Raw genomic sequence first — 576716 nt, forward strand, 5'->3', positions numbered from 1 at the left:
AAGTCTTCAGTCTTCGTAGAATCAGCTCCTTGATTCAGTTCACCAGCTTTGATACCACCTGTCACGAAGTGCAGGTGTGTATCAGCTTCAACGCTTCAACGCCAGCACTAGCTTCCCGACACTAGCTCTGATACCACCTGTCATGCCCCTACACTGGCGGTACTCTTTCAACCGCACTATAGCAAGGTGCGACACTACCAACCGTTCTCTTTTCACCAATACTTACGATTGTAGACTACGCCTAACATTCCATACTTAGTTTATTTTTCATTACCAATTATTATTATATTTCCTTTATACAGTGAAAGCCCATAACATTCACATAAACAACATTATACAATAAAAATGCACAACAGTATAAAGGGAGGGACAACTCCCTGCAATATGAGTCTGCCGGAATCAATATATATATATATAATCTTCTTTTATAAGTACAAGTTAAATCTTGGGAAACCCCAAATTTACACTTAGCGAAATTTCCAACTTCGGCAAACTTGGTTGGCCAACTCGTCGGCGCCTCCGCACGGTCACCGCACGACTCACCAACCCTTCATTCACCTTGTCGCACAATCGTGTTGTTTGCCCAACTTGGGCACGCCTCGTCGTAACCAAGTCGCCACACACGGGTGCCTTCGTACGAGTCACGCCTTCGTTCACAACCTCAACACTTCACCGTTTCCACCATTTCGTCGTGCACGGCGCGCCCTACCCAAGTCGCCCGTCCGCACGATTCTTCATTTCGTCGTGCATGGCCCTCACCCAGCCGCCCATCCGCACGTCCACCCAAACTCGTTCACCCAAACAACTTCACCCAGTTTGCCCGAACGACCTCACCCGGGTCGCCACACGACTTCACACGGTTCGCCCGAACAACTTCACCTGGGTCGCCCGATGACTTCACCCGGCTCGCCCGAATGACCTCACCCGGTTCGCCCGAACGACCTCGCCCGAGTTTCCTGCCCGATGACCTCGCCCGAGTTCTGCCTGAACGACCTTGCCCGAGTCCTGTCTGAACGACTTAGCCCGAAATCTGCCCGACGACTTCGCCCGAGTTTTCTGCACGAGTTTCCTACACGAGTTTTTCGCCCAAGTTTTCTGCATGAGTTTTTCGCCCGAGTTTTTCACTTGACTTTTCTACACGAGTTTTTCACCCGAGTTCCACCTGTCGTGCAGGCTCATCCACGCATTGCAGAACTCCTTGATCGAACTCGTGATGATCGAATGATGATTTGCTTCCACAAACCGTCCACTAATATATACAGGCGGGTGGTGGGTTATGTCACCCGGCCGACCCACGCCCAACGCCCAAAGCCGACTCGTTCAGCATGTTGCCTTCGCCCAAGTGGAGGGTCGGCCCACCCAACTCGTGGGACCGCCCTCTCAATTCGCCTAACATCATATAAACTCGTCTCGTGGTCGTTCACTTCTCATTTCGCACAAGCTCCTCGCCCGTCCTTCGCACGATGAAGGTGACCCGGACCGCAGGTCCATACACCACTCGTTCTAGTGGCGAGCACATATGGAATAATTGTTGAGGGATAGTCTCAATTAATTCTCGTCGGTTATTCATGTCTTGTGAGAGTCAAGAGCTTCGTAACTTTTCCAATTGTGATTGTTTTACCTTCATCCCGAAGTGTGAACCTTCTTGGTTGAGGAAAAACAGAGGAATTCTCAACATAGATGGTGTCATTTACCTGAATGCAACACAACATAGCTGCTCCAATCTTAATCAAAAAGACATTTCCTTTTCATTGGATTTTTCGCCCTTGGATCTATCTACTCTAACAGCTCCATTATCTCACATTCCTCGACAACAGAATGAATATGTAGTAAAACTTTATAGCCATCAATAAATATTGTTTTATGTTCCAGTGGTTCCGATATCTATAACTGAGTCAATGCCCCCTATGTGAACGGACCAGCTTCCGATGACCGGTATCAAAATGACTTCCTTATTTCTGGCAATTCCGCGAAATATAAATCCAGTTCATGAAATGACAATCTAAGTAAATAAACTGCATTTGAGTACCCACGAAGAGTTACCTTGCCTTCGATATAATCAAAACGAGTTTGAACTAGATTTTAATGATATCTTTTGCGATATCTGGTCTACCCAAACTCCTTTCCTGTCTCTGACGGTGTTGCTAAAGATGGTAGTATCTCCTCTCCTCCAGTGGTGCTTCTTTTCCATCTCTTGAGTATAGCGTTCAATAGAGGCATCTCCTTTATATCAGCAGTGATGATGTGCATTAGTCTTCCCATTCGGATGACCCTCTCCCTCCTGGTGGTCGGGAGAGCGGCTTGTCCCTCGCTCCTGAATTAAACCAATTCAATCTCTCGATTAGCCCGACCATATGCACACTGTGAAGTATGCACACATATCTTGCTTTTGGAAAAGAAAGGTGCAGTGTTAAAACCTATTAAAGGTAACTGTAGTGTGAACTTTGTAGCGATCAATATAAACATCATTTCGAGATAGTATTTCTCTCAGAAATCGAAAAGTAGTAGCAACAGGATATTTTTCTTTTCTACGAGTTAAGCAGAAAACCTTCTCTATAACATTATTCCGCAAAAAATAGTACTTTATTCTGTAGAATGATGCAGAACACAGAAGCACAAAATCTCAGTGATGTTTGACACAATGTCAGGACTTATGGAACTTGGTCTCTCATTCTCATGATCATTATTAGTGACTTTTCCACTTGTCTCTATACTCTCCTTTGCAGGACATGATGATTTTATTACATATACCAACTGATCCATGTATTTTTCATAAAAAAATTCCACAATAGTGTCCCTCTGTTTTGATAGGCACCTTGTTCCCGTGGTTACCAGACTCATCTTACCGAAACGCGTCGAAGCAAAAGAGTCAAGAATTTGACTCAGCTTGGGAAAATCTCTTAGACCCGGCCATGTGTAAGGTTCGAGCAGCATGTGAATGATTTCAAGAAACTGGTGGTGCATATCTTCTCCATAGTCAGTGTACATTCCTTTTACCAAAAGCCCAAAAAGCATATTTCCTTGCTGATGCATCATAAATGTAAGCAAAAGAGAAGGATCTTCATTTCGGGCCACAATTAATATATTGTTCCCAGTTAGACGAAGAAGTCTGTCTTCACTCTACAGGGTGCTGGTAACAATTTCAAACAACCCATTATCTCCTTGCATAAATGTAAGCAAAAGAGAAGGATCTTGATTTAGGGCCACAATTAATATATTGTTCCCAGTTAGACGAAGAAGTCTGTCTTCACTCTACAGGGTGCTGGTAACAATTTCAAACAACCCATTATCTCCTTGCTGATGTATCATAAATGTAAGCAAAAGAGAAGGATCTTGATTTAGGTCCACAATTAATATATTGTTCCCAATTAGACGAAGAAGTCCATCTTCACTCTACCGGGTGCTGCTAACAATTTCAAACAACCCATTATCGATGAGATCCCTAAAAATACGCATCTGGTTGGCAAGGAGGAGTCTTTCGCTTAGGCTACAAAATTCTTGAAGGAACAAAATAAGGTTTTTCTTCACTTCATCTGGCGTATCTGGAGATTTCAATTTCGCAAATAATTCCTTAATGAAATCACTATCATCCTTAAGACCAGATAACACTACTCCATTATTGGTATGGATGATAGACTTCAAAGTTTCCAATGTGGATCTGGATCATACTCAAGCACACCCACAATATCCATTTTTTTGTCATCACTGAAAAGTTTTTCGAATATTTTTGTATTATTCAATAGAATGATATGAAGGGTATCATTGTTCTCCAAATCTGCACATATTTTGAACAAATCAAGAAGCTTCCGTATAAATTTTTTATTTTGAACTATAAGCTCAGCCACCCGGATATGATCCATAATATAGCCCTCCATTACAGTCTTCAAGATTAGAGGAAGTGTCAATAGCTCCACCTGTGGAAGCTCTCTAAGTTCAATGTTACCTCCATGGATTGCATCATCATTTCCCTGTGATGTACCGGAATGCTCTTGGTCATCATTTATAGAGCGTACTCCAATTTCCATACCACCAATAGTAGGAAAATGAATAGATTTTTGGACACTACATATTCGATCCCACATGGCAATGCTCTTCTCCTGCAGCAACCAATAAAAGCGCATATGCAAGAAATAAAAAAAAACTTCCTCTTTAATGTCTCCACATACATACCCATGTTATTTTTCATGTTGAGCTGCATTCATTATATAAATGGCAAATATATCCCACTTTTTTTTGAATAAAAGGACATTTCAACCCTTATATTACTTTGTGTCTCAATTCTCATGTTGGCACATTTTGCAATAGGTAGGCTCTTGTAGGCTCATATTCACGATGCCTTGGCTTGTCTTGCTCACTATTTGTTACTTTATGAGATGTGATAGTTATATATGATGCATCAATGGAGACCAAGGAGACATAAATATTAGGCTCCAACCTTATAATTTTAAATAAAAACGCTTCTCTTTTAACCAGATCAAGGGTGCCAATTAACTTTGTAAATGCTCAATTTGGACCAAAATTATTTTTATCAAAACATGATTATAGAAATATGATACCTGATATTAAATAGTTCCCATAAAATTGTCCCCCTTTCCAAACATTTGAAATGAAACCATGAGGTATTTCATCATTCTTATCATTTTTCATAAAAGCAAGAATGTCTTCCCTTTGTAGAGTTGTCAGCAAATGTTATCAGGTGCCATCAAATTTTGCAATTTTAATCCTGTGTTGGAACTTTCTTGAAGATTTTTAACATTTTAGCTATGCCAGAATGAGCTACAACAACTACCACATATTATGCCTCAGTTGTGGAATCTGCTGGAACTGATTGTTTGCGTGACCACCAGGAAACAGCTCTCGATCCAAGACTTATAGCATAACCTGAAGTAGAAACCCTAGTTTATTTATCTCCATCGAAGTCTAAACCAGAGTATCCAATCAAGATGAAGTAGCCCACCTGTCTATACTTAAGTCCAAAATCTTGAGTTCCCTTCAAGTATTTTAGAACTCTTTTCAGAAAAAAACCAATGTCCCTCACAGGGCTTTTGCATAAACCTGGAGAATTCCAACAGCAAATGAAATGGTTGGTCTGGTGTTAGTCAGGTAATTTAGACTTCCTACAAGATTTATATACTTTGTTGCATCCTCAAATTCCTTTCCTTCAATGGATGTGATCTTTAAGTTCTATTCCATTGGAGTAATCAAAGGATTTCACTCAGTCATGCCAAACTTATTCAACATATCTCCAATGTACTTCTTATGAGAGAGGAATAAAAACTTCGGATGTTTAGTTACTTACATACCAAGATAGCAGTGAATATATCTCAATTCAATCACTTCAAAACCTTTCCTCAATTCCTTCTTTATGGATGCAATGTAGCTCCCATTGCTCCCTGTCATCAAAAGATCATCTACATACACCACAAGATAAACAATTGTTTTGTCAACTTTCTTGACAAACAAAGTTGCATCATCAAGATCATAATGTTTGAAGTTGAGTTTCAGAAGATGCTCAATTAACTTCTCATAACAGGCTCGCGGTGCTTGCTTGAGTCCATACAAGGATTTTACAAGCTTGCATACTTTGTGTTCTTGACCCTTCACAACAAATCCTTCTGGTTGGGACATAAAAACATTCTCTTTTAGATCTCCATTCAAGAAAGTAGTTTTTACATCCATTTATGGAATTTCCAATTGTTCTGAGGTACCAAGGAAAAGAGTGTCTGGATGGTAGCCCATATTGCTGTGGGGGAAAAAGTCTCCTCATAGTTGACCCCTTCTGTGCAAAACATTTTTCCACAAGCTTGACTTTGTGCTTGTCAAGTGAGCCATCAGCTTTATACTTGTTCTTTTAGACCCACTTGCAACCTATTGGTTTGGTTCCCAATGGAGGATCAACTAGCTTCCAAGAGTCATTCTTTATCAAGGCATCATACTCTTTTTGCATCACTTCTTTCCATTCATCATGAGAAGTGACTTATTTGAAGGAAGTTAGTTCAAAATCTAAAGACAAATTCAATTCACAATCATAAGAAACATCGATATCAACAGGTGAATCGGAATTGTCTAGAACACCTCCATTTTTTTTTGTTGAACTTCTTGTTCCTGTCTTTCCAACCTCATCAGGATGAACACTTTCAAGTGTCTTTGTCAACCATTTTGGAGGACCTTTCTTAGATGGTCGAGGCTGCTCAGTCGACTGAGTTTGGGATGAATCAATATTTAGTCTCCCAATTTTGTCAATCACATCACTCAAAGTGTCATCAGTGGCTAGAGCTTCATGTGAGGGAGAGAGTGCTTCAGAAGAAGATTCAAAAAATTGATCCAGTATAAGAATACCCCCTTCAAGATGTGGAATCTCATTATCAAATTCTTGAAAAGACTTTGCATGTTCGAATCTATCCAAGTGATCAAGCTTCCGCTCAACAACATTGTCAGCCTCTGAAGATTCAAGAAATATCACATCTCTAGATATTATAAACTTGTTGTTAACTTCATCATAGAGACGGTATTCTTTAGAGGTATTTGAGTACCCTAAGAAGATACACTTGTGAATCCTTGCACCAAGTTTGTTTCTTTTTTCCTTAGGTATCAAGGCATAATAGGTGGAACCAAAGACCCTGAGATTCTTGACCGAAGGAATGTGGTCATACCACATTACATAAGGAGTCTTGTTTCTAATAAAATTAGATGGACACCAATTCTTTATATACACAACACATAGAACTGCATCAACCCAAAACAGCAGTTTAACATCCTTGAAAAACATCATGGAACGTACCATATTTAAGATTGTCATGTGTGTTCTTTCAACTACGTTCTGTTGGGGATTATAAGGTACATTGTTTGATGTTTGATCCCATGTTGGCGAAGATAGTTTTTAAATTTATTTGAAATATACTCCTTTCCATTATCAGTGTGAATAGATCTAATATGAGATTGTGCATCATTTTCAATCCATGCATGAAAGTTCTTGAATGTTTGAAAAGCATCATATTGGTTCTTCAATAAATAAACCCAACACATTCTGTTGTAGTCATCAATAAATGTCATCATATATTTATTTCCATTTGCAGAAGGAACAATCATTTGGCCACATAAGTATGAATGAATAAGCTCAAGTTTTCTATGTTCTCTAGAATGTGAATCATGAAAATATTGTTTATTGTGCTTTCCTAAGATACAAGCATCACATTGCTAAGGGCATACTAGATGCAGAAGGGAGAGCAGATAGATGTCTTCCCTGGTCAGTTGAAGGAGATCCGCGACCAACTAACTTTCATAGGGGCCATGCCGGATGAGGAATTGATGGTGAGGACCACACTTAACGTAGTCTCCAAGGATTGGGAGGTATTTGTACAAAGCATACTGGGCAAGACGAGTCTTACGGATTGGGAAGAACTATGGGCAACTCTTCGTCAAGAAGAGATCAGATGACTAACCAAGCTGGGGAGTAACGGCAAAGGGGTCAAGATCAAGAAGGAGGAAGAGGAGGATGCGGCTCTAGCATTTGGGGGAAAGCAAGAGAAGAGGAGGAAGAAGGACCTCTCCAAGGTCAAGTGCTTCCATCGTGGGGAACTGGGTCATTTTGCAAACCAGTGTCCGAGGAAGAAGAGTAAGGGAGAGGCTTCTGACTCGAAGGCACTGCCAGTGAAGGTGGAGAAATAAGTCGAGAAGGATGAAGATTGTTCCATGAGTGCTCATGTGCCACTTGAGAAGAAGTGGGGAGACATCGGGCTATAGTCAGGAGGACTACATGTGATTATGGGCAAGATCCTCAAGGTACCCAACCTCTTGGATTATACCTTGCTATGGGAGCCCCGAAGAGGAGTAGCAGCACTGGAGGATGTCGGTAGAGACGGATGCGGATGAAGCGACAGAGAGTGCTACATTGCAAGAGTCCCCAGGCAACGCGAGGCTAGCAGGTTGCAATAGTGTGAGAGGCACGGAAGTGTTGCAACGATGTAGGATGGCACATAGAGGGTTGCAGCGGTGTGAGATGTAGGGATTTGTTACAGCAATGCAGAGGTCAGTAGAGGGAGCACTTGTTAGTGGCAGAGGGAGCTTCAACATCGAGAGTGTTTCTAGCCTGACAGGGATGTCAAAAGTTGGGTGGATCGGTTACTTACTTCTTGGTAAATGAGTTGCAGTGTAGTAGCAGTTTGCAGTAGCACGATGCAGCATGATGAGAGGGGGTTGCATTACAGATGCAGTGCTGGGAGGATGGACCAACAACAACATAGATGTAGAGGGAGTTGCCATACGGATGCAGCAGTGGCAATGGCAAAGCCATGGGCAACAGCACAGGATGTAATAATGCAGAGGATGTTGAGCGGGGAGGCCTAGCATCAACACAGGGACCGGTGCCAGATAATCAGTGTGATCCTCAGTGAGGAGTATTACTAGAGCACAGTCCTCGCTAAGAGGGAGTGTTGATTTGGGGTAGCATCGAATGTGCTCTAGCCATGAAAATTGGTGGAGAGGCTAAAGCACATGAGATCTCCAAGACACAGAAATGGTTTGGACGGATTGTATCCGGTTTGGGAGATATTAAAATAATTAATATTTTTAATGGAGTTCCTAAGTCTAAACTTAGGAAAAATAAAATATTAATGGGTATTACTATAAAATTGGGTTAGAAGATTCCAAAATTCATGGATCAAGCCAAATTTAAACTTAGTCGTTGATTAAAGATTTAATCTCGGTCGTTGAAGGACCAACAAGAAAAGTATAAGAGGAGGCTTGAGGGTCAGTTGAAGAACACACCAGAGTGGTCAATCATTCAATTTGCTAGATCGGGGTTGCTAAGCAAAGTTGAATCAATGATCAGCAGCGAGGGATAGTGAGTACAAGGCAGAGAGGTAGGGACAATACTGGGAGACCAACACAAAAGTAGAGAGAGCAAGAGCAGTAGTTAGTCTAGGCTACGTAGAGCCCAACAAAGGTAGTGCAGAGCCCAGAGAGACTGTGTCATCCACGCAAAGGTCAAAGGGAGTGACGCAGAGGCTCCTAGAGGATGCGCAATGCCTAAGAGGAGAAACATAGAGGGTCTTGGGGCTAACGCAGGTTAGCAAGAGGCTGATGCAGAGGCCAGAAGGGTCAGCGCTGAGCGTCAATTGTGCCAGAGAGGGTTTCATGGGACAGGTTTTTTGAATACCTGTTTCCGAATATAGAGGTATTGTTGTCGTGTATTTTTCTCTGTCGGGTGAGCTAGTTAGGCACCCAGTTGTACTCACATAGACTGCATAATAATATAACCCTCTGAATAGCTGCACCGGTTTTCCCGCATTGGGTTTTTCCGGGGACATTGGTCCAAAAATAACGGTGTCACTTGTGTGCTCGTTTTCTTTCAGTTGATGATCTGTGGATGTTGTGACTGTATTGTGTTTATTTTGGTATTTAATGTATTAAATAACTTGTTCGATTTTAAACAAGTAGAAGAAATAATTGAGCAAAATATAGATTAATTTTCTAACGGATAGACTTAATAAATTCAACATTTATTAGTGTTAAAAATAATAATATTGGTGTTTTTATTAAGTTGCAAATGGAATGAAATTTTTATTTAGTAAGGTTTGGTTGGGGAGGTTTGACTTGGAAAAAAGCCCCATCATATTCTTTCCAGATCTCTTCAACTTCTTGGGTGAATATGATGTGTAATGTATTCAATAGAATAAATAATGCCCTCACAGGGAATGTGATGAGGGACTAGGGCAAAAATGAAAACTTATTCTAGAAGATGAATGGAAGAAGGGTCAAGGTTTACTTAAGTTAAATTAATTTTGTTATTACTTTAAGAGTTTAGGGTTGAGCACGAGATTATGAGTTAGATTATTAAGCGAGAGGATGTTGGATCAATTATGAGCTTCCAATTTGTCAATCAATTCGGGTTGCTGGTGAAGGTAAAATCGTGAAGGAGAGAGAGAAGTTAGTGATCCATGACTTAGGTTACAAAGAGGAGGTTGAGGAAATGAGGGGCGTAATGGATGGTATCATAAAAGATGAAGGGAAAGAGGCATGGGGTGAAAGAGTGAGGAAATGATGATATGGGGAAAACTTTGCAATTGATACAAATGGTTTAATCAAAGAAGAAAGATTCAATCGACTCCAATGTTGAGGCAAAATATGGGGAACGTTGGGATGACATGACAACCATTGTTGTAATAGTTGTTTGAGAGGTCAATGGAGTAGTTTGTAAGCTAGATTCAGAAGTAAAGAGTCAAGGAACAATGTTTGGGTCCATCTCGGTGTCAATGGAGATTCGAACAATGGATTAAATGTGAGAAGTGAGAGGGAGAATATGGTAAGTTGGGGAACAACACAAACAATGGAATTGAGGATAATCCTTAGGATGAGAGGATTATGAAATTAAAACTAGGTTTAAAAATTTCTTAATTTGTTTTGAAGTGGTAAAATAATGCATGATCTAAAGTTGATGGTGGCCCAAATGTCAAAACAAGTAATAGAGGAAAGGTTGAAATGAAGATTAAAAAAATTGTGAGATAAATAAATAATACTTGACTTGGTTAATTGGATTTCATCTTAAAGAATAACATGTTCTAATAAAGATCCAATGGAGATGAGGTCTTCAGGAATTTCACATTACTTGTTCTAATAAAGATTCAACAGAGATCAAATCTTTATTTATGATGATGATTTTGATTGAATAACTAATAGAAGAGTCATGACATCATTTTATGAACATGAGATCGACTCCTTGTTTCATAAATTTGATTATGAAATTTTCAAAGGTCCTAATGTCCTTGAGACAATCTTCTTTGTAGAAGTTTAAAATAAGAATGTATAAGTTTTCATGGTTAATCAATATGTTGCTTAATCTATCTTGAAGTAAATTGTGTGTTAGGTTATGAAACATCCAATGCTTGAATTTGACACTCCACCCAAAATCAAAGACAAAAAAACTATAATAAGAGTAAAGCCAACATAGATCCATCTTAACACTAGATCTACCAAGCACCTAGAGGAATTAAACCTATGGAGGTGGAAACCTTTGCTCAAATTAAGCACTCAAAAAGATATTTGCATCTTGGGAGATTTGATCCCTCTAGAAAATTTATTAGAATCCGTAGTTAAGATGGATCTATCAAATGCATTTTTGATGCAAAATACCTCAAATTGATTGACATGTTATATATATATATATTTATTTTTTTATTTTTTTATTTTTTTAATTTTTAATGTAATATGCATAATATCGATTATATAAAATGAGTTTTTTTTTTTTTAATATTAAGTTTTTATATACTTATTAATTAAATTAAAATATAAAGTTTTGAAATATAATGATTGCAAATACGAATTATTATTATTTTAATTTATATGGTAAAATGGATTTAATTTAAAACAGTGAATATTATATTTTCTATATAGTTTACTTGAAATATTTATATTTTTAATTATATCTTTATTAATTACATTTATTGAGTTTTTATGTGTTTATTAGCTATATATTTTGAAATCTGATAGTTATAAATATAAATTATTGTTATTCAAATTTATTTTAATGTGATATACATATAATAGTTTATTTATTTTCAAAAAAATAGTTTGTAATTCTATTAATAAAAGCAAAATCACAATATAATAAATTATATTGAATTAATTTTTTTATTTTTATTACTTCTTACTTTTTATTATATTATGTTATATTATAATTTTTCGATCTCATGCTTCATTTTTTTTTTTTAACAGACACAATTGAATTTTATCAATAAGAAGAGGTTGGGCATGCCAAACAACCACGAGTACAGACAAGTGTGGGAAATTAGGCTCTAGATAGGCCTCCTAACCTTACTTTGCTATGGTCCCCTTTTCTTTGAAACTTTGGTACTTTCCTGGGTTAAGTTAAAACCCACAAAAACTAAGTTCCACAGGCCAAATTACAAACCCGTATAAAATAATATGATTTTGATAAAAACCTGTCTTGTCCCCCTTTCCCGGCCCCACTACAGAGTTAACCCCCGTCGATTTCGGTACGCGACAACCGTCAGATCTTCACCTGCCTAGATTCGACGCATATCACGTCCAATTCATTCCGAACCTTAATTCCTCAGGAGCGCGCGATATGGGTGGATTTGTATTGCCACGTGTCGGCCCCTGAGTGGAATCGTGTCCATTTCTTAAAAATTGTCGAGCAACCAAAAGCGGTGCGAAGAAACCCACTTACCACTCCCAACGGAATAACTACCCTTCATTTGCAAAGCGTGATGGCCATTAGATCTCCTCCACCCAGATCCGACGCTTATTGTGTCCCTAGCTGACCGAGCTTTAACCGGGACCCATCTCCGCCCGACCCCACCGCAAGGATAAGACCTGCCCATGTAAAGCTCGGGATAATCGTCAGATCTTCCCCCGCCCCGTGTCTTAGCCTCTCGTCCATCCAAATCATCTTCTGAATGAATTCCATTCTGCGCTCTGTTTTTAATCCTATCTCAGCTGGCCCGTGCAAGATTCTATCCTTGAACGACTCTCCTTGCCTGTTAAGGGATTGGGTGCCTTTCCGCATCTTCATCATTGTTCATCAGCATACCTTAGGCTAGAAGACAACCTTTATTGGCCAGTATGTCGGCTTGCTTGTTCTGAGCTCGCAAGACATGGTAGAATGAGTAGGATGTGAAGTTTTCTGTCAACCTTCTTATTCTTTCTAGGGTCATGTTTAGAGTAGGGATATTAAGTTGATCTCCCTTATTAAGGGTTTTAATCAGTATTTCAGAGTCCCCGAAAATTTGAAGGTTTTCCCCTATGTTCCTTTGAGCCAGTTGACAAGCTTTTAGCAGACCAAGGATCTCGGCCTGGTTGTTGGTGCTTTGTGTTGGTCAGGTAAATCCCCTCTGCGGACAAAGGCGATCCCACTAGCCTATAACAGAACTAGCCACAATCAAACCACGCTGCTACGCAAGTTCCTAGTTATGCATCAAAGGTGAATCAAGAAGACCAACCTGGAGTCCAACGCTATGATTGAAGCAGAGTTGATATCCCCGCTCCCTCGCTCCAACAGATCATAAACGAACACCTGCACATGCAAAGGAAGAGACAGGTACCAACATAAAAACTACCAAGGCACAACTATATTCCAGTCAGAAAGGAAATAAATCAACACATCACCATAATAGACAATGAGATTGGAACTATAATAGCAGTCGCTCATCAATTAATAATAAACAGGAAAAGTTACAACCATTGTTCTGACGTTGACCCTTCTCCTGGCTGGGCGAGTAACTATATGTGTCTTGCAATGCATCTCCTCTCCGGCAGCATAACCTCTCTAGCACTCACTAGCATTCCTCCAAGAACTCAAGAACTCAACATCTAACACTCCATGACTAACGATTATCACTACTATCACTAGCTTGTCCAATGCATAATGACAAGCTTATATAGATGAAGAAGGGAGGAGGATACGATGAACCGGGACACCTTTTGTGGATTAACATTATCCCCAAAAGCCATTAAAGATGGAGATAGGATAGAGCTCGACATAAAGCTGATTTTTTATCCTCAGAAAAGCTCCATGTAATGAAGGAAACAACAGCCGGGCGTGCGTTAAGGCAAAAAGCATGACTAAACTTGGTTGGCGCGATTGTTGCTCTAAGACAGAGCGCCAATGGTCGCGCCCTCTTTTGAGGATCTCCATGATTGGCGCGGGTAAGACACTGTGGACCTGCGCCAATGGAAAAAGAGCACTTTTCAGGGATAATCTGCAGAAGGTGTCTTCAGGGAACATGGAGTACATACTCAGGGGAACATAATGCAAGTGTTTTTAGACTTTGTCACTTCTTATAACTCCCGGGATGAGTCCTCCAAGGTACGACAAGAGGAGTAACAGGGATGGTGACAAATTACTGTGTAACAGATGCCCCCTAAAGCATGAAGTCCGAGAGGTGGAGAGGGGTGAAATGCTTTACAAGAACACACAAGAACACATAAGAGCACATATAGTTACTGCCGCCGAGGATCTGTATTAAGAGACATGACTGATAGTTCAATTACATGATGTACGTGGTATGGTCGCAGCCATCCATAAGAGAGTACATAAATAATCTAGATCCATAGTATGGACGCAACCATCTGGTTAGGATCAATGAATTGACTCAGGTATGGTCGCAGCCATCCAGTGAATGAGTCAAGTATCAAGAATCACGCCTGGATTACAACAGACACAATCCAGGGTCTTGCGCTCCATCCCGCCCCGAACAAGAGTACAAGTTCAAGCATGTGAATATATGAGCTGAAGTCGAACATGCATGAACATCGTCTGATTACCAGTCAATAGTGGAAACTGTTAACAGACGCGAGAGGTACCACCAATAATGACAATGGCCCTCAAGGTACTATAGGTACAATCTACGGCGTGTGAATCAATGATCTGAAGTCGAACACCCGTAGAATCATTCGATCGGAGGCCAATGATGAAAACCTCACGTCGAACACGAAGAACCTACCATTGAGGCATGCAGGCTCCAAGGCACCGGAAAGGAGTCTCTAGATCAACTTCCTGGATAATGAGTTGAAGTCGACAGGGAGTGACCTTGATCGAAGGTGGGCCATAATGTTTCCCACACCATCGACACGAGACAAAGAGATAATGTTGTGAATCGAGATTGTGCGAACTATCAGAGGGAGGTTTCTTTGCAGAGGTCAACTTCTCTTGAACATATCGGCGGCACATTATCGGAATTGGCAGTATTTGACATCAATGTATCAAAGGTCATGATGACGAGGCAATGAGTGGATGAGAGGTCAAATATGGTACCCAAGTCCATGGAAGCAAGTGAAAGATATGAGATGAAATATCCCCACCCTGGACACGAAAGCAAAAAGTGCCATGTTCAAGAGCGACATACTGCCGTTACGGTAATAATTATGGTTCAAAAATTTTCTTTTCCCCCCGCCATTTCTGGCAAGTACCCCAGTTATTTTTAACAAGATTGATGGGGATAACATATGCTTGTGTTGTGACAAAATCCGATGTCATTAAGTTTTAACGAGTCTGACAAAGGAAGAACTCGGCGTCTTTTCATGTTTAGAGAGTTTGAAAAGACAGCAGAAAAGGAAACTCCAGGGATGTCCTTTTTCGTAAAGTTGTGTCTCTCGGGCCCGAAAAAGTATAAAATAATACCCGAAAGAACCGCCCGATCATTACGATCGAGGAGTACTTTTCATAATTAGTGATTTCGACCTGAAAAAGTAAAAAAGCGGTCAAAACCACGTCGTTTCGTAACCATTAACGAGTTTGAAACGACAAAAACCCGGTAATCTTTTTATGTTTTAACGGTCGACAAAAAGAACTTAAAACGACCACCTCTTATTACCATTTAACGAGTCAAGAGGAGTGACTCGGCAATCTTTTCCTCTTTAAATGGTCAGAAAAGAGCTGAAAGCGGACCTTGAAGTAACCTTTTCTCGTGTTTTACCGAGCTCGAAAAACCGAAAAAAGGAGCTCGTTATGTTGCTTGAATGGCACTAATCCCTGTCAACGTACAAAAACAACGTAAAACCCTACTTTGACATAAAAACATTCACGAAAACATGATTTTAATGTGTTTTTTAAGCCAAAAGAAGTTATAAATAGTGAAATAGTAAAAAATAAAATTACTTTTCACTTTTTACCTTGTAAGTTTATCGTTGGAGGGTTTTGGGTGCAAACTTCAACTGCTGATTGCGACCAATCCAGGAGACCATTCGAGCCGCCGTTTGAAACAGGTAAGAGGCCTCATCCTTAGCTTCATTTTTACTCCATTCTTTCAGTTTTCCATCCACAGAATGATCCTCTGCAAGGGGTATTGCAAAAAATAGGGTTGCGCCCATTGGCGCGAGTTTCCCGCGCGGGTTCGCGCCAATGGGCTATTTTCCTAAAAGGAGTCGCGCCATTTTCGCGACTGTTCGGAAAACAGTCGCGCCAATTGCGCGAACCAATTTTCACATAATTTTGACCGTTGAACCTGCAATTTTCTTTGATTTTTGGTTTCACCATTGATCTTATGATGTCATTTTGGTGTTTTGATTGCAGGAATTGGTCAGAATGGCTATAGAATGGAGAGAAAGGGAACATGAGGCCATAGATGCTTTGGCATTGGAAGATGACGCATGCATGGATGCTTTGCGAGATTGTGGCTTGAAAAAATTCTTCCTTACCTCATATCTACGTGCACAGCCCGAGTTACTAAGGTCTATTGTGGACGCCTGGGATATTGAGGATCAGGTATTCCGCCTGAAAGACTAGACATTGGAGTTGGATGTATCTGATGTCTATTTTATTACTGGACTATCTCGGCGGGGTGCACGGCCCATCTTGACCGGTAGTAGACCTTCTGGGGAAAAGATGGGGGAGGTAATGGCCAGAGTTTGTCCTGGGGCCCATTTTGGATCCAATAGTGCCAAGGTGGACATTGTCACTATCCCAGATTTGGTGCTACGAGTGGTACTATTCACTATCACTCGGACGGCTGGGGTACAGGCACCCCACGAGGCCAGCAAGAATCACTTGCTGTTGGCAACTGAGTGCCTACACCCTACATTATTTGATTGGGCCACGGCAGTAACAACAAATATCAAGAGGCAGCTTACCAAATGTAAGCGTGATGGCAATAAACAGTTCGGATATGGATCCATCATAGTATCGTTTTTCCTGGAGCGACTACCGATATTCCGGATCCCAGGAGGTATAGTGGCAGATCCAGTGCCATGGGAGCCGAGGTTGGCTCGATGGGCACCACTTATGCCCAGAGGAGGTGGGGGCCAGCAGATGGCCTGGAGGCCCAAGTTCTTCATTTGGCTCCAACACCAGTTGATCGTCGTGGAGGATTGGCCCTATGCGGGCACTGATTTTACTAGAGATCCAGACCTCCCGTTGCCTGAGGGAGAGGACTGGGACGAGGAGCTAGGTAAGGACCCTTTATGTTTTTAATATTTTAACATATTCAAGTTTTTATAATTCATGTCTGTTTCTTACAGCGCCTATATATATGTATGCAGACGTTGGTGCAGAACGACCAGCCGACTTGCCTCACAACGTACGGAGAGTACAACCTGCAGCGGACCCTCAGGCAGAGGGTGACGATGATGACCTAGTACAGAACCTCGAGGCACTTACTCGAGGGATCCCAGATTATGGCAGACTGGCGGACGTGCCTAGAGTGTACCAGAGGCATACGGTGGGAGTATCTACTCGCGTCCATCGTCTGTTGAGACGTTTGGTGCGGGCGGTGACATGTTATCATGAGCATCACCGCGATTAGACGCCTAGGTTTCATTTTTGCACGTTTTTGAGAGACATGTTGTCGACGGCTATATGAGTTTTGGACATGTATTATTTTTTGGATTATGTAATGCGCGGGGCGCAAACATTTTGACACACACGTATATATATACATATGTTCATGGTTCATTATTGTGTTTTCATGTGCTTGCTTACATAATGTTTTAATTACAAATTATGCAGATGTCTATCTAATACATGATTGGCCAATGCATCAGATAATGTGTTTAATTGTCTCGGAACATGTTGATATGTAATAAAATCAAAATGCCTTTCTAACAACCTTACACGTAAATACAACCTTAGTATATGATGGTTTCTGACGGAATATTGCCCGTTGAGCTGGTGGACAACAAGTTGAGAGTCCAGGTTTACTATCAATGCGTGAATACCGAAATTAATTGCTCTAGCAAGTAGCTCGATTACAGCACAGTATTCGGCGACATTGTTAGTAGTACGGCCTAAACACACACCCTGGCAATCTATTAGCTCGCTATGAGGATCGTAGATTACCCATGCCGCAGAAGACAAATCGAAAGTACTGCGGCAGGCACCATCAGCGAAACCAACATAAGGTGCATCCGGCATCTGCACAAGAAGCGAAAAACACAATAAGTGGTAGCTATGTTTCGAAAACCGACACACAATACACTAAAGTACATGTATGTACACAATAAAATGTACCAGCATCACGCATAGTACTTTTTCAAGTAAAGCCCATTTCGGGGCTTCCCAAGAGGGTTTCCTTCATAATCAATCAGCTCGTAGGCCCCTTTCTGCAGGACTTTCTTGACAATATAAGGGCCTAGCCACATAGACTCGAGCTTTCCTGCGCCTAGCTTATCTTTCGCTTGATCATAGAGTAGGACCAAGTCTCCCTCAACGAAAGAACGTGGATGGACGGTCTGATCGAAGTGAGTCTTGACTCGCTTCTTTTGTGTTTCGATGGCCAAAGAGGCCAGGCGACGAGTCTCATCTAACCGTTCTAGGTAAAGAAGGCGTTCTTCTAACGGGGTAGTGTTGGGAAGCAGCTCGACGGCTAATTTCAATGAAGGGATCTCACATTCAATTGGAAGGGTAGCCTCTAGTCCATAAACTAGTTGAAATGGAGTGAAACCAGTGGCATCCTTCACGGAGGTTCGGTAAGCCCATAAGGCAGGGAATAACATCAAATGCCAGTTAGATTTATGCACACCAACGATACATTGAAGCATTGTAACCAAGATTTTATTGACAGCTTCAACTTGACCATTGGACTGAGGGTAGTATGGAGTTGAACTATCGTGTTGCAAGCCTAGCTGGGTTGTTAATTCCGACATCATATGATTACGGAAATGCTTTCCGTGATCAGTGACAATGGCTTGAGGGACGCCGAATCGCGAAATAACATGATTGAATAAAAATTACGCCGCAGTGTGACCGTCTTCAGTTAATGTAGGCATCGCCTCGGCCCATTTAGTAAAGTAATCGACGGCAACGATGACAAACCCATGCCCCCCGGCCGAGCGAGGGTTACAGGTCATATAATCAATTCCCCATTTTGCAAAGGGACCGACGGAAACCACAGGGTGCAACGGAGCAGAAGGCGCTCGCATTTTCCGCTGGTATATCTGGCACTCATGACAAGAGCGGACAACAAGGATGCAATGCTTGAAAATAGAGGGCCAAAAATAGCCAGCACGAAGGATTTTTTGGGCTGTAGCATATCCGGACATATGTCTGCCACAAGCACCAGAGTGGCAGTCATTTAGAACCCGTTCAGCTTCCTCTAGAGTAAGACAACGGCGGAGAACGAAGTCTGCACCAAGACGATATATTGTATCTCCAATGATACGGTAGGGTTGAGATTGATGACGAATCCTCCGCCGAGCGTCTTTAGACACATCCGGGCGGAAGGAGGACGTTTGCAGATATGTGATTATATCTCCGTACCATGGATCGAGGGTGCTAATGAGGAACAGGGTTTCATCTGGAATTTGATCTTCTGCAGGCGAGGTCGAGGAAGAAGATGGCAAAGAGGAAATTAACTCAGCAAACACAAGGGATTTCTTAGACTTGGCAGTGGTAAATTCCAAGTCAAACTCTTGGAGGATAACAATCCACTTTGAGTATTTGCCCCCTAGTAACTGGCGTGACAATATATACGTCATGGGGTGGCAATCAGAAATCACAGTAGTAGTACGCAAAAGAATATAATGACGGAAGCGTTGTACAGCACAAACTGCGGCTAGTGCCAACTTTTCGATATAAGCATATCAAGTTTCCGTGTCTAACAGGTTGTGGCTGAGATAATAAATAACATGTTCAGTGTTATCATCATCAGTTTGAACAAGAACCATGCCGATAGTGGTATCGGCGGCGGCTAAATACAATGTGTAGTCGCGATAATAATTCGGAGGACGAAGCAATGGAGCAGAAACAAGTAGACTCTTGAGACGTTCAAAAGATTCCTGAGCTGTGGCATCCCAATGGAAAGGGATATCACGCTTCAGTAATCGCGTAAAACCTTTAGCCACCTCGGCATAGTTGGGAACAAAACGGCGTAAAAAATTGGCTTTCCCCTGCAAACTCTGCAACTGATGCAAAGAAGTTGGGGGAGGGAGATTGACGATAGCTTTGACTTTAAGGGGATCCAAACGGATGCCTTCTCTAGAAACGATAAAACCGAGAAGTCTGCCAGATTCAACGCAGAAGACACATTTGTGAGGATTTAGCCGGATTCGGTAGTATCGACAGCGAAGAAAGATTTTGCGAAGGTGTTTAGGGTGGTCCTGACGTTTAGCTGAATGAGCAGGAAGATCATCCAGATAAGGTTGCACAATATGCCGAATGTCATGAAATGCATAAGACATTGCACGCTGGAAGGTAGCACCGGCATTTTTAAGACCGAAAGGGAGCTTCTTATAGGCAAAAGTCCCCCATGGGCAAATAAAGGCCGTTTTGTGTTGATCAGCGGGAGCAATATTGATCTGGTTATAACCAGAGAAACCATCCATAAAAGAATACATTTCACTGTCGGCGCAGTCGTCAATGATTTGATCAATGAATGGTGTTGGAAAGTTATCTTTAGGACAGGCTTTGTTTATATCACGGTAATCGACACAAACTCGGATAGTACCCTGTTTTTTAGTTACAGGGACAATGTTAGAAACCCAATCTGTAAGAGGAATAGGGTAAATAAAACCGACGTTAAGAAGCTTTTCTACTTCGGCCTTAATTGTCGCAGCCTTTCGAGGGTGTACAGGGCGTAGACGTTGACGAACAGGCTTAGCATCTGGGTACGTGATTATTTCATGCATCACTATACTAGAATCAATGCCAGGCATTTCTTCATAGGACCATGCGAAAACATCACGAAATTCGCGAAAAAGTTCGGAATAAAGTTGAATCTCCTCTGGAGTACAAGTGACTCCGATGTGAAGATGCTCGACTATCCCGGGTTTAACAGAGATGTCGAGGGGTTGGGTTCGTGTAATGTTTGCCATATTTCCTTCAGAAAAAACCTGATCAATTTGAATAGGCGTTTGAAGGATTTGTGATGGGAGACAAGGAGCAAACCGCTCGAGGCATGTCAGAAAATGCTGCGAGGCAGGGAGAAATGAGGAACGATGGTGAGAACTATACCAGGGAGGTTCCTCCAGAGACATAGTCTCAATAATAGCTTCGTCGAAGAGGAATATTTCTCCTAGAGAATCCGAAGAAGCCTCATCTAGAAGTCCTGAGGATGGAGTAAGCGCAGAAGAGGGAGCCGAGGCAGCAATGATTTCAACATAATTAAACTCGGCAGGACTCAACGGCATCCGGTCGCCCCAAGAATCTACTTGGTCTGTGGGGGGTACGAGCCACGGATCAGAGCCAGTAGCGATCATATTGACAGAGGCGATATTTAGAGAAGGGAGTGGAAAAACACCCATAAGATCAGGATCTTTGAAAAGTCCAGCTCCCAGACTCTTAGGTAATTTGGAGGTATGCTCCACAAACGGGATGGTGCCTTCAGAAGAAGAAGCAAAAAAGGAGAGCTGGTCAATGGTAACGAACTTCCCTTGATGAGGGAAACGGATAATTCGGAAGAAAGATGAAGCAACAGCTTGCATCGCGTATATCCAGCTACGTCCGAGAAGGAGGTTGTAGGTTAGAGTAGCATCAAGGACTTCAACTTCCATCTCGACCGTCTTCCCTTCCAAAGAGATTGGTAAACGTTGGAGTATATCGTAAGGACGGGATGCTCTTCCATCAAAAGCTTCCAAGGTAGTGGGAGATTGGCTTAACGTTGGAGATCCAATAGCTTTCCAACAGGCAACAGACATGATGCAAGTCGAGGCACCTTCATCAATAACTGTACGTTGAATCGTTTTGGAATCAATAATTACCTGTATGAGGAAGGCGATTTGGGGAGGCAGCCTCTGAGTGTGGCGTTCCAAGTCAAAAGTTATTAAATCCGAATCGGCCGGGTCTATGCCACCAATGGCAGATAGCATGGACTTCCTCTGAGAAGGGCAGCTTTGGAGAACCTCTAAAGCGGACATAGCCGACGGAGTTTGTGCTAATTCCTCAACGATGTTGTAGTGTTGTGCAGCACGAGCATTCGGATTATATGAGGATTTCCGGAGTACTCCTTTTGGAGGGGGTCGAAGAGGCGTTTCAGTGGTAGGTCTCTCGATGTGGAGTGGACCTGAACTGAACGGGGGAGCACTTGGGGGAACCTCAGGCTCCTTCCTGGCAGATGACGGATAATCTTTCGTTCGAGTACTGATATTAATGGGTATTGTACCAGCCATAAACACTTGAGAACCAAAGGAAGAGGGAGGCTGAGTAGGGTCAGCCACCATTTGAGTTTTTTGAGTGTGTTGGGTGGGAAAGGGCTCTTTGAGCACCGCAAGAGTCCCAGAGGTGCCTTTTAACAAATGACTAACTTCGGACCACCTCGGGCAATCCTTGGTGAAGTGATCCTCATCACAAATAAGACAAGGATATTTGGGTTTGCGTTTAGTGCCGTCCTCAGGTTAAGGTTTTGGGGTTTCCTGTTTAGGTTGTTCGGGCTTATTTTTCGCTTTCCCTTTTTTCTTCTCTTTCGAAGCCTTGTTTGTCGTATTAGATTGGACGGCATTAACCTCAGAAGTAACATTCGAACCAGGCGATGCCTGGGAAGGTTGTCCATTCGAAGCAGATGTTTTTTGCTTTGCAGGGTTCGCCGGATTTTTCTTTGAGGATGAATTAACCGAACCAATGATACCATCAACAGTGGGTGTTGGCGGGGCTTTAGACGTTCCTTGTCTTGGGACATCAGGCAGATAATCATATAATGTACCTGACTGAGAATAAACCAAGTCAAGGTACTGAGCTCGAGCAATAGCTTGCTCTTCAGTGACACATGCCCCCATGGCGATATCCCGAGCTATCGGAGGCACGAACGAAGTTGTAAACCAATCGGTAAGAAGCTGGTCGGGAATCCAAAATTTGATCATACGTCTACACCGTCTCCATTCATGGATATGATCAGAGATATGCGTAGCCGTCGTTTGTCTTAAGGAAGTGAGGAGGTGTGTGCCCGTTTCGTATCGAATGGGTAACTGGAAGTGAGTGAGAAATGCCATAGCCAAAGAATTGAAATCTTGAAAGGACCCGCGATGAAGTTCGATATACCATTTAGCAGTAGAGCCAGTGAGAGTCCTTTGAAAAAGGCGAAGCCGAATTGAATCGTCGAGCCATGAATTAGATGAACACCACAAATGATAGGTCATAACATGGGCTTGTGGATCTTCATTGGCTTTACCATCGAATTTTGGACAGTCACCAGGTATTTTAGTTGGAACTGGAGGCCAATAAGGATTATGAAGAATAGGATCATTGGTTAATTTGGATACATCCGGTAATTCTAAAGTCGCTAAGAATGGTAATTGAGGATTGAAAGGCATCTGGGGCTGTTGGTAGGGTGGAGCACCAGGGTTCCAACCAGGTGGTGGTTGCCCCCATAGAGTTTGTCCGGAAGGATTTGGCCCCATAGTGGATTGGCCATAGGGATTTGTATAGTGCCCCCCAGCATAAGGATTACCAAATGATGTTGCAGGTGTGCCATATCGCTGTTGATAAGTTTGCGAGGGATTCACTTGCGGTTGCTGGTAGTTCTGGTACGGGGCAAATGAAAATTTCCCTTGAGGTTGTTGGTAGCCATACGGTGGTGGGGCTCCAAATTGAGTTGGAGGACCAGGCTGGGTTGGATAAAAAGTTTGTGATTGAGACCCAGCCTGCATTTGAAGACCAGATGGGTATTGGGGTCCCATTTGGGACCACGGACCGGATTGAGCAATGCCAATAGACTGTCCTATAGGTTGGGCTATCTGGCCAGAAGGAAAACCTTGTTGATAGTGAGGTTGGCCGATCTGTCCAGAAGGTTGTACCTGCTGATACTGAGGTTGGCCTACCTGTTGGAACTGTTGTTGCGCAGTTGAAGGTTGTCCTAGCAGACTAGATGGTTGAGGAGACTGGGCAGTTGGTTGGCCCAACTGTGTTTGAGGCTGACCAGCCTGCCCAGAGGGTTGTGAATACTGGACAGTAGGTTGACCGAGTGGTTGAGTAACTTGTCCAGACATTGGACTATACTGGACATTGGATTGGTTTGGGTTAATAGTTTGTTGACCACTTTGTCCAACGGGATAGCCCTGCTGGATACCAGGTTGGACTTGTTGAAAAGACGACTGACCTGAGTTACCAGAAGGTTGCATATAAGAAGAGGAAAAAGGAGCAGCAGTAACGAAAGGGTTTCCATGAAAGGATTGCCCTGGTTGGTCTTGAGGGGGTTGTATTGGAGATTGCGCAGATAAAACTTGACCACCATGGAAAGAGGTGGAGGTCCAATCAATTGACAATGGGACCGATACCTCAACAACCGGTTGAGATGACAAATATGGATCATATGGCTCCTGTATTGGGACATTTGTCATGGGGTCAAAGACTCCAAACAAAGAAGCTGAGGGACGACTAGAAATAGGAGTCGAGGAGGCTGCACACACCGTTGGAGCGGTTGTGACGGAGGTAACAGATAGACTGCGACTTGGTGGAGTAAAAGGCTCCGTAGTAGGAAAAGTGTGTGATGACCAAATGGGACCTGTGAACGGAGTTCCAGAAGGCGTAGCATCTCTCCAAGCTTTATAGCCCAGCGGTAAATTTGTAGTAGTAGGTGTACTACTAACATGTATAGGGTCCGTTGAGGTGGGAATTTCACCGCTCGTTGCAACGGACTCATCGGTCGTTGTCGGGGACAAATCATCCATGTCAGATGAAAAAGGTGGGACTGACACACGAGGAGAAGTATGGTCCCAAAAAGGGGCACCGTCCTCAAAAGATTCCCACGTAGGGTTCCAATGAAACTGGTAAGTCTCGTCACCTGGGGCACGAGAACTAAGTGGTTGTATACTTAGAACCACAGGGAGACTCACAACCAATGTTTCGGTAGAAGACGAAACTGGTGATTCCGCCAGGATGAAACTTACGAAATCTACCGAGACAATCCCTACTTCGGACTGACACAAACAAAAGCTAATTGGGTAGATGTTATCGTGGCCAATAAATTTTAAGACACTGAACTTAACCTTTTCATTTTTTAAGAGTCGAGAAAAGGATAAAAGATGACTCTAGTCTCCTTCGAATATTTAATGAGCACGAAGTGACAAGACGCTCACAGGCACCTTTTCGTTTAGGGAGTCCGAAAAGGATCAAAAGTGACTGCTCTGGAATTCTAGGTAGAAGGTGTGCCAAACTTTTCGCAAAACCACAGAATACTTTTTAGAGTACGGGTGGTCAATCTTCGTGAATGTTGTGTTCACTGCATTGCGAATCGTAGGGCGGCTGACACGGCTTCCTATGGATAAAGGCTTTATTCCTATAGGGGTCTCCCAATATATACTCGACGGTACGTGGGAGCACAGTCCGTATTGGCACCTATCGTTTCACCGTGGAGGAATCACCCAACCACTCGACAATAAACTACCAGGTTTAAAGACGCCGGAACACGTCTCTAACCTAGACCTCTAGAGTATTTGCGTTATGTTCCAATGCGTTGCTATGTTCATTGAGTTCATTTTAAAGTTTATCTTCGATTATGTTTCAGTTTTTGGTCCTACCGTATGTGATATCTCAAAAACTTCTTAAATGCAAACTATATGCCAAAATTAAATCATTTGATTCGATGAATTCTATCTACAGGAGGGTTGAGATTTTTACACAAACGAAGTGATCACTCAACAAACAACAAAGATCCTAATGCAGCTAACAACAAGAAATGAAATTTGTTCTTTTTCTTTTTAATAGCAACAAATAACAATAAATGCTAACTACTATGATGCAAAAGATTTTTTTTTGTTTTTCTTTCCTTTAAGATGGCATGATGCATGTAAACAAATTTTAAGAGATATGCACAATCCAAGTTCACTCAATGAAATAGAACCAATTCTGAAACACCAAAATGAACCATGCAAGCAAGGAAAAACACAAAAGACTTTCACTGAACCATGTAATCTAAGTTCGAATGAAATCGAGTGAAATCCAAAGAGGCTAGAAGTGAATCACTCAGAGTATAGAAGATCAAGCTTTAAAAAATCACTGGATCGGTGCAGAACACGACCAACCAGTTGACTGGATAATCAAGAGACTGAAACTTCCCACAGAAGGCTAGACATGCATAGTCACTAGATGTTCTAGGGCTGAATCGAAAATCAATAGAAAAAAGCAAACAGCTGAAGGATGAAGGCTAAGACCAGTCAAGCAGAGGTTCAATACACTTCCAGAGGCTGTAAGAGGTATAAAAAGAGATTGAAAGAGCTTTCCACCCACACACAGGCAAAATTTACAGGGCTGGCGCGACTGTCAGCCTGCAACTTGCGCTACCACAGGATTGGCGCGAGTTGCCTTTGAGCAACATGCGCCAACTGGCGCGACTGTCAGAGAAATAACCGCGCCAAGTAAGCTTTCCGGCTAGAAAAATAAATGATACGACCTCAGGTCGGGTTGACAGTGCTCAGATGGGTCAAACAGTAAAGAATAAACTCAAAACTGACTCAGGAAGCTCATTCACTCAAGCAAGCAGAAGAAAATTACATGCAAGACAAAAATCAAATAGCTACTCCCCAGCGGAGTCGCCAAATTGTTGGCCAGGTAAATCCCCTCTATGGACAGAGGCGATCCCACTAGCCTATAACAGAACTAGCCACAATCAAACCACGCTGCTATGCAAGTTCCTAGTTATGCATCAAAGGTGAATCAAGAAGACCAACCTGGAGTCCAACGCTATGATTGAAGTAGAGTTGATATCCCCGCTCCCTCGCTCCAACAGATCATAAACGAACACCTGCACATGCAAAGGAAGAGACAGATACCAACATAAAAACTACCAAGGCACAACTATATTTCAGTCAGAAAGGAAATAAATCAACACATCACCATAATAGACAATGAGATTGGAACTATAATAGCAGTCGCTCATCAATTAATAATAAATAGGAAAAGTTACAACCATTGTTCTAACGTTGAACCTTCTCCTGGCTGGGCGAGTAACTATGTGTCTTTCAATGCATCTCCTCTCCGGCAGCATAACCTCTCTAGCACTCACTAGCATTCCTCCAAGAACTCAAGAACTCAACATCTAACACTCCATGACTAACGATTATCACTACTATCACTAGCTTGTCCAATGCATAATGACAAGCTTATATAGATGAAGAAGGGAGGAGGATACGATGAACCGGGACACCTTTTGTGGATTAACATTATCCCCAAAAGCCATTAAAGATGGAGATAGGATAGAGCTCGACATAAAGCTGATTTTTTATCCTCAGAAAAGCTCCATGTAATGAAGGAAACAACAGCCGAGCGTGCGTTAAGGCAAAAAGCGTGAATAAACTTGGTTGGCGCGATTGTTGCTCTAAGACAGAGCACCAATGGTCGCACCCTCTTTTGAGGATCTCCATGATTGGTGCGGGTAAGACACTGTGGACCTGCGCCAATGGAAAAAGAGCACTTTTCAGGGATAATCTGCAGAAGGTGTCTTCAGGGAACATGGAGTACATACTCAGGGGAACATAATGCAAGTGTTTTTAGACTTTGTCACTTCTTATAACTCCCGGGATGAGTCCTCCAAGGTACGACAAGAGGAGTAACAGGGATGGTGACAAATTACTGTGTAACACTTTGTCCTAAACCCCGGTTGTAGCTGTCTTGTTTTTGTCCATCTATGGAGTAAATTATTCCTCCTGCACCTGATGTCCCCGAGTTTCCTTTGGAGGCTCCATTGAAGAAAATCGTGACTTTTCCTTGATTTTTCCACCATTTTTTGAATTCCACCTCAGAGCTCTGGAGTCGCCATTCTGGGTTATGGCTAGCCAAGGAGATATTCTTCTTAATGCTTTCCCGTCTCAAGGATTCACCTAGCCAGCTGAGTTCTTCAAGGAGTAGGTAGTTGTCTGACTTATGAGGTCTATTTTCCAGAGTTTCCAGCAGCAAGGCTTTGGCCTTGGCAGTGACTGTGTTGGTGGATTGAATTCTATTGTTGAAGATGGCTTCATTCCTAGCCAACCAGATTCCCTAGCAGATCTATTTTGGGATTGCATTCCAGATTTTAGTCCAAGTTGATTTATTGTTCAATGAGTGTGGATAGCAATCTTTCCAAGTTGCGAAAAGACTAACAACTGAAGACTATTGGGGGAATTGGACGTTGAGCCCCATGGTAGCTTGCTTCCAGACCTCTTGAGAAAAGGGGCAGTCTATGAATAGGTGATCGATCGTTTCCTGGTCCTTGCAGCAGAGAGGGCATCTGTGTGGACCAATGATTCCTCTTTTCTCTAGGTTTTCCCCAGTGAGGGTCCTTCTGTGCACGAGAGTCCAGTAGAAGAAGTTGATTTTTGGGAACCCAAATGGGTCCCATACATGTTGCCAAAGCTTTGTAGTATGGATCTGATGTTGATGTTATTGAAGAGCCGCAAAACCCAACCTGGCTGAGTAAGATCTAGACTTCCCCCAGCCCCACTTGTCCCTCGAATGCAAGTGCACAGGAGCCAAACCAGTGAGTTTATCCAATAATTGATGGAGTTGAGGGAGCATCCAATCAGGGGGGCGATGTAGGTCCCAGTTACTCCAGTTCCCATCTGAATCCCATGTGCAAATGTCAGCAAGTTTGTGGATACCTTTTTGGATGAGCCAATTAACTACGTCTGCTATATCTGGTGCAAGCTTTAGGGGATGAAGACCCATGATCTTGTCCTCCCACGGTCTGATTCTTTTCCCATTTCCTGGTATTCTATAGAGTTGTTCTTTGAAGAAATGCCAGCCTTGGGTGCACAACTTCCACAACGTGGTTCCTTTGTGAGAAACACCTTCATCCATATTCTTTATTGAGAGCATGTGCAGATATTTTTTAATTAGAACTTGACTTACAGGATGTTTTTGGTTTGAGAAGATTTTCCAAAGGATCTTCCTTCCATTTCCAGATTGGCCAACACAGGATCTCTTACCTGAACTCCTCCTTCAGGTATTGGCCTTTTCACTATGTCCCAGCTTACTACGTGGAATTTTTTTTGGTTCCCCTTTCCTCCTTGCCATAGGAAATTTCGAATCAGATTTGCTAACTGACCGGTGATCATTTTTGGAGCTAAAAGGGAAGGTGCCTGGTAGAGAGGAAGGGATGAGAGGACTGACTTGACCAGAGTGAGCTTCCTGGCTGAGGTAAGACACTGTCCTCCTCAGGCAGTCATTTTTGCCTTGATTTTGCTAATAATTTCCATCTAGTGAGGGGCCTTAGTAGTGCCCAAGGTTAAAGGCAGGCCAAGATACTTGAATTTTTCCCATGAAGCATATCTGATGAAGCCTAGGGCTTGGGAAATCCTGAGAATAGATTACTGGTCTACAGCCTAGCTGTACACTGCACTTTTTTTGTTATTGACCATAGCTCCGGAGACTCTACAGAAGCTTTGGATTACTCCGCTGAAGGCTCTTTCTATTTTAATAGAGGCTCCTACCAAAAGGATAGAGTCGTCTACGAACAAGGCATGGTTGATTGGGGATGTTCCGGGTATCGCTCTGATGCTAGGAAGTGTCCCGTTGAGCTTCTCAACAGAAAGTTTTCGGCTTAGAGAGTCTACCATCAGAATGTACAGGAAGGGGGACAGAGGGCAACCTTGCCTGATTCCCCTTGAAGCTTTGAAGTAGTTTGCAGGTCTACCCTTTACTAGAGGGGCTATCCAAGGTTCTCCAATGCAAGATTTAATCAAATTAACAAATTCAAGGCTAAAACCAAATGCAGAAAGTACTTGGAGAAGGTAGGAATGTGTTACTCTATCGAAGGCGTTCGCCATGTCCAATTTGATGAGCATACCTTGCTCTTTGCGCTGTTGGTTGGAATGGATGATTTCCTGCACCAGTATCACATTGTCCAGGATATGCCTACCTTTTACAAAACCTCTTTGATTGGGAGAGATGAGTTCGTCCAACATAGGTTTTATTCTATTAGCACGTAGCTTGGTGAGAATTTGGTAGGATGTGTTGCAAAGTGAGATTGGTTTGAATTTGTCGAATGTCTTCGGGTTGGCTTCTTTGAGAATTAGGGCTAGGAAGGTGGAGTTTGTGCTTCCTCCTACTTTGGATTTTTGAAGGAATCCTTTGATCATTCGGTACAAATCAACTTTGATGATGTCCTAGGAGAGTCTATATAAGTGTATTGAGAAACCATCTGGACCAGGGGCTTTGTCTGATTCCATCTTCAATATGACATTACTGATTTCTTCTTCAGTGAAAGGCTTCAGGAGAGATGCATTGTCCTCTTCATTAACCATCCTTGGAATGTGCTTGAAGAAGTCGTGAGCTTCCTCGTTATCCTCCACGCCTTCTTCTTTGAACAACAACTGAAAATGAGAGGTTTCCACCTCTTTTATCAGAGTTGTGTCTTTAAGAACAGTCCCATCTAGCGAGGTGATTTCAGTAATGTGGTTTCTAGAGAGGCGGGTGCGAATTTGCTTGTGGAAGAAGGTTGTGTTCTTGTCTCCAGACTGTAGCCAGAGGTTGCGAGACTTGAGCCTCAAGTATTCTTCCTCTTCTCTAAATGTCCGGAGTGTTGAGCCCCAGAACTACCTCTCTTCTACATACTTTTCTAAACCTTTTCTCTTCCATTTTCCCACATCAATGCCTCATAAGCTATCAAATATTGTTACATATTGATTCTAGGAGTGCATTTAAGTGGTTTTCAAACTATATCCTTGTGTGTGCTATTTGATTTAGATTTTGTTCATTAGCTACAGAATGTAGCCACTTTTTGCAGTTGACTTCCAATTCCGTAGTTGTTTTCATTGTTCTGTAGGTTACAAGTGTCGGCAGGAGAAATAAAGCACATGGGCAGCTCAGAAATGTTACCACACATGGACAAGGTCCTATCTGTTTATTTGAATTCGTGAAGAAAGGCATCAGTCAAAGGACGGTCAACAAAGAGTCCTACGTCAATTAGGACTCTGTTCCAGCACGTGAAAAAAGTCTGAGACCGTTCCTGAGTTCATGGATCCACTTTTTCCAGTTGCGGGCCGTCTCCATGATGCAATCTAACACCCACCTTTCATAGATTTAATCTTTATGGCGACCAAGAGGCTAAACTTCTGGATTCTGTCTTGTTCACGTGTCCTCTGCTGAAGATTTTTCTCCAAAAGACAGTTATCTATTTTCCTTTATAAATAAAGCATTTGCAACGCAAGTAGTTAGTCTTGATGTTAGTTTGGATGTTGTTGTTTTAGCATTAGTCTATTGTTGTAACCAAGAGACATATCCTCTGTTTTGCAATACAAAAACTCTGTTTTCTTATGACTATTTAAAGCGTGGTTTTGAGGTGACAGCGTATTAACCCAAGGCTGTGCAGAGGGCCCCTGCTGGTTGAGGTTTTGTCTTTCGTTTTTGTATAGTTTTCATGCATGTTTTCTCTTATTTCAACTGCACATTTCTCATAATTTGTTTATGGTATTAATCGTTTTTATTCCTGTACATGATTTTGCAACATTGTTATATTTTTCACTAACACTGATCAGTGCATTTCAGGATAGATTATGCTCGAGATTTTTAATATAGTTTTGGCATCAAGTGGTGATATGAGACTTGCTTCCTCTGTTGTACTTTATCTTTTAATTCCAGTTGTTATGCTTTGATTTCAATGAGATTTGTTTACTGCTTTTAGCTAATTTAGATATCAATTTCTTCATGCTACATGACGTTATCTCCGGTGCCTTTAGCTTAACCCTATTTTAGAAGTTAATTGGTGAGCTATTGGATTGTAGGTGAAGTAATTTGATTTTGATTTCATTAATCAGCAAGTAGATAATTTAGATATCAGTTCTTTATGCTACATGACGTTATCTCTGGTGCCTTTAGCTTAACCCCGTTTTAGAAGTTAATTGGCGAGCTATCGGATTGTAGGTGAAGTAATTTGATTTTGCTTTCATTAGTCTGCAAGTAGATAGTTTAAATGTCATTCTTTCATGCCATATGACGTTATTTCCAGTGTCTTTAGCTTAACCCTGTTTTAGAAGTTAATTGACGAAATATCAGAATTATGGGTGAAATCAGTGACTAGTTTCTAGCTTCTTTATTTTTGGTTTTGAGTGCAGTAGTTTAGATTTTATTTCTGTAATCAGATGGACAACAGAGACAGTAACCTCATGTTCAGTACTTCATCTTTTGCTTGATTTAAGTAGCTGCATGTTTACACTTTTGTTTAAGTTCTGATTTTATAAATAGCATGTTTTGAGATCTTTGAAGTGCTAAGTTTGGAAATTATCATAAGAGGCATAAACCTTGTCTTAAATTCTACATCCATACTTGACCTTTAAAAGTATTCTTAAGACCTTAGAATAGGATTTCCATTTGCATTAGACACTTTAGGAGACCAACAATAACAAAACCCCAAAAACAAGATAAAAACTTAAAACAATAAAGTAAGAAAGAGGTTGTCTTGCACATACAGTGCGCCACACTTCATCAATTTACGACTCCCAGATTGATAATTAATGTAGCAATTTAGGACACACTAAATTGACTAAACATTTTGGCGTCGTTGCTGCGGAAGTGTAACTAGATATCCTATCTCTTACATTCAAAAAAAAATAGGGAAAAATTGATAACTTCTTGAAGTATGCTCTCCTCTTGCACCTAGAATGATCTAGAGGATTAGAAAAGAGAGTTATGAGTTTAATAACTTCTTGAGTATGCTCTCTTCTTGCACCACGTGTGATCTGGAAGATCAGAAAAAGGATTATTAGCCTGATTAAAAAAATTCATTTAAAAAAAAAAATGGCATGCATAGAGCAAGAGATTCTAGGGGAAGGTTTATAGCTAGGGCCAAAAGTTCGATTTTTACAACTCCAACTACTTCAAGGCATAGACAAGATACACCTCCATCCTAGACTCATACTCCCAACCTTAGGATTCCTGGAATTCAAGGGGCAGCAACTGAGTTAGAAGATTCTCCCACACTATCTACTAAATCTGACCTAGGAGAAGAACCCTTCTTCACTTCTATAGGGGAACATATTGCAGTAAAAGAGGTAGAATCACCCAGAGAAGAAGAAGAGGTAGAGACTGTCTCTCATCAGACATTAATAGAAGAACCAGAAGACCCTGAGGAAACTATCATGGCAGAAGAAGTGACAGATGGAGAATTTTCACTATTTGGAGTATGGGGTAGAGGTAGAGGTAGAGGAAACAATGGAGGTGGTGGTAGAGGTAACAATGGAGGAGGTAGAGGTAATAATGGGGGAAATAGGGGAGGAGATAACTCATTTGGATTCCCAATAGTCGATGAGGAAACCCATATAACAATGAAAAACATCTCACCATCCGTCTTCCAAAACTTTTATGGATTTTGAAGTGAGGATCCTGAGACATTTCTATTTGAGTTTGAACTCTTATGCCGAACCTATGACTATCTAGAAGACTCTCAAAAACTCAAACTGTTTCCTTCTACATTGAAAGGGGCTGCTCTGAAATGGTTCATGGGATTAGTCACTTAATCTATTAGGACTTGGAATGATATGAAGCAAACATTTTTGGATAGATATCTAGATTATTGTATGCCCACTAATCATAAAGATGAAGTATTCAAAATGATGCAAAAAGAAGATGAGAACTTGGAGGATTTACTTGAAAGATTTCAATACAACTTAAAGAGAGAAAAATTGAACAATTTAGATGAGGAAACCTTTGAAAGCCCTTCTATTGAAAGCCATTAGAGATGAATGGATAGATATTTTAAACATGATGGGAAAGGAAGACATTTCTCAACTTCCACTACATGACATAGCAGAACTATGTGTCCATTTCTCAAGGGGAAAATCTAAAACTGGAAAAGGGCCTAGAGATCCTTCTCTTATTAAAGCAAACAAATCTACAATTGGATCAGTAAGTAGGACAAAGATTGGCAATATGCTTGATGAATTCAAAACTGACATTTTAGGGAGCCTTAGTGAATAGCTAGACACCCTCAAAATACAAAACAAGAAGAAAATAGAAGTTGATGCCTTAGCCATCTTTTTCCCAAAATGTAGAAAGAAACATGCTCTAAGGGAATGTCCCTTGGATGCAAAAGTTGTAGAAACATGTATGATTTGCTCAGAAAGTCATGAGACCAAGGATTGTGCTTCAATCCCAGGACTCAAAGCTGTCTTTCAGGAGGACCCAAATTCAGTAGAATCTCTTTGTTTTGTTTCAAGGAGACCTTGGCAAGGGCAAAAAAATCAAGGATTTAACAATCCTATGAATTTTTAGCCCCCACCAAATTGGAATTCTTGGCAACAACCTTGGCCCCAACCTCAAAATCAGTGTCAATCTCAATCATGGGCATAAGGGGTACAAAATCCTTATGGGAGATTTTCTCAATTTTATCAATATCCTCCATCTTATCAAGGCTATCCTCTTCCTCAACAACAAAATCCACAACTTCCAAATCAAAGCCCACAACTTTCATTGCCACTTCCACAACAACAACCTCCCCAACAAAATCAAAATCCTCAACTCTTGCTTCCATTTCAACAGAAGCCAAATCAACTACCAGCCCAGCCATTACCAAATCCCAACAACAAAAACCCTCAGAATGCTTACATAGTAGAAGGACAACAATTTCCTACTTACATGATTGTTCCTCTAGATCTTAATGATGTTCAACTTAGATCTGGTAGGATTTTAGAAAGGGAAAAACCTTCTATAGATGTTCAAGAGCAAGATGTTTCTGAGGAGGATTCTCTTAAAGTCAATAAAAGTTTTGAAGAAGCATCCCTTCAAAACCCAACCATTCAAAAAGAAAAACAAAAAGAGTCAACCCCCACAACTCCTATAGTTGAGCAACCTGTATCTACATCCACACCTCCTTTCCCTGAAAGATTACAAATTGACAAGGGGGTGGAAAAACAAATCTTGTTGCCTGACTATGATTTCCTAGATGAATTAAAGAATGTCTGTATCAAGATTCCCTTGCTACAAGCCATTAGAGAGATTCCTATTCTAGCAAAAACAATAAAGGAGTTGAGTATCAAAAGACCAGGTAGGAAACCAAGAGACACAAAAAGAATCCACCTGGTAGGAAAAATAGCAGATATCATGATGGGAAAGATTACCATGCAGAAATATGTGGATCCAGGTAGTCCAATTGTCAAGACACACATAAATGGAATAGAAATTCCAAATACATTGATTGACTTAGGGGCTGCTATAAACATTATGAGTAGACAGACTATGGAACAGCTTAAACTTCCTAATCTTCTTTTTACACCTACCTTACTGCAACTTGCAGATAGATCAGTAATCAAACCAGATGGTGTACTAGAAGATATTTCGGTCTCCTTAGATTCTTGGGAATATCCAGTAGATTTCATGATTTTGACTCCCAAGAGTAATCTAGGAGGGCACCCACTCATCTTAGGAAGACCTTGACTAGCCACAGCTGATGATTTTATTAGTTTTAGATCTGGGGACATGTATATTTCCGATGGTAGTTCAACAAAGAAATTCACCTTGTATCCTCCAGCAAAAGCAGTTATAGAAGTAGGAGACAATGAATGGGTCAATGATGAAGATACTATACAACCTGTCTTTACTCTCTCTGAAGTTAGTGAAGATAGTCAAATCTTGGATACATTAGAAAATTTTGAAACATCTTCAAAATATGATCACACACAATTTCAGTTAGGTTCTGATATTGAATATTTGTCATCAAGGCAAATGTCTCTCTACTCTATGGAAGAGTTTGACAGTTTTGCAATTGAAATTTTTCCTAGAAAAACATTGAAAAATTACAACAGGAGGAGCTAACCAAAATCTTGCAAAAGCATTCTGCTGCATTTTCTTGGGAGTATACTGATATGAAAGGTATTGACCCTAAGACTTACATCCATCATATCTATATTGAGGAAAACAGTAGACCAATCAGACAACCTTAGAGAAGGATGAATCCAAATCTTAGGGAGATTGTGAAAGAAGAGCTCCAAAAACTACTCAATGTGAACTTCATTTACCCAATTTCATATAGTCGATGGGTTTCTCCCTTGGTTATAGTACCCAAAAAGAATGGTAAATGGAGGGTGTGCATTGATTACAGGGAATTGAATAAAGCAACTTTGAAGGATCACTTTCCATTGCCCTTTATTGATAAAGTATTAGATACATTAGCAGGAAAAAATTACTTTTCATTTCTGGATGGTTTTAGTGGTTATAATCAAATTCAGGTAGCACCTGAAGATCAGGATAAAACCACATTTACTTTTCCATGGGGAAATTTTGCCTACCGAGTGCCTCCTTTCAGATTATGTAATGCACCCGCAACATTCCAAAGAGCAGTACTAGGATTTTTTTCTGATCTAATCCATGATTGTGTAGAGGTGTATATGGATGATTTTACAGTTTATGGTAATACATTTGAAGAAGCCTTAGAAAATCTGGAAAAAGTCCTTGTAAGATGTAAAGAAACAAACCTTTCATTAAGCCATGAAAAATGCTTTATGATGTTTAGTGAAGATATTGTTTTGGGAAATCATATTTCAGGGGATGGGATTAAAGTTGATAAATCAAAAGTTGAAGTCATCTCCAAGTTACCTATTCCAAATTGTCAAAAAGATGTTAGAAGTTTTCTAGGATTTACTGGTTATTATAGAATATTTATAGAAAACTTCACCAAAATAGCATCTCCACTCTTCAAATTGCTTACAAAAGACTGTGAATTCAAATGGAGTCCTGATTGCCAATCAGCATTTGAAGCTTTGAAAACAAGAATATCTGAAGCACCTATCTTGAGAGGACCAAATTGGAAACTTCCTTTCCATATTTCTACAAATGCTTCAGATACAGCTCTAGGAGCTGTATTGGACAAAAAGACTTGCTTCCTTATGCCATTTACTATACCAGTAAAAATTTGACTCCCACTTGTTATAGACATATTTGGGCACTGCAACCCCAATCACATATGTCGATAAACCAAGGGCTCTTAAACCCCTAAAAGTGTTGTTTCATACCCTAAAGGATCATGGTCAACTGATTACATCATTTCCCAGAAGTTCCACCTGAAAAACCACTCAGAACTGGCCAAAACTGAACCATACTGACTGCTCCATGGTCGGGGTGCGATGCATCTCACCTACTACACCTAGGAAGTGCGATGCATACCGAAAAGGCCTTCTGTAGGGTGCGATGAGCGAGAATATACAAATGGCAGGGACAGTTTGCTAAGTGGATGCCCAGGGAATCTTCTAGAAACTTCTCATATGACACTTGCCTCTCTGAATTTGCCCAGGGATGAGTAAGAGGTCAAAGAAATATCCAAGTGGAACCAAGAACTATCAGTGGAATGACACTAATCAGAAACCCAGACCTGACTCACACCCTTGCAAGACATCTATAAATGGATCCCTCATCTGAGAGATCTGAAGGCTGGAATTTTGTAATTTGTAAGGAAGTGCTGTTGGTTTCTCTTTGAGACATTGTATTGTTGGGTGATCTTGCTTTTCATGAGGTGAAGAGGGCTTTCATGCTGGGAGGATGATGCTGGATCAGATAGCTGGGTTGTAATCCTCTCTTCTACTTCTACTATCAATAAAGTTATTTGAGTTTTCCTCCATATACTTGCGTATTTGTGAATCTTGTATTTGTGAATGCAATTGTGTGGATAATGTACTTCTGATTCTGCATTGTTTATGGTATCATAGATCTCTATGCTTTGATGGTGTTTTGTTGCTTTGTCTCTATAGGTGTTCTTTAAAGCGGGACAAGTGAGAAAGGAGTGGCTAGCTCTATCAAAGGAGAGAGGAAAAAAGCAAGGAGCCAAGTGAAAGATTAAGGTTGGTGCTCTCTGCTTCTCTCTTATCTATCATACATAAAGGAAAACACAAGTTACTATGAATTGTTTGTTTCTAAGATAGCTACCCATCTTAGTGGGACTAGCAGATCAAATAGACACTAGTTTTCCCGAAAACACCACTGAGTTGAATTATACTGTGACTGAAAAAGAGTTCTTAGCTGTTGTTCATGCAATTAATAAGTTCAGAAACTATATAACATGCTATGAAACTTTTATTCATACTGATCATTCTGCAATTAGATATCTAATGAACAAACGTGTTACTAATGGCAGAGTTACGAGATGGATCCTACTTTTGTAGGAATTCAATATTACTGTGTTAGATAGACCAGGGAAACAAAACACAGTAGTTGATTTCTTGTCTAGGATTCAGAATATCAAAGAAGATTCACCTGTAGAGGATAAGTTTCCTGATGAATACTTATTTACAGTAACTACTAAGACTCCTTGGTTTGCAGATATGGCTAACTATTTGCTTACAGGGAAACCACCTCCACATTTATTTCCTAGTGAAAGAAGAAAGATTATTTAGGAGAGTTCAAGATATTCATGGATTTCTAACGAAATGTTTAAAACAGGGCCAGACTTTGTGATCAGAAGGTGTGTCAGGGAAGATGAAATGCCTGATATCCTCAAAGCATGTCATGATGAACCATGCAGTGGACACTTTGCTGACAAGAGGACAGCCTATAAAATCCTTTCTTTAGGATATTATTGGTCGTCCCTCTTCAAAGATGCAAAACAATATGTCAAAAGGTGTGACAGCTGCCAAAGGGTAGGGAAACCTACCCCCTCAAATGAGATGCCATTACAACCTCAGGTACTCATCGAACCCTTTGAAAAATGGGCTTTAGACTTTATTGGACCTATTAATCCTCCATATAAACAGAAAAAGCATATATTGGTATGTATTGATTATGTCACTAATGGGGTAGAAGCCAAAGCATTATTTTCTACTACTGAAAATTCAGTTGTTAGTTTTCTTTATGAGGATATTTTTACTCGCTTTGGTGTTCCAAGAGAAATTGTGACAGATCAGGGAGGTCAATTCACATCCAGAATGGTGGAGAAGCTGATGGAAGAGTACAAGGTCAAGCATAGAAAATCCACTCCTTACCATCCGCAAGCAAATGGTCAAGTGGAGTCCACAAACGAAGTAATTGAAGGAATCATTACCAAGACTGTTCATCTACACATAAGAGATTGGGCAGAAAGGCTTCTTGAAGCCTTATGGGCCTACAGAACCACATGGAGGAACACAACAAGACATTCTCCCTATGAACTTGTTTATGGGAAGGAAGTTCTACTCCCCATTGAGTTCCAAGTTAAGACCTTCAAGATGGCAATTCAATTGGGAATGGATTTATCAAAAGCCCAAAAGCATAGAATGGAGCAGTTGAATGAACTAGATGAGATCAGACAAGAATCAATTCTAAGAACTGATCTAGTTCAACATCAAAGAGCTAAATGGCATGACAAATACATCAAGGACAAAAAGTTTCAAGAATGAGATTGGGCATTGCTATTTGATTCCAAGTTCAAAGATTGTCAAGGCAAATTTCAGACTCATTGGCTTGGACCATATGAGATTGAAAAAGTTTTTAGCAATGGAGTGGTAAGAATCAAAACGATTGATGAGTATCAAACTCCTCTCATTGTAAATGGTCACAGATTGAAGATCTATCATAAGCCACTCTCAAAGGAGGAGTTTAACAACATCTTTCAAGATAATTCTACAATGAGGCTGGTGAAGAAAAATCCTTCTTCTCCACCAGCCTAGTCTTTGTTCTTTTCATCATCATAAAAAAAAAAAAAAAAAAATGTATAAGCCTGAAAACCAATTACTGATTGGCAGTCTTATACAGAAAATATAGGGCAAAAATCAGAAGCTTCTGATGCCCTATATTTTCCAAAAAATCTCTCTCTCATTTCACTCATAGTTGTTTCATTTCATGACATTTCATTCATTTCATTTTCATTCCATCTCACCACCACATTCCACCAATAAAATTTCTTTCAGTTTATCTTCATGTTCAACTTTCCATATATCATTCATTCAGTCATCTTTCATTTCCATCCATCTCCATTCACTTTTCCAAGTCATGTGTTATTCACTATGTCAGTTTCCGCAGCCGAATTCTGATTCCACAACCGAATACTGATTCTGCAATTGATTGTTGATTCCGCAGCTGATTTCTTATTCCGTAGCTAATCCTCTGTTACTCTGCGGTGACAGTCAAGTGATTAGCCAAATAATGATGAAAGTCAGATGCAGGTATGGAAGAGGAAAATCTTTTGAAGATGTCAACACCTAAAAGCACCTACAAGAGGTAGCCAATCAAAAGTTAGTGAACGGAAGTGGTAAGATTCTAAGGTATGAGCAAAATCAATTTCAAATAGCATTTTAAACACATAATCTGTATAGTTCGTAAAATCACAAACTCCATAATGTGTAATGATTGATTTGATAGCCGCCTTAACTCCTCCATGACCTCTGCATAACTCCACCATGACTTCCGCATCAAATTCCAACGGCCTCATAATCCTCTTCCGAATTTAACTCGTACTCAGTTGTATGTCTGCATTACACCTGTTGAACCAACTAATCATGAAGACGTAAGCCAATTGACCACGGCTCTCCTCCTCTAACGCTCCACTCCGCAGTCATTTTATGAATTTGCTAACGTCCACTCCGCAGCCTTTTATTTCAAAATTCTTCCAGTCTCACTCTGTCTCCATACTCTCACACCGAGTTTTACAATTGTCAGTTCAGGGTTTGTTTATACAGACCTCTGCTCCGTGAACTTGTTCTCATTGCATGCTCCGTATTCCTCCCGCTTTGTAACCACTGGTTTCTCCGCAGCCTTTTTCCATTTTCCGCTCATATCATTATTTTGCCTCCGTGAAACCATCACTTACAGAGGTATCTTCGAAGCAAGGAGGAGGAATGGGTTTTCTGGTAAGAACAGAGCCGAATGGAGCCAAATTTATGGAGGGTTATCCACAGCTAAAGAGCACGTTAAGAAAAGCAAGGTGGTTGCAGTTTATTCAAAAGTTCAGGGGTCATAATAAAGAATTCACAAAGACATTTGCAAGGTCCTTCAACGGTATGGAAGTCGAGATTGGGGATATCAAATTCTCGGTAACAGAGGCATCCATTGCAGTAGCAATAGAGCTCCCACAGGAAGGAGAACGATGGTTCAAAAATAAGGACTTCGATGAAAAGGCCTGGAGGATCATTTTGCGTAACCCAGGTATGGATATATCCGTTTTTAAACGTGGAATTCTTGTTTCAGCCCTAAAGGAAAAATGGACCAGTCTGCTATTGATAATTCAAAAATTCATAATGTGTGAAGGAAGGTATGGGTCTATGTACATGTACCATATAAGGTTATTAATGAATTTTCTGGAGAGTCAAACCATCAATCTTTCTTATTTCTTGTTGAGTAGCTTGAAAAATATGTCTACCACTGTACAAAAGAATCTGGATGATGTAGAGCCTCATCTTTATCATTATGGCCTTGTTAAAATTCTGGTTGAAAATCAATTGAAAGAGAGAGGGGATACATGGGAACAATTCCTAATTATGAATTTCTTTCAGGACCCACCTGAAATGCCTGAGGGTAGCTCAACAAGAAAAAGTAGGAGAAAAAGAACAAATGTAAAAATTCAAGATACTCCTACTAGTACAACTAAAGAAACCAGTAAGGAAGCAATGTTGTCTGAAACTTTGACTGAGATTAGAAAACAAGTAAAACATAAAGGGAAAAGAAATGTTGAAGATATTTATCAGACCCCATAACCTTCTTCAGAAGAAGAATAGATACTTTCTGAGAGGCTAATTCATCTTAAAGAACAGTCAGCTAAGGCAAAAGAAAAAGGAAAGGAGAAATAGAGTGTCGAAAAGGGAGATACCAGCTCACAGAATTGAAGAAGGAGCTCAAGAATTAAAGGCAAATTTAAGAAAGTGCAAATCAAAGGGCCCACTTCATAGATCTAGGAGGGGAAACACCATAACAGTCACCAGAAATCACTCCTCCTGACCATAGTCCACAACATTCTCCTTCTCCTCAACTAGATTTTGAAATCAATCCAAGGAAGACCACACCAGAAATTGATCAAACTCAACAACAGATGTATAATTTTATTGAATCATTGGAAAAGACTGCAACAGAACAGGGCACTTCATCTAATCAGCCTGGTACAGCTCAGGAAATTTTGATCCAATCATTAAAACAAGAAGTTTATGAACTAGAAGTCCTGAACAGACATATCAAAAGGGAAAATGAGACATTGAAAGAACAAAACAAATTGGACAAGATCATCCATGACAACACCATGCTGCATTTAGGATTGTGGCACAAGAAAAATAGGAAATTGAAGAAGAAGAACAGGAAGTTGAGCAGAGCCCTTATCAATCTCAAATACAGGTGCCTTATGATGAAGCCCAGGATGACAGTGACACCAAGGAAGAAGAAGAAAAGGTTAGATGTATTAGCAGAAGTCTCAGAGCAGATGAATTGAAGGAAGGATAGTCACAGTTTTGGTTGCATGAGGACATGCAACATCTTCACAGTGGGGGTATGTTGAGCCCCAGAACTACCTCTCTTCTACATACTTTTCTAAACCTTTTCTCTTCCATTTTCCCACATCAGTGCCTCATAAGCTATCAAAGATTGTTACATATTGATTCTAGGAGTGCATTTAAGTGGTTTTCAAACTATATCCTTGTGTGTGCTATTTGATTTAGATTTTGTTCATTAGCTATGGAATGTAGCCACTTTTCGCAGCTGACTTGCAATTCCGCGACTGTTTTCATTGTTTTGTAGGTTACAGGTGTCGGCAGGAGAAACGAGGCACATGGGCAGCTTAGAAATGTTCTACACATGGACAAGGTCCTATCTGTTTAGCCGAATTTGTGAAGAAAGGCATCGGTCAAAGGATGGTCAACAAAGAGTCCTACGTCAATTAGGACTCTGTTCCAGCACGTGAAAAAGTCCGAGACCATTCCTGAGTTCATGGATCCACTTTTTCCAGCTGCAGGCCGTCTCCATGACGCAATCTAACACCCACCTTTTGTAGATTTAATGTTTATGGCAACCAAGAGGCTAAACTTCTGGATTCTGTCTTGTTCACGTGTCCTCTGCTGAAGATTTTTCTCCAAAAGACAGTTATCTATTTTCCTCTATAAATAAAGCGTTTGCAACGCAAGTAGTTAGTCTTGATGTTAGTTTTGATGCTGTTGTTTTAGCGTTAGTCTGTTGTTGTAACCAAGAGACATATCCTCTATTTTGCAATACAAAAACTCTGTTTTCTTATGACTGTTTAAAGTGTGGTTTTGAGGTGACAGCGTATTAACCCAAGGCTGTGTAGAGGGCCCTTGCTGGCTGAGGTTTTGTCTTTCATTTTTGTATAGTTTTCATGCGTGTTTTCTCTTATTTCAACTGTACATTTCTCATAATTTGTTTATGGTATTAATCATTTTTATTCTTGTACATGATTTTGCAGCATTGTTATATTTTTCACTAACACTGATCAGTGCATTTCAGGATAGGTTATGCTCGAGCTTTTTAATATAGTTTTGCATCAAGTGCTCATATGAGACTTGCTTCCTCTGTTGTACTTTAGCTTTTAATTCTAGTTGTTGTGCTTTGATTTCAGTGAGATTTGTTTACTGCTTTTAACTAATTTAGATATCAATTTCTTCATGCTACATGACGTTATCTTCGGTGCCTTTAGCTTAACCCCATTTTAGAAGTTAATTAGTGAGCTATCAGATTGTAGGTGAAGTAATTTGATTTTGCTTTCATTAATTAGCAAGTAGATAATTTAGATATCAGTTCTTTATGCTACATGATGTTATCTCCAGTGCCTTTAGCTTAACCCCGTTTTAGAAGTTAATTGGCGAGCTATCGAATTGTAGGTGAAGTAATTTGATTTTTCTTTCATTAGTCTGCAAGTAGATAGTTTAAATGTCATTCTTTCATGCCATATGACGTTATTTCCGGTGTCTTTAGCTTAACCCCGTTTTAGAAGTTAATTGACGAAATATCGGAATTATGGGTGAAATCAGTGACTAGTTTCTAGTTTATTTATTTTTGGTTTTTGGTGCAGTAGTTTAGATTTTATTTCTGTAATCAGATGGACAACGGAGACAGAAACGTCATGTTTAGTGCTTCATCTTTTGCTTGATTTAAGTAGCTGCATGTTTACACTTTTGTTCAAGTTCTGATTTTATAAATAGCATGTTTTGAGATCTTTGAAGTGCTAAGTTTGGAAATTACCATAAGAGGCATAAACCTTGTCTTAAATTCTACATCCATACTTGACCTTTAAAAGTATTCTTAAGACCCTAGAATAGGATTTCCATTTGCATTAGACACTTTAGGAGACCAACAATAAGAAAACCCCAAAAACAAGATAAAAGCTTAAAGCAATAAAGTAAGAAAGAGGTTGTCTTGCACATACAGTGCGCCACACTTCATCAGTTTACGACTCCCAGATTGATAATTAATGTAGCAATTTAGGACACACTAAATTGATTAAACACAGAGGGTGCTGATTTGGTGCTCTTGCTCCCTATGAATCTCTGCTCTAGTTATGTCTTGAGTCTCTAGGCCTATTTGGAGGTCCAACAACTGCTTTGTGCTTTGTTTTCTTTGAGTAGTGGGAGAGGTTGTGGGCTTTTTTATCCATTGCTTCAGGGTTGTTTTGGTGGATTTTATCTTTTGCTCCCAAACATAGCTAGGTGATCCTTGGACATGAATGGACCAAGCCTTGTTCAGTATATCCAGAAACCCTTCCCTGTTTGCCCATAGTGGGCTGAACCGAAAGGGTATTGGTCCCAAGTTTTCTTCTTCTTCCATCAGAAAGAGGATGGGTTTATGGTTTGAGTTCCACTTTGGTAGAATTTTTGTGGAATTGATTGTTTTCTCGTAGAGGAAGGAGCTTTGAAGAAGGAATTTGTCCAGCCTGGCTGAGATATTCTCCTCCCCTGTTCTGTTATTTGTCCAGGTATATAGCCCTATTTTGGCTTGAAGTCCATTAAATCCCATTGTTGAATCAGGTTTTCCACTAAGGGGAGGAAGCGGTCCTTGCTGTTGGTTCCTCCTCTTTTTTCCTTTGGGTCTAGGATTAGGTTGTAGTCTCCGGCAATAATTATATTATTAAGGGAGTAAGCTTCCAAAAAATCAGTCAGGGTTTGCCAGCATTGTTCCTTTTCTACATAGAGTACAGGAACATAGAGATTAAAGAGAGCAATGTTTATCTTACTTGGTAGGTGTCAGAGTTCGGTGTAAATCCAGTGTTGCGTCTGAAAGGAGCTTTCAAGTTGGAATTTGTCAGCCTCCTAGAGAGTGGTTATCCCACCACATGTACCTCTAGCACTTACCGCTTTTCCAGCTTTTGTTTTCCATTTTGCTTTGCTGAGTTCCAGAAGGGCTTCTCCTTCTATTTTAGTCTCTTAGAGCATGAGGATCTCGGGAAGTTCTGACTTTAATAGGCTCTTGACTGCTTCGGATTTTGATGGGTTCCCCAGTCCTCTGCAATTCCAAGAGACTAATCGCATTATTCACTGGTAGGGGTTGGGGCAGCACCTCCTTGGGAGGCCTGGTTCTAGAATTTTTGCCAATAGACATCTCTATAGTGGCTTGACTACCTTTCATTTTTTGTCTCTCTGCTTCTTCTTCTCTGGCCTCTTTGTGAGATTTCCTCCCCACTCTTTTCAGGGGCCTCTTAGATGTTTCATCTTCCGAGGATCCTCATGTCTCAGGGGTCTTCTTTCTTGTCATATCTGCATAGGAAGGGGAGCTAGAGGCACCTTTTGGGGTTTGGACTAGTTCCTCTTACCTTTTGCTTTCTTCCATGTTGTTTGCTTGCTGTTCAATCTCTTTCTTTGTTGGATCTTGGGGATCTTCTGGTGTGGTGAGGATATCATAGGGGTTGGCTGATATGTCTGCTATTGGAGGGACTGAAATTCCTTATGCTTGGGGTTCTAGAGGACCAACCCTCCCGGTGGAGGCGACTTTCCCTTTATTCCTGTTGCTCTACTTGGTTGGTCCTGATTTCTAGACCTTAGTCCATTGGTCTCCCTTCTCTTTCTCAACTACATCCTCTGATTTATTTTTGCAATGCTTGGCAAAGTGCGCGTATCCATGGCAGTGTCTACATTTAACTGGTAGTTGCTCGTAGTCTAGCACTTGTATGTGTGACCAATCTGCCACTGTGAGTTTAATGGCTTCAGGGAGACCTTCCTCCAGGTCCACTTCTACACAAATTCTAGCACGAGAATACTGGTCTCTTCTTTCTGCTTGGTCGATGTATTTGCCTAACTTGTTACCTATGGTTTTCCAAGGATTTAGGGTTCCAGCAGTGAAGAGGAAGGTGGGGCAGTCTCACCCAGACCGGAACAGTCGAGGGCACATCCTGGGTCGGGTCGAAGTTTGGTGTCCATTGATTCAGATATAGTCCCTGATGCCCCATGAAATATGACTCTTTTTGAAAATTAGGTTTCTACCTTCTGCTGCTTCGAATAGAAATACGAAGAAGCCTTTGCCGACGAAGTGGATTTTTATTCCTTCTTTGCCCAGTGAGCGCTAGTTCCTTTGAACCCAGGCTTCTACCGCTTTTGGCAAGGGCCATAAGCCTGTGAACTGGCCAATAAGACCTCTTTCTGCTAGGTTTAAAGTAGCTTTGCAAGGCTCTTCAGTAGGCAAAGCAACTGTGGGGATAGTTGCCATTTTTTCCATGAACTTTTGTTGGTTTTTAGATGCTGGCCTTTTATTACAAGTTGCAAACGGATCCCGGAATGCGGCTAGCTCTGGTGGCAAGGGAGATTCCTTTTCGCGTCCCCCTCCTGGGACCATGGCTCTGATACTTTGGGCAGTCTCGAGGTTGGTTGTGTCTTTGCGAGCTCCCTTGGCTTCCTCCTGCCGAACGGAGACTGTCCCAGGCTCCTGCTAGCAGGTTCCTCTCGTGAAGGCTGCTCCAGGCTCAGACTCTCATATGTTTTTCATGCTTCATTTAACATGACAAAATAACATCTTCTTCATACTAAGTTGTAGAACACTTCGCCAATAAAGAAATTTAAAAATAAAAATTAAACACAACTATTAGAGAAAAATTGTAATCATCAAAATTAAAACACAACCACTAGAAAAAAAAAATACTAATTATATAAATAGATGTTGGAAATTAAGATTATAAAAATAAATATAATATTAAAATAATCTTATTAAATAAATGACTATTTGAAAATCAAGATCATAATATAATCTATATATTTAATTTTATTTAGTCTATACACTTAAAATTAAATCCAATAAGCATCATTCTAATCTTTATTAGATTTATATAATTCTAAGTGTGCGCACTAAATTAAATTAACTAAAATATAATATTGTTATCACCTTAATTCTCAAATCATAATTTATTTAATTAGATTATTATATTTTTGTATTCAAGCTTCTCTGATCCATAATGAATTAAACAAAGTCTTTGTCTTTTATTAGAAATTACATGAGAGAATTTTTTGGCCGATGCATTTGGAATATACAATTTAAAAAGAGATCGATTAGCTTATTCATTGAATGACAAAGAAAATTAGGTAAAGGAAGCTGATGATTCAATTGGGCATATCCTTTAATAATAACTAGGTAAATTTTGTGGCGTTTATGTTTTCTCTTGTGTGATTTCTGTAATAATAATAATTCATATTTCGTGTTCAAGTTTTCCGTTGTGTGATTTCTGTAATACTGTAATTTGAGTTGTAGGAAGGTAAACTCAATATAATGGAAGGTGCTCAATAAAATTAGCAGGAGTGAGGGGAAATATTGAGTAGAATGTAATATTTATGGTGGGGTGTGACTTGAAATATTAGGTAAATTTTAATAATATTACATTTCCTGGCTACTATTTATTACGTGGGGGTGGTTATAAATATTGGGTAACATATAATATTGCAATTTTATATTTTATATAATCAATATATTTGTAATTAATATAGATGTGTTCCATCTATAAATTTAATTAATAAGCGGATAGAAACTTAATATTTACAATATGACAAGATTTTCAATCATGAATATTTACCATGGATATTATTAACTTCTAAGTAGGTTTTTTACAATACCATGGACCAATACCCACAAGAGAAAGATAGAGAGGGAGAGGAGGGAAGAAAATTATAATACGATGGGCTACTTCCATGGTTTATCAATACCATGGGCCATCTAGACTTTTATTATGTTATGGATCTATGCTTTCAATTGTTACAATACCATGGGCCAATACCATGTCTTATCAATACCACATGCCAAAAAACAATAACTTATTTAAAAATAAAAATATTTTACAAAAATTTAACTTTAATTTTATTTAATTTTTTAATTAAATATAAGAGAAAAAATGTTATAAAAACCCTCCATCCTCACGACTACTAATAATATTTTCATAGAGATTAAATGAAGGTTTTAATAAATTAAAAAATGAGAATACTTTTATATATACATATGTGAAATTTATATAATATAAATAATATTATAATGAACTAGGATAGATGCATCTTAACCAAGGATCCAAGCAAAGTGAGAAAGCAAAATGATTAAGAATGATAGATGAAAGATAGTCCGTGATTCTTTTAATGTTTTATTATTGTATTTTTTTTTTTACATGATTGATCCAAAATATAGGTTTAATATTGTACAACCAATTATGTTTTTTATTAATTTAGATACTTTCTCAAATACAATACAATGGGATCATATTTAAGAAAGAGAGTAAGATGGAAGGGGGAATAGAGCGTGGGAGAGAGACATAGAGGTGAGAGTCACATTGAGAGAGAGAAAGGAGGGGGAGAGAGGGAGGGAGAGAGATGAATTTGAGGGGGGAAGAAAGGGAGTGACAAGGGAGAGAGGAGACAAGGGAAGAGAGAGAAAAGGAGAGAAGAAGGGGAAGAGAGAGTCAGGGAGACATAGATATGGAGGGGGGAGGGGGGGAGGGTGAGAAGAAGGGGAAGAGATGGAGATTGTAACAGAGTTGGAGGGTGGAGAGAGAGAGAGTGTGTATGATGGGGGGAGAGATAGAGGGAGGTGGGAGAGAAGGGGAGAGAGAGGAAGGAAAAAGAGAGAGGACTTGAGAGAGAGGGGAGAGAGAGAGTGTGTGTATGGGTGAGAATTAGAGACAATGAGAGATAGAGATATAGATGGGGCAGGGGAGGGGGTAGAAGAGAGAGGAAAAGAGAGGGAGGGAAGAAGAGGGATAGATGAGAGATAGAGATATAAATGGAGGGCAGAGAGAGAGAGAGAGAGAGAGAGAGAGAGAGAGAGAGTGACGCAGGAATCAACCATTATACCCACAGTGTGCATAAAGATTGCATAAATTCTATATGGCCCATGAATTTTTTTACTCCCAATGAATTAAATCTTCAATAGTGAATGGTTAAGGCCCCTTTAATAGTCTCATGCATAATGATATATAGACTAGCCACAGTCTATAATAAACCCCTCTTTAAACTTTAGTTTACAACCTTAAGCCCGCATATATATAAACCAAACCCCATTCTTTATAACTATGATAATTCACGGATTTACCAAGTGGATCCTTCATATCAACGCTTTCATTGTTATAAACCCATTTGTATGGGCAATACAATCAAACATACCTTTTTCCGCTTTAATGCAGACTTTGCACACTTTCCAATAAACGCCTTTATCGCAATCGAGTTATCACTCCTTGTGGTCACATTACTCATGCCTCTATCACATCCGATATGCAATTACATAACTTTCGGGAATACACAGGGAACACCGGAAAAAAAGAAGAAGGAAAACCCTGCTTTACCCTTGGGCCGGATGTCAAATATTATACACTCGCATATATAAGTATCGTCGGGCCCGCTCTATAGTCGCTCCAATCCTTTCCTCCGACCTTTCCGATCTCCAATTTTCAGCTATCGCTAGATCGGAGTTTCGGCATATTGCATAATCGCCCATCGCAACTTTGCATGTCGACTTTCCATTATCGCTACACTCCTCTGATATTCGATTTGCGATTGAATCGTGACCGTCGATTTGGCATTTGATCTGACGGTTGTCGCTTCATAGGCGATCTCTCATTGCAACTGTCCAAGGGCCGACTTTGATATCTCCAAAAGGTTTCCACCGATGCGAATTAATCTTGGCCGTTGATCATAAAGATCCAACGGACCCTGTACCACAATACTTCATTGCTCATTCTTCTCTTTACTTGTGTTTTTATGCATTCTTCAATGGTTTTGGTACTTATGTCATTTCGCTGCGCGACTCCCTCCTGAGCTTAATTCATATGTTTCTTTAATCAGTGTTACTCCAGGACTTATTTCGATCCCCCAATCGGATTCAACGACCCATTACGATTCTCTATTCATTCAAAAGGAATCTTGATTCTACATGCTTACACACAGGTTTTAATTAAGCAATTTAAATACTAATCCCATGAAAGAATTTCCATCAGTCATTTCACAGTTTCACAAGAAAATTCGTTCTAGGCTATTAAAGCACATATAAATACAAATTCCCACACACAGTATCCACCAATCCACACTGGTTTGATATTACAATATATATACAAAGGAACCAGTCCCATTCGACTGATTCAGTCCTTCTCCATAAAATCCATCTATCACTCTTCCTAACTCCTCACTCCTACTCTTAATATCTTCTAATTCTCTCACTCTCGCTAGCCTCTGGCTAACTTGTCTAACCTATCTAACCTCTTGAATTATCTAAAATATTACAATTTATACAAGAATGGATTCATGAACCAATTTAGTTCAGATCCAACAATCTCTCACTTCCTCCTAAAGTATCTCTTAAGCTCCACCTTTATCTCAAACAAATCCTATATGAAGCTTTTGAATCCCTCAAATCCTATTCAAACCAAATAAATTTAATTTCTTGGCCTAATCTCCACACAGGGAGGATCAATCAACCACTATACCCTTTTTCTCATATTTTACAATAAATAAAACACTCTCACACATTTAAATAAATAAAATTAACTAAACTCTTGTCTTCCAACCCTTTATTAGTCACGACATGTGATCATTCCATCACATTGCTGACTAGGTCTAAATGCTCTCGCATCAGAGAGAGAGAGAGATAAGGGGAAGAGATAGAGAGGGAAAAGAAGAGAAAGAGATAGATGGATAGATAGATAGATATGGAGAGAGAGAGAATGTGACATATGTTTAGGGGGTTGAGATAGAGAGACAAGCAAGGATAGACGAAGGGAGGTATAAATATAGATGGCAGGAGGAGAGAGGAAAGAAGAGAAAGATAGAGAAAGTTAGGGAGAGGCAAATAGAGTGAGATGGGGGAGAGAGGGAGGGGAAGAGAGAAAAGGACAGGGGGAGGTAGATAAACATAGAATGTAAGGTAGAGAGAGAGGGAAGAAGAAAGAGTCTCACAGAGACAAATACAAACATAGAAGTTAGATATAGAAAGTCATGAATATTTTAGATTTTCACTAAAATAGGTGTATTGATTTCAATGTAGTTGTTTATTTCTAATCCTATTTGATCACATTCACTATATGCATTGATTTCAATGTAGATGTCGATTTATAATTCTATTTAATGCCTTACATTAGATGCATTGAATTCAATGTCGATGTTGATTTCTACTCCTATTTGATTGCTTGCATAAGATGCATTGGTTTCAGTGTAGATATTGATTTCTAATCCTAATTGATCGCTTGCCCCAGATGCACTGATTTAAGTGTAGATGTCAATTTCTAATCATATTTAATACCTTACACTAGATGCATTGATTTCAACGTAGATGTTGATTTCTACTCATATATGATTGCTTGCATTAGATGCATTAGTTTCAGTGTAGATATTGATTTCTACTCCTATTTGATTGCTTGCACATGATGCATTAGTTTCAATGTAGATATTGATTTCTAATCCTATTTAATCGCTTGCACTAGATGCATTGATTTCAATGTAGATGTCGATTTCTAATCATATTTAATACCTTACACTAGATGCATTGATTTCAACGTAGATGTTGATTTATACTCATATTTGATTGCTTGCATTAGATGCATTAGTTTCAGTGTAGATATTGATTTCTAATCCTATTTGATTTCTTGCACTAGATGCATTGATTTCAGTATAGATGTTGATTTCTAATCCTATTTGATTGTTTGCACTAGATGCATTGATTTTAGTGTAGATGTTGATTTCTGATTTGATGCAACAAGATGTATGATGTACATTAATTTCAAAGTAATTAGATTAATAATGTACATTGATTTCAGTGTAAGCACATCTCTACCTCCTCCATCTATATCTGTAACTCCCATTGTCTCTCCTTATCTATCTCTCTATCCTAGCCCCTAAATATACACACACTCTCTCTATATCTATCTATCTCTTCCCCCCTCTCTCCCTTTCCCCTCCCTTCCCCCTCCCTTCCTACCTCCCTTTCCCCTCCCTCTCTCTCTCCCTTCCCCCTCCCTCTCTCTCTCTTCCCCTTCTCTCTCTCTTTCTCTAACATTTCTCTCTCCATATATATATATATATATATATATATATATATATATATATATATATCTCTTCCTCCCTCCCTGTATTTGCCTCTCTCTTCTTCCCTCTCCCCCCCCCATCTATATCTCTATCTACCCTTGTCTCTCCTTCTCACACCCAAAACACACACACTCTCTCTCCATGTAAGCACATAAACATTATTCAACCATAAATACAATACTTGAATTTTCATCCCAAATAAAATGTTTGCTTACCCCAAATGTTTGCTTCTTGAAACTATAAACTATTTATAATTGGGTAAATTCCTAATTCTTCCCATTTTCCATCATTCAGCACTGTTAATTACTTTGCATTCAAACTCAGTAATAGAAAATAACTACCATTGAAAATTATTTGGGGTTTAACACTCCATAAGTAACAATGACTGACTTTGGAGAAAACTACTATTAATATTGAGAGCAACATATACAAGGTATGTTGTTTACAACAATAGCTCGAGTTAAATATTTGAATGGTCTATGATTCCAACTACTCTTTTCATATGATTGATATGAGAAAATGGAAAAACTAATAGGTGTGACAATAGGAACAGTAAAAGAAAATAGTTTCAGATTGATTGCAATGAAGATTGTTTGTAATTGACTATATTCTTAGTATTCACATTTTCTATCTATCAAATTGTTACATTGGCACTTTGCACTCAAAATTTGTATTTCATCATTTTTCATCATTCAAGTTACTAACAATCTCTCTCATCTCAACAAACTGAGGTAACTAACCAAATTTTAAATTAAAATGACCAAATTAATCTTAGACATATTTAGCATATTTAAAATGATCAAAATAATTAGATGTTCAATGAATTTTGTATGGCCACACACAATCAATCTTAGCACTAGATCTATCAAGTGTCCAGAGGGATCAAATCTCTTGAGGTGTAAACCTTTCCTCAAATTTTGCACTCAAAAAATAAGTTTACACCTCTAGAGATTTGATCCCTCTCGAGTGTTAAAATAAATCTTAATATTTAAAATAAAGATTGAAATAAATTTCGATTTAAAATAGAAAATAGAAAATAATTAATCTTTATTAGTATATATTACTTAAATAAATATTAAAATTTATTTTACATTTAAATTTGCAAATTAAAATTTAAATGTAAAATAAATTATTTTTTAAAAATAAATTTTAATTTTTAAAAAAAATAATAAAATAGTATATAATAATTATATAAAGTATTAACTTGTTAAATAAACTATAACTATAAACGCCACAAACCCCAAAAAGAAAAAGAAAGAAAAAGAATTTGGAAATAAAATTTTAATAAAGAATAACACATCGTTTCACGTTAATCACACCTTGTAATATTTAAAATAATGATGTGACCTATCCATATATCTCTACTTCCCATGATGTGGATGTGGAGCCGAATAAATATTTATTCTCTATCCGTTTGTTTTTTCCAAGGATATTTTTGAGGTAAATACCGATACATAACCATTTCAAAAAATATAAAATAATCTTTATAGATAGCTTTCGTATGTATACATTACTTAAATGATGTCCAATGCGGAAGGAAGAAAATAAGTATGATGTAGAATATAACAGATTCCAATGTGCAAGGAAGAAAATAAGTATGGATAAAAGTAATGATATAAAGTTTGTGAGAGATTTTTTGGGAGAAAATCACATGAAATATTATTTGTCGATGTATTTCGAATTAATCAATGTGATTCATCGTCAGGATAAGTTGACGATAAATTACACTGGTTGATTTGAAACGTGTCAACAAATGATATTTCATGTGATTTTCGTCAAAAAATCTCTCACAAACTTAATATGGATCATAAAAACCTAAACTCTATAATCAATAATATAACTCAATTACATCTCTAATATTTAATATTTAAAACGATGATGTGACTTATCCTCGCTTTCTATTATAATGTCAAAAGGCAAAATGGTGGCCATTAATTATTATTGGATCTCTCCAATGATATAACTCAATTATATCTCTAATATCTAAAGTGATGATGTGATTTATTTTCGCTTCTTAACGTGAAAAGGCAAGGTGAAAACCCCCTCTCAAAAAAGGACTTAAATTATACCCTTTTTTTTTATATTGCTATATAAAATATTAAATAACAACAATAAATAGTAGTTTATGATATCACTGCACAGCGGATATATAATATATAGTGATAAGTTGTTGGCCAATCAATCCATACGTGGTTGTCAACCAATACATCAAACAATGGGCTGTACACGCGCATGCAAAACCCAAAACCAGCTGATTTATTATTTGGGTTGGTACCTAATGTACACGGTGGGGAAAAGACACGACCTTACATATTTTAATGTTGATTTCGAACATGTGATGGGCATATCCAGTAAATCAGCCCCTGCTCACAAATACCCAAGTGATTAGACTCTGTTGCTGTTTTTGATACGAGTGGTGGAAGAGAAGGAGAAATCAATGGCACAAGTTATAGACGGCAGAGCCATTGCGCAGTCTATTCTCAAGGAGATCGCCCACGATGTCTCTTATCTTTCCAACAAATATGCCAAGGTACCATTGCATACCTGTTACCTATTATTCAGCCCTTGCTTTTTTCTTAATGCCTCTAGCTCTGTTACAACTACTCAATGGACTGCTGGCTATCGATTAGAAAAGTTGTTGGTTAGGAGGTGTAACTTAAATTTTGACAGAACTAAATCACGCAGACACAAATTATAACATCAAAATTGGTTGAGGGCTTTTCGTGCATACATCTGATCTGGTGTTCAGGGAAGAGTGCAATAAGCCTTGAGGGGAAAAGCCGAAAAGGGAGGCCTGTATGTCTGACATGTCCTGTAATAGGAATGGTTCATTACTACATCCTAGTCCTAAAGTTCTTATGCTGTACCAGCATCATTCAAAAGCTAATATCAACACTAAATAAACTGGATATTGAAAAAGTCAACTGCACTAAACTCAAAGAGAAGCATCATATCAGCTGGGCCATCACAAGGAAAATGGTCCAAAAGAGGTAGATCAATAAACATAAGCATTTTGGTTCCACTAACAGAAGGCACCCTTGTTGGGTTAAGCTGCTGTCAGGGGTACTCTTTCATTAAGGGCTTAGTCTAACTTATATATGAAATAACTTTTTTCATTGGAATCCGGTGATACAATTTCATGTAAGTTTATTATTTTTTGTTGTTTAAAATACATTTTTGAATACATGAATGGATTCAACACCTTGAAAAACCACTAGAACACTCAAATTCTATCTCTAGGACACTCGAATTCTATTGATTAAACAACTTAGATTTTTGGTTAAGATTAACCAGAAAAAATAATGTGAAAAAAGCTATTTCTGGACTCGCACCTGGTTTAAACAGGGGCTTGCACCTAACCCAGCTACTTATTCTATCTTTCAACTAACTACCGGCTGGTTCACTTTTTCTTACAGATAATTCTCAATAGGCAATCCCATACTTTTGCATTCCAAGACCGTAAACTAATGTCATTAATTCTCAGAGAAAACATGGTACCTTTGGGATTATTACTGTGGGAAAACTGCACCCTCCAAAATCTCTAATCACATTGATTACACACAAGCGCCAAAATAACCAAAAGAGCTGCAATCTAACAGCAGTGCTATTAAGTACATAAACAAATAACCTACAAGTTTATCTAAATTATTGACAAACAAAGGCATTTTAGTAGCTGTTCGAGCCGGTATTCCACGCAGCTTTGTAGTCCAGTCTACCCTTATGTTCCATTCCAAAACTTCCTGGTGCTGCCTAAGTTTTAACCTGAGCATTTATATCTTCCTAGAGTCCAGTGGAGGAATTCAAGGGATTTTATTGTTTAGAATTCCTGTAATTGTTTTCCTTAGCTAAGAGAAAAAGAGATGCTGCTTGTTCTCATTTTCTTATTTCTGTAAATTTTGACAAATTTTCTCCTTTTGTAAACTGTATTTTTCCATCCTTTTTAGCTCTTGTTAGAAGTCTTTTGGGAGCACAAGAGAGGATTAGGTCTTCTATATCCTTATCTTCTTACTTTTGAGCTTTGTTACTAAATTTGTCAAGATTCTAGCTGCAAGCTACACATCACTAGTTTCTACCAGTTGACTACAATTTCACTAACTGGATGGTCAATGCCAACAATGCATTTATACTTTGATATTATGAATCAGTTAATTTGATAAATTCATATTTGCTTGCTTGTTCCTGAGGATCAGAGATATTTAAATGAAGGAATGTCATTGGCATCTCTCTTGTCCCTAGGAAGGATTGCAACAATTAGAAAGTCGACAAATGTGCTACATAACTGGTCTTGTGTAAGTGGTTAAACAAATTTATGATTTGTATGAGGGAAAGATAGATGCACTTGCTTAGAAATGCTCCTGAACTTCCAATTCAATGTACATGGAAATTATGTGATTGACAAGCTCATTTTTGCTTTGTAGTGAGTGAACAAATTCATGTTGCCACAGTGAGGAAGGAAAAAGTGCAGTCACCACTCAGTTTTAGGGCAAAACTGGGAGACCCTGGAGTGAGAAGAGAGATAGATAAAGTGAGTGATGAAGGCCACTAAATTACTTAGGGTTAGAGTTGATTATGTTAAGCTAGGGTTGTAGGCTAATTAGGGTACTTCTATTATATGAAGTGATAACAGAAAATTAACGAAGGAAAGTAAATAACCTAAGGTTGACTTACTGCAATTCCTTTGATGAATTAATTAACCTAAGTGTTGAGATTGAATTCAAAGAGAAAAAGGAAATAACTCGCCTAGATGAGTGTTGTTGTAAGTGTTGAAGCTTCTTGGCTCAAAGATGAGAGGTGTGATAGGCTTCTTAGAGTGTTCCACCTTCCAAATGAACCTCCGCATACAACTCAATCTCCATTCAAAATAGACTTGTGCTTATTCTCCAATACAATGCAATATATAACACTGGATCTTTCATGCAAAACTATGTTACAATGAAGAGTTGAATGATGATAGAAAGTGCCCTTAGAAGGGTTGATATTTCCCTTGCCTAGTTCCGTCGAAACTTCCCTTGAGGTGGAGGAGTTGAATTGTCCAAGGTATGAGAGGAAAAAGCCTATGAGTATGAAGATACCCTAGGATGAATTGGTGTTCCTTCAAGGTTGGAACCAAACTAACTACAAGAGTTACTTGTAGAAGTGTTGGAGAATATAGGCAACAAGAAGCCCAAGAGCGCATAAGAGGAGTTAGAAAGCTAGTTTGAGATTTGATGCTAATGTGTACCTGCAAGATAGGGTTTCAAAGGTCAACGATAGGAATAATTCTAGAGGGCACTTACAAATAATAATTGATTGGTACAAATAGGCAAGGGAATGACCCTAAGGAATAGGTGAACAATAGACAAACCATTAGAGATGAAGCACTGTATGAAATGTTAGCTTTGTGGTGGAATAAATAGTCCCTATTTATTATTGAGATTGATAGAGTATTTCTACAATTGTACATTAAATACTGAATAATAATTGATTGATATTAATTGATAATTGTTACAATGAGCCTCAACACAGTATTCCCGTATGCATTGATTGGTCACAATATGAAGGGGTGTGTGGCTTTTGACCTTTCAATATCCTAATTATTATTTATTATACTATTAGTATTATTATGTTTATTATATTCCCAACCCCTTTAAATAATGCTTTGTCGTTAAAGCATGGTAGATAGGATTCTCTCTAATTGAGCATGTTTCTTTGGTGGCATAATCTTTGTGTTTCTCTAGTTTTAAAGGTTTAACTTAACTCTTGATTTGAGTGCTGGTGAGGTTCCCTTATAGTGTGCGCATCATATTTGGAATTTTTTGACCCAACTGTTTAACATGAACTCTTCATGCTCCTTAATTACAAACTTTCCTTACTTTCATTTTTGTGTTTTTGTATGTATATCTTATTCCTTTCTAATAAATTGAAATTCATTTTTATTGAAAGTGGAATTTTTGACCCCATATAATTTATAGTGTTGACCATGTTAGTTAAATTCCATTAAGTATAAGTGCCCAACTATTTCATGTCCCTTCTCAAATGAATTAGTCACGGGGTGCAGGTACACAATTTTGGCATCATTTTTGGCTTTGGAGGAGGACCCCACATACAAAACTTAGGAACTATAGGCAATTCGACTTTATTTCTAGTAGCCAGTGGAATGTGGGGGCCACCCACATGGATAATTCGAACTTGGCCAAGGAATGCGTTGGAGGGAATTGAATTAGTGGAAGGAGGGACCCACAAGAGGCTAGGGGGACCCAAAGTGATAAAAGAGGAAGGAGCTCTCATTTTGCAGGATTTTGATCATTTGACAAACAAACTTACTTTTGTACGCTCTGCTGCTTAGCGAGTTTACCGGTTGTTTAGCCATGAGTCTTTCCGCAGGGAAGATTCAACCTTTACTTCGAGGGACTATCCGTGCCCGCCCTAGGGAGGCTGTTCCACAGAGATTGCAGGAGTTTCAACATCGACATACATTCCATCTAGCCACGCAGAGGAGGAGACTGCGTACTTTCTGGGGCAGCCAGGAACACGCAAAAGAGGATTGAGCCAGCCGGGAGGTCCCTAGCTTGCTGGGAGTTTTGGGAGCAGGAAAGGTAGTGGGTTGAGGACATTTTCTCTGAGTTTTGCAGCCAACCAGTCAGTGATCACAACAATACCCATTTCTGGGCAGAGGGACTGCGCAGAGGCCTCTGACAGCAAATTCGTGGGGCCTAGGAGATTAGTCATCTGGGCCAAGGATCATCCGGGGAGCAAGGAATCAGTTATCATAGGTGAACCCAACATTTGAGGGGTGTTTCCAGGTGGGTTTGCACGCTGTTTCCTGCAAATCGAATTTGGCAGTAGCAGTTGGAGAGGGGCTCCAAGGAGCCCGAAAATCCAAAGTCAAAACCAGAGAAATTCCCTTCCGGGTTTTTCTGGGTTTTGTCCAAGGAGTCTAAGGCTGAAAGGATATAATTTTCAGGGCAGTTTTTCGCCACATTCCAGCAGGTCGAAGTCAGAAGAACAGTAGTTTTACTGGGACAGCGTAGTGTAGAGTGGTGCAGCAATTGAGTAGCCATCACCTCAGCTATTCCATCACCTGGGTTTGGTCTAGCTTGTTCTTGAGACAAGCCCAGGTGCACCACTTCATTTATATTGTACCTATGCTCTCATATTTTATAATATATGGCTCAACGGTTCCAGAGTTACGGTGTCTTATGGGTGTTTAATGCATGTTTTTAATTTTATGCTGCTGCACTATTTATTTGTTTAGAATATCACCTATATGCCTACTTAGGAACATTACAGTGGTATCAGAGCCTTACAGACAATCTACGTTGAAACAGAAGGGGGCCGAGAAGCTACAACCATGCTTCTATGGGCCCTACCAGGTGACTAGGCGGGTTGGGGAGGTGGATTATGAGCTAGAGTTGCCTCCGGGGAGTAGAATCCATAACGTATTTCATGTCTCATGCTTGAAGAAGGTGTTGGGACAACAGGTGACTGCAACAACTGATCTACCCCCATTGGATGATGAGGGCCATTTGGTGTTGGAACCAGAGGCCATTCTGGAGAGCAGGGAGAGGAGACTGAGGAGCAGAACCATCAGGGAGTTCTTGGTACGCTAGAAGAACTTGCCAGATGAGGATGCCACCTGGGAGGGTGAGCACATACTGGAGCACCCGGCTTTGAGGTTGCTTGAGGGCAAGCAACATTTGGGAGGGGAGGACTGTCATGTCCCTTCTCAAATGAATTAGTCACGGGGTGCAGCTACACAATTTTGGCATCATTTTTGGCTTAGGAGGAGGACCCCACACGTAGAACTTAGGAACTATAGGCAATTCGACTTTATTTCTGGCAGCTAGTGGAATGTGGGGGCCACCCACATGAATAATTCGAACTTGGCCAAGGAATGCATTGGAGGGAATTGAATTAGTGGAAGGAGGGGCCCACAAGAGGCTAGGGGGACCCAAAGTGATAAAAGAGGAAGAAGCTCTCATTCTGCAGGATTTTTATCATTTGAAAAACAAACTTACCTTTGTATGCTCTGCTGCTTAGTGAATCTACCGGCTGTTTAGCCATGAGTCTTCTCGCAGGGAAGATTCAACCTCTACTTCGGGGGACTATCCGTGCCCGCCCTAGGGAGGTTGTTCTGATTGCAGGAGTTCCAACATTGACATACATTCCATCTAGCCATGCAGAGGAGGAGATTACGTACTTCTGGGGCAGCCAGAAACACGCAGAAGAGGATTGAGCCAGCCGGGAGGTCCCTAGCTTGTTGGGAGTTCCGGGAGCAGGAAAGGTAGTGGGTTGAGGACATTTTCTCTGAGTTTTGCAGCCAGCCAGTCAGTGATTACAACAGTACGCATTTCTGGGCAGAGGAACTGCGTAGAGGCCTCTGGCAGCAAATTCGTGGGGCTTAGGAGAGCAACCATCCAGGCCAAGGATCATCCGGGGAGCAAGGAATTAGTTATCACAGGTGAACCCAGCATTTGAGGGGTGTTTCTAGGTGGATTTGCAGGTTGTTTCTTGCAAATTGAATTTGGCAGTAGTAGTTGGAGAGGGGTTCCAAGGAGGCCGAAAATCCAAAGTCAAAACCAGAGAAATTCCCTTCTGAGTTTTTCTGGGTTTTGTCCAAGTAGCTTAAAGCTTAAAGGACATAATTTTCTGGGCGGTTTTTGGTCACATTCTAGCAGGTTGAAGTCAGCAAAACAATAGTTTTACTAGGACAACGCAGTGTAGAGTGGTGCAACAACTGAGTAGCCATCACCTCAACTATTCTATAACATGGGTTTGGTCCAACTTGTCCTTGAGACAAGCCTAGGTGCACCACTTCATTTATATTGTACCTATGCTCTTAGATTTTATAATATATGGCTCAGCAGTTTCGAATTTACAGTGTTTTATGGGTGTTTAATGCATGGTGTTAATTTTATGTTGCTGCACTGTTTATTTGTTTAGAGTATCACTTATATTCCTGCTTAGGAACATTACAAACTACATCAACCGTTCAACATCTAGCACAATATCCATATCATCGACTGCTAAGCATAGAATCCTATTTGTAGCTCCAATTCTTGCATCCAAATTGAGAGTTTAAGACATCTTCCTACTCCTTTAACCCTTTGTTCCCATCAATGGCATGAGAAAGAGTGCAACGATCAAGTAAAACCCTCAATTAGTGGATGTAATCCTCAAATTAAGCAAGTGGATCCATGGAATAGGGCCTCAATACGTGGAATGTCAACATACTCAACCATCTCCATGAAAAGAAGGGATGGTCCCTCTTTAATCCAACAATATGCCTCGACATGTGTGCAAAATAATCTCCAAGATGGCACATGTAGATTGCTATGTTCCATATTAGCAACCTTACCAAGGTTCAATCAAGGCACTAAGTGGAAAACACATAGGAGATGCACCCACTGTCACTTCAGCACAATCTTCTCTCACCTTAGGCCAACTCCTACAATGCCACAGGGGGTATTCCATTCTATAGACACTTGACCAACAAACCTAAGAGACCAACGCCTAGAAACACTAAGTATGATGAAGGGTAGGAGTTAAATGAAATAAAATTCTAAGTCTGTTATACGATTTATAATTGCATAAAATAACCAAAATTCAAAACTCACTCAAAATACCTAACAAATAGTTACCTTTGATGCTTGAGAGTGTGGGGAATGTAAAAATACCATGTGAGATGATTTGTCCTTGATTGTCACTTGATTTGCAACCTGCTTTGGACAAGATTGCGGATGTCCTACACTCCAAGATCTGCAAAATAATCAGAACATTTAGAGATACCAAATTTGGAGTGTCTTTGAAGCAACCAAGAAGTATGGAAACACACTAGGTTGATGGACCTTTGGGTTCTTGATATTGGGCAATGAAATGCAAGTGAAAATACAACCCAACTACGAATAATATGTGAGTAAATAGTAATCTTCAACAATCTGATCCAAACTTGCGTTAAAAGGGCATCCAATGTTAATTTGGCAGCTCAGGGACAAATTCCCTCCTTCGGGAAGCCTTCCTCATTTAGAGAAGTCCCTACTAGCCCTTGGAAGAATTTAATTTGGACATAGAAAAATATTATTTTTATTATGGAACCACGTCTTTACAAAAAGTACAGGTTGGTCTAAAGGACAAATTGGGTCTCCTCCACCACATATAAATAGACCACATGTCACATCACCTTGGAGCATCATCACACATCATTCTCTTCTCTATCTTGATTTGATTTGGTCGTACAAGTTTGAAATTGTACGGTCCAAGTGCACACGTGTGAAGGAGAGAGAGTGCATTCTGTTGACCAACATTGACTTATGTTTTGGGATGATTTGAAATGCGTTGACCTTGGAGAATTTTACTTAGTTTGACCTATTTTTGGACATGTTTTGGGAGGCCAAGTTTAGGGATAGTTTGACCTAAATTTTCTGGGCACTTTGACCCATGTTGACTGCAGTTTTTGCACCTAGAGTTTCCGCAGGTCAATGGGTTGACTTTGATTGGTTTCCATGGGAGTTTTTTTCATTGTTTTGACTTGGTTTGATGATCTTGGAAGGCCGAATTTGCTGTTGCTTTGACCAAATTGTTTCGACAAATGTTGACCATTGATTGATTAGGGCTACTGTTGACTTTGACTTTGGATAAGATTTGACTAGTTGGCTCATCTTTGACTGGATATTGATTGGTTGGTTTGGATAGTCAAAGTTGTTGACCTTTGACTCTTTGTTGATGAACGTGAACATTGTATCTCTCTGCTGCACATTTGATGACAATCTAATAGAGGAAGAATTTGGAAAGGGTTTTCCCCCTTTTGGGGTTTTTTCTTGGTCTTTGACCAAATTTTGTGTCTCTATTGTTCTTGTTCTTGGCTATCTTCTATTGTGCATTTGGATTACTGTTCTATATACAATTGCATACTGTCATTGGAAGATTGAACTTATTGGATAAACTTATAAAGTGATTGCTAATTGAAGAAGAATTGTTGTAAGTGATTGTGCTAGGCATAGAACACTAGAAAATTAACATGGTATCAGAGCTAAGGTGAAGATAAGCCCAAGGACACTGATCTGAACTTATGCAGTAACGCAACAGAATATAGACATAAACATAAACACATAGATGCAACAAAAATAAATCTTCATTTCATTAATATCAAAGAACTGAAAGATGCTTACATACAAAATGGAAGTAAACTAGCTCAGGCGATGGTAGCTTATCTCTGAGAAGAAATGTGGTGGCTACATGCCTTTGAACTGTGTTCTAATGAGGCTCAAGGGCTTTTTTATTATTGAACAACAAAGGGAACCTTAAACAACCAAAACCCTAACCCTAGGAGATGGAACACCAAGAGTTTGTGGGCCCCGTTGGGGTTAGTTAGGCAACCAACTTCCCGTGGTCGTAACTTGGTCATATGATCTTCGTTTGGTGTGTACGTTACCTCGTTAGAAATATCTCTCTGAGTACTATAGGATTTGTGGCAGCCCCTACCTACGGCTATGGCCTTGTTGCGGACCTCAAAAAAATGTAGTTTACGGGGTCAAAATAGTTCCGAAAGTTCAGGACCTAAAAAACTGCTAAAAATAGTAAATGCTACTATAATCAAGGAAACTGATGAAATCGACTGGAGTTCTAGGTGGAATAGGTGGGTGGCCACCAATATCCACTTGGATCAGTCCTCCCCCCTTAGGAAGCTATGGTCCCCATTGTGTGCAGAGCCTCTATGAGATGAGGAAATTTCTGTTGAACCTGGTCCCTAGTGAGCCACCTGCCCTGGTGAAGGAGTTGGACTACTTTGACAACTCAATATAGTTGGATCCTCTACTGACAAGTGTTCTTGATCTATGTGTTCGTGATCCTATCAGTTGTGGCCTGTTCAATACAGCTTGGGTTGAGCTTTGTTGGTGTCAGCTGCTCAGCAACATTGTATGTGTCCAACAATGGGGGAAAGTATGGCTGTAGCTGGTCCACATTGAAAACTGGGTGCAGGCCAAGGAATGATGGAACGCTGAGCTCAAAGGCATTGTCCTCTACAACCTTAGTGATGGTGTAAGGCCCATATCGGAGCGGGTGAAGCTTGCAGTGGGGCCCAACGAGGTGCTCCTTTGCAAATGTAACGAAACATTGTTGCCCACCTGGAACTTGTGTGGCACCCAATGTTGATCATGACGCTGCTTGTACTTAGCATTTTCTTTGTCCAATTTGTCATGGACCTGTTGGCGGTTGTGCTGAATGCTCTCAATGATGCTGTTAGCCCTGTCAGCTTTAGACTGGACATGAGCTGAATCTACTTGAGGCGCTGCAAATGGTATGGAAACATCAACGGGACATAGTGGCTGGAATCCCAATCCCACCTAAAAGGAGTTGTGCCCAGTTGAGCTGTGGAGAGCCCTGTTGTAGCTATGTTGGACATAGGGGAGGCTCTCATCCCATGTGCGTGGGTGCTTCGAGTTGTACATGCACATGATGTGCACGATCATCCTGTTGACAACCTTTGTTTGGCCATTAGTTTGGGGGTGAAAGGCTGTGGACTTAGTGAGCTTGGTATCCAACAGCCAGAGGCTTAACCAGAATGCACTTAGGAACAAAATGTTCCGATCTGAGATAATGGGTTGTGGGATCCCAAAGTTTACCCATACTTGTTCAAAGAAGAGTTTGGCAATGGCTTCTGCTATGATACTCTTCTTGCAGGCTGCCAGAATGACCATCTTAGAGAATTTGTTGACGACCACGAAAACACAGTCATTGCCATGCTTGGTAGAAGGAAGGCCATGTGAAAATTCCTAAACCGGAATCCCTACTGTAGCAACTGATGATATTTCTCCTACTTGTTAGATTTACATGAACAAGTTATTTGCAGTTTCCTATGGAAAATATTGAAATACATACACTGCAGCCTTCACTTAATTAATTTATATGCGGAAACAAGAGACTGAGCAAGAAAAAAAATACAACACAATAACACCGTTATTTTTGGACAAATGTCCCCAAAAAACCCAATGCGGGAAAACTGGTGCAACAGATTTGAGGGTTTATTATTATTAAGCAGTAGAAAATTCTGAATACATCTCTGAATACCTCAAGGGTTATTCAGTTACAGAGAGAGAAATACTGGCAGAAAGATTTGTGAGATTATCTCACACAATCAATGAGAAAACTCCTCGCTGATCCAGTCACTGGATGAGGTGCCGTTGGTAGGCCCTGCGCTGCCTTTGCGCAATCCTCACGCAGTCCCCGTGTCTGCCCCTCTAGGCACTGCGTCACCCAACTAGCTAATCGATTTGCTGCTTGGAGTCATTGCTCTTAGCCTCCCGGCCTCACACCCCGGCTGCCGAATTTTGAAACTGAATCTGCTGCAAAATTTCAGACTCTCTCTCACCCTCTAAGCTGCCTTTGCATGGCTCTGAGTCAGCGTTTGCGTGAGAGTTTCTGGATCACTCTCTGCCTCTCTCTGCTGATGATTCTCCGACTGAGAAACTCTCTCTCGCTGGATGCTATCTCTACCCCTCAACCATAAGAAATCTACTTGATCAGAATTTCCTCCTAAGAACTTTTCACTTCATAAATTCGATCTCTTGATCTCTCAGTGTGTCTTCCAAATGACCCTCAAGCTTCCTTAAATAATCTTCTCGTTGACATTCAACGACCCAGATTAAAAGCTAATCAATGGCTAAGATCATTTTAGCTTGATCCTTGTCTTCTTCTAGAAGTTACACCCACAATTAGATTAATACCCATTAATATTTTTAATTTCCTAAGTTTAGACTTAGGGGCCCATTAAAAAATATTAATTATTTTAATAAAATTGTTTCTGGGTGGAATTTCCCAAAACGCTTTCTGGGTTCTTTGGAATACATGTGCCCAAGCCTCCCTGCAAAATTTGAGGCCTAGAGCACATTCGATGCTACCCCAAATCAACACTCCCTCTTAGCAAGGAATGTGCTCTAACAATATACGTTGCTGCATACTGCTCTGACTTTGAAACATCGTCCTCTGCGATGCTGATGTCTGACGTGCTGTCCATAAATTACTGCGCTGTTGCTGACATTGGCATTGTCAAGACTGCATTCGTACTACAACTCCCTCTCAAGTGCTGCATCTGTGCTGTTGCTAGCACTGCCACTGCCAACTGCCACTGCATTGCAAACTGTTGCTGCTACTCCATCAACAATGGAAAAAAATCCCAAATTACTGAACTAACTGTGTTCAGTATGATACCACGTGAATGTTGAAGCCTGACTGTTGCTAGTCTCTGCGCTGACCCTCTGAATATACTGCACTGCTGCTGACCTCTGCTCTGTGCCATCTGCACTTTTGCCAACTTTGCTCTGCGATGTTCAGTTTCTGGCGCTCCTAGTCACTGCAACTGTCTCTCTGACACTCCTTGGCATCATCCACACTAGTCCATTATGCTACCTCTGATCTGGGCTCCCGTAGCAAAGAATTGATCCAAAAGGTGGGCTCCTCAAGGATCCTGCCCATCCGTAGCTCTTTCGAACTACAGCTCCAAATCAACCCACCTCCCTCCTGGAGGTATCTCAACTGTCATGGCGAACTCCTCTTCCTCGATCTTCGTGGGCACAACCTTCGTATCGTGTTTCTCATCCTTGTCCTTCTCTTGAGAGGACACTGAGTAGCGTAGTGACCCATCTCACCACACTTGAAACACTTGATCTTTGAGATGTCCTTCTTACGTCTCCGCTGCTCCTGCTGTCCCTTTGATGCAAGGGCTGTATTATCCTCCTCCTCCTTGGGCTTCGACCCACTGCTGTTGCTTCCGTCAAGTTCAACCTTTACTAAGTCTCTCCTCAACTCCTCTTGTTTTAGAGTTTCCCACATCTCATCCCAATTTGGCAATGCTCCTCTACCCAAGATACTCTAGACAAAGACTTGCCACTCATATGAGAGAATTGAGGGCCAGTCTAACCAACTCAGAATCTTGAGGTGTAGACCCCACAACTAACAACTCATCTCGGGTCTCCTGAAGCTTCGTGAGGAATGGATCCACACGCTCCCCCTTCTGTATCTGAGCATATCTCAGTTTCTGCTCAAGGTACATCTTCCGCTGCTCAGAAGATCCCTGATACAACGTATACAACACATCCCACACCTCCTTAGCAGTCCCTTTGCTAGCGATGTGACGGACAACATGATTCTTCACTTCGTCGAGGATCATTCTTTCTGCCTTCACCATTTCTGCCTTGTATTTCTTTAACGGATTTGCATCTGCAGGCACATCCATCACGTTGTCGACATATGTCCTGAGGGAGTGCTCATCTAGAAGGAATGGCATTCTATTCTAGATGACGTAGTTGGATGCCCCATCCAACCTGTCTTGGTCCCTCAAGTCACTGGTTGCCATTTCTGCCACATATGTCGAAAATATCCTCTCTCCTCTTCGCCGCTCTCGGCTAGCCTATGCACTCCCTACTGGAGCTAGTAAAACTGTTGCCCCTTGCTACTGCTAAGCTCTAGAAAATTCAAATTCCTTTGCTCGAAACTCTTTGAGGAAGAAATTCCCTCAACCATGCTTCTCCTCTCTCTTTTGGTGATTTTTTGCATAGCAAATTGCCTACAGAAAAATCTGCGTCCCACTAGCTTCTCCTCATGCCGAGGCTTCCGCGTTGCTCCCTCTGCCACGACAAGGTCTCGATCTAGAAGCCCTTCTCTGCCTCGACTCACTCGGAGAGAGACTGCCTCGAAATTTTAGCCCTTCGACTAAGAACTGCATAAACCCTTTAGGGTTTCAAAATGCTGCCTCTTTCAACTTTTCGATTTCCCTCTTCTACTCAGCATTGGGTTCTCTGGTACTTCTCTTCTTGCTCCACCTGCAGCTTTGATACCATGTGAAAATTCCTAAACCAGAATCCCTACTGCAGCAACTAATGATATTTCTCCTATTTGTTAGATTTACATGAACAAGTTATTTGCAGTTTCCTACTACAAATATTGAAATACATACACACCTTCAGTTAATTAATTTATATGCGGAAACAAGAGATTGATCAAGAAAGAAAATACAACACAATAACACTGTTGTTTTTGGACAGATGTCCCCGGAAAAACCCAATGTGGGAAAACTAGTGTAGCAAATTTGAAGGTTTATTATTATTAAGTAGTAACAAATTATGAATACATTTTTGAATACCTCAAGGGTTATTCAGTTACAGAGAGAGAAATACTGGCAGAAAGATTTGTGAGATTACCTCACACAATCACTGAGAAAAATCTCGGTTGATCCGGTCACTGGATGAGGTGCCTTTGGCAGGCCCTGCACTACCTCTGCGCAGTCCTCACGTAATCCCTGCGTCAGCCCCTCTAGTCACTACGTCACCCAACCAGCTGATTTATTTGCTGCCTGGAGTTATTGCTTTCAACCTTCCGGTCTCACACCCTAGCTCTCAACTTTTGAAATTGACTCTGTTGCAAAATTTCAGACTCTCTCTCACCCTCTGCGCTGCCTCTGCGTAGCCCTGCATGGCCCTGCGTCGGCCTCTGCATGAGAGCTGCTGGATCACTCTCTGCCTCTCTCTGTTGATGATTCTTTGGCTGAGAAAATCTCTCTCTTCGGATGCTATCTCTGCCCCTCAACTGCAAGAACTCTACTTGATCAGAATTTCCTCCTGAGAACTTCTCACAATAGAAATTCGATCTCTTTATCTCTCGGTGTGTCTTTCTAATGACCCTTAAGCTTCCTTAAATAATCTTCTTGTTGACATTCAACGGCCTAGATTAAAAGCTAATCAATGGCTAAGATCATTTTAGCTTGATCCTTGTCTTCTTCTAGAAGTTACACCCACAATTAGATTAATACCCATTCATATTTTTAATTTCCTAAGTTAGACTTAGGGGCCCATTAAAAAATATTAATTATTTTAATAAAATTGTTTCTGGGTGGAATTTCCCAAAACACTTTCTAGGTTCGTTGGAATACATGTGCCCAAGCCTTCCTACAAAATTTGAGGCCTAGAGGTCTGTGTGGATGACCATTTCCTTCCCCAGAATGTAATGCTTCCATTGTCGGCAGGCCTGTACAATGGAATACATCTCCTTGTCATAGGTGGAATACTTTCAGACTGTAATTGAAAGCGTTTCATTGTGATATGCCATTGATTGCCCCTGTTGGGTAAGAACTGCACCAATAGCATAGTCGGAGGCATCAGTCTCAATTTCGAATAGTTGTTGCAGGTCTGGTAATGCGAGCACTAGCGCAGAGTAGAGGTGATGCTTCAACTCGACAAATGCTTTCTGTTGGGATTAAGACCAAAATAACTTTGCTTTCGCTTTGCCCTTGGTGACTTGACTGAAATGCCAAGTGATATGAGAGAATCCCAACACGAACTTGCGATAGAAATTGGCAAGACCCAGAAAGATGCGGAGCTCTATTAGAGTGGTTGGGGCTGGCCAATCTCGAATAACTTGTATCTTGGTTGGGTCCACATGCACACTCTACTCATCAATGATGTACCCCAGATATTGAACTTGGGTCATACCAAAAGTGCATTTTTCCAAATTGGCACACAATTTGTGTTGTTGCAGGGTTTGGAGGACCTGTCGAATATGGTGTATGTGCTCTTCCCAACTCTAGATGAAGATTAGGATGTCGTCTAGGTACACTACCACGAATGAATTGGTGAAGGGCCGCAAAATGTCGTCCATCAGTGATATAAAGGTTGTGGGGGCATTTGTCAACCCGAAAGGCATGACCAACCATTCGAAAAAGCCCTCCTTGGATTTGTAGGCAGTATTCCACACATCGAAGGGTTTGATTGGTTCTTGGTGATAACTAGACTTAAAGTAAATCTTGCTGAAATATTTGGTACCCTTGAGTTGGTCTAGAAAGTCATCAATCCGTGGGATTGGATACCTATTCCGGACAACGATCTTATTCAGTGCCCAATAGTTAATACAAAGCCTCCATGTTTCGTCCTTGTTCTGTACCAACACGATCAGGCTCCCACAGGGTGATGAACTTGGCCTAATGTGACCTTTTTGCAACAACTCTTGAGTCTGCCTCTTGATTTCATCGTTCTCTAGAATAGAGTGTCGGTAGATTGGTCCATTGGGTAGTGGCGCGCTCGAGGTCAGATCGATGGAGTGCTTGACTTGACTGTGTAAGGGTACCCTTGTGGGTGAGGTGAAAATGTCCCTGTACTCCTCCATGACCTTGTCCATCTGCTATTGCCGTGTGGAGGAGCCCTGTCTGGAGGCTGTGGATGTGGCCACAATCTTCCTCTTGTTTTGAGGGCGAATCATAAGGAAGACAAATTTCCTAGTCTGGGAAATGATCTTACTACATTGTTTAGTAGAGATCAAAGAAAGGGCAGTAGGCAGCGCTACCTCTAGTATCCTGTACAATTTCTGACCCAAAGTAATAATAACAGAACGAGGTTTAGATTCATATACAACATGATGCTTCCATAGGTATGGCTGACCTAATAAAACATCACAGACTTCTAGAGGGGCAACATCGCACAATACCTCATCTGCAAAGGGCTTGATGTTATAAGGCAGGCGACATTGTTGGCTGACATAGAGATCTCGCCCTTGGTGGAGCCATCTAATAGTATATGGCTGTGGGTGCGACATTGTTGGCAATTTCAATCTCTTAACGACCTCGACTGGGATTAGGTTCTTTTGGCTCCCGCTGCAAATGATGAATTGCATCGGCGAACCCTTTACCCACATATGCGAGTGGAAGAGGTGCTCCCCCTCCTTTGGATCCTCAGGTTCCGCCTTTTGGAGCTTGGTGGTGGCTACGTTGTAGTGGGTTCGACGTCAATGATTTGCTTTCCCTTGTCGGGTTACAACTCAGAGTCAGAGCACGCAACCGTCTCTATGTCTTTTAGCTCGGCCACCAGCGCCTGCTTTGCGCGACATTCATTCGTGTTGTGAGTGGGAGTTTTATGGAACTCACACCACTTGTTGGTGTCCTTCTTCGCCTTCCCATTATTCTTGGCTTGCTTCTTTGAGGAGTTGTCCTGGGAGGTCATGGCCTGACTCTGCCCTTTGCTTTGTGGCTCGGGGGTGCTGTTGATTTGGGGTAGCATCGGATGTGCTCCAACCACGAAATTTGGTGGAGAGGTTGGGGCACATGAGATCTCCAATACCCAGAAAGGGTTTGAGCAGATTCTAAACAGATCAAGAGATATTAAAATAATTAATATTTTTAATGGAGTCCCTAAGTCTAAACTTAGGGAAAATAAAATATTAATGTGTATTAATATGAATCTGTGTTAGAGTGGTCCAAAAGACATGGATCAAGCCAGATCTAATCTAAGCCGTTGATTAGGGACTTAATCTTGGCCTTTGATATGTCAACAGGGAAAGTATAAGAGGAGGCTTGAGGGTCACTTGGAGAGTACACCAGATGATCAGCCATTCTATTCTCTAGAGCGGGATTTGCTAAGAGAGATAGAATTAGTGATCAGGAGAGCAGCTGAGGGGCATTGAGTACAAAGAAACAGAGAAGGAAGAGATTGTGTCGGGAGAGCAGCACAACAGCCAAGGAGGGTGACGCAGAGCTAGCAAGGGCTCACGCAGGACCACACAGAGGCAGCCAAGTGCTGTGCAGAGCACCAGAGGCGTCAACGCAGCTGACACAGAGGCTCCCAAGGCTGATGTAGGGCCTCCTGGGGCCGACGCAGGCCAAGAAAGGCTGACGCAGGGCCAACGTGGAATAGAGAGGGGCTGACGCAGTCCAAATTGGGCAGACGCTGGGGTTGCAAGAACAGTTTTGTGCTGAGGAACTGCCGGAAGGATTTTCCTGGGTTTCAGCCAGGATATGTCTCTCAAACTGTGAGGTATAGCTGCTAAGGAAATTCTCTGTTGGGTAGGCCAGTTTCGGCACCCAAATTGTACTCTGATATTGCTTAATAAGAAAACCTTTAGATAGTTGCATCGGTTTTCCCGCATTGGGTTTTTCCGGGGACATTGGTCCAAAAATAATGGTGTCATGTGGTTTGTTTGTTCTTGTTTCTTTTAGTTGCTAATCTGTAATATGTTGAGCATGCACTGGTGTTTATTTTCAGTATTTACTTTGTAAATAACTTGTTAAAGAAAAATAACAAGTAGGTAGGAATAAATCAAAAAAAGTGCATGAAGGGTTTCTAAACTAAGTAAACTTAGAAACTTCAACAGGTGCCTTTGCTCTGCTTTGGGTTTGCAGATCCAAAGTCTCGCTTCTTCTGCTTGAATTTTTGCTCAATCTTGGTAGCATATCAGTATGTTGCACCAAGCGAGGAGATGTCTAGGAACTCCATTTTCTCCTGAATGTATTTGTGCAAGAAGCTGCAGTATTTGAACACGAGATGTTTCTCAGAATCTTTGATACCCAACCTTGTGCGCAGGGTATGGAAAAGATTCGTCAGCTCATGCACATCTTGATCCCTTTGTTGCCACAACGTAGTCCATTGTATGTACTTGTCCTCATAGCTCCCCACAGGGTAATATTGTTCCTTGTTGGCATATTGGAAATAATTCCAAGTGGGTGCGGTTGAAAACAGTGAGGGTAGGGTTCTCTCTCGGCCCTCTATTCACAGTAGGTTTCCCACCAGTCCTTGACATGCGGGGGCGACTTTGAGGAGTGCAAAAGTAATATTTTCCCAATTGGCAAAATCATGAACCAAAAAATATTTTTCCGACATATTTAACCATATATCCATGACTTCTGCATCTATCTGGCCTTCAAATATGGGAATATCAAAATTGACTTATAACTTGAAGGGTGTGGTGCCTCCAAAGTGGCTGTCAGATGAAGATGTGTCGCTTATGGGCATCCGTTGAAGGATTTGGGCAAGGTTATCCATCATCGCGTTCCTCTATCGCTTGAGGGCTTCTTCGAGCAATATTTTGAAAGGATCTCTTGCTCACTCGTCTTTCTTTTCTTCTACCATGGGAGGCTATCAGGGTATGCGAGGTTGGTCTTTCAAGGGTTCAAACAGTTCGAGCCGTAACTCCTTGTACCCCAACCTCATTGGGGACATGCAAAGAAAAACGAAGAAAGAGAAAACCACACTAATACCACTGATCCAGACTTATGCGAGAATGCAAAAGAATCCAAACATAAACATAAACGCAAAGATGCAGCAAAAATAAATCTTCATTTCATTAATATCAAAGAACTAAAAATGCTTACATACAGAATGGAAATAAAATAGCTCAGGTGATGGCAGCTTTTCTCTGAGAAGAAATGTGGTGGTTACATGCCTTTGAAATGTGTTGCAATGAGGCTCAAGGGCCTTTTTATTATTGAACAACAAAGGGAACCCTAAACAACCAAAACCCTAACCCTAGGAGATGGAACGCCAAGAGTTTGTGGGCCCCATTGGGGTTAGTTGGGAAACCAACTTCCCGGGGTCGTAACTTGGTCATATGATCTCCGTTTGGCATGTACGATACCTCGTCAGAAAGCTCTGTCCAAGTAATTTAGGATTTGCAGCAGGCATGAGCTCGTTGCAGACCTAAAAAAACACCATTTAGGGGGTCAAAACAACTTCAGAAGTTCAGGATCTGAACAATGCTAAAAATAGTAGATGTTGCTATAATCAAGGAAACTGATGAAATCGACTGGAGTTCTAGGTGGAATAGGCAGGTGGCCATCAATATCCACCTGGATCAGAGACAAGAGAAAGAGCAATCACTCATTTGAAAGATATCTTATCCGCTGCTGAAGAACATCTGACTTTGCCAAGATGTCTACATCATACTTCAAGATTGAAGAGAAGCTGAATGACTCATCTAACTATGTTGTATGGAGGACTAGGTTAGATGTGACTTTGGATGAGAATGATGTTTTGGAATACGTTGAAGGGAAAGTACCTGAGCCTCCGGAGAATTCTTCCGCTGCTGTCAAAGCTAAATACAAGAAAGGCAAGGTCAAAGCCAAGAAAATTATTATTGATTCTTTGAGAGACCTGTTGACGGTGTTGGACACGCCAACATGTCAAGGGATCTCCTCGGTAAGAAGTTGCAAGTAGACCTCAGACCGTTTGGTGTAGGAGTCCCAATAGTGGGGTAGTACAGTATCGCCTTGAGTCTTGACCGCGGTTGTGTGCAGAGGTGAGTAAGATGTCTCTGTTGGTAGCAAGGGTGTGACATGCGCAACAAGTCAAGGAAGGTGCATGAATGGGTCTAACACACGTAACGGGGGTATGAGTGCACCCCTTAGAAACTTGTGACAACACATGGCTTGAAAGAGAACACACGAGAGAGATACATCACAAGATGGAAAGAAGGTTAGCCAACGATCCAAAGTGATGGTTAAACCAACAGCACATCTCGATAAGATTCATACAAACACATATAGAGAAATCCATACATACATGCGTAAACAACGAATACATATATCATTAGAGTAACCAAGATAGCTGAAATACAATAACAACATATGCATGAAATGTGCTAGCTCTATTATATTAAGAAAGTGAAAGCTCCAATCATACATACAACTATGACCAACCACTAGTCCCGACAACGGAACGTTACAGTCACTACCGCCTGCTCCTCCAAAGAGATATACTAGCTCTGCACTGTGGAGAAGCCAAGGCTCGTTACAATACACTCCAAGCTTTCTCTAAGATACACCTATAGGAAGCTTGGCTCCCAAAAGCCTGTACAATGAGTTATGAGGTTCTATAAATACCAAAGGGTGGGGTGACCCTTGACATTCTCCTTTATGACTCTTCACCTACCCTCATGACTCTTCAACTGCTACATGACTGTTATATTTGACTATCGACACTTGGTCTTTCACTTTTACAAGATGTTACATTGTAGGTTTGTGAGAGATTTTTCGACGTAAATCACAAGATCTATCATTTGTCGACGCGTTTCGACAAATGATAGATCTTGTGATTTACACCGAAAAATCTCTCATAAACCTGATATGGATCACAAAAGCCTCAATTCAATAATGTTACATTACAATCTGCACATGTACCCATGTGAGACAAAATAGGCTTGAGCAAGCCATGCCAGATATCACTAAGACTCGGATAGTTGTGAGAAGACCAGCTATTCGACATCCTCGTGATGATCGACAGTGGCGAACTGATGCCAAGCTTGGTAGTTCGTGGTGGTGTCCGCATGATCAATGGTGACATCTTGCTGAAAGCAAACTCTCGCCTCCGTTGCATCCGGGAACACTGATCTGGCACCTCTGTCCAACTCGTCTGATAACATGTGCATCATAGTCTTGAGTGCAACCAGACTAGCAACATACTGATGCATATTGTCTGCGGTGACCTCCAAGTCTGCGCTGGTGGCTACACACATCAACTCATCAAAGTACATGTCTAGCTTCATTTGGACTTGGTTCTTTGACTTCGCCTCGGTGAGTGTGCTAATAGATGGGATCACGTGCGTGCGCACAATGAATCCATGCTTCTGAATACCCGTGCATGTGAAGCCTGCAAATTGGTGATAAGTTGCTAGAGTTCTTCATAGTTCCGGATCTGACTTCGGATGCGTGCCTTCAACTCTACTGCCTTTGGCTTCATCATCTTTGGCAAATGCAATGGGGCTCCTTTGTACCTCATTGTCCATGTTTGCATGTGATCGACAACAGTGTGCAGATTTGACAAGATGCGTGCTCTCCTAGCACAGCGCTGCTGCCAACCATTGAGATGGACAATCGACTGATGCATGGTGCCGAATATGGAATACAACATCCGAATGACTGTCTCGAGGGACGATACTTCATCCAGTATCGCTCTCTTCAACTCTGCTCTGGCAGATGATGTAACCTGTTCTCTTCCCTACTTGGCAGCTTGTAAATCCCTAGCCATGTTCTCGTTCTCTGTTATCAAGAATCAAACACTTGAGCTGGTGGCCTCGGCATATGCTTAGGTAGCATTGGCCAATGCTACTGGATGCTTGAGCACATCGGATAAAATCACTCGTTCTTCAAACTACGCAGGAGATATGTGAACATCGAGAGTGGGCACTCTGCGCGACTGCACAACTATGTGTTGCGACTCGTCGAAAGATATGTTGTGCATCTCCGCCTCCAGATTGTCTTCAAGGATCTCTGTGTCTCCTTGATCGCTTGGGACTTGCTCTGCTTCCGGATCTGGTGAAGCCGGTGGGGTGACCTCTCAGTTATGAGGCATGAGGTCAATATCTTGATCTGACTCTGGTTGGACCCTATCTGTATCCATTTGTTCTAGCATTTGTTCAATCTCTTGAGCTAAGTCTTGCTCCTGCGACTACTCACCCTGTCTGCTCTGTGCCAGTTGCTTGGATGAGTCTATAACCTGTATGGGTGCAGTTTCATCAATCTGTGCATGCCGCGCTCCCTACTGTGTCTGTCTCTGCTGCGCTTCCTTCTCTCTTCTGCGTAGCTCCTGTTCTTCCCAGAGTTGCTGCTTCAACTCTTGCAACTCCTTTTTTGTTTCCTCCATCTTTCGTTTCTCTCTTTGCCTTTGCGCAATCCTCTTGTCATGTTGTCGCCTCTTAGCCTCAATCTCCAAAGTTGTTTTCATCACAAGTGGATTTGCTTTGAACATGCGGTTTTGTTTTGCCTTTGCACTGTCAACAACCTTTCTCTTCCCTTTGTTATGTGCAGGTTTGCTACCCTTTGTTGCTGCTGATGATGCTGCTCTCTGAGATGCTGTTTCCCTATATTTTGCTAATCATTCTACAACTATGCCGATCGGTTCATTGAGCCTGGAGAAGTGATAATAGTATCTCCATGGGTCTTCCTCAGGCCAATGACACGCCCCGTGGATCTAAGGAAATTGCACTCTCGCACAATGGTCCTTCACCAAGCAATGCGGGTCATACAGATTGAAACTTCTGGTGCCGAAAGTGAATCTTTTGAACTCCTCTGTCTCGGCATCAACATGCTTGAGATTCTGTATCTCGTACAACCCGATCCACAAAGGAAGAGCGGGCCAAGGTGCCTTCTTCTTCCTGTGCAGTCTAGCTGACAACCCTGTCGAGATGTGATACGACACTTCTTGCATGACGAGCTTGTCCATGGCAAACTTCGGTAAAACATGCAGAGGCTTCTCCACGTTGTACATTCGTATGAAGGTGCCAAGGGGTGAGGCATACCAATATGCTATGTCGATCAATGCCTCCATCGCTGCCTGCGACATGCAAGGTGGATCCTGCTCAAATATCATTTTGTACACCGGGGTGACAAAGTGGTCTAACAACTGTGTGATAACTCCGCGAAAGCTGCATTCGGAGAACAATCTGCAATAAGTGTGCATAGAGGTTTCTGAAGGTGTCCATGCCCAACTTAAGCCTGGGAACTGTTGACGGGCACAAATTGCATCCAGAATGTAAGAGGACATGTATATCTCCACTTCTTGATCCTTGGGCGGATGCCGGGCTTCTGTCACCTGTTCCTTCAACCTGAGAGTCAACATGTCGGACCAGTTGCAAGGTCTTCCTTCACTGGCCAGTTGGTCCAACGCGATCACCCAACTCTGCGGGAAGGTCTCTGTGCTCTCTTGGCTGTATAAGCGGCATGCAAAGATGACCAAGTACTGATATGCCTTCCATAGTATCTTCGTCTTGTAAACCTGGTTGGGTGTCATCCTAAACTTGGCTGGCTCTTTCACCCAACTCTTCAAAGTATCTCTTGAGTTTACACTATTGCTGGGTTTGCTGAAGGGTTTCTCCATTGTGATCACTGGCTGTAGCAAGTGATACATCTCTTGATAGTTCTTTTCCCTGAAGGTAGCAAGTTCTGTCCTGCTGACACTGCTCAACATCATCATCTCGGGATCAGTGTGCGAGAAAATCTAGTGGATCATGTCCATGCATGGAAACGTGGGATACCTGTATGCAATCGGTACAAGCCAGACTTGTGGATGTTGACATAAACCCTGCGGTCTTCCAGATTTTCCTCAAATGTGCCTGAGAATGTGTCGTTGATGTCCTGCCATTTCATCTTGATATCCTTGTCTATGAACAACTTGGTGTCTTCGTAGATAGGCAAGCTCATAGACACTTGTTTAACTGCATCTCCAGTTGCACTTTCGACGATGTCCTTTGATCCTGCTCTCTTGGAGGCCATTGAACCTGAACTGCTGAGAGACGGTGGAACTCCTGTGATACTTGGAGAGATAGCAACACTCATGGCAAACAATCTGTCAGTTGAAAACCAAAACAACTTTGAGGATTGACATGCACCATACCTAGGGACTGACAGCGAAGATTGCGCAATTTTCACCTGGAGGTTGGGAGACTGACTGCCGAAACTGCGCAAGACATAGTTCGGGCTGTCAGGAGGCTGATTGACTGCTGTAACTGAGCAATGCATAGTCCAGCCTGGCTTATTGAGGATTGAAACTGCGCAATGCGCAATTTTAATCAGTAATGGTATGCAAGCCCACAAAATGCATTGCGCAATTTCTAGGGCCAGTTGGGCACTGCCTCCCAAAATTGCGCAATGCAAGCCTGGAGGTCAGTGCTGGCCATATTTGCATAGTTTCTAGGAGGAAGGCAGAGCCTTCACTCTCAGAAATGCGCATTTCTGTTCGGTCAAGGCAAGGTTCAGGCCAAGGCAGCCTAGACCCGTCGATAGGCAACTAAAACTTGAAAGGGTTTGAATGCATAGCGAAACTCAGTGTAAGCAAGAGTGAATGATCATGCATGAAAACAGTGAGTGCAGGATTCTGAAAACAAGAACGCATGCATGTGTGTGAAACGAGTCGCTGCAACGACGATTGTTAGTGCAAACAGTGTCATGCATGCGACAACAGTGAGATGCAAATAGAAACTGAAACGGTGCTTCTAAAAGCTAGCATACATTAAAACGACAACAGGCATTCAACAAAACCAAGCAAACAACATTCATAGAAAGAGAAATACAAAAAGCGACAGAAAAGCAGCAAATTACATGAAAAGCAGACTTACCCGGAAAAAGATGAGCTGAATGTGTTGAAGGCTCCTAGATGCGTTGTGGGATGTCAGAGCTCCAAGATCGATGTGAGGAATGAGCTCTGCAGCGTCGAATAAATAAGTTTGAGGCTTATGATGCGCATGCCACAAATCTAGGAAAAAGCGACACTTGGAGGGAAGTTTCTAAAATGATCTTTGCTTGTAACCTCCAACTGCTAAAATTAGATCCCTAAAATCTAGGGATGCCTTTTTCATGTTGCTTTTTTGCTATTTCGGGAAAAGCAACCCATGCATGCAAATCAGGATTTCTCAGTCTGGAAGGGAACCGGTCAACCTGAAGGCACATGCAGCAGTCTGCAAGCCTAGGAAAGGGATTTGCGTAGTTTCTGGGCTGAGCAAGATTGGCTGTCCCTCAGGCATTGTGCAATTTCTGAGGTCAGCAGGTCACTGCTTCCCAGAATTTCACAATTTCTGTGCTGAAGCCCAGTGTCGGGCTAGATTGCGCAATTTCCTGAGGGAGGGCTGCCTGGCTGGATTGCGCAATTTTGGAGGCTAGCAGTTAGCCCAACAAGATTGCACAATTTATGGAGGGAAGGCTACTTCCCTTCCAGAATTAGGCAATTTTTTGAGTGAGCATCTCAGCTAGAAAATTACCTAAGTCCGGAATGGCAGCGTGTGGTGGGAGACAAGAAAATTGACATGCACAGGCTGGCAAGCCACTTAAACTCGGATGAAGCCAATGTACTTGACAGTGCAAGATATGATGCTAAGGATGGTTGGCAGGGAGGCTCCAAAACGAAGCTAAGGCAAAATTTTGGAGGGTGGTTGTAGCTGCTACAACACTTGGTGACACAATGGTAGAACTCCAACTCTCTGAATGGACCTTGTTTCGTGAAAAACAAGTCTAACTCCTCCGGAAGTATTGTTCAGTTCTTTGATCATCTTGACTCCCACACTAGCTTGATTGAAAGATGTAGCATCTGCCATGCTCTTGGTCGATCAACACACATTCCAAGCCAAGTCAACACAGTTGTTTCGATTGGGATGAGGGGTATATTGGTACACAAGCAATATGATAGTCAGAGTTTAAGTTTCATCTCTGGTGTTGCTCCACTGCCAGCAAGCCTGGACAGTACCCCAATGGAGTCACACAGGAACACAAGAATCGCTTCGCTACCAGCGAGTCTGGTCAGTACCCTGGCGAAGTCACTTGCATCATCTCTTTGCGCAGGAAGCCTCTCTTATTTTGCCTTGTTTATTTTCATTTTTTCAAAATTTTTCACATTTTCATTTTTCATTTTTTTTTCTTTCTTTTTCATAATTGTGCATAGCACTTATTCATTTCAGAGGCGGAAGATGGATCCCGACTTATTGAGAGCAGAAGAGGTTGTTCCTTCAGAGAAGTATTTTGTATATACCTCTAATATATTTGTTAAGGTTTTTCCCCTCACCTTACTCTACTTGACTGAGCTGACAAGGGTTAACCCAAAACAACCGACTAGAGTAGGTGATACTAGTTGGCGCGCAATCATTGTGTTTTCATCAAGGTTCACTTCGAATAGAACGTATTTTCCATTGGTGCATCATGGGATGAAGACAACAAGTTCTTCATACAAAGACAGGACGACAGATAACCAAATATTGATAATTGCACAAGTCCTCTTGTACTTTTACCCTTGCTTATTTCAAGAGTTGTGCACAGTTTCATGCGAAACTAACCTATGAGCGTGAACAAGCAAACAAACAAACAAACAAACAAAGAGCAGAAGCAAAATGCGAAAGTAAAGCGAATAAGCAAACAAGCAAGCAAACAAACAAGCAACAAAGCAAGAAAGCAAACATGCATGCAAGCAACAAGACAAAGCAAACACTACTCCTACTCCTAAGCTAACGATGCATGGGCCTGATCACGTGAAGTGATATTTCCAATGTAGCCACCGGCACATTGGTCGACCCATGTTGGTGAAGGCATGGTTCACGAGCAACATATTCAGGTGAACCAACAAACATGAAAGATATAACAATGAAGACAAACACACTTTGAGTTTAATATGCATCCACAACAAAGAAAAAAGTGAAAGCGCATGATAGAAACTCTGTGGACTTACCATGGTGTTGTGCTACATTCCCTGCAGATGTTAGGCATATGCACTCTCTTGACTGTGACATGCAAGCAAACACGAGAAACATAGACAACTTGTGTCACGCAAGTGTACTTGTTGTGTAAGATTCCTTCAATGCATGAGCGATGGGATCATGTAGTTTGAGTGGATGAAGCGAAATCTCTGTGTGGGATTGATCTTCAATGCATACAGATGAGTGATGAGGAGCCTTGGATGTTTCAACAATTTCCTGATTGGAAGTGAAACCAGCCTCAGGAGAGCGAGGGCTTGACATAACCATCAGTTCGTGCTGAAGTGCCTTGACAGTTTGCGGGGTTTCGACTTCGTCGACAGATAGATCATCATAAACAGGTGGGTTAGACAGATCAATATTGATAGAATTAACATCGTGATCAAATATAGGAGTAAATGGACACGACAGCTATGTTCAGAAAAATCAATGATTTCGTTGGCATCCTCATGATCAGATAAATCAAACAGAGCGATAAATGAGAAGAAAGAATGTTCACCCTCTGTCTTTTCGGAAAAAGCAGATGAAAAATCAAGTGGATTTTCAATAAATAATTTGTCCTCTCCGCTTGTTGACCACTACGTGTTAACGACCCATAGCAGTACACCCCCTTTTTTCACAAAAGGGATAGCACCTGATCGACGTGTCCGTGTCGTTCTATTATCATCATCAGCCTGATCATCATGTTATATTGTAAACCCTTTCTGCATGTGTAAATTGTAAATAATCTCAGCAGATCTGTGTCGTGTATGTAATTGCCTAGGTAACCCTAATTTTCTGGTGATGATCTACATTTCGGGAGGTTTTTTGTCTCACCGATCCACTCTCGAATGGTCGACAGGGTTTTCCTTCAGCCTTACCCCAAAGCCGGAGTGGATTTTGTCACTGGGATCTTAGGGGAGTCTTAGTGTTCTAAATTGAGTCTATGTAAAAATGATTTGGGAATAATCCTAACTATTTGGTTAGGTTATTTTATTACAAATTGCTTGATCTGCTAGATTATATTTGTGTCACAGAATTTGGTAGTTTGTGAGGGTCTTTTGCAATGGGTTTTCCCCCTTGAGATGTAAAAAATGTGAAATCATGATGTAAAGTGTCTTGAGGGCTAGAAAAATAATTTATCCCCTCATAGGTTAATTAATTAAATTTTCTGGCCAAAATTAATTAAAATCCTAAGCCAGAAATTTGATTAATTCTAGGTCGTAGTTCTCCAAAGGCAAAATTTGTTGGTCCTTAAAAAATTAAAGTTTAAAAGGTCCAGGGACTAAGGTAAATTAATTATTTTGCTAAATTTTAGGCCTTTGGTCCCTGGGGGTTAAGTCAAAGTCAAAATTTTGAGGAAATTAATTAAAAAATTTAATTTTTGAATTAATTAAAATTCATTTAATTGAAATTTCGAATTTCCTCAATAATTTAAAATTTCGACGGATGAGATTAAAAGAAATTTTAATCCTTATCAACGATCAAGATTGCTTTGACGAGGATAACTCGAACTAGCCGTTGGAGAATTTATCTTTAAATAGGAGGTCATTTGTCAGTTGATAGGATCCGATCTTTTGATCGTGTACTAAGCGAAAAGCTCTCTTGTAATTTTTATTATGAGCAATAAAAAAAGAATTTGGGGTTAATTTTTGTTGGTGTTACTCTTCGTGGAAATACTGTAAGATGTGTCATTTTCATGCATAGATTTCTTTTTAGCCATTGATGATAGCTTTTTGAAGAGTGATTCGAGTACAGGTATCTTGTTCAGTTGTTGGGGTCTGAATGATAATTTAAGTTTTGAATATAATAGAAGGTATCTCTATTAAATCTGAATTTTATTATCGTTTTCTCACTCTATGTTGATGACTGATTTGAGGTTTGTAGGAAAGTCTTGAGTTTTTAGATCATCGGGCGTTTGGGAAAGTTCTCGGTTGAACCAGCCAACTCTCGATCCGTTTTTTCTGAAGAGCCCAACTTAAATTTGATCCCGGGCTTATCATAAGATATTTTCTATGGGTGATGCATGAAGGGTTTTGAGCTCAGTACCTCCTCTAAAAATCAAAAAATTTAATCATTTATGTGCTAAATTGATAGATCTGACTGTTGTGAGCCTCAGATTATTAGATCTGGGAGCGGAGTCGAACTCACACTCCCTAGATCTGATAGGTTTGCCATTTATGTACATAGATCTGTAATTATTTTCAGTTTTCTAACTTGGGTTTTCTGGGTTTTAGTTTTTGGGTCATTGTATATATCGTTTGGGTGTTTCTTGTTGTCTTGCAGCTGCAGATCTGAAAAGGAAAATTGTGCAGAATCCAGATCTAGGCCCTGGAGGGTAAAATCTGGATCTCTGAGGTTCATCAACATCATTTTGCAGGAATTTTATTCGAAAGAATTTTACAGTCCAGGGTTTTAAATTTAATTTTTTTTTATCTGAAAGTTTTTTTCTAACGATTTCACTGGTAAATTTGAAACAAAAATATAACATCTTAATCTGGAAATTTCTGGGTTTTATTGGGCACCATTTTTCTCTCTGTTTGCTGCCTGGGGTTTCTGTTTTGCAGTCTTGCTGAAGAAATTTCAAATTTTTTATAAGGCTCACAACCTTTTGTTGCTGCCTGCATTTTGTTCGAATATGCAAACCCTAGCTTTGCTGCCATCTCTCTCTACGTTTTCCTCATCAAACACCTGCTGTCATCGCTGCTCCATTTCTCCTCGTCCCTATCCTCTCCATATCTGTGCATGCACACTCCATCAGCAGCGAGAAGCTCCCTCCGCGGTCGAACTGTTCTTCTAGACCTTCGCTGTCAGCTTTCAGCTATCCGAAACCTGCAAGAAAATTGAAGTCCACTGCCATACCTCGAGCTCCTTAACCTGCAACGTTTTTATTTCTCCTCCGTTGGCTCCTTTCCCCTTTGCGTTCATTCATTCACCTGCAAAACAAAAAAATTTGCTGCCATGGAACCCACAGGCTATTTCCTGTCCGTCTGCCTTTGAGCTCTCCTTCCGTCGTGCGCTGACCTGCACAACAACAAAACTCAAAACATTCGACTTTCATTATCATTGTGATATATGCGTTGTTTTAATTTTACTTCTTGTATAATCGTAGGAGTTAGGGTTGTATATGTATTTATTTTGTTTTGATACGCTTATATTTTGACTTTATTTGTTTTCATTTCATTTTTTATTTTGTAATGTATGATTTTGTTTTATGATTTTAAAATTTTAAAATTTTAAAATCTAAAATATTTAAAAATTACAAAAAAAAATCTAAAATCTAAAACATTAAAAACGTTTTTCTTTCTTTTCTTTGTGACATTTGATTTAAAATTTTTATTTTTCTAAAAAAATCTTTTAAAAAATTCTTAAAACATAAAAGAAATCTAAAAAAATAAAAAAATTTCAGAAGTCCGTTTTTGATTTTATGATATTTCCTTTTTTTTTTTAAACTTTGTTTTGACTTTGATTTTTTTTGTTTGTTGCATTTTCATTTAAAATTAAAAAATGTAATTAAAAAATCCTAAAATTTAAAAAAAAATCCTAAAAAAATCTAATTTTTTTAAAGAGTTCTAAACATAAAAAAAGAACCTAAAAAAATAAAAAATAAAAAAAGGGGCTTCATTTTCATTTTTAATGTGACTTTGAAATATCCTAAAGTTTTAAATCAAAATCGTTTGACATTTAAAGGTTTTAATTTTAATTTTAATTTTAATTTAATTTAATTTAATTAATTAATTAATTAATTAATTTATTTATTTTATGTGGCCTCTGGCCCATTAAAAAATTTAAAAAATTATTAAATCTTTTTCGATTTATTTCGGTCAAATTTAGTTTTGCTTAGCACATTTAATTTTTTTTTTCCTAAGGACTAATTAAATTGAAAATGTAAAATTCCTTTTGGTGTCTTTTATGCTAAGGACAAGATATAAAAAGAATTTTTGTGGTATTAGCATTCTCATTTCTCTATAGTGAAACAAGCTTGAAATTTTTATATATCTAAAGATTAACTATAGGAAAGTGGTAAATTTTCTAGATTTGGGTTACTAAGTATACATCTTTTAATTCTAGTATCTAAATCGGTTAGCATTTAAATTTCGTGGTTGTTTAAAGTATTTGAATCTCTTAAAATTAATTGCTAAGACATTGTACATCTATTGAATATCTTGTATCTATCTATCGTCATTGCTTGCATTATTTAATGCTCTTACATGCTAGACATTTTACAAATGTTTTCAAGTGATTGTTAAAGAATCTTGTTGTGGAATTACAATAGATTTTGTATCTTTGTTTCTTAAGCTAAGCATACTTTGAGCATTTGTTGACATTAATAACGAATTGCAAAGTAGTTTTTGTTCTCTTTGAGCTAAATTGTATCAAGAAGATTTGAAATAAGCTGGTGTTTTAATTGTAATATCTTCAAGTGTTTATCATTTAAGTCTTCATCTAATAAAGTGAACATCTCATTTGGGTAATTGAAGGCTTTAACAATACAAGTGTTTTCCCATCCTCGAGTCTAATTTCATCTCATCTTCCGGTGCATTTGCATATAAGTTAACTTTGCGTAGATAAAATTTACTTCGAAGCATAAGCTTGGTCGATAGACAGGTAGATCTCCATCCTTCTTTTCTTGAGAAGCTTGTTTTAATAGTACTTAAAAAGGTGACCTTGCAGTGGTCAGAGCCACAGTTCTCTGCAGCGCCGGAGGCACCGGGTACGTTAGAATTTCAGGAGAGGTATCGTTAATCACACCTTAGTGTGCTTTTCCTGATCTTCTCTCTGCCGATTACTACGAAATCAGGCTCAACACAGAAAGGATTGAAGGGTTCACATTTAAATAGGCATTTAAACTAAAATTAACTAAGATTCTTGCATCTCACATTAGTTTTAGGATTTGCATTTCATATAAGATAGTCATTCATCTAAGCAGCAGTTGCTAATCGATTACTTGATCTTAATTTCCATAGCAAGATAGTTGACTCCATAAGGCACTAGTATCAAGTGTTGAAAATCTAATCAAATCCTAAGTCTTGCTAAATCTTAATCAAGTACTTGATCGCCTCGCTGTGTCTCCCGAACTGGTTGGTTCTCAACTACTTCTTCATTCCATTTTTCCATAGGGTCTACCCCCCTTAGCCTACTGTAGGGAGACAACTTAAACGGAGAGATTGGAGATCAGGGTGATAGCCCCCAATCTGAGCGTTGTCGCGGTGCCTAGACATTCTGTGTGACAACATTTTGGTGCTGCTGCGCGGGGATAGAGTTTTTTTATCCTTGGTTTCTTGACATCGTTTTAATCATCTCATATTTTCCGCCGTTCATTAGTCGGTCAAGCGACACAACATTTCCTGGCGTCATTTGATCTTTTCATCGCTCTATCTTTTGTCATCTCATTAATCGTTTCATCTGCATCTTTAGCACCTGGACATTTCGGTTCGTTTCTTGTTTGAGTGGCGACTCCACTTCTTCCATTTATTATTTCTCAAACAAGAAGCCCTCCCTTATATCCGGTTGTTTGTTGCCTTTTGGATCCTAGAGTTAGATTCATGTTCAAGTGGCGACTCCACTTCTTTCATTTTTTACAAGAATTTCTACTAGAAGCTCGCTTCTTGTGGATCTCTTGATTTTCTTGAGCAGGGGTCTCTCTCTATCATCCATTTGGTCTCTCATTATTCCTTCAAGCAAGTCATCATGGATGATTCGTTTACCCCGTGTCATTTTACTGATTTTCTCCATGATATTCCAGAAGTGGCCATTCATAAATTGTCTTTGTTCTCGGGTGGTGATTCAGTCGCTGTTAGAAAGCATCTATGCAGGTTTACTCATACAATGCTCATATATTGTAGTTCTCCCCAGTATGATCATGAAGATGTCAAAATGCGTCTATTTGCCTTTTCTTTAGAGGGTGATGCTTTGAATTGGTTTAATAATTGTCTTGAAGATTCTTTCGCTTCTTTACAAGACATTGTCAATGCTTTTAAAGATAGATATGGTTATCAAGGTAGCTCGCCTTGTGCCCCTAAAATTATGCAATAGAATGAAAGTGATTTTGTGAAGGATCCAACTGTCGATGAAAGATTTCAAGACAATTCTCCATATCAGAATGTGCCATCCACTTGTACCGTTGCAGATCAAATCCATGACAGTGGGAAAACAGGGACAAGTTGTCAAATCAGTGTCGACAATGAAAGGGAAAATGATAAGCAAATTATAGAAGAACTAATGCGGTTGGTAAAAAATATGGAGCTTAATAAAAAAAAAATTGTAACTGATTATGTCAAGGATATGAGAACTTTATACACCCACCTGGAAAAACGTGATAAGGAGATGGAAATCATGAAAATTAAACACTCTGATCACGTAACCGACATGCAAAGTCAGCATGCTAAGGAAATGGAAACCATGAAAGCTAATCATGATAGGGAAATTAATTCTATGCAAAACAAGTTATTAGTCGTAGAGGAAAATATGACGATCATGGAATTCGATCATTCAAATCAAGTGATTTCCATGGAAGCAAGTTATCAGGAAGAAATAAGTGTGATTCAGAACAAGTTGTCAACTATAGATGAAGAAATGACCATAATGAGATTTAATTATAATAATCAGCAGGGAAATCATAAGAAAGAGATAAACTATATGCAAACTGTTTCATGGGCATGAAAGCAAAAAATGATAAAATTATAAAGGACATGGAAGTTGGTCAAATATCTCTTAAGAATAGATTATTGGCCATAGAAGAAAAGCAGGTACCACGTGTCATAAATACAAATGGAATACATATCATCAAGAACATATTAAAAATAATGGAAGTTAATCATTCTAATTAGATATCCATTATTCAGAATCAAATAAAGGCTATGCAAGCTAATCATGTCACTCTGCAAGAAAGATTCGTGAAAACTGAACTTAATTAAGCGAAGTTAATAGTAAGACATGCCAGAGAAATGGGTTCATTAAATAAAAGGCTGGAAGAGAGGAAATCACAGGTCCCGTCTTGTTGCGAAAATCCTGAGAAAGAGGCTAACTCCATTAACGAAGATTTAACTAAGAATGACATGATCGAAGAAGAAATAAAAAAGGGTCAAGTTATAACTCATGATACCTGTGCCACTGATCCATCATCCTTGACAGAGCATACGCAAAATGAAGAAAGACATGTCATACATATCTTACATACTTCATCTGAGAGTTTCGAAGCAGAATGTTCCACATCATCAGTGATACAACCTGCCATGAAGAAAAAGCGCAAGAGAAAGAGAATGAGAAAGAGATTTGATGCATCAGATGGCTGCGACCAGCTTGATTTTCGGATAGGAAAAAGTCCTACTGTATGCAGGATTAGACATGGCAGATCCGAGAAACAACCGATAGATTTGCCTCAAAGAAGGCAAATGCTCAGTATGCACTATATTGAACGCATCTGATGCCATGGGGCATCTTTGTATTGTATTTCTAACTTTATGCCCTGTTATCTCAGTATTTCATTTTGTAGTTAGATTTGTGTTTTTCATGTTATTTGACTAGTTAATAAATGAAGAGCTTATATACTTCTTGTGCTTAACATTATATGATGATTTCTTGGATGGATGCTACTTATGTTATATCGTGTGTTGTGTGGATGCAGATTCTGGATTCTCACACATTTATCCATTGTAGCAACATGTTTCCAAGTAGAGCCAGATGTTGACCATTATGTGTCAATGACCCATAGCAGTACACCCCCTTATTCGCGAAAGGGATAGTGCCTGATCGACGTGTCCGTGCCATTTAACTATCATCATTAGCCTGATCATCACGTTATATTGTAAACCCTTTCTGCATGTGTAAATTGTAAATAATCTCAGCAGATCTGTGTCGTGTATGTAATTGCCCAGGTAAACCTAATTTTCTGGTGACGATCTACATTTCGGGAGGTTTTTTGTCTCACCGATCCATTCTCAGATAATCGGCATAGTTTTCGTTCAGCCTTACCCCAAAGCCGGAGTGGATTTTGTCATTGGGATCTTAGGGGAGTCCTAGTGTTCTAGATTGAGTTTATGTAAAAGTGATTTGGGAATAATCCTAAATATTTGGCTAGGTTATTTTATTACAAATTGCTTGATCTGCTAGATTATATTTGTGTCACAGGATTGGGTAGTCTGTGAGGGTCTTTTGCAAATGGGTTTTCCCCCTTGAGATGTAAAAAATGTGAAATCATGATGTAAAGTGTCTTGAGGGTTAGAAAAATAATTTATCCCCTCATAGGTTAATTAATTAAATTTTCTGGCCAAAATTAATTAAAATCCTAAGCCAGAAATTTGATTAATTCTAGGTCCAGTTCTCCAAAGGCAAAATTCGTTGGTCCTTAAAAAAATAAAGTTTAAAAGGTCCAGGGACTAAGGTAAATTAATTATTTTGTTAAATTTTATGCCTTTGGTCTCTGGGGGTTAAGTCAAAGTCAAAATTTTGAGGAAATTAATTCAAAAATTTAATTTTTGAATTAATTAAAATTCATTTAATTGAAAATTCCGAATTTCTTGAATAATTTAAAATTTCGACGGATGAGATTAAAAGAAATTTTAATCCTCATCAACAGTCAAGATTGCTTTGACGAGGATCATTCGAACTAGCCGTTGGAGGATTTATCTTTAAATAGGAGGTCATTTGTCAGTTGATAGGATCCGATCTTTCGATCGTGTACTAAGCGAAAAGCTCTCTTGTAATTTTTCTTATAAAAAATAAATAAAGACTTTGGGGTTAATTTCTGTTGGTGTTACTCTTCGTGGAAATACTGTAAGATGTGTCATTTTCATGCATGATTTCCTTTTAGCCATTGATGATAGCTTTCTGAAGAATGATTCAACTACATGTATCTTGGTCAGTCACTGGGGTCTGAATGATAATTTAAGTTTTGAATATAATAGCATGTATCTCTATTAAATCTAAATTTTATTATCGTTTTCTCGCTCTATGTTGATGGTTGATTTGAGGTTTGCAGGAAAGTCTTGATTTTTTAAATCATCAGGCGTTTGGGGAAGTTCTCGGTTGAACTAGCCAACTCCTGATTTGTGTTTTATGAAGAGCCCAGCTTAAATTTGATCCTGGGCTTATCATAAGATATTTTTTATGGGTGATGCATGAAGGGTTTTGAGCTCAATGCCTCCTCTAAAATTCAAAAAAGTTAATTTTTTCTATGCTAAATCGATAGATCTGGCTGTTGAGAGCCTCAGATTAAGATCTGGGAGCGGAGTCGGACTCACACTCCCTAGATTTGATAGATTTGCCATTTATGTACATAAATCTGTAGTTATTTTCAGTTTTCTGACTTGGATTTTCTGGGTTTTAGTTTTTGGGTCATCGTATATATCGTTTGGGTGTTTCTTGTTGTTTTGCAGCTGCAGATCTGAAAAGGAAAGCTGTGCAGAATCCAGATCTAGGCCCTGGAGGGTAAAATTTGTATCTCTGAGGTTCATCAACATCATTTTGCAAGAATTTTATTCGAAAGAATTTTACAGTCCAGTGTTTTAAATTTAATTTTTTTTTATCTGGAAGATTTTTTTTAAGGATTTCACTGGTAAATTTTAAACAGAAATATAACATCTTAATTTGGAAATTTTTGGGTTTTGTTGGGCACCATTTTTCTTTCTGTCTGCTGCCTTGGGTTCTGTTTTGCAGTCTTGCTGAAGAAATTTCAATTTTTTAAGGCTCACAGCCTTTTGTTGCTGCCTGCATTTTGTTCGAATCTACAAACCCTAGCTTTGCTGCCATCTCTCTCTACGTTTTCCTCATCAAACCCCCGTTGTCATTGCTGCTCCATTTCTCCTGCATCCCTATCCTCTCCATATCTGCGCATGTACACTCCATTAACAACTAGAAGCTCCCTCCGCTGTCAAACTATTCTTCTAGACCCTCGCTGTCAGGTTTCAGCTATCCGAAACCTGCAAGAAAATCGAAGTCCGCTGACATACCTCGATCTCCTTAACCCGCAACGTTTTTATTTCTCCTCCATCGGCTGCTTTCCCCTCTGCATTCATTCATTCACCTGCAAAACAAAAAAATTTGCTGCCATCGAACCTGCAGGCTATTTCCTATCCGTTTGCCTTCGATCCTCGTTCCTCGCTGCCCTGCCTTCGAGCTCTCCTTCCATCGCGGGCTGACCTGCACAACAACAAAACTCAAAACATTCGACTTTGATTATCATTGTGATATATGCATTGTTTTTATTTTACTTCTCTTGTATAATCGTAGGAGTTAGGGTTGTATATGTATTTATTTTGTTTTGATACGCTTATATTTTGACTTTATTTGTTTTCATTTCATTTTTTATTTTGTAATGTATGATTTTGTTTTATGATTTTAAAATTTTAAAACTTAAAAATATAAAATATTTAAAAATTACAAAAAAAAAATCTAAAATCTAAAACATTAAAAACATTTTTCTTTCTTTTCTTTGTGACATTCGATTTAAATTTTTTATTTTTCTAAGAAAATCTTTTAAAAAATTCTTAAAACATAAAAGAAATCTAATTTTTTTTTTTTTTCAAAAGTCCGATTTTGATTTAATGTTATTATTATTATTATTTTTAAACTTTGTTTTGACTTTGATTTTTGTTTGTTTGTTTCATTTTCATTTAAAATTCAAAAATCTTAAAAAATCCTAAAAAATCTAAAAAAATTTAAAGAGTTCTAAACATAAAAAAAAAACTAAAAATAAAATAAAAGAAAGGGGCTTCATTTTCATTTTTAATGTGACTTTGAGATATCCTAAAGTTTTAAATCGAAATCATTTCACATTTGAAGGTTTTAATTTTTTTTATGTGGCCTCTGGCCCATTAAATTTTTTTAAAAATTATTATATCTTTTTCGATTTATTTCGGCCACATTTAGTCTTACTTAGCACATTAAAAAAAAAGATTTCCTAAGGACTAATTAAATTGAAAATGTAAAATTCCTTTTGGTGTATTTTATGCTAAGGACAACATATAAAAAGAATTTTTGTGGTATTAGCATTCTCATTTCTCTATAGTGAAACAAACTTGAAATTTTTGTATATCTAAAGATTAACTATAGGAAAGTGGTAAATTTTCTAGATTTGGGTTACTAAGTATACATCTTTTAATTCTAGTATCTAAATCGGTTAGCATTTAAATCTCGTGGTTGTTTAAAGTATTTGAATCTCTTAAAATTTAATTGCTAAGACATTATACATCTATTGAATATCTTGTATCTATCTATCATCATTGCTTGGATTATTTAATGCTCTTACATGCTAGACATTTTACAAATGTTTTCAAGTGATTGTTAAAGAATCTTTGTTTCTTAAGCTAAGCATACTTTGAGCATTTGTTGACATTGATAACGAATTGCAAAGTAGTTTTTGTTCTCTTTGAGCTAAATTGTATCAAGAAGATTTGAAATACGCTGGTGTTTTAATTGTAATATCTTCAAGAATTTATCATTTAAGTCTTCATCTAATAAAGCGAACATCTCATTTGGGTAATTGAAGGCTTTAACAATACAAGTGTTTTCCCATTCTCGAGTCTAATTTCATCTCATCTTCCGGTGCATTTGCATATAAGTTAAATTTGCATAGATAAAATTTACTTCCAAGCATAAGCTTGGTCGATCTTAGTGTGCTTCTCTTGATCTTTTCTCTACCAATTATTATGAAATCAGGTTCAACATAGAAAGGATTGAAGGGTTCACATTTAAATAGGCATTTAAACTAAAATTGACCAAGATTCTTGCATCTCACATTAGTTTTAGGATTTGCATTTCATATAAGATAGTCATTCATCTAAGCAGCAATTGCTAATCGATTACTTGATCTTAATTTCCCTAGCAAGATCGTTGACTCCATAAGCCACTGGTATCAATCGTTTAAAATCTAATCAAATCTTAGGTCTTTCTAAATCTTAATCAAGTACTTGATCTCCTTGCTGTGTTTCCCGAACTGGTTGGTTCCCAACTACTTCTTCTTCATTCCATTTTCCCATAGGGTCTACCCCCCTTAGCCTACTGTAGGGAGACTGTTTAAACGGAGAGATTGAGGATCAGAGTGACAGCCCCCGATTTGTGCGTTGTTGCGGTGCCTAGACATTCTGTGCGACAACACCGCTGTCAAATGATGGATTGACATCCGGTGTGTTCTGCGAATGATCAACAATGGGTGCATCCGTTGATGGATTTACACAAGGAAAATCAGAGATGGCAGAATCACCAAAGATGTCAAGAAAAAGCGGAGGAGGCGTGGACAGAAGGAGATCATCCTTCGCCGCGGGTTGATGTTCAGGTTCCCAGTCATACTCATCATGAATGACAGCGCAGGTTGGTTGTGCAACACCAACTCCGTCGATGGCTTGATCCTCGTTCACAACAGGTGTAGAGTCCAGAACGGAAGAACACAAGACAATGCAATCCGGAGGATCAACAGAACACGAAGATGGAGGCTGAGGTAACAAATGCATGTGACAACCCATGGGATTCACAACCAAATCTGTGTGAAAATTGAGAGAAGTGATGTTGGGAGGATGTGACAGTTGAATAGACGTGTGTGCATGTTCTCCCACATCACTCTACGGTGGTGAAGCTATTTGATGAGGGGACGACGGACAATCACTTGTGATAGCGACTGTGTCTGCATGTGATTGCACAGCTCCATCACCGAAGTATGCTGAGCGGGGTTTGAACTTCAACTTCATCTCGAGATTCACTGATTTGTTAAGGCAATATTCGAATCTGTCCCAAAGATATTGAAACTTCATTTGGCTTTTTGGAGCTTCACACTGAAATACATGAAGCACTGCCAAAAATCCATAGGTGATTCTTGTGGTGTCTTTCGTTGCTTTAACATTTTTTTGTCAAGAGGTTCCAGATCAAAATGATGGAAAGTAGATTCAATGAGATCACAGAACTGCTCAAGTGAGTGCATGCTGCCGGGTGGCAGGTTGCTGCACCATCGTTGTGGGGATTCACGAAGTGTGTGTGAAAGCAGCAAGCTGACCTCTGCTGCATAGAACTCATCTGCATCCTTAAGGAATACAAAGAAGCCTTGTAAGTACTCAGGCCATGCCACTTCGCCTTCACCATCATACGTGAATTCTGACAAGAGATCAAAAAGCTCCCTCATGATGTCGAGATGTTCAGCATTAGATAAATATTGCGGAGGGATGAGTCTAACAGTCTCCATGACAGACATGCGAAGATTCAGAACAGGTTGAAAGGACACAACTTGTCTTCTGGCCCTCCTTCTAGCGCCAAAAATGTTGAAGGTGCTAGACCCGCCAACATGTCAGTGGATCTCCCCGGTAAGAAGTCCCAACTAGACCTTAGACCGTTTGGTGTAGGAGTCTGAGCAGTGGGGTAGTACGGTCTCGCCTTGACCATGGTTGCACTCAGAGGTGAGTAAGATGTCCCTGTTGGTAGCAAGGGTGTGACATGCGCAGCAAGTCAAGGAAGGTGCATGAATGGGTCTAACACACGTAACAGGGGTATGAGTGCGCACCTTAGAAACCTGTGATAGCACACAGCTTGAAAGAGAACACACGAGAGAGATACATCACAAGTTAGAAAGAAGGTTAACCAACGATCCAAAGTGATGGTTAAACCAACAACACATCTCGATAAGATTCATACAAACACATATAGAGAAATCCATACATACATGCGTAAACAACGAATACATATATCATTAGAGTAATCAAGATAGCTGAAATACAATAACAATATATGCATGAAATGTGCTGGCTTTGTTATATTAAGAAATTGAAAGCTCCGATCATACATACAACTATGACCAACCACTAGTCCTGACAATGGAATGTTACAGTCACTTCCGCCTGCTACTCTAAAGAGATATACTAGCTCTGCACTGTGGAGAAGCCAAGGCTCGTTACAATACACTCCAAGCTTTCTCTAAGATACACCTATAAGAAGCTTGGCTCCCAAAAGCCTGTACAATGAGTTATGAGGTTCTATAAATAGCAAAGGGTGGGGTGATCCTTGACATTCCCCTTTGTGACTCTTCACCTACCCTCGTGACTCTTCAACTACTACATGATTGTTACATTCGACTATCGACACTTGGTCTTTCACTTTTACAAGATGTTACATTACAATCTGCACATGTACCCATGTGAGACAAAATAGGCTTGAGCAAGCCATGCAAGATATCACTAAGACTTGGACAGTTGTGGGAAGACCAACTCTTCGACATCCTCGTGATGATTGACGGTGGCGAAATGATGCCAAGCTTGGTAGTCCGTGATGGTGTCCGCGTGCTCAATGGTGACATCTTGTTGAAAGCAAACTCTCGCCTTCGTTGCATCTGGGTACATTGATTTGGCACCTCTGTCCAACTCGTCTGATAACATGCGCATCATAGTCTTGAGTGCAGTCGGACCAACAACATATTGATGCATAGTGTCTGCGCTGATCTCCAAGTTTGCGCTGGTGGCTACACGCATCAACTCATCAAAGTACATGTCTAGCTCCATTCGGACTTGGTTCTTTGACTTCACCTCGGTGAGTGTGCCAATAGATGGGATCGCGTGCGTGCGCACAATGACATCCATGCTTCTGAATACCTGTGCATGTGAAGCTTGCAAACTGGTGATGAGCTGCAAGAGTTCCTCATAGTTCCAGATCTGACTTTGGATGCGTGCTTTCAGCTCTACCGCCTTTGGCTTCATCATCTTTGGCAAATGCAATGGGGCTCCTTTGTACCTCATTGTCCATGTTTGCATGCAGTTGACAACAGTGTGCATATTTGACAAGATGTGTGCTTTCTTAGCATAGTGCTGCTGCCAACCATTGAGATGGACAACCGACTTATGCATGGTGCCAAATTTGGAATACACCATCTGCATGGCTATCTCGAGGGACGATACTTCATCTAGTATCGCTCTCTTCAACTCCGCTTTGGCGGATGATGTAACCTGTTCTCTTCCTTGCTTGGCCCCTTGTAACTCCCTGGCCATGCGCTCGTTCTTTGCTATCAAGAATCGAACACTCGAGCTGGTGGCCTCGGCACATGCTTTGGTAGTATCGGTCAATGCTGTCGGATGCTTGCGCACATCGGATACGATCATGTGTTCTTCAAACTGCGCAGGGGATATGTGAACATCCGGCTTGGGCACTTTGCGCGTTTGCACAACTCTGTGTTGCGACTCGTCAAAAGATATCTTGTGCATCCCCACCTCCGGATTGTCCTTAAGGATCTCTGTGTCTCCTTGATAGCTTGGGACTTGCTCTGCTTCCGGATCTGGTGAAGCCGGTAGGGTGACCACTCGGTTATGAGGCATGAGGTCAATAATTTGCTCTGACTTTGGCTGCACCCTATCCGTATCCATTTGTTCTAGCATCTGTTCAATCTCTTGAGCTAAGTTCTGCTCCTGTGATTGTTCACCCTGTCTGCTCTGTGCCAGCTGCTCGGATGAGTCTATAACCTGTATGGGCACAATTTCATCAATCTGTGCATGCTGCGCCTCCTGCTGTGTCTGTCCCTGTTGCGCTTCCTTCTCTCTTTTGTGCAACTCTTATTCTTCTCGGGGTTGTTGCTTCAACTCTTGCAACTCCTTTTCTGTTTCCTCCATCTTTCATTTCTCTCTTTTCCTTTTCATGATCCTCTTGTTGCGTTGCTGTCACTTAGCCTCAATCTCCAAAGTTGCTTTCATCATAAGCGGATCTGCTTTGAATTTGCGGCTTTGTTCTACCTCTGCGCTGCCAACAACCTTTCTCTTGCCTTTGTTATGTGCAGGTTTGCAACCCTCTGTTGCTGCTGATGATGTTGCTCTCTGAGATGCTGCTTCCCTCTGTTTTTCTTACCATTCTATAGCTATGCCGACCCGTTCATTGAGCCTAGAGAAGCGATAATAATATCTCCATTGGTCTTCCTCAGGCTAATGACATACCCCGTGGATCTAAGGAAATTGCACTCTCGCACAGTGGTCCTTCACCAAGCAATGTGGGTCATACGGATTGAAACTTCTAGTGCCGAAATTGAATTTTTGAACTCCTCCATCTCGTCATCAGCATGCTTGAGATTCTGTATCTCGTACAACTTGATCCGCAAAGGAAGAGCGGGCCAAGGTGCCTTATTCTTCCTGTGCGGTCTAACTAACAACCTTGTCAAGATATTATACGACACTTCTTGCATGACGAGATTGTCCATGGCAAACTTCGGTAAAACATGCGGAGGCTTGTCCGCGTTATACATCTGTATGAAGGTGCCAAGGGGTTATGCATACCAATCTGCTATGTCGATCAATGCCTCCATCGCTGCCTAGGACATGCAAGGTCGATCCTGCTCAAATATCATTTTGTACACCGGGTTGACAATGTGGTCTGACAACTGTGTGATAACTCCGCGGAAGCTGCTTTCAGAGAACAATTTGCAATAAGTGTGCATAGAGGTTTCCGAAGGTGTCCATGCTCAACTTAAGCCCGGGAACTGCTAACAAACACATATTGCATCCAGAATGTAAGTGAACATGTATATCTCCACTTCTTGACCCTTGGGCAGATGTCGGGCTTCTGTCACCTGTTCCTTCAAGCTGAGAGCCAATATGTCGGACCAGTTGCAAGGTCTTCCTTCACTGGCCAGTTGGTCCAACGCGATCACCCAACTTTGCGGGAAGGTCTTTGTGCTCTCTTGGCCGTATAAGCGACATGCAAAGATGACCAGAAACTGATATGCCTTCTGCAGTATCTTCGTCTTGTAAACCTGGCTGGGTGTTGTCCTAAACTTGGCTGGCTCTTTTGCCCAACTCTTCAAAATATCTCTTGAGTTTAGACTACTGTTGGGTTTGCTGAAGGGTTTCTCCATTATGATCATGGCTGTGGCAAGTGATACTTCTCATGATAGTCCTTCGCCCTGAAGGTAGCAAGCTTTGTCCCGCTGACACTGCTTAACATCATCGTCTCGGGATCAGTGTGGGAGACAATCTAGTGGATCATGTCCACGCATGGAAACGCAGGATACCTGCATGCAATCCGGTACAAGCCAGACTTGTGGATGTTGACATAAACCGTGCAGTCTTCTAGATTTTCCTCAGATGTGCCTGAGAATGTGTCATTGATTTCCTGCCATTTCATCTTGATATCCTTGCCTATGAACAACTTGGTGTCTTCGTAGATAGGCAAGCTCATAGGCACTTGTTCAACTGCATCTCTGGTTGCACTTTTGACAATGTCCTTTGACCTTTCTTGGAGGCCATTGAACCTGAACTGCTGAGAGACGGATGAACACCTGCGATACCTAGAGAGATAGCAACAATCATGGAAAGCAATTTGTCAGTTGAAAACCAAAACAACTTTGAGGACTGACATGCACCATACCTGGGTGGCTGACAACAAAGATTGTGCAATTTTCACCGGAAGGTTGGGAGATTGACTGCCAAAACTGCGCAAGGCATAGTCCGGGTTGTCAGGAGGCTTACTGACTGTTGGAATTACGCAATACATAGTCCAGCCTAGCTTACATAGGACTGAAACTGTGCAATGCACAGTTTAAGTTAGCAATGACATGCAAGCCCACAAACTGCATTGCGCAATTTCTGGGGCCAGCTGGGCATTGCCTCTCAGAATTACGCAATGCAAGCCTGGAGGTCAGTGCTGGCCAAATTTGCAGTTTCTGGGAGGAAGGCCGAGCCTTCACTCTCAAAAATGCGCATTTTTGTCTGGTCAAGGCAAGGTCTGGGCCAAGGCAGCCCAGACATGCCGACAGGCGACTAAAACATGAAAGGGTTTGAATGCATGGCAAAACTGAGTGTAAGAAAGGGTGAATGATCATGCATGCAAACAGTGAGTGCTGGATTTAGAAAACGGGAACGCATGCATGTGTGTGAAACAAGTCGTTGCAACGATGACCGTTGATGCAAAACAGTGTCATGCATGCAACAACAGTGAGATGCAAATATAATCTGAAATGATGCTTCTACAAGCTAACATACATTAAAACGACAACAAACGTTCAAAAAAACCAAGCAAACAAGATTCATACAAAGCGAAATACAAAAAGCGATAGAAAAGCAGAGAATGACATGGAAAGTAGACTTACCCGGAAAAAGATGAGCTGAATGTGCCGAAGACTACTAGATGTGTTGTGGGATGTCAGAGCTCCAATATTGATGTGAGGAATGAGCTCTGCAGCGCCGAATAAATAAGTTTAAGGCTTATGACGCGCATGCCACAAATCTAGGAAAAAGCTACACTTAGAGGGAAGTTTCTAAAATGATCTTTGCTTGTAAACTCCAACTGCTAAAATTAGATCCCTAAAATCTAGGGATGCCTTTTTTATGTTGCTTTTTTGCGATTTCGGGAAAAGCAACCCATGCTTGCAAATCAGGATTGCTCAGTCCTGGAGGTAACCGGTCAACTTGAAGGCACATGCAACAGTCTGCAAGCTTGGGAAATGGATTTGCGCAGTTTCTGGGCTGAGAAAGATTGGCTGTCCCTCAGGCATTGCGCAATTTCTGGGGTCAGCAGGTCACTACCTCCCAGAATTTCACAATTTCTGGGTTGAAGCCTAGTGTCGGGCTAGATTGCGCAATTTCCTGAGGGAGGGCTGCCTAGTTGGATTGCGCAATTCTGGAGCCCAGCAAGATTGCGCAATTTCTGGAGGGAAGGTTGGTTCCCCTCCAAAATTGCGCAATTTTTTGAGTGAGCATATCAGCCAAAAATTACCTAAGTCTGGAATGGCAGCCTATGGTGGGAGACAAGCAAGTTAACATGCACAGTTTGGTAAGCCACTGAAACTCAGCTGAAGCCAATGTACTTGACAGTGCAATACATGCTGCTATGGATGGTTGGTAGGGAAGATCGAAAACGAAGCTAAGGCAAAATTTTGGAGGGTGGTTGTAGCCGCTACAACAAGACCATTTGATTACTTATATTGCAAAATTGAAGAAGTTAAAGGAAATGTATGATAAGCTGGTTGGTATGTATGAGGTCAACAATTTGAATCACATTCTTTCTTTGAAAAATCAATTCAAGGATATTATGATGAACAAGGGAGAGACTGTGCAGTCATATTTCATGAGGATATCCCAACTCAAGGATCAACTAGCATCTGGTCGAGAAGTTACATCTGACAGAAAGCTTGTACTAATTGCACTTCAAGGTCTTCCTCCAATCTGGGAGACATTCATCACAACTATTAGCAACAATGAAAGGTTCCCTCCATTTGATGATCTCATTGGTAAGTGCACTCAAGAAGATACAAGGATGATTTCTAGGGGAAGGATTCAAAAGCATGAAGAAGGGGAGCCCGCATTTGCTACTCAACCTAAGAAGAAGAAAGGAAAAGGAGGACCATCTAATCCAAGAATGTCTGCTCCAGAACCCAAGGACTCCATTAGAAGGTTGAGAAAAATTGAATGCTACAATTGTCACAAGCATGGTCACTGTTATCACACAATCTAGTAGGACGCTAAGGAAGGGAAACCTAAGGGACAACTACTAGACTAAGTGACAACAACGAGACAATGACCCACTGTCACCTTAGTCAACGTCCCCTGCCTTTTATGGACTTTCACTGATGGGAGGAGTACCGGTAGGAAGGGAGTCACTTAGGATGAATAGATCAATGATTTAGGTGTGAGGTGATTCCACAAAGCCCATTCAAGGAGACACAATAATGGTTTGATGCTTCAAAGAAGCTAAAAGATCTCCAATAAAAGCTTTAAGATGAAGAGATCAAGACCTAGGGTCTTAGATATGATAATGGTAATCAATATTCCTAAGGTCAAGATCCTAGGAGATGAGGTAGGACCTCTCAAAGAAGCTATATGTGATGATTTCAATACTTCCAAAGGCTCTTTGCTTCCTTTGAGAGACCCAGGAAAGACTTGCACTAGACCTAGGGTTTTATGAATGATGTTGGGAAGAAATATTTCCAAGGTACTCACTAGGTCAAGGCAAGCAAGGAGAAATGGTTTCTTATGATTTATTCCAATGAATAATATGCTCATACAACCCTCAAAGAAGTCCTCAAGGTGAGAGCGAAAGAGCTAGGTTTTCCCTCTTAGAGTAGCACGTAGGGAAAGAGATTTTATGGATGAAACTTGAGTGGATGCCAACCAAACTTGGAGCATATGTAGCCTAGACCCTGAGCTTGATGTTTGGACCCTCAAATTCCCAAAAAATCACCTCCCTAAATTTTCGCTGCAAGCCATGGATTTTCACCCTACTTTTAGGGGACCGAAATTTAGGAGGAGAAAAGATGGTGAAAAGAGAAGTTGATCACCAAACCTCTTGGACTAATGCCTAGTCCTTTGGGCTATGGAGTCCTAGATGCGTTAGATTGGCCAAGTTTGTCCTCAAGGAGGTCAAAAGTTAATGCCCTAGCTACTAACCTTCAATAATTACCTACTATTAGAATATGGAGTTTCATGAAGAAAGCTAACATTTCATCACTAGGAACATTCATTGCATGTTATATCATGAGTAACATAAGCAAGAGCCAACTAAATAGCTTCCATTTTTTTTTCTTCAACAAAATTAGGGCACGATAGCATTTACATTAGTTGCAGAAATTACATAGATTAGACGTTTTTCAAGAGAAAGATTTCATCAACGAAGGAACATACAAGATAATCATGCAATATATCCATCCATATTCAAGAATTAGCTCAAAGACAAGATCAAAAATCAGCTCCAAAATCATAGTGCATCCAAGATACTCCAATAGCTTCCAAAGAAAAAGTGCGAGCTATTTTACAAGAGAAGAATCCAAGTGATGATGATGAGTTCTCACAAATGAGACTTTCTATTTATATGAGTCTCTCCTAAATGGAAATAGCCTAATGAGCCCCCAAAATTATAAAATAATATGCAAATAAAAATCGTGTTGACAAGCCCACCAAGTAGCTAATAAAGTGACGAAGAAGCCATCCATAAGTCAGCCGAAATGATGAAATCGTGATATAGTAGAGCTGTTGGAGGGCCTCATTGAGTCCTCAAGGTGCCATGATGAGAGAGAGGGCTCCATGAATGATGGACAAGGGGGTGGCCCCTTAATCTCTATGTAAATCATCATGTGGTGCTCCAAAGTGGCTTTGAGGCACAAATACTAGTCTCATGGTTTCTTGATGAAAAATAAGGCTGTAGACTGCTCCAAATGAGGGCACTGATGATTGTACACGACCTCCCATGTCTCAAGGGTGAGACAACCTCCTCTAGGCCTCAGATCAACTGCCAAACCATGTGTACACTGCTAAGCCAGTTGGGGGCAACGCTGGTCCAAGTGCATCATCTCGTGGATAATGTGGGGCAATGAACAAGCCACTAAAGGTGCTGAGGCTGCACATGGCATGAGACAATGCTATGTCACATAATGGAAACCCATGGCTCTCAACACATCCCCTACAAGTGTCAATATAATCCTCTGGTGGGCTTGGGCCCCAGTTAAGTTGCCCAGCCCATGATGAAGCCACCTGCCAATTACGCGTAAGATCCAATGCGCCTCCTCACCATCAGGTATAATAATTCATTAGTGCGTCTAAGTGAACCAAGATTGTTAATTTGGGGCACAAATGAGACATCGTAATGGGTTTCCCTTCCAAATTTGGGGCTTTGAGGATGTAATAGTGTTACCTCCCTGTTACCCACCACCAGTGGATGACCCCATAGGAGAAATTCTCTCATAGATTTGTCTTTAGCCGATAGCCAACAACCCCTAGACAACCACTTGATAACTTTGATGTGCTACTTTATCTCAACTGCCTGAGCCAACCTTTGTGTACGCTCACTCATCTGTCATGATTATATGTTTGAAGGTGGTCCGTCCAATCCTAAAGGTACAATTTTCCATTATGTAATTGGGTGTTTATACTTGTTTTTCTTGGGCACACTTGGGTATGGATTACTGGGTGACTTGGAAAAGGGAAGGGTTTTGAGTCTTGACTGTACTATTGTTCCCTTACCTTAACTGGAGGGCTTAATCTTGAATCCTAGTCTCGTGGGATTTCCTTTACTGGCTATTAGCTTTAGGAATGAAATTACATGGGAAACCTTGATTTTGGTTACGTGGTCTCGATTCCCGATACCATATATCTCACTCCCTTCTGCTCATTACAATCCCTTTTCACATTTTCCTATTTGGGTCCACATTTGTCCATGGGGTCCACAAGGTGTTATCATCCCCTTCCCCTTTGTCCACACCTTGGGTCGGGTTCAAAACGATGCGCCAGAGGTTGATGTAGTTTAAAAAAAAAGGTAAAAGTATAATATGGCCACATACAACAATAAATATATCACAAAATGAAACAGATGGCCGGGACAATAAAATTTAGCATGTGGTCAAAAACCAAGCATGAGTTCTACCCCTTATCACTATGGCCATCACCTTGGTTCCTAGGGCCCCTGTGAGTTTCCTTTGCATCATTAATGAACCCATGTATGTCCCAACCCCTGGTGGGCAATGAACTGCCCCACCTTGAGGGGATAATCACTGCTATATCATATACATCATGTTCTCATCCCCTGGAGCCCTAATCAGTAAAATAAAGAAAAATTAATAAAAGGAAAAAAGGAAAAAGAAGGATGGAAAAATAAAGGCCGGGGTATCTCATGTACCACGATTGCTCCCTCTCTACATCATATACGCAAAGTGTGGGCAATCCTTATTGTTGGAAAATGTAACTAGGTTCGGTCTTCATTAAATGTATTTGAGTCATCTTGTAATGTACTTGTCAAAAAAATAAAGAAAAGAATTATTATTATTATTATTGTGACTTATTAAATTAAAGCATGGGTTCTATGCTTGGGTCACCATGTTTTAGGTCAAAGTCCCCATTGAGGAATTCTAGGATTTATTCTGAGTCAATAAAGTCATTGTACTTATAAAGAGACCCTTCTTGAGCTTTTGAATCATGTAAAAGGGTTACGTATGGAGTCAAATATGAATTATGTTGTCTCCACACCAAGTCGGCCTTGAGATGATCAAGTCGGCCTCAAGGAGGACTATTCGACCTCACCAAAGGACTATAAATAGAGCAGTTCAAATTCCATTTGAAGCACACTCTCTCACAAGCAAGTTTGATATCTCTTGAAGCTGGAAGAAGTGCGAAGTAGAAGGAGGAGGAGAAGGAAAAAGAGAAAATCAAACCTCAACTATCTCTCTCTCTCGTGCCCTAGTTTGGAAGATCGAAGTTCTCTTGTTGATGTCGTACTCAGTTGCCGTGTGATGCTTCTACTAGTAGAGGTTGCTAGTGCTGGAAGCTGTCACCTCAAGAAGCTGTATTGGGACAAGATCGAAGGTTCTGAGTGAGGATCGAAGTCTTTTAGTGAAGATCGAAGTCTCTAAGGCAAGGTTGAATTTGTTGAGTCAAAGAAAGTGTTGCCACTACTGCTGCTGCTGCTAGGTCAAGAAGGATCATTTGCAAGTAAGGAAGAAGGCTGACTTGGTGTGGAGGATAATTTGTGTTAAGGTCAAGAGTCTTGGAATATCTCCGGAAAACTATTGAAGGAAGAATTATTGACTGGGTTTTCCCTAGAGAGGGGTTTTTCCCTCGTTGTGAGCCTACATCTGGTGTCCATTGTTTATGTGCTATAACTTTGGTAATTTCTTGTTGAACTACAAGAAATAGTATATAAAAGAAACCTAATAAGAAGTCAAGAACATCACAAGTAATTATCAAGTGTAAGAAAATCTTTTTGCTGTTTTGATTTTCTAACATGGCATCAGAGCTTTGGTGAAGAAAGAAGAAAAAGGCAGTCTCAAGCACTTGATCAAGGAACCATTCAAAAGGGTTATTTCAGGGAAGAAGTCCACTATATTCAAGGAAGATGTATAACACAATCAAGGGAGAGAACAAACTTGAAGGAGCCTCAAACTACAGGTCTTGGAAGAAAAGGATTGACCTCATCCTTGAAAAGAACAAGGTACTAGACTTGGTCAAAGGAAAAGTAAAGAAGCCTACAGATGACTCTAGTGATGCTGACAAAGTAAAATTCAGAGAATTAGAATTGGTGGCCATGACTCTAATGGTAGAAGGAATAAAGGACAATCTTGTCCCATTTATAGCCAACATCAATCATGCTCAGGAAATGTATGAAGCCTTGTCAAAGTTATTCACTATTAAGAACATTGGTCAAGTGGAAAGCTTGAAGAATGAACTAAGGACCACAAAGATGACTAAAGAAGATATAGTGGCCTCCTTCTTTGTGAAGATAGCAAGAATCAGAGATGATCTTTTGGCCATTGATGAAATTGTTCCAGACAAAGAACTCGTGATCACTTCTCTATTAGGATTGCCACCTACTTGGGGTGCATTTGCTGCAGGACTTAACAGTTGGAATGAAGCTCCCACTTTTGAAGAACTATGGATTGCCTGCTATCGAGAAGAATTGAGGATCTCTCTAATTTCCAATCTTGAAGGAGTATCAAATACCTACATTGCTCAACACAAAGGAAAGAAATCGAAAGGACCAAGGAAGAAAGTAGACATGTCCAAGGTAGAATGCTATCAATGTCATAAGAAGGGTCACTATAGAAGTGACTGTCCTGACAATCCAAAGAATAAGAAGAGAGATAGAGATCATGCTAACATTGCTAAAGAAGGAGACCCAAAGAAAGTCAAACCCGAAGAATTTGATATAAGGGATTTACACTATTAAGTCCTTTGCTTTTAGTCTTAGATATTCTATTTTGCATTTTTAGAATTTATAGGTTTTAACATGTTTTTGGAAAATAATTTTTCTTTTGTTTTATAAGTTTATAGGTATCCTCAAGCTTTGGAGGGAGCCCCCAACAACTCCCAAAGATAAGTATCTCATTTCCTTTCAGTTTTTGGTTTTATGTACTTATTTAAGTTTTGACTATATTAAATACTAATCACCATTCTCCCTCTACTGTCTTGATTAGGAAAACATCTGCTATATCCTCAAGGAGTATGGAAGAGAGCCACCCAAGATAAGGTTTGTCAAGAAACAAAGGTATGCCTTAAACTACAAAACATTGATTTCTTTATAATAAATGTTTATTCATTTGACAATCTATTACTAACATTGGTGTGTCTAGCTATGTCGAATCATATTGATTCTTGTTTTGGGTGATTCATCAATTGATAAATCTACCCCACTCATATTCTTAACTAATTTTATAGAACCCTAAACAAGTTCTCTGGAAAACCCTAACCTAAGGGTATGCTTAAAATATGTGAAACCCTAGCTTGCTTAGGGTTATTGTGAAATGCTATTTGAAGTTCTTATGTCATGTTTGGGATTTTGGTATGATCATGAAATCTTAACTTATTAGGGTTGAATGATGTTTGTTTGAGATCTCAAACCTTTGAAATTTTGGAATAGTAGGGTTTTATTTGCTAAGTTATGAAACCCTAGATCTTTAGGGTTTGATTGGGCTTATAAGCAAAACCTTTGTTATGTGTTTAAAGTAAGACCCTAGGAATGAAGTCCTAGGTATATATATGTGTACGTTTGGTCGAAACCCGAGCTTGGTCTAGTTCATTATATGTCTAATGTATTAATGTTGTCTGACATATGATATGATTATGCATGATAACGAATTCCTAGATATCTGTGTTGACCTAATTATTGATGGTCATAAGTCTTAGGGTGTAATATAAGTCCTTCTCTGATATTCTAGGATGATGATATTTGGAAATCTAGGGTTTTCTAGCTAAACCCTAGAAGTAGTTAAATTCTCTAGTATGTGTGATATAATAATACGAGATCTATTTATATAATGATTGTTGAGATTGTGAAAATGAAATTTTACGGTTTTGGAGTTAAACCTTAGTAGAAGTGAAAATCTCTGATGTAAGATGACAATGTGATAATTTGAGATTTGTGTAAGATTGTTGAAATTTGAGTTTTAGTTGTGATTGATGTCTGATTGAAAAATATTGGGTTTGCAACTAACCCTAGTGGAAGCTCGTCCTATTGATGACTAAGCTATGATTGGTTTTGATTGATTAATTCTCATGTATGAAATCTACGTTTTGTATGAAATCTAGGTTTTGTATGAAACCCTAGTGGGAAGTCTAACATATGAATTCTGAAAGATTTTAGATGCTCTGTAGATCTATATTTGTTTGAATTGTTTCTAGGGTTTGCTATATGTTGTAATAGGGTATGTCATACTTTTGGAAGAAACATTGAAACCCTGGATGTAATGAAATTTGTTATGAAGTAGTCTAGGTTTTATGACAAAGTCCCTAGCAAGATATTGAAGAGTATATGTCTCTTGTTTATAATTAAGTTTGGGTATATCAGATATGTATAAGGTTGAAATGCTTTCGTAATTCTGATATGACTAACTTGATGCTTCTAGAAATTTGGTTGTACTTGCTATCTAAGTTGTGCAGGTACACAATCTTCAATATGGTGAAGATATTCATTGATAAGCATGATGTGAATAGTGATGACTCTGATGTAATTGTTGGAAGCCACAAAATATTCTTCGATGTTGAAATAAAGATGTTTATCTCCCTGGGTTAAGAGGGAGCCTGAATAAGAAAGATCTCCCTGAGATTAAGAGGGAGCCTAGGTAAATGGAAGCTTCGTGGTTGAGAGGGAGGGAGGGCATATCATAGTTTTTATTGGAGAATGCATTTTGAAAGATATGTTGCTGGATATGAAGTAGGAAAATAAAGTGTATGATTGAGGAATCTTCTGTCAAAGATTCGGTTGATAGTCCTACTATGATAAGAAACAACATCTGTTGTCTGAAAGACCCCAACGGTTTGTTTTTGATTAAGTTCATGTGAAAGTTTATTATTGATTGAGGTTGTGTTTGTATAGGTGAATCTCTCGAAGGTTTTGATAGAATGTTGGTTACCAATTAGTTTGATTGGGAGAGATTGGTTATCCTTGATCTGCTGGATCAAGGAGTATTGAGGCTTTGTGAGTGAAGCATTGCCTGGGAGGACATTTGGCCGACACTATGTTGATGTCTAGGTCCCGAAGTTGGAAAAGGTGGTGCTGATTATAGAGCTATGTTTTTGGATACGCACCTGGATCTCTGGGTTGGTGGTTAGCAAGTAACCCTGATGGTACCTAGAGAGGTTGAAATCTTGAGTTCACCTTATTTCCACTTGGATAGATTGCTCTGGTTAGGAATGTAGTCTGTGGCATTGCGGTGCTAAATTGTTGAGAGACCAATGGATAGATTGCCCTGGTCAGGAATCTAGTCCATGGCATTGCGGTGACTAAAGTTCTTCACGGTTCATATAGTTGAGATCTTCCTTATACTTGTATATGATGAATACCTCCCTAGTTAAGGGGGAGTGTTGGAAAATGTAACTAGGTTCGGCCTTCATTAAATGTATTTGAATCATCTTGTAATGTACTTGTCAAAAGAATAAAGAAAAGAATTATTATTATTATTATTATTGTGACTTATTAAAGCACGGGTTTCATGCTTGGGTCACCATTTTTTAGGTCAACGTCCCCGTTGAAGACTTCTAGGATTTATTCTGAGTCAATGGAGTCATTGTACTTTTAAAGATACCCTTCTTGGGCTTTTGAATCATGTAAAAATGTTAAGTATCGAGTCAAATATGAATTATGTTGTCTCCACACCAAGTCGGCCTCAAGGAGGGCTATTTGACCTCACCAAAGGACTATAAATAGAGTAGTTCAAATTCCATTTGAAGCACACTCTCTCACAAGCAAGTTCGATATCTCTTGAAGCCGGAAGAAGTGCGAAGTAGAAGAAGGAAGAGAAGGAAGTGCGAGTTTGGTCTAGGAGAAGGAAAAAGGGAAAATCGAACCTTTGGTGCAACTATCTCTCTCTCTCGTGCCCTAGTTTGGAAGATCGAAGTTCTCTTGTTGATGCCGTAGCCAGTTGCCGTGTGATGCTGCTACTAGTAGAGGTCGAAGTTGCTGGTGCTGGAAGCTTCCACCTCAAGAAGCTGTATTGGGCCAAGATCGAAGTTTCTGAGTGAAGATCGAAGTATTTCAGTGAAGATCAAAGTCTCTAAGGCAAGGTCGAAGTTGCTGGGTCAAAGAAAGTGCTGCCACTACTGTTGCTCCTACTAGGTCAAGAAGGATCATCTGCAAGTAAGGAAGAAGGTTGACTTGGTGTGGAGGATAATTTGTGTCAAGGTCAAGAGTCTTGGAATATCTCCAGAAAACTATTGAAGGAAGAATTACTGATTGGGTTTTCCCCTAGAGAGGGGTTTTGCCTTGGCTGTGAGCCTACATCTAGTGTCCATTGTTTATGTGCTATTGCTTTGGTAATTGCTTGATGAACTAAAAGAAATAAGATATAAAAGAAACCTAATAAGAAGTCAAGAACATCACAAGTAATTATTTTCTAACACTTATCATAACTACTCTTGTACCTTGGCCTGTGGCTTGGAGCCCTCCCTTTGTCCCCTTTCCGTTCCATTATTATTTCACATGACACTTGCCATTTGAAGGGTGTACCTTGCACCTGTCATTCCCTTAAGGTTGAAACCACCTAATAGGGTCCTTCATTAACCACTCGTACCCAGGAAGGTAACACTACTACATGTTCAAATCCTTGAATTAGGAAGAAAAACCCACTATGAAGTCTCACTTCTGCCCTTGATTAATGAGCTTATTCACTCAATTGCACTAATGATTCATTGTATTTGAAGGTGAGGAGACATATTGGATCTTATACATGATTGTAGGTGGGTTTTAATCTTGGACATGGCCTCCCTATACAGGATCCAAGCCCTTCAGATGATCACGATGACATTTGTAGGGTGAGCGTTGAGATCCATGGGCCTCCATTCATGCAGAGCATTGATTGCCACACCGTGGGCTTCTTTAACACCATTATTTGCTTGTTCATTGCTCAGTTATTCGAGATGATGATGCACTTGGACCAAGTTGCGCCAGTTGGCTATACACTGCACCCAACACTTGGAAGCTGATCCAAGGCCCAGAGCGGGTTATGACTTTCCTAGGGAGACATGGGAGGGCATGTGCCATCCTTTAGCCCTCATTGATGGAGCATCGACTTGATTTTGATCCACTTTGTGATATTTCGACTTAGAAACATTGCTAAGGGGAAATATCAATTTTTCCCAATTTTGGATAAATTCGTACTTGCACTTAGGAGATGTGGGTTTAGAGGTCCCACATGAATTTTTGAGTAAATTGAAGCCCAAACATTAGAGGACAGAGGAGAAGAATCGAGTTGCTAGTGGTATGTGGGGGCCACCCATAGAGAAATGCGGCCCACAAAGGAAACAAGCATTTGTTGGAGGGAGAATGGTGGGGCAAAGTTGAGGCTGGGCCCACATGGGCATTTTGGAGTCTCTTTGACAAAAAGAGGAAGAGGCACTCATTTTGGTCCTTCATGATTATTTGAGGTTTGTCTTAGACTTGCACGCTTGAGTTGAAGCCAAGTCTGCAAGTGTTGTTGAGCACAAGAGGTTTCTAAGCAGAGATCTCAACCTTGCTTTGGTGGACTTTGAGTGCCAGCCCAAGGAGGGAGTTCCATCCTTTCCAGTTCGATCTAGGAGCAACGGAGTGTGAGTGTGGGGAATTTCTAGCAGCAGTGCAGACATTACGCAGTCCTTGGAGGTGTCACATGTGGGGGTTAAGGAGAGAGAGGAGTTTTGGGCTGAAACTTGAGGAGTCTGGGGAGGAGAATTGTTAAATATTGCAGTCACTTTGGGGGCTTGCAGTAGCAGATTTATCAGGTGAGTTGAATTACCTAGCAACAGTGCCATTGAGGGAAATTGGGCCAAATTCCAAAGTCAACAATCGACAAATTCCTTCTTGGGTTTTTGGTGGGTATTTGGTGGAGAGCCCGGGGTTAATTTCCCAGAATTTTTTGAGCACCGGAGGAGGTCCTATCATCTATTCTTCACAGCCAACAACTCGTTTTTAACTTTTTTGGGCATTTCAATGCAGAGTCAAAGGGAGATCAGCCAATACGCTTGGGGGATTTCATATTCTTCACTTGGGCTTAGCTAGCTTGCCTTGGGCAAGACCAACTGCACACTTTCCAAGCACCCATTGTAACATCATGCTTTATCAATAAAATGGCTTAGTAGTGTAGTTTTTGGCTCTATTTTGTGTTATGATATTTGGACAAATTTTCTGTGTGTTTTTGTCTATGCATGCTTTATTTATTACTGTAAATTTTCCTTGGGGATATTATAGTGGTATCTGAGCTCATTGTCTTGGCTCAGCCTGTGGGGAGCAGCATCAATCTATGACACCAGAAGACCAACAAAACGTAACTTACAGGAGGCATAGGTACAAAAGCAGAGCGAGGCAGCTACAAATGACCCCAGATCCAGAGATTGTTGAACCAGAGGTCGAAAGTGTCAGGCCAGGCAGTAACTCTCCAATAGGCACTAAAACTGATTCAATTTATTTCATTAGGTAGCTATTGTTATATACAAAGAATGTGACTGCTCAGTTCATTTTCCGATGACTGTTCACATTCCAAATTCTCCCAATCGCAGAGGATTAGGTGTCAACGTTCCTCCCCTTAATCTGAAGGGATGTTGGTGAGTCCAAGCATCGTTCTGAATCTTTCAAGCTTTTCTCTTCCAAGCGCTTTGGTGAAGATGTCTGCAATTTGCTCATTTGTGGAACAATGACGGAGATGGATTGTTTTGGCCTCAACATGATGTCGGATCAGATGATATTTAGTATTGATGTGCTTTGTATGATCATGGAACTTTGGGTTCTTGGCCAACTTTATTGCAGAGGTGTTGTCAATCATGAGTGGAGTTGATTGTACTTGTTTTACCTGCAAATCTTCAAGAATTTTCCTGAGCCACACAATTTCTTCCGTTGCTTTAGCTGCTGCCATGTATTCTGCTTCTGTTGTGGAATCTACTGGAACTGATTGTTTGTGTGATCTCCAAGAGACAGCTCCTGATCCAAGACTCATAGCATATCCTGAAGTAGATACCCCAGTTTCTTTGTCTCCATCGAAGTCTGAATCAGAGTATCCAATCAAGCTGAAGTCGTCCACTTGTGTATACTTGATTTCAAGGTCTTGAGTTCCCTTCAAGTACCTTAGAACTCTTTTTGCAGCAGACCAATGTCCCTCACAAAGCTTTTGCATAAACCTGGAGAGGATTCCAACAGCAAATGAAATGTCTGGTCTGGTAGTAGTGAGGTAGATGAGACTTCCTACAAGCTGTCTATACTTTGTTGCATCTTCAAATTCCTTTCCTTCAATAGATGTGAGCTTTAAGTTTTGTTCCATTGGAGTAGAAAGAGGATTGCACTCTGTCATGCCAAATCTGTTTAACAAATCTCCAATGTATTTCTTTTGAGAAAGAAATATGGATTTTGGATGTTGGGTTACTTCAATGCCAAGATAGTAATGAACATAGCCCAAATCAGTCATTTCAAAACTTTTCCCCAATTCCTTCTTTATGGATGCAATGTAGCTTCCATTGTTCCCTGTCATTAAAAGATCATCTACATATACCACAAGATATACAACTGTTTTGCCAACTTTCTTGACAAATAAAGTTGCATCATCAAGATCAAAATGATTGAAGTTGAGTTTCAGAAGATGCTCAGTTAGTTTTTCATACTAGGCTCGCGGTGCTTGTTTGAGGCCATACAAGGACTTCACAAGTTTGCATACTTTATGTTCATGTCCTTTCACAGCAAATCCTTCAGGCTGGGACATAAAAACATTCTCTTTTAGATCTCCATTCAAGAAGGCAGTTTTTACATCCATTTGATGGACTTTCCAACCATTCGAGCTGCTAGTGCAAAGAGTGTCCGGATGGTGGCCCATTTTGCTGTGGGGGAAAAAGTTTCCTCCTAATCGACCCCTTCCTTCTGTGCAAAACCTTTTGCCACAAGCCTAGCTTTGTGCTTGTCAAGTGAGCCATCAGCTTTGTACTTGTTCTTGTAGACCCACTTGCAGCCAATTGGTTTGGTTCCAAATGGAGGATCAACCAGCTTCCAAGTGCCATTCTTTATGAGGGCATCATACTCCTTTTGCATCGCTTCTTTCCATTCATCATGAGAAGCAACTTCTTTGAAGGAAGTTGGTTCAAAATCTGTAGACAAGTTCAATTCACAATCATAAGTAACATCCATATCAACAGGTGAATTAGAGTCATCTACATCACCTCCATTTTGTCGGTTTGAATTTCTGGTTCCTGTTTTTCCAATTTCATCAGGATGAACACTTTCAAGTGTCTTTGTCAGCCACTTTGGGGGACCTTTCTGAGATGGTCCAGGCTGCTCTGTTGATTGAGTTGGGACTGAATCAAGATTGAGTCTCCCAATTCTATCAATTACATCACTTAAAGCATCATCCGTTGTTGGAGTTTCATTCAGGGGAGAGTGTTCTTCAGAAGAAGATTCCACATGTTGATCTAGTATAGGAATCCCCCTTCAAGATGTGGAATCTGATTATCAAATTCTTGAAATGATTTCGTTTTTGCGAATCTGTCCAAGCGATCAAGTTGCCGCTCAACAACATTGTCATATTTGGATGATTCAAGAAAAATTACATCTCTAGATACAACAAACTTTTTATTTACTTCATCATAGAGGCGGTATGCTTTGGAGGTGTTTGAATACCCCAGGAAGATACACTTACGACTTCTAGCACCAAGTTTGTTTCTATGTACCTTTGGTATCAAAGCATAACAGGTGGAACCAAAGATCCTGAGATGTTTTACCGAAGGAATATGTCCATACCACAATTCAGAAGGAGTCTTGTTTCTTATGGCATTAGATGGACATCTATTCTTTATATATGCAGCACATAGAACAGCATCAGCCCAAAACATTATCTTTACATTTTTGAAGAAAAGCATGGATCGTACCATATTCAAGATTGTTCTATTCATTCTTTCAGCTACACCATTTTGTTGGGGATTATAAGGCACAGTTGTTTGATGTTTGATCCCATGTTGGCGAAGATAGTTTTCAAATTCATTTGATGTATATTCTTTTCCATTATCAGTGCGAATAGACCCAATATGAGATTGTGCATCATTTTCAATCCATTTATGAAAATTCTTGAATGTTTGAAAGGCATCAGATTTGTTCTTCAATAAATAAACCCAACACGTTCTGGTGTAATCATCAATAAATGTCATGATATATTTATTTCCATTTGCAGAAGGAACAGGCATTGGACCACATAAATCTGAATGAATGAGTTCAAGCTCCCTGTGTGCTCTTGAATGTGAATCATGAAAAGACTGTTTTCTATGCTTTCCTAGAATGCAAGCATCACATTGCTTATGTTTCCTAGGAATTGTAGGCAAACCAGCAACACCATTTTTCTTCAATAAGCGGAGACTGTCATAGTTAAATGTCCAAATCTAGCATGCCATAATAAACTTGATGGAAGTGTACCTTCTTCATGATGAGAAATATATGAGAAATTTTGTGCATGAGCAGAGGTTCCTTGCAGTTTGAGAAGCCTTTCTTCTTCTATTCCCCTCATGACAAGTGAGTGGTCAGATGCTTTTCTTACCTCAAGCTTGCCATCAAACATATGAATGGAGTGACCTTGCTGGCGGATGTGAACCAAGGACAACAAGTTTCTTTTGAGCTGTGGGAGATATAGAACATGATCCAGAAGAAAGTCTGGAAGACCAGGCAGTTTAAGCCTGATTGTGCCAAGCCCTGATGGCTTGATTTTTGATTGATCTGCAAAGTATACTGCTCCATCAACATTGTCAGTGAAATCTTCAAAAAAATCTTTTCTATGAGTCATATGACAGGTTGCTCCTGAATCAAGCAACCAATCATTTTTCGAAGAAGCAAGTGAAGCATTAAACAAATCTTCATTTACTCCAATGTTACATTGTGCCTCAATATAGTGAATGGATTCAGGTGCTTTACCTTTGTCTGTATCATCAGTTTTACCTTTCTGTTGGTTTCTTTTCTGCTCAATTTTGTCCCATGGTAGCTTGCATGTAGAAGCATCATGTGATCCATTTCTTTTGCAGCGAATGCAGTGTAAGTCTGCCTTTTCTCCTTGAGAATGTCTGCCCCCCTGCCTCTGAAGTATCTTCCTGTTCCTCTTCGTCCACCTCTTCCTCTTGTAGAATCTTGAGCATGATGCTTTTCTTTATGAGCAAGGCACACAGTCTCTTCAGAAGATTCAGGGGCTTTCTTCTTTCCAAAGGCTTTCTCTCTTTCAGCAAACTTTTTCACAAGAGAGTCAAAGGTTATATCTTTAAGATTTCCATTTGCTTGTAAAGACTCAAGATAATTGGAGTAGGTAGGATAGAGTGCCTTGAGAAAAGCAATAAGAGGGATATCCAGCTCAACTTTAGTGGATTTGATATCATGCATTATAGACTTTACTTCAGATGCAAGAGCAAGAGTATCATTATTTTTCAGTTCAAGATTGGAGTTTAATCATGAGCTGAACAACTTCAAGTGCAGAATGTGAGTCATAGAGTTATTTCAGCTTTTGTAAGGCTTCAAAGGCAGTTGAATATGACGAAATATGGCGACTCACCTCTTCATTTACAGATGCTGCGATTAATGCATAAGCTTTGCTGTTCTTGTTTTCCCAAATGACAAGCTCTTTGTCTGATGTAGGCTGCACTGGGTCATTGTCTGCTTCTCCGACACACACTCCTTTCCACAAATCATTGAAGATGAGGGTGTGTTTTATCATCCGGGACCATTCAGGATAGTTCTCCTTGCCAGTGAGAACTATTCCTACCATAGAGATGATTGAATGCATTCTGTAAAAAAAACTTTTGCTGATAGAAAAGAATACTTCTGCCAATGTACTCAAAAAAGCATTCTCAAAGGATTTCAAATCCACAATGTGACTCATATAAATCCATCATTGTATAAATTCACCTCACATAAACCTCATATAAGTTCATCATATAAATCTCATAAAACTTCGCCTTATAAATCTTATATAAATCTCATAAAACTCCGCCTTATAAATCTTATATAAATCTCATAAAACTCCGCCTTATAAATCTTATATATCTTCACCTATAAATACCGTGGATTCTGTAATAAGGCTGAACACCCAAATAAAAATATAGCAATACGTACAAAAATAATACCGTATAACAGATGTCTCCAAACAGCGCGCATAATAATTTAAGAGTTTCAGTAGCCACAACTCACTACTTTAATAATAATTATGACAGCGCAGGCAGCCCGAAATTTCTCAACATTTCTGTGCTACAGCGTGACAGCGTACCATGGTCGCAAGCTACAACATTTAGAGATCACTTGTGAGGCCATACGTGCAATCGGGATGCAAAGATCATCGTGTGATGATTCGTTCAAGATTGTGGTTATACATGGAGAAATGCCTGTTTTGGGAATTAAGATCTACGAATCATCCTGCCATTGCTGGTCTCAGTTAACATCGCTTCCCTGGAATAGCAGAGAATGCGCAGACAAAAGTGGTTTGGAGAGGCAGTATTGCGTGGTTAACTGTGGTATCGCAAGTGTTTGAGAACCGGTAGTATGGGGGGGGACAAAGTTCAATAGATCACCATACAACGTTCAATCGAGCTGATAACCATCACCATACACAGTCAATTCAACAGCATTCCAATTGAACAACGTTCAATCCAACGTTAACACAGCGTTTCAATGGAATGGTGCGAATGGGCGCCATAATGGAGATTCGAACCTTGTCTATTCAGTTTCAGAAGTGGTCAGGACAGATGCGTTAATTATGGATAGAGCCCAGTGGCGCAGGAATATGGACAGATGCGTTAATTATGGACAGAGCCCAGTGGCGCAGGAATATGGACAGATGCGTTAATTATGGACATAGCCCAGTGGCGCAGCTGAAAGGAATATGGACAGATGCGTTAAGGCAATGATACACAACGCAGAGGACAGAGGTCAGTCAGAACAGTGCTCAGGTCAGAACGACAGAGGACAGTGCTCAGACCAGCATACAGCCCACAGTAGCAAAAATGAAGGGAGTTACAACTATTTTGAAAACTGGCTCTGATACCATGTCAGGCTAGGCAGTAACTCTCCAATAGGCACTAAAACTGATTCAATTTATTTCATTAGGTAGCTATTGTTATATACAAAGAATGTGACTACTCAGTTCATCTTCTGATGACTGTTCACATTCCAAATTCTCCCAATCGCAGAGGATTAGGTGTCAACAGAAAGGCCAAACATGGGGGATAACGTGGGAGACAGAGGGAGTAAAGAGGAGGAGTTTGCCCAATATCTTCTCAAGGCCATGCAGGTTTTTTTCAAAGCTATTAGGAGTTGAGGCAACAAAATTGCAGTAACAACAAGGGCAAAGGGATTCAAGGGTAATTCCAAATTGGTGAGGGCTCCGGTACTTCGCACAACCAAGAGGGTCATGGCCCCAACGCACCCTCATCCCAACACACCACCCAGGTCCACCATTCCTACATTTATAGCATCCAGTATTGGAGGGCTGCAAGGGCAAGAGGAGATGCCTAGTGGAGACTATTTTGTAGAGTATCAGTCATATGGCCCTGACTTTAGAGAGGCCATTACCTTCAGGGACTTTTGTCAGTTGAAAGGTAATAACAGGATAAAGGGACAAGGTGGAGGAAGCTACATTCATGGAACTGATTCATAGCGCACCATGGGGGATTGTTCCTCCCAACTTTCGATGGGTCATCCAAGAGCTCAGCGAAAGCATCGGTTGAGAAGCTGGATGTCTATTTCTAGCTTAATTAGATGACGGAAGGAGAAGCCCATGACTGGTGGTTCCATGGGCTAACCACGATGGGGCATGCTGGAGTGGCATTGTCCGAGGAGTTCACTAGGAAGGTGTCGGAGCGTTTCGAGAGGAGATACTTGGAGGAGAATTTTTGGGAGTTGACAAGGCTCAAACAGACGGGAAGCGCCGAGACCTACATTTTAGAGTTTCTGAGGCCGTCAGTGATGGTGCTTGATCTATCAGAGGCCAGGGGGGTCTTCATGTTTGTAGAGGGGCTAGCAGAGCCATTGAAGGGATTGGTGAGGTCCAACAGGTGCACTACCTTGCAGGACACAATGGGGAGGGCTCGAGATTCGTAGGATGCCCTACCCAGGACCAGAGCACTGTTACCACCTAGACAGGGATTCCAACAGAGGGGAAGGGACACGAGGGCTCCACAACCGAGAGCCAACCAGGGGCGAGGACAGCTAGATATGGAGATCGGGAGGGACCTCCAAAGGAGGAAATTGTGTTTCACCTGTCAGGAACCATGGGCACCAAGCCATAGATGCAAAATAGGCAAGGTCCATTACATTGAAGTCTTTTTCGATAGTGACTTGGAGGACGATGTACAGATGGAAGTGGGTGGATATGACAATGTAGCATGTGTGGAGAGGGGACCACCACCACCACCATGGGGAGCTTCTTTCGCACCAGCGGGAGGGGTTCTTGCATCTTTGCGAGGGGTACCCATGTTTTTGACCTTGAGGATTGGGGCACGGTGCAGGGGCAACGTGTTTCAGTTTTGGTGGATAGTGGGGCTACCACAACTTCATTGATGCACAAATGGTTCAGAGGAGGGGCATCACAACCGAGGAGTTTGAGGGATTTTCGGTTCTTGTGCCGGGAGATAGAACACTGCACTCGCTATGTTCCCGCCTTGACAGTCACCATGGGGACTATTTAGTGACAAACCACTTTTTTGTGGTAGATGTGTCGGACACCAACATGGTGATGGTTGTCCAGTGGCTCTGTTCAGTTGCTCGAGTCACTACAGATTGGAGGAAGTTGGAGATGGAATTCACAGGACCGGATGGCAAATTGGTTTTGCTGAGGGGTATGCACTCTTACCCTCCACAAACAGTTTTGGCGCACCCGATGGAGGCTGATTTGAGGCATGGTGATATTGAGTGGGTTGTAGAGTTGAGGATTTTGAGGCTAGGGGTCAGCCCAAGCCACCATACCTAGACATATAGGCTATTTTGGACAGGTACTCTGTGGTGTTTGGAGACATACCGCCTAGGCAACCTCTTGATCGGGGTTTTGAGGATACTATTGAGATGGAGTCAGGGGTACAGGTCGTGATCACTACACCTATAGAAATCCCAAGGCATACAGGGATGAGATTGAGAGGGCCATCCATGAGTTATTGGCACTTGGGCACATCGAGCCTAGTTCCAACCTTTTTGCTTCATCTATTGTCCTGGTGAAGAAGAAGGATGGGCCCTTATGCATGTGCATAGATTACTAAGCCCTCAACAAGAAGACCATGAAGAACCATTACCCCATCCCACACATAGATGAGTTGATGGATGAATTGAGGGGGGCTAATTTCTTCTCTAAGATTGACTTGCGTTCGGGGTACCACCAAACCAGGGTGAGGGACCAGGATTAGACAACTTCAAGGTGCCACTATGGGCACTTCGAGTTCTTGGTTATGCCCTTCGGGCTGATCAACGCACCGACCACCTTCTAATCTTGCATGAACCACGTATTTCGTGGGCAGTTGCGGAAGTTCATGTTGGTGTTCTTCGATGATATATTGATCTACAACCGAACCTAGGAGGAGCACTTGCAACATTTAGGGACAATATTATGTATTATAGAGGAGCAACTGTTTTATGCTAAGTTGTCCAAGTGTGAGTTTGGTTTGACGGAGATGCTCTATCTAGGGCACATTATTGGAGAGGATGGTGTGAGAGTCCATGAGGAGAAGATTAGGGCCATTCGGGATTGGCTAGAGCCTTGGAATGTGACAGAGTTGAGGGGTTTTGTGGGCATCTGTACCTTCTATCGGAAGTTCGTGAAGGGATTCTCGCTGTTAGCAACTTCTCTCATTGATTTGACGAAGAAGGGGGTGTTTGAGTGGACAAATTGGGAGCAGGAGGCTTTTGAGCACCTCAAACAGGGCATGAGCAGCTGCCTAGTGTTGGCAGTCCCTAATTTCGCACAACCCTTTGTGCTTGAATGTGATGCATCAGGGGAGGATGTAGGAGAAATTTTGATGTAGGGGGGACTCCCAATAGCTTTCGAGAGTCGGAAGCTACTGCCCCACGAGAGATTGTACTCCATTTACGATAAGGAGATGCTAGCCATCATGCATGCGCTAGCCAAGTTCAGGAAGTACTTGGTGGGAAATAGGTTCTGGGTTAAAATAGATCACAACAGTCTCAGATTCTTCTTGGAACAGAAGCAGTTGCAGGAGAGGCAACAAAAATGGGTTAGAAAGCTCCAAGAATATGACTTTGACATTGAGTATGTCAAAGGGAAGCACAACGTGGCAGCTGATACATTGTCTAGGAGATCAGCTACCCTTTCATTGATGAGCATTGCACCGGATTGGCATTTATAGTTGCTGGTGGAGTATTCCAAGGACCGTTTTGCATGTGAGGTCCTTGACGATGCAATGGTGGATGACTGATACAGGGTGATGAATGAGGGGATTTACTTCTAGAACTGGATTTATTTGGTACCCAACTCCCAGTTGCAGGAGAAGATCCTGCAGGCATCCCATGAATCACCATTATCGGGGAATCATGGGTTTACTAAGACATATAGGACCATCAGGGAGCTCTTTGCATGGAAGGGCCTTAAGGATGATGTTCTGAGGCTTGTTCGTGAGTGTGACACATGCTAGAGGAACAAGGGTGAGCAAACACACCCTGTTGGATTAATATAGTCTCTTCCTATTTCTGAGGGGAAGTGGGAGAGCATGTCGATGATTTGGTTGCCCACAGCGCAGGGAAAGGACTGCATAAACGTGGTGGTAGACCGATTGACGAAGTTTGCACATTTTTTCGCCATCTCAGCCTGGTCCTCGGCCTCACAGGTGGCTGAATTGTTTTTCAGGGAGGTATTTCAACTTCCTGGTCTCCCGAAGACCATTGTCAGTGATCGGGACAACATGGGAGGATTTCGACAAGAGCTATTTCAACTAGTGGGTACAAAGCTCACTTTGAGCACTAGTTATCACCCATAGGCGAATGGGCAGACGGAGATCGTCAACTAATGGATGGAGGGTTACCTGCGTAACTACGTGATGGGTCAACAACATGCATGGATACGGTGGTTGCACTTGGGCAAGTACTGCTATAATACCACGCACCATATGTCCATAGTTATGTCCCCATTCAGAGCCTTGTATGGTTACGATGCATTATCTTTTGCTTACGTGATGTTTGGAGATAGCAAGGCCTGTAGGACCAAGGATTGGATACAGGAGAGCCAAAATATCTTGAGGGCTCTCAAATATAATCTGCAAACTGTGCAGAACCAACAGAAGCTCTATGCAGACAGGGGCCGAGTAGAGAGGCAATTTGAGGTTGGGGACTTAGTATTTTTGAGGCTCCAGTCGTACATGCAGTCATCACTCAAGTAGAAGGGGGCCGAGAAGCTCAAGCGTCGCCTCTATGGGCCGTACTGAGTCACTAGGAGAGTCGGGGAGGTAGCAAATGAGTTGTAGCTATCCCTGGGGAGCTGAGTACACAACATTTTTCATGTGTCTTGCCTAAATAAGGAATTGGGGCAGCAGGTGACAGTAGCTACAAAGATATTGCCCATAGATGATGAGGGGCGCTTAGTTCTGGAGCCAAAGGCTATTTTGGACACCCGTGAGAGGCACTTGCGGAACAGGGTTATCAAGGAATTTTTTATAAGATGGAAGAATGTACCGGATGAGGATGCCACTTGGTAGGGAGAGCAGATACTTAAACATCCTCCATTACAGTTGCTTGAGGACAAGCGATGTTTTGGCAGGGAGGATTGTGATATTCCCACTTTGCAACATTGCTAAGGGGAAAATTTGGAAATATAGATTTTGCCCAGTTTTGGATAAATTCGTACTTGCACTTAGGAGATGTGGGTTTAGAGGTCCCACATGAATTTTTGAGTAAAGTGAAGCCTAAACATTAGATGTCAGAGGAGAAGAATCGAATTGCTAGTGGTATGTGGGGGCCACCCATAGAGAAATGCAGCCCACAAAGGAAACATGCACTCATTGGAGGGAGAATGGTGGGGTAAAGTTGAGGTTGGGTCCACATGGGAATTTTGGAGGCTCTTTGACAAAAAGAGGAAGAGACACTGATTTTGGTGATTCATGATTATTTGAGATTTGTCTTATAGACTAACACGCTTGAGCTGAAGCAGAGTGTAATATTCCTAATTAGCCATGCCTAATTGGAATATTCGATTTTGCACAATTTTTCCTTCTATAGTTATTTATAAATAAAAAGGTGAGAAAAGGGGGTCATAACTCACTTTGGAATAAAGTCACTCCCTAGTAGCACAATGTTGTAACTTAAAGGGGGAGCCAAGGGGGCCAAAGGACCACGTAGAGGAGGGGCCCACGTAGACACTTGGAGGGACTACACAAATGGAGAGGAACACGTGGCAAGAGAAAGGCTACGTTGGAGGAGGTGGGCCTTGGGATTGAGAGAGGCCAACGTTATAAAGGAGAAAGGAGCCTCCTCATTTTGTCATTCGATTATGTGCATTTGAGCTAGTCACTTCGACTTAGAGCACGCTGGCTGTTTAGCTTGTCTGCAGCACTGTTTAGTGCATTGAGTGTCTCCGTTCGGAGATCTCACCCTTAGCCCCAGGGGACTTCGAGTGCCTGCTCGGGCAAGGTAGTTTTCAGCAGTCTTTTGCAGGAGGATTGATCTTTGGAGTTGAGGAGGAGCTGAGCATTTTATGACTGCGCAGTCTTGAGAGAGGGACACAGTTACTTTTGGCAGGAGTTCCAAATTGGGGTTTTGCGGAGGACTTGAGCTGGGAGATTGAGCAAGGGATCAGCGCTTGCTTATTGGAGGATTTTGGCAGAGTTTCAGGCAAAGTTTTGGAGGGTTCTATTTAGTGGCAGCACAGAGCCTGGAGGGACAGTGCAGATCCCCAAGGGGGTGATTTTCGGGGGTCAGCTATTTGAGAAAAGCTTTCTGGGCTTTTTTGGGTTTCTTGAGCAGAGGTTGATTCTAGAGTTTCAGCATTTTCTGAGGAGGGGAACAGCCCCAAATCCTCATTTGGTTCCAACAGTAGCAGCAACACAACAGTTCTCTGGTAGCTTGGACGCAGTTCAGAGAGAGGCCATTCCTTTACTTTTCTAAGTTTATTTCTTCACTTGCCATGTGCAAGTCCAGGTGCTATCTTCCTGATCACCTCTTGTACTCTTTCCATTACTCAGTATAATAAAATGGCTTAGCATTTCTCGCTGCATTTCTTGAGTATCTACTTGTATTCCGTGTTTATATTATTGTATGTTGCATCACTGTTATTTATATCACTTTGAGCTTCCCGGTTACTATATCACTTGTATGTATTTGGTTGGAGTTTATTGGGGTTTTGGGGAATATGCCTGAAGCGGGATATTACAGTGGTATCAGAGCATAGATCTGGCTCAGCCTGTGGAGCTAGCAGTCTATGACACCGAGGGAGAAGCCCTACATTTGTTACAGAGGTAGGAAATACAGAGATATTGAGCGTAGGTTGGAGAACACCTACGGAGAAGGAGACTGTGTTCGGGTGGTGGACATAGAACAGGAGGAGCCTGTGGTGGACGCAGAGCAAGAGGATCCGATGGCAGATGAGGATGGGAAGAGATTTGTGGACATGCTCCTCAAATCAATGCAGGATCTGTCGAGGCAGATCGAGGTGATGGGGCAGAGATTCAAGGCAGTGGAGGCTAGACAGCGTGAGAACCCACTGGTTTTCCAGGTTGGTGAGGGATCAGGCACCTCCCACCATTTTCCAGAGCAGGGTGCCACTCAGCGTGATACTACTCAACAGATGGCCTCACATGCCCCTACCCGCTCTACCATGCCCACTTTCCTAGGAGCAGACAAGAGGGCCGGAGCCCAGCAAGAGGCAAAACCGGTCATATGGGCGATTATTTTGCAGAGTACCAGGCCTATGGGCAGGAGTTCAGGGATGCTCTCTCATTCAGAGACTTTGTTCAGCTCCAGCGGGATAGTAGACCTCGCGACCATCACAGAGCATACCGGCATTATCATGATGGGGACACCCACCACACAGCTAGTAGATTCCATTTGCCTACATTTGATGGTTGATCAAACAGGTTGGCAAGGTCTTGGGTGGAGAAGTTGGACATCTATTTCCAGCTTAACCAGATGTCAGAGACAGAGGCCATCAAGGTGGCGACATTACATTTGGATGGTGAGGCCCAGGACTGGTGGTTCCATGGGATGGTTACACTCGGACACTCCACAGTGACGACATATGCCGAGTTCACCAAGAGATTGATGGAGAGGTTTGATCGGAGGGATCCGGAACAACACTTTGTTGAGCTGACGAGGCTCAAGCAAACCGGGAGCCCAGAGACCTACATTGCAGACTTCTTGAGGGTTTCAGTGATGGTGCCAGATCTATCCGCAGCACAGAGGATCTACATGTATGTTGAGGGGTTAGCAGAGCCACTTCAGGGTCTAGTAAGATCCACTAGACCAGCCACACTTCAGGATGCTATTAGCAGGACCTGGGACTTACAGGATGCCTTACCCAGGACCCAGACACCTTACCCCCAGAGACAAGGTTTCCAGCCTAAGGGGAAGGATGTGAGGATTCCGCCTCCAAAGGGGAATCCAGGACGAGCACAAATTGATGATGATGACAGGAGGGAGCTGAGGAAGAAGCGATTATGTTTTACCTGTCAGGAGCTGTGGGCACTGGGACATACATGTGCTGCTGGCAAAGCACATTTTATTGAGGTCTTCTCTGAGAGCAGCGGGGAAGAGGATGAGGAGGATGATGTGGAGGCAGGAGATAGTCATGCCACGAGGGATCCTTTGCCACCTCCACCACCAGCAGTAGGTGGTGCAGCTTTTGCACTTACTGGAGGGGCCCTTGCAGCATTGTGAGGAGTTCCCAAGTATTTGACGCCGCGCGTACGGGGGACAGTACGTGGCCAACGAGTATTAGTTTGGTTGACAGTGGGGCAACCCACAACTTCATCGATGCACAGATGGTTGAGCGGAGAGGTATACAGACAGAGAGCTTCGATGGATTTTCAGTTTTGGTCCCAGGAGATCAGACCATGGTGTGTGCTCGTTATGTTCCAGAGTTATCAGTGACGATGGGCACCTACACACTGACTGACCACTTTTTCGTGGTCAACATTCCGGACACCAACATGGTACTGGGTGTTCAGTGGCTTATCACTCTAGGGAAGGTCACGACAGATTGGAAGGCCCTAGAGATGGAGTGGGATGATGAGAAGATAGGGAGGCATGAGAAGATACGGGGACAGCACACATATCCACCTCAGACTGTTTCAGCTCATCGGATGGAGGTAGTCTTCCTGAAGGGAGACGTAGAGTGGGCAGTAGCGTTGTGTGCATCAGAGGCAGGGGCTACAGGGTAGACGGTGCACCCAAAGATACAGTCCATCCTTGACCAGTATGCCACAGTGTTTGGGGAGATTCCGCCAGGACAGCCACTGGACCGGGGGTTTGAGCACACCATTGAGCTTGACCAGGGCAAACAAGCAGTGATTACTACCTGCTATAGGCATCCCAAGGCTTATCGGAATGAGATTGAGCGGGCTATTCAGGAGTTGCTGGCTCTTGGGCACATTCGGCCGAGCACGAATCCTTTTGCTTCTTCCGTGGTGTTGGTGAAGAAGAAGGACGACGCATTGAGGATGTGCATTGACTACGGGGCCCTGAAAAAGAAGACCCTGAAGAACAGGTACCCTATACCCAAGATCGATGAGTTGATGGATGAGTTGAGAGGAGCACGGTTCTTCTCAAAGATTGATTTGAGATCTGGGTACCATTAGATTCGCGTGAGGGAGCAGGACATTCCCAAGACCGCCTTCAGGTGTCACTATGGGCACTTTGAGTTTTTGGTGATGCCCTTCGAGCTAACCAACGCCCCAGCTATGTTTCAGTCCTGCATGAATCACATCTTCCGCAGTCACTTAAGGAAGTTTGTGTTGGTGTTCTTTGATGATATCCTCATTTACAACAGGCCCTGGGAGGAGCATCTCCAGCACATTGAGACAGTATTGCGCATATTGGAGGAGCAGCAGTTCTATGCCAAGCTCTCCAAGTGTGAGTTTGGGTTGATGGAGATGTTGTACTTGGGACACATCATAGGGGTGGACGGAGTAAGGGTCCACGAGGAGAAGATCAGGGCCATCAGAGATTGGCCGGAGCCGAGGAATGTGACAGAACTTCGAGGATTCATTGGCATTTCTACTTACTATAGGAAGTTCGTCAAGAGTTTCTCACAGCGTGCTGCACCCCTGACAGATCTGACGAGGAAGGGGGCATTCAGTTGGTCGAATACAACGCAGCGAGCCTTTGACAGGCTCAAGGAGGTTATGAGCAGCTGCCCAGTGCTTGCATTGCCGGATTTTACGCAACCATTTGTTTTGGAGTGTGATGCGTCGGGAGAGGGTATCAGCACAATGTTGATGCAGGGAGGTCACCCTATAGCCTTTGAGAGCCAAAAGCTCCATTCGCACGAGAGGTTGTATTCTATATACGACAAGGAGATGTTGACCATCATGCATGCATTGGCCAAGTTCCAGCAGTATTTAGTGGGTAACAGGTTCAGGGTGAGGACTGATCACAACGGCCTCAGGTTCTTTTTGGAGCAGAAGTAGCTACAGGTGAGGCAGCGGAAGTGGATCAGTAAGATCCAAGCATATGACTTCGACATTGAGTATGTCAAGGGTAAGAACAACGTGGTAGCAGATGCCCTTTCACGTAGACCAGCCACGTTGTCTCTTATGGGCTTGGACACAGACTGGAGGGCTCGACTCTTAGTAGAGTACTCCAAGGACATATTTGCATGTGAGGCTCTGGACGGGCAGGTGGCGGATGACAGGTACAATGTGGTCGATGAGATCATCTACTACAGGGACCAGATCTTCTTAACTGAGGGATCTCAGCTCAAGAAGAAGATACTTCAGGCATCACATGATTCACCATTGGCCGGCCATCAGGGGTTTACCAAAACCTACAGGGCCATTAGAGAGAGGTTCTCATGGAAGGGCCTCAAGGAGGACGTACTCCAACATGTCCGGGAGTGCGATGTTTGCCAGAGGAACAAGGGGGAGATGAACCATCCTGCAAGATTATTGCAGCCTCTTCCCATTCCGGAGGGGAAATGGGAGTGTATTTCGATGGACTTCATCACAGGGTTGCCCATGGTACAGGGCAAGGATTGCATCTTTGTCGTCGTTGACCGACTGACAAAGTACGCACATTTTTTCGCCATATCCGCACAGTACACAGTAGCGCAGGTGGCCGAGCTGTTCTTCAGAGAGGTCTTTAGGCTACACGGTCTTCCTGAGATCATCACCAGTGACAGGGACAACCGTTTCATGGGCGGGTTTTGGCAGGAGCTTTTCCGGTTGGTGGGGATGGAGTTGACACTGAGTACCAATTATCACCCACAGACGGACAGGCAGACAGAGATAGTTAACAAGTGGCTGGAGGGCTACTTGCGTAACTATGTCAGTGGGCAGCAGCGAGCATGGCTGAAGTCGCTGCATCTGGGGGAGTATTGCTACAACACTACACATCACATGTCCATTGGTATGTCACCATTCTATGCTTTGTATGGATATCATCCCTTATCTTTTGTTGACGTGATGTTTGGTGCTAGCAAGGCTCCAAGAGCCAAGATTTGGATCCAAGAGAGACAGAATATTCTCCGAGCTCTCAAGGATAATATGGCTACAGTGCAAAACCAGCAGAAGCTGTATGTTGACAGGGGTCGGGTGGAGAGACAGTTTGAGGTAGGGGACTTGGTCTACCTACGATTACAGCCATACCGACAGTCATCACTGAAGCAGAAGGGGGCTGAGAAGCTTAAGCCCCGCTTTTATGGGCCATACAAGGTGATACGCAGGATTAGACAGGTTGCGTATGAGTTGGAGCTGCCCCAAGGCAACAAGATTCATGACGTTTTTCTTGTATCATGCTTGAAGAAGGCGTTGGGGCAGCATGTGACAGTGACAGATGAGCTACCACCCACGGATGATGAGGGGCATTTGGTGTTGCAGCCAGAGGCTATTATTGATACCAGGGAGAGACAGTTGCGGAGCAGGACGGTCCAGGAATTCTTGATGAGGTGGAAGAATTTACCGGATGAGGATGCCACATGGGAGAGTGAGAAAATTTTGCAGCATCCATCACTTCAGTTGCTTGGGGACACGCAACATTTTGCCGGGGGAGACTATAATATTCCTAATTAGCCATGGCTAATTGGAATATTCGTTTTTGCTCAATTTTGCCTTCTATAGTTATTTATAAATAAAAATGTGAGAAAAGGGGGTCATAACTCACTTTGGAATAAAGTCACTCCCTAGTAGCACAACGTTGTAACTTAAAGGGGGAGCCAAGGGGGCCAAAGGACCACGTAGAGGAGGGGCCCACGTAGACACTTGGAGGGACCGCGCAGATGGAGAGGAACACGTGGCAAGAGAAAGGCTACATTGGAGGAGGTGGGCCTTGGGATTAAGAGAGGCCAACGCTATAAAGGAGAAAAGAGCCTCCTCATTTTGTCATTCGATTATGTGCATTTGAGCTAGTCACTTTGACTTAGAGCATGCTGGCTGTTTAGCCTATCTGCAACACTGTTTAGTGCATCGAGTGTCTACGTTCGGAGATCTCACCCTTAGCCCCGGGGGACTTCGAGTGCGTGCTCGGGCAAGGTAGTTTCCAACAGTCTTTTGCAGGAGGATTGATCTTTGGAGTTGAGGAGGAGCTGAGCATTTTATGACTGCGCAGTCTTGAGAGAGGGACATAGTTACTTTTGGTAGGAGTTCCGGATTGGGGTTTTCCGGAGGATTTGAGCTGGGAGATTGAGCAAGGGATCAACCCTTGCTTATTGGAGGATTTTGGCAGAGTTTCAGGCAGAGTTTTGGAGGGTTTTATTTAGTGGCAGCGCAGAGCCTAGAGGGACAGTGCAGATCCCTAAGGGGGTGATTTTCGGGGGTCAGCTATTTGAGAAAAGCTTTCTGGGCTTTTCTGGGTTTCTTGAGCAGAGGCTGATTCCAGAGTTTCAGCATTTTCTGAGGAGGGGAACAACCCCAAATCCTCATTTGGTTCCAACAGTAGTAGCAACACAACGGTTCTCTGGCAGCTTGGACGCAGTTCAGAGAGAGGCCATTCCTTTACTTTTCTGAGTGTATTTCTTCACTTGCCGTGTGCAAGTCGAGGTGCTATCTTCCTGATCACCTCCTGTACTCTTTCCATTACTCAGTATAATAAAATGGCTTAGCATTTCTTGAGTATTTGCTTGTATTCCGTGTTTATATTATTGTATGTTTTATTATTGTTATTTATATCACTTTGAGCTTCCCGGTTATTGTATCACTTTTATGTATTTGGTTGGAGTTTACTGGGGTTTTAGGGAATATCCTTGAAGCGGGATATTACACCGAGTTTGCAAGTGTTGTTGAGCACAAGAGGTTTCCGAGCGGAGATCTCAACCCTTACTTCAGTGGACTTCGAGTGGACTTCGGTGGATCTCAACCCTTACTTCGGTGGACTTCTATCTGCACTTTATTTTATGAACATGTGATTGCTAATCTGTGGAATATAATTAGAAAAAGAAGTAAACTGTTATAAGCATAGAACATACCATAACTTAACATGGTATCGGAGCTGAGGTGAAGACAAAGCCCAAGCAAGAGCAAGAGCAAGAGCAATCACCGAAGAGAAGATAGGCAAGGCTATCCTAAAAGAACTATGGGGTCCTCAACACTTTTCTGCCGAAGACAAGCTCCGTGAGAAAGCTGACTATCACGGATGGAAGATATCTATCGATCTAACCCTAGAAGATCTAGGAGTGCTGGACCATGTAAGTGGCAATATTGTTGAGCCTCTATCAAATGCACCCGTTGTTGCCTGGAACAAATGGAAAAACAGAGAAGTCAAAATAAAGAAGATCATCTGGGACTCTATCGACAAGCACTTGGTGGCCTACATCTCTGACTTGAACACCTCCAAGGAAATCTACGATAGATTGGTGAGTTTATTTAAAGTTAATGATGCAAATCAAGTTTTGTTTCTTAGAAATAAGTTGAGGGAAATCAAGAAGGGTAAAGATGAGAGTATGCAAGCATACTTCTTAAGAATCACCGAGATCAAGAACGATCTCCTATCTATTGGGGAGACTATTACTGACAGAGAAATGGCACTCGCAACTCTTGGAGGATCACCATCCGAATGGTACGTGTTCAGGACTACTCTTCTAAACAATAATGTAATTCCTGGTTTCAAGGAATTAATGGCTAGATGCATTCAAGAAGAAGCAAGGGTAGAAGAGCAAGAAATGCCCATGCCTAAAGGTCCTCCTGCTACCTTTTCTTCTCATGCTAAGAAAATAAATAATTCCGGGACTAAATCAAAAGGAAAGGCTGGACCTAAGGATGGAAAAAAGGACGATGTTACATCTGCGATAAAGCAGGTCACTATGCAAGGGAGTGCCCTGATAGAAAAGACTCACACCGGGACGATGATCAAAATCCCTCTGATGGCAATCAAAGGAATGACAAATTCAATAGCAAAGGTAAAAGGAGAGCTGGGAATCGAAGAGGACAACCATTCAAGAAGGCTAGAAATTCCAGGATGTATTAAATTCACCTGACCTCAAATAGAACGTGGTGTCCATCTCGGCGATGGAAGACAAAGGCTACAAGGTAACCTTCAGCGATGGCAAGGTACGTATATGGAAAAATAATGTTAAAGATGCTTTCACTCTTGGGTTTCGAGTTGATTCTTTATATCAGGTCGGTGGAAGTCAGCTAGGTGTCATGTCTTATGACACATCTCTTCAGTCCGAACTTTGGCATTGGAGGTTTGCCCCCCTTCATTATAAAGCTCAACTCGGTGTAAGACAAATGGTGACAGGGATGCCCGAATTTCGAGTAGAGAAAGGAGGTGTATGTCCAGGATAAGCCTAAGCAAGATCTCCGATATATTACAGTTGGTTCACTCAGGCATATATGAGGCTGGCATTAAGAGGGAGACTACTACACCACATACTCCTGAGCAGAATGGTGTGGTGGAAAGGAAGAACCGTACGATTGTGGAAGTTGTCTCTATGGATAGATGATGTAACAATGCCTGATGTGGAGGAACCCATGGATCTTATTTATCCACCTGAGCCTCCCTCTTCTAGGAAGAGGCCTTCATGGCTTAGGGGGATACTTGATGATGCTGAAGGACATGCTGCACCCCGAGGAACCTTCTGTGAAAGAAACCTAACAGGTATCAGGGATACCTGACCATCATGAGCACGATCGTACAAAATGAGCCTCCATCATTCTTAGATGACGTCAAGCATCAAGTATGGAAGGATGCTATGACCATTATGGAGAATGATGTCTGGGAAGTAGTTCCCAGACCCCAAGACAAGACAATTGTTACTTCAAAATGGCTTTACAAGATAAAGCTGTAGCAGATGGAAGTACGGAATAGTATAAGGCTCGTTTTGTTGCTCGTGGTTTCTCCCAGAAGGAAGGTATAGACTATGATGTGATATTTGCACCTGTTGCCAGATATACGACCATCCGCTTGATCATAGCCCTTGTGGCTTCACAAGGATGGAACCTACATCAGATGGATGTCAAGATCGTGTTCTTGCACGGTTCGATCAAAGAAGAGGTCTATGTGGAGCAACCCAAAGGATTTGAGATTTAGGATTGAAAATCTCATGTATGTAGGTTGAAGAAGGCTCTTTATGGGCTGAAGCAAGCACCCCAAGCATGGTATGAGAGGATCGATAGCTACTTGATGAAGCTGGGATTCACTAGGAGTGAAGCCGATCCTAACCTTTACCTTAAGGTTGAAGATGACAAGCCTCTCATACTGGTGTTGTATGTGGATGACCTCTTTCTAACAGGTGCAGACCCTCTCATTCACAAATGTAAGAGGGAGTTGGCCTCTGAATTTGAAATAAAGGACCAAGGACTTGAAGTGTGGCAGAAGCCAGGGGAAATTTTCCTATCTCAAGGAAAATATGTGGTAAAGATATTGGAAAGATTCGGTATGATGGATTGCATGCTTGTGACTACCTCGAAGATCTTAACTTTTAGAAGTTATATGGTAGTGATGTCGGACCAGATTTGGGAAATGCCTCTGAGTTTCATAAACTCATTCGCATTGGTGTTCTTGGTGAACCTCTGTCCGAACATATGTTTTGCAGTTAGCATTGTGAACTCATATTTGGTTGAGCCTCACTGCATTGATGCCAAGAATCTTCTGAGATATCTTTGTGGCTCAATTACTAATGGGTTAAGATACACTGCTGGATATGTGAGACTACTTGGATATACTGATGCTGATTTGGCAGGCAGTGTGGTGGACCGTAAGAGCACTTCCGGGTGCTGTTTCACCTTGGGATCTGCTTCGATATCTTGGATGAGCAGGAAGCAGAAGTCGATGGCTTTGAGCACCGCCGAAGCAAAATATATTGCTGCTAGCATGGCCTCCTGTGAGGCAGTCTAGTTGCGAAAGCTCTTTAGTGAGCTGTTTGGATTTACATTGGATACCACTGTGATTCTTTGTAACAACCATAGGTGGGATTCGATTATTGAGGAATCCCGTATTCGTCGATTGCTCCAGCAGATAGACATCATTTGGGATATGGTAAGTCGATGTGCAAGGAGGCTCCATCGCATTAAGATGATGTACAAGTTGATACACCTTGTCAAAGCCCTGAGGAAAGATCTAATCTATGATTTTCCCAAATGACTTGGAGTCGTCAAGAAACCCTTGTACAAAGGTCCTGCATGTTGTATACATTGAGCTCTGGGAGCTCTGAGGGCTTGCGGTTCTTACTGGAGCAACATACGACCATAGGGTGACTCACCCTCCCCTGGTGGTGTGCACTGGAACAAGATGATTCACTCTCTTGTGGGACAAGATGATTCGCTCTCTTGTGGAACGGGATGATTCGCTCTCCTGTGTAGCAGGATGATTAGTTCTCCTGTGAGGCCTGGATTGATGTGTTCTCCATGGCGATTGTAGCAGGATTGATGTGTTCTCCTGTGAGGCCTGGATTGATGTGTTCTCCATGGTGATTGTAGCGGGATTGATACGTTCTCCTGTGAGGTCTGGATTGATGTGTTCTCCATGGCGATTGTAGCAGGATTGATGTGTTCTCCTGTGAGGACAGGATTGATTAGTTCTCCTGTCGAGGCATCCTACCCATGCAATCTGGGACTCATGGGAAGTACCTCTCATCTGATCCATGAGCAGGGAAATGAAGTTAGGGACCATAGTAGTACCGATGGACGCATCGTTGTATCTACCGTACTCCCTACGCTAGGATGACCTCCATTGATTTGGGATCAATGATACTGGTCTGGGACCAGTGGTAGGAGTTGTACCATACTATGACACTGACTTCGGGTCGGTTGAGACTGGTCTGGGACCAGTGGTACATACTCTGAGACTGACTTCGTGTCAGTGTAGTACTGGTCTGGGACCAGTGAGAGTGGTACATACTATGACGCTGACTTCGGGTCGGTTGAGACTGGTCTGGGACTAGTGATACACTCTTTGAGACTGTGATACTGGTCTGGGACCAGTGGTAGGAGTGGTACTTACTATGAAGCTGACTTCGGGTCGGTTGAGACTGGTCTGGGACTAGTGGTACGCACTCTGAGACTGACTTTGAGTCAGTGGAGGATGATACTGGTCTGGGACCAGTGGAGTTGTACTCACTATGACGCTGACTTCGGGTTGGTTGAGACTGGTCTGCGACCAGTGGTATATACTCTGAGACTGATTTTGAGTCAGTATGATACATCCTTGATCATTTCTTCTTCTTCATAATTCTGACAAAAGTAGAGTAGAACAGAACAAAGCAGAGCAGTGCATAACAGAGCAGAGCCATACATATCAGTACAGGGCAGAACAAGACAAAGCAGAACAGGTAGAATAGAGTAGAGCAGGGCAAGGGTCAGGCTGTACAGGGCAGTGCATTTGATGGATGAATAGTAACGACCGATAGACAGATTGCAGATGAAGTTCTCCCTAGTTGAGAGGGAGTGTTAAAATTGGCAACTAGGGCAAAACTTCATGTGGGTCATCTTATTCATGGCTGATAATATTTTAATTAGATTCCTCTCGTCGAGAGGTGTAGGATTGATATAAAGATCGTCCGATTCCGATAAGTATTCATGGAGATATGAATTTATTTTGATTATGGAATTATTATCAAGCTGACCTACAACTCATGTAGGTTCAGAAGCCCAACAGTCGCATCTATTCAAACACCAACATTGTGTATAAATACAGGAGGACTTTTCCTCATTTGGACTCACTCATCTCATCACATCTCTCTCTCTCTACTGCGCAGAAAAGAGTCTCTTCTCTACTACGCAGAAAAGGGTCTCTCCCTCACACATGTGAAGCTGGAAGCTGCTGAAACTGAAGCTGCAACTACAAAAGTAAAGTTTGACTTGCGTGGACTAGAAGATCTCCTGATCTGAACTACGATGTAGGTTCATCTGAACCTCCTTTGAAAGCCACAACTTTTTGTGGTGGAATCAAGCCGATCCGACGGTCGGTTTGTGAGATATCGTCTGCCCTAGTTTGAAGGAAGCTACTGAAACTGACGTTGCAACTGCAGAAGTAAAGTTTGACCTGCGTGGACTAGAAGATCTCCTCATCTGAACTGCGATGTAGGTTCATCTGAACCTCCTCTAAAAACCACAACTTTTGGTGGTGGAATCAAGCCGATCCGATGGTCAGTTTGTGAGATATCGTGTGCCCTAGTTTGAAGGAAGCTGCTAAAACTGAAGTTGCAACTGCAGAAGTGAATTTTGACCTACATGGACTAGAAGATCTCCTCATCTGAACTGCGTTGTAGGTTCATTTGAACCTCCTCTGGAAGCCACAACTTCTGGTGGTGGAATCAAGCCGATCCGACGGTCGGTTTGTGAGATATCATTTGCCATAGTTTGATGATGAAGCAATGCTGATGCTGCTAATCTAGGGTTTGCTACTGCTGATATAAATCAGATTTATTGTACTATTTCTCTCTGCTGAATTATTGAAGATAAAAGAATATTTGATCAAAGGGTTTCCCCACACATTGTGGGGTTTGTCCTTGGCTAGCCGCCACATCTTGTGTCTCTTGTCTTGGCTTGTTTTCTGTCGATCGTTTAATGTTCTATCTGCACTTTACTTTATGAACATGTGATTGCTAATTTGTGGAATATAATTAGAAAAAGAAGTAAACTGTTATAAGCATAGAACATACCATAACTTAACAAAATCTTAGAAGATTAGGGGACTTAGGCTGTGGGCCTTTGTCCCAAGTGTTGTTGTGTCCTCTAGCTTTTGCCTCTTTACAAGGTCTGCTAGTTTGTGCCGCAACATTTTTGGCACTGTTGTTGGGGAGGAAGCAGGTTTTCCTCCTTGGATCAATATTTGAAGAGGTGATTCATACATTGACAATATAAATCCTCTTCTGGCGACTCCACATTACTCCCATGGAGGTTGAAAACCCTTCCATATTAACTTATCAACAAAGGGGCAATGAGCCTCTTCATACCCCTTTCATGGATAGGGTTGCCAAGTGAAGACTCTTATCTACATGTGAAAAATGCATGCTCCGTCCATTAAACCTTGGTAACATATTAGGAGCACCTCGCCGTCCTCTCCCTAATCATCAAGAATTACCAAAGTTTTATGGAAGGAAGGATGAAGAAGCCCAAGAACATTTGACACAATTCCAGTTTCTCACAAGTAATGCGAGATTTGAAGAAGATGAAGTCATGATCATGTTTGTCCATAAACTTAAACGTGATGCAAGTACATGGTTCCAATCCTTAGATCCTATCTCTATCTCCTCTTGGGATGGTTTCATCACTAAGTTCAGAAGGAGATGGTTTAAGGAGCAAGTTGTTGTTGAACTATACAAGAACCTCCTTTCTAGCAAAAGAGAGGAAGGGGAACCTGTTAGAGAGTTTAACCAAAGATTCAACACCCTCTTCTACCTCATATCAGAAGATATTAAGCCTCCAAATGAGGTCATCCTTGTTGCCTACCTTAAAGCATTTACTGGAAAAATAGCATTTGACGTGAGGAACAAGAAACCCACTACCTTTGAACTTGATCAAGCCATGAAGGAAGCCATTATCATCATTGTGCAATTGGATGATCAAACTAACCCTACAATCGAGGGTGACCCATCCCCTAGTATGGACCTCATGGTGCCAAAGGGTAGTAAAGTGAGGAAAAAGAAGCGCAAAGAAAAGTCTCTTGAACTTGCAAGAATTGATCCTTCAATTGTTGTGAATTTGGATAAGAGTTCTTTCTATGTTGCTTTAAATATTGATGAATGTGTCCTAAGGAATTTCATCCTCGATTATGGGTCTCCAGCCAACATTATGCCTTTAAGAATAATGCAAGACCTAGGGTTGACCATGTCTAGAAAATATTCGAGTAAATGTATAATTGACTTTAAGGAAATTGAAGTCCATGGTACGATAAAAGGGAAAAAGGTATATTTGCAAGGCTATCCTCAAAAATAAATTATTATGGACATAGTAGTGATACAGATCCCTCCCTCATGGGGAATGCTCTTATCCAAGCATTTCGTAGAAGACTTAAAGATTACCACAAATGAGGATAAGTCAGTTATTCAGGTTCCCATGGGAGAGAATTCTTATGCCATCATACCTAGACATGACTTCACTAGGCCCATGGTCACTTGCTCATGGGAGTCTGATGAGGAATTGAGGGAGGAAGATTATGAGTTCGGCGAGTGAAGGTTATTTAAGAATGAGCCCACCATAACCCCTATGCCTCCTGGGATGTAGACTATGTATTTTGATGGAGCTTTCTCAAAGGTTGGTTTTGGGGCTGGTGTAGTCCTTATTTCCCCATTCGAAGACTATACACTTCTTTCTCTAAGGCTTGGGTTCAAGTGCACTAAAAATATAGTTGAATATGAGGCCCTCTTATTAGGACTTGATGCCACTCAATCTAAACAAATTCAATGGTTGATTGTGATTGGTGATTTTGACCTAATTATTTCTCAAGTAAGGGATCTTTCAACAAGAAGCATGAAAATCTAAAACCATATACGGAGAGGGTTACAAATGTAATCAAGGGCTTCCAATAATTCTCTATCCAAGTTGTCCCTAAAAGCCTTAATTCTATTGCCGATGCCCTAGTTGTGGCTGCGTCAAATTCCTAATATCGTGCCAAAAATATTTCTAAATTAGGGAGATGTGTGATGCATACCATATACTGGTTGACCATTCATGATTACGATGAACACTGGTCTGTTTTCAAGAATGATGATGAAATAAATGGTTTCCTGCAAAACCATGGTGAATCATATAGCCGAGAGGAAGATTTGGTTAATGAGCAACACTTCGATAGAGATGACCATAGTATAACCAAGCCTGAAGTTCATGACTCATTTGATATTGTGGATCTCAATCTAGGAACTTCGTCCTCCCCCAAAATGGTCAAAATAGTAAAGGGGCTATCCAAGCAGGAAAGACATGAACTTAAACAATTGCTAAGAGAATTTAAGGATGTGTTTGTGTGGTCTTATAATGATTTGAAAGTGTATAGCCCTGAGATCATACAACATACTATCCCTCTCCAAGAAGGGGTGAAACTTGTTAGGTAGAAATTAAGAAGGATGAATCATAAGCTCGTCCCATTGGTCAAAGAGGAACTTCAAAAGTTGGTGGATGCATGCATCATTGCTCCCGTTCGTCACTCCTAATGGATCTCTAATCCTGTGATTACGCGAAAGAAGACTAGTAACATTAGGATGTGCATTGGCTTTAGAGATCTTAACCAAGTATGCTTGAAGGACAATTACCCATTGCCCAACATGGAAAACTTATTGCAAAGCATAACTCGTTCCCAAATGATGTTGTTTCTGGATTGTTTCTTTGGGTATAGCCAAGTTGTGGTAAACGAAGAGGACCGATTGAAAACTGCGTTCACTACCCCTTGGGGGACTGATATGTATCTTAGGATTCCCTTCGGTTTATTAATCACAGGTTCCAATTTCCAAAGAGCCATGGATTTTGGCGCCATGGACCTTATAGGAAAAATCATGGAGATATACCAAGATGACCTAACTGCGGCGTCTAAGGAAAGAAGCGATCATTGCAAACATTTAAGAAAAGTGTTTGAGAAATGCATGCAATATAACGTATCTCTCAACCCTAAGAAATCCATTTTTGGGGTTGATCAAGGTAAATTATTAGGCCATGTTGTATCCAAAGATGGAATTAGTTTCGACCCTGAAAGGATTGAAGTAATTAAGAAGATTCCCGCCCCCAAGGATAAGGGAGCTTTAAGGTCATTTTTTGGCAAGATTAAATTCGTAAGAAGATTCATACCTAACTTTGCTGAAATTGTTAAACCTATGAATGATTTGTTAAGAAAGGATGCTCCTTACATATGGGATAGTATGAAGGACAAAGCCTTTGAGGAGATCAAGGAAATAATTGCCTCTGCCCCTGTCCTAGCCAGTCCAAATTATGCTAAATATTTCATCATCTACTCTTTCGCTTCCAAGGATACTATTGTCGGTATACTCATGGAAAAGGACGATGAAGGAAATTGCCGACCAATAGCCTTCATGAGCAAAACCATTATGAGATGCTGAAACAAGGTATATTATCATTGAGAAGCAAGCTTATGCTCTTGTCAAGTCACTCAAATACTTTAGACCATATTTGGGGTACAACAAACTATAAACCAATGTCCCTTACCCCACTGTGAAAGATGTGCTATCACAAACTGATTGCCTTGGATCAAGAGGGAAGTGGGTGGCAAAAATACAAGAATATGATTTGGACATTTGCCCTAAGAAAATCATCAAAGGACAAGGTTTGGCCAAAATGTTGGTTGAAAATAACAATCAGGCCATCCAAGGAGAGAATAAGAAAGTGTGCGCCACTTCCATTGAACTAGAAAATGATGAATGGTATTTTGATATCATCTACTACTTCCCCAACTTGACTGCCTCTCCTCACTCAGTTGATCACAAAAGAAGATCCCTTATACTAATGGCTCCAAGTATGGCCTAACCCAGGAGGGGCTTGGTTGGATGAGCCCAGATGGAGTAATCCTTCGGTGTGTAAGTAAAGAGGAGGCCCAAAACTTAGTAAAATAATTTCATGTTGGATTCTGTGGAGGGCATTATGCTGCTAGAACTTGTTGAAAATTGTAACTAGGTTCGATCTTCATTATGATGTAATTGTAATCATGACATTGTATATTCTTTATAAAGAAAGAAAATGAAAGAAAAGAAATTATATTTTTATTTTTGGACTATGGGTTTCATACTCAAGTTTGATTCAAAAGCATGTTCTTCGTGCTTTTTTTGGGTAATTCTAGGATAAAGAATAATATTGGTCATGTGTCATAGTCCCATTTGGACTCATTATAATGAAGGAGAATATTTATTTTATCAAGAAAAAGCCATGGATAAACCCAAGACTAAGTCGTCCTAAGGAGCAGATCAAGTAGGCCTAAAAGGAGGGAATTCGACCCTCAAGAAAGGTTATATAAAGAAGTGCAATTCGACTCATTTGGACACACATCTCAAGCAAGTTCAATTTGCAATAGAGAAGGAGAAGAAGAGTAGCTATGAGGACGAAGATGAAAAGAAGAAATCAAAATTTTGTCAAAGAAACTTTTCTCATCTTGCTAGGGTTTGTGAAGTTGCCAATTGCAGGAGGTCAAAATTCTATAAGAGTTGCAGGGGGCCAAAATCATTGTTGTAGGAACCGTCCCCCCAAGGATCTGGAGGCAGAACCACATCCTGTATGGATCCACTACCGATCCTTCGACAGAACCGCGGATCTGAAAATCGGATGCGCAGTTCTGCCTTCTTTTGGTGATTCCTGGAAAATTGGATCCGTAGGGGCCTGATCTGTGGATCCGGAAAGGATCAAGTGCAGATCTATGGAGGTTCGGGCATGTATCCACTGCGTATCAAGAGGGGATCCGAGAGGTGGTGGATGGTTCACATGGTTCCCAGGGCTTTTTTTTTGTTTTTTTTGGAAATTTCGAATTGTTATGTGAGGAACTACACTTTTATAATACTCCCATGGTGCCCCTTAATGCTCCCTAGATGCTTCCTAGATGCTTCCTAATGGTAATGTTAAATTCATAAAGTAAAAGTGACATTCTCCTTTATCTTTCATTTCCATCCTTTTACTTAAATTTTTAAAATTACCATGAAATGACTCAGGATGTTTGAGAGTGGTTCCAACCTCATCAGACTTCATATGGAGAAAATAGAATTTCATATCCAATTCAAAATTCGTCAGACTTAACAGTTTTCAGGATCAATGGGATTGTGGCTTTTCATTGTATTATATCATGTGTGAGGGCATGTGATTGGCATTTAATCAAGAGCACCAAGCCTTATATGTACCCCAGTGTTGGTGTTGTTGATTCATGGCCTTAGCAATTATGTACCTTTCACTCAAGTCAAAATCATTGATCAGGCATGTTAAGCTTTCTCTACCATATTATAAGGCTTGGATTAAGATGTTCAATCAAAATTAGGCAATGTTGACTAATATCCCTATAGAATTGAAGTAGAGGCAAAGGCTAGACAAGAGAAGAGGAATCTAGATTCTAGATGGTTGATGTTGGAATAATTAATCATTGATGTACAATGGATGCCATATCATTGATGTACAATGGATGCTTTGCTTCCTAGATTTTTGGGAAATGACGCTTTCGTGTCCCCCCTTCGTACAACATTGGCCGGAATTGCAAGGCCAAAATTCTATTTTAGGGGTCGAAGTTGCAGTGGCCATATCGAGGTTCTGGAAGCTGTCTCAAGGAAGATCTTGCTGGGGGTTGGCTTGGGGCTTGGAGGGTTTATTGGCTTGGGTCTTTGGGTCTTGGAAGTCTCTTTTGTAAGAAGATTCTAAAGAAGAAGAGAAGCATTTTCTGGGTTTTCCCCTTGGAGGGGTTTTGCCCTGGCTTGGAGCCTACATCTTGTGTACTCTGTCTCTTTGTGATCTTCATTGTGTTTGGTAATTGCTTGATGAACAAATTTAAAGAAATAATAAAAGGCCAACTAATATCACAAGTAATTATCAAGATAAGGAAAATATGTTCTAATTTACAAGTCCCCATTTTTTCCAACATGGTATCAGAGCTAAGGTGCAAGAAGGAGACTGAAGATCACATCTTTGTTGGCACTATGGCAAGGGTTATAAGGAATGGTTTCAAGGTTCTTGGAAATATCGCTACATCTATCAAGAATTGTATATTAAAGATCATCTCCAAGCTCACAAAGGAAGTAACAGATGGAAGTTTGTTCTCTACTTTATCCGACACATTCAAGGACAAGAATGTATGGGTTATTGACAATGGTGCCTCCAGACATATGACGGGAGAATGCAGTCAACTCCAAACCCTATCTAAGGGAAACTCATCTCACTCTATCGAACTTGGAGACAACAAGAGCTATCCAGTGAAAGGCATTGGATCTACATCATTGGAGCTCGAGTCAAGTGGAAGCATTCACCTCAACAACATTTTATATGTTCCAGGTTTGAAGAAAAACTTACTTTCTATTTCTTGTCTAGAGGATAAGGGTGATAGAGTTGTTTTCTTGATGGCAAGGTTTTGGTTTGGGGTAAGGGCTCTAGTATTAATGAAGCAAGGGTGATTGGGATTCATGAGGGGACATTGTATAGACTCTATACACCTCTAACTCAAGCCCTAGTTCACTTAGAAGTGAGTCCTTTTGAACTATGGCATAGAAGGTATGGACACCTTCATTATAATATTTTTCCATCTCTGAGTCAAATGGTCAATGGCATCCCCGAAATAAAGGAAGATCATGAAGGGATCTGTAAGGGATGTTCTCTAGGCAAGAATGTAAAGAAACCATTTGCAAGTAGTGATACCAGATCTAAGGAAATTTTAGATCTCATACACTTGGATGTATGTGGACCTATGGCTGTAAAATCTCTTGGTGGGCATCAGTATTATGTAACCTTCATTGATGATTACTCAAGGAAGACTTGGTTATACCTTCTCAAGAACAAGGATGAGGTATTCAAAAAGTTTCAGGAGTTCAAGAATGAAGTGGAAAACCTAACTGAGAGAAAGATCAAAATTCTAAGGTCAGACAATGGTGGAGAATACACCTCCAAAGAGTTAATAGCTTTCTGCAAGGAAGCAGGAATCAAGAGTTACTAGCCTTCAACCCTTAATACATCGAATCACTGCTTATTTATTAAAAAATATAAGACTCTAGAAACATCTAAACTAATTTACAAAAATACTACAAAAATATAGAACTGATTAAACTGCTGAGATGCTGGCACTATGTTCGAGGAAGTTGTTGATGACTTCCCCCCCCAAAATGTTGTCCTGCTGTCTGTCTGTTGGAGATAAAACCTTTTTACTCAATGGTATCACATAACTCATCCCATCTCTCATTAGTTGGTATAGAAAGATTTATTAGTTTTCTATATCCTTCATCTACCTCAGTATACTTCTCGAAAGTTGGCTTGTTGATGAAGATATGTTTGGTTTCATGTTTGATAGTTAAATCAAACTCTAATGCTTCAATAAATGCTTTCCCTGTGACATGTCCCTTAATACCTGCGAACTTTTATGTATTTGTGGCAATGTTGTAAAGCTTCTCACTGTAATCTTCCAAGCTGATTAGTTTGTCATTTGGTGCTACTAGCCCTGGAAATCCTCTTTGATTTAGTAAATTGAATTTCGTGTGAAATCTCTGGACAACATTTTCCAAATCTTGAGACGTGGTCTCCAATTGAGTCATTAAATTCCTTTACTGTAATACCTTTTTGATCTCCAGAATAGTCTCTGTTCTTTATGCAATTTGAATCTGTTCCAACTCTGACCTGGTCTTTGAATTCAAGACTCTGATCATGGAAGTGGCCTCTACTGGTTTTTTGTCCCAATGTTGTTCTGACGTGTTCAATAACTGTTCTGCATCTATCAATTAACTCTTCTTTCTCAAATATAATCTGGATGGATGGTCAAACCTCAGTTATGGCATGATTGATATCTACCTAGATCCTTTCCTTGGCTTGGGCCAAGGTGTGAGCCATTAGTGACTGATTTTCCAATTGGTCAATCTTCTTGGCCAGTTGGTGAGATTTTTGCATCTCTTCCACCAAAAGAGAATCATTTTTAATCTTTTGTGCTTCTACATGTTTGAGCTTTTGCTGGAGCCTGTCATTTTCCTATCTCTGAAGAGACAAGTCTTGCACAACTTTATTTAAATCATCAGGTGTTGATGTTGAATCTCCTGCTGTATCTGCAACTGTGATGGGTATGGCTGTCACTGGAGCTGTAATTAATTGTGCAACCTCTTCTTTTTCTTTAAGGAGTTTCTCAATCTGTTCCTCCATCTTGTTCATCTATATATTTTTCTCAATGATCAATTTGAGCATGTGATCCTTATGCTTTTCACCTTCTTCAATCTCTTTTGTCAATGGATCTTCTGTAGAAGGCAATTTCAGTTGTTTCCTAAGTGCTGCAATGTCTGCATTCTTCTTGTTGATGACCTCCTCCACTGCTTTGACATCAATGGGATCATATCCCAGCTTAATCACCAAATCTTCCAATGTTTTAATTCTGGTGTCCTTTGCTAATGAAGAAATCTTCTCCAATTTCAACTAAATTTGGACATTTGAGAGAGATGTCCTTAACTTTGAAATCTCTATGGTAGTATTTGTCATGGTGGAGAAAATCATTTCTCCAGACTGTCTATGCATATCCATTTGATCAATAGGATGTATTAATTTTGTATCAAATGAGAAAATGGTTTTCTTATAATCTGCAAAAGTTTTTGGAGATGGCACTTGAGCTTGTAAGAATGCCATTTGCATTCTTCCCTTTTCACTGTCAAATGTTGTTAACAACCTGTGCTGGGAGGTAGAAGTCTGCTTCCAAAACTGAGCATAGGTGTTGGCCTTTAGGGTTTCATTCTTCTGCTTAATCTGCAAAAACTTGCTAAAGATATTGGGGTCATCTAGTTCAGCCAATTATGTTGACTGTGACTTGTTTGAAGGATTCTGTGAGGTCGAAGAGGATGGAGTGTCAAGGAGGTTTTCTGCCGACCCTATAGAAAATTGCAAACCACTCATAACAATATTCTGTTGCTCTTCCTCATTTTGAATGGTCACATTTGGGAGTTGTGTCTTCTGCTTCTTCTGCTGAATAATAAATTCTTGAGCACTTATTTCTGTACAGGCTGGAGATGAGGGTTATTCTCTTTGCCTTTTCCCCTGTTTGTCTTGAGGTACAGGAGGGTGAAGGGTAGCTATAGACAAAGTCTTCTCTTCTGCTTCTTGAAATGTATTCTCCTCCCACTGGTCTTGATTCATAAATTTCTCAATTTCTGACCTAGGGATATGATTATAAGGTGTGGTTTTGAGCTCCACCCTTAGATTAGAAATAACACTAAATGGATCATATGACCAGGTGAAACTAGGCTGAAATTTGAACTGCTTGAGAATGGAATCTGTTTCATCTCCTGCGTTTCTTGTATTGCATATAAATGGGCCTACTTGAGTCTTGATTTTGAATTGTGACTTCCTTTTACCTGATACAAAATGGATTTCATCCATATTTATCATCTGTCTTAAATATTCCAGAGTGAAAATTCTCATTGGAACATACTTTGGCAACTTGTATGGAGCCAAATCACATCCATATACTCTTATTTCTGTGTAATTCCGGTATAAATACGAGTCTCCATTCTTTGTCTGCTCACTCAAGTGTAAAACTCTTTTGATTTTTGCACTAATTCTAGGCTCATCCTGACTGCTAAGAAGCCCTGCAACTGTGTGAACAAAACTATCAATGAATTCTGCAAACTTAAACTCAATTGAGTTTCTTCTGACTAATGAGGTCCACTGTGTCACTGCTTCATTGATGCCCTGATCATCTTGCCTGTGTAGGTCTATTGGAAACTTATCTCCCTGATAAAAAGAAACATGTAAACTAGAATAGATGCATAATTGAATATGCCTTTAGTAGTAATTTTCATCATCTGTTCATGCATATTATCAGTGACAAATTGGCTAAAATTAATAATTATACATGAATGCTGGCTTGTGCTCAGTAGAGAAAATGGATAGAAATCCTAAGATAGGCTTATCTACCCACTGGTCTAATGGATACCCTAAAAGGCAAGAAACTAGGGCAATTATCTGCTTGGCTTTTTCAGGGAACATGGATGCTGGTAAGGGGAATTTTTCTTAGAAAGTTGAGAATTTTATGGGAGAAAAATCTCAAAATTTGAGCTCTCTGAGGAAAGCTTAACTTATGATATAGGTCCATTAAAAGAACTATGGAAAAATGGCTAAGGGAGTCATTCTGAGGAATCAACATCATTTGGTTTATGGTTTCTGGTGTAATGGAGATCATAATGTCTCCATTTTGAGCCACAATGGTTCTTTGCAGCGGATTATACTTGGCTTGACACCATATGACCAGATTGGGGAAATAATGGGAATGAGGAAAGATAAACATAAGCAATAATGATTCCCAAAGGTTAATGTCATCCTACTGATCAAGGTAATTTTTCTTTAACTAGTGATGTAATTCGAACAAGTCGAATTCACACTCGGTGTCAGCAATCTTAAAGTATTTGTCAACTAATGCATATGATCTAGGTCTAGGGTAGCAGAAGTCTTAGGGTTGTCATCAGTTTTGGATTTACTGCTAGAAGACTGGGCTTTTCCCTTTGGTGCCATGACTGTGGATTTTGAAAGAGAAAGAATATCAGAGGACAAAATTTGGCTTTAACAGGTACCTGGATAAACAAATAAATCTATGTCGAGGGTATTTGGGCTCTGAATTGCCGAAATTTGATAGGTGTTAAATAGTAGGAGTGCGAAAACTATGAACAGTACCTGCAATTGAAAACAATGATCAAAGCAGCTAGGGGAGCCGCGCGAAATGTATCAAAGTGTTTTTATAGGCCTCAATCGATTAGTGTTGGAATGAAACTGTTACCAAACAAGATTTAGGTGCATTAATGGATAACGGGAGCATGGTAACGGACAGGTGTGTAACGGGCAAATGATAACGGGAATGTAGTAACGGATAATAGATGGACAAGTGGTGGAATATGATTAGTGGAGGGAAATGCGTGGGATGGGATGTGCTAACCGTTGGCAGGAATGGAGGAGCGATAGCGGATTTCGAAGGGGGGGAATGGTAAGTTGTTTAGGATGAGGGGGGTGCAAACTCACGAGAGAGTGCCACATCGCGTGGGGCCCGCGAAAAGCAATACCGCTTTTCGGACCCCCCCTTGACGTTAATGTGAAATGAGACGAGGGGGGGTGCGAATAGGTTTCCCTGCCGTTGATCTGGGCGGGGAAAGTCATGGCCATCAAAAAGTGCGCTTTGGATATTGCAAAATGACAAGACATCAAATCATTTCCCGACGGAAAATAAAACTCAAGTTTAAAGCTTATTACATGGCGCTAATCATGTTTAAATGACATGATTAGTTTATTTTAACTAAAATAAATCTATCAAAGCATAATTATAATTCTAAAGGCGCATTTGATCAAGCATGCCTTTTATTTCCTAAAGAAACTCCTAACCCTATTCTATTACAAAAATACAATTGACCAAGATAAAATGCTTAGGTCACTTTTTCCTCTAATCTATCCTATCTTCTAATTTCAACCAAGATTAAATAGTTTGGTTGAATTATTTTCTAATCCTAAAACATAAATTTAAACATGTTTGATCATGATTTTACTATATGATTCAAACAAGATTTATTTCAAGTGGCATTTAAGCTTGCTCACTTGTGCACTTTTTTTTTTTTGATGGGGTTTCTTTTCATTTTTTTAACTGTTTTCATATTTTCATTCTTTTATTCTATTTTTTGTTTTTCATTTCTTTTATACCCTCTTTTATAAATATCTAACTTATCAAAACTATTTATGTTACAACATCGACTCCAATTGGGGACTGCTTCCTCCTGCAGGATGCAGAGAACTTGCAGATCCATGTGCCTTCTCCTCGGGCTAATGGGGTCTCTGTTGAAAACAATCACTCAGTGCATGTAAAATATAAAAACAATCCGGTGATGTACAAATGATGAATGAATGGAGGAATCTCAATATTGGATATAATGCTTCAAATATTTCCCATTGATAGGCAATGAGGAATATTGTCCTTCCAAGTTCTGCAAGATAAAAGTATTATTGCCTTTAACCTCTGCAATGCTAAAAGGTCCAAACCAAAGATTATCAAACTTTCCACGTTTTCCTTTATCTTCCCTTCTTTTATCCCATCTTAGTACCAAACCTCCTTCTTTAAAATCTCTTTCTCTAGCCTTTCTGTCAAAGACTTTTCATTTTGTTCTGATATTTTCAAAGCTTATAATGAACTTCATCTCCGTTTTCATCAATGTTGCACGAAGCGGGAGCGAAGCGGAAGCGCGAAGCGGAGCGCGGAAGCGTCATTTTCCAAAAATCTAGGAAGCGAAGCGTCCACGGAAGCGTCTGCTATATATATATATTTTTATATTTTTTTGCATTTATACTCAAAACAAACATCCCAAATACCAAATTAATTGTAGAAGACATGAAAACATGCATATTTTTGCATAAATCAAGATAGATATGGCATCCATGATTCCATTGTAGTTACTAGTATGTACAACAATCATCTATATTCTAGCTATTACAAACATACATCAAATTTTTAAGCATATTATAAAACATAAAACATTTAAGCATATTATAAAACATAAAACATAGAGCATATTATGATTTATCTAGCAAGTGAGCAACTGTCAACATTTGTCATGTCCAATATTCAAATAATAATGTTTACAAAATATGTCACTTGGTCACCGCCAAGCCAAAAAGGTTCAAAATTCAAATTCACAAGTCTACAAGTCTAATGAGTAATCTATGACAAAAAGAAGTAGATTATGAATATATCTACTAATCTCTCCTCCTTCCACCACGAATAGAACGTGATGGCGGGCCTCCACGTGGTGGCAATGAAGAAGATGGTCCCTGTGTAAGTCGTGGCACTGGAACTGATGAAGAAGAACCCCCTGCCGTTGGTGTTGAACCATGGAACCTAGAAACCAAGGGACCAGATGGGGGTGGGGGTTGTGGCATATCAACACCCGTGTCATCATCCTAGAATCGCTCAAAAAATTCATGCAAAAAAAAAAACACTAGTTAACAAAAAAATAAAAACATGAATTAGAGAAATGCTTTATAAGGGAAAATTGGAAAATTCATACCACAATGGACATACCTGGATAAGAGAATCCTCTAATTGCTCTAGTCGCAACACTCCATCCTCCAAATTGGGCTCCTCTGGATTCTTGTCCCAAGTCAACAAGTCTTTATTAGACTTTGCATCTTCACAGTAATGGGACAACAATCGCAAGTTGTAATGAACATAAACCAAGCTCTCTGCCCGGTCTAAATTCAACCTGTTCCTTTTAACACTGTGGATGAAAGAATAAGAGCTCCAACACCTCTCTGCAGAAGAAGTGTTTACCACCTGTGATAGCACCCGCAATGCCAAACTCTGTAGAAGTGGAGTAGGCCCTCCATGCATGTTCCACCACTCAAGAGCAGAAAAATGCTCTCGATCTTGAATTGCATGCATGCTCCCAAATGGACCAGTGTTGCTCGTATAGTTGCTCACCTGTCTCCGTACCAATGCAGCCTCCTCATTATCAGGGATTAATCTACTCAATGCAGCCATATATTTTTCGTGAACCTCTTTATCTTGGTGTGGTTTTTTCCTGCTTCCCCCCCCAGGTGCTGGTTTTGAAAGCCATGATGGATGATAGTATTTAGGTGTCAAAACATATGCTAATGCATGCAATGGAACATTTAGCATATCCCATCGGTTTTCCACCTCTTCACGAATATAATTGTACAAGGTGGTATCTCTAGGCTCAACAATGTCTTTAATCTGCCCCAACATGCTATCCATTTGCTCATACACCTCCCCAATTACTGGTCGATCTGAATCTGCAAACTTGATCATGTAATAAATTGGTTTGGTGAATTGCAAAACATATTTAACCTGTGACCAAAAGTAACTGTCAAGAACAGTGTCCTTGACTTCATTAGCACCATCTGTGTCAGTGTTAATTTCATCCCATGTTTCAGCACACACCAGATTAGTTAAAGCTTGTCTCACCCTCACTAGCCGCCTAAAGGTGAGGTAATAACTAGCAAATCTTGTCTTTGCAATTTTAAGCAATTGCAACTTGGAGTAAGTGCCATAGAAGTAGTTTACCCTTGTATGCCCTGTGATGAATTTAATGAGCTGCTTCCCTTTCCTGTAAACCTCAGCAATCCACCCACAATCTTTGTGTTTCACAATATCATGCATCAAAAGGTTCAATGTGTGAACCAGGCACCCAGACCAAAAGATGTGTGGATGAGTACGCTCAATAATTTTTCCTGCTAACTTACAATTTGCTGCATTATCTGTGATCACTTGAACCACATTATTCGGACCAACATCTTTGATTGATTTCAATAGGAGATCTGCAATGTTTTGTGCAGTTGCACTGATGGAGGAGGAGTCATGAGATGCAATAAATACTGCACCACTAGAAGAAACACCATGAACATTTATCAAATGTTGGTTTCTAATATTTGTCCACCCATCTGATACAATGGATACCCCAGAATCCACCCACTCATGTGTAAAACGTGTCAAAGCTCTTTGAACCTTAGCTTTTTCTCTTTCTAATAACACTGTTCTAGCTTTCTCATAGTTGGGGGCCTTGTATCCTTTTGGGGCTTCATTGATGGCCTTTACCATTTCATGCCAATAGGGAGAGCGAAGCACATTGAATGGTACACCGCAAGCACAAAGAAAACGGACTATCTTTCCATCCACATCATCCCTCCCAGCAACATTAAGGAAATCCCCTATTGTTTTTCTACCTCCAGAGGTTGCAAAAGTACCATGAGGAGATGGGCAACTACCAAATTTAGAGGTTGCACTTGATTCAGAATGAGTTTTTTGTTTCTTGTTTTTTCGTTGTGCAGCCATCTCTATTTGGATGTATTTTTCTCTTTGTTCACTTGAAATGTTTGGGCAAATGGTTACCCCCACAGAACCCTTTTTTTCATCACTCTCCAGCACCCCACAAAGATGCCTCCTCAGACGGGTATATGAACCCGTATATGGTTTTCCTCCATGACAACCATGAGGGCACAAAAATTTGTAAGATCCACCACCCTTTCCCCCTTCAAGTTTGGTCACATAGTTCCACAAGGGATTTGATGTACCTTTCCCATCTTGTGCTTCAGTGTCCCCTTCAAGTTCATCCCCTTCCTCTTCAAACCCTTCCTCCTCATCATACATTGGGTCACTACTATTAGGACCAAGTTCATCCCCTTCCTCTTCCCCTCTATTCCTCACCCTTGCCATCATTAAAACCAAGAGTGGAATGATACATAGAAGCCAAAAGAACACCATCTTGGAATATGGATATAGGTGGTGGACAACCTGTAAATAAAGGAGCAAGTAGAAACAATGGAAAAGAGTAGGAGAGGGAGGAGAAAAATACAAATTTTTTTTCAAAAAAACAAGGGAGTTTGGGGTTTGAACTTACCTCTTTAGCTCTTGTAGATGAAGTCCTCCAAGCTCTTGCTCCAAGCTCCTCCTCCTTCTCCTAGCTCCTCCTTCTTCACTCCTCCAAGCTCTCCTCTCTTCTCCTCTCTTCTCCTCTCCTTTCCTCTCTTCTCTTCTCCTCTCCTCTCTTCTCTTCTCCAACTCTCATAAACTCAAAGTGAGAAAATGAGAAGAGAATGGGGGCTTTATTCTTTTCTAAACTCACCCTAAAGTGACCCTAACCCACCCCTAACCCACCCCCTCATGCTTAGTTAAGTTAAATTTTAAATGAAATTAAAAAAAAAATATGTTATCCGCGGGTTGCGTGCGGGTTGCGCCCGGGTGGCGTGCGGGTGGCGTGCGCTTCCGGGCAGGTTGCGTGGCGCCACCTCTTGCCAGAACCGCATGCCGAAGCGCGATTCCGGGGGCAACGCAACCTCATTGGTAGGAATCGTTTAAAAAACATGGAAGCGCGCAACCTCAATTTCGGAATCGCGATTCCTGTGGAGATTCCGGAACGCTTCCGCACGGGTCGCGGTTCCGGGTTAGGATCCGGGGGGGGGGGGGGCGATTCCTGCAACCCTGGTTTTCATTAAGTTCTATAATCTGATTGATTCTCCTAGAAAAATCATTAGGTTCTTCATTTGCTTCTTGCAAAAACCTCATGACAGGAAAAACTAGACGTGTAGGAAATATGGCTTCCTTACCGTAAACAAGCTGAAATGGAGATTTACCTGTTGACCTCTTTGGAGAGATTATGTTTGCCCAAACGACATATATGAGATGGCTGTCCCAACTCCTTTTGTGGTCCTACAGTGTTTTCTTGTTTGAGGACTTTGCCAGTCCATTTCCTTGTGGATAGTAAGGGGTAGAATGATGCAACAAAATTTGGTATTTCTGACAAAATTCAATCATCTTGACATTGCTGAATGTTGCTGCATTGTCTGTAACTATCTGTTGGGGGCATCCAAACCTAGATAGTATATTTTCTTCAATAAATTTAATAACTACAGTGTCAGTTGCATTTCTAACTGGAATTGCCTCTACCCATTTGGTAAAATAATCTGTGGTAGTCAATATCCATCTATGCTGGCTGCTTGATGCTGGATGAATTTCCCCAATGAAATCCAATCCCCATTGTAGGAAAGGTGCTTGAACTAGTACTGGAACTAGAGGAAGTGCTACTAATCTCTGCTTTCCAACAAACATTTGGCATTGGGTACAACTTCTAACCTTTGCTCCTACTTGTGCAAATAATGTGGGCCAATAAAATTCTGCTCTTAAAATCTTATACACTGTAGCTCTCCAAGCATAGCGTCCTCCACAAATACCTGCATGAAATTGATCAATAATTCCTTTTGTCTCACTTTCTAGGGTCCTTCCAATACAGATTTGCATTGATGATACAGTATTTTATGGCCTTCAACTTCAGTGTTTTACATTGATTCTTTGTAAATTCAGATGGACACTCAAAATCTCTAAGAAAATGCACAATATCAGTGTACCATTCAGATAACAAAAATTTCTCATCAATATGAATAGGAGTTGATTGGATTGAAGATGAAGGTTCTTGTGGATTCTTCTCTGCTGAAGTCTGAGAAGGTTCTTGTGGATTCTTCTCTGCTGAAGATTGAGAAGGTTCTTGTGGATTCTTCTCTACTGAAATTTCAAAAATAGAATTTATTCCCAAGACTTTACAATTTGACTCAGCTAAGAGTTTAGCCAAGCCTTGACCCTTTACTAACTTTGTAGTTTTGATGATGAGATCAAATTCCAATATCTTAGTAATCCATCTTCCTCTTCTTCCATCAGTATCAGGTTGAGTTAACACAGTTTTAACAACACTATTGGGGACATAGGCAATAATGGAAGAGTGAAGGACATAAACTTTAAAAGCTTTTAGTGCTTGAACTAAGGAATAGGCCTGTTTTTCAATAATATCATATTTGAGTTCAACATCTCTCATAACTTTACTAAAAAAGGCAATAGGTTGGTCATCTCCATCCTCGTTCTTTTGCAAAAGAACAACAGCTAAGGTAGTTTCAGAGGCAAAGGAAAAGATGCTAAATGGTTCATAATAGTTTGGACTGGCCAGTATTAGGGCTTCTGAAATAACTTTTTTAATCTGGTCAAAAACATATAAGTGATATCCTTTACTATTTCAACATAATTAGGTATAAGTCTTCTTAAAAAATTGATTTTTCTAAGAAAACCTTGAATTTCCTTCTTATTCCTTGGTAATGAAAGTGCTTGGATAACTAAGACTGTTTTAGGATCAACGACCACTCCTTCCTTAGAAATAATACGGCCAAGCAATTTTCCTTCTTTGATAGCGAACAAAGACTTTTTGGGATTAAGAGAAATCCCAAACTTCCAACACCTGTTAAAAACTTTCCTCAAGTGCTTTAAATGCTTTTGATCAAAATTAGAAAAAATAGTCAAATCATCAAGATAAATGACAACAAATTTATTTGTCTTACCCACAAATGCTAAATCCATAGCTCTTTGAAAGGTCGCTCCAACGTTGGTTAATCCGAAAATCATTCTTGCATCCATAAATGTACCTCAAGGAGTTGTGAATGCTGTCTTTTCTCTGTCTTTTGGGCTCACCATGATCTGATTGTATCCAGAAAAACCATCTAACATAGGAATTCTATTAGCACCTAAAACTTTTGGAAGTAATTGGTCCATCTTAGGTAATGGATAATTATCTTTCAAAGATGATTTATTTAAGTTCTTGAAATCTACACAGTTTGATTTCATCATTTTTCTTTTTTACTGGAACTAAATTAGCTACCCAATCATAATTTCTTAATGGAACTATGATCTTGGCATCAAGTAGCTTTTAAAGTTTTTTTTCAATGGTAGGAAGAAGGACAGGATCAATTCTCCTTAAATTTTTCTTAAAAGGTTTAGCTTCTGGTTTTAAAGGGGGTTTATGCTCAATGAGAGCTGTATCATATGTCTTCAACTCACTGTGAGACCAAGCAAAAACATCTTTATAAGCTTTAAGGAGAGCTAAATATTTATCTTTCACTTCCATTGGCAAGGATGCAGAGATTTTAATATTTCTGATTTCTTCTAAAGTTCCAATATTACATTCTTCTATATCTTCTTCTGGTGAATTTGATAATGGATTTTTAGGAACATTGTTATGGTCAAACTGTTGAAATTTCTAAGTCTAACCGTTAGAAATTTTATCTGTATTCTTCTGGTTTATTTCTCCTACTTGTTAATTACAAACAAGTTATCTAAACATATAAACATCGAAATAAACACAATACAGTGTCAACCATCTACATATCAACAACTGAAAGAATAGCAAGCACACAAGTGACACTGTTATTTTTGGACAACTTGTCTTGGAAAAACCAAATGCGGGAAAACTAGTGCAACAATTCTGAGGGTTATATTATTATGCAATATATCCTTGAGTACAACTAGGTGCCAAACTAGTTCATCCGACAGAGAAAAATAACCGACAGTAATACCTCTCTATTTAGAAGCAGGTATTCAGAAAACCTGCCCTACGAAACCCTTTCCAGCACCACTAAAGCACTGCGTCAGCCATCCTAGCCTCTGTGTCAGCCTCATAACCCTCTACATCAGCTCTTCGAAGGACTGTGCAGCCTCTGGCACCCTTTGCGTCACTCCTCCTGCCCTCTGCGTGGATGACGCAGGCCCTCTAACCTCTGCGCTGTCTCTGCTAGGCTATGTGTGGCCTGCTCTGGCTTCTGCTTCTGCCTCTCTCCCTCTGCGCTGTCTCTGCTAGGCTATGCGTGGCCTGCTCTGGCTTCTGCGTCTGCCTCTCTCCCTCTGCGCTGGTCTCTCGGCACTATCTATGCCTCTCTGTCTGGTACTCACAGCCCCTTGCTGCTGATCACTGATTCAACTTTACTTAGCAACCCCGCTCTAGTAAATCGAATGACTGATCACTCTGGTGTGTTTTCCAACTGACCCTCAAGCCTCCTCTTATACTTTTATTGTTGGTACTTCAACAGCCGAGATTACATCTCTAATCAACGACTAAGATTAGATTTGGCTTGATCCATGTCTTTTGGAAACTTCTAACCTAGTTTTATATTAATGCCCATTAATATTTTATTTTTCCTAAGTTTAGACATAGGAACTCCATTAAAAATATTAATTATTTTAATATCTCCAAAACTGGTTAGAATCTACCCAAACCATTTCTGGGTCTTGGAGATCTCATGTGCTTTAGCCTCTCCACCAATTTTCATGGCTAGAGCACATATGATGCTACCTCAAATCAACACTCCCTCTTAGCGAGGACTGTGCTCTAGTAATACTCCACACTGGGCATTACTTTGATTATACGACACCGGTACCTGTGCTCATGCTAGGCCTCCTCGCCCAACATCCTTTGCATTGTTGCATCCTATACTATTGCCCATGGCCCTGCCACTTCCACTGCTGCTCCGTATGACAACTCCCTCTGCATCTGTGTTGCTGCTAGTCCTTTCTCCCAACACTACATCTGCACTGCAACCCTCTCTCATCATGCTGCATCGTGCTACTGCATTGCAACTTAATTACTGAGAAGTAAGTAACTGATCCACCCAACTATTGACATCCATGTCAAGCTAGAAACACTCTCGATGCTAAAGCTCTCTCTGCCGCTAACAACTGCTTCCTCTACTGCCTCTGCACTGCTGCAACAACTCCTTGCATCTCGCACCATTGCAAACCTCTCTGTGCCATCCTGCATTGTTGCAACAATCTACGTGCCTCTCTCACTGTTGTAGCCTGCTAGCCTTGCGCTGCCCGGGGACTCCTGCACTGTAGCACTGACCGCCGCTTCATCCGCATCCGTCTCTACTGACATCCGCCAGTCTTGCTACTCTCTCTTTGGGGCTCCCGTAGCAAGGTATAATCCAAGAGGTTGGGTACCTCAAGGATCCTGCCCCTCATCACCTGTAGTCTTCCTGACTACAGCTCGATGTCTCCCCACCTCTTCTCTAGAGGTACATGAGCACTCATGGCACAATCGTCATCCTCCTCTACCTCCTTCTCTGCCTTCGCTGGCGCTGCCTTGGAGTCAGACACCTCTCCCTTGTTCTTCTTCCTCGGACACTGGTTTGCATAATGACCCAGTTCCCCACAATTGAAGCATTTGACCTTAGAGAGGTCCTTTTTCTTCCTCTTCTCCTGCTTTCTCACAGATGCCAGAGCTGCATCCTCTTCCTCTTCCTTCTTGATCCAGACTCCTTTGCTGCTACTTCCCATCTTGCTCAGCCGTCTAATCTCTTCTTGGCGAAGAGCCGCCCACAATTCTTCCCAATCTGGAAGATTCGCCATGCCCAGTATGCTTTGGACAAATGTCTCCCATGCCTCGGATACTGCGTTTAGTGCGGTCCTCACTAACATCTCCTCATCCAGCGTGGCCCCTATGGAAGTCAGTTGGTCCCGGATCTCCTTCAACCAATCGAGGAAGTGATCTATCTGCTCCCCCTTCTGCATCTGGTATGACCGCAGCTGATTCTCAAATAACATCTTCCTCTGCACGAAAGTATGCTGGTACGTCTTCAAGGTGTCCCACATTTCCTTTGTAGTCTCCTTCTTGGCAATATGTTGGACCACATGATCCTTGACCCCATCAATGATGATACATTTCGCCTTGGCCATTGCCTCCTCGTACTTCTCATTATCAACCGGGTCAACTGGAACAGCCACTGTTCTCAAGACGAAGGCCTTGATGCAATGTTTATCTAGAATGGACAGGATATTAGCCTTCCAGACCACAAAGTTGGACGGCCTGTCCAGCCTTTCCTGATCCCTCAGTGCATTCATGGCCATCTCTCTCCTCTTCCTGTCGACTCCTCCGAGTTTCTCTACTTCCTACCAGGAAGTTCTCTGCTAGACTCCCTCTGAGTCTCGATTTCCCTTCTGGAAATCCTCCTGCCAATCGTCAAGTCGCATCTCTTCGATCTTTGGTGCCCCTGCAACACTGATCCAGATTCCTTGGCTAGAAATCCGCCTCGGTAGTGACTTCCTCTACCTTGGTTTTTCCTTGTTAGGCACTGTTTTGCCCACAATACCCCACCAACTTCACTCCCACAAACTGCCCACAGCTTCCTATGCCCTAGCAACTGAAGGACTGAGCGTCTAGGCTCTACGAAATCCTAGCACTGGAAAAAATGCTCCCTCAGTCAATTGCGTCAACCCTCCCGGTCTCTGCGTGAGCCTTTTTATGCCCTCCTCAGCTTCTGCGCTGGCCTTTCTCTGGCCCAGACTGATGACGCAGTCCCTCTGCGTCAATCCTTCTCCGCTGCTTTCTGCTAGGAACAACTCCTGTCACTCGGGACAACTGTTTTCTGCTACAAATGCTCTGCTTCAACTGGTGCCTTCAACTCTCCTGTGATCTGCAACCACGCTCTAATAGCATGTTGAAATTTCTAAGTCTAGCCATTAGAAATTTTATCTGTATTCTTTTGGTTTATTTCTCCTACTTGTTAATTACAAACGAGTTATCTAAACATATAAACATCGAAATAAACACAATATAGTCTCAACCATCTACAGATCAACAACTGAAAGAATAGCAAACACACAAGTGACACCATTATTTTTGGACAACTCGTCCCTAGAAAAACACAATGCGGGAAAATCGGTGCAGCAATTCTGAGGGTTATATTATTATGCAGTATATCCTTGAGTACAACTGGGTGCCAAACTGGCTCACCCGGTAAAGAAAAATAACCGGTAGTAATACCTCTCTATAGAGAAGCAGGTATTTAGAAAACCTACCCCACGAAACCCTCTCCAGCACCACTAAAGTACTGCGTCAGCCCTCTTGGCCTTTGCGTTAGCCTCAAAATGCTCTGCGTCAGCCCTTTGAGGCACTTCGTAGCCTCTGGGACCCTCTGCGTCACTCTTGCTGCCCTCTGCGTGGATGACGCAGACCCTCTGGCCTCTGCGCTGTCTCTACTGGGCTCTGCTTGGCCTGCTTTGGCTTTTGCATCTGCCTCTCTCCCTCTGCACTGGTCTCTCAACACTATCTCTGCCTCTCTGTCCAGTACTCATTGCCCCTCGTTGCTGATCATTGATTCGACTTTACTTAACAACCCCGCTCTAGTAAATCGAATCACTGATCACTTTGGTGTGTTCTCCAGCTGACCCTCAATCCTCCTCTTATACTTTTGTTGTTGGTCCTGTTGACCACTACGTGTCAACTACCCATAGCAGTACACCCCCTTTTTTATTGCAAAAGGGATAGCACCTGATCAACGTGTCCGTGCCATTCGACTGTCATCATCAGCCTGATCATGTTATGTTGTAAACCCAGTCTACATGTGTAAATTGTAAATAATCTTAGCAGATCTGTGTCATGTATGCATTTGCCTAGGTAAACCTAATCTATTAATGATGATCTACATTCCGAAAGGTTTTTTGTCTCATCGACCCATGGTCGGCAGAGTTTTCTTTCAGCCTAACCCCAAAGCCGGAATGGATTTTGTCATTAGAATCTTAGGGGAATCCTAGTGTGCTTCGAGTCTATGTAAAAGTAATTTGGAAATAATCCTAACTATTTGGTTAGGTTATTACAAATTGCTTGATTTGCTAGATTATATTTGTGTTGCAGAACTGGGTGGTCTATGAGGATCTATGTCAAATGAATTTTCCCCTTTGAGATGTAAAAATGTAAAAATCATGATGTAAAGTGTCTTGAGGGTTGGAAAATAAATAATCTCCTCATAAGTCCTAAGTCCTAGGTATTTTTTTCCAAAGGCTAAGTTCGAGGGTCCAATAAAAAAATTAATTAAAAATTAAATAAAATAATAAAATAGTAATAAGTCGAAGTTTTGAGGAAATAAATGCAAAATTTTAATTTTGTAATGCATTTAAAATTTCGACGGATGAGATTAAAAGAGATTTTGATCCTCATCGACGGTCGAGATCACTTTGACATGGATCACTCGAACTAGCCGTTGGGAAATTTTTCTTTAAATAGGGTGTCAGGGGTCATTTGAGATCATTCAATCTGTGAGTCTTGTGCTAAAGAAAGCTCTCTTGTAGTCATTTTTCATGTGCAATAAAGAAAGACTTTGGGGTTGAAATCTTGCTGGTGTTACTCTTCCAGAAATGCTGTAAGATGTTTTATTTCTGTGCATGATTTTAATTTCAGCCATTGATGATAGCTTTATGAAGAGTGATTTTAAACACAGGTATCTTGTTTAGTCGCTAGGGTTTGAATGGTAGTTAAATTTCTGAATATGATGGTAGGTATCTCCATTAGATCTGGATTTTAGTATCATTTTCTCCCTCTTTGTTAATGGTTGAATTAAGCTGTGCAGGAAATCCTTGATTTTGAGTTTACTGGGCGTTTGGGGAAGTTCTCGGTTGAACCAACCAACTCCTGGATTGCATTTTCTGAAGAGCCCAGCTGGTTTTGATCCCGGGCTTATCATTAGAATTTCTGTTGCGGATGCATGAAGGGTTTTCTGAAGCACCTCATATCGAACTTAAAATCTTAAAAAAAAAATATTTCTATGGCATACTGACAAATCTGGCTATTTAGAGCCTTTAAACTGTGAATACTGTAATTATTTAGCTGGTTTTAGGGTTTTTAGTTTTGTTTCTTGCACATTTTATTTCTGGGTGTTCGGTTTTTGTTATTGCAGGTTGCAGGTCGGAAGAAAACATTTTGTCCGAAGCCAGATCTAGGCCCTGGAGGGTAAGATCTGGCCTCAGGATCAGCTCTGGCAAGAATATTTACTTCAGATCTGGAAATTTCTTGTGGGGTTTTCATCAAGGAAATCTGAAGCGAAAAGATTCAAATTTTTTTAAGGTTTCTGAAGAATCGTGGGGGTTTTCCAGGCTATCTGTTTGCTGCCTGGGATTTCATTTTGACAGAAATTTTCGAAATTTTTTTTTATGTTGTTGCATCCTGGGGTTTCATTTCATAGAAATTTTTTTGAATTTTTGTTTTAAGACAGGTTGGGGGATTGCTGTTTCACCTCCACGCGTTTTCTCTCCCCATTCTCACGCTGCTCCAAAACCTGCTCCATTTTCACGCTGCGTGCTACCCACACTTCTCCTTACGCCGCTATTCAAACTCCTCTCCCACGCAGTTTCCTCACCGAAAATCTTCCATCCTCATCAAGACCTGCGTATTCACGCAACCCCTTCTCCCCTCGCTCCAACTCTGCTGCATTTAACTATTCAACCCTGTGTCCATCCGAGTATCTTCAGTTCCTCCACGCTATCCCTTCATTTGTTGCTAAATCTGCATGCAGATCTGCTTAGCCTCATCAAGCCTTGCCGCCATTGCACCTAGAGCGATTCCTCCCCGTGGCCTTCTTTTCCCTTGCCGTCGACGTTCATCTGCTATCCTGCAGCCTCTTCACGCTGCCATCAACTCTGCGTCCAACCTGCCTACCCTTTGCCTTCCATCCACGCCATCCCATCTCGTCCTCCTGCGTGATGCTCACGCCATTGTCCCTGCTCCTTGCTCCCCCATCCGCAGTCCTAACCCGCGGCCTCCTCTCCACGCTTCCGTCGAGCAAGCTTTCCCTCCTTCAGCGGACCTGCGTACACAAAAACAGAAAACATTCGATACTTTTCCCTTATTTGACTTTGTTTTGAGTTTCTATACGTTGTGTATGTTGTAGGTTTTTTTTTTTGTTATTTTAGTGTAAGATAGTTAGGGTAGATTTAGATTCATTTCATTTTATTTTATGATTTTAATTGTGACTTAAAAAAGAAAAAAAAAATTCTATAAGTTTGATTTTCATTTAGAATTAGATTCATTTTGTTTAATATAAAAAATATAAAAAAGGCATAAAAAAGTTCCTTTTAGGTTTTTGATTAGGCTTTAGTTTAGATTAGATTTTAATTTTAGTTTTGTTATATTTTAATTTTAAATTTAGAACTTTATAGCGTAAAAAATAACAAAAATTTAAAAAAATATAAAAAATCATAAAATCATAAAAAGTTTTTTTTTTTTTTTTAGGTTTTGGTTTGGTCTTATTTTAGAATTTAGTTTTTATTTTATTATATATATATATATATATATATATATATATATATATATATTTGTCACATTTAATCTTGGCATATTCACTTAACGATTTGTCGCATTTACAATTTTGGGTGTATTTTAAATGTGGGATTAATGTTTGTCATTTTTATATAGTCAAACACGCTTAAATTTTATCTAAAGATTAGCTATATGAAAGTGGTAACTGGTTAGCATTTAAATTTTATGGTTATTTAAAGCATTTGATCTTTTGAAATTTAATTGCTAAAGCTTTGTGCATCTATTGCATATCTTGCATTTGGTGATATCATTCATTGCTTGGATTATATAATGCTTGTTACATGTTGGAAATTTTGTAAATATTTTCAAGCGATCATTAAATTACTCCATAAGCAGTAGCAACTTAAATGGAGAGATCGGGGATCAGGGTGACAGCCCCCGGTCTGAGCGTTGTCGCGCTGCTTAGACAATCTGTGCGACAACAGGTCCTTCAACGGGCGAGATTACATCTCTAATCAACGGATAAGATTAGATTTGGATTGATCCATGTCTTTTGGAACCTTCTAACTGAGTTTTATATTAATACCCATTAATATTTTATTTTTCCTAAGTTTAGACTTAGGAACTCCAAAAAAAATATTAATTATTTTAATATCTTCAAAACCGGCCAGAATCTGCCCAAACCATTTCTGGGTCTTGGAAATCTCATGTGATTTAGCCTCTCCGCCAATTTTCATGGCTAGAGCACATCCGATGCTACCTCAAATCAACACAAACCACTTTTCAAGAGTGACCAAGTGCTTAGGAATGAAATTGTTAGATAACTGAATAATACTATGATCAGGAATTCTTGAGTGAAATTGTGAAGTTTGATCTTCCTTATTCGAGTCATTATTATCCAGATGTTCTTCAATTTGCACGGTTGAAAATTCATCAATTACTTGCAAGAAGGATTTCAACTGCGCACCATCATCAAATATTTGCCAATGTTTAAGATTGTCAGGAATTGAAGGTCTATACTTAACTTGAATTTGATATTGCACAAGCATTTGATCGGGTACTTTAAAAGAATTAGGTGAAACAATTAAAGAGTCTGCATGAATATTTTCATCCATTGGAATAATAGTGATGTTAAATGCTTGAAAGAAATTATCGATTGAATCCCATACATCATTTCTATAAGATCTAAGTCTAGGATGCTCTATTTGACAAATATTCCTTACTTGTTTGACAATGAGCTCTGAGTCACTTAATACACTTCCATTTTGCACTTTAAGGCTTTTGGCTAATTCCAATCCTAGCAGGAAGGCTTCATACTCTTTTACATTATTTGTCACATCAAATTCAAGCTTATAGGAAGGCTTCATACTCTTTTACATTATTTGTCACATCAAATTCAAGCTTATAGGATTGAGTTATATTCTCTTTGTCTAGTGAAACTAGTACAAAACCAGCTCCAACTCCTTCCTTTGAGCAAGAACCATCAAAGTGTAGCTTCCAAATATCAGTCTTAATGGTCTTTGGTTTCTACAATGTTTTCAATGCTAAGCTGAGTGTTTTGTAAGTTATTTGATGATAATTCAAAACATCCAAAGTCTTGATCTACTGCATAAATGGGATGATTTCTTGCTTGATCTGATTTGCAAACAATATTCATGAATCTTACTTCTCTGTATATACTATAATCTAAGATGCTCACCGCCCTATACAGGAATGGTAGCATAAGACATGTCCATTGGAAGACTTCCTCCTAATTTGGCACAACAAGATCTTGATAATAACATGCCAAATTTAGGAGGGATATCAGTGACTACAATGTCTAATACTACTAGATCCTTTATAAGTCCAAGACAGGTACTTTCTTGGAGTCAAAAGTATATAGATCATGATAAGTTCGGGTAACCTCTAATTGAAGCTGGTCTATGATTACCTTTGGTATCAGATTATGGGAGATTCCAAAATCTAACATGCAGTTATATAATAAGAAATCATGAACTTTTAGAGTTACATACAAAGGTGGTACATTTTCATCAATCATATCTGAGCTGGGACCAAAGACTACTGAAGGTTTTTCATCTTGTAAGCTTATTACATCTCCTTCAGCATCAACACTGGATGACTGGATCCATTTAGAAACTTGATTTTTATATCTTGGATTCTTTGAAAGTTTAGATAAAGGAATGAATATTTTGACTCTTTCTAATTCCTTTTCAACATTGAAAGTGGTTAAAGTAGTTTTATCAATTGAAGTTGTTTCATTTCACTAATTCAATGGTTGGATTGTTGTTGTTTGAGATTCGGTAGATTTGACTTGTGGTTCATTTACAATGGGATTTTTGGGAGGTATACCAGGCCCTGACCTAGGTCTTAAGTCATATCTCCTATTCAATTCTGCAATCAAAAACTCAGAAAAGGCCTGATACTTTGAAACTTGTGAGTCTTCTTGATCTTGTTGAGAAGATCGATTTAAAGAAACAAAGACAATAACATTTTGTACAGATGAATGATCAAGATTATTTATATTCTCAGTAATCCAAGGGCTAGCGTCTTTAGGTTGCTGCTCATCAATCATCAATGGAGGTTGAATTTGTTGATCAGTATTTGGTCTTTGTAAGATTTGGGTTTGGGGAGCTCTCCTAAATTGAGTTTGAGGTCTAGCAGTAGTTTGTTGAATTGTTCTAGGCTAAGCTTCTATTTTTGAAATTCTATTTGAAAGGTTTCTAAGTAATGAAGTGATTTCATCTATCTTTTGATCTTCATTTTTAGTTTTTGAGGAAGAACCTTCTTCCTTGGCTTTCATTTTCCTCTCAACTTTTTTTGCCTTAGCTTTGAGTTTAGTTGATGCTGACCTATTGGCTTCAACTTCTATGGAATTTGTTTGCATGTCTTCTAGGGTATGAGATGTCCTTTCCCTAAGCATAACTGCAAAATCATTTTCAAATGCTTTAGAAAATCTAACTTTAGCTGCTGCTACTAGTGGTTTACAGTTAGGTGGAATCTTATGATAAAGTTTATTGAATCTTTTTATGAAATCTACCACTGGCTCACCACGATTTCTTTTTAGTTCTTCAAATTCTGTGAGAAAATAAACAAGATCCTTCTTAACCCCCGACTGATTCTTAAATATGGTAGTTAATTCATTCCGAGATCGAATAGAATCAGCTCTTAGTTGTCTAAACCAAATTCTAACATTCCCTTCTAGTGATTGAACAAACAGTCTCATATATTCATCTTCATGTTATCAGCGAAATCCAAGAATGCAGCTAAATGATTTTCAGCAGACAAAATAGTTTCTCCATTAAACCTTGGTAGGTGTTTTAAATACCCATCAGGAAAATTATCGAGTATATTAGGAAGCTGTAAAGAAGCATACCTAGCTTGAACAATAGGACGAAAAGTAGCCATATTTGAAGATGAAGATGAATCAGTAGAAGATGTGGTAGATGATGATGAGGTAGAGGATGATGAAGTTGTAGGTGTAAAAGTAGGTGGAGGAGGAAAACAGGGTGGAGTATCTATTATAGTTTTAAAAGGTGTTTTGATGACTAACTTCTGGACCTCTGTTTCAACTTCTTCGTTGTTTTCAAACAAAGGATTTGAATATACAGAAAAAGTTCCTTAGGTTGGGTAGAAGTAAATGGAAAAGTATGATGAGTGGGGGAGATAAAATTAGTCAGTTTTAACTCGGGTAAATGTACATCCAATTCTTCTTCTGACTTAGGTGAATCTGAAAATATTTTAGGAATTTTATATGATTCCAATGAATGGACTAAAAGAGATGACTGCAGATCAACTCCTTTGGATAGTAGTTCTAAAACCCTAGGTTTTAAGTCAGCCAAATCTAATGGAGATGGTATAGACCTAAAGGGATCAGAGGCTGAAATATCCTCAGGTTGTAAAGGTATAGAAAAAGAGGAAGAAGCCTCAAGTCTCCTTCTTAAAGAGGCTTCTCTTACCAGTCTCTTTGGATTAGATAATGGAGAGACAATTTTAGAGTTAGAATGAGACCTGGTATGTCTTGAAGGAGCCAGTTTGGGTTTGTGAAGTCACTAGGTGAAAGATTTTAACCTACTATTCCTTTATTCACCTTGAAGGAAAAGTTTTATCGTTGTCCTAGGGAAAATAATTCATTTTTCGTTCCTCGGAAACGACGCCAATTTGATGTTGTTCTCTCAGATAATTCTAGGTTAATTAATTATGCCAGAGCATCTAAAATATTTTGTTGTTTTAGAAGTTCTTTTTTTTGGATGACCAATGGGATGAGCAAGTTAAGGCAGGTGTTTAAAACCTTAGTACTGCATACTATGAAAGGGTTGATTCTTTACCTTTGAACAATGATTTTATTTATAGTGTATGGAAAGGAAAAATTGTTAGAAGCTATGATTTCCTAAATATCCAGATTGAATTTTTAGTTAGTCATATGCAAGCACGCAAGTAAACAATGTTTACAGCCCAATAAAATATATTTAACCTTATGAAGATGGTTGACAATTTATAAATATAGACTGAAGTTTCTAAGTTTACTTAGTTTATGTCATGCCAGGCAGTAACTCCATAAGGCAAAAATGATTCGTGTGTCATATTCCATTAGGTAGGTCTTCATTATATACATGAGGGAGAGACTGTTCAGTTCATCTCCGGATCACTGTTCATATTTCTTATTTATCTATTTACATATATTTACCCAATCACAAGGATTAGGTGTCAACATTCCCCCCCTTAATCTGAAGGGATGTTGGTGAGTCCAAGCATCATTCTGAATCGTTCAAGCTTTTCTCTTCCAAGCGCTTTGGTGAAGATGTCTGCAATTTGCTCATTTGTGGAACAATGACGGAGATGGATTGTTTTGGCCTCAACATGATGTCAAATCAGATGATATTTAGTATTGATGTGTTTCGTTCGATCATGGAACTTTGGGTTCTTGGCCAACTTTATTGCAGAGGTATTGTCAATCATGAGTGGAGTTGATTGTACTTGTTTTACCTGCAAATCTTCAAGAATTTTCCTGAGCCACACAATTTCTTTTGTTGCTTCAGCTGCTGCCACGTATTCTGCTTCTATTGTGGAATCTGTTGGAACTGATTGTTTGCGTGATCTCCAGGAGACAGCTCCTGATCCAAGACTCATAACATATCCTGAGGTAGATACCCCAGTTTCTTTGTCTCCATCGAAGTCTGAATCAGAGTATCCAATCAAGCTGAAGTTGTCCACCTGTGTATACTTGATTCCAAAGTCTTGAGTTCTCTTCAAGTACCTTAGAACTCTTTTTGCAGCAGACCAATGTCCCTCACAAGGCTTTTGCATAAACCTGGAGAGGATTCCAACAGCGAACGAAATGTCTGGTCTGGTAGTAGTTAGGTAGTTGAGACTTCCTACAAGCTGTCTATACTTTGTTGCATCCTCAAATTCTTTTCCTTCAATAGATGTGAGCTTTAAGTTTTGTTCCATTGGAGTAGTAAGAGGATTGCACTCTGTCATGCCAAACCTGTTCAACAGATCTCCTATGTATTTCTTTTGAGAAAGAAATATGGACTTTGGATGTTGGGTTACTTCAATGCCAAGATAGTAATGAACATAGCCCCAAATCAGTCATTTCAAAACTTTTCCCCAATTCCTTATTTATGGATGCAATGTAGCTTTCATTGTTCCCTGTCATCAAAAGATTATCTACATATACCACAAGATATACAACTGTTTTGCTAACTTTCTTGACAAATAAAGTTGCATCATCAAGATCATAATGTTTGAAATTGAGTTTCAGAAGATGCTCAGTTAGTTTTTCATACCAGGGTCGCGGTGCTTGTTTGAGGCCATACAAGGATTTCACCAGTTTGCATACTTTAGGTTCATGTCCTTTCACAACAAATCCTTCAGGCTGGGACATAAAAACATTCTCTTTTAGATCTCCATTTAAGAAAGCAGTTTTTACATCCATTTGGTGGACTTTCCAACCGTTCTGAGCTGCTAGTGCAAAGAGTGTCTGGATGGTAGCCCATTTTGATGTGGGGGCAAAAGTCTCCTCATAATCGACCCCTTCCTTCTGGGCAAAACCTTTTGCCACAAGCCTAGCTTTGTGTTTGTCAAGTGAGCCATCAGCTTTATACTTGTTCTTGTAGACCCACTTGCAGCCAATTGGTTTGGTTCCTAATGGAGGATGAACCAGCTTCCAAGTGCCGTTCTTTATGAGGGCATCATACTTATTTTTCATTGTTTCTTTCTATTCATCATGAGACGCAGCTTCTTTGAAGGAAGTTGGTTCAAAATCTGTAGACAAGTTCAATTCACAATCATAAGAAACATCCATATCAACAGGTGAATTAGAGTCATCCACATAACCTCCATTTTGTCGGTTTGATTTCTAGTTCCTGTCTTTCCAACCTCATCAGGATGAACACTTTCAAGTGTCTTTGTCAGCCACTTTGGGGGACCTTTTTTAGATGGTCCAGGCTGCTCCTTTGATTGAGTTGGGACTGAATCAAGATTGAGTCTCCCAATTCTATCAATCACATCACTTAAAGCATCATCTGTTGTTGGAGTTTCATGCGGGGGAGAGTGTTCTTCAGAAGAAGATTCCACATGTCGATCTAGTATAGGAATCCCCCCTTCAAGATGTGGAATATGATTATCAAATTCTTGAAATGATTTTGCTTTTGCGAATCTATCCAAGCGATCAAGTTGCTGCTCAACAACATTGTCAGTTTTGGATGATTCAAGGAAAATTACATCTCTAGATACAACAAGCTTCTTATTTACTTCATCATAGAGGCGGTATGCTTTGCAGGTGTTTGAATACCCCAGAAAGATACACTTACGACTTCTAGCACCAAGTTTGTTTCTATGTACCTTTGGTATCAAGGCATAACAGGTGGAACCAAAGACCCTGAGATGCTTTACCGAAGTAACATGTCCATACCACATTTCATATGGAGTTTTGTTTTTTATAGCATTAGATGGACATCTATTCTTTATATATGCAACACATAGAACAGCATCAGCCCAAAACATTATCTTTACATTTTTGAAGAAGAGCATGGATCGTACCATATTTAAGATTGTCCTATTCATTCTTTCAGCGACACCATTCTGTTGGGGATTATAAGGCATAGTTGTTTGATGTTTGATCCCATGTTGGCAAAGATAGTTTTCAAATTCATTTGATGTGTATTCTTTTCCATTATCAGTGCAAATAGACCCAATATGAGATTGTGCATCATTTTCAATCCATTTATGAAAATTCTTGAATGTTTGAAAAACATCAGATTTGTTCTTCAATAAATAAACCCAACACATTCTGGTGTAGTCATCAATAAATGTCATGATATATTTATTTCCATTTGCAGAAGGAACAAGCATTGGACAACATAAATCTGAATGAATGAATTCAAGTTTTCTATGTGCTCTTGAATGTGAATCATGAAAAACCTGTTTGCTATGCTTTCTTAGAATGCAAGCATCACATTGCTTAAGTTTCCTAGGAATTGTAGGTAAACCAACAATACCATTTTTCTTCAACAAGCGGAGGCTGTCATAGTTCAAATGTCCAAATCTAGCTTGCCATAATAAACTTGATGAAAGAGTACCTTCTTCATGATGAGAATTGTATGAGAAATGTTGTGCACGAGCAAAGGTTCCTTGCAACTTGAGAAGCCTTTCTTCTTCTATTCCCCTCATGACAAGTGAGTGGTCGATGCTTTTCTCACCTCAAGCCTGCCATCAAACATATGAATGGAGTGACCTTGCTGGCGGATGTGAAACAAGGACAGCAAGTTTCTCTTCAGCTGTGGGAGATATATAACATGGTGCAGAAGAAAGTCTGGAAGACTAGGCAATTTAAGCCTGATTGTGCCAAGCCCTGATGGCTTGATTTTTGATTGGTCTGCAAAGTATACTGCTCCATCAACATTGTCAGTGAAATATTCAAAAAAATCTTCTCTATGAGTCATGTGGCAGGTTGCTCCTGAATCAAGCAACCAATCATTCTTCCAAAAAGCAAGTGAAGCATTAAATAAATCTTCATTTACTCCAATGTTACATTGGGCCACAACATAGCGAGCGGATTTAGGTGCTTTACCTTTGTTTGTATTATCAGTTTTACCTTTCTGTTGGTTTCTTTTCTGCTTAATTTTGTCCCATGGTAGCTTGCATGTAGAGGCATCATGTGATCCATTTCTTTTGCAGTGAATGCAGTGCAAAACTGCCTTTTCTCCTTGAGAGTGTCTGCCCCCCCTGCCTCTTAAATATCTTCCTCTTTCTCTTCGACCACCTCTTCCTCTTGAAGAATCTTGAGCAGGATGCTTTTCTTTATGAGCAAGGCACACAACCTCTTCAGAAGATTCAGGGGCTGTCTTCTTTCCAAAAGCTTTCTCTCTTTCAGCAAACTTTTTCACAAGAGAGTCAAAGGTTATATCTTTGAGATTTCCATTTGCTTGCAATGACTCAAGATAATTGGAGTAAGTAGGATAAAGTGCCTTGAGAAAAGTGATAAGAGGAATATCCAATTCAACCTTAGTGGATTTGATATGATGCATTATAGACTTTACTTCAGATGCAAGAGCAAGAGAATCATTATTTTGCAGTTCAAGAGTGAAGAGTTTGATCATGAGTTGAATAACTTCAAGTGCAGAATGTGAGTCATAGAGTTCTTTCAGCTTTTGTAAGGCTTCAAAGGCAGTTGAATATGACGAAATATGGCGACTCACCTCTTCATTTACAGATGCTGTGATTATTGCATAAGCTTTGCTGTTCTTGTTTTCCCAAATGACGAGCTCTTTGTCTAAGGTAGGTTGTACTGGTTCATTGTATCTGTCTCCGACACACACTCTCCATAACTCATTGAAAATGAGGGTGTGTTTTATCATCCGGGACCATTCAGGATAGTTCTCCTTGCCAGTGAGAACTATTCCCACCATGGATATGATTGAATGCATTCTGTAAAAACTTCTGCTGATAGAAAAATATTGCTACTAATATATAGTAAAATTGTACTTCTGGTGGTAATTTAAAAAAAAAAGAAGCCAAAAATGTAGTAATATTTATTCCAAGGACAAGATAATGGTAGACCGCATTCAACAAGTTTTGTCACACTATTCGCTTGTTTGCTCAACCAAAATCGATCATAAATATATAGGGCAGTTTGCATCTAACGTAGTTTTGTGAAGAACAAAGAGCATTTAATTGATGATGACCGGAGCATTTATTCGAAAGTGTAAAGATTACCAAAAAAAACAACCCTTTCCGAGCCAATCGACTGCGTATATGGAGCAACGCTTTGTATCAGCGTTCAACTCTTCCAGCGTTCAACTCTATCAGCGTTCAACTATACTAGCGTTCAACTCTTCCAGCATTCAACTATACCAGCGTTCAACTCTATCAACGTTCAACTATACCAGCGTTCAACTCTATCAACGTTCAACTATACTAGCGTTCAACTTTTCCAGCGCAACTCTTCACGTTGGGTTCAGGTCACATTTCTTTCGAGCTATTTAGGTCATGTCGTCCCCAAAAACAATGTGCAGAGGGCTAACGCTGAGCACCTCACATTGTTGCGGCAGAATCATTGTATATACACTATCAGGTTGCTTGTCTTCTCAAAATAGAGTGCAGACCGCCACAGCAAGGCAAATGGAGAGTATTTTGTCGGTAATGGAGGGCACGCGGGGTTTGAACATATCAGACATAGCGAGTAATCAGAATCGCATGGAAAAATGAAATTCCAGAATGATGATGCTACTCAGCATTCAAGCCAATAAAAAATCAGGCCACTGACACCAACGTTTATGAAGCAGTGCTTTGTATGAAACGTTTATGGACAGTCTAGAGAGCCAGAGAGCGCAGGCAGTGTCAGGCTCTGAATTATATGCACAGCTAATTGTATGGAGGAGCAGCGCTTCTATATGGAGAGCAGACTAGGGAGTTACAAGGGACATAAGAGCTAAAAAAGGGAGCTGGCTCTGATACCATGTCAGGCCAGGCAGTAACTCCATAAGGCAAAAATGATTCGTGTGTCATATTCCATCAGGTAGGTCTTCACGATATACATGAGGGAGAGACTGTTCAGTTCATCTCCCGATGACTGTTCATATTTCTTATTTATCTATTTACATATATTTACCCAATCATAAGGATTAGGTGTCAACAGTTTAGAAACCCTTCATGCACTTCTTCTGATTTATTCCTACCTACTTGTTATTTTTCTTTAACAAGTTATTTACAAAGTAAATACTGAAAATAAACACCAGTGCATGCTCAACATATTACAGATTAGCAACTAAAGAAACAAGAACAAACACCAAACACGAGACCATTATTTTTGGACCAATGTCCCCACAAAAACCCAATGCGGGAAAACCGGTGCAGCGATTTTAGGGTTTTCTTATTAAGCAATATCAGAGTACAAACTGGGTGTCGAAATTGGCTACCCAACAGAGAATTTCCTTAGCAGCTATACCTCACAGTTTGAGAGAAATTTCCTGGCTGAAACCTCAGAAAATCCTTCCGGCAGCTCCTCGGCACAAAATTGCTCTACAACCCCAGCGTCTGCCCAATCTGGACTGCATCAACCCCTCTCTATCTCACGCTGGCCCTGCGTTAGCCCTAGGAGGCCTTGTGTCAGCTTCCTGGGCCTCTGCGTCAGACACGTTGGCCTCTCTAGTGCTCTGCGCAACAGTTGGCTACCTCTGCGTGGCCCTGCTGCGTCACTCTCCTTGGCTGCTGCGCTGCTCTCTCGGCACAATCACTGCTTTTTCTGTTTCTCTATACTTAATGCCCCTCAGCTGCTCTCTTGATCATTGATTCTATCTCTCTTAGCAAACCCTGCTCTAGAGAATAGAATGACTGATCACTCTGGTGTGTTCTCTAAGTGACCTTCAAGCCTTCTCTTATACTTTTCTTGTTGACATCTCAACGATCAAGATTAAGTCCCTAATCAACAGCTAAGATTAGATCTGGCTTGATCCATGTCTTTTGGACCACTCTAACACAGATTCATATTAATACACAGTAATATTTTATTTTCCCTAAGTTTAGACTTAGGGACTCCATTAAAAATATTAATTATTTTAATATCTCTTGATCTGTTTAGAATCTACCCAAACCCTTTCTGGGTATTGGAGATCTCATGTGCCTCAACCTCTCAACCAAATTTCGTGGCTAGAGCACATCCGATGCTACCCAAATGAACACTCCCTCTTAGCAAGGACTGGGCTCTAGCAATACTCCTCACTGAGTATTACTCTGATCACCCGGCATCGGTACCTGTGCTGATGCTAGGCCTTTCTGCCCAACATCCTCTGTACTGCTCCATCTTGTATTGCTGCCCATGGTTCTGCCACTGCCACTGCTACATCTGTACGACAGATCCCTCTGCATCTGTGCTGCTGCTGGTCCTTCCTCCCAACATTGCATCTGCACTGCACCTCCTCTCATCACGTTGCATCGTGCTGCCCACTGCTCCACTGCAACTCAGTTACTGAGAAGTAAGTAATTCATCTCCCAACTGACCTCCCTGTTGGGCTAGAAACACCTACTGATGCTGAAGCTCCCTCTGCGGCTGACAAGTGCTCCCTCTCTATGACCTCTGTGCTGCTGCAACAACTCCCTGCATCTTGCATCATTGCACACCTCGTTGTGCCATTTTGCACTGGTGCAACACTCCTGTGCCTCTCGCACTACTGCAGCCTGCTAGTCTTGCGCTATCTCGGGACTCCTGCACTGTAGTTCTATCTGCCGCTCCATCTGCATCCGTCTCTACCCACTTAGCCAGTCCTGCTACTCCTCGCCGGGGCTCCCGTAGCAAGGTCTAATCCAAGAGGTTGGGTACCTCGAGGATCCTGCCTCTCATCGCCTGTAGTCCACCTAGATACAACTCAATGTCTCCCCACTTCCGCTCAAGTGGCATGTGTGCACTCATGGCACAGTCATTGTCTGTCAAAACTTCCTTCTCTGCCCGTATTGGCGCTGCCTTAGTCTCAGAAGACTCTTCCTTATCCTTCTTCCTTGGGCACTAGGTCGCATAATGACCCATCTCCCCACAGTGGAAGCACTTGATCTTGGAGAGATCTTTCTTCTTCCGCTTCTCTTGCTTTCCCTTAGATGCTATGGCCACATCCTCCTCTGCCTGCTTGACCTTGATCCCTTTGATGTTGCTACCTGTCTTTGACTGCCATCTGATCTCTTCATAGCGAAGAGCTGCCCACATTTCGTCCCAAGGTGGGAAAGTCCCTCTGCCCAGGATACTCTAGACAAACACTTCCCAATCTTCTGAGACATCATTCAGGGTTGTCCTCACCATAATTTCCTAATTCGGTGTCGCTCCTATAGCAGTCAACTGGTCTCGGATCTCATTCAGTTCTCCGAGGACGGTGTCAATTGATTGACCCTTCATCTGATATGACCTCATCTGGTTCTCGAGTGACATTCTTCTCTGCACAGAAGTATGTTGGTACAGGTTCTTGAGAGCTTCCCGCATCTCAACTGCCATTTCCTTCTCGGTTATATGTGGTACCACATGATCCTTGACCCCATCAAGGATAATGCACTTGACCCTCGCCATCGCCTCTTCACACTTTTTGCTATCGTTGGGGTCGACTGGGATAGCTATAACCTTCAAGGCGTAGTTCTTGACATGATTCCTATTAAGCACTAATAAGATTCTGGCCTTCCAGACTGCGAAGTTCGATGCTCCATCCAGTCTATCCTGGTCTCTTACCCCATGTAGTGCCATGACGCTCCTCTACTTCTCTCTTGGAAGTTCTTTGTTCGACTCCTCTGAGTCTCTACTTACCGTTTGGGAGTTCTCTTCTGGACTCCCTCTGAGTCCTGATTTCCCTCGTGGAAATCCTTTTGCCGCTTCTTGAGATGCCCCCCACTCTGATCGTCTTGTGCAACTGCACTGCTGATCCAGGTTCCTTGGCTAGAAACCCTTGGTAACAACTCCTTTGGCCTTGCTCTGTCAGGTACTGTTCTAACTACAGTACCTCACTAGCTCCACTCTGCAATATTTTTGCAGCCTTCTAGACTCCAACGATTGCCTCTCTGTGAACTGCGTCAGCCCCTCTCTGCCTCACGTTGGCTCTGCGTCACCCTAGATGGGTCTGCGTCAGCGCTAGGATGCCCTGTGTCAGCCCTCTGGCCCTCTGCGTTAGCAATGCTGGCCTGCAGCTCCCACCTTCTTCTTCGTGGCTCTGGCTAGCTCTGTGTCACACTTCTTGGCTTCTACGTTGCTAGAAATAGCTTCTGTCACCTCGGGACAATTGTTTTCTGCTACTATTGCTCCGCTTGGCTGATGTCTTTTAGTCCTTCTGTGATCTGCAATCACGTTCTGATACCATGTTGAAGTTTGTAAGTTTACTTAGTTTAGAAACCCTTCATGCACTTTTTTTGATTTATTCCTACCTACTTGTTATTTTTCTTTAACAAGTTATTTACAAAGTAAATACTGAAAATAAACACTAGTGCATGCTCAACATATTACAGATCAGCAACTAAAAGAAACAAGAACAAACACACCACATGACACCATTATTTTTGGACCAATGTCCCCAGAAAAACCCAATGCGGGAAAACTAGTGCAACTATCTGAGGGTTTTCTTATTAAGAAATATCAAAGTACAATCTGGGTGTCGAAACTGGCCTACCCAACAGAGAATTTCCTTAGCAGCTATACCTCACAGTTTGAGAGAAATCTCTTCGCTGAAACCCCAGAAAATCCTTCCCGCAGCTCGTCAGCACAAAATTGCTCTGCAACCCCCGCGTCTGCCCAATCTAGACAACGTCAGGCCCTCTCTGTCTCACGCTGGCCCTGTGTTAGCCTTTCTTGGCCTGCGTCAACCCCATGAGGCCCTGCGTTAGCTTCCTCGGCCTCTGCGTCAGACACGTTGGCCTCTCTGGTGCTCTGCGCAACACTTGGTTGGCTCTGCATGGCCCTACGTGAGCCCTTGCTGGCTCTGCGTTACTCTCCTTGGCTGCTGCACTGCTCTCTCGGCACAATCTTTGCCTTCTCTATTTCTCTGTACTCAATGCCCCTCAGCTACTCTTCCGATCACTGGTTCTATCTCTCTTAGCAAACCCCGCTCTAGAGAATAGAATGACTGATCACTCTGGTGTTTTCCAAGTGACCCTCAAGCCTCCTCTTATACTTTTCCTATTGACATCTCAACGGCCGAGATTAAGTCCCTAATCAACAGCTAAGATTAGATCTGGCTTGATCCATGTCTTTTGGACCACTTTAACACAGATTCATATTAATACACATTAATATTTTATTTTCCCTAAGTTTAGATTTAGGGACTCCATTAAAAATATTAATTATTCTAATATCTCCTGATCTGTTTAGAATTTGCCCAAACCCTTTCTGGGTATTGGAGATCTCATGTGCCCCAACCTCTCCACCAAATTTCGTGGCTAGAGCATATCCGATGCTACCCTAAATCAACAGAGCTTATAAAGACAAGCAGTCCAATAAACTATTCCCTAAAATAGATTATAACTTCATGGGGCTTTAAGATAGATTGATATTCAGTTTTCTCTTACCCAATTATCTTCATAAAACTTAAATACATGTAGAATAACAAAAATGAAGTGAAAACATTAAGACAAACTCACAAAGAAACAAGTTGTTTGAAGCAAATCCAGAATCCTTTCATTAATGTGAAGTGAATTCAGTCTGATACAATTCTGCTTTAGAAAAACTCATGCAAGGGTTCAACCCTTAATACATCGAATCACTGTTTATTTATACAAAAATATAAGACTCTAGAAACATCTAAACTAATTTACAAAAATAGTACAAAAATATAGAACTGCTTAAACTACTGAGATGCTGGCACTATCTTCGAGGAAGTTGTTGATGACTTGGGCCCCCAAAATTCTGTCCTATTGTCTGTCTGTTGGAGATAAAACCTTTTTACTCAATGGTATCACATAACTCATCCCATCTTTCATCAGTTGGTATAGAAAGATTTATTAGCTTTCTATATACTTCATCTACCTCAGTATACTTCTCGAAAGTTGGCTTGTTGATGAAGATATGTTTGATTTCATGTTTGATAGTTAAATCAAACTCTAATGCTTCAATAAATGCTTTCCCTGTGACATGTCCCTTAATACCTGCAAACTTTGATGTATCTGTGGCAATGCTGTAAAGCTTCTCACAGTAATCTTCCAAGCTGATTAGTTTGTCATTTGGTGCTACTAGCCCTGGCAGTCCTCTTTGATTTAGTAAATTGAATTTAGTGTGAAATCTCTGGACAACATTTTCTAGAGCTTGAGACTTGGTCTCCAATTGAGTCATTAAATTCCTTTTCTGTAATAACGTTTGATCTCCAGAATAGTCTTTGTTCTGTTTGCAATTTGAATCTGTTCCAACTCTGACCTGGTCTTTGAATTCAAGATTCTGATCATGGAAGTTGCCTCTGCTGATTTTTGCCCCAATGTTGTTCTGACCTGTTCAATAGTTGATCATGGAAGTGGATTCTGCTGGATTTTGCCCCAATGTTGTTCTGACCTGTTCAATAGTTGTTCTGCATCTATCGATTAACTCTTCTTGCTCAAATATAATTTGGATAGATGGCCAAACCTCAGTTATGGCATGATTGATATCTACCCAGATCCTTTCCTTGGCTTGGGCCAAGGTGTGAGCCATTAGTGACTGATTTTCCAATTGGTCAATCTTCTTGGCCAGTTGGTGAGATTTCTGCATCTCTTCCACCAAAAGAGAATCATTTTTAATATTTTGTGCTTCTACATGTTTGAGCTTTTGCTGGAGCCAAGTCCTGCACAACTTTATTTAAATCATTAGGTGTTGATGTTGAATCTCCTGCTGTATCTGCAACTATTATGGGTATGGATGTCACTGGAGCTGTAATTAATTGTGCAACCTCTTCATTTTCTTTAAGGAGTTTCTCAATCTGTTCCTCCATCTCGTTCATGTATATATTTTGCTCAATGATCAGTTTTAGCATGTCTTCCTTATGTTGTTCACTTTCTTCAATCTCTTTTGTCAATTGATCTTTTGTAGAAGGTAGTTTCAGCTGTTTCCTAAGTGTTGCAATGTCTACATTCTTCTTCTTGATGACCTCCTTCACTGCTTTGACATCACCGGGATCATATCCCAGCTTATTCACCAAATCTTCCAATGTTTTAATTCTAGTGTCCTTTGCTAATGAAGAAATCTTTTCCAATTTCAATTGAGTTTGGACATTTGAGAGAGATGTCCTTAACTTTGAAAGCTCTATGGCAGTGTTTGTCATGGTGGAGAAAATCATTTTTCTAGACTGTTTATGAAATATCCATTTGATCAATAGAGTGTATTAATTTGTATCAAATGAGAAAATGGTTTTCTTATAATTAGCATAAGTTTTTGGAGATGGCACTTGAGCCTGTAAGAATGCCATTTGCATTCTTCCTTTTTCACTGTAAAATGTTGTTAACGACCTGTGTTGGGAGGGAGAAGTCTGCTTCCAAAACTGAGCATAGTTGCTGGCCTTTAGGGTTTCATTCTTCTGCTTAATCTGGAAAAACTTGCTGAAGAGATTGGGGTCATCTAGTTCAACCAAGTTTGTTGACTGTGACTTGTCTGAAGGATTCTATGAGGCTGAAGAGGATGGGATGTCAGGGAGGAGTTCTACTGACCCTGTAGAAACTGCAAACCACTCATAACAATAGTTTGTTGCTCTTCCTCATTTTGAATGGTCATATCTGGGAGTTGTGTCTTTTGCTTCTTTTGTTGTGTAATGTTCCTAACTAGGAATACAAGTGATATAAAGCAAATAATCTGTGCATAAAAATATAAAAACGAAATACACATTAAACACCCATAGAAATGTTGCAAATATGGAACTGCTGAGCCATTTTATTATTGTTTTAAGGGAAAAATACAAATGATAATATAATGGTACACTTGGGCTTGTCTCAGTGGACAAGCATGACCAAACCCAGGTGAGAAAATGGTTGATCCAATGATTGCTCCAACTGCTGCACCAATCTGCATTGCACTGCCCAAAAAACTACCTTTCTCCTGAAGTTCGAATCGCTGAAAGGTCCACTTCCTATGCCCAGGAAATTATATGATTTTAACCCTAGATTCCTTGGCCTAAACCCATAAAAACCCATGAAGGATTTTAGCTAGTTTAGACTTCTGAAATTCGACCCCCTTGGAGCCCAACTTCAGCTACAACTGCAAAACTTGACCTGCTAGAATCTATTTATAAATCCTCCTCAAAATGGCCCCAAAGTGCCGGGTTGACCCCTACTATCAATCCCCTGACTCCTCTGATGGGCTCTCGGCCCATGGCACCTACTCCTAAGCTACACGAAAATGCTGGACTGGCCCTTTGCACTGTCCCCAAGTCCAGTAATTCGAATTGCTGGGATACTGGCTCCAAAACTCACAAGGAATATTGGCCTACTGCTACTCTCCCAATCCTATAACTGTCCTGGCAAATGGTTGATCACTGATAGCACCAACTCCTTCTTCGTATTCTCCAACTAGCCAAAAATCCGCACTCCTTGTTTGTGGCTGAATGAGAATGCTGCAACACACTCCCAGATCTCCTGAAATAACTACGGAACTGCCTCCCTAGGGCGAGCACGGAAGGTCCCCCGAAGGAAAGGTTGAATCTCCCACTTGGTATATTCGTGGCTAAACAGCCGGTTGGGTCAGCGAAGCAGCTAAGCGAACAGTAAAGTAATTTTGTTTGCAAGGGGTAAGAATGAAACCAAATCAGAGTTTCTTCCTCCTTGTAACTCCTTGGGCCTTCCTTGCCTCATGTGGGCCCCTCCATCCAGCGATTCGACTTCCCTCCAACCCAGTCGAATGGCCCAATCCGAATTCTCATGTGGGTGTTCCCCACATCCCACTAGCAGCCAAATAAAGTCAAATTGCCTCCTAAGTCCCTAAGTCGAAAATGTTGGGTTCTCTTCCTTAAGCCAAAATTGTGCAAAATTGTGTAGCAACACCATATTACAAATGTATTTGGTAAGGTACATGACAGTGTTCCCCTCCCAAATGTTGCTTGCCCCCATGCAACCTCAAAGATTGGTGTTCCAAAATGTGCTCACCCTCCCAGGTGGCATCCTCATCTGGAAATTTCTTTTAATGCACCAAGAACTCCCTGATGGTCTTGCTCCTTAGTTTCCTTTCCCTGCTCTCAAAGATGGCCTCAGGGTCCAAAACCAAGTGCCCCCCATCATCCAGTGGGGGTAAATCAACTGCTACTGTCACCTGCTGTCCCAACACCTTTTTAAGGCATGAGACATGAACTACATTGTGGATCCTGCTCCCCTGAGGCATCTCTAGCTCATAAGACAGCTCTCCCACTCGTCTAATCACCCGGTAGGGCCCATAGAAGTGTGGTTGTAGCTTCTCGACCCCCTTCTGCTTTAGCGTGGACTACCTATAAGGCTGTAGGTGGAGGTACACCAAGTCCCCCTCCTCGAAATGACTCTCCGTCCTGTGCCAGTCTGCATACACCTTCTGCTGATTTTGGGCTATGATGAAGTTATCCTTGAGAGCCTTCAGGGTGCCTTGGCTCTCTTGGACTTAGTCTTTGGCCTTTGCGGCCCGACTGTCTCCAAAAACAATGTCAGCAAAAGATAATGCATCATATCCATATAAAGCACGGAAAGGAGTCATACCAATGGACATGTGGTGAGTGGTGTTGTAGCAGTACTCGCCCAGATGCAACCACCGAATCCAAGCCCTCTGCTGACCGGTCACGTAGTTCCTCAGGTACCCCTCTAGCCACTGATTAACCCTCTCGGTCTAGCCATCTGTCTGAGGATGGTAGTTGGTGCTAGGAGTGAGCTCGGTCCCTACCAATCTGAAAAGTTCCTGCCAAAAGCCTCCCATGAACTTGTTGTCCCTATCACTCACAATGTTCTTGGGGAGCCCATGCAACTTGAAAATCTCCCGAAAGAACAGTTCTGCAACCTGTGCAGTCGTGTATTTGGTGGGGATGGCGAAAAAGTGGGCATATTTGGTCAATCTGTCGACAACTACGTAGATGTAGTCCTTCTCCTACACTCGCGGGGGGGGTCCTTCTCCTGCTGCCTCACTTTGTAGAATAATGCTCCTCACAGACTCAATCATAGAATCCTATCCCTCATAAATCTCTCCTAGGATGAGTTTGTTTGTATCTGCAAATCGAAGCAAAGAAATGATAGAGTCCATGATCTGAATAACTAGATCTACCCTCTCCCACCAAGCATCATCCAGCACTGTGTCCTTCACTCTTTTAGAGGCTACTTGATCTGTCTTTCTCCAAAAAGACCAGAACTCAGAAATATCCATGGCGCCAAGAGTGGTCTTGACCTCCCTCAACCTCTTCAACATGATGAATGAAGAGGCAAACCATGTATCAACAATCTTCAACAATGATAGATTGTTGTACTCCTTGTAGATAGTGAGGGCATTTGTATGATTTTGCACAAAGTTACGGATATGTTGTGCATCCTCAATTATGTTACCAATCCAAAACACATTAGAAGCAATGGATTTCAGCGCTAAGTTCAATGAATGGACAATGCAAGGTGTCCAAAACACTTGTGGATATTAAGCTTCCACAATCATGCCAGCAGCCTTGCAAACATGTGCATTATCTGTAATGATTTGCACACAAGAATCAACACCTACATCTTCAATAACTTTAATAAATTTCTCACCCATAAATTGTGCATCCTTGTATTCTCCAAGTTTATCCACTGCTTTCAAGAAAACTAGACCATTCAAGGAAGACACCATGAAGTTGATGAGTGGGTGTCATGCTGGATCTGTCCATCCATCAAAAACAATCCTAACCCTAGATGTTGACCATGATGCTTTAATAGGCTCAAGCATGTTTTGCACCTCTTTTTTTGCTTTCGTCAACAATGTGGTTCTAAGCTTCTCTGAACCAGGAGGCACATACCATGATGGAGACCCATGAGTTAGAGCTCGGCATATCTCAATAAATAGAGGTGAGCATGCAACATTAAAGGATATGAAGTTTTGATAGAAAAAGAAGGCAATGGTGAGATCAAGCTCTTCCCGTTTCTCTTTTTGAAAAATCTTGTCCATTGGACCAAGTGAAATTGCCTTTCTTTTTGCTGCTTGTCCCCCAATAGAACTCTCAAATGGAAATTTGGTGGTGCCTTTCCTCAAAAATGGAAGGGGGTCATCATTCTTGGTTTTTCTTGATTTTGCAGCCACATTTGCCATACCAACAGTGAACTTTTTTTTCTGTTTCTTTCCTCTCTTGTAAAGGAACAACTTTACAAGCTCCAACTCCACAACCTGGTAAAGCCAACAAATGGCCTTTCACACAGTAATATGTGCTTGTGAAAGCACTGTGGCAAAAGTTGCATCTCCAATGCACATTGCCTCCTCCCTTCCCCTTGGTGCCTGGCCCATCCTCTCTTGTGACATATTTCCACAAGGGATATTTCTCAATGTTGTCTTTTGGAGGAAGTCTTCCCTCAACATTACTTGAAGCAGACTTTGATGATATTGGGGGAGGAGGGGCATCTCCAATGGGGACATTCTTCCCCTTCCTTTGCCCCCTACTTGCTGCCCTTGATTAAGCCATGAATACTGTAAAAAAAATAAACAAAACATACACAAATTTGTAAAAGAAATGCATATACAAACTGCTGTAATAGAAATGCAAAAAAAATAGAGATGAAATGCACTTACCCAGTGCTTGAATCTCCTTGCCAAACGCTCCAAACGCTTAGCTCCTTGTTCCAAACTTCTAGCAGCAAACCCACAGCTCACTGTTTGCAAAAAGGAATGAGAGAAATGGTAGAAAATAAAAAGGAATGCGTTGTTTTAAAGCCCGCGGGTTTCACTTTTACGGGATTCGAATCCCAAAATCAAGACACGATATGTCCTAATGGGACATGATCGGGATTCGATCGTGTCCCGTTAAGACACGTCGTGTCCCATTTTTGGGATTCGAATCCCCTCAAATCGTGTCCGATTTGTAGGATCCGGACACTTCGCCAAAAATGGATGAATCTGGTTTCAGAGCTTCTGGGTTTTCCTGGGTTTTGTCCAAGGAGTCTAAGGCTGAAAGGACAAAAATTTCTGGGCGGTTGTTGGGCACATTCCATCAGGTCGAAATCAACAGAACAACAGTTCTCTGGGACAACGCATTGCATAGTGGTGCAGCAACTGAACAACCATCTTTCCAGCTATTCCATCACCTGAGTTTGGTTCAACTTGTCTTTGAAACAAGCCCAGGTGCACCACTTCATTCATATATTGTACTCATGCTCTTATATTTCATAATATATGGCTCAGCAGTTCCAGTTTTACAGTGTTTCATGGTTGTTTGGTACATGTTTTTAGTTTTATGCTGCTGCACTATTTGTTTATTTGAAATATCATTTAAATTCCTGTTTAAGAACATTACAAAATCCTAAATGGCAGCCCGCAATGTCATCTGTCTCACTCACCTAATACCCTCCATCATAGCTCTGCAATATATAATACATGTGCCATTATTTTAGGTGAATGGTTTTCAATAAAAATCTCTGACTCTTTGCCTATTTGTGAAGAATAAAATAGCAGATTGTGGGAGAGACAGAATTAACAATGAACTTATTTATAAATATAAGGTATTGCTAGCAAATCACATGAATAAATAGTGGTGGAGATCAGAACCGGCTTTCTGTGATCTTAAAAATTGCAAACGATATGGATTATTAATTTATTAGGTATAAATGAAGGATGATCACTATTGACCATTGACTAATGCCCAGTGATCAATTTTGAAAGTTCTTAAGAGGTGGATCTCACCTTATTGTTGCAGCAGTCATTATTCTTGATACAGGGGTGTATGGCCATTAAGCAATGAGTTAGAATGATAAAGATAAACTACCTGGAGTTGGAGGGCATGCACCTGTTTTAAGGAAGAAAAGTCATTTGATCAACAAAGACTTGAAGCTGCTACAGCTATTGAATACCACACCCATTAATCAAGAGGTATGGAGCATTTTAGTTGGAGATTGTCAAATACAGCCCAAGGAATATAGATGATCAGTGTTTCATTGTAATTGAAATCTATAAGTAGAGAAGAGTGAACTCTTCTAGAGGGATGGATCCTGGGGGATTTGCTCCTCATTATTTGTAACAGCTGATTGGCTTTAGATGATAATGAAGTGATTGATTAAGTTTCCATCTCTCTTTTTCTGCATATCGGTATTGTTTGATAATTGCTGCATTTTTATGATTTGCTGAGTCACTTTGTTATCATAGGCTAGTGTGAAGGCATCTTCCCTTGGCTTATGAGGCATTTATAGACTGAGGTTGTGATTCAAGATCCATGAAGGTTCATTGTAACAGGGTTCAAGTTATTTCAGCTATCTATCAGACTATGATTGATCTGCAACTCTGACCTGGTGTAGTTATTTGCATTCCCTTTTATTTAACTCGGTTTTGGCAGCAAGTTTGTGTGTCAACCTGTTTCCTATAATATCAGGATTTTTCATCCTGGCATTGGTATTGAGGTCATATGTCTGTGTCATATGCTTTGGGATTTTCCCAAAGTGGGGCACACCATGGGCTTTGTCCATGTCTAGTCAGGTCTCTGTTCAAAACTTCTTTTGACTCCATACCCTAGCCAGTAGGCATTAGTCTTGATAGGTTCCACCACCAAATCTTATATTATGTTCTTGTATTTTTCATGAATCATGTTGAGCAGTCAAGGAATGAGAACCTGATCCCCCCTTGAGCTGGAAAAGAAAGAGCAAGAAGTGAGAGGAGTCGGCTGTTGTGGTAATAGTGGGCAGCTTTCGTAAAGTGCCCTCAGGGTTGGTCCATTAATGTCAGGGACTTGGCATTGAAGGATGCAGTTCTGAAAGGTAACAATGACAACCATACCAAATGGTAGAAATTGTGATTTTCCTGGGTAGTGCAAATGTTGGATAATTTTTGTAACACGCCAACATGAAGAGGAATTACAATGCATTCAGAACAGAAGAATCACAGCAATCAAATAAAGCCAATATCTAAAGGAGATTTGCACAACATATGAACAATTGAATTCCTTCGGGCAAAAATACTAAGACAAAATCTTCCTTGACAAAAACTCACCTACCTCGTCTCTCAAATGGAACATTCAGTGATGATACAAGTCAGGTTGGGAGGTGAGAACTCTCTAACCACTAGCATTAACATAAATTGACCGTTAATATGGTCACACAAACCACCAACTTAACTTTTGAGAAGCATAAAACTCAATGGTACTTGACATCAACTACAATAAGGCACACTAAGATATTTATCCCATGAATCAATTACAATATAACTTGGAATGGGTGCTAACAGATCTCTTGCATACCTAACCTCATAACTGATTGCATATATTTTATTTATTGACTTTGATTTTGAGTTGGTAAGAATTTGCTTCAAATGTATGCCTGGACTGAACTACTGAAGCTTCTGCTAAAACATCCTTCAGAGAATGCTATTAATTATCAATATCTTTATCAAATTTTTTAGGTTCCTGGTCTGGCTGTTGTCATTGTGGGTGAGAGGAAAGACTCCCAGACTTATGTACGTATGAAGAGGAAAGCATGTGCAGAAGTTGGCATAAAGTCTATCGATGTAGACTTACCAGGAGATGCACCAGAAGAGAGTGTCCTTGATGCAGTTCTTCATCTGAATGCCAATCCTCAAGTACATGGTATATTAATAAAACTTCCTAGTTCCTTCATAGAGGCAGTTTTGAAGTTTGGAGATTTGCGTGTACAGAATACAGACTAATTTTCAAAATTACGATTAATAGAAAAGAGAATATAAAAACAATAGGAGTTCTTAAGATTATGACAATTATTTTTTACTGTCCTTTGTATTTAAATTTGTCAAACATGCAATTCTATTAGTTTAAGGAACTAGAATATATGTGCCAAATAGCCCCTAGCTGGCTTCAGACATACAAGGAAACATTTTGCAGTCTATTTTGTGAGGGTCGTACATATTTCAGATTATGGGTGGGAACCATCTTGTTAAGAATAATGAGGTTCAAATTTTCAATATGATGTGTTGTCTGTCCACAGATGACATCGTTAATGATTGGGAAGTTAGGTGTGGTCTGGCCACTGATGACATCGCTAATGGTTGGGAAGTTGGGTGGAAAACTTCCGCCCTCGCCCCCCCCACCCCCGCCCCCCTTACCTCCCCCCCAAAAAGAAAACGATCATCACTGCAAGCTTGCTCCTTCCTATATATGAAGGCAGATTCTCTTTTAAAATTGTCATTGCCATTATTTTATGTGAAATTATGTAACAGTGCTTTAACCTTGTATACATTTTGTGACTTGTCAGATTGATGCATAGATGATTCAAATTGATTCGATTCTATTCCAGTTATCAGTATTTTGTTTTCGTGTGTTCCTCTAGGATACATGAATTCGGTGACCATTGAGTATTTCTGAATACTAAACCTTCTTAGCTTTTACTAGCAAGTGATTGTTATATATAATTCAAGTAAGCATGTATGTAAGAGAAATTTATGTTTATGAAGAGTCGTTTGAATTGCTTTGGATTTATCTCAATAACAACGTAAGTTGCATTGGAACAACAACGGAGAAACGATCTACCACCCTAATTTTGGAATTTAAACGGAGAACCTAAATTTAACAATTTAAACCAATTCTAATGCCCTAATTTGCAATTTAACCAGACAATATGAATTTAACAATTTATTACTAGGGACTTACTTGAAAATCTCGTTTGAAGGCGAATCCGTACTGTGTTTGCTCCTGCTCTTGCTACCAAACTGACCCTTTTCCTTTCAGCCTATCTGGGATCAACCTTTCCGGTTTCCAGATCAAGAAGAATTCGAAATAGAGGTCTTCTGGCCCCCATGCCCAAAGCTCCAAGAACAATTAAGGCTCAAGCTTCCTCTCTTTCTGTGACTTTCTCGGTATTTCCTCCTTTGTTTGTGAAAGACCAAAAAGAAAACTCTCCCTTCTAAACTCCTCCTCTCCTTAAAACCCCGAGGTTCCTTCTTTGCCCCACAATCTCTTCACTACCTTCAATAGACTATTGTCTGAAATTCTGCAGGCGGTCATTGCCCTCTGATAGGATGGGTTAATAGATTAGGGGCACCGCCTTCATTTAACAACCGAGACTCTATTTATAATCTTATATGAATTGTATTTCATAATTATTTTTGTTTATATTTTATTACTTTTAGATTGTGAAATACTTGTATTATAATTTTTTTAGTTAATATAATATTTATATTAAAATTCTTTTAATTTGTATAACAAATATATATATATATATATATATATATATATATATAATTTCCCTTTTGTACAATATAATTATATTACCTTTTATACTTTGTATTACCCATCATATTTACTTTTATTTCATATAATATATTCTAGTAATATATTATGATGACGATACACACATTAAGTACCCCACTTAATATGTTCATTATATTCTCGTGAGTTAAGTATTTACTCAGCACTTAAATAATTGATTCATTACCGTATACTTGGACACAATTTCTTTTAATTATAATTAGTTAGTATGTATACTAGTGCAGTACATGCGATGCATGCTAATAGTCTTCTACTCCCTGTAACTCGAGGTGGTCATTACCTACACCCCTCCTTCAGAAAACTTAATCCCGAGGTTAGGATTTTATCAATGTTTTTAAAACCGGAACTGGTGACCGGACCGGTCCACCTAATGAACCGGTTTACCAACTGGAATTGGTCTAACCGGGACTGGTTTGGTTTAAACGAACCGGTTTTAGAAAAATACATTAAATAATTAATTTTTAATGAAACAAAACTATTTTTAAGATTCAAAACCATGATTCCAAGCTAATAGAGACAAAATATGCAAAGTTTTCTCATTTATATACCATGTAAAGGTGAATATATCGAAATGGCACTGAGTGCAATACATATCATTGACAAAATAGCAAAATACATAAGCAATGAGGCTCTAAATGGCCTATAAAGTCCAAAAACAATGTTGCAAGCTATGAGGCCATTGGCCTACTACAAGTCTACAATGTACACATGATCAATCATCAATTTCATCACCACTACTAGCCACATGATCATCATCAGGAGCTACATAGACATCATCTGGTTCAGAGTATGAGGATGCCTCAGCCTGATTTGCAACCTCAATAGCAATGACACCAATAACAATAGAAGTGGACCTAATGGAAGCACGAGTTTGTCGACCTGCACAACTAGTGCCTTCCATTGGTTCTTTGCCTTTCCTTGTGCCGCTACTAATCTCGGTTCTGATGCCGCCACAAAATCTGCTTCGTCCCCCGCTAAAGCCATGTCGATATCAAAATCAGCCTCAAACATAGGATCTTTAGTCTCCTCCACCCATTCTGATGTTGGATCAATATCGTCCAACACAATGGGATCTAGATCAGGTGCTTTGTTCATCATTTGGTTCCTTCTCAGTCGAAGGTTGTATTGCATGAAAACAAGATCATTTAACCGTTTTTGTTCCTTAAAGGCTTGGAGAAGGTGTTTTTGGAGGGAAAGCACCCTTAATTTCCCTCTAAAACCCCTAAACTACCTTGGAAAAGCCGCACTGTGGGTCCTCGGTGGGCATGGTAGGTAACCGATCAGTTTAAGACCAGTTAGGGCCAAATTCTCGCCACAACGCCTCCTTAATTGGGCTTTTCAGCTGGTTCCAACCAGTGGCCCTGCTAACCGGTCGGTTAGATTGGTAACCAGTTAGCTGGGCCGGTTTTAAAAACTATTGATTTTATAGCATATCAATAGTTATTTTAGTGGGTAATATAATTATGTAAGGGTCGTGTCCTGTGATTAAATTTTCATTTAATGTGAGAACACTTTAAAAATTTATGTTTTGAACATTTAATAATCATGCCTTGCCCCAATCGGGCTCCCAAGCTATTTTAGAATCATCCTATCCTTCCTAATCTCTTCTACTCCTATCTTATCCGTCCTCTACTGGGATATGCCATGGCGTCAACGATACTGATCTAATCATTCATAAATCGTAAGGGTGACAACGTCGACTATATTGATCCAATTTCTCAGCAAGCATCTGACAGTCATCATCACATGTCTAGGGGAGCGTGACTCCCAGAATCCTTCCATGACTCAAGTTTTTGGAGGATAAATGGTGGGAAACATCTCCACCCCTCCTAGTAGGACTAGAGTCAACATCCTATCATGGAATCTCATTAAGTCTCAACTATTCTTGGAGTTTTGTCATCATGTGGGTCGGTTTGGTAATGATACCATCTGCATTGTAAACACTTGTCCACACATTATAATACATGCATCAATATATTCAATGCCAATTGTATTCAAAGCCATTCCTAATATACTGCTATCTATGATATTAATCTTTGAGTTCATATAACATATTTGTCTATGTTTATCCAATGTGTTTGTAAGTTCGCTTTCATATTTAGTAGTAAAGTGTAGTCATCCTTTTATTTCCATCTCATCATTCATGTTGATATGTAAAATAAAAATTATAGACATCACATCCATAACATAATTCATAATTCATATTAGTATCATGTACCAACAATGTTAAGCAAATAATAGACTTCATATTGGTATCCATGTACCAACAATGTTAAGCAAATAACATACTTCATATTGGTATCCATGTACCAGCAATGTTAAGCAAATAATTTGAAATCATTTTTACGTGTAATCTTTTATAATTATAGAACAATTTAAAATGATAGTCTTAAGTATCCAACCAAAATAAAGTAAATATACAAAATAAAATTTTAAGTGCTTCAAAATCAAAACAAGTTTGGGTATTTCTGGCATAAGGTCTCTGTATCTTCTTAGGTAATTGATCTAGGACTATACTTGTCCCATTGGACCTTAACTTGGTCTACAAGGTAGTTCCTGAGTTGTCGAACCCTACATTCCAGTAAATGTAATGGTTCGACTGAAATGGTTTCCTCGTTCGATACTTGCAATTCCCTCCATTGAAAGTTATGTGATTTGTCAGCTATATAATGTCTTAGTACAGATACTGTGAAAATTTCATCTATTGCAACAACTAGAAATTATTTTTCTAATTTAACTTAACAATTTATTTGCCCATACAAAAAACAAATAATTCTCTACTGCAATTTTCGCAAATAAACTGCAGAAGAAAATAGCCCTGGAAACTGAGAAAATCTAGCACACACAAAAAAATGACAATTATTTTTTGGCAATTTTCCCAGGAAAAACCCAACTTGGGAAAACCGATGCAGTAGATGAGGGTTTTATTATTATGCAACAATGAAATCTGAGTACAATCTATGGATGCCTAAATGGCAATCCAAACAGCAAGAAAATCTGGCCAAAATTCTCTAAGGGAATTTCCCTTCTTCCACAAGCAATCCGACACAACTTTCCTTCATAAAACTCATCCTCCTAGACCCTTTGTGTCAACCACTGCGCAGTGCTTGCGCAGGCCCTATGACGTCTAGCCTCTTAAGTTTGAACTGCCTCTGATGAAGTCGTCATGCCTGTCCCTGTTGAGGAAACTGAATCTCCATCCCTCTGGAAGACTTTCTCGGCCTTTGGAAGCTGAATCGATTTTTCCTCTAGCCAAATCGAATTTCTCTTCTGAAGCAACTGCACAATCCTCTACGTTGCCTCACTGGGAATAACTCGGCCTCTTGCTGCTGCCTCTCTGGATCTGGAAAACTTCCTCCGGATCACTGTCTCTGCCCCTCACTAACTCTGCTTCGATCATTGGTTCTCCGACAACTGCTGCTACTCTTTGGAAATTGATCTACCAAGGAAATTGAACCACAGAAGTGTATTCTCCATCACCACATCGATCCCTTCTTATCTCTTCTTGTTGGGACTCCAACGGCTAGGATTAAATCTTAATTGATGGCTCAGATCATTTCTGGTTCGATTCGTGTGAGTTTCTCACCTTGCCTTAATTAATTATGATTAATTAACCGATTTTCCTAAGTTTAGACTTAGGAAACATTAAATAAATAGGCTAATAATTTAATTAAGTCATCTCTAGGTGGAATTTTCAAGAATGGTTTCTGGGTTTTGGAGATCTCATGCATTCTAGCCTCTCCACCAAATTTCGTGGCTAGAACACATCCAATGCTATATAAACTAACACTCTCTCTTAGCGAGGACTGTGTGTGAAAATTCCTAGTCTCAAGGAACCCCTACTGCAGCAAAACTGAATTTACTTATCCTACTTGATTTTAATATACATTATCAAGTTATTTTTTGAAATTTTGAATACTGAAGAAAATTACTTTTGCAGCCTACAGTATGTTAAATTTGATTACATGAAACAAAACACTGAGCTAAGAACAAGATACATAGGACACAGTTATTTTTGGACAAAACAGTGCATGGAAAAACCCAATGCGGGAAACTCGATGCAACAACTCTGAGGGTTTTCTATTTTTTTTTTTCCGTGTGGTTCATGGACACCCGTGGTCAGTGGGTGGCGGCTATGTCCACGTAAGAACTGAGCTAATCTCTAGGATCCTGCCCCTCGGCCATCGCAGACCTGACCCCAAGGGCTTTCAGGGAGAATTGACCCTGTGACCTCCCGAACGGCGAGGCACTGACTTGACCAGTTGGGCTAACCCTTGGGGCTCTGAGGGTTTTCTATTATTAAGCAATAATTCTGAATACAATGCTGGATGCCCTCTTGACAATCTAATGACAGAGAATACAATGGCAGAGAACTTAGTGAGTTTTACCTCACTTCACCCGGCAAATTCCTGCTGATCCGGTAGAAAAACTGGCTCGCCTCGACTATCTCTGCGTTGGCCCTGTGTAGGCCTTGCGTCAGTCTTACAGGCTCCATGTCAGCCTTGCCCTTTCTCTTCTGCCTACCGCATCAACCTTCCCGGCTGTTTCGGCAGTTCCCCAATAGTTTCGGCTTTGTGCGTGAGGGCAACTTCTGCACTGGCCCTTTTGGCTCTGCCTTAGGCCAACGTGGGCCCAGATTGGCCCAGGGTCAGTCCTTCTAGCTACTGCATTGCCTCCACTAGTGTCTCTCAGCCTCTCATTCAGTACTCCCAAACTATCCCTGCCTCTCTGTTGCAGAATGATCACTCAGTTCGAATTTCTCATCTTCCTAGCCCTAGAAATCAAGCTCTAGATCAATTCGTTCTCTCCCTGTGTGTTTCTAAATGAACCCCAAGCCAACTTATACTTTTCTCGTTGAGACTTCAACGATCGAGATTAATTCTATAATCAATGGCTAAGATTAAAACTTGACTTGATCTGCCTTCTAGATCATTCTCACCCATATTTTGATTAATACCCATTAATACTTTAGACTTAGGAACCCCATTAAAAATATTAATCATTTTAATAAAATACAAACCGGGTGGAATTTCATGAAACGGTTTTTGGGTTCTTTAGAATTCATGTGCCTTAGCCTCTCCACCAATTTTCATGGCTAGGGCACATCCGATGCTACAAAAAACTAGCACTCCCTCTTAGCGAGGAAAGGGCCCTAGCAACAATGTCCAATTGCATGTTGCTCTATTTCTGAAGCATCTCCTTTCCACACTGTTGCTTCCACCAACACTCTGCTGTTGCTGCTACTGTACTGCTGCCCATGACACTGCCACTGCCACTGTTGCATCTGTACTACAGCTCCCTCTCAAATGTCGGATCTGCTATGCTGCTACCATTGCCATTGCTAACACTGCATTCATACTACAACTCAGTTGCTGAGAGAGGCAGCTGAAAAGCATCCAAAATTACTGAACTTAATTGTGTTAAACAAAATACCATGAATGTTGGAATCTGACTGCTACTAGACTCTAACCCTTTGAATCTTCGGCGCTATTGCTGACTTCTGCACTGTGCCATCTACACTGTTGCCAACCTTGCTCTATGTTGATTAGTCCCTGGTCTCAAGCTACTGCATCTGTCTCTCCAAACAATCGACTGCATCATCTGACACTAAGTCCATCTTGCTACTGCTGAATCTCGGGCTCTCGTTGCAAGGAATTGATCCAGGAGGTGGACTCCTCAAGGATCCTGCCCACATGTAGTCCTCCCGACTACAACTCAATATCATCCCATTTCCCTCTTAGAGATGCGTGGGCACTCATGGCAAACTCATCTTCGTCAATTTTTTCTGGAGCAGCCTTAGGATCATGTTTCTCATTCTTATCCTTTTGCTTCAAAGGACACTGGGATGAAAAGTGGCCCATCTCGCCACATCTAAAACATTTCACCTTCGAAATGTCCTTCTTCCGCTTCTGCTTCTGTTGTCCCTTTGATGCTAGAGTTGCGTTCTCCTCCTCCTCCTTGGTCTTCATGCCACTCCCACTGCTGCCATTGAGGTTGACCTTAACTAGGTCCCTCCTTAATTCCTCTTGTTGAAGAGTTGCCCACATCTCCTCCCATGAAGGTAGTCTTTCCCTGCCCAATATACTTTGGATGGAGACTTTCCATTCATCCGAGACTCCATTCAGGGTCGTCCTTACCATCGCGGTAGACTGAGGAGTAGATCCCACTACAACAAGCTAGTTTCTGGTGTCTTGAAGACGTTGAAGATAGGAGTTAACATTTCTCCCTTCTGCATCAATGTCTGTTGCAACATTTGTTCTAGGTACATCTTCCACTGTTCGGAAGAGCCTTCATATAGTGAAGACAAAGCTTCCCACATCTATCAGGCTGTATCTTTCCCTGCAAGTGTGAGACCACATGATCTCGAACTTAATCCAGTATGAACCTCTTTGCCTTCCCTTGCTCGGCCTTGTACTTCTTCTTCTGATCATTATCAGCGGGAAGAACCACAACACTCTTGACGTAAGCTTCGAGATCGTACTCCTCTAGAACAACTAAGATTCTGGTCTTCGATATTACATAGCTGGAAACTCCTTCCAACCTGTCCTGATCTCTGAGCCCATGTGATGCCACCTCACCCAAACTGTCGAATTGACTCCTCTAGTCACTGCCCAGCACTGCTGCTCGACAAGTGAGAAATTCAAACTTTTGGCGAGAAAAGTTCTCTAACGAGAAAATTCCCCTTCTATGTGTCTTCGCTCTTTTCTGAGGGAGTTATCAGCAGATCCGAGGCGGAGAGAGTATCATCTGTGGGATCACTCTTGGGCACTCCGGCAGAATTTTGATCATAGCGTTTGGGACATACCCGCCCATCATCCTCCAGTGTTGCTTGTAGTCACATAGTGTTTGGTTGTTTCCCCTTGACACTCTCCATTCAGGCAGCAGGGTGTGGGAGGCTCACCCTAGAAAGTTGAATGAGACACTGCATGCCATGAGCCGGGAGGAGATTCTTCAGTTGGGACCCTTGGTAAGTGCATGAGTTGTCGGATAGAAACTTAGGGATGGTGTGGTTGATAGCCGAGGTAGCATATATTCCACCCCTGAGCTCACACTTGAGGGACAGTGGATGGTAGACTTCGTCTACAGGAGGGTACCTAGACTCCGAGCAGTGTCGAGGTGTATCATCAAGAGTTGGGACAACGGATTTCACTACGCGGTTTGACAGGCGTAGGGTAGGTTCATAGGCATGAGACCTAGTCCTTATACTTGGGGTCCACCCATGGAATACATACAGGGATCGAAGATGAGGGCCAAATGGGTTCTGGCTGGTAAAGGCATTATGCAGCAACATCTTGTGAGAAGTGGGAGTTATGAACTCCCCGTATGTTTGGGGAATCCAGGGATTTGGTTGGTGGGCACATCACTCCACTTTGTGATGAGCACGGTCATGACAGAGGATGATCCAGTTCACTTTGGGTTTGAGACATGGGGGATCACTAAAACCTCCACTACATGGCGATGCAAACTTGTCTTTTTATGGATCAGAGTTGAGATTGGCAGTGGAGGGGGAAATATTGGCATCATGGAGATGCCCAGGCAAGATGAGCTCGACTCTCACAGATATTTTGCCACTAGGCCTCAGGAGGGGAGGATACTGTCTTGCGCACAATGGGGAGTATGTTATAGTCAAAGTAGCGCAGCGTCAACATGGTGGCACCACTCTGGGACTAGCAGGGAACTGAGGCATCACAACCCTTCATAGCTCAATAACCTTTAGGGATGCGCTAGCTACTATAGGGGGAAATCATGTAGATCTTCCATTGGGATTTAGCGAGTCACTGATGGAGCAGGGGATTTCTGGTACTTGCACCGGGCAGAATATTGAGTGGAGCGAGGGGAGCTTCATGTTGGACAGGATGGCTTGAGATCCTAGTATTGAAGGATTCTTTCATATCAGGACAGTGCAGAGGTTAGGCATGATCTAGTGGCACATCTGGGACCCTGACACATTTTGCAGTGATAGTGGGGAGTGACAGTTAGAGAGGATGCTTGCTCAGGCATTGCTCGAGGACAAGCGATTTTTGGTGCATTGGAGGAGCTTGCTGGATGAGGATGGTACTTGGGAGGGCGAGGACATACTTGAGCATCCAACACTGAAGTTGCTTAGGGACAAACAACATTTGGAAGGGGAGGACTGTAATGTCCCTTCCTAAATTATTTTGGAACAATATTAATTTCTATATTTTGGGGCCGATTTTGTAGGTGGTGGGGCCCATTCGATTTTATTAGGCAGCTAGACTTAGTGGAAGTTATTTCGATGTGGTTAATTTGTACGTGGGGGCCACCCACACTAGGAGAATACGCATTCCCTAGTTCAATTTGCATGGAGGGGAAATCGATGGTTAAGTGAGGGACCCACTATGGAGGGAAAATGGAGGGAAAAGTACTTCACAAAATCTATATAAGGAATGCAGCTCTCCTTATTTCAACATCTTATCTTTTGACATATTGAACTCAATCTTAGTTGCTTGAGTTGCTTAGCCGGGTTACTGTGTTGTTTAGCACACGAGTGTCTCCGAGCGGAGATCTCAACCCTTGCTTCGGTGGACTTCGAGTGCCAGCCCTAGGAGGGAGTTCTTCTTCATCTCAGTTCATAGCAGTAGCAGGGAGACGAGTTACAACAACTGTAAGTCGAGTACCAGCAGCAGGGGGAGTTACAACAGCGCAGGGATTGCGCAGTCACAGCGTGAGGCACTCTGGGAAGTTGGGGAGACAGGAGCATCCTTTCATCATTTTTAGGAGTATAGAGGGAAACTACAGACAAGAGGGCCATCCTACACGTAGCTCTCATTTCCTCACAAGCAGGATTGCGTCATCTCCTCCTGGACTATGCAGTGATTGGAGTGAGACTCTTTGGGGCAGCACCATCCAGGGGAGTTTGGAGCTAGGGTGTTGGGAGATCATTTGGAGGGTCATTTGAGGAGGATTGTTGGAGTTGGGAGAGTAGAGATTGACAAGATCAGTCACAACAACAAAATTCGAAATTGGAGGAGGGCCAAGTTGTGAAGGGTCAATTTTTGAAGGTTGGAACCAAGGGAAACCCTTTCTGGGATTTTCTAGGTTTTGGGCAAGGATCACATTCCTAATTTTATAGAAATTTCTGGGAAGATCTGCTGGATCAAATAGGGGTCCCAACTCAGCTAGCAGCGAGAGGAGCTAAGGGGAATTTGGGCCAAAATTCAGAGGTCAACATTTGGCCGATTCCTTCATGGGTTATTCTGGGTTTCTTGCATAGAGGTATGTATTAATTTCCCAGAATTTTTTGAGGAACATGGAAGGCTCTAATAGCAGATCATTTCAGGCAGCAACACCTTTCTCGGCAGTAACAACGCAGCTCTTGGGCCGGATTACCAGCAGATTTGAAGTGGGTGTTCCATTGTTCATTTTGGGCTTTTGCTAGCTTGCCTAGAGCAAGCCTAGGTCCACACATTCCAACACGTTGTTGTACACCTCTTCCCATTTAATAAAATGAGTACACAATGTAGTTTGGTTGTGAATTTTGTGGTCTAATGCCCTGATTTAATTTTATGGTGTTATTTTTATTGTTCGCCTTGCATATCACTATTTTCCCTAGTTTGGAACATTACAATACTCAACTCAAGGCGATGGCCCATGTTGACCTGGTCATCCCCTATGAACTGTCTCGACAACACCTGCTTTCTCAATTCAATGCATAAGGTTGAAATAATCATGCTGTGGACCCCGTCAGTGTGCCTTTGAAGTGAACTGTGTTGAAATCCCAACGTGTTCTCTTTGTACTGCCCCTCGTCAATGTCTACTGCCAAGGATGGTTGCACATCCTCCTAAATCATGGCCTTAACTTGAGCCTCCAACTGCTTCTCCACCGACAACCCATCATATAAAACATCCTCACCGGTTAGCTGTAGGTGACTGCATCCGACAACTCTATCATAGATATGGATGCCTTTGTACCTATCGGCTCCTCATCAATGGTGGAGATGTCTCCCGACACCTCATCAACCTGTGGTGTGTCGCTATCACCTAAAAACTCGGTCACAACATTGGGTATTGTGAAAATTCCTTAAACCCAAGAATTCCTACTGCAGCACTGATGATACTGCTTCTACCTGTTAAATTTACATGAACAAGCTATTTGTAGTTTCCTAGGGCAAACGTCGAAATACATACACTACAGCCTACACCAATTAAATAATACGTCGAAACAAGAGATTGAACAATAGAGAAAGATACACACAAATGACGCAGTTGTTTTTGGACAAACGTCCCCGGAAAAACCCAATGTGGGAAAACCGGTGCAACAGATCTGAGAGTTTTTATTATTAAGCTGAAGCATTTTTGAATACAACTATTGGATGTCCTCCCGGCAATCCAGTTACACAAAAATACAATTGGCAAAAGAAATTTGTGAGATTACCTCACTCTACTCAGTAAGTCCAGGCTGATCCGGCAGCTGAACCAATGTGTCCCTGGCTATTTCTACATTGCCCTTGCATGGGCCCTGCGTCAGGTTCTAAGGCTCTGCGTCAGCTCTGCGATGGGTCGATTTTCTCTCTTAGAGCTCTAATGTCAACCCTCCTAGCTCAGAACGTTAAACCCCAGCAAATTTTCGGACTTCTACTTGGGAAGACTGCGCTGCCTTTGTGTAAGCCCTTCTAGCCCAGCATCAACCCCTCCTGGGTCCTGCATTGCCTCCTTCTGGTGTCTCTCTGCCTCTCTGCTGCGTATCCTGGCTCAGGAGAAGACTCTCCAACCAAACTATCCTTGCCCCTCACTGCAAAAGCTCACTATCGAAATTCTCCCACCAGCTGCTCTGCTTCAGAAAATCGAACTTCTGAACTCACTTTCTTTGTGTCTTTGCAAATGACCCTCAAGCCTCCTTAAATAATCTCCTCGTTGACATTCAACGACCCAGATTAGAAGCTAATCAATGGCTAAGATAATTTCTTCTTGATCGTCGTCTTCTTCTAGAACTTACACCCACAGTTAGATTAATACCCATTAATTATTTTTTTTTCCTAAATTTAAACTTAGGGTCCCATTAAAAATAATTAATTATTTTAATAAAATTGTTTTTGGGTGGAATTTCCCAAAATGATTTCTTGGTTCATTGGAATACATGTGCCGAAGCCTCCTTGCAAAATTTGAGACTTACAACACATCCGATGCCACTAGAAATCAACACTCCCTCTTAGCAAGAAATGTGCTCTAGCAATGCAACCTGTTGAAGCATCACTATGTTCTGTAACTTGTCCCTTTGCGTTGCTGATGTCTGACATGCTGGCCACCAACCACTGCGCAAATTCCGCATCTGTACTGCTGCTGACCTTGCCACTGTCAACAATGCATCCGTACTGCAACTCCGTCTGAATTTTTGCATCCATGCTGTTGCTGGCACTACCACTACCAATTGCACCTGCACTGCAATCTGTTGCTGCTACTGCATCAACAACAGAAAAACTGTTAGTTTTTGGTAGCATTGGAAGTGCTCTAGCCTTGAAAATTGGTGGAGAGGCTAAGGCACATGAGTTCTAAAGAACCTAGAAACCGTTTGGTGAAATTCCACCCGGATTGTATTTTATTAAAATAATTAATATTTTTAATGGGGTTCCTAAGTCCAAACTTAGGGAAATTAAAATATTAATGGGTATTAATCAAAATATGGGTGAGAAATATCTAGAAGGCAGATCAAGTCATGTTTTAATCTTAGCCGTTGATTAGGGACTTAATATCGACTATTGAAGACTCAACAGGAAAAGTATAAAATGGAGGATTGGGGTTCATTTAGAAACAGAGAGAGAGAGAGAATTGACCTGGAGTTCGATTTCGGGGGCTAGGAAGCTGAGAAACTCGAACTAAATGATCATTCAACAGTAGAGGGGCAGTGAGAATCCGGGAGAACTTTTGGAGAATACTGATAGAGAGGCGGAGAGAGCTTGCAGAGAGGTAGCACAGTAGCCGGGAAACGCTGACGTTGGGCCAGTCTGGGTCCATGCAGTCCTTACGCAGAGCTAGAAGGGCCAGGGCAGAGCAGAAACATTGCTTGTCATGCAGAATCTAGAATTGTTGGGAATAGTTAGAACTACCGGGAGAGTTGACAGAGAGGGCAGAGAAGTTGACGCAGAGCCTACGCAGGGCCAGCGCATAAATAATCGGGGTTAGCTAGTCTTGTGCCGGATCAGCCGAAATTTTGCTAGGTGAAGTGAGGTAAAACTCACTTAGATTTTCTGCCAGTATTCTCTCTGTAAAAGATTGCTAGCTAAGCATCCTATATTTGTATTCAAATATTTCTCCTACATAATAATAAACTCTCACAACTATTGCACCGATTTTCTCGCATTGGGTTTTTTTGGGGACTATTGTGTCCAAAAATAAGTGTGTCCTATGTTTCTTGTTCTTTGCTCTGTTTTCTGTTTCATGAGATCAAATATTTAACTAGTGTAGGCTACAAAAGTAATTTGCTTTAGTATTCGGAAGAATAACTTGATGAATGTAATTTAAAAAATCAAGTAGGTGAAGTAGATTTAGCTTTTCTGCAGTAGGGGTTCCTTCGAGTAGTCTAGGAATTTTCACATGGTATCAAAGCATTGATTTTGAAACAAGAAGAGAAGATCTAGTGCTGAGCAGTGAGGTTGAAAGTTGCACTTGGCAGCGATTCGAATCCCCTTGAAGGGATTTTGTAGTCCTTGCCGGGAAGTAGATCCGAGGAAATCTCTCTGATTGAGACGACAAAGGTACGATTTCTAGTTTAGGAGTTTGCAAAGGCAGAGGGAGTGACACAGAGCCTCATCGCAGTGCTTGAAGGGCACAGTTTCTACCGTAGCAGAAATCCGCTGGAAAAGAGCCAAGACACGTTGAAGGGGAATTTTCTCCTCTGAGAACTTTCCGCCAGAAAGTTTGAATTTCTCACTTGCTGAGCAATGCTAAGCAGTGACTAGAGGAGTTAATTCACAATTGGGTAAGATGGCATTGCATGGGCTCAGAGATCAGGACAGGTTGGAAGGAGCTTCCAACTATGTCATATAGAAGACCAGAATCATAGTTGTTTTGGAAGAACATGATCTCGTGACCTACGTCAATAGTGTTGTAGCTGTTCCTGCTGGCAACGATCAAAAGAAGAAATACAAGGCTGAGGAGGGGAAGGCAAAGTGGGGCTCATTCTCGATGGAGTTCGAGATCATGTGGCCTCACACTTGCAGGGCAAGGATACAACCCGAGAGTTGTGGGAAGCCTTGTCTTCTCTGTATGAATACTCTTCCGAACAACGGAAGATGTATCTTGAGCAGAAGTTGCAACAAAATTTGATGCAGAAAGGAGAAGGGTTGAACCAATATCTTCGGCATTTTCAGGACACTAGAGACCAACTTGTTGTAGTGGGTTCCACTCCTCAGCCAACCGCGATGGTGAGGATAGCCCTGAATGGTGTCTCAGATGAATGCAAGTTTTCGTCCAAAGCATATTGGGAAAAGAGAAACTACCTTCATGGGAGGAGATGTGGGCGACTCTTCAACAAGAGGAGTTAAGGAGGGACCCAGTGAAGGTCAACCTCAATGGCAGTAGTGGGAGTGGCGCAAAGACGAAGGAGGAGGAAAATGAAACTTTTTCATCAAAAGGACAACAGAAGCAGAAGCGAAAGAAGGAATTTTGAAGGTGAAATGTTTCAGTTGTGGTGAGATGGGCCACTATGCATCCTAGTGTCCTTTGAAGAAAAAGGATAAGGATGAGAAACATGATCCTAAGGTTGCTTCAGCAAAGATTGACGAGGATGAGTTTGCCATGAGTGCTCACACATCTCCAGGAGGGAGATGGGGCGATATTGAGCTGTATTCGGGAGGACTACATGTGGGTAGGATCCTTGAGGAGTCCACCTCTTGGATCAATTCCTTGCTACAGGAGCCCAAGTTTCAACATTAGTGAGATGGACTTAGTGTCATATGATGCAGTGGAGTGTTTGGAGGACAGAGGTAGTGGCTTGGAACCAGAAACTGATCAGCGCAAAGCAAGGTTGGTAGCAGTGCAGTTGGCATAGTGCAGAAGTCAACAGTAGTGCAAAAGATTCAGAGGGTCAGAATCAGCAATAGACAGATTCCAACATTCATTGTATTATGCTGAACATAGTTAAGTTCAGCTAATTTTGGATGTTTTTTAGTTGCTTCTCAGCAACTAAGTTGCAGTACAAATGTAGTGTTAGCAGTGGCAGTACTAACATAGCAGATGTAGCTTTTGAGAGGGAGTTGTAATAAAGATGCAGCAGTGGCAATGGCAGTTTTATGGGCAACAGTAGGGTAGCAACAACAACATATTGTTGGTGGCAACAACAGTGCAAAAAAGAGTTGCTTCAGAACTAGAGCAGCACGCAGGTGGACATTGTTGCTAGAGCACTTTCCTCGCTAAGAGGGAGTGTTACTTTTTGGTAGCATCAGAAGTGCTCTAGCCTTGAAAATTGGTGGAGAGAGTAAGGAACATGAGTTTTAAAGAACTCAGAAACCATTTGGTGAAATTCCATCCGGATTGTATTTTATTAAAATAATTAATATTTTTAATGGGGTTCCTAAGCCTAAACTTCGGGAAATTAAAATATTAATGGGTATTAATCAAATATGGGTGAGAATGATCTAGAAGGTGGATCAAGTCATGTTTTAATCTTAGTCGTTGATTAGAGACTTAATCTCGGCCGTTGAAGACTCCACAGGAAAAGTATAAAATGAGGCTTGGGGTTCATTTAGAAACACAACGAGAGAGAGAGAGAGAGAGAGAGAGAGAGAGAGAATTGATCTGGAGTTCGATTTCTCGGGCTAAGAAGCTGAGAAATTCGAACTAAGTGATCATTCAGGAGCAGAGGGGCAGTGAGAATCTGGGAGAAGGAATTTTCGGAGAATACTGATAGAGAGGCGGAGAGAGCTTGCAGAGAGGCAACGCAGTAGCCGGGAAAGGCTGACGCTGGGCCAGTCTAGGCCCACGTAGTCCCTACGCAGAGCAGAAAAGCTACCTGTCACGCAGAATCCAGAACTGTTGGGAACAGCCGGAATTGTCGGGAACTGTTGGAATAGTCGGGAGAGCTGACGCAAAGGGTAGAGAAGTTGGTGCAGGGCTGAAATAGTCGGGGTTAGCCAGTGTTGTGTCGGATCAGCCGAAATTCTACCGGGTGAAGTGAAGTAAAACTCACTCAGATTTTCCGCCAGTATTTTCTCTGTAAAGGATTTCTAGTTGAGCATCCTAGATTTGTATTCAAATATTTCTCCTACATAATAATAAACCTTCAAAACTGCTACATCGGTTTTTTCATGCATTGGGTTTTTCTGGGGACTATTGTGTCCAAAAATAAGTGTGTCCTATGTATCTTGTTCTTTGCTCTGTTTTCTGTTAATGAGATCAAATATTTAATTAGTGTAGGCTTCAGAAGTAATTTGCTTTAGTATTCAGAAGAATAACTTGATGAATGTAATTTAAACAATCAAGTAGGTGAAGTAGATTCAGATTTATTGCAGTAGGGGTCTTTTCGAGTAGTCTAAGAATTTTCACAAAAACATCCCAAATTACTGAACTAACTGTTTTCAGTATGATACGATGTGAATTCTGGAGCTTGATTGCTGCTAGTCTTTGCGCTGACTTTGTGAATCTTGTTGAAATTTGATGACTAAAAAGTTTCTGCAATCTCAACCTGGTTTTAATTTCACCTTATCACTCCCATTCAGTTAAATGCCCTTTCCCATAAACATACATTCAACATATAGAATTCTGAAATGAAATTTTTAGATTAAAACACATGGGACTGTCAACACATGTTGAAAATAAATATGGACATAAACAGACTAACAACACAAATAAAAATAGACAAAGATTTTTGGTCAACTTAGACCGAGGCAAAACCCTTTCAATCTTCTCCAGGAAAAACTTGTTAGACAGCTCTTCAAATTTATTTAGCTTTCAAGTTCAGGAAAAATACATTTGCAGACAAAACAAAACAGCAAAATGCAACTTATCTCTTCGGCCCAAAACTCCTTGAAAATCGAGCCCACTTTGCCTCGATTTCCATGCCCACTTGAAGCTGAAAAAATGTATTATATAGATATGGAATGTACGGAATGGACTGTTCGGATTTCCGTATTACTGTATGGACTGTACGAATTTTTCAATTTTTTTTCAAAAACTTCTCACGAACGACGTGTAGCTCACAACATTAAATGTTGTTTGTACTGTACCTTTTGATGTCTTCTATCCCTTGATTTTCGTGCTCAACTTTGCCCAGAAATCACTCCTTTAACTTGATGCAAAAAAATTTCCTTCAGAAGTTTTCTCCAGCTCTCAGCCTCTTTTCTCCAATCTACTCATGAAGAATGAGTGCAATCTCTCTTTTCTTTTTCCTCTTTTGTTTCCCTAAATGAATTTTGGGCAACTCTAAGATCTAATGGCTCAGGGTCATTTAGATTAAGGGATGAGAATAAATGTGCATTTGATTCTCACTTTCTATTTTTTAACTCACCCATTAAATAAAGTACCCACATTGTACTTTATGTCTAAATTCACTTTTCACTTTATAATTTAACATTGACTTTACAATTTAGAAAGTCACTTTCACTTTATAAAGTCTGTTGACCACTCCATGTCAACTACCCCATAGCTATACATCTTTTCGCGGATAGATTTCCATCATGTCCGAGCAGTCAGATGATCCACAGATTCATCATTATTAGCTATATGTACACTAGAGTTTTGTAAACCCATTCAGGATTTTGTAATGTAAATGATCCTAGTAAGACAAATGTATGTAACATCCTAGGTAAATTTATTTTTCTGATGATGATTTCTATCTTAGGAGGTTTTTAGTCTCACCGATTCATGTGTGTTTCTAAACACGGAGGATCGGTAGAGTTTTTCCCTCCAGCCTCACCCCAAAGCTAGGGTGGATTTTGTTGTCAGGTTTTTAAATGAGTTTTAGTGTTATTTATAGAGTCTCTATAAAAGCGATTTGTGAATAATTCTAACTATTTGGTTAGATTATTTTATTACAAGTCACTTAGTCTACTAGATCATATTTTGTGTCGCAGAAATGGGTAATTTTTTAGGGTTTATAATGAACGAGTGTTCCCCCTTCATGGGTTAGAAATGTAATAGCTCATATAAAAAATATTTAGTGCATGGTCCCTCATAGTTAGACACCATGGCTAAATATTAGAGGGTTGGAAAAATTAATAATCCCTTCACGAGTCGATTAATTAAAATTTCTAGTTAAAATAAATTAAAATGTTAAAGCTAGAAATTTAATTAATTTAGGTCTTAGGAAAAATTAAATTCTCCAACATTTAAAATTCGTGGGTTTTAAAGTTTTTAATTTTTGGAGGTCGCCGGCCAAGGGAATATTGAAAATTTCAAGATATTTTGAACTCTTGGGCCACAGTAGTTAAGTCAAAGTCAACTTTTTGCAGCAATTAACTCAAAATAATCAATCTTGAGTTAATTAAAAGGAAATTAAAAGTGAAATTCGAATTTCCTCAAAAAATAATTTTATTTCAATGGTGATGATTAAAAAATCATTTGATCTTCATCAACGGTTGAGATTGCTTTGACTGGCATCAAACCAACTAGCCATTGGAGAATTTTCTAATAAATGAGAGGCCTCTCTCCATTATTTGCATCCGATTTTTGAATCGTGTACTTGCTCTAAGAAAGCTTTTGTAACTTTTTTCTCGTTAATAAAACACAAAGATTTTAAGGTTTTAGATCGTGGTGTTCCTCTTTCAGATTTATGTGGTAATATTGTTCTTAATACTTTGCTGTTTAATTTGCATTTGCTGGTTAATAGCCTTTGAAGATTGATCTATGTACATGGATCTTGCACATATTTCTGGGTTTTTTAGAATATCATTTTAATTTGATAGAAGTAGCAGGTGTCTCTATTTTTTGATAATTTTATGATCATCTTAAAAATCTCTATTAATCTAACAAGCAGATTTAAGTGTGTAGAAGTTATCATTCAGAATTTGTGCGTTTGGGGAAGTACTCAGCTAGACCAAGTGACTCTTAATTTACAGAATCTAAAAGAACCCACTATCTTTTTAATTTCTGAAGTCATTTTATAGAATATTTTAATTGAAGGTTTTTCTTGGGCTTGTGCTTCTTTAAAATTTCAAATTTATTGCTAAATGTTGTGCAAAAATTTGTTTAAATCAAACTAATAGAGGGTTTTGATCTGCATACCTGTTAGATCTATAGAATATTATTGTAGATTTGTAAATATCAATTTTTTTAATTCATTGGGGTTTTGGGTATTTCATATTTTTGTATATACATGCTTTGGGGTTTTTCTATCTTTTATTTGTATAGGAACAGATCTGAAAATTGTAGGTGATTTTTGTGGATTCCGGAGAGAGATATAAGCTCTGGAGGGCATCTCCATTTTGTTTACAGGTATAAGATAAATTTCAAGAAGATCGTGGGCAAATTTTTTTTAGGGCCTTGAGGCCCCGCGCTGACCATCTCCAGCCTTTTTTTTAGCCTCCTTTTCAACCTTATGGCCTCCCCTCTTTCACCAAAATTCTCTCCCTAATTTTTCCTAAATTTTTTCCTAAAAATTTCCCCAAAAAAATAAAATTTAACCAAGTTTTTCACAAATTTTTTTTATGAGTTGAGGATTTTCAGTGATTTGGGCAGCATATCTTTAGGTGTCTTCAAGCCCCTAAGGGATGACTGGTGCACACTCTCTAACCTTTCCTTATTTCATTTTGAAAGAAAGGTTAATACTGACATAGATTTGAAATTAACTGTAGTTTAGCAACATATTTAATTTACAATTTTACTACTGTATACTTGCAGAAAGAGGTTAGCTTCATTAACTTTTGCAAACAAATTTCTGAAAGTTGTTTTACTGTTGTTCATTAGTTTATTTCTAAGTTTTTAGATCAAATACATCAATAGATCATAAAAAATTAAATTCATAAAATTTTTGAATTTAGCAATAGATTTAAGTTACATTTTTATTGTTGTATAATTGCAGAAATAGAAGTTAGCTTGAGTAACTTTTACAAACAAATTTCTGCAAATTGTTTTACTGCTGTTCAATAGTTTATTTTTGAGTTTTTTAGATCAAATACATCAACGAATCACAAAGAATTAAACTTAGAAATTTTCTGAATTGTAGTTATCAGTTTGTCATTTAAATTTTTTTGCTGTTATACATAGAAATTTCTGAATATTGCATGGTTACAAGACTGTTGTTTTAGAATATATTGTTGGTTTTAACATTTGATGTAAGAGCAGATTACTAGACTGATATTTCATTAATGTGATCTGAGTTTAAAACATTTAGTTTAATTTATGAAGTTCATTTGTTTTTTACATGCTTATGCAAATAGGACTAATCTAGTTTTATTTATGCGTCTAATGATCTTGGTTGAGTATTTCATACAAATGAATTTTTGAATTTAAAGTTGTTTTATTCTAGCGTTTTACATTTCAGTATATTGTGCATTTTAGTGATTATTTGTGCAGATTTTACATTTCGCAATGCTGGTATAAGTACTTGCTTTCGCATTTAGATCACCACTTTTTTGAGCCTTAAGTTAAGTAACATTTAAGACATATTTCAGAAATAATTTTAGGCTCTCATTTAACTAAAATTAACTAAGTCTTTGCATTTCACATAGTTTTAATTTTGCATTTGCATATGAGACAGTCGAGTCTTTTTAGCAGCAGTTTCTCATCCTTTACTTGAACCTTATTTTCTTCGCAAGATAGTTGACTCCACAAGGCACTGGTATCACTTTCTTCAAATCATTTTGAATTCTTAAAATCTTGCGCAATCAGAACAAGTATTGGTTGCTTAGCTGTCTCCCAGGTTGGTTGGTTCCCAACTAATCTTTCATTTTTCCATTTCCATAGGGTCTACCCCCCTTAGTCTTCTATTGGGAGACAACTCAAACAGAGTGATTGGGGATCAGTGTGACAACCCCCAATCTGAGTTGTTGTCACGGTGCCTAGACATTTTGTGCGACAACATTTTTTGGCACCGTTGCCGAGGATAGAGTTTTTCTGTCCTTGGTCCTCACGACATTTTTTCTAATCTTCTAATCGCTTCTTCCATTCATTAGCCCGTCAAGCGGCACAACATTTTTTGGTGCCGTTGCCGGGGACCAATTTATTGGACCTTTTCTTGACGACATTCATCTTCATATTTTCAGTGTTTTAATCAATTATTATCCCATCAAAGCCACATTTTCTGGCGCCATTATATTTCTTCATCTTTTCATCACCTTATCTTTCATATGCACTTTTAGCACCTGGACATTTCAGTTGGTTTCCTGTTTGGGTGGTGACTCCACTTATTCATCCATTATTTCTCATACAAGAAAACTTCCCTTATATCCATCTGCTTCTTCCTAACTAACCTTTCATTTTTTTCCTTTTGGATCTTAGAGCTAGATTCATGTTCAAGTGGCGACTCCACTTCTTTCATTTCTTACAAGATTTTCTGCTAGAAGCTCGCTTCTTGGGGATCTCTTGATTTTCTTGAGCAGGGGTCTCTCTCTAGCATCCATTTGGTACCTCCTTATCCCTTTAAGCAAATCATCATGGATGACTTGTTTACCCCGTGTCATTTTACTAACTTTCTTCATGATATGCCGGAAGAGGCCATTCATAAATTGCCTTTGTTCTCGGGTAGTGATTCAGCCATTGCTAGAAAGCATCTCTCCTGGGTTACTCATATAATAATTAGATATTGTCTTCCTTCACAATATAATCATGAAGATGTCAAAATGCATCTCCTTGTCTTTTCTTTAGAAGGTGATGCTTTGGATTGGTTTCGTAATTGTCCTGAGGATTCTTTCGCTTCTTTAAAATACATCATCAATGCTTTTAAAGATAGATATGGAAATCAAGGTGGCTTGCCTTGTGCCCCTAGTACTATGCAAAAGGATGAAAGTGATCTTTTAAAGAACCCAACTATCAGCGAAGGATTTCAAGACAATTCTCCATATCAAAATATTCCATATTGTAGGCATTGTGAATGTTCTCCTGATGAATCCAATTGTATCATTGCAAGACAAATCCATGATAATGGAAAATCATAAACAAGTTTTCAAATCAGTATCGACAATGAAAGGGAAAATGATAAGCATATTATTAAAGAACTAAAGCAGTTGGTAAAAAACATGGAGCTTAATCAAGAAAAAATTATAGTTGATTACACAAAGGATATGAGAACTTTGTACACCCAAATAAAAAAACATGATGAGGAGATAGAAATCATGAAAATTAATCACTTTCGATCACGTAGCCACTGTAGTAGAAAAGTGTGCTTAGAAGATGGAGGCTATGAGGAATGACACGCAAAATCATCATGAGAAAGAAATGAGTAATATACAAGTAAATCATAACATAATGACGAAAGACATGGAAGTTGGTCATATTTCTCTTCAGAACAGATTGTTAGCCATGGAGGAAAAGCAAGTGCAATTAATGAAAGATATGGAAGCTAGTCAGATATGTTTTCAGAGTAAATTATTGACCATGGAGGAAGGCCATGCTAAGGAAATCAATGCTATGAAGGTTGAACACTCTAACTAGATTGATGCCATCAGAATAAAAAAGACCACTCTTCAAGATAAGCTACAAATGATGAAAAACACAAAAGTTCCAAGATTTCAGGTTACACCAAAGCACAAAGGGTTTTTCACGACTCATAGATCTCCTGGTCCACCGAAGCATTTCCCATCTCATCGCAAGGAGGTTACTTTTCCCATTAAGGACAAGCCGACTTTGGTTAAGCAAGATCGAGTTTATGTATCACCATTAACAGAGTATATTCAGAATAAGACTGGGCATACTTTAGATTCTTCACATCTTTCGTCCAAACATCTTCAAAGATCAGGAAAGGAAATCTATATTGGTCTCATTGTTGACATCACAACCCACCCAGAAGAAGAGAAAAAAACATAAAAGCAAAAGGAAGTGTTTTGATGCATCTGATGGCCGAGAGCAACTTGATTTTTAGATAAGACATAGTCCTACGATATGTAGGATCGGGCATGGTACATCAGAGAAACAACCCATTGATCTACCTGAAAGTCGACAGATGCTCAGTATGCACTATATTGAACACATCTGAGGCCAAAAGGGCATCCTTTGTATTGTATCTCTAATCTTTCATCTTGTCATTTTAGCATTTTATTTCTGTTCTTAGATTAAGTTTACATTTCATGTTTATAGAATTGTTACAGAGTTTCTATTTTATATAATGTTATATGATGATTTTTGGATTATATTTGGATGGACGCTACTTATGTCATTATGAGTTTTCTTTGGGTGCAGATTCTGGATTTTCACATTCCTTCGATGAAGCCACATGTCCCCAAGTAGAGCCAGATGTTGACCACTCCATGTCAACTACTCCATAGCTATACATCTTTTCGCACATGGATTTCCATCATGTCCGAGCAGTCAGATGATCCACAGATTCATCATTATCAGCTATATGTACACTGGAGTTTTGTAAACCCATTCTGCATTTTGTAATGTAAATGATCCTAGTAAGACAAATGTATGTAACAACCTAGGTAAATTTATTTTTCTGATGACGATTTCTATCCTAGGAGGTTTTTAGTCTTACCAATTAATGTGTGTTTCTAAACACGGAGGATCGATAGAGTTTTTCTCTCTAGCCTCACCCAAAAGCTAAGGTGGATTTTGTCGTCAGGATTTTAAATGAGTCCTAGTGTTATTTATCGAGTCTTTATAAAAGTGATTTGGGAATAATTCTAATTATTTGGTTAGATTATTTTATTACAAGTCACTTAGTCTACTAGATCATATTTTATGTCGCAGAAATGGGTAATTTTTTAGGGTTTATAACGAATGGGTGTTCCCCCCTCATGGGTTAGAAATGTAATATTTCATATAAAAAATATTTAGTGCATGGTCCTTCATAGTTAGACACCATGGATAAATATTAGAGGGTTGGAAAAATTAATAATCCCCTCACTAGTCAATTAAATAAAATTTCTAGCTAAAATAAATTAAAATGATAAAGCCAAAAATTTAATTAATTTAGGTCTTAGGAAAAATTAAATTCTCCAACATTTAAAATTCGTGGGTTTTAAAGTTTTTAATTTTTGGAGGTCCTTGGCAAAGGGAATATTGAAAATTTCAAGATATTTTGAACCCTTGGGCCATAGTAGTTAAGTCAAAGTCAACTTTTTGTGGCAATTAACTCAAAATAATTATTTTTGAGTTAATTAAAAGGAAATTAAAAGTGAAATTCGAATTTCCACAAAAGTAATTTTATTTCAACAGTGATGATTAAAAGATCATTTGATCTTCATCAACGGTTCAGATTGGTTTGACGGGGATTAAGCCAACTAGCTGTTGGAGAATTTTTCTATAAATGAGAGAAGTCTCTCTATTATTTGCATCTGATTTTTGAATCATGTACTTGCTCTAAGAAAGCTCTTGTAACTTTTTTATCGTTAATAAAACACAAAGACTTTGGGGTTTCAGATCGTGGTGTTCCTCTTTCAGATTTATGTGGTAATATTGTTCTTAATACTTTGCTATTTTATTTGCATTTGCTAGTTAATAGCCTTTGAGGATTGATCTATGTACAGGTATTTTGCACAGATTCCTGGGTTATTTTAGAATATCATTTTAATTTGATAGAAGTAGCAGATATCCTTATTTTTTGATAATTTTATGATCCTTTTAAAAATCTCTATTAATCTAACAAGCAGATTTAAGTGTGAAGAAGTTATCATTCAGAATTTGAGTGTTTGGAGAAGTCCTCAACTGGACCAACTGACTCTCAGTTTACAGAATCTAAAAGAGGCTACTATCTTTTCAATTTATGAAGTCATTTTATAGAATATTTTACTTGCAGAGTTTTTTTGGGCTTGTGCCTCTTTACAATTTCAAATTTATTTCTAAATATTGTGCAAAATTTGTTTAAATCAAACTAATAAAGGGTTTTGATCTGCAGATTTGTAGAATATTATTGTAGATTTGTAAATATCAATTTTTTTAATTCATTGGGGTTTTGTGTATTTCATATTTTTGTATATACATGCTTTGAGGTTTTTTCTATCTTTTATTTGTACAAGAACAAATCTAAAAATTGCAGGTGATTTTTGTGGATTCCAGAGAGAGATATAAGTCTCGGAGGGCATCTTCATTTTGTTTGCAGGTTGAAGATAAATTTCAAGAAGATCGTGGACAAATTTCTTTTAGGGTCTTGAGGCCCTGCGTTGGCCATCTCCAGCCTTTTTTAGCCTCCCTTTTAGCCTTATGGCCTCCCCTCTTTCACCAAATTTTCTCACTAATTTTTCCTAAAAGTTTCCAAAAAAAATTTTTAACCAAGTTTTTCACAAAAAAATTCTAAGTTGAGGATTTTCAGTGATTCGTGTAGCATATCTTCAGGTGTCTTCAAGCCCCTAAGGGATGACTGGTGCACACTCTCTAACCTTTCCTCATTTCATTTTGAAGACATGGTTAATACTGGCATATATTTGCAATTAGCTGTAGTTTAGCAACATATTTAATTTACAGTTTTACTGCTGTATAATTGCAGAAATAGAGGTTAGCTTCTGTAACTTTTGCAAACAAATTTCTGAAAGTTGATTTACTATTGTTCATTAGTTTGTTTCTGAGTTTTTAGATCAAATACATAAATAGATCATAAAGAATTAAACTCAAAAAATTTCTGAATTTAGCAGCAAATTTAATTTACATTTTTACTGTTGTATAATTGTAAAAATAGAAGTTAGCTTCAGTAACTTTTGCAAACAAAATTCTGCAAATTGTTTTACTGTTGTTCAGTAATTTATTTCTGAGTTTTTAAGATCAAATATATCAACATATCAGAAAGAATTAAACTCAGAAATTTTTTGAATTGTAGTTATCAGTCTGTCATTTAATTTTTTTTGTTGTTATACATAGAAATTTCTGAATATTGCATGGTTACAAGACTGCTGTTTTAGAATATATTGCTGGTTTTAACATTTGATGTAGGAGCAGATTACTAGACTGATATTTCAATAATTTGATATGAGTTTAAAACATTTAGTTTAATTTCTGAAGTTCATTTGTTTTTTACATTCTTATGCAAGTAGGACTAATTTAGTTTTACTTATGCATCTAATTATCTTGGTTGAGTATTGTTGTCGCGCAGATTGACACGACAACGCTCAGACCGGGGGCTGTCACTCTGATCCCCGATCCCTCCGTTTAAGCCTGTCTCCCGCGGCTAAGGGGGGTAGTCCCTGTGAGATGATGAAGACCAACTGTCGACCAGTTGGTTGGGAGACACGAGATACGATATAAAAGCACTTGATGGATTTGATTAATTTAACAGACCAGTGCCTTAAGAGATTGTGGTTAAAACGATTACTTGTTAAATGATATAAAAAATATGGACCATGAACAGTGATCATCTATCATCAGCTAAATCACAATGCTCTTAGAATGACCAAAACGATATCCAGCAATTGAGAATTTTCAAAAAAAGATGAATGCTTTAAACCACGACAAATCATAAACCATTAACCAGATATCAATTTCGCATCTCGACTTGAAAATTTAGATCTTAGCATGAAAGATATAGCATGAAAAACAACTGAAACTGGATCCGAAAAAAGAAAAATTTTCAATTTTTTTTTTTTAAATAAATTTTAAAAAATGAAATTTAAAAAATTAATCTAAAACTAAAAATAAAACTAAGCCTAAAATCTTTTTATTTTTTTTATTTTTTTATTTTTTTAAAAAATGAATTCTAAATTTAAACTAAAACTAAAAATTAAATTAAAAAAAAAAAAAAAAATCTAACAAAACCAGAACATTTTTTTGATATTTTTATTAAATTAAATCTAACAAAATGAAACGATTTAAAAAAAGAATTAAAATCTAAACAAAAATGATATACGGGACTAAAATAAAACAAGTTAGAGTCTAATTAAAATCTGAAAACTAAATATTAAAATCTATGTAAAACAAAACCTAAACTAAAAGTCAAATTAAAATCTAAATTAAAACATTATAATCTAAAATCTAACTAAATCTAAACATTAATTGAAATGTAAAGCAAACTATATGAAATTTACATCTAAATCTATCGAAGACAGAAATAAAACTACACTACGAGACTATTCAAAACGAATATATAAAAAACCTAAGTTATGCCTACGCTATGGAATCGGAACAAAACCTATGATCTGATAGAGCCTGCGATTAACCTATGTAAAAAACACACAATTTCAATGCACGTTATGTGACCATAAAAAAAAATCGATTTCTGCTGCTACGGAATATGCCCAAGCCGTCAAATGAAATTAAAGCACCAACGCATACAAAATGATTCACTGAATGGAATCGATATACCTTGAAATCTCATTTACCTGGCCCGATGAATGATTTCGATACCTGCGGCGATGAATCGGAAGTGTTCAAGGGAAATGGTCGGGTTTCATACAGTCGACGGCGGCAGCAAAGTGTTCGATGGATGTAATACGCAGTTGAGACCACAACCGCAGGAGCATACGCCCCAACTGCTGAACGATAACGTCTCAGCTACCAGAGGAAAGAGATGCGGCCTCGAATTTTTTACGGGGAAGTGGTGGCACGCAATTACAGCTATTTCCTGGTGAATGGCTCTGAGTTTGCTGATCAAACGTGATTTTATACAAACCATAACATTCTTTAAATGCTGCACAAATCGACGGCACCAGGGACTGAGATCGCTTGAGAATATTTACTGTCTATCCGAATTTACTCCGCCTGTGTGATGAAATCCGCTGACCCGCGTGCCAAACAAATAGACGGCGGCAGATAAAAGGAAGCTTGCTTCTCAACGAAAACCCAGGCGTAATCCAAAACTATATTGTCCTTCAAAAAATTTGGAATTAAAATTCACATGCGTCGCTGAGACTGAGAAAGACTAATATCAAATGGCAAGGGCCTTTATGAACAGTTTTCTGGGCTGTAGCAACAGCGTGGGTCTTCGAACCCCTTTGATATTTCTCAGATATTCCTTGGCTTGCCTGAAAAAACTCTTACAATAATGCCCACCTTTAGTTTGCTGATCAGATGGATTGAATACGTTCTCTTTTATCCAGCTAGTGTACTGATGCATGAAATAATGCCCAATCACAGCTTTAGCACATGCTTTTACAACCTCAGATCAGAAGTACATGAGCCTGCAAAAACCCTAGTCAGTGCAATGATAACCCTGGAGAGCAGAAAACAAAAGCCCTAATCAAAACTGCATTAAGCAAAAAAAAAAAAAATATTAAAATCCTAGATCAGCCTAATAATTTACAGATTTTGGCCCTTTTGACATCCAGGTTAAGCAATAAGCACAGAAATATTATCGAAAGAAAACAACTTCAGATTTCACTGTGAAGAACTTCAGAGAATCTCTCATGCAACTTAGAGAAATAAAACGAATGATAGACCCAGGATCAAATCCAACTGGGCTCAACAAAAAATGCTTGCGGGAGTTGGCTGGTTCAGCCGAGAACTTCCCCTAACGCCCACAATCTTCCTTCAGAAATGGTTTTCTGCACAGCTCAAGACAACCATCAGTAAAGAGGGCAAAAATGCTGCTAGATCTCAAAAAGTAATGGAGATACCTGCCATTACTTCAGAAACCCTAACAGCACCCAAACCCTAGCAAGTGAACAAGATACCTGTGCTCACAATACTCTACAAGAAGCTATTATTAACGGCTGAAAATAACATATGCAGAAAATTAAACAATCTCACAGCATTTTAAGAGAGTAACACCAGCAAGATATGGACCCCAAAGTCTTTTTTTATTAACCAGAAACAGATTTACAAGAGAGCTTCTTTAGTACCAGACTCACAGATCCAATGATCTGAAATGACCCCCTAAGACCCTATATAAAGGAAATGATCCCAACGGCTAGTTCGAATGATCCATGTAGAAATGATCTCGACCGTTGATGAGGATCAAGACATCTCTTGATCTCATCCGTCGATTTATTCACTTAAAATATTATTATTTTATTAGTTAGGGTTTTTGCTTTATATATATATTTTTTTATTTTTTATTATTTTTTATTTATTTCATTTTTTATTTTATTATTTTATTATTTTTATTCATTTTTTAAATTTCTTAATTCATTTTAAAATGGATCATCGAACTAAGCCTTCGGAAACATCACCTAGGACCTAGGACTTAGGACTCATGAGGGGATTTAAAACATTTCTCGACCCTCAGGACACATTACATCATGACTTTTACAATTTACATCTTAAGGAAGAAAACCCCTTTAACATAGACCCTCACAAATCACCCAGTTCTGCGACACAACTATAATCTAGCAGATCAACACACTAGGATTCTCCTAAAGTTCTAATGACAAAATCCATCCCGGCTTTGGGGTTAGGTTTGAAGGAAAACTCTGCCGATCCATGGATCGGTGAGACGAAAAACCTTCCGGGACGTAGATTACCACTAGAAAGTTAGGTCCACCTAGACAAATTTACATACACGACTCATGTCTGCTAAGATTATTTACAATTAATACATGCAGACTGGGTTTACAATTAAAATGATTAAGCTGCTGATGACTGCAGGATGGCACGAACACGCTGATCAGGTGCTGCCCCTTTTATCAAAGAAAAGGGGGGGTGTACTGCATGGATAGTTGACCAGTAGAGGTCAACATCTGGCTCTACTTGGGGACACGTTGCTGCTTGCAGGAATGTGAGAATCCAGAATCTGCATCCATACAACGCAAAACTAAGTAGCGTCCATCCAAAAATCATCATATACATTAAGCACAAGAAAGATAAAAGCTCTTCATTTATTAACTAATCTAGAAAAGCAAATCTAATCCTAAAACAGAAATAAAAATGCGGAAAAAACAAGGAGTAGGGTTAGAAATACGATACAAAAGATGCCCCATGGCATCAGATGTGTTCAATATAGTGCATACTGAGCATTTGCCTGCTTTCAGGCAAATCTGTCGGCTGCTTGTCGGATGTGCCATGTCCAATTTTGCATATGGTAGGACTTTTTCCTATCCGAAAATCAAGCTGCTCACGGCCGTCTGATGTATCAAATCCTCGTCTCATCTTCTTTCTCTTACGTTTTTTCTTTCTGGCAAGTGGAATTACTGATGACCTGGAACTTTCTGTTTCAAAACTATCGGATGAAGTATGCGTGATATGTCTTTCTTTATCCTGCATCTGATCTTTATCATTCTTAAATCTATCCGGATCACCTTCAATTAACCATCTTTCAATTGAACTAATGACCTCCTCATAATAAGGTGGAGCTTTTTGCGGCAAATGAGAAGGCTCTTGGTTTCTCTTATCATCTGACCATTGTTGAATCTTTTGAACTTGTATTCTACTGGCATCCATCTGACTAGAGCATTCATCCCTTATAGCACTGATTTGTCTGGCATGGTGTTCTTGCATGTCTTTTATTACTTTAACATTCTTTTCCTTTATGTCCATCAAGTAATGCTGCATAAAATTTATTTCTTCTTTATGATTTGCTTGCATGTCAGCCACTTGATTATTATGATTGAACGTCATGATGGTCATTTCCTCATCCATGGTTAATAGCTTGTTTTGCATAGAGTCAATTTCCCTATCATGATCAGCTTTCATGGTCACCATATTTTCCTCTAAGACGGACATCTTGCTATGCATGTTTCCAATTTCTGTTTCATATTTAGTTTTCATGGCCTCAATTTCTTTAGCATGCTGATTTTGCGTGACTTCAATCTCCCTATTACGTTTTTCCAGGTGGGTGCATTAAGTTTTCACATCATTGACATAATTAGTTTGGCTGATTTCCATATTTCTTACCAGCATCATTAGATCTCGTAAAATTTGCTTTTGCTCTTCCCTTTCATTGTCATTTGTCCCTGATTTTTCACTATCATGAACTTGATCTGCAATATTTTCGGTTGATGACACATTCTGATCTTGAAAACTTTCTTCAACAGCTGGATTTTTTATAAGATTACTTTCTTTCTTTTGCACAACAAATTTAAAAGTAGAAGGCAAGCTGTTTGGACTATCATATCTATCTTTAAAAGCATTGAGAATGTCTTGTAAAGAAGTGAAAAAATCATTAGGAAAGTTATTAAACCAATTCAAGGCATCAGCCTCTAAAGAATGGACAAAGAGACGCATCTTGAAATCTTCATGATTATATTGAGGAAATCTACAATATAAGATCATTACACAAGTAAACATGTTTAAATGACGTGTAACAGCGACCGAATCATCACCCGAGAACTTAAATAATTTAGAAATGGCCTCTTTCGGAAGATCATGGAGATTATTAGTAAAATGACATGGTTTACATGAATAATCCATGATGAACAGTAAGGGATCAAATGGATGATAGAAAGAGATTTCTGCTCAAGAAAATTAAGAGATGAAAGAAGTGGAGTCGCCACTTGAACAATGAATCTGATTCTAAGATCCAAGAAGTAATCAACAAACAGATATGCGGCAGGCTTCTTGTCTGGGAAAAAATAAGAAAATGGAGTCGCCACCCAAACAAACCCAAGAGATGCTGCTGATATGGGATGAAAAGATGCCAAAAATATTGAATCTGCCAGCTCAACTGAGAGATGAGAGATGAGAAGATGAATGTCGATGAAACCTCCAGGAACAGAAAAACTTTGTCCCCGGCAACGGCGCCAAAAAATGTTGGCGTTGCCGGGCCAGATGAAGAGATAAGAAATGAGAAAAATGATTTGTTGTTTGAAACACCGAGAAAAAGTATCCCCGGCAACGGCGCCAAAAAATGTTGGCGTTGCCGGGCCAGATGAAGAGATAAGAAATGAGAAAAATGATTTGTCGTTTGAAACACCGAGAAAAAGTATCCCCGGCAACGGCGCCAATAAATGTTGGCGTTGCCGGCTCAAACAAATGATAGACAGATGAACGATGAATGATGAAAAGATGATGAAATGTCGAGAAAACAAATTCCCCGGCAACGGCGCCAAAAAATGTTGTCGCGTAGATTGACACGACAACGCTCAGACCGGGGGCTGTCACTCTGATCCCCGATCCCTCCGTTTAAGCCTGTCTCCCGCGGCTAAGGGGGGTAGTCCCTGTGAGATGATGAAGACCAACTGTCGACCAGTTGGTTGGGAGACACGAGATACGATATAAAAGCACTTGATGGATTTGATTAATTTAACAGACCAGTGCCTTAAGAGATTGTGGTTAAAATGATTACTTGTTAAATGATATAAAAGATATGGACCATGAACAGTAATCATCTATCATCAGCGAAATCACAATGCTCTTAGAATGACCAAAACGATATCCAGCAATTGAGAATTTTCAAAAAAAGATGAATGCTTTAAACCACGACGAATCATAAACCATTAACCAGATATCAATTTCGCATCTCGACTTGAAAATTTAGATCTTAGCATGAAAGATATAGCATGAAAAACAACTGAAACTGGATCCGAAAAAAGAAAATTTTTCAATTTTTTTTTGTTTTTTTAAATAAATTTTAAAAAAATGAAATTTAAAAAATTAATCTAAAACTAAAAATAAAACTAAGCCTAAAATCTTTTTTATTTTTTTTTATTTTTTTAAAAAATGAATTCTAAATTTAAACTAAACTAAAAATTAAATTAAAATTAAAAAAAAAAATCTAACAAAATCAGAACATTTTTTTGATTTTTTTATTAAATTAAATCTAACAAAATGAAACGACTTAAAAAAAGAATTAAAATCTAAACAAAAATGATATACGGGACTAAAATAAAACAAGTTAGAGTCTAATTAAAATCTGAAAACTAAATATTAAAATCTATGTAAAACAAAACCTAAACTAAAAGTCAAATTAAAATCTAAATTAAAACATTATAATCTAAAATCTAACTAAATCTAAACATTAATTGAAATGTAAAGCAAACTATATGAAATTTACATCTAAACTATCGAAGACAGAAATAAAACTACATTACGAGACTATTCAAAACGCATATATAAAAAACCTAAGTTATGCCTACGCTATGGAATCGGAACAAAACCTATGATCTGATAGAGCCTGCGATTAACCTATGTAAAAAACACAGAATTTCAATGCACGTTATGTGACCATAAAAAAAAATCGATTTTTGCTGCTGCGGAATATGCCCAAGCCGTCAAACGAAACTAAAGCACCAACACATACAAAATGATTCACTGAATGGAATCGATATACCTTGAAATCTCATTTACCTGGCCCGATGAATGATTTCGATACCTGCGGCGATGAATCAGAAGTGTTCAGGGGAAATGGTCGGGTTTCATACAGTCGACGGCGGCAACAAAGTGTTCGATGGATGTATTACGCAGTTGAGACCACAACCGCAGGAGCATATGCCCCAACTGCTGAACGATAACGTCTCAGCTACCAAAGGAAATAGATGCGGCCTCGAATTGTTTACGGGAAGTGGTGGCACGCAATTACAGCTATTTCCTGGTGAATGGCTCTGAGTTTGCTGATCAAACGTGATTTTATACAAACCATAACATTCTTTAAATGCTGCACAAATCGACGGCACCAGGGACTGAGATCGCTTGAGAATATTTACTGTCTATCCGAATTTACTCTGCCTGTGTGATGAAATCGGCTGACCCGCGTGCCAAACAAATAGACGGCGGCAGATAAAAGGAAGCTTGCTTCTCAACGAAAACCCAGGCGTAATCCAAAACTATATTGTCCTTCAAAAAATTTGGAATTAAAATTCACATGCGTCGCTGAGACTGAGAAAGACTAATATCAAATGGCAGGGGCCTTTATGAACAGTTTTCTGGGCTGTAGCAACAGCGTGGGTCTTCGAACCCCTTTGATATTTCTCCCACCTTTAGTTTGCTGATCAGATGGATTGAATACGTTCTCTTTTATCCAGCTAGTGTACTGATGCATGAAATAATGCCCAATCACAGCTTTAGCACATGCTTTTACAACCTCAGATCAGAAGTACATGAGCCTGCAAAAACCCTAGTCAGTGCAATGATAACCCTGGAGAGCAGAAAACAAAAGCCCTAATCAAAACTGCATTAAGCAAAAAAAAAAAAATTATTAAAATCCTAGATCAGCCTAATAATTTACAGATTTTGGCCCTTTTGACAGCCAGGTTAGGCAATAAGCACAAAAATATTATCGAAAGAAAACAACTTCAGATTTCACTGTGAAGAACTTCAGAAAATCTCTCATGCAACTTAGAGAAATAAAACGAATGATAGACCTGTTGTCGCGCAGATTGGCACGACAACGCTCGGACCGGGGGCTGTCACTTTGATCCCCGATCCCTCCGTTTAAGCCTGTCTCCCGCGGCTAAGGGGGGTAGTCCCTGAGAGATGATGAGACCAACTGTCAACCAGTTGGTTGGGAGACACGAGACACGACTAAGATAAGCACTTAAAATGATTTGATTAATTTAACAAACCAGTGCCTTAAGAGATTATTATTAGAACGATTACTTGTTAGATGACATGCAAAAATAGACCATGAACAACAATCATATGTCATCACAAGATATCAGCTAAATCACAATGCTCTTAGAACGATGAAAAACGATATCCAGCAACTGAAAATTTTTAAAAAAATGAATGCTTTAAACCACCACGCATCATAAACCATTAACCAGACATTGGATTTCGTGTTTCGATTTGAAAATTTCAGATCTCAGCATGAAAGATATATCGCGAAAGCAACTGAAACTGGCAAAGTGATTTTCCACAAAATTTTAATATTTTTCAAAATTTTTTAAATCTTTTTTCAATTTTTTATTTTTCAATATTATGGAAATTAAAAATCTAAAAAATTTAAAATTCTAAAACTAAATTAATTTTAAAACTAAACTATAATAAAAACAAAACCTAAACTAAAAATAAATTTAAAATCTATGTTAATTTAAATTACAAACTAAAATTAAAATCTAATTAAAGTTAAATCTAAAAAAATCAAAAACCTAAACTAAAAGAAAAATAAATTGAAATCAGATTAAAATCTAACTAAACTCAAAACTAAAGACCAATATATACATCAAAATTTAAAAAAAAATAATCTAAAATCGTAATGACATTTAAATCTAACTATATACATATACAAAAAATAAAACTCAAAGCTAACCTACGCTAAAATTTAAAACGCATTTGCAATTTCTTTTTTTTTCGATTTTATTTTACGTAATATACCACCATATGCTACCGGCTAACATAACCAATCAAAGGAAAAACGTGCTTTCGTTTCACTGCTTGCAGGATTGACGGCGGAAATTTTAACCCTAGACTAACGCTTAACCACGCAGAAACTCAAATATGCACAATGGAATTTCGATTTACCTGTCACCACATGCGCATACATACCTCGCCTAGCCGGATATTCACGCTGAGGCAACTGACGTTTTCATGCGTTGAGCATATGTATCTATTCACCACCGTTTTGAAGCCTCCAGCGACTGAAATCACCACTGTGGCAATCTTCAAATGATGGCGGGGGTCGATGATGATACGTAACTCTGGCAGACCAAGAAAATACGCGCATGAATATTGCAGTCAAACCACGGGTTTATCGAATCAACCTGAGATAAATCGAATGGCATGTAACCTTAGCCGGCAAATGAACGTCGTGTCGAATTTCTGATCCAAAATGACTGCAACGATAGCACAGTCGACAGCAGGCTTGAGATACGATTCAGTTTGAACAGGCAGACGGAATGACGAGTTCGATTTATCTGGGCATGTTTCTTAGCAGAGGGATTTGACGGCGGCTGGAAATCGGTTTTATGCTTTTACGCTCTGATGCCCACGCGAATGCCCTGTGTAATACGCTGGATGGCAAACTTTTCACCCAAAAAAATGCGATTTCTGCAATGTATGTGACGTGGATCTCCTTGGATGAAGATTTGAGAAGGGGAACAGGTTTTAAAGTCTGAACGGATCGCGTCTCAAGGAACTCCAAAATGTGTGTATCATATGCATACGAACTCTCCAGTGCAGCAACACAAATGCGGGCCACTTCCTCTCTTGAAATTTTTTTCGTAATATTGTCCCCCACTGTCGCGCAGCAAATCCTCTCCCTTGAGTTGAATGAAATTTGCGGCCACGAAGTTGTTGAAATCTGCTGCTTATGCACAGTGTGTCGGTGTGTTGACCTTGATGGCGGTCCTGCAGTTGACAAAAAACAGACAAAACCCTAATAAGAAACTGTAAAAAAAATTTGAAACCCTAGGTCAGCCTAATAATTTACAGATTATGGCCCCTGAAATGCCAGATTTAGCTATAACAGCAGTAGTATTTCAAGAAACAGAAATTTGAACTTTGCTGTAAGCAGAAAGAAAATCTCTCATGTAAAACAGGAAATAAAACTCCTAATGATTAACCCAGGGCCAAAATCAGCTGGGCTCTGCAAAGAAAAGCCTGTGGGAGTCGGTTGGTTCAGCCTAGAACTTCCCCAAACGCCCACGATTTCCTTCAGAAAAATTGTCCTGCACATCTCAAGCGACCATCAGCAAAGAGAGAGAGAATGCTGCTAGATCTCAGGAACTAATGGAGATACCTGCCATTATCCCAGAAACCCTAGCAACACTCAAACCCTAGCAAGTGAACAAGCTACCTGTGCTCACAATACTCTAAAAACAAGCTATAACTAATGGCTGAAAACTGAAATATGCGGAAAATTAAAGATCTCACAGCAATCCCAGAGAGTAACACCAGCACGATTTAGACCCCAAAGTCTTCTTTTATTAAACAGAAATCAGATTACAAGAGAGCTTTTTTCAGTCCAGACTCATAGCTCGGATGATTTGAAATGACCCCCTAAGACCCTATATAAAGGAAATGATCCTAACGGCTAGTTCAAGTGATCCATGTAGAAATGATCTCGACCGTTGATGAGGATCAAGACATCTCTTGATCTCATCCGTCGATTTATTAACTTAAAATATTATTATTTTATTAGTTAGGGTTTTTGCTTGATTTTTTAATTTTTTTATTATTTTTCATTATTTTATTATTTTTATTCATTTTTTAATTTTTTAATTCATTTTAAAATGGATCACTGAACTAAACCTTCGGAAACATCACCTAGGACCTAGGACTTAGGACTCATGAGGGGATTTAAAACATTTCTCGACCCTCAGGACACATTACATCATGACTTTTACAAAATTACATCTTAAGGGACAAACCCATTTAATACAGACCCTCACAAAACACCCAGCTTTGCGACACAACGATAATCTAGCAGATCAACACACTAGGATTCTCCTAAAGTTCTAATGACAAAATCAATCCCGGCTTTGGGGTCAGGTTTGAAGGAAAACTCTGCCGATCTGTGGATCGGTGAGACAAAAAACCTTCCGGGACGTAGATTATCATCAAAAAGTTAGGTCCACCTAGGCAAATTACATACATGACTTCATGTCTGCTGAGATTATTTACAGTTAATACATGCAGACTGGGTTTACAATCAAAAAGATCAAACTGCTGATGATGGCAGGATGGCACGGACATGCTGATCAGGTGCTGCTTCTTTCTGTCAAGAAAAACGGGGTGCACTGCATGGGTAGCTGACCAGTAGGGGTCAACATCTGGCTCTACTTGGGGACACGTTGCTGCTTGCAGGAATGTGAGAATCCAGAATCTGCATCCATACAGCACAAAAATAAGTAGCGTCCATCCAAAAATCAGCATATACGTTAAGCACAATAAAGATAAAAGCTCTTCATTTATTAACTATCTAAAACAGAAACGAAAATGCGGAAAAAACAAGGAGTAGGGTTAGAAATACGATACAAAGGATGCCCTACGGCATCAGATGTTTTCAATATAGTGCATACTGAGCATTTGCCTGCTTTCAGGCAAATCTGTCGGCTGCTTGTCGGATGTGCCACGTCCAATTTTGCATATGGTAGGACTTTTTCCTATCCGAAAATCAAGCAGCTCGCGGCCGTCTGATGCGTCAAATCTTCTTCTCATTTTCTTCCTCTTGCGCTTTTTCTTTCTGGCAGGATGAATTACTGATGAGCTGGAACTTTCTGTCTCGAAACTATTAGATGAAGTACGCGTGATATGTCTCTCTTTAGCCCGCATCTGATCTTTATCATTCTTAAGTCCATCCTCGATCAACCATCTTTCAACTGAACTAATAACCTCCTCATAATAAGATGGATCTTGTTGCAACAAGTCAGAAGGCTCCTGATCTATTGATGTTATCTGTTTTCTTTCATTTTCCAATTGCTGAAATTTTTGAACCTGTATTCTAATGGCATCCATCTGTCTAGAGTGTTCAACCTTTATAGCACTAATTTGTCTGGCATGATGTTCTTCCATGTCTTTTATTACTTTAACATTTTCTTCCTTTATGTTCATCAAGCAATGCTGCATGGAATTTATTTCTTCTTCATGATTCGCTTGCATGTTTCCAATTTCCGTTTCATGTTTAGTTTTCATGGCCTCAATTTCCTTAGCATGCTGATTTTGTGTGTCCTCAATCTCCTTATTACGTTTTTCCAGATGGGTGCGTAAAGTTTTAACATCATTGATAAGATTAGTTTGGTTGCTTTCCAGATTTTTCACCAGCATCTTTAAATCTTGTATTATTTGCTTTTGCTCCTCCTTTTCATTGTCATTTATCCCTGATTTTTCACTATGATGATCTGCAATATTTCCGGTGGATGACACATTCTGACCTTGAAATCTTTCTTCAACAGCTGAATTACTTTCTTTCTGTTTAACAATTTTAGAGGTAGAAAGCAAGCTGTGTGGACTATCATATCTATCTTTAAAAGCATTGAGAATGTCTTGTAAAGAAGTGAAAAAATCATTAGGAAAGTTATTAAACCAATTCAAGGCATCACCCTCTAAAGAACGGACAAATAGACGCATCTTGAAATCTTCATTATTATATTGAGGAAATCTACAGTATAAGATCATTACACAAGTAAACATGTTTAAATGCCTTTCAACAGTGACCGAATCATCACCCGAGAACTTGAGTAATTTACCAATGGCCTCTTTCGGAAGATCATGGAGATTATCAGTAAAATGACATGGTTTAAATGAATAATCCATGATGAACAATAAGGGATCAGATGGATGATAGAACTAGCTCTTTGCTCAAGAAAATCAAAAGATGAAAGAAGTGGAGTCGCCACTTGAACAATAAAACTGATTCTAAGATCCAAGAAGTAACCAACAAACAGATATGCGGGAGGCTTCTTGTCTGGGAAAAAATAAAAAATGGAGTCGCCACCCAAACAAGAAACACACCGAAGAGATGCTGCTGATATGTGATGAAAAGATGCCAAAATATTGAATCTGCCAGCTCAAATGAGAGATGAGAAGATGAGAAGATGAATGTCGATGAAACTCCAGGAACAGAAAAACTCTGTCCCCGGCAACGGCGCCAAAAATGTTGTCGCGCAGATTGGCACGACAACGCTCGGACCGGGGGCTGTCACTCTGATCCCCGATCCCTCCGTTTAAGCCTGTCTCCCGCGGCTAAGGGGGGTAGTCCCTGAGAGATGATGAGACCAACTGTCAACCAGTTGGTTGGGAGACACGAGACACGACTAAGATAAGCACTTAAAATGATTTGATTAATTTAACAGACCAGTGCCTTAAGAGATTATTATTAGAACGATTACTTGTTAGATGACATGGAAAAATAGACCATGAACAACAATCATATGTCATCACAAGATATCAGCTAAATCACAGTGCTCTTAGAATGATGAAAAACGATATCCAGCAACTGAAATTTTTTTAAAAAATGAATGCTTTAAACCACCACGCATCATAAACCATTAACCAGACATTGGATTTCGTGTTTCGATTTGAAAATTTCAGATCTCAGCATGAAAGATATATCGCGAAAGCAACTGAAACTGGCAAAGTGATTTTCCACAAAATTTTAATATTTTTCAAAATTTTTTAAATCTTTTTTCAATTTTTTATTTTTCAATATTATGGAAATTAAAAATCTAAAAAATTTAAAATTCTAAAACTAAATAAATTTTAAAACTAAACTATAATAAAAACAAAACCTAAACTAAAAATAAATTTAAAATCTATGTTAATTTAAATTACAAACTAAAATTAAAATCTAATTAAAGTTAAATCTAAAAAAATAAAAAAACTAAACTAAAAGAAAAATAAATTGAAATCAGATTAAAATCTAACTAAACTCAAAACTAAAGACCAATATATACATCAAAATTAAAAAAAAAAATCTAAAATCGTAATGACATTTAAATCTAACTATATACATATACAAAAAATAAAACTCAAAGCTAACCTACGCTAAAATTTAAAACGCATTTGCAATTTCTTTTTTTTTTTCGATTTTATTTTACGTAATATACCACCATATGCTACCGGCTAACATAACCAATCAAAGGAAAAACGTGCTTTCGTTTCACTGCTTGCAGGATTGACGGCGGAAATTTTAACCCTAGACTAACGCTTAACCACGCAGAAACTCAAATATGCACAATGGAATTTCGATTTACCTGTCACCACATGCGCATACATACCTCGCCTAGCCGGATATTCACGCTGAGGCAATTGACGTTTTCATGCGTTGAGCATATGTATCTATTCACCACCGTTTTGAAGCCTCCAGCGACCGAAATCACCACTGTGGCAGTCTTCAAATGATGGCGGGGGTCGATGATGATACGTAACTCCGGCAGACCAAGAAAATACGCGCATGAATATTGCAGTCAAACCACGGGTTTATCGAATCAACCTGAGATAAATCGAATGGCATGTAACCTTAGCCGGCAGATGAACGTCGTGTCGAATTTCTGATGCAAAATGACTGCAACGATAGCACAGTCGACAGCAGGCTTGAGATACGATTCAGTTTGAACAGGCAGACGGAATGACGAGTTCGATTTATCTGGGCATGTTTCTTAGCAGAGGGATTTGACGGCGGCTGGAAATCGGTTTTATGCTTTTACGCTCTGATGCCCACGCGAATGCCCTGTGTAATACGCTGGATGGCAAACTTTTCACCCAAAAAAATGCGATTTCTGCAATGTATGTGACGTGGATCTCCTTGGATGCAGATTTGAGAAGGGGAACAGGTTTTAAAGTCTGAACGGATCGCGTCTCAAGGAACTCCAAAATGTGTGTATCATATGCATACGAACTCTCCAGTGCAGCAACACAAATGCGGCCACTTCCTCTCTTGAAATTTTTTTCGTAATATTGTCCCCCACTGTCGCGCAGCAAATCCTCTCCCTTGAGTTGAATGAAATTTGCGGCCACGCAGTTGTTGAAATCTGCTGCTTATGCACAGTGTGTCGGTGTGTTGACCTTGATGGCGGTCCTGCAGTTGACAAAAAACAGACAAAACCCTAATAAGAAACTGTAAAAAAAATTTGAAACCCTAGGTCAGCCTAATAATTTACAGATTATGGCCCCTGAAATGCCAGATTTAGCTATAACAGCAGTAGTATTTCAAGAAACAGAAATTTGAACTTTGCTGTAAGCAGAAAGAAAATCTCTCATGTAAAACAGGAAATAAAACTCCTAATGATTAACCCAGGGCCAAAATCAGCTGGGCTCTGCAAAGAAAAGCCTGTGGGAGTCGGCTGGTTCAGCCTAGAACTTCCCCAAACGCCCACGATTTCCTTCAGAAAAATTGTCCTGCACATCTCAAGCGACCATCAGCAAAGAGAGAGAGAATGCTGCTAGATCTCAGGAACTAATGGAGATACCTGCCATTATCCCAGAAACCCTAGCAACACTCAAACCCTAGCAAGTGAACAAGCTACCTGTGCTCACAATACTCTAAAAACAAGCTATAACTAATGGCTGAAAACTGAAATATGCGGAAAATTAAAGATCTCACAGCAATCCCAGAGAGTAACACCAGCACGATTTAGACCCCAAAGTCTTCTTTTATTAAACAGAAATCAGATTACAAGAGAGCTTTTTTCAGTCCAGACTAACAGCTCGGATGATTTGAAATGACCCCCTAAGACCCTATATAAAGGAAATGATCCTAACGGCTAGTTCAAGTGATCCATGTAGAAATGATCTCGACCGTTGATGAGGATCAAGACATCTCTTGATCTCATCCGTCGATTTATTAACTTAAAATATTATTATTTTATTAGTTAGGGTTTTTGCTTGATTTTTTAATTTTTTTATTATTTTTCATTATTTTATTATTTTTATTCATTTTTTAATTTTTTAATTCATTTTAAAATGGATCACTGAACTAAACCTTCGGAAACATCACCTAGGACCTAGGACTTAGGACTCATGAGGGGATTTAAAACATTTCTCGACCCTCAGGACACATTACATCATGACTTTTACAAAATTACATCTTAAGGGACAAACCCATTTAATACAGACCCTCACAAAACACCCAGCTTTGCGACACAACGATAATCTAGCAGATCAACACACTAGGATTCTCCTAAAGTTCTAATGACAAAATCAATCCCGGCTTTGGGGTCAGGTTTGAAGGAAAACTCTGCCGATCCGTGGATCGGTGAGACAAAAAACCTTCCGGGACGTAGATTATCATCAGAAAGTTAGGTCCACTTAGGCAAATTACATACATGACTTCATGTCTGCTGAGATTATTTACAGTTAATACATGCAGACTGGGTTTACAATCAAAAAGATCAAACTGCTGATGATGGCAGGATGGCACGGACATGCTGATCAGGTGCTGCTTCTTTCTGTCAAGAAAAACGGGGTGCACTGCATGGGTAGCTGACCAGTAGGGGTCAACAAGACCCAGGATCAAATCCAACTAGGCTCAACAAAAAATGCTTGCGGGAGTTGGCTGGTTCAGCCGAGAACTTCCCCTAACGCCCACAATCTTCCTTCAAAAAAGGTTTTCTGCACAGCTCAAGACAACCATCAGTAAAGAGGGCAAAAATGCTGCTAGATCTCAAAAAGTAATGGAGATACCTGCCATTACTTCAGAAACCCTAACAGCACCCAAACACTAGCAAGTGAACAAGATACCTGTGCTCACAATACTCTACAAGAAGCTATTATTAACGGCTGAAAATAACATATGCAGAAAATTAAACAATCTCACAGCATTTTAAGAGAGTAACACCAGCAAGATATGGACCCCAAAGTCTTTTTTTATTAACCAGAAACAGATTTACAAGAGAGCTTCTTTAGTACCAGACTCACAGATCCAATGATCTGAAATGACCCCCTAAGACCCTATATAAAGGAAATGATCCCAACGGCTAGTTCGAATGATCCATGTAGAAATGATCTCGACCGTTGATGAGGATCAAGACATCTCTTGATCTCATCCGTCGATTTATTCACTTAAAATATTATTATTTTATTAGTTAGGGTTTTTGTTTTATATATTTTTTTAATTTTTTATTATTTTTTATTTATTTCATTTTTTATTTTATTATTTTATTATTTTTATTCATTTTTTAAATTTCTTAATTCATTTTAAAATGGATCATCGAACTAAGCCTTCGGAAACATCACCTAGGACCTAGAACTTAGGACTCATGAGGGGATTTAAAACATTTCTCGACCCTCAGGACACATTACATCATGACTTTTACAATTTACATCTTAAGGGAGAAAACCCCTTTAACATAGACCCTCACAAATCACCCAGTTCTCCGACACAACTATAATCTAGCAGATCAACACACTAGGATTCTCCTAAAGTTCTAATGAAAAAATCCATCCCGGCTTTGGGGTCAGGTTTGAAGGAAAACTCTGCCAATCCATGGATCGGTGAGACGAAAAACCTTCCGGGACGTAGATTACCACTAGAAAGTTAGGTCCACCTAGACAAATTTACATACACGACTCATGTCTGCTAAGATTATTTACAATTAATACATGCAGACTGGGTTTACAATTAAAATGATTAAGCTGCTGATGACTGCAGGATGGCACGGACACGCTGATCAGGTGCTGCCCCTTTTATCAAAGGAAAGGGGGGGTGTACTGCATGGGTAGTTGACCAGTAGAGGTCAACAAGTATTTCATACAAATGAATTTTTTGAATTTAAAGGTGTTTTATTCCAGTGTTTTACATTTCAGTCTATTGTGCATTTCAATAATTATTTGTGCAGATCTTACATTTTGCAGTGCCAGTATAAGTTCCTACTTTCACATTTAGATCACCACCTTTCTGAGCCTTAAGTTAAGTAACATTTAAGACATATTTCAGAAATAATTTTAGGCTCTCATTTAACTAAAATTAATCGAGTCCTTGCATTTCACATAGTTTTAATTTTGCATTTGCATATGAGATAGTCGAGCTTTTTTAGTAGCAATTTCTCATCCTTTACATGAATCTTATTTTCTTCTCAAGATAGTTGACTCCACAAGGCACCGTTATCACTTTCTTCAAATCATTTTGAATCCTTAAAATCTTGGGCAATCTAAAACAATTATTGGTTGCTTAGCTGTGTTTCCCAGTTTGGTTGGTTCCCAACTAATCTTTCATTTTTCCATTTCCATAGGGTCTACCCCCCTTAGTCTGCTATTGGGAAACAATTCAAACGTAGTGATTGGGGATCAGTGTGACAACCCCCAATCTGAGTCGTTGTCGCAGTGCATAGACATTCTGTGCAACAACAAAATCACATTTAGGAAAATAATTATTTTGGACACTTTTCCCTCGGTAGAGACTAACCCATGGGAAACCACTTGTCCAAGGTACATTAAAAATCAACACTCCCTCTTATCGAAGAAAGTGTTTCTCACCACACCCATATTATCCCTAAAATGGACATGCTTGCCTCTTGGCAATGACTTCATGAGAACATCGACCACCTGCTCATATGTCGATATATACTACAGCTTCACTGACCCTTGGAAACATAGTCCCTGATGAAATGATATCTGATGTCAATGTGTTTTGACCTATGTCATGAAACACTGGATTCTCCTTGAGTTTAATGCAACTTTGATTATTACAGTGAATAACTGTCGGTCTCCACTCCTGATCAAATAGGCCATAGAACAACCTATGAATCCAAATTGCCTCACAACTATCTTGGCTAGCAGCCATATACTCAGCCTCAGAAGAGCTCAAAGCAACTAACTTTTCCTTTCAACTGAACCACGACACAACTGTCGAACCCAATTCGAAGCAACACCCTGAAGTGCTTTTCTTGTCAAAATCACACCCTGCCCAAACTGAATTTGTGTAACTTGCCAACCTCACTCCATCTCCCTACCTATAGTCCAGAACATAATCAACAGTCCCTTGCATGTAGCGAAGAATGTGCTTTGGAGCTACCCAGTGCACCCTCCTCGGCTTAACCATGAATGGGCTAAGTGTGTTCATTGCAAAGCATATATCTGGCCTAATGTTGACCAGATACATCAAGGACCCAATAAGCTGCCCATACAATGTGGGATCCACCAAACTAGAATTTGAGCATGAAGCTTCTTCCAATTGGTGATCATAGGTGTAGACATGGGTCTACAGTCTGCCATGTGAAATCTGCTCAACACATCCACAACACACTGCCCCTGCCCCAGAAAGAGATGCCCCTCCTCCTGCCACACCTCAAACCCCAAAAATTAATGCATCAGCCCAATGTCCTTCATCTCGAACTCCATAGCAAGATCCTCCTTGCAACCACTAATCAGTCTCTCTGCCCTAGTAATGAACAAGTCATCAACATACAACACGAGAATGAGCGGATCATCCCCTACAACAATGTAGTATAGGTTTGGATTTGCATCACTCTTCGTAAAACCCAGTTGCTGCATGTAAGTATCAATCCTTGAATACCAAGCTCTCGGAGCTTGCTTAAGCCCGTAGTGTTCTTGCCTCAAACGACATACATGGGTCTCTTGCCCAAGTACCTCAAAGCTTTATGGCTTCTTAACATACAACTCCTCCTCTATAACCCCGTTCAAAAATGCGGTCTTTACATCCATTTGATGGATCTGCCAACCCATTTTTGCAGCAATAGAAATAAGGGACCGGATAGAAGTGTACCGAGCTATGGGAGTGAAGGTCTCATCATAGTCAACTCCCTCTATCTGTGAGAACCCTCTAGCCACAAACCTCGCCTTGAACTTCTCAATGCTGCCATTTTCAACATGCTTGATCTTATAGAGCCACTTGGAAGTCACAACTGACTTGTCCTCAGGCCTAGGCACCACCTCCCAGACATTGTTCTTAATGATAGAGGCATACTCCTCCACCATAGCCTCTCTCCATACCTCCTGGCTAGTAGTCTCCTCATAGCTAGTAGGCTTAGAGTCAACAATGCTGGTAGCCTTGGCTACATAACTGCAAAACCGCTTAGGTGGCACACTCTCCCTTTTCACCCTCTTCGAAGGACCAACATACTCTGCTTCCTTCAAGGTGTCTTGAAGTCACTTGGGCCTCCTCTTCCCTGAAGAAGCTTCCCCATAGGGAACCTCATCTTCTGCCCCCTAGTTTGGTGAACCTGAAGGTCTACCAACTGACCCTTGTGTGCCTGTACTAACACCTGTCCTTTAAGAACCTGTACTGGTACCTGTGCCTGTGTCAACTGAAGTGCCATGTGAACTCTGTACCAGTGGACTCCCTAAAGAAGTGCTCGGTGAACTCGCCACTGGTGCCCTAGATGTCACTGACACTGAGTACCTTCTGTACTAGTCGATCCAGAACCCTGAAGTCCTGCTCCTTGTACCTAACCGCCTTGTTGAGGAGAAGTTTGTGACTCTCTCTTATCATACTCTCATGATCTCCGATAGGCCCTCTCCTCCTCGAACTTCACATCCCTCGTAATCACCACTCTCCATTTAGAAGGAATGAAGATCTGATAGGTCTTCGAAGTCTCGTTGTAACCCATAAAGATACCCTTCTTTGCCATGGGTTCCAGCTTCGTCCTCTGCTCCTTGGGGATATAAGAATATGTGAGACATCCAAAGATATGAAGATGTCCCACATGAGGATTCTCTCCAGTGAAAGCCTTCTCTGGAGTCATATTCCCCAATACTTTGTGAGGACTCTTGTTCTGAAGATAATCAGTAGTATTGCAGGTCTCAACCCACAAAAAAAAAGGCAACCCCTGATCATGAATCATCACTCTAGCAGCCCCAACAATAGCTCTGTTCTTCCTTTCAGATACCCCATTCTGCCGGGGGTTGTAAGGAATCGTGAACTCTCTCCTAATTCCCCCCTGTGCACAGAAGTCAGAAAACCCACCATCGGTGTACTCACCACCATTGTCTGACCTCAACACCCAAATCTTCCTACCTGTCTTCTTTTCCACAAGAGCTTTGAACTCTTTAAAGTGACTGAAGACCTCACTCTTGGTTGTAAGGAAATATATCCAAGTCCTCCTAAAGTAGTCATTAATGAATATAACATAATACTCATAACCACCCAAAGACACATGAGACATACGACCACTAACATCAGTATGAATCAAGTCTAGTATACCTATAGATCTGTTGTCGCTCGCTGGGAATGGTAACTTGGTGTATTTGCCCAAAGCACACTCTCTGTAGACCTCATAATGCTCGACACTGAAATCAGGAACTCCTCTAGTGATCTCCCTCAGTACTCTCAAAGCTCCATCATGCATATGCGCCATCTTCCGGTGCCATAACTCGAACAAGTCTCTAATGCTGGTGGTACTAGTGTGAGTGCTACCAGATGTACTACTCACCAATGCTCCTACAGACTGAAAACGCCACCTGTATAGTTTCCCAGAGCGGACTCCAATCACTTTGCCCGAAGTGATGGAAGCTCCCATGGGATGCATCAATACTTGCCCTCCTGAGAAAGTGACGTCAAACCCCTTCTCCTCCATAGTAGACATTGAAATCAAGTTCTTTTTCATCACCGAAACATACAAAACATCCATGACCTTCAAAGGAGGCAAAGACTCCCTCTCAAAGGTCATAGTCCCCACACCAACTCTCACAGTGCAGTCATGTCCTAGTACAATCTCAATATCAAGTGCTCTCTCTGCAAGCTCTGAAAAGAACTCTCGTGCACCTGTATATGGCTGGAAGCTCCACTGTCTATGTACCACACATTGGATGATGTACTCCTACTAGGTGTAGAAGTAATTTATGCAAAGTCCTTGTCAAACTGTGAAGCAAACTGCTCCACCTCTGCTGAAGCTGTAGTACCCTTTTTCCCATTTTTCTTCCTCTCAGGACACGTAGCAACAATGTCCCATCTTCTGACATGCCCAACATTTGACTTTAGACATATCCATATCTTTCTTCTTCTTCTTCTCCTTTCCCTTAGCCCGATTTGATGAGGCCCCTTTCTTGGGCTTCCCTTTGTTCTTCCCCCTGGCTGTCAAGGCTACATCCTCCTCATCTGCTATCTTCACCCCACCACTGCTAGTCTTTCGTATCTCATGCTGCACACCATCCTAGAATCTGTCCCAATTGGGAAGATTCTCCCTAGAGGTAACAACATCTCTAAAGACCTCCCAAGACTTAGGAAATCCCACTACAGCTATCATGACTAACTTTGTGGGTGCAACTGCCTCACCAATAGCAGTCAAATCATCACGTACTTGTTTGACCCTGCCAAGATAATGAACTACACTTTCAGCCTTTGTCATCCTAATGTTCTTCAATTTTTCTTTGAGTACCATCTTCCTGCTCTCATTGGTACTCTAATAGAGAGTGGTTAGAGCTGTGCACATCTGATATTCATATGTGTTTCCTCTCACTTGAGGAACCACATGATCCTTCAGACTGTCCATCAAAATCCTTTTTGCCTCTGCATTATGTTTTGTGAATTCAACAAGTTCATTTGCAGCAGTAGGAGGTACAACCACTTGTTGCACTATGTCCCAAATTGTTGCCTCCTCAAACACTGTCTGAATTTTGTCCTTCCAAATGGCATAGTTGGATATCCCATCCAGTCTGTCCTCTATCCTTAAGAACATGGCCATGACTGCTGTCCAAAATTTACAAAACCAAGAAAATGGAGAAATGAACTTTCCAGCACACCTTGTTGTCCCAAAAGTTCAGTCTGTGTGAAATTTCACCTTGCTATCCCAAAATATCAGTTTGTTGTCCAAAAATTCAGTTTGTTGTCCAAACCATTGTTTGTTGTCCCAAACTACTGTTTGCTGTTCAAACTGCAATTTTCAGCTTGTAGCTCTGATACCATGTTGAAATTTGATGACTAAAAAGTTTCCTGCAATCCCAACCTGGTTTTAATTTCACCTTATCACTCCCATTCAGTTAAATGCCCTTTCCCATAAACATACATTCAACATATAGAATTCTGGAAATGAAATTTTCAGATTAAAACACATGGGACTGTCAACACATGCTGAAAATAAATATGGACATAAACAGACCAGCAACACACATAAAAATACACAGATTTTTGGTCAACTTAGACCCAGGCAAAACCCCTTCAATCTTCTCCGGGGAAAACCTGTTAGAGAGCTCTTCAAATTTATTTATCTTTCAAGTTTAGGAAAAATACATTTGCAGACAAAACAAAACAACAAAATACAACTTATCTCTTCAACCCAAAACTCCTTGAAAACCGTGCCCACTTTGCCTTGATTTCCATGCCCACTTGAAGCTGAAAATATGTACTATACGGACACAAACTATATTGTACAGATTCCATACGGATTGTACGTATTGTTGTACAATCTATGCCTTGATTTCCATGCGCAACTCCCTAGAAATCACTCCTTCAGCGTGCGACAACAAATTTCTCCTTCAGAAGTTTTCTCCAGCTCAGCCTTCTTTCTCCAATGTGCTCATGAAGAATGAATGCAGTCTCTTTTTTCTTTTCCCCCTTTTGTTTCCCTAAATGACTTTTGGGCAACCCTAAGATCTAATGGCTCAGATTCATTTAGATCAATGGATGAGAATAAATGTGCATTTAATTCTCACTTTTTATTTTTTAACTCACCCATTAAATAAAGTACCCACATTGTATTCTATGTCTAAAGTCACTTTTCACTTTATAATCTAACATTAAATTTACCACCTATAAAGTCACTTTCACTTTATAATTTCACACTTAGGAAAATAATTATTTTGGACACTTTTCCCTAGGTAGAGACTAACCCATGGAAAACCACCTGTCCAAGGTACATTAAAAATCAACAAATCTACTGCGTTGCTGCTGACCTCTGCTTTGTGCCATCTGCATTGCTGCCAACTCTGCTCTGCACTGTTCAGTCTCTGTTGTTCCTAGCCACTACAACTGTCTCCCCGACACTCCTTGGCACCATCTAACACTAATCCATCCTGCTACCACAAAATTGGGCTCCCGTAGCAAGGTATTGATCCAAGAGGTGGGTGCCTCAAGGATCCTGCCGATTTGTAGCTCTTTCAAACTACAACTCCAAATCAACCCACCTTTCTCTTGGACGTATCTTGGTTGTCATTTTGAACTCCTCCTCCTCCTCGATCTTCGCGGGTGCAACCTTCAGATCGTGCTTCTCATATTTTTCCTTCTTCCTGAGAGGACACTGAGTTGCATAGTGACCCATCTCACCACACACCTGAATCACTTTATCTTTGAGACATCCTTCTTCTACCTTCGTTGTTCCTACTGCCCCTTCGATGCAAGGGCTGCATTCTCATCCTCCTCCTTGGGCTTCGACCCATTGCTGATGCTTCCGTCAAGCTTACAGTTGACCAAGTCTCTCCTCAACTCCTCTTTCTTGAGAGTTGCCCACATCTCATCCCAATTCGGCAGAGTCGCCCTGTCCAGGATACTCTCGACAAAGACTTGCCACTCATCTGAGACAGAATTGAGGGCCAGTCTAACCAACTCGGAATCTTGAGGTGTAGACCCCAGAGATGATAACTCATCTCGGGTGTCCTGAGGCTTTGTGAGCAACGGATCTACGCGCTCCCCCTTCTGCATCTGAGCAGATCTCAGCTTCTGCTCTAAGTACATCTTCCATTGCTCGCAAGATCCCTGATACAATGTAGAGAACACACCCCACATCTCCTTAGTAGTCCCTCTGCTAGCGATGTGATAAACAACATGATCCTTCACTCCATCGAGGATCATTCTCTTTGCCTTCGCCATTTCTGCTTTGTACTTTTTCAGCGGATCTGCATCTGCAGGCACAACCACCACGCTGTCGACATATGTTTTGAGAGCATGATCATCTAGAAGGAATGACATCCTTTCCTTCTAGATGACATAGTTGGATGCTCTGTCCAATCTATCCTGATCTCTCAAACCACTGGTTGCCATCTCTGCCATGAAAAAACTGTCGAACTGACCTCTTTGCTCTTATTGCTGCTGCTCAGCCAATAAGAAAACAAAGTTCTTGGCGGGAAGTCTACTGAGGAGAAATTCCCTCACTGTGCTTCTCTTCTCTTCTGACGTCTTTATACCCAGCAAAATAGCCTGCAGAAAAACTGTCTCCCATCAACTCTTCTTCATGTTGAGGCTTTAGCACTGCTTCCTCTGCCACGACAAGATTTCGATTTGGAATCCCTTCTCTCTGTCGACTCACTCAGAGAGAGACTGCTTCGAAATTCAGCCCTCCGTCTAGGATTGCGCAAACCCCTCCGGGGATTTGAACCACTGCCTCCTGCAGTGTTTTTCGAACTCCTTTTCTGCTAAGCGCTGGGTTCTCTCTCACTATTCTTCTAGCTTCACCTGCACTAGCTCTGATACCATGTGAAAATTCCTTAAACCCGGGGATTCCTACTGCCACATTGATGATACTTCTTCTACTTGTTAGTTTTACATGAACAAGTTATTTGCAGTTTCCTATGACAAACATCAAATTACATACAATGCATCCTACACCAATTAAATAATATGCCGAAACAAGAAACTAAACAATAGAGAAAGATACACACAAATAACATAGTTGTTTTTGGACAAACGTCCCCGGAAAAATCCAATGCGGGAAAACTGGTGCAATAGATCTGAGGTTTTTTATTATTAAGCTGAAGTATTTCTGAATACAATTACAGGATGCAGTCTCGACAATCCAGTTACAACGAAATAAAACTGGTAGAAGAAATTTGTGAGATTACTTCACTCTACCCTGCAAGTCCCGGTTGATTCGGCCGCTGAACCAACGTGTCCCTGGCTATTTCTGCTTTTCCCTTGCATGGGCCCTGTGTCAACCTCTAAGGCTCTGCGTCAGCTCTGCGCTAGGTCGATTCTCTCTTGGAGCTTTGACATCAACCCTCTCGGCTCAGAACGTCATACCCCAACAAATTTTTGGACTTCTGCTTGGGAAGGTTGTGCTGCCTTTGCATCAATTCTTTTGGCTCAGTGTCAACCCCTCCTGGGTCCTGCGCTGCCTCCTTCTGGTGTCTCTCCGCCTCTTTGCTCCGTAGCTTGGCTTAGGAGAAGACTCTCCAAGCAAACTATCCCTGCCCCTCACTGCAAAGCTCACTATCGAAATTCTCTGGCAGTTGCTCTGCTTCAGAAAATCGAGTTTCTGAAGTCACTCTCTGTGTGCCTTTCCAAATGACCCTCAAGTCTCCTTAAATAATCTCCTTGTTAACATTCAACGACCCATATTAGAAGCTAATCAATGGCTAAGATCATTTCTGCTTGATCCTCGTCTTCTACTAGAAGTTATACCCACATTTAGATTAATACCCATTAATTATTTTATTTTCCTAAGTTTAGACTTAGGGTTCCATTAAAAATAATTAGTTGTTTTAATAAAACTGTTTCTGGGTGGAATTTACGAAAACACTTTTTGGGTTCTTTGGAATACATGTGCTCAAGCCTCCCTGCAAAATTTGAGACTTAGAGCACATTTGATGCTACCAGAAATTAACAGGTACCTCATCAACTGTTGGGATCTCATCAATAGGTATATGCTCAACTATCTCCTTACCAACCACGACCCCTTCAACTACTTTTCCATCTTTTGCCTTGATCCTCCTCATCATCCTTGCATAATTCCATTGAATTCCCGCTGATTTGTGCATGTTTCTTACTTCACAAAACTCCCAAAAGGAGAGAGATGCCTAAATGTCATGTCCCATTGATTGGTATGCCCTCCAGTTTGTTGCCAATAACTCCACAGCTATTGCAATCATGTCTTGCCATCTTGATGCATTATCCATATCTTTGGGCATAGTGAATATGTTATATATTTGAGAATGGTCTTGATTCCCAATTGTGGTATGAATTAGTTTCTCCCCCACATCAATCATCATTTGTTGCATCTTAATCACTTCATTCAAGGTTACTTCCATGTTGTTTGATTTTAAACTTTCTTTGGATCCCATGATTTCTTAGCTTTTTATTTTGGTCTTGTCATCACTTGGCTTAAGGCCCACAACTGGCAAAGACCATGGATTTGATGCCACTGTAATATTGTAATGTTCCAAACTTAAATAAATAGTGATATGCAAAGAAAAAACGATTTAAAGCACAAAAATTTTAAACAATCAACAAATGCTCATAAAAACTCTGGAATTAAGAACCAGCTGAGCCATTTTATTAATCAATTGAACAAGTACAGTAGTATGGAGGAATGCACCTAGGCTTGCCGTGACAGAACCTTGGTGATAATACAATGATCTCAAATGCTGAAAATGACTGCTCCTCTAATGCTTTGCGCTGCCTAGAAAACTTCACTGCTGCCTGGAAAGGGACTACAAGAAACTCCTCCTCTGATACTTAGAAAATGATGAAACTTCAGCTACAAACGCCTTGGCCAAAACCCACAAAAACCCATAAGTGGTTTGGCTCGATTTGGACTTCCCAAAATCGACACCCGAAGACACTATTCAATCTCGAGCAATTCTACATTATCTGTTGCAAAGATATGACTAAAAATCCCCCCTCCGGTGCTCATAAAATTATGAAACTTTACATTTAGGATTGTTGTCAAAAACCCAGAAAAACCTAGAAAGGATTTTGGCTAGTTTAGACTTATGAAATTCGACCCCCTTGGAGCCCAACCTCAGCTGCAACTGCAAAACTAACCCTGCTGGAAACTGCGTGTAAATCTTCCCGGAAATGCCCCCAAAGTGTTGGGTTGACCCTTGCTATCCAATGCCTGACTTCCCAGGTGAGCTCTTGGCCTAAGACACCTGCTCGTAAGCTCCACAAAAAACTGTTGAGTGGCCTCTGCGCTGTCCCCTAGCCCAGCAATTTGAATTCCTGGAACGCTGACTCTGTTGGCTTTAAAACTCAGCAAGAATGCTGGTCTATTGCTGCTATCTCAGCTCTTTAACTCTCCGACAAACAATCTGATCTCTGTTGGCCTCGATCTTCCTTTGCGTATTCTCTAGCTACCCAGAAATATGCACTCCCTGCTCTGTGCTGGTTGGTGGTGCTATGTCACTGCCTCGAAACTCCTGAAATCCTTGTAGAATTGCCTCTTTAGGGCGAGCACAGATGGTCCCCCGAAGTAGAGGTTGAATCTCCTGTTTGAGAGATTCGTGGCTAAACAGCCAGTTGATTTAGCTAAACAACAGAGTGAACAGTCAAGTGATTTTGTTTGCAAGATGTATGAATGAATCCCAAAATGAGAGATGCTCCCTCCTTATAACTCCTTGGGCCTCCCTTGCCTCATGTGGGCCCCTCCATCCACTTATTCGACTTTCCCTCCAAGCTATTTGAATGGGCCAATTCGAATTCCCATGTGGGTGGCCCCCACATTCCACTAGCAACCAAATTAAGTCGAATTGCCTCCTAAGTCGCTATGTCGAAAATGATGGGTTGTCTTCCTTAGCCAAAATTGTGCAAAATTGTGTAGCAACACCCTGTTACAAATGTGTATGAGAAGGGACATGACAGTCCTCCCGTCCCAAATGTTGCTTGCCCTCAAGCAACTTCAAAGCTGGGTGCTCCAATATGTGCTCACCCTCCGATGTGGCATCCTCATCCGACAAGTTTTTCCAACGCTCCAAAATTCGCTTGTCCTTAAGCAATGCCTGAACGAGTATCCTCTCATATTGTTGCTCTCCACTGTCACTGCAACATGTGCCAAGGTCCCAGATTTGCCACTAAAGCGTCCCTGACCTCAGCACTGTCCCGATATGAAAGAATCCTTCAATACTAGGATCCTAGGCCATCCTGTCCAACATGAAGCTCCCCTCGCTCCATTCACTATCCCACCCGCTGCAAGTACCAGAAGTCCCTTGCTCCATCAGTGACTCGCTAAAGTCCAATGGAAGATTTGTATGATCTCCCCCTGCAATAACCGACACATCCCTAAACGTTATTGAGTTGTGAAGAGCTATGATGCCCCAGTTCCCTGCTAGTCCTAGAGTGGTGCCACCATGCTGACATTGCACTACTCTGACTATGTCATACTCCCCATCGTGCGCAAACAATATCCTCCTCTCTTGGAACTCGATGGTGGAATACTGAAAGAGGCGAGACACATCCTGCCTGGGCATCTCCATGGCACCAAGGCATCCCCATCCAAATCTAACTTCGAACCTATGCAACAATAGAGAATGTCTGCCTCCCCATATGGTGAAACCCTCTGTGAACCTCCATGTGTCATCCCAAGGGTGAACTATATCACTCTCTACCACGACTTTGTTTATCACGGGTGATCTATCGATCAACTGAATCCCTACATCCCATAGGTAGACCTGCTGAGGCATAGCCCTGACAACTATTGGAATCCCTTTGGCCCTCATCTCTAGTCCCTGCATGCCACCCGTATATAGGCTCCATACATCATGAACTAATCTAAGGCATCCTAAACTGTCTGGTGCCTACCACTCTATAGTACTGATGACCACTGGAAGCCACGTGTGCCAAATAGCTACCCCCTGAATACAACCAATAGATGGGTATCTTATACGCGCAATCGACTTAGTGTATGTAGATCCATCCTGTTCCTACCAACCATCACCACTGGTTCGGCTACCCGCCCCCCTAGAAAATTTGTCGATACAATGTCAGGAACCTAGATACATATTGGACAACTATCTCAGTCGTACACGGTATCCTCTGCTCATGCATGGTCCAGACATGCCTTATGGAAAGTGTGAAACATGTCTCCCCTGGGACCAACTCCCTAGGCATAGGATCAGTGATGAATGATATTCCATCTGTAATATTCCTAACCAACAATATTCCTCAAACCCCAGCAAAAACTCCAACCAAATATATGAAAATGATATAATAACCCAGAAGTGATAAAATAATAGTGGAACAACATATAATAATGTAAATCGGAAATATAAGCAGATACACAAGAAATGCAGCAAGAAATGCTAAGCCATTTTATTATACTGTGTAATAAAATGAGTACAAGAGGTGATTAGATAGATGGCACCTCAACTTGCACAAGGCAAGTGAAGAAATACTCTCAGAATGACAAGAATGGCCTCTCTGTGTGGACGCTGCTGTTGTACTGTTGCTGCTGCTAGGAAACAAATGATGATTTGGGGCTGCTCCCCTCCTCGGAAAAAGCTGACACTCTGGATTCGGGCTCTACGCAAGAAACCCAGAAAAACCCAGAAAGCTTTCCTGGAATGGCCGACCCCCGAAAAACACCCTCTTGGGGTTCTGCGCAGTTCCTCGATGCCCTGCACTACCACTGAAGGAAACCCCTCTAAACTCTGCCTGAAACACTGCCTAAAACCCTGCCAAAAATCCTCCAATGAGACAAGAGCTGGACCCCTGCTCAATCTCCTAGCATAAATCCACCTGCAAAACCCCAATCCAACACTACAACCAAAAAGAACTGCATCCCTCTCCAAGTGCTGCGCAGTCCTCCAAAATGCTGATGAAACTGCTGTTGAAACGCTGATAAAACTACTGCTGAAATACCGATGGAAATACCTTGCTCGAGTAGGCACTAGAAGTCCCCCAGGGCTAAGGGTGAGATCTCTGAACGGAGACACTCAATGCACTAAACAGTGCTACATACCAGCTAAACAGCCAGCGTGCTCAGAAGTCGAAACGACTAGCTCAAAATGCCCATAATTGAATGATCCAAAATGAGGGGGCTCCTCTCTATTTTATAGCCTCTGCCTCTCACAATCCCTAGGCTCACCTCCTCCTGCGTGATTCCCCTTTTGCCATGTGTTCTTCCTTCTTGCGCAGTCCCTCCATGTGTTTGCGTGGGCCCCATTTTTGCGTCCCCTTTTGGCCCCCTTGGTTCCTCCTTAAGTCACAACGTTGTGCTACTAGGAAGTGACTTTTTATTCTTAAAGTGAGTTATGTCCCCCGTCCTCACTTTTTTATTTATAAATAACTATAGAAGGCAAAAATTGGGCAAAATCGAATATTCCAATTAGTCATGGCTAATTAGGAATATTACAGTCTCCCCTGGCAAAATGTTGCTTCTCCTCAAGCAATTGAAGTGATGGATGCTACAAGATCTTCTCACTTTCCCAAGTGGCATCCTCATTCGGCAAATTCTTCCACCTCACCAAGAATTCTCGGACCGTCCTGCTCTGCAGCTCCCTCTCCCTGGTATCAATGATAGCCTCCGGTTGCAATACCAAATGTCCCTCATCATCCATGGGTGGTAGCTCATCTGTCACTGTCACCTGCTGCCCCAATTCCTTCTTTAGGCATGATACATGAAAAATGTTATGAATCTTGCTGCCTTGAGGCAGCTCCAACTCATATGCATCCTGTCCAATCCTGCGTATCACCCTGTATGGCCCATAAAAGCAAGGCTTGAGCTTTTGAGCCCCCTTCTGCTTCAATGACGATTGTCTGTATGGCTGTAATCGTAGGTAGACCATGTCCCCTACCTCGAACTGCCTCTCCACCCGACCCCTGTCGACATACAACTTCTGCTGGTTCTGTGCTGTAGCCATGTTATCCTTGAGAGCTCGGAGCCTTGCTAACACCAAACATCACGTCAACAAAAGATAAAGGATGATACCCATATAAGGCATAAAATGGTGACATACCAATGGACATGTGATGTGAAGTATTGTAGCAGTACTCCCCCAGATGCAACCACCTCAACCATGCTCGCTGCTGCCCACTGACATAGTTACGCAAGTAGCTCTCTAGCCACTTGTTAACTATCTCTGTCTGTCCATTTGTCTGTGGGTGATAACTGGTACTCGGTGTCAACTCCGTCCCCACCAACCAGAAAGCTCCTGCCAAAACCCGCCCATGAAACGGCTGCCCCTCTCACTGACGATGGTCTTAGGAAGACCATGAAGCCTGAAGATCTCTCTGAAGAATAGCTCGGCGACCTGTGCTGCTGTATAGTGTGCGGATATGGCAAAAAATGTGCGTACTTCGTCAGTCGATCAATGACGACAAAGATACAATCCTTGCCCTGTACCATGGGCAACCTTGTGATGAAGTCCATCGAAATACTCTCCCATTTCCCCTCCGGAATGGGAAGAGGCTGCAATAATCCCGCGGGATGGCTCATCTCTCCCTTGTTTCTCTGGCAAACATCGCACTCCCAGATGTGCTGGAGTACATCCTCCTTGAGGCTCTTCCATGAGAACCTCTCCCTAATGGCCCTGTAGGTTTTGGTAAACCCCTGATGTCCTGCTAATGGTGAATCATGAGACGCCTGGAGTATCTTCTTCTTGAGCTGAGACCCCTCAGTCAAGAAGATCCCATCCCTGTAATAGATGATCTCATCGACCACCCTGTACCTTTCATCTGCCACTTGCCCATCCAGAACCTCACATGAAAACCTGTCCTTGGAGTACTCTACTAAGAGTCGAGCCCTCCAGTCTGTATCCAAGCTCATAAGAGACAACGTGGCTGGTCTACGTGAAAGGGCATCTGTTACCACGTTGTTCTTACCCTTGACATACTGAATGTCAAAGTCATATGCTTGGATCTTGCTGATCCACTTCTGCTGCCTCTCCTGTAGCTGCTTCTACTCCAAAAAGAACTTGAGGCTGTTGTGATCAGTCCTCACCCTGAACCTGTTACCTACCAAATACTGCCGGTACTTAGCCAATGCATGCATGATGGCCAGCATCTCCTTGTCGTATATGGAATACAACCTCTCATGCGGAAGGAGCTTTCAGCTCTCAAAGGCTATAGGGTGACCTCCCTGCATCAATACTGCGCCAATCCCCTCTCCCAACGCATCACACTCCAAAACAAATGGCTGTGTAAAATCTGGCAATGCAAGCACTGGGCAGCTGCTCATAACCTCCTTGAGCCTGTCAAAGGCTCGCTGCACTGTATCCGACCAACTGAATGCCCCCTTCCTCGTCAAATCTGTCAGGGGTGCAGCAAGCTTTGAGAAACCCTTGACGAACTTCCAGTAGTAAGTACAAATGCGAATGAATTCTCGAAGTTCCGTCACGTTTCTCGGCTCCGGCCATTCTCTAATGGCCCTGATCTTCTCCTCGTGGACCCTCACTCTGTCCACTCCTATGATGTGTCCCAGATACAACATCTCTGTCAACCCAAACTCACACTTGGAGAGTTTGGCATAGAACTGCTGCTCCTGTAAGATATGCAATATTGTCTCAATGTGCTGGAGATGCTCCTCCCAAGTCCTGCTTTAAATGAGAATGTCATCGAAGAATACCAACACAAACATCCTCAAGTGACTACGGAAGATGTGATTCATGCAGGACTAAAATTTACCGGGGGCGTTGGTTAGCGCAAAAGGCATCACCAAAAACTCAAAGTGCCCATAGTGACACCTGAAGGCGGTCTTGGGAATGTCATGCTCCCTCACGCAAATCTGATGGTACCCAGATCTCAAATCAATCTTTGAGAAGAATCGTGCTCCCCTCAACTCGTCCATCAACTCATCGATCCTGGGTATGGGGTACCTGTTCTTCAGGGTCTTCTTGTTCAAGGTCCTATAGTCAATGCACATCCTTAATGTACCATCCTTCTTCTTCACCAACACTACAGAAGAAGCAAAAGGACTCGTGCTCGGTCGAATGTGCCCAAGAGCCAGCAACTCCTTGATAGCCCACTCAATCTCATCCCGATAGGCCTTGGGGTGCCTATAGGGGGTGGTGATCACTGCCTGTATGCCCTGCTCAAGCTCGATGGTGTGCTCAAACCCCCGATCTGGTGGTTGTCCTGGTGGAATCTCCCCAAACACTATGGCATACCGATCAAGGATGGATTGTATCTCTGGATGTACCGTCTGTCCTGTAGTCCCTGCCTCTAATGCCCACAGCTCCACTGCCCACTCTATGTCTCCCTTCCGGAAGACTGCCTCCATCCGATGAGCCGAAACAGTCTGAGGCGGATATGTGTGCTATCCCCGTATCTTCTCATGCCTCCCTGTCTTCTCATCATCCCACTCCATATCTAGGGTTTTCCAATCGGTCGTGACCTTCCCTAGAGTAATAAGCCACTGAACACCCAATATCATGTTGGTGTCCGGAATATTGATCACGAAAAAGGTGGTCAATCAATGTGTAGGTGCCCATTGTCACTGAAAGCTCTGGAACATAGCAAGCACACGTCATGGTCTGATCTCCTGGAACCAATACTGAAAACCCATCGAAGCTCTCTGTCTGAATACCTCTCCGCTCAACCATCTGTGCATCGATGAAGTTGTGGGTTGCCCCACTGTCAACTAAAACTGATACACGCTGGCCATGTACTGTCCCTCGTACGCGTAGCGTCAGATACTTGGGAACTCCTCGCAACGCTGCAAGGGCCCCTCTGGTGGGTGCAAAAGATGCACCACCTACTACTGGTGGTGGAGGTGGCAAGGGTCCCTGTATGGCATGGCTATCTCCTGCCTCCACATCCTCCTCGTCATCCTCTTCTCCACTGCTCTCGGAGAAGACCTCAATAAAATGTGCTTTGCCAGCAGCACATCTATGTCCTGGTGCCCATGGCTCTTGACAGGTGAAGCACAACTGCTTCTTCTTCAGCTCCCTCCTGGCATCGTCGTCAAGCTGTACTCATCCTGGATTCCCCTTTGGAGGAGGAATCCTCACATCCTTCCCCTTAGACTGAAAAGTTTGTCTCTGGGGGTAAGGTGTCTGGGTCCTGGGTAAGACATCCTGTAAGTCTTGGGTCCTGTTGATAGCGTCTTGGAGTGTGGCTGGTTTAGTGGATCGGACTAAACCTCGAAGTGGCTCTACTAACCCCTCAACATACATATAGACCCTTCGTGCCGTAGATAGGTCTGGCACCATTACGGAGACGCTCAAGAAATCTGCAATGTAGGTCTCTGGGCTCCCTGTCTGTTTGAGCCTCGTCAACTCAACAAAATGCTGCTCTGGATCCCTCCGATCAAATCGCTCCATCAGTCTCCTGGTAAACTCGGCATATGTTGTCACTGTGGAGTGCCCCAGTGTAACCATCCCATGAAACCACCAATCCTGGGCCTCGCCATCCAAATGCAATGTTGCCACCTTGATGGCCTCTGCCTCCGACATCTGGTTAAGCTGGAAATAAATGTCCATCTTCTCCACCCAAGACTTCGCCGAACTGTTTGATGAACCATCAAACATAGGCAAGTGGAATCTACTCGCTGCACGGTGGGTGTCACCATCATGGTAATGCCGGTACCCTCTGTGATGGTCGCGGGGTCTACTATCCCGCTGGAGCTGAACAAAATCTCTGAATGAGAGGGCTTCCTTGAACTCCTACCCATAGGCCTAGTACTCTACAAAATAATCGCCCATATGTTCGGGCTTTGCCTCCTGCTGGGCTACGACCCCCGTGTCGGCTCCTAAGAAAGTAGGCATGGTAGAGCATGTAGGGGCATGTGAGGCCACCTGCTGCGCAGTATCACGCTGCTCTGGCAAATGGTGGGATGCACCTGATCCCTCACCAACCTAGAAAACCTGTGGGCTCTCACGTTGTCTAGCCTCTACTGCCGTGAATCTCTGCCCCATCACCTCAATCTGTCTCGACAGATCCTGCACTGATCTGAGGAGCATATCTGTAAATCTCTTCCCGTCCTCGTCTGCCATCTGATCCTTAAGCTCTGCGTCCACCACAGGCTCCTCCTGTTCTGCGTCCACCATCGGAACACAGTCTCCCTCTCCGTAGGTATTCTCCAACCTACGTTCATTGTCTCTGTATTTCCTACCTCTGTAACAGATGTAGGGTTTTTCCCCAGGTGTCATAGATTGCTACCTCCACACGCTGAGCCAGATCTATGCTCTGATACCACTATAATATTCCTAACCCAGAATATTCCTCAAACCCCAGCAAAAACTCCAACCAAATATACGCAAATGATATAATAACCCAGAAGTGATAAAATAACAGTGGAACAACGTATAATAATGTAAACAGGAAATATAAGCAGATACACAAGAAATGCAGTGAGAAATGCTAAGCCATTTTATTATACTAAGCAATAAAATGAGTATAAGAGGTGATTAGACAGATGGCACCTCGACTTGCACAAGGCAAGTGAAGAAATACTCTCAGAATGACAAGAATGGCCTCTGTGTGTGGACGCTGCTGCTGTATCACTGCTGCTACTAGGAAACAAATGATGATTTGGGGCTACTCCCCCCCGGAAAAAGCTGACACTCTGGATTCGGGCTCTACTCAAGAAACTCAGAAAAACCCAAAAAGCTTTCCTGGAATGGCCGACCCCCGAAAACACCCTCTTGGGGTTCTGTGCAGTTCCTCAATGCCCTGCGCTGCCACTGAAGGAAACCCCTCTAACCTCTGCCTGAAACACTACCTAAAACGCTGCCAAAAATCCTCCAATGAGACAAGAGCTGGACCCCTGCTCAATCTCCCAGCATAAATCCACCTGCAAAACCCCAATCCGGCACTACAACCAAAAAGAACTGCGTCCCTCTCCAGGTGCTGTGCAGTCTTGCAAAATGCTGATGAAACTACTGCTGAAATGCTAATAAAACTACTGCTGAAATACCGATGGAAATACCTTGCCCAAGCAAGCACTCGAAGTCCCCCGGGGCTAAGGGTGAGATCTCCGAACGGAGACACTCAATGCACTAAACAGTGTTGCATACCAGCTAAACAACTAGCGTGCTCAGAAGTCGAAACGACTAGCTCAAAATGCCCATAATTGAATGATCCAAAATGAGGGGGCTCCTCTCTATTTTATAGCTTCTCCCTCTCACAATCCCTAGGCTCGCCTCCTCCTATGTGATTCTCCTCTTGCCATGTGTTCTTCCTTCCTGCGCAGTCCCTCCATGTGTCTGTGTGGGCCGCATTTCTGCGTCCCCCTTTGGCCCCCTTGGCTCCTCCTTAAGTCACAATGTTGTGCTACTAGGAAGTGACTTTTTATTCTTAAAGTGAGTTATGTCCCCCGTCCTCACTTTTTTATTTATAAATAACTATAGAAGGCAAAAATTGGGCAAAATCGAATATTCCAATTAGCCATGGCTAACTAGGAATATTACACCATCCTTGTCGGTGATCACTTCATCCCTCGACCCATGGCTGTCAACTCGCGCATTGACTCGATGCCCCCGCTGAGAACTCTCCCCTCTATCACACAAAGTGTCATCTAAATATCTTGGGTGAGCTCCCCATCCCCTGCTGCTCGTGTCCAGAGTGTCAAAGGACAACATCCAAATCCCCGTTCCTGTAAGCGATGTAGAAGAGGGTCAAGAGTGTGAGTCCTTGCAAATACCATCAAGTATCGCTCATCTGTGTCCCCATCGATCCTGGGTGAACTATACCCAAAGGTATGCCCAGTATCTTCGTCCATGGGTGTCCCTGGAGGCATCACTCCAAGACCTCGTTGTGCAACACCATACGCCTCTGCATACCACCGATCATCCCAATACTCCTAGACATGCCACTGTACACCGCTAGACTGTTGGATACCCTCGGCTGCCGCTATGCCATCCTGTACTGTCCTGCTTCCTACTTGTGTCATTGCACCTATCACTCCCCGCATGTACTCACTGCGATGTGAGGCACTCCCACTCCACAACGCAATCCAAGACACTACAACACACCACCATGCATCTCCATGCCCACCTGTAGACCACTGCTCAACGCTAGATGCTCCCACACATCCCTGGATATGATGGCCTAGAGCTATGTCTCTACGTGTCAGGTTACACCCGCTTTGTATCATCACCTCCACCATTGCATAATTATCCTTGTTGATGAATGGATCTTCCTTCCAAATCCCCCCCGAGGGATCCGAGAAGTGACTCTCCATATGTGTCAGTAGTGATGCCACCACTGCTCCGCTTCTCTGCGTCCTTTGTGCCTCGCACAAAAGTGAAGAGCCCCCATCTCCATGCATGGCACTGTCTGGTGGCCTGCCAATGCCACCTCCTCTGACAAACTCCTACCAAAGTATGATGATCACCTAGTGATCCTGTGTACAAATGCCATACCAAGAAAACCAAGAGAGTTTGTCCACGAACTGCATGCTCAATTGCTAGGTCAACTAAACCATCCCGGTTGTAGTCAACTTGCATACATGGTAAATGATAGGTAGTCCCTCCCAGATCCCAATGCCAATCGTGGCTTCTAGCATCCCTAGTGCTTGGAAACTCCTGGTGAGCTCCACCTGGGTCCACTATCATCACCATAGTCCACTCCACCGGGTACCAACTCAGAATCTCTTGCCACCCAACCCCAAGAGAGGGATCAAATGCACGAACTCCCGCACATAGAACAACCCCAACATGCGGGTGTTGCACCTTGTGCAACTCAGGTCGTCTCATCTCGCTATCCTGGTCAATACATACAATCTGACTAGGTAGCTCTGTCTCCCTCTGTCCAATGGGCCAAGGTAACCTAACAGTGCTGCCAACCCCGTCTATGTATGCCCGAAGAGGGTTGCTCTCACGCTCCAACGTGCACTCTAGCTGCACCAGTAGGGAATCCAACTGCTCCCCAACGTGAGTCAATTTGGCCGTGGACTCGGCACAAACTTCTCTCATGCCCTCCAGCTCCTCGTTCTGTTGCAGAATCGCCTCTCGCACTAACACGACCTTCCTTTTTAATGCTAGAAGGTCAACCTTAAACTGATGGAACTTTCGTGGGCATCTATCACCTACAAACTTGGTCATGGTTCTAGATACCTCAGCAACTATTGGCATCTCGTCTAAGGATGGCACCTCCTCGACAAATGGCTCTATCCTCTCCACCAGGGTGTTAATTGGGGCTATCAAAGAGGTCTCTAATGAAGGTGACTCCTACGCCACCCCAGGTATATCGATGTGCTCCTCACCATCCTGTGGGCTCTCAGCATCATGCTCAACCTCCTCCTCAGGTTCCTGATATCTAAAGCTAGGTATCCACTAGCAAAAGCGCCCCTTGGTCTCACCCTCTAACTGCCTTTGTCCTGTCTGCTTCTTTTCAGGAGATCTGTTGCCTTGATCTGGTCGACTTTCCCCACACGATGTAGATGGTTGCACTGCCACGATCTGCTCACCTCTAACGTCTTTGTTGTAAGGGTCAGGATGGGTTTGGTCTATCACCCTCCTCAACTGGGCCAACCTCTCATCATCCCAATGAATTCTACCCCAGAATTTCTGCATATTGGATTTCCTCATGCACCCTCACTCCATCTGTGCCACTGATGTGTCCCAAGTAGAGCGTCTCTGTTAGCCCAAACTCACACAGACAACTGCTGCTCCTCTAAGATATGCAACACCATCTCCAAGTGTTGCAAGTGCTCCTCCCACGTCCTACTGTAAATCAAGATATCAACGAAAAACACCAAACAAACTTCCGCAACTACCCACGGAATACATGATTCGTGCATGACTGAAAGGTGGCTGGTGCGCAGGTCAACCCAAAAGGCATGACCGAAACCTCAAAATGCCCATAGTGGCACCTGAAAGCTGTCTTAGGGATGTCTTGATCCCTCACCCTGATCTGGTGGCACCTCGAGTGCAAATCTAACTTAGGGAAGTACTTAGCACATGTAAGCTCATCCATCGGCTCATCATTGCGCGGGATGGGGTATCAGTTCTTCAAGGTCTTCTTGTTGAGCGCCCTGTAATCAATGCACATGCGCAATGTCCCATCCTTCTTCTTCACCAGAACAACTGATGAAGCGAAGGGGCTAGAACTCAGCCTAATGTGCCCCAATGCCAGCAACTCCTTGATGGCACGCTCAATCTCGTCCTTGTAGGCCTTGGGATGCCTATAAGGAGTGGTGATAAGTTGATAACTGCCTGCACCCTAGGCTCCAACTCAATGGTGTGCTCAAATCCCCTGTCAAGTGGCTGCCCTGGTGCTATGTCCCCAAATACTATCGGGTATCTGTCCAAGATGGCCTATATGTCTAGGTGAGGGGGCTTGGGCTGTCCCCCAATCATCAAAATCCTTAGCTCCATTGCTCATGCTATGTCCCCATGCCTCAAGTCAGCCTCCATATTGTACGTTGAAACTGTCTGTGGAGGGTACGAATGCATTCTCCGAAGAACTACCAACTTGCCATCTGACCCTGCGAATTCCATCTCTAGTTTCCTCCAATCAATGGTGACTCGACCAAGGGAGTAGAGCCAGTGGACACCCATCATCACATTGGTGTCCAACACATCCACAAGAAAGAAATGATTTGTCACTGAGTAGTTCCCTATGGTCACGGTCAAAGCGGGAACATATTGGGTGCACTGCATAGTCCTATCCCTCGGCACTAGAATTAAAAACCCCTCGAACTTCTCAGTACTGATGCCCCGCATTTGAACCATCTGGGCATCAATGAAATTGTGGGTGGCCCCACTGCCTACCAAAACTGAGACACGATGTCCCTGCATTGTGCCTCGGATCATCAAAGTAAAAAATTTGGGAATTCCACGCAAAGAAGTGAGGACTCCCCCAGATGGTGCGAAAGGTGCTCCCCTAGGTGGTGGTGGTCCCCTCTCTGCCTAACCCTCATTGTCTCTCCCACCAAACTCTAACTCCACATCATCTTCTTGGTCACTATTTGAGAAGATCTCGATGTAGTGGGCCCTGCCTGCTGTGCATCGGTGGCCTGGTGCCCATGGCTCTCGACAAGTAAAACAAAATTTCCTCCTCTAAAGGTCTCTCTTGGTCTCCTCATGTAACTACCCATGCGCTTGGGTTGCTCGCTATGGTGGGGGTCTAGTATCACCTCCCTTCTGTGGGTAGGGAGTCCGTGATGGAATGGGTGCTTTAGTCTTGGGGATTGCCCCTTGCAAATCTCTAGCACAAGTCACCGCCTCCTGCAAGGTAAAGGGTCTGCGTGACTTCACCAGTCCATGCAATGGCTCAAGTAACCCCTCTATGACTGTGTACACCCTCCCAGCATTAGACAGGTCTAGCACCATAACTGAAACCCTCAAAAACTTCGATATGTAAATGCTGAGGGTGGCCAGTCTGTTTAAGTTGGGTCAACTCCCTAAAGTGAGCTTCCGGGTCCCTTCTATCAAAATGCTCCACCACTCTCCGTGTGAAGTCCTCATAAGAGGTCACGCTGGCATGCCCCAATGTGGACAAGCCATGAAACCACCACTCGTGTGCTTCCCCCTCCAAGTGCAAGGTAGCCATTTTGATGGCTTCCACCTCCGTCATCCAATTAAGTTGGAAATAAGTATCCAACTTCTCCACCCATGCTCGAGTTCTTCACTTAGCAGAGCCATCATATGTGGGGAAGTACATCCTCCCAATAGTATGTTATAACTTTGAATTTTGTGTGCTCGGTCCCCCACTGTACTTTCCCTTCTCATTTTGTTTGAGCTGTCAATAATCTCTGAATGACAGGGTTGCTTTGAAATCTTCCCCCATGGATTGCCACTCCCTGAAGAAATCTCCCATGGGCATCTGGTCATCCAACCCTTCGTGCTCACTAGGTGTTGATGGTAGAAAAGTAGGCAGCGTGGTTCTGGTTGGCCCACTGAAAGTTGGTGGGTGAGTGGCTGGTGAAGGGTGGTCATACTGTTGTGAGGCCCCTGAAGTCTCTCCAAATAGGAACTCATGATGAAGGCTCTTGTCCCTATTCTGTTGTTTGATCTCCTCCAACATCTCCTTTTGTCCCTTAGCCAAATCATTTAGAGCCTTCAAGAGGCTATCGAAGGCTGCTTCTTCCTTACTCTTTGGCTCTCCCATCTTTGCTACAACTGTTGCCTTCCCACGTGCCTCTGTATTAGGTGTAATTTGCAACTCCCTTTCCCTGCTCCTATACCTCTGTCTCCGGTAAGTCACGTTCTGCCTATCCTCCAGCTTTATAGGAAACTTCCCCTATGACTGAGCCAAGATCTGAGCTCTGATACCACTGTAATGTTCCTAATTAGGAAAAACAGTGATATGTAAAGCAAACAACAAATACAACACAAAATTTTAAACACTCAGTGAACACCCATGTAAACTCTAGAAATGATAACCAGCTAAGCCATTTTATTAAGCAATTGGAGCAATAGTACAATTGTGTGGAAGGAGTGCACCTGGGCGTGCCTTAATGGAAATCTTGACAAAAACGAGGTGATACAAGAACAAGCCCAGATGATAGAATCAACTGCTCCAATGATGCCCTGCGCTGCCCAAGAAATTTGCATTGCCTGCTGGAAAGAAGCTGTTGAAAACCCCGCTTGTGGTGCTCAGAAAATTCTACAAAATTAACCCCAAGCTCCTCACAAATAACCCACCAAAACCCAGAAAGGGTTTGGTCTGGTTCTGACCCTTGAAATTTGGCCTCCAAATACCACGTCCTCCTCCAACAGTTGGGAAATACGGCCTGCCTGCAACTCCCAGAGAAAGCCCTCCAAATCACTCCTAAAAGGCTGAGTTACACTCCCCCAAGGTTCTCCTTATTTCTCCCAGCAAACTCCAGCTCCAAAACTCATCCCACAAGCTCCCACGTGTGCCTAGTGAGAGGCTCCTGCACCTCCAAATTGTGCTGCATCCATGCAACAATCCCCTACTCTAAAACTCCTCCAAAAGGCTAATATCCCATTGAAGCTCCTATACCAAAATTCTCCCGACAATTGCTACCTGGAAGACCCCTGAAATGACTCAAGCGTATCCCCTCCTGCGTCCTGGAATACGCACTAGCTGGGTAAGTGGCTGAGTGATAAGCTCTGAATCCCCTCCAGCTCCTCTCCAAATTGGTATGATTTGACCTCCCTAGGGTGGCACTCGAAGTCCTTCGAAGAAAGGGTGAGCTATCCTCTTGGAAAACTCGGTGCTAAATAATGAAGTTACCCAGCTAAGTAGCTCAAGCAATAAGAGTGAGTTCAATTGACAAAAGACCCAAAATGAGGTTGAGTTTCTCCTATTTATAATTTGTGAGCTTCTCTTTCCCACGCGGGTCCCTCCATCTAGCTCTTCGACCTTCCTTCCTTATCTATTCAAATTTCTCCTTAGGCAAGTGCGTTTTTCCTTGTGCATGTGGCCCCCACGCTCCACTAACCAAGTATTTCGACCTCCCTTTTTCTCCTATCTATTGCTCCCAAAATGTTGTGGGTCCCATGGTTACCAAAAATGTCAAAATTGTGGAAAAATAAACTTGAGACAAATTGATTTAGGAAGGGACATTACACTTAAGGGTCCAATGTCCCATCAAATCTTTGCTTGGATATGTTTCAAAAAATTCCTTGGGTATATGGAAGGTCCAATAACTTATCTTGGAGCTCAAATGTTGCTTGAAAAAGGGCTTGGGTCCTTCCAATAGCTGGCATAGAGTGGAAGACTTCCTTCCTTGATGGAGAAGTGATGTTTGAAATCATGTTTTTAGGCTCCTGTTGCCGAACTTTGGCGTGCAGAGACCTTTGAATGGCTTGGAGACCTCAATTACCTCTTTAATTGCGTCATGTTCCTCAAACTTGATTCTTACAACCTCCAACTACTAGAAAAGGGTGGATGACACTCTTAGTTTTGGTCCGTTGCTTGCTTTTATATGTCATATTTGACTTTGATTTGCTTGAAAATGTGTCTTCTTTGGTCCATGAAGTGTTCCTTGCTTGCCTTGACCTCTACCTTGATCTTTACGCATGCAACGTTGCGTTAAATGACCTCACAAGTGCTGCAAAGATGAAGTTGGCCCCTCTAGAAGGTACAATGAAGCTAGAAAAGGCACTTCCAGGAGGGTGTTTGGAGTGCTCTGACTTGTGGCTGATTTCTTTTGACTCAGAGCTTGCAACAAACCATTTCTTTGCCTTAAAGGATGTGGGACATTGTCTCGGGGAGTGCAAATGCATTGTGAACTGAGACTGCTAAGAAGAATGATGGCCATGGACAAGGATGTGTGCATACACAAGGATATGGTCTATGTGGTGAACAAAGAGGCGTGTCTGGATAAAAGGAAGATGGAGGGGAAGAGTACAATAATCGATTACCTTTATAGGGCTAAATAAGTGCTCCCATAATTCATGAGTTGTAGTAGTTCTAACTCCATGATGCTTGCACACCACCCTAGGTGATAAGGATGCCCATCAAGGCAGGGAATTACAACCCACTAGGGGGATATCAGTGTTTCCATAAAACCAAGCACCATGAGGATGTAGCTAAAACGAGTGGCCATGACCGTCCACCATTAGGGATCTACGAGACACTTTTACAAAACACACCCACATGGCCTTATATGGCTATTACTTGCACACATTTGGTCTTACAAATGGCGTTGTCAAAAGTTCTGGAGTACCCTTGCTGAAAGAGGGGGTAACATGCTTCAATTCTAAAACTTAATTTTTTTTCATGTCTAAATCGTTGCTTCATATGATGCTTCTTGCTTGTTTGTTGGAATTATTACAATTATTATCGCGACTTTTCTACATGGTGCTGGTTATAACTTATGGTGATATAGATTAGATAAGATAATTCTATGGATTTTCACAAATCACTGTAAGAGTAAGTCAATAGGACTAGGAAGTATAATAGGTGGTAATAAATTGTAGGAATGTAATAATGTGACTCTAAAATGTAAAAAATAAAATATATAAGTTACTAATTAATACCACCAATAAAAGGGTGAGTCACTGTATATCATTAGCAAAAGATGAAAAGAATGGGGAAGAAAAATAATTTGTTGTTGCATCAATCATTGATAAGGCCCCAATACATTACCAGATGATGTTTGGAGAATGTTTAGGGCTGAGAGGGCTTTGTTGGGTGACTGTTGGAGGAGCTTAGAATAACTAGTAGATAATATCCTAATACTCAAGGTCAATGGAGAGAATGTAGTAATATGGCTATGATTGTCAATATCAAATTGTCAATTAAGCTAGTAGTGTAACATATAAGGATTTTGCAAATATATAAACTCAGGATTGTATGAAATTTAACTTCTACATGTTGAAATTTGGGAAACTTCAGGATGAATTTCCCCAAGGAAAATCCAATTACCTCAAATGAAGCATGTTGTTGCTCAAATTGTATAGGCACGATGTAACAACGATCAGGGCGGGGTTGTCACTCTGATTCTTGTCCTCTCCTTTTTAGGTGTCTCCCTACAACAAGCTATGGGGGGTAGCCCCTATGAAATGTGAAGATGGAAGATTCGTTAGCAACCAACAAACCTGGGAGACACAACTGAATGGCCTAGCAACTTGGTTGAATTAGCAAGTTGAATGATTTGATTAGATTATTGTGGAAGACCAGTGCCTTAAATGGAGTCAATTTCTTTCTTAAGATTGTTTACCAAGTTACCGGATGAACAATTGTTGCTTAAGGATGCTTCACTATCCTATATGATGTTGAAAATGCAACAAGATGATGGAGCTTAGTGAAAAGAAGTTGCCTTCACTAAGTGGGCCCGCAGGCTATTTTTGGCGCAAAGTCTATTTTTAGACTATGTCTATTTTTAGACATATAGATCATGGTCTATGAGTTGCAGGATGCTATTTGTGGATGATTGGTCATGTTGGTAAAAATAGATGGACTTCTATTTTTAGACATATGGGTGGAGTCTATTTTTAGACTGTCAGGCTAAAAATAGAACAGTCGAATATTATTAGCTCTTAATAATATTTGGACTATAAACATTATCTTATCCTCTTGGAGCACTTCAGTTCGAGCTACAGATGTGGCACATGCAACTGCCAGAAGGAAATACGCTTTTCCTATGGGTTAGTTGAGCTATTGCATGATGGACTTCAGTTAGAACTCAAGTGATTGAGTTTGGTGGAGTTGATATAGGAGTTGATGGAGTTGTGTTCAGTTTGACTTGGTTGAACTAGTTGTATTTAGTCTAATTGCAAATACACTAGTGATGAGTGATGTGAATTAATTATTAATTAATTCACTAATTATTAACTCATAAATCAACTAAAGAATACATTAGTTAACTCAGTGCATGGACAGTTCAGTGGAGACAAGTGTTAGAGGTGGGTGAAAGAGGTGGAGACTACTATAAGTTGTGACTATAGCTGTGCATGAGATTTGCACAATTAATGATTGAGATTGCCAATGAGGATTGCGCAGTACAAACCAAGGGAATTCGTTCTTGGATCAAATCTATTCTCATCTTGGATTGCGCAGTGGAGGCAGGCAAACAGTGGAGGAGATTTGAACCTGTGACTTGATTCAGATCTGAGCTAGTTTGTGTGTAACAGGTGGAGATAGTACTGAGTACTTGTGAGGAGTATTGTACTATGTATTGTTACATGTTCTCTATCATTATAATATATAGATAGTTCGGGGTTTTCAGCTATATGCTTTCCCCATTACATACTGTGTTAATGTGCACATGCGATTGATGTTTCATTGTTTTTAATTCTGCAAAATTGATGATCAACGTAGAGGAAGTTATGTATTATGCATGCATTCCGCAAATAGCGTATAATCAGGATAATCTCTGTGAATAAGTGTTATATTATTCAAAATTTCTACATATGAGATGCAAATCCTATAATCTAGGTAAGACGCTGAATCTTGGTTTATTTTATGTTATATGCCTATTCTAAGTGTATCCTTCTTCTTAACTATTTTGAAGCTAGTCTCTAGAGTAGGTTGTGAGAGAGAATCCAAGGGGAAGGAAGCTAAGGCTTGATTAACGATACCTCCCCTTAGGTTCTAATCACCCAATGCCTCTGGTGCTGCAAAGACTGTGGCTCTGACGACTAGAAGGTCATCGTGTTAACCACTAAAGAGATGCTAGACTCCTCAAGCTAGATGAGAAAGGTGGGCCTATCTCTCTATCGACCAAGCTTATGCTTGGATGTTAATTTATTAATGCAAGAGACTAATCCTATGATGAAAGTGCAAGATATGAGTGATCTGAAGGTGAGATTATTAAGGTTCTTAAATACTCTATTACAATGATCTTCAATTATAAACAATGGAGTACTTAAACAAATGACAATCTCAACCACAAGAGGAAATGCTCAAATTCAACAGTGCCAGAAAATGTTGCCAATAGACAATTACTCAAAAGATAAACAAGACAAGATCAATGCTTCTTAAGACAATTAGCAATCTTCAAGATTATAATCAATGAATTACCAATATGCCAATTAGATTGACAATAGAGATATTTAGATTTCTTATGTAGGCAATTAGATCACATACCACAATTATGATTAGAGTTGAAAGAGTGAACTTAAATTCCAAATCCACGAGGACAATCCAATTTCATAATGTACCCAATTATCCAATAATGTCAATAGCAATGAGAGACGAGCATTCATCACAATGTTACTAAGAGCGATTAGCCAATCTCATTAAACACTCATCAACTTGATTAGAGCACTTATGTGTGAGAATGCAAGAGTGCAAATAGATGATAATGACGAAATTTTAAGTCCAAATCACTTCAACCACAAATGATTATGAATTATAAGAGTTCCTTAACCAATTTTAGAGACTTATGTGATATATCACTGCTGCAACCTCGTTTTCAGAGGTCTGCAAATTTATATCAGCAGTCAAGAAACAATGCAAGATGTCAAATATAAGCTAGAAAATCAATGCATTAAACTTCCAATGATATCCAATTGATTATGAGACTGCTTAGAAGCTATAGATCAGACTTTTAATGTTCAGATCAGACCTCAAAATAGCATATATCAGACTTGTAATAACTCAGAAAATTAATGATTCAGTCCTTCATAAGCCAACAAGGTGGCAAATTATCAATGCCAAATAAGCTCCAATGATTAGATAATTAAGTTGAGTAATTATGAGATGATTTATGGTCAATTTTAATGGTTTTTATTTGATTTATATGACTGCATAAATGGCTGTAGCAAAACAGAGAAAATAGTGAGGGTAAGAGAGGCAAACCAAGAGGCCAAAAGGCCTAGTTTGACTTCCAATGAGCTTGGCTACCGGAAACCACCAAGTTAGCTCTAATATTTCTGCAAAACCACATTGTTAGCCCACTCAAACAATGTCAAAACCAAAGATGACTGAATACAAGGCTAGGGCAAGGATTCAAGGCTAGGAAAACCCCAAGACTAGGGCTAGAAGAGGCACAAGACAAGGCTAGAGGCCAAAGAAGAGCAAAGATAGGACAAATGAAGTCGGAAAAGGGGTGAATGAGCAGAGATGAGCCCACAAGGGCCGACTTCAAGCCCTTAGAGGTTGACGTAGGGCTAGGAAGAGGCCTTAGAGGGCCTAGGACTAAGGGAAAAGCCCCTTAGGGGCTGCGACTAAGGCCAAATGGAGGGACGAGGGGGAAAGGCCTCTTAGAGCCCATGACAAGGAGGAAGGAGGAGGGCCGAGGCCCTCTTGAGGCTGGATGACGGGCCTAAAGGAGGGTCAAGGGGGGAAAAGAAGGCCCAAAAGGGCTGACAGCTAGTGTAAAGTGCCATGAAGGGCCATGACCAACCCTTAAGGGCTTGAGGCCTAGGGAAAAGGGAGGGTCGAGGGCCCTAGAAGGCTCCTAGGCCTCACAGATAGGCCAAAGAAGGAAAACAGCTAGACCTTAGGGCCTAAATTTTTTTCGGAACCCCTGCAAACAAAAATTTCTCCACAAATTCAGTACAGAAACGCTGAATGACTTCCTTATTGGGCTGGACGTTGAGATTGGAGGCTATATTTTGCCTTCCTAGGGCTAGATCTGCATCAAAACCCCAACAAAAATATCTCGAGCAACTTCAGAGTCCAGCTGCCCATATGAATCAAAAAATGCCAAACCCCAAATATATATACAAAATATAAAACCCTAAGTGCTGCAAAACAAATGGGTTAGAAATAATTTACAAATAATTTACAAATTTACAATATTTACAAAATAGTAAATTTTTGGAGAAATAATCTTGGATAAATAACAATGGATGAATATATTTTGAAAAATAGATATCGGGCAAACCCTCCTGCAAAATTAAATACCACAATGAAATCTCAGAGCCTAAAAATAGTTAGTGCTTCCCCATAGTTTGTGAACTTGGAGCCCAAGGGTTAGCGTACCTGTAAACTCTATAATATTTCCAAAGAAAATTGTTAGATCATATGGTGAATCAGATCACCTAAGATAACATGTACCAATAGAATGTTCTTATCATCGACAAATAAAATAACAATTATTTAGTAATATTCAACACAATATAGGATTACACATCGCTAACACATACCACAAATCAATGGAAGAAAAACACCATGAACTGAACCCCAAAGTCTTTTTGTTATGATACAAAATGTTTTTAGCAGAGCAGCAAATCAATACCAGTGTTCAATAATTACATCATCCAAAGATATCAAATAGAAGCTAAATAACTTATTTATATAGAGAAAATCCCTCTAAGTGGAAAATAATAGCTAGTTGGCTTGATCCTCATCAAAATAATCTTGACCGTTGAAAGCAACTTGATCATCTTTTAATCTCCACCATCTAATTTTGTAGTGGCAGTGCCAACAACAACACGGATGCAAAAATTTAGAGGGAGTTGTAGTACAGATGCAAAAATTCAGAGGGAGCTGTAGTACGGAATCCGGATGCAGTGTTGACAATGGCAGTGTCAGCAGCAGTATAGTTGCATAAACAACGCAGTAGTTGGTGGACAGCATGTCAGACATCGGCAGTGCAGATGACGATGTTATGAAGTTAGGATGATGCTTCAGTGGGAGGTATTGCTAGAGCACATTCCTCGGTAAGAGGAGTGTTAATTTCTGGTAGCATCGGATATGCTCTAAGTCTCAAATTTTGTAGGGAGGCTTGGGCACATGTATTTCAAAGAACCTAGAAAGCGTTTTGGAAAATTCCACGCGGAGACTGTTTTATTAAAATAATTAATTATTTTTAATGGGTCCCTAAGTCTAAACCTAGGAAATTAAAATAATTAATGGGTATTAATCTAACTATGGGTGTAACTTCTAGAAAGACAAGGATCAAGCATAAATGTTCTTAGCCATTGATTAACTTTTAATCTGGGTCGTTAAATGTCAAGGAGAAGATTATTTAAAGAGGCTTGAGGGTCATTTGGAAAACACACCGAGAGAGATGAAGAAGATCGAATTTCTCAGAGAGGGCAGCAAACAGTTACTAAATTAGTGATCGAAGTGATCTTTTGCAATGAGGGGCAGAGATAGTATCCGGAAGAGGGAAGTTTTCCTCGGCCAAAGACCACAAGGAAGAGAGGGCAGAACGACATCCAGAGAGAGGTAGACGTTGGCCCACACAGAGCTGATGCAGTGGCAGCGCAAATCTTAGAGGGAGATCGAATTCTTGCTGAGGAAATCGAGTTTCAGAAGCCGGGAGCCGAGGTGTGAGATCGGGAGGCATAAATTCAAAATTTCCAGCTAGCAGAGGGTCCAAAGGAGGAGCAACATGATTCCCAGTAGGGGTGATGCAGAGATTGCGTGAGGCTTACACAATTCTGTGCAGAGGCCACATAGAGGGGATGTAGAGGCTCCAATTTAGCGTGATCAAACTCAGATTCTTCCAGTGTCAGGGTGAGAGCATCTCACTATTTGCTTTGTCCAATTTCTCTCTGTAACAGATTGCTAGTTGAACATCCAAGGAATTGTACTCAGATTTACTACTGCATAATAATAAAAACCCTCAGATCTACTGTACCGGTTTTCCTGCATTGGGTTTCTTCGAGGACATTTGTCCAAAAATAATAGTGTCATTGTGTTGTATTTTCTTTTTTGCTCAGTTTCTTGTTTCCATATTATATTCAACTAAGTGACGACTGTAGTGTATGTATTTTGATATTTTCCATAGGAAACTACAAGTAATTTGTTTAAAGGAAGTTAACAAACAGGAGAAATATCATCAGTTGCTGTAGTAGGGATTCCGGTTTAGGAATTTTCACATCGTATCAGAACGGTACAGGTGAAGCATGAAGAGCAGTGCCAGAGAACCTAGCGCTGAGCAGAGAAGGAGGTTGAATAACTGTAGGAGGCAGCAGTTCAAATCCCTAGAGGAATTGCGCAGTTCAAGCCAGGAGGGCTGAATTTTCAAGGAAAGTCTCTCTCTGAGTGAATCGACAGAGATGAAGGGCTTTTAGATTGAAATTTTGTCGTATCAGAGGGAGCAGTGCAGAGCTTTAGCTTGAGGAAAGAGATGGTGGGACACAATTTTTCTGCAGGTAGTTTGTTGGGTAGAAAATTGTCAGAAGAGAGAGGAGAAGCACAGTGAAGGAATTTTTCCCTCAGTAGACTTCCCACCAAGAAGTTCGTTTTCTTATTGCCTGAGCAGCAACAGTAAGAAACAAAGAGAAGCAATTTGACATTTTCGTGGCAAAGATGGTAGCAAGTGGGCTGAGAGATCGGGACAGGTTGGATGGGGCATCCAACTATGTGATCTGGAAGGCAAGGATGTCCTGCATTCTAGATGAACATTTTCTCAAGGTCTATGTCGACAGTGTGGTGGCTGAGCCTGCGGATCTAGATCAACTAAAGAAGTACAAGGGAGAAATAGCGAAGGCCAAGAGGATGATCCTTGATGGAGTAAAGGATCATGTGGTCTGTCACATTGCTAGCAAAGGGACTGCTAAGGAGATGTGGGATGCCTTGGCGACATTGTATCAAGGATCTTCCGAGCAGCAGAAGATGTACTTAGAGCAGAAACTGAGATCTACACAGATGCAGAAGGGGGAGCGCATAGATTTGTTCCTCACGAAGCTTCAGGAGACTCGAGATGAGTTAGAAGCTATGGGGTCTACACCTCAAGGTTTCGAGATGGTGAGACTGGCCCTAAACTCAGTCTCAGAAGAGTGGCAAGTCTTTGTCCAGAGCATCTTGGGCAGGGTAGCTTTGCTAGACTGGGATAGTATGTGGGCAACTCTCAAGCAAGAAGAGCTGAGGAGAGATCTAGTCAAGTGTAAGCTTGACGGAAGCAACAACAATGGGTCGAAGCCCAAGGAGGAGGAAGAGAATGCAACCCTTGCATCCAAGGGGCAACAGGAGCAGCGGAGGCGGAAGAAGGACATCTCGAAGATCAAATGCTTCAGGTGTGGTGAAATGGGTCACTACGCAACACAGTGTCCTCTCAGGAAGAAGGAAAAAGATGAGAAGCACGATCTGAAGGCTACACCCGCGAAGATCGAGGAGGAGGAGTTTTCCATGACAATCCAGATACCTCCAGAAGGGAGGTGGGCTGATTTGGAGCTGTAGTTCAGAAGAGCTACAGATGGGTAAGATCCTTGAGGAGCCCACCTCTCAGATCAATTCCTTGCTACGGGAGCCCAGATCAGACATAGCAGAATGGATCAATGTTAATTGGTGCATAGGAGTGTTGAAGCGACAGACGTAGTGGCTAGAACGCCAAGTCTATGCTGCGTAGTGCATAGGTTCACCGGTATAGGGAGGCACAACATAGTAGCAACAAGAGCACAGTGGCTTCAGAGGGATATCGTGGGACTAGAAGCAGTCAGATCTTTAGCGTTCTAATGCATCTGTGGTGAACACTTGTTCAGTAATTTGGGATGTTTTTTCGTTGTTGATGCAGTAGTAGTAGCAATTTGCAATGCAGGGGCAGTTGGCAGTGCCAGTGCCAGCGACAACACGGATGTAGAAAACTAGAGGGAGTTGTTGTACGGATGCAGTGTTGACAGTGGTAGTGTCAGCAGCAGTACAGTTGCAAAAACAACGTAGCGGTTGGTGGACAACATGTCAGACATCAAAGATAAAATGTGAACAGAATTGAAGAAGAAGGAGATGTAGCTCACAGGTGAGGCCTGCACCTGGAGACTACATTCAGAACAGAGAGATCACTCTCGTACACTCTATTATTCATCAATGAAAGATTACATCATTAAATACAATACTAGGAATTAGGAAGTTGCAACCAAACCCCTAAACTCTAGGAACTAATCCTAAACTAGGGAGAACGTTACAACTATGTAACCATTTTCTCCATTAATACAAAATAATATTAATTATTTTCAACTCCCCCCCTTAATGGAGAAAGGGTTCTCCTAGACTCCTAGCATCCTTCTAAACAATTCAAACTTCACACGTGCAAGTGGCTTTGTAAAAATATCAGCCATATTGTCACAAGTTTTACAATATTCAACAGTAATTTCTTTTGACTGTATCTTCTCTCTGACAAAATGGAACTGAGTGTCTATATGTTTGGTGTTTTTGTGAAACATTGGATTGTATGCCAATTTAATGGTGCTCTGGTTGTCGCTTTTGATGGAAGTGGAATTCTTCTGTTCTTTTCCTGCATCATTGAGAAGCCTTCTCAACCAGATCGCTTCACACGTCGCTGCACACAATGCTTGATACTCAACTTCACACGATGACAAGGCTACAGTACTCTGCTTCTTGCTGCTCCATGCTATGACCCTGGATCCTATGCTGAATGTGTAACTTGTGATGGATCTTCGATCATCCAAGTTACCTGCCCAATCTGAATCTGAAAAACCTGCTAGAATAACATCAGATGTGTCAGTGTATAAAATGCCATAATTAACAGTACCACAAAGATACCTCAACACACTTTTCACTGCTACCCAGTGACTTTCAAGCGGTTTTGACATGAATTGGCTCAACACACTAACAGAGTATGCTAAGTCAGGTCTGGTTGTTGTAAGATATATCAAGCTGCCAACCAGCTGTCTATACATTGTAGCATCAACTTCTTTAGTGCCATCGTCACTGCTCAACTTCAGATTCTGCTGCAAAGGTGTCGCTGCTGATCTACACTGATCCATACCAAACTTTTCTAACAGATTTCTGGCATACTTCCCTTGGGTAAGAAAAGTTTGCCTAGTATCTGTGCATACTTCTAATCCCAGACAGTAATGAAGTCTTCCAAGATCTTTCATCTCAAAAACTTGTGCCATAAGCCTTTTGATTCCTCTGATTAAATCATCCACATCTCCTGTTATAATCATGTCATCTACATACAAAGAAATCAGAATAATCTGCCCCTACTTATTGTACTTGGTATACAAATTTGGGTCATTCAAACTTCTATGAAAGCCATACTCTAAAAGGAAAGATCAACATTTTCACACCAAGACCTGGGTGCTTGTTTTAAACCATATAAAGCCTTTTTCAATCTGCAAACAAGATGTTCTTGCCCCTACTTTACAAATCCTTCTCGCTGTACTAAGTAAATTTCCTCTTTTAATTCACCATTTAAAAATGCAGATTTGACATCAAGCTGCTGTAATTCCCAATTATATTTAGTAGCTAAAGCAATAAGCATTTTGATTGTATTTAACTTTGCTATAGGTGCAAAAGTATCATCAAGATCTATACCTTCCTGCTGTGAATATCCTTTTGCAACCAGCCTAGCTTTTAATTTTTCTATACTTCCATCTGCATTCATTTTTGGTTTAAACAGCCATTTACATCCTATGGGTGTTTTATTGTTAGGCAGTTCAACTAAATCCCAAGTGTCATTTCTAAGAATTGATTCCATCTCTTCATTCATTGCAGCTCTCCACTCCTTAAATTGACTAGCTTCTTTGTAATTAGAGGGCTCTACAATGTTCAAAACATTTGACATCAAAGCATAGTCTCTCAATTTTAATGGTAATTGAGTCTTCCTACCAGATCTCCTTGGTAGGGGACTTACCTCAAATTTGTTAGCTCTAAATGGGCTTGATTTATCACCTTTTTCTTGTTCTTCTTTCTGCTCTTGCTCTCTTTCATCATCGCTGCTTTCATCCATCAACAATGGAATGTGCCAATCATCACCAATGTCATCTTTCCCTTCTTGTACCTGTTCATGAAACACTACATCCCTGCTTGCAAATATCTTATGAGTTTCAGGATTGAACAATTTATATGCTTTAAATTCTGTGCCATAACAAACAAAGATGCATTTCACAGCTTTAGGATCTAATTTCTTCCTATCAGCTTTGGGTCTATGGGCAAATGCTTTTGACCCAAATACTCTTAGATGATTTACTGCTGGTTTGAATCCATATAGAGCTTCAAAAGGGGTTTTGAAGCTAAGATACATGGTAGGACTTCTGTTCTTCAAATATACAGCAGTGTTAATAGCCTCTGCCCAAAAGCTTTTAGATAGATCCTTACCTTGTAACATGCTCCTTGCGCACTCCACTAAGGTTCTATTTTGCATTCTGCAACTCCATTCTGCTGTGGTGTGTGTGGCACTGTAAACTGCTGAACAATCCTGTGAGATTTGCAGAATTTCATGAATTCCCCTAGCTTGTATTCTCCCCCTTGGTCGGATCGGAGAATTTTTATACTCTTACCAAACTGTTTTTCCACCAAGGTTTTAAATTCTCTAAAGCACTGGAAAGTCTGACTTTTCTTACTCAGAAAATAAACCCATGAATATCTAGTGTAGTCATCAGTAAATAACAAAAAATAATATGCTCCACCTAGCGACCTTGTCTGCATGGGTCCGCATATATCAGTGTGCACTAGTTCTAAAATATTTGTTTCCTTCCTCCTATCATGCACATGAAACTGTTCTCTATGCATTTTACCTAAGGCACATCCATCACAATTTCGCTGAATATTACGAAAAATAGGGAGCCCCTCAACCATACCTTTTCTCTGCAATAGCATGAGGTCCTGCAAATTCAAGTGAACGAATCTCTAATGCCAGAGTTGTTCGGCTGTCGATCCTCCTGCAACCATGGCTCGCTTTGATATACTCTTTACATCTAGTCTGTATAGGCTTCCAACACACACGCCTGTTGCAACTATTTCTTTCCTACAATCCTTTATCACACAGTGAGTCTTGAAGAACTCGACTTGCATATCTTGATCAGTTATCATGGATACAGATATCAAATTTTTCTTAATTCTAGGTACATATAAAACATTCTGAAGATGACTAATTTTTCCATTTGGTAACTTGACTGAAATAACCCCATAACCTTTAATCTCGTATCCACTATCATCACCTAAATAGATTTTTGATCCATATGTACTTTCTTCAAGACTATCAAAAAGTTCCTTTTTACCTGTGATGTGAGAGGATGCTCCGGAATCAACATACCATATATCGTCCTCATCAGATGCTGAAAGGGCATGGTCGACTATGAACAGTCGAAATTCATGACTGAAATCTTTATCTTCTTCAACATCATCTTCAACAAAGTATCCTCTGTGCTTTGCCTGCTTCCTCTTTGCATCATCAACCTGCTTCTTAAAGCATACACTCTGTATATGGCCGTTCTTTCCACAATAATAACATTTCTTTACGGAATTATTTGCAATCATACCTTTATGTGAACGCTTCTGCGATGTTCCTCCTTTCTGCTGTGATTGCTGCTGTGGCTGCTTCCCTCTGAATGGTCGTCGTTTCGCCATCAGCGCAAGATCATCACTCTAGGGGTTCAAGTTCTGCCGCCGCTCCTCCTCTTGCAGCAAGATCCCTGTCAGATCATCAAATGTGGGTGCTTTCTCCCTTGCCGCCAATCCAGTGATGAACATTTGAAATTCATCTCGCATCCCGTTCAGTGTGATTGAGACAAGATCAGAGTCAGACACCGCCTCTCCGATGTTCCCCAATGCATCTTTTACATCTTTGATTCACGCAACAAATGCAGCAGCAGTCTCATTTTCGTTCATCCTCATCGAAAATAGCTTGCTTTTAAGTGCCATAACTCGGCTTGTGTTCTGGGTCTGATACAGACTTTTAATGGTCGTCCAGATCTCCGCGGACGTTTTACAGTCTCTGATGTGTGGGATAACGTTGTCCTTCACGGACATTTTCAGCAAAACTTTCGCCTTGTTCTCTCGTTTATCCCAGTCTTGCTCCTGCGCCCCCGCATTCACCCTCTGCTCATCACCTGTAACTATGGACCAAGCATTCGCACCTTCAAGCAAGGTCTGGATCTTAAACTTCCAGTTCGTGAAGTTAGATCCATCGAGTTTTCCAGACTCGTGGAGGTAAGATTCCATCGTATTACTCATTCTGATCAGATTTAAGAAATGAATCTACCCAACAGTAACAAAAAATCGATACCTGTCAAATCGATCTGTCACCGATTCAGATCCGCCAATATCTGACAACTCAGCAAAATTAGTCGCGCTCCGATGAGCAAATTCGTTGTTTTTCAATACAGCCAAAAAATCGATCTGATCAAAACTGATCCGATCTGCCTCTCCCGGATAGATCTGCAACTTCTCCGATCTGCTCCCTTTGCAAATCGCCAAACGAAGATGAGGCTTCCCGCAGATCTCCTTGAAGGTGGATTGGCGTGTTCCCGAGCGAAAAATCTGCGACAAGAAAAAATCGCTTAGAGTGAAATTTGCTGGCGCGTTTTTTTCCGTGAAATTCCGCGCCAATTGGGTATTTTGGTGCTCTGGCGCGATTAATAGCCTAATATCCGTGCCAATTCCCCTTCCTGGTGCTACTGTCAACACGAAAAGCGCGCCAATCTCCTATTCAGAAAAATAAAAAACATCCAATCCGAGCCAGGTGTTCTGCAGTCCACCTGCATTGAGCACACAACTCTTTGTGTACACGCGGCCACAGAAGCACCTCACACCACACAGGTAATTCTGCCACAAGGCAAGCTGGCCACAAAGGCACTTCAGTCACAAGAGGTGATACAAGATCAGGCTCACCCAATCTGAGCTCTGATACTAAGATAAAATGTGAACAGAATTGAAGAAGAAGGAGATGTAGCTCACAGGTGAGGCCTGCACCTGGAGACTACACTCAGAACAGAGAGATCACTCTCGTACACTTTATTATTCATCAATGAAAGATTACATCATTAAATACAATACTAGGAATTAGGAAGTTACAACCAAACCCCTAAACTCTAGGAACTAATCCTAAACTAGGGAGAACGTTACAACTATGTAACCATTTTTTCCATTAATACAAAATAATATTAATTATTTTCAACTATCAACAATGCAAAGGACGATGTTATGAAGTTAGGGTGATGCTTCAGTGGGAGGCATTGCTAGAACACATTCCTCGGTAAGAAGGAGTGTTAATTTCTGTTAGCATCGGATGTGCTCTAAGTCTCAAATTTTGTAAGGAGGCTTGGGCACATGTATTCCAAAGAACCTAGAAAGCATTTTGGAAAATTCCACCCGGAGACTGTTTTATTAAAATAATTAATTATTTTTAATGGGTTCCTAAGTCTAAACCTAGAAAATTAAAATAATTAATGGGTATTAATCTAACTATGGGTATAACTTCTAGAAGAAGATGAGGATCAAGCATAAATGATCTTATAGCCATTGATTAGCTTTTAATCTGGGTCGTTGAATGTCAAGGAGAAGATTATTTAAGGAGGCTTGAGAGTCATTTGGAAAACATACCAAGAGAGATCAAGAAGATTGAATTTCTCAGAGAGGGCAGCACAACAGTTGCTATAGGAGTGATTGAAGTGATCTTTTGCAGTGTGGGGCAGAGATAGTATCTGGAAGAGGGAAGTTTTCCTGGGACGGAGAGTACAAGACAGAGAGGGCAAAACGACGTCTAGAGAGAGGCAGACGCTGGCCCACATAGAGCTGACGAAGTGGCAGTGCAGGCCTTAGAGAGAGATCGAATTCTTGCTAAGGAAATTGAATTTCAGAATCCGAGAGCCGGGGTGTGAGACCGGAAGGCAGAAACTAAGAATTTCTTGCCTGCAGAGGGTCTAAAGGAGGAGCAACGTGAGTTCCAATAGGGGTGACATAGAGACTGCGTGAGGCTTACGCAGTTCTGTGCAGAGGCCATGCAGAGGGGACGCATAGGCTCCAGTCCAACGTGATTAGACTCAGATTCTTCCAGTGTCAGGGTGAGAGCATCTCACCATTTGTTTTGTCCAGTTTCTCTTTGTAACGGATTGCTAGTTGAGCATCCAAGGAATTGTACTCAGGTTTACTACTGCATAATAATAAAAACCCTCAGATTTGCTGTACTAGTTTTCCTACATTGGGTTTTTCCGTGGATATTTGTCCAAAAACAACGGTGTCATTGTGTTGTATTTTCTTTCTTGCTCAGTTTCTTGTTTCCACATTATATTTAATTTAGTGAAGGCCGCAATGTATGTATTTCGATATTTTCCATAGGAAACTACAAGTAATTTGTTAAAGGAATTTAACAAATAGGAGAAATATCATCAGTTGCTGTAGTAGGGATTTCAGTTTAGGAATTTTCACAGGTATCACCTTGAACGCAATTCAACAACAAAGGTAAATTCCAATGATTGGTCATGGCTATACAAGGAGAAGACAAGTACTCGTGAAAATCTAGTAAAGGAAAGAAGCACTTGGATGTTTTTCAAACATCTGCCTCAGATCATTTAATAGTTAAATGCTAAATATGGAAAAGATATAGGATAACAATTCTAGATTGGTCAATCTCACTGCATAAGATGCAATGCAGTGGAAGAAGAAAAGACTGACACCATAAAGCACAAAGAAGAAGATCAGGATGCTATCATCTCTCTAGGGCAGCAAGAGAAGTAGCTAGGGCCCGAACCTCTTTCCCCAAGGGGTTCCTTTTGCAACTATAAATCCTGTGGAAATATTTTTATAGATGATTTGAGGAAGCATTCACATGTGCACGAGGAGGAACTACATGTTTGTCATTATGAAAGATGTGGTCGGAAATTTCTAGACAGCTCTAAGATAACAATTTTTCATGAGCTGTTGTCCAAGGATCAAAGCAATACAAACCACTGTGAAAATTCATTGAATGAAACAATTGGAGTTTAATATTCTAAATGTTACCAGTTTATTTGTTTTCTGAATTATTATCCGGCAAATAACGATTAAATCACTGATGCATTATTAACAATAAAAATGTTGTAGAAATATAAAATACAGAACTGAGAAATAGATGCACACACACAAAAATTGACAGTTGTTTTTGGACAAATGTCCCTGAGAAAACACGGAAGGGAAAATCAGTGCAGCAGGCGAGGGTTTTATTATTATGATGCAATTTCAGATAAGTCATTAGATGAATTTTTAGCCTAAAAGTGGCCTCTTAAGGAAAAGCCAAGAAATTAATTAAAAATGTCATGTAGACAAGGTTTTAACATTATTATACTTTTATCTATGTTCCACAATACTAATTAGCACAAGATTTAATAAAAAAATTTAATACACTTTCTAATTTTTTACTTTTATCGAAATCCCTCAATATATGGCACTTTTATGAAAATAATTGTCTATATATATTTTATATTTAAATTTAACTATCTATATTAATATTTTATATTTAATTGTCTATATATATTTGGTGTTTTTTAACATTGGCCACAAATCGATAATTTGTCCTTTATGGAATACGTTTTTTCACTATTTAACTATTTAACTATTTTATATTTAACTATATATTTTATATTTTTGTCTGGAATCGGTAATTTGTCCTTTATGGAATACATTTTTTAACTATTTAACTATTCTACATTTAACTATATATATATATATATATATTTGTTAGAATCTAGTAATTTGTCTTTTATGGAATACATTTTTTAACTATTTAACTATTTTATATTTAGCTATATATTTTATATTTAACTATTTTTTTTGGTGTTTTTTAACTATTTAACTATTTTATATTTTATATTTTAGATTTAACTATTTTTTAATTATTTTATATTTCATATTTAACTATAACTATAACTATTTATATTTATATTTAAATATCTATATATTTTTATATTTAACTATTTTTTTAGTGTTTTTTTGGGCATGGTTATTAATGTCAAATGGGTCCACACTTTTAATTTATATTTTTTCACTAATATCAAGATTTACATTGCATTAATAACTTTTTTGATATTCTAATTCATATGGGTAAGGTAGGTAAATAATATTAATAAAATATTTCATGAATACCCAAATTAATAACAAAATATTTCACTGATAACTAAATTAATAATAAAATATTTCACGGATACCCAAATTAAATAATTTAAAATTATTTAGGACGTGTAACTCTTTTTAAATTTAAAGGATTAGTCTGAAATTTCCTCTAGTGATTACGATTGGTTGCCTCTCTAGAAAACCTCTGAAAATTTACTGGCAAAATATCTGGAAGACACCCTTGTCTCGCTCTGTAATCAACTAGGTCTCTCTTGTTAATTTTTGCAACTGCGGTCAAATTCCACCATGGATAGCTCAGATGACCAAGATGATGATTGCATAATATTCCTCTTTTCGAGAGGACCAAAATCGACCTAAAAATCACTCAATTTGGTCAAGCGAAGGTTGAGTTTTGAATTATTTTATTCATACATGTACTGTGGAATGGGTCGGCCTCAACCACATGTGTAACCTCTTAGGTCGACCTCAACCCTAAGTGGACCCTCATGAAAGCCTGTAAATAGAAGAGACCTCAAGCATATTTGGACACATTTTGATCAAACCATCTTCTCTTCTCTTATTGTCTTGGTTTGCACAGGTCTGTCAAAGGAAAGTTCGCACAAGTGTTTGAAATCTCAGGGTTGAAGCTCACGCTGATCTAGGGTTTTTGGGATGCCAAATGCTGGCACAGATCTGGACATTTTAGTCCCTGGACGCTGGCACATAGTGGTCCTTATAGTGTCCAAGGAGCCTTGGACGCTAGCACAATGTGTTATGGGAGGATCTAAGGTTTTAGAGATGGATCAAGTTGTATTAGTCCCCAGGCGTTTGCACGGAGTGGTCCTGAGAGCGTTTGGGCTACCCTTGACGCTCGCACAACTCCTCCTCCCACTTCCGGTTCTCAAAGATGAGATTTCTTTATTCCAAAGGTTCCACTCAATGACAACAGTGTTTAGTAGTATCAAGCATTGGACTACAGTGAGTGACATCACATTACAACCATCAAAATGAGGGTTTTGATTATAAGCATGATTAGATTTGTTTCATGGATATCATAGTTGTTTTGTTGCATAGATAAAGTTATGGATCATTGTACTCTCTTTTGCTGAATCATTTGATGATGATCTAAGAAGAAGAAGATTTGCAAGGGTTTTCCCCATAGTGGGTTTTTCCCTGGTCTCAGACCAATCCTAGTGTCTCTCTATGTGGGCAAGCTTTTCTTTTATTGTTCCTTTATGTTCAACTACATTGATGTTGATGATGATGTTGATCTTTCTATATAATTGCATATGCTGATGAATAATGGTGTAGAACTGAATAATGTAATGATGATATGGGGTGAGCTTAATGTATTAATGATGAAATGCAATTATCAAAGCAAAGAACAATGTATCCCTATGAGAAATTAACATGGTATTAGAGGTGGGCTAAAGAAAATCCATGGAGAGGACCCCGATGATGACACCTTTGTGAAAGCAAGAAGAGGATGGTGGAGACCTAAATGAATTATAGGGTTTGAAGAAAACCCTAGGTGACTTGATTATTAGGGTTTGATGGATTCTATGAGGTTAGGGTTGAAGAGGAAAGCCTGGTTTATGGAAACAATATGATATATGGAACCTAGCTGGTCAATGGGAAGATGCTCAAGCACTTGACAAAGATTTGATGAAGCCCGAGATGGGATGATGAAGTCCGAGATGGGATAATCCCTAGCCGGCCTGGTTGGATAATTGAAGGCAACATTCGTATATGGACCATGGACATTGATGGCTCTTGAAGATTGGTTCAAGAGGGAGAGAATCACCTCTCATTGAAAGATAAGTATTTCTTAGCTTATGATGCCTCTTACTTTTTTTTAGACCTATGGATCTGATGATTATGTTTATTACTTATACTTCCTGCATATGTATTTGAGTATGTGGATGTTTCTAACCTCCTTGATGAGATGTGATAAGTGGATCTCTCTTGAGGATCACTTGAAATGCAGGAAGGATGGCTAGACCTAGAAAGGGTAAAGAGGCACTAATGAAAAGGTACACAAGTATTTGAATACCACAAGGTATGCATGGTATGTTGTATTTCAGCTGTAACATTGGATGGCTCGGTAAGCTCTAATGTATGATTAGAATGTCTCTTTCTTTGATGGCTCACACATGCATATGAAAGTGACCTGGATCTATGTTTCCTATGATGAAATGATGCACCTGGTGTTGAACATTTTGATCTTCTTGAATTCTACGAGGCTATCTAACATTGATACATTGGTAGACTTGATGATTAACATCCATTTGTTGGACATCTTGATCCTATAAAGAAGGCTAGCACCCTGACTCTAGTAAATGATACTCGTGATACTTCATGATGGATTTCATATAGAAGGATAGCTCATTGACTCCTATACATGAGTCTGCTGGTAATGCCTGTGATGAACATGATGAAAGCACATGGAAAGAGAGATTGACACTCTTGTTGTTTTGGTCAAGCTTTATTGAATGACCTTACTTGATCTTATTGATCCTAATAAGCATGGTAACCTTGATGTTAAAGGTATAACTATGAGACTGATATTCTAGATCTCTTACTTACTGTGGTCATGTCTTGGTGGCATATGGTAAAACTGGATGCCCTAACTTGATGAAGTGACTTGATAGAAAGTCATTATGGGAATTTTGAGGTCTAAAATGGGCCTCCTAAGAAAATTGTACAACCAAAATAAACTTTATAAGAACCAATAGGATTCAAGATGATGATGTCAACCATGGGGGATGATTCACCATTTTTGGAGTAAAAAAGTAAAAATAATGAAAAATAATAAAATAATAAAACTACTTTTTCAACTCGTATTTTCAACTTATCTCCCTAAGGTTTTACTCAAATTTTGAGTAGGAGTACTTGTTGGATGAACAATTTAATTTCTCATCCAAGGAGTACCCATGTTGCATACTTTCGACGGACCTTACTACACGAAAAATGAGAAATACATGAAAAACGTGATTGCAATCATGTTTTTCATGTATTTCTCATTTTTCGCACAATCACGTTTTTCATGTATTTCTCATTTTTTTGCGCAGTCATGTTTTTCATGTATTTCTCCTTTTTCGTGTAGCAGGGTCCATCGAAAGTATGCAACATGGGTACTCCTTGGATGAGGAATCAAATTCTTCATCCAACGAGTGTTTCTGCTCGAAATTTGAGTAAACCCTTAGCGGTATAAGTTGAAAATATGAGTTGAAAAAAAGTTTCTTTCTTCCCTCTAAAATTTGATGATGTAATCTTCTCTTATTTTATTATTTCCACTATTATTTTATAATTTACTTAGGAGGCTCATTTTAGACCTCAAAATTCCCCTAATGGCTATTGTGTTCATAATCTTTGAGGTGTGATGTTGCATCTATCTGTTGCTTTGAGTCTAACCTTTGATGAAAGATTGATGTCATGATGCTAATAGCCATGATAGATAAATGTTCTAAAAGATTTGTTGTTTCTTGACTCTAGTAGAAACAGGGTAATGAGATGGATGAAGATGAATGAAGTAGATCCCTAGTCAAAGGGAGAATCTCTTTTCAAGACTCATACTCATATTACTATTTGCATTATGTGTTGCTGAAGTATCATTTATATGCATCTGACAGTATTGATCTGCAGCAGAGTCTCAAATCTGAAGCCTATGCAACAATTAGGGTTTCTGCTCCAGATGCAGTCATAGAACTAGGATATCTCGTCCCTAGACGCATGCATGCTAAGGCTTGGAGAGCGTCCAGGCATCTAAAGACGCTCCCATGCTAACCTGAAGGGAGCATCCAGGGGTTTGACTATAGTTGACCATCATCTGAAGCTTTTTGAAGCTGTCTGAACTCTGAATCAAGATGTTCCTGACATATTCCACCACTGTAATATGATTTCTAAGGTTGTTGGGTTAAATTTCTGATCACATAAAAATGAAGTATTATGCATGAAATCGGATGGTCACCTGGAAGATGTCAGTACCATAGATGCATTGCAGATAACAGCAAGATCTACAAGCGGGAAAAGTTTGAATGTTTTCCATTATATGAACATGCAAACTAAACTTGTGTTTGCAGGTGGCCGAGACATACATATAGATATGTCACTATGTTTGTGCTACAAGAGGTTGACATGATTTGGTTGATTGATATAGATGAACAGTGTTTTGTCATGATGCTTGACAATAACTTTGAATTGATGATTGAGATATGCTTTGACTATAGATCTCTCTATGATAGCAAATTTGGACTTGACCTGATATCTGATGATTTGATTTGAGAATTGTTGATTTGCCTTGATATTAATGCTACATGGGCATAATGACTTATGTGGGTATTCAGAAAAATGATTTTGTATTGGCCTCCTCGTTCCTAGCACAATGATTGAGGTAATGATAGTTGTGATTCAACATGAAATTGGAACCTGCATGACTCATCCTTGGTGTATGCATTTGCACCTAGTGACAGAAATGACTTGTATTATGATTATGAGAATGACTTGATAAAGTTCAGATTGATAATGCATGGTTGATGACAACTTGTTGGCATGATAATAAATGAAGTCAAGATTTCATATTAGCTCTACTTGTCACCTCGTTAAAAGTATTGATACTGTGATAGTGATGACTTTGATAATGGTTGTGCTCTGGCATCTAAACTTTGGTGAGCTGACTTTGTTGATGTGATGATACAACATTGATTTATGTAAGGCTGATTGTGTTGGCTTAGCAAGGCATTATTCTTAGAGCATTGCATAAAGCAAGCTCGCTGATCCATATATGTCTATATCTGACAGTTATCTGATAAAGTCAGGATGATGAGTTCCAAGGTATAGCTTTAATATTGATTATGGCTTTGGTTTTATATCCTGATGGTCTACCCTTGACAGGTGATGAACCTCTGATGATCTAAAGTAGAGGGAGATAGCGTCTGAAGCTGGAAATGATGTATCCTAGCATGATGAATCGATTTTTGGAATTTGGAAAAGAAATTCTATAATGCAAAGCTATTGAAAAATGTTTTTGAATAATGAAAATGCAAATCCTTGGATACTCTGATTTGAAGTTCAAAGAAGTTGTTGAGCTGGACATGGCATGCAACTGTTGATTGAAGCATTGATGTTCCATTTTGAATATCCATCTGTATATATATGATGTACATAGAACTAGCTGCTTCATTCACATAGAGTTGCCACCGAGCATCCTTTGAAATATCTGCATGAGATATTCTATTTTTGAGGTTGAGATATTTCTCCTATGATATGTGACTGCATGGATGCATTGTTGTTGATAGAGATTATTGTTAAGAACATTTGGATGTTTCTTTAGTATGAGATTTACCATGATATCTTGGATGAGAGGTCCATAGTATGATTGAGGATGAGTATGATGTTGCTAGCATGGCTAGCTATGAGGTATGATGAAGAAGCTCCTTAGAGAGCTGTCTGAGCATGATCTGGATATGACATGGATACACTGTAATCCGATTATCAGAAAGTCCCATATTTATAACTGGGACCGAGATACTCTCATATATTGAGACAGTGTAGCTATTTGAAACAAGCTCAGGCTTGTGGTTGGCACCTCCTTGAGAGGGAGGATGATTATGGTATCCTTTTGTGATTTATATGATTATTTATGTTTTGACATAATATTTGATTTGATGTCCCGTATGAAAAGGAAACAACTGCTATTGAAACAAGTTGATATCAGTTTTGAGTATGATGAGAGCAGCGTTGATCAAGGACACTGATCCAACTCTTCCTCCTTTTCTGAGCTCCCAGGGTGAGGAATTGAGATGGAGGGCTCCTGGGGTTGAGGGAACTCTGGACAATAGGGTATGACCCCTATCTATTACCCATAGGGTTGAAGATGTTGCTCCCCTATCTTCATAGGGTTGGAAAATATTTCTCCCTTGTTTGGTCTTTGCAGAGTATACCCCAGTTGGCATCATACCCACAAGATGGGCTTGTCGGGAATACCACTCCTCGTTTGGCCAACGAGTTGAGAGTGTACTTGGGGTGTACAACCCAATTCGATTATGATGCAGGTGTTCTACCACATGATTATTCAGGGTCATCGATGGGAAGATCAGTAGGCAATAGGATGGGTTGAGATAACCCTATGCGATTCCAGATTGAGATTGAGCTCCCTGATGTGATCCCAGGGTCAATATGTGCTCCCCCGTGTGTTTGGATATCCTATTGCTTGATAGGCGGTCGTAGATGTATAGCTCCCCCATGAGATTCCGGGTCGAGATGTGTTCGCCAATGTGATTCCAGGTTGAGATGTGCTCCTTGATGATATGCTCTTAGATCATTGATGACGATTGATGATGATATTCTAGGTAGTAGCCCGCTGGCGGAGATTCCAGGTAGCAACTTGATGGATTGAGGGTGGTAGCTTAAGATCCCCTCCAGTAACCAATTCTTCTTCTTCTAGATTCGAGAATGTTCAGCATACGAGCAGGAACAATTAAGAGATAAGCAAGATGAGTGCAGGATAGATCGAGATGTACATTGATGATCTGTGATGATGAGATACTTGAGGTGGTCATGGCATGATGACTATGTGACAGAGATGATCAGGGATGATACATGATGACACTTGAAGATTCAAGAATGGTATATTGATCAATGGACAGATATTGGGAGGTAGAATTCTCCCTAGTTGAGAGGGAGTGTTAATTTTTTCAACTACGGTCAAATTCCACCTTGGACAACTCATATGACCGAGATGATTATTGCATTAGATTCCTCTTTTTGAGAGGACCAAAATTGATCTAAAGATCACTCAATTTGGTCAAGCGGAAGTTGAGTTTTGAAATATTTTATCCATACATATATTATGGAATGGATCGGCCCTAATGACATGTTAAACTGCTTAGGTCGGCTTCAACCCCAAGTGGACCCTCATGAAAGCTTATAAATAGAAGAGACCTCAGGCTCATTTGGACACATTTTTATCAAGCCATCTTCTCTTCTCTTATTGTCTTGGTTCACACAGGTCTATCAAAGGAAAGTTCGCACAGGGTCTGAAATCTCAGGGTTGAAGCTTGCACTGATCTAGGGTTTTCTGGATCTCGGATGCTGGCACCGAATTGGACATTTTAGTCCCTGGATGTTGACACATAGTGGTCCTGACAGCGTCTAGGGAGCCTTGGATGTTGGCACAACGTGTTATGGGAGCGTCAAGGGTTTCAATCTTCAGATGTTGGAATTTCTAAGTCTAACCCATTAGAAATTCTTCTTGCACTATCTGATTTATTTCTTCCTACTTGTTCATTTACTTAACAAGTTATTTACCATGTAAATACTGAAAATAAATAGAAGTACAGTATCAACACATACAGATCATCAACTGAAAGTAAACAAGAACATAAGTGACACCGTTTTTTTTGAACTAATGTCCCCGGAAACCCAATGCGGGAAAACCGGTGCAACTATTAAGAGCGTTTTATTATTATGCAGTTTCAGAATACAACCAGGGTGCCAAAAATGGCTCACCCAACAGAAAATGCCCTCGGCAGTGGTACCTCTTAGTCGAAGACAGATATTTCAGCTAAATCACCAGAGGAACAATCCCACAACAACATTGCAGCACTTTTGTTGCTCTCTGTCATCCTGATAGGCACTGCGTCACCCTATCCAACTCTCTAGCTCCAATCTGCACCATGAAATCTCCCAACGTCAGCCTCTAGGGTCTGCGTCAGCCTCTCTGGCCCAACGTCAACCCAACATTAGCCTATTTGGCCCAGCGTCAGCCTCTGAGCCTCTGCGTCTCCCACGCTAGCCCTCCTTAGGCTTTTGCGCAGCTCTTGGTTGCCTCTTCTTGGCCTCTGGTTGCCTCTACGTGGCCTCTAGCTAGCTCTATGTCAACCCTATCCTGGCTTCTGCGCTGATGCTCTCAGTATTATCTCTGCCTCTCTGCTACTGTATTCACTACCCCTCAGCTACAACTCTGATCACTCCTTCGATTTCCTCAGCAAGCCCTACCCCAGAAAATCGAATTCTTGATTAACAAGATGCGTCCTCCAACTAACCCTCAAGCCTCTTCTTATACTTTTCTCGTTGACGATTCAACGACTGAGATTAAGTCCCTAATCAACGACTAAGATTAGATCTGGCTTGATCCATGACTTTTGGACCATTCTAGCTCAGTTTTATATTAATTCACATTTTCCTAAGTTTAGACTTAGGAACTCCATTAAAAATATTAATTATTTTAATATCTCCCAAACTGGTTAGATTCTGCCCAAGCCATTTCTGGGTCTTGGAGATCTCATGTGCTTTAGTATCTCCACCAATTTTCATGGCTAGAGCACATACAATGCTACCCCAAATCAACATGAGATATGGATCAGGTTGTATTAGTCCTCGGACGCTCGCACAGAGATCCTGAGAGCGTCCGGGCTGCCATAGGCGCTCGCACAATGTCCTTATGAGAGCGTCTAGGGCTTGAGGTAGATCTGGGTAAGTTTGACCTCAAATTCCCTCATCCAGTTCAGTTGGGAGCGTCGAGATCTGTTCCGGACGCTGTCATCCAGTTATGTAGAGAGCGTCCAAAACTGTTATAGACACTTGCACAGCTCCTCCTCCTTGCGTCCGGGACTCAAAGATGAGATTCCTGTATTTCGAAGGTTTTGCTTAGTGACAACAATGTTTAGCAGTATCCAACAGTTGACTATAGTCAGTGACAACACATTACAACCATCAAAATGAGGGTTTTGATTATAAGCATGATTGGATTTGTTTTATGGATATCATAGTTGTATTGCTGCATAGATAAAGTTATGGATCATTGTACTCTCTTTTGCTAAATCATTTGATGACGATCTAAGAAGAAGAAGATTTGCAAGGGTTTTCCCTATAGTGGGTTTTGCCCTGGTCTCAAACCAATGCCGGTGTCTCTATGAGTGTGCATGCTTTTCTTCTATTGTTCCTTTATGTTTCGCTGCATTGATGATGATGTTGATGTTGTTCTTTCTATATAATTGCATATGATGATGAATAATGGTGTAGATCTGAATAATGTAATGATGATATGGGTTGAGCTTAATGTATTAATGATGAAATGCAATTATCAAATCAAAGAACAATGTAGCCCTATGAGAAATTAACATCTCCTAGCTTGCTCGCACCTCCTGGCCACTTGCACTGCAACCCAAAATTGCGCATTGCCTCACTGAATAAAATTGTACAACCCTAGAACTGCCTCTAGGTGAGACGTCTGGCCTCCCTTTGCCTTTGGAAGAAACTCGCTCTGCCTCCAGGACCTTGAACCTGTAACTGGAAACTGAAACAAGTCTCTTCCAAAAACTCAAGCTGGAGATTTTGGCTATTCGCATTGCTTTGTATGACCTCCTCTACAGATAATTCGACTTCCATCTTTCCTATCTCCTAGACACTGGAAAGACTGAGGAAATCTTCCTCAGGAGTCTTTGCTGCTCCTCTCTGATGCTTTCCCTAGCTTCAACTATGCCCTTGTTGAATACCTGAAACTTGGTAGTCAAACTGCTCAACTCTTAAACTGATGCCTCTTCTCCAAGCCCTCGACTTGCTCTTATAATCTTTTGTTGGGAAACCAACGGTCAATATCTAATCCTGATCAATGGCTTAGATCACATTGACTCCATCCACAAAAGTCTCTAAAGAAAAATCGAATTACCGTAATTAATTAACTTTAATTAATCAACTTCCCTAAGTTAGACTCAAGAAATAATTAAATTGTTGGCAAATTAACTTAATTAATGCATTTTTGAGTCTAATCTTGCGAAACCTTTTCCAGGTTTTGGAGATATTGTGTTCCTTAGCCTCTTAGACATTGTAGAGGCTAGAACACCTGTCTGCTACTACCAAATCCATAAAAAACTAGCACTACCTCTTAGCGAGGAAGGTGTTCTCCACTATACCCATCTATTCTCTGAAGTAGATGAACTTAACTCTCCCTAGAGCTTTTGTGAGTGTCAGCTACCTACAGTTGTGAAAATTCCTTTAAATGCAACACTTGGAAATTAATTATCCTAATTGATTAACAATTTATTATTTTTACTATTAATACCAAATTAATCACACTGCTATTTCTTCACCAAAAATAAATATTGCGGAAGCAAAAATAGGAACTGAGAAATATTAGCACACACACATAAAATTACAGTTATTTTTGGACAAACTTCGCTGAAGAAACCTAATGTGGGAAAACCGGTACAACAACTAAGGGTTTATCTTATTATGCAACAGTGAATTCTGAGTACAATCTTTGGAAGCTCAGGTGGCTATCCAATCATCAAGAATATGACAAAAAATATTTAGAGAGAAAATTCTCTCTCCACAAACAACACTCGACCTTTATCTCCCTCTTAAAATTAGTCGTCCAACCTCTGCGCAGGTCGTTTCTGCTTTTGACGATTTGCACAACTATGCCGTGATAAGTAGCGCTATCCTCGCGGTTGTACTAGGAAAAGTAGCACGACCCTAACTACAACCCATCAAAAAAATTTGTGCAACCCTTGGGACTATTCTAGTCTAGCTTCGCTATGGAATACTTCTGTCACTTACTACTGCCTCTCCGGAACAGGAAATCTTCCTCTGGATCACTATTTTTGCACCTCTAAGACTTGCTACTCTATCACCTAATCACTTAGTATCTGCAATTTTGTCTCACTCGTGTGCCCTTTGGGATCAAACTTCTCTCCCTTGCTTGATCTTTTCAACTAGGTAGCTCAATCTGCCAAGGAACTCGCACAATGAGTGTGTTCCCCATCTACCCATCGACCCCTTCTTATAATCTCCAGTTGGGACTCCAACGACCATGATTAAATCTTAATCAATGGTTGAGATTATCTCTAAGTCGATCCATGTGAGTTTCTAGATAATTCACAACTTTCTCAATTAATTTCTATTAATTAACCCCTTTTCATAAGTCAAACTTAGGAAATTTTTAATTATGGTCAATTAATTTAATTGAGCCATCTCGAGGTGGAATTTCTAGAAATGATTTCTTGGTTTTGGAAAAATCATGTATTTTAGCCTCTCCACAAAGTTTTGAGACTACAACACCATCCGATGCTACAAAAATTAACACTCCCTCTTAGCGAGGAAGGTGTTATAGTTCTGAACTGCTCCAACACTACACAACTACTGATGTTGCATCTGTGCTTATTGCTGACATTCCTATGCTGCTGCTAACTCTGCATCTGCACTACAACTCCCTCTCAATTGTTGTTGCTACTACTGCAACTACTGCAACTAAAAAGCACCTGAAACACTGAATCAACTATGTTGTGCCGCATCTGTCTCCTAAGCATCTGACTGCTACTAGCCTCTACACTATCCACTGGGGAATCTACACTGCTGCTGACTCTTCTATTGAGCCTCCTGCTTTAATGTCAACACTGCTCTGCGCTCCTCAGCACCTAACTGCAACTAGTATGCAACTATCACTCTAGAATCTGACTGCATCACTGACACTGATCCATCATGCTACTGAATACTATGGGCCCTTGTATCAAGGTAATGATCCATGAGGAAGACACCTCAATGGACCCTACCCAAATTTGCGCAACTCTGGGATTATAGCTCCATATCGCCCCACCTCACTCCTGGAGGTATAGTTGCACACATGACGAAGTTTTCCTCTAGTGTGGAGGATGATTCATCTATCTCTATGGATGCTGCTGCCTGGTCCTGGTTTTCCTTCTTCCTTTGAGGACACTGGGTACTGTAGTGGCCAAACTTGCCACAGCAGAAGCACTTGATCTCAGATAGGTCCTTCTTCTTCTTCTCCCCTTGTCCATGACTAGGACCCTTTGATGCAAGGGTCATATTCTCCTCCTCCTCACCTTTCAAACCCTTGATGTTGTTGCCACTGATGGAGCTCTTTACTAGAGCTTGCCTCATCTCCTCCTGCTGTAGGTCTGGCCATACCCTGTCCCACCTTGGTAATGTGTCTCGTCCCAAAATGCCTTGGATGAAGACTTCCCATTCCTCTGAGACGCTGTTTAGGTCTAAATGCACGAGCTCTATAGGTTGAGGCGCTTCCCCAACAGCTGCAAGCTGATCCGCGATTTCCTAAATTTTGGCGAGGAAGGGATCTAGCCTTCACCCTTTTGCATCTTGATGTTTCTCAGCTTCTCCTTCAGGAACATCTTTTGTTGCTCAGAAGGATTTTGAAACAGCCTTGCGAGAGCATCCCACATCTCCTTGGCAGTGTTCTTGCCAGATATATGCAATACTATATGGTCTCGAACTCCATCCAGGATCATTCGCTTCTCCTTGGCCATTTCTTTCCTGTATTCCTTCAGCTGATCTGTGTCAGTCGATACTGTCACAACATTTTCTGCATATGTGTTCAGGCCAAATTCATTTAGCGAGAAGAACATCCTAGCCTTCCATATGACATAGTTGGAGGCTCCCTCCAACCTATCTTCATCTCTAAGCCCAGTTGTGGCCATCTCTAAAACTGGAACGAAAATCTCTCTCTTTCACCTGCTCGGCTGCTGAATCTGTTACTCGCACTCCCTTCTAGAGTGGGAAAGTGTTCTTGCCAGATATATGCGAGACTATATGGTCCTGAACTCCATCCAGTATCATTCGCTTCACATTGGCCATTTCTTTCCTGTATTCCTTCAGCTGATCCGCGTTGGTCGATAATGCCACAACATTTTTTGCATAGGTCTTCAGGCCAAATTCATCTAGCAGGAAAAACTTCCTAGCCTTCCAGATGACATAGTTGGAGGCTCCCTCCAACCTATCTTGATCTCTAAGCCTAGCTTTGGCCATCTCTGAAACTGGAATGGAAATCTCCCTCTTTCACTTGCTCGACTGCTGAATCTACTACTCGCACTCCCTTCTCGAGTGAGAAAATCTTCTTGCAACTACTACAATGTGCAAATGGAAATCTGGATTTCTGAACTAGGAACCCTCTGAAGAGAAATTCCCTCTGTGTGTGCACTTTCTCTTCCACTCGACACTGAATCTACTCTAGATAACTACTGCAAACCATTTGTGCCCAGACAAGAATTTGCTCTGCGAAAAATTTGAGTTGCTGCTACTACTGCCTACGCTGCACTTACGGATTTTCCTTATTCGCACAGATGTTCAGTTTGAACTTGCTCGATTCGTGCATTTGTATAGGAAAATCTCGTAAGGTTCCTTGCAACTGATCTGAGCTAACCTGCACAACCCTCCGAAAAATTCGTACTGTAGCTCCCCCTGAGCCGCACATTTTTCCCTTTTCCCTTGAGCTTCTTGTCCGTCAAATATGCTATGATACCATGTGAAAATTCCTTGAAATGCAATGACTGGAAATTAATTGTTTTCACTGATTAATAGTTTATTAATTTTCTAATTAATACCGAATTAATGACATTGCATTTTCTTCACCAAAAATAAATACTATGGAAGCAAAAATAGGAACTGAGAAATACTAGCACACACACATAAAATGATACAATTATTTTTTGAAACGTCCTTGAAAAACCGCAATGTGGGAAAAACAATGCAGTAGCTGAGGGTTTATTTTATTATGCAGTAGAGAATTTTGAGTACAATCTGAGGAAGCCCAACTGGCTATCCAATCAGCAAGAATCTGACAAAAAATATTTACAGAGAAAATTCTCTCTCCACAAGCAACCCTCGACCTCTGTCTCACTCTGAAATTGGTTGTCCAGCCTTTCCATAGGCAATTTTTGCTTCTAAAAATCCATGTTGATGTGCAAGGATAACTCGCGCGATCCTCACGGTTGTACTGGGAAAACCGGTGTGGCCCTAATTGCGACTAGTCGGAAAATTCTACGCAACCCTTATGGTTGTTCTGGGCTAGCTTCACCGTGGAATACTTTTGTCACTTGTTGTTTCCTCTCCGGAACTGGAAATCTTCCTTTAGATCACTGCCTCTGCCCCTATGACACTTTCTACTCGATCCCCTGATCACTGAGTATCTGCAATTGTGTCTCATTCGTTTGTCGTTCTGGCTCGAACTTCTCTCTCTCGCTTGATCTCTGCAACTAGGTAGCTCGATCTACCAAGGAATTCGCACACTGAGTGTGTTCTCCATCTACCCATCAACCTTTTCTTATAATATCCAGTTGGGACTCCAACGAACATGATTAAATCTTAATCAATGGTTGAGATCATCTCTAAGTCGATCGATGTTAGTTTCTAGATAATTCACACCTTTCTCAATTAATTTCTGTTAATTAACCCTTTTTCCTAAGTTAGACTTAGGAAATTTTAAACTATGGTCAATTAATTTAATTGAACTATTTCTAGGTGGAATTCCCATACACGATTTCTAGGTTTTGGAGAACTCATGTGTTTTAGCCTCTCCACAAAATTTTGAGGCTAGAACACCATTTAATGCTACAAAAACTAACAACAACTACCTGCTGCTCTATGGGAACATCCTCTAGTTTAATTGATCCACTTTGTTGTATGACACTTGTGATGCCTCCTCTCTTCACATCTTCAAACTAACTTGATTCCCTGTCAGTGTAAATCATTGTGAAGAAAATACTCTGGCAGACATTGTCCACCAAGCTACTGTGCATACTCTGATCTCACAATGTTGATGCCTCTACGCTGGGGTCTCTCAATAGAATTGCACCTTGCTCACTACAACTGGACAATTCACATTGCCTCCAACCTGTCTCTACGTTTTTGCCATCACTGCATCTGTGTACTAATCTCTCAGACCCTGAAGATCCAAGCTTCCAGAGGGTTGCTCCCTCTGAAACTAGGCTCCCTCTGAGTCTCAAATTCTCATTGATTTGCTGTGTCAGTGCAACTAGCTCCACAACTGTCCCTTGAGTCTCTAACTGTAACTAGCTCTACACTATCTACTGAGCACCTGACTACACCCAACTAGCTTTGCAACTGCCTCTAAAGTATCTGAGTGCAACCAGCTTCGCAATATCCCTTGAGATTATGACTGCACCTTGCTAACACTTCAACCCTCTTGCTACTCTACTATTGTGGGCTCCTGTAGCAAAGTTACTGATCCATATGAAGAATGCACAACAACTGGATCTGATCTACTAATCAAAACCCTCTATGGATAGATCATGCTGCTTCTTCACACAAATCCTTCCCAATTTGGCATACTGGAGTATCATATTCAATTTGAGGATAATGCTGCAAACTTAGCAATCACCAATCTTCGTTATATTAAACCAAATCTGAATAATACAACAGTCTATCATATACAAGATACAATGACAAACATCGTTGCAACTTCTATGTTGTATCTTGTCTTGCTGATCCTTTGCTTCTGTTCTGCTCACTAGCTGCCCCTTAGTCCTTCAAAGGACAACACATCGAGACTCCAAGAGGGTTGCCACCTAACAATGTTGCATGTCACTCCTGCTGCATGTACATAGCCTCATAAATCTGCTCTTTAGGTAGGCCTAATTCCCGAGCTCCAATTTTCCTTCTAGTAGCCTCTTTCGTCCATCAAAGAGATACTCATAAGGCTGCAAAATTTACCCAATCACTCACCAAACAACGTCCTTCTTGTATGCTGCTCTAGGATTACTTTGGGTAGCCAACACACTTCCCTCCAATCAGATCAATGGCACCCAATCCAATCGCTGCAGAATCTGCACCGATGAAGATATACAATCACCTAATCTGGCCTCCAAATTGGCTTCCACAGGCTGCCCAACAATCTGATCCAATCTCATCAACAAACTTTGACCCAACACACATCAAACTTCTGCTCCAAGTCTGTTGTCCTCACGCTGCCCTTGACTGTCACTGGTTAGGGCATACTTTGCAGGCTGCAATAACCACTAACCGACCCCTGAACAACCCTTATCAACCTCCCAAAATTTGCTGCCTAGTCTTAGAAGACCCCTCCTCTACCACGCTGTTGTTGTAGGATTATACCAACCCTTCTAAACCTTCTCCGCACCATTTTCTATTGTGCTATGGTCTGCGTCCTAGCACACAAGAAACCTCTAGCAGTTGGTCAACAATTTAGGTACTTTCCTTCCCCTAAAAATTTTCCCAACAGACTTTCCTTCTCCCTTACTTGACTTGACCTCCCTGCAAGACAAAACAACCACCAAGAAGCTCCCACGCTACCTCTTCTCCACCCTGTGATGTCCTCTATCTACGACCCAATCAAGTTATGGAATCTGAGCTCCCTTTCTCCTCCAACGAGTCTTTTTCTCCAAGAGTGTGTTGCAAAATGGATGCTGAAACAACATGTCCTCACCCTTTATTTATATCCAATAAAGGGGCTCCATGAATTAGTGAAGGGACACATTGGACAAATTTTACTTCAAGCCTTCATGACTTGTGTTGACCACTGGAGTGGCACCTAATGATTATATGAAGACTCCATGCCCAAGGATGTACCAACAAACACTTGTACTATCAGATATCATCAATCAACAGAGTCTTTTAACTCTACTTCTATTTTCTCATCATTTTTCTTGTACCCAGATTCCACACCCCGCGGGGAATTGTAATAAGTGATACTAATAATAATGAGTTTTGAATATGTAACAGGCCTAGTATGTTGGGACTCAATCAACAAACGAATACACCTGGAGTGTTTTTTTATCTGGTTAATTATTCTTTCTTTTTTAGAGGCGGATAATTTTCTGGGTTTTTTCACTCACTTTTTACCCCAAAGGCGGGGTGACGGTTTGAAGGTTGAGTCCCTAATACATATTGTTGTCTAGAGTCGATGTATATTACCATACTAGATCACACAAAAAATTTCGTGGAATTTGGTTAGGTCTAGGTAGTCATTTTTTATTTTTTTAGATTTTTCGCATTGTGGACATTGCAATAAAAATTGTATTTGTAATACAATAAGTGATGTATAGAGAAGTTGTATGGGGTATGAGTAATGAAATTTGTACCTCAGACCCTCAAATTTCTACTATGACACACTTTGAGGGGTTAAAAGTGTGTTTTTAACCTTCAAAACCCACTTTTCCTAAGTTTAGTGGGAAATTTGACAATTAATTAAGCTATAAATTAAATAAATGGAGAAAAATAAATATCCACACATGCTAAATGTTGTGGAGATGAGGTGGAAAATTATGGGGGAGTTAAATTGAAGTCCCAAGGTGATGTGGACTCCTAAAATCAAGGAAAGGACATGTGCTCAAATAAAATCGAATTTCTGGCATTAAATGAGAAAGCTGCTTACTTGGAAATTTGAATTTGTGAAGTCAATGCACATTTGGGAGGATTTGGGAGAATATTTGGTGGAGCTTTTTGTGGAAAATTGTTCCCACATGGGTTACCGCCCATATACACTTGCCATTCCATCATAAAATTCGAATTTCTGGCATTAAATGAGAAAGCTGCTTACTTGGAAATTCGAATTTGTGAAGTTAATGCACAGTTGGGAGCATTTGAGAGAATATTTGGTGGAGATTTTTGTGGAAAATTGTCCCCACATGGGTTACCACCCATATACACTTGTCATTCCATCATAAAATTCGAATTTCTGGCATTAAATGAGAAAGCTGCTTACTTGGAAATTCGAATTTGTGAAGTTAATGCACATTTGGGAGGATTTGGGAGAATATTTGGTGGAGATTTTTGTGGAAAATTGTCCCCACATGGGTTACCACCCGTATACACTTGTCATTCCATCATAAAATTTGAATTTGGCACATAAGGGAAGAAGAAAATGATGTCCACTTGTCAGAATTCGATTTTTACACTTGGCATTGGAGCTTCATTCAACAAATTCGAATTTCTCTTTGGGATTGTCACCTCATGCCACTTGTTTAATCACTTCTACATTGGGATTGACTCCCATAGTTCTATATAATAGAGCCTTGAGCTCTCATTTGTATCATATTGTTACTAGCTATTGTGCTTGTGGAAGCGCTGGTGCCTTGTACACTTTCAAAAATATCAATAAAGACTTTGGGGTTTCATTCATGAGGTGTTCCTCCTTTGGGAGTGTGATGAATTGTTGATCATTGGTATAATTCTTTTTACTCATGCTTTGATCTAATTTGTTTCCATATGCTCTTGTAGATTTGTTAATGTAGAGCTATCTTGCATTGACATTTGATTTAGAAGTATGCCCTAGCTATAGAATGCTCTAGTTGGTTTTACATAAATTTTTAGAGTTTCTTATCATTGTTTATTGCTAAATCTATATGGAACTAATTCTTGATTGAAGTTTTGTAGAGAGAACATCTTGTTGGGATGAAAAATCAAGCGTGAGGGGAAGTCTTTGGAGAGATCAACCCACTCTTGATACATTTTTAAAGGAGTCCTCATTTGTTCTTTGAGCCTTCATAGTGTTATCTTACAAAGTTGTTTTGTAGGGGTTTTGACACATAGCTTGTACACAAGCCGAACACTTCTAAATTTAAATCTCTTTTAAAAAACATTGTACTTCATTTCTTTCATTTGCTATCTAGGAGCTTGAAGATGGCTAAGCAAAGACGAGAGATTACTCTCACTCTTTAGCTTAGCCTTTTATAAGTTATAATTGTACATATACATTTTAGCTTGTTGATTTTTTCACTAATACGTAACTTATTTTGTAGTCATTGTTTGGATTGTTTACTAACTCTTGTGTGGCAGATTTTGAAGAGCAACCTCCCGCAACATCTAACAAGTGTTTGTAGGACCTTTGGCAAATGTTGGGGGTTCGATTTCCAAGGATGTCGTGAGCCCTTTTGAAGCTTATTTTGGCCAAGTCGAGTTCACTAGAGGGCTGCCCATTTTTCTCTCTAAGCCGTGGGCACTTGGAACAAACTCACACCTTGTTTCCTTGCATAAGTTTTATGAGATCTTGTCACTACATTTTCGATAAAGGAGGTTGTGTCCAAGTTTCAAGCAATTATTGTGAAGACTCTCCTTGAAGTTTAGTTGAGGACTTTGAAGGGCCCTCTTCTCATTGTAATATTAATAAAAGATCTAATTTGTTTGTTGGAGCTTAGGATTTCTCCCATGGTATCCTATCTTCCCATTTAGAGGGAGGCTTCTCTTGGGTGGATTGACATTTGCATGGTTTAAATTTTCACACTTAATTCACTTACATGCATGCTTTAATTGAAAATTTGCACAACCTCACCAGTACATTTCATTTTCAAGTTAAAGTTTGTTACAATTTCATTTGAGCTTTGCATTCTCTATCTCATTGTTGCTTGGAGCCACAAGCTTACACTTTACTTTAGGCAATTCATCCTTCACATGCAAGCATTTTATATTCTTAACAAACTTTGATTTATTTCCATTTACTTTGGTAAATTGTTTCACAAGCACTTGAATACATGCTTCATTTTTATGCTACATTGTTATTTTGAATATTGGAGCAATTTATTGTCATTGTCTATTTGAAACAAATTTTACTTTCAAGAAAATTACTTGTATCATTTTAATTCATTGATAAGACACATGCAACACTTGTAAGCTAATTTTATTCCTCCAATTGAAGTTATAATTGCAAATTATGTTGAATGCTATTTCATTTTCAAGCATTTCAGTTCAATTTCTTTGAAGCATTTGCATGTAGAATCACTTTAATTTGGGGTATTAATAACAATTTGCACTTCATCTAGGCATTTTAGTATAGGAAGGCCCCAAGCCTCATTAAAATTTTACCTCTAACATAAGTTGGTTGAAGTAAACATCTTAGGGATCCTCTACACCTCTATTGACTCCTCACTGTGAGATCCATATCTTTGGTTGAGGGTGAGGTCTGAGGATTGAAGAGTTAAATTGTAGTCTTGTTGTAGAGATAATTAATAAAATTAACCAAGAGCACTTTCCATTACATTTATTTTACTTGTCTCTTGATGGTTTGAGTTTTCATATGCAAAGTCTATTCCAAAAGCAAGTATTATAATCCTTTCAAACAAGTGCTTTCTTTTCATGTTTAAAGTCTAATTGCATATTGATGCCTTGGTTTAGCATTTTCTTTCTTTTATATTCCAAGTTAGTTATTAACTTTTGGATTTTGGCAAGATATGTTTAACATGTTTTGATTTATAAATTTGATTATCTCAAAAAACATTTAGTATCTTACACAGCATGTGCTAACAATTTTTGTTTACATTTCAGGGTTACTTTGCTTTCTCTTTTGAGAGCATTGCATTTTACTTTGAACAAATATATCTTTAAATTCTTGAGCAAATTTCCTATAAGGCACTAGTTTTATGGTTTTTCTCATGTTAATGATTGACATTGTTATTTCAAGCTGCTCACATCATATTTGCTCATAAATCCTTAAAAGTAATCCATTTTCACTATAACACTCTCCTAGAAACTCACATATTTTAACTTAACTTTTCATTAGGGACCACCCCCCTTAGTTAACCTAGGAGATAGCTCGAACGAAGAGAGTCGAGATTAGTGTGACAACCCCTTTTTGCGTTCCCTGCCACCAACCACACCTTGTTGGGTTGAAGGCTTTCCTCACTAACTTGTAGGTAGGTGTAGGTGGCAGGTTCAACAACTTGAAAACCAATAATTAATTGTCAACATCAAAAATGCATTTCTCCACTTCTACAGCTCGGAATTCGACGATTCTTGAAGCATTGGATTCTCCTTTCCGCCCTTTATTGTCTCATGCCATCACATGTAGAAATGTGCTCCCGGAAATGCCCCAAACACGATTGGGTGCAAAACCCTATCCTTGGGTTCCAAGCCCACAAGTGACCCTTGTGGCGCTTTGCCATCCAAACCTTGAACCATAGGGCTTCGAGTACCTCCCAAGATACAAAAATCAAATGTAGAGACCAAACTCACCACATCCGAAGTACTTAACCTTCGACACGTTTTTCTTCTTCTTTTGTCCTTTTGAGTCTTGTCGCTAACTAGGACCCTTCACTTTACCTTTTCCTGCAAGGGCTACATTCTTCTCTTCCTTCTCTTCCTTTAATCCCTTGCCACTACTGCTGGTGGTACCATCTACGAGACTGAACCTTAGCTCCTCCTGAGTGAAGTCACTCCATAGGCGCTCCCAACTAGGAAGCAAGTCACACCCAGAAATCACTTTGATGAATGTGTGCCACTCCTTGGAGAACCCATTGAGTGTCGTGCAGACCACCTCACTATCTGATGGTTTCTCGCTAATAGCTGCAAGCTCATCTCTGACCCCCTGAATCTTGGTGAGATAAGATATAACATTCTTGCCCTTCTGCATTTTGTCTGTCCTCAGTTTCTCCTTGAGAATCTTTTTCTGATTCTTAGACAGATCTTGGTACAACTTCACGACTGCATCCCACATGTCCTTTGTTGTATTCTTATCTACAATATGTGGGACGATATGATCTTGAACCTCGTCAAGGAACATCCTCTTGGCTTTGGTCATATGCTTCTTGTATTCATGTAACTAGATAGGATCTGTCAGTTCAGCGACAACTGATGTCATGAACTCCTTCAGACCATGCTCATCCAGGAGGAATTGCATCTTGGCCTTCCAGACACCAAAATTGGAGTGATCCGAAATTAAACAAGAATGCAACAAATTATAGATATAACCATAAATACAAAGATGCAACAAAAATAACACTTCATTTCATTAATATCAAATACTGAAATAAGCTTACAAACAAAATAGAAATAAAATAGGTCGGGTGATGGTAGCTTATCTTTGAGAAGAGGTGTGGCATCTACATGCCTCTGAACTGTGTTACAATGAGGCTCAAAGGCGTATTTATTATTGAGAAACAATGAAAAACCTTAAACATCCAAAAACCTAACCCTAGGAGATGAAGTGCCAAAACTATGGGCCCCGTTTGGGTAAATTGGTACATCAACTTCCTAGGGTCGTAACTTTGACATACAATCTCTATTTGACGCGCACAATACCTCGTTAGAAAGATCATGTTTGCCCCAGTTTTCCCAAAAAACGTCATTTAAGACCTCAAAACAGCTCCAGAAGTTTAGGACTAGAAATCAGCCAAAAATAGTAAATTGTGCTATAATTAAGGAAACTGAAAAACTGAAAGAGACAGTGGTGGGTGTCCAAGTGGAATAGGTGGGTGGCCACCAACATCTACTTGGATCAATCCTCCCCCCTTATGAAGCAATAGTCCCCATTGCATTGAGTGCCTCCATGAGATGGGGAAACTTCTGCTAAACTTGGTCCCTGGTGAGCCACTTGCCTTGGTGCAAGTGTTGGTCAGCTTTGACAATCTGATATAGTCGAATCTTCTGCTGGCGAGTGTTCTTGATCTGTGTGTCCATAATTAAATTAGTTGTGGCCTGTTCCATGCAATCTGGGTTTAACTTTGTTGGTGTGAGTTGTTCTCCAATGTCTGATGTGTTCAGTAATGGTGGGAAGTATGGTTGAAGCCATTCCACATTGAACACTGGGTGTAGGCTAAGGAATGGGGGAATACTGAGCTCAAAAGCATTGTCTCCCACAACTTTGGTAATGGTGTATGGGCCATATCGGAGTGGTTCGAGCTTCTGATGGGCTTCGGTAAGGCATTCTTTTTGCAAATGCAATCAAACTTTTTCGCTCACCTGAAACTTGTGTGGCACTTGATGTTGATCATGTCGCTGCTTGTACTTAGCATTTGACTTCTCCAAGATGTCGTGAACCTGTTGGCAGATGTGTTGGATGCGTTCAATAAATCTAGTCGCTTTATTAGCCTCGAACAATACATGTGTGGATTCTGTATGTGTAGTCGTATGAGGTATGGCAACATCAATCAGACAAAATGGTTGAAATCCTAGACCCACTTGAAAGGGACTACGACCAGTCGAGCTATGGAGAGCTTTGTTATAACTGTGCTGCACATAGGGAAGACTCTCATCCTAGGTTCGTGGATGCTTGGAGTTGTACATGCGGAGTATGTGCACTATCATCCTATTGATGACCTCTGTTTGACCACTAGTTTGGGGATGGAAGGCATTCGACTTGGTGAGCTTGGTGTCCAATAGTGTCCAAAGGCTTGACCAAAATGTGCTTAGAAACCTGCTATCCTGATCTAATATAATGGTCTGCGGGATCCCAAAATGCACCCACACTCATTCAAAGAAGATTTTGGCAGTGTCCTCAATTGTGATACTCTTCTTGCAGGCCACCAATATAGTCATCTTAGAAAATCTGTCCATGACTACAAATACACAGTCATTCATTACCATGCTTGGTAGAAGAGAGGCCAGACATATAGTCCATGGAGATGGATTCCCACGACTAGCTGGGAGTAGGCAGAGGAGTGTACTAACTTTGCTTCTTGATGGTTGGCTTGGCGATGGTAGTGCAAAATCTGATATATTTCCCAACATCCAGTCGGTGTTTTGGCCAATAAAAGTACTTTTTTAGTACAACCACAGTTTTCTCCACACCAAAGTGTCCTGTCACTGGACTGTAGCACGCCTCTCAAATTAGCTTAGCACGCTCGCTTGAAGGAACACAAAGGTGGCCCATGTAGCATAATAATGCGTCCTGGAGATGGAAATTAGGAACTTGCTTTCCATCTACTAGTATCTAGTATGTGGAGGCGAACTTTGGATCAATTTTGTATAGTTGTGGCCATCCAGAGGTTGTGTGGCCACAAGAGTTGAGAATAGTAGTCAGTGCTACAATTGGGGGCCGGCTAAGGCAATCTGTAACATGATTGGCGCTGCCCTTTTTGTATTCAATGATTAAGTGGAATTGTTGCAGATATGTAAACCACTTCTGATGGCTATTGTTTTGTAACTTCCCTTGTGTCTGTATAAACTAAAGAGGTCGGTGATTGGTGTGGATGACCGTCTCCTTCCCCAGAATGTAATGCTTTCATTGCCGGAAATCCTGCACAATGGAATACATCTTTTAATCATAGGTGGGGTACTTTCAAATTGTATCAGAATGTGTCTCACTACGATAGGCCACTGGATGTCTGCGTTGGGTGAGGACTGCACTAATAGCATAATCGGAGGTGTCTGTCTCAATTTCAAATGGCTGCTGCAGGTCTGGCAGTGTGAGTACTCGTGCAGAGTAGTGCTAGTGCTTCAACTCAACAAATGCCTTTTGTTGGTACTCGGACTAGGAAAACTTTGATTTTGCCTCGCCCTTAGTAATCTGACTCAAAGGCCAAGTGATATGGGAGAATCCCAACACGAACCTCCGATAAAAAATTGTAAGGCCCAAAAGGCTGCAAAGCTCTGTTTGAGTGGTCGGGGCTGGCAAATCCCGAATTACTTGGATCTTAGTCGGATCCACATGCACGCCACGCTCATCTATGATGTAACTCAGATACTGGACCTGGCTCATGCCAAAGGTGCATTTCTCCATGTTGACACACAATTTGTGCCACCGAAGGGTTTGAAGGACTTGCCAAATGTGTTGCAAGTGTTCTTCCCAACTCTTGTTGAAGATGAGGATGTCGTCCAGATAAACAACCACGAATGAGTTGGTGAAGGGTCGCAAGATGTCATCCATTAGCCTCATAAAAGTAGCAGAGGCATTTGTCAACCTGAAGGGCATAACCAACCATTCAAAAATGCTTTGGATTTGAAGGCAGTCTTCCATACATCTATGGTCTCTATTGGAAGCTAGCAATAGCCAGACTTCAGATCGATCTTGTTGAAATACTTGGCCCCCTTGAGTTGGTCCAGAAGATCATCAATCCGTGGGATTAGATACCTGTTCCTGACAATGATTTTGTTTAGTGCCCGATAATCAATGCAGAGCCTCCAGGTCCCATCCTTCTTCTGTACAAGTACAATCAGGCTCCCACAAGGCGAGGAACTTGGTCAGATGTTCCCTTTCTGCAGCAACTCCTGGATTTTCTGCTTGATCTCTTCATTTTCTAGAATGGAGCGACGATATATCGACCCATTGGGTAGAGGTGCTCTAGGAGTCAGATCGATTGAATGCTTGACCTGACAGTGCAAAGGTACCCTTGTAGGTGAGGAGAAGATGTCCTTGTATTCTTCCACAACCGTATCTACCTGTTTTTGTTGCGTGGAGGAACCCTTTGCAGGGCCCATGGATGTGGCTACGATCGTCCCCTTACTTTGAGAGCGAATCATAAAGAAAACAAATTTCCTAGTCTAGGAGATGATCTTAATGCATTGCTTAGCAGAGATCAAAGAGATGGTAGTGGGCAGGGCTACCTACGGTATCCTGTATAAGTTATTAACCAAAGAAATAATAACAAAGCGGGGTCTAGACTCATATACAACATGCTGCTTCCACAAGTATGGTTGTCCTAATAATACATCACAAACTTCTAGAGAAGCAACATCACATAGTACCTCATCTGTGAAGGGTACCTCATTCGTGAAGAGCTTAATGTTGTAGGGAAGGCGACACTGCTGGCTGATGCAAAGATCTCGTCCTTGGTGAAGCCACTCAATGGTGTACGACTGCGGATGTGCTGTAGTCGGTAGGCCCAACCGCTTCACGACCTTTGCTGAAATGAGGTTCTTTTGGTTCCCGCTGTCGACAATGAGCTACAGCGGAGAACCCTTCACCCACATCTGTGAGTGGAAGAGGAGTTCCCCCTACTCTGGATCTTTAGGTTCAGTCTTCTAGATCTTGGTGGTGGCCACGATGGCATTGGGCTCTGCGTCAATGATCTGCTTCCCTTTGTTATTTCCCTTGTCGGGTTTTGACTCAGAGTCAAAACATACGTCTGATTTGGAAGCCTTCAGCGCAACCACCAATCACTGTTTGGATTGACACTCAGTTGTGTTATGAGTGGAGCTCTTATGGAACTCACACCACTTCCCCGTGTCCTTCTTTGTCTTTGTTGTGTTGTTCTTTGCTTGCCTCTTCGGCAGGTTATCCTGGGTCGCCCCGCCTTGGCTTTGTCCTTTGCTTTGTTGTTTGGGAGCACCTTTCCCTTGCTTCGATTTGTGAATCCAAAGTCTCGCTTTTTTTGTTTAAACTTCTGCTCAATCTTGATAGCGTATCTGTACGTCGTGCCGAGCGAGGATATGTCCAAGAACTCCATCTCATCCTAGATTTACTTGTGTAGACAGTCATGGTACTTGAGTACCAAATGCCGCTTAGAATCCTTGATACCCAACTTCGTGCGAAGGGTATGAAAAACATTGGTAAACTCTGGCAAGTCTTGGTCCCTTCCCTGCCACAGTGTTGTCCACTTTATGTATTTATCCTCATAACTCTTGACAAGGTAGTACTTCTCCTTGATGGCATCTTGAAACAAATTCCAAGTGGGTGCGACTGAAAATAATGAGGGTGTACTTTCGTCCTTCTCATAGTAGGTTTCCCACCAGTGCTTGATGTGGGGGTCACTTTGAGAAGTGCAAAAGTAATTAATTCCCAGTTGGGAAAATCATGAACAAAAAATATACTTCTAGCAGATTTAACCATTTATTTACGGCATTCAGATCTATCTGACCTTCAAATATGGGGATGTCAAAGTTAACTTGTACCTTGAAGGGTGTGGTGCTTCCAGAGTGGCTGCTAGAAGGAGATGCGTCGCCTTTGGGTAGCCGCTGAAGGATTTGGGCAAAGTTGTCCATCATCGCGTTCTTTTTTCGCTCGAGGGCTTCTTCGAGCAAGATTTTGAAAGGATCTCCTGCCCCCCTTGTCTTTCTTCTCTTTTGCCATGGGAGGTCATAGGGGTTTGCGAGGTTGGTCTTGCATAGGTTCAACCAATTCGAACCCTAACTCCTTATATCTTGACCTCATTGGGGACATGCAAAGAAAAACTGAGTAAGAACAAACCGCTCTGATACCACTGATCCAAACTTAAACAAGAACGCAAAAAGTTACAGATATAACCATAAATATAGAGTTTCAGCAGAAATAACACTTCATTTCATTAATATCAAATACTGAACTAAACTTACAAACATAATGGAAATAAATTAGCTCCGATGATGGTAGCTTATCTTTGAGAAGAGATGTGGCGGCTACATGCCTCTAAACTGTGTTACAATGAGGCTCGAAGGCCTATTTATTATTGAGAAACATTGGAGAACCCTAAACATATAAAAACCTAACACTAGAAGATGAAGCGCCAAAACTATGGGCCCTGTTTGCATAAATTGGTACATCAAATTGCCGGGTTGTAACTTTGGAATACAATCTCCGTTTGACACGCACAATACCTCGTTAGAAAGATATATCCAAGGACTATAACTTTTGAATGGAAAACAACAATACAAGTTTCATGTTTGCCTCAATTTTCCCAAAAACATCGTTTAGGGCCTCAAAACGGCTCCGAAAGTTGAGGACTTGAAAAATTGTCAAAAATAGTAAACTGTGCTACAATCTACAATTAAGGAAACTAAAAAACTGAAAGAGATAGTGGTGGGGGTCCAAGTGGAATAAGCAGGTGGCCACCAACATCCACTTGGATCATGGAGGCTCCATCCAACCTGTCTTGATCTTTGAGACCCGTTGCGGCCATCTTTGTGAAACTCAAAATATGGAAAAATATACAATGGAAATCTCCTCCTTCCAACAAATTTTAACTTTGTCTGCTCCCTGCTACTCGCTCTCCTCCCTACAACTAGATCCTGCAACCCACACTGGATCCTGCAATTCACACTGGACTACATAGTACTGCCATGGGATTTCGATCTTTCCACTGGAAACCCTTTTTGACACTGTCACTGCTTGTTGCTGAACACTGAAGCCGCTCTCTCTACCTCCGATATGGTCCTAACACACGATCTACAACATACACTGGCTGACAGTGTAACTCTATTTGGAAATCACATCCTCCTTTCCTGTGACTGGAAAACTGGAAACCCTCTTAAGAATTTTACTTAAAATTCCCTCGGTGTGCTTTTCTCTTCCTTGCCTTTCGTTAATTAGCTATTGCAAAAAACTTGCTGCAAAATCACTGCACTGGATCTGCTCTGTGAACTAACTGATCTTCTCACCAGAATCCTTCTCCAACAATCCTACTACCTGCTGCGATTGCTCCTGAGGCAAATCAAATTTTTCCTCCACCTTGTACTGGAAATCGAAATTTTTCCTACTGTAATTTGCACTGCCTAGCTAGCCTGCGCAGATTTGGAATTTGTGCTTCAGATCTCCCTCTGAATCTACACAATCTCGCGTCCTTTGGCCTAGAGCCCCTCTGATCCGATCTTAAGCTCTGCTACCCTGTGAAAATTCCTTGAATGCAATTGGAGTTTAATCTTCTAACTGTTAGCAGATTATTTATCTTCTGAATTATTATTTAGCAAATAACGATTAATATTGATATTTCCGAATCTAACACATCAAAAATTCCTATTGCATTATCTAGTTTATTTCGCCTACTTCTTTATTCCTTAACAAGTTATTTAACCATATAAATACGGAAAATAAACACAAATGCAGTGTCAACTCATATACATATCATCAACTGAAATGATAGACAAACACACAAGGGACACCATTATTTTTGGACAGTCGTCCTTGGAAAAACCCAACTTGGGAAAACCGATGCAGTAGTTCTGAGGGGTTTATTATTATGCAGATTTCTTGAGTACAACTAGGGTGCCAAACTGGCTCACACGACAGAGATTTCTACCCGGCTGTAATACCTCTTCTCGAAGAAAGATATTCTGCACGTATGCCCCACGAAAATCCATCTAGTGCTTCTTCAATGCTCTGCGTCATCCCTGCTAGTACCAGTGTCACTCCTGAACCCTCTGCATCAACCTTTTGCCTCTTTGCGTCAGCTCTTTGGCCTTTTGTGTCACCCACGCAGGCCCCTCAGCCTATGCTCAGTAACTAGCTGGCTCTGCGTGGCTCCTGTTGGCTCTGCGTAGCTATGGTTGCCTCTGCGTAGCCCCTCTGCCATTGTGCTGATCCTCAGGCACTATCTTTGCCTCTCTGCTATGTACTCCCTGCCCCTCACTCCAGCTCATATCACCTGTTCGAATTTTCTTAGCAAACTCCGCTCTAGAAAATCGAACTCACTGATCAATCTTGGTGTATCTCCCACTGACCCTCAAGCCTCCTCTTATACTTTTACTGTTGAGTCTTCAACGGCTGAGATTAAGTCTCTAATCAACAGCTAAGATCATATTTGGCTTGATCCATGTCATTTAGAACATTCTCACCCAGTTTTATATTAATACCCATTAATATTTTAATTTTCTTAAGTTTAGACTTATGAATTCCATTAAAAATATTAATTATTTTAATATCTCTCTAACCGGGTGGGATTTCCCCAAACCATTTCTGGGTCTTGGAGATCTCATGTGCTTTAGCCTATCCACCAATTTTCATGGCTAGAGCACATCTGATGCTACTGCAAATCAACACTCCCTCTTAGTGAGGAATGTGCTCTAGTAATGTTCCAACTCTGAACGTCACTTTGATCCTCCAACATCGGTATTTGTGTTGATGCTTGGCCTACTGCCCAACATTCACTGCATTGCTGCCTCCTGTACTGTTGCCCATGGCTCTGCCACTGCGACTGCTACATCCGTACTGCAGCTCCCTTTGCATCCGTGTAGCTGCTAGTCTTTACTCCCAACACTGCATCTGCACTGCAGCTCTCTCTCGGCATGCTGCATCATGTTGCCCATAGCACTGCCACTGTTAATCATTGCATTGCAACTCAGTTACCAATAAGTAAGTAATTGATCTACCCAAATACTGACATCCTTGTCAGCCTAGAAGCCTCCTGATGCTGAAGTTACCTCTGCCGCTATCCTGTGCTTCCTCTGTTGTCTTTGAGCTGCTACAGCCACCTCTGTGCCTCTCGCACTACTGCAACCTCCTTTGTGCCTCTCTGCACTACTGCAACCACCTCTGTACCTCTCACACTGCTGCAACCTCCACTGCGTTGCTACAACCCTCTGCACTTTAGCACTGCCTTTTTGCTCCATCCGCATCTTGCTTCTACCGACATTCGTCATCCTGCTACTGTCATTCGGGGCTCCTGTAGCCGGATATGATCCAAGAGTTTCGGTACCTCAAGGATCCTGCCCCTCATCTTCTATAGTCCTCCTGACTACAGCTCGATGTCACCCCACCTCTTCTCTAGAGGTGCATGAGCACTCATGGCACAGTCGTCATCTGTATCGACTTCTTTCTTCGCCTTAGCTGGAGCTGCCTTGGAGTCAAAAGCCTCTCCCTTATTCTTCTTCCTGGGACACTGGGTTGCATAATGACCCAACTCCCCACAATGGAAGCACTTCACCTTGGAGATGTCCATCTTCTTCCTCTTCCCATGTTGTCCCGTAGATGCCAGAGCGGCATCCTCCTCCTATTTCTTGATTCGAACTCCTTTGCTATTACTTCCTGCCTTGGTCAACCGTCTGATCTCTTCTTGGCAAAGAGCTGCCCACATCCCTTCCCATCCTGGAAGATCAGCTCTGCCCAAAATGCTTTGGACAAATGTCTCCCAATCCTTGGAGACTACATTAAGGGCGGTCTTCACCGTGAACACCTGATTTGGTGTGGCCCTTATGGAAGTAAGTTGGTCCCGAATCTCTTGCAACCTACTGAGGTATAGATCTATCCACTCCCCCTTCTGCATTTGATACGACCGCAGCTGATTCTCCAACAACATCTTCCTTTGCACGGAAGTGCCCTAATACAATGTCGTCAAGGTATCCCACATCTCCTTTGCCATGTTCTTCTCGACAATATGCAGTACTACATGATCCTTGACCTCATCAAGGATTATGCAGTTTGCCTTCACCATTGCATCTTCATACCTTTCATTATCAACTGGGTTGACTGGGATAGGCACGGTTCTCAAGGTGAAGCCCTTGATGCGATGTCTATCTAGAACAGACAGGATCCTGGCCTTCTAGATAACAAAGTTGGAGGCCCCGTCCAACCTGTCTTGATCCCTCAATCTGTTCACTGCCATCTCCGCCCGTCCTCTGGACTCCCTCTGAGTCTCGACTTCCCTCTTGGAAGTTCTCTCCTAGACTCATTCTGTGTCTCGATTTCCATGTTGGAAATGTTCCCGCCAATTGTCGATCCGCTCCTCTTCGATCCTCTTCGCAACTGCAACTTGAATCTGGATTTCTTGACTAGAAATCCATCAAGGCAGCGACTCCCTCTACCTTGGTTCTATCCCGTTAAGTACTGTTCTGCTTCAACATCAACAACACCTCACCAGCTTCTCAATCCACAATCCGCCCACAACTCCCTAGGCCTCGACAACTGAAGAAACTGAGCCTTTCAGCTCTGTGCAATCCCGACAATGACTGAATCACTCCTCTGGCGAACTGCGTCAAGCCTACCTGACTGAGTAGGATGACGTGGCTCTTCGTCAGCCTCTTTTGCCTCTCTCTGCCTCTGCGCTGGCCCTCTCTCTGGCTCGAATTGATGACGCAAGCCCTCTGCGTCACTCCTTCTCTGCTGCATTCTGCTTAGGAACAACTTTGTCTCTCGGGATAGCTATTTCTGCTGCAAATTTTCTGATTTTGCTGGTGCCTTCAGTCCTCCCGTGATCTGCAACCCTCTGATACCATGTTGATATTTCTGAATCTAACACATCAGAAATTCCTACCGCATTATTTGGTTTATGTCGCCTACTTGTTTATTCCTTAAAAAGTTATTTAACCATATAAATACTGAAAATAAACACAAATGTAGTTTCAACTCATATACAGATCGTCAACTGAAATAATAGACAAACATACAAGGGACTCCGTTATTTTTGGACAATCGTCTCCGCAAAAACCCAACTTGGGAAAACCGATGCAGCAGTTCTGAGGGTTTTATTATTATGCAGGTTTCTTGAGTACAACTAGGGTGCCAAACTGGCTCACCCAACAAAGATTTCTACTTGGCAGTAATACCTCTTCTCGGAGACAGATATTCAGCAAGTCCGCCCCACGAAAATCCATCTAGCGCTTCTCCAAGGCTCTGCGTCAGCCCTGCTATTCCCAACGTCACTCCTGAACCCTCTGCGTCAGCCTTCTGCCTCGCTGCGTCAACTCTCTAGCCTTTTGTGTCACCCACGCAGGCCCCTCAATCTCTGGGCAGTAACTAGTTGCCTCTGCGTGGCTCTTGCTGCCTCTGCATGGCTATGGCTGCCTCTGCGTAGCCCCTATGCAACTGTGTTGATCCTTAGGCACTATCTCTGCCTCTCTGCTATGTGCTCACTACCCCTCGCTGCAACTCAGATCACTTGTTCAAATTTTCTCAGCAAACCCCGCTCGAGAAAATCGAACTGACTGATCAATCTTGGTGTATCTCCAACTGACTCTCAAGCCTTCTCTTATACTTTTCCTGTTGAGTCTTCAACGATCAAGATTAATTCTCTAATCAACAACTAAGATTATATTTGGCTTGATCCATGTCATTTAGAACATTCTTACCCAGTTTTATATTAATACCCATTAATATTTTAATTTTCCAAAGTTTAGACTTACGAACTCCATTAAAAATATTAATTATTTTAATATCTCTCTAACTGGGTGGAATTTCCCCAAACCATCTCTGGGTCTTGGAGATCTCATGTGCTTTAGCCTCTCCACCAATTTTCATGTCTAGAGCACATCCGATGCTACCAAAAATCAACGCTGCATCTTAGCGAGGAATGTGCTCTAGTAATGTTCCAACTCTGAACATCACATTGATCCTCCAGCATCGGTACCTGTGCTGATGCTTGGCCTGCTGCCCAACATCCACTGCACTATTGCCTCCTGTACTGCTGCCCATGGCTCTGCCACTGCTACATCCGTATTGTAGCTCCCTCTACATCCGTGCATCTGCACTGCACCTCTCTCTTGGCATGCTGCATCATGCTGCCCATAACACTGCCATTGCTAACCCTTGTAATGCAACTCAGTTACCGAGAAGTAAGTAAATGATCTACCCAAATACTGACATCCTTGTCAGCCTAGAAGCCTCCTGATGCTGAAGTTACCTCTGCTGCTATCCTCCGTTGCCTCTGTTGTCTCTGTGTTGCTGCAACCACCTCTGTGCCTCTCACATTGCTGCAGCTTCCTTTGTGCCTCTCTGCACTGATGCAACCACCTTTGTGCCTCTCTCACTGCTGCAACCTCCATTGGTTGTTACAGACCTCTGCACTTTAGCACTGCCTTGTTGCTCCATCCACATCTTGCTTCCATCGACATCCGTCATCCTGCTACTGTCATTCGGGGCTCCCGTAGACAGATATGATCCAAGAGTTTGGGTACCTCAAGGATCTTGCCCCTCATCTTCTATAGTCCTCTTTACTACAGCTCGATGTCACCCCACCTCTTCTCTAGACGTGCCTGAGCACTCATGGCATAGTCGTCATCTGTCTCGATTTCTTTCTCTACCTTAGCTGGAGCTACCTTGGAGTTAGAAGCCTCTCCCTTATTCTTTTCCTGGAACACTGGGTTGCATAATGACTCAGCTCCCCACAATGGAAGCACTTCACCTTGGAGATGTCCTTCTTCTTCCTCTTCCCTTGCTATCCCGTAGATGCCAGAGTCGCATCCTCCTGCTATTTCTTGATTCGATCTCCCTTGTTGCTACTTCCTGCCTTGGTCAACCGTCTGATCTCTTCTTGGCGAAGAGCTGCCCACATCTCTTCCCATCCTGGAAGATCAGCTCTGCCCAAAATGCTTTGGACAAATGTCTCCAATCCTCGGAGACTGAATTAAGGGCAGTCCTCACCATGAACTCCTGATTCGGTGTGGCCCTTATGGAAGTAAGTTGGTCTCGAATCTCTTGCAACCTGCTGAGGTATAGATCTATCTGCTCCCCCTTCTGCATCTGATACGACCGCAACTGATTCTCCAACAACATCTTCCTCTGCACGGAAGTGCCCTGATACAATGTCGTCAAGGTATCCCACATCTCTTTTGTCATGTTCTTCTCGGAAGTATGTTGTACTACATGATCCTTGACCCCATCAAGGATCATGCAGTTTGCCTTCGCCATTGCATCTTCATACTTTTCATTATCAGTTGGGTCGACTGGGATAACCATGGTTCTCAAGGCGAAGCCATTGATGCGATGTCTATCTAGAACAGACAGGATCTTGGCCTTCCAGATAACAAAGTTGGAGGCCCCGTCCAACTTGTCTTGATCCCTCAATTTGTTCATTGCCATCTCCACTCCTCCTCTGGACTCCCTCTGAGTCTCGAATTTCCTCTTGGAAGTTCTCTCCTAGACTCCTTCTGAGTCTCGACTTCCCTCCTGGAAGTTCTCTCCTAGACTCCCTCTGAGTCTCGATTTCCCTGTTGGAAATGTTCCCTCCAACTGTCGATCCGCTCCTCTTTGATCCTCTTTGCAACTGCAACTCGGATCTGGATTTCTTGGCTAGAAATACGTCAAGGCAATGACTCCCTTTACCTTGGTTCTGTCCCATTAGATACTGTTTTGCTTCGACAGCAACAACACCCCACCAGCTTCTCAATCCACAATCTACCCACAACTCCCTAGGCCCCGACAACTGAAGAAACTGAACCTTTTAGCTCTACGTAATCCCGACAATGACTGAATCACTCCTCTGGCCAACTACGTCTAAGTGTACCTGATTGAGTAGGATGACATGGCTCTTCGTGAGCCTCTTTTGCCTCTCTCTGCTTCTGCGCTAGCCCTCTCTCTGGCTTGAATTGATGACGCAGGCCCTCTGCGTCACTCCTTCTCTACTGCGTTTTGCTTAGGAACAACTCTGTTTCTCAGGACAGTTGTTTCTTTTGCAAATTTTCTGATTTCGCTGGTGCCTTTAGTCCTCCTGTGATCTCTGACCCTCTGATACCATGTTGATATTTTTGAATCTAACACATCAGAAATTCCCACAACATTATCTAGTTTATTTCGCCTACTTGTTTATTCCTTAACAAGTTATTTAACCATATAAATACTGAAAATAAACACAAATGCACTCTCAAATCATATACAGATCATCAATTGAAATATTAGACAAACACACAAGGGACACCATTATTTTTGGACAATCGTCCCCGGAAAAACCCAACTTCGGAAAACCGGTGCAGTAGTTCTGAGGGTTTTATTATTATGCAGGTTTCTTGAGTACAAGTAGGGAGCTAAACTGGCTCACCCAATAGAGATTTCTACTCGGCAGTAATACCTCTTCTCGGAGACAGATATTCAGCAAGTCTGCCCCATGAAAATCATTCTAGCGCTTCTCCAAGGCTCTGCGTTAGCCCTGCTAGTCCCAACGTCACTCCTGAACCCTCTGCGTCAGCCTTCTGCCTTTCTGCGTCAGCTGTCTGGCCTTTTGTGTCACCCACGCAAGCCCCTCAGCCTCTCCGCGGTCACTAGCTGCCTCTGTGTAGCCCCTCTACCACTGCGTTGATCCTCAGGCACTATCTCTACCTCTCTACTATGTACTCACTACCCCTTGCTGCAACTCAGGTCACTTGTTTGAATTTTCTCAGCAAACCCCGCTCCAGAAAATTGAACTGACTGATCAATCTTGGTGTATCTCCAACTGACCCTCAAGCCTTCTCTTATACTTTCGTGTTGAGTCTTCAACGGTCGACATTAAGTCTCTAATCAGCGGCTAAGATTAGATTTGGCTTGATCCATGTCATTTAGAACATTCTCACCCAGTTTTATATTAATACCCATTAATATTTTAATTTTCCTAAGTTTAGACTTAGGAACTCTTTTATTAATTATTTTAATATCTCTCTAACTAGGTGGAATTTCCCCAAACCATTTCGAGGTCTTGGAGATATCATGTGCTTTAGCCTCTTCGCCAATTTTCATGGCTAGAGCACATCCAATGCTTCGACAAGTCAACAATTAAATCACTCATGCATTCTTCACAATAAAAATATTGCGGAAATATAAAATATGGAATTGAGAAATAGATGCACACATACAAAAATTGAGATAGTTATTTTTGGACAAATGTCCTTGGAAAAACCATGAAGGGAAATCCAGTTCAGCAAATGAGGGTTTTATTATTATGCAACAATTTGAGAGAAGTATTACAACAAGTTGCCTCTCTGGCAAACCTCCGAAAATACACTGGCAAAATATATGGAAGACACCCTTGTCTCCCTTTGCAATCAACTAGGCCTCTCCTAGCTTGGTTGCACCTCTTTCTAGCCACTTGTACTGCAGCCCAGAAATGTGCACTACCTGGTTGAATAAAATCGTACAACCCTGGAACTGCCTGCACGTGAGATTCCTAGCCTCCCTCTATCTCTGGAACGAACTGGATTTGCCTCCGGGACCCTGATCCAACGACTGGAAACTGAAACAAGTCTCTTCCGATAACTCGCACTAGAGTTTCTGGCTATTCGAATTTGCTCTGTACAACCTCCTTCTCTCCCATCTTTCGTTTACCGAAATCTCTACTTCCAAATCTGTAATGTTCCTAAACAGGAAATTAAGTGATAATGCAATTGAACAAATAGTTCAACAATGGAAAATTTAAAAAATTTAGCAAAGACCCATGAGACACTGTAATATTAGAATTGCTGAGCCATATACTATGAACTATGAGAGCATGAGTACAATATATAAATGTAGTGCACTTGAGCTTGTCTGAAGGACAAGTTGGACCAAATCCAAGTGATAGAATAGCTGGAAAGATGGCAACTCAGCCGTTGCTCTACTATGCCCTGCGCTGGCCAAGTAAACTGTTGATCTGCTGACTTCGGCCTGCTGGGAAGTGCACAAAAACTGTCTAGAAAATTCTGCCCTTTTAGTCTTAGACTCCTTGGACAAAACCCAAAAGAACCTAGAAGGGAATTTCTCTGATTTTGACTTTGGATTTTCGGCCTCTTGGGAGTTGCTCTCTAACTACTGCTGCCAAATTCGATTTGCAGGAAACAACCTGCAAATCCACCTATAAACACCCCTAAAATGTTGCTTTCCCTTGTACTATCTGATCCCTTGCTTATCGGATGGTCTTTGGCCCTGATGGCTACTCAATCAAGCCCCATGAATTTACCACTGGAAGCCACTGTGCAGTCTCTCTGCCCAGAAATGTATACTACTGCGTGTACTAGCTAGCGGGCTGCAAAGACTGGTAAAATACCCTCAGTCCTCCATCTTCTTTGCTCCTGAAAACTCCCAACAAGTTAGTGGCCCCTTGGCTGGATGAATCAACCTCTGCGTATTTATGGCTTCCCAGAAAACACACAATCCCTTCCTTTGCATGGATGGATGAGCTGTGAATCACTGCTGGAAACTCTTGCAATCTTTGTGGAATGGATTCCCTAGGGCGGGCATGGATAATCCCCCGAAGTAGAGGTTGAATCTTCCTTGCGGAAGACTCGTGGTTAAACAACCGTAGACTCGCTAAACAATAGAGCGTACAAGAGTGAGTTTGTTTGTCAAATATTCAGAATCTTGGAAAATGAGAGCTCCATCCTCTTTTATCACATTGGCCTCCCTTAGCCTCTTGTGGGCCCCTCCTTCCACTAGCTCGAATTCCCTCCAACATCCTCCTTGGCCAAATTCGAATTATGCATGTGATAGCCCCCACATTCCACTTACTACCAAAAATAATTCGAACTACCTATAGTTCCTAATTTTTTGCGTGTGGGGTCCTCCTAAGCCAAAATTGTTGCCAAAATTGTGTTGTTGCATCCCGTGACTAGTTCATTTGAGAAGGGACATGACAACCCTCCCCTCCCAAATGTTGCTTGCCTTCAGGCAACCTCAAAGCCGGGTGCTCTAGTATGTGCTCACCCTCCCAGGTGGCATCCTCATCCGATAAGTTCTTCCAGTGTACCAAGAACTCCCTGATGGTTCTTCTCCTTAGTTTTCTCTCCCTTCTCTCCAATATGGCCTCTAGTTCCAACACCAAATGGTCCTCATCATCCAATGGGGGTAGATCAGTTGCTGCGTTCACCTGTTGTCCCAACACCTTCTTTAGGCATGAGACATGAAACACGTTGTGGATCCTGCTCCCCAGAGGCAGTGCTAGCTCATAGGCCACCTCCCCAATCCGCCTCGTCCCCTGGTAGGACCCATAGAAGCGCGGATGTAGCTTCTCGGCCACCTTCTGTTTCAGCGTGGACTATTTGTAAGGCTGCAACCAGAGGTACACTAGGTCCCCCTCCTCAAAGTGCCTCTATATCCTATGCCGATCTGCATAGAGTTTTCGCTGATTCTAGGCTGTCACTAGATTATCCTTGAGAGCTTTGAGGATATCTTGGCTCTCTTGGACCCAGTGTTTGGCCTTTGGGGCCTGGCTGTCTCCGAAAATAATATCAGCAAAAGTTAGAGTATATAACCATAAAGGGCACGGAAAGGAGTCATACCAATAGACATGTGGTGCGTGGTGTTGTAGCAGAACTCGCCCAAGTGCAACCACCGAATCCACATCCTCTGCTGCCCTGTCACATAGTTCCTTAGGTACCCATCCAACCACTAGTTGACCCTCTCTGTTTGGTCGTTTGTCTGAGGGTGCTAACTGGTGCTAGGGGTAAGCTCCGTCCCAATCAACTTGAAGGGCTCCTGCCAAAAGGCACCAATAAATCTGTTGTCTCTATCGTTAACAATGTTCTTGAGGAGTCCATGTAGTCAGAAAACCTCCCGGAAGAACAACTCGGCAACCGTGAATCTAGTGGGGATGGCAAATAAATGGGCAAATTTGGTCAACCTATCGACCACCACATATATGCAATCTTTCCCATGTACTGTGGGGAGCCCAGTGATGAAATCCATCGAGATACTTTCCCATTTCCCCTCTGGAATGGGAAGTGGCTGTGTTGTCGCGCGAATTGGCACGACAACGCTCAGACCGGGGGCTGTCACTCTGATCCCCGATCCCTCCGTTTAAGCCTGTCTCCCGCGGCTAAGGGGGGTAGACCCTGTGAGATGATGAGACCAACTGTCGACCAGTTGGTTGGGAGACACGAGATACGATATGAAAAAGCACTTGATTGATTTGATTAATTTAGCAGACCAGTGCCTTAAGAGATTGTGGTTAAAACGATTACTTGTTAAATGATATAAAAAAGATATGGACCATGAACAACAATCATCTATCATCAGCGAAATCACAATGCTCTTAGAATGACCAAAACGATATCCAGCAACTGAAAATTTTAAAAGATAAATGCCTTAAAATACCACGAGAATTATAAACCATTAACCAGATATCAATTTCGCATCTCGGCTTGAAAACTTAGATCCCAGCATGAAAGATATACATGAAAACCACTGAGACTCATAAAAACAATTTTCCACGAAAATTTTATATATATATATATATTTTTTTTTAAATATTTAGAGTCTAAAAATTTAAAATTTAAAATCTATTCTAAAACTAAGCCTAAATTAAATAAAATATTTTTTACTATTTTTATATTTTTTCCTTTTTATAAAAAATAAAACAAAAATTAAAATCTAATTAAGTTAAATCTAAAACATTAGAATCTAAAAAAATAAAGTTAACTTAACAAAGCCTAAGTCTTTTTATAAATGAATCCTTTTTTAATTTTTAATTTTTCATGTTATAAAAATTTAAAAGAGAAACGAATTAAAAATGAAACGCTACCAAAATTTTAATCCTAACTTAAAACTAAAATCGAAACTCTAAAATAATTAAAATCTAATTATATCATAACGAAAACCTAAATCTAAAAAAATACCTACGCATACATTTTGAAAAAACAAAAGGAAAGTGAATTACGACTATTTGCAAGCGGAGCAGATTCTCGGGAGTGACGGCGTGACTCTGTTCGACGGCGGGGGTGAATGCTGCAGCGAATCTGGATGAGGTCTGATGCCCACGCAGAGAAACAATGAAACGATTTTACCTTTCCCTCGCTGTCTTGCAGGTTGTTTGGTGCATTCGTTGTCAGAAAATAAGGAAAGACATTACAGTTCAAGGACTGACAGCAAATCACCAATTTTGTAGAGCTGAATAATCCCAGTAACAATGGGTGCACATGCGTTTGAAAACGCTGAGGAAGATGATAACAGTGAAGTGCAATAATGTTTGAAATCTGGAAACTTGATCACGGAATACGTATTGATCCCTGGCCCAATGGTGAATATGGTGCCGAAATTTTCGACGGACCAGCTTTGAAGCTAAATCAAACGAATACGCTGTCTTATTTGAGAAAGGAAGGGGGAACTGTGCATTCACCACGTTCTCCCTTGGTTTGACGTGGGTATAGACTTGTTTGATGCATTTCCTGATCCGATAGACAGCTTGCATGCGTTATTAACAGCGCTTGAACAATCGAAACCTCCCACAATCGCTTCTTCTTTGAGTCCCCTTCTGATCCTGTCGGCAGCTTGAATGAGGAACGTGACACCTATCCAATAATACACAGAAAACTGCCCTTTGTCATGGCAATGGTGGATCGATTATCTGCACAGTAAATGTATAGGTGTGTTACAGGATGGATTAAAAAGCAAACTGGCAGGACAGCATATGTCAATTTTTTTTTTTCCTTTCTCTGATACCAGCCAAAAATGATGAAATCACCCAAGAAATGATATACGCATTAAACGAAACTGAAAACCCTAATCAAATCTTCAGAATAAACCCTAATGAAAACTGCGAAAAAATAAACTTGAAACCCTAGAACAGCTAATTAATGTACAGATTTTGGCCCCTACACAGCCAGATTTAACAATAAGAGCAGAAATATTTTCAATATATCAGAAATTTTGAACTTCACTGTGAACAGAAAGAGAATCTCTCAATGTAAAACAGAAAAGAAACTTTAAATGATTAACCCAGGGAACAATCAGCTGGGCTCTGCACAGAAAGTGCTTGCGGGAGTTCGCTGGTTCAGCCGAGAACTTCCCCGAACGCCCACAAAATTTCCTTCAAAAAATGTTTTCCTGCACATCTCAAGCAACCATCAGCAAAGAGAGAGAGAAAGCTGCTAGATCTCAGGAAATAATGGAGATACCTGCCATTATTTCAGAAACCCTAGCAGCCCTCAAACCCTAGCAGGTGAACAAGATACCTGTGCTCACACTACTCTAAAAACAGGCTATGATTAATGGCTGAAAACTGAAATATGCAGAAAATTAAAGATCTCACAGCAATTCCAGAGAGCAACACCAACACGATTTGGACCCCGAAGTCTTTTTATTAACCAGAAAATCAGATTACAAGAGAGCTTTTTCAGTACAGACTCACAGATCAGATGACTTGAAATGACCCCCTAAGACCCTATATAAAGGAAATGATCCTAACGGCTAGTTCTAGTGATCCATGTAGAAATGATCTCGACCGTTGATGAGGATCAAGACATCTCTTGATCTCATCCGTCGATTTATTAACTTAAAATATTATTATTTTATTAGTTAGGGTTTTTGCTTTATTTTTTAATTTTTTATTATTTTATTATTTTTATTCATTTTTTAATTTTTTAAATTCATTTTAAAATGGATCACTGAACTAAGCCTTCGGAAACATCACCTAGGACCTAGGACTTAGGACTCACGAGGGGATTTAAAACATTTCTCGACCCTCAGGACATATTACATCATGACTTTTACAAAATTACATCTTAAGGGACAAACCCATTTAATACAGACCCTCACAAAACACCCAGTTCTGCGACACAACTATAATCTAGCAGATTTAACACACTAGGATTTTCCTAAAGTTCTGATGACGAAATCCATCCCGGGACGCAGATCATCATTAGAAAGTTAGGTCCACCTAGGCAGCTTTACATACATGAATCTGATCTGCTTAGATTATTTACAACTTATACATGCAGACCGGGTTTACAACAAAAATGATCAAGCTGCTGATAATGGCAGGATGGCACGGACATGCTGATCAGGTGCTGCTTCCTTTCTGTCAAGAAAAACGGGGTGCACTGCATGGGTAGTTGACCAGTAGAGGTCAACAGGCTGTAATAGCCCTGCAGGGTGAGTCAGCGCCCCGTTGTTCCGCTGGCTGGCCTCACACTCCCTTACGTGCTACAACACGTCCTCCTCGAGGCCTTTCCACGTGAACCTCTCCCGAACAACCATGTAAGTCTTCCGGAACCCTTGGTGTCCGGACAGTGGTGAATTGTGAGCTCCCTCGAGTACCCTCTGCCTCAACTGCGAGCTAGGTATTAAGTAAATGCTCCCCTTGTAATAGATGACCTCATCCATCACACAGTAATGCTCATCTGCATGTGTCCCCTCTAGCACCTCACAGGCCTTCCTGTCATTAGAGTACTCAACCAACAGCTGAGCCTTCCAATCCTGGCAAATGCTCATAAGAGATAACCTAGCTGGTTGCCTGGATAGAGCATCAGCCACCACGTTGTTCTTGCCCCGCACATACTCACTATCAAAGATGTAGGCCTGCACCTTGCTGACCCATCTCTGTTGCCTGTCATTGAGGCCCTGCTGCCCCATGAAATGTCGAAGACTATTGTGATCAGTCTTCACTCGAAATCTGTTGTCCACCAAGAACTGGCGGAACTTGGCCAATGCATGCATGATGGCCAACATCTCCTTGTCATATATGGAATATGACAGGTCGTGTGGTAGGAGCTTTCGACTCTCGAAAGCTATGGGGTGCCCCTCTTGTGACAAAACGGCTCCAACTCCCACCCTTGATGCATCACACTCCATTGTGAATGGCTGAGAAAAATCCGGAAGTGCCAAGATAGGGCAACTACTCATCATCTCCTTGAGGCAATCGAAAGCGACCTGTGCTCCCTCAGTGCATGCGCAGGCTTCTTTCTTGGTCAAGTCGGTCAAGGGTGCTGCCAGCTGCGAGAACCCTTTGACAAACTTCCTGTAGTAAGTGCAAATGCCCAAGAAGCCTCTCAGCATAGTCATGTCTCAGGGTACTGACCAATCCCTGTGGCCCTGATCTTCTCCTCATGAACCTTCACCCCATCTGCTCCAATGATATGCCCTAGATAAAGCATCTCTTTCAATTCAAACTCGCATTTGGAGAGCTTGGCATAGAACTGTAGCTCTTCTAGAATGCGCAGTACCTCCTCCAAGTGTTGGAGGTGCTCCTCCCATGTTTGGCTATAGATCAGAATGTCGTAAAAGTACACTAGCACGAACCTCCTCAGCTGCCCCCGAAAGATGTGGTTCATGCAAGACTGAAATGTGGCGGGAGCATTGGTTAGCCCAAACGGCATGACCAAAAACTCAAAGTGCCCACAGTGGCACCGGAACACTGTCTTCGGGATGTCCTGATTCCGAACTTTGATCTGGTGGTGTTGAAGTTTCTAAGTTTACTTAGCTAGAAACCCTCCATGCACTTTATCTGATTTATTCCTACCTACTTGTTATTTTACTTAACAAGTTATTACAATGTAAATACTGAAAATAAACACTAGTGCATGCTCAACATATTACATATCAACAACTAAAATAAACAGAAACAAACATGCCATATGACACCATTATTTTTTGGACTAACGTCCCCAGAAAAACCCAATGTGGGAAAATCGGTGCAGCTATTTGAGGGTTTTTTTATTAAGTAATATCAGAGTACAATCTGGGTGTCGAAACTGGCCTACCCGACAGAGAATTTCCTTAGCAGTAATACCTCTCAATTTCTGACAAATCTCCTTGCTGAAACCCTGGATAATCCTTCTGGCGACTTCTCAACACAAATCTGCCCCAGAAACCCCAGCATCAGCCTCTCTCTGGACTGTGTCAGCCCCTCTCTGACCCACGTTGGCCTTGCATCAGCCTTAGGAGGCCCTGTGTCAGCCCTCTGGCCCTCTGCGTCAGCAATGCTGGCCTCTCTGAGGCTCTGTGCAGCTCCTGACCGCCTCTGTGTGAACCTTGGCTGGCTGGCTCTATGTCACTCTCCCCGGCTACTGCGCTGCTATCCCGGCACTATCTCTGCCTCTCTGTTTCTCTGTATTCAAATGCCCCTCAGCTGCATCTCCCGATCACTAATTCTATCTCTCTTAGCAAACTCTACTCTAGAGAATAGAATCACTGATCACTTTGGTGTATTCTCCAAGTGACCCTCAAGCCTCCTCTTATACTTTTCTTGTTGACATATCAATGGCCGAGATTAAATCCCTAATCAATGGCTAAGATTAGATCTGGTTTAATCCATGTCTTTTGGACCATTCTAACACAGATTCATATTAATACACATTAATATTTTATTTTCCCTAAGTTTAGACTTAGGGACTCCTTTAAAATATTAATTATTTAATATCTCCTGATTTGTTTAGAATCTTCCCAAACCCTTTCTCGGTATTGGAGATCTCATGTGCCCCAACCTCTCCACCAAATTTTGTGGCTAGAGCACATCCAATGCTACCCCAAATCAACACTCCCTCTTAGCGAGGATTGTGGTCTAGCAATACTCCTCACTGAGTATTACTCTGATCATCCGGCATCGATCCCTATGCTGATGCTAGGCCTTCTTGCCCAACATCCTCTGCACTGCTGCATCCTGTATTGCTGCCCATGGTTCTGCCATTGCCACTGTTGCATTTGTAAGATAGCTCCCTCTGCATCCGTGCTGTTGTTGGTCCTTTCTCCCAACATTGCATCTGCACTGCAACTCCTCTCATCATGTTGCATCGTGTTGCCCACTGCTGCACTGCAACTCAATTACTGAGAAGTTAGTAACTAATCTCCCAACTCTGACCTCTCTGTTGGGCTAGAGACCCTCCTGATGCTAAAGCTTCCTCTGCTGCTAACAAGTGCTCCCTCTATGACCTCTTCACGGCTGCAAACAACTCCCTGCATCTCGCATCGTTGCACACCTCTCTGTGCCATCCTGCACCGGTGCAACACTCCTGTGCCTCTCACATTGCTGCAACCTGCTAGCCTCGTGCTGTCTCGGGACTCCTGCACTGGAGCTCTCTCTGTTGCTCCATCCACATCCATCTCTACCCGACCCAGCCAGTCCTGCTACTCCTCTTTGGGGCTCCTGTAGCAAGGTCTAATCCAAGAGGCTGGGTACCTGGAGGATCCTGCCCCTCATCGCCTGTAGTCCTCCTAACTACAACTCTATATCTCCCCACTTCCGCTCAAGTGGTGTGTGTGTGCACTCATGTCACAGTCATCATTTGTCAAAACTTCCTTCTCTGCCCGTGCTGGCACTGCCTTAGTCTTGGAAGACTCTCCCTTACTCTTCTTCCTTGGACACTAGGTCGCATAATGAGCCAACTCCCCACAGTGGAAGCACTTGATCTTGGAGAGATCTTTCTTCTTCCGCTTCTCCTGCTTTCCCTCAGATAGTAGGGCCACATCTTCCTCCTCCTGCTTGACGTTGATCCCCTTGCTGCTGCTACCCATCTTTGACTGCCGTCTGATCTCTTTTTGGCAAAGCGCTGCCCACATCTCATCCCAAGGTGGGAGAGTCCCTCTGCCCAGTATACTCTGGACAAATACCTCCCAGTCTTCTGAGACAACATTCAGAGCTGTCCTCACCATTAGCTCCTGATCCGGTGTCGCCTCTATAGTAGTCAACTGATCTTGGATCTCATTTAGTCCTCCGAGGAAGGTGTCAAGCGGTTTTCCCTTCTTCATCTGATACAACCTCAACTGATTCTCAAGCAGCATTCTTCTCTGCACTAGAGTATGCTGGTACAACTTCTTGAGAGCCTCTCACATCGCAAATGCTGTTTCCTTCTCAGCTATGTGTGGTACTACATGATCGTTGACCTCGTCAAGGATGATGCTCTTGGCCCTTGCCATTGCCTCCTCGTACTTGTCATTATCATTGGGGTCGACTGGGATAGCTATTACCTTCAAGGCGAAGTTCTTGACATAATTCCTGTCTAGTATGGATAAGATTCTGGCCTTCCAGACTGCGAAGTTCGATGCTCCGTCCAGTCTATCCTGGTCTCTTACTCCGTGTAGTGCCATGATGCTCCTCTATTTCCCTCCTGGAAGTTCTCTGTTCGACTCCTCTGAGTCTCTACTTCCCGTTTGGAAGTTCTCTTCTGGACTCCTTCTGAGTCCTGATTTCCCTCCTAGAAATCCTTCTGCGGCTGTCGAGATGCCCCCTACTTTGATTGTCTTATGCAACTGCACCATTGATCCAGGTTCCTCGGCTAGAAACCCTCGATAGAAACTCCTCTGGCCTTGCTCTGTCAGATACTATTCTGACTACATTACCTCACCAACTCCACTCTACAATATTCCCATAGCCTTCTAAACCCCAGCAACTTGAAGGTGAGAGCTCGTAGGCTCTGCGTAATCCCGACACCAGTAACCCGACCTCTTCAGCCAACTGCGTCAACCTTCCCAGCTATTGCGTGGCTCTGTGTGAGGCTCCCTTTGCCTCCTTAGCTTCTGCGTTGCCTCTTCTCGGCTCACCCTTGATGACGCAGGCACTGTGTCACCCTTCCCTTGTTGCTGCTCTGCTAGAAACAACTTTTGTCACCTCAGGACAGTTGTTTTCTGCTGCTATTGCTCCGCTCGGCTGATGTCCTTAGTCCTCCTGTGATCTGCAATCACACTCTGATACCATGTTGAAGTTTCTAAGTTTACTTAGTTAGAAACCCTCCATGCACTTTATCTGATTTATTCCTACCTACTTGTTATTTTACTTAACAAGTTATTTACAATGTAAATACTGAAAATAAACACTAGTGCATGCTCAACATATTACAGATCAACAACTAAAAGAAACAGAAACAAACACACCATATGACACCATTATTTTTGGACTAATGTCCCTGGAAAAACCCAATGTGGGAAAATCGGTGCAGCTATCTGAGGGTTTTCTTATTAAGCAATATCAGAGTACAATCTGGGTGTTGAAACTAGCCTACCCAACAGAGAATTTCCTTGGCAGCGATACCTCTCAGTTTCTGACAAATCTCCTGGCTGAAACCCCGGATAATCCTTCTGGCAGCTACTCAACACAAATCTGCCCCAGAAACCCTAGCGTCAGCCCCTCTCTGACCCACGTTGGCCCTGCGTCACCCCGGATGGGTCTGCTTTAGCCTTAGGAGGCCCTGCGTCAGCCCTCTGGCCCTTTGCGTCAACAACGCTGGCCACTCTGAGGCTCTGCGCAACTCCCAACTGCCTTTGCGTGAGCCTTGGCTGGCTCTGCGTCACTCCCCCCTGGCTACTGTGCTTCTCTCCCGGCACTATCTCTGCCTCTCTGTCTCTCTGTACTCAAATTCCCCTCAGCTGCATCTCCCGATCATTAATTCTATCTCTCTTAGCAAACCCCGCTTTAGAGAATAGAATGATTGATCACTCTCGTGTATTCTCCAAGTGACCCTCAAGCCTCCTTTTATACTTTTCCTGTTGACATATCAACGGCCGAGATTAAGTCCATAATCAACGGCTAAGATTAGATCTGGCTTGATCAATGTCTTTTGGACCATTCTAACACAGTTTCATATTACTACACATTAATATTTTATTTTCCCCAAGTTTAGACTTAGGGACTCCTTTAAAAATATTAATTATTTTAATATCTCTTGATCTTATAAAATCTGCCCAAACCCTTTCTAGGTATTGGAGATCTCATGTGCCCCAATCTCGCCACTAAATTTCGTGGCTAGAGCACATCCGATGCTACCCCAAATCAACAGGTGGTACCCTGAACGCAGATCGATCTTAGAGAAGTACTTGGCTCCTCTAAGCTCATCCATCAGCTCATCAATTCGGGGAATTGGGTACCGGTTCTTGAGGGTCTTCCCGTTAAGGGCTTTGTAGTCTATGCACATCCTGAGGGTCCCATCCTTGTTCTTCACCAGCACTACGGAAGAACCAAAAGGATTGGAACTAGGCCTAATGTGACCCAAAGCAAGTAGCTCCTGAATAGCTTTCTCTATCTCGTCCTTATAGGCTTTGGGGTGCCTGTAAGGAGTAGTGGTGACTGCCTGTATGCCCGACTCTAGCTCAATGGTGTGCTCAAACCTTCTACTTGATGGCTAAGCTGGTGGAATATCCCCGAACACCACTGCGTACTTGTCCAGAAGAGCTTATATGTCTATAGGTGGTGACTGTGTTTGTCCCCCAGCCTCTGAGATCCTCAACTCGACTGCCCATGCAATGTCCCCATGTCGAAGATCTGTGTTGATTTGTGGTAGCATTGGATGTGCTCTAGGCACGAAATTTTGTGGAGAGGTTGGGGCACATGAGATCTCCAATACCCAGAAAGGGTTTGGGCAGATTCTAAATAGCTCAGGAGATATTAAAATAATTAATATTTTTAATGAAGTCCCTAAGTCTAAACTTAGGGAAATTAAAATATCAATGTGGATTAATATAAAATTGTGTTAGAATGGTCCAAAAGACATGGATCAAGTCAAATCTAATCTTAGCCATTGATTAGGGACTTAATCTCGGTCGTTGATATGTCAAGGAGAAAAGTATAAGAGAGGGCTTGAGGGTCACTTGGAGAGAACACCAGGTGATCAGTGATTCTATTCTCTAGAGCGGGGTTTGCTAAGAGTGGTAGAATCAGTGATCGGAGTTGCAGCTGAGGGGTAGTGAGTACAAAGAGGCAGAGAGGCAAAGATAGTGCCGAGAGATCAACGCAGGAGCTAGAGAGAGTGACGCAGTAGCAGCCAGGGCTCACGCATGGCCACGCAAAGGCAGCTAGGAGCTGCGTAGTGCTTCAGAGAGGCCAACGTTGCTAACGCAAAGGGCTAGAAGGCTGACGCAGGGCCTCCTAAGGTTGACGCAGACCCATTCAGGGTGACGCATGTCTAGCATTGGGCAGAGAGAGGCTGACACAGTCCAGAAAGGCTGATGCTGGGGTTGCTGGGGTAGATTGGAGCTGAGGAGCTACCGGAGGGTTTATACAGGGTTTCAGCAGGGAAATTTGTCTGAGACTGAGAGGTGCTACTACCAAGGGTATTCTCTATTGGGTAAGCTGGATTTGGCACCCAGATTGTACTCTAAAATTGCCTAATAAGGAAACCCTTAGATAACTGCATTGGTTTTCCCGCTTTGGGTTTTTCCGGTGACATTGGTCCAAAAGTAACGGTGTCATTTTGTGTGCTTGTTTCTGTTTGCTTCAGTTGATGATCTGTAATATGTTGAGCATGCAATAGTGTTTATTTTCAGTATTTACATTGTAAATAAGTTGTTAAGTAACGGAACAAGTAGGTAGGAATAAATTAGTAAAGTGCATGCATGGTTTCTAATTGGTAGATTTAGAAACATCAACATAGTATCAGAGCGTGGTTGCAGATCATAGGAGAACTAAGGACATCAGTGGAGCGGAGCAATAGCAGCAGAAAACAACTGTCTCGAGTGACAGAAGTTGTTTCTAGCAGAGCAGAAACAAGGGAAGGGTGACATAGTGCCTGCGTCATCAAGGGTGAGCCAAGAAGAGGCAACGTAGAGGCTAAGGGAGGCAAAGGGAGACTCACGCAGAGCCACGCGGAAGCTAGGAGGGCTGATGCAGTTGGCTGAGGAGGCTGGGTTACTGGTGCCGGGATTGTACAGAGCCTAGGAGCTCTCACCTTCAGGTTGTTGGGGTTTAGGAGACTGTGGGAAAGTTGCAGAGTGGAGCTGGTGAGGTACTGTAGTCAGAACAATACCTGACAGGGCAAGGCCAAGAGGAGGGAGTTGCTACTGAGGGTTTCCAGCCGAGAAATTCGGATCAGTGATGCAGCCGCACAGACGATCAGAGTAGGGGGCATCTCGACATTGGCAGAAGGATTTCCAGGAGGGAAGTAGAAGAGCATCATGGCACTACACGGAGTAAGAGATCAGGACAGACTGGACGGAGCGTAAAACTTCGTAGTCTGGAAGGCCAGAATCTTATCTGTACTTGACAGAAATCGTGTCAAGCACTTCGCCTTGAAGACGATAGCTATCCCAGTCGACCCAGCTGAGAATGACAAGTATGAGGAGGCAATGGCGAGGGCTATGAGGATCATCCTTGACAGGGTCAAGGACCATGTAGTACCACACAGTGTTGAGAAGAAAATGACAAATGAGATGTGGGAGGCCCTAAAGAAATTGTACCAGCATACTTCTGTGCAAAGAAGGATGTTACTAGAAAATCAGCTGAGGTCATATCAGATGAAGAAGGGAGAATCAATTGACACCTTCCTTGGAGGACTAAATGAGATCCGAGATCAGTTGACTTCCATAGAAGCCATGATAGATCATGAATTGATGGTGAGGACAACCCAGAATGCAGTCTCAGAAGATTGGGAGGTATTTGTCCAAAGTATACTGGGCAGAGGGACACTTCCTCCTTGGGATGAATGTGGGCGGATCTTTGCCAAGAAGAGATCAGATGGCAGACAAAGGTGAGAAGCAACAATAAGGGGATCATAGTAAAAAAGGTAGAGGAGGAAGATGTTTACCTAGCATCTGAGGGAAAGCAAGAAAAACGAAAGAAGAAGGATCTCTCCAAGATCAAGTGCTTCCGCTGTGGGGAGCTGGGTCATTATGCGACCCAGTGTCCAAGGAAGAAGAGTGAGGGAGAGTCTTCCGAGACTAAGGCAGCACTAGCAAGGGCAGAGAAGGAAGTGGAGACAGACGATGACTGTGCCATGAGTGCACATGCACCACTTGAGCGGAAGTGGGGAGACATTGAGTTGTAGTCAGGCATACTACAGGTGATGAGGGGCAGGATCCTTGAGGTACCCAGTCTCTTGGACTAGACCTTGCTACGGGAGCCCCGAAGAGGAGTAGTAGGACTGGCTGTTGTGGGTAGAGATGGATGCGGATGGAGCAGCAGAGAGAGCTACTGTGCAAGATTCCCAGGACAGCATGAGGCTAGCAGGCTGCAACAGTGTGAGAGGCATGGGAGTGTTGCACCAGTGCAGGATGGCACAGAGGGGTGTGCAATGGTGCGAGATGCAGGGAGTTGTTGCAGCAGCGCAGAGGTCAGAGAGTGAGCACTTGTCAATGACAGAGGGAGCTTCAACATCAGGAGGGTCTCTAGCCCAACAGAGAGCTTAGAGTTGGGAGATCAGTTACTTCTCAGAATCTGAGTTGTAGTGCAGCAGTGGGCAGCACGATGCAACATGATGAGAGGAGTTGTAGTGCGGATGTAGTGTTGGGAGAAAGGACCAACAACAACACGGATGCAGAGGGAGTTGTCGTACAGATGCAACAGTGGTAGTGGCAGAACCATAGGCAGCAGTAGAGGATACAACAGTGCAGAGGATGGTGGGTAGCAGGCCTAGATTCAGCATAGGGATTGATGCTGGATGATCAGAGTAATACTCAGTGAGGAGTATTGCTAGAGCACAGTCTTTGCTAAGAGGGAGTGTTGATTTTTGGTAGCATCGGATGTGCTCTAGCCACGAAATTTGGTGGAGAGGTTGGGGCACATGAGATTTCCAATAGACAGAAAGGGTTTGGGCAGATTCTAAACAGTTCAGGAGATATTAAAATAATTAATATTTTTAATGGAGTCCCTATGTCTAAACTTAGGGAAATTAAAATATTAATGTGGATTAATATAAAACCGTGTTAGAATGGTCCAAAAGACATGGATCAAGCCAGATCTAATCTTAGCCGTTGATTAGGGACTTAATCTCGGCCGTTGATATGTCAACGAGAAAAGTATAAGAGGGGGTTTGAGGGTCACTTGGAGAGAACACCAGATGATCAGTCATTCTATTCTCTAGAGCGGGGTTTGCTAAGAGAGATAGAATCAGTGATCAGAGTTGCAACTGAGGGGTAGTGAGTGCAGAGAGGCAAAGATAGTGCCTGGAGATTAACGCAGGAGCCAGACAGAGTGACACAATAGTGGCCAGGGCTCACGCAGGGCCACGCAGAGGCAACCAGGGTCTGCGCAGTGCTTTAGAGGGGCCACCGTTGCTGATGCAAAGGGCCAGAAGGCTGACGCATGGCCTCCTGAGTCTGACGCAAACCCATTCAGGGTGACGCAAAGCCAACACTAGGCAAAGAGAGGCTGCCACAGTCCAGAAAGGATGACGTTGGGGTTTCTGGGGCAGAATGGAGTTGAGGAGCTGCCTGAGGGTATATCCGGGGTTTCAGTAGCAACATTTGTCTCACACTGAGAGGTACTACTGCCAAGGGCATTCTCTGTTGGGTAAGCCGGATTTGGCACTTAGATTGTACTATGAAATTTCTTAATAAGAAAACCCTTAGATAGCTACACCAGTTTTCCCGCATTGGGTTTTTCCGGGGACATTGTTCCAAAAATAACTGTCATTTTGTGTGCTTGTTTCTATTTCCTTCAGTTGATGATCTGTAATATGTTGAGCAGGCACTAGTGTTTATTTTCAATATTTACAATGTAAATAACTTGTTAAGTAACATAACAAGTAGGTAGGAATAAATCAGTAAAGTGCATGGAGGGTTTCTAATTGGTAGACTTAGAAACTTCAACAATCTGCCTCCATCCTGTGGACCAAAACTGTCTAAGGCGGATAAGATTGCATGCCTCTCAACACCCCCAATTTGCCATCTAGCCCCATGAACTCCATCTCAGGGTTCCTCCAATCAGTCGTAACTCTCCCAAGGGAATACAACCACTAGACACCCATCACCACATTGGTGTCTGGCACATAGACCACAAAGAAGTGGTCCGTCATCGAGTAGTTTCCCATAACTATTGTCAGGGAGGGACGTATTTGGTACACTGGATGGTACGGTCACCCAACGTTAGGACGGAGAATCCCTCAAACTCTGTCGTGGTGAGACCCCTCCTCTAGACCAACTGTGTGTCTATGAAGTTGTGGGTAGCCCCACTGTCTAGTAGTACCGACACTGTCTGTCCTTGTATTGTACCTCTGATCCGAAGTGTCAAAAACTTGGGAATCCCGCATAGAGAAGCAATGACTCCCCTTGATGAGGCAAGAGATGCCCCTCCCTGTGGAGGAGGTGGTGGTGGTCCTCTGTCCCCCGAACTCTCTCCATTGGTCCCACCGCAATCCTGCTCCACCTCGTCCTCCTGGTCACTGTCAGAAAATGCCTCAATGTAGGGTGCTCTACTCGCTGTGCACCTATGGCCTGCTGCCTAGGGCTTCCTGCATGTGAAGCATAGCTTCCTCCTCCCGAGGTCCTTCCCTGTCTCCTCATCTAGCTGCTCCCTTCCTTGTTTGGTTCTTGTTGGCAGGGGTCTAGTATCATGCCCCTTCTGTGAGAAAGGGGCCTGTGCAGGGAATGGCGCTCTAGTCTTGGGGGTGGCCCCCTACAAATCTCTGGCGCACACCACCGCTTCCTGCAATGTAGAGGGTCTGCATGACTTCACCAGTCCACGCCGAGGTGTTGGCATTATGATTCAAGTATTGTCCTTGATGGCAACTCACTCAGAGGTTGGTACAGGTGCTCAGAGACTGGTACAGGTGATGGCAACTTAACTAGTGGACAGATCTCAGTACAGCAGGACAAGAAAGAGATATACGCAGGTTCAGCAAGGAGAATCAGCGTGTACACGCAGGTTGGCTTCAGTAAAAGCGCGTACATGTGAAAACGTACCTTTGGTCAGTAGCAGTTAGTCCTTGGAAGTTGTGCCTATGGTTTTGGACCATGGTGTCTCGACGGACGTGTCGATCCCTAGTTTCGAGGTTGATGGTATTGTGTTACTATGGTTTTGGCTCTTGGTATTGAGCTAGGCCTAAGACTATATAAGGAGAAGAAGATCATTAGGCAAAATCATCTTTCGACAAGGCTTGAATATCTAAAAGAGAAAGAGATCTGATATGCAGGTTCTGAGTTGCTTGATCTAAGCCAAGGAGAGATCACATCGGTTGATGGAAGACTAGATCTAAGGAGAGATCGGGTTCAAATGGTTTGAAATGAACTATCTTTATGATGCTTATTCTAGATCTACATACTGACGCATGTATTGTTCTATAAGTGTTATGAGTATGACTGATGTCTGGTACAGCTGCAAGTTATGAGAAATTATTTTTAGATCTGTACGCGGGTTGGCTTTGATAAAAGCGCGTATACACGCGGGTTTGATTCATCGAAGTAGCGTATACATTGTAAATCTTAATATTTGAAGTTGCAGATGGATCTGATGGTTATTACAGAGTTCTGTGTCTGCTCTGTGTTCTGGTGACTGTTGTTAACAAGGTTTCAGTGATTCAGAGTTTGATGATTGTTTTGAGCTTCAATGATAGTTATGGGTCCAGTATGAAAATTGGATGAAAAGTGGCCTTACAGATTATGTGTTGTGCTTCAGTGTATCCAGTCTGAAAATTGATGAAACGTGGTACCTGGAGGTGAGAAGATTGTAGGCAAGCACCTACGTACTAGTATCTAAGCTAGTACAAAAGCTAAAGGAGATCTTTGGAGCATTGTAGCAGGTAGCAGCCTGCGTACTAGTAAATGGATCGGCTAGTACAAGAGCAAAGAGGGTTGTAGCTCCCGTACTGGTATAAGACTGCACCAGTACAAATATTGTAAAAGGATTTTCTTATTAAGAAGAAGATTGAGATGACTTGCAGCAGGTGGTTTTCACCCACATTGGGTTTCCACCTTATATCTTTGTGTTCATGTGTGTGGCTCTTGTGTGATGTTCTGTTCTGTTATTCTGCACCTGTTTACTGTTAATATGCTTAATAATGATCTGATGCATTTACTGAAGATTAAGCTAACTGAATTATAAGATCTCTGGATATACGCGAGTTTCATTAGATACAGTAGCGTGTACACGCGGGTTCACTTAATTGAAGTAGCGTATATGTTTCTGAGTATGAAATTGAAAAGTTTTATTGATCTGATAATACTGATTCACCCCCCCCTCTCAGTATTACTTCCAACAATTGGTATCAGAGCAGGTCCTTTGGTAGAAGCTTGATCGCTTGAAGGAGATCCGTGGAACAATGGGAAAGAAGCTTAAGAAGAAAACACATAAGAAGAAGAAGACATCTCAGAAGATCTATGACAGTGGGAGAGTCGATTGGGGATTAGGTATAAGAAGTTCTTCAGATTCAGAATCAGATTCAGAATCACTATCAGGTATGAATGTGTTATCCTCTGATGTTCCTGCTATATTTCCTTGTGAAAGTGATGGAAGTGATAGTGAAACTACTGAACATGCTTTTATGGGTGAGCAAGAAAAGTGTCAAATAGAGGCAATGTTTAGAAGGTTTGCAGACAAAGTTAAAGATCAACAAGATCTATTGAACAAAAGGGAAGAAGAAGTTACCAAACTAAAGGCCCAACTAGAAGAAGGAAACAAGGTAAGAAAGCTTCTCAAGGACAAGGAAGACCAATGTCAAAAATTGCAACATGAAGTGACATCATTAAGAAAAGAAGTCAACGAAAGAAGCACAACCATCAAGAAACTCAAAGATAGATCCAGCTACTATGAAAATCTTGAAGCTACAATCCCCTCACTAAAAGGAGATCTTGAAGAATCAAAGAAGCAGAATACAGATCTACTCCAAGCTATTGCAAAACAAGAAAACGAAGTCACCAGCTTAAAATCTCAACTAGAATGTGCTTTCCGAGTTCGTGAAATGCAGCAGGATCTGAATGAAGAACAAGAAAAGGAGATTCTCAAATTAAGGCATCAGTTGGAAGAAGGAAGGAAAGATGGAGAAGACATGAAGAAGCAATGTCTAGAAAAGGAGGAACAACTTCAAGTTGAGGTAAATATCTTGAAAGGTAAAATAGAAGAAAAGGATAAGCTTTTACGATTTCAAGATAGTTCTAAAGTCTTGGATGATATTCTTAGTAGTCAAAGGTCCCCTGCTATAAAGACTGGTCTTGGTTTCCATGAATCTGTTGAAGGTGAATCTAGTTCACAAGGTGAGGCAAGGAACTCTAAAGAGAAATCCAAAATGATCAACAAGGAGATGAAAGGTCAATCTCATCATCAACCAAGGAAAGAAAGTCTTCAAAGAAAATCTTTTACTCCTCCTATGAATAATATTGAATGTTATGTATGTCATAATCTTGGACATGTTGCAGCTAGATGTAGAAAAAGAAGAGTTCAAGACTATTATGCGGACAGGTCATCTCAATCAAGGTACTTTAATGGATATTGCCTTGCTTGCAATATGTATGGTCACAAAGCTGCTGATTGCTACAGAAGGAACATGAAACATGTTAGATGTTATGCATGTAACAAGCTTGGACATATAGCAAAGGAATGCAGGAACAAAGGATGGACATCACACCGAAAGGAGAAAACCTCATCACACTTGAAGATATGGAGGAAGAAGGGAGTACAGTCAGCACAATGTACTGAGACACAGCACAGCACAGACATATCAGACTCAGGGGGAGCTGAAAGTGTAAACCTTCAGTGTCCTGAATCTCATACGCAAGTTCCTTAAAGGGAAGTCGCGTATATACGCGAGTTCGACACTGCAAAGTCGCGTATATGTCAGTCTGAGGAAAAGCAGTGGGGACAGGCTCAGAAAAGGGATCTGATATGATTCAGTCCATTATTCGCTCTATTGATTAATAGCTACAGTCTGCTGAGGATGTGTGGAAATGTTTTGTTACTTGTATGATGTCCAGAAGTGTTTTGATCCTAACTTGAGGATGAAGATGTTTTGATGCTTACTGCTGATATATGCATGATCAAATCTAACAAATGGCACTGGTTGAGGGGGAGCATATGCCTTTAATAATTCATTGTTGGCATTATGGTTAATAGTCCTTATATGGCTAAATGATATATCTTGCTATGATGTGGTTGTGAGTTGTCTATGATAAAATCACATATGATTCTTGGGGTTACATAGTTGATGATCAGATCAGATTTATGGTTGATTCCTTGATGATGCATATATGGTGCTTACATGGTGATCTTCATAAGAACAAGGAGAAGTACAAAGCTTGAATACACATCTTCCTCACGCATAAAGATCATGCAGTTATGATGCAGGCACTCTTGTGGATAAGGATTGTTGCAGTTGATGATATCAAGAATTTTGTCAAATGAGCTTGAGCTCAAGATACATAGTGCTGACACATGGATGACTACTCAAAGTTGCCTTATTGGAGACATGGTGATGAGTTCTTATCTATATGATGATAGGTTGATACTTACATATGATGATTGATGCAGATGATACTTGGATCTTGTAGATCTTGACGTTGATGTAATGGCTATGGTGGTTTCACATGTAATGTGAATGATTTCATGATGATGTTTAAAAGGAGGAGTTGACATCTATGTTCAGACATACCTTGCTGCAGGACATTTACAGGTTGTTGATATGGAAATTTGTGTACGCGTGCTGTTTAAAGGATATTCGCGTGCATACGCCGTTTTACAAGAGGATAGTCGCGTATATGGTATACGCGTGTTGTGTAAGTGATATCCGCGTATATACGCTTGTTTATGTGTATACAGACGCGTATATGGATTTTTGAAGGAAATCAGCAGGGACAGATGTTGGTTGCAGAAAGTCTGATATGGGTCTGACAGAGATCATCTGGCACAGGTTCAGGGGGAGCAGATAATCTTCCAATGATGCATTGTTGGCATTATCTTAAAGCCTTTGGTTCTAGTTCACATTGTTGTTGATTCAGGTGGAACAAAGTCAAAATCAGAGGGAGAACAAAAGGATCTCTTGGTTGCTGATCTGAATGCTGATTGACAAGATGCTGGCGATATCAGTTATTTGTGACTTTCATAAGTCTTGGTCTAGATCTATTGTCGCTATGTCATGTATCTCACTTGTGATATCTCTTTTATGGTGTCAAGGTCATGTAACGGCCTATTTTGGTTTCCCCACTATGCCTGGGATGATTGATGCAATGTGTTTGGTTGTCAGATGTAAATTTTTGATGTATCCCCACTTGGTTGGGTGGATGAGTCATTTTCTTGTTTATCCTCACTTAGTTGAGAGATGGATGTATGTATGAGTCCTAAGTGATAGGAAGGTCCTTTATGATGTATAGAGTCATGTTCTTCTTGAAGAACATCTTTTGCAGATCTTGCCTACAGTCAGGAAGAGCATGTACAACACACCTCAGCGGTACAGAGATTCAGCATGTACTCAGAGGGAGCATGGACAGATTGGTACACCTTGGCATATACAAAGAGGGAGATTATTCAGAGATTTCAGCAGGTACTCAGGGGGAGTATGGACAGTGGAATGATTCAGCAAAGGAAGAGAATATCTTGGTCCACCCTTTGCCCTTGATGTCAAAGGGGGAGAATGACTTGGTGTGGTGGTTGCCATCAAGTCCAAAGGGGGAGATTGTTGGCATTATGATTCAAGTATTGTCCTTGATGGCAACTCACTCAGAGGTTGGTACAGGTGCTCAGAGACTGGTACAGGTGATGGCAACTTAACTAGTGGACAGATCTCAGTACAGCAGGACAAGAAAGAGATATACGCAGGTTCAGCAAGGAGAATCAGCGTGTACACGCAGGTTGGCTTCAGTAAAAGCGCGTACATGTGAAAACGTACCTTTGGTCAGTAGCAGTTAGTCCTTGGAAGTTGTGCCTATGGTTTTGGACCATGGTGTCTCGACGGACGTGTCGATCCCTAGTTTCGAGGTTGATGGTATTGTGTTACTATGGTTTTGGCTCTTGGTATTGAGCTAGGCCTAAGACTATATAAGGAGAAGAAGATCATTAGGCAAAATCATCTTTCGACAAGGCTTGAATATCTAAAAGAGAAAGAGATCTGATATGCAGGTTCTGAGTTGCTTGATCTAAGCCAAGGAGAGATCACATCGGTTGATGGAAGACTAGATCTAAGGAGAGATCGGGTTCAAATGGTTTGAAATGAACTATCTTTATGATGCTTATTCTAGATCTACATACTGACGCATGTATTGTTCTATAAGTGTTATGAGTATGACTGATGTCTGGTACAGCTGCAAGTTATGAGAAATTATTTTTAGATCTGTACGCGGGTTGGCTTTGATAAAAGCGCGTATACACGCGGGTTTGATTCATCGAAGTAGCGTATACATTGTAAATCTTAATATTTGAAGTTGCAGATGGATCTGATGGTTATTACAGAGTTCTGTGTCTGCTCTGTGTTCTGGTGACTGTTGTTAACAGGGTTTCAGTGATTCAGAGTTTGATGATTGTTTTGAGCTTCAATGATAGTTATGGGTCCAGTATGAAAATTGGATGAAAAGTGGCCTTACAGATTATGTGTTGTGCTTCAGTGTATCCAGTCTGAAAATTGATGAAACGTGGTACCTGGAGGTGAGAAGATTGTAGGCAAGCACCTACGTACTAGTATCTAAGCTAGTACAAAAGCTAAAGGAGATCTTTGGAGCATTGTAGCAGGTAGCAGCCTGCGTACTAGTAAATGGATCGGCTAGTACAAGAGCAAAGAGGGTTGTAGCTCCCGTACTGGTATAAGACTGCACCAGTACAAATATTGTAAAAGGATTTTCTTATTAAGAAGAAGATTGAGATGACTTGCAGCAGGTGGTTTTCACCCACATTGGGTTTCCACCTTATATCTTTGTGTTCATGTGTGTGGCTCTTGTGTGATGTTCTGTTCTGTTATTCTGCACCTGTTTACTGTTAATATGCTTAATAATGATCTGATGCATTTACTGAAGATTAAGCTAACTGAATTATAAGATCTCTGGATATACGCGAGTTTCATTAGATACAGTAGCGTGTACACGCGGGTTCACTTAATTGAAGTAGCGTATATGTTTCTGAGTATGAAATTGAAAAGTTTTATTGATCTGATAATACTGATTCACCCCCCCCTCTCAGTATTACTTCCAACACGAGGCTCAAGCAAACCATCAATGAAGGTGTATACCCTCCTGGCCTCAGACAGATCCGGGACCATCACTGATACACGCAAAAAATTAGAAAAATACTTCTCTGGGCTGCCTGTCTCACGTAGTTGTGTCAGCTCCCTGAAGGATGCCTCCAATCCCTCTGATCAAACACTCCACCACCCTCCTGGTGAAGTCCTCATATGTAACTATCTGGGCATGCCCCAAAGTGGTTAGGCCGTGAAACCACCAGTCATGGGCTTCCCCTCCAAGTGCAACGCTGCCATCTTAATGGCCTCCTGTTCTGTCATCCGATTTACTATCCCGTTTCAGAGATATTCCCCAAACCCCAACAAAACTCCAACCAAACCCATACTAATGATATAATAACCGGGAATAAAATAATAGTGGTGTAACATATAATCATATAAACATGAAATATAATCAGATACTCAAGAAATGCACCGAGAAATGCTAAGCCATTTTATTATATGAGTAATAGAATGAGTACAGGAGGTGATCAGAAAGATGGCGCCTTGACTTACACAAGGCAAGTGAAGAAATACACTTAGAATAGCAAATGAATGGCCTCTCTTTGAATTGCGTCCATGCTGCTGGGAAACTGTCGTGCTGTTGGAAATCAAATGAGGATTTGGGGCTACTCCCCTCCTCAGAAAAAGCTGAAACTCTGGAATCGGACTCTAATCAAGAAACCTAAAAAAACCCAGAAAGCTTTCTTGGAATAGCCGACCCCCGAAAATCACACCCTTGGGGTTCTGCGCAGTCCCTCAATGCTCTACGCTGCCACTGAATGAAACCCTCCAGAAATCTGCCTGAAACCTCTACCAAAACTCTCCAATATGCAAGGGCTGATCCCCTGCTCAATCTCCCAGTACAAATCCTACTGCAAACCCTCAATCCAGAACTCCTGCCAGAAAGAACTGCGTCATCCTTCTCAATGCTGCGTGTTAAAATTGGCAACCAGGGCAAAACTTCATGTGGGTCATCTTATTCATGGCTAATAATATTTTTATTAGATTCCTCTCGTCGAGAGGTGTAAGATTGATATAAAGATCATCCAATTCCGATAAGTATTCATGGAGATATGAATTTATTTTGATTATGGAATTATTATCAAGCCGACCTACAACTCATGTAGGCTCAGAAGCCCAACAGTCGCATCTATTCACCCACCAACGTTGTGTATAAATATAAGAGGACTTTTCCTCATTTAGACTCACTCATCTCATCACATCTCTCTCTCTACTGCGCAGATATGAGTCTCTTCTCTATTGCGCTGAAATGGGTCTCTCTCTCTCACACATGTGAAGTCGGAAACTGCTGAAACTGAAGCTGCAGCTGCAGAAGTAAAGATTGACTTGCGTGGCCTAGAAGATCTCCTCTTTGGAACTGCTCTGTAGGTTCATCTGAACCTCCTTTGAAAGCCACAACTTTTGGTGGTGGAATGAAGTCAATCTGACGAACGGTTTGCAAGATATCGACTACCCTAGTTTGAAGCCAGAAACTGTTGAAACTGAAGCTGCAACTGCAGAAGTAAAGATTGACTTGCGTGGCCTAGAAGATCTCCTCATCTGAACTGCGCTGTAGGTTCATTTGAACCTCCTCTGGAAGCTGAAACTTTTGGTGGTGGAATGAAGTCAATCCGACTGTCGGTTTGTGAGATATGGTCTGCCCTAGTTTGATAATGAAGCCGCTAATGCTGATGCTACTGATCTAGGGTTTGCTACTGCTGATATGAATAAGATTTATTGTACTATTTCTCTCTGCTGAATTATTGAAGATAAAAGAAGATTTGATCAAAGGGTTTCCCCACACATTGTGGGGTTTGTCCCTGGCTAGCCGCCACATCTTGTGTCTCTTGTCTTGGCTTGTTTTCTGTCGATCGTTTAATGTTTTATCTGCACTTTACTTTATGTACATGTGATTGCTAATCGATGGAATATAATAAGAAAAAGAAGTAAACTGTTATAAGCATAGAACATACCATAACTGAACATGGTATCAGAGCTGAGGTGAAGACAAAGCCCGAGCAAGAGCAAGAGCAATCATTGAAGAGAAGATTGGCAAGGCTATCACAAAAGAACTATGGGGTCCTCAACACTCTTTCCTGTCGAAGACAAGCTCCGTGAGAAAGCTGACTATCACAGATGAAAGATGTCTATCGATCTAACCCTTGAAGATCAAGGAGTGCTGGACCATGTAAGAGGCAATATTGTTGAGCCTTCATCAAATGCATCTGCTGCTGCCTGGAACAAATGGAAAAATGGAGAAGTCAAAACAAAGAAGATCATCCGGGACTCTATCGACAAGTGGTTGGTGGCCTACATCTCTAATCTAGACACCTCCAAGGAAATCTACGACAGACTGGTGAGTTTATTTAAAGTTAATGATGCAAATCAGGTTTTGTTTCTTAGAAATAAGTTGAGGGAAATCAAGAAGGGTAAAGATGAAAGTATGCAAGCATACTTCTTAAGAATCACCAAGATCAAGAACGATCTCCTATCTATTGGGGAAACTATTACTGATAGAGAAATGGCACTCACAACTCTTGAAGGATTACCATCTGAATGGTATGTGTTCAGGACTACTCTTCTGAACTATAATGTAATTCCTGGTTTTGAGGAATTAATGGCTAGATACATTCAAGAGGAAACAAGGGAAGAAGTGTAAGAAATGCCCATGGCTAAAGGTCCTCCTGCTGCCTTTTCTTTTCATGCAAAGAAAAGAAATAATTCCGGGACTAAATCAAAAGGAAAGGCTGGACCTAAGGCTAGAAGAAAATGACGATGTTACATTTGCGATAAAGCAAGTCACTATGCAAGGGAGTGCCCTGATAGAAAGGACTCACTCTAGGTCGATGATCAAAATCCCTCTGATGGCAATCAAAGGAATGACAAATTCAACAACAAAGTTAAGAGGAGAGTTGGGAATCAAGGAAGAGGACAAGCATTCAAGAAGGCCAGAAATTCCAGGATGTATTAAATGCACCTGACCTCAAAAAGAACCTAGTGTCCATCTCGGGAACGGAAGACAAAGGCTACAAGGTAACCTTCAGCGATGGCAAGGTATGTATATGGAAAAATAATGTTAAAGATGCCTTTACTCTTGGGTTTAGTGTTGATTCATTATATCAAGTCGATGGAAGTCTGCTAGGTGTCATGTCTTATGACACATCTCTTCAGTCCGAACTTTGGCATTAGAGGTTTTTCCTCCCTTCATTATAAAGCTATACTCGGTGTAAGACAAATGGTGATAGGGATGCCCGAATTCTGAATAGAGAAATAAGGTGTATGTCCGGGATGTGCCGAAGGAAAGCTCAAAAGGGGACCGTTCCCCTCAAGCCAAAGCAAGACCTCCGATATATTACAGTTGGTTCACTCAGGCATACCTGAGGTTGGCATTAAGAGAGAGACTACTACACCACATACTCCTGAGCAGAATGGTGTGGTGGGAAGGAAGAACCGCACGATGATGGAAGCTGTCTGGGCCATGCTACATGATCAAAGACATTTGATGTTTCTATGGGCTGAAACTACAATCACCGTCGTATATGTACAAATTGATGCCCTCATCAAGCATTGGGTTCCAAGACTCCTTAAGAAAAGTTCACCGTAAGGTGAACAATCTTTCGACTTTGAGGAGCTCTCAAGAAGCCAACACCAGGGAACCGAAAGAAAAGGATGATGAATCAATGCCTGATGTAGAAGAACCCATGGATCTGATAGATTCTCATCCACATGAGCCTTCCTCTTCTAGGAAGAGGCTTTCATGGCTTAGGGGGATACTTGATGATGCTAAAGGACATGCTGCACCCTGAGGAACCTTTCGTCAAAGTAAGAAACTTAATAGGTATCAAGGATACCTGACCATCATGAGCACGATCATACAAAATGAGCCTTCGTCATTCTCAGATGCCGTCAAGCATCAAGTATGGAAGGATGCTATGACCGTAGAATATGAGTCTATTATGGAGAATGATGTCTGGGAAGTAGTTCCCAGACCCTGGACAAGACAATTGTTACTTCAAAATGGCTTTACAAGATAAAGCATGCAGCAGATGGAAGCACGGAAAAGTATAAGGCTCGTTTTGTTGCTCGAGGTTTCTCCCAAAAGGAAGGTATAGACTATGATGAGATATTTGCACCTGTTGCCAGATATACGACCATCCGCTCGATCATAGCCCTTGCCGCTTCACAAGGATGGAACCTACATCAGATGGATGTCAAGACTGCGTTCTTGCATGGCTCGATCAAAGAAGAGGTCTACGTGGAGCAACCCGAAGGATTTGAGATTTATGATCGAAAATCTCATGTATACAAGTTGAAGAAAGCTCTCTATGGGCTGAAGCAAGCAACCCGAGCATGGTATGAGAGGATTGATAGCTACTTGATGAAGCTGGGATTCACTAGGAGTGAAGCCGATCCTAACCTTTACTTTAAGGTTGAAGATGACAAGCCTCTCATACTGGTATTGTATGTGGATGACCTCTTTCTAACAGGTGCAGACCCTCTCATTCACAAATGTAAGAGGGAGCTGGCCTCTGAATTTGAAATGAAAGACCTAGGACTGATGCACTACTTCCTAGGACTTGAAGTATGGCAGAAGCCAAGGGAAATTTTCCTATCTCAAGGGAAATATGTGGTAAAGATATTGGAAAGATTTGGTATGATGGACTGCAAGCCTGTGACTACCTCGAGGATCTTAACTTTTAGAAGTTATATGGTAGTGATGTCGGACCAGATTTGGGAAATGCCTCTGAGTTTCATAAACTCATTCGCATTGATGTTCTTGGTGAACCTCCATCCGAACATACTTTTTGCAGTTAGCATTGTGAGCTCATATTTGGTTGAGCCTCACTGGATTGATGCCAAGAATCTTCTGAGATATCTTCGTGGCACAATGGGTTAAGATACACTGTTGAAGATGTGAGACTACTTGGATATACTGATGCTGATTGGGCAGGCAGTGTGGTGGACCGTAAGAGCACTTCCGAGTGCTGTTTCACCTTGGGATCTGCTTCGATATCCTGGATGAGCAGGAAGCAGAAGTCGGTGACTTTGAGCACCGCTGAAGCAGGATATACTGTTGCTAGCATGACCTCGTGTGAGGCAGTCTGGTTGTGAAAGCTCTTCAGTGAGCTGTTTGGATACCATTGTGATTCTCTATAACAACCAGAGGTGGGATTCGATTATTGAGGAATCCCGTATTCGTTGATTGCTCCAGCAGATAGACATCATCTGGGATATGGTAAGTTGATGAGCAAGGAGGCTCCATCGCATTAAGATGATGTACAGGTTGATACACCTTGTCAAAGCCCCGAGGAAAGATCTAATTTGTGATTTTCCCAAACGACTTGGAGTCATCAAGAAACCCTTGTACAAGGGTCCTGCATGTTGCATACATTGAGCTCTGGGAGCTCTGAGGGCTTGCGGTTCTTACTGGAGCAACATACGACCACAGGGTGACTCACCCTCCCCTGGTGGTGCGCACTGGAACAAGATGATTCGCTCTCTTGTGGAACAAGATGATTCGTTCTCTTGTGGGACAAGATGATTCGCTCTCTTGTGGAACAGGATGATTCGCTCTCCTGTGGAACAGGATGATTCGCTCTCCTGTGTAACAGGATGATTAGTTCTCCTGTGAGGCCTGGATTGATGTGTTCTCCATGGCGATTGTAGCAGGATTGATGTGTTCTCCTGTGAGGCCTAGATTGATGTGTTCTCCATGGCGATTGTAGCAGGATTGATGTGTTCTCCTGTGAGGACAGGATTTATTAGTTCTCCTGTCGAGGCATCCTACCCATGCAGTCTGGGACTCATGGGAAGTACCTCTCATCTGATCAATGAGCAGGGAAATGAAGTTAGGGACCATAGTAGTACCGATGGACGCATCATTGTAACTACCGTACTCCCTACGCTAGGATGACCTCCATTGATCTGGGATCAATGATACTGGTCTGGGACCAGTGGTAGGAGTTGTACCATACTATGACGCTGACTTCGGGTCGGTTGAGACTGGTCTGGGACCAATGGTACATACTCTGAGACTGACTTTGAGTCAGTGGAGGATGATATTGGTCTGGGACCATTGGAGTTGTACTCACTATGACGCTGACTTTGGGTTGGTTGAGACTGGTTTGGGAGCAGTGGTACATACTCTGAGACTGACTTTGAGTCAGTATGATACATCCTCGATCATTTCTTCTTCTTCATAATTCGGACAAAAGCAGAGTAGAACAGAACAATGCAAGAGCAGAGCAGAACAGAACAAAACAGTACAGATCAGTGCAGCGCAGAACAAGACAAAGCAGAACAGGCAAAATAGAGCAGAGCAGGGCAAGGGTCAGGCTGTACAAGGCAGTGCATTTGATGGATGAATAGTAACGACCAATAGACAGATTGCAGATGAAGTTCTCCATGGTTGAGAGGGAGTGTTAAAATTGGCAACCAGGGCAAAACTTCATGTGGGTCATCTTATTCATGGCTAATAATATTTTTATTAGATTCCTCTCGTCGAGAGGTGTAAGATTGATATAAAGATCATCCAATTCCGATAAGTATTCATGGAGATATGAATTTATTTTGATTATGGAATTATTATCAAGCCGACCTACAACTCATGTAGGCTCAAAAGCCCAACAGTCGCATCTATTCACCCACCAACGTTGTGTATAAATATAAGAGGACTTTTCCTCATTTAGACTCACTCATCTCATCACATCTCTCTCTCTACTGCGCAGATATGAGTCTCTTCTCTATTGCGCTGAAATGGGTCTCTCTCTCTCACACATGTGAAGTCGGAAACTGCTGAAACTGAAGCTGCAGCTGCAGAAGTAAAGATTGACTTGCGTGGCCTAGAAGATCTCCTCTTTGGAACTGCTCTGCAGGTTCATCTGAACCTCCTTTGAAAGCCGCAACTTTTGGTGGTGGAATGAAGTCAATCCGACGAACGGTTTGCAAGATATCGACTACCCTAGTTTGAAGCCAGAAACTGTTGAAACTGAAGCTGCAACTGCAGAAGTAAAGATTGACTTGCGTGGCCTAGAAGATCTCCTCATCTGAACTGCGCTGTAGGTTCATCTGAACCTCCTCTGGAAGCCGAAACTTTTGGTGGTGGAATGAAGTCAATCCGACTGTCGGTTTGTGAGATATGGTCTGCCCTAGTTTGATAATGAAGCCGCTAATGCTGATGCTACTGATCTAGGGTTTGCTACTGCTGATATGAATAAGATTTATTGTACTATTTCTCTCTGCTGAATTATTGAAGATAAAAGAAGATTTGATCAAAGGGTTTCCCCACACATTGTGGGGTTTGTCCCTGGCTAGCCGCCACATCTTGTGTCTCTTGTCTTGGCTTGTTTTCTGTCGATCGTTTAATGTTTTATCTGCACTTTACTTTATGTACATGTGATTGCTAATCGATGGAATATAATAAGAAAAAGAAGTAAACTGTTATAAGCATAGAACATACCATAACTTAACACTGCGCAATCCTCCAAGGTGCTCAATCCTCCTGCCAAAATGCTGATGAAACTACTGCTGAAATGCTAATGGAAATACCTTGCCCGAGCAGGCACTCGAAGTCCCCCGGGGCTAAGGGTGAGATCTCCGAACGGAGACACTCAATGCACTAAACAGTGCTGCAGACTAGCTAAACAGCCAGCGTGCTCTAAGTCGAAGTGACTATCTCAAATGCTCATAACTGAATGCCAAAATGAGGAAGCTCCTCTTTCCTTTATAGCCTTTGCCTCTCTCAATCCCAAGGCCCACCTTCTCCAGCGTAATTCCTCTCTTGCCACGTGTTTCTTCCCTTCTGCGCAGTCCCTCCAAGTGTCTGCGTGGGCTCCATCTCTGCATCCCCCTTTGGCCCCCTTGATCCCCTCTAAGTCACAATGTTGTGCTACTAGGAAGTGACTTTTATTCTAAAGGTGAGTCATGTCCCCTTTTCCTCACCTTTTTATTCATAAATAACTATAGAAGGCAAAAAATAAGCAAAATCGAATATTCCAATTAGCCATGGCTAATTAGGAATATTACAGTCTCCCCCGGCAAAATGTTGCTTGTCCTCAAGCAACTGAAGTGATGGATGCTACAATATTTTCTCACTCTCCCAAGTGGCATCCTCATTCAGCAAATTCTTCCACCTCACCAAGAATTCCCGGACCGTCTTTCTCTACAGCTACCTCTCCCGGTATCAATAATAACCTTTGGCTGCAACACCAAATGCCCCTCATCATCCATGGGTGGTGGCTCATCTATCACTGTCACCTGATGCCCCAATGCCTTCTTCAAGCATGATACATGAAAAATGTTATGAATCTTGCTGCCTTGGGGCAGCTCCAACTCATATGCAACCTGTCCAATCCTACGTATCACCCTGTATGGCCTATAAAAGCGGGGCTTGAGCTTCTCAGCCCCCTTCTGCTTCAGTGATGACTGTTGGTATGGCTGTAATTGTAGGTAGACCATGTCCCCTACCTCAAACTGTCTCTCCGCCCGACCCCTGTTAGCATACAGCTTCTGCTGGTTCTGCGCTGTAACCATGTTATCCTTGAGAGCTCAGAGGATATCCTGACTCTCTTGGATCCAAATCTTGGCTCTCGGAGCCTTGCTATCACCAAACGTCATGTCAACAAAAGATAAAGGATGATACCCATACAAAGCATAGAATGGTGACATACCCAATGTTGCACGAAGCGGGAGCGAAGCGCGAAGCGGAAGCGCGGAGCGCGGAAGCGTCATTTTCCAAAAATCTAGGAAGCGAAGCGTCCGCGGAAGCGTCTGCTATATATATATATATTTTTATATTTTTTCGCATTTATACTCAAACCAAACATCCCAAATACCAAATTAATTGTAGAAGACATGAAAACATGCATATTTTTGCATAAATCAAGATAGATATGGCATCCATGATTCCATTGTAGTTACTAGTATGTACAACAATCATCTATATTCTAGCTATTACAAACATACATCAAATTTTTAAGCATATTATAAAACATAAAACATTTAAGCATATTATAAAACATAAAACATAGAGCATATTATGATTTATCTAGCAAGTGAGCAACTGTCAACATTTGTCATGTCCAAAATTCAAATAATAATGTTTACAAAATATGTCACTTGGTCACCGCCAAGCCAAAAAGGTTCAAAATTCAAATTCACAAGTCTACAAGTCTAATGAGTAATCTATGACAAAAAGAAGTAGATTGTGAATATATCTACTAATCTCTCCTCCTTCCACCACGAATAGAACGTGATGGCGGGCCTCCACGTGGTGGCAATGAAGAAGATGGTCCCTGTGTAAGTCGTGGCACTGGAACTGATGAAGAAGAACCCCCTGCCGTTGGTGTTGAACCATGGAACCTAGAAACCAAGGGACCAGATGGGGGTGGGGGTGGTGGCATATCAACACCCGTGTCATCATCCTAGAATCGCTCAAAAAATTCATGCAAAAAAAAAACACTAGTTAACAAAAAAATTAAAAACATGAATTAGAGAAATGCTTTATAAGGGAAAATTGGAAAATTCATACCACAATGGACATACCTGGATAAGAGAATCCTCTAATTGCTCTAGTCGCAACACTCCATCCTCCAAATTGGGCTCCTCTGGATTCTTGTCCCAAGTCAACAAGTCTTTATTAGACTTTGCATCTTCACAGTAATGGGACAACAATCGCAAGTTGTAATGAACATAAACCAAGCTCTCTGCCCGGTCTAAATTCAACCTGTTCCTTTTAACACTGTGGATGAAAGAATAAGAGCTCCAACACCTCTCTGTAGAAGAAGTGTTTACCACCTGTGATAGCACCCGCAATGCCAAACTCTGTAGAAGTGGAGTAGGCCCTCCATGCATGTTCCACCACTCAAGAGCAGAAAAATGCTCTCGATCTTGAATTGCATGCATGCTCCCAAATGGACCAGTGTTGCTCGTATAGTTGCTCACCTGTCTCCGTACCAATGCAGCCTCCTCATTATCAGGGATTAATCTACTCAATGCAGCCATATATTTTTCGTGAACCTCTTTATCTTGGTGTGGTTTTTTCCTGACTCCCCCCCCAGGTGCTGGTTTTGAAAGCCATGATGGATGATAGTATTTAGGTGTCAAAACATATGCTAATGCATGCAATGGAACATTTAGCATATCCCATCGTTTTTCCACCTCTTCACGAATATAATTGTACAAGGTGGTATCTCTAGGCTCAACAATGTCTTTAATCTGCCCCAACATGCTATCCATTTGCTCATACACCTCCCCAATTACTGGTCGATCTGAATCTGCAAACTTGATCATGTAATAAATTGGTTTGGTGAATTGCAAAACATATTTAACCTGTGACCAAAAGTAACTGTCAAGAACAGTGTCCTTGACTTCATTAGCACCATCTGTGTCAGTGTTAATTTCATCCCATGTTTCAGCACACACCAGATTAGTTAAAGCTTGTCTCACCCTCACTAGCCGCCTAAAGGTGAGGTAATAACTAGCAAATCTTGTCTTTGCAATTTTAAGCAATTGCAACTTGGAGTAAGTGCCATAGAAGTAGTTTACCCTTGTATGCCCTGTGATGAATTTAATGAGCTGCTTCCCTTTCTTGTAAACCTCAGCAATCCACCCACAATCTTTGTGTTTCACAATATCATGCATCAAAAGGTTCAATGTGTGAACCAGGCACCCAGACCAAAAGATGTGTGGATGAGTACGCTCAATAATTTTTCCTGCTAACTTACAATTTGCTGCATTATCTGTGATCACTTGAACCACATTATTCGGACCAACATCTTTGATTGATTTCAATAGGAGATCTGCAATGTTTGGTGCAGTTGCACTGATGGAGGAGGAGTCATGAGATGCAATAAATACTGCACCACTAGAAGAAACACCAAGAACATTTATCAAATGTTGGTTTCTAATATTTGTCCACCCATCTGATACAATGGATACCCCAGAATCCACCCACTCATGTGTAAAACGTGTCAAAGCTCTTTGAACCTTAGCTTTTTCTCTTTCTAATAACACTGTTCTAGCTTTCTCATAGTTGGGGGCCTTGTATCCTTTTGGGGCTTCATTGATGGCCTTTACCATTTCATGCCAATAGGGAGAGCGAAGCACATTGAATGGTACACCGCAAGCACAAAGAAAACGGACTATCTTTCCATCCACATCATCCCTCCCAGCAACATTAAGGAAATCCCCTATTGTTTTTCTACCTCCAGATGTTGCAAAAGTACCATGAGGAGATGGGCAACTACCAAATTTAGAGGTTGCACTTGATTCAGAATGAGTTTTTTGTTTCTTGTTTTTTCGTTGTGCAGCCATCTCTATTTTGATGTATTTTTGTCTTTGTTCACTTGAAATGTTTGGGCAAATGGTTACCCCCACAGAACCCTTTTTTTCATCACTGTCTAGCACCCCACAAAGATGCCTCCTCAGACGGGTATATGAACCCGTATATGGTTTTCCTCCATGACAACCATGAGGGCACATCCATTTGTAAGATCCACCACCCTTTCCCCCTTCAAGTTTGGTCACATAGTTCCACAAGGGATTTGATGTACCTTTCCCATCTTGTGCTTCAGTGTCCTCTTCAAGTTCATCCCCTTCCTCTTCAAACCCTTCCTCCTCATCATACATTGGGTCACTACTATTAGGACCAAGTTCATCCCCTTCCTCTTCCCCTCTATTCCTCACCCTTGCCATCATTAAAACCAAGAGTGGAATGATACATAGAAGCCAAAAGAACACCATCTTGGAATATGGATATAGGTGGTGGACAACCTGTAAATAAAGGAGCAAGTAGAAACAATGGGAAAGAGTAGGAGAGGGAGGAGAAAAATACAATTTTTTTTCAAAAAAACAAGGGAGTTTGGGGTTTGAACTTACCTCTTTAGCTCTTGTAGATGAAGTCCTCCAAGCTCTTGCTCCAAGCTCCTCCTCCTTCTCCTAGCTCCTCCTTCTTCACTCCTCCAAGCTCTCCTCTCTTCTCCTCTCCTTTCCTCTCTTCTCTTCTCCTCTCCTCTCTTCTCTTCTCCAACTCTCATAAACTCAAAGTGAGAAAATGAGAAGAGAATGGGGGCTTTCTTTTTTAAAGTCACCCTAAACTCACCCTAAACTCACCCTAACCCACCCCCTCATGCTAGTTAAGTTAAATTTTAAAAGAAATTAAAAAAAAAATACGTTTAATTCGCTGCCTCCGCGGGTTGCGTGCGGGTTGCGCCTGGGTGGCGTGCGGGTGGCGTGCTCTTCCGGGCAGGTTGCATGGCGCCACCCCTTGCCGAATCGCCTCCCGAACCGCGATTCCGGGGGCCGCAACCTCAAATGGCAGGAATCGTTTTTTTAACCCGGAATCGCGCCACCTCAAAAACGGAATCGCGCTTCCTGTGGGGATTCCGGATCGATTCCGTACGATTCGCGATTCTGCCTTTGGATCCGGGGGGGGGGGGGGGGGGGCGATTCCTGCAACACTGGACATACCAATGGACATGTGATGTGTAGTGTTGTGGCAGTACTCCCCTAGATGCAGGCATTTCAGCCATGCCCTCTGCTGTCCACTTACATAGTTACGCAAGTAGTCCTCCAGCCACTTGTTAACTATCTCTGTCTATCCGTCTGTCTGTGGGTGATAACTGGTACTCGGTGTCAACTCCGTTCCCACTAACCGAAAAAGCTCTTGCCAAAACCCGCCCATGAAACGACTGTCTCTGTCACTGACGATGGTCTTAGGAAGACATGTAGCCTGAAGACCTCTCTGAAGAATAGCTCGGCCACCTGTGCGGCTGTGTAGTGTGCGGATATGGCAAAGAAATGTGCGTACTTCATCAGTCGGTCAACGACAACAAAGATACAATCCTTGCCCTGTACCATGGGCAACCTTGTGATGAAGTCCATAGAAATACTCTCCCATTTCCCCTCCGGAATGGGAAGAGGCTGCAATAAACCTGCGGGATGGTTCATCTCCCCCTTGTTCCTCTGACAAACATCGCACTCCCGGATATGTTGGAGTACGTCCTCCTTGAGGCCTTTCCATGAGAACCTCTCTCTGATGGCCTTGTAGGTTTTGGTAAACCCTTGATGGCCGGCCAATGGTGAATCATGTGATGCATGGAGTATCTTCTTCTTGAGCTGAGATCCCTCAGTCAAGAAGATCCGATCCCTGTAGTAAATGATCTCATCGACCACCCTGTACTTGTCATCCGCCACCTGCCCATCCAAAACCTCACATGCAAACTTGTCCTTGGAGTACTCAACTAAGAGTCAAGCTCTCCAATCTGTGTCCAAGCTCATAAGAGACAACGTGGCTGGTCTACGTGAAAGAGCATTTGCTACCACGTCGTTCTTACCCTTGACATACTCAATGTCAAAGTCATATGCTTGGATCTTGCTAATCCACTTCTGCTGCCTCTCCTGTAGCTACTTCTGCTCCAAAAAGAATCTGAGGTTGTTGTGATCAGTCCTCACCCTGAACCTATTACCCACTAAATACTGCCAGAACTAGGCCAATGCATGCATGATGGCCAGCGTCTCCTTGTCATATATAGAATACCTCTCGTGCGGAAGGAGCTTCCGGCTCTCATAGGCTATAGGGTGACCTCCCAGCATCAATACTGCGCCGATCCCCTCTCCCGAAGCGTCACACTCCAAAGCAAATGGCTGTGTGAAATTTGGCAATGTAAGCACTAGGCAGTTGCTCATAACCTCCTTGAACCTGTCAAAGGCTCGCTGCGCTATATCCATCCAACTGAAAGCCCCCTTCCTTGTCAAATTTGTCAGGGGTGCAGCAAGCTGTGAGAAACTCTTGACGAACTTCCGGTAGTAAGTACAAATGCCAATGAACCCCCAGAGTTCTGTCACGTTCCTCGGCTCCGGCCACTCTCTAATGGCCCTGATCTTCTCCTCGTGGACTCTCACTCCGTCCACCCCTATGATGTGCCCCAAATACAACATCTCCGTCAACCCAAACTCACACTTGGAGAGTTTGGCATAGAACTGCTGCTCCTGCAAGATACGCAACACTGTCTCAATGTGCTGGAGATGCTCCTCCCAAGTCCTGCTGTAAATGAGAATGTCATCAAAGAATACCAACACAAACTTCCTCAAGTGACTGCGGAAGATGTGATTCATGCAGGACTGAAATGTGGCGGGGGTGTTGGTTAGCCCAAAGGGCATCACCAAGAACTCAAAGTGCCCATAGTGACACTTGAAGGCGGTCTTGGGAATGTCCTGCTCCCTCGCGCGAATTTGATGGTTCCCAGATCTCAAATCAATCTTTGAGAAGAACTGTGCTCCTCTCAACTCATCCATCAACTCGTCGACCCTGGGTATGGGGTACCTGTTCTTCAATGTCTTCTTGTTCAGGGCCCTGTAGTCAATGCACATCCTCAATGTGTCTTCTTCTTCACCAACACCACGGAAGAAGCAAAAGGACTCGTGCTTGGGCGAATGTGCCCAAGAGCCAGCAACCCCTGAATGGCCCGCTCAATCTCATCCCTATAGGCCTTGGGATGCCTATAGGGGGTAGTAATCATTGCCTGTATACCCTGCTCCAGCTCAATGGTGTGCTCAAATCCCCGGTCCAGTGGCTGTCCCGGCGGAATCTCCCCAAACACTATGGCATACCGGTCAAGGATGGACTGTATCTCTGGATGCACCGTCTACCCTGTAGTCCCTGCCTCTGATGCACGCATCTCCACTGCCCACTCTATATCTCCCTTCCGGAAGACTGCCGCCATCCGATGAGCTGAAACAGTCTGAGGCGGATATGTGTGTTGTCCCCTATCTTCTCATGCCTCCCTGTCTTCTCATCATCCCACTCCATCTCTAGGGTCTTCCAATCCGTCGTGACCTTCCCTAGAGTGATGAGCCACTGAACACCCAGTATCATGTTGGTGTCCGGAATATCGACCACGAAAAATTGGCCAGTTAATGTGTAGGTGCCCATCGTCACTGATAGCTCTGGAACATAACGAGCACACATCATTGTCTAATCTCTTGGGACCAAGACTGAAAACCCATCGAAGCTCTCTGTCTGTATACCTCTCCACTCAACCATCTGTGCATCGATGAAGTTGTGGGTTGCCCAACTGTCAACCAAAACTGATACTCGTTGGCCACATACTGTCCCCCGTATGCGTAGCGTCAGATACTTGGGAACTCCTCGCAATGCTGCAAGGGCCCCTCCAGTAGGTGCAAAAGATGCACCACCTGTTGCTGGCGGTGGAGGTGGCAAAGGTCCCTGCACGGCATGACTATCTCCTGCCTCCACATCATCCTCATCATCCTCTTCCCCACTGCTCTCGGAGAAGACCTCAATAAAATGTGCTTTGCCAGCAACACATCTATGTCCTGGTGCCCATGGCTCCTGACAGGTGAAGCACAACCACTTCTTCTTCAGCTCCCTCCTGGCATCGTCGTCAATCTGTACTCGTCCCAGATTCCCCTTTAGAGGTGGAATCCTCACATCCTTCCCCTTAGACTAGAAAGTCTGTCTCTGGGGGTAAGGTGTCCGGGTCCTGGGTAAGACATCCTGTAAGTCCCGGGTCCTGCTAATAGCGTCCTAGAGTGTGGTTGGTCTAGTGGATCGGACTAAACCTCGAGGTGGCTCTGCTAACCCCTCAACATACATATAGATCCTCCGCGCTGTGGATAGATCTAGCACCATCACTGAGACCCTCAAGAAATCTACAATGTAGGTCTCTGGGCTCCCTGTCTGTTTGAGCCTCGTCAGCTCAACAAAATGCTGCTCTGGATCCCTCCAATCAAATCGCTGCATCAATCTCTTGGTGAACTAGGCATATGTCATCAATGTGGATTGTCCGAGTGTAACCATCCCATGAAACCACCAATCCTGAGCCTCACCATCCAAATGCAATGTTGCCACCTTGATGGCCTCTGTCTTCGACATCTGGTTAAGCTGGAAATAAATGTCCAGCTTCTCCACCCAAGACTTTGCCGAATTGTTCGATGAACCATCAAATGTAGGCAAGTGGAATCTACTAGCTGCACGGTGGGTTTCATCATCATGATAATGTCGGTACCCTCTGTGATGGTCACGGGGTCTACTATCCTGCTGGAGCTAAACAAAGTCTTTGAATGAGAGAGCCTCCCTAAACTCTTGTCCATAGGCCTGGTACTCTGCAAAATAATCGACCATATGTCCGGGCTCTGCCTCCTGCTGGGCTCCGGCCCCCGTGTCTGCTCCTAAGAAAGTGGGCATGGTAGAGCATGTAGGGGCATGTGAGGCCACCTGCTGAGTAGTATCACGCTGCTCTGGCAAATGGTGGGATGCACTCGATCCCTCACCAACCTGGAAAACCCGTGGGCTCTCACGCTGTCTAGCCTCTACTGTTGTGAATCTCTCCCCCATCACCTCAATCTGCCTCGACAGATCCTGCACTAATTTGAGGAGCATATCCGCAAATCTCTTCCCGTCCTCGTCTGCCATTTGCTCTGCGTCCACCCCAGGATCCTTCTGTTCTGTGTCCACCACATGCTCCTCCTGTTATGCGCCCACCATAGGAACACAATCTCCCTCTCCGTAGGTGTTTCCAACCTACGCCCAGCGTCTCTATATCTCCTACCTCTGTAACAAATGTAGGGCTTTTCCCCCGGTGTCATAGATTGCTAGCTACATAGGCTAAGCCAGATCTATGCTCTGATACCACTGTAATAACCCGTTTCAAAGATATTCCCCGAACCCCAGCAAAACTCCAACCAAACCTGTACTAATGATATAATAACTGGGAATAAAATAACAGTGGTGCAACATATAATCATATAAACATGAAACATAATCAGATACTCAAGAAATGCAGCGAGAAATGCTAAGCCATTTTATTATACTTAGTAATAGAATGAGTACAGGAGGTGATCAGAAAGATGGCACCTCGACTTGCACAAGGCAAGTGAAGAAATACACTCAGAATAGCAAAGGAATGGCCTCTCTCTGAATTGTGTCCAAGCTGCTGGGAAACTGCCGTGCTGCTGATGCTGCTGGAAATCAAATGAGGATTTGGGGCTGCTCCCCTTCTCAAAAAAAGCTAAAACTCTGGAATCGGACTCTACTCAAGAAACCTAGAAAAACCCAGAAAGCTTTCCTGGAATAGCCGACCCCCGAAAATCACCCCCTTGGGGTTCTGCACAGTCCCTCAATGCTTTGCGCTGCCACTGAATGAAACCCTCCAGAAATTTGCCTGAAACCTCTGCCAAAACTCTCCAATATGGAAGGGTTGATCCCCTGCTCAATCTCCCAGCACAAATCCTACTGCAAACCCTCAATCCAGAACTCCTGCCAGAAAGCACTGCATCATCCTTCTCAGTGCTGCGTAGTCCTCCAAGGTGCTCAATCCTCTTGCCAAAATGCTGATGAAACTACTATTGAAATGCTAATGGAAATACCTTGCCCAAGCAGGTACTCGAAGTCCCCCGGGGCTAAGGGTGAGATCTCCGAACGGAGACACTCAATGCACTACACAGTGCTGCAGACTAGCTAAATAGCTAGCGTGCTCTAAGTCGAAGTGACTATCTCAAATGATCTAACTGAATCCCAAAATGAGGAAGCTCCTCTTTCCTTTATAGCCTTTGCCTCTCTCAATCCCAAGGCCCACCTTTTCCAGCGTAATTCCTCTCTTGCCACGTGTTTCTTCCCTTCTGCGCAGTCCCTCCAAGTGTCTGCGTGGGCTCCATCTCTGCGTCCCCCTTTGGCCCCCTTGGCTCCCCTTTAAGTCACAACGTTGTGCTACTAGGAAGTGACTTTTATTCTAAAGGTGAGTCATGTCCCCTTTTCCTCACCTTTTTATTCATAAATAACTATAGAAGGCAAAAAATAAGCAAAATCGAATATTCCAATTAGCCATGGCTAATTAGGAATATTACATCCGATTGAGCTGAAAGTATGTGTTCATCTTTTCAACCCAAGCCCTGACTATGCACTTCGCAGTGCCATCAAATGTAGGGAAGTACATCCACCCTATGGTTCTCTGCAACTCATAGTTTTGGGTCCCCTGTCCTTCATACCCCTTGTTCCTTTCACTCTGTTTGAGCTTGTAGTAATCTCTGAAGGAGAGGGCTTCTTTGAAATCTTCGTCCATCGCCTGCCACTCTTTGAAGTAATCCCGCATATGGGGAGTGTCTTCCTCCCTTTCTGGTTCGATCTGTGCTATTGGCACGAAGGAGGGTAATGTGGCCCTAGTGGGCACACTCACTGAAGGGTACTGCGTTGCTGGTGAGAGATGATCGAAGTGCTGAAGAAGCCCCTAAAGTCTCTCTGCACAGAAACCTTCTAGGTGTGGCTCTGTCTCGGTTTTGTGATTTGATCTCCTCCAGCATATCTTTATGCCCCTTGACCAAGTCACTCGAAGCCCTCAAGAGGCTATTGAATTCCATCTCCTCCCTGCTCTTGGGCTCTGTCATTTCCTCCTCTCCGGCCACTGTTTTCCCTCTTTCCTCTGTGTTTGGTGTAATTTCCAGCTCCCTTTCTCTGCTCTTGTACCCCTGCCTCTGCCAAGTGATGTTCTCCCGGTATTCTCCTCTCATAGGAACCCAACCACACAACTGAGCCAAGAATTAGGCTCTGATACCACTATAATGTTCCTAAACAGGAAATTAAGTGATAATCCAATGAAACAAAGAGTGCAACAGTGGAAAATTAAAAACATTTAGCAAACACCGACATTGTAATACTGGAACCACTGAGCCATATATTATGAACTACGAGAGCATGAGTACAATATATAAATGGAGTAGTGCACCTGGGCTTGTCTCAAGGACAAGTTGGACCAAACTCAGGTGGTAGAATAGCTAGAAAGATGGCTGCTCAGCCGCTGCTCTACTATGCCCTGCGTTGGTCAAGTAAATTGCTAATCTGCTGACTTCGGCCTACTAGAAAGTGCCAAACATTGCCCATAAAATTCTGCCCTTTTATGCTTAGAGTCCTTGGACAAAACCAAGAAGGGAATTTCTCTGATTTTGACTTTGGATTTTCGGCCTCTTGGGAGCTACTCTCCGGCCACTGCTGCCAAATTCGATTTGTAGGAAACAGCCTACAAATCCACCTGGAAACACCCCTAAAATGTTGCTTTCCCCTGTACTATCTGATCCCTTGCTTCCGGGTGGTCTTTGGCCTTGATGGCTGTTCAATCAAACCGCACAAATTTACTACTGGAGGCCACTATGCAGTATCTCTGCCTGGAAATGTACACTGTTGCGTGTACTGGTTGGCTGGTTGCAAACACTGGTAAAAAACCATCAGTCCTCCATCTTCTTTGCTCCCGAAAACACCCACCAAGTTAGTGGCCCTTTGGTTGGCTGAATCAACCTCTGTGTATTTCTAGCTACCCAAAAAACACACAGTCCCTTCCTCTGCGTGGCTGGCTGAGCTGTGTATCATTGCTGGAAACTCCTGCAATCTCTGTGGAATGGCTTCCCTAGGGCGGGCACAGATAATCCCCCGAAGTAGAGGTTGAATCTTCCCTGTGGAAGACTCGTGACTAAACAGCCGGTAGACTCGCTAAACAGTAGAACGTAGAAGAGTGAGTTTGTTTGTCAAATATTCAGAATCCTGGAAAATGAGAGCTCCATCCTCTTTTATCACCTTGGGCTCCATTTTCCTCTTGTGGGCCCCTCCTTCCACTAGCTATAATTCCCTCCAACATCTGCCTTGGCCAATTTCGAATTATGCATGTAGTGGCCCCCACATTCCACTTGCTGCCAAAAATAATTCGAACTGCCTATAATTCCTAATTTTCTTCGTGTGGGGTCCTCCTAAGCCAAAATTGCTGCCAAATTGTGCTGTTGCATCCCGTGACTAATTCATTTGAGAAGGGACATGACAAAATCTTTGCCGCTCCCTCTCTCCAATGCTTTCCCTAGCTTCAAAAATTCCCTTGTTGAATACCTGCAATTGGGTAGTCAAACTACTCAACTATTAACTGATGCCTCTTCTCCAAGCCCTCGATTTGCTCTTATAATCTTTTGTTGGGCACTCAACGACCAAGATCTAATCATGATCAATGGCTTAGATCACTTTGACTCCATCAATAGAAGTATCTAGAGAAAAATCGAATTACTTTAATTAACTTTAATTGACCAACTTCCCTAAGTTACTTTTAGGAAATAATTAAATTATTGGCTAATTAATTAAATTAAGGCATTTCTAAGTCTTCTCTCGCAAAACCTTTTTTTAGTTTTGGAGATCTCATGTTCCTTAGCCTCTTAGACATCATAGAGACTAGAATACCTGCCCACTGCTACCAAATCCATCAAAATATAACAACCACCAGCTTGTGAGTGCCTTTAATTCAACAATTGTGGTCTATGAAGGTTTTTGCAGCCTGAAATATGTGGATCTACAATTCAAGATAACTCATGGATCATCTGTGCAAGAGGAGCTGGTAGAAGAAGCAAAACTGTAGGATGCCTCAAAGGTGATTATGGGAGCTAGTAAGCATAATGCCGTAAGGTCTTCACTATCGTTAACCAAACATTGTGTTAAGAGATTAACATGCAGTTTTTTTGTACTAGTTGTTGAAAATGGAAAGGTAGAGGTGTGAAAGAGAGCATCCTTCAGTTGTAGAGAAAGCTGTTTTTCCTCGACTAGGATTGTTGAATAGAATACAAGGGAGAATTAGAAGCAATAATTGCAAAGCACTAAACAGTGTTGTAGAATGTTCATTGGATAGGACAGTTTTAACAGCTCCTAGAAGATATGATATCAATGAGCATGTGTTGTGCGGGAAATCCTTGTTGCGGACAGAAACGATCCCTCTAGACCTATGGGAGGATTTAGCAACAAATGAAGACAAATATATGTAAACTTTCCTAGTTTATACCAGAAAACACAAAGGAGGATAGATGACCTACCTCACTTTGATGCTAACATTTGTTGGTGTCATCCTTGATTCTTTCGTTTCCAAGCTCAATCTCCTCTTCACCTTATGGATGAATACCTGCAAAGAACATCCCGTGGAGACAACAAACACATACATAACAAAATTCAGCGCAATATATACCATGTAACAGATCAAGGAGTATTACACTAAATGAACAATAATTGACACATTTATGGAAAGAAAGCACATAATGTATTATTAATAGATGGTAAAGGGAGCATTGCGACCACTTAAGCCTTGATGTTGGAAGCCTTCTTTAGGTGAGTTTCCAAGTCCTAGCCTTAACCTTCAAGCACTCCTTTCTCCTTAGCAAAACAACCAGCAATTGGGCATAGTTCGATAGTAGGATGGAAAAAAACTATTAGTGGAAGGTGGGCAATTCATTTATAAGGAAGGAGAGGGATTTGAGGATCCAGGAAAAGAGGGAGGAGTTCCACATCTCAAGGGAAAGATCCATGGAAAGAGGATCTAGGGCCAAGAATGGGAGGTCTGGTTCCAATATTCATCTACCTGAAACCACATCTTCATTCTCAAACTTTCTAGTAAGGGAAGCTTCTCCTCCATTTGGGAAAAATTGCCTGAAAAGGACCAGTGCGGATTTTCCTGGTAAAAGTAGTGCTGGCAGCACTCGTCACTAGTTATGCAAAAGGTTACCAGCACAGATTTCCTGATAAAAGTAGCTCTGGGCTTGCAAAATAAGGTTTTTGACAGGCTCTTTAAAATGCTTTCAAGGCAAGTTTTCTTCCTTTTCTTTGGGGATGTTCCAAACATGTTTCATGGTGAATACATTGTTTGCGACAACTTTCATCACTTTGCGACACTTGCGACATTGATGACACAAAGTGTGACACTTCAGGATACGAGACTGGGAGTGTGAAAAAATATTGTAGAACAACATGGCCAGATTCTCAGTTACTATCAGATCGTAATGGTCTTGAAAACTTTCTGGTGAACATAGTTGATGTTTGAAATGGAAACATAGAAAAGGTCATGTATTCCTCTAAAACCAAATTGTTCCCTCTATCAATTGGATACTCAGACTCTTGTTGCCAAGAAGAAGAAAGATGCAGGATATGAAGTTATAGATTCGACATCCTCAGCCAATTATTTCGAGGTGCTTGTAGCCTAATCCTTAGCGGGGAGGGGAAAAGTGATTCTTGTGCAGTACTTAACCAAACGTTCCCCAAAGGGGCAACTTCAATATTGATTATAGAGAAAGGAGAATCACTACTTGAATGGCCCCTCTTACGTGGATTCGATTCACTAACCAAGCTTTGTACTCCATAGTTTACATCAAGACAAATGTCTGTGGTTGGATGGAAACTACAACTGCCAAATAGGCTTACATGGGCAACTAGAGAGCTTCATTTGAAAGAACAAATGATGCAGAAGGTTTACAACTATAAATGTGAAGCTCGGTCTTCAAATCAGGTAGCACCAGTTCAGGTATTCTCTAAATAAGATGGGTTTCCTTGCAATCAATAGAATGATTCTAATGGAGAAGAAAATTGTTTGGCAAGGAGATTAGAGTGTCTTTGTCAAAGTAAAACATGACATTTTACATATCAAGAGTTGCAATCTGCTATTTCTGGCTTTTCACATGGAATTTTATAAGAGTAGTCTAGAGTCAGGGGTACAAAGGGTTTCTTTCTGATTGTAATATTCCTAATTGGAATTTAACAGCTAATACCAAGCAGTGGACTAGGAACAATAAATAAACTGGAACTCATACACAGTAATTAAAACACCAAAATGTCCAGCAACACGATCTGAGTCATTTTATTTAATTTTATGATAAAAAAGTACATAAAATGAGCTGAAGTTTTTGAAACTGGGCTTGCTATGCAAACCCCATGTAGTACAACACTGATCTGGAGGAAATACTGGCCCAAACTGGTACTGCACACTACCCAGAAAATTACTACCACTGTTGTTGGAATGGAATTGAAGATTTTAACCTGAAGAATGCTCGAATCACCCTGAAATTGCAAACATAGACTTGCCTTCAAAACCTTAGAAATCCCAGCAAGGGTTTGGCCCAACTCCAAGCCAAAGTTGAGCCCAGCAAGTGATGCAGATTCCTTAGCTAACTAGCAATTCGCCCTGCGATAAGAATGAGGATTTCAGGCCCGAATATCGCCAGTTTTTTTATAAAATTAGGTGGAGATTCTCAATAAACCCACAAAAACCTAGAAAGGGTTTGGGCTGAATCCAACGTGCCTTGGTGACCCCAAGAAATGTGTATGGTTCTAACTAGTTGGAAAAATGCCCTGTAGAAAGAATTATGTTGTAGAAGGCCAATCAATTACTGGAAAAATCTACTCCAACCCCTGCAAATCACGCCTCCAAAACTCTTTATTTCTCCTTGGCCCTAACTCCCTAAATTCCTTGTTAAAATGTCTGCGTAGTAGCCGTCCAGAAACCCTTGAAATAGATAAATCTGCCCCACCAAAATGCAACACTCTTGGCCCTGCAAATCACCAAGGAAATCTCGCCCTCCCTATGGATAAATCTCTGCAAATTCTCCGGCCAAAACTCCACTGTTTGCTAGCTACTTTCAGCCCCTTCGAATTCACTTTTGTGCCCTAAGAGAAACATGCTCGAGCTGGAAATGGTCTGCATTGTAGCTCCTAAAGAAACGCTGAGATGGACTTCTTCTTACTCCCCTAGAGTGACATTCGAAGTTCACTGAATGTAGAAGTGGAATTCCGCTCAGAAATTCCTTGTGCTGAACAACACAGTTGTGTTGGCTAAGCAACGCAAGAGAACTAATGTTGAAATTGTAAAATGACCAAAGATAATCCCTAAAATGAGTCCATCCTCCTTTTATAATTTCTCCTCATGCCTCTAGACTCCTTTTTAATATTATTTTATTGGTGGGGGCCATTTTCCACTAAATCACTTTTGCTACCATTTAATAAAATAATAATTTGCCGCTATTCTTCGATAAAATAATACTAGCCACCTTTCTCCAATAATATTTGCCCCTTTTTAGTTAATATTACTAAAATTGGGCAAAATTCCTCAGTGACTCCCATGCTCACAAAATTGGGGATATTACATTGATGGACAATCAGTGGCAGTGAAAATCTTGAATTCATCCAAAACGGAGGAAGAGATTCTTTCCAAAATCGATATTCTTACTCTATTGAAGCACAACCTTATCATTACACATGTGGGTCACTGTGTAGAAGGCCTTAACCACCCTCTGGTTTATAATTTTGTGTCCAAACGAAACCTTGAAGAGAATCTCCACGAAGGCAAGGAAAAGCCAATGCTTCCTTGGAAAGTGCAATTAAAAGTGGTTGTAGGAATTGCTAAATCATTAGATTACTTGCATATGGCTTTTCTCAGTCTGTCATTCATGGAGATGTAAAATCTTCCAATATCTTACTTTCTGAAGAGTTTGAACTTTGAACCACAATTTTTAGATTTTGGGCTAGCAAGGTGGGCACCAACATCTTCATATATCACTTGCAGTGATGTTTTAGGAACATTTGGGTATCTTGCTCCAGAACACTTTGACAAGACAAATGTGTATGCATTTGGTGTGGTCCTTCTTGATGTAAGAAGGAAGCAAATTGACACAACAAATCCCAAGGGTCAAGAAAGCCTGATTATGTGAGCAAGACCACTCTTACAGGATGGGAATATGGAAAGTCTTGCTGACAAATGTTTTAAAAATGTTTATGATACAAATGAAATGCATAGAATGATGCTTGCTTCTATGCTTTGTCTAAGGGAAACATCTCATTACTGGTCATTCGCGAGTCAAGTTTTAAAACTACTACAAGGAGAAGATGAGAGAATTGACTAAGCATGGTGCCAAAATACAATGATCAAGGAAGGAGAACAAAGTGGTCAACAATAAAACTTGTCATTTCTTGAGGACAAGCAATGTCAGAAAGGAGGCACTGTAATGTTCCTGTGAAATTAAAAAGACGAAGTTGCTTATTGATCCCTGTTGTCGCACAGATTGTCTAGGCAGAGCGACAATGCTCAGACCAAGGGCTGTCACCCTGATCCCCGATCTCTCCGTTTAAGCCATCTCCCCGAAGCAGGCTAAGGGGGGTAGACCCTATGGGAAAAAGGAAGACCAACTGGAAACCAATTGGGTTGGGAGACACAAGAAGGGGAAACAAGCACTTGATTGATTTTAGAATTTGATTAGATCTTTAAATGCTTAAGACCAGTGCTTTATGGAGTTAATGAAAACCAAGTAATTAATTATTCGCTGCTATTTATGAAGTAATTTAATGATTGCTTGAAAATATTTACAAAATATTTTCATGTAGCGAGCATTATATAATCCAAGCAATGATTAATTTCACTAGATGCAAAATATTCAATAGATGCGCAATGTTCTAGCAAATAAATTTCAAAAGGTCAAATACTTCAAGAAACCATAAAATTTTAAATGCTAACCAACTCGCAAAATGATTCACCACTTTTCAATAGCTAATTTTTAAATAAACATTTAAGCGCATTTAACTAAGGAGAAGTGGAACATAGATACCACAAAAGACACCAAAATGAATTTTCAATTTTTAGTTAATCTGTTTTCAAAAAAAAAAAAAAATTATATTTTTATAAAATTCTAAGTTTAAAATCAAAATAAAACAAAACTAAAATCCTAATAAAATTAAAATATAATCTAAACTAAGACCCAAAAAAAAATAAAAAAATAAAAGGGAACCTTTTTTTTAAAACCTTAATGATTTTGTATTATTTTTATTTTTTATGAGATTTTTGTAGATTAAATGAAAATCTAAACCCAAAATAAATCAAACTCTCGAATTAACTTTTTATGCCTTTTTATATATATTTTTTATATTTTTTATTAAACAAAATGAATCTAATTCTAAATGAAAATCAAACTTATAGAATTTTTTATTTCAATTTTTTTTTTTTAACACATACCTGAAAATAATATGCTAACCTAAATCTAAAATAATCTAAAGCCAAACCTAAATAAAGAAAAATCTAAATTAACTAACACTAAGTCCTAACTATACAAAGCTTAAATAAAATCTAAATAGAACAAAATAAAGCAAAAATCAAACTATAACCAAAATAAAATAAATCAAACCTAAATCTAAACTTGCCAAAATCTAAACTTACCATGTGTATCACCATGAAAACCCTAATCCGTCATAAAGAAAAAGAATCGAATTTGTTTTGGTGTTGCTGCGCAGGTTCGGAGACGGAGCAAACTTCGATGGCTGAGAGGTTGGAGAAGGTCGATGGTGGAAGAGGAATCAGCGTGCAGGCGAGGGCAGGGATGTAATATTCCTAATTAGCCATGGCTAATTGGAATATTCGATTTTGCTCAATTTTGCCTTCTATTGTTATTTATGAATAAAAAGGTGAGGAAAGGGGGACATAACTCACTTTTAGAATAAAGTCACTCCCTAGTAGCATAACATTGTGACTTAAAGGGGAGCCAAGGGGGCCAAAGGACCACGTAGAGATGGGGCCCACGCAGACACTTGGAGGGATTGCGTAGATGGGAAAGAACACGTGGCAAGAGAGGGGCTACATTGGAGGTGAGCCTTGGGATTGAGAGAGGCCAACGCTATAAAGGAGAGAGGAGCCTCCTCATTTTGGCATTCGATTATGTGCATTTGAGCTAGTCACTTCGACTTAGAGCACGCTGGCTGTTTAGCATGTCTGCAACACTGTTTAGTGCATCGAGTGTCTCCGTTTGGAGATCTTACCCTTAGCCCCGGGGGACTTTGAGTGCCTGCTCGGGAAAGGTAGTTTTCAGCAGTCTTTTGCAGTAGGATTGATCTTTGGAGTTGAGGAGGAGCTGAGCATTTGAGGACTGCGCAGTCTTGAGAGAGAGGAATGCAGTTCCTTTTGGTGGGAGTTTCGGATTGGGGTTTGCGGAGGATTTGAGCTGGGAGATTGTGCAAGGGATCAACCCTTGCTTATTGGAGGATTTTGGCAGAGTTCCGGGCAGAGTTTTGGAGGGTTCTATTCAGTGGCAGCGTAGAGCCTGGAGGGACAGCACAGATCACCAAGGGGGCGATTTTCAGGGGTCAACCATTTGAGAAAAGCTTTTTGGGCTTTTCTAGGTTTATTGAGTAGAGGCAGATTCCAGAGTTTCAACATTTTCTGAGGAGGGGAACAGCCCCAAATCCTCATTTGGTTCCAGCAGTAGCAGCAGCACAACAGTTCTCCGGTAGCTTGGACGCAGTTCAGAGAGAGGCCATTCCTTTACTATTCTGAGTGTGTTTCTTCACTTGCCGTGTACAAGTTGAGGTGCTATCTTCTTGATCACCTCCTGTACTCTTTACATTACTCAGTATAATAAAATGGCTTAGCATTTCTCTCTACATTTCTTGAGTATCTGCTTGTATTCCGTGTTTATATTATTGTATGTTGCATTACTGTTATTTATATCACTTTGAGCTTCCCGGTTACTATATCACTTGTACGTATTTGGTTGGAGTTTACTGGGGTTTTGGGGAATATCCCTGAAACGGGATATTACAAGGGATGAGGGGACACGGAAGAGGAATCAGCGACAAGGAAATGGAGAGCAGCGTATAACTGGAATGAGGCCACAACGACAACGTGAGGTGAAGTGAGGATGGCAAGCTGCGAAGACATGAAACAAGAAAGCGATTCTCTATGCAGGTTGGAGGGCATTCGACGGGGTGTGGTAGGTAATGGAAAGGATGTAGGAGGATGGCTAAAAGAAAAATGCGTGGGAGAGCAACACGTTGGCAGAGGAGGAATCGCAGGAATGTATGGAAGGATTGGCAGTGTTGCGTGGACATGACTGGAGTGTTTGAGCGATGGGCAAAGGAAATACGGTCAGCAAAGAAATGAAAAGAATGTGAGGTTTTTTGAAAGAAATACGCAGGGGATGAAGGAGCTACGTAAGGGTAAGTGAGGGTTTGCAGCTGTGGGGAAAGGAAGGAGAAATGTAGCATGGAGAAAGCTAGACAGCAGCAACAGAGGATGACCAGGCAGCCTGCATGGAGAAAAGGAGTTGTAGAGAGGATTGGCTTGGGCAGCGTGGATGAGGATCTACTGTGGGGAAAACACAGATCTTTTGCAGGTATAGCAGCACTGGAGTTGAAATGAATGGACGAAAGGCCGCGTGAAGAGTAAAGGGAATGTTGGGTAGCGTGAAATGAGAAACTGTTTGCGTGGTGGCCTTGCAGCAATCCAGGAGCTTTATGCAGCGTGCTTAAAACAGTTTCGAAAATTTTTCCTACATAAAATGAAATCCCGAGCAGCAGAATTGTACACTTGCAAAAAACTGGTTCTAAGGCCAGATCTTACCCTCCAGGGCCTAGATCTGGCTTCGGACAAAATTCTTTCTTCTGACCTGCAACCTGCAATAACAAAAACCGAACACCCAGAAATAATATATGCAAGGATTAAAACTAAGAAACCTTAAAACCAGTTAAATAATTATAATATTCACAGGGTAAAGGCTCTAAATAGCCAGATCTGTCAGTATGCCATAGAAATATTTTTTAAGATTTTGAATATAAGATGAGGTGTTTCAGAAAACCCTTCATGCATCCGCAATAGAAATTTTAATGATAAGCCCGGGATCAAAACCAGCTGGGCTCTTCAGAAAACGCAATCCGGGAGTTGGCTGGTTCAGCCGAGAACTTCCCCAAACGCCGGTAAACTCAAAATCAAGGATATCCTGCATAGCTTAATTCAACCATTAACAAAGAGGGAGAAAACGATACTAAAATCCAGATCTAATGGAGATACCTGCCATCATATTCAGAAATTTAACTATCATTCAAACCCTAGTGGCTAAACAAGATACCTGTGTTTAAAGTCACTCTTCATAAAGCTATCATCAATGGCTGAAAATAAAATCATGCACTGAAATAAAACATCTTACAACATTTCCGGAAGAGTAACAGCAATAAGATTCCAACCCCAAAGTCTTTCTTTATTGAACATGAAAAATGACTACAAGAGAGATTTTTTTAGCACAAGACTAACAGATCGAATGATCTCAAATAACCCCTGACACCCTATTTAAAAGAAAATTTCCCCAACGGCTAGCTCGGGTGATCCATGTCAAAATGATCTCGACCGTCAATGAGGATCAAAATCTCTTTTAATCTCATTCGCCGCCGAAATTTTAAAAGCATTTTAATATATTAAAAAATTAAAATCTTGCATTTATTTCCTCAAAACTTTCTCTTATTATTATTTTATTTTAGTTTTCAAATTTTTATTTATCTTTTTAATTTATTTTTAAATTTTATTTTATTTTATTGTTTATTTTTTAGTTATTTTTTAATTTTTTAATTTTTTAATTTTATTATTATTTTTATTGGACCCTCGAACTTAGCCTTTGGAAAAATCACCTAAGACCTAGGACTACTGAGGGGATAAAACATTTTCTAACCCTCAAGACATTTTACATAATGACCTTTACAATTTTAGATCTTAAAGGGGGAAACCCATTTGACATAAACCCTCATAGACTACCCAATTCTACGACACATATAATCTAGCAGATCAAGCAATTTGTAATAACCTAACCAAATAATTAGGATTATTTCCAAATTACTTTTACATAGACTCGAAGCACACTAGGATTCCCTTAAGATTCTAATGACAAAATCCATTCCGGCTTTGGAGTTAGGCTGAAGGAAAACTCTGCTGATCATGGATCAGTGAGACAAAAAACCTTCCGGAACATAGATTCTCACTAGACAATTAGATTTGCCTAGGCAATTTACATACATGACTCAGATCTGCTAAGATTATTTACAATTTACACATGCAGACTGGGTTTACAACATAACATGATCGGGCTGATGATGACAGTCGAATGGCACGGACACGTCGATCAAGTGCTATCCCTTTTGCAAAAAAGGGGGTGTACTGCTATGGGTAGTTGACACACAATGGTCAACATCTGGCTCTACTTGGGGACACGTTGCTGCACTATAGGAATGTGAGAATCCAGAATCTGCATCCAGCAACACACAACAAAACATAAGTAGCGTCCATCCAAAAGTCATCATATAACATTAAGCACAGGAAAGATATAAGCTCTTCATTTATTAACTATTTAGTAACATGAAAAGTAAATCTAATTCTAAAACAAAAATGAAAATGCTGAAAAAACAAGGAGTAGGGTTAGAAATATAGAGGATGCCCTATGGCATCAGATGCGCTCAATATAGTGTATACTGAGCATTTGCCTGCTTTCAGGGAAATCTGTCGACTGCTTCTCGGATGTGCCATGTCCAATCCTACGGTAGGACTTTTTCCTATCCGAAAATCAAGTTGCTCGCGGCCATCTGATGCATCAAATCTTTTTCTCATTTTCTTTCTCTTGCGCTTTTTCTTCGTGGCAGGCTGTATCACTGATGATGTGGAACATTCTGCTTGAAAACCCTCAGATGAAGTATGTAAGATATGTGTGACATGTCTTTCTTCATTTTGCATCTGACCTTTATCGTTTTTAATTTTATCTGGATCACCTTCAATTAACCACTTTTCAATCGAACCAATGACCTCCTCATAATAAGATGGAGCTTGTTGTAGCAAATAAGGAGGCTTCTGATCTGTCGATGTTTCCTGGTTTCTTTCATCCTCTGACTGCTGTTGAAATATTTGTACCTATATTGTAATGGCATCCATCTGGCTAGAATGTTCAACTTTCGTAGTACTGATTTCTCTAGCATGGTCTTCTTCCATGATCAATAACTTATTCTGAAGACATATCTAATTAACTTCCAGGGTCGTCATATTTTCCTCTAAGCCTGATAACTTGCTTTGCATAAAATTAATTTCCCGGTCATGATTAGCTTTCATGGTCTAACTTTACTTAGCACGCTGACTTTGCATGTCGGTTTCGTGATCAGAGTGTTTAATTTTCATGATTTCCATCTCCTTATCACGTTTTTCCAAGTGGGTGCATAAAGTTCTCATATCATTGGCGTAATTAGTTACAAATTTTTCTTGATTGATCTCCATATTTTTTACCAGCCGCATTAGTTCTTCTATAATTTGCTTCTGATTTTCCCTTTCATTGTTGACACTGATTTTACAATTTGTCCCTGCTTTTCCACTATCATGGATTTGATCTGCGATGGTATAGGTGGATGGCACATCCTGATATGAAGAATTGTCTTGAAATATTTCATTGACAGCTGGACCCTTCATAAGATTACTTTCATTCTGTTGCACATTTTTAGGGGCACAAGGCGAGCTATCTTGATAACCATATCTATCTTTAAAAGCATTGATAATGTCTTGTAAAGAAGTGAAAGCTTCTTCAAGACAATTATTAAACCAATTCAAAGCATCATCCTCTAAAGAAAGGACAAATAGACGCATTTTGACATCTTCATGATCATACTGAGGAGATCTACAATATATGAACGTTATATGATAAAAACTCCATAAATGCCTTCTAACAACGACTAAATCACCACCCGAGAACAGATGTAATTTAGAAATGGCCACTTTCAGAATATCATGGATAAAATCAGTAAAATGACATGGGGTAAACGAATAATCCATGATGAATAACGAGGGACCAAATGGATGATAGAAAGAGATCTCTTCTCAAGAAAATCAAGAGATGAAAGAAGTGGAGTCGCCACTTGAACATGAATCTAACTCTAAGATCCAAAAAGCAACAAACAAGCAGATATGAGGGAGGCTTCTTGTCTGGGAAAAAATAAATGGAGTCGCCACCCAAACAAGAAACGAACTGAAGAGTAGGTGCTGAAGGTACGATTAAACGATATGACGAAAGATAAGGCGATGAAAAGATCAAATGACGCCAAAGAATGTTGGCCGTTTGACAGGCTAATGAATGGCAGAAAAGATGAGATGATGCCAAAAAATGTTGAATTTGCCGGCTCAAATGAGAGATGAGAAAGATGAAAAGATGAATGATGAATGTCGGATAAACCAAGGACACAAAAAACTATCCCTGTCAACGGCGCCAAAAAATGTTGTCGCACAGATTGCATAGTCAGAGCGACAACGCTCAGACCAGGGGTTGTCACCCTGATCCCCGATCTCTCCATTTAAGCCGTCTCCCTGAAGCAGGCTAAGGGGGTTAGACCCTATGGGAAAAAGGAAGACCAACTGGGAACCAATTGGGTTGGGAGACACAGCAGGGGGAAACAAGCACTTGATCGATTTTAGAATTTGATTAGATCTTTAAATGCTTAAGACCAATGCCTTATGGAGTTAATGAAAACCAAGTAATTAATTAGTTGTTGTTGCTTATAAAGTAACTTAATGATTGCTTGAAAATATTTACCAAAATATTTTCATGTAACGAGCATTATATAATCCAAGCAATGATTAATTTCACCAGATGCAAAATATTCAATAGATGCGCAATGTTTTAGCAAATAAATTTCAAAAGATCAAATACTTCAAGAAACCACGAAATTTTAAATGCTAACCAGTTCACGAAATGATTCACCACTTTTCAATAGTTAATCTTTAAATAAACATTTAAGCACATTTAACTATAGAGAAGTGGAACATAGATACCACAAAAGACACCAAAATGAATTTTCAATTTTAGTTAATCTTTTTTCAAAAAAAAAATTACTTTTTATATATTTTTATATTTTTATAAAATTCTAAGTTTAAAATCAAAATAAAACAAAACTAAAATCCAAATAAAATTAAAATCTAATCTAAACTAAGACCCAAAAAAAAATAAAAAATAAAAAGGAACATTTTTTTAAAAACCTTTAATGATTTTTTATTTTTTATGAGATTTTTGTAGATTAAATGAAAATCTAAACCCAAAATAAATCAAACTCTAGAATTAACTTTTTATGCCTTTTTATATATATATCTTTTATTTTTTATATTTTTTTATTAAACAAAATGAATCTAATTCTAAATGAAAATCAAACTTATAGAATTTTTTATTTCAGTTTTTTTATATATATTAACACATACCTAAAAATAATACGCTAACCTAAAACTAAAATAATCTAAAGCCAAACCTAAATAAAGAAAAATCTATATTAACTACGCTAACACTAAGTCCTAACTATACAAAGCTTAAATAAAATCTAAATAGAACAAAATAAAGCAAAAATCAAACTATAACCAAAATAAAATAAATCAAACCTAAATCTAAACTTGCCAAAATCTAAACTTACCATACGTATCACCATGAAAACCCTAACCCATCATAAAAAAAAGAATCGAATTTGTTTTGGTGTTGCTGCAGAGGTTCGGAGACGGAGCAAGCTTCGACGGCTGAGAGGTTGGAGAAGGTCGACGGCGGAAGAGGAATCAGTGTGCAGGCGAGGGCAGGGATGAGGAGACGCGGAATAGGAATCAACGACAAGGAAATGGAGAGCAGCATATAACTGGAATGAGGCCACAGCGACAACGTGAGGTGAAGTGAGTATGGCAAGATGCCAAGACGTGAAGCAAGAAAGCGATTCTCTTTGTAGGTTGGAGGGCATTTGATGGGGTGTGGTAGGTAATGGAAAGGATGCGGGAGAATGGCTAAAAGAAAAATGCATGGGAGAGCAACACGCTAGCAGAGGAGGAATCGCAGGAATGTATGGAAGGATTGGCAACGTTGCGTGGAGATGACTGGAGTGTTTGAGCGATGGGTAAAGAAAATACGATCAGCAGAGAAATGAAAAGAATGTGAGTTTTTTTGAAAGAAATACGCAGGTGATGAAGGAGTTGCATAAGGGTAAGTGAGGGTTTGCAGCTGCGGGGATAGGAAGGAGAAATGTAGCATGGAGAAAGCTAGACAGCAGCGGCAGAGGATGACTAGGCAGCTTGCGTGGAGAAAAGGAGCTGCGGAAAGGATTGGCTTGGGCAGCGTGGATGAGGATTTGTTGTAGGGAAAACGCAGATCTTTTGCAGGTATGGCAGCGCTCGAGTTGAAATGAATGGAGGACAGGCTGCGTGAGGAGTAAAGGGAATGTTGGGCAGCGTGAAATGAGAAACTGTTTGCGTGGTGGCATGGCAACAATCCAGGAGCTTTACATAACCTGCTTAAAACAATTTCGGAAATTTTTCCTGCAAAAAATGAAACCCAGAGCAGAAGAATTGTACACTTGCAAAAAACTGGTTCTGAGGCCAGATCTTACCCTCTAGGGCCTAGATCTGGCTTCTTACAAAATGCTTTCTTCCGACCTGCAATCTGCAATAACAAAACCCGAACACCCAGAAATAATATATGCAAGGATTAAAACTAAACAACCCTAAAACCAGCTAAATAATTACAATATTCGCAGCTTAAAGACTCTAAATAACCAGATCTGTTAGTATGCCACAGAAGTATTTTTTAAGATTTTGAATTTAAGATGAGGTGCTTCAGAAAACCCTTCATGCATCTGCAACAGAAATTCTAATGATAAGCCTGGGATCAAAACCCGCTGGGCTCTTCAGAAAATGCAATCCGGAAGATGGCTAGTTCAGCTGAGAACTTCCTCGAACGCCCGGTAAACTCAAAATCAAGGATATCTTGCACAGCTTAATTCAACCATTAACAAAGAGGGAGAAAATGATACTAAAATCTAGATCTAATGGAGATACCTGCCATCATATTCAGAAATTTAACTATCATTCAAACCCTAGCGACCAAACAAGATACCTGTGTTTAAAATCACTCTTCATAAAGCTATCATCAATGGCTGAAAATAAAGTCACGCACAGAAATAAAACATCTTACGACATTTCCGGAAGAGTAACACCAACAAGATTCCAACCCCAAGGTTTTTCTTTATTGCACATGAAAAATGACTACAAGAGAGCTTTCTTTAGCACAAGACTCACAGATCGAATGATTTCAAATGACCCCTGACACCCTATTTAAAGGAAAATTTCCCCAATGGCTAGTTCGAGTGGTCCATGTCAAAATGATCTCGACCGTCGATGAGGATCAAAATCTCTTTTAATCTCATCTGCCGAAATTTTAAATGCATTTTAATATATTAAAAAATTAAAGTCTTGCATTTATTTCCTCAAAACTTTGACTTATTATTATTTTATTTTATTTTTCAAATTTTTATTTATCTTTTTAATTTATTTTTGAATTTTAATTTAATTTATTGTTTATTGTTTAGTTATTTTTGAATTTTATTATTTTTTTATTATTTTTATTGGACCCTCGAACTTAGCCTTCGGAAAAATCACCTAGGACCTAGGACTATTGAGGGGATAAAACATTTTCTAACCCTCAAGACACTTTACATCATGACCTTTACAATTTTACATCTCAAGGGGGAAAACCCATTTGACATAGACCCTCATAGACTACCCAGTTCTGCGACACAAATATAATCTAGCAGATCAAGCAATTTGTAATAACCTAACCAAATAATTAGGATTATTCCTAAATTACTTTTACATAGACTCGAAGCACACTAGGATTCCCTTAAGATTCTAATGAAAAAATCCATTCCGGTTTTGGGGTTAGGCTGAAGGAAAACTCTGCCGATCATGGATCGGTGAGACAAAAAACCTTTCGGAACGTAGATTATCACTAGAAAATTAGGTTTGCCTAGGCAAATTACATACATGACTCAGATCTGCTAAGATTATTTACAATTTACACATGCAGACTGGGTTTACAACATAACATGATCGGGTTGATGATGACAGTCGAATGGCACGGACACGTCGATCAAGCGCTATCCCTTTTGCAAAAAAGGGGGTGTACTGCTATGGGTAGTTGACACGTAGTGGTCAACATCTGGCTCTACTTGGGGACACGTTGCTGCACTGTAGGAATGTGAGAATCCAGAATCTGCATCCATGCAACACACAACAAAACATAAGTAGCGTCCATCCAAAAATCATCATATAACATTAAGCACAGGAAAGATATAAGCTCTTCATTTATTAACTATTTAGTAACATGAAAAGTAAATCTAATCGTAAAACAGAAATGAAAATGCTAAAAGAACAAGGAGTAGGGTTAGAAATACAGAGGATGCCCCATGGCATCAGATGTGTTCGATATAGTGTATACTGAGCATTTGCCTGCTTTTAGGCAAATCTGTCGGTTGCTTCTCGGATGTGCCATGCCCAATACTGCATATGGTAGGACCTTTTTCTATCCGAAAATCAAGTCGCTCGCGGCCATCTGATGCATCAAATCTTTTTCTCATTTTCTTTCTCTTGCACTTTTTCTTCGTGGCAGGCTGTATCACTGATGATGTGGAACATTCTGCTTCAAAACCCTCAGATGAAGTATGTAAGATATGTGTGACATGTCTTTCTTCATTTTGCATCTGATCTTTATCGTTTTTAATTTTATTTGGATCACCTTCAATTAACCACTTTTCAATCGAACCAATGACCTCCTTAAGATAGAGCTTGTTGCAGCAAATAAGGAGGCTTCTGATCTGTCGATGTTTCCTGGTTTCTTTCATCCTCTGACTGTTGTTGAAATTTCTGTACCTGTATTGTAATGGCATCCATCTGGCTAGAATGTTCAACTTTCATAGCACTGATTTCTTTGGCATGGTCTTCTTCCATGATCAATAACTTATTCTGAAGACATATCTGATTAGCTTCCATGGTTGTCATATTTTCCTTTAAGCCTGATAACTTGCTTTGCATAAAATTAATTTCCCGGTCATGATTGGATTTCATGGTCTCAATTTCCTTAGCATGCTGACTTTGCATGTCGGTTACGTGATCAGAGTGTTTAATTGTCATGATTTCCATGTCCTTATCACATTTTTCTATGTGGATGCATAAAGTTCTCATATCATTGGCGTAATTAGTTACAAATTTTTCTTGATTGATTTCCATATTTTTTACCAGCCGCATTAGTTCTCTTATAATTTGCTTCTGATTTTCCCTTTCATTGTCGACACTGATTTTACAATTTGTCCCTGGTTTTCCACTATCATGGATTTGATCTGCAATGGTACAGGTGGATGGCACATTCTGATATGAAGAATTGTCTTGAAATATTTCATCGACAGCTGGACCCTTCATAAGATTACTTTCATTCTGTTGCACATTTTTAGGGGCACAAGGCGAGCTATCTTGATAACCATATCTATCTTTAAAAGCATTGATAATGTCTTGTAAAGAAGTGAAAGCTTCTTTAGGACAATTATTAAACCAATTCAAAGAATCACCCTCTAAAGAAAGGACAAATAGATGACATCTTCATGATCATACCGAGGAGATCTACAATATATGAACGTTATACGATAAAAACTCCATAAATGCCTTCTAAGAACAACTGAATCACCACCTGAGAACAAAGGTAATTTAGAAATGGCCACTTCCGGAATATTATGGATAAAATTAGTAAAATGACATGGGGTAAACGAATAATCCATGATGAATAATGGGGGACCAAATGGATGATAGAAGGAGATCTCTGCTCAAGAAAATCAAGAGATGAAAGAAGTGGAGTCGCCACTTGAACATGAATCTAACTCTAAGATCCAAAAAGCAACAAACAAGCAAATATGAGGGAGGCTTCTTGTCTGGGAAGAAATAAATGGAGTTGCCACCCAAACAAAAAATGAACTGAAGGGTAGGTGCTGAAGGTACGATTAAACGATATGACAAAAGATAAGGTGATAAAAAGATCAAATGACGCCAAAGAATGTTGGCCATTTGACAGGCTAGTGAATGGCGGAAAAGATGAGATGATGCCAAAAAATGTTGACTTTGCTGGCTCAAATGAGAGATGAGAAAGATGAAAAGATGAATGATGAATGTCGAATAAACCAAGGACAAAAAAAACTCTGTCTTAGCAACGGTCCCAAAAAATGTTGTCGCGCAGATTGTCTAGGCAGAGTGACAACATTCAGACCGGGCGCTGTCACCCTGATCCCCGATCTCTCAATTTAAGCCGTCTCCCTGAAGCAGGCTAAGGGGGGTAGACCCTATGGGAAAAAGGAAGACCAACTGGGAACCAGTTGGGTTGAGAGACACAATAGGGGGAACAAGCACTTGATTGATTTTAGAATTTGATTAGATCTTTAAATGCTTAATACCAATGCTTTATGGAGTTAATGAAAACCGAGTAATTAATTAGCTGCTGTTGCTTATGAAGTAATTTAATGATTGCTTGAAAATATTTACAAAATATTTTCATGTAACAAGCATTATATAATCCAAGCAATGATTAATTTCACCAGATGCAAAATATTCAATAGATGCGCAATGTTCTAGCAAATAAATTTCAAAAGATCAAATACTTCAAGAAACCACGAAATTTTAAATGCTAACCAGCTCACAAAATGATTCACCACTTTTCAATAGCTAATCTTTAAATAAACATTTAAGCGCATTTAACTATAGAGAAGTGGAACATAGATACCACAAAAGACACCAAAATGAATTTTCAATTTTTAGTTAATATTTTTTCAAAAAAAAATTAATTTTTATATATTTTTATATTTTTATAAAATTCTAAGTTTAAAATCAAAATAAAACAAAACTAAAATCCTAATAAAATTAAAATCTAATCTAAACTAAGACCCAAAAAAAAGGAACCTTTTTTTTTAAACCTTTAATGATTTTTTATTATTTTTATTTTTTATGAGATTTTTGTAGATTAAATGAAAATCTAAACCCAAAATAAATCAAACTCTAGAATTAACTTTTTATGCCTTTTTATATATATTTTTTATATTTTTTATTAAACAAAATGAATCTAATTCTAAATGAAAATCAAACTTATAGAATTTTTTATTTCAATTTTTTTTTATATATTAACACATACCTAAAAATAATACGCTAACCTAAAACTAAAATAATCTAAAGCCAAACCTAAATAAAGAAAAATCTAAATTAACTATGCTAACACTAATTACTAACTATACAAAGCTTAAATAAAATCTAAATAGAACAAAATAAAGCAAAAATCTAACTATAACCAAAATAAAATAAATCAAACCTAAATCTAAACTTGCCAAAATCTAAACTTACCATACGTATCACCATGAAAACCCTAACCCGTCATTAAAAAAGAATCGAATTTGTTTTGGTGTTGTTGCGTAGGTTCGGAGACGGAGCAAACTTCGATGGCTGAGAGGTTGGAGAAGGTCGATAGCGGAAGAGGAATTAGCGTGCAGGTGAGGGCAGGGATGAGGGGATGCGGAAGAGGACTCAACGACAAGGAAATGGAGAGCAGCGTATAACTGGAATGAGGCCACAGCGACAGCATGAGGTGAAGTGAGGATGGCAAGATGCCAAGACGTGAAACAAGAAAGCGATTCTCTTTGTAGGTTGGAGGGCATTTGATGGGGTGTGGTAGGTAATGGAAAGGATGCGGGAGAATGGCTAAAAGAAAAATGCATGGGAGAGCAACACGCTGGCAGAGGAGGAATTGCAGGAATATATGGAAGGATTGGCAGCGTTGCGTGGAGATGACTGGAGTGTTTGAGCGATCGGTAAAGGAAATACGGACAATAGAGAAATGAAAAGAATGTGAGGTTTTTTGAAAGAAATACGTAGGTGATGAAGGAATTGCGTAAGGGTAAGTGAGGGTTTGCAGCTGCGGGGATAAGAAGGAGAAATGTAGCATGGAGAAAACTGGACAATAGCGACAGAGGATGACCAGGCAGCTTGCGTGGAGAAAAGGAGCTACGGAGAGGACTGGCTCGGGCAGCATGGATGAGGATTTGCTGTGGGGAAAACGCAGATCTTTTGCAGGTATGGCAATGCTGGAGTTGACATGAATGGAAGAAAGGCCGCGTGAGGAGTAAAGGGAATGTTGGGCAGTGTGAAATGAGAAACTGTTTGTGTGGTGGCCTGGCAGCAATCCAGGAGCTTTACACAGCCTGCTTAAAACAATTTCGAAAATTTTTCCTGCAAAAAAATGAAACCCCGAGTAGTAGAATTGTACACTTGCAAAAAACTGTTCTGAGGCCAGATCTTACCATCCAGGGCCTAGATCTGGCTTTTGACAAAATGCTTTCTTCCGACCTGCAACCTGCAATAACAAAAACTGAACACCCAGAAATAATATATGCAAGGATTAAAACTAAACAACCCTAAAACCAGCTAAATAATTACAATATTCACAGCTTAAAGGCTCTAAATAGCCAGATCTATCAGTATGCCACAGAAATATTTTTTAAGATTTTGAATTTAAGATGGGGTGCTTCAGAAAACCCTTCATGCATCTGCAACAGAAATTATAATGATAAGCCCGGGATCAAAACTAGCTGGGCTTTTCAGAAAATGCAATCCGGGAGTTGGCTGGTTCAACCGAGAACTTCCTCGAACGCCCGGTAAACTCAAAATCAAGGATATCTTGCACAACTTAATTCAACCATTAACAAAGAGGGAGAAAAAGATACTAAAATCCAGATCTAATGGAAATACCTGCCATCATATTCAGAAATTTAACTATCATTCAAACCCTAGCGACTAAACAAGATACCTGTGTTTAAAGTCACTCTTCATAAAGCTATCGTCAATGGCTGAAAATAAAATCATGCACATAAATAAAACATCTTATAGCATTTCCGAAAGAGTAACACCAACAAGATTCCAACCCCAAAGTCTTTCTTTATTACACATGAAAAATGAGTACAAGAGAGCTTTCTTTAGCACAAGACTCACAGATCGAATGATCTCAAATGACCCCTGACACCCTATTTAAAGAAAAATTTCCCCAATGGCTAGTTCGAGTGATCCATGTCAAAATGATCTCGACTGTCGATGAGGATCAAAATCTCTTTTAATCTCATCCGCCGAAATTTTAAATGCATTTTAATATATTAAAAAATTAAAATCTTGCATTTATTTCCTCAAAACTTTGACTTATTATTATTTTATTTTATTTTTTAAATTTTTATTTATCTTTTTAATTTATTTTTGAATTTTATTTTATTTTATTTTTTATTTTTTAGTTATTTTTGAATATTTGAATTTTATTATTATTTTTATTGGACCCTCGAACTTAGCCTTTGTAAAAATCACCTAGGACCTAGGACTACCAAGGCGATAAAACATTTTCTAACCCTCAAAACACTTTACATCATGACCTTTACAATTTTACATCTTAAGGGGGAAAACTCATTTGACATAGACCCTCATAGACTACCTAGTTCTGTGACACAAATATAATCTAGCAGATCAAGCAATTTGTAATAACCTAACCAAATAATTAGGATTATTTCCAAATTACTTTTACATAGACTCGAAGCACACTAGGATTCCCTTAAGATTCTAATGACAAAATCCATTCTGGCTTTGGGGTTAGGCTGAAGGAAAACTCTGCTGATCATGGATCGGTGAGACAAAAAAGCTTTCGGAACGTAGATTATCACTAGAAAATTAGGTTTGCCCAGGAAATTTACATACATGACTCAGATCTGCTAAGATTATTTACAATTTACACATGCAGACTGCGTTTACAACATAACATGATCGGGTTGATGATGACAGTCGAATGGCACGGACACGTCGATCAAGCGCTATCCCTTTTGCAGAAAGGGGGTGTACTGCTATGGGTAGTTGACATGCAGTGGCCAACAATCCCCATAGGCTATAGTTCTTGATAAAGCGAAAAACCCCAAAATACCCATTGTTTGGGCAGCGACAGATAAGTTTTGGGGAAGCTAGGCGAAAAAACCCAAGGTTGGGGTTTGGTGTGAACCTCACTCAATCAAGGAGAAAAATCCCCCAATAAAATCTATAAATACACAAGTGTGAAAATTCCAATCTAGAATCCTATTGTAGCAACTGTAAATTATTCTTGTAATTGTTAATTTAATTTAATAGTTTTTTACCGTTTGCTACAACAAATACTGAATAAAACACACTGCAACCTATACAAATAAAATTGCGGAAGAGTAAACATTGGAAGAAATGCTTAGTACACATTAAAATAGCACAATTATTTTTGGACAAAAGTCCCTGGAAAAAACCCAACTTGGGAAAATTGGTGTAGCAGTTGAGGGTTTTATTATTAAGCAACAGTGAAATAATCTGAGTACAATCTTGATGCCAAATACTGGTAATCCTGTAGAGAAAATATTGGCAAAAATAACTTGAGGGAATTTACCCTCACTCCAAGCAATTTTGACTCTTGAATGCTTACTGAAAATCAAGCCATCCTCCTTGCTTTGTGCAGCTACTGCGTCACCTCTGCGCGGTCTGCTACACACTTAGCCTTGAACAACTGAAGATCAAGTCATCCTGCCTTCTGCTGATTGGGAAACTGAACCTCTGGCACATAGGAAATAATTTTTGGCCTCTGGCACTAAAAACCAGCTTCACTCCAACAAAATTGAATTGCTCACTGAAGTTTCTGTGCAGCTCCCTGGAGAAATCTCGGTGTTTCTCTGCAATGCACTCACCGGATCTGGAAATATTCCTCCTGCTTCACTGTCTTTGCCCCCCTTTCTCACTACTTCTTTCTCTGGCTCTCTCTCCGACAACTGACTGTTGCTACATTGGAAATCGATCTGCTAAAAAATCGAACCTCTCAAGTGTCTTCTCCATCACCACATCGACCTCCTCTTATAATCCTTTGTTGGAGCACCAACGGCTAAGATTAGAACTTAATCAATGGCTAGGATCATCTCTAGATCGGTCCATCTGAGTTTCTAGATGATTCTCGCCTTGACTTAATTAACATTGATTAGTTAACCATATTCTCTAAGTTTAAAATTAGGAAATATTTAAAAAAGCTGGCTAATAATCTAATTAAGTCACTTCTAGGCGAATTTCCAGAAATGATTTATGGGTTTTGGAGATCTCATGTATTTTAGTCTCTCCACCATTTTTAAAGAATTAGGGGAATTTTGAGGTCGAAAATGGGCCTCCTAAGGAAATTATAAAATAAGAGTGGAAATAATAAAATAAGATTAGATTACATCATCAAATTTTAGAGGGAAAAAATAAAAAACTATTTTTTGAACTCGTATGTTCAACTTATCTCCCTATGGGTTTACTCAAATTTCGAGTAGAAGCACTAGTTGGATGCAAAATTTGATTCCTCATCCAAGGAGAATCCATGTTGCATACTTTTGGACTCTACTACACGAAAAATGAGAAATACATGAAAAATGTGATTGCAATCACATTTTTTCATGTATTTCTAATTTTTCGTGTAGCAGGGCCCATCAAAAGTATGCAACATGGCTACTCTTTGGATGAGGAATTAAATTTTGCATCCAACGATTACTCCTACTCGAAATTTGAGTAAAACCTTAGGAAGATAAGTTGAAAATGAGTTGAAAAAGTAGTTTTATTATTTTATTATTTTTTAATCTTTTTAACTCCAAAAATGGTGAATCATTCCCCATGATTGACATCATCATCTTGAATCCTATTGGTTCTTATAAAATTTATTTTGGTTGTACATTTTTCCTAGGAGGCCCATTTTAGACCTCAAAATTCCCCTAGTGGCTAGAACACATCGGATGCTACAAAAACTAACAACGAGGATTAGATTCATTTGGATCATCATTGGATTGGATCATTTATCTTTGTATTCTTTGAGCTTGAGGCTTTGACGGTTTTAAGACCCCTTTTCTTCTATCAATTTTGGTGGTGAAAGATTCCACCCTAGTTGATCAACTTCTTTTCATCTTTTATCTTTTTTATCTTTTTATGGCACAGGAATTTCTCTACACAGGGAACAACAAGATAGATTGGTGGAAGGCTCTTAAGTGAAGTGAAATTGACCTACTCCGAAGCTGGACGAAATTCTTCCTAGGGTAGATTTGCGGTCCATTGTGAGGCAACCGAGGCCTCTCATATTATAGACAGAATCCTGAGGTACTCCAAGGTCATTTGAGGTGGACAAACCTGAGTTTTTCCTGTGGTATATTGACAAGGCTGGAACATTATGTGGCAATAGGACGAGGTTTGAGGAAGACCACCCGAATCTCTTTGTGGTTCGAGATTAATAGGATGCGATGATACTTTTGAATCTGGAACAGTTCGAAGCTTTTGGAAACGTAACATAAGTCTTCCAACATATACGATTTGTCCTGAACTCGTTCGGTTAAGGTCTTGAGGCAGGTGCGAAAGTAACTACGGAAGGAGTTCATAGGTCCTTAAACTTGGTATTAGCCCTCCCGTGGCAGGCTCGGATTTGGGGGTATTTCATTCAATCCAGATCAAAATATTAGTTTTCCACAGACAAGATCAGGTCACTGGTATATAGATGTATAATTAAATATCGGTTACTTTCTGTCGATTCATTGTCTCTACTCGAACAATGACATATTAGATGAATGAACAATGTTATGGTGGTTGATGACTAAGGATTGATGATTAACATGAATCACTCTAATATTGCGTTATTGAATGAATTGTTGGTTTTGTCATTGAATAAGCAAAGAAATTTCAGTGGAAACCCTAGATACCTGAAACCCTAGACTTAGAATTAAGTGGCAAAAATTACTATTTAGTTGAATTTCGTTTTGAACTATTGAATTACTAGATAAGGTACGAGATATTATATTGTATTTTGTCTTGATGAATGGTCAAGCAAAATTATTAGAATTGTAATGTTGTTCAATTGTATTGTTACTACCTATTTCATGGTTGAATAAGGGAAGGAATTCTGATGGAAACTGTAGTTCCCTAAGAAACCCTAAGGGTAAAATTGCCCTAGATCGCTATAAATAAACACCAAGAAATATTTTCGTTAAGCCCTAGGGAGAGGAATACTCCCACTATCCAACCATGAATTACAAATGAGGAAAGGCCTTCCTTTATATGGAGGAGGTAAGGAACATCTTTTAAAATAATATTATCTGGGGAATTTCCTTAGTTCTAGCAAGGAAATTCTAGATCTAATCTACTTCTAGAAACTAAAAATTAATAAAATAAGGTGGCCAAGAAATAACAAATCCCCACAAAAAGGTGGATCAATCCATCCATCTAGGGAAGAAAAGGTCCATAAATTATTATTTCTTGAAAATAATGACCAACATTCCCTTGATTCATGCTTGAAATAATTGTTAAACCTTGTTCCCTTGATTCCCTTGATTTTTATCTCTGTTTTTGGTCTAGTTCTGGACGGTCCTGGTTTGAGGGGTCACAGTTTGGTCCTAGTAAGATTGATGCAAATTAACCAGTCCCAAACACTTCCTTGTGCAGAAAATGATCTAGAATATTTTTCCTGCATGTTGCTTGAGGAAGGTGGGCCATGTCATGAGGAGTCCAACAAGCTATCTATCACATGCCCAGTTTGGAGCTAGGGTGTTACCTGTAGGCCCACTTGAATAACTTGCATGTGTGAGTTGGAAATTGCTATGTTTTGCTTGAATGGGTGGTAGAACTCTAGCGTTTTGATTTTTTGGGCTCTAGGAGGTTGGCACATGTGATAGGAGGTGCTATGAATGATATGCAATGTAAAATATCTCACTTGAAATTTAAATTTAATTTGCCACATTTTTCTCATGCTATTATGCCCACGTTCCCCTTTGCTTGCTGAATTTTGCTTGAAAAAAACCTTCTTTTGACAAAATCTGAACATGGCATGTCAAGTATGCATGATGCTGAACAAAATCAGCCCTTGTTGAATGTTGACCTGGGAGCCCTGTGCATTGGGATCTGTGAGAATAGCCAAAAATAGTCCTGTCTCGAATCTGCGTTGTTGGATCAAAGTGAAATTTAACTACAATAGCCCTGCTGGAAACATGCGTAACAAAGAGCAAATCCAGAGAGGGGTAGCAAGGTGTAACAAAGAGCAAAGCAAAACTAGAGAAAGGGTCTACTAAAGAAATTTTTAGACAAACAAAAAGAAGCTAATCCCTCTTCAGTTTTTCTGTTGGGGGGTTTCTACCTCCAGCATATCTTCATCCAAAGCTACCAATAAAGTGAACGTGAAAAGCTCTTGAAAATATTCTTACTATCATGATTCATGAGTCATATAGAATTTACAAGAGTTATCCCAAACAAAAATAAACCAAAGCACGCACATTGACCATTGAAGCATGCGATGCCTAGGAAGATTACACTATCATGGTAGACGATACAAGTGCTTGTAAACCTCAGCTGGTTCTAACGAGTACAGAATAGTCAATTTAGTATAGTATGGTTGAACGTATCACTGATCAAGGGAGCACAAATCACCTGCTTTCACAAAGCTTAGTGACGTCATTGCAATTTCCTACACAACCACATCTAAAACCATATGATATTGGCTTGTTCAAAGCCAATGTATGGTTCATCCTTATGTGTCACATCTGTAAATATGATACATTATGTCTGACATTGAGCCTTGTAGATTTTGTATAATTTAATGTGTCACTTGTCAATGATTGTGATGTTCTACTTGGTTGACCCTATGAGCATGATTACAAAGCCATCTCTGATCAATATCACAACACCTATAAGTTTCATAAACTGTAATAAACGGTACCAATACATGTCTGCTTCTTCTATAGGTTGTCACTGCTAAAACTATTGTCAAACTGGCCAGCATTGCCAAACAGTTTGCATTTTCTTTTTCTGAGAAGTGAAGAAGAAAACAAACGTAACAAATGCATGGGTGTTTAATAGGTTATTTTGTTGTTTCACAGGCATCTCAGTCCAGCTTCCACTGCCACCACACATCAATGAAGAGAAGATACTGAGTGCAATAAGCATAGAAAAGGATGTAGATGGGTTTCATCCTATTAACATTGGCAAACTTGCAATGAAGGGACGGGAACCTCTGTTTGTTCCATGTACACCCAAGGTAAGGTTCATTGGAACTTTTGACATATGGGAAACTCATGTTTTAAACTTATTTAGGTTAGAAACCAAGTTGATAGTTGGATGGTATGCAGCAGAAACATGCCTTGATTGCTCAAGGAGAGAATGCTCTCTTGTTTAGGCAAGAAGTTCCCATATAGTTCCGGGATTGAGGTGTTCCTTGAAGAGGAAATCTCCTTGAAAATAGATATTTCAATACAAGAGAAAATTTTGATGATATTTTAATAATTTATTTGATGAAATTGATGACAGATAACTGCCTTTTGATTCAGGGGTCAATAGAACTCTTAAAACGGAGTGGGGTCCCCATATCAAGGAAAAGAGCAGTTGTGGTTGGTAGGAGTAACATAGAAGGATTGCCGACGGCGTTGCTGTTAATCAGGCTAGATGCAACTGTAACCATTGTGCATTCAGAAACTCCTGATCCAAAGAGTATCATAAGGAAGGCAGACATCATCGTAGCTTCTTTAGGACAGGCAAATATGGTACACCTAAAGCACTCAATCTAATAGTTCTGTACACTATGGTTAGAGGTTGCCATAGATTTTGTACTGCATCTTTTTCTGGCTTCTAATAAAATGATATAGAAGTTTCTTTCCTTTTTAGTTTCAAATATTGCATTTAGCATATTGGGCATGCATGGATCAAATGACTACGGAATTTATCATATGTATAGTCATTTTCTTTTCCTCCTTATTCATGTTTTTTTATCTCACCTCTTATTCTGTCTCGTCTATCGATGTTATGTATAATTGCATCAATTTTTTAACATTAAAGGCATTTTTAAATTGGAATTTATTTTATAAAGCGAGTTGCAACATAGAAGTCAAGAATTTGATTGGAAAAGTTGAGGTTTAGGCAATGAAATCTTTTTGTTTGTCCACAATAGTGTGTTAGCTTCCAAACCTGTACTTCAAGTCGTAAAACCCTAAAACACAAGTTCAGCCCCAGGGGAACTCAAAGGGGCTACCCAATGTCACCACAATAACTCTCTTTCACACTTTAGGCTGTCTCTCATCTAGCACAAGTGGGGTTTCCATGGAAGAAATGTATGATAAACTTTAGAACTGAGTGGATGGTGGGTTTCTATTACTAGTTCCAATAAAGTGTTATGGAGTCAAGGAAAACAAACAAAGAGGGCTTGGATTTATATGGAGAAGACGTAATCAAGCAATACATTGATGTGTCATGACTAGTCCAAATGGATTGTTAGGTTATATGAGAGTGAGTGAGAGCCCTGTTGACCCTGCTGCCTACACCTACCTACAAGTCAGTGAGAAAAAGCCTTCAACCTGACAAGGTGTGGTTGATGGCAGGGAACTCAGAGAAGGGGTTGTCACACTAATCCCGATTCTCTCTGTTTGAGCTATCTCCTATGTTAGCTAAGGGGGGTGGTCCCTAATGAAAAGTTAAGTTAAAAGATGTGAGTTTCTAGGAGAGTGTTATAGTGAAAATGGATTACTTTTAAGGATTTATGGGTAAATATGAAGTGAGCAACTTGAAATAACAATGTCAATCATTAATATGATTAAAAACCATAAAATCAGTGCCTTATAAGGAATTTGCTCAACAATTTAAATATATATTTGCTCAAAGTAAAATGCAATGCTCTCAAAAGAGAAAACAAAGTAACCTTGAAATGTAAATAAGAATTGTTAGCACAAGATATGTAAGATACAAAATGCTTTTGAGATAATCAACTTTATAAATCAAAACATGTGAAACATATCTTGCCAAAACCCAAAAATTAGTAATAAACTTGCAAATGTAAAAGAAAGGAAGTGCTAAATCAAGGCATCAATATGCAATTAGACTTGAAACATGAAAAGGAAACACTTGTTTGAAATGATTACAATACTTGCTTTTGGAATAGACTTTGCATATGAAAACTCAAGCCATCAAGAGACAAGTAAAGTAAATGTAATGGAAAGTGCTCTTGGTTAATTTTATTAATTAACTCTACAACAAGATTACAATTTAACTCTTCAATCCTCAGACTTCACTCTCGCCCAATGATATGGATCTCACAGTGAGGAGTCAATAGAGGAGTAGAGGATCCCTAAAATGTCTACTTCAACCAACTTATGTTGGAGGTAAATTTTTAATGAGGATTGGGGCCTTCCTACACTTGCCAAAGGTCCTGCAAACACTTGTTAGATGTTGCGGGAAGTTGCTCTTCAAAATCTGCCACACAAGAGTTAGCAAACAATCCAAACAATGGCTGCAAAATAAGTTAAGTATTAATGAAAAATCAGCAAGATAAAATGTATATGTACAATTATAATTTACAAAAGGGTAAGCTAAAGAGTGAGAGTAAACTCTCGTCTTTGCTTAGCCATCTTCAAGTTCTTAGATAGCAAATGAAAGAAATGAAGTACAATGTTTTTTTAAAAGAGATTTAAATTTAGAAGTTCTCAGCTTGTGCACAGGCTATGTGCTGAAATCCCTGCAAAACCACTTTGTAAGATAAGACTATGAAGGTTCAAAGAACAAATGAGAGCTTCTTTAAGAATGTATCAAGAGTGGGTTGGTCTCTCCAAAGACTTCCCCTCACACTTGATTCTGTAATCCCAACAAGATGTTCCCTCTACAAAACTTCAATCGAGAATTAGTTCCATATAGATTTAGCAATAAACAATGATAAGAAACTCTAGAAATTTATTTAAAACCAACTAGAGCATTCTATACCTAGAGCATACTTTTAAATCAAATGTCAATGCAAGATAGCTCTACATTAACAAATCTACAAGAGCATATGGAAACAAATTAGATCAAAGCATGAGTAAAAAGAATTATACCAATGCTCAATAATTCATCACACTCGAAAAGGAGGAACATCTCATGAATGGAACCCCAAAGTCTTTATTGATATTTCTGAAAGTGTACAAGGCAGCAGCGCTTCCGCAAGCACAATAGCTAGTAATAATCTTATTCAATGTGAGAGCCCATGGCTCTATTATATAGAGAGTTGGGAGCAAATCCCAATGAAGAATAACAATGACAAATGGCATTGGAGCCAATATCAATGTAAAAGTGATTAAACAAGTGGCATGGTGTGACAATCCCAAAGAGAAATTCGAATTTGTTGAATGGAGCTCCAATGCCAAGTGTAAAAATCGAATTCTGGCAAGTGGACATCATTTTCTTCTTCCCTTATGTGCCAAATTGGAATTTTATGGTAGAATGACAAATGTATATGGGTGGTAACCCATGTGGGGACAATTTCCCACAAAAATCTCCACTAAATATTCTCCCAAATCCTCCCAAATGTGCATTAACTTCACAAATTCGAATTTCTAAGCAACATTTTCATTTAATGCCAGAAATTCGATTTTATTTGAGCACATCCCCTTTCTTTGATTTTAGGAGTCCACATCACCATGAAACTTCACTTTAACTCCCCCATAATTTTCCACCTCATTTCCACAACATTTAGCATGTGTGGATATTTATTTTTCTCCATTTATTTAATTTCTGGTTTAATTAATTGCCAGATTTCCCACTAAACTTAGAAAAAGTGGGTTTTGAGGGTCCAAAACATATTATTAACCCCTCAAAGTGTGTCATAGTAGAAAGTTGAGGGTGAGAGGTGTAATTTTGATTACTCATACCCCATACAACTTCTCTAGACTACACTTATTACAATTTAAATACAAATTTATTTGCAATTTTTGACCTGCGGGAAATCTAAAAAATTAAAAAATGGCTACCTAGACCTAACCAAATTCCACAAATTTTTTTGTGTGATCTAGTATGGTAATATACATCGACTCTAGACACTAAGATGTGTCAGGGGCTCAACCTTCAAACCGTCACCTCGGCTTTGGGGTAAAACGTAAGTGAAAAAACTTAGAAAATTATCTGCCTCTGAAAAAGAAGGGATAACTAACAAGATAAAAAAAACACTCCAAGGTGTACTCGTTTGCTGATTGAGTCCCAACATCCTTGGCCTGTTACAGACTCAAAACTCATCATTACTAGTATCACTTATTACAATTCCCTGTAGGGTGTGGAATTTGGGTACAAGAAAGATGATGAGAAGATAGAAGTAAAGTTAAAAACTCTGTTGGCTGACAATATCTGATGGTACAAGTGTCCTCTGGATCATCCTTAGGCATGGAGTCTTCATATAATCATCAAGTGCCACTCCAGTGGTCAACAAGCCCTAACAATAGATGCACTTTCACAGCCGATGTGTTTAAAGCCAACAAATAATGTCCAACCCAAATAGTAAAGGAAGAACCATAATATGAGATTATAAGAGGAGGACCAAGAAAGACATCCTTCAAAGGAATGAAATCCCCACACTTAGTCCCTTTTCCTATGCAAATATTTGCCCTCAAAAGAGATCATTTCCAGTGTGATATTCCCACTTAGCAACATTGCCAAGGGAAACATCACATTTTTGGCCAGTTTTGAATTAATTTGCATTAGCACTTGGAAAGTGTGGGTCTAGAGGCTCCACATGTATTTTTGATCGAATGTGAACCCAAACATTACAGGATGGAGAAGGGAAATCGTGCCACTAGTGGTACATGGGGGGTACTCATAGAGAAATGCGACCCACATGAGAAACACGTTCTCATTGGAGTGAAATTTTTGGGGGAAAGTCGAGTTGGGCCAACATGCACTCATTTTGGTCATTCATGAATATTTGAGAAATTGTCTTTGACATAGCACGCTTGAGCTGAAGCCAAGTTTGCAAGTGTTGTTTAGCATAAGAGTGTTTCTAGGCGGAAATCTCAATCCTTGCTTTGGTGGACTTTGAGTGCCAGCCCAAGGAGGGAGTCCCATCTATTCCAGTTCGTAACAATGACAAGGAGTGCAAGTTTGTGGAGAGGCTCAACAGCAACAACGCAGTTATTGGACAGTTCTTGGAGGAGGCACACTTGGAGGTTGAGGAGTGAAGTGAGTTTGTGGCTAAAACTTGAGGAGTCGTCCGGGGAAGAATTTTGTTGGAGATTGCAACTATTTGGGGCCCTTTCACAACAGGTTTTATAGGTGGGTCGAATTACCCAACAATTGAGCCATTGAGGGAAAATAGGGCCAAAATTCCAAGGCCAACCATTGGCCAATTCCTTTGTGGGTTATTCTGGGTATTTTGGTGGAGAGTTTGGGGTTAATTTCGCAGAATTTTCTGAGCACCGGAGGAGGCCTTAGTAGCCATTCTACACAACCAACAACTCATTTTCTGGGTATTTCAACACAGAGACAAGGCAAACTAGCTAGCTCGCTTGGAGGAGATCTCACACTCATCACTTTGGCTTAGCTAGCTTGACTTGGGCAAGCCTAGGTGCATACTTTCCAAGCACCTATTGTACTTCATGATTTATCAATAAAATGGCTCAGTAGCATAATTTTTGGCTCTAAATTAGTGTTCTAATGTTTGAGTAATTTTCTGTGTGTTTATTTCTATGCATGCTTTGATTATTTACTGTAAAATTTCCTTAGGGATATTATAGTGGTATTAGAGCTCATTGTCTTGCCTCAGCCTGTGGGGGGAACAACATTAGTCAATGACACTAGAGGACCAACAAATCGTAACCTACAGGAGACAGAGGTACAAAAGCAGAGAGAGGTAACGACAAATCACCCTAGATCTAGAGGTCACTGAGCCAGAGGTCGAAAGGCCAAACATGAGGGATAACGTGGGAGACAGGGGGAGTAAAGAGGAGGAGTTTGCCCAATCTCTTCTCAAGGTCGTACAAGATTTGTGTAGCGGTATTGAGGAGCTGAGACAACAAAACTACAGCAACAACAAGGGTAAAGGGATTCAAGGGGAATTCCAGATTGGTGAGGGCTCCAGTACTTCGCATCACCAAGGGGGTCATGGCGCCAACGCACCCCTCATTCCTAACACACCGCCCGGATCCACCATTCCTACATTTATAGTATCCGTCGCTGGATGGTCACAAGGGCAAGAGGAGATGCCCATGGGGGACTATTTTATAGAGTACTAGTCATATGGGCCTGACTTTAGAGAGGCCATCACCTTCAGGGACTTTTGTCAGCTGAAAGGTAATAACAAGGGGAAGGGACAAGGTGGAGGAAGCTACACTCATGGCACTGATCTACAACGCACCATGGGGAGATTGTTCCTCCCAACTTTTTATGGGGCTTCCAAGAGTTCAGCAAGAGCGTGGGTGGAGAAGTTGGATGTCTATTTCTAGCTCAATCAAGTTACAGAAGGAGAGGCAATTAAAATTGCTACTTTACATTTAGAGGGAGAAGCCCATGACTGATGGTTCCATGGGCTAACCACGATGGGGCATGCTGGAGTGGCAACCTATGAGGAGTTCACTAGGAGGGTGCTAGAGCGTTTCAAGAGGAGAGATTTGAAGGAGCATTTTGGGGAGCTGACAAATCTCAAACAGACGGGAAGCACTAAGTCCTACATTTTAGAGTTTTTGAGGTTGTTAGTGAAGGTGCCCGATCTGTTAGAGGCTAGGAGGGTCTCCATGTTTACAAAGGGGCTAGCAGAGCCATTGAAGGGACTGTTGAGGTCCAATAGATCCACTACTTTGCAAGACGTAGTGGGGAGGGCTCAAGATTTATAGGATGCCCTACCCAGGGCTAGAGCACCATTTCCACCTAGACAGGTATTCTAGCAGAGGGGAAAAGACACGAGGGCTCCACCATTGAGAGCCAACCAGGGGCGAGGGCAGCTGAATGAGGAGACTAGGAGGGACCTATGGAGGAGGAAATTGTGTTTCACCTGTCAGGAACCATGGGCACCAGGCCATAGATGTACAACAAGAGAGGCCCATTACATTGAGGTCTTTTCCGACAATGACATGGAGGACGAGCTAGAGCTGGAATTGCGTGGAGACGACAGCGCAACATATGTGGAGAAGGGACCATCACCACCACCACCACTAGGGGGAGCTTCTTTTGCACCATCAGGAGGGGTCCTTGCATCTTTGCGAGGGGTACCTAAGTTTTTGACCTTGAGGATCAGAGGCACGGTGCAGGGGCAACGTGTTTCAGTTTTGGTGGATAGTGGGGCTACCCACAACTTCATCGATGCACAGATGGCTCAGAGGAGGGGCATCACAACTGAGGAGTTTAAGGGATTTTCGGTTCTTGTGCCGGGAGATAGGGCATGCGGTGCACTGTCATGTCCCTTCTCAAACATATTAGTAACAGGGTGCTGCTACACAACTTTGGACATTTTTTTACTAAGGAAGAGGACCCCACACTTTTGACTTAGGGACTTAGCGACCAAATCAACTTTATTTAGTTATTAGTGGAATGTGGGGGCCACCCACATGAGGCTATGGAGGCCCAAGGAGCTATAAGGAGAGATCATCTCATTTTGTTTTCATCTTTGATATATGCAAACAACTACTCATATGTTCACTTTGTTGTTTAGCGAGTCTACTGACTATTATGCCACGAATCTCTCAAGCAGGAGATTCAACCTCTACTTCGGGGGATCATCCGTGCCCGCCCTAGGGAGGCTGTTCCACAAGAGTTTTAAGGAGTTCTAGGGTAGTGACATACACCAGCAACCAGTGCAGAGCAAGGAGTGTGTATTTCTAGGCAGTTAGGAAACACGCAGAGGGAGATTGAGGGCAACAGAGATTATATTGCTTGTCAGGAAGTCAGGGCACTGAGGTAGCAGCACTAGACCAACCTTTTCGCTGGGTTTTACAACGAGCATTCCAACGATTCGAACTACTGGGCTGAGGGATAGAGCAGAGGCCACTCAACAGATTTTCGTGGTGCTTGGGAGCAGCTGATTTGGGCCAAGAGCTCATCCGGGGAGTTAGGGGTTGGATAGCAGGGGTGAACTCAACATTTTGGAGGAGTTTTTAGGTGGATTTACAGGCAGTTTCTAGCAGGCCGAGTTTTGTAGCTACAACTGAGGTGAGGCTCCAAGGGGGTCAAAAATCAGAAGTCCAAACCAGCTAAAATCCCTTCTGGATTTTTCTGGGTTTTGGCCAAGGAGTCCGGGGTTAAAAGCATATAAATTTATGGGCAGTTTTAGTGCACTTTCCAACCATTCGAACTTCAGTAGAGCAACAATTTTCTAGGCAGCGCAGTGCAGATTGGTGCAGCAACTGGGCAGCCTTCAACTCAGCCATTTTCCTACCTGGGTTTGGTCCTGCTTGTCCATTGAGACAAGCCCAAGTGCACCATTTCATCATCTATTGTATTTGGCTTTCAAAACTTAATAAAATGGCTTAGAAGTTCTCCATTTGCAGTTTTTCTATGGGTGCTTGATGAATATTTCGTTTTTGTAATTTGTTGCATAGAATATTTGTTGTTATCACTTGTATTCCTATTTAGGATCATTACAGTGGTATCAAAGCCTAGTTCTTGGCTCAACTGTGGGGATTGTCTCATATGAGAGAAGGGAACCAACAGAACATCACCTACCGTAGACAGAGGTACAGGAGCAGAGAAAGGGAGTTAGAGATTGTGCTAGATATAGAGGACAAGGGGAAAGCAGTAGCAGAAGAGGAGGAAATGACAAAGCCCAAGAGCATGGAGGAGATGGCTTTCGACAACCTCCTGAGGGCCTTGAGTGACTTGGCCAAGGGACAAAAAGACATGCTTGAAGATGTTAGTGTCAGTATTTGCATACTGCCATAAGTGATAAAAAAATCCTCTTTTCATATCATATTAGGGTCCCATTCTGAAATTTTCGTCATTCCATTAGGTCGTCATGCAAAAATTTGGTCGCTGAAGGTTGAATTAGGGTTTCCTTTACTCCTTTTAGAAATTTAGCCCTTGCTGAGTATCCATTGTCCATAAAGTTAATGACATCATGCCATCACATCAGTCATGTCATCTTGAAATTCAGTGCTTTAAGGTCTCATTAGGTCTTTTAGGGTTTTTCAAGGTTTCATTAGGTCATTAGGGTTTCCAAGGTTCCAATAAAACTCCATTCCATTGCATAAGACCGGCAAGTAAAGGGTGATCAAATAACATCTCTTCACCATGTGAAGATGATTTGTAAAGAGAAATGCTTATTTCATCATGTAATTTTATGTTCACTATATGTAATAAGTATTGTTCCTAAGCTGCCAACTCAATCTCTATATGCCAACTTCATTAAAGAAAAGTCAAATTCAAGGAGTCCTCAAAGACCATTGAAGGATCAATTTGTCAAAGGAAATAGTCAAGTGAAAGGGTAATGTTTCAAAAAGTTAAGTGAATGCCAAAGGGAGTTGTCTTTTCCCAAGGGTGTCCAAATCATCATTTTCCACAAGCACTAAACCCTAATTTCCTCTCCCACTGAGCTAGGGTTGGCTATGGAATCAGAGACATCTGAGCAGAGGAGGCCTAAGGGAGGTCATTTCAGCAAGTATGAGGCCATTCCAACTCATAAACATCATGCCTCCATCATTTTTCAAGAAGTCATTCCAAGGGACAAATCATTTGCCACAAATAGGGCCAGTTTTGCTTCAAAGTATGTTTCCAACCAAATTGAAATGAATTTTACAAAAGTGAGAGAGGTTTTTGTCCATCATAGGCAAAGCATGAAAAACCTCCTTCAATTTTTACACAGGTGTCATGGTTTTGGAGAAATGTCAAAAATATAGTTGCTACAAGAGAGTTGCTGCACTTCTTGAGTGACCTTGGGAAAATCAATTTTTCTCCTAGATGGAGTGTCCAAATGACTTTCTTGATGATTCAAATGATAACTAGGCAGAAATAGATTTCCAATGAGCTATCATGAGCTCAATTTGGAGTTGATCAAGACCTCCAAAAGTTTCTTGCAAAATCACACTTCATTTTTGCACCCTCATTCTGCACTTTTTTGACCAGTCTTGGGAGAATGAACTTTTGGAGGGTCAAATCAAGTCCGTTTTGAAAAATAAAGGCAGATTTGGAAACTACAAAGGATAAGCTTTTCAATGAGCTATCCTGGGCTCAATTTTGACAAGTTTTGAGCAAATTTTGCAAGTTGTGAATTTCTGTGTTTTTTAAGGCATTTTTACCACAGTAAAAAGGTCAAATAGGTGCTGCGCTCTTTTTTGGGGCATCCAATGAGAAAAAGGTCAACATAATTGGATTTAGAGTGATGAGTACATGCACCTTGTGCATTTGCTAGGCATTTGGAGACAAACAGGCCAGTCAAAGAGGTCAAAAACCACCAAAAAACCATGTTTCTGGCTTGGGTGCTGCGTGTTTACCAGTCTTGGGAGATTGAGTTTTTGACAGGGCAAATGAGCTCCAATTTGAAAAGTGAAGACATGCCTAGAAAGTAGACTCGAAGGCCTTTCAAACAAGCTATCTTGGAGCAAATTTGGAAACCGGGAAGGCACCCAAAAGCAGTCTTGAACTTGGAGGGCGTGTTTGACAAAGAAAGGGCGTGTTTGACAAAGAGAGGGCGCGTTTGACAATATTCTCCAATTTTTTGAGTTTCTCTCATGTTTTGGTTTTCACCTTGGCAAATGATGATTTTACCTATGTAAATGATCAAATTGGATGTAATTATCATGTTTTTACTATTACCTAGGGTAAATGCATTAGGTAAATCAAGCAGATGAGGTGTAATGAATCAGTTCACTTAAGATAGGAATGAGTCACTTGGACCATCCTACAATTTAGCTTTCAATTCAAATTTTTGTGTAATATCTTCCTCACCTCATGGATTCGACTCATGAGGATGAGGGGAAGTGGTTTTCATGTCTATTTAGTCCCTTTCTTCACCATAGAGAAGGGTTGGACTCAATTGGATGTTGTACTATTGATCAAAGACACTAGTGTAATCAGTATTTGGTAAAATTTAATGAATGAGTTGCAGCTATTTTGGTGGAATACCTGTGGTATGGAATTTTGACATAGTTTCTTCTTATGTTTCATATGTTTGAATGTTTTGTACTCCCATGTTTCAGTTCACTTCTATGATATGTTGATTTTCAAGTTGATGAGCAAAATACATCTTACATGCTCTGTTTTGGGGAAATCTTCATAGTTTGTCCATTTTCTTCAGTTTAGAAAGAATACATGCTTGTCTTGCTCTTTCTAGCACCTCACCAGTCTTATCCATCTGATCTAAAAATGACTTGTGCGTGATCTTAGTTAATTAATTAATGAAGGTATTACAGACTCATGTGCTGGTGTGTGTCTGTGTTATCTTAGGCAACGAATCGATATGATTGCAAAATACACAGACACTGGAAAACAGTAAGGGAAACACAGTAAGCAAATACAAAGACACAACAAATTAATAAGGAGTTCACCCAATCCTCTTGGGCTATGTCTCCGGTCCAGCTTCAGTGGTGGCCTTTTCTTATTGTGTCTTTAAGTAGAGTTTTTACAATGAGGGGATCAATTTGAGTCTCTTGAAACAGAGGATGCTTAGTAGGGTGGTTCTTGGATTCCCCAAGCCACTAGAGTGCACAGATTCTTCCTCACCAAGTCTTGACCTCTCTGGTCTTAATGGAATGAGTCCAATTTGGTACTCAGTTCCCGACAAATATCCTCACAGGGATTGCTTGAACCTCTCAAGCCTAGTTTTGTCTGCCCGATGCTGCCTTGGCTCTGCCAGTTAGCTCGGCTCTCTGTTCTCTGCTTCACTCTTTGCTCTTTGTTTTGTTTCCTCTGTCTCACTGTCTCCTTCTTACTTCTTCCTGTTCTCTGTCTGTTCGTGGCTTAAAGCCAATTTGTCTCATGACTGTTCGCTTCCTCTTCCGTCTCTTCGGATCACCTGCTGCTATCCGCTTGGAATTCCCTGCCTTTGTGTCATCGCCACTGTGTAACGTTTCATAGGGAGGTGGCCACTTGTCCCTTCGCGAACTGAGTGCCAGCTCGTCCTTGAACGGTCGTTATTTTCGTTACTTTGTGAAATGATTCATCCTCCAGCTCAGCGGTCAAATAGGACTTCAAACCTTTATGCACCGTAGCTTAATTCTCCCTCCAAATCCGGTTTCTCATTGGGCGCAATCTCTGCCGTTAGATCTGGGGCCTCCAGATCCTATGGTTATCGCTCTTATCGCGCGGTTGACTTGCTCGAACGTTAGCCCGCGATGAGAGCGGTTTTCTCTCTCATCCGTCGGACACGCGTCAATCAACGTATGGAATCGCTTGGTCTCTTGTCAAATCCTCTTACCGCCCAAAACGCCTCCGATATTCTGCTAGTTTTGGAGCGCGGGACCTGCCTTCGGTTTAGCGCTTTTCCCACGGTTCTCTGGCTTCCCTTGTGACCGAGCGCTCAGGGCTTTTCCATTTCGAGGGGTTTGCGCATCAGAAACGACCTTTGTTTTCTGATCTGAGCTTCCCAATTGCTAGTTTGTGCCACTACGTGGTCTCCATGGGCCTCGTTCAGCGCGCTTTGACCGAGGTCCTTGTTGTTCTATGTTAGCTACAAACTGCCATTGTCCAGAGGTCCTTCCTGATAGCTCATTGTTCACAAGATTTGGAAGTCTGTCATAATTTGATACAATCATAGAACTCTAATAATTCTCATGGATCCAATTCGGATCATGGTCTTCCCACTGAAAAAGCTTTTGGACCACCGAAAGTTGGTTTTCAAGCATCGACTAAGTGAGGGTACAATTGTCTCCCTTGTTCAATCTCTATCCATTTGCACTGCTCGACTTTGAACCCTTGAGCCCAACTCTGAGGTACTCAACATCTCCCTTGCGCGTCGTTCTCACCTTCCTGTCCAGAACTATGTCTTCCTGCAATTCATTAAGATATTCAGGTAGCAGGTCATCAATAGAAGGCAATTGACTCTGCTCTTCAGGATTTTCAATTAACGAAGGTTCAAATAGTCTCAAGCTGTCTGCATTCGCGATTGAGTAGATGTGCATGTAAGATGGTACATCAAGGCGAAAAGCATTCTCACCAATTTTCTCAGGTATCCTGAAAGGTCCATACCTGATAGGCTTTAGCTTTTTACCTTCACCTTGCATCCTTTCCTTGCTGATATACAGCCAGACTTGGTCACCAACTTGGAAACTATGTTCCATCCAATGCTTGTCATGCCTTGCCTTGTATTTGGCTTGGCTCTTTTCCAGCTGTTCCTGTACTGCCTGGTGGATCTCTTGGATTTGTTCAATGAACCTAGTTGCCCTATCCACATCACTGTGTCCCTCAACTGTTGTGTCCTTACTAAAGACAAAATCCAAAGGGGACCTTGGTGTGAAACCAAAACAGGTCTCAAAAGGAGATTTCAATGTAGAAGAATGTTTTTCTCGGTTGTAAGCATGCTGCACAGAACACAAATGTTCATCCCAAAGCTTAGGATGTTTGTTGCATTATCCTCTGAGTAACTGGATCACTGTCCTGTTGACTACTTCGGTCTGGCCATCGGTTTGTGGATGAAAAGCTATGCTTTTCTTTAGTTTGGTGTCCATCAGTTCCCACAGACTTGACCAAAACTTTCCCACAAATCAGGTGTCTCGATCAGATACAATGGAAGTGGATAATCCAAAATGAACCCATACATGTTGAAAGAATAGTTTTGCAGTTTGTTCAGCTGTAATCTGTTTATTACAAGGTATCAAAATACACATTTTGCTGAACCTATCCACAACAACATACAGATAATCATGACCTTTCCTAGATTTAGGCAGTCCTCCAACAAAATCCATGGAAACACTTTCCAAGGATGAGAAGGAACTGGTAATGGAGTGTACAAGCCTAGTTTTCTATTGGTGGGCTTGCTTTTAGCACACATAGTACACCCTCTTACATATCTAGAAACTGTCTCGTTCATTCTTGGCCAATAGCAAAATCTTTGCAGCTGTGCAACTGTTTTACTTACCCCAAAGTGACTTGATATTAGAGAAGTGTATGCTTCTCGAATTATCTTTACTCTTTCAGTTTGTAGAATGCGTAACTTCGCACAATGATATAGGAGTCGGTCCTTTACATGGTAATCCAATTCTTCTACTCGTTTGCCTTGACTTAAAGCTGCATATACATCTTTAAAGTCTATATCTTGAGCATATTGTTCAATGTAGCTCTCATGTAACACAGAATTATGCTTAAGTATAGTAGATGCATTTATAATGGGTCCAAATAACATATCTGCAACTTTATTGTGTATGCCCTTTTTATAGCTGATGACCAAATGAAACTGTTGTAGAAAACCCATTCGTCTATAGTGTCTTGATTGCTGCAACTTAGTTTGGGAGTGTAGATATTGAAGTGGTTGATGATCAGTGTGTATTGCTATCTCTTTGCCCATTAGGTAATGTTTCCACTTTTTCACACTCTGTACTAATGCATACAATTCTTTATCATATGTGGGATAGTTAACTACTGCAGAATTAAATGTCTTAGAATGATAACATATGGGTTTACCGTGTTGTGTCAACACTGCTCCCATGGCATAGTCACTGGCATTCGTTTGGACTCAAATGGTCTTTGAAGATCAGGCAGTGCTAGTACTGGTGCTGTACCAATCTTTCCTTTCAAGGTGTCGAAGGCTTTCTGCTGTTTTCCTCCCCACTGAAACACCTTGTTCAATCCTTTTAAAGCATGTAAGGGAGCTGCACTTAAGGAAAAGTTAGAAATGAACTTTCTCCGATATTGTGCTGCTCCTAAGAAGCTTCTAACTTCTGTAGCAGATTTGGGTTTAGGCCAGTTTACAATGACTGCCACCTTAGAGGGATATATCTTCAATTCACCACCCCCTACTATATGTTCCAAATAATTCAAACATGTTTTGCCAAATTCACATTTTGAGAGTTTAACATGAAGTTTTTCTCTTTTCAAAACATCTAGTGTCTGCTTAACATGCTTTAAGTGTTCTTTCCATGTTTTGCTAAATATCAGAATGTCATCTAGATACACAATAACAAAATCATCAAGAAAAGGTCTGAGTACATCATTCATTATTCTCATGAAAGTAGTAGGAGCATTAGTTAAGCCAAAAGGCATAACCAGCCACTCATACAATCCCTGCTTTGTTTTGAAAGCAGTCTTCCATGCATCTTGTTCTGCAACTCTGACCTGATGGTATCCACTATGCAAGTCTAACTTGGAAAAATAAACAACTTCTTTCAATTGATCTAATAGATCATCTATGCGAGGAAGGGGATAACGATTTTTTATTGTTATCTTATTCAGTGCTCGGTAATCAATGCACATTCTCCACGAGCCATCTTTCTTTCTCACCAAAACGATTGGTGACCCACATGGTGATGTGCTAGGTCCGATGAACCCCTTTTCGAGCAACTCCTGCACCTGCTTCTTGATTTCTGCATTCTCTAAAGCAGACAACCTGTACATTCCAATGTTAGGCAATGGAGCATCTTGCTGCAAATTAATTTCATGCACTATTTCCTTTTTGGGTGGCAGACCTTTAGGTTCTTGAAACAAAATATCATACTCTGAAACAACTTTTTCTAAATCAGCTTGCTGTTTAGCATCACAGCCCTCAAATACATTGGTTTTATCAGGTTTCTTTTCCTTTACAACCATCAGTAAAAATTGTTTGCATGAATTTATCATTCGTTTCATCTGCCCTGAGTTTATGAGAATATAATTATTCTTGAGCTTATGAGCTCTTACAAAGTATTCGATTCCATCTTTAACGAATAGATACTTGTTCTCAGCTCTATAGACGATAGCTTTTCTGTCATACAAGTAAGGGCTTCCTAAAACAATTCCACATATCCCCAAAGGAATTATGTCTAACTCAACCTCATCTACAAATGCTGACCCAAAAGAAAACTTGAGTTTGCATTGTCTAGTCACTTGTAGTTGTGCTTTATCATTTAACCATCCTAATGGGTATGGTTTCTTGTGAGGTGTAGTTAGTAATCCTAACTTCTTTACAATTGCTTTAGAAATTAAATTTTCTTGTGAGCCACTATCAAACAAAGTATTAATCTTTTGGTGTTTGGAAATAACTCGAATATGGAAAAGCTCATGTCTTTTTCTCTCATTTTCTTCATCAATAGTAGATTGTGCAGAATTACAAGTAGATGCTTCAAAATTCTTACCTTTTATACCTGTGGCTGCAATAGTTGTTTCATCTCTTGAGTCCGACCCCAAATCTTTCTGAATAGTTGCAGCAGTCTTCTTCTTTTTTCCTTCGAACTTCTTAGGTCTCAGCTCCAGATGCAGAATCCAACAGTGCTCATCATCATGCCTATCCTTCTTACAGTGAGTGCATGAAGCCTTGCTTTTCTGTGCAGTGTTGGCCTTCCTTGCTTTCCATTTCTGTTTTCTTTTCTCCTTATTCTTACTTGCAGTGGGTTGGGATGATCCCTCAACTTTTGGATTTCCATTCTTTCCTCTAGCTTCTAGATGAGTAGCTTGTACAGATACCTCATCTATACTAGTGGGATTAAACATGAGGATAGTGTGCCTCATGTAGTTGTGTAGACCACCGATGTACTGCAACAGACTCTCAGGTGATTCTAGTGAGATTCCTAGAATCAATGCTCTCTTCCTAAATTCTTGGGTGTAACCTTGTACACTTTTCCCTTTCAATTGTTGAAGAGTTTGCCAGCTCATCATGGCTTGCTGCATGTAGGCCAGTGGATAGAACTGCTTTTTGATTGCAGAAAACAATTTACTCCAGACAGAAATAGTCTTATCATGTCTCTTCATGTCAGCTTGGGTCGTGCCTTCCCACCAAACGAAGGCAGTGCCTCCAAGGCGTAGGCTTGCCAGCTGAATCTTGCTCTTGTCTGAATCAATACTCTGCACTCTGCAATAAACATCACTTTGTCTAATCCAATTGTCCAGCTTTTCCGCATTCAACTCTCCATCATAAATTGGTAAATCGAATTTAACATCTAGTTTAATTAAAGATGTCTTCTTTTTATGTTTAGGGCTATTAGGAGGTGTGAGAAAGCTTTGTTCTTTCCCTTTGCCTTTTGAGTGGTCATGGAGGAGAGACTCTTCTTCTCCTTTATCTTGTTTGGAGCCTGATGAATCTTCATCCTTACGTTTTCTAAAGTCCTTATACATTTCCTCTATCATGGACCTTATGGCTAGGAAACTATTTATGAATTGAGGGTCTGGCCCTACAGAACCTTCTTCTGACATTGTCTTCTGAGGATAGACTCTCCCAATTTCAGGATTAGTTTCGACCAACTCTCCTTCTCCTAATTTGAGCTTTGATCTAGTTAGCATTCAACAGCTAAATCCAGCACAAGCTTGTCTAACCTTAACAGCCTAGAGCTCTGATATCACTTGTGCGTGATCTCAGTTAATTAATTAATGAAGGTATTACAGACTCATGTGCTGGTGTGTGTCTATGTTATCTTAGGCAACGGATCGATAAGATTGCAAAATACACAGACACTGGAAAACAGTAAGGGAAACACAGTGAGCAAATACAAAGACACAACAAATTAATAAGGAGTTCACCCAATCCTCTTGGGCTACGTCTCCGGTCCAGCTTCAGTGGTGGCCTTTTCTTATTGTGTCTTTAAGCAAAGTTTTTACAATGAGGAGCTCAATTTGAGTCTCCTGAAACGGAGGATGCTTAGTAGGGTGGTTCTTGGATTCCCCAAGCCACTAGAGTGCACAGACTCTTCCTTATCAAGTCTTGACCTCTTTGGTCTTAATGGAATGAGTCCAATTTGGTACTCAGTTCTCGAAAAATATCCTCACAAGGATTGCTTGAACCTCTCAAGCCTGGTTTTGTTTGTGCGATGCTGCCTTGGCTTTGCAGGTCAGCTCGGCTCTCTGTTCTCTGCTTCACTCTTTTCTCTCTGTTCTATTTCCTCTGTCTCACTATCTCCTTCTTACTTCTCCCTGTTCTCTGTCTATTCGTGGCTTAAAGCCAATTTGTCCCATGACTGTTCGCTTCCTCTTCCGTCTCTTCGGATCACCTGCTGCTGTCCGCTTGGAATTCCCTGCCTCTGCGTCATCGCCACTGTGTAACGTTTCACAGGGTGGTGGCCACTTGTCACTTCGCGAACTGAGCGCCAGCTCGTCCTTGAACGGTCATTATTTCTGTTATTCTGTGAAATGATTCATCCACCAGCGCAGTGGTCAAATCGGACTTCAAACCTTTATGCACCATATCTTGATTCTCCCTCCGAATCCGGTTTCCCATCGAGCGCAATCTCCACCGTTGGATCTGGGGCCTCCAGATCCTACGGTTATCGCTTTTATCGCGCAGTTGACTTGCTCGAGCGTTAGCCAGCGATGAGAGCGGTTTTCTCTATCATCCACCGGGCACGCGTCAATCAACGTATGGAATCGCTTGGTCTCCTGCCAAATCCGCTTACCGCTCGAAACACCTCCGATATTCTGTTGGTTTTGGAGCACGGGCCCCGCCTTCGGTTTAGCGCTTTTCCCACGGTTCTCTGGCTTCCCTTGTGACCGAGCGCTCGGGGCTTTTCCATTTCGAGGGGTTTTGCCCAGCAATGCTTGGTTAGTGCTTTGCAAAAACGGCCTCTGTTTTCTGATCTGAGCTTCCCAATTGCTAGTTTGTGCCACTGCGCGGTCTCCATGGGCCTCGGTTAGCGCGCTTTGACCGAGTCTTCGTCGTTCCGTGTTAGCTACAAACTACCATTGTCCAAAGGTCCTTCCTGATAGCTCATTGTTTACAAGATTTTGAAGTCTGTCATAATTTGATACAGTCATAGAACTCTAATAATTCTCATGGATCCAATTCGGATCACCATCCCACTTCAGAACCTTAAAGTGTTTGAGTCCCTACCTACCTTGCTCCATCAAATGTCTGCAATCATACCCTTATTTGCCTTGACCTAGTCTCTTAGACCTAATCCTCTTCCAACAACCCCACCAAATCAAATTAAAAAACCTTTGCACATCATATCTAGCCTAAACCCCTAATCTATCCAGCCCTATTGGCTATGATCCTTTGGAGAGAGACCTCTCTGGCTTGGTAGGGCTAGCTACCAAGTCAAAAGATTGGTCTGTGGTTACTTCAGCTGGACTCTTTCTCAGCCTTGGAGATCTGAAGGAGTGATAACAAAAGAGATCAAGTCACAAAACAGAGAGAGGACCACGCCTAGAGGGTTTCTGTGTGGGGAAACTTCTGGGGCCTCTCACCCATTCGATCACCCCTCACCAGCAGCGCAACACTCTTCAGTTAGTGTGCCAACTTGTGCTACACTACCTTCGTTTGTGCCAGTGGCACAAATCGAGCCTGCAAGGGAGGAAGACCCCCCTCCGATGGGAGATTACTTCGAAGAGTGGAAGTCTATGGATGAAGACTTTAAAGAAGCCCTCTCCTTCAGAGATTACTGCAAGCTCAAGCAGAGTGAGAAGAACAAGGGGTATGGAGGACAAGGGACCCAGAACTACGAGCTGTAGAGAACCATAGGGAGGATGTATTTTCCTACCTTTGATGGCACTGCCACGTGCATGACCAGGGCTTGGGTTAAGAAGATGGACACCTACTTCCACCTCAACTGAATGATAGAGAAGGAAGCCATTAAGATGGCCATGCTACACATGGAGGGGGAAGCCCATGATTGGTGGTTTCATGGCTTGACCACCCTAGGGCATGCCCACATAGTTTCGTATGAGGACTTCACCAAGAGGGTGGTGGAGCGATTTGGTCAAAGGGATCCGGAGGCTCATTTCAGAGAGCTGACCCAATTGTGCCAAACAGGTAACCCGGAGCAGTACTTAGATTTTCTGTAGGAGTCAGTGATGGTCCCAGTTCTATCCGAGGCAAGGAGGGTGTATACTTTCATTGAGGGCTTGCTTGAGCCCCTGCATGGACTGGTGAAGTCATGCAAACCCTCCACGCTGCAGGAATTTGTCTTGTGTGCCAGAGATTTGCAGGGGGCCATCCCCAAGACTAGAGCACCATTTCCTACAAAAGGAGCATGAGACTAGACCTCCACCTCAGAGAACCACACAAGGGAGAGAGCAGTTAGATGAGGAGACACGGAAGGATTTCCGCAAGAGGAAGTTGTGGTTCACATGTAGAGAGCCCTGGGCACCAGGCCATCAGTGCACTGCTGGGAGAGCACACTACATTGAGGTTTTTTTGATAGTGACCAGGACGACGAGGTGGAGCAGGATTGCGGTGGGGTAGATGGCAAGAGTCTGACAGACAGAGGGACACCACCACCGCCTCCACAGGGCAGGGCATCCCTTGCCTTAGCAGGGGGAGTTCTCGCTTCCTTATGCGGGATTCCCAAACTTTTGACATTGAGGATCAGAGACACTGTATATGTACAGAGGGTGTTAGTGCTAGTGGATTGTGGGGCTACCCAAAATTTCATAGGTGCCCAGTTGGTCCAAAGGAGGGGCCTCACCATAGCAGAGTTCGAGGGCTTCTCAGTCCTAGTACTAGGTGATTGTACCATCTAGTGCACTAGATATGTGCCTTCCTTGACAGTAGTTATGGGGAACTACTCGATGATGGACCATTTCTTTGTGGTCGATGTGCTAGACACCAACGTGGTGATGGGTGTCTAGTGGTTGTATTCCCTTGGGCAAGTCATGACAGATTGGAGGAAACTAGAGATGGAGTTCATTGGGCCAGATGGCAAACTGGTAGTCTTGAGAGGCATGTAGTCTTATCAACCTCAGACAGTTTTGGCTCACAAGATGGAGGCAGACTTACAACATGGGGACATTGCATGGGCAGTTGAGTTAAGGATCTCAGAGGATGGGGGACAGGCTCAACCACCACTAGTAGACATACATGCTTTGCTGCACAGGTATGCAGTAGTGTTTGGGGACATTCCACTAGGGCAGCCACCAGACAGAGGATTTGAGCACACTATTGAGTTAGAGTTGGGTGTGTAGGCAGTGATCACCACTCCTTACAGGCATCCCAAAGCCTATAAGGATGAGATAGAGAAGGCCATCCAGGAGCTGCTTGCATTGGGCCATATTAGGAATTTAGGCCAAGTTCCAGTCCTTTCACTTCTTCAGTGGTGCTGCTGAAGAAGAAGGATGGAACCCTTCGGATGTGCATTGACTACCAAGCCCTGAACCGGAAGACACTAAAGAACGATTACCCATTCCCCGCTTTGATGAGATGATGGATGAGCTTAGAGGAGCTAAGTACTTCTCTAAGATTGATCTGTGTTCAAGGTACCACTAGATCAGGGTGAGGGATTAGGATATCCCTAAAACAGCTTTTCGGTGCCACTATGGGCACTTTGAGTTTCTAGTCATGCCATTTGGGCTGACCAATGCTCCGGCCACATTCCATTCATGCATGAACCATGTCTTTCGGGGACAGTTGAGGAGGTTCGTGCTAGTTTTCTTCGATGACATTCTGATTTACAGTCGGACATGGGAGGAGCACCTCCAACACTTGGAGGAGGTATTGCGCATTCTGGAGGAGCAACAGTTTTATGCCAAGCTCTCCAAGTGCGAGTTTGGGTTGACAGAGATGCTCTACCTAGGGCATATCATTGGCGTTGATGGGGTGAAGGTCCACGAGGAGAAGATTCGGGCCATCCGGGATTGGCCAGTACCCCGAGATGTGACTACGCTGAGGGGCTTCTTGGGTATTTTCACCTACTACAGAAAGTTTGTCAAGGGGTTCTCACAACTGGCAGCACCCTTGACCGACTTGACCAAGAAGGGGGCCTTTGCATGGACTGATGGAGCACAGGTTGCCTTCGATCGCCTCAAGAAGGTGATGAGCAGTTGCCCTGTTTTGGCACTTCCGGACTTTTCCCAGGAGTTGGAGCAGTATTGTCACAGGAGGGGCATCCCATTGCTTTCTAAAGTCGAAAGCTCCTACCACATGAGTTGTCATATTCCATATATGACAAGGAGATGTTGGCCATTATGCATGCATTGGCCAAGTTCTGCCAGTACTTGGTGGGCAACCAGTTTTGAGTGAAGACTGATCACAACAGTCTTCGACATTTCATGGGGTAGCAAGGCCTCAATGACAGGCAACAGAGGTGGGTTAGCAAGGTGCAGGCCTATGACTTCGATATAGAGTATGTATGGGGAAAGCACAATGTGGTGGTTGATGCTCTATCTCGAAGACCAGCTGGGTTATCTCTCATGAGCATTTGCCATGATTGGAAGGCTCAATTGTTTGTGGAGTACTCCAAAGACAGGAAGGCATGTGAGGTATTGGAGGGTACCCATGTAGATGAGCGTTATCGTGTCATGGATGAGGTCATCTATTACAAGGGGCGCATTTACTTAGTGCCCAACTTGCAGTTGAGGGAGAGGGTACTCCAGGCAACACATGATTCACCACTGTTCGGGCACCAGGGGTTCCAGAAGACTTATATGGTTGTCTGAGAGAGATTCACGTGGAAGGGCCTCAAGGAGGACGTGTTGTAGCACGTACGAGAGTGTGAGGCTTATCAGAGGAACAAGGGGAATTGATCCACCCAACAGGATTGCTACAACCACTTCCCATCCCGAAAGGGAAATGGGAAAGTATTTCGATAGATTTCATCACAGGGCTCCCCACAGTGCAGGGGAAGGATTGCATATACATAGTGGTCGATAGGTGGACCAAATTTTCCCACTTCTTTGCCATCCCCACCAGGTACACGGCTGCACAGTTTGTAGAACTATTCTTCTGGGAGATTTTCAAATTGCTAGGTTCCCCAAGAACATAGTGAGCGACAGGTACAACGGATTTATGTGAGGCTTTTGGCAGGAACTCTTCAGGCTAGTCGGGACGAAGCTCACTAGCACCAGCTATCACCCTCAGGTATATGGCCAGACGGAGAGAATTAATCAGTGGCTGGAGGGGTACCTGAGGAACTACGTCATTGGTCAGCAGAGGTCTTGGATTCAGTGGTTGCATCTGGGCGAGTACTGCTACAACACCACGCACCACATGTCCATCGATATGACTCCTTTCTGTGCTCTTTATGGATATGATGCATTGTCTTTTGTTGATATTGTTTTTGGAGATAGCTGGGCCCCAAAGCCCAAAGACTGGGTCCAAGAGAGCCAAGATATCCTCAAGGTTCTCAAGGATAATTTGGTGACAACCCAAAATCAGTCGATAGTTTATGCAAACCGGGACAAGATAGAGAGACACTTAGAGGAGGGGGACTTGGTGTACCTCTGGCTACAGTCGTACAAGCAGTCCACGCTGAAGCAGAAGGGGGTCAAGAAGCTACAAATACACTTCTATGGGCCCGGCCAGGTGATTAGACGAGTTGGGGAGGTGGCTTATGAGCTAGAGTGGCCTCAGGGGAGTAGGATCCACAACGTCTTTCATGTCTCATGCCTTAAGAGGGTGTTGGGACAACAGGTGACAACAACATCTGATCTACCCCCACTAAATGATGAGGGCCACTTGGTGTTGGAACAAGAGGCCATTTTGAGGAGCAAGGAGAGGAAAATGAGGAGCAAGACCATCAGGGAGTTTTTGGTGTGCTGGAAGAACTTGCCAATGAGGATGCCACCTTGGAGGGTGAGCACATATTGGAGCACCCAACTTTGAGGTTGCTTGAGGGCAAGCAACATTTGGGAGGGGAGGACTATTATGTCCCTTCTCAAACACATTAGTAACAGGGTGCTGCTGCACAATTTTGGACATTTTTTACTAAGGAAGAGGACCCCACATTTTCGACTTAGGGACTTAAGTGCCAAATCGACTTTATTTAGCTGCTATTGGAATGCGGGGGCCACCCACATGGGAGTTCGAATTAGCCATTCGATATTCTTGGAGGTAAAATTGAATGGGTGGATGGAGGAGTCCACATGAGGCTAAGGAGGCCCAAGGAGCTATAAGGAGACATCAACTCTCATTTTGTTTTCATTTTTAACATTCGCAAACAACTACTCATCTGTTCACTTTGCTGTTTAGCAAGTCTACTGACTATTTAGCCACGAATCTCTCAAGCGGGAGATTCAACCTCTATTTCGGGGGACCATTCGTGCTCACGTTAGTGAGGTTGTTCCACAGGAGTTCCGAGGCAGTGACATACACCAGCAACCAGCGTAGAGCAAGGAGTGCGTATTTTTGGGCAGCAAAGAAACACGTAGAGATTGAGGCCAACAGAGATTATATTGCTTGTCGGGAAGTCAGGGAGCTGAGGTAGCAGCACTAGACTAGCATTTTCGCTGGGTTTTACAATCAGCTGAGCCAACATTCCAACAATTCGAACTGCTGGGCTAAGGGACAGTGCAAAGACCACTCAGTAGATTCTCGTGGTGCTTGGGAGCTGCTGATTTGGACCAAGAGCTCATCCGGGAAGATAGGGGTTGGATAGCAGAGTTGAACTCAACATTTTGGAGGAGTTTTCAGGTGGATTTACAAGCAGTTTCCAATAGGCCGAGTTGTGCAACTACAGCTGAGATGAGGCTCCAAGGGGTCGAGCACTTGCAACATGTTAAGACTAAGTTGCACGAAACGGGGAAACGCGGAAGCGAAACGAAACGGGGAAGCGAAACGAAACGCGACCTCCCCAAATTTTGGAAACGGGGAAACGCAAATATATATAATATATATATATATATATATATTAAAAATATTTAAAAATTATTATTATATATATGTGCAATCATAAAGCATGAATGATACATTTACTTACATAAAAATTTAAACATTAAGATTAAATTTACATCACATTTACTACCTGGAAACCCTAAAAAAAATTAAAAACAAATTTAAAAAAAAAAAAAAAAAAATTAAAAAACAAGTGTTTTTTTTGGGGAAACGTGGCACGTACGGCCTGGAAACGCGTTTCCGGTCGTACGGCCAAGTTTCCGTTTCGGGAAACTTGGCCGTACGACCGGAAACGCGTTTCCAGGCCGTACGGTATGCGGAAACGCGTTTCCGTTTCGTTTCCGTACGGAAACGGACCCTGTACCTGCGTTTCCTGCAACTTAGTGTTAAGATAGTGTTGCGTATTCTAGAGGAGCAACAATTCTATGCTAAGCTGTCCAAGTACGAGTTCGGTTTGACAAAGATGCTCTATTTAGGGCACATTATTGGGAAGGATGGCATAAGAGTTCATGAGGAGAAGATCAGGGCCATCCGTGATTGGCCAGAGCCCCAGAATGTGATAGAGTCGAGGGGTTTTGTGCGCATTTGCACCTACTATCAGAAGTTCGTGAAGGGATTCTCCCAGCTAGCAACTCCTCTTATCGATTTGATGAAGAAGGGGGCATTTGAGTGGACAAATGGGGCGCAGGAGGCTTTTGAGCTCCTCAAACAGGTCATGAGCAGTTGCCCGGTGGCACTCCCTGATCTCACACAACCCTTTGTGCTTGAGTGTGATGCATTAGGGGAGGGTGTAGGAGTAGTTTTGATGCAGGGGGGACACCCGATAGCTTTTGAGATTCGGAAGCTACTACCTCACAAGAGGTTTACTCCATCTACAATAAGGAGATGCTAGCCATCATGCATGTGCTAGCCAAGTTCAAGCAGTATTTGGCAAGAAACAAGTTTAGGGTCAAGACAGACCACAACAGTCTCAGATTTTTCTTGGTTCAGAAGCAGTTGTAGGAGAGATAGCAGAAGTGGGTGAGAAATCTCCAGGCATACGACTTTGACATTGAGTATGTCAAAGGGAAGCACAACGTGGTAGCTGACGCGTTGTCCAAGAGTCTAGCTACCCTTTCATTGATGAGCATTGCACCGGATTGGCGGGCATAGTTGCTGGTAGAGTATTCCAAGGATTGTTTTGCATGTGATGTCCTTGACGGTGCAGTGGTGGATGACCATACCGGGTGATGAACGGGGTGATCTACTTCCGAAATCGGATTTATTTGGTACCTAGCTCCCAGTTGAGGGTGAAGATCCTGCAGGCAGCCCATGACTCACCAATATCAGGGCATAAGGGATTTACCAAGACTTACAGGAGCATCAGAGAGAGCTTTGCATGGAAGGGCCTCAAGGATGATGTTTTGCGGCATGTTTGGGAGTGTGACACATGCCAGAGGAACAAGGGTGAGCAGACACACCCTGTTGGGCTACTACAACACCTTCCTATTCCTGAGGGGAAGTGGGAGAGCATGTCGATGGACTTTATCACCGAGTTGCCCACAGCGCAAGGCAAGGACTGCATATACGTGGTGGTGGACTGATTGACAAAGGTTGCACACTTTTCGCCATCTCAGCTAGGTCCTCGACTTCACAGGTGGCCGAATTATTTTTCAGGGAGGTATTTCAACTTCATGGTCTTCCAAAGGCCATAGTCAGTGATCATGACAACAGGGTCATGGGAGGATTTTGGCAAGAGTTGTTTCGACTAGTGGGCACAAAGCTCACTCCAAGCACTAGTTATCACCACCAAACAGATGGGTAGACGAAGATTGTCAACAAATGGTTGGAGGGTTACTTGCGTAACTACGTGACAGGGCAGCAACGTGCATGGATACGGTGCTTCCACTTGGGCGAGTACTATTATAACACCATGTACCACATGTCCATAGGTATGTCCCCATTTAGAGCCCTGTATGGTTATGATGCATTATCTTTTGCTGACGTGATGTTTGGAGACAGTAAGGCGCCTAGGGACAAGGATTGGATAGAGGAGAACCAAAATATCTTGATGGCTCTCAAGGATAACTTGCAGACTGCGCAGAACCAGCAGAAGCTCTATGCAAAGTTGCAAACAGGGGAACCTTCATTTTAGTGAAGGATGAATCCTACACGAAGGAGGCTTCCCAAGTAGCCTCTACATTTCTAAGTAAAAACACAATCAAGTCGAAGGACACTTATATAGTTACTTAATTTACCACCAATAGAATATAATAATCAAGGGTGAAGGTGGTTATTCAATGCAATTTCTAGATTTAAATGAATGAGGATTTAGGGCAATTTATAAGGCTTAACAAGTCAACACTTGGTACAAAAGGATCCCAAGACATTATCAAAGATGAAAAAAGCTATTTTTTGTTGCAAAAGTTGAATAAATATGATAAATTACAGCAGCAGAATAAGTTATGACAGGGGCAATAAATTCAGCCCTTAAACAAGTAAGCATCAAGGAAAAAATAGGGCCCAAACAATGCGTTAAACTATGGCTCATCAATGTAGCTAAATCAGAACACTAAAATGGAGATAACAGCCCAAAGTATCAAGATGTCTTGACTTAATAGAGCTGAAAGTGAAATCCGCAAGACAAAAGTATGGTAACTATATTAATTCTAGGTCAAATAGATGCACAATTACCAAGACCTCTAGCATATTTAAGGCTGAAACTTATGTAGAACTATTGTTAAACACTAACCTAACCCTAAAACATAAAATAAGAGTTGAATTTTAAGTTTTATGATTGACTAAAGAGAGAAGACTAGTTCCTACTATATTTTTTGGGTCATATGGTGTCAACTATGGACTCCCTTGTAAGGATGTAGGTAGATCTATAGTGAAATCTAGGGTTGTCAACTACAAACCCTAGAAAATCCACCTATTAACTTACAAGCTTCAGTACAATTCAAGGGAAAAGTCTCCACTTCCTAGGGTTTACAAGATGGGATTTGTCCAAGAACAATATGAAAAGAATGCACGACCACCACTAGAGAAGTACAATTTCACTTGAAAATTATTCATAAACAAAATGCCAATATGATTTTGTCATGTCGCCAATTAATAATCTTTTAAGGGAATTCTCAATTTTGCAATTTTGGCGATAATATAATATTTTGATAAATAAAACTTAGGAAAAATGGGTTGTGGAGGTTTAATTTAATTTTTGGAGAAAAACGAAGGCTCAACTTAGGAAAAATTATAAATTAAAGTGGCATTAAGTTGTGGGTGTCACTCAAGAAAGGGAAATCAAACTCCCTAGGAAAATCAAACCACAAGGGAAAGGGGGATGTGAAAGGTGGTCGAATTGGTGGAGCACACAAGCAAAGGGTGAACAACAATTATAAAAGGAAGGGAATAGCCTCATTTTGGCATCTTTGTACATTTCATTTCAGAATTGGAGAGTTTGCTTGAGCTGCTTAGCTAAGCCAACCAGTGATGTTCAGCACAAGGAATTTCCATGCGGGAATTCCAACCCTTATTCAGTGAACTTCGAGTGCTACACTAGAAGTGGATTCGAGAGCTACATCTGAACATTTGGAGAGCCATTTCTCAGTGGTTATTCAGTTGTATGATTTTGTGGAGGACGTAGTAGCAGATTTGTTAAGTTATGGTATGTTCTATGCTTACAACAGTTTACTTCTTTTCCTTATTATATTCCACAGATTAGCAATCACATGTACATAAATTAAAGTGCAGATAGAACATTAAATGATCGACAGAAAACAAGCCAAGACAAGAGACACAAGATGTGGCGGCTAGCCAGGGACAAACCCCACAATGTGTGGGGAAACCCTTTGATCAAATCTTATTTTATCTTCAATAATTCAACAGAGAGAAATAGTACAATAAATTTTATTCATATTAGCAGTAGCAAACCCTAGATCAACAGCATCAGTGTTAACGGCTTCATCATCAAACTAGGGCAGACGATATCTCACAAACCGACCGTCGGATCGGCTTGATTCCACCACCAAAAGTTGCAACTTCCAGAGGAAGTTCAGATGAACCTACAGTGCAGTTCAGATGAGGAGATCTTCTAGTCCACACAGGTAAAAATTTACTTTTGCAGTTGCAACGTCAGTTTCGGCAGCTTTCAGCTTCAAACTAGGGCAGTCGATATCTCATAAACCATCCGTCGGATTGACTTCATTCCACCACCAAAAGTTGCGGCTTTCAGAGGAGGTTCAGATGAACCTACAACGCAGTTCAGATGAGGAGATCTTCTAATCCACGCAGGTCAAAATTTACTTCTGCAGTTGCAGCTTCAGTTTCAGCAGCTTCCGGCTTCAAACTAGGGCAGTTGATATCTTGCAAACCGTCCGTCGGATTGACTTGATTCCACCACCAAAAATTACGGCTTTCAGTGGAGGTTCAGATGAACCTACAACGCAATTTAGATGAGGAGATATTCCAGTCCACGCAGGTCAATCTTTACTTCTGCAGTTGCAGCTTCAGTTTCAGTAGCTTCCGACTTCACATGTGTGAGGGAGAGATCCTTTTCTGCGCAGTAGAGAAGAGACTCTTTTCTACGCAGTAGAGAGAGATAGATGTGATGAGATGAGTCCAAATGAGGAAAAGTCCTCCTGTATTTATACACAATGTTGGTATTTGAATAGATGCAACTGTTGGGCTTCTGAGCCTACATGAGTTGTAGGTCGGCTTGATAATAATTGCATAATCAAAATAAATTCATATCTCCATGAATACTTATCGGAATTGGATGATCTTTATATCAATCCTACACCTCTCGACGAGAGGAATCTAATAAAAATATTATCAGCCACGAATAAGATGACCCACATGAAGTTTTGCCCTAGTTTCCAATTTTAACACTCCCTCTCAACTAGGGAGAACTTCATCTGCAATCTATCTATCGGTCGTTACTATTCATCCATCAAATGCACTGCCCTGTACAGCCTGTCCCTTGCCCTATTCTGCTCTATTCTGCCTGTTCTTCTTTGTCTTGTTCTGCCTTGTACTGATCTGTATTGTTCTGCTCTGTTCTTGCATTGTTCTATTCTGCTCTGCTTTTGTCCGAATTATGAAGAAGAAGAAATGATCGAGGACGTATCATACTGACTCAAAGTCAGTCTCAGAGTATGTGACACTGGTCCCAAACCAGTCTCAACCAATCCGAAGTCAGTGTCATAGTGAGTACAACTCCATTGGTCCCAGACCAGTATCATCCTCCACTGACTCAAAGTCAGTCTTAGAGTGCGTACCACTGGTCCCAGACTAGTCTCAACTGACCTGAAGTCAGCTTCATAGTAAGTACCACTGGTCCCAGACCAGTATCGCAGTCCCAGAGAGTGTACCACTAGTCCCAGACCAGTATCGCAGTCCCAGAGAGTGTACCACTAGTCCCAGACCAGTCTAACCGACCCGAAGTCAACGTCATAGTATTTACCACTCTCACTGGTCCCAGACCAGTACTACACTGACACGAAGTCAGTCTTAGAGTATGTACCACTGGTCCTAGACCAGTCTCAACCGACTCAAAGTCAGTGTCATAGTATGGTACAACTCCTACCACTGGTCCCAGACCAGTATCATTGATTCTAGATCAATGGAGGTCATCCTAGCGTAGGGAGTATGGTAGATACAACGATGCGTCCATCGGTACTACTATGGTCCCTAACTTCATTTCCCTACTCATTGATCAGATGAGAGGTACTTCCCATGAGTCCCAGACTGCATGGGTAGGATGCCTCGACAGGAGAACTAATCAATCCTGTCCTCACAGGAGAGCAAATCAATCCTGCTACAATCGTCATGGAGAACACATCAATCCAGGTCGCCATGGAGAACACATCAATCCACGCCTCACAAGAGAACACATCAATCCTGCTACAATCGCCATGGAGAACACATCAATCCAGGCCTCATGGGAGAACTAATCATCCTGCTACACAGGAGAGCGAATCATCCTGTTCCACAAGAGAGCGAATCATCTTGTTCCAGTGCGCACCACTAGGGGAGGGTGAGTCACCCTGTGGTCGTATGTTGCTCCAGTAAGAACCGCAAGCCCTCAGAGCTCCCAGAGCTCAATGTATGCAACATGCATGACCCTTGTACAAGGGTTTCTTGACAACTCCAAGTCGTTTGGGAAAATCACAGATTAGCTCTTTCCTTGGGATTTTGACAAGGTGTATCGACTTGTACATCATCTTAATGCGATGGAGCCTCCTTCCTCATTGACTTACCATATCCCAGATGATGTCTATTTGCTGGAGCAATCGACGAATACGGGATTCCTCAATAATCGAATCCCACCTCTTGTTGTTACAGAGAATCACAGTGGTATCTAATGTAAATCCAAACAGCTCACTGAAGAGCTTTCACAACCAGACTGCCTCACAGAGGCCATGCTAGTAGCAATATATTCTACTTCAGCGGTGCTCAAAGCCATCGACTTCTGCTTCCTGCTCATCCAGGATATTGAAGCAGATCCCAAGGTGAAACAGCACCCGGAAGTGCTCTTACGGTCCACCACACTGCCTGCCCAATCAGCATCAATATATCCAAGTAGTCTCACATCTCCAGCAGTGTATCTTAACCCATTGTGCCATGAAGATATCTCAGAATACTCTTGGCATCAATCTAGTGAGGCTCAACCAAATATGAGCTTACAATGCTAACTGCAAAACATATGTTCGGACGAAGGTTCACCAAGAACATCAATGCGAATGAGTTTATGAAACTCAAAGGCATTTCCCAAATCTAGTCTGACATCACTACCATATAACTTCTAAAAGTTAAGATCCTTGAGGTAGTCACAGGCTTGCAGTCCATCATACCGAATCTTTCCACTATCTTTACCACATATTTTCCTTGAGATAGGAAAATTTCCCCCAGCTTCTGCCACACTTCAAGTATTTGGTCCTTCATTTCAAATTCAGAAGCCAACTCCCTCTTACATTTGTGAATGAGAGGGTCTTCACCTGTTAGAAAGAGGTCATCCACATACAGCACCAGTATGAGAGGCTTGTCATCTTCAACCTTAAAGGTTAGGATCGGCTTCACTCCTAGTGAATCCCAGCTTCATCAAGTAGCTATCGATCCTCTCATACCATGCTCGGGGTGCTTGCTTCAGCCCATAGAGAGCCTTCTTCAACTTGCATACATGAGATTATCGATCATAAATCTCAATTCCTTCGGGTTGCTCCACGTAGACCTCTTCTTTGATCGAACTGTGCAAGAACACAGTCTTGACATCCATCTGATGTAGGTTCCATCCTTGTGAAGCCGCAAGGGCTATGATCGAGCGGATGGTCATACATCTGGCAACAGGTGCAAACATCACATCATAGTCTATACCTTCCTTTTGGGAGAAACCACGAGCAACAAAATGAGCCTTATACTTTTCCGTACTTTCATCTGCTGCATGCTTTATCTTGTAAAGCCATTTAGAGGTGACAATTGTCTTGTCCTGGGGTCTGGGAACTACTTCCCAGACATCATTCTCCATAATAGACTCATATCCTTTGGTCATAGCATCCTTCCATACTTGATGCTTGATGGCATCTGAGAATGATGGAGGCTCATATTGTATGATCGTGCTCATGATGGTCAGTTATCCCTGATACCTGTTAGGTTTTTTACTTTCATGGAAGGTTCCTCGGGGTGCAGCATGTCCTTCAGCATCATCAAGTATCCCCCTAAGCCATGAAGGCCTCTTCCTAGAAGAGGGAGGCTCAGGTGGATAAATAAGATCCATGGGTTCCTCCACATTAGGCATTATTAAATCATCTACCCATAGACACATCTTCCACAATCGTACGGTTCTTCCTTTTCGCCGCACCATTCTACTCAGGAGTATGTGGTGTAGTAGTCTCTCTCTTAATGCCAGCCTCAGATATGCCTGAGTGAACCAATTGTAATATATCAGAGGTCTTTCTTTGGCTTGAGGGGAATGGTCCCCTATACACCTTCTTTCTCTACTCAGAATTCGGGCATTCCTGTCACCATTTGTCTTACACCGGGTAGAGCTTTATAATGAAGGTGGGCAAACCTCCAGTGCCAAAGTTCGCACTGAAGAGATGTGTCATAATATATGACATCTAGCGGACTTCCATCGACCTGATATAATGAATCGACACGAAACCCAAGAGTAAAGGCATCTTTAACACTATTTTTCCATATACATACCTTGCCATCGTTGAAGGTTACCTTGTAGCCTTTGTCTTCCATTGCCGAGATGGACACCAGGTTCTTTTTGAGTTCAGGTGCATTTAATACATCCTGGAATTTCTAGCCTTCTTGAATGGTTGTCCTCTTCTTTGATTTCCAGCATTCCTTTTACCTTTGCTATTGAATTTGTCATTCCTATGATTGCCATCAGAGGGATTTTGATCATTGTCCCGGTGTGAGTCTTTTCTATCAGGGCACTCCCTTGCATAGTGATGAGCCCCAATTTTTGGTAACAATTTGGGCTCATTTGGCCTACTTACCTTGCTCAACCCTTCATTTTTTATCACTTATGCATCATTTCTTAGTATATTCGTGTTATTTGTAGGAAGAAGGGCAGTCATTATGCCTATGTGGCTAATACATGATGATTTCAGGTTTTTTGACATTAAATGGAGCAAAGACCACGCAAATGGAGACAAGGAGACAGCCAAGGTGGCATTGCGGGTTTATAGGGAGGTTGTCCACAGCCTTGAATGACCTTCCTCGTGATCTCCACCCCAACTCCGAGCTCCAACAGCTATCACCACCGAGCTAGAAGGCAGCCAACGGATTCTACAGGAACAGCAGTTTACTTTTAGTTGGACAGCCAAGCTCCACTAATTGAGGAGGCCAACTTGGCCCTCATCATGTATAAATATTAAGACTGTAGCCTTCGATGAGACTCTTGAACTTTTGTTGTAGGGTTTGAATCACGAGCTGTAGCTCTGTTTTTGCTCTTTGTAAGCCAATTTTGGCATGTTGTTAGACTCATGATTATGATCTTTTAATAAAAGGTAGGCAGATTTGGATTCAATTCTGAGTTCTTAGAGGAGCTATAGCTCTCAGGTTAGGGCCCAACCTGAGAGCAATAGACCTCCTTTTCTTTGTATTGTTACTTGTCTTTCTTTTATCATTGCATTTCTTTCCTTTACATGCACTTGAAAAAACACAGTTTGCTGAGTTGACTGTTTCGGTTTGGTTATGTAGGTTAGTTTCATGAATGCAGTTGTTTCAGTAGTTCAGAATTAGCGTAGGGAGATTGAAGTTACGTTGAGTTCAAAAAAGGTTGAATGCATGCTCACTTTCACCTCTGTTTGGGGACCGGAAGTGTAGACCGTGCCAACTGCCAAAAACGCTGTTTTAACATATGCATGCAAGTATTGATGTAATGTTTTCGGTTGCAGAATTGTCCATACGATTATATCTTGAGTAATGACTCTTTGGTTCAACATCATGCACGAATTCCCTTCAACTTACATTGCTGTTCTTTGATTCCTAATAAAACAGTTAGAATAGGTTGGTGAACTTTCGTTTACATGCAAGATAAGGGTGATTTGTTTCATTTACACTGCGCAGCACCACTTCATCGTGGTCTTATCCCTCTAAATCGTGCTTAAGCCACCTACTCATCCTCTGTTCAGCTCATTTGCCTTCCAACCCTTCTATTATCCACGTTGCCTCAACTTTTCGGCCTTCCATTGCCTCTACCCTTCTATCGACCAACCAGCTCTATCCACTCTCTCTCCATCTCATCTCTCTATTCATAGGCCATCTCAAGCTCCTCTTTCATCTCACCTATCCACCCATACAGCTCCTTCACTCCTCCATCACCCAAAACTCTGACTGCAGAACATCCTGTAGAAGTTAGCAGACTTCCTGTAGAAATCCCGAGCTTCCTATAGGATCCCCTGCAGACATCCTGTAGAAGCCTGCAAACACGGTTGCCGAGCACCTGAACGTTGTGGACTTCTATGGAATGGTGTTAGGGATCCCCTGGAACCTCTCAGAGTTCTCCTGACCTTTCCCAAGCCTTCCTCCCCTTTGAACTACCCCTGCATAGTCAAGACCCAGTAAGAAGCACAATCATAATAACTCCACCCACTTGAGCGAAAATACAAAAACGTGTTCTCTTCAATAGAAGTAGTTTAAATTCATGCATCTCATCTCACTAGAAGTAATGGCATCATTTTTAGAAGTTGCATTCCCACCATTGCATCATAAGGATTAAGCTAGTCAGATTAGGGTTTACTAGGGTTTCCATGTTTGGTTGGCTTTCAGTTCATTCTTGCAAAGTAGGTTAATTTCCTTTGAGATAGCCTTCGTTCATCATTTAGAAAGCTTCTTCTAAGAACATATAGAAGTTGGCTTGAGCCCTAGCGGACTTGTGCCAGCTGACCAAGTGACAACTGCGACAAGAGCTAGTACTTGTGCATACAGCACCGTCGCTTCCAAGTTTGTTACGAACTACCGGGTTGATAAAATTAGAGAAGGAAGCTCCAGGAGTTGTAGCATTATTGCTACAATACTGGAGCCCACCATCCTTTTTTTGGCGCCGTTGCCGGGGAAGCGTCAAAGTATTAGTAATTGTTGCTTTTCTTCTGTTTTCTTACTCTTGCCTTCTGCCAAGTAGTTTATTTCATTTCCATTCTGCAAAAGTAGCATAGACATTTCCTGCTTTCATAGATTGGCATTTCAATTCCGCAATTTCAATTTTGCAAGCATAGATTAGCATCTCAATTCTGCAAGGGTAGACTAGCATTTCCATTCCTGCAATTCCATTTGAGCAAAGTAGATTAGTCCTTTCCTGCTTTCATTTCAATTCTGCATTCTTATTTCAGCAAGATAGTTAGTTGTAGATCAATCTATTTCAGTTTTGCAGGTACCAAAGGAAAAAAGCAAAAGCAATCAAAAAGTCTTTCCATTTCATGCCTCGTAGGAATCGAGATAAAACAGGCAAATTCCTACCCAACACCCCCACCACATCACTGAGTCACCCTTCTCTCTTCTTCGGTGACAGTGATCCAGAAGAACCTATAGGTGAACTTCCTGAGATATACGAAGATCCTATAGCAGAAGAAGAATTAGAGACCATCCCATCTGAAGCTATGGCTGACAATAGAAGAGAAGATGAGAGAATAGAAGGTGCCTTCCCCATCCGAGAGACCAATGGAGATATGAAAATGAAAAACATTAGCCCCTCCGCTCTGCCTCACTTCCATGGACTGACTACTGAAGATCCTGATACCTTCCTGTTTGAGTTTGTTGTCCTTTGTAGAACCTATGACTATACTGAAGATGAGCAGAAGCTGAAACTCTTCCCTTCAACTCTTAAGGATGCAGCATTACGCTGGTTCATGGGCTTACCTGGGAATAGTATCACCACTTGGGCTCAGATGCAGCAAGCTTTCAATACCAAGTACCGGGACTACTGTAGGTCCAAGGAAACCAAGGGAGAAATCTTTCGGATGACCATGGGAAATGATGAGTCCTTAGAGGATTATGAGGAGAGGTTCCAACTTAGCTATAAGCGGGCCAGGTGCACACTTGACCTTGAATCCCTCAAGTTGGTCCTGCTCCGAGGAGTCCCTGAAGACCTTTTAGATACCCTTCACATGTTAGCTGGGGGAGATATTTACCAGCTGCTTTATGAGGACATCAAGACTGTGTTCAGAAACCACTCTAGGGCAGCCCAGAAACGAGGTAGAGGAAACATCCTCTTAGCTGGTATCCCTTTCTCCAAGCATGAGTTTGCAAATCAATTAGAAGATCTTAAGAGTGAGGTGAGACAGACCATTGCCATGCAACTGGACACATTCAGGATCCAGCAGAAGAAGGAAGAAGCTGAGAGGGCCTTGGCTATCTTCTGCCCTAGATGTACAAGGAGACACCCTAAGAACGAATGCCCATTGCATTCGGTCGAAGTGTGCTTCGTTTGTGAGGAGGACCATCCCACAAATCAATGCCCAACCTTACCTGGACTTAAAGCTATGTACCAAGGGACAGAAGCTCCCACTAAACCTCTCTATTTCCTCAACCAAAGGAGGCCACAAGGACCTAGACCTTACCAGCAGGGGATGCAAGGGGCACCTCAAGCTTATTACAGCCCCAACCAATCGACTCCTATGCCTTCCTGGGGTCCCCCTGCTCATCCTTCCTGGTCTATGCCTCCTCCATGGTCTTATCCACCTCAGTACCCTACTCAACTCACTACTCATTCATATCATTCACATGCCCAGCCACAGCCTCAGTGGAATGCACCTCAGTCGGGGTGGAGGCCCCAGTACAACACTCCTCCTGCCATTTTGCCTCCGCCACCAGTTCAACCTCAACCATTACCTCCTGCTCCTCCAAGGCAACCTCAAATGCCTGCTCAACCGAACCCGAACCCCAACAATAGACAGGCCCAGCAGGTATACACTGGGGAAACATCATGCCCTACCTATGCTGTGGAGATCCAGGAGACCAATCTTCGATCTGGAAAGACTCTTCCGGATCGCCAACCTCCTCCCCCAGAGGACGAGGAGGACAAACAGGAAAGTGAACCAAAGGCTATTCCACCCTTTCCTGAGAGACTAACAGCCACCACACAACCCAACCCAGAGGAGGATGAGCTTCTGGGAGAGCTCAAGCAGTTGTGTGTGAAAATACCACTTCTCCAAGCCATCAAGGATGTGCCAATATACAACAAACTGGTTAAGGAAAAGTGTTTCAAACACCCAGGCAGGCGAAAAAGAGATGCTTCAACCATCAATGTCTTAGGACAACTGTCTGACCTTATGTTAGGACAAGTCATCTGCCCAAAGTACCTAGATCCTGGGAGTCCTGTAGTAGATGTCCACATCAATGGCACCATCATACCTCACACCTTGATTGATTTGGGGGCTGCCATTAATGTGATGACCAGGGATACCATGCTCAAACTCAATCTTCAGGGTTCCTTGAAGAAGACCTCGACAGTACTGCAACTAGCAGATCGCTCCACCGTGACTCCCGAAGGGATTGTGGAGGATGTCTTGGTCTCTGTCGACTCTTGGGAATACCTTGCAGATTTCTTGGTTCTGCAACCAAAGGCAAAGCTTACTGGTTATCCTCTCATTTTGGGAAGGCCTTGGTTAGCCACTACAGATGCTTACATAAGTTGCCGTGCAGGAAACATGACCATCAAAAACGGTCCTATGTCCAAGCAGCTAGTCCTATACCCTCCTGCCCAACCCTCCTTAGAGCATGACTTACCACTGTGGTTGGAGGAAGGAGAAGAGGATGAGGTGTACTCAGCACCTTTGTGCACCCTAGATACCACTAGAAGAGACCCCCCAACCGAGGATGACTTGATTGAGACTTTGATCCAGAATCCACCTTCCAGTGCACTATCCTTAGAGAAATTGGTGGAGGACGCCCAAGCCAGCACCTTAGTGGACCTTTGTGCCACCAACCCTGTCACTCCCAGAGTCAAGAATGTGGAGTTCGGCCCTGAGAGAACGTTAAAGATCAGCTCCTCCCTATCTCCTTCCCAGGAAAAGGAGCTGTGTAGCCTGTTGGCCAGTCACCTAGATGCTTTTGCTTGGAGCTATAAGGAGATGAAAGGAGTCCATCCCTCGGTCTGTACCCATCACATATACATCAAAGAGGGTTGTAAACCGGTTAGGCAACCTCAGAGGAGAATGAATCCAGCCCTTAAGGACATTGTCAAGGAAGAGTTGCAAAAACTGTTGGATGCCGGATTCATTTACCCCATCTCAGATAGTGAATGGGTGTCCCCTCTGGTGTTGGTTCCCAAGAAAAATGGGAAGTGGAGAATCTGTGTGGACTACCGAGAACTGAACAAAGCTACCAAGAAAGACCATTTCCCTCTACCTTTCATAGATCAAGTGTTGGATGGACTGGCAGGAAAGAAATTCTTCTCTTTCCTGGATGGGTTTAGCGGGTACAACCAAATCCAAATCAGCCCGGAAGACCAAGATAAGACCACCTTCACTTGTCCTTGGGGTACCTTTGCCTACCGAGTCCTTCCCTTTGGGCTATGCAATGCTCCTGCTACCTTCCAGAGAGCTGTCTTGAGCATCTTCTCGGAGCTGGTCCATGATGCGGTGGAAATCTATATCGATGACTTCACTCCTTATGGGTCCAACTTCCAGGAAGCATTGTCCAATCTGGGAAAGGTCCTAACCAAATGCATTGAGATGAACCTGTCCCTTAGTCCCGAAAAATGTGAATTCCTGATGACTGAAGGGACTGTGCTAGGCCATACCATTTCTTGCCAAGGGTTACAAGTGGATCCTAACAAAATTGCTCTCATCAAGAAGGTTCCACCTCCCCAAAAGGTAAGGGATGTCCGGAGTTTCTTAGGATTAGCAGGGTATTACCGGAGATTCATTAAAGACTTTAGCAAGCTAGCCTCACCATTGTTTGGCCTGTTGGCAAAAGATGTGGAGTTTAAATGGACTGACGATTGTCAGAGGGCTTTGAATGAATTAAAGGACAAGTTGGTGTCAGCCCCAATCTTGAGAGGTCCAAACTGGGCCCTACCTTTCCACATCCACACTGATGCCTCGAACAAAGCCATAGGGGCAGCTTTAAGACAAGTTGAACAAAAACTTCCATATGCCATTTACTTTGTTAGCAAAAACTTGTCCAAAGCCGAACTGAATTACACTGTAACCGAGAAAGAATTCTTGGCTGTGGTCCATGCATTGAACAAGTTCCAACATTATATTACTGGCTATCAAACCTTTGTACATACGGATCATGCTGCAATTAGATATTTAATGAATAAACCAGATGTGAATGCTCGTATTATTAGATGGTTACTTTTGTTGCAGCAGTTTGATTTGACCATTGTTGACAAACCAGGTAAAGAAAATGTTGTTGCTGACTTTTTATCTAGATTGGATTTGTCTGCAGGTGAGGATGGAACAGTGGATGACCAGATGCCCGATGAACATCTGTTTGCTATCTCAGTACTCTCTCCATGGTTTGCTGATATAGCAAACTACCTTGTTTCAGCACAGTTCCCTCCGCACCTATCTTCAAGAGAGAAGAGCAGAATCATCAGAAAAAGTGCCTCATTTACTTGGATCGGGGGCAATCTGTTCAAGCTTGGCCCTGATCAGATCTTAAGGCGTTGTGTAAGGGAGGAGGAAGTCTTTGATATCCTCCTCACCTGTCATGATGGGCCTTGTGGAGGACATTTTGCAGCAAAGAGGACTGCCTTCAAAATCCTGCAGGCAGGCTACTATTGGCCCACACTTCATCAAGATGTCAGAAGATATATCAGCCAATGTGACCGATGCCAAAGAATGGGGAAACCGACTCCAAGGGATGAGATGCCTCTCCAACCTCAAGTGACTCTTGAGCCATTTGAGAAGTGGGGTATGGATTTTGTGGGTCCAATCAACCCTCCTTCGGGGCAAAGGTCTTACATCATTGTGTGCACTGACTACCTGACAAAGTGGGCAGAGACTAAAGCAATCAAGGCAGCAACAGAAGAAAAGGTGGCTGAGTTCTTAAGGGAGAACATCTTCTACAAATTTGGCTACCCAAGAGAGCTGGTCACCGATCAAGGGAGCCAGTTCACATCCAACTTGATTGAAGACCTGCTAGCTCACCACAAAATCAAGCATAGGACTTCCACCCCCTATCATCCACAGGCAAATGGGCAAGTGGAAGTCACCAACAGAGCATTGGAAGGGATTTTGACTAAGGTGGTGAGCAGCAGTAGGAAAGATTGGGCAGATCGCCTGGTTGAGGCCACATGGGCTTACAACACCACCTGGAAGACCACCACCGGCTTCACACCTTATGAGCTGGTCTATGGGAAGAAAACTTTGCTGTCCATTGAGTTTGAATACAACACTTTGAGGATGGCAGCTTAGCTAGATCTAGATCTCAGCCATGCACAACAAGAAAGGTTATTGCAGCTGAATGGACTGGAGGAGCACCGGATGCAGGCCCTCCTTCACTCAGAAGTGGTTCAACTTCAGAGAAAGGTGTGGCATGACCAACACCTCCATGACAAGCAATTCCAGCCGGGAGATTGGGCCTTGTTGTACGATTCCAAGTACAAAGATTTCAAGGGGAAGCTGAGAACCAGATGGCTAGGACCATATGCAGTGGAAAAATGCCATGACAATGGATCTGTTCTTATTCGAACCATTGATGAGGAAGCCATCCCCATGCTTGTCAATGGGCATCGATTGAAGATCTACAGGAAACCTCTCTCAAGACAAGAGTTCATCAAAACTGTGGAGAAATCAGTGATGGTCATAGAGAAGGGTTCTGCCTCTGCTTTGGGCATACCCTGAAAGATCTAAAAAAATAAAAAATAAAAAAATAATAATAATAAATAATAAAGATCCTTGGGTGAAAACCTCTCTGAGGCTCCCAAGGCAGGTGGTAGGGGTGAAAACCTCATTGAGGCGCCCCTATTGTCTTTCAAAAAAAAAAGGAGATTTGAAAAAGATCCTTGAGTGAAAACCTCTCTGAGGCGCTTAAGGCAGATGGCAAGGGTGAAAACCTCATTGAGGCGCCCCTGCTATTTTTCAAAAAAAAAAAAAAAAAAAAAAGAAAAAAGAAAAGAGAAAAAAAAAAAAACAATAAGCAAAAAGATAGGGACAGCAAGTTTATAATGCATGCAGGTTGCAGGTGGTCTATGAAGGAGAGGAGGTATTTTAATGCAAAGCCAAAGATCCTTATCATGCTGCCAGGAGACCTCGCCAGCACCTCCTCCAAGAATACTCATTTTCTCCAAGGTATGTGCACAATTTCATCACGGCTTGAGTCTTCTACAGGAAGATGCAGACTTTCTACAGGAAACGCAACTTTTCTACAGGAAGTTCTGTATTTCTACAGGGAACTTCCTGTAGAAGTTCGGGAGGGCCCAAAATTCATTTTATGAGGAGATCTAACGACCAAGGGTCGGTTTGGACGCATGCAAGCTACTGTTGGCACCCTTATACACTGCTGTCAACTCTTTCTACCATCCCTGTCGACATGCAACGAAGTTACCTGCACCATCAAAGCAGATCATTGAGTTATCAAGAGGAAGCAATTTTTAAGATGAAAAAACGCTGAGATGTCTTACTATATCCATCCCAGCCATCCATGAGCTCTGTGAGCGTGATCGTGGGGCCATTGCCTTCGTCGTGCAGCATGCACCCGAGGAGGAAAAAACTGTTACAGGACATCCTGCAGGAGTCCCGTAACAGTTAAGCCCGCTGGAGTGCACACCATTCACAGCGCCTGCCATATACAATGAAAACGCGGGCGCATGCAGCCGAAGCATCCAATCCATCGTCAGCGGCCGGTGAATATGAACCTCCGGGCCTGTGCAAATCCACCAGCAGCAAATAAATTCACTCATCATCGTCCAAGAACCGAAAAATCGCGTTGCGGCCGCACAGGTAAGTGTCTCGACCCTTCCTTCCGATGAATTGCATGAATTTTACTTTGAAAATGTTTGCAAGTGTGAAGTGAATGGGTTGAGCGATGTATGGCCATTCGACTGGCCACGTCGATCAGTTAATGGCCTAGTCGTATGTTTGGGTGGCGGTCGTGGCAAGAGAAATGGGCAGTACACACGTGAGAACAATCCCGTCGAAAAAACCGAGTTTAACAGAAGAGACGGCGGCGGATCTGCGGGGAATGATGCGGCAGTAAGGGAACTCGCAGGCAAATGATGGGATGACGTCGTCCAACGGTCCGGCAGGGACAGCTCACCCCCGCGCCACGGATTCCGCCGATTCAAATCTAATCGGCTAGATTGCCACCCCATGCATTTATCATTCACCGTTTGCGACTCGAGTGATCATCCGTATCCCTCTGCAGCCTGATACTCCGAGTCTTTGGCCATCAGAACGCCTGTGAAACAACACCAAGAGTGCAGACCCACTGCAGTATCCCCCGGAAATCGCGCGCTGCTCCTACAGGAAAGCTGTTTCTACAGGAAGTCGGGTTCCTCACGTCAAAAGGTGGCGGATTAAAAAGGTAAGCCTGAACTCTCCATGCAATTGGTTTTTGAAGGTGGCAGAATCGTCGTCTACAGTCTGGTCGTCGAAAATTGTTGCAAATATTGTCTGCCGTGCATGAACTGTCGTCCTACAGGATGTCAGTGTAATTAGCTGTGTTAAAGGTTCTCAGGGGATAAGCTTTGTGAATTATGTGCATGACAGAGGCGTAATCCTACGCTCTGTCCCAGTAGACCAAATTTCTTCCGCATTTGCCACCTCCAGCTAACGCAACAGTTTTTCACCATGCCGGGTGGGTTCATCAGAAGGGAACCCACTGATTCAGCGAAGTTAAGAGAAAATCCTGAGGTGGTGGAGCTCTTCACACAAGCACAATGGATATCCTTCTGTGACAAATTGCAGGGCTATGACGACGAAGTGGCAGAAGAGTTTTTGCAAGCTCTGAGGCCGAAATCTAAAACGTTGGCCACCGTTAACTTCAGAGGTTTAAGCCTCAAACTCGCCCCACAATTCATCAGCCGAATTACGGAGCTCCCAATGGGATTACCATGGGATAAAGAAGAAAGGAAATTGGGCCAACAGGCTAAGAAAGAATTCTTCCCACCAGAGGAGGAATTCTCAGAAGACAAAAATGGGGTTCGTAGAACCAGTTTACTGCCACCGTGGAATGAAGTTAGCCTGCAAATTATGAAGTACATCACTTGCGAAGGCCGTTTTAGCATTGTATACGGGTACCACTTTCGGTTACTCACTGAATTAAGGCACCAGATGGAGCTACCTGTAGAAAACAAGCTCAGTCTCCCCTACTTTCTACTACAGTCTCTGATTGAGTGTGCGACCAAGTTGAAAGAAGGCACACCAGACTAGGTAGCCCACCATGGACTCATCAAACTCCTTGTGGAGGATGCGCTCCACACATACAAGGTTCCCCTCTCATGGGAAGCCTTCAGAAATTTGACAAAGGATGGGGACATAAAGATGCTAACCGAAGAGCTCGGTTCTTCTAGCAGTGAGGAGAAAGAGTCAGTGGCCGCAGTAAAGAAAGAAAAAAGCCAAAAGACCCCGACCACAAAGCAGAAGAAAAAGCAAGAGAAGAAACAAGAGAAAAAGGGTGACAAGGAGAAAGATGACACACCCATCTTGACAGCAAGAGAGCAAAGGTTGCAAGGCAGAGTGGACAAGGCGAGAAGGTCCACATCAGCAAGAGTGCCTCGACAGCGACCACAACCAAGTCAAAAAGCAAAACTCATGCAGCAAAGCAACCCAAGGCGGTGACACCTGTTTCTACAGGAAAGCCGAAACCGGCTTCTACAGGAAGCCCGAAATTAACTGAAAAAGGGTCTTCTACAGGAAGCCCGAAATTGACTAAAACAGGGTCTTCTACAGGAAGCCCCGAAAAAGTGAAACCCAAGGAGAAGAAAGCTGACATTCGTGAAAGGGAGGCAGCAGCTGTGCTGGCCGCCCTCAGCACACCTCCTAAGCCAAAGGAGAAGAGAAAGAGGGAGACCCCTCTATACTTTAAAGCTCGAAGAAGTGTGAGAATAAAGACGGGCAAGCCACAGCCTCCGTCCAGCAGCCCGATCATCATTGAAGATGCCCCTACTTCGCCCAAGGAAAGGTCCCCCTCGAGGATATCAGTCACCTATGAGAGAGGGAGCCCGAAGAAAACTACGTGGCAAGGAAAGTTAGACCAATTGACTGAAAAAGTTCGGCTACAGGATGCTGAAGATGCTCTACAGGAAACCTTAGCCAGGCTTAAAGAAACTGAGAGAATGGAAGGAGAAGCACCCTTATCACCACCAAGGGAGGGTGAAGTAGAGCCACCAAAGGAAGTGGAGAAAGAGCATATACCAGAGCCCAGCCCTCAGCCAAGTCTGAGTTCATATTACAACTTTTTAGAGGCTGGCAAAATTATACCTCAGAAATTTACTGTGCCACTGTTTTTTGCATTAGAGGAAGAAAGAGTCCGTACACACACGTGGATGAAAATAGCCAAGTCAAAGGGTGTGGCGGACATAGATCCCTTACAGGAGCAGCTCAAGGAGGCCAGAAGTGAATTGTCCATGGCCAAACACGTGGCAAATTGCCAACGCGTGTTTCTACAGGAAGAAAACCAGAAGCTGAGATTGCAGCTACAGGAGCTGAGGGCAGGGACAGGTACATCTTCCAAGGACACCACAGAGGAACAGCAAGGCAAAAAGGAACTGAACACCGGTCTTGGGGAGCCAACCACACTTCTACAGGAAGCAGAACAGCAAGCACAAATTGAGGTGCAAGCTCTCAGAGAACAGCTGCAGCAGAAAGAAGCACAATTGGCGTGCATGGCCAGCTGGGCCATGGATGCTATCCAATGCAGACAGCCAGCCAAATCCTATGGCTTGTACTTGAAAGACCAATGGCTGCAATTCCAAATCAACACCTTGGCGCAAAGAGGTATCTCTCAGCTCCAAGACCCGCAACAATTCACTAAAGTTTGCAGTACTAGCTCATCAGAGGATAGGGCCAAATTAGCGGAGTTCTACCTCCATAATCTGGCCCTGCCTAATGTAGTTTCATGGGATCCCAATACGGCCTTGGGAGATATGCAATTAATGGCATTTGCCTCATGGCTGAACCATGAGGACAAAAGGGTAGCAGAGGCCAAAGCAATCATGAACCGAGAGCTGAACGAGCCATTGCTCATCAGACCAGAACCAGGGGATCCAGTTGCACTAATCTCGGCACACCAACATTTGTCCACTGACCCTCAAGCTTCATTAAGATATATGGATCATCAGGCCCAAGCCATAGCTCATTTTGAGGAGAGACTGCTAGGTGACAACGCTGTCCAAGCATGCACACGCAGATGGAATACATTGGCACACAGTCTGAAAATCCGAGAGTACCATACCCCAACTCGGATGAGGGAAGCTCTGGTACGGGTAGCCCTCTATAAGAAATCCATGCAAAACCTCCAGGCCAGCTGGATTGGCCTTAAACTCAGCCCACCACTGCTGCTAGGATTGATGGAAAGCAGCACAAAAACAGATGATAATGAACAGTGGGAAGAGGTAAACAGAAGGGCTGGGTTTCATATCAGCAAGGAGGACACTACTACAGAGGCTTGGGATGTAAGGGTAGCAGTAAAGGCAATGAAGGATGAAGAGTTGGACTAGTTGCTCAAGGATGAGCAAATATTTTAGCTGGGGGGTGATGATGAGCCCCAATTTTTGGTAACAATTTGGGCTCATTTGGCCTACTTACCTTGCTCAACCCTTCATTTTTTCTCACTTATGCATCATTTCTTAGTATATTCGTGTTATTTGTAGGAAGAAGGGCAGTCATTATGCCTATGTGGCTAATACATGATGATTTCAGGTTTTTTGACATTAAATGGAGCAAAGACCACGCAAATGGAGACAAGGAGACAACCAAGGTGGCATTGCGGGTTTATAGGGAGGTTGTCCACAGCCTTGAATGACCTTCCTCGTGATCTCCACCTCAACTCCGAGCTCCAACAGCTATCACCACCGAGCTAGAAGGCAGCCAATGGATTCTACAGGAACAGCAGTTTACTTTTAGTTGGACAGCCAAGCTCCACTAATTGAGGAGGCCAGCTTGGCCCTCATCATGTATAAATATTAAGGCTGTAGCCTTCGATGAGACTCTTGAACTTTTGTTGTAGGGTTTGAATCACGAGCTGTAGCTCTGTTTTTGCTCTTTGTAAGCCAATTTTGGCATGTTGTTAGACTCATGATTATGATCTTTTAATAAAAGGCAAGCAGATTTGGATTCAATTCTGAGTTCTTAGAGGAGCTATAGCTCTCAGGTTAGGGCCCAACCTAAGAGCAATAGACCTCCTTTTCTTTGTATTGTTACTTGTCTTTCTTTTATCATTGCATTTCTTTCCTTTACATGCACTTGAAAAAACACAGTTTGTTGAGTTGACTGTTTCGGTTTGGTTATGTAGGTTAGTTTGATGAATGCAGTTGTTTCAATAGTTTAGAATTAGCGTAGGGAGATTGAAGTTACGTTGAGTTCAAAAAAGGTTGAATGCATGCTCACTTTCACCTCTGTTTGGGGACCGGAAGTGTAGACTGTGCCAACTGCCAAAAATACTGTTTTAACATATGCATGCAAGTATTGATGTAATGTTTTCGGTTGCAGAATTGTCCATACGATTATATCTTGAGTAATGACTCTTTGGTTCAGCATCATGCACGAATTCCCTTCAACTTACATTGCTGTTCTTTGATTCCTAATAAAACAGTTAGAATAGGTTGGTGAACTTTCGTTTACATGCAAGATAAGGGTGATTTGTTTCATTTACACTGCGCAGCACCACTTCATCGTGGTCTTATCCCTCTAAACCGTGCTTAAGCCACCTACTCATCCTCTGTTCAGCTCATTTTCCTTCCAACCCTTCTATTATCCACGTTGCCTCAACTTTTCGGCCTTCCTTTGCCTCTACCCTTCTATCGACCAACCAGCTCTATCCACTCTCTCTCCATCTCATCTCTCTATTCATAGGCCATCTCAAGCTCCTCTTTCATCTCACCTATCCACCCATACAGCTCCTTCACTCCTCCATCACCAAAAACTCCGACTGCAGAACATCCTGTAGAAGTTAGCAGACTTCCTGTAGAAATCCCGAGCTTCCTGTAGGATCCCCTGCAGACATCCTGTAGAAGCCTGCAAACACGGTTGCCGAGCACCTGAACGTTGTGGACTTCTGTGGAACGGTGTTAGGGATCCCCTAGAACCTCTCAGAGTTCTCCTGACCTTTCCCAAGCCTTCCTCCCCTTTGAACTACCCCTGCACAGTCAAGACCCAGTAAGAAGCACAATCATATTAACTCCACCCACTTGAGCGAAAATACAAAAACGTGTTCTCTTCAATAGAAGTAGTTTAAATTCATGCATCTCATCTCACTAGAAGTAATGGCATCATTTTTAGAAGTTGCATTCCCACCATTGCATCATAAGGATTAAGCTAGTCAGATTAGGGTTTACTAGGGTTTCCATGTTTGGTTGGCTTTCAGTTCATTCTTGCAAAGTAGGTTAATTTCCTTTGAGATAGCCTTCGTTCATCATTTAGAAAGCTTCTTCTGAGAACATATAGAAGTTGGCTTGAGCCCTAGCGGACTTGTGCCAGCTGACCAAGTGACAGCTGCGACAAGAGCTAGTACTTGTGCATACAGCACCATCGCTTCCAAGTTTGTTACGAACTACCGGGTTGATAAAATTAGAGAAGGAAGCTCCAGGAGTTGTAGCATTATTGCTACAATACTGGAGCCCACCACATAGTGACCTGCTTTATCGCAGATTTAACATCGTCCTTTTCTTCCATCCTTAAGTCCAGCCATTCCTTTTGATTTAGTCCCGGAATTATTTATTTTCTTAGCATGAGAAGAAAAAGCAGCACGAGGACCTTTAGGCAAGGGCATTTCTTTCTCTTCTACCCTTGTTTCTTCTTGAATGCATCTAGCCATTAATTCTTGGAAATCAGGAATTACATTATTGTTCAGGAGAGTAGTCCTGAACATATAACATTCGGATGGTAATCCTCCAAGAGTTGTGAGTGCCATTTCCCTATCAGTGATAGTCTCCCCAATAGATAGGAGATCGTTCTTGATCTCGGTGATTCTTAAGAAGTATGCTTGCATACTCTCATCTTTACCCTTCTTGATTTCCCTCAGTTTATTTCTAAGAAACAAAACTTGATTTGCATCATTAACTTTAAATAAACTCACTAGTCTATTGTAGATTTGCTTGGAGGTGTTCAGGTCAGAGATGTAGGCCACCAAGTGCTTTTCGATAGAGTCCTGGATGATCTTCTTTGTTTTGACTTCTCCGTTTTTCCATTTGTTCTAGGTAACAACAGATGGATTTGATGGAGGCTCAACAATATTGCCTCTCACATGGTCCAACACTCCTTGATCTTCTAGGGTTAGATCAATAGATATCTTCTATCCGTGATAGTCAGCTTTCTTGTCTTCGGCAGGAAAGAGTGTTGAGGACCCCATAGTTCTTTTAGGATAGCCTTGCCTATCTTCTCTTCGTTGATTGCTCTTGCTCTTGCTCGGGCTTTGTCTTCACCTCAGCTTTGATACCATGTTAAGTTATGGTATGTTCTATGCTTATAACAGTTTACTTCTTTTCCTTATTATATTCCACAGCTTAGCAATCACATGTACATAAAGTAAAGTGCAGATAGAACATTAAACGATCGACAGAAAACAAGGCAAGACAAGAGACACAAGATGTGGCAGCTAGCCAGGGACAAACCCCACAATGTGTGGGGAAACTCTTTGATCAAATCTTCTTTTATCTTCAATAATTCAACAGAGAGAAATAGTACAATAAATTTGATTCATATCAGCAGTAGCAAACCCTAGATCAGCAGCATCAGTATTAGCGGCTTCATCATCAAGCTAGGGCATATGATATCTCACAAACCGACCGTCGGATCGGCTTGATTCCACCACCAAAAGTTGCAGCTTCCAGAGGAGGTTTAGATGAACCTACAACGCAGTTCAGATGAGGAGATCTTCTAGTCCACGCCGGTCAAACTTTACTTCTGCAGTTGCAGCATCAGTTTCGGCAGCTTCCGGCTTCAAACTAGGACAGTCGATATCTCACAAATCGTCTGTCGGATTGACTTCATTCCACCACCAAAAGTTGCGGCTTTCAGAGGAGGTTCAGATGAACCTACAACGCAGTTCAGATGAGGAGATCTTCTAGTCCACGCAGGTCAAACTTTACTTTTGTAGTTGCAGCTTCAGTTTCAGCAGCTTCCAGCTTCAAACTAGGGCAGTCAATATCTTGCAAACCGTCTGTCGGATTGACTTGATTCCAGCACCAAAAGTTGCGACTTTCAGAGGATATTCAGATGAGGAGATCTTCTAGTCCACGCAGGTCAATCTTTACTTCTGCAGTTGCAACTTCAGTTTCAGTAGCTTCCAGCTTCACATGTGTGAGGGAGAGACCCTTTTCTGCGCAGTAGAGAAGAGACTCTTTTCTGTGCAGTAGAGAGAGATAGATGTGATGAGATGAGTCCAAATGAGGAAAAGTCCTCCTGTATTTATACACAATGTTGGTATTTGAATAGATGTGCCTGTTGGGCTTCTGAGTCTACATGAGTTGTAGGTCGGCTTGATAATAATTCCATAATCAAAATAAATTCATATCTCCATGAATACTTATCAAAATCTGATGACCTTTATATCAATCCTACACCTCTCGACGAGAGGAATCTAATAAAAATATTATCAGCCATGAATAAGATGACCCACATGAAGTTTTGCCCTAGTTGCCAATTTTAACAAGATTTCATCGTGCATGAAGAGCAAGCATGTAATGTTCCTAATTATGTAAGGACTGAGCTGATGTAAAGAACCATTTTTGAAACTATAAAGATTTACTGAACTGTAAATATTGTAAAGAGTTTCTATAGAGCTATCTATTTTAAACAGAGTATGAAACTTTAAGCAAAATTTCTATTCTAAATTTATGCAAAACTTTATATGACTAATTGCTTGATTTGATGACAAGTACTTACTTGGTTTGCTGCAGATGTCTGCTGCGGATGAAAATGTTTCGGAACTCCTCCAGTTTGCTCCCGTTTACCAAATGACCAAAACCACCCAGCCAAACTGAGCAGAACCTTGCTACTCAGTCGAGTAAGCTTCTCAGTTGAAGCAGACTGTTCCCCCGTGCCCAGAAACCTTAGAACAACCAGCTCTTCTTCCGTAGGTAACTCAAGTTTACTTCTTGAGTATCCCCTTCGTTCTTCCTTCTTCCTCCCGATCCCCCTTCCCAAACTCTTCCTTCTGGTTTATAAACTGATTCTTGGCGGTGGTCGTCCTCCCTCCAACATCCACCGCTTCATTTCCTTATGACACCCTTCCCATGTCGTGTCATATACATTTTTTTTAAAAAGGGTATATTGATTTTTAGTTAACTTTACTTTTTTTCTGATTTTATTTTAATATAAAGGTTAGACTTATATTAAAATACTTTATCATTAGTTTATTTTTATTATTTTATTAATTGATTAATATAATTTATTTATTAATTTTTATTTTATTTTATTTATTTTTTATATGTTTAGACTAACCTAAGTAACCATGGGGGATTTGAACCGGTGACCTATCGCAAGAAGTGCCTTAACAACGCACCCATTCATCGTCAATCCAAAGCCTCGTGGGCCAATTTATTTATTAAAAATTATTTAATATTACTTTTATAAATAGGTCATTACAAATTAGGAAAAACAGTGATATGCAAAGCAAACAATAAATACAACACTATAAATTTCAAACGCTTAGTAAACACCCATGTAAACTCTAGAAATAATAACCAGCTGAGCCATTTTATTAAGCAATTAGGGCAATGGTATAATAGTGTGGAAGGAGTGCACCCGGGCTTGCCTCAATGGCAAGTGTGAAAAAATCCAGGTGATAAAATAACAAGCATGGATAACAGAATCAACTGCTTCAATGATGCCCTGCGCTGCCCTAGAAAAACTGCACTATTTGCTGGAAAGAATCTGCTGAAAAACCCACCTTCGGTGCTCAGAAAATTCTGCAAAATTAATCCCAAGCTCCTCAAATAACCCAACAAAACCCAGAAAGGGTTTGTTCTGGTTTTGACCCCCGAAATTCAGCCCCCAAATACCACGTCCTCCACTAGTTGCTGGGAAATACGGCCTGCCTACAACTCCCAGAGAAAGCCTGTAATGTTCCTAACTAGTAAATTCAGTAATAAACAAAGCAACCAACAACCAGAAATGAGATGCAATCACTAAACACCCATGAAAACGCTGGAAATAGAGAACTTCTGGGCCATTTTATTAAATCATCATGGGGCAAATACAACATTGAATGGAATGGTGCACCTGGGCTTGTCTTCAAGGACAAGCGTGACAAAACCCAGGTGAGCAAATGATGATCTGAGGGTTGCCCAACTGATCCACACTGCCCAGAAAGTTGTGTTGTCTACTAGAAAGGAAGTGCTGGAATCACTGCTTCCCTTGCTCAAAAAATTGTGAAACTTTAACTCCCGGATCCTCAACCAAAACCCACGAAAACCCAGGAAGGGTTTGGCCTAATTCAGACTCCTGAAATTTGACTCCCAAGTAGCCCATCCTCCTGCTCAAGCTGGCAAACTTAGCCTATCTGAATGATGCTGGGAAGCTCTCCAAAACTGCCCCAAATCACTGAGATGTTATCCCTTGCGAATTTCCACCCTTCTCTGATGTGATCCCGGTGTTGTGGCTCTCTCCCTCAGTTGCTGACGTGATGCACAGTCTGGCCCTCTGCACAATCCTCCAAGGCTAAGTTTCGATCTACCCAAATGCTGCACCCACCTACTCCAAAACTCCTCCCCAAGGCTGGACTCTTGATATCCTCCAACTCTCCAAGTTTTTCCGGCAAGTGCTACCTTGATAAACCCCCGATCACAAATGTGTGTTCCCCTCTCTGTTGGCCCATAAATACGCACTGCTATTTTGTGGGCGAGTGTCTTGACTATGAATCTTCCCCGGTGCTCCTCAAGGTACTCTGAAAATACCTTCCTGGGGCGGCAGTCGTAGTCCCTCGAAAGTAAAGTTGAATCTCCCGCCTGAGAGACTCGTGGCTAAACAGCTAGTTGACTTGGCTAAGCAACTCAAGCAAACAGTCAAGTGAATTTGATGTGAAATTATGAATGAATGACCAAGTGAGGAGCTCTTCCTCCTTATATGTTAAAATTGGCAACTAGGGCGAAACTCCATGTTGGTCATATTATTTATGGCAATTGATATTTTTCTTGGACTCCTCTCATCAAGAGGTGTAGGGTTGATCTAAAGACCATCCAATTCCAATAAGTATTCATGGAGATATGAATTTATTTGTGTTATGGGACAATTCATCAAGGTTGGCCAGCAACTAAACTGCCCCCACTTGTGCTCCACATTTTGGTATAAATACAAGCGCTTTGCAAAACATTTGTTCACACAACTCTCTTGAGATTTCTTCTTCTCCACTTGTTTTGGGTTTTAGTGGAAAGAAGAATCACAAAGGGATAAACACTCTCCTAGAGGATGCTCCTAATGTAGTCCTAGATGATGCCCTAGCAGCCCTACACATGACCTAGATCTGGGACGCAGTCAGCCCTAAGAGCAACACATAGAAGCTCGTTGAAGGAGATCATCTATCCGTTCTAGCCGCAGATAGGAAAGAAGGACCAGCGAAGAAGGAATAGGCTTGTAGAAGCACTCTTCCATGATTGTTTGGGCACCTTATCTATTCTGTAGGAAGGTCGAAGAAGAGGAGGATACTTCTGTCTAGGCTGCAGCAAAGAAGGCATTCTAGCGAGGGTTTGAAGGGTTGTTTTAAGGCCATTTTAGGTGACCAGATTGTTGGAAGGAGGGCCGAAGCAAGGAGGGACTGTTTTGAGGACGTTTGAGGGTAGAAAAGCCCTTAACAAGGTTGTTGCAGGCCTGTGGAAGCTTGTTGTAGCATGCCGCAGGGATTGAGGGTAGGCCAAGGACTTTGTAAGGGCTAGAACTGCCCAGGATTACAGTGAAGGGTCTCATCCCCACAAGGAAGGGCAGCCACATCACCTTGGAGCAAATCTGGGCGGAAAAGAAGGCTGGCAAAGGGACTGTGATATGCCCTAACTAGGCCTTGTCTGCAGCAAACAAATCAGACCTCAAAACAGTGAGCTAAGGTTTGTTATTTATGACATTTCTTGTAGGTGTTGGATCCTAGATGAGGATCAGATTTGGATTGTGTTAAGGCAGCCTATGGAAGTCAATGAGATGAGGGCAGATCTCATGATTAGATGCCCTAGACTAGTGACAGTTTCCACAGTGGTTGGGCAGCAAACTTGGAGTGAGAGTTTGTCGTGTATTGGGTCAAAGTGTTGACTATTGCATGGATCATAGTCTATCTTGCTACTGGGCTAGGCCATAGGCCATAGCTAACAGCTAAGGCAGTATGGCAGCATGACAAAAGTAATGGTGCAACATGGTGTATATCAGAGTTGTTGGACATAGTACAACATTGGTACAACAATGGGACAATAATGGTACATGATGCAGTACAGTGATGGGTACAATCATGATTAGTGAAGCATGATGAAATGCAGCATAGTGATGATGGGTGCAACATGGTGTAGCACAGTGAGGTGCAACATGATGATGAGGTGCAACACAATGATAGGTGCAACATGGTGATGGAGTCACCTTGGAGAATCAGTTGAAACAGCATGTCTTCAACTGAGTTCAGCTACTTCATGTATCATCTTCTTAGAGATGATCTATGCTCCTATTTAGATAAGTCAAAGTGTTGACTTTTGTTGTAAATGTACTATCTCTCTCTCTCTGCTGAACTTTTGAAGAACATATAAGAAGAATTGATCAAGGGTTTCCCCACATTGGGGTTTGTCCCTAGCTAGCGCCACATCTTGTGTCCTCTAGTCTTGGTTTGTCTTCTGCGATTTATGTTTATGTTCTATCTGCAATTTACTATTATGTTGATGTGATTGCTAATCTGGAAAAGATATTGAGCTAACTGTGAAAATTGAAATAAATTTCTCTAAGCATAGAACATACCTAAAATTAACATGGTATCAGAGCCGAGGTGAAGACAAAGCCCAAGCAAGAGTGAAAGAGCAATCACCGAAGACAGTTGGGAAAGGACAAAAGGCTCAATAGATTTCTCATCCCTCTTCAAATTCACCAAGGGTGAAGTTGAAGCAGAGAATATTATCAGAATGACGCAGTGGAAGCTTCTGATGGCCTACCTAAAGATCACTTCAATGGGAAGTCCGGATCTTAGGGTGGAAGGAAAAGCAGATGCCTTACTTACAATAAGTTCGACCATTATGCAAAAGAGTGTCTGAATGGTAGGGACACATCACTTGATGATGATAACAATCATTCTAGGGATCAAAGGAATTATAGATAATGCAGGACATCAAGGGAATGGCCGACTCTTCAAAGAAAGCAAGGATCCCTAGGTATGAAGAATCAAATGTTGTTTTTGATAAGATAAAGAAGCATTATATTATAGTGGCCCTCTCCTCCAGACTCTTTGGGAATATGGGTTATTGATAATAGTGCTTCAAGGCACTTCATCAGATAGAAGGAAGCGCTCTCTAGTCTGAGAGACAAGGAAACAATCATGGAGATTATTCTTGGAGATGATGCCACCTATCCCGGAAAGGGTGTAGGGAATGTTACCCCTCAATTGAATGAGGGTAACATGATTCATTTACAGGAAGTTCTGTGTACCTGATCGTAAGAAGAACTTGGTGTCCATTTCGGCAATGGAAGTCAAAGGTTTCAAGGTGGCATTCATCGATGGAAAGGTATGTGTTTGAAAATGGAATTTTCAAAGATTCTTTTATTCAGGGTTGGCAATTTGTATCAAGTTGCTGGAAGTCCATTGGGGACCATGTTAATTGGCACACCTCATCTATAGCACCGTCGGTATGCTTATTATGGGGCCCTACCCGATGTGAGTCAGATGGTGACAGGGATGCCTGAATTCAAGAAGAGCATGAAGGTACATGTCCGAGATGTACTGAAGGAAAATCTTACAAGGGGACCATTCCCCTCATGTAGCAGGTCCACAGGTTTGGAACAACCCGAGGGGTTTGAGATTCATGATTGGGAATCTCATGTATGCAGGTGGAAGAAATCCCTCTATGGCTTGAAGAAAAACACCCCAGGCTTAATATGAGAGGATTGATAATTGTCTGATGAAGCTGAGATTCAGTAGGAGTGAAGTTGATCCAAACCATTGCTTGAAGGTTGTGGATGATAGACCTCTAATATTGGCACCTTATGAGGACGACCTCTTTCTGACATGTGCAGACCCTCTCATTTGCAAATGTAAGAGGGAGTTGGATTCCAGATTTGGAATGATGAACTGCAAGCCCGCGACTACCTCGATGGATCTTAACTTTCAGAAGTTATGTGGTAGGGATGCCAGACCTGATTTGGGAAATGCCTATGAGTTTCACAAACTCATTCTAGAATTGATGTTCTTGGTGAACTCCCGTCTAGATATATGTTTTGCAATTAGCATGTTGAGATCATATATGGTTGAGCCTCACTGGATTGGTGCCAAGAATGCATCTGTGAATCCACATAGTCTGACATCATCCCCTCAAGTATATTTCAACCGATTCTCTATTGTGTTGTGCAAATACCTCTTCGGCTCCACCATAAACTGGCTGAGAGTGTTGACTGCGATGCAGATATCTGGCCTAGTGTTGACCAGCTACATGAAAGAACCATTGAGTTGTGTATACAAGGCAGGGTCAACATCGTTGTCCTCTGATGCATCTATCTTCTTCTAGTTGGTGATCATGGACATAGACATGGGTCTACAATCCAACATTCTGAATCTCTTCAAAATGCTTGTAGCATATCTCCCTTGACCAAGGAATATATCCCCATCCTTCTGCCACACCTCCAATCCTAGGAAATAGTGCATTAACCCAAAATCCCTCATGTCAAACTCTGCTTCCAGGTTCCTATTGCAGTCCTCTATGAGCTCTGATGACCTTGTCAAGAAGAGGTCATCTACATATAATACTAGGATGATTGGCTCATCCTCTACCATCAAGTAGTAAAGGTTGGGATCTGCGTCACTCTTGACGAGTCCCATTTACTGCAAGTAGCTGTCAATCCGACCATACCACACCCTAGGAGCCTGCTTGAGCCCATATAGAGCTTTCTTCAGCCTGCACACATGTGTGCGCTTCTCATGTGTCTCGAATCCCTCTGGTTGTTCTATGTACACATCGTCCTCTATCACCCCATTCTAGAATGTTGTCTTGATGTCCATCCGGTGAATCTTCCACCCCATCTGTGCTGCTAGGGATATAACTGACCAGGTAGAAATGTATCTGGCAACTGGGGTGAAGGTCTCCTCGTAATCTATCCCTTCTTTTTGCGCATACCCCTTTACCACGAACCTAGCCTTGTACTTATCCACGCTACTGTTTGCAGCGTACTTGATCTTGTAGATCCATCATGAACCTACAATTGACCTGTCCTTAGACCTTGACACAAAGTCCCAAACATCATTTGTCATGATAGAACTATACTCCTCTACCATGGCTTCTATCCATACCTGATGTGGTGCGACCTCTTGATAGCTGTAAGTTTCTAGAATCCGCGCGACCAAAGCTTGGTACTTGTTAGGCTGTCTACACTCTCTCTTTTTCATCCTAGGAGCTCCAACCAATAGTGGTGGGAGGATGGACCAGCTCCTCATCCTGCCTTGTTGCTCTGTCTACTGTGAAACCACTGGATCTCCTGCACCTGAGGATACTCTAGTACTGGTAACTATACTAGATCCCTGTGACTGTCCTACTAGCGATCCCACTGGCTGCTTCTGTGGCTGTCCCTATTGTTGGACCAATGGAGCTTTTGCTGCCTAACTCTGATCACCTGCTGGCATTTTGCGAGACTTCTTGAAGGCTTTGTCCTCCATAAACTTCACATCTCGTCTCACTATGATCTTCTTGCTACTAGGAACATAGAGCTTGTATGCCTTGGAGGTTTTGCTATACCCAACAAAATAACTGCTTTTTGTAGTCTGCTCCAACTTGGTGTGCTCATTTGGTACATTACAATAAGCTATGCTACCAAAGATCCTGAAGTGAGACTCCTGGCTTCTTCCCTGAGAAGACTTCTTCAGGTGTTATCTTCCCCAATTCCTTGTCAGGAACCTTGTTATGAATATACACAGTCATGTTACATGCCTCTGCCCATAAGAACTTGAGAAAATCTTGGTCATATAACATTGCTTTTGCAACCTTAACGAAAGATCTGTTCTTCCGCTCTGCTACCCCATTATGTTGTGGATTGTATGGAACTGTCCACTCCCTTCTGATGCCTTCGTTTGCATAGAACCCTATGAAGTCACTATCTATGTAAGTCACCTCCGTTGTCTGAGTGAAGTGTCTTGATCTTTTTCCCTGTCGCATAAACTCCTTGAAGCGATCAAAGACCTCATCCTTGGTCTTCAAGAAATAGTTCCAGGTTTTCTTGGAATGGTCATCAATGAAGGTAACAAAATATTCATACTCTCTTAGGGATCTAGTGAACATAGGGCCACAAATGTTTGAGTGTATAAGTTGCAACACACCATCTGCCTTGTCACTCCTTGGGACTGTCAAGCACACACCCCTTGCACATATCATCGTGTTCCGTGCCTAATTCTGGAACACCTATCACCTGGGAGGAAGTGTCCCTTTGTTGTACCTGTGAAGGCCTCTGATCAGGCCATGTCTTTGTGCTAATGTGCCTCTTCTTGTAGCCTAGCTAGTTCCCTTCGCTTTCATCTTAATTTCCCAACTTCCCCACTCTCTGTAGCGGATAGCGATCAACTGTGGTTGCTTGTTGCAGAGTAGAAACGGAGCTTGTCCTGGAAGTCCTTTATATTTACGACTGAGTGGAGGTCCATGTTGAGCCATTAATCTTCCTGAGTCCCCTCATACTGATTTCCCCCCTGCGCCATGCTCTCATTTAATAATTTAGTTGCCGACCTATCCGCCTTATAAGCTGTGTACCATACTATCGGGGCTTTACAGCAGTGGGAATTTTACTCTTAAAGGCGCTGCAGAACGACGGGTTCTGCTGCTCCTTGGCCCCCTTTGGTTTAACCCATGTCGACATTTCTTCTTGTATAACCGGGGGGCTGTGACCAGGTGCTTAGTTCTCGGGCGCTAGGGCCTTTGGCGGGAGAGTGTGAGGATGAGTGGTTTTCGGAGGGGGGCATGAGCGGTAAGTGGTAAGTGAGGGAGGGCTAGCGGTGGGGCCTGGCGGGGAAACCACTTTTTCGGACCCCCTCCCCCCCTGCTGATAAAGGGAAGCATGGCGGGGGGCTGAAAAGGCCTGGGAGCCATCGATTTGGGTGGAGTCAATCCGGGTCATCGAAAGATGGGGGGGAGTTTAATTAATATGTGGCCTTTGAAAAGGGATGGACCCGACAACCCCTTTAAATCTATTGTAAAAAATATCGCATCCGGGAGAGCTCCCGCATATCGCAATTGCAAGCCGAAAGGGACTTCGACGAAGGAGAAACTTTGACCTGTGCGATCGCCAATCTGCGGGATTGATGACGTCATCAGTGCCACGTGGCACTTCTTGAATGGTGACACGTGTCACTCGAATATGCCCCCATAGGACCCTTAAAATGCTGGGTGCCACGTGTCCTTTGTACTGCCACGTCATGCTGACATCAGCTGCCCTATGTATTCATTGGGACCAATGGTATTCCGCCACATGGCCTCGTGGAAGAGAGAGAAAAGGGTCTGCCTGCCCTTGGTTTTTCTCTAATTTTCTTTGTTAATCGTTTTTCGGCCCTCCCGGCGCTTTACACTATCATATTGCAACATCGCGAGTCGCAATGTTTTGGAGTTGTAACCTCTGCTGTTGTAGTAATCAAAAACTTGAAAACAGGAACCGTAAAAAAAATTTGATTTGTACTTACCTGAACTGCTATCTGATCCCGTGAAGTTGATGATGCTGCTGCTGTTTTGCTCCAATTACCCAGGGAGACCAATTCCACCCAGCCTGACTGAGCAGAGACTGGCTGCTCAATCCAGTAAGCTTCTCACAGAAGCTCACTGTCCCCCGTGCCCAGAACCTCAGACGGATTAAAGCTCTTCCAATGGCAGACCTCTCTCACTGCTGAATTTCCTCCTCCTGGTTTCTAACTCCGTTGTTACCGCCCCCTTTCTCGGTTCAGACCTCCGGTTTTTATCTGCGGGCCTGGCGGTGGCCGCCCTCCTACCTGCAGCCACCGCCTTCCCTCCTCCCGACACGCCTTCCATGCATTTACGGCTCTCAGATATTTTCCCTGCTGTCATATGCGCTTTGTTATAAATATCCTGCTGGTTTATGCGTCCCCTTTTATATAAGGGTGTTTCTTTTGATTTTATTTTTATTATAAAGTTTAGTTTTATAAAGTTTAATTTATATATTTTATAAAGTTTAAAATTTATATTTATAAAGCTTAATCATATTTATTTTAAAGTTCATCATATCTGTTTTAATATAAAGATTAAAATTTATATTTATAAAGCTTCATCATATTTATTTTAAAGTTCATCATATCTGTTTTATTATAAAGTTTAAAACTTTATATAGTGTATTAGTTTAGATGGGTCGTTACATACACTCCCCCTTCTGAAAACTTCGTCCCGAAGTTAGAATATTAGGTTTAAGGTTTTAATGGACATGACTTTTTCTATCCAGGTTCCCAAGCTATTCTAAAATCATCCTATCCTTCCTAATCTCTTCTGCTCCCATCCTATCCGTCCTCTACCGGAGTATGCCATGGCGTCAGTTTTACTGACCTGACCATTCATAAACTCTAAGGTGACAGCGTCGGCTATACCGACCTGATTCCCAGTAGGCATCCGGCAGTCATCATCACACGTCTAGGGGAGCGTGATCCGCACAGTCCTCCCATGACTCCAGGGTTCGAAGGATAAACGGTGGGCAACACCTCCACCCCTCCCAGTAGAATTTAGGGTTAATACCCTATCATAGAATCACTTGGAGCTTTAATTGTTCTGAGGTTCTGTCATCACGTGGTCATCCCGGTAACTGTCTATTACCTGCAATCATACACTTATCCATGCATCCGTAAAATGTGCATCAGCATATTCAAAATAACTCACATATTATTCCCTTATGAATTCATCTATGATACTACAGTACAACATATTTTTCCATATTCCATGCATGTCTTTTGACTTTCATCTAGAATGTATTCACTTCCTGATTTCTATCCCATTGATCATATTGACATGAATAAATAAATCAGATCTATAATATCTTAATTTCTATCAGAAGAAAAATTATTCAACTGTCTTAACTTTACTTCGACAACTATAATTTAGTAAAATGAACCACATATATTGTTTTGGTATCCATGTACCAACAGGAATTAAACATATATTATGCCACAAAATTTCATGTTTATCCATAATCATTCAAAATGTTTCTGAGTCTCTGATTGTAGTGAAGTAAATATATACTAAACATAGTGTAAAGTTCTTCAAAATGGACATAAATTAGGGTATCTCTGACATATGTCCTCTGTATTTTCCCAAGTTGCTGATCCAGGACTATACTTGTCCCATTGGACCTTAACTTGGTCCACCAGGCGGTTCCTTAGCTGTCGAACTCTACGTTCCAGTATACGTAACGGTTCGACCGTTATGACTCCCTCGTCCGATACCTGCAATTCTTTCCACTGGAGGTTATGAGATATATCAGCTATATAATGTCTTAATACAGAAACATGAAATACATTATGAATTCTATGCAGGTGAGGTGGCAGGGAAAGACGATAGGCAACAGGTCCCACTCTTTCCACGACTTTAAATGGCCCAATAAATCGGGGTGATAACTTTGTCCCTTTTCCAAATCGAATAGTACTTTTATTTGGCTTGATGCGGATGAAAACCTGATCCCCTACTTCATACCTCCTATCAGTTCTATGAGCATCAGCATAACTCCTCTGTCTATCCTGGGCTTCCTTTAATCGCTGTCTAATTTGTCTTACCTGCGCTTCCATTTCATGGATTAATTCTGGTCCTATTATCACTCAATCTTCTAACCTGTCCCAACTTAACGGTGTTCTGCAAGGTCTGCCATATAAAGCTTCAAATGGAGGCATCCCAATTGAACTGTGGAAACTGTTGTTGTATGCAAATTCGACTAAGGGTAAATACTTTTCCCAGTGTGATTGTTGATCCATCACATACATTCGCAACATGTCTTTAAGTACTTGATTTACTCTTTCAGTCTGCCCATCAGTCTCAGGATGGTAAGTAGTGCTTAAATTTAGCTGAGTACCTAAGGTTGTTTGCATGCAAGTCCAGAATCTAGAAGTGAATCGCGAATCTCTATCGGATATAATCTTTTTAGGTACTCCATGAAATCTGATAATTTCATTTATGAATACTCGAGCTACGTCAGCAACATCGAAAGTATCTCTTACGGGAATGAAATGGGCACTTTTTGTTAATTTATCCACCACTAACAAAATGGCATTGTGTCTTTGAGAAGTAAGAGGTAGTCCAGTGATAAAATCCATGGAAATGGTCTCCCATTTAGACATAGGAATGTCGTGGGGTTGTAAGAGGCCCGCTGGGTGACAATGATCTGCCTTTACTTGCTGACATTCCAAACATTTTGCAACAAATTGAGTGATATCCCGTTTCATACCTGACCAAAAGAAGAGTTTCTTGGTGTCCGCATACATTTTCCCTACTCCAGGGTGAGCACAATATACTGCTCTGTGGGCTTCCCCAAGGATGGTATCTCGAAGATTTTTATCATCAGGAATATACATCCTTCCATGGAATCGTAAGATTCCATCGTTTTCTAATTCATATCCCTCAAATTTAGATTCTTTTGCCCTTTTACCCTCAAGACTTGCTCTCACTTTTAAATACCAGCTGTCTTTTATAAGATGATCCAGTACTCGTTGTCTTAAGTCCACTTTAATGGGTATGAGAGAAAATATCCGAGGTCTCCTGCTTAAGGCATCGGCTACTACATTTTCTTTTCCCTTAATGTATGATATTCCGAAGTCATATTCACTTAGGAATTCACTCCATCGCCTTTGCCTGGCATTTAAGTCTCTTTGGGTGAACAAATATTGTAGACTTTGATGGTCGCTTTTAAGTGTAAAACTTCGTCCCACTAGATAGTGTCTCCAAATCTTTAAAGCTAGCACTACAGCGGCTAATTCTAAATCGTGAGTAGCATAGAGTTCTTCATGAGGTTTTAACTTTCTGGAAGCATATGCTATCACTCCCCTATCCTGCATCAACACTGCACCCAGCCCTTGCTTGGATGCATCAGTACATACCGTAAAGTCTTTGCCCATATCAGGGACTCTTAGGATTGGTGCACTGGTGAGTAGTCTTTTGAGTTCAGAAAATGCTTTATTACATTCCTCGGTCCATTCATACTTAACACCTTTACGCTGAAGGGTTGTGATTGGCTTTGCGATTTTGGAGAATCCCTCCACAAATCTCCGGTAATAACCGGCTAAACCCATAAAGCTTCGTATCTCATGTGCATTTTTCGGTATTGGCCATTCCATGATCGCTTTTACCTTCTCAGGATCTACTGAAATCCCTTCACCTGATATGATGTGACCCAAATAATAAAGTTCATCATATCTGTTTTAATATAAAGATAAAAATTTATATTTATAGAGCTTCATCATATTTACTTTAAAGCTCATCATATCTGTTTTATTATAAAGTTTAAAACTTTATATAGTGGATTAGTTTAGATGGGTCGTTACAGCTGTCACGCCAATTCGTGATGTGCAATGCCTTGGACCCATCGATCACCGATAAGCATGAACCTTGAAATCGCCGATCGCAGATTGCGATTTGCGATGTGCTCCCGAAGTGCGATATCGGCGATCATTGTTTTACCCCGCCGATATTTCTTGATTGCTGGGACCTCTGATCGTCGATTGCAATTTGCGATGAGCCTAGGACCTCTGACACTTGCGATCGCAGATATCGGTGATCGGTGATCGCAAGTTGCTTTGTCCTTTCCCCCACTGCTGCTCTTAGGAAACTGCGATTGCGATTGCGATTAGCCTTCTCTTGGTTTTTTCCTCTTTGTTTTCTAGCTTTCAAAGGGCAGCTTCAATTTGCTCTAACTTCTGATCCAAAAGTCCATTTTTGGACTTCCATATACCGTTGGAAAGCTTATCATGAGCGCTATGCAATGGAGAGGGTCTGACTTATCTTAGAGAGCTTTCATGGCTTGGGAGATGGCTTCAAACTTCATGGCTCTTTCTCACCCTTTTCACAACTTAAAACACATTTAGCAGCGAGTGACAACATTGGATCCAACTAGGGACAGTGCCTTCTAGGAAGGTGCTGAGAACCTGCAGACCAATATCCTTCACCATTGGGCATGGAATCAGAAATATAATAAATCAATACAACTAGAAAATCTCCAAGGGACTTTATTTGTTGGGGATACTTTCCTCAACAAACTAAAATGCAGAAAAATAAAAATTCTAACAACTATAAAGTAAATGCTCAGCTAGTGAGCTTATTTATATACACTCCTACTTATATCCGGGGCTCAATTCTCCTAAGTGAGTTCAACCCTCAAATGGAGACAAGCCAGCATTTGGGTGTTGGACCTAATGCTTTCTGCTATTGAAATTTAAAAATTAAAATAAGAATGCACCATGAAAAATCTTCAAACAAAGGACTTGATGCATACTCCAGAAATAACCTCTGATGCCGACTTAAGAATGTCGTCATGTAGTCAGCTACAGGGTCATAGAATTGACAAGGAAAGTTTGTAGCTGCCTCTTTTTCACAAACAATATGCTGACCAATGTCTTCTTGGTCAGGGCAGCCACAAACACTATTTAGCTCCTTGGCCTTAGATTTTTCAAGAAAAACTTGTCGCTGATCTTTTGCTACCCATTTGTCAGCGGGCCAACCCTCTTGGGAATCTACAATGGAATCTTTAGTTTCTGAACCGTAAGAGTCATAGACTGGAGGGCCTACTGCGAATTCTCGACAGGGACCTTTCTGCAATAGGTAATCACAGACACTGCTTGGTCCTTCAGCTTCGGGTTCTTCTTGAAACATTTGTTGTTGTAAGCCTTCTCCCCACTTGCCGATAAACAAATCCCTGTGAACCTCTGTGGTCGTCTCATCCTCCTCTAAATAATATGAATCATAAATCAGAGGAGGTTCTTGATCATGTTCTCTAGGTGAAGGATGTGCATCGTGGACTGGAGCCTCTTTGTTGACCTCCTGGTGGGCCTCATCTTCTTGTGCAGCTTCCCATAACTGGGAGAGTTGTGGCTCAGCACAAATTGACTCTCCACCAGAGTCTTATTTATCATAGGAAGGAGGAACATCAAATTCGGTCGAATCAGACCTCTGAGGGTTTATTTGCAGCTTGATGATGTTTCCTTCATCTCTTTCTTGGTCATTGGGTTTATTTGCAGCGAGTAGATGTTTTCTTGGAGCGGAGTTCCACAAACATCTTCAGTAGTTTCATCGACCTTGGGAATGTCTTCATCATTAAAATGTGTGCAATAATCTTCAAATAGAGCATTCGGTGGATATAGTCCTTTGCAATAGTGATTGAATGCTATATGAAAACGTTTCAAGGAAGATATGCTACCACGAGGTATTGTTTTGTACCAAACTCTAGCATCCTCGTCTAAAGAATACATGAACAATTTCATTTGTACATCTTCAAGAAAAATACCCTGTTGTTCCATGCATTCATGAAATTATTTGAGGTGCTGGTCAGGCCTTCTATCTGTGCTTCCACTGAATCTAGGCAAATAGGTATACCATTCATGAAACAAAGGGACATGATTGGGATAACCAACAATAGAAGAAAAATCCAGTGGGGCAAATTTGTTGGCCAGGAATTCAGGAATGGCCATTTCGAAAACCTTCCTAGATGAGTGATTTTAGGTTCAAAGGTAGGGAAAGTTTTCGGCTGCTCTAGCATCAGAGCGAGTATGAGGCTGCTTGAAAGCCAAGATGATCAAATAGAGAAATGAACAGTGGAGTCGCCAGGATGTTTACCATAAAATTGAGACAATGGAGTCGCCAAGGTGAGAGATCTTCAAACCGCACTTCCCTTGCTCACCTAACAAAGGAAATGTAAAAATTTGTCGTACCCAGGGAAAAATATTCTAATCCGTTACCCAGCAACAGCGCCAGAAAGAAGTTGTCGCTTTTAACGGCACCTGCAGCACAAGTGCTTTAGGGGACATAGAAAGCTTCCTAGAGACAGCCTCTGGGTTGATTGTAGACCAGTGCCTGGGACATCTTAAATAGTGGAGTGCATGGAAGATTTTTAATGGGGCATTTCAGTTGCACTCCAATTGTCACGTAATTAAAAGAGGATAAAGGGGGACTTGGTTCAATATTTTGTCATCTAGGTAAATCAAGCCAATACATGGATCCAAATGCTCAAGGGGTAAATCGGGCCAACCTTAAAGAGAAGTGTCTAGCTCTGGTGGCCAACACACAACAACAGTGAGCTTTATATTGAATTTGTAGTAAAGTGAAGAGGGAAGGAAGGAGGGAATTCGATCCATAGGGCTGTAAATGGGACTGAATCCTAAGCAGCAATATTCTAGTAGAAAGATGGAATTCGATGCATAAGGCTATAAACAACACATAATCCTAAGCAGCAATATTTTGGTAGAAAGATGGAATTCGATGCATAAGGCTATAAACAACACAGAATCCTAAGCGACGATTTTCCGATAGAAATATGGAAGAGGGAGGAGATGAAAGAGCGAAAATAGTGGTGTGCAAATTAAGGTTTCATGCATATACATCATGGGTACCTCTATCACCAAATAGTGTGAGTAAATCTGTGCTCATACAGGTACTGCAAGTTAATCCAATAACACAAGTAAATCTGTAATTACTACAGGTAGTATGGGCTATTGAATAACACAAGTAAATCGGTAATATACATAGGTATTGTTCTCTATTTAGCAGCAAAATATAAGACCATGGAAACATGAGACCGACAACTTCATTACACGATACCATAGGAAGAAAAACATATATGGAATGAGATTACAGAGAGGAAAACACACTGTGCATTGATCTGCTTGGAATCACCAGGGAGTTTCATTAATACTTGAAGGGTCCAAATACCAGTCCATTACATTCAGCATGCATCGCTCTGATCCCTTGTGAACAGGACATTCAGAACTAGAATTCAGACCCTTGCAGGTGCGAATTTCCAAAACCTTTGTTAAGTCTTTCTTCACCCTATTTATAAGAAGAGGGGGAGCTGGAATTAACAGTTGCAGAAATATCCCAGCTCGAGCTTCAGCTATCTGCTAAACTAGTTATCTCGGCATGCAAGGCTCTGCTGCCCCAAAATGATCTCATTGGGATTTGATTCCCTTCTTGGAAACAAACATAAATTACCAAATAATTGGAAAATAAAGAAAACTGAAAGATGATGGGAGGAAGTGTCCCACTGCTGTTCCTGTGAAGGCCTCTGGTCAGGCCACTTCTTTGCGCTAATGTGCCTCTTCTTGCAACCTAGTTGGTTCCCGTCGCTTTCATCTTAATTGCTCGACTTACCCACTCTTTGTACCTGATAGCAATCAACTGTCGTTGCTTGTTGCAGAGTAGAAGTGGAGCTTGTCCCGGTAGTCCTTTATATTTACGACTAAGTGGAGGTCCATGCTGAGCCATTAATCTTCCTGAGTTCCCCCATATTGATTTGCCCCCTGTGCCATGCTCTCATTTAGTATTTCAATTGTTGACCCATCCGCCTTCCAAGCTTTGTACCATACTATTGACGGCAGCGAGACTTTTACTCTTAAAAGTGCTGCAGAACGACGGGTTCTAGTGCTCCTTGGCCCCCTTTGGTTTGGCCCCTGTCTACATTTCTTCTCGTATAACTAGGGGGCTATGACCAAGCGCTTAGTTCTCGGGTGCTAGGGCCTTTGGCGGGAGAGAATGTGAGGATGAGTGGTTTTCGGAGGGGGGCATGAGTGGTAAGTGGTAAGTGAGGCGGTGGGGTGCAAAATGATATGAGAGGGACACATAACGGTGGGGCCTAGCGAGTAAACCACTTTTTCGGACCCCCTTCCCCCCCCACCCCCGCCGATAAAGGGAAGCATGGCGGGGGGCCGAAAAGGCTTGGGAGCCGTCGATCTGGGTGGAGTCAATCTGGGCCATCCCAAGATAGGGGGAGTTTAATTAATATGTGGCCTTTGAAAAGGGACGGACTTGACAACCCCTTTAAATCTATTGTATAAAATATCACATCCGGGAGAGCTCCCGCATATCCATTGTTTTAAAAAATGGTTGAGTCGGAAAATTGGCGAGTCAGACCCGAGCCAATGCCTGGCCGGGTTGGCTTGGAACGGTTCGCTGGGTTGTTACCGAGCTAGTCATTGATTCGGTCGACTTGGTAACAACTTGGTCAACTCGGTAATGAATCGGCTGACTCTGTAACAACTCGGTCGGCTTGGCTCTTTGATAAAAATCTTGAAGCACATTTGTCAAAAGTTGTTTCGCCTCCTACATATCAATGGTTGGGTTGTTGTCTATTACATATTTATAGCCCTAAAGTAATCTATCACTGTGAGAAAGTTTTGAAAATTACAAAGCCGATGTATGGTTATCCTAGTGGCATGAATTAGAAAACTGAAACAATGCATTGAGCCATACAATGTTTTTAAAAAGGCAAATGTTCTAGCAATGGACTAATAAATACATATTTACCTCCAATTGTTCTGGAGCTTGACCATAATTAAATCAAGGGTTTTGAGACTTCATTAGGGGTAGAGAATTGGTATTATTGTTGTTGTATTCTAGTGATTGTCGTTAGGCTGAGGCAGAAAAGAATCCTGGGATTGGTGGCTAAGTATGAACTTTGTATTGGACAATGCACTGGGTGCCATTTTGATATAATGGATATATTCATGAGCCTACTTTGATCATATGTTGTTTTCTCTCTATATGCTAAAGCTTTGTGTTTGGAAACATGAATGAAAATCTTTGAAATTATGTTTTTTATAAAAAATAAATATTTAATGTATTTTTTACAACGACTGAGTCATTGATATCAAACCGGCCGAGTCGATACCGAGTCGGAGTCATAGTCAGAGTCGACCCTCGGTCGTTTCCGAGTTGGAGTCGGAGTTTTAAAACGTTGCGCATATTGCAATCGGACGCCGAGAGGGACTTCGGCGGAGGAGAAACTTTGACCTGTGCAATCGCCGATCTTTGAGATTGATGACGTCATCAGTGCCACGTGGCACTTCTTGAGTGGTGACACATGTCATAGGGATATGCCCCCATAGGACCGTTAAAATGCCAGATTTGCATGCCACATGTCCTCCATACTGCCACGTCATGGTGACGTCAGCTACCCTATGTATTCATTAGGACCAATGGTATTCCGCCGCGTGGCCCCTGGAGGAGAGAGAAAAGGGTCTGCCTGCCCTTGGTTTTTCAATGATTTTGTTTGTTAATCGTTTTTCGGCCCTCCCGACGCTTTACACTATCATATCGCAACATTGCAATGTTGTCGATAAGCCTGAACCTTTAAATCGTCGATCGCCGATTGTGATTTGCGATGCGCTCCTAGAGTGTGATATTGGTGATCCCTGTTTTACCCCACCGATATGTCTTGATTGTTGGGAGCTCCGATCGCCGATTGCAATTTGTGATGAGCCTGGGATCTCCGACGCTTGCGATCGCTGATATCGGCGATCGTTGATTGTAAGTTGCTCTGTCCTTTCCCCCGCTGTTGCTCTTAGGAAACTACGATTGCGATTAGCCTTCTCTTGGCCTTTTCATCTTTGTTTTCTAACTTTCAAGGGTAGTTTCAATTTGCTCTAATTTCTGATCCAGAAGTCCATTTTTGGACTTCCATACACTGTTGGAAAGCTTATCACGAGCACTATGCAATGGAGAGTGTCCGACTTAGCTTAGAGAGCTTCTGTGGCTTGGGAGATGGCTTCAAAATTCACTACTCTTTCTCGCCCTTTTCACAGCTAAAAACACATTTAGCAGTGAGTGACAACAGCTGCCATGGACTCTCTTGATGATGTGGCAATGTCATGCCGCTATCGCTGCTGAGTGATATATGTGTTCTTGGATATGATGTCTCTTCTTCTCTGCATAGCTTGATGATTCAGGGTCCTCAATGATCTTCGTTCTTGGAATGTGGTTGCACACTTATGTTCCTTTTGCTTGCTTTTGATCGGTCCACTCATGGATTCAGCTACAAGTGAATCTTTAGGCATGTTTCCCTCCTTCTTCTCCTTCTTATTCATCTCTCCATGACTTGATAGTGTACCTGTTCTTTCAATTCAATCATAATGAGACGACATCAATCCGAAAACTCCCTAACCTAAGATGATGCTTTATTATCCATGAACTAAGCCCGGGATAGGCGACAGGTTGGGAGAGGGGCCCCAGTAACTTCGCATTATGCAGTTTCAGGTAACAAGGAGAGAGCTTGATCACTGAGACTGCGTAGATAGCAACTCAGGCTTGATTGAGGAACTTTTCAGCATAGTCCCCACTGGGGAAAGAAATTGCACAGTGGCCACTGGGAGTCAGGATTGCGCAGTTCAAGCCAGCAGTGGGTGATGCGGGATGAGGCCTTGAGAGGTCAGTTTTGTGCAATTTTCAGAGGCAAGGAGGACTGGGCAGCAAAGAGGTCTGGAGGACAAATCTGCATAGTTCTTGGGGTCAGTGAACTTCGGCTGACAGAGAGCACTCAAGGACACATTTGCGCAGTTCTGGAGACCAAGGGAGGCTGGGCTCTTTGCTCATTGCGGGGTTCCAACAGGTAAGGGGAAAAGGTTGAGGACTGAAAGTGCAAAGTACGCGGTTCAAGTCAGACTGGGAGGAACAACTGTGCAATTCTGGGGTTAAGGAAGACTGCTGAGATCTGGAATTGCGTAGTACAACTGCCCTAGAGGACAGTGAGTGCGCACTGCACAATTCCAGGCAGCAAGGTCACATCAATTAGCATTGAGACTGCACAGTGTGCAGTTCAGTTAGGGCCCGATGAAGCTGAGTTGCCTGGTCGGGAAGGTTCCTCGAAAATGGCTAATTGCTGGAGGAAGATAGACTTGTGATGAACTTGAACTTGTGATTACACACTTATCATATTTCGACGACACGACAACATAGACCATCAGAGCAACAAACAAAGCATTACCCTCTGTGTGATTGTCTCATGACAAGAAGCGACAACTGTGACGCTTGAGATAGACTTTAGGACGACCCTGACAACACTTGTGCAACAATGCTCAAGAATTTGTGTATGAGTGTGACAGGTGTTTACTTGGCGAGGACAACTCGTATACACAAAGACCATCCTTCAAAATCGCCAGAAAAGGTTCGCAAACATGGCAAAACAGTGAAACATGCTAGAAGACGACAATTAATCCAACAAGCGAAAGGGTTCTAAGAACTTTAGAAAAGCTCATGAAATGAGCTCAAGTGTTTGCAACAATCAAGGGAAAGACCAAGGAGGGCTCTGAAATTTGAGTGCAAGCCAAAGTTTTGGAGCATGTTACAGCCGCTACAACACAATGATAGCAATTTGGAACACTTATCCAATTCAACAATAATGACAATTACTTTCGACAATTTAAAATCTTCCAAGATATTTAAACAAAGTAAATGCCATTGATCTTATGCCACTATTAAGAGATGCTCACTTAGAATGATTCACCACCATAGATATTTCACAACCAAAATCACTCAAGATGCCAATGCTTAAGATAGACAATAAAATTATCAAAGCTTCTTAAGATATGTCAATAAGGCAAGGATTAATAATAGACCAATGATTCCTTCTGAGATTAGCAATGTTCTTTAAACAATTAGATGCTCAATACAATAATGCCAATTAGATGCCAAAATACCATTCAACAAAATTAGAAGATTGGAGCTTGGATGTGTAAGTGCTTATTGAGTGATTTTAGTGCAAAGTTAATGGTCTTAGAGCTAACACAAGACAAACAAATGTTAGACTTCAATATTTAAGAAATCCTCTTCACAACAACACAATAAAACAAATCCTTTCCACAATGAACTTATTAGAGCATGAGTTCTAGCTTGAGTTCGATATCCTGAACCTGGAAGTTGGGAAGTGCGAAATTCGAGAAGAGTTGGAAGGAGGCTAGAAAGGAGTGTGAGTTTTTGGAGGAAAATAGAAGACATCAAGATCGAAATTTTGGGACACCTCTTTCTCACTTTTGAGGAGCATCAACGGAGATCGAAGTTTTTTTTGTCTATTGGAAGTTGTTGTTGCTACTGCTACTAGGTCGAAGTTGCTACTACAAGTTGATGCTGCTAGGTGGAAGTTTCTTTGAAGAGTTATCATCTGTGTAATGAACCACCTATAAATAAAATACGAGTATTAGCATACATACGAGACCTCCATACGATAGCTATGCATGCATGGACCCGCATGTATTGCACTATATATAAACTAGTTACTACAGGAGGAGATATAAATTAAGGTAATAAATTAATACCTCACCAGAGTATCATATATATGATAAATCATTAAAACCAACAGAAAATTTTAATTTTAATTTACAATTTAAAATTAATAAAATAATAATATAAATTAATTAAAATTATAAATTAAATAAATTTAATTAATTCATTAAAATAATAAATAAACTTTATTAAATCAAAACTGCGTATACAAATAAAAATCAACGAAATCAAATGAGATTTGATTTCATAAAAGTTACACATAACCAAAATATTGACACGGAGATGAGAAGAAGGCGGTGCATGAGGAAATAAAAGAAGGAAATCTTGAAAGAGGGGGTAGAAAAACCATTTTTACGGAGGGAGCAGAGATGAGAACAATTTTGGAACACGGTGGTACAGCTATGAAGGGAACTTGAGTCTTGATTATACTGGAGTTTTTGGGCATGGGGGAATCAGATTGCTTCAATTGGAAAGCTTTTTGAGACTGAGTACCTAGGTTGTACCTAGTTTGGCAGGGAGGTTTTGGCTGTTTTAGTAACATAGTCGGACAAGAATTACAGTAGAGCAGACAAATTTGCACCAGAACAAACAGGTTGGTATTCATTAGATTAATCTTTCAAATTCAGTATTCAAATTTCATGTTCTGGTATTTAAAATTAATTTGAAATCAGGGTTTTTACATTTTGATATCAAAGCCATCTCAAACTCTTGGACCTGTTAAAATAAGTTTACAGTCATAATAAATAAGAATTATAAACACTGTAATCAGTGTTATTTTCGAAATTTTATATTAGATTTCTGAGTATCCTTCATAACACTCAGACCAGGAAACCTTAAGTGCATATGCAGTGTTTGTAGACTCCAATTAAATTTTGTTAGAAACCTTAGTTTCAGGAACACCGAATTTAACAGTATGCCCTCCTTTATAGTACCGCCCTTGATTTTTAGCAGAAGCTTGCTGCTTCCACTTTGTTAGTGCAGAAACTTTAAAATGGAGGACAAAGTCAAACATCCCAGTTCAGAATGCGGCCATCAAAGGAAATCCTGAAGTCATTTTGATACAAACAAAATACCAATGATGGAAAGATACTTACATACAAGAAAACATAAAGAGGACTGGTATGCAAGTATAAGAGAAAATAGTTAGAAGTTGGAACTATATACATATGGTACACTCTTAATGTTATTATATATTTGTGGAATTGCGAAATTATTGTAAAGTGATTAAATTTGAATAGGCCTCCTAGAGATACAATAAATATTTAGGCAAGTAATCAAGTATGGCCAAATGTGAATCCCAATCTGTGATAACTAATGGTCCAAGGATAGATTCAACACAGCAGTATGCTTTTTTGCAGTGTCACAGGGTTCGTCGAACCTAAAGGTTGAGGTCCGAAATTCGTCGAATTTCAAAAAAAATCTTAAGGTTCATTTAGGTTCGAGAAGGTTCGGTTCCTACTGCGTGCATTATTATTATAACGACATTCATATTGTTATTACCCTAAGGTTTAGGTTCGAGAAGGTTCGGTTCTTGCCGCTGTGTCCTAACTTGTATAGTATTCCACATAATCGTCCCAATCTCCCAGTGAGCTTGTGCGCGATTTCTGAGTCATGGTTCAAATTTTTTTGCTAACGCGTTGACATTATTATAATTTTACAAGTATTATAATATATTGCAGTATCGAAATCTGCGTACATACATTATAATGTGTTAAAAGCATTATATTTTAAGGCGTCAGCATTATTATAATTCTATAAGTATTACAATGAACTGTAGTATTGAACTCAACGTACATGTATTACAGGCAATACAATATGTTAACACATTACAATGTATTGAACTCAGCTTATATGAGGCATTACAATAGGCTAATGTATATTTATTATTATTATTATAATAATAAAGATGAGTTAACATAATTTAAAAATTATATATTTTTACAAAAATTATTTTTAATATATTTTAAATTAAATTACATTAACGAAATTAGGGTATTGTTATTTTAAATATTATAAAATAATATAACTTATATTTATGGAAAATTATAAATTTATTGATATAGTATATGATAAAAATTATAAATATATATTAATTATAAATGAATATAAAAGATTTATGTAATTTTAATTATTATATATATTTTTAAAATTATATACATCAACGAACCTAATGGCGAACCTCATCCGAATCTCATTGAAAAATTCGAACTCGAATCAAACTTAATTGTAATCGAATTCGGCCCACGGGGCTTTGGATTGACGGTGAATGGGTGCGCTGTTAAGGCACTCCTTGCGATAGGTCACTGGTTCAATTCCCCGTGGGTACTTAGTTTAGTCTTAACCTAGAAAAAAAAAAAATTGTAATCGAATTCGAATTCGAACCCGAACCATGTGACATTGCTTTTTTGGCATAATAATATTATTGTATTTATGCATGAAGCTTACAACATTTTATGATTTGACTAGCATTAAAACATCAACATTCAACATTGACACTCGAGCACATTGTATCTATCATTCCTCGCACTCAGCTTGTTTACGTAGCCTTGACCGCCTTGTAGACTCCCTGTTAGATTGCTTTCTTCGTTGCTTTTTAAGCTCTCTCTCATCCTATAGCCAAATTTCTGTAGGAAGACTATCAGGATGTTCAATAAGTGACATGTTCAGGGCAAAAGAAACCGGTCCTACTATCAATGGAGCACCAGGATGTCTCCCACATATAGCAAAAATTGGTGTTGGAGCCGACATAGTCTAGTACTCCATGCCAATATTTAAGTTGATTGTCAGCCCTGTAACTGTAGTGGACTTGCCCAAGCATATCATACGCTAATCCACTACGCTATCCAACTTTCAAACTTATAAAATAATTCCTCATTGCATAAACTGGGATCGATTTTTATCTGCAGAGTGGGCTTTAGAGTTTAGAAGTAAATACGAGGCAAGGCGTATATTCGACACCCGCCCAGCTAAATGACTGCGTGCTAAATTATGGCGTAAGGTTAGTAGCTTATCTGACACGTAATGGATTGTATGCCCCATGGGCTCTTGCGTTAAAGACCATAAGTCATAATATAAACTATCATGTTAATGAATCATCGACCCATTCATTACATTTGGGGGCGGAGGGTTTGGCACCTATGATCGATTAGAAGCCCGATATTCCACTAATAAACGAGATTGGTGCCCAACGATATTATTTTAAATATAGGGCTCCACCATATATAAAAAAAACTAAAGCAAGAACTTAGATTTAGTATACCATTTCATCATATTTAATTATTATATTTTATGTTTGAATTTCTATAATTTAAATTTTATAAAATAAATTAAATAAACATTAGGTTATATAACTAAGAAGTATGAAGTGGTAATATTTTTCTTTTAATATATATATATATATATATATATATATATATATATATATTTTATAAGGCTGAAGTTTAATGAGGTTATAAATTCTAGTCATAATTTTATGAAAATTTTAAAGGTTATAATTTTTGAAAACATAATATTTGAGATTAAGGTTTAAAAAAAAACCATGTATTAGAATAAGCATTATTACATATTAGGATAGAATACCTTGCATTAAGACAAGGAGGTCACGAGACCACCCTCCTTGACCTCGGTACCAGTAAGACCTTTCTAGCAGGTAAAAATAGCAAAAAAACTATACACGTTTGTAAATTTGAAATTTGAAATTATATGTTAAATCTGAAAGTATATCTCAACTTTTCACAATTTTATTATGTATACAGGAAACACTACAATGGTAAGGACATATCAGCAACGATGACGTGATTGGGCAGCATCACCGTCATTAACACCACCACCATCATCATCACCATCTCCATCGCCACCACCATCACCGCCTCCATCGAGACCATCATCAACACCAATCGCTCCAGCACCGGAGTTGACCAAAGAAGAGCAACCTCAACCCATAGAAACCAATTCAGCGGAATCAAAAAATTCTGAGTATAAAATATCAAAGGAAGATATTTCTAGGGAGCTACAGAAAATTAAACGCCCAGAATTTTCTGTAGGACGAGCTGAAGAACGTGCCGAGGCATGGTTAGAAGGAATGAACATATGTTTTAAACTAAGAGAGTACTCTTATTCTTCAAAAACAAAAGTTGTCGTATTTCAATTAAAGGAAAGTACCTTGATTTGGTGGGGAAATCTGGAAAAATTACAACTCATAATGGATAATGTCCCTTGGGAATTGTTCGAGGAAAGATTCCGCGCTAAGTATTTACCTCCATATTTTCAAGAACAACAAGCTGGGGCCTTTCATACATTAATGCAAGGTAATAAAACAATGGAAGAATATAAAATAAGGTTTATGGAGCTTGTGAAATATATTCACTACTTAGATTTTGATGAACGTCAAGCTAAACGCTTCATATTTGGGTTAAACCCTCGCATCAGGGCCTTAGTTAGGATGTGGAAGCCATCATCAATAGCCGAGGCGATAGAATGTGACCGCTATGCAGAAGAGCATCTAGGAATCAAAAAGGATTTCGGGCCAACAGAACCTCTACCACCAGGGTTTCCAGGAAAGACTCCCCGAAATTTCTTCAGGGGAAGTAGCTCAAGACCACCACCTTATGGTAATAAATTTACCCCAAGAGCTCCCATGACAGTTAATACTATCGCCGCTGAATCATCAAACACAAGTCCATGGAAATATCTTGAAATTGCTAATAGAGGAAGAAATACGAGAGAAAGCGGCATGAGAGGGTGAAGCTCTTTATCTAGAAACTCACAATATGATTCAAGAGGACCAACCCATGTTAATTGTTGGGGATGTGGAGGACCGCATTTTCAACGTGATTGTCCAGAAGCTTCATCAAGTATATTGCATAGGACAGGAAAGAACCAATACCAAATACCCAAGGCAATCATAGAATCCATGCAGTAGTCAACAACAATCAAGCAACACATCAATCCACTGTAGTGGAATCCTCAGGTATTATTAATGGTATAAAATTCAAAATCTTATTTGATACTGGTGCTACAAATAGTTTCATTTCGTCATATGCATTAAATAAATGTGGGTTGACAGCTTGCAAACAAAATGATTTCAAACAGGTAGAAATGGCCTCAGGAGAACTCCAATCAGCAGACTTAAGTGTGGAACAATGCAAAATTGATCTAGGGGTCTGTTCGACTAAATTGAAAGTTTATGTCACAACCCTAGGAACTTATGATCTTGTTATAGGTATGGATTGGTTAGAAGCTCATTAAGCTTGGGTACACTGTTATGGGAAAAGAATTCTCGGTATAAATGATGAAATAGAGACGATCCAAATTCAAGGTATCAAGAGAAAAGTATCTTTACGCTACATATCAGCGATGCAAATGAAGCGTTGCTTAAGGAAAGGTTGCCAAGCATATGCAGTTCAAGGAGTAAGCAAAGAAAAAGAACCATCCTTAGAACAATATCCAGTGTTAGCCAGATTTCCGGATGTATTTACAAAGGAACTACTAGGATTACCCCCTGAAAGAGGCTAGATCTCACAATAGAATTGAAACCTGGTACTCAACCAATCTCTAAAACACTTTATAGAATGACAGCTCCAGAACTTCAAGAATTGCAAATTCAATTGAAGGAACTATTGAATATAGGACACATTTGACCTAGTGTATCACCTTGGGGTGCTCTTGTAATTTTTGTCAAGAAGAAAGATGGTTCTCTAAGATTATGCATAGACTACTGAGACTTGAATCGAGCTACAGTAAAGAATCGATATCCAATGCCTCGAATTGATGACCTCTTCGACCAAATGAAAGGAGTTGTTGTCTTTTCAAAAATTGATCTACGATCAGGCTATCATCAGCTAAGGATTTCGGAAAGCGATATTTCTAAGACTGCATTCTGAACACGCTTTGGGCATTATGAATTTACTGTGGTACCATTTGGGTTGACTAATGCACCAGCAGTATTCATGAACCTTATGAACAACGTTTTCCGCAAATATCTTGATCAATTTGTACAAGTTTTCTTAGATGATATTCTCATCTACTCCAAGAATAAGAAAGAACATGAAGATCATTTACGGATAGTATTATCCTGCCTCAGAAAACACCAGTTATATGGAAAGTTATCCAAGTGTTCTTTCTTTCAGGAAAAGATTCATTACTTAGGTCATATCATATCTGGTGAAGGAATCTCAGTAGATCCTGAGAAGGTAAAAGCAATCATGGAATGGCCAATACTGAAAAATGCACATGAAGTGTGAAGCTTTATGGGTTTAGTCGGTTACTACCGAAGATTTGTGGAAGGGTTCTCCAAAATTGCAAAGCCAATTACAACTCTTCAACGTAAAGGTGTTAAGTATGAATGGACTGAGGAATGTAATAAAGCATTCTTTGAACTTAAAAGACTGCTGACCAGTGCACCAATCTTAAGAGTCCTTGATATGGACAAAGATTTTACTATATGTACTGATGCATCCAAGCAAGGGTTAGGTGCAGTATTAATGCAGGATAGAGGAGTAATAGCATATGCCACAAGAAAATTAAAGCTTCATGAAGAATACTACGCCACTCATGATTTAAAGTTAGCTGCTGTAATACTAGCTTTAAAGATATGGAGACACTATCTAGTAGGACGAAGCTTTATGCTTAAAAGCGACCATCAAAGTCTACAGTATCTGTTCACCCAAAGAGACTTGAATGCTAAACAAAGACGATGGAGTGAATTCCTAAGTGAATATAACTTTGGAATATCATACATTAAAGGAAAAGAGAACATAGTGGCAGATGCTTTAAGCTGAAGACCCCAAATATTTTCTCTCATACCTATCAAAGTAGACTTAAGGCAATGAGTACTAGAACATCTTATAAGAGATAGCTGGTATTTAAAGGTAAGATCTAGTCTTGATAGTAAAAAGCCAAAAGAACCTAAATTTGAGGGATATGAACTAGAAGATGATGGAATCTTGCGATTTTATGGAAGGATGTATATTCCTGATAATGGGGATCTCCGAGACACCATTCTTGAGGAATCCCACAGAACAGTATATTGTGCACATCTGGGAGTAAAGAGAATGTATACTGATACCAAGAAACTCTTCTTCTGGTCGGGCATGAAGTGTGATATCATTCAATTTGTTGCAAAATGTCTTGAATGTTAACAAGTAAAAGTTGATAATTGTCATCCAGTAGGTCTCCTGCAACCTCATGACATTCCTATGATCAAATGAGAGATCATTTCTATGGATTTTATCACTGGGCCACCTCTTCACAAAGACATAATGCTATTCTGGTGGTAATGGATAAATTAACGAAAAGTGCCCATTTCATTTCCGTAAGAAATACTTACGAAGTTGCTGACATAACTCGAGTATTTATAAATGAAATTATTAGATTTCATGGAATACCTAAGAATATTATATCAGATAGAGACTCGCGATTCACTTCAAGATTTTGGACTTGCATGCAGTCAGCCTTAGGAACTCAACTAAATTTGAGTACAGCTTATCATCCTGAAACTGATGGGCAAACAGAAAGGGTAAATCAAGTATTAGAAGATATGTTGAGGATGTATGTGATGGATCAGCAATCACACTGGGAAAAGTACTTATCCTTGGTCGAATTTTCATATAATAACAGTTACCACAGTTCAATCAGAATGCCTCCATTTGAAGCATTATACAATAGACCTTGCAGAACACCGTTAAGCTGGGACAGGTTAGAAGATCGGGTGATAGTAGGGCCAGAATTAATCTAAAAGATAGAGGAACAGGTAAAACAAATTAGACAATGGTTAAAAAAAGCATAGGGTAGACAAAAGAGTTATGCTGATGCCCATAGAACTGACAAAAAGTATGAAGTAGGGGATCAGGTTTTCGTCCGCATCAAACCAAATAAAAGCACTATCCGATTTTGAAAAGGGACAAATTTGTCACCCCGATTTATCGGACCATTTAAAGTCATGGAAAGAGTTGGACCTGTCGCCTATCGTCTTCCACTGCCACCTCAATTGCATAAAGTTCATAATGTATTTCATGTATCTGTATTAAGGCATTACATAGCTGACAAATTTCATAACCTTCAATAGAAGGAACTGCAGGTATCGGACGAGGGAATCATTTCGGTCGAACCGTTACGTATACTGGAACGTAGGGTTCGATAGCTCACGAATTGTCTGGTAGAAAAAGTTAAGGTCCAGTGGGACAAGTATAGCCCTGGATCGGCTACTTGGGAAGATATGGAAATCATATGTAAAAAATACCCAACTTGTGTCAATTTTGAAGAACTTTAACCCATATTTTGTATATATTTACTTTACTTCAAATCAGATACTCAAAACCATTTTGGAAGGATCACATATAAAAGTGAATATTTATGTTATTGAAATATGATATATGTTATATGCTTAATTCTACTGGTATGTGGATACCAAGATGGGATATGTTATTCAAATTAACCTTAATGAGTTATGGATACCAAGGTGAAGTTCAATATTTGATTAATCTTGCTATAAAATCTAAATCATGAATTATGATAGGAATTAAGATATTATAAATTTTGCTTCATTTATGCATATCGATATAATTAATGAGATAAAAATAAAAGAATAATTACAATTTCAATATGAAAGTCAAAAACATGAGCAGGACATGACCAAATATATTATATTAGAGATAATAACATGTATGAGCTATATAGAAATTGTTTATTTTATATATATATATATATATATATATTGATGCATATGTTATAATATATGGACAAGTGTTTACGTTGTAGCTAGCATTGTTACCAAAACAGCCACGTGATGACAAAAACTTCAGTACAATTAAGACTCAATGAGGTTCCATGAAAGAGCATTGACTCAGGTCCCACTAGGAGGGGTGGAGGTATTGCCCACTGTTTATCCTCCAAAACCTGGAGTCATGGGAGGACTATGCGAATCACACTCCCCTAGACGTGTGATGATGACTGTCAGATGCCTACTGGGCAATCAGGTTGATATAATCGATGTTGATACCCTTGAGAGTCTATGAATGGTTAATCAGTATAGCTGACGCCATGGCACACTCTAGTAGAGGACAGATAGAATGGAAACGGAAGAAATTAGGAAGGATAGGATGATTTTGGAGTAGCTTGGGGAACCAACTGGGGCAGAACATAAATATTATAGTTGTAAAATCTTAAAATATTTAAGAAAACAAAATTTTAAATACCCATATAAAATGAATTCAATCTTGAAATATAAAGACTTATATACTCACATTAATCACTAATATATTTTAGAAACCCTAACTTCGGGACGAAGTTTTTGGAAGGAGGGATGTATGTAATGACCCACCTATAAATAAAATACGAGTATTAGCATACATACGAGACCTCCATACGATAGCTACGTATGCATGGACCTGCATGTATCGCACTATATATAAACTAGTTACTACAGGAGGAGATATAAATTAAGGTAATAAATTAATACCTCACCAGAGTATCATATATATGATAAATCCTTAAAACCAACAGAAAATGTTAATTTTAATTTACAATTTAAAATTAATAAAATAATAATATAAATTAATTAAAATTACAAAATTAAATAAATTTAATTAATTCATTAAAATAATAAATAAACTTTATTAAATAAAAAATACATATCCAAATAAAAATCAACGAAATCAAATGAGATTTGATAACATAAAAGTTACACGTAACCAAAATATTGACACGAATATGAGAAGAAGGCGGTAGATGAGGAAATAAAAGAAGGAATGAAATCGTGAAAGAGGGGGGAGAAAAACCATTTTTACAGAGGGAGGAAAGATGAGAACAATTTTGGAACATGGTGGCACAACTATGAAGGGAACTTGAGTCTTGATTATACTGGAGTTTTTGGGCATAGGGGAATCAGATTGCTTCAATTGGAAAGCTTTCTGAGACTGGGTACCTAGGTTGTACCCAGTTCAGCAGGGAGGTTTTGGCTCTTTTAGTAACATAGTCGGACAAGAATTATAGCAGAGCACACACATTTGCAGCAGAGCAGACAGATTGGTATTCATTAGATTAATCTTTCAATTCATTAGATTAATTTTTCAAATTCAGTATTCAAATTTCATGTTCTGGTATTTATAATTAATTTGAAATTAGGGTTCTTACAATTTGCAAGAAGGATTGAGGGCTGACTTAGTGTGGAGGAAGTCTTTGTCTAGGTCAAGAGTCTTGGATTATCTTGAGAAACTATTAAAGCAAGAATTTTTCACTGGGTTTTCCCCTATATAGGGGTTTTTACCTGGCTGTTTGCCTACATTTGTTGTCCTTGTGCGATTGTTTTGGTAATTACTTGATGAACTAAAAGATAAAAGAACATAAAGATAAAAGAATCACAAGTAATTATCTATATAAGAAAATCTTTTTTCCTTTCTGATTTTCTAACAACAACAACATTTTACAATGAAGACCTTTCTTGGTTGGACTTGGACCCACCTCCACAGGTTGTAGAGGTTGATATACCAGAAGCACCAATAGTAGCTTCAGGGCTAGGGGAATCAAGCCATAATCCCATTGCAGACTTGGATGCTACTCATTCTTCAAATGAGGATGAGGAGGATGTTCAGGATGATGATTGACGACATTGACAATTAGCACTTGTAGGTTGTAGCTATAGTATTGTATAATCTAGACTATAGTATCATACTTTCATGTTATTTTGGACTATAAAGCAGTGTTGCGAAAATCGCGATCTTTTGACTCAGCCGATTTTATCGCCCAATTTTTACAAAGTTTGATTTTTCGAAAAAAATTGCGACTCTCTGGGACAACATGTTTTATAAGAAAATTGATGAGTTTTATTTCTCATTTTTAGCAGACAACGGACTTGTTTGAGAGCTGAGGAGGAGAGGAAGGTGTCTACTAGGGCAGAGGAGGAGAAAAATGAGAGATTTTAGCATCCCAAGCAAGAGAACTTCGTGTTTGGACCAAATTTCTTCGGCAAACCATGGTTTCCAGGTATGGGCACCAAATTTGGCCATTTTGTTTTGGTTTTTTCTTGTTTTTGCTTGGGTTTCTATAACCCATTGATTATCAATGATTTTTGAGTGGATTTGATGGTGTTTTTTTTTCATTTTTGTTGCATAGAGTGGAGAGAGTTCATTTTGGTCAAAAATGTAAAAGCTTGATTGTTAGATTATTTTTTTCTTGTGCTCTATTTTTTTGCATCATTTTTTATTGGGTTTGAATGTGCATTTTTTCTATTATTGTTGGATTGAGTTGAGGTTTTTTTTGTTTGTCAAAAATTCAATGTGTTGTGTCATGTATGTAATTTTTATTTTTATCTTTTTAACTTGCAATTCTTATTGTGCCATAAGTTCAGCTTCAAACTTCATCCTACATTAAAATTCAAGAGTTCAACCAAGTTACAAACATGCTAATGAAATTGGACCCTCTGTGGGAATTTGGTGAACCTGATGGAGGGTTTGATAGAATAAACTTGTCTTGCAAGTTGTATGGGCAGCATATATCAAGGGGGGTTTATAGATTGAAGTATCATCTTGCACAAATCTCTGGACGTGATGTAGGGCCTTGCACCAATACAAATGCGGAAATCATCTGAAGAGCCATGAGATCATTAGAAGAATTAGAGCAAGACAAAGTGACCAAAACAGATCTGAATAAGCAACTAGCAAAGAGTATGTTAGGATGTGAATATGGAAGTGGCACTGGTTCTACTTCAGCATCAATGTCTACGACCAACCCTATAGCTACCTCATCATTTTTTGTTCCTAGAACCATGGCTGATTCACAACCATCTATCACTTCAATGCTTAAAAAAAAGGAGAAAAAACAAGCTAACAAGTTGTTGGGCAAGTTTCTCCTTTGGAGTGATATTCCTTTCAGCGTTGCAAGGAATAATCCATTTTTCCAGCCTGTTGTTGATGCTATTGCAATTGTTGGCCCAGGGTACAAAATCCCTTCTTATGATGACTTTAGAGGCCGCATTCTTCAAGATGAAAAGGATGACTGCACCAAAAGATTGGAGAAGTTTAGGGCATCATGGGCACAAACAGGATGCACTGTGATGTCAGATTGTTGGACCGACCAAAAGGGGAGAAACCTTATAAACTCCTTGATTAATTATCCCAAAGGGACAATGTTTATGAAATTTGTCGATGCATCTTCACATATCAAAGATGCAATATTATTATGTGATTTGTTGGATGTGTTTATTTTGGAGGTGGATGCAAAACATTTTGTCCAAGTCATAATGGACAATGTTGCAAATTATGTTGCTGCTGGCAAGATGCTTATGGAGAGGCATCCTATTTTATTTTGGACACCTTGTGTTGCACATTGTATTGATTTGATGTTGGAGGACAGGAAAAATTTCCTTTGTCAAAGATATTGTTGACTCATCAAAAAGCATTACAAAATTTATATATAATCATGCATATGTGCTTAGCTTGATGAGAAAATTCACCAACAACAAGGATTTGGTGCGCCCCACCATTACACGGTTTGCCACCAGTTTCATATCTTTTCAATCCCTCTTGAATTCTATGTGGGATGTGAAGAGAATGTTTTTTTCAGATGAGTGGCGTGCTTTAACATTTAGCCGCAAACTAGAGGGAGAGGCCATATGCAGATTAGTTTCATACCAGGAAAACTTTTGGGTTGGAGTGCAGGATATGTGCAGCGTTATTGAACCTTTGGTAAAGGTTCTTTGATTAGTTGATGGTGAGAAGCCCACAATGGACTATTTGTATGAGGCCATGGACTGGGCCAAAGAATCCATTCGGACCTACTATGATGATAAGGGAGATGAGGGGTTTCAGAAACAACTCCTCCTATGGGAAGTGATTGATGAACGATAGAACAACACACTCCATCGTCCCATTCATACTGCAGGGATCTACCTGAACCCCGCATTTTCTTACCCATGTGGCTTCTTATTTGATGGCATGATGCTGAGATCATGGATGGATTCTTAACCTGTGTTCAGAGGATGGTGCAATCTCCAGTAGAACATGCAGAAATCTCCAAAGAAATGGAGATATACAGGATGGCAAGTGGCACATTTAGCTTTGAGATGGTTATGGTTGATAGGAAGACTAAAATGCCAGGTATTTTTTAGTTTGTTTCAAATTTCATTGTCTCTTCAGGTTCATAACTTCATACTTTGCTTCAACTTTCAACTTTCGTTTTTTTCTTATGTTTATCTTATTTGTAATTTTGTTGTAGATGCATGATGGACTCGCTATGGTGCCAGAGTACCCCATCTGCAAAAGTTTTCCATTCAAATCCTCAGCCAAACATGTAGCTCCTCAAGATGCGAACGTAATTCGAATGTATTTGAAAAAATACACAACAAAAGCGCAACAGGTTAAACTTAAAACTTAAAATATTCCAAATTTTCAATTAATTTTTTGAATTCATTAAATACTATTTTTTTTATAATTATTATTTTATGATCTTTGTACAGGTTGGAGTCCCAACGACTTAATGACATGGTCTACGTCTACTACAATCTTTGATTGTGGGTGAGGCAATTTGAGAGGATACCTGATATGGAGGCCATCTCATTGGATGGGATTGACACCACTGCTGCATAGAGGGTTGAGGCTGAGAGGCCTCTCATGGAGTTTGTCGATGTTGGTTAGAGCAGGGGGTAGTGGAAGGCGTAGAGGGGGAGGAGGAGGAGGAAGAGAAACAACAAGAGGAGGAGGTGACACCACCTAGCTAGGCAACCCCTTCCACTAGTAGAGGACGTGGTCTACCTCCTGTAGCTCCTATTTCTTCAGCTTCTAGAGCACAACAGAGTCCACTGCCAACTCCACTAACATCTACATCTAGAGAGAAAGGGAAAGCTATTGCATTTTTTCGCAAGAGGGGCAAAGGAAATCAATAGTATTAGTTATTTGGTTCATTTTATTGTATATGACATTATGACTCATGATATGAGATACATTATTATATTTTTTGTTGATATTTTGACGCTGAGTAGGGACTCAGGAGTCAGGACTTACTATTCAGGGCATGATTCACTGTTATGTGTGATGTAGCACCAGAAATGATATTACGCATCTTATATATTAGTTATTTTATCATATTTATGTGTCAATGTATTTATTTTATGTTGTAGATGCTTTAGATATTAAAAAAAAAAAAAAAATGAATATTTTTGTATCGATTTTTTCCCGATTTTTACAATTTTTTTCCGATTTTTTCCCATCGCCGATTTAATGCCGATCGCGATTTTCGCCACATTGCTATAAAGGCCTTTTAGAGCATGCTTCTTGATGTTTTTAACTTTTTTGGTTCAACGATGTTTTGCACTAAGTGCTATATTGGTTATATGCACTATTACTTGCTATATAAATGAGATCTTTTGCATATTTGTATATAAATGGTTTGGATTCATATGGATTCACATGAATATATATGTTTTTTCTTTAAAATATGAATATTTTATGTATTTTTGGTAAATTGGTTATTTTCCGGTTCCAGTCCGGTTCCGACCAGTTATTGGCCCACAAGATTTTTCAATTCGATCACCAGTTTGGTTATGATAACATCGGTTATACCCATTGCCACCTAAAAAGAATCTCCCTTCACTTTAGGCTGTCTTTCCTTCAATGCAAGGGTGTCTTTCCCTAATATCAAATTGCTAATCTATCTATTAGCACAAAATAAAAAATAGATTAGTGATTTGTCTGTTTCATGATCTTCTTTATATAGAGGGTGAGAAGACAAGTAAGAATGAGTGCCTTGTCATTTTGGAAAATGGTGTCAAAGCATTATATGCTGAAGAAGTTTGAAACATGAAGGAGAAATTAGCAAGTCATATTATACATGAACATTACCAAAGAACTCAACCGCATTGATGCAAACAACTGTATTATAATCCCATTAAGATGTTTTGTCATTTAACAACTCAAAAGAAACAGTGATTACATCAAGGGACAAGGAGGGCATGAGTATCTCTCCAAAATGTCATTTTCTAGCATCCAGACAGTCAACAAGAAGCATGTAACATATCTGAAGATAGAGATATACTAGCAAAATTTCATATGGCAGCAATAGTATCAATATGATCTATACTCCAAAAGAAGATAACATGGTTCACCCAAGCTTTTCCTCCCTCTGACCTACAAATTTACAACACCCTTGGCCATAATGGTAGATTTTCTCCACTTGAACATCTGATGTGCAAATGAGAAGAGCTCATCCTTTTATAGCCTTTTCTCCTCAACTAATTTTACAATAAATATTATTTGGAAAAGTCTAGAGAGCCTTAGATCCTTCTTTTCTCCAAGAAAGGTCTAGAAATGCCACTTGTACTATTTATCATGAGCAAACTCTTGAAGATTCTTTTTTTCTTGAATAAATGGGCTGCTTTAGGACCTTCGAGGCTGAGGGTTCTATTTTAGATAATCACTTTGTAACTACCCTCAAAATAATGATAGGTGTGGAGTCAAAGACGGCATTCTTCAAGGTAGAGAATTAGTTCTTCTTGGGATGATAAAAGAATGCCATCCATCTTCATTAGAGCTAGTGCGTTTCTTCAAAGCCTCCTTCAAGGTGGACACTTCTACTGTGGTTAGGGTTTGCAGCAAATTTGAAATCACTGCAACTCCTTCAATATTGTTTAAATTTTCTATTATGACCATAATTATGAAAAACAGCAGCCAGTCTACACCTACTAGCACTCATCTGGTGGTAATCTGGGCTTTCTGTCAAAAGATATCTTCTCAGGATGCTGGGAGCTGTTAATCAAGTAGAGAATCCATCTATTGCTCAAGTTCCTTGCTCATATTTTTGACAGTATGCAGTGGCACTTACTATCGTCATGACCTTTGAGTCTTGTAATGCCTCGTCTTTAGCTTCGCCTTTGCCTCGATAGCTGTATAATTATTGTTTTCGACCTTTAACATTAATAATAATTTCTATATATATTTCTTAATGTTTTATGATTCCATACGACTCCTCATTCCCTAATTTTTATGGGATCTTGGGGTGTCAATGATTTCAAGTATTTGATTTGTCAACTTTTGTCAGGAAAAATAAAATTTTATATTTTGTACCTAGCTTTTCAGTTTCATTAGTACTAGAAGCATACTATTTTCTCCTCTCTGAAATTTCAAGTTTAAAAAAAAAATATGCTTGTTTGATTTTTTGATAGAGATTTCATGGTGAAAACATTTTGTCTTATGTTAACTTTGTTTCGTAATTGTCATCTTGTACCTTGCACATGGAAATTGATGTACTGTTCGTATGTTGTCTTTGCCCAGATCAGAGGAGATTGGATCAAACCAGGTGCTGCTGTTATTGATGTTGGTACAAATGCAGTTGATGACCTCAGCAGAAATTCAGGCTACAGATTAGTAGGTGATGTTGCTTTTGAGGAGGCCAAGGAGGTTGCTGGATGGATCACTCCAGTACCTGGTGGAGTTGGACCAATGATTGTCGCAATGCTTCTTAGAAATACAGTAGATGGTGTTAAGCGGGCCTGTGACTGTAAGTCTTCAAGGTTTCGTGAAGAAGCATCATGCTGATATGTTCATTAGAAAGAGCAGGTCTTCACCAAATATTTTTGGTCTACAACATTTTATTGCTTTCCAAAGAAACTTCAATAAGAGAGCTTCACATAAAGCAATTATCTTAAAGACTTGTTATCATCGAAGAATGTTTCCCAACACTATAAAAAACATATTTATAGTATTACGTTTCCGCCAACAGTAATGGTTGCATTATAACTTCTGTTATTAACTCCATCAAGATAAGGAGGTCTTCCATGTGGGTAATCTCCCAAGCTGTGATGAGTGATAAGATTAACACGGAATAGTGAGATCATTGTTGTGATTTGTCAATATTATTGCTTTAACAGAGGCAGATTGAAATTAAAGTAGACAGAATATCTACTTTGATTTACCCCATGGAAAGGCTTTATTTCTCAAAAGAATATTATGTTTCAAAGTATTTTTTCTCTGTTGAAAAGAGTTTAATTGCTCATAATTACTTGCTATCATATTAAAATTTACTTGGCATCTTAGTTTTTGTCATGTCCCTTCTCAAATGCATTTGTAACAGGGTGCTGCTACACAATTTTGCACAATTTTGGCTAAGTAAGAGAACCCATCATTTTCGACTTAGGGACTAAGGGTGCAATTCGACTTAATTTGGTTGCTAGTAGAATGTGGGGGCCACCCACATGGGAATTCGAATTGGCCCATTCAAATAGCTTGGAGGGAAAGTTGAATAGGTGGATGGAGGGGCCCACATGAGGCAAGGGAGGCCCAAGGAGTTATAAGGAGGGAGCAGCTCTCATTTTGGGATTCATTCATACATCTTGCAAACAAAATCACTTGATTGTTCACTCTGCTGTTTAGTTGAGTCAACCGGCTGTTTAGCCACGAATCTCTCAAGCGGAAGATTCAACCTCTACTTCGGGGGACCATCCATGTTCGCCCTAAAGAGGCAGTTCTATAAGGATTTTAGGAGTTTTGGGGCAGTGACATAGCACCACCAACCAACGCAGAGCAGGGAGTGTGTATTTCTGGGCAGCCAAAGAATACGCATAGGGAGATAGAGAACAACAGAGATCAGATTGTTTGCCGGAGAGTTAGAGCGCTGAGATAGCAGCAATAGACCAGCATTCGTGCTGAGTTTTACAGCCAGCATTCCAGCAGTTCGAATTACTGGGCTAGGGGACAATGCAGAGGCCACTTAACAGTTTTTCATGGAGCTTAGGAGCAGGTGTCTTAGGCCAAGAGCTCACCCAGGAAGTCAGGGATTGGATAGAAAGGGTCAGCCCAACACTTTGGGGGCATTTCCAGGAGGATTTATAGGCAGTTTCCAGCAGGCCAAGTTTTGCAGTGGCAACTGAGGTTGGGCTCCAAGTGGGTCGAATTTCATAAGTCTAAACCAACCAAAATCCTTTCTGGGATTTTTTGGGTTTTTGACAAGGATTCCAAATATAAAGTTTCATAATTTTTGAGCACCGGAGTTGGGGTTTTAAGCCGTATCTTTGCAACATATATTGTAGAATTGTTGGGGATTGAATAGTGCCTTCGGGGGTCGATTTTGGGAAGTCCAAATCGGGCCAAACCACTTATGGGTTTTTGTGGATTTTGGCCAAGGAGTTTGTAGCTGAAGTTTCATCATTTTCTGAGCATCGAAGGAGGAGTTTCTTGCAATCCCTTTCCAAGCAGCAATGAAATTTTCTGGGCAGCACACAGCATTAGAGGAGCAATCATTTCCAGCATTTGAGATCATTGTATTATCACCTGGGTTTTATCACGCTTGCCATTGAGGCAAGCCCAGGTGCATTCCTCCATAATATTGTACTTGCTCCATTTGTTAATAAAATGGCTCAGCTGGTTCTTAATTCCAGAGTTTTTATGAGCATTTGCTGATTGTTTAAAATTTTTGTGTTGTAAATCGTTTTTGCTTTTCATATGACTATTTATTTAAGTTTGGAACGTTACAATTTTGTTCAGTAAATATTGAAAATTTTAAAGCACTTCTAATTAAAATGTATTCTAATTAGTCGAAAGCAACTTTACTGAAAGATCCCACCATGCAATGCAATCTACTCAGCCCATATGGAGAAATTGGGAACCGATGCCCTACGAACTTGTCAGATACGGGGAGTAATATTGCAAAACATCCACTCATGAATGACTTGGCAACATAATAACGTGGAATGATGCACGTCAGTGAGCTTTGTCATAGTCAATATCGGCAACTCAATCGGCTCATCACCAAATTTGGTGGGTTAGCCAACTTGAGATCAGACTTGACGGGCTCAGCGGACTCATGAGATTTGTGATTCAATCATGATGAATCAGAGAGTATGATAACCTAGAGTGGGGTAGAATATGGCCATCAACATACTTTCACATTCACATGATCCAAATCACTATTCGTGCAATTGAAACATAGATGGTCCTAACTTACTACTCTATGGCCCCAAAAACTTGCCATATCTATTCTCACGATTCATTTAATATCGTTGATCGAAGGCTATTGTCATTAGTTCACCAACAACCAAGAGGACAAAGAAGAAACAGATCGAATACCCCAACCCTATGAAGCAAAAAGAGATTATTCAATAATATTCGAAACCATTGGTTTGGAATGCGAAGAGTGCCCTCTTACTATCCTTGATTGCATGATCACTTAAAAAGATATCTATTAGCAAATTAAGCAGCTTGTGCAGTTTTTAGAGGACGATAATGCATTAGGAAACCTTCTAAATATTCTACAAAATTTTACAGGAATGATCTTGATTTGAGAAAGTAGATCAAAGTCAAGTCAATTTAGTGCAAAAAATAACCAAATTTCAGGACATGTTCATCAATTTTTATCACAAATTGACCAGGAGATTGAAGGATTCTTATTGCCTCAACTGGTTAATTTTCATTCCCAAGTAACATTGTGAAAAAGAAAACTTGGATCAAAAGGATCAACCAACATAGTCAATGTAACTCTGCGGGAGTGGTCGGCCAACATTTTGTTGAACCTTTAGTAATTTTGGAAATTGTAGATACAAGTCTTTTGAACATCTCCACATATGTTGATTTCAAATCCATCAATTTGGCATAGATATAAAAGATGAGTACATAACTCTTGTTGGAAGGCCACGTGGAAAGACAATGAGAGGTTGTCTTTTATTAGAAAAGACCATTTGGCCTTTAGGATGGATGAATAGGCCATCTTCCCTCTCCAAAAAGAAGGTAAATTCTGGTTTGAATCTTTGAAGAAGTTTGATGAACTGACTAAAATTCTTAAAATTTATCATCTCACAAACAACACTAACTAACAGTTTGAGCCATGTCAAGGAGTTTTGTACCTTAGGAATCCATTGCTGGTCAGTTAAAATTTTGATGTGGATACATCCAACTAGTAATCAAAGATATATGAGATCAAGTTGAGAGGTTCTTTAAAAGTATCGATAATTCCCTATCAACAGATTTCAACTTGTCATATGGAGAGCCATTGTACCTTCGGTTCTAATGTATTGTTCTAACATGCAATGTCCCTTCTGAACCTTAGAAGCAAAAGGAGGTTGAGTCATAACCTATCTAGATTCCATGGGATATTGATAGGAAAAATTAAGCGGTCACCATAATAAAACAAATAATAATTAAATAAAAGGGGTAAAAGGCCTCTTTTGGAAATGTTACCCACCAAAATGTGTAACCCTATAGGAGAAAAAAAAAATCTCCCATTCTTCACATCCAACCAGCCAACAATGCAACCCATAACAGCCACCACTAGCTGATGTCGTGCTATTACATCTTTGCCACTTGCATCATCCATTGACTTCTCACCCATCCCACAAAAGCACATGGACGAAGGTGGGATTCCGATCAAAAGGTACTTTATTCATTTTGCAATCGCATGCTTATGCTTGTTTGTATTTGGGCATTTGATATAGATTATTGGGTGAACTGGAAGGAAAAGGGGTTTTGACTGTGATATTGTTCCCTCATGTTAAATGGGGGGTTAATCTTTGATCCTAGTCCAGTGGGGGCCTCTCCTAATGGCCCAATGGGTATATGAGGGGTACTAGTCGAGAAGCCCTGATTGAGATAGCATAGTTCCATCTGTCCCCATTCCATACTTACCACTTTCCATCATACATTACAAGCTCTTATCTCATCTCCATTCATTGGGTTCAACTAACCATTGGTTCTCTAGGATTTGGCACCCATACATCCTCATACCTGGGTAGGGCCCGAAACTTTGTCCTGGGAGGTTGATGTAGTTAAGAGAAAAGAAAGAGCATATCATGGCCACAAAATAAAATCACTAAAAACAATATCAAATTGCATAAGATGGTCGGGACATACACATTAGCACGTGAGCAAAAGCCTAGCATGAGCACTACCTCACTCATTATGGCCTTCATCTGGTTCTTGAGCACATGTTGCTCCTTTACATCATCAAAAGGAACCCTTGCATGTCCCAAACCCTATGAGCAATGAAATGACCCGTCCTTAAGGGGTAATACAACTGCTATACATCATTCAAAGCAAGCTCTAACCCTTTGAGCTACAAGCAGTAATACAAAGAAAAATCAAGAAAAAGTAAAAGGCGCACAAGGGTGGTGGAGAAACAAAGGTTGGGTTGGTAACTCATGCATCCACGATTGCTCCCTCCTCACATCTATATAGTCTGGATGTGGATCCCCATCATGCTGGTCCCTTTGATTGTGGCACTTGGATGTGAAGTCATCTTCCCTCTGTACCATCATTATTATTCACTAACACTTAGCAATTTAAAGGGGGGCTAAGGAAATTCTACTTCCCCTCGGGGGTACGAAACACCTAATAGGGTTGTCCTTTAGCCACTACTAACTATGGAGGAAACATCGTTGCGAGCTCAAGGCACTAATTTTGGAAGGAAATCCTTGTTTGAAGTATTAAATAACCCCTTACATTCAAGCTTGGTTCACTTATATGCAATAATGATGATTTTCCTTGATGACTGGTTGTTTTCAATAGAATTTATGTTGTGATTGTCAGGTGGTTCAGCATCCCATGTCCTGGGCACCTTACCCACAGGTACCTAGGCCATTAGAGAAGTATATTGGCACCCATAGGTGAAGTGTTGAGAGCCTTGGGTCTCTGAGCAGTAGTAGCATATCACATGTGACCTTGGGCACCTCTTGCACTAGAATGTTCTGCCACTTTACACTACATTGATTATTCTCCATGATGATACACCTAGACCCAGCATGCCCCCAGGTCAACCTTAGCGCCATATGAGGGATAACAGCTGATCCAGGGCCTAGATGAGGATGCTCTCACCTTCAGAGACTTCGGAGGGCTAGTAGCACCTAGAAAGCCCTCAACGTTGGAGCAGAGATGGACACTTTTTCACAGTTGTAGACCCAAGAGACGCTTTTGCGGTGCCCCAGTTGCATTTTGGGGACCACAGTGGGCCATTGATGGAAATTTGAGGGCCAACCCTCAAGTAGTGATTTTTAGATGCTAGTACACCACATTTGGCACCTTGTGGCATCAACAATTAGCATTTGGAGCACTATTCATGCATGACATTAGCATAGAGGCCTCACAGCTCACACGTGTGGGCCTTTATTTGCATTTATGTCAAATCTAGTTGGGTTGGCTTGTAACCCAAGGGTTTCATTGTGATTTTACTTGTTAGTAGGGGCTTTTAGGCTAAATTAGAACTCATCATCCTCATATAAATAGAGGAGAGGATCATTGTTATTCATCATCATCTCTTGGACTATTTTGACCCTCCTTAGAGAGATTTCGACCTCTTGTTTCTTGGTGAAGATGTGATCTATGGAGTAGGCTTGTTCATTGGAGTTACTTTTTTGAATTTGGAGTAGTTTTCTTGGATCAATAAAGGATTGTTCATGCATATTGTCTTGTAAGTGAGCTTGTTTATTGAAAATTTCTAATTTTTATGTCTAATGTATGGAATAAATTGATGATCTAGGGTTTTTCTATTGTACCCTAATTTGTTGAAAATAAATTGCATAGAATCTAGCTCTCATATTGTATGCATTACTCATGTATGATATGTGAATGGAAATACTCTTGGTGTATCTTGATCAATGTTGTTAAAAGCGCGATTGGGATTAAATCGGTGCCGGGAATAAAGCGGAAAAAATCGGCAAAAGCGGGAAAAAAGCGTTTGGCACAAAAATATTCATTTTTTTTCATTTTTTTTCAATTTTTTTAATATCTAAACCATCTACAACATAAAATAAATACATTGACACATAAATATGATAAAAAAACTAATATATAAGATGTTTAATATCATTTCTAGCGCTAAAATCACACATAACATTGAATCATGTCCTGAATAGTAAGTCCTGAGTCCCAACTCAGCCTCAAAATATCAACAAAAAATATGATAATGTATCTCATCATGTCATAATATCATATACAATAAAATGAAAGTCTAATCCTATTGATTTCCTCTGCCCCTCTTGCGAGAAAATGGCACAACTTTCTCTTTCCCTCTAGATGTAGAAGCATGTGCCTGTGCTGGTGGAAATGGCAGTGGAGTCTGACGTGCTCTAGAAGCTGAAGAACTAGTAGTAGCAGCTACAGGAGGCTGAGGTAGACGGAGACCACATCCTCTACTGGTGGTAGTGGTAGCCCGGGTAGGCGGTGTCACCTCCTCCTCCTGCTCCTCCTCCTCCACCTGCTCCTCCTCCTCCTCCTGCTCCTGCTCCTGCTCCTCCTGCTCCTCCTCCTCCCCCTCCTCCTCCCCCTCATCCTGCACTAACCAATCATCAGTGGGATCCATGAGAGGCCTCTCGGTCTCAACCCTCCATTCAGCAGTGGTGTCAATCCCATCCAATGAGATGGCTTCCGTATCAGGTGTCCTCTCTAGTTGTCTCACCCACAATCGAAGATTGTAGTAGACATAGACCATGTCATTAAGTCTATGGGACTCCAACCTGTACAAAGTTCATGAAATAATAATTAATAATTAATATTATAAAAAAAATATTGTTTAAAACTTTAATGAATTCAAAAATTTATTTGGAAATTTGCAATATTTTAAATGTTTAAGTGTTAACCTATTGCGCTTCTTGTTGTGTATTTTTTCAAATACACTCCAATTGCGCTCACATCCTGAGGAGCTGCATGTTTGGCTGAGGATGCGTACGACAAGGTTTTGCAAAAGGGGTACTCTGCCACCATACATCTTCCACCATGCGTCTACAACAAAATTACAAATAAAATTTTAAATAAACATAAGAAAAAAATGGAATTTGAAGAGACAATGAAATTTGAAACAAAGTTACAAAGTACAAACTAAAAAATACCTGGCATTTTAATCGTCCTATCAGTGACAGCCATCTCAAAGCCAAATGTGCCACCTGACATCTTATATGTCTCAATTTGTTTAGAGATCTCTATACGTTGTTCTGGAGATCTCACCATCTTCTGGACACAGATTAATAATCCTTCCACGACCTCAGCATCAAAATCAAACCCACATGCATAAGAAAATGCAGGGTTCAGGAAAAGCCCAGCAACATGAATGGGACGATGGAGTGTGTTGTTCCATCGCTCATCAATCACTTCCATAGAAGGAGTTGTCTCTGAAACCCATCATCTCCCTTATCATCATAGTAGGACCGAATGGCTTCTTTGGCCCTGTCCATGGCTTCATACAAATAGCCCATTGCGGGCTTCTCACCATCAACCAACCGAAGAACCTTTACCAAAGGTTCAGTAACAGCGCACACCTCCTGCACTCCCGCCCAGAAGTCTTCCTGGTATGAAACTAGTCTGCACACGGCCTCTCCTTCTGGTTTGCGGCTCATTGACGAAGCACGCGACTCCTCTGAAAGAAACATTCTCTTCAAATCCCACATAGAATTCAAGAGGGATTGAAGAGATATGAAACTCGTCGCAAACCGTGTAATGGCGGGGCGCACCAATTCTTTGTTGTTGGTGCATTTTCTCATCAAGCTAAGCACAGATGTGTGATTGTAAATAAATTTTGTGATGCTTTTTGATGAGTCAACAATATCTTTGACAAAGGGAATTTTCCCTATGTCCTCTAACATCAAATCAATACAATGGGCAGCACAAGGTGTCCAAAATAAAGTAGGATGCCTGTCCATAAGCATTCTACCAGCAGCAACATAATTTGCAGCATTGTCCGTTATGACTTGGACAACATTTTCTGCACCCACCTCCAAAATAAACACATCCAGCAAATCACATAAAGTTCTTGCATCTTTGATTTGATGAGTTGCATCAATAGATTTGATAAACATAGTCCCCTTGGGACAACTAACCAAGAAGTTTATAAGGGTTCTCCCCTTTTGGTCAGTCCAACCATCTGACATAACAGTGCATCATGTTTGTGCCCATGATGCCCTAAAATCCTCCAATCTTTGGGTGCAGTCACGCTTTTCCTCTTGAAGAATCCGGCCTCTGAAATCATGAAGAGAAGGGATTTTGTACCCCGGGCCAACACTGGCAATAGCATCAACAATAGGTTGGAAAAATGGATTATTCCTTACAATGCTGAAAGGAATATCACTCCAGAGGAGAAATTTTGCCATCAACCTATCAGCTTGTTCTTTTTCAGTTCTTTTTAGCATTGAACCGATAGTTGGTTGTGAACCAGGTGTGGTTCGAGGAACAAAAAATGATGATGCAGCTACCGGATTGACTGACGCTGCAGTAGAACCAGTGCCACTTGGCCCACTTCCTTCAGCTGACCTTTTTAGTTGCCTTTTGAGTTCTTCTTTGGCCTCTCTAGTGTGCTCTAATTCTCCCAATGCTCTCATGGCTCTTTGGATAATTTCAGGATTTGTATTTATACAGGGCCCCACATCACGTCCAGGGATTTGTGCAAGGTGGAACTTCAACCTGTACACCCCCCCCGAATATCTCCTTTCCACACAACTTGCAATTCAAGTTTTGTCTATCATTCGGAGCTTTAGGTTCACCATATTCCCAGGAAGGATCCAATTTCCTTGGCATGTTTGTTTTTGAATTTTGAATTTGCAAACCTATGGAAAAATAAGGATTAGGAAATAGGAATTTAGGATTACAAATTACAATTTAGCATTTACAAAATTACAAGTTACAAATTTACAAAATCCCAAGTTACCCAACCAAATGGCAAATGCCAAAAAACAATGAAAATAAAAAAACATAAACAATGTTTAAAAAAAATGAAAAAAAAAATAAAAAATTGGTTCCCATAGTCATACCAAGTTACCCATCCCAAATCAATGAAAAATTACAAAAAAATCTTTAAAAACAATGAACATTGAAAACAAATGGTGCCCATATGAAATTTCTCAACCAAAAACAATGAAAAACAAAGTTTATAACAAGGAAAACAAAAAAAATTTAATCTACATACCGTTTTTATGGACAAATTGGTGATCTTGTCTTGGATTTCTCCTAAAACCACTTGGATTCGCTCCCAAACCCTTCAGCTCTCCTCCACAAGGCGTCTCCTCCTCCTCCGCGCGGCGAAAGTCAGAAATGACTAATAAAAAATCGATTTTCATAACTTAAAGCCCGCTGCCCCGCGCCTCGGCGCTTTTTTCAATAAAAATCGCGATTTTTTCGGAAAAAATCGTTATTAAAAAAAGCCCGCGATTTTTTGGGATAAAAATCGCGATTTAAGCGGGATAGTGATAAAATCGCGATTTTTTGAAAAAATCGCGATTTTAACAACACTGATCTTGATTATATCTCTCCCAAGTGACCTTGATCCCTTGCAGAGGCAATAGTTAGGGTGTGTGCTAGGGCATTAAACATCCTTACTCCTTTGCAAGTTATAGCTTATCTTAAGAATCCTTAGACTCCATCCACCCAAGGACTAAGCACTCGCCTTGTCAAGTTGGTGATCAAGTCATCTTTTATCCATAAATTCAAATCACTTTTCTCTCTTTTCCCTAATTTGGCCCTCTTAAGGCCAAGCGACCCAACTAGGGCTTAGTGTGAATTGGTTAGGAAGATGATTTTTTGGTCTTGGAAGGTTTCAACGTCAAGGATTGTAGTGGTTGCCTTAAAACCATTCCCCTTGGTGGACTTCTTTCCATTTTCATTCATTATTTCTCTTGCCCTATTTATTTTCCCTATTACCAAACCCTAGTTTGGTTAAAGCTTCAACTAGAGGGCTTGTTGAAGATTTCATGTGCCTTTACCTTGCTAATAATTATTATTGGAAACCTTTTCTTTACACCTTGACCTTGGGACATTCCCTTTTTCAAGTTATTACCCAAACCCTAGGTCTAGCATGCCCTATTTGCGACTTTTCTAATGGAAGCAAATCGCCTATTTTCAATCACTTGAGCCTTGTCCTTAAGTTGAGTCCTCTCTTAGAAATCCTCTAGTCACCTTATACCTTTAAGCATAGAACATCTCTCACGTGACCTACCTATCGAGACTCCTCCCATTAGTGAAAATCCATAAAGAGAAAGGGGCAATAGTTGTGGTGACAACGAGATACTACCATATTGTTGTCACTTGGTCTAGTGATTGCCTTGTTGGGTGCCCCCTCCACTGGCCTGCTAGATTTTGCAGCAATAGGGAAATAAAGTAACCCATGGTTTTCGAAGGAGGAAATTACTATTAAAAGAGATAAGGAGATGGAAGGATATGTGAAGAATAATCAAAGAATTTGTTGAGAAGCTCTTATAGCTTGCTAAGAGAGGAAAACTCTCATATGGTTCCCAGTTTCAGTGTTGAAATATACACCCTAGCTGGTGGCATTGGTTTTGGTGGTTGTAAAGCCACCCTAGCCAATTATTTGGTTGCAGGTTCATATCGTGTCTAGGGAGATTAATTTAGGAGGGCAATTTTCCAATCCATTGTGCAAAGTTCATTGAATTTCAAGGATCAAATTTAATTTACAGTGGCCGAGTTTGTGAGGGATTAGCTTGTTGGTGTTTTGGGCCGAAATTTGTTAGGTCCCTATAATACTAGTGATTCCCCCATTACTATTGTCATTGTATCCCTTATTGTTATTATTGTGCCCCTATTGTCCCCATATCGTTATTAGTGTGCCCCATAGAACCCCACTATTGTTATTGTTGTGCCTTTATATTATTATTGTTATGTCGTCTTTCATTATATTGTGACCCCTTAGACTCCTATATATAGAAAGGAGGTTTAGTCATTTGTATCATCCAAGAATTGTTCATTTGTGTAATGTAAAGGAGGTTTCCCCCTCGAAGAGGCTGATTTTGAAGTTGTTGATCTATCTATTCTATCTTTTTGTGAGCTAGTTCATAACATTTGATATCAGAACTTTGGATTCTAGGATTTTGCTACTCCAAACAGATCATCGTGGCATTTTCTCTATAACTTTTTCTCTACGAAGCTTCAGAAACTAAACAAAAAAACCCATTTGAGCCGAAATCGTTTTGAACCTCAGGTCCAAATATCAGATCTTGTATCCCTACATTTTCGGAGATATGATCTGAGGAAGTTAGGGTTTTTGCAATCTCCAGACTTCCATCTCAAACGGGTCATCGTGGCATTTTCGCTATTATTTTTTTCTACGAAGGTTCAGACTCAGAAATTAAAACCCATTTGAACCGAAATCTTGGTGAAGCTCGAGCCCGTATTTCAGATCTTGTTTCACTATATTTTCGGAGATACAATCCAAGACATTTAGGGTTTTTGCAGGCTCCCCAATTACATCCCAAACTGGTGACCTTGGGAAAATCGTCATAACTTTCTTTCTGAGTATCAGATTGAAATTTTGTAAGAAGTTACAGAAAAAGGACGGACTGTAGTTTTCTATGCATCGTTTTCAAGTCCGAATGTTGAAACAATGGCACATGGCACTTCGTACACTTCGTTGTACTGAAAAAGTGTATAATGACGTCATCTTGGGAGATTGGGCATAACTCTTCCTTGGAGAATCCAATTTTGATCAGATTAGTGGCATTGGAAAGAGGACTCAGAGGGCTACCACAATTTGCAATTTCAGACCTTGGAGATCCGAAATATCAGAGATAAATTAGATTCAATATCGAGCTCCTACAAAGTGAAAAAAAGTGTGTAGTTTTTTTTTAGCATAAGTTTGGTTTGAAAAATTAGTTTGAAGGAATTCAAAGGGCATAGTGAAGCATAATTATCATTAATTGATGCTCCAAAGAAAGAAAATGGAAACACCTAGTAAGCAACCTGAAAGCTCTAGCATGACTCATGAAGAATATGAATAAATGCAACATGATATATCAAAATTACGAGACTTAATGCAACAAAATTCACTCTCACAAAAAGTAACAGAAGCTAAGATGGATGGTTTAAAGATATGCATGGAAGCTAAGATGGATGGCGTGGAAGATAAGATGGATGGTTTAAAGAAAGGCATGGAAGCTAAGATGAATGATGTAGAAGCTAAGATGGATGGTTTGGACGCTAAGATGAATGACGTGGAAGCTAAGATGGAAGGCAAAATGGATGATCTGAAGACAGATTTGACAAAGTTGCTACAAGAAATGTTTACTAATGGTGAAAGGGTAGTAAACGAAACTCATGATGAGAACAAAAGAAATGTTAATCATGCTTTCATAGACTCTAACGTTGGATTGAAGACCCACCATGCTCTAAAGATCGATATCAAGAAGTTTGATGGCAAAGATCCCGTAACATGGATACTAGAGATGGAACAATATTTCAATCTCCAAAATGTGCAAAACACACAGAAGGTATGAATTACAACTTTATATTTGGAACCAAATCAGTTTGTATGGTATCGATGGCTTTGCTCTTGTAAACAAATTGTCACTTGGGAAATTTTTACGGAAGAAATGATAACACATTATGAGGATACAAAAAGCAACACCTTTTTTAGCCAATTGATAAATCTCAAACAAAAGGTTCCAATGATGGAGCACATTGAGGACTTCCAAAAATTGAATATAAGGGTAAAATATATTCCAGAGGAGCATAGGATTGATGTGTTCATAGGGACTTTAAAGGATAACATCCAACATGAGGTTCGCCTTTGGGAACCTGATTAATTGGAGAAGGCATTCAGGTTGGCAAGAAAAATGGAAAACAAAATTATGGCAACCAGGAAGTCTACCACTCACAATTATAAAGATGGAAGTGTTGTTGCCCCTAGCCTTCCACAACCTACAAGGTTGACACCACAACAATTGGAAGAAAAAAGAGAAAAAGGGCTTTGTTACAGTTGTGATAGCAAATACACTAAAGGTCATAAGTGTGCTGAGAAGAAATTATTTTACACAGATTGTGAAGAGGGGGAAGAAAAGGAACAAGAAACATCAAAAGAAAAGGATAGACACCAGGAACAAACCCTAGAGAAAGAAGAAATGAATCCGACCATATCTTGTAATGAATTTGCTGGAATTACCACTCCTCAAACTATCAAGATAGAAAGACATATCAAGAATAAAAAAGTAATAGTGTTGATTGATTCGGGCAGTACCCATAATTTTATTCATTGTAAGATAGCCAAGGAATTGAATTGCTTCCTATATCCAGGACCATAGTGTCAAGTGATGGTTGCAAGTGGAGGAACCATAAATTGCTCTGGAAAGTGCCATAATATCAAGCTATCCATGGGAGAATATGTATTGAATAACCCAATGCTTTCCATTCCAATGGATGGTGTTGATGTTGTACTAGGAGTCCAATGGCCACAATCCTTGGGTACAATAGCTTTTAATTTTCAAGAACGTTTCATGAAATTTTGTTCGGAAGGAAAGGAAATTGAATTAAGGGGTATCGCAGGGAAACCGGGAAAGATAATCAGCTCTAACAGAATGACAAAGCTTCTAAAGAAAGAACACTGAGGCGTAATTACACAATTATGTTCGCTAGAGGATCCCACATCGAAATCATCTATTTCTCCAGGTCTCCAAAAAGTATTGGACGATCATTCCAAGGTATTTGAGACTCTCAGAGGCCTCCCACCTATTCGTGATCATGATCATGCTATTCATTTGATTCCAGGAAGTGTTCCTCCAAACATCGGGCCTTACAGATATCCCTATGCCCAAAAGAGTGAAATTGAATGTATGGTTGCAGAAATGCTAGAGGCTGGTATAATTCCATCTAGTCAAAGTTATTTCTCTGCTCCAGTAGTATTGGTGCACAATAAGAATGGGTCATGGTGCATGTGTCTGGATTATAGGGAGCTCAACAAGCTCACTATTAAAGATAAATTTCCCATTCCTGTCATTGATGAATTATTGGGTGAATTGCATGGATCAATTTACTTCACTAAGTTGGATCTTCATTCAGGATATCATACTGAAGACATTCTAAAAACAACATTTAGAACCCATGAGGGTCATTATGAATTTTTGGTCATGCCTTTTGGTCTTACCAATGCACCTTCTACATTTCAAGGTTTGATGAATTCCATTTTCAAACACTTCCTTAGAAAAATTGTGTTAGTATTTTTTAATAATATACTAATCTAGAACAAGTCTTGGAAGGATCATGTTCAACATGTTGACAGGGTTCTCAAACTATTGGAGGAGAAACAGTTATATGCAAAAAGCTCCAAATGTTTCTTTGGAGTACAAGAGGTGGAATATCTGGGTCATATTGTATCTCATGAAGGTGTTAAGGTAGACCCTAGCAAAATTAAAGCCATTAAGGAATGGAAAATCCCCACATCCATAAAGCATCTGCGAGGATTTCTCAGGTTGACAAGGTATTATTGCAAGTTTGTTAATAATTATGGAAGAATAGCAGCACCTCTAACAACATTATTGAAGAAAGATACATTTTCATGGACCCCAAGAGCAACAAAGGCCTTTGAACATCTTAAAGAGGCAATGAGCCAAGCACCGGTCTTAGCTACGCCGGACTTCACAAAAACTTTTATTGTGGAATGTGATGCCTCGGGAAATGGAATTAGTGTTGTTTTAATGCAAGAAGAAAGACCCATTGCTTTCGAAAGTCATCCAATCAAAGGAAAGTATTTACACAAAGCTATTTATGAGAAGGAAATGTTGGCAATACTACATGCACTTAAGAAATGACGACCCTGCCTAATGGGAAGACACTTCAAGGTAAAACGGATCATGATAGTCTTAAATACTTTTTAGCACAAAGATTATCTTCTAAAGAGCAACAAAAAAAGGTCACAAAGATGTTGGGTTATGACTTTGAAATCATCTACAAAAAAGGGAAGAAAAATGTTGTGGCAAATACAATCTCAAGAAAGGATGAGGATGTGGAAGCATTGCTTTGCGTCATTTCTATTATCCAACCAGATTGGATAAATGAAGCAAGGGATGAATGGAAGAATGACGAAGAAGTGTGGGCACTCATTCAAAATTTACAACAAGATCCCAGTACATCTGATACATTTAGCTAGAAATATGCTTCATTATGGTACAAAGATCGCTTATACCTATGTAAGAATTCCCAACTCAAACAAAAGATTCTTATGGAATTGCAAACTTCTCCATTAGGAGGGCACTCAGGATTTTTAAAAACTTACCACAGGGTTAAGAAGGAATTTTTTTGGGATGGTCTTCAATCAGATATTCAAAATTTTGTGGTGGAATGTTTGGTTTTCCAACAAAATAAAGCTGAAACAATTAAGACCCCAGGTCTATTAAAACCTTTATCCATTCCAAGCCAACGTTGGGAGGAGGTTTCAATGGATTTTATCACAGGTTTTACCCAAATCCGAAGGAAAGAGTGTCATCATGGTGGTAGTTGACAGACTTACCAAGTATGCACACTTTTGTGCATTATCGCATCCATTTAAAGCCAGTACAGTTTCTACTGCATTTATGGAAACAATTCAAAAGCTACATGGAAACCCAAAGATTATTGTAAGCAATAGAGATCCCATATTCACTAGAAAATTTTGGACAAAATTATTTTCTTGTCTTTGTACTTAGTTAGCTCATAGCTTATCTTATCATCCTCAATTTGATGGGCAAATTGAGATAGTAAACAAATGTTTGGAAGGATATCTTCGTTGCTTTGTCTTTGATAAACAAACACAATGGGTCAAATGGTTGCCTCTGGCTGAATGGTGGTATACCACTTCCTTCCGTACTGCAACAAAAATGATCCCATTTATGGCACTTTATGGATATCATCCACCATCCATCACATCATATTTAAGAGAAAATTCTAGGGTTCAAGAAGTGGAAGTTCACATCGAGCATCAACAAGAAGTTCTCCAACTCTTAAAGGATAGCGTCATGTTGGTGCAAAATAGAATGAAACAACAGGCATATCAACATCGCAGTGAAAGAAGTTTTGATGTAGGTGACTGGGTATTCCTACGAATACAACCATATAAACAAATGTCCCTCAAACAGGCTAATAAGGATAATAAATTATCACCAAAGTATTATGGTCCATACAAGGTGTTGCAAAAGATTGGTTCTATGGCATACAAATTGGAGCTTCCTGCAACTTCCTGAGTGCATCCAGTTTTCCATGTTTCATGTTTAAAGAAGGTTATAGGTGACAAGCTACTAGTTCAAACAATATTGCCATAACTTGACGAGGAAGGAAAAATCATATTGGAACCTGAAGCAGTCACAAAAACAAGAACTCGACAGCTACAAAATCGATAAATTTCAGAGTATCTCATCAAGTGGAAGAACTTACTCGCTGAAGATTTCACATGGGAGGATGAGAATTTTATACAGAAGCATCCAAAACTACTCAAGCGTTGAGGACAACACTTTTTTGAAGGAGAGGGGCATGTTAGGTCCCTATAATACTAGTGATTCCCGCATTACTATTGTCATTGTATCCCATATTGTTATTATTGTGCCCCTATTGTCCCCATATTGTTATTAGCGTGCCCCATAGAAGCCCACTATTGTTATTGTTGTGCCCTTATATTATTATTGTTATGTCGTCTTTAATTATATTGTGACCCCTTAGACTCCTATATATAGAAAAAATGTTTAGTCATTTGTATCATCCAAGAATTGTTCATTTGTGTAATGTAAAGGAGGTTGCCCCCTCGAAGAGGCTGATTTTGAAGTCGGTGATCTATTTATTCTATCTTTTTGTGAGCTGGTTCATAACAAAACTCCATTGAATTTACTTGACATTGAATTATCATCTTATCTGGGATCGAATTGTGCATTGTCAAGTGTCAAATTAGTTGTCTCAACTAGGACGAAATTATTGACTTCCACAGAGCCAAAATTATTATGCATGTTCGGTCGAACCAGTTAAAGGAAGGGGGGTGAATTTCATGCGTTTGTAGGAGCCAAGATCGTCATTTTGTTTAGTAAGAATTCCACAAATTATAAGGGTTGAATTCAGGGTTTTTGTAGGAGTCGCATCCCTTGAATTTTCTGGGGCCGAATCACCAAATTTCAAAGACAAATTCACTAAAGAAAAGGGTACCAAAAATCACCGGTATGTAGATCGAAGTTCCTTAAGGAGATAGTGTGAGTTTGGAGGATTCCTAGCTAGTTATTGAGAGAGGTTGAGACTAACCCTACCATGGAGAAAAAATAATTAAATTGTTAAGGACAAGTTCAAAGTATTTGTGAGGCCTAATTGCCACTCCTGTCACTGATCAAATCAGGCTTGTTGTCGCACAGATTGTCACGACAACGCTCAGACCGGGGGCTGTCACCCTGATCCCCGATATCTCCGTTTAAGCCTGTCTCCCGCTGCTAAGGGGGGTAGACCCTATGGGAAAATGGATGACCAACTGAAGACCAGTTGGGTTGGGAGACACGAGAGGGAACAAGAGATGATTAAACGATTATTTATCAAATGCTGCAACAATATGAGCTCATTAACAATCATTTACCATCAAATAACTCAAACAAAAGATAACTTTTGCCAAATGCGAGATAATCGATAAATGCTCGATGGCTTAACGATATTCTAGCAATTAAATTTCTAAAAAATAAATGCTTTAAACAACCTGGAAACTTAAATGCTGACCAGCTACCACCTTCATATAGCCAACTTGTAAATAAACGTTTTAAGTGCATTTAGCTATAGGAAAATACCACAAAAGTCACCAAAATGATTTTTCACTTTTTAGCTAAAATTTTTATTTTTTATTATTTATTTATTGATTTATTATTTTAAATCGCAAAAATTAAAGAAAACTAAATAAATCTAAAAACCTAAATAAAATTAAAATCTAGTAAACTAAAAAGAACTCATATTTCTTTTTATAATTTTATAATTTTTATATATTTTTATATAAATAAAACAAAATTAAACTAAAGTAAATGAAATTTAAAACTGAATCCTAAAAAAACCCTTTTTTATTTATTTTTTTATTTTTTAAAATTTCTAAAATTAACAAATCAGAACAATAGAGCTAAAATCTAAATAAGGCTAAAGTCTATTCTAAACTAAAAAGAAACCTTTTTATTTTTTTTAAACTATTTATGATTTTTTTTTATATTTTATATTTTGATTTATAAAACAAAACTAAACTTGAACTTAGAGCGAAACTAAAAAAAAATGAAAATCAATTTTTTATTTTCAAACTTTTTATGATTTTATTATTTATTTAATTTTTATGATTTTAAAATTCTAAATGGAAAAGCTAAAATCTAAGTTAGAAAAAACAAATGGAAATCGATTTTTTATATTTTTAACAAAGATAAAAATTTAAAATAAAAATAAAACTAAAATCTAAAACTAACAATAATCTAATTTTAAAAAATAAAATCTAAAAAAAGTAACCAACGCATATAAACAATAGAACAGAGAAAAACTTACGCAAATCAAATTTTCTTTTTGTTTTCGCTGTAGCGTGTGCAGGTTGATGGCCGACGATGGAAGGAAGAGACGGCTAAGAAATGGACGAGGGAGATAGCAAAGAAAGGCGTGGGTTTGCAAGTGGATTGGCTGCGGGTGGCACGCGGAGCAGGTTTGCTTGAAGGACAGTGTGAAGGGTGAAGGGACTGCGGTTTTTATGCAGACTCTGGCAACGTTAAAAGATGATAAACTGCAGGTTTGGATGGGATCACAAGAAGAAATTGCGTGGAGGGAAGATCTGAATGATAGAGGAAGGGACAGCGAGAGGCAGCGTGCAGGCAGAGAGACAGCAGCTGCGTGAGATGAGACTGAGCAGCTGGACGACAGAGGGGGCTGCGTGAGATGGAGGGAGCCGTTGCAGGAGGAGCTGCGTGGACAGCGTGTAGCTGAGTGGATACAGCCGCTAAGATGAGCAGAAACGATGGACACAGTGGGGATATGAGCCGTTGGATGTAGGCGCTGGAGCCGGAGCGTTAGTGTGGCACCGGGGTTTGAGGAAAGGAGTGTGATTGTTGCTGCCTTTAGAGGAAAAAAGATGGATGCCGCAGGAAAATGGCAGCGTGGAAGTGAAGCAATAACCTGCTCTTTTAAAAAAAAAATCAAAAATTTCTTCCTGCAAATAAAAATAAATCTTAAACAGTAAAACAATTTTTTTAAACCACCAAATCCCCTCAGAAAATTAGAAAATCCGCTGAAGATTATCCCTGCTGGAAACCCTGAAAAACTTTTAAGATCTATACCTGCAACCTGAAATGACAACACAGAACACCGAGAAGTAAAATGTGCCAGAAACAAAAATGAAACCCTAAATTAGCTAAAAATTTACAGTATTTACAGATCTAAGGCTACTTAGCAGCCAAATTTGTCAATAATCACAGTAGTATTATCATAATTTAATTTTAATGTGAGATACTTCAGAAAACCTTGCATGCATTCATAAAAATTCAAATGATAAGCTCGGGATCATGAACTGGCTGGGCTCCTTCAGAAAACACAATCTGGGAGTTGGCTGGTTCAGCCGAGAACTTCCCCTAACGCCCAGTAATCTAAAAAAAAAGGATTTCCTGCACAGCTTATAATCAACCATCAACATAGAGGGAGAAAACAATAGTCAAATCCAGATCAAATGGAGATACCTGCCATTATATTTCAGAATCTAAACTATCATTCAAACCCCAAAGATCAGACAAGATACCTGTGCCTGAATCAATCTTCATCAAGCTAAAATCAATAGCTAAAAATAAAATTATGCAGAAAAATAAAACATCTTACAGCATTTCCAGAAGAGTAACACCAGCAAGATTTCAACCCCAAAGTCTTTCTTTATTGCACAAAAATGACTACAAGAGAGCTTTCTTTAGCACCAGACTCTCAGATCCAATCTGATCTCAAATGACCCCTAGCACCCTATTTAAAGGAAAAATTCCCAACAGCTAGTTCGAGTGATCCATGTCAAACTAATCTCGACCGTCGATGAGGATCAAGATTTCTTTTAATCTCATCCGTCAAATTTTTAAATGCATTTTAATATATTAAAAAATTAAAATTCTGCATTTATTTACTCAAAAAATTGACTTATTATTATTTTAATAAAATTATTTATTTTTTAAATTTTATTTTATTTTATTTTTTATTTTTTAATTATTTTTTAAATTTTATTATTATTTTTATCTATTTTTTAATTAATTAATTTTTTTTAATTTTTATTTTTATTTTTGGATCCTCAAACTTAGCTCTTGGAAAAATCACCTAGGACCTAGGACTTGGGACTTATGAGGGGATTAAAACATTTTCTAACCGTCAAGACACTTTACATCATGACTTTTACAATTTTACATCTCAAAGGGGAAAACCCATTTGACATAGACCCTCATAGACCACCCAGTTCTGCGACCAAATATAATCTGGCAGATCAACACACTAGGATTCTCCTAAAATTCTAATGACAAAATCCATTCCGGCTTTGGGGTTAGGCTGAAGGAAAACTCTGCCGATCATGAATCGGTGAGACAAAAAACCTTCCGGAACGTAGATTATCACTAGAAAACTAGGTCCACCTAGGAAATTTACATACATGACTCATATCTGCTAATATTATTTACAATTCACACATGCAGACTGGGTTTACAACATAAATTGATCAAGTCGACGATGACTGTCAAATGGCACGGACATGTCGATTAAGCGCTATCCCTTTTGTGAAAAAAGGGGGTGTACTGCTATGGGAAGTTGACACACAGTGGCCAACATCTGGCTCCACTTGGGGACACGTTGCTGCACTGCAGGAATGTGAGAATCCAGAATCTGCATCCACGCGACACACAACAAAACATAAGTAGTGTCCATCCAAAAATCATCATATAACGTTAAGCACAGGAAAGATACAAGCTCTTCATTTATTAACTATTTAGTAACATGAAAAGTAAATCTAATCCTAAAACAAAAATGAAAACGCTGAAAAAACAAAGAGTACGGTTAGAAATACAGGGGATGCCCCATGGCATTAGATGTGTTCAATATAGTGTATACTGAGCATTTGCTTGCTTTCAGGCAAATCTGTCGGCTGCTTGTCGGATGTGCCATGTCCAATTCTACATATGGTAGGACTTTTTCCTATCCGAAAATCAAGCTGCTCGCGGCCGTCTGATGCATCAAATCTTCTTCTCATTTTCTTCCTCTTGCGCTTTTTCTTCCTGGTAGGCTGTATTATTGATGATGTGGAACTTTCTGTTTCAAAGCTGTTAGATGAAGTATGTAAGATATGTGTGACATGTCTTTCTTCATCTTTATCTTTTTTAATTTTATCTGGATCACCTTCAATTAACCACCTTTCAATCGAACCAATGACCTCCTCATAATAAGATGGAGCTTGTTGCAACATATGAGAAGGCTCCTGATCTATTGATGTTTCCTGGTTTCTTTCATCTTTAATCTGCTGTTGAAATTTATGTACCTATATTGTAATGGCATTTATCTGACTAGAGTGTTCAACTTTCATAGCACTGATTTCCCTGGCATGATCTTCTTCCATGGTCAATAACTTTTTCTGAAGACATATCTGATTAGCTTCCATATCTTTTATTACTTTATCGTCTTTTTCCCTTATGGTCATCAAGCAATGCTGCATAGAGTTTATCTCTTCCTTATGATTTGCTTGCATGGTAGCCAACTGATTATTATGATCGAATGTCATGATAGTCATTTCTTCATCCATAGTTAATAACTTGTTTTGCATAGAATTAATTTCCCTATCATGATTAGCTTTCATGGTTGTCATATTTTCCTCTAAGCCTGACAACTTGCTTTGCATAAAACTAATTTTTGTGTCATGATTAATCTTCATGGACTCAATTTCCTTAGTATGCTTATTTTGCATGATTTCCATCTCCCTATTACGTTTTTCCAGGGGGGTGCATAAAGTTCTCACATAATTGGCGTAATTAGTTTGATTTATCTCCATATTTTTTACCAACAGCATTAGTTCTTGTATAATTTGCTTTTGATCTTCCTTTTCATTGTCATTTGTCCCTGCTTTTCCACTATTATGAATTTGATCTGCAATGGTACAAGTGGATTGCACATTCTGATATGAAGAATTGTCTTGGAATCTTTCACCGACAGCTGGACCTTTTATAAGATTACTTTCATTCTGCTGCACAATTTTAAGGGCACAAGGCGAGCTATCTGGATAACCATATCTATCTTTAAAAGCATTGGCAATGTCTTGTAAAGAAGTGAAAGAATCTTCAAGACAATTATTAAACCAAGTCAAAGCATCACCCTCTAAAGAAAAGACAAAAAGACGCATTTTGACATCTTCATGATTATACTGAGGGGGTCTACAATATATGATCATTACACGAGTAAACAAGCCTAGATGTCTTTTAACAACGACTGAATCACCATTTGAGAACAAAGGTAATTTAGAAATGGCCACTTCCAGAATATCATGGAGATCATCAGTAACATGACATGGTTTAAACGAATAATCCATGATGAATAATGAGGGACCAAATGGATGATAGAAAGAGATCTCTGCTCAAGAAAAATTAGAAGATGAAAGAAGTGGAGTCGCCACTTGAACAATGAATCTAATTCTAGGATCCAAAAAGAAACCAATAATCAAATATGAGGGAGGCTTCTTGTCTGGGAAAAATAAGAAAATGGAGTTGCCACCCAAACAAGAAACGAACTGAAGAGAAGTTGGTGATATGACGAAAGATAAGGTGATGAAAAGATCCAAATGATGCCAAAAAATGTTGACTCTGCTAGCTCAAATGAGATATGCGAAAGATGAAAGAATGATAAATGTCGTTGAAACGCCAGGGCCAGAAAAACTCTATCCCCGGCAACAACGCCAAAAAATGTTGTCGCACAGATTGTCACGACAACGCTCAGACCTGGGGCTATCACCCTGATCCCCGATCTCTCCGCTTAAGCCTGTCTCCCGCGGCTAAGGGGGGTTAGACCCTATGGGAAAATGGATGACCAACTGAAGACCAGTTGGGTTGGGAGACACGAGGGGGAACAAACACCTAATTGATTTTACTAAGATAATAGACCAGTGCCTTATGAAAGAGATGATTAAACGATTATTTATCAAATGCTGCAGAAATATGAGCTCATTAACAATCATTTACCATCAAATAACTCAAACAAAGGATAACTTTTGCCAAATGCGAAATAATCGATAAATGTGAGATGCCTTAACGATATTCCAGCAATTAAATTTCTAAAAAATAAATGCTTTAAACAACCTGGAAACTTAAATGCTGACCAGCTACCACCTTCATATAGCCAACTTGTAAATAAACATTTTAAGTGCATTTAGCTATAGGAAAATACCACAAAAGTCACCAAAATGATTTTTCACTTTTTAGCTAAAATTTTTATTTTTATCTTTTATTATTTATTTATTTTTATTATTATTATTTTAAATCGCAAAAATTAAACAAAACTAAATAAATCTAAAAACCTAAATAAAATTAAAATCTAGTAAACTAAAAGGAACTCCTATTGCTTTTTATAATTTTATAATTTTTATATTTTTTATATAAATAAAACAAAATTAAACTAAAGTAAATGAAATTTAAAACTGAATCCTAAAAAAAAACCTTTTTTATTTATTTTTTTATTCTTTTAAATTTCTAAAATTAACAAATCGGAACAATAGAGCTAAAATCTAAATAAGGCTAAAGTCTATTCTAAACTAAAAAGAAACCTTTTTATTTTTTTTTAACTATTTATGATTTTTTTTTTTGATTTATAAAACAAAACTAAACTTGAACTTAGAGCGAATCTAAAAAAAATGAAAATCAATTTTTTATTTTCGAACTTTTTATGATTTTATTATTTATTTAATTTTTATGATTTTAAAATTCTAAATGGAAAAGCTAAAATCTAAGTTAAAAAAAACAAATGGAAATTGATTTTTAATATTTTTTACAAAGATAAAAATTTAAAATAAAAATAAAACTAAAATCTAAAACTAACAATAATCTAATTTTAAAAAATAAAATCTAAAAAAAAAAAACCAACGCATATAAACAATAGAATAGAGAAAAACTTACGCAAATCAAATTTTCTTTTTGTTTTCGCTGTAGCGTGTGCAGGTTGATGGCCGACGGCGGAAGGAAGAGACGGCTGAGAAATGGACGAGGGAGATAGCAAAGGAAGGCGTGGGTTTGCAGGTGGATTGGCTGCGGGTGGCACGCGGAGCAGGTTTTCTTGAAGGACAGCGTGAAGGGTGAAGGGACTGCGGTTTTTATGCAGACTCTGGCAATGTTAGAAGATGATAAACTGCAGGTTTGGATGGGATCGTAGGAAGAAATTGTGTGGAGGGAAGATCTGAATGATAGAGGAAGGGACAGCGTGAGGCAGCGTGCAGGCAGAGAGACAGCAGCTGCGTGAGATGAGACTGAGCAGCTGGACGGCAAAGGGGGCTGCGTGAGATGGAGGGAGCCGTTGCAGGAGGAGCTGCATGGACAGCGTGTAGCTGAGTGGATACAGCCACTAAGATGAGCAGAAACGATGGACGCAGTGGGGATAGGAGCCGTTGGATGTAGGCGCTGGAGTTGGAGCGTTAGTGTGGCACCGGGGTTTGAGGAAAGGAGTGTGATTGTTGCTGCCTTTAGAGGAAAAAAGATGGATGCCGCAGGAAAATGGCAGTGTGGGAGTGAAGCAATAACCTGCTCTTTTAAAAAAAATTCGAAAATTTCTTCCTGCAAATAAAAATAAATCTTGAGCAGTAAAACAGTTTTTTTAAACCACCAAATCCCCTCAGAAAATTAGAAAATCTGCTGAAGATTATCCCTGCTGGAAACCCTGAAAAACTTTTAAGATCTATACCTGCAACCTGAAATGACAACACAAAACACCGAAAAGTAAAATGTGCCAAAAACAAAAATTAAACCCTAAATCAGCTAAAAATTTACAGTATTTACAGATCTAAGGCTCTTTAGCAGCCAGATTTGTCAATAATCACAGTAGTAGTATCATAATTTAATTTTAATGTGAGATACTTCAGAAAACCCTGCATGCATTCATAAAATTTCAAATGATAAACCCGGGATCGTGAACTGGTTGGGCTCTTTCAGAAAACACAATCCGGGAGTTGGCTGGTTCAGCCGAGAACTTCCCCTAGCTCCCAGTGATCTAAAAGAAAAGGATTTCCTGCACAACTTAAAATCAACCATCAACATAGAGGGAGAAAACAATAGTGAAATCTAGATCAAATGGAGATACCTGCCATTATATTTCAGAATCTAAACTATCATTCAAACCCCAAAGATCAAACAAGATACTTGTGCCTGAATCAATCTTCATCAAGCTAAAATCAATAGCTGAAAATAAAATTATGCAGAAAAATAAAACATCTTACAGCATTTCCAGAAGAGTAACACCAGCAAGATTTCAACCCCAAAGTCTTTCTTTATTGCACAAAAATGACTACAAGAGAGTTTTCTTTAGCACCATACTCTCAGATCCAATCTGATCTCAAATGACCCCTAACACCCTATTTAAAGGAAAAATTCCCGACAGCTAGTTTGAGTGATCCATGTCAAACTAATCTCGACCGTCGGTGAGGATCAAGATTTCTTTTAATCTCATCCGTCGAATTTTTAAATGCATTTTAATATATTAAAAAATTAAAATTCTGCATTTATTTACTCAAAAATTTGACTTAGTATTATTTTAAATTTTTTATATATTTCTTAAATTTTATTTTATTTTATTTTTTATTTTTTAATTATTTTTTAAATTTTTAAATTTTATTATTTTTATCTATTTTTTAATTAATTAATTTTTTTAATTTTTATTTTTATTTTTGGATCCTCGAACTTAGCCTTTGGAAAAATCACCTAGGACCTAGGACTTAGGACTTATGAGGGGATTAAAACATTTTCTAACCCTCAAGACACTTTACATCATGAGTTTTACAATTTTACATCTCAAAGGGGAAAACCCATTTGACATGGACCCTCATACACCACCCAGTTCTACGACCAAATATAATCTAGCAGATCAACACACTAGGATTCTCCTAAAATTCTAATGACAAAATCCATTCCGGCTTTGGGGTTAGGCTGAAGGAAAACTCTGCCGATCATGGATCGGTGAGACAAAAAACCTTCTGGAACATAGATTATCACTAGAAAACTAGATCCACCTAGGGAATTTACATACATGACTCATATCTGCTAAGATTATTTACAATTCATACATGCAGACTGGGTTTACAACATAAATTGATCAAGTCGACGATGACTGTCAAATGGCACGGACATGTCGATTAAGCGCTATCCCTTTTGCGGAAAAAGGGGGTGTACTGCTATGGGAAGTTGACACGTAGTGGTCAACAAGGCCAAAAAGGGGTTGAGTCATTGAGTGCGAATTTACTAATTTGTAATGATCCTAAATAGGAATACAAGTGATAACAAGCAAATAATCTATGCAAAAATTTACAAAGATGAAATACACATCAAGCATCCATAGAAAATTTGTAAATAGGGAACTGTTGAGCCATTTTATTAAGTTTCTGAAGGCAAAATACAATAGATAACAAGATGGTGCACATGGGCTTGTCTCAATGGACAAGCATGACCAAACCCAGGTGGGAAAATGGATGAGTTGGCTGCCCAACTATTGCACCAATTTGCATTGCACTGCCTAGAAAACTGCCTCTCTACTAAAGTTTGAATGGCTAGAAAGTGCACTTATACTGCTTAGAAAATTGTATTCTTTTAACCCTAGACTCGACCTAAACCCAGAAAAACCCAGAAGGTATTTTAGCTGGTTTGGACCTCTGATTTTTGACCCCCTTAGAGCCTCACCTCAATTGTAGCTGCAAAACTCAGCCTGCTGGAAACTGCCTATAAATCCTCCTGAAAATTCCTCCAAATTGCTGAGTTCACCCTTGCTATCCAACCCATAATTTCCTAGATGAGCTCTTGGCCAAAATCACTTGCTCCCAAGCTCCACAAAAATCTACTAATTGGCTTTTGCATTGTCCCTCAATGCAACAATTCGGATTGCTAGAATGTTGGCTCAAATGGCTGTAAAACCCAACAAGAATGTCGGTCTTGCTATCCAACCCCTAATTTCCTAGATGAGCTCTTGGCCAAAATCACTTGCTCCCAAGCTCCACAAAAATCGACTAAGTGGCTTTTGCGTTGTCCTTCAATGCAACAATTCGGATTGCTAGAATGTTGGCTCAGATGGCTGTAAAACCCAACAAGAATGTTGGTCTAGTTCTGCTACCTTAATTCCCTAACTCCCCGACAACAATATGATCTCTATTAGCCTCAATCTCCCTCTGTTTGTTTCCTGGCTGCACAAAAATATGCGCTCCTTGCTCTATGCTAGCTGTTGGTACTATGTCATTGCCTGGAACTCCTAAAAATCCTTGTGGAACGACCTCCCTAGGGCGGGCACGCATGATCCCCCGAAGTAGAGGTTGAATCTCCCACTTGAGAGATTCGTGGTTAAACAATCGATTGACTTAGCTAAACAATAGAGTGAATAGTTGAGTAGTTGTTTGCAAATGTAAAAAATGAAACCAAAATGAGAGCTCATATCTCATTATAACTCCTTGGGCCTCCTTAGCCTCATGTGGGCTCCTCCATCCACCCATTCAAATTTCCCTCCATGTTGTTCGAATGGCTAATTCGAACTCGCGTGTGGGTGGCCCCCACATTCCACTAGCAACCAAATAAACTCGATTTGGCCCCTAATTCCCTAAGTCGAAAGTGTGGGGTCCTCTCCCTTAGTCAAAATTATGCAAAATTGTATAACAACACCTTGTTACAAATGTGTTTGAGAAGGGACATGACAGTACTCCCCTCCCAATTGTTGTTTGCCCTCAAGCAACCTCAAAGTTGGGTGCTCCAATATGTGCTCACCCTCCGAGGTGGCATCCTCATCCGACAAGTTCTTTTAGTGTAGCAAGATCTCCCTGATGGTCCTGCTTCTCAGTTTCCTTTCCCTGCTCTCCAAAATGGCCTCTGGTTCCAACACCAAGTGGTCCTCATCATCTAGTGGGGGTAGATCAACTACTGCTGTCACCTGTTGTCCCAACACCCTTTTAAGGCATGAGACATGGAAAACGTTATGGATCCTACTCCCTTGAGGCAACTCTAGCTCTTAAGCCACCTCCCCAACTCGTCTAATCACCCGGTAGGGCCCATAGAAGCGTGGTTGTAGCTTCTCAACCCCCTTCTGCTTCAACGTGGACTGCTTGTAAGGCTACATCAAGAGGCATACCAAGTCCCCCTCCTCGAAGTGTCTCTTTGTCCTGTGCCGATCTGCGTAAACTTTCTGTTGATTTTGGGTTGTCACCAAATTATACTTGAGAGCCTTGAGGATATCTTGGCTCTTTGGCATCCAGTCTTTGGCCTTTGGGGCCCGCCTACCTCAAAAAACAATATCAACAAAATACAATGCATCATATCCATAAAGAGCACGGAAAGGAGTCGTACCGATAGACATGTGGTGCATGTTGTTGTAGCAGTACTCGCCCAAATGCAACCACTGAATCCAAGTCCTTTGTTGGCCGGTCACGTAGTTCCTCAGGTACCCTTCCAGCCACTGATTATCTCTCTTCGTTTGGTCATTTGTCTGAGGGTGATAGCTGGTGCTAAGAGTGAGCTCCATCCCGACCAGTCTGAAGAGTTCCTGCCAAAAGCCTCCCATGAATTTGTTGTCCCTGTTTCTCAATATGTTCTTGGGGAGCCCATGTAATCTAAAAATCTCACAAAAGAACAGTTTTGCAACCTGTGCAGCCGTGTACCTAGTGGGGATGGCGAAAAAGTGGGAAAATTCGGTCAACCTGTCAACCACTACATAGATACAATCCTTCCACTGCACTATGGGGATATCTGTGATGAAATCCATAGAAATACTTTCCCATTTCCCCTCAGATATGGGAAGTGGTTGTACCAATACCACAGGGTGGCTTAGTTCCCCATTGTTCCTCTGACAAGCCTCACACTCCCGTACATGTTGCATCACATCGCCCTTGAGGCCCTTCCACGTGAACCTTTCTCGAGCAACCATATAAGTCTTTCGGAACCACTGGTGCCTAGACGTTGGTGAATCATTGGCTGCTTGGAGTACCCTCTCCCTCAACTGCGAGTTGGGCACTAAGAAAATGCACCCCTTGTAATAGATGACCTCATCCATCACTCAGTAACGCTCATCTGCATGGGTGCCCTCCAATACCTCACATACCCTCTTGTCTTCGGAGTACTCCAGCAACAACTGAGCCTTCCAATCATGGCAGGTGCTCATGAGAGATAACCTAGCTGGTCTTCGAGATAGAGCATTGGCCACTACATTGTGCTTTCCCTGCACTTACTCCATATTAAATTCATAGGCCTGCACCTTGTTGACCCATCTCTGTTGCCTATCATTGAGGCCTTGCTGCCCCATGAAATTTCGAAGGTTGTTGTGATCAGTCTTCACTCGAAACTAGTTTCTCACCAAGTACTGGTGGAACTTGACCAATGCATGCATAATGGTGAGCATTTCCTTGTCATATATGGAATATGACAGCTCATGCAGTAGGAGCTTTCGACTCTCGAAAGCAATTGGATGCCCCTCCTGTAACAATACTGCTCCAACTCCTACCCCAGATGCATCACACTCCACCGTGAATGGCTAGGAAAAATATGAAAGTGCCAAGACAAGGAAACTTCTCATCACCTCCTTGAGGCGATCAAAGGCAACCTGTGCTCCATCAGTCCATGTGAAGGCCCCTTTCTTGGTCAAGTCGATCAAGGGTGTTGCCAGCTGTGAGAACCCCTTGACAAAATTTCTGTAGTAGGTGCAAATGCCCAAGAAGCCCCTCAGCGTGGTCACATCTCAGGGTACTAGCCAATCCCGGATGGCCCGAATCTTCTCCATGTGGGCCTTCACCCCATCAGCATCAATGATATGCCTTAGGTAGAGCATCTCTGTCAAACCTAAACTCGCACTTGGAGATCTTGGCATAAAACTGCTGCTCCTACAGAATGCACAATACCTCCTCCAAGTGTTGGAGGTGATCCTCCCATGTTCGGTTGTAAATCAGAATGTCGTCGAAGAACACAAGCACGAACCTCCTCAAATGTCCCCAGAAGACATGGTTCATGCAGAAATGGAAGGTGTCAAGAGCGTTGGTCAGTGCAAATGGCATGACCAAGAACTCAAAGTGCCCATAGTGGCACCGAAAATATGCCTTAGGGATATCCTGATCCCTCGCCCTAATATGGTGGTATCCCGAACGCAGATCAATCTTAGAGAAGTACTTGGCTCCTCTAATCTCATCCATCAGCTCGTCTATGCGGGGAATGGGGTACCGATTCTTCAGTGTCTTCCAGTTGAGGGCTCGGTAGTCAATGCACATCCGAAGGATTCCATCCTTCTTCTTCACCAACATCACTGAAGGAGCAAAAGGAATGGAACTTGGCCTGATATGGCCCAATGCTAGCAACTCCTAGATGGCCTTCTCTATCTCGTCCTTATAGGCCTTGGGATGCCTGTAAGGGGTGGTGATCACTGCCTACACACCTGACTCTAGCTCAATAGTGTGCTCAAACCCTCTTTTAGGTGGCTGCCCTAGTGGGATATCCCCCAACACTATTGCGTACCTATCCAGCAAAGCTTGTATGTTTGTCGGTGGTGGCTAAGCCTATCCTCCAGCCTCTGAGATCCTCAACTCAACTACCCATGCAATGTCCCCATGTCGTAAGTCTTCCTCCATCCTGTGGGCTGAAACTGTCTGGGGTGGATAAGATTACATGCCTCTCAAGACTACCAGTTTGTCATCCGACTTAATGAACTCCATCTCTGGCTTCCTCCAATCTGTCGTGACTTGCCCAAGGGAATACATCCACTGGACACCCATCACCATGTTGGTGTCTGGCACATCGACCATGAAGAAATGGTTCGTCATCGAGTAGTTCCCCATAACTATTGTCAAGTAAGGCACATATCTGGTGCAGTGTATGGTACTATCCCCTGGTACTAGGACTGAGAAGCCCTCGAACTCAGTTGTGGTGGGGCCCCTCCTCTAGACCAACTGGGCATCTATGAAATTGTGGGTAGCCCCACTGTCAACGAGAACTGACACCCTCTATCCCTGTACAGTGCCTCTGATCCTCAGTGTAAAAAATTTGGGAATCCCGCAAAAGGAAGCAAGAACTCCTCCTGTTGGGGCAAGAGATGCCCCACCCCGTTGAGGTGGTGGTGGTGGCCCTTTGTTTGTCGGACTCTCGCCATTTTCCCCACCACAATTCTGCTCCACCTCATCCTCCTAATCATTGTCAAAAAAAGCTCAAAGTAGTGTGCTCTACCAGCAGTGCATCGATGGCTTGGTGCCCAGGGTTCTTTGCATGTGAAGCACAAATTCCTCCTCCTGAGGTCCTTCTATGTCTCATCATCTAACTGCCCCTCCCCTGTGTGGTCCTTTGAGGTGGAGCTCTAGTCTCATGCCCCTTCTGTGGAAAAGGGGTCTATGCAGGAAATGGTGCTCTAGTCTGGTGCACAAGATTGCTTCCTGCATTGTGGAAGGTCTGTGTGACTTCACTAGTCCACATAGGGGCTCAAGCAAGCCCTCAATGAAGGTATACACCCTCCTTACCTTGGATAGATCCAGGACCATCACTGACACTCACAGAAATTCAGAGATGTACTGCTCTGGGTTGCTTGTTTGGCGTAGTTGGGTCAGTTCTCTAAAATGGGCCAAAAGATCTCTTTGATCAAAACGCTCCACCACCCTCCTGGTGAAGTCCCCATAAGAAGCTATGTGGGCATGCCCTAGGGTGGTCAAGCCATTAAACCACCAATCATGGACTTCCCTCTCCATGTGCAGCGTGACCATCTTGATGGCTTCCTGCTCTGTCATCCAATCGAGTTGGAAGTAGGTTCCCATCTTCTCAACCCAAGCCCTAGCTGTGCACTTGGTTGTGCCATTGAAAGTAGGGAAATGCATCCTCCCTATGGTCCTCTGCAGCTCGTAATTTTGGGTCCCCTGTCCTCCATGACCCTTGCTCTTCTCACTCTGCTTGAGCTTGCAGTAATCTTTGAAGGAGAGGGCTTCTTTAAAATCTTCATCCATAGACTGCCACTCTATAAAGTAATCTCCCATCTGAGGGGGGTCTTCCTCCCTTGCAGGCTTGATTTGTGCCACTGGCACGAAAGAAGGTAGTGTAGCACGAGTTGGCACACTGGCTGAATGGCGTTGCACCACTGGTGAGCGGTGATCGAATGGTTGAGAGGCCCCATAAGTTTCCCCAAACAAAAACCCTATAGGAGCGGTCCTCTCTCTGTTACGCGACTTGATCTCTTCCAGCATGTCTTTTTGACCCTTGGCTAGGTCACTCAGGGTCCTCAGGAGGCTGTCAAAATCCATCTCTTCCCTGCTCTTGGGCTCTACCATATCCTCCACTTTTGCTACCGCTTTCCCTTTGCCCTTTGTGTCTGGAGTAATCTTCAACTCTCTTTCTCTTCTTCGATACCTCTGCCTTTAGTAGGTGATGTTCTGTTGGTCCCCTTCGGTAGGTGATATTTGATGGCAAGGATCCAGTAACATGGATACTACAGATGTAGCAATATTTCGATCTCCATAATGTGCAAAACACACAAAAGGTACACATTGCAACTTAATATTTGGAACCAAATCAATTTGTATGGTATCAATGGCTTTGCTCTCGTAAACAAATTGTCACTTGGGCAATTTTTACAGAAGAAATGATAGCACATTATGAGGATACAAAAAGCAACACTTTTTTTTAGCTAATTGATAAATCTCAAACAAAAGTGTTCAATGATGGAGCACATTGAAGACTTCCAAAAATTGAATATAAGAGTAAAAGATATTCCAGAGGAACATAGGATTGATGTGTTCATAAGGAATTTAAAGGATAACATCCAACATGAGGTTCACCTTTGGGAACCTGATTCAATGGAGAAGGCATTCAGGTTGGCAACAAAAATGGAAAGAAAAATTATGGAAACAAGGGAGCCTACCACTCACAACTATAAAGATGGAAATGTTGTTTACCCTAGCCTTCCACAACCTACAAGGTTGACACCACAACAATTGGAAGAAAAAAGAGCAAAAGTGCTTTGTTACAGTTGTGATAGAAAATACAGTAAAGGTCATAAGTATGCTAAGAAGAAATTATTTTACATAGATTGTGAAGAGGAAGAAGAAAATGAACAAGAAACGTCAAAAGAAGATGATATACACCAGGAAGAAACCCTAGAGAAAGAAGAAATGAATCCGACCATATCTTGTAATGCATTGGTCGGAATTACCACTCCTCAAACTATCAATATAGAAGGACATATCAAGAAGAAAAAGGTAATAGTGTTGATTGATTCGGGCAGTACCCATAATTTTAGTCATTATAAGATAACCAAGGAATTGAATTGCTTCCTATATCCAGGACAAGAGTGTCAAGTGATGGTTGCAAGTGGAGGAACCATAAATTGCTTTGGAAAGTGCCATAATATCAAGCTATCCATGGGAGAATATGTATTGAATAGCCTAATGCTTTCCATTCTAATGGGTGGTGTTGATGTTGTACTAGGAGTCCAATGGCCACAATCCTTGGGTACAATAGCTTTTAATTTTCAAGAATTTTTTATGAAATTTTCTTCAAAAGAAAAGGAAGTTGAATTACGGGGTATCACCAGGAAACCGGGAAACATAATCAGTTCTAACGGAATGACAAAACTTCTAAAGAAAGAACAACGAGGCATAATTGCACAATTATGTTTGCTAGAGGTTCCCACATCAAAATCATCTATTTCTCCAGGTCTCCAAAAAGTATTGGACTATCATTCCAAGGTATTTGAGACTCTCAGAGGCCTCCCACCTATTCGTGATAATGATCATGCTATTCATTTGATTCTAGGAAGTGTTCCTCCAAACATCGGACCTTACAGATATCCATATGCCCAAAAGAGTGAAACTGAACATATGGTTGCAGAAATGCTAGAGGTTGGTATAATTATCCAACCAAATTCGATAAGCGAAGCAAGGGATGGATGGAAGAATGATGAAGCAGGGTGGGAACTCATTCAAACATTGCAGAAGATCCCAGTTCAAACAATATTGCCAGAACTTGACAAGGACAAATCATATTTGAACCTTAAGCAGTCACAGAACCGAGATAGCGACAGCTACGAAATCGATCTATTTCAATGTATCTCACGAAGTGGAAGAACTTACCCGTTGAAGATTAAAAATGGAAGGGTGATAATTTTATACAAAAGCATCCAGAACTACTCAAGCGTTGAGGACAACACTTTTTGAAGGAGGGGCATGTTAGGTCCCTATACTACTAGTGTAACCCCTTATTGTTATTAGTGCAACCCACTTATTATATTGTTGTGCCCATGTAGTTCCCATATTGTTATTATTGTGCCCACTATTGTTATTGTTGTGCCATTACATTATTATTGTTATGTCAGCGCTGATTATATTATGACCCTTTAGACTCCTATATATAGAAATGAGGTCTTGTCATTTGTATCATCCAAGAATTGTTCATTTCTGTAATGTAAAGGAGGTTGCCCCCTCGAAGAGGTTGATTTCTAAGTCGTTGATCTATATTTTCTATCTTTTGTGAGCTGGTTTCATAACATATATTTCCCATAAAATTGTATGCTTTTAACCCCGGACTCCTTGGCCTAAACCCAGAAAAACCCAGAAGGGATTTTAGTGGTTTGGATCTCTGATTTTCGACCCCCTTGGAGCCTCACCTCAGCTGTAGCTGCAAAACTCGGTCTACTCGATACTGCTTGTAAATCCTCCTGAAAACTCCTCCAAAGTGTTGATTTCACCCTTGCTATCCAACGCGTGACTTTCTGGATGAGCTCTTGGCCAAAATCACCTGCTCCCAAGCTCCACGAAAATCTGTTGAGTGGCCTCTGTGCTATCCCTCAGCTTAGCAATTCAGACTGCTGGAATGTTGGTTTAGTTGGCTGTAAAACCCAGCAAGAATGTTGGTCTAGTGTTGCTACCTCAACTCCCTAACTCCCCGAAAAGAAATATGATCTCTGTTGGCCTCAATCTCTTTGTGCGTGTTTCTTGGCTGCTTAGAAATATGCACTCCTTGCTCTGCGCTGGCTGTTGGTACTATGTCATTGCCCGAAACTCCTGAAAATCCTTATGGATTAGCCTCCCTAGTGTGGCAACGGATCTTCCCCCGAAGTAGAGGTTGAATCTCCCGCTTGAGAGACTCGTGGCTAAACAGTTAGTTGACTCAGCTAAACAACAGAGTGAACAGTTGAGTAGTTGTTTGCAAATGTCAAAGATGAAACCAAAATCAACGCTGATCTCTCCTTATAACTCCTTGGACCTCCGTAGTCTCATGTGGGCCCCTCCATCCACCCTTTCGACTTTTCCTCCAAGTTGTTCGAATGGCTAATTCGAACTCCCATGTGGGTGGCCCCCACATTCCACTAGCAGCCAAATAAACTTGATTTGACCCCTAAGTCCCTAAGTCGAAAGTGTGGGGTCTTCTCCCTTAGTCAAAATTATGAAAAATTGTGTAACAACACCCTGTTACAAATGTGTTTGAGAAGGGACATGACATAATTGTGGGAGCATATTCACAAGGGTTAATTTTCCCTAATTCAAAAGGACAAATTTCCTTGGGAGAATGGGAGGTTGAGTACCATATTCAAGGAGGTTGAGTGGGGTTTACTTTTAGCTGCATTTCCAGTGGTCAAAGATTGATTTATTCATTTTTGAGAGGCTTAATCAACAATGCTTCAAGAGGGGGGATTTTGGGACTCCATCAATCAGGTTTTGCATTTAAAATATTATGTAAATTTCTTCGAAGGATTCCATCAATAAAACTACAATAGTTTATTGAATTTCTTGATTTGAAATTTTTATTTAGTTGTTAATAATTTCCTGTTATTTGAGCTTGTGCAAATTTTGTGGTAATTCTTGGAATGAAAACTTCATGTTATAATTTTTCTCAAGGAAAACCCTCATATCTAGTAAAATAATATAAATGAATATTACAATGGTATTAGAGTTGGTTTTCTTGCCAAGTTAAAAAGGTTAATAGTTGATGATTCTATGAGATTAGGGGTGCATAACTTATAGAAAGGAGTGAGACGAAGAAGAAGACAAGATGGGGGATCATGAATATCAACCTTGGGAGAGTTTCAAACACATATTGAATGATTTAGCCAAAGGAAAATAGGAGATATTCTAGGAATTAGACCAAGGACGGCGTGAAATGGACCAAATGGTGACTGGAGGGCAACATGAGGTGGCTCTAGCTTTGAAGGAAGTCACCTAGTCTGTGACCAGTGTTTTGAGAAAATCAGTCCAATAACAAAGTAGAGGGATCACACATAACCTACAACCTATTGGGAGGAGATGATAATAACCATGGTGAAGCTCACAACTCTACCAATCTGGTACCTCCACCAGTAAAACCGATTTAGTCAAGACCTCTCATGCCCAAGTTCTTGGAGGAACCAACAGAGAACCAATAGAAGAAGGATGAAAGCTTTCTAGACTATATAAGGGAGTACAAGGCAATGGGAGCAGAGATTTGAAATGCTATATCACTCCAAGACTATTGTGCTATCAAGCATAGAAGCAAGCGGAGGGACTAGAGCAAATGGTAGCAAGATAGTGAGATTTCCAAGAAGGTTAGGAAAATAAACATTCCAACCTTCAATGGATCTATCAGAAGGTCGGTCATAGCATGGGTGCAAAAGTTAGATACTTATTTCCAACTAAATCCCATGAGAGAATCTGAGGCCATACCGTATGCCACACTACATCTGGATGGTGAGGCACATGAGTTGTGGTATCATGGGATGACCTCATTAGGTCATGTCCATATCACCTCCTTCTTGGAGTTTATAGAGAGAATAATCTACAGGTTTGATAAGAGGAACCCAGAGTTTCATTTTAGGGACCTTGTGCAGCTTATGAAAACAGGGATCCTGGACAACTTTGTTTCAGAATTCCAGAGATTAGTTGTGATGGGTACAAATCTATCCTAGGAATGGTTGGTGATGTTGTTCACAAAGGGGTTAGTTGAACCATTGCGTGGTTGGGTCAAGGATTTTAAGCCTAGCACATTGCAGGAAGCCATTTCTAGGATGAGGGATATGGAGGATGTGGTGCCTAAAAGTAAAGCCCTCCTCTTTAATAGTCTAAAGATAAGATACCTTTCTAGGAAGAGTACACTGGAAGAAGGTTGGACCTAGGAACTTGAGATGATTTACCAAGAAAGGAACTTTTTTATAGCTACAAGGAACCTTGAGAGCCAGGGCACAGATGCAAGGGAAAGGGAAAAGTGCATTACATTGATGTGCTCCCTGAGAGTGAGAGAGAAGAAGAAACAAGACTAGTGCAAAATGACGGGCATTCTAGTTCAGAGGAGGAGCAGCCATTGGAAAAAGCAGGAGGTGGCACCATAGCCACACTTTCAGGAGTTCCTAGCTACAACACTTTCTAAGACAGAGATACCATACAGGGGCATTGGGTCACTATCCTAATCAACAGTGGGTCAACCCCCAATTTTTTTAACTTTCCATTAATAGCTAGAAGAGGCATCCCAATGAGGGACTTCGGAGGCTTTAATGTGGAGATGGTCGATGATTTCATCATGGCCTACAATCAGAAAGTCCCAAAAACATAATGGAAGGTTGGAAACTACACTATGGTTGACGATTTCTACGTGATAAAATTGTCGAATTATGACGTAGTACTGGGTATCTAATGGCTTATCATTATTGGGAAGCATTGGAAAAACTATCAGACCATGGATATGCAATTCACTATGAAGGAAGGTTGGAGGGTAGTCTTGAGAGGAATTACCCAGGGTGCCCCAAAGATTACTAGACTCAAACAAATGGTGAGAAAAAGTAGGGAGGATCACATGGTGTCATCACAGGTCACTCAATATATTAGCCCTTAGTCCTATCCATACAAAGGGGGCAATTCGTAGCCTAGGCTAGGTGTGATGACTCAAACAAAGCCTAACCACATTGAGAGGTTAGTAGTAGTGAATGGAGAGTGATTAGGAAGGTGATATGAGACCAAACATGAACGACATCCATAACTAACAGGAGTCAATGGTAGAGCCAAACAACAATAATGGGCCATTAGGATCAAATAATAGGGATGAACCAATGGAGGAAGGTTATTGGGAGATAGATAAATCATCAAACCCCGATGTTCTCTTCAATACACTCATTCATCTCCGTGATGGCAGTTAGTTTCCCAAGACAACAAAGTCACTCTTATGAAACAATAGTAGAAGATCCAACAAAAATATAGCAAAACAATGAAGCAGATAGGCTCTCATGAAGAGTTATGCTCTTCAACCTCGGTTGGAGTTTTTAGGGGAGTAAAGTGACAGGGATTGCTTCATGACATGATGACAGGTAGAAACACTATTAAATTGGGCAACCTTGAGGTGACGTAGCAAATTGGTGCCAAAACTTTCACCGATTTGTTTGGGATCCTGGTATTGGGATGAAGTTGCTTAGGACAAGCAAACTTAGGAAGGGAGGATTGCATTGTCCCTTTCCAACCCTTAGAAGCAAAAGGAGGCTGAGTAATAGCCTATCCAGATCCCATAGGCTACTGACAAGAAAAAATTAAGGGGTCACCTTAATAAAACAAATAATAATTAAATAAAATGGGTAAAAAGTCACTTTTGGGAAATAAAGTAATTGATGGTATTACCCATGGTTTTTGGAGGAGGAAAATATTATTAAAAGGGAGAATTATGGAAGGAGGACATGTGAAGAATTATCAAAGAATTTGTTGAGAGGCTTTAGTAGCTTGTTGAGAGGAGAACTCTTATTTGGTTCCTACTTTTGGTGTTGAATTATACACTCTAGCTAGTGGCATTACTTTCGGTGGTTGCAAAGCTATCCTAACCAATTATTGTGTTGCAGGTTTATATTGTGGCCAAGGAGGTTGATTTAGTTGGGCGTTTTCCCAATCCATTGTGTAGGTCTAGTTCATTAAATTCAAGGATCAAATGTAATTTACAGTGGCTGAGTTTTTGAGGGCTAAGCTTGTTGGTTTGTGGGGCCGAAACTCCATGAGTTTATTAAGGTCGAATTATCATCTTATCTGGGACCAAATTGTGCATTGGCAGGGGTCAAATTAGCTCTCTCGACTAGGCCAAAATGATTGATTTCCACAAAGTCGAAATTATTATGCACACTGGGACGAATCAGTTAAAGGAAGGGGGACGAATTTCATGGGTTTGTAGGAGCCAAGATCATCATTCCACTGAGTATGGATTCCACAAATTATAAGAACTGAATTTGAGGTTTTTTTAAGGGCCATGCCCCTTGAATTTTCTAGGGATGCATCACCAAATTCTGAAACCGACTTTAGTGAAGAAAGGGGGTTGAAAATCACTAGTCTGTAGATCGAAATTCCTTAAGGAAACAATGCGAATTTGGAGAATTCCTAACTGGTTACTAAGGAAGGCCGAGACTAATCCTAGCATGGAGAAACCTCATATCTAGTAAAATAATATAAAGGAATAGTACATGACACCATTGGTAGCATGTTGTTTCATCCATTAATTTTTGGTTGACAACTATGTTGTCATGTGGTGGCCATTGTCGCCCTCTCCTTCCTCCCAAGAGACTAGAGGGATCATTAATATGGTTGGCCATCAACCTAAGGTTCTAGTTACTGAGTCAAATAATGTCAGAGTTACAATAATCTATGGAGGATGAACCCCCCAAGGAAACTCATCTACAAATTACACCACCAGGTAATGATTTCCCTTTTAATGAACTCCCATTCACATTGTTCTTGATGAATATGTTGGTGCCTATGACAGACTTGTTGACCGCTCTGTGTCAACTATCCTATAGCAGTACAAATTTTCACAAAGGAATTCCATCATTATCAAGCATTCAGATAATCCTGGGTTCATCATCATTAGTCGTCAGTTTGTCAAAATTGTAAACCCATTCTACAAAGGTTTTAATGTAAATGATGCTAGTAAGACCATATGTATGTACAACCTAGGTAAGCCTATTATTTTTTGTGACTATTTTCATCTTAGGAGGTTTTTCGTCTCACTGATTCATCTGTGTTTTTAAACACGGATGATCGACAAAGTTTTTCTCTCCACCCTCACCTCAAAGCTAGGGTGGAATTTGTTATCAAGATCTTAGGTGGTTCCTAGTGTTTTATTCGAGCCTTTTGTAAAAGTGATTTGAGAATAATTTAAGCTAATTGGTTAAATCATTTTACTACAAATCACTTGGTCTACTAGATCATATTGAGTCATAGAATTTTGTATTATATTGAGGATTTATAACGAACAGGTGTTCCCCCTTTGAGGGTTGGAATTGTAATATCTTGATGTAAAAAGATATTTTTGTGCATAGTCCTTTATATTTAGATACCATGACTAAAATATTGGAAGTTGGAAAAATTTATTAATACCCTTTAATGTCAATTAATTAATTTTTTTTTCTGGCCAAAATAAATTAAAACCCTAAGCCCAAAAATTAATTATTTTTGAGTCAAAAATGATTATTTTTATTTTCAGTTTTCTCGCAAAAAACAAACACTCGCTGGTTTGAAACGCGTCGACAAATGAATTTTGATGTGATTATCTCCGAAATTTGTTCTTATAAACTTGTTATGGATCACAGAAGCCTCAATTCTTCAACAAAAATATTAGCCAGAAAATGGTCAGAAAATAAAATTGAGAGAAAAGATAAATTCACTCCAAGTGAAAAATATTAAAAAAGGGAATGTGCACTTTCCAATAAAGGAATCTCCACAAATCAAGCAAGCAAAAATTCAAAAAAAAAAAATGGTCTAGAAAATCAAAATTAATTCCTAGAAAAATAGACTTTTTTAATAAAAAATGAATTTATGGTCCAAGTTAGTTAAGTGAATGAGACTTTTTCGAGAAGAAAAAGTCAAACAAATTATTTTTTGGACCAAGAAAAAGACCTTCATAAAGGAATTCAATTTTTTTCTCAAGCAATCAACAGTGAAGATTATTTTGACATGGATCAAGCATTTAATCAGCCAAGATCAAGTCAAATTTGTGCATTTTCATGGATTTAGTTGTTTTTCACTTGGAAGAGTCTCCAGAGCTCTCATTTTTTCTATACAAGGAAGCATGTGCTCCTCATTGAAAGACATGATCTTTGGACAATGTATTGGCTTTGAAACTCTGTAATTTTTATTGTGCAATAAAAGCAAAGACTTTGGGGTTATACTACGGTGTCTTCTCAGTTTATTATGGTAATGTGTATCATCACGTGCCTATAATTTCTACAGTGGCATTATTTTTGTTATATTCATTAGCCATTTGGATCTGGTGGTTACTTTTTTGTACCTCTATTTGGATTCTGGAATCATAGTTGATTAGGTAGATTTGGTGGGTTCTTGTTTGAAACACTAGAACTCCTTTTCTTTTTGCTAGGCGATCCTTGTGAATCTAACTTAATCCTTCGAAGTTTTGTAGAAACATTTTTTGTGAGCAGGTATCGAGGACTTGCGGAAATTCTTGCTTGAATCAACCAAGTAATCGAGTTAGGCATTTGGGGAAGTTCTTGCTTAAACCACCCATTTACTTAGCACATAATGACTAGGAACTCGTGGTGGATATCTTAAGGGCTTGACCATTCGTAAAATCTTAAAAAGGAGTTTTCTTACCTATGCTCCTAATTGAAAGACATGATCTTTGGACAATGTATTGGCTTTGAAGCTCTGTAATTTTTATTGTGCAATAAAAGCAAAGACTTTGGGGTTATACTACGGTGTCTTCTCAGTTTATTATGGTAATGTGTATCATCACGTGCCTATAATTTCTACAATGGCGTTATTTTTGTTATATTCATTAGCCATCTGGATCTAGTGGTTACTTTTTTGTACCTCTATTTGGATTCGGGAATCATAGTTGATTTGGTAGATTTGGTGGGTTCTTGTTTGAAACACTAGAACTCCTTCTCTTTTTGCTAGGTGATCCTTGTGAATCTAACTTAATCCTTCGAAGTTTTGTAGAAACATTTTTTGTGAGCAGGTATCGAGGACTTGTGGAAATCCTTGCTTGAATCAACCAAGTAATTGAGTTAGGCATTTGGGGAAGTTCTTGCTTAAACCACCCATTTACTTAGCACATAATGACTAGGAACTCGTGGTGGATATCCTAAGAGCTTGACCATTCGTAAAATCTTAAAAATGAGTTTTCTTACCTATTACTCTACTAAAGATCATCTATTTAAAAAATAAATCTTTAATTTATTTTAGAAAGCTTTAAATAATCTATTTGCTATTCCTAGAACTATGTTATCTGATTTATGGGCGGATGTGTCCTCATACCCATAGATTAGACTTGTAGATTATTTGTAGATATTTTTCTACTCTTTTATTGTAAATGTTGTATATATTTGGTGAATATTTTCTATCCTTTGTGTATAAATCTAACAACCATCTAACAACTAACTGTTCCATAGTTTTGTTTATTTGTTTTGAAATTAATTTGATTGCAGATCCATTAAAAAAAAGGGGGTCTGGTAGAGATCTACTTTGTAATTTTTTTTTTGCATGTGCACCCACATAATCAAAAGCGAATCAAAATATTTTGAGGTCAAATCACCTCCTTGGCAGGACGGCTAGAGTTTATTGGATACAACAAAATTTTGCGGGAGACCGAAAGCCTCTTGAGACTTCTCTCTCTTACCCGCAAGCTATTGGGGATTTAATTATTTTCTTTGACATTATACATTAAACTTCGGTGGTTTACAGGTCAGCCGTAAGGGTCTTTGCCCTTTTCCTCCAAGACCGAGAGTGTTCATATTTATTTTCCAGCTACAAATTCAATTTTTTTTAAGGGGAATTTATTTTAAAAAAATTACAGCTTTATTTGGAAAAGATCGTTGATTTGAAGGCCTGCAATTTATTCCCAAAATTTTTGTAGAAAAAAAAGGTAAGCATCTCAGCATAAATCTGTTGATGGTTCTGAGAAACAATAAAATTTGAAAGAAATTCAAAAACGAAAGCCGTCTTTCCTATAGCCGCAAAAAATTTATTTTCTCCGAGAGAGAATTTTCAGGTTTTGTAGAGCCCTTTCCTCAGCAAGACGTAAGTAATTCCAGCAAACATCTGTAGCATTCCAGCGGAAATCTCTAAAGTCGACTACTTGGAATGTGAGGAGTAAATCAATCTCGGTAAGTTTGATGCTTCTGGATGCTTCTATCTCTTATGCCAAGATTTAATTACCAATTTTCTCATAGAGCCTGGACGTCAAATTTTCATTTTCTTTTTCTTTTTCTTGGGAGCGTATTTTTTGGGAAGGTGTTTTCCATTCTTTGGGAAAAAATTTTCTTATTTTATATTATAAAATTATTCTAAATGAAATTTCACTCATATTTTTGACCATGGTAAACTAAAATTAAGTTTGAGGAGAGGGTTCATTTTCCTCGGGGAAGTTGTTTTCCTTTCTTTGGGAGAATTGTTTCTTGTTTTATATTATAAAATGAATTTTCTTTCATATTCTTTACAAAGTAAAATTAAGTTTCGAGGAGAGAGTTCATTTTCCTTTGGCAAAAATTGGTTTTAAGTTTTGAGGAGAGGAGCGAGTTCATTTTCCTCTCGGCAAAAATTGGTTTCTCTTTGGGGAAAATATCGTTATTTAAATTTTCTAAAAGGATCAATTAAATTTTAAAGGGAGCTTTGTGATAAAGTTAGGCTTTATTTTACTAATTTTTTTTTATTTCGTTAATAAATTTAATTTTAGCATTTATTAACTTTGCATTTATTTTTTTAGATTAATATTAATTTATTGATATTAGATTTAGTTTGCATTAATTAACATTATTTTAAGTTTAGTTATTTGCATTTTAGGTTAAAATCGTTTTTGCAATTAAATCTCATTACTTGTGGTTATATCATTTATATTTCTTCTATTAACTTCCTAAAGATATATTATAAGTGAAGTGATATCATTAAATTTGATCTTTGACTCATTTCACATTTAAGAGCAACTTCTAAATTAAAGGCACGTGTATCAATGTTGATCTCTAAGGGCTTTGTTTCATTGAGCTATCTTTACATGCTACAATGAATCATTATTATAAGTTGATTTCATTGTGATTTTATTTTAAGTGTTTATCATAATTTGTTCACAAGTAGATTATTATTTCTCATTGAAGCATTGCGTTTTGCATTCTAATCTTGCATTTGATCATTATAACTGGAATTGTGGACTTACTTTGTAATTGTAAGATTGTTCTACTTTGTAAATCATAATACTTGCAAGTGGTTCTTGAATTGTTTATTGCTCATATTTCTAGTTGTCTTGATCTATCTAACATTGTTTCCTTGCAACATTACTTATATTGTGGCTTGAGGTATATTGCATCATTGAAGAAGTTCTTTAATTTATTTGAGCATTGTATTTAGGCACTAGTCTCTTATGATTTCATCTTAGGTGTCATATTATTTTAACTAAAGATATCTATCTCACATTGCTCAATTTAATAACTTTCCCTCTAATCTTAATTTAAGCTACCTATAGAAGTAATTTCCCTACCTCAAATCTCCTAGAACTTGTTGTTCCAACAAGATTCCCCTTGCCATCTACCCTTATGGACTACCCCCCTTCACTTAGTTAGGATAGAGTCTAAACAAAGCGAGTAGGGATCAGGGTGACAACCCCTACTCTGAGCATTACGCCTTAGGTGTACACTTCAGGTGACAACAAGACTCAAATGAAACAATTGTTGGATTACTCATGGGCTAAATTTCCCTTGAGTTTTCATAAAGGCTCGGGTTAAGGAACTATGAGAGCGACATGATTGGCTCTACATGAGCGCCTTGTTGATGGCCAAAAATTACCTCATCAACATTTGGAAACCACCCGATCAGATCCCGAAATTACACTTATTTCCATTTGGATTAGTGGTTCCTATTGGTTTTAAATCTAGTCCAGTTACCCATATGGAAGTTGCTCCAGCAGATGGAGGCTTCAACATATGTGAATTAAAAGAGAAATAAAGAAAGCAAGATAATGATTCTAAGTAAAGAATAAAAGAAAAATGAATAAACTTTAACTAAGCTATATCATTTAATATATAACCCGAGCGAAATTGCATATGTAAAATGAAAGATAACTCAATAACTATAGATGTAGATCTCTTCGTCAAATCGTTTAATTAAAACAAACTGTAATTGATAATCAATTCAATTAACTATATGAATAGCATTTACAAATAATCTTGAATTATTATGTTTACAAATGGCAAATACAATAAGACAAAAATGAATTATTAAATCCTTCACTTATAAACATGAATAAACTCAAATGATTCCAATAAAAAATATAAACAAGACAAAATCAATAATAATACCAATTATGCTTTGCTTCTCTGAGACATGGAATCAAAAGTGGTTCAACTTATATTAGAAAAGAAACTCGTACAAAAGTGCAATTGGGCCTTTTCTTTCAAAATTTCAGAACCCCTAGCCCTGGTCACTAAAGTGGTTTAAATAGTTTTCAAATAAGATAGGAGAATAGTTACATCTCTAAAATTCTCTCAACTAAAGCAAAAACAAACTTGAGCAAAATAGAAATTTTGTTACAACTTTTAAAACTGAAATGAAATTTTCAACTCGAAGGAATAATTGTTGATGAAGAACCATTGGGTGCTTGCCATTGTTGATAGACTTCTAGAAGATGATCTAGCTCGGGAGGTGAGTGAGGTCTAATGCTCACTTGATAGTTGTACACTTGAACTTGCAAGGCTGGTATTAACTAAGATTCTTGTTCATTGATGACCTTAGTTACTTGAAGGTAACCGTGAGGTTTGATGAGGAATTCCCAGGTCAACTCAAAATTTACCTTTGATGATTGTTCAATCCTCACATGGGACTCTCCTCTATCATTTTGCCATTTCTCTTTCAATACTTCTGCTTCCAGGAGAATTTCCCCCTAATCACTTGGGAGAATTTTCACCTCCTTAAGTGATTGAATGATAGATTGAACAACAAAATTAGAAAGCCTTCCAAAATCTTTTACCAATTCCTTAACCAAACGTATATTAGTCTTCCAAACATGAAGAACTTTAGATTTTTGACAGGTTTATAAAGGACCTTTTTGGATTCTCTTGCCATTACAAAAGCTCATTGACCTTGCGCTTGATTTCATCATACAAATTTTCAATATCAATCGCGTTATCAAGAAAATAATTTACCAATTTTTCTTGAGCCTGTATTGTGCTTAATTTGTTACAGAAAAGTTGTTGCTCATGTTGAAGTTGTTGATTTAAGTCATGAGCTTCATGCTTAAATTTAGCAATATCTAAAACATTTGCCTCAGTCTACTTTATCTTTTGTAATTCATTTATCTTGCCATCCTTCTGTTCTATTTCATACTCATATTGGCTTATGACCAGGGAAATTTTAGCTTGCATTTGAGCTTCAACATGTGAAGAGTATTGTTCCAACTAATGTATGCTTTCATCTTTTTGTGTGATAAATTCTCTGACTTCTATTTCTTTCTTCATACTAGAAAAAGCATAAACTCCTACATATTGGGCCAATTATTCAAATTCCTCATTAGGTGTTGCTAATGTACCTTCCCAAATTACCTCTAAGGGAGTTGTTGGTAGGGAAATAGTTGTTGTCAAGGCTTGTGTCTCAAATACCTCTCTCTTCTTTTTCCTCTTTTTAAGAATGGCCTTGTGCTTTGGGCTATAGAATACCTCTATAGGTGGTATTTCTTCGATATCCAACTGAATAATAGGATTAGGAGATGCTGAAAACTAATAGGTGTTTTAGAAATAACACTTGGTTTCGCAAGAGCATGCTTAGAGACATTATGTGAGGCAACAACCGATTGTTGTCTAATTGAAGTCTTAGCACTTATTTTAGGCATAGTTGTTTCTTTCACTTGCTTAATAGGTTCTAAAGTAATCTCTTCAAACATTTTTCAATCCTTGATAATATTACTAATCTCTGGATTTTCTGACGTTGTTTTCTCTCGAGACTCAAGAGAAGGAACCTGAACATGTATATTTGTTAGTAACTTGTTGCGTTGAAGAACCTGTAGCCTTTACTAATATACCTTCCTCTGACAATTGCAACATTGAGTGGAAAGGGAGATCTTCTTATGTCCCTATAGACTAGAAAATGTTGATAGTTTTCTGAAGGTAATTATATAAATTTATCGCAGACATATAGATAAGAAGAGGCTCCACATAATAGTTCATCATAATGATTAGTCTCATGGACATATGTTCTAATGTTTGCATCAATAGTTATTATATCGATTAACTTGGTAGGATCATGCAATTTTCTAGGAATGGTAGCCAATTTTGAAGCATACACATGCTTTAAATCTTTTCCAGCATGAGTATAATTCTGCAAGATACTAATTTGCAAGGGGAACTCAGACCAAACTCCATTGGAAGCTTTCTTTAATTCAAGGGTTATCCCAGTCCCTATTGTTTGGTGAGCAACCTCTCTGCATAGAAGCTTATCTAGAATAAACATAGGAAAAACATGTGGAGTACCATAACTTCCCGAAACCTTGATATAAGTGAAAAATTATTCCAATAACCAATTTCCAATTCTCAATAAATAATCCATAGTGGATATAGACATTCTTGGAGGTTTATAAATGAAAATGGCAAGATATATAAGAATCATAATGAGATAGCAGATTTGGTAAAAATGGTCAAATTAATTCTCTTCCCATAATTTAATATGATAAATGTGGATAGGTAGAGGGTTCGCAGTCCATTTCCATCCCATTACTGGAAAATCCAAAGAGAAACAGATGGCATCCATTACAAAAGCCGACATATAAAAGGGTGGATTATGGGTGGATGTATGTTTGGTGCGGAAAGAGAGAATATCCTTGGTGATATTATCAAACAACATTTCGGTCCAATTGAAAGGAAACCCATAAAAAATTCTATGGATGAGAGGAACCTAGTCCAATGGAAATTGCGAGACATTTCGGTAAGCAAATAGTCTACACAACATAGAGGCAACATAACAAAAAGGGGAACTTAGGGATTGTATAGAATATTTGCATGATGATTCCTCTTTATGTTTGTTGGGGTCTCTCCTCCACTCTCTAATTAAACCAAGAATCTCTTTTTCGGTGTTATTGTGCACTCTTCTTGGACAAAACTATTAATAAACTGAGCATTATTCACAAGCTATGGTTTAGATAATTTATACATACCTTGGAGGTGTTTTGGCTTGAAAGAGCCAATTATTGTTCTATAAGAGGTGACAATTTTTTTTTATGATATCTACATTTTCAATCACCCAACGAATCATATTGGTGTAGGGTAGAAGTCTCAGATCGGAAGAAACTCTATGTAGACGAGATTTTGCAGCTTGCCTCAGAAATTTTATTGCCTCCTTGATCAAAAGTTGCAACTGTAGGTTTTGTGTCTTCCTCTTCTTCTGATAATGCTTTCGCAAGTAATTTATACATTGCATTCTAGGGTGAAATTCCAAAATCCATCATGCAAATGGTATTAGAGAACAAGAAAGAATCTAGCAAATTTTCATCCATTTCTTCTAGCATTGACCTTGTTGGTGGTTGAGCTGGAATCTTTTTCTTGCTTTCACCATATCGACAGTTTTAACAGAGCTCGTAGAGATATTATGTTATTACAATGAAAACCAGTGTTAAAATGTCATTTCACATGATAATAACGATAAAAATCGTCGATTTAGTACAACTGCGTACAACCGTTAAACCACTAACTCATGCATGTAGGAATTAAAACGCTCAAAATGTGATAAGGACGAAAATTAAATTCTATGTGTGCCAATATATTCACCAAATGGATATGATGACTTGACATGGGTGATAGGTGGCAAGATTTAACTAGGATGAGGGGTGACTCGCCATTTGATGTGGCTTCTCAAGTCATCTCGAGAACAAAAACCCGAAAGAAACAAGGAGATTTCTTTAAGAAATCGTTGGGGTGATGTGGAAAGGGAAGTGCATGATGGTCCAATGGGAAACAAAACAGGTTAATATAAATGCTAGGTGGAAGTTTGAGTCATCCTCGAAATGGGATCTCAGATATAATTGAAGCTATGCACATTGAAAGTTCCAAGGAGGATTGTCTGAGATTACATGGAAGGTAGGAATATGAATGCCCAATGGGATAGTGGAAACGTAAGTGGAACAGGGGACCCATATGCGCATGTGCAATGGTGAGTTGTCTCGAAAGTTTGTCCCTAACTCTTTCGAATGGAGCGATGGAGGAAATCTTCGAGGAAATTCATTCTGGGATGATGTGTTGGGTTAATGGAACAAAGGCACGAATGGGAAATGTTGAGTATGTCGCATGGATGAGAGGGCTCACATGAAGCTGATGTCTATGTTTGCATCACCACGAAAGGTAATCCCTGAAGGAAATGAAAGGAGTTGCTTGCAAAATCTCTGGGGAAAAACCTTCCGGATACGTGTCAAGCGCAAATATCAAAGGCGCATGAGGGGAGAAGAAAAGGTTTAATTATTGTATAAACAAACAAACATTGTGTGTGTAATTTAAATATTCTAAAGCGCTTGACAGCAATGGCTCTAGCATTTCAACCTTATTTATCTAGATAGTTTATTAATATATAAAGTCATGGTTGCGATGATTATATAACCCTAAGGCTATATACTAATAAAAATATAGAATTTTAAAGTTTTTTGGGTTTTTAAAGGGTAAAATTTTAATGAAAGATAAAAAATATAAGCTAAAAGTTTAGAAGAGTCCCCATTTTTATTATAATTAAATACAAAATGGGGGGTTGTTGTTTACTAAAACACACCTGTAGGTTGTAACAGGTCCTTGAAAAGAATGGGATCTCCTTTACTCGAACCTAGCTTAAGGGTTGGTACTACTTGAGAAATATCGACTTTGGTTGCATGGTATCGCTCCCCGTCACCACATACATTCCCCCCTTCCACTCATTTTAGCCCCATTCATCCCTTTTCCCATCTGGGTCCACATGTGTCCACTAGGTCCACATAGGGTTAGCCTGCCCCTCCCCTTTTCCACACCTTCGGTCAGGCCTAGAACGATGCCCTGAAGGTTGATGCAACTAAAAGAAAATAAAAAGTATAATTTGACCACTCTCAACAGAAAATATACCACAAAATGCAAAAGATGGACGGGACATATAAATTTAGCACGTGAGAAAAAACCAAACATGAGTTCTACCCCTTATCCATGGTCATCACCCTGGTTCCTATGGGCCTTAGATGAGCCCCTTCCATCATTAAGGAACCCATGATTGTCCCAACCCCTGGTGGGCGTTGAACTGTCACACCTTAAGGGGTTATCAAATGCTATATATTACACATCATGCTCTCATCCCTTGGAGCCCTGAGCAGTGATGGAAAAAAATCAGTTCAAGGAAAAAGTCATATGAAGAAGGGTGGAAAAACAAAGGCCAGGGTAACTCATGTACCACGGTTTTCTCCCACCTACACTCATATACCCAGGTGTGGGTTTCCCTTATTATAGCTACCCTTGTACCATGACATGTGGTCTAGATGTTTCCCCTGATCCCCACTCTGTTCCATTACTATATCATTTTCCACCTACCACTTGGAGGATGTACCATGGACATGGCACCCCCTTTAGAGGTTGAAACTACCTAATAGGGTCCTTGATTAACCCCCTTATTGAGCTTGGAGACATTTGTACATGCCAAAGCCCACTATGGACGGGCATGCCACCATGAAGTGCCCCATTGGTTCCATGACTTGTAAGATCTTTTACATGATTATTCTATTGATTTGTTGTATTGGAGGGCAAGGGGCTGCATTGGATCTTATGCAGGATTGCAGATGGTTCTCCATTTGGGGCCTGGTCTCCCTATATGGGGTCCTGGCCCTCTAGAGGGCCACATTGGCACTTGTAGGGTGAGCGTTGAGAGCCATGGGCCTCCACCATAGCAGAGAGTACTTAATGGATCCCTAGAACCACTTATTGATTTTTTTTGTTCCACCTTTTGAATGAGGATGATGCAGTTGGTTCATCGTGCTCAACCGACTCCACACTTGCACCATACACTTGAAAGATGATCTGGGGTCCAGATAAGGGTTATGTCATCATCCTAGCCCTTACAGATTGTCTACAGGCATTTTCAATCCTTTTGGAGACCCATGAGTTGTCCTTGTGCCCCTCACACCCACCTAGGGACACCAAAAGGATTTGCTTGGAAAATAAGGTGCCAACCTCTTGTCCACTATGTTTGAGGTCCATTCTTGCATCATGGCACACTCAAGACTTCATTAGTCTCCCTCAAAGGTCCAATAACTCACTTTATTGATCATTCTACCCTTTTGAGAGGCTTATTCTTATGTTATTAAGCTATCTTGGTGGGCTTGTCACCAAGGGATGTTATTATTGCACACTATTTTATTATTTGGGGCTCAGATAGGTCAAATTAGGAAAATTGAACTCATTAGAGATTGTATAAATAGATGAGAAGTGATTCATTCTATCATCATCACTTGGATTTGATTTGTATCTCTTATGATATTTTCGCACTCTTTGCTGGGATGAATTTTTGGAGCTTTTATTGAAGCACGATGAGGTTTGGATTTTTCTATTGTCTTTGGAGCTTCTCTAATGCAAAGTTGATAAATGGATATACTCTCTCTCTCATGTCAATCGAAATTTTGATGGTATTCTTGTTATCTCACTCGTTAATTGCATGTATGTTGTTATCCTTATTCTTGTATGGGTTAAATGTAATGTGAAATTATCTTGGGACCTTAAATAAGTGATTAAATGGATGTGTTGACCTTTGAGGGATTGGGCGAATGTTCCTAGAGGCACCTCTTAGGTTAAAAACCTCAAAACTTTGTCTCCTTCGTAAATTTGAAGTATAAATCTTTATTAATCTAGTTGCTGCCCTTGGAGAGGCTAGTAAAGATCAATTACGGCTCCTTAGCTCACGAAATTTCATGATCTATGTGTATCTTGACTCCATTAAGCCCAAGCAATAAGGTACTAATCCTCGTATCCCTTTGATGGTCAAAATAACATTTCTTTTCTTCATTTCTTCCAATTCAGGCCTAACCCCAGAAAGTATCCTAGGGCATCAAGCGAAATATTTTCTAGCCATCTAAAACCCTTGAAAATTGGCCCACAACTGCGTCGGGGTCTTCTCAAGGAGCTCTCCAAATTTGAGGTCAATCTGATGGTGGGATCTCGAGATATTGCAAGCCCTAACTCAGGGACTAGTCTCCTCCCTAGGTAAATTTGGGTTAGTGCCCTCATTAAGATCATTGCATTTGGATTTCAAAAGAAAATTAGTTCTTTGATCCTATTCTCCCCCCTCACCAGGTTAAGCCCCTCCATTATTGGTCAACTCCACACCCTTGACCTAGTTTGGGTCCACTTGGGTTCATTGTTGTCCCACAACTTCATAACTCAAATTCCACAAAGATCACATAGAATCCATTCCTCTATAAGGATCCTTAAGTCTAGGAAGCCCCTTGTAAAGGCATATTTCCCAAACATAGGCTCAATTATCCCCTTAGCCCTTCTTGGAGAGCCCATCACCTTGCTTCTTGAGCAAGCTATATAACTGAGCCCCTCTTGTGAATAGGCCTTAGGAATCACTCTATATCTTATCATTGGTCCATCCATCACTGTGATTCCTCTCATGTCAAGACTCCTCCCATCGGCGAAACTTTGTAAAGAAAAGGGAGCTTAGGTGAGGTGACAGTGGGCTATTGCTCCATTGTTGCCCTCAACCTTATAGTTGCTCTATAAGATCCCCTCCTAGGACCCCTTCTAGTTTGAGTGGTGACATTTAGGCACTACTTTTGGGGACATGAAATGTGTGTTTTGTTCCCCATACAACATATTGACATATCATTATTGGCGACTCCATTAGAAGAACGAAGCCCTAGTTCTTCATTGAACTTCAAAGTTAATGCTTGTAGGCTGAAGCAAGCATCTATCAAGGCATTTTAATTCACCTCGGCGACTCCATTTTCATCCTAATACACAAAATCATGAAAAATGGTGTAATGTTCCTTTTTCTGGTGTTCCTTAGGATATGGTTAGGATGGACTTTCAGAGTTGGGAGCAAACAGGTCACAGGTGCAAGCTGGTGTAATTAATGGGCCTAGTGGCTTTTGGAGGGGTTTTGAGGAGTTTATATGAGGTTCAATGCCATTAGCTTGGTATATTTCATCATCTGAACAACTTGCCTTTCGTTCCGGTGCATTCCAACAACTTAAAAAAAAACAGAGTTATTATTGGGTTGGACTCAATTAATTACGCTTAAGGTGGCATTCCGAGGGGAATACTTGACAAAACACCTTATGTAATATCTACTTGAAATTTGTTGTCTTTCATAAAATAAATTGCTTCTATAAGTAAGATTTAGAATTGTACTTGAAGGCTAAACTTGAAATGGCAAAGCATGAAAATAAGTAACAAAAAGAAAATTTAGGAAATCAGCTTGTGAAGGTGATGTTGTGTTAATTTTTAAGGCATGTAAGATGAAAAAATTATAAAAAAAAGCTCAAAATCAAACCACCCACATGTTCCTCCTTTTACAAAAAAGGGGAAAACGACGGCTTGGGTGAAAACCCAAGCTTCCACGAGAAAAGACTAAGCTTTTAAAAAATTAGATGATACAAGATAGGAAACCTTGAAGAGGTCTCAAGTAAATATTCAAGAGGAATATTTACAATTAATGGGGCTTCTCAAGCTCTAGATATCTTTCTTGAAACTCAAATTCAAAAAATGAAGTAGATATAATGAGAAAGCTCTCAAGATTGAAGATATTAAGTGTACCTTGGTGCCCCAAGGCTTACCTTCCAAAGGTGAATGAAATATTTCACAAAACAAGGAATCAATCCTCCTTACAAATCCCATGGCCTTGTCAAGTAGCATCCCTCCTCTTTATCCACCGCCTCCTCAAAAATATAAACTTTGAAAGTGTAGAGAGGTCCTACAAAGAAAAGTGTTAAGATTTTTTGTGATCCTTCCTTGATGCTCTTGTCACCAACACTCTACCTAAGGGCTGCAAGATCAAGAAACAAGTTATTGTAGAGAGAATATGAAAACAAGTTAAACACAAATACAAATAATATACAAGAAACCAAATCAAGTCATGGGAGTGAACCCCATCACTTGTTTTAGTTTAGAAAAACTCTCAGATAGATAATATGAATCAATAAAGCATTATGTCAAATATTTAAAATTTTTATAATAATTGACTATATACAAGTTATGCCTAAAAAAATCTCTGCAATACACTTTTCGTAAGATAAAGTAAGTGAATCCAAATAACATATGAGAGTTCTTTTGAATGGTGCTCCAAGAGTGGGTTGTTCTCCCAAAGATTTCCCCTCGCATTTGGTTCAACGAAAAATTCTATACAATACTTAAATCAAACATTAGTCCAAATAGATTTAGATAAGCAAACAATGAATTGAAATTTCTAGAAATTCCTTTGAAAATAAACTCAAACTTTCAAACTCTAGAGCATACTTTCAAATCAAATGCTAATACAAGATATCTTTGCACTAACAAGTTTACAAGAATATATGGAAAATGAAATAATTAAAAGCAGAGAAATATTATATCAATAGCTCACGATGCACCATGCTCCAAAAGAAGACCACCCATGAATGGACTTCCAAAGTCTTTTTATTGATATTCTTGAAAAGTGTACAAGGTAACAATGCTTCCGCAAGCACAAGAGTTAGCAGACAATGATTCAATATGAGAGCCCATGGCTATATTATATAGAGAGTTAGGAGCAAATCCTAATAAAAAATGACAATGACAAATGGCATTAGAGCCAATCCCAAAGTAGAGAGAGCCAAATTTTAAGTGGAGATGAGAGAGCCACTCAAAAAAATCGAATTCCCTATGTATCACCATCAAATCCTCAAGAAAAATTAAATTCTCTATATGGCGCAAGTAGCAAACCAAAGTGTGAAGTGAGAAAAGTAGTTGACTCAAGTCCCAATCCAATCCTCATCCATATGATGACACTTTTGTTGATAATCCCAATGAAAGAATGCATGGTCTGTGGTATAGGTAAATTCTCAGTGCGGACACAAATAATTCCTCTAACCCGAGAGAGCGAGTCTAGCCACAAACAAACAATCTATAGAAAATCTCCTTAAGCTAGAATCAATTAAGAGGGCCTACCTCTTAGAACACTATTTCGCTTGGTGATTATCTTGCTTCCTCACTCTAGCTATCTTCTGTTTCTTTCCTTCGAATACTTGAAACAAGCAAACAACAACGACAACAAACATGATAGCATACAACATTGTATTCATCTTACTTAATAGGTCAAGGAACATTAAGCCATAAAGATGTAAAATAACACTTCATGTAGGAAATCAATCAATAGTTGCATTTATATAAATCAGAAAAAGATTACAACCAGTGCCTTGTCGTTGTTGGTCTCCTCCGACGTATCTGGGTTCTCACACTTCTCCTAGCACTTCATGGATAGCCCCAACAATGGAAGTTTTAAGGCATCTTTCCCTCTAGTCTCAAACCAAACCAAAAACACACTATTCTCCCTCAAACATACACTAGAAAGCTACATGCTATAGATGACTTGTTGATCATTCAAATTCACTCCAAAACTAGTTTAGCTTGGGGAAAGAGAGGGTTATATAACTTGGATGGATGGGAGATGGTTCCTCTCATCATGGGAGAAGGTCTTATCTCTTGATTTTGTTCCATCCTAATATGGGAAAGGAGCCCAAACTGACTTCTTCGGCTCCATCCAGCCAAACCATCTACCAGAGTTCCGTTACGAAGCTTCTAGAGTTGGAAGCTTTGACACCATATTTAAAAAACTTTCCAAAAGAGGATCGGTGCGACTGGAAAAGGGCTCAGTGGCTCCGTACGGCACTAGGGCTAGTTTTAATCTATGCAAATTGACGCGAAGAGGAAACTTGTTAGTAGAGTCGGTCTTGTAAACTAGGATAAAAGGAAGATTCTTGGGAAATGATGCAAAGGGGAATTATTCTGCTCAAGAAGAGGGACATACTTGGAGTTTCTTCATGATATGAAAGTATGTCGGGTTCACTGTAGAGGTCCTCCAGGATCATGGAAGGGGAGTACAGGAATAGTGAAAAAATGTTGTGTAATAGATGCCTCGTAAAGCGTGAAGGCCGAACTAGAGTGAGGGGTGAGATGTTTTACAATTGGAAGCGGGGAACCGAAGTCCATCATCGGAAAACCTGCAAGCAAGCATAGATACATATACATCACTGGAAACTCTAAATAATGATACATGAATCGTGGTATGGACACAACCATCTAGAGAATGATCTTGTAAATGGATCCAAGGCATGGGCGCATCCATCCAATAGAAAGGATCATAACGAAACCAAGGTATGGTTGATGCCATCCAATAATGATAAGGATCACATATAATAACTCATGGTATGGTCGCAGCCATCCACCTGAAAGAGACATGTATATCAACATGATCATGTCACACCGCCTCGCAACCTGGACTTGTGTAATCTTAGCCCAGGGTCTTGCGCTGCAAACGACCCAATTAAAGTACAAATCCTAACATGTGAATAAATGTGTTGAAGTCGAACATGCTAGAAAATCGTTTGATTACCAGTCAATAATGTGAACAACAAGCGCGAGAAAAACCACCAATAATGACAATGGTTCTGAAGGTACCGACAACACAGTTCACGAAATGTTAATAAAGGAATTGATGTCGAACACCCGTGAAATCACCCGATCGAAAGCTGATGATGTGAGCTTATTGTCGAGTGCGAAGAACTTGCCATTAGGTCATGCAAGCTATAAGGTACTGGAAGGGAGTCTCTCGGCCAACTTCCGGGATGATGAGCTGAAGTCGACAGGAAGTGACCGTGTTGAAGGAAGGCCATGATGTATCCCACATCATCGACACGAGACAAAGAGATGCAAATGATTTCAGATGATACAGAGAATTAGGAGTAAGTGTAACTGCAGAAAGACCATCTCTTGAACATATCAGCGACACGATTCCGAAGTTTGGCAGCTTTTGGATCCATAGGATCGGTGGTCATGATGACGTGGTAGAGATCAAATGGAAGGCAAAAATGAACAACCCAACCCAGGAAGATCAATGATGAAAAGGATATCCCAACCTGACACAAAGCAGAAATTGTCATGTTCAAGAGCGAGTTGCTGACACGACTGATAGAGTTTCCAATTTCCCCCCACCATTTCTGGCAAGTACTTCAGTTATTTTTTATCGCAGACTTGAAGGGGATAGCATGTGCTTGCACTATAAGTTCATCCTTCGGATGAATCTGATCTAGTAAGTTTAATGAGCCCTAAGGAGGAGAAGCTCATGTTCGTCATGGTGACGAATCCAATGTCATTCAATGTTTTAACGAGTCTGACAGAGGTGTAACTCGGTATCTTTTTCATGTTTAGAGAGTCTAAAAAAAACACAGAAAATAAAACTCCACATGGGCCCTTTCCGTACATTTGTGTCTCTCGAGCCCGAAAAGGTAGAAAATGATACTTGAGAGAACCGCTTGACCATTTCAGTCAAGGAGTAACTTTTTTGTAAATAGTTCATCCCAGCCCAAAAAAAGGGTAAACGTATATTGGGTGAACGATGTTTCACAACCTTTAATGAGTTCAAAACGACAAGAGCTTGGCAATCTTTTCATGTTTAAAGAGTTGGAAAAGAGCTTGAAAGCAGACCCCCCATTTTTATTTTCTTTTACAAGTTATGTTAGGTTCCTATACCAATAGGTTTCATTTTTCATGATTGACTATGGAAGTTCCAAATATGTTCATCCTTGCATGCTGCAATGGTTCCATATTTTGTAAACAAAAGAAGAAAATTAAAAAATGAAAAGAGGGTATGCCCTAAAAGAATAATCAAAGGGCAAGAAAATGAATTGGTCAGAAAGAATAATAGAAAGGAACCCCAAACCAGAAGACCAGGAAAGTGGCCAATCAAAATGCCACTGGTATCTTATTTGCAAGCTCACAATGTGCAAATACTGTTGTTTATCACACTTGATGGATGGCCCAATAGTTCAATCTGGACCACTCCATATTTAAATTTGTTGTTGTAGAATAGAGAATGAATATCTGTCCAAACAGTTTAAGCTTGGCAAATGAGTAGATAGGTAGAGAAATTAAGGAGCGCAACTGCTTAATTTGGGCCCTTGGAAGAGATAAGGGTAGAGTTAGATAGGAGGGTAGTCAAAAGAAAAGAGGACAATCAGGGTTTGCTAGTCCAAGTGTACCCAATCCAAAGGAAGAAAAAATGTTAGGTGTATTAGGCTGGGTATGCAGTTTGAGGTTGCAGAAGCAAGTTTGTTGTCATTTTTGTCTTATCAAGAAAGATTTGTTTCATCAATGACACAAGGACCATGGCAGTTGTTTGGTTGCATAACAATGGAAGCATGATTAATTCCCCATCATTCCCCCAGAAATATTTTACTAACATCCCCTCAGGGACCTTAAGATCTGCCCAATAGTCCAGTTTCACTTCATTTTGTGAGAAATGCTAAGTTGAACTCTGAGTTTACTTAGTGGAAAAAAGCCACATTTCTTGTGTAAAAATCATCATTCCATGTTCCTTTCATTTCCCTATGCCTGAGTTTTTACTCTATAAGCTTAGGACTCACTGATGCAATTTCATCCCACAAAGTCATATTAACATCTAATTTTATTATTTAGCTCCCTTAAATCATTTTCCCATCCCTATTTTTACAAAAAAAACTATATAAAAACCCAAAAAATGTAAATATCCGCACCCCTGGCACTATAGCCATATAATACAAAGTTAAGGGAATACTAGGTCCATTTGGGGCCTTGGTATTAACCCTTCTGCGTATAAACCTTCGGAGTTTATTTAGAACCAGGTTAAATAAATAACCGTGTTAACACCCCCTCCTAAACCATACTATAACCCCGCGCGCATATATATAACGGGTTTAGTTTAACATTTGGTTATACTAATAACCATGTCTGCCCCATATAAACCATATAACATGCCACAACCCAAAGTTTATTACCCCCGGCGCGTTGTTAAACATTTAAATAATAGGCGGGTCCCGTGTCCAAAGTTGTTCGCCGTCCATCCTCGCCCGACCGCCGTCCGATCCAGAGCCCAACATCCAACTGTGGGCGGAAATATCGCATGCCCTGATCTGCCGAAGATTAGCGTCCGGAGGATGGGCGGTATTGCTGTCGTACCCCCGCCACGCGTCAATCTCTCGGCGTGATCGGAGCCCCCCTCTGCAATACCACCCCGGGCCAAAAGTGGTGCGGGGAAAACCGGAAACCGCCCGCCACCTGCCCGATGACGTCAGGTCCCCGTCACCATATGACGTTGCGTACACGTCGGCCCGCCACTGCTTTGTACCATTGCCACATCACCCGCTGACATCAGCGCCCGCCACCGTGTCACATGCCACATCACTCTCCGTACCCACTATGCGCCAAAAATACGTCATGCTGACGTCATCCCCGAAAAGCGCCAAAAGCGCTAAAATGTCCAAAATTAAATAAAAAGTCATTAAAACGACTATTTTGGCTTATTTTCTATTGTTATGCTGGTGAAGAACTTGCATGCGATTTTACGTTCAAATCGGCCACCAACCTGCACAGTCCATCACCTTGCGATCCTGGCTCCATAGCTCAACTCCACAGCTTGAGGCACCCCTGCTAGCTGTCCTCTACGCCATAAAAATAGGTATTTACCCACAGTTGACCCATAAACCCTGTTTTTTAGAAATTTCACCATTAAAATTGACTGAGGAGCTCGAATTCAAACTAAAAGTACTTCGGCACCTGAAATTCCACCTATAAACTCACTGGTTGACCCCCTGTTCAAGAGCAACCCGACAAATTTTCCCTCCTCTGCAAATTCACTATTAAAACGAATTTTAAGGTCATTTTCGCCGGCAGAGTTTGCAAGCTGCCCATGCATTTACTCCCTTTGTCAAAATCCTCCGCAGAATTTCACTCATTTGGCTAAAAAACATTCCCATTCCCTCTGCAGTATACCCACAGAGCCTATCAATCCAGTGAACTCATTTAAAAACCTGTCCGAATTCTGCAGAATTTGCTCTTTTACCATAAAAATTTACACAGTGGGGCCACATCTATATCAAATTCTAGTCTGCTAGCTCCCTTACAAAGCTTCAGAGACAATTTTTACTGTTCAGTTGTTACACCAATCCAAGTTCCAGATTACAGACACAGAGCATTCAACATGGCCACTCCAGCAACCTTGAACATCACTCCTCTCAATGCACCTCATAAGGAACTTGAAGCATTACCTTTAGCTGATAGGGACTACCTAATTCAAGATTTGGTTGGTGGCAGAAACCACTTGCAGACCTTCTGTCAGCTGAGAAACAGTTACCTGAACAACAGTGATATTTATGGAATTTGGGAATCAAACTTGCCCATCTATTTCCTCCCTTCTGTCAATATTTTCCCTGAAATTATTCGTCTCTGCTGTGAAAACTATGACCCATCTCAAAGAGCAGTCAAGTCTCCATCTACGAGCACCCTCTTCCAAATAACTCCTTATTCAATCAACCAAATGCTAAACTTCAAGCAAACTCAGCTTCTGGTCCCTCTCTCTATGAAATTCCTGCTTGATGAAGGTCCTAAACTTTCCAGCTCTGAGATAGCCCGAATTGCCAAAGTATTCATGAGAGCAGACCGCCAGCCTACAGGGCCACCTCCTTTTCTTTATGTGTGCTTCAATAAAGTAGGCAAGTTACTGGTTGATATGATATCCTATGTACTAGGTTTCAAAACAAGTGAGCACATTGATGAAACTATACTAGTCATGCTGTCTGCATTTAGCCCAGGACAGCCCCCTGCTGTCAAGTACAATTATGCCAAATTCATCTCCAATAAGATACATGACCAACTATTGAAGCTGGATAGGGAGGGGGTCTTCAAATATTCATCCTATATCTATCATTTGTTCATGTATTATCAGCCAGATTGCTTCCAATGCCCCATCAAAAGATTGGACTCTAAAGGAGAAAAAAGGTCTGTGATTTTCTGGACCTCAGTCTTTCATGAAGTCCACAATTCCCCTTACTCTTACTGTGAGTTCATTGACCTGTTTGTCTATCCAGTTTCTTGTCTTCTGAAGAGAACTCCTCCTACTAGGTTATCCTATGACATGCAGAAAATATTGCAGCTTTCAAAGAACTACAAAATAGGTGATTGGTACTTTTACCAGAATCACACTATCATTAGGATCTATGGCTGTGAGCTCTGTCCCTACAGGGTCCCAAGATATGTGCCAATGAGACTGTTTGCCTTGGAGTATTACAGGCAACTCATCAATTCATATTTAACTCATTTTCATAGTGCCAAGAAAAAGGCTCGCCTGAAATTCAAAGACCAACTAGGCCCCTTTGTCATGAACAAGAAAGAAGGTTGGCAAGATGCTGATCAAATATTGGGGAGAAACTCAAGTTAAAGAGGAGTTTTTGGTGGGTCCCTTATGACCCAGATGGCTTTATTAATGCCAGAAAAATAAAATATAGGCTGTCAGCATATGAGCATTGTAAAATCCCCCAAATTGAACAATTTTCCAGCCAAGATGAGTGGGTGCAAGGGACACTAGTTGAAGAGTTCACTCAAGAAGAAATAATGGAGCGACATGTCAAAGATTTGGAAAAACTCTTGACTTGGATTCTTTTGAGCAGGTAATATTCAAACTGCCACAACAAGTCGGAGAAGGCACATTTACTGCTGCAGCTTCACAAGCTGCCCAAGAATGATCTACACCAGCAACAGGTATAGCAAAAGGCAAGGGGGTGATGGATGCAGAGTAGGAAACAGTGATAGAACAACCTACCACCTCAAAGGAGCAGAGTCAAGGGCAGGCCCCTCCACAGCAAACTGAAGTACTACAGGTCCCAGCTTTACAGACTCCTCTTAATTAGGAAAGAGGTAAAAAGTGGGATAGGGAAGAGACCACACCTCCAAGTGGGTCAATCCAGCAACCAGAAGCCAAAAGACAGAGATTTGATCCCCAATTTGAGGAAGAAATTACTGAAGAAGTCATAGAGAGCCCGAGGAGTGGAAGAGAAACTAGCCAGCAAACACCTACTAGCTCATTCCAGCAAGAGCAAGAGAGGCAGCATGGTATGGAGGTCTCTTCCTCAAGGCAGCAAAGCAAGCAACCACCTGGCATCAAAGCAACTTTCATGGAAATCAAGGCTCAGAATGAATTGTTAAGAGTACAGCTATATGATCAATTCCTCAAGGCAACACCCTCCAAACAGCAGAGATTAATGGCAGCCTATGACTTTAAGGAGGAAAAGATGATTCTGAGTCATTTCAAGCCTAAGATACCACAGCCCCAGACAACTGCAGACTATATAAAGACAAGCTTAGAGGTCCTCTCCAAGGAAAAACACCCGATGGACCAAATTGAGCTGCACAAGCAAACAGGTGAGATGGTCTATGCCACCCTAGCAGACAAGGCCATGCTGGCTCATAAACTGAAGGAATCATTGAAAAACACAAACACTCAATTGGATTTGGAAAGAATGTCTTGCTCTGCCAAAGATAATAGAATAAAGACATTGGAGGAAATCATTGTGGAACTAGGACCTGATCCTAAGAAGGATGCTAAAGCCATCCAGGCCCTCATAAAGAAAAAAGAGGAAGATATTGTTGCACTGAGAAAGCAATTGAGGCTGCCTGCAACTATGCACCCTCAAACTGCAGAACTTGTACACAAAAAGGAAGGAGTAGATACCATGGATCTGCTAATGAAGATGAACCAAATAATAATTCACATGGAGGAAGAATTGGAGAGGGCATTGCAAGGCAAGCAAGGAGAGTCGACCTCCCAGCCACCTCAAACAGCTCCAACTGTTGCCACTGTTCCTCCCACACAAGCAGCAACAATCCCTCCTGTTATCCCAGCATCCACCACAACTACATCAACTACAGATGCTACAGCAACAACAACAACAACACCAAAATCTAGCATGAGCATGGAAGAAATGATGAAAGCAGTCAAAGAGCTAGAAGTTCAGGTGACAGAAGTGAAAGAGGCCAAAGAAAAGTTGGCCAAGCTGGAGGCAAGCTATGACAAGTCCAAGATGACAGTGGCTGAGAAACAAAGAGAAATAAAAGCCTTGGACAACAAAATAAAAGCCTTAGAGAAGGAGCTTACTTTAGACAAAACTCTAGCCGAAATCAAGAAGATTTTGTGGGCCAAAATTGGTCAGTCAATCATTGACCAATGGCAATCGATTCAGGCCATACATGAACAGATAAAATTGATAGGCCTACCTCAGTTTGAGACTCAAAGGGCTAGAGTAGCATTGGGAAATATGCCTGACTAGGCCAATAAAATGATTCACTTCCTGAACACTCATACCAAAGAGGAGTTGGCAGCATTAGACATCAGTAACAGGATAGATACTATTCTGACAGCAAAAAAGGTGCTGACCCTAAGAAATTTTGTGCAAACTCTAGAAAGAAAGTGCCAGGAAATGCAAGCAAAAATAGATGATTTCAAGCTAAAGCTTGCAGCATTGAAGAGCAGAGGATTGCCCAGCCTATTAACCAGCGCTGGAAGACTGCTGACCCGTGAACAATATACTACCAGGATGAATAATTATGTTTCAAATCAGATTACAGCATCCTCAAGTACCTCAGAAGAAACAGGGCCTCCCTCTGGACAGACTCTTTATGACAAGCTAGAAAATCTGTTCTACATTGAACATGAGATAAATCACCTGTTTGAGGTTCAGCCCAACTTTTACAGATACACTGAAGCTGATGAAACACTCATAAAGATACAAAGACATCAGCTGCCTACAGAGGATTGGTGGCAGGCAATGCTGGAAATTCTACCCAGGTAATTTGATTTATGTTCCCTTTTTGATCAGCTTCAGATTTTTAACCAGCTACAGGTCAGCAAATTTGGATACACGGGCCACCTGTTAAAGAGTAAAAACAGCAGAAAGAAAGGGTCAAATTATGACTGCAACTCATTAATAAAAGACCAAGTATGGATGCCAAGGCCAAGACAGCAAAGCAGTGACGCAACAAAGCACCAGGACAACAAACACAGGAACCGCAGATTAAAGACACAGCTTCAGCCGACTCAGTTAGTCCAAAACGTCAAATATCTCTGACAAAGTGGACAACTAGCACACCAACAATTACTACAGCATTTATTTCTTTCATTTACTTCTTTGAAGAGTTGGTAAAGAAAGTTATTGCATGAAGACTTATCTGCAAGATATTTTGTATCTCATTTTTGTATAAATACCTCCCCATAGAATGTATTTGGGGTTGGTGATTTTCTTTCTAGACTGCGCTGTAATTTTTGAGACTTTCTAATACAAATGGCTGTTGAAGTTCATGGTTTCTGCACCGTCTGAAAGTGCAAATGATGTTCTGGGACCTGCTACAGAATTCCTGTGTCATTCAATGGAACAATAAGTTATTCTAAACTGTGTTTTATGTTTTCTGTGTTTGCAAATTTCATATATGTTCCATAATCTTGGTAACAGAGAAGAAAGAATAGCCCAGGATTTGTTTAAATGCACCATGTGTTCAATCTCTGCTATTAACTATGTTTTCTTCAGAATTAGTCATAAATATGAATTCTTAAATGCTCATGTTTGCACTAATTCCTTCATTTTGAATACTATTTAGGAATTCTTAATTGCTCCTGAATAATATTCATACACTTTCCCTCTGTCAGCATAATGAGAGATTCTTGATTGCCTTTCATTCCCTGATTTCATTCCATCAAATTTCAGATTTGAAAATTGTTCCATAACTGTCTATCTTGCTCTGTAGTATTACCATTCCCCAAGAAACGCTTTCAGCAATACATCATCATTGACTCCATCTGCCCAATGGAACAGACTGTTTTAGATTTGCATCCCAGCTCTACCTGAAATCACCATCCAACAAACTTAAAACAAAAACCTGTACATCATAACTAGCCTAAAATACTCCAAAAACAAAGCAAATTACAAAGAGAGAGCCCTCTCTGGTTGCAGGTAGGCTAGGACCTGCAGCTAAAAGATTGGTTAGTGGTTACCTCGGCCGTATTCAGGAGGCAGGGAACAACCTGAGTGATAACATCATTGGCGACTCCACTGGGGATTTTGAATGGCTATTTGTAACTGTTGTCTATTTTCTAAAGCTACAGATGGAGCCTGAAGTTAGCTAGGTAGCCTTTGAAACTGTCTTAGCTCTGCATTTATAGGAGTAAATAAAAGCTGCTTTAGTCAATCTCCAGTATATTTTTAGGCTATAAACAGGTGTTCCAAAGATTTGATCAGTTTCCCTGTTTCAACATATTCAAAGGAAATCCCAAAGCCTCCTATATTTCAGAAAAACTCTTGTAGAATATTGTGAAAAACAGTGATCTTAAAACGTTCCTAGAAAATACCAAAAACAAGTTTAGAAGCTGGCTCCAAAGAAGAAAACCCGGTACACCAGGTCAAACCCTGACCCAGATCCTCCAGCTATTTCTGAAAATCCCAATTTAATTTCTAAGGCCCTTAGGAAACAAGAGGCTCAAGAAAATTCTTCTAGTTTAGACCTTGAAACAGTTCAGCAGAACTATATCCTAACTCCTGCTAAAACCTCAGTTCGTCCTCATAGTACTGCTGCTTCTCCTAGCTCTTCATCCACCTCTCAAAGCACCTTCTCCACACCTCCATCCACCGTACATATTTCCTCTGCAGTCCCTGTTGTTTCAGCAGTCCCATTTCTTCCTGTTGCCCCATTTATCCCTGTAAATATGGCAAACCATTATGCTCCTCTTCAGTTGCTTGGAAACCCAGGGGCTATGCCTCAGGATTATCAGAGCAAAATCACATATTTTGATGGTACTAGCTCTTATACAGCTCAACACCACACTCAGAAAATGCAAGGCTATTTCGACAATTATGAAATAGATGATGATGATGTGAGAATGAAAATTTTTGTCCAGAGCCTAACTGGTGATGTGAGGATTTGGTTTAGAGCACTCGCTGCAAATTCTATAGCTGATTCAGAAGCTCTTTATCAATCCTTCTTAAACAGATGGGAAAAGAAGAAGGACCCTTTACACATCCTGACAGAATATGATAATTTGAAAAGAGGCCCACAAGAAATTGTCCAAGACTATTGTGCTAGGTTCAACAATGTTTATAATGCTATTCCTCAAAACCTTAGACCTCCACCTAATTTAGCTTTGATCAAATTTCCCGATGGATTTGATTATGATATGGCATACCAATTGAGGGAAAGAGCCCCTCCAAGTTTAGCAGACATGCAGAATATAGTTGTTAGTGTGGAGGCAAACCTTATTGCTAAGCGAAATCGGGCAAGAGCTGAAAGAAGAACAACTTTCAAAGAGGAACCTTCAGCATTTGAACAAAAACTTGATGCAATTATCAAAGGTATGGACAGACTTGGAGATAGGGTGGAAACCATAGAAAGAAAATCATCATGGGAAGGTCAACCAAGTAACACTGCAAGGAACCCAAACTTTAGAAAAAATCAAAATCCAAATGTTGGAAGGGATGGCCCTGACCAGAACATCAGACCTCCATTTCAAGAGAACTATGCCGAGGCCTCAACATCTAGTGAACCAACAGAGGACACCCAAATCAACCTAATGGGATTGAACAGTGAGCAACAAATTTTCCTAACACAAGATGACCAAGAAGCCCGCAACATCAATCAATTTCAAACCAAATCTGGAGAGTCATTTGATTTTAGGGAAGGATATGATGCAGCAGTCTATGAGGTTCATAAACAATACAAATTGAGAAGCAGAACCATAGATGTCCCTGAACCTACCAAGCTGAAGGATACCAAGCAGCCGAAGAAAACAAAAGATAAAGCTATCCTAACAGAACCCTCCACTAAAACGGACCTAGACCCAAAGGAAGTCACTGTGGAAGATATATCAGACTTACAGCTCTCAAAAAATCAGCCATACACATCCCATTCTTCTAAAGAAAATCTAAACTACCCTCCTGAAAGTAATTTCAAATCAGATGTACCTCAAAACAGCACTCATAACCAAGAGAAAATCACTGAAAACTCCACTGAAAAGGAAAAGGTTGTTGTCCACAATACAAAAATTCAGATAGAAAAGCCTTTTAACTTGGAAACAGAAGTAGGTAAGCTGAAAATAGCTATTCCTCTCTCTGAATTGGCCAAACATGAAGTGTACAGTCAACAAATCAATAGGTCACTACAAGTACCACAGAATAGGGATGCAGTCAATGTTCTTGATGATCAACCAGAGTTAATCTTCGGTCCTGAAGTCAACAGTAAAACAGTAGATGGAGGGGTTCCTCCATTCTATGTGAGCTTAAACATTCATGACAAAGTGCTGCATAATGCTATGTTTGATTCAGGAGCTTCCCATAACCTAATGCCTAAATCTGTGATGGAAAGACTGGATCTAGACATCACAAGGCCCTACAAAGATTTGTTCTCATTCGATTCCAGTCAGGTCAGGTGTCTAGGCCTAATTAAAGACCTTTGTGTATCTTTAGTCCAATATCCAGCGAAGACAATCTTGATGGATGTCGTGGTAGCTGATATTCCACCTAAGTATGGAATGCTTTTATCCAGATCATGGGGTGAAAAAATCCAAGTATCTTTGCAACTAGACATGTCCTATGCCACTATTTCAGTCTTTGGACAGCCAAAGAGATTATACCGAGAAACACTAATGAAATATGTGGTTAGTAGTCAAGAAAAACCCCAAAACTTCCCCATCTATGCAATGCATTCCGACCTGGATTCATTCATTTTATATAATGCTGAGATGTGTCTCAAAACTGATGTCAAACTCCTAGAAGGAACACAAACACAAGGCATAGAGGAACTATCTAGTGCCAAAGATCACAAAATTATTAATATAATCGATGTAACAAAGGAGAATGACATGCCATATGAGTTACAAGAGCCAACTCTGCCCATTGAACAAGCTTCCAAAACTCTTAAGGCTAATCATAACCAAGAGATCTTATGGTGCTTAGAGTTTGATGGCTCTGTGAACAAATTAGGAGCAGGGGCAGGGGTTTGGATACACAACATGCAAAATGACCATGCTAAAGGTCATGCATATAGGTTAAATTTCAGATGCACAAACAATATGGCCGAGTATGAAGCCCTGTTGTTAGGACTCAAACTGATCAGAGGTCTAGTGGTAGCCAAGGTCTCAATTCTAGGGGATTCAGATTTGATTATACAGCAGATGAAGGGAAACTTTGTTACAAATGATCTTAGGTTAAGGGCTTACAGAGGGGAAGCTATTGAAATTCTTAACACCTTCTCAGAATCTCAACTCACCAAAATTCCTAGAAAGCACAATTTACATGCACATAGCTTGGCAACATTTGCCAGCACTTGCAAGCTACCATTTGAGCCCAACCACCATTTCACTGCTGAAATCAAACACAGGCCTGTTGTCCCAGATAATGTTAAAAATTGGCAGGTCTTTGAGAATGATACACAGATAAATAACTTCCTGACTTTGAAAGAGGAATTCTCTGGCATAAACATTGATACAAGCACCATGGATGACCAACAACAGATGGACAAAATTGAACAAAATATATCAGCTGAAACAGCAAACCTGATTTTGCACCCAACAACATTTGATGACAAGAATTTACAAGAGCTAAAAAAAACAGATCTTGATGAAATAGCTGAGGCAGAAGTTGAAGTAATTGAACTAAAAGACAATTTTCTGCCCACAGGTTTAACTCCTTTAGAGGACATATTTGATTCAAATGACATTCCTAGAAAGCCAAAGATGCAACCTCTCAATGTCAAAATTGAGGACTACAACATTGGAACCACAAAAAACCCCAAAATGGTAAAACTGTCAAAAACATTGCCCGCTGATCAGAAGTTGAAATACATTGACTTATTCAAAGAGTTCCAAGATGTCTTTGCCTGGAGTTATGAGGACCTCAAATCCTATGATACTTCGGTCATCCAACATACTATACCCTTGAAAGAGAATCAAAAACCTTTTAAACAAAAGCTTAGAAGGGTGAACCATGTCCTCCTTCCCTTGATTGAAAAAGAAGTTAAACGAATGTATGAAGCTGGAATCATTGCACCTATTAGGTTCTCAGAATGGATTTCAAATCTAGTGCCTACTAGGAAGAAAACGGGAGAGACAAAACTGTGTGTTGACTTAAGAAATTTGAACAAAGTCTCCCTCAAAGACCATTACCCTTTACCAAAAATGGACCATATCCTACAAAAGGTAGTGGGAGCTTCTAGGATCTCATTGCTAGATGGATTCTCAGGATTTAATCAGATTTTAGTCCACCTGGATGATCAGGACAAACTGCCTTTACAACACCTTGGGGTACCTTCAAATATATCAAAATGCCTTTTGGACTCAAAAATGCAGGGGCCACATTTCAAAGAGCAATGGATATAGCCTTTGCCAAAGAGATCCATGATTTCTTAGTCATATACCTTGATGACCTCATTGCTTTTTCAAAATCAGACCAAGAACATTTAGAGCATTTGAGGCAAGTGTTCCTAATTTGCAGAAAATATGGCATATCATTGAACCCAAAGAAATCACTGTTTGGCCTAGAAGAAGGCAAACTCCTAGGTCACATAATCTCAAAAGATGGCATTAGGATTGACCCGGACAGAATTCAAGCTATCCTTCAAGTGCCTCATCCAAGAAACATCAAAGAACTGCAAGCTTTTTTAGGAAAGATCAATTTCCTAAGAAGGTTCATTCCTAATTTGGTTGAGCTAATTAGACTGTTGAATAATATGCTGAAGAAAGATTCTAAAGTCAAATGGACGATGGAAGCTAAACAAGCCTTTGAGGACATCAAAACAGCTTTGACAAAAACACCAGTCCTCACAAGTCCCAAGTTTGATAGAGATTTCATGATCTTTTCCTTTGCATCTGAGCATACTATTGCTGCTGTCTTATTGCAAAAAGATGACCAAGGATGTGAGAAGCCCATTGCTTTCTTCAGCAAAGCCCTTAGAGATGCTCCTTTAAAATATCAGATCATGGAAAAACAAGCTTATGCCCTTGTAAAGGCCATCAAGGATTTCAGAGTTTATATCTTGTACTCACATGTGATAGCCTATGTTCCAAATGTTGTGGTTAAGGACATTTTAACTCAAGAAGGAATTGAAGGTAAGAGAGGCAAATGGATAGCCAACATCTTAGAGTATGACATTGAAATCAAGCCTACAAAACTCATAAAAGGACAAGGATTAGCCAAACTGATGACTGAAACCAATTTTCAAGCCCTTGACATCAATGAACTGGACAACGAACAGGAGATGGCGACTCCACAGATCAATCAAGCCTTTTTACAATCCCCTTGGTATGCTGATATATGTTTTGTATTGTTAAACCTGCAAGCTCCTCCAGGGTTGTCCAGAACTAAAAAGAGATTCTTGAAAATGAAAGCATCAAAGTTTTGTATTATAGATAATGTGTTGTTTTGGAAAAATCATGAAGGTATTCTGCTTAATTGCCTAACATTGGATGAAACTGACAAAGTCCTCAAGGAATTTCATGCAGGGGACTGTGGAGGACACTTATACTGGAAATCAACAGCTGATAAGATTCTAAGAGCTGGTTTTTATTGGCCTTCCCTGTTTGCTGATGTGAAAAAATTTGTAGTTTCATGCCATAAATGCCAAATCTTTGAAGGCAAGAGAAAGCTGTTACCTTTACCCCTCAAACCTATTTCAACAAAAGACCATTTCAACAATGGGGTTTAAACTTCATTGGTGAAATCCACCCTTCATCCTTTGGCTAACACAGGTGGATTTTGACTGCCATAGACTATTTTACCAAATGGATAGAAGCCATCCCTTGTAGGCAAGCCAATGACTCAGTCATCATGCAATTCTTAGAAACCAACATCTTGTCTAGATTTGGCTGTCCAGAAAAAATTATTACAGACAATGTTGTTGCTTTCAAATCCAAAATAATGATCAACTTTTGCCACAAATACCACATTACCTTGGGCCATGCCACAACCTATTACCCTTAAGGCAATGGCTTAGCTGAGTCATCCAACAAAAGCCTCATCAACATCATCAAAAAGGTCTTGGAGGAGAACAAAAAGAATTGGCATAAGAAGCTTGTAAATGCACTATGGGCAGACAGATTGACCACCAAAAGATCCATTGGAACAAGTCCATATGAATTGGTATATGGTCTGGAGGCAGTCTTCCCCTCCTCCTTGGGAATCCCAGTGATCAAGTTACTGCAAGAAATACAAGCAGAGCCTAATGATATTCAAAGAAGGATCAATCAAACTATTCACTTGCAGCACACAAGAGAAGAAGTATATCACAGAACCCAGGTACTACAAGTTAAATTCAAGAAGATCTTTGATAAAAGAACAAAAGATGAAGATTTCTTCATAGGAAACAAAGTGCTGAGATGGGACTCTACGAGGGAAGATAAAGGGAAGCATGGCAAATTTGATTTCCTATGGAAGGGACCTTATGTTATTCATGCTGTACAAGGTAACAACACCTATTTTTTGAAGAGTTTGGATGGCACAGATAATGAGGAAGGCCCAGTCAATGGGCGAATGCTCAAGCACTATTTTGATTCCCTGTAATCAACATAACACAACTGTATATTGTACATTAATATTTGTATTTCCATCAGTTTTATTTACAGCAATTAGATAAGGAACAAGATGCAGCATATTTTGAGGAAAAAGTCAAGGAATTACACCACTTTTGGTGTATATTTTGAAATTACAACAAAGGATCAAGAAGAAGACTTGGGAAATATAAAGATGATGATAAGCACTCAGAAAAACCAGTAAAGACAAAGCTGTAATTTTGCACAGATCAGCTCATAAGGACTGCATACAAGCTACCAAGGTTCAGATCATGGATTTCCAGAAGAAGGAAGTTTTGAATTACAGTAGCCAACTGAGAATAAGCCCATCTGACCTGCTATTCTTGACTTTTCACCAGGAAAAGCCATCCCCAAGTGGAGCCACTGTTAGGTTCCTATACCAATAAATTTCATTTTTCATGATTGACTATGGAAGTGCCAAATATGTTCATCCTTGCATGCTGCAATGGTTCCATATTTTGTAAACAAAAGAAGAAAATTAAAAAATGAAAAGAGGGTATTCCCTAAAAGAATAATCAAAGGGCAAGAAAATGAATTGGTTAGAAAGAATAATAGAAAGGAACCCCAAACCTGAAGACCAGGAAAGTGGCCAATCAAAATGCCACTGCTATCTTATTTGCAAGCTCACAATGTGCAAATACTGTTGTTTATCACACTTGATGGATGGCCCAACAGTTCAATCTGGACCACTCCATATTTAAATTTGTTGTTGTAGAATAGAGAATGGATATCTGTCCAAACAGTTTAAGCTTGGCAGATGAGTAGATAGGTAGAGAAATTAAGGAGCCCAACTGCTTAATCTGGGCCCTTGGAAGAGATAAGGGTAGAGTTAGATAGGAGGGCAGTCAAAAGAAAAGAGGACAATCAAGGTTTGCTAGTCCAAGTGCACCCAATCCAAAGGAAGAAAAAATGTTAGGTGTATTAGGCTGGGTAGGCAGTTTGAGGTTGTAGAAGCAAGTTTGTGGTCATTTTTGTCTTATCAAGAAAGATTTATTTCATCAATGACACAAGGACCATGCCAGTTGTTTGGTTGCATAACAATGGAAGCATGACTAATTCCCCATCATTCCCCCAGAAATCTTTTACTAACATCCCCTCAGGGACCTTGGGATCTGCGCAATAGTCCAGTTTCACTTCATTTTGTGAGAAATGCTAAGTTGAACTCTGAGTTTACTTAGTGGAAAGAAGCCACATTTCTTGTGTAAAAGTTATCATTCCATGTTCCTTTCATTTCCCTATGCCTGAGTTTTTACTCTATAAGCTTAGGACTCACTCATGCAGTTTCATCTCACAAAGTCATATTAACATCTAATTTTATTATTTAGCTCCCTTAAATCATTTTCCCATCCCTATTTTTACAAAAAAACTATATAAAAACCCAAAAAATGTAAATATCCCCACCCCTTGGCACTATAGCCATACAATACAAAGTTAGGGGAATACTAGGTCCATTTGGGGCCTTGGTATTAACCCTTCCGCGCATAAACCTTTGGAGTTTATTTAGCGCCAAGTTAAATAAATAACCGTGTTAACCCCCCCTCCTAAACCATACTATAACCCCGCGTGCATATATATAACGAGTTTAGTTTAACATTTGGTTAAACTAATAACCATGTCTGCCCCGTATAAACCATATAACATGCCACAACCCAAAGTTTATTACCCCCCGGCGCGTTGTTAAACATTTAAATAATAGGCGGGTCCCGCGTCCAAAGCTGTTCGCCATCCATCCTCGCCCGACCGCCGTCTGATCCAGAGCCCAGCATCCAACGGTGGGCGGCAATATCGCATGCCCCGATCCGCCGAAGATTAGTGTCCGGGGGATGGGCAAATTTTCGCTCCTCTGCAAATTCACTATTAAAACGAATTTTAAGGTCATTTTCGCCGACAGAGTTTGCAAACTGCCCATGCATTCACTCCCTTTGTCAAAATACTCTGCAGAATTTCACTCATTTGGCTAAAAAAATTTCCCATTCCCTCTGCAGTATACCCACATAGCCTATCAATCCAGTGAATTCATTTAAAAGCCTGTCCAAATTTTGCAGAATTTGCTCTTTTACCATAAAAATTTACACAGTGGGGCCACATCTATATCAAAGTCTAGTCTGCTAGCTCCCTTACAAAGCTTCAGAGACAATTTTTACTGTTCAATTGTTACACCAATCCAAGTTCCAGATTACAGACACAGAGCATTCAACATGGCCACTCCAGTAGCCTTGAACATCACTCCTCTCAATGCACCTCATAAGGAACTTGAAGCATTACCTTTAGCTGATAGGGACCACTTAATTCAAGATTTGGTTGGTGACAAAAACCACTTGCAGACCTTTTGTCAGTTGAGAAACAGTTACCTGAACAACAGTGATATTTATGGCATTTGGGAATCAAACTTGCCCATCTACTTCCTCCCTTCTGTCAATATTTTCCCTGAAATTATTCGCCTCTGCTGTGAAAACTATGACCCATCTCAAAGAGCAGTCAAGTCTCCATCTAGGAGCACCCTCTTCCAAATAACTCCTGATTCAATCAACCAAATGCTAAACTTCAAGCAAACTCAGCTTCTGGTCCCTCTCTCTATGAAATTCCTGCTTGATGAAGGTCCTAAACTTTCCAGCTCTGAGATAGCCCGAATTGCCAAAGTATTCATGAGAGCAGACCGCCAGCCTACAGGGCCACCTCCTTTTCTTTATGTGTGCTTTAATGAAGTGGGCAAGTTACTGGTTGATATGATATCCTATGTACTAGGTTTCAAAACAAGTGAGCACATTGATGAAACTATACTAGTCATGCTGTCTGCATTTAGCCCAGGACAGCCCCCTGCTGTCAAGTACAATACCAAATTCATCTCCAATAAGATACATGACCAACTATTGAAGCTGGATAGGGAGGGGTTCTTCAAATATTCATCCTATATCTATCATTTGTTCATGTATTATCAGCCAGACTGCTTCCAATGCCCCATCAAAATATTGGAATCTAAAGGAGAAAAAAGGTCTGTGATTTTCTGGACCTCAATCTTTCATGAAGTCCAAAATTCCCCCTACTCTTACTGTGAGTTCATTGACCTGTTTATCTATCCAGTTTCTTGTCTCCTGAATAGAACTCCTCCTGCTAGGTTATCCTATGACATGCAGAAAATATTGCAGCTTTCAAAGAACTACAAAATAGGTGATTGGTACTTTTACCAGAATCACACTGTCATTAGGATCTATGGTTGTGAGCTCTGTCCCTACAGGCTCCCAAGATATGTGCCAATGAGACTGTTTGCCTTGGAGTATTACAGGGAACTCATCAATTCAGATTTAACTCATTTTCATAGTGCCAAGACAAAGGCTCGCTTGAAATTCAAAGACCAACTAGGCCCCTTTGTCATGAACAAGAAAAAAGGTTGTCAAGATGCTGATCAAATATTGGGGAAAAACTCAAGTTAAAGAGGAGTTTTTGGTGGGTCCCTTATGATCTAGATGGCTTTATTAATGCCAAAAAAATAAAATATAGGTTGTCAGCCTATGAGCATTGTAAAATCCCACAAATTGAACAATTTTCCAACCAAGATGAGTGGGTGCAAGGGACACTAGTTGAAGAGTTCACTCAAGAAGAAATAATGGAGCGAAATGTCAAAGATTTGGAAAAAACTCTTGACTTGGATTCTTTTGAGCAGGTAATATTCAAACTGCCACAACAAGTCGGAGAAGGCACATCTACTGCTACAGCTTCACAAGCTGCGGAAGAAAGATCTACACCAGGAAACAGTGATAAAACAACCTACCACCTCAAAGGAGCAGAGTCAAGGGCAGGCCCCTCCACAACAAACTGAAGCACTACAGGTGCCAGCTTTACAGACTCCTCTTAATGAGAAAAGAGGTAAAAAGCGGGATAGGGAAGAGACCACACCTCCAAGTGGGTCAATCCAGCAACCAGAAGCCAAAAGACAGAGAGTTGATCCTCAAGTTGAGGAAGAAATTACTGAAGAAGTCATAGAGAGCCCGAGGAGTGGAAGAGAAACTAGCCAGCAAACACCTACTAGCTAGAGGCAGCATGGTATGGAGGTCTCTTCCTCAAGGCAGCAAAGCAAGCGACCGCCTGGCATCAAAGCAACTTTCATGGAAATCAAGGCTCAGAATGAATTGTTAAGAGTACAGCTATATGATCAATTCCTCAAGGCAACACCCTCCAAACAATAGAGATTAATGGCAGCCTATGAATTTAAGGAGGAAAAGATGATTCTGAGTCGTTTCAAACCTAATATACCATAGCCCCAGACAGCTGCAGACTATATAAAGACAAGCTTAGAGGTCCTCTCCAAGGACATACACCCGATGGACCAAATAGAGTTGCACAAGAAAACAGGTGAGATGGTCTATGCCACCCTAGCAGACAAGGCCATGCTGGCTCATCAACTGAAGGAATCATTGAAAAACACAAACACTCAATTGGATTTGGAAAGAATGTCTTCCTCTGCCAAAGATAATAGAATAAAGACATTGGAGGAAATCATTGTGGAACTAGGACATGATCCTAAGAAGGATGCTAAAGCCATCCAGGCCCTCATAAAGAAAAAAGAGGAAGATATTGCTGCACTGAGAAAGCAATTGAGGCTGCCTGCAACTATGCACCCTCAAACTGCAGAACTTGTACAAGAAAAGGAAGGAGAAGATACCATGGATCTGCTAATGAAGATGAACCAAAGAATAATTCAGATGGAGGAAGAATTGGAGAGAGCATTGCAAGGCAAGCAGGGAGAGTCGACCTCCCAGCCACCTCAAACAGCTCCAACTGTTGCCACTGTTCCTCCCACACAAGTAGCAGCAATCCCTCCTGTTATCCCAGCATCCACCACAACTACATCAACTACAGATGCTACAGCAGCAACAACAACAGCACCAGAATCTAGCATGAGCATGGAAGAAATGATGAAAGCAGTCAAAGAGCTAGAAGTTCAGGTGACATAAGTGAAAGAGGCCAAAGAAAAGTTGGCCAAGCTAGAGGCAAGCTATGACAAGTCCAAGATGACAGTGGCTGAGAAACAAAGAGAAATAAAAGCCTTGGACAGCAAAATAAAAGCCTTAGAGAAGGAGCTTACTTTAGACAAAACTCTAGCCGAAATCAAGAAAATTTTGTGGGCCAAAATTGGCTAGTCAATCACTGACCAATGGCGATCGATTCAGGCCATACATGAACAGATAGAATTGATAGGCCTAGCTCAGTTTGAGACTCAAAGGGCTAGAGTAGAATTGGGAAATATGCCTGACTAGGCCAATAAAATGATTCACTTCCTGAACACTCATACCAAAGAGGAGTTGGCAGCATTAGACATCAGTAGCAGGACAGATACTATTCTGACAGCAAAAAAGGTGTTGACCCTAAGAAATTTTGTGCAAACTCTAGAAAGAAAGTGCCAGAAAATGCAGGCAGAAATAGATGATTTCAAGCTAAAGCTTGTAGCATTGCAGAGCAGAGGATTGCCCAGCCTATTAACCAGCGCTGGAAGACTGCTGACCCGTGAACAATATACTACCATGATGAATAATTATGTTTCAAATCGGATTACAACATCCTCAAGTACCTCAGAAGAAACAGGGCCTCCCTCTGGACAGACTCTTTATGACAAGCTAGAAAATTTGTTCTACATTGAACATGAGATAAATCACCTGTTTGAGGTTCAACCCAACTTTTACAGATACACTGAAGCTGATGAAACACTCATAAAGATACAAAGACATCAGCTGCCTACAGAGGATTGGTGGCAGGCAATGCTGGAAATTCTACCCAGGTAATTTGATTTTTGTTCCCTTTTTGATCAGCTTCAGATTTTTAACCAGCTACAGGTCAGCAAATTTGGATACACGGGCCACCTGTTAAAGAGTAAAAACAGCAGAAAGAAAGGGTCAAATTATGACTGCAGCTCATTAATAAAAGACCAAGTATGGATGCCAAGGCCAGGACAGCAAAGCAGTGACACAGCAAAGCACCAGGATAGCAAACATAGGAACCGCAGATTAAAGACGCAGCTTCAGCCGACTCAGTTAGTCCAAAAAGTCAAATATCTCTGACAAAGTGGATAGCTAGCACACCAACAATTACTACAGCATTTATTTCTTTCATTTACTTCTTTGAAGAGTTGGTAAAGAAAGTTATTGCATGAAGACTTATCTGCAAGATATTTTGTATCTCATTTTTGTATAAATACTTCCCCATAGAATGTATTTGGGGTTGGTGATTTTCTTTCTAGACTGCGTTGTAATTTTTGAGACTTTCTAATACAAATGGATGTTGAATTTCATGGTTTCTACACCGTCTGAAAGTGCAAATGATGTTCTGGGACCTGCTACAGAATTCCTGTGTCATTCAATGGAACGATAAGTTATTCTAAACTGTGTTTTATGTTTTCTGTGTTTGCAAATTTCATATATGTTCCTTAATCTTGGTAACAAAGAAGAAAGAATAGCCCAGGATTTGTTTAAATGCACCTTGTGTTCAATCTCTGCTATTAACTATGTTTTCTTCAGAATTAGTCATAAATATGAATTCTTAAATGCTCATGTTTGCACTAATTCCTTCATTTTGAATACTATTTAGGAATTCTTAATTGCTCCTGAATAATATTCATACACCTTCCCTCTGCCAGCATAATGAGAGATTCTTGATTACCTTTCATTCCCTGATTTCATTCCATCAAATTTCAGATTTGAAAATTGTTCCATAACTGCCTATCTTGCTCTGTAGTATTACCATTCCCCAAGAAACACTTTCAGCAGTACATCATCATTGACTCCATCTGCCCAATGGAACAGACTATTTTAGATTTGCATCCCAGCTCTACCTGAAATCACCATCCAACAAACTTAAAGCAAAAACCTGTACATCATAACTAGCCTAAAATACTCCAAAAACAAAGCAAATTACAAAGAGAGAGCCCTCTCTGGTTGCAGGTAGGCTAGGACCTGCAGCTAAAAGATTGGTTAGTGGTTACCTCGGCTGTATTCCCTTCAGGAGGCAGGGAACAACCTGAGTGATAACAAGTTAAAAAGGTAAAAATACTCGGCGATCTTTTAATTTGAGTTTTACGAGTCGAGAAAAGTGCTTAAACGTGACTCCAGTACCATCATCGATAATTTGTCACCTGTCGTTGCACAAAAAAGTAAATGCATTATCCAGTTTCTGATGCAAAATAGGTCAAAAATACTTTAAAACCCTAATATTTCATGAAAAAATGAATAAAAGGAGGAAAAAGTGATTATTTTTTACCATTTACCATTTTACCTTTGTATGAGGAGCTTTTTACCCACTTGTGCCCTAATTTTTTTGGAGCAGATTGCGGGAGATCTGGGTGTCCATTCGCCGAGCCATCAATTGTAGGTAAGAGCCAAGACCTTAAGCTCCCTTTTCATACTTATTTCACCTTTTTTAACCATTTTTTGGATTTCTTGAGGAGGTTTTGTAAAAAAAAAATCGCCCTCGGTCGTCACAATTTCCGGGCACGAAATGATGTTGATCAGGGGCTATGAAGACTGCCAAGTGCGCCAGCGCTGTGAACAATTTTTTTCATGTTTTTTCTCAATTTTTCCGTTTGAATCCAAATTTCTCTGGCCAAATATGTTTATTGAATTGATTATATGGTTTTTGCAGGGAAAAAATTGTGAAAAATGGTGGATTGGAAGGAACGCGAGCATGAGGATATTGACACTCAAGAAATGGTTAACCCAAATTGCTTGGATTCTTTGAGGAACTGTGGGCTCCTTAAATTCTTCCTTACACCAGGTCTATAGGCTCAACCTGAATTGTTATGGTATCTAATCAGTCTGTGGGACGTGAATCGGGAAATTTTCATGATTGGTGACCAAGAGTTGGAGTTAGAAACTTCAGACATTTATTTCATCACAGGACTGTCCCGGAGAGGGGAACCAATCAATCTATATGGGTCAAGGCTGATTGGGGCAAGTGTGACCATGCTTCTTGCAGAACATTGCCTAGAAGCACTCAAATCAAAAAGTGGGAAGATTGAGATTATGACTGTTTGGGACCTTGTGCTGAGAGTGATACTACTGACCATCAACAAAGTGGTTGGGGCCCAAGCACAACATGAGACCAAGTCAGAGTTTCAGTATGTTATCGACTGCACGACGCCCACTATTTTTAACTAGGCAGAAGCTATGAATGTCAACATGAAATGCCAACTATCAAAAGCTAAGGCGGGAAACCTGAAGCAGTTTTGCTATGGGTCTATTCTAGTGACCTTCTTCCTGGAGCGGGTTCCGTTGTTCAACTACCATCTAGCTAAGGTCGAACCACCATTGCCACGAGACCCACGGATGGTTCGTTGGAGTGTGTTGATGCCCATGATTACCAGGGGCCAACAGATGTCTTATAAGCCCGCCTTTTTCTCGTGCCTATGACGACAACTGATCGTAGTGGAGGATTGGCCTTACAGCAGTACCGACTTTCGCAGTGATCTGGATATGCTGCTCCTAGGGGGGAGGATTATGATGATGGAGGTAAAAAACAAACAATTTTAATTTTTGATGTTTTTTATTGTTTTTGAGATATATGTGTTCCTAACATTTTGATTTTATGAATGCAGATGTTTGACTAGAATGCCCTGTTGCGATGTCCCCAATTGCTAGGCACCTTGCTCGGCAGTTCTAGGTTGCTCCTTATCAGGATGGAAGCAACAATGAGGAGGAGATCGCGTGGATGGGTGATGTCCCATGCTAGTATCAGAAGCATACAGTGGGGGTACCCGATCAGATCTGCCCACTGAATAGGTCTAGCATTCCACATTTTTTAGGCTTGCGAGCCACCGATGTATTTTGAACACACATATTATTTTTTGGGGTTTTGCTGTATGACAAACATTTATGACATATACATATATGCTATACTTCCTTGCTCACTATGGTACAATTGTTTTGTATTTTGAGTTTTTACATGTTTCGCAAATGTCTATCCAACACATAATTAGCTAATGCATCTTTTAATGTATTCATGTGTCTAAGAATATGATGATATGTAATGTAATCAAAATTTATTTCCAGTAGATGAATACGTAGATACATTCTCAATATCTAAGGGTTTCTGACGAAATATTACCTGTTGAGTTAAAGGACGAAAAGCTGTGAATCAAGATTGAAAACCAATTCTCGGATGCCAAGAGCGATAACTTACGACAATAATTTGATAACTACGCTATACTCAACGATGTTATTAGTTGTTCGACCTAGAAATATACCTTGAAGATCAATCAACTCACCATGGGGGTCATAAATGGTCCATGACACGGATGATAGATTCCGGATACTACAACAAGCACCATCAATGAAACCGATGTGAGGAGACACCGACATCTGTAAAGCAGGCAGAAACACAATAAGGAGGAAAGCTACTTGCAAAACAACCCACCAAATCACACTGTACAAAAATGAATAACACACTATTGTACAAAAGTAAACATGCAAGATGACCTAAGCATAGTACTTTTTGAGATAAAGCCCGTTCCAGGGCTTGTCTAAGGGATTGCCCTCATAGTCAATAAGCTCATAGGCCCCTTTCTATAACACACATTTAACAATGTAGGGCCCATGCCACATTGGTTCGAACTTTCCTTCCCCTTTCTTTTCATTAACCTAATCATACAGAAGAACCAAACCACCCTTTAGAAAAAATTCGAGGAGAGACAGACTGATCAAAATGGGGCTTGACCTACTTTTTTTATGCATCGATGACCAAAGCAGCGAGACGGAGAGTCTCGTCTAGTCGTTCTAAATACAAGGGACACTCTTCTTGAGGTGAGGTGTCAAGGAGAAGTTCGAAAGCCAGCTTGAGGGATGTAATTTCCCAATCAATTGGTAAAGTTTCTACCAGACTGTAGACTAGCTAGAATGGTGTGAATCCAGTTGCGTCCTTGGTCGAGGTTCAGTAAGCCCACAGAGTTGAAAAGAGCATGAGATGTCAATTTGACTTGTGCATCCCAATGGTGCGTTGAAGCATCATAACCAAAACTTTGTTCACAGCTTCAACTTGACCATTGGCCTGAGGGTAGTACGAGGTTGAGCCATCGTGGCACAAGTCCAATGTAGAAGTCAGCTCAACCATCATGTAATCTCAAAAATGGGACCCATGGTCGGTGACAATGGCCTGAGGAACTCCAAACATAGAAATAACATGATTGAATAGAAATTGAGCCATCGTTTTACCATCCGCAAAGTATGTAGGCATCACTTCGACCCATTTCGTGAAATAGTCCACAACAACAATAATATACCCATGCCCCCCGACCGAATGAGGGTTATAGGTCATATAGTTGATGCCCCAGTTCGCAAAAGGACCAACAGTAATAACAGGGTGTAGGTGAGCGGGTGGAGTGCGCATCTTACACTGATAAATTTGGCACTCATGGCACTTGCGAATGGCATGGATGAAATCCTTGAAGATAAAGGGCCAAAAATAACCAGCACGAAGGATTTTTTGAGCAGTAGCATATCCAGACAAGTGACCGCCACATGCGCCAGAATGGCAGTCATTTAAGACTCTCTCAGCCTCCTTGAGAGTGAGACAACGACGAAGAATTGAATCGACATCGATGCGGTATAAAGTATCTCCAATGATACGGTAAGGTTGAGATTGATGTCGAATGTGTCGATGATAATCCTTGGTCAATGCAGACCGGAAGGTGGATGTCTAGAGATATACGATGATATCACTGTACCAGGGGTCAAGAGTGCTAATTAAGAAAAGAGTCTCATCCGGAAGTTGCTCGTCGGCACCAGTAGGGAGAGAAGTGGAGGGAAGGGAGCAAATCAACTCAGTGAAGACCAGTGATTTCTTAGATTTGGCACTAGTGAATACCAAATCGAATTCTTGGAGGATAACAATCCACTTCGAATACTTTCCCCCTAGCAACTGACGAGTTAGGATGTAGGGCATGGGGTTGCATTCTGAAATCACTGTGGTAGTGTGGAGTAGAATGTAATGCCGAAAGCGTTGAACAACTTGTATGGCAGCTAAAGCCAACGTCTCGACATGAGCATAACGTGTTTCAGTGTCGAGGAGGTTGCACCTAAGGTAGTAAATAACTTGTTCGTTGCCTTCATTATCATCCTGTACTGGCACCATAGCAATAGTACTAGAGTTTACAGCTAGATAAAGGAAGTAATCACAATGATAGTTCGGGGGATGCATCAAAGGAGAATTTATGAGGACAGTTTTTAGGTCATTGAAATACTTTTGAGCAGCCTCATCCCAAACAAACGGGGTTCCTTGCTTGAGCAACCAGGTGAACCTTGAAGCTAGCTCAGCATAGTTCGGTATGAAACGACGAAGGAAATTTGCTTTTCCCTGCAGACTCTACAATTGATGCAATGAAGATGGAGGGGATAAATTAACTATGGCCTCGACTTTAAGAGGATCAAGGCAAATGCCTTCTTTCGAAACAATAAAGCCAAGGAGTCATCCGGATTCGACGCAGAAGACACATTTATGTTGATTCAGCCGAATGTTGTAGTGTCTACAATGAAGAAAAAATTGTTGGAGATGATCAAGGTGATCATGGCGTTTACGAGAATGAGCGGGCAGATCATCCCAGTAAGGTTGAATGGTGTTTCGAATGTCGTGGAACGCATAAGACATCGCTCTTTTAATGTGGCCCCAACATTCTTAAGGACAAAAGGGAGCTTTTTATATGCAAAGGCCCCCCAAAGACAGATAAAGGTTGTCTTATCTTGATCAGCCAACGTGATGTTTATCTGGTTGTAGCCAGAAAAACCGTCCATAAAGGAAAAGAATTCACTCCCAGCACATTCATCAATGATCTGGTCAATGAAGGGAGTGGGGTAATTATCCTTAGGATAGGCACGATTGAGATCACGGTAATCGATGCAAACGCGAATAGTGCCTTGTTTCTTTGTCACTGGTACAATATTCAACACCTAATCTGTAAGAGGGATCAAATAAATAAATCCAACTTTTAGAATTTTTTCAACTTCACCCTTGATGGCAGCCGCTTTTCTAGGGTGCACTAGACGAAGCCGTTGGCGAACGGGCTTCACATGAGGATAAGTTGGAATCTTGTGCATGACTATACTTGGGTCAATGCCAGGCATTTCTTCATATGACCACGCAAAAACATCCTGGAACTCTTGGAACAAACGAGTATAGAGCTTGATCTCTTCTCGATAACAAGTTTCCCTGATATGGACATTTTCAACGACACTAGGTTTGACAGAAATATCAATTGGCATCATTTGGGTAATGTTACCCATGTTCCCTTCCGACCAAACTTAATGAGTCATGATTGGCGTTTGAAGTGGTAGGGACGGGAACCAAGAAGAGAACTCCTCGAGACAAGTAGACATGACCATCGGGCCAGGAAAGAACGAGGAACGATGATGAGTGTCATTCGAAGGTACTTCCTCCAGAGACATTACTTCCATGATACTTTCATCAGAAAGAAAAATCTCTGCTAAGGGATCGGTAGATTCCGAAGAACCAAGCCACGGGGATTTTGAATACACATTAAGAGATGCTCTCGAAATAAGATGATCAAAGGACACCGAAGGTGAAGCCGAAACGATTTCCACGTAACCAATTTCGGCGGGACTTAACGACATAACCTCACCCCATGTATCAACAAGATCTGGCAAAGGAATGACCCAAGGATCATACTTGACTGAAATCATGTTGACAGAGGCAACATGAGGAGGTGGGAGCGGAAAGATGCCAATCAAGGCAGGATATTTAAAGAGTCCTTCCCCCACACTCTCATAAGGAACACCGGTGTGCTTGACATATGGAACATTTCCATTCGAGGAGGAAGAGGCAAAAAAGGACAGTTGGTCGACTGTGACTATCTTCCCTTGATGAGGAAAATGAATCACACAGAAAAGGGAGGAGGCTACAACATGCATGGCATGGGTCTAGCTTCGTCCTAGTAGAAGATTGTAATTAAGATTAGTGTCAACGATCTCTACTTTGACGTGTACTGTCTTGCCCTCCAAAGTAATGGAAACGTTGGGAAAGACACCAAATGGTCGCGAATCATGCCTGTCAAAAGCTTCCAGAGTGTTAAAGGACTGGTTCAGAGTAGGAGAACCAATTTCCTTCCAACAAGTGACAGACATGATACATGTAGAAGCACCTTCATCGATGACGGTCCTATGAATGGTTTTCTCATTTACGATCACCTGAATGAGAAAGAAAATTTGATGAGGTAAACATGAAACGTGGTTTTCTAGGTCAAAACAGATGAGATTAGAGTCAGCTGGATCAATACCCCCAATAGCTGAGAATAACGATTTCCGCTGAGAAGGACAACTTTGAAGGACCTCGAGAGCAGACATAGATGATGGCACTTGAGCCAAATCTTCAACAATGTTATAATGTTGAGCGGCTTGAGCGTTAGGATTGTACGAGGACTTTCGAAGCACACCTCGAGAAGGTGGTCGAATGGCGGAATCAGGATTAGGTCGCTCTATATGGAGAGGACTAGAACTAGACAGGGTGGAAGAAGAAGGGGTACCTTCTTTCTCTTTCCCTGCTGACGGGGTAGGAGTTTGATAATCTTTTGACCTAGTAGCCACATTGATCGAGGTACTCATCATGAACACTTGTGAACCTGTGGAAGCGGATGACTGAGGCTGGTCTACCATTTGAGTCTGCTGAGATGGAAAGCGCTCTTTCAGGACAACTAGGGTCCCTTTGAGAAAACGACTAACTTCAGACCGTCTGGGACAATCCTTAGTATAGTGATCCTCCTCACAGATGAGGCATGGATACTTGGGCTTCCATTGGGAAGCATCACCAGCAGATGACTTAAGAGGACCCTTTTTTCGTGGCATCGACTTTACCCTTGCCTTTGCCTTTCTTCTTACCTTTAGATGATTTATCCGCTGCGGTAGACTGGACAGTGTGAACCTCTGAGGTTTTACCAGGGCCGAATGAATTGCGAGAGGAATCATTGGGAGCAGTGTTAGAGACTGGCTTCTGTTTGGAAGAAGGTTTTGCATGGGTCTGAGTCACTGACCCAATTACTCTATCAACAGGAGGTGTAGCCAGAGACTTAGATGTCATCGGATCATATGATGGTCTGGGTGCATCGGGTAACACACCATATAACGTTGTAGATTGTGAATACACAAGGTCTAGATATTGGGAACACGCTATGGCTTGTTCCTCAGTGAAGCATCCACCCATAGCAATGTCCTCAACAATTTTGTTGACGAATGATTTGGTGAACCATTCAGTCAACAAATGATCAAAAATTTCAAACTTAATCAGACGACGCCTACGTCTCCATTCATGGATGTGATCGGAGATGTGGGTCTTAGTGTCTTGCTTGAGCGACATTAGTAGATGGGTGCCAGTTTCATAGCGAACCGGCAACTAGAAATGTGTGAGAAAGGCCACGACGAGAGTGTTAAAGTCATGATAGGTATTTCAAGGCAACTCAATATACCACTTGGCAGCAACACCTATGAGAGTTCGTTGGAAAAGTCGAAGATGAATGGAATCATCAACGTAGGAATTTGAGGAGCACTAGAGATGATATGTTATCACGTGGGCTTGAGGATCCTCTTTCGCTTTTCCTTCAAACTTTGGACAATCGCTCGGAATCTTGGACAGAACTAGAGGATTCATGAGTCTAGACAAATATGGTAATTCCAGTGTAGCCAAGAACGGAAATTGGGTATTGAAAGGCATTTGAGGTCGATAAGGGGGCCCAACTGGTGGGGCCCATCCCTGTTGGTAAGAATTTTATCCCCAGAGTGGAGGATTTTGTCCACAAGGCATTTGATTTTGCCCCCACTGTAGGTGAGCTTGCCCGTAGAGAGTATTCTGACCTTGAAAGCCTTGAAACTATCCAATCAGAGGCTGTTGATAAGCAACATACGGGTTAAAAGGCTGTTGAGATTGCTGGCCTTGGACATATGTATTTTGCACCTAATGTCCCTAAGCATAAGGGTTTTGGACCTGTTGCCCTTGGACGTAAGGATTTTTCACTTGATGCCCTTGGACATAAGGGTTTTGGACTTGCTATCCTTGGACAAAAGGAGATTGAACATGTTGCCTTTGGACATAAGGATTTTGCGCCTGCTGCTGCAGGACTTGACAATGACCTTGCCCTTGCAAAGGTTGACCCTATTGATATGAGTATAAGGGTTGTTGCTGCCCGGGTTGACCTTGTTGTTGCAACGGTTGACCTTGCGACTCTAAATGTTTTCCCTATGGCTGTAGAGGTTGACCTTGTGATGACATAGGTTGAGAGGATTGCGGCTGCATGGTTTGCTACAATGGTTGCGAGGGTTTCCCCTATAGTTGTTGCAGTTATCCTTGCTGCGGCATCATCTGCCTTTGCTGCAACAAATGTTGCCCTTGTTTCTGCAGAAGTTGTCCTTGCTACTGCAAGGGTACTTGAACAGTTCCCGGAATGACACCTTGAAAGTTCCCAAACTATATCTGGCTATATCCACCGGGCGCGGTGGATGGACCAGGTTGAACATAAGGTCCAGGCTGAGGGATGTATGGTGGATTAGCCATCGCTTGTGAACCATATGGAACATAAGGAGGTTGGTACTGACCTTGAGCCATATTGGGTTGCTGGTACTGGATGTGACTTGACCCAGACAGACCAACATTAGGCTGGTTGTACTGGACATTACTTGATCCAGCAGGACCAGCAGGATTTGAAATGGCACCAAAAGAGGGCTGGTTCATCCCAACCATGTGAAGTTGTGAGCCTCTCACATTGTTTGTGCCAGACATCATAGAAACATTCGGACTCTGCCCCCCAGGGAGTGGCACAACCTGCCCACTTACTGGAGAGGTTGAAGAACTGACAAAGACATGACTCAAGATTGTCGGTTGAACCAGACGGGTTACTTGAACCGACGAAACAAGAGTATTTAGAATGGTGGGTTGCACCGAGACTGAAGTAACTGCAGAAATCACCGTCTATTGGAAGGTCAGGTTTTTAATGAATGGACCTGTGGTAGGCATAGCACCAGATGCCCAAATAGGGTTGTGATATAGTGATGAGGCAGTAGGCATGCCTGAAACCAACTGAGCTAAAGTCACGTAATTACACAGTAACTCAGGATGAACACTGGTTAGAATGCTTCCCGTGTAAGGGAAACCTTCAGGAGGGAAAGGATATTCCTGCTCCTCGACTGTGTGTGGAGTGGAAACCTCCGAGTGACCCAGAGAGGAGACTGGTATTTTGCCTTCTAATTCCATGGGTGAAAACAGACGACGACAGACTACTGAAGATGTTCGAGCGGATAGTTCCAAAGGAATACCTGACTGATCATACGGACTGTACAGACACTGCGGTGATATCACAACAGGATCAAACAAAGGGTTCAAAGGATAAACAACCAGTCCAAGTTGACCTTCAGAAGTCGGTGGACTCTCAGGAGTCTGGATAGGATTATCTAGAGATTCTGGGCCAATGTCAGAAAGTGACCCAGTATCCGAACGGGGAGGACGAGATGACAAAGGTTGAATACTCAGAAAAATCCCAAGCTTAACACCTTGGTCCTCAAGCGACTGCGGCAATTCAAGAAAAGGCTCCACAGACAATCTTTCAAATAGAGAGAGGAAGAGGAGCTAAGCAAACCAGTTGATTCAGCCACGATGATTTTTTCTCAAATAACTAGAAAATAGATTGATTTCAAGGGCTTTAAAATGTATTTAAAGGTATACTCGCGATGTGGTTTAAAAAAGACTAACATGAATGTTATAAGATCGTGGGCAACAATTTTTTAAGACACAAAAACAAACTGGTGCTCTTTCATGTTTTAAGAGTCGAGAAAGAAGCAAAGGTGACTCTATCACTTTCGGTTTGAAACGAGCTTGGAAGGACAAGTGTTTAGGTGATATTTTATATTTAGGGAGTCAAAAAGATCAAAATGACTACTTAGGATGATCTAGGCAAAAGGATTACCAGGTAACCGTGAACTGCAGAATACCTCCCGACAAACCGAGAAGTACGGGCATGCAATCTTCCCGAATGTTATGTTCGGTGTATCACGTTTACAAGGCGGTAGACTCGGCTTCCTATGGATAAAAGATTGCAACCTAGTGGGATATCCCTTTATATACTCAACGATACGGGGAGCACAAGTCCATACTAGCGTTGTCTGGTGCCGAAGCGAACGACCTCTGCTGGGTTTAAAGACAATGGAACACGTCTCTAGCCTATACCTTCTAAAAGGTGATCGTTAGAGTTCAAATGCGCCTTAGGTTAATTGAGTAAATTTTAGAGTTGATCTTGAAATTATGTCTCGGTTTTCAGGTCTTATCGACGTGACTCGAAAACACCTATATGCAGCTAAATGAAACAATACCCTTTCAATTCGATGAATTGTCTACACTAATGAGAGTAGAAACACATTCAAATGCAACAAAACAAGCAATCGAAAGCAAAAATGACCTTTTCACTATTTCGCCTTTTGAAAACAAAATGATGAAAAACTCTTTACAATTCCTAACTTTCCTATCAAACACACTTCAAGTAGTCCTTTCACTAATAAAGAGAATTCATTTCTTTTCCAATGCACATGAGGATGCAACTCTAATTTTCAATGATGCTAATTAACGTAACGTATTGATTCAACAAACTAGAGTTATGTATTTTTCAATGAAATGAGAAAATGAATCTTTCACTAACACTTCAATGCAATACTTCCAATACAATCAATCTGAAGCAAATGCAAAACACATAAGAGAATTCCTTTCAAACTAATGAAGCAAAGACTAAACCAAAAACAAGATGAAAAATGTGATATATGCCCGAAAAGAGACACTCAAACAACAAAGGAAACTTTTCAAACTTGTTAAATGGAAATTAAAGCAACAAAAGGACTAATGAATGAAATGCAAAGAGAAACTTTGATTATTGACTTGACTTGCTGAGCACAGAAGCAAGTGAATGGATGACGACCTAGATTCCCTAGGGTTACTAACCGTCCAGGAACTCAAGAAACCAAGCGAAAAAAATGAAAATCAAACAATCATACAAACCAAGCCAAAAGAGCTTTCCAGCCAAGGAGAATACAGTCAAAACAAGCTGAGAGATAGAAATCATAAGGGCAAGACACATTGGCTACGATCTAGGGTAAACCATGATCGTCACCTACAGGAATTGGCATGACTACCTAACTGACAACAAGTGCCAGAAGGGGGTCGACACGAATGTTTTTGAGAAACTTGCGCTGATCGGCGTGACTGTCAGAAAAATAAATGCGTCGACCGAGGATTCAAGGAAAAAAATAAAATTTTTCAAAGGCTAAGACCAAACTTGCCATTGTAAATATCAAGCTCATAATAGTAAACCAGGCAAAGCAGAGAACACTAACGGGAAACGACAATACTAGAAAAGTTCACACCAAACCATAAAATTACAATCAATCGAACAGAAGGATTGGCTCCCCGGTGGAGTCACCAATTTGTGGTACAGGTAAATTCTCAGTGCAGACACAAACAATTCCTCTAACCCGAGAGAGCAGGTCTAGCCACAAACAAGCAATCTATGGAAAATCTCTTTAATCTAGAATCAATTAAGAGGGCCTACCTCTTAGAACGCTATTCCGCTTGGTGGTGATCCTGCTTCCTCACTCCAGCTATCTCTGTTTCCTTCCTTTGAATACCTTAAACAAGCAAACAACAACGACAACAAACATGATAGCATACAATATTGTATTCAACCTACTTAATAGGTCAATGAACATTAAGATATAAAGATGTAAAATGACACTTCATGTAGGAAATCAATCAATAGTTTCATTTATATAAATCAGAAAGAGATTACAACTGGTGCCTTGATATTGCTGATCTCCTCTGATGTATCTGGGTTCCCACACTTCTTCTAGCACTTCATGGATCGCCCCAACAATGGAAGTTTTAAGGCCACTTTCCCTCTAGTTTCAAACCAAACAAAAACACACTATTGTCCCTCAAACATACACTAAAAAGCTACAAGCTATAGATGACTTTCTGATCATTCAAACTCACTCCAAAACTAGTTTAGATTGGGAAAAGAGAGGTTTATATAGCTTGGATGGATGGGAAATGGTTACTCTCATCATGGGAGAAGGTCTTATCTCTTGAGTTTGTTCCATCCTAATAGGAGAAAGGAGACCAAACTGACTTCCTTGGCTCCATCCAACCAAACCATCTACTAGATTTCTGTTACGAAGCTTTTAGAGTTGGAAGTGTCGACACCATATTTAAAAAAATTGCCAAAAGAGGATCAGTGTGACTGGAAAAGGGCTCAGTCACTTCGTACGGTGCTAGGGCTAGTTTTAATCTCTGCAAATCGGCATGAGGAGGAAACTTGTCAGTGGCACCAATCTTGTAAACTGGGATAAAAGGAAGATTCTTGGGAAATGATGCAAAGGGGAATTATTCTGCTCATGAAGAGGGACATACTGGGAGTTTCTCCATGATAGGAAAGTATGTCGGGTTCACTGTAGAGGTCCTCCAGGATCATGGACGGGGAGTACAGGGACAGTGAGAAAATGTTGCGTAACGTGGTCCCCTCCTTGGAGCAATTCGAATCCCTTCGCTGCAGCTGAGTGTAGATGAAGTGTTAAGTGGGACAAGCTCCCATCAAATCCTCCATCAAATCCAATCAGATATTTTCCTGTGCATTTATTCCTCCAAGAAATTTGATTTTTCCACATGTGAAGTGCTGCATTAACTCTCCAAATTCGATCGCTTGGAGATAATGTTGTAATTATGATGTAGTGTGCTTAGTTATCATCCACATGTCCTTTGACTCAATCTTTTGACTTGGGATAATTTCCAAGTCATTTCCATGTCATTTTTGTTACACAATATTTTGTCATATCTCCTTTTCACTTTCCGTACCATATCCTGAAGTTCCAAAACATTAACTATTGTGCAACATATCCATCATGATATACAGACCAAAACCTCCTTGAAGAATCAAAGGAAAACTGCCCTGAATCCATTCTAGAGAAGGTTGCCTAAAAACCTAATTTTTGGCATCAACGCGTTTTTCTCCACTGCCTGCCCGTGCTGATGGAAAGTTGCTCAGTTATACACTTGCAATGCCAATGTGAGTTTTCATAGGAAAACCCACACTGAACCTCTTCTGCCAGTTTTTCCCAAACAAGAGGAGAAGCTTCGCTCACTAGAACCTTCGGGAACATCGAGTTGGATATTGGTTGTTGTTGATATGGTTGAGCTCTCATTTGGGCCTCTTGATCTTATCATCATGGGATTTTCCCTTGAGATGTGGACCTTCCTCCCTCTTTTGTGGATCTCTAATCCCTCTTTCTTCCTATAAATTCACTCCCTTCCATCCCCAAATAATTGGTCATTGATTGTTGCATCCCTATGTTGATATTATCCTTACATGCTACCCATTATAGCTTGGAGAATGAGTGCTTGAAGAGTCTTTGCTTGAACTTGTACATCCACCAAAAGGAGATCTCCAACATCAATGCATAGGTTGTATGCTTCCCTTCTTAGTTTCTTAATATATACATTTGATGTTCACTTTCCATAATTGTGTAAATATTTATGCTATTAGCTTAATGTTCCTTGATCTGTTAAGTAGTTTATGTTTGATGTATGTTATATATTCTCTTGTACCTTGCATGGTACTTTGATCTTCCTTGCAGGTATTTGGACGTGAAATATAACTGAGTGAGGCCTGGAGAAAAATATTCAAATCCATCTCCAAAGATCGAGTGATTAGCGTCAAGGTGAGGTAGGCTCCTCCTTCTCTTTGCATTTGTCAAACATAAGCTAGGAAAGTGTATGTTACATTGTTTAGTTTGTTGCTAGATCCACTCATTGATCTAGAGGGATCGCCTCTGTCTATAGAGTGGATTTCCCTCCACAACAAAATGGTGACTCCACTGGGGAGAACGAGTGGTATAAAAGAAATAATTTATTTCTCTCCACAACAAAATGGTGACTCCACTGGGGAGAACGAGTGGTATAAAAGAAATAATTTATTTCTCTCTATTTTATATAATTCTAGCCTAATTAATTGCCACATTTTCCATTAAACATAGGAAAAATGGGGTTTGAGGGTTTAGAATACATTATTAACCCCTCAAAGTGTGACATAATAGAAAGTTGAGGATGAGAGGTGTAATTTTTATTACTCATACACGATACAACTTCTCTAGACTACACTTATTATAATTTATTTACAATTTTATTTGCAATTTTTACAGTGTGGAAAATTTAAAAAATTAAAAAATTACTACCTAGCCCTAACCAAATTCCACAAAAAATTGTGTGATGTAGTACAGTAATATACATCGACTCTAGAAACTAAGATGTGTTAGGGGCTCAACAGTCAAACTTTCACACCGACTTTGGGGTTAAAAGTGAGTGAAAAAACCTAGAAAATTATTTGCCTCTAAAAAAAGAAGGGATAATACCAATAGCTCACAATGCACCATGCTCCAAAGGAAGAACACCCATGAATGGACCCCCAATTTTTTTTTATTGATATTCTTGAAAAGTGTACAAGGTAGCAACACTTCCACAAGCACAATAGCTAGCAGACAATGATACAATATGAGAGCTCATGGCTCTATTATAAAGAGAGTTGGGAGAAAATAGCAATGAAAAATGATAATGACAAATCACATTGGAGCCAATCCCAAGGTAGAGAGAGACAAGTTCTAAGTGGAGATGAGAGAGCCACTAAAGAAAAAAGAATTCTCTTTGTGTTACCATCAAATCTTCAAGAGAAATCGAATTATTTATGTGGTACAAGTAGAAAACCCAAGTGTGAAGTGAGACAAGTAGTTGACTCAAGTCCCAATCCAATCCTCATCCATATGATGACTCCTCTGTAGATGAAGCGAATAAAGGAATGCGTAGATCCTCAAGGAATGTGTGGTCCCCTCTTTGGAGAAATTCAAGTCCCTTAACTGCAGTTGAGTGTAGATAAAGTGAAGTGCTAAGTGGACAAGCTCCCATGAAATCCTCTATCAACTCCAGTCAAATATTCTCCTGTGCATTTATTCCTCCAAGAAATTTGATTTTTCCACTTGTGAAGTGTTGCATTAACTCTGCCAAATTGGATTTCTTTTATGGCAGCTGATATTTTTCTTAGATTCCTCTTGTCGAGAGGTGTAGGATTGATCTAAAGATTATCTGATTTCGACATGTATTCATGGAGATATGAATTTATTTGTGTTATGTGACAATTCGCCAAGGTCAACCAACAACCAAATTGCCCTCACTTATCCTCTACGTTTTAGTATAAATAGAAGAGGAACTTAAGTCATTTGAAACAAACACTCCTGTGATCTCTTTTCATTCTGTTTTGGGTTTGATGAAGAAGATATCTAGAGGGAGTGCTCTAGGATATACGCTGGCCTAATAATTCCCTAACGCTGCCATGAAGTGCCCTAATCGTGGAAGAAAAAGGGTCTTCCTGAAGATCCTAGGTTGCCCTAATTTTCAGTCAATGAAGCAAGTATAATACATTGTCATGGAAGGATGCCCTGGAATCTAATACGCTTCCCTAGAGGATTCCCTAGACTCTAACACAGTCATGCAAGAAGCCCTAACGGAGTCAGGGAAGAATGCTTCCATATCTCAACAAGCAAGTGACCTTAAACACTAATCTAATACTGTTGTTCTTAAGTGACCTAGTCTGCAGAGAAAGAAGTTACCTAGAACACAGTCAAAGAGGGTTTCATTGGCAACAAAAAGGAAGCATGTATTCATTGTAAAGAGAAGGGCTTGACAAGCTCTAACCGTAGTCCAATCAACTGTCACAAGCCGGTGCCCTAGACGCTGTCAAGAAAGAGATGCACACGCAGTTAAGGAAGAGAGTTATATGTTGTCCAAGGAAGGGATCTAATCCGAAATATAAATGTAGTCAAGAGGAACTTATACGTAGCTCAATCTAGGAGCCCTAATCCGTAGTTTGATGAGGCTCCTATCTACCCTAGCTGCAGTCCAAGAAGGAGGTTCAAGCCCCTGCTAACAAGGTTCCTAGAAGTTGTAAAATTGTCCATTAAACTATTGTCCAAATAGGAATTTAAGATGCGTTCAGGTATGCCCTCATCCGCTGTCAAAGGTGGGCTAGTGTTTCCCTTGTCACAGTCCTAAAGGAGGACATCCCAACTACAACAAATATAGGAGGAAAGCCTTAATTGAAGGAGCCCTTATCTATGTATGAAAGGACCCTTAGTCACAACAAGGAAAGTGGATCTAAAACTGCAGCAAGGGTAATTGTATTACAACATGGTGTTGTAGGTGGCAGCATATCTGTTTGGACATGACTTGTTCCTAGGACTGTTTTCTTGGTTGGTGAATCATAGTGCTGACAACAAAGTCAAGTATAGTAAACAACGTTGTATCACGATTATGAAGGGTTCATGAGATCTGTTGGAAGAATCTCTTGCTACAGCTAACTGATTTGCTAGGCTACAAGCCATAGCAAGCAACTAAGGTTGTTCTGTGACAAAGTTACAGTATTGTAGTATGCAGATTATAAGTGACAGTGATGATGGGTGCAGCATGGTGCATCACAGTGATGATTAGTGCAACATGATGAGATGCAACATAGTAGATGGGTGCAACATGATGACGAGGTGCAGCATAGTGATGGATGCATCGTGGGTGCAACATGATGATGAGGTGCAGCACAGTGATGGGTGCAACATGGTGATGGAGTCACCTTGGAGAATCAGTTGAAGCAGTGTACCTTCACCTGAGTTCAGATCAACTACCTCATGTGTTATCTTCTTAGTGAAGATCTTTGCTCTTATTTTGATAAGTCAAAATGTTGACTTTTGATAAGTCAAAATGTTGACTTTTGATAAGTCAAAATGTTGACTTTTGATGTATATGCACTATCTCTCTCTATGTTGAACTATTGAAGAACATAAGAAGAATTGATCAAGGGTTTCCCCACATTGGGGTTTGTCCCTGGCTAGCGCCACATCTTGTGTCCTCTTGTCTTGGCTTGTTTTCTACTATTGATGTTTATGTTCTATCTGCATTTTACTATCATGCTAAATGTGATTGCTAATCTGGAATTGATATTGAGCTAATATGGAAAATTGAAGTAAATTTTCTCTCAACATAGAACATACCTAAAATTAACATGGTATCAGAGCTGAGGCGAAGACAAAGCCCAAGTAAGAGTGAAAGAGCAATCACTAAAGATAGTTGGACAAGGTCAAAAGGCTCAATGGGTTCCTCATCCCTTTTCAAATTCACCAAGGGTAAAGTCGAAGAAAATAAGATTATCAAAGTAGCACAGTAGAAGCATCTGGTGGCCTACGTGGTGACCATTTCGGGAATGGAAGTTAATGGTTTCAAGGTGGCATTCATCAATGGAAAGGTATGTGTGTGGATGCTTTTGAGTTTAGGGTTGGAAATTTGTATCAAGTTGCTGGAAGTCCATTGGGGACCATGTCAGTTGACACATCTCTTCTATAGCACCAAAGGTCTGCTTATTATGGGGCCCTACCCGATGTAAGTTAGATGGTGACAAGAATGCCTCAATTCAAGAAAATCATGGAGGTACATGTCTGAGATGTACCAAAGGAAAACTTATAAGGGGACCATTCCCCTCATGTAGCAAGTCCACAAATTTGGAACAACCTGAGGGGTTTGAGATTCATGATCGGGAATCTCATGTATGCAGGTGTAAGAAATCTCTCTATGATTTAAAGCAAGCACCCTGATCTTGGTTTGAGAGGATTGATAACTATCTGATGAAGCTGAGATTCAATAAGAGTGAAGTCGATTCAAACCATTGCTTTAAGGTTGTGGATGATAGACCTATCATATTGGTACCTTATGTGGACGATCTCTTTCTGGCAGGTACAGACCCTCTCATTTACAAAAGTAAGAGGGAGTTGGATTCCAAATTTGGAATGGTGAACTGTAAGCCCGTAATTACCTTGATGAAGCCTATCTTTAAGAAGTTATACAATAGTGATGCCATACCTGAATTGGGAAATTCCTTTGAGTTTCATAAACTCATACTAGCATTGATGTTCTTGGTGAACTCCTGTCCAGATATATGTTTTGCAGTTAGCATGTTGAGCTCATATATGGTTGAGCCTCACTGGATTGGTGCCAAGAATCATTTGAGATATATTTAGGGCACAATCTCTCACGGATTGAGATACATTGTCGGAAATGTGAAGCTGCATGATTATTCTGATGTTGAATAGGCAGGCAGTGTGGAGGATCGTAAGAGCACTTCTGGGAGCTGGTTCTCTTTGGGTTCTGCTTTGATATCCTAGATGAGCAGGAAGCAGAAGTCGGTTTCTTTGAGCACCTATGAGGCCGAGTATGACCTCATGTGAAGCTGCCTAGTTGATGAAGCTCTTCATTGAGTTGTTTGGACACATGCTGGATACCATCATGATCTTTTGTGACAACCAGAGGGGGATTCAATTGTTGAGGAATATCGTGTTCTATGACCCCTCCAAGCATATAGGTAGCAAGTACCACTTTATTTGGGATATGGTACATCAAGGAGCAAGAAGGCTCCAACACATTGAGACTGATGTGCAGGTTGCTGATATTCTGTCGAAGCCCCTAGGAAAGGTCAAATTCTTGACTTTCCAAGAATGACTAGGAGTCGTGGAGAGACTCTTTCCTAAGGGTCCTGTATGATATGGACATTGAGCTCTAGGAGCTCTGGGGGGCTTGGTGGTAGATCGTGGAGCGATGAGAAACCACAGGGTGAGTGGCTCAGCCTTCCCCTAGTGGTCTGTTATGTAGGAAAGATGAGTGGTCCATCCTTCTCCTACTGAGACATAGTCATAGGGTGAGTGGTTCATCCTTCCCCTAGTGATTTGTTGTGTACAGGATGAGTGGTTCAGCCTTCCCCTCGGATACCCCTCATGACATGTAGGCAAGATGACTGGTTCATCCTTCTCCTGTTGAGACATCCTACCCATGCAGTCTGGGACTCATGGGAAGTACCTCTCATCTAGCCAATGAGTAGGAAAATGAGGATAGGGACCATAGTAGTACTGCTGGACGCATCGTGTTACTAACACACTTCCTATGCTAGGATGATATTGATCTGGGATCAATTGAAAGTGACTTCAGGTCAGTAAGAGTGATATACCTCACTCTCTTTTGGAATTGATTTCAGATCAGTAAGAGTGGTATGACAAACTCTCTTTATTGGAATTGACTTCGGGTCAGTAAGAGTGGTATGAAACACTCTTGTTTATATGGAACTGACTTCAGGTCAGTAGAGGATGGTATGATACATTCTCGATCACTTCTTCTTCTTCATAGTTTAGCAGAGCAGAGCAGTGCAAGGCACTGATGGTGGAGATAGTACAATTTGACAGATGGATTAATAGATGGAATTCTCCCTAGTTGAGAGGGAGTGTTAAAATTGGCAACTAGGGCTAAACTCCATGTGGGTATTCTAATGGCAACTAATATTTTTCTTGGATTCCTCTCATTGTGAAGTGTAGGATTGATCTAAAGATCATCCGATTCTGACATGTATTAATGGAGATATGAATTTATTTGTGTTATGGGACAATTTGCCAAGGTTGGCCGGCAACCAAATTTCCCCCACTTATCCTCCACGTTTTAGTATAAATAGAAGAGGAATTTAAGTAATTTGACACACACACTCTTGTGATCTCTATTCATTTTGTTTTGGGTTTGATGAAGAAGAGATCTAAAGGGAGTGCTCTAGGATATACACTGGCCTAATGATTCCCTAACACTGTCATGAAGTGCCCTAGCCATGGAAGAAAAAGGGTCTTCCTAAAGATCGTAGGTTGCCCTACTTTTCAGTCAATGAAGCAAGTATAATACATTGTCATGGAAGGATGACCTAGAATCTAATCGCTGCCTTAGAGGATGCACTAGAATCTAACATAATCATGCAAGAAGCCCTAACACAATCATGGAAGAAGGTTTTCATATCTCAGCAAGCAAGTGACCTTAAATGCTGATCTAATACTGTTGTTCTTAAGTGACCTAATCCACAGAGAAAGAAGTTACCTAGAACATAGTCAAAGAGGGTTTCATTGACAAAAAAAAGGGGGCATGCATTCGCTATAAAGAGAAGGGCTTGACAAGCTCTAACCGTAATCCAATCAACTGTCACAAGCTAGTGCCCTAGACGTTGTCAAGAAAGAGATGCACATGTAGTCAAGGGAGAGAGTTATATGTTTTCCAAGGAAGGGATCTACTCCGCAATATAAATGCAATCAAGAGGCACTTATACACAGCTCAATATAGGATCCCTAATCCACAGTTTGATAAGGCTCCTATATGCCCTAGCCACTGTCCAAGAAGGAGGTTCAAGCCCTTGCTAACAAGTTTCCTAGCCGCTGTCAATTTTTCCATTAAACTGCTTTCCAAACAGGAGTTTAAGATGCGTTCAGGTATGCCCTCATTCGCTATCAAAGGAGGGCTAGTGTTGCCCTTGTCACAGTCCTAAAGGAGGACATGTCGGCTGCAGCAAATATAGGAGAAACGCCTTAATTGAAGTAGCCCTTATCTATGTATGAAAGGACCATTAGTCACATCAAGGAAAGAGGATCTAAAACTGCAACAAGTGTAATTGTATTACAACATGGTGCTGTAGGTGGCAACATATGTGTTTGGACATGAATTATTCCTAGGACTATTTTCTTGGTTGGTTAATCATAGTGCTGAGAGCCAAGTCAAGTATAGAAAACAATGTTGTATCAAGATTATGAAGGGTTCATGAGATCTATTGGAAGAATCTCTTGCTACAGCTAGCTACTTCTCTAGGATGCAAGCCATAGCAAGCAGCTAAGGCTGTTCCATGATAGAGTTACAGTATTGCAATATGCAGCTTATAAGTGGCAGTGATGATGGGTGCAACATGGTGCAACACAATGATGATTGGTGTAGCATGATGAGATGCATCATAATAGATGGGTGCAACATGATGATGAGGTGCATCATAGTGATGGATGTAGCATGGGTGTATCATGATGATGAGGTGCAACACAATGATGGGTGCAACACAGTGATGGAGTCACCTTGGAGGATCAGTTGAAGCAATATGCCTTCACCTGAGTTCAGATCAGCTACCTCATGTGTTATCTTCTTAGTGAATATCTCTGCTCTTATTTTGATAAGTCAAAATATTTACTTATGATGTATATGTACTATATCTCTTTGTGTTGAACTATTGAAGAACATAAGAATAATTGATCAAGGGTTTCCCCACATTGGGGTTTGTCCCTGGCTGGCACCACATCTTATGTCCTCTTGTCTTGGTTTGTTTTCTGTGATTGATGTTTATGTTCTATATTCATTTTACTATCATGCTAAATGTGATTGCTAATCTGGAATTGTTATTGAGATAATATCAAAACTTGAAGTAAATTTTCTCTTAGCATAGAGAATACTTAAAATTAACAATTCAAGGCCAACCTCACCATCTTGGTGGGTTGAGGTGTTGATCCTAAAAATTCCAACGAGTCTCGGACCTCCTAATGCTTCGATAGCAACAGATCAATGCACTATATCTCTTTGTGTTGAACTATTGAAGAACATAAGAATAATTGATCAAGGGTTTCCCCACATTGGGGTTTGTCCCTGGCTGGCACCACATCTTATGTCCTCTTGTCTTGGTTTGTTTTCTGTGATTGATGTTTATGTTCTATATTCATTTTACTATCATGCTAAATGTGATTGCTAATCTGGAATTGATATTGAGATAATATCAAAACTTGAAGTAAATTTTCTCTCAGCATAGAGAATACTTAAAATTAACAATTCAAGGCCAACCTCACCATCTTGGTGGGTTGAGGTGTTGATCCTAAAAATTCCAACGAGTCTCGGACCTCCTAAAGCTTCGATAGCAACAGATCAATGCATTCCCATTTCTACATCTTCGTGGATATCGTTTTCTCTTCCAAGTACATCGTTCGCTGCTTAGAAGATCCCTGATACAACTTAGCTAACTTAGCTAAGGCCTTCCACATCTCCTTGGCAGTCCCTTTGCCATCAATGTGACATACAACATGATCCCTCACTCCATCAAGGATCAACCACTTGGTTCACCATTTCATCCTTGTACTTCTCAAGTGGATCCGCATCTGCAGGTTCAGCTACCACACTATCAACATAGGCTTTGAGATTATGCTCATCCAGAAGGCAGGAGATCCTAGCCTTCTAAATCACATAGTTGGATGCTTTGTCCAACCAATCTTGATCTCTCAACCCATTAGCTACCATCTCTGCCAACAAAATGTCAAACTGCCTCCTCTCTCCTCTACTCTCCTGCTAAGATAGCCTACACACTTCTTGCTAGAGTTATTAGATTTTCTCCTCCCTACTGTTACTCATCAATTGAGAAATCAAATTCCCTGGCTAGGAATTCTCTGAGGAAGAAATTCCCTCAAAAAGTGTCTCCTTCCTCCTTCTGATGTTTTTTCTGCCCCAACAACTGCTACAGAAAACTATGTCTCACCTAAAGACTGCTCTGTGTTGAATCTTCTTCTACGCGACTCCCTTTGTCGCTGAAAAATCTCGATATGGAAATATTATATCTCTATCAACTCACTCAGAGAGAGATCTTCTTTGAGAATCTTTACCTCCTAGCCTGGATTGCAAAATCCTTCCGGGGATCCAATCTGCTGCCTATGCAACATTTTGATTTCCCTCCTCTTCAATATTGGGCTCTTCCATTCTGCTCTCTTGCTTCACCTGCGCTCTGATACCATGTGAAAATTTGGAATCCCTGAATCACTACTGCAACAACTGATTATATTTCAACTACTAAATCAAGTTTTTTATAGTATTATACGGTAAACATCGAAATAAATACAATTGCAGTCTTCACAATTTAAATAATATGTGGAAATAAGAACTGAGCAAGAAATAAATAGCACACACAAGTGACACTGTTGTTTTTAGACAAATGTCCCCGGAAAAACCCAATGTGGGAAAATGAGTGTAGCAGTCGAGGGTTTGAATTATTATGCAGTAATTTCTTAGTACAATTCTCCGGCTGCCTAAATTGGAAATTCTATACAGAGATCTAATTGGATAAAAATATAGTGATGATCTCACACTATCACTTGGAAACCCGCTAGTGATATGCGTTGTAGATGAGCCTTTGTGTTGTCTCTGCGCAGTCTTTGCGCATTACTGCATCACACCCATGCAGTTACTGTGTCACTATGTTTCACCTCCTCTCGATCCTTTGATTGCTGGAAAATTCGTCCCTCTGGCCTCCCATTCTCACACCCCGGGTCCGGCACTAGATCTCGACTATTCCCCAGCAGAAGTACGAACTCCCTTTGAAGCTCTGTGTTGCCACAACATAGCTCTATGTTGCCTATACGAGGCCCACCGCTGCCTCTCCAGACTACTCTCTGCCCTCTTTGCCCTGCACTCTCCAAATCAGGAAAACTTCCCTCGGTAAAATATCCCTGCCCCTCACTGCAAGAAATCTCCTCGATCACCTTCTCTGACAATTGTTGAGCTGCTCTCTTGAGAAAATCAATCTCTGATCTCTCACCCGATATGTTTTCCAAATTTCCATCAAAGTCCTTATAATCTTCCAGTTGAGTAATCAGTGACTCAGATTAGATTTTAATCAATGACCCAGATTAGATTTTAATCAATGGCTCAAATCATTTTGAATTGATCCTTGTCTTCTTCTAGAAGTTTCACCCCCAATTTAATTAATACCCTTTAATTATTTTAATTTTATTAGTTTATACTTAGGCATCCATTAAAAGTAATTAATTATTTCAATAAAACTATCTCCGAGTGGAATTTCCCAAAACGATTTCTGGGTATTCTGGAATACATGTGCCCTAGCCTCCCTACAAATTTTGAATATTAAAGTACATCTGATGCTACCATAAATCAACAGGGTATTCTTCCTTTGGAGCATGGTGCATTGTGAGCTTTGGTATACTATTTTTATGATTTGAATTATTTCGTTTTCCATATATTTTTGTAAACTTTCTAGCGCAATGTTATCTTGTATTAGCATTTGATTTGAAAGTAGGCTCTAGAGTTTGAAAGTTCTAGTTTATTTTCAAAGGAGTTTCTAGATGTTTCAATTCATTGTTTGCTTATCTAAATCTATATTGGCTAATGTTTGATTTAGCTATTGTAGAAGAATTTTTTTTGGCTTTAACGTGAGGGGAAGTCTTTGGGAGACCAATATACTCTTGGAGCACCATACAAAGAAACTCTCATTTGTTATTTGGATTCACTTAGTTTATCTTATGAGAAATGTCTTGCAAAGATTTGTTTGAGCATAGCTTGTATACAAGAAAGTATTATAAAAAATTTAAATCTTTGACATAATGCTTCATTGATTCATATTAGCTATTTGAAAAGCTTTTGTAATTATCATGTAGTGTGCTCAGTCATCATCCACATGTCCTTTGACTTAATCTTTTGATTTGGAATAATTTCCAAGTCATTTGCATCTCATTTTGTCACATGGAATAATTCATTTCTCTCTATTTTATTTAATTTCAGTCTAATTAATTGCCACATTTTCCACTAAACATATGAAAAGTTGGTTTTGAGGGTCTAGAACGCATTATTAACCCCTCCAAATGTGTCATAGTAGAGAGTTAAAGGTGAGAGTTGAAATTTTTATTACTCATACCCCATGCAACTTCTCTAGACTACCCTTAGTAAAATTTATTTACAATTTATTTGCAATTTCCCACAGTGCGGAGAACCTAAAAAATTAAAAGATGACTACTTAGATCTAACCAAATTCCATGAAACTTTTTGTGTGATCTAATACAATAATATACAACGATTCTAGACACTAAGATATGTTAGGGGCTCAACCTTCAAACCATCACCCCGGCTTTGGGGTTAAAAATGAGTGAAAAAACCTACAAAATTATCTGCCTCTAAAAAAATAAGGGATAATACCAATAGCTCACAATGCACCATGCTCCAAAGGAAGAACACCCATGAATGGACCCCCAAAGTCTTTTGATTGATATCCTTGAAAAGTGTACATGGTAGCAGCGCATCCACAAGCACAAGAGCTAGTAGACAATGATACAATATGAGAACCCATGACTCTATTATATATAGATTTGGGAAAAAATCTCAATGAAAAATGACAATGAAAATGGCATTGGAGCCAATCCCAAAGTAGAAAGAGCCAAGTTCTAAGTGGAGATGAGAGAGTCACTCAAGCAAGTTGAATTCCCTGTGTATCACCATCAAATCCATAAGAGAAATCAAATTCTCTATGTGGCACAAGTAACAAACCCAAGTGTGAAGTGAGATAAGTAGTTGACTCAAGTCCCAATCCAATCCTCATTCATATGATGACACCTCTATAGATGATCCCAATGAAGAAATGTGTAGATCCTCAAGGAATGTGTGGTCCCCTCCTTGGAGCAATTTGAATCCCTTAACTGTTGTTGAGTATAGATGAAGCGTAGTTCTAGGTGGGACAAGCTTCCATCAAATCCTCCATCAAATCCAGTCAAATATTCTCATGTGCATTTATTCCTCCAAGAAATTTTATTTTTCCACGTGTAGTGGTGCATTAACTCTGGCAAATTTGTTTTGTTGGAGATAATTTTGTAATTATGATGCATTATGCTAAGTCATCATTCACATGTCATTTGAATCAACGTTTTTGACTTGAGATTATTTCAAAGTCATTTCCATGTCATTCTTTCACATGGAATAATTTATTTATCTGTATTGTATTTAATTCTAGCCTAATTAATTGCCACATTTTCCACTAAACATAGGAAAAATGGGTTTTGAGGGTCTATAACACATTATTAATCCCTCAAATGTGTGTCATACTAAAAAATTGAGGGTGAGAGGTGCAATTTTTATTACTCATACCCCATACAACTTCTCAAGACTACACTTATTACAATTTATTTACAATTTTATTTGCAATTTCCGTAGTGTGAAAAAACTAAAAAAAATAAAAAAAATGCCTACTCAAATCTAACCAAATTTCACGAAGCTTTTTGTGTGATCTAGTATGGTAATATACATCGAGTATAGACACTAAGATGTGTTAGGGGCTCAACCTTCAAACTGTCACCCTGACTTTGGGGTTAAAAGTGAGTAAAAAGCCCTCGAAAATTATCCACTTCTAAAAAACGAAAGGATAATTAACCAGGTAAAAAAACACTCCAAGGTGTACTAGTTTGCTGATAGAGTCCCAACATCGTAGGTTTATTACAGACTCAAGACTCATCATTTCTAGTATGACTTATTACAATTCCCCATAGGGTGTGGAATCTAGGTACAAGAAAGATGATGAAAAATAGAAGTAGAGTTTAAAACTCTGTTGATTGATGATATCTAATGGTTCAAGTATCCTTCAGATCATCCTTGGGAATCGAGTCTTCATAATCATCAGGTGCCACTCCAGTGATCAACATTTGGCTCCATATGAGGATGCATGCTAGATACAAAGTGATAGTGTGCAAGAACCCAAAATCTTCATCCACTGAAAAAAGACATATATCAACAATATTCATTCAAAAAATCATCAACTATAGTAATGAAGCAAATGGAAATTTATTCTAAAAGCATAATTGACAAATTTATTCATAAAATAAAATGATGAGGATAAGGTTAGAAATATGATACAAAAAAATGCCCCATGGCATCAAATATTCTCTTTGTAGAACAATTTGAGCAGTTGATCGTTAACAGGTAACTCGAGCGGTTCACCATCCAAAGTTCTCAAATGGTAGGAATTTTGTCCAGCTGTCCCATAACAAAACCATATCATTGTTAGAAAACATTTTATTCCTAGATGTTTTGTCAAAATTTCTTTTTACCTTGGTTTTATTTTTGCAACAATGCTCAAAGGCTCTTCTTCTAGTTTCATCGAAATCTACAATTTGGTCAATCTTATATTGCACAACATCTTTATAAGATGTAAAACTTTGTAGAAATTGGTAAACTGGTAGCCTCAAATGCATAGGAAGGGTAATATCCAAGCCATAAACTAACTCAAAATGACTCTTCCAAGTAGAAATTTTCTTTGTAATCCTATCAGCCCACAAAGTATATTTAATTTTACTGTCCCATGCTCGTTTGTTATCCCCTACTATCTTCTTGATTATGGTTATCAAATTATTATTACTAGACTTTGCTAAGACATTACAGTAAGGATAGTATTTTGATGAATGGGATAAAACAATGCCATATTTAAAGAAAAATGATGAGAATTCAACAGATTTAAAATCCTTGGCATTGTCGGTAGTAATCTTGGCAGGGACACCAAAACAAGTGATATTCTTATCTTCAAGAAAATATATCACTAATTTGTCGGTGGCTTGTTTTGTAGGGATGACCTCTACCCATTTAGTAAAATAATCAGTAGTGGTTATAATCCATGAGTAGCCATTACTCAAATTTTCATTAAATTTCCTTATAAAATCTAGCCACCATTGTTGAAAGGGAGATTCCACGACCACAGGCTGAAGAGGCAAAGAAGCTAACTTCCGCTTCCTAGTGAACAGTTGACAAGTTTGGAAACCTCTAACATACTTGTGCACAAATGAGAGAATTCGATTTCTCTTGAGGATTTGATGGTGATACGCAGGGAATTCGATTTGCTTGAGTGGCTCTCTCATCTCCACTTAGAATTTGGCTCTCTCTACCTTGAGATTGGCTCCAATGCCATTTTTCATTGTCATTCTTCATTGGGATTTGCTTCAACTCTTTATATAATAGAGCCATGGGCCCTCATTTTGTATCATTGTCTCCTAGCTCTTGTCCTTGTGAATGCGCTACTTCTTTGTACACTTTTTAATAATATCAATAAAAATATTTCAGAGGTCCATTCATGGGTGTTCCACCTTTGGAGCATGGTGCATTGTGAATTATTGGTATAATTTTTCTATGCTTTGAATTATTTCATTTTCCATATATTCTTGTAAACTTGCTAGCGGAAAGCTATCTTGTATTAACATTTGATTTGAAAGTAGGCTTTAGAGTTTGAAATTTCTAGTTTATTTTTAAAGGAATTTCTAGAAGCCTCAATTCATTGTCTTCTTATATAAATCTATATGGACTAGTTTTTATTTAAGTATTGTAGAATAATTTTTGTTAGATCAAGCGTGAGGGGAAGTCTTTGGAATACCAGCCCACTCTTGGAGCACCATTCAAAGGAACTCTTATTTTTTATTTGGATTCACTTAATTTATCCTATGAAAAGTGTCTTGCAGAGATTCGTTTGAGCCATAACTTGTTTATAAACAGTTATTATAAAAGTTTTAAATCTTTGACATAATATTTCATTAATTCATATTAGTTATCTTAGAGTTTTTCTAAACTAAACCAAGTGATGGGGTTCACTCTCATCACTTAAGTTGGTTTCTTATATACTATTTGTATTTCTATTTAATTTGTTTTCATATTCTCTCTACAATAACTTGTTTCTTGATCTTATAGCCCATAGGTAGAGTGTTGGTGACAAGAGCATGAAGTAAGGATCACACAAACTCTAACATTTTTCCTTTTATGACATATTTAACCTTTCAAAGTTGATAATTTTTAGAAGGTCATGGATAAAGAGGAGGGATGCTACTTAGCAAGGCCATGGGATTTTTGAGGAGGATTGACGCCTTGTTTTGTGCAACATTTCGTTCACCTTTGGTGACCAAACCTTGGGGCACCAAGATACACTTAAATTCTTCAATCTTGAGAGATTTGTCATAATAGTTACTTTATTTTTTGAATTTGAGTTTCAAGAAGGATATCTAGAGCTTGAGAAACCTCATTAATTGTAAAGACTCATCTTGAAGATTTACTTGAGACCTCTTCAAGGTTTTTCATCTTGTAACATCTAATAAAAACTTATTTTTTTCTTGTGGGAACTTAGGTTTTCACCCAAGGCATCATTTTCCCTTTTTTGTAGAAGGAGGAACATTTGGGTGGTTTGATTTTCAACTTTTTTTATAAGTTTTTCATTTTGCATACCTTAAAATTAACATAACGTCAACTTCACAAGCTAATTTTATGAATTTGTTTTTGTTACTTATTTTCATGCTTTTCCATTTCAAGTTTAGCTTTCAAGTACAATTCTAAATCTTACTTTTGGAAGAAATTTATTTTATGCAAGACATCTAATTTCAAGTAGAAATGTTTAACCATTTGCTTCATGTTGGCTTCACAATAGGCTCATTATTTACATGTTCATTTAGTTAAGTTATTTGCTCATTTTGAAGCACATAAACTTTAGGCTTCGTTGCTTTAATGTGTTATTGGTTTATCATTTGTCAAAGCAATTATTTTGAGTAACTTACAATCTTATATGTTCATGAAGCTTATGTATCTTGCACTATCTTGAGCAACTATCCAAATTTACTTTTGAGTACATTTCATTTTTTTGAAGCAAAGCATTTAGTAATCTTATTTAATTCATGTGCAAGCTAATTTCATTTTCCAATTGAGTTTACATTTTGTAATTTACTTTGAGCATTATTTCCATTATATTGAATTCTTTACAAATCTCTATCTGGAAAAATTATTTTCATAACATATTAAGAATTTTAGTATAAAGTAAGGATCACAAAACTCTATAACAGGTCAATCCTCCTCTTCTAAAACTATCTTCACCTGTATGGATAGAGTTTTGGGTTCACAAAACTCTATAACAGGTCATTCCTCCTCTTCTAAAGTTATCCTCACTTGTATGGATTCATTATTTAACAATTTTAGTATAGTTGCATCATCACTAAAATTAACATCCAAGCATAAGCTTGGTTGATAGAAAGTATAGGAAAAATTACTTTCTGAGAAAGTTTTTCTATTTGGTATGAAGTAAGGTAAAAGCGCATGACCCTACAATTATAAAGGTGGTTTGTTCCCTTGTAAGAATGAAGGCACATTCTGGCTTGTAAGACTCAGGGGACAGGTATCGTTAATTACACCTCTATGACTTCACCCCCATTCTTACAGTCCCCCAATTTTTACCCTTTGGTAAGAGCTCAAGAAGAGGACATGTCACTTAGATTAGGCAAAACCAAGACTAATTGCATTCAAATCTAGTATAGGTGCATCTCATGCTAATACATCTTATGATTTCACTTGTAATTGTCCATTTTACTTGTCATTATTGAATATTTTATGTTGACGAACATTGTTTCGTTTTCCTTTTCCAAGTAGAAAACTAATTGCTTTTTCTTTTGCAAGATATCCCTATATGCTTTGATTAAATTTTGAAAGCATTTTATATCTTGTATCAATTATCGTGCTAAATTTCTATTTCCATTTCAGGATCGCTTTACTTCCATTATTGGAAGCATTATAATTTTGTTTTGAGAAAATGTATCTTTCATTTTTGTTGAACAATTTATCTTAAGGCACTAGTTTTATGATTTTATCATGTTAATGATTTTTATTTCCCATATCATATTTTTCTCATAACTAGTAAAAGTAATTCACTTTCACTTTAGCACCTCTCCTAGAACATTACATTTCTTTAACTTAGTTTTCCATTTAGGAACTACCCCCCATAGTTAACCTAGGAGATAACTTAAATGTAGAGAGAGGGGATTTAGTGTGACAACTCCATCTCTTAGTTCCCTAGCACCAACCACTTGAATTTCTCTTAGTAGAGACTCTTTCAAAATTTGGATTGAGTCGAGTCGCCACTTGAGAAATAATCTAAATCTAAAGTTCAAATATGCTAAAACCAAAAGGTTATTCAATTTCCTAGGTACAAGAAACCTTGTCCCCAGTTACGGGGCCAAAAATTTTATCCCCTTCCGCTTACACCTACCTACAAGTCAGTGAGAAAAACCTTCAACACCACAGAGTGTGGTTGATGGCATGGAACTAAGAGAGGGGGCTATCACACTAAATCCCTTTTCTATCCGTTTAGGCTATCTCCTAGGTTAGTTATGGGGGTTGGTCCCTAAATGGAAAACTAAGTTAAATAAATGTGAGGTTCTATGAGAGGTGTTAAAGTGAAAGTGGATTACTTTTACTAATTATGAAAAAAATATGATATGAACAACAAAAATCATAAACATGATAAAACCATAAAACTAGTGTCTTAAGGTAAATTGTTCAATAGAAATGAAAGATACATTTTCTCAAAACAAAAGTAAAATGCTTTCAATAATGAAAGCAAAGCAAAACTGAAATGGAAACAGAGATGTTACCACGATAATTGATACAAGATATAAAATGATTTCAAAATATAATGAAATCATATAAAGATATATTGCAAAAGGAAAAACAATTAGTGTTATACTTGCAAAAAGAAAATGAAACAATGTTTGCCAACATAAAATATTCAATAATGACAAGTAAAATGGACAACTGCAAGTGAAATCACAAGATGTATTAGCATAAGATGCACTTATACTAGATTTGAATACAATTAGTTTTGGTTATTTTTAATCTAAAATTCCTAATCTATGTGAGAAGTTGTCATCTTGAGATGTTACCATAGGGTAAAAATTAGAGTGATTGTAAGAAAGAGGGGGTGAGGGCACGAAGATGTCATTAACGATACCCGTCCATTGAGTCTTACGATCCGGAGTGTGATTTCGTTTCTAGAATGGGAAAAACCACCTTCATAACTATAGGGTCACACACTTTTACCTTACTTCATACCAGATAAAAGAACTTTCCAAGAAAGTCTTTTTTCCTATACTTTCTATCAACCAATCTTATGCTTGAAGGTTAACTTTAGTGAGGATGCAACTATATTAAAATGTCTAATATAGTATGCAAATAAGTTTTCCAAATAGATATTTGCAATGCATTCAATATAATGGAAATAATACTCAAAGCAAATTGTAAAATGTAAAGTCAATTGGAAAACGAAATTAGCTTGGACATGAATTAAATAAGATGATTAAATGATTTGCTTCAAGAAAATGGAAATGTGCTCAAAATTAAATTTGGATAGTTGCTCAAGATAATGCAAAGTACAAAAGCTTCATGAACATGTAAGATTGTAAGTTATTCAAAATAAATTCTTTGACAAAAGATAAACCAATAACCCATTAATGCAATGAAGCTTGAAGTTTATGTGCTTGTAAAATGACCGAATAACTTAAATAAATGAGCATGTAAAAAATGAGCCTATTGTAAGGCCAACATGAAGAAAATGGTTAAAATTTGCTACTTGAAATTAGATGCCTTGCATAAAATAAACTGCTTCCAAAAGTAAGATTTAGAATTGTACTTGAAATCTAAAATTGAAATGACACAACATGAAAATAAGTGACAAAAATAAAATTCAAAAAATCAGTTTGTGAAGGCGATGTTGTGTTAATTTTAAAGCATGCAAGATGACAAACTTATAAAACAAGCTCAAAATCAAACCACCCACATGTTCCTCATTTTACAAAAAAAGGGGAAAAAGATGCTTTGGGTGAAAACCCAAGCTCCCACAAGAAAAAGTTAAGCCTTTATTTGAAGTTACAAGATGAGAAACCTTGAAGAAGTCTAAATTAAATCTTTAAGAAGAATCTTTAAAAT

The 576716-nt window shown here is 40.7% G+C and overlaps 2 pseudogenes across 1 annotated transcript; one reads left to right on the forward strand and one right to left on the reverse strand.

Moving 5' to 3' along the window:
• Positions 1-2410: 2410 nt before the first annotated feature.
• Positions 2411-46501, reverse strand: LOC149168520 (uncharacterized; annotated as a pseudogene).
• Positions 46502-54449: 7948 nt separating this feature from the next.
• Positions 54450-465859, forward strand: LOC149168521 (bifunctional protein FolD 2-like; annotated as a pseudogene). Its single transcript, XR_016259750.1, has 5 exons — positions 54450-54736; positions 184071-184254; positions 377400-377557; positions 377847-378059; positions 465125-465859. The product of XR_016259750.1 is annotated as a bifunctional protein FolD 2-like (transcript).
• Positions 465860-576716: the final 110857 nt, after the last annotated feature.

The sequence above is a fragment of the Pinus tabuliformis genome, chromosome 4_2 (genome assembly GCF_031772625.1).
Source record: "Pinus tabuliformis cultivar Carrire ecotype Pingquan chromosome 4_2, CPIR1, whole genome shotgun sequence".
Classification (NCBI taxonomy): Eukaryota; Viridiplantae; Streptophyta; class Pinopsida; order Pinales; family Pinaceae; genus Pinus; species Pinus tabuliformis.